Source organism: Accipiter gentilis, chromosome 21 (assembly GCF_929443795.1).
Source record: "Accipiter gentilis chromosome 21, bAccGen1.1, whole genome shotgun sequence".
NCBI classification, from domain to species: domain Eukaryota; kingdom Metazoa; phylum Chordata; class Aves; order Accipitriformes; family Accipitridae; genus Astur; species Astur gentilis.
The window spans coordinates 6,042,353-6,562,367 of NC_064900.1; the positions used below are offsets into that span (position 1 = coordinate 6,042,353).

The 520,015-nt window shown below is 41.3% G+C and overlaps 1 protein-coding gene across 3 annotated transcripts; it reads left to right on the forward strand.

Annotated features, from left to right (window-relative positions):
- Positions 1-16,176: 16,176 nt before the first annotated feature.
- On the forward strand, positions 16,177-474,812 carry ZBTB20 (zinc finger and BTB domain containing 20). Of its 3 annotated transcripts, XM_049824981.1 has the most exons (10): positions 16,177-16,389; positions 78,839-78,898; positions 114,442-114,563; positions 159,402-159,477; positions 310,545-310,643; positions 358,154-358,208; positions 440,973-441,069; positions 448,484-448,671; positions 467,817-469,448; positions 473,975-474,812. In XM_049824981.1, the coding sequence occupies exons 9-10, from the start codon at positions 467,837-467,839 to the stop codon at positions 474,391-474,393; spliced, it is 2,031 nt and encodes a 676-aa protein (XP_049680938.1). In that variant the 5' UTR covers positions 16,177-16,389; positions 78,839-78,898; positions 114,442-114,563; positions 159,402-159,477; positions 310,545-310,643; positions 358,154-358,208; positions 440,973-441,069; positions 448,484-448,671; positions 467,817-467,836; the 3' UTR covers positions 474,394-474,812. The 3 variants fall into 3 exon arrangements, with proteins under 3 accessions (XP_049680938.1, XP_049680939.1, XP_049680940.1); XM_049824982.1 differs by lacking the exons at positions 16,177-16,389; positions 78,839-78,898; positions 114,442-114,563; positions 159,402-159,477 and adding an exon at positions 236,113-236,258; XM_049824983.1 differs by lacking the exons at positions 16,177-16,389; positions 78,839-78,898; positions 114,442-114,563; ... (1 more) ...; positions 310,545-310,643; positions 358,154-358,208 and adding an exon at positions 384,179-384,377.
- Positions 474,813-520,015: the final 45,203 nt, after the last annotated feature.

The window sequence follows — 520,015 nt, forward strand, 5'->3', positions numbered from 1 at the left end:
CTTCAGCTGCTTGAGCAAGTATGGACCTTTCTTGTTGCTTGTTTCTTCTCAAAAATTATTTTATTTTATTTCCAGGATTCTCTCATAAGCTGCAGTTAAATCAGTAAACTTTTAAGACTCTAATAATTTGTTTTGGAAAAAAAGGGATTTTCACATTTCTGACAGACTTCAGGAGAAGCAGCTTTAATGAGAAAAGCAGAAAATAATGAATGATGAGACTGAGATTTGAGCATATTGAAGGAAAAGAGCCGCAAACCAGATTTTGTAACATTACTCTGTACACTTTATACAATGTTATGCAACAGGTGAACCTTCCTCTTGGTCAGTCCTGTGTCTTAACAGTATAAATCCACCCTATTACAATATTTTTTAAAACCCTTCTCATATAGCTCCAGTCCTGAGAGATCTCAAGGATGGGGGCAGTATATTTTGTTTGGTTCCGTTGCCCAGATTCTGAAGGGTCCCAAGTCCCACAGGAGCTGCTGAGCTCTCCTTGTTTTGTTAACTTAAGAGGGTGCCGGGGGAAGTTGCAGTGACTAGCAGAAGGCAATCTTTGGAAAGCCTTGGAGACTAACAGGAATTCCAGTTTTTGAGCTGAATTCAGCCATCCTGCTGTTGCCAAACCTACAAGCAGGGAGGGGGAGATGTGGATGTAACAAGCGGCACGTATATCCATATTAATACTTGCAGTACAACATCCCCCATGCCTGAGGACAGTAAGTGCAACTGAGGACATAGTGGAGTTTACAAGAGTACCTCACATGTTGAGATGCTTTATAGTCCCCCCTGTGAATAGCCTAGCGAAAACCATATGTGAAATATAAATACACTGGGACTTAAAAATGGAGCTGTATTCCAGCCTTTTAAGTTAATTTTGTAACATGCTGCATCTGAGGGCTTAATGTGTGTTGTATCTGTTGCTAGCTGAATAGTGCAGGGCTTAATAAATGCAGTATGTACTGGAGACACTAGAGGGTCTGATGGAAGATGCAAAAGGAGAACAAGAAGATGGTGGAAATATCACATTTTAGTGAAAGAACAAATCCAGTTTGAACCAACTGGCTGCTTGCTTCCTTCGGTCCGAAGGCAACAATGAACTCCTGTTGTCATGCTGAGTCAGTTGGCAGTGACTCACTTTATCAGTCTCAAAATTGTCCGGTATTTCATCAGAACTGGATTACACAACGGGTTTTTCCTTTTCCCCCTTTTTTTTTTCCCAATACACTTGTAATATTAATAGGCACGTAAATCATCTGACGTTAACATGTTTCCTCATTAACTTTTACTTTTTTAATTATAAGGTTGGTAATCATACAACTTCCCAAAGAGGGAAATACAGTAATCCCAAATCTGACTTGAAATTCTAAAGCACAAACTTTCTTAGTTATGCACTTCTCTCAGTTAAAAATAAGTTAAAGGCTTTTCTTACTTTCCACGGGATATTGGCATAGCTAACATATGCTCACAATTGTTCAGCTAAGGTATGTGTTCTCTGTTGGGTGTGGAGAGAAAATTTGTATGTGGAAACAGCAGCCAACATATTAGAGCTGAATTTTTCTCCCCGGCGTGACTTTTTTGGTTATTTCTGCAAAAGCCTCTTGGAAAAAAACACTCAAATGTAGTATTTTATCCACTGAAACAGTGCATGCATGTGATGCAATCTGTTTTACAGGCATATTTATTCCTTAAACACAAAATGACACATTATCTAGAACGTAAAGCTTGTGATTCTGTAATTAAAAAATAAGAACATCCTCCTGGTCTCCGGAGTCTGTGAAAAAAGTTAGGTCTGTGAGGCTTTATATCTAACTCTGCATATCAGTGCACTTCACCAGATTCTTTGATTTTAGCACCTACGCTGTTACACAGTTTCAATCAAAGCAATATGAATAAACTAAAAACGTGTAAAAAGTGATGCTGAGTTGGCTGGACAGCAATGCATCTGTTCTAAAATCCAGCATTTCTAAGTTCAGCCATCTTGTCTGTCCTAATTTAACATCTGTATTTTCCACCTGCATGATTAAATTAATTGTGTTCAATCAAATCCATTTTGTAATTACATATTTAGGGCAAAAATATGGACCTTCAGTTTTTAAACTGAGAAGATTTGAGGTGTTTGGAATATGTTCTGTGCCTGTCCCAACCTCGACATCCTATCCTGGGTTTAATCCCATCCGTCTGTGTTTGGAATCAGTCCTGGTGGCTATGAAATGGAAAGCTTCCAAGTGTCTTTGAATAATTTTTTAATTTTGTTCTTCAGTGGTTCTAGTTCTTTGTTGTTAATTAGATCAAACCACATTTCCACTGAGGCTGCAACGGTAGTGTCATCAGCCTGTAATCTGTCAAGTCCCTCTGAAACCTCCTTCAACTGCTTTTGTAAATTTAGTACCTCTCTCTAAAGTTCCTTGCAGAGTAAAATGTGTGCTATTTTTTGATCAAAGTCCTTCTTGTTCTCAGTGCAAATTTCAAGACACTTGTTGATGCAAACGTAGAGGCACGTGTTCCTGAGAGGAACACAGGTGTCTCTGGGAACCAGGGACATCAGTCTTCCTTTTTCACTCGAGTTAGCCAGGCTACTGGTGACAGTGGAGTGATTTTTGTCTTTAGGCTCTGCAGTACAGTTTTGGGAGAGTTTGGTTGTTACGTTTTCACTCAGTGTGGTTGAAATACAGCACTGAGCAGCTGTATATCAGAAACAGAAGAAATTGTTTTAAACGTTCTTGTTTCAGTTTTGGTTTTATTGTCTAACCAAATAGTAAAGACATCTTTCTCATGTTTTTCTCTTTGTTCTTGGATGGTATCTCCAGTGACACTGCACCAATATTTGTGGTTTTCATTTTGGGACAGAATTAATAGCAGCATATTAGGATATACATTTCATTGTCTGTATGCTTGTGGCCATTAGGAGGTCATTTGTCATGTTCACCTAGCCAACCTGCACTGATGTCACTGTTCAGTGCTGTTGCTTTTTCTTTTATTCTTCCCCATTTCTTCACTTGGAGATTCTTGTAGTGGACAGCTGAATTTACAAGCCGCTAAAAGAAATGTTTCAATCATTGCTATCAATTGCTCCCTTTGTGTTCCATTGAAGGCAATATCATTAAGATAAAATAAGGTTGCATCTGTCTTGTTAAGCAGAGCTTTTCTTTATAGCATAATCAACTAGTAAGCTTATTTCTGGGTCTTCAAGACACAAAGGTGTCTAATGTTGAAGAGCATCTGGGAGGTTTGGAACACAGATTTAAATTGTCATTGCAGCTACGTTTAATAATTATAATGATAGCACTAAAAACATCTCACTTTCAGGATCATCAAACTCATCAGAGTTCTGCTTCAGTAGTTTCACTTAAAAGAACATCTCATCTTGAAGGGTCTGCAGAAATGAATTGTCTGCACTTTTTGAGATGGATGTGAATTCATCCTAACTTCTTCTTGAACAATTTTTGACAATGCCTACACTATACTGTTAAAGAATTATGTTGGGTTTTGTATTAGTTTGGTACATGCATGCACTCGTTTCCTGTTGCTTTCTTCAACTTCTTTTGAAGTCAAATAAATGAATATTCTTATGTGTGTTAACCATTAAGCTCCAGTTTGTAACACTGGTATCTTTAATATTAACAGTAGAGCAAGAAACATACTGTCTGGATTTAATAGTTAGGATTGAAGCCTGAGAGATAGCTTTTGTTAGACCCTTGTTGTAGAATACTCAGGCTACTTAATGGCAGTTTTTAGGTCCTAAAAATATTGTAAGCTCATGTTCAAAACTCGTTCCATTTATTATTTTCTTTTTAGCATCTGAGGACAAATGATTCCATCAACTAGTAGCATCTCTCTCATCAGGCTCTGAAAGCATTGCTTATTCCCTGTGTAAGTAGGTAGGCAACAGTGTACATTTTTTTGCTGTCTTTTACGAGGGACAGAAATCATTGTACTCTTGTCAATTCTCTATTAAGTTTTAGAATGTTTAAATTTTTCATTTACAGATTGAAATTAGAGCCTAATTTTTCAAGCATCGCATGCTCCTATTCTTTGTTATTTTCATGTAAACGTTTCTAAATGGCAGATCCTGCATAGTCAGCACTAATAGAAAAATGCCACTGGATTGTTCCTGTATCTGACATTGTAAATATAGGTATCATGACTCATGGATTCTTGGCCAAACTAGATAGAAGCTACAGCAGCAAAATGCAATAACATCTCTGCTGAGACCATTGTGAGGGACTGAGGGGAGTTCTACTGTAACTTGTGGTATAGTAGATGCAGACCTGATGTCTTGGGTCGAATATATTTCTGCTTTTGAAGCAACCTGTAGATTTGTCTGTCTGGGCTCTCTCTCATCCATCACATCGGTGTGAGTTTTGGTTTGGCGTTTAAAGCACAGGGCATGAGGAGCGCCTCTCTAAAAGCCAGCGTTCCTCTAATGCTTCCAGTTGCTGAAGAGAGAAATATGCTAATTTACCAGTACCATACAATTTGTGCTGCTTTTGTTCATATTTGTCATTGGCATATTTAATGGTCCTCTACAGCTTACTGCTTTTTCTTTTTCCTGCATTGCTTTTTTTTTTTTTTTTGTGTCAATCTCTCTCATGGCTGTAAAGTAGTATGTGTCTATGTGCCAATATTACCCCCTCTGTGTGGTCTTGAATGTAGTGCTGTTAAGTGAAAATCTAGCTATCGGTTTCAAAAGTAAAACTTCATTTAAATTGTTTATTGACATTTTCTCAAAGAGGGGGGTACACATACTGCTTTAAGAGTGAGAAGGAATATCAGGTACTTCGGGAAGTCCCAAGTAGCTTTCTGTGTGTTGAGAGCCTGGCCACAGTGGGAGAATGTGTGGGATAGTAACTGTGTGGGATGGTTTCCCCTTCATCCACTGAGTGCTTCTTTGTCCTCACAAGGATGGTCATAGGTCCAGAGCTCTGCTCAGAAATTCCCAGGGCTTGATCTAGTCTTGAGTGCACATGGTACTGAAAGGCTAGTTAGCAGGAGGGACACTAAGAGGAGCAGGGTTAAAGCTGCAAAGCAACCATGGTTTTTTATGTAATTTTTTTTTATTACATGCCACAATCAACAGCTCTTCCCAGACATATGCAGGTATCTATGATAAGCGTAAAGACTGGAGCTATAGGAAATTCTTTTTTAGCCCAAGCAGTATTGGCGAGGAATTTTTTTTGGAGCTGAAAGGACTTCAGTTCAAGCTCAAATCCATGAAGTTAGGGGTGCTTACAGCTATTCTTAAAACACTGGAGTGCTTCCTGGCCATTTAATTATGACAATGGAGTAATTCAAGTTACAGTGGTTTACCTCCAACTTTATGGTCTGCCTTTGCTTCAATTTTCAACATGCTTCCTAGTGTTTAATCTACACTTGTTTCAGCTGTTAGAAAACAAATTGCAAATATCTTCTTCTACTCTTGTAGGAAGGATTTTTTATATTCCTAGAGAGGAATGAGATAACTTTATGCACTTTTCCCTTATTTTATTCCCCATTTTGCCTCTCTGTTCCTTGATGGCTTTCATTCTTCGATCAATTCCATCAATTTTAATTGGAATTTTTTTTTCCTGTCTTCTCTTGTGATAAAAAGATATTTTCATGTAATCTGTTCCTTTGGGCCCAGTGGTAAAAGGGCTGTCTTTGGGAATTTGGACATCTATTTTCCATTAAAATGGATGGAATATAGTGTTAGTATCTTGTAGGGATTTGAACACCTTTGAGCTATTGTGAAGCAAATGTTCTTGTTCCTTTGAAAGGGAGCTCTTGCTGTAGATAGGGATGGATAATCTTGAGCTTTGAGACCTGTGGATAGTACTGAGAGCCTGTAAGTCAATTTTTTGGTTTCATTTGTCTTGCACATAACTTTTCTTTTCTCGGAGGAGTAGCCTGTAAAGTAATCCCAAAGAACTTCCAACATCATTAAGTACCTAACACCAAAAACTCATAAAAATTGTTATGTTGTGGCTTCTCTAGAAAATGATATAATTTGTGTCCTTCATATTTTGAGACAGGGGTCAGATTGATCTGACTTTCAGCAGTATGGTAAGCTGGTGCTTTTTTCCCCGGTGGTTGACTACTTGTGCTCCAAAATTACAGCTTTAATTTAGGAAATAAAAAGCTTGTAGCCTGCTTGACTGTGAGGTTCTAATTAAAGACTGCACTAGATGTGAGCTGATACTTGGTTATTTGCAGTCAGCCTCCTAATACAAGAAGTCTTGCATGTTTGATGCAGTGTTGACTCTGAAGACTATCGACAATAATTTAAATGTTAAAACTATTTACCATTTTACTGTTTTTCAAGAAATAAGGCAGGAAAAGAAAAGAGATACTCCTGCTATGGAGACCTTGAGCATTGTTGTCACATTTTGATACCTCAAGCCCAGAGTAGTGTTTAGACTGAAACAGCAGTTTGGGAGAGTAATGCCCCATAAATTCTATTCATTATAACCCTGTGACTACCTTTCTCATACCTATTTTTAAACTGTGAATGATTATCACCACTAGATGCCTGCGTGAGCTGGGTGCGGTGCCTGAACAGCCAGTCCCAGCTCTTGTGACTGAGAATAGATGTGTTCCACCAGGTAGCTTTTAACAGGGCACTCCCAATTTCCCCCCCATAAGCCCGTATCTGATAATCCCCAGTGAATTTTTGTGGTGTGTTACAGCTCTGTTACATGAATCCCTAGAAATTCCAGATTTAAACTCAGTCTTTCTTACTCAGTTGGATGGATGCATGATGTATAGTTTGATATTTATGTGGGATTTCTATCAGACATGATTTTTGTCTCTGTCTTGGTGCGTGGCCCACAAATGGTCTACTGAAGCTAGTCGAGACCTTCATTTAGCTGTAGTAGCAGTATCTTTCTTTCTGAAAAAGAAAGCTTTAAGGTATACTGGCATTTATGATTCTAACATCTGTGATGTTATCACAGTGTGGTAAAAACAAATGTCATTCCAAGACCACACCAGAGAGTACTTAAGTCATATTTGTATCCTGATTCTTACTGGTATTTTGTTGGCTTCAGGACAACTCAACAAATGAAACACTAGAACAGCAAAGTACCAGTTAATATAAAGTTATCTTTATTCCAACTTCTGTTTATTTTGTTGGTGTTTGTTTTTTTTTTTTTGTTATTGCATACTATCAAATGGTTTCACAATGTGACCTCTGATTTTGAAACAAAACAAATTAAATGTTAGTTAGTACTGATTAGTGCAATATTAACATTGATTCTTTATTTACTCAAAAATCAGGAAATTGAAGTTCCCCTGACAAACTTAATTATGCCTAATTGCACAGATATTACAAAGGGGATCTCTCATTACAGAATCATAGACCATCTTGGTAGCAATACCAAATATTACAGTCCTAGCTAATAATTGCAAAGAAAGTCATAGAAAAGGAGCCCTTTAACCATAAAATAATATCTAACTCGGGCTCGTTGCAAAACCTGACTGAAGAGTAGCATTGAAGTTGGTACACTTTGTTTCCATTATATCATTTTGAAAATATTATGTCACCTTGTTCTGTATGTTCTAGTTCTGTAATGAAAGACCCTTTTGTTCAAACACAGGCAAAATAAAAGAGTTGTTTGTCTATAGGATACCCAAGCTCATTTTTGTCAGGCTTACACCACCACTAACCTCACCAGATCTTCCAATTTTTGATAGTCTGATTGAAAGAAAGGCTCTTATCTCTGTTTGTGTGTAAAATAAGAACTGAGCCTTAATTTTCAGTTAATACAACTTTTTGCTTTTAATTTCTTTGGCTTTTAAAAATAAACTCTTTCATCTTTTCCCTACAAAATAAATTTCAGTTAATATTTCAGGAAAAGAAATGCACCTCTAGATGTGTCCTTTAAAACAGCTGAGTAAATTGTGTTCAGATTATCCAAAAATATTCTTCTTTAGGCTAAAACTAAAGGACTAATTGGAACCAGTCTTGCCTAGTTCTTCTAAGACAACTTACTTTATATAAAGTAAAAAAATATTCAGACCGTTTCTTTGTTACATCTAGTACATCTAGTTTTTTATTCTTCAGAAACATCTTTGACTAAAAGTTTCAAAGACAATGAATCCTTCCCACCTACACACAAAAATAATCCCCCTGAGGTGGTCTACAGATAATCAAGGTTTGTGAAAGTGAAACTTTTGTACTTAATTTTGGTGGTGTTAGTGCTAGTAAAATGGTTGCATCCTTCCTAGTGTTTCCTCTGTGTTTGATACAGAGGTCAGCAGTTAAGTCTCTTCTCGGAGTGGGCTTCTCAGACTAACAAGGGTAAACCTTTGTCTGATGTTTCACTCATTTCAATTTCTTTACTCCATGATCTCTGTAATATTTAGTTTGGCCTGAAACAGAATCAGGCACTTTTATATACTCACAAGTCAGAGACAGTTGGCCTAAACACCCCCAAGTCTCTGTGCCTGATATTTTCTATTAGCTGGCTGTGGGATTTTAGGGGCATATATCCAGAAACACTAAGCATGGGGACTTAGCAGGAATTTGGCCCATCTGAATCTGGGTCCTAGGGTGAAATTTTGTGCTGAGCTGCTTCGGAGTGTGATACAAGCCACACAGCTTTGAGGAAAAAGTCCAGCCTTTTCAGTAACTTAGAACTCCAGACTGCCTGATAAATTCATTGGTTTCCCCTTGCCTAGAATACATGGGGAGAGAACGTATGTAGGAACTTTCACACAGGGCCTATATTTGAGGAAAATAATCCTACATCAGCTGAAGGGATTTCATGGTGAAGTATGAGATGAATAATGGCACTTAGTATTGCTCCTTTCAAATACTACAAGCATTATTGTACATGTTGTGATTTGTATTGTGTGTCTGTTGGTCACAAAAGTGACCAGCTAAAGTCTTATCTTTAAGAAAATAAATAAAGAAACTTCTAGGTTTTATAATTGTATAGAAAAGCTTAAAAAAATACTTGGGAGCATAATAGAGACTTAAAAAAAAATCCCTGGCTTTTAAGATCATTGCATAACTTTTAGTGCCTTGTCAAGATTCTTGGATGTTTGAAGTTTCAACACTGTTTGTCTCTTTTCTGTAGAGGTGGTTTTTCTCCACTTTAACTTTTATTTGATTGACTCTACATAAAGTATGGAATTTCTGGTTTTGTACATCTGATAACATTTAAATTGCATTTTTGTTTTTATTTTTCCAGAAATGGCTATTCATTTGGGGGGGCAATACTCTCAGATGTGATATTCTAAACTAGAAGATAATTACCTCTTGAAAGAGTAGCATCTTTGAAAATGCTGACATAAATATTATCTAGGTAGAATGGATTCATGCTCATAAACTTGTGAAACTATGCAGTTGCACCCAGAAGGTCAAATTCCAAAATATTGCTAGTGATGCCTCTCACTTTTTTCCCATCTAGATCAGATCTTCATTCATGATTAACTTGGTGCCTCTCAGCTGATGTGACAATCACTAGAGTTGCAGAAGTTTGTTTTCTTTGGTTTGGCTTGTTGTTGTTGGGGTTTTTTTCCCCTACTGTTTAAAGAGGGTAAAAGTGAAGTGATGACCACCTAGAGCTTCAGCATTTTTACTGTGGTTCACATCATAACCATCTGCAATTATTATGACAGCAGTCAAATCCCCCTGCATGCTCCCTAACTTTCTGAGACAAGAATAGAATCTTTGATAGTCATCCTAGTTATCTGGTAGAAGAGAGTGATGAATGTGCATCCTGACATGTTTGTTACCATAGCTCCTTTCAGATAATAAAACTACTTTTTACCATTTGTTATTCAGTTTTGGATGGATTCAGTATGGATTTCCGTAAGTAAATCATCAAATTTCTTGTTCTTAAACGTTGACTGAACTGCAACATGACTCTATAATCGAATTATAGGTAACCTTTGGGAACCCTATAGTTATATAATAGAGGGTGCACCATATGATGCAGTAGGCTGTGTAACAAGATCCAATTCCATTGTAACTCTAAATCTTGGATGAGGGCCTTGAATGTTAGCTCAACAGCTAAATTGGTCACAAATGGCCTGCCGATTCAAATAAAGGTAATATCCCAGCACTTTGTAAGTGGAGAGGATGAACACATACATAGCTGAGGCCATGTACGTGACTGCAGGTTGTTAGGTATTAAATAATTACCACACAATCTACACATTCAAAGCAGAAAGCTAACACATGAATATCCCATGTGTGTGTGCATGTATGTATAATGGGGAGATGGGGATAAAGTATGTGGGAGTCTGAGGACTTTTTGTGTGGTTTTGGTTTTTGAATTGGCAAGTGGTATGTTGGTATGATACTGGTCTTCTGGAGTTTCTTTTATGAGGACTCAGTCCCTGTAGGTGGTGATTTCTACACACCAGTGTTGATGGGTATAAAAGCAAGGGATTGGCTGTGTTGGGACAATATGTCTTATATAGCCTAGATCTCACTGTCGCAATTTACTGATGTAGCAGCAATGTTTACTCAACACGGTACTAGAGTAATGCAGTACTGTTGCATCTGACGTGAGATTATTATGCAGTGGAACCACCATTTTGCAGCCCTTGAGCAAAGTGGCCTAAGGGCTGTAGGGGAACAGTTACTGTGCAAAGTGTTCCTTTACCATAGTGCTGGTAATGTCATCCTAAAAGAAAGAGGGCATTTATGATACTTGGTATGTATTACTTGCAGACAGATTTTCACAAATCCATTGAAACTGTTAGAGATGTATCAGCTTTGCATCTGATCTATTATTCAGGACATTCTGGGATTAAAAAAAAACCAACCAACAAAACAACACACAACATTAGGAAAGCCAGTTCTGGTTCAGCAAGTGTGCCCCAGTCTTGCCAATCAATTGGGCTGTTTGAGAGCCTGAATCCATAGCGGCAGCATAGCCTGAACTTCTGATCAGGAAAGCCTGACATCCCAATCTCACTTCTATTCTCAACAGAGTGATTAACTCTTTCCATTTAGTTTTTACTATCTGTAAAATGGGAATGACGGTAGCTTTTTTGCCAAAGGAGGCTGTGAGATTTAATTTGTTAATGTGTATGTGCAACTGATCTATCGAATGATAGATCAAAGTTGCTAAATTAAAGGAAACTATTATTTATTTGGAGGTCTAGCAGTAAGTAATGGCTGCTGAGATGGGAGAACAATTGAGATTCTTTGCGTATGGAAAGACAGCAGAAGCGCGCTGTATTTCCCTCATTCTCTCCTCAGCATCTTCACCAGTAAACCTGCAGGGATAAAGAGCTTTTGTGTGGTTCTTCTACATTTTTGTTGATCCCTGCTGATGTAAATCAAACATACTGTCCTCCTGTTATCATCAGGTTTAGAAAACCTGTTTTTAATCACTTCGTACAGGTATCTAATTTGAATCAGCCTGCCATGCTGCAGGACTCTTGTGCTTTTTTAATTGGCATCTTTCTCATTATGTTTGAACAAAGTTGCAGAGACACTGCAGGACACCAGGTAGAGACACCCGAATCGCCAATCCTGTTGGGCTGGCAATGTGATGGTGTGATATACCGGGGGAGTCTAGGAGATCTGCGTATGTGGTGACGGTGACTAAGTGGAAGCAATCAAGTTCAGACATGTTGCTGTGAGTGTTTCTAGGTCCTGCCTATAGCATCTCAAAGAGAATTGGGACAGAAATTTGCCTGGGATTTTTAACACCAGTATGCTGTTAAACCAGCCTGGTTTCTAAGAACAATTCCTGGGATTCTAGTGAAGCAGAGCTCCCTGAAGGCATTGATGGAACTGTCATAGGGCACGTATGTGGAGTATATCAAGACCAGTGTGTTAATCCACCATAAGGATGGGCAGGATACCCAACTAGTTCATGGGAGTCAGTCCCACTTAAATTCCTTTAGAATTTGAAAATCAGCCCTCAGATAACTTCTAAGAGGCCTTTTTTTTTTTTTTTTTTTTTTTTTTTTCCAAAGGATGTAGCTCTTAGCCTCAGACATGGTTATATGATGGCTGTGAGTCCTTTTCCAGTTGTGGTCGCCAACAAGGTGTGTCTAAACCAGCACGCTGTTGTGCCTGGCAACATAAAAAGGAGAGGAGAGACCAGAGCAGTATAGAATATGTTATCTGGCACTGAAGCACCTTCCTTCCCTCTCAGTTTGTCATCCAGAATCTTGTAATTGGCAACAAAAGGCTTTCACAGTTCTGGTGGACAGTTTGATTTTTTTCCTGTCTCCACCTTAAGATCAGCGTATTCTTAGGGCTCTGCAGCTCTCTGGCAGAAATGTAGATGGGTGCCCCTGCTGCGCCAAGCACTGGGATTGTCCACCTACCTATGGTGCTAGTAATTTTTTTTTTTTTTTTTTTAGGCTTTGTTAGAGGGGTTGGGGCTCCTTTGCCTCCCTAATGACAGTTGCTAGAGATTAACTCTGAACCGAGAAGACAAGTTTACAGAAAAAGAAAACCAGGAGTATCATCGACTGGGTAGACCAGCATTGCCTGTTCTTGCATTCAGGAAGGATAATGCAGCCTTTTTACTAAGATGGCTGGGAGCCCTCTGTTCCAGCCTCTTTCTTGTGGGGTGACCCCCTGCGGGGCATAACCCAAATGCGGTGTCTCCGCTATGGGAGAGGTGCGCTCCCGGGCACGCGACGAGAGTTTTCTTGCCTGTTGTGCTGCGTGGCCACGGGTAGGCCAGCCTTGTGATAGCCATGCAGGTTCTCGCCGTCACAGGGCAGGTGGGTGTCCAGTCCTGTGACAGAGCTGGAAGCCATCTGCAGTTACACGTCCTCTTTCCCCTTCCTGCAGGTGAGCCAAGAACTTAGCCATCGACCTGCTCACATAATGGAAGGGAGGAATTGCAGGCCCACAGGAATGTGGTGTGATGGTGAGCAGGCTCTCATTGAGCATTCTGAATCAAGCAAACAGGCAAACCTTTTTATGTTGGCAAAACATTAAATCGAGATTCTCCGTTCAGTTGCACCACTCCGGATTTTTTTCTTTACACTCTTTTTATATGGTTTAGGTAGACTGAATGATTTTTAAGGCAACAGAGAATCGGGCCATTGATGGTTTGGATCCATTTAGAAAGACTCGCAGGCAAGGAAGCAATTGTGCAGATCGCATCTTGCGGGGTTTCTCATTCAGGTCAGACAGATATTTGGATTTTATAAAGATTACGGCTAATTGGATTAATTTCTGATCGAGGGCCAAAACTAGCTTAACATGGAATTTACTTCATATTTGCTTTCAAACAGTCTCAAGCTTTGAAAGTGTTTGGTTTTAGTTTTACAGTTCTGCATGTACGCAAACTCCATGCAACTTTGGAAGGGGTGGCTTTGGGTTCCAGTTTGGGTCTGGTTCTAAGCATTGCCATAACTAGATGGAATCAGGCTCAGTTCTAGTATTCTTACTGAGATTCAGGCTTCCTCAAAATATGAGCAAATTTGGCCTGTGATCCTTGTTCAGATACATATATGACATTTCTATAAAATTACAGGAAGGAAGGATCTAGATGTCTCCCAACTTACATTTTTTGGGTCTGTATCAATTGCAGATCTGAACGTTTTCTGAACTCAAGTGTTTCTGACTTGGTACTCAGATTTCAACTTGAATGTCTGTTAAATCTGAAGGGTTCAAGTCTGTATTTTATCCAAACTCGGTACATTTTGAATCTCTCTTCAGATTTATACGTATAAGGTAGGTAGGACTGAGGAACGAATGTTATTTTGGGGTCAAGTGGTCCAGAGTACTAAGAACTTCTTACATCTGATATCCTCATTTTGGTGTAGATCTAGTTTTTAAATTTTAAATTCAGAGAGTATTCCTATTATTAGAACTGAATAGAAGTATATAAAATCTTGTCGTTTTCATCAGCTGGCTTTGATATGGGTCCCCTTGATAAAGTATTCATATTTTTCCTGTAATATTCTCCATCATAAGGCTCTGAGAGATGTCAGGCTGAGATGGGAGGATGAAGCACTTCGAATATTTGTGGTACCATGGAACTACATGCTCATGGAACTATATTTGAGTCCATTTTACAGATGGAAAACCTGAGGCAGTGAGTGGTTACTTGGTAAATACACGGCCAGATCGAGTTGCCACAGTTAGGAGCAAAGTCTCCAAATGCTCCTTCCGCTTTCCTGACCTTACATGCCCTTCAATAAGGTGAATATGGTCGTAAACTCCAGAGAAGCAAATACATAATAGGGCTACATTTTTGCAGTATGTATTTGGAGTAACTTGTAGAGCTGCCTCTACATATGCCAGGAGTGGATGTAGCTAAATATTATGGAAGGAGTTGAACTAAGTCACCTAATAGAGCTTTTTACTCTTTATATTTTACCCTAAGGTAGGAAAGGCTGTGTTTCGATGAAAACACTAATGAAAATTAACCTTTTGAAAAAACTTACTTAATCCTTCTATACGTACACCTAGATGAAAGCAGAATGCTTATAAGTGAAATACAAAAATGTGTAGCAGCTACCAGTGAACAAAACTAATCAAATTCACCAGTCACCAGGCTGGTTAATATTATAAAGACTGTGTGAATCATGAATATCCAGCCAGCCTGAGGGTACAAATCCATGAATCTAGTGAGTTTACCTGTCTCTCTTAGTCAGCAGGCTATCCCTTTTCGATCACTACAATTTAAGCATATATTGCCTCATAATAAATGCGATAATAAAAATGTATTTTGGGAAGCAGGATGTTGTAATAGAGCTTTAGATCAAAAGTGAGATTCATTTTACTTAATTTTAGCCAACTACAAGCTAGCTGCCTAGCCTAATCTAGTTGTGTAGGCTCCCTCTCCAGTGGAGAGAGAGAGAGAGAAAGCTGGGATGAAGTGCTTTGGGGAGGTGCCTGTCTCTCCACTGACAATAGAGGGAGCCTACACAACTGGCTTAGGTGGGACACTTAACTTTTAGGCAGGTGTGAGTAACTCCAGGCAAATTCGGTGTTAAGCGTCAGGAGATTGGGGTTCTTGTCTGTCTTTCCACTGTTTTACAGCATAACCTTGGGAATATCACTTAACCTCCCCCCCCCCCCCCCCCCACCTTGGACCCAGTTTCTCCATCTAACAAATTACCCTGTGGATAAAGTTCTTGGAGAACCTTTATCCAAAGGTGAAATGCAGGCGCAAAATCTTGTTTTCCTGCTCTTGCTACTTTCACATGCCTGTAGTTGTCATTAAAATCAACAGATTTTTTGTGACAGCGTAAGTTTACGTGTGATGAGAGGCAGGGCTGAGTGAAAATTATTTTAGAAGCAGCATATATCTTCTTCAGATATGACAGAACACTGTAAAAATAAAAATGTAGTAACTGGTTACGTGTATTGACTTTCCCATCTTTGCCTCCCCTTCATACCTTCCCTCTAGCCCGCCCCCCCCCCCCCCCAAATATAGGGAGTGGGGAGAAGACTCTTCAAATCAGACCTATATTTTAAATAACCTTGGCCTGTTTGCAACTGGGAAAATGTTGGGGTTGTTTTTTTTTTTTTTTTTTTTTTTTTTTTTACTTGAGAGATTTATTTCTGTCCTTGTAACACCATGTACTATATGCATTGCACCTGTTCAGACATAAGCACAGCACATTATTATAGCTGTAGGGGTAGAAGCTTCCCAATATATATTTTTGAAGGGAGGGAATGCTGGGGAGAATAGCCCTCTCTCTCCAATTGTTTACTGAGCAGTCTCTTAGGAAGACTTCTTCCTCATCAAGCTCAATTTTCCCTGCTCCCCTATTGTCTGGGGAAACCTATCTTCAGGAGCGTCTTTCTTGAAAGAGCTCATGACTTTAAAATCATCAGCGGGCTTTGTGCAGCCTGCCTGTCAAAAGAGATCTGTTTACACCTTCCCTGCATGTGTTAAAGCTCTAAGGTTACGGAGCAGAATGGCTGATGCGTCTCGGCGCTTCGTGCTCACACGCACCCAAACCCCGTCTTTCTGATAATTCCGCGGACCGCCCGAAACAATGCATTCCAACATCCTGCAACAGAAATAAGAAAGGTGGAGCCAAGCCGGCGCTCCGCTCCTTCTCCGCTAGCGACCCTGCTCAGCCCCGTCTACCTTTCCTCCGCCGCCTCAGCCTGGCAGCATTGAACCTGTTGCTGCATTAGCCGAGTTGTATTTTGCCGGAGAGGGGAAGGAGGGTTGTCTGCTGTCTGGGAGGAGGGCTTTGTCTGCGGGCGCCTTTCTCTCCCTCTGCCTGGCTCGCTCGCTCCCTGTCTCTCGCACTCTGGCTGGCTCTCGCTCGCTCTCTCTCGCTCGCTCTCCCTTTCCCGTCTCTGTGGTTTGTAAGGTAGGTTGCAGTGTGTGTGTATACACAACATCAAGAGCAGGAAAATGGACTCATTAGGGAGGCAGGCAGTCATTACCACTCACACTGTACTTCCAGGGAGACAGCGACTATGAGGAGACAAACTGAGGACTGGGGAACAAGGTAGGCCAGCCAACTTTTATAAAAAATAAAAGAATAAAGCCTCTGCTCTCCTTAAACCACCGGCACTTCTTTATTCTCCCCCCCCCCCTCCCCCCCCGATTTTTAATTTAGAGGTGTAAGTTTGCCAGACCTATTTGCTAGCTTAAAATTCGGAATATCTGTAGAAGGCCTTACCCTCTACAAATGTTTTCCCCCCTTCTACTTTATTTCAGGGTGTGCCCCCTTATGATTCACTTTAATTACTTTTTTTTTAATCACGAAGGAAACAAATACGTTTGTTTTCCAATACTAGTTCCAAGTAAATCAATATCTTTCACTCTTTCAAAACAGCCCCCTCCGTATGTTTGTGGGTCTCTCTGCTTTTTCTTGTCTGTTTATGCAGTTCCATCTGTCCGTCCATATATCATGTTCTCCTTATTTACTGCTAAATGGGGTTTTATTAGTATTTGCCAATGACTTTTAGCTGTAATGCTGGCGGACCGGGCTTAACGGTGACTCTCGTTCTTTGTTTTATATATATATATATATATATGCACAGTGTAAGTTTAAAGTCCATGCTTGGCATACAGTAAATAAAAGCAAAAAAAGGGAAGGCAGGTTCCCCTCCTCCTGACAGGATTTTTAGTCGGAGATTTTGCTGTTTGTCTCTTTTCGGCGTGGGGGCGGAGGGGGTTAATTTTGGTTATTGTACATGTACTTTTTCCTCCTGGATATTTTTAACGTCTATTTTTTCATTATTAGTATTTTTCTAGTTTCCTTTACCGGGAAGAAAGGAGACGTATATTCCAACTTTTATGTTGCTGAGCTAATGCAGTGTTATGGAGGCATCACTGGGTTAATAAGAATTCAAACTTTCTAAGAGGGAGTTTGTATCCTTGGCTGCCCCCCACCCTCCCACTTTATGCATGGTTATGCTTGTGTTTCCGTGTGTACTGCCGGGGAAGGGAGGGGGGAAGGGAATAGATATTTTTTACAGTGGTGGCAAATTATGAAATCTATCGAGCCATTTTGTCCAGAAATAGTAACTATTTATTTACCATTTTTCATTCCACAAATATGCTGCTTATTTGTAATTTCAAACATTGAAGCTTTTCTCTGAATTAATCTTTCTTTTTTTCTTTTTTTTTTTTCTTTTCTTTTTTTCTGGGGAGGGATTTGTGATGCATTTCATAGCCCATTTAGCATTGTCGAGTTTTTGGAGCCCAGATTTATCATGGGTTCTAAAGGCTGCTTAAATTGATCCATTTGAAATGGTCTTTTTATCTAAGCTCCTGTCATTTCTGTTGGAGAATAAAACTGCTACTCTGCTGGTAACAAAAAAAAGACAAACAACAAACCAAACACCAAAACCAAAACAAAAAAAAAAAAAAAAAAGAAGAGAGATAGTGGAAGTGAGTTACATAAAATGTTCTGGAGAATTGTAAGTAATTATATAAAATGGACGCTGATCAGTGGAGATCTCTCTACAGTAACAATCACCTTTTTTAATAGAAAATTATTTATTTAATAGCAAGAGGCGGACTTCTTAAAAACATGCATTAGGCCTTCCTCTTAGCACAAAGAAGTCCATAATGCAATATTCCCAACCCACCTGGGACTGCCTAGGAGATTCTCCAAAACGTTCAAATCCTTTGAAATGTTTCTTAAAAATGCATTATTTTACAGCCAGAGAGAACTTTTGCTGCCAACAGGTTTTTTTTTTTGCTGTTGTTTGGGGCTTTTTTTAGCTGTCCTTTAACTTACGACTCCCCAGTTTCAACAGAAGTGCCTCCTCGCTGAACAAACTAAGTTAATTAAAATCCAAAGCAGCAGATCTGTTCACTGGCACTCCAACTACAGAAACTACTCGCTCCATTTTATTAGCAGTTTTATTTCCAGAACCTGAGCAAAACTTTTCAAGGTTTTATGCATCACTGTGCCAAGAATTGGTGGCTCATCTCTTAGCTGGGGAATGACATTCATTGCTTCCTATTTTTTGTTCCTCCTTTTTATTCAAGCTTCTAAATTAAGAGTTTGTTGATAGACTTTAAATGTGTTTATTGCTTTAAACGACCTGTTAACTGTAGCAAGGTATTTCCTCCCCTCCTGAAGTTTGACTCTCAAGCTTTGAAACTCAGATTTGGGCATAGAGGGGATGCTGAAGTTATGGCAAAATTGTAAGGGTCTTAAAGGTGGAGTTGCTGATGCCTTTGGATGATGGTCAGCCCGGAGTGATGCAGCTGGAGCGTTAGCAGCCGTCCCCCTCCTGGGGTGGGTGGGTGGGTTTGCAGGCACCTGTCATTTTCTCCTGAACCAGTGCAGGTGTATGTTCCTCAACAGCGCGGGTTTTTTGTAGGAAAGCACATGGACCTGTCCTCAGAATTCTTAAGTGTACATTTAGCAGAAGCCCAGCCTCATCTTAACATTTTTGAAAAACTTTAAAAATGACTACAAGATACCTCTTTTGATTTTATGAAAACCCCAGGCAAGAAGAATTCGAGCAGAGAAAGAGAGCCGGAGTAGGAGAAACATTTTTCGTTACCCAGTAAGATCTTTTTTTAATCTTACAAACTTTTCCAGTAGGAGGATTTAATTTTCTTTGAACCCCAAGTATCTTCTAGCAAAAAAAAAAAAAAAAATCTTAGCCCTTTCAATAGCACAAAGTTCGTTTGCAATCTGGATGCAGCAGCAAAGGGTAAAGTATGCCTAAGTAAACTTAAATCCGGCATATGATGCTGTAGCTGGAACTCGGGGAGCGTCAAACCTGTTGGCCAGGGGTTAGGACGGTGGCGGAGTAGCGTGTGCGGGGCAGCGTGGGGTGCTCCGGGTTCCCCTGCTTGCAGCCCGGGCAGCTGTGCGGAGCACAGCTCACCGTGTTGATTGGGTCACAGTGAGCTTTATTTTAGTGTTGGAGCAGACAGTTATCTAACACACCCACATGAGGAAGTGCTCTGGAGCAGTTATTTCATGCTTTGCCATGCCCTGTAGCTAGAGTAATTTTGGGCTGAATGGCGTGTGTATATGCCTCTCACTCCTGTGAGACGAAAAGCAACGCTGTATGGGTTTTTTGTGTGTATGGTTTTGTGTTGAGTTTTTTGTGTGTGGTTTTTTTTTTTGTTTTTTTTTTTTTTAACAGGACCAAAAATGGGATATAAGACAGTCAAATCCAAATACCAAACAAATACCAAGTCAAATTAATTTTAATAGGAGAGGATTTTGCTTTTCTCTTAAAGGAGGAAAAAATATCCATCTTGTTTATTTTGATATAGACAGTTGTAGCAATTTCCTGAGTCGGATATATCATTATTATAAATATTACTCACAGTTTTCCTATTTTCACATTTTCTTCATAGGGCCAGCTTATTCATAAGGGAAAACAGCTGCAGAAAATTAAAAAAAATGCAATATTATTTGTATAAAACTTTGATGTAAATAGAGAACAGTGTCCCCTGCTAGAGAATTCTGTGGGATGGCTTACAAATCCCATACAAGAGAGATTACAGTCTTAGATAAATTGTTATTTAAATCATTTCAAGAAAACCCTGTTCGTTTTTGCAGACCATATGAGGTTTTAAGCAGAATGATCTGAATAGGAGTTCTGTTTAGACATTGATGGCATGCTGTGGCCTTATAGATTTCAGTTGGTTTCACTCCTGTCTCTTTTTATAGGACTTTTTTTACACTGTGATCTGTATGGTGAAGAGCTTCTACTGAAAGAGATTCGTACATGTTAATGGAAAATTAAACACTGAAATTTACCTTCAAGTTAACTTAGATTTTTTTTTTTGTTTAAGCAAAACTTTTAGAAAATCCAGATCCTTTATAAATGTTTTTAATTTTTTTTTTAATGAAACAATGCACTAGAAATAGTTTTTTTTAAAGAATAACTTGTTCCTTCTGTAGAGTCTGCAGTTCAAACTGTGCTGCAGAGGGAAAATGATGGCAAATCAAAGTGAAACGAACTTCACTGATCTTGTTAGTTTGGCCCAAGAAAATTCAGAAAGTAGACAAGGAATATTATCTGTGAAAAATAACTTGGATTTTTAATAATCTGTCTGTGCCGGTAATCCAGGTTTCTCTTGGTAAAGAGTAGCGTTTGTCTGTGCACCAAATGTTGAGATACTTTTATAGTATCTGTGCAACTTTTAACTTGAGGAGATTTTCACAGATGTATCAAACTTTCAGTGAGGAGTCAATAAAGGCAAAAGCTTTTGTCCAGGATGTTTTTTGCTTTGATGGTGTTGCCTATATTTCTGGTTATTATTTATCTTAAAAGTTACAATTTAGTTCTAACAGCACTGATCCATTTCTTCTCTAATAGGAAGCTGGGAGTTCCGCATGATTACTGCCTATGGTTTTCTTGGTTTCTTACATTTTTCTGCTTAATCCTTCAGTGCCATCGTGTACTATGACGGCATTTTGACCGCCCGGCAGTGGCGGGAGTGCTGTTTGCGGACGGTTCTTGTAAAATGGTCACCGGAGGCACGGGGACACGTGCCACCCCCTTCTTCCATAGCCGCTGGTGCAGCCAGGGCTGCCGGTGCCGCGGGGCAGGTTGGTACACATCCCAGAGTTTTGCGAGAAGAAAAAAGTTCAGCTTTTACCATGTACAGCGAAGACTGTATATCTCAAAGGAGTTAAAACGCAGGAGTGGGAAACCGGGCTAATGGGATAAAGCTGTCTTAAAAGGAAAAAGTTCCTCTGACTGCTGGGGTTTGGCTTTGGGGAAAGGAGTGTTGGAGGGTCCCAGCCTGCTGCCGATGGGGCAGATGTTGACCTGGCAGAAAAGCGAGCTGCTGTCCGGGTTGTCACTAGGTGGCACTAGGGAAGAAAGGCCATGGACCAGGTGAGCACAAAGGCTGAAATCCTTTCACGCCAAGAACTGGTCCCTTCCCATTACTGACAACCTGCCCCACCAGCCCCGCGGAGGGCGGATTTGTAGCCTGTGGTGTACTTGTCGTCAGGTACCGTTCCTCAACATCTTTTATGAAAGATACCTAATTCAAACACCGGCAGCGTCTTTGGGACTTTATTCTTCAGTGCCTTCTGTCATATGCCTTTCCCTGTGCTTTTCTGAAGTGGGTGGACACAGACCCCTACGTAACATTTGATGTCCAGTTTGCACAAGCGTAAATGACAGAACAAAGGGTGAACCAAAACCCATGTGGTCTTCCTGAATGTTTGAGCTGGTGTCAAATCAGTGGTTATAAAGTCCGTGTTAAAAACAGTTGGTAACTACAGTGAAGAGGAAAGGAAACCTGAACGGGCAGCGCTTCTGACCCTCTGCAGAGCACCTATGGGAAATCCTTTGCAGGACAGAAGTGGTGGCGTGCTCTAAGTTACACCTGTAGATGACCTCTTAATTTTAAGCTTCCATTGTAAATTTGTCTTGGGATTGTGGTAGAGCTAAAAATGCAGGCAAGTATAGTGTGCCATTTGATTCTGAGGTAAATACAGCGTGGAGATTACTGATGGTTTTTTTGTGTTTTTTTTTTCCCAACTAAAAGGCAAGCTTTCTAATATTTCGCTTCTAAAACCATGAGTAGCTGGAAGTGCGATCAATCCCTTGAGGATACAAAAGTAGGACTGGGAAAGTTGCCTTATGGACTTCAGAGTTGTCCTTTCAGCCAACTGAAAGTTAATTATTGATTTCTTTTTCCTCCCTAGAGATCCATATGCCTTTCTTTCTGGCTAGAAAGTTAGTGGTCACAGTGCAGGAACTTGAGAGCAATCGTCGTGTGGCAACACAAGATTTCATGGGCAGGATGTCAGGAACGGGTAAGATGAGGTTGATGTGGGGACAGAGTGAAGAAAGACGACTAGGTAAAAGCTTATGTCCACTATTGTTTTATGTGGGGTGGATGTGGAGCCTGTTATTCTCCATGGCTTTGGCTCCTAAACTCCTAGCAATTTGATAGCTAAGTGAGTCACAGACATTAGTGACAGAGAGGAATGCTGAGAACAAAAACAAAACAACAACAAAAAACCCAACCAAAAAATCTCATTGTTTAGGCACAAACACAAGAAAACCATGTTTAATTGCTAATGTGCTCCCTCTGCTGGTTCTCTAAAACTAACAAATGCTATTCCCAGGAGACCCGGCCACACCCTCTGGGACACTGCCTTACAAAAATTGTGTCTAAATGAGTGGCTTTGAGCTCTCTTGCAACGAGCGGTATTAACAGGAAGAGAAGTCTTCCGACGAAGAACGTTAAAGCCTTACATACCAGGCATGACTACTGAGAAAGGTCATGAAATGTCCAATTCTGTAATTCAGCCTTTTTTGCTTTGTTTCCAGTCTTACTTATATTTGATAGGCGTTTCTTTTTGTATGATTTCCTAAAGTTTGTATTTTCCATTTTGCTGCTGCTGCTGCTGCTGCTTCTAGGATTTTTCTCATCTGAAAGAGTTTTTAAAAATGTTCTCATTGGTGCTTTTAGTTTCAATTTTAGTGCATGTAGTATCTGAAGAAGCCCTAGTGTAGCTTAGGCTTTGGCAGCTTCCAATTCTTTCTGTCACTGTCAGTTAAATCTGCTTGTCAGCTTTATACTGTTGTGCCCACTTCATCCTGTCCTTTGGCTTGAATGCTGGCTGTTTTTTCAGGATACTCTTGAACATCCTTCCTCGTTGTGATGAATCTGTATTTCTTTTCCAAACATAGACTGAATTGTTTAATATGTTCCCTACACAGCACATTTCCCCAGTAGATAAGTTTTTAAAATCCAGCATTCTGTACTTCCATGCTATGAGAAATGTCTTTAAGTCCTGGATAAGACTGAGTATTGGAGAAAAAAATGAAGAAAACTTTATTAATTCCCCTAGAATATTTGGAATGTGTGGAAGATTTCTGACATGGTAATTATGTAATGAAAGATTGTCCTGTATTTCGTGTATTTTCCACCTACGTGGACTGTCCTGATAAAGAGCCTCATCTTGCAGCCGTTGACACATTAGTGGGAATCGGCTGTGCAGAGCTGTTGCAGGACTGGGCTCAAGTTTTCCATGTAGAGTAGTGAAAAGTTTCCTTTCTGCAAGTCTCATGCTTCCCATCTAGGTGACTGCTTATTAAATCTTTGTACAGTAGGGACAATAAACCAAACAGCCTGGTGGGTAGCTAATTGGCTGGAGTGACTCAAGCCACATATAAATCTCATTTGTACTCAGTACATTGACTCTCTCTGGCCTCATCGCTCTCCCTAGTATTCGTTAATTTTGAGACGGCTAGAATATAATGCAAAGAAAATAATCCCTGGTTCTTCTTTCTCAAAAGTCTCGGAGGATGCTTGTAGGATGATTCTCCATTATTTCTCTTTCATAGGCCCTGCAGTTTAGGAGCCCATCCTCCTGAAACATAGTGCAGGGAACTGGCTGCCGTGTGGGTAGTCACGGCAGAGACATCAGGAAACCCGTACAGCCCTGAGACCACATCACCCTCCTGTCACCAGGTCCCTGGATGTGAGGAATCGTAGCAGGGGTTGGTATCTCTATGATAGTTTGCCCTCCTGCTGTCCCTGCTTTGGGGATAAATGGAGAATTCAGTGCCTGGGGCTACCAATCTGGCACCTTTTGCTGGTGCTAAACTAATACAAGTGATGAGAAGCGACACGAAGTTCCCGGTGAAGGCCCAGCCTGTCCTGGCTCATGGGTGGACTGTTTGAAGTCCAAGCCGTGTTTTGTAATTTCCATCATTTCATAAAAATGCCGCTTTTATTTTCTTCTCCAAGCCACAGCCAAGTTTTGAAAGCTTCAAAGCTTGCTCCAATTGGATAGAAAAAGTGTGTTTTTAAGATAGTGACGTTTCCTAAACGGGCTGGTTCCTTCTGAGCTATACCAACTTCAAATCATTTATCCACTAAGTCAGTCAGGCTCAGGCTGAAACATTTCACTGCTGTGAAAGCAGCTGCTTCTGAATGAGGTTAAAAGCCATTTGTGCTTTTGCAGTACATTGGGCTATGCTGTACTTTGTCCCGGACAAGAGAAAGCTCAGTATTTTTCCCGGTGCTGGGCATTTCTGGATTCTGGAATTAACTTTCTTTTTCTGCTAATCTCCGAGTCAGTTTTTACAGGGGACTGGATCCCATTCAAATCCCATTTCTTAATACTTTTTTATATAACTTTTTTTTTTTTTTTTTTTTTTTCCTTAAACCTGTGTACAGAGATCTTAAGTATTTTTGTCAGCACAAAGCTGTGGTTCAGTATCAGAAGTTGTAATCAGATTGCAGTGCAGTCACTGCCGTGATATATGCAAGTACATAGGAACTTGTAAGGACAACCCACAGATTAGGGAAGCAGGATTCATAGTTTATTTCTAGTTTTCTGTGTAACTTTCAACCAGTCACTTCATTTCTTAATGTCTCAGTTACTCGCTTTCAAGATAGGGATAATGATGTTGACCAGTTTCTGAACACAGTCGGGAGAGTGTTAGTTATAGCTATATTAGCGAATTTCGTTTTGCCCTCTCAAATTTGTGTCTTGTTATCACCCTAAAAGTGCATTGCAACCTCTTTTTTAACTCTAATGGGTTTACTTTAGCCTCCCAATGAAGTTTTTGAATACTTGTGGTCTTTCTCTGGCATGTCAGAATAGAACTGACACCTGAGGTCTTGTTTTTGGATTGTGTTTGTTGTTTTTTTTTTCTTTTTGAGGAGGTTTTTGCCTCATGGAGATTAAGAGTTAGCATTTACTTAGGTAGTTCAGATGGTAGTAACTGTTATGCCCTGATCATGCAGGCTGTATTATGTTGGATCTGAGGTGAATTTCGTGTATGTTTTGAGCCACGTATTTTCACTGCGTTCAGCCCTAGGCTGTCTTGACCAAACTGCTATTAATAACTGAGCTAGCTCAGTTAAAGCTGTCTCTATGGTGGAGTGAGAGCCCTGTTGTCTAGATCACATCCGTATCCAGCCCCGTGATAATTTAATCTGCTACCAAAATGAATTTAATTTTCATTCCACATCTTTTTCAGGTGAAAAAAAGTGGAAAACAAAAAGGAAGTGAGCTAAAATGAACTTTTCTGGAGTTTCCTGGTTAAGACTGGTTGTGCAGGAACGCAGTTTAGTTGACTGTAAGCTGTTTTAAAGAGTTATTAAAATCTGGTTGAGTAATGTTACTATGGAACATTGGCTTCAATGTGGTAGAAGGATACAAATGGAGCATTTAGGAGGGAGGTTTGGGAAGAATGTGAGCAGCTAGAAGAAATAAAAGCTGAGACGCAGGCAGGGGGCAGAGCTGTTCAAAGAAAATGAGGACAAAAAGTCTGAACTTGATGCAAAAAGAGGGGCTAACTTGGTCCCACTGGCAGGAGAGGGAGAGAATTTTAGCAGCAGGATTCTGTATGAGTAGGACCAGAGTGGGGTGGGATAAGGCCACAGCCCTTTCCTTTTCCCTCAGGAGCAGTGAGCTGGAATAATCATCATACAATAATCATCTTCAGAGGACTGTGCTCTTGGGATAAGAAGTTCCACGTGAAATTTCTGAATGTCTGTGTGTCTGCAAAAATGTTTATGGGTCATATTTTACCCTAGGTTACATTTGTATAGAAGCAGACCAATTCCATGAAGTTTAGAAGAATCAACATTGAACTGAGAGCTGAATTTAGCTTTGTATTTCTAGCCTACTGGCTGCAGCTGGCACACGTCTGAAGCAGTAAAGATGATGCATGGTACTCCACAAGTGATTTGTGACCAGGAGACAGTTTTCTTTAGGACAGTGCTGCTGAATTTGACCTCATTTTTGCTGTGTTAGGTACTGTGTCCCTTGTGGCAGCATACAGAGGTGTATTAATAAGATTCTTACAGATCTGTCATTGAAATCTGAGCATATGGAGTTGATGAAAAGGCTTGCTTTTAGGAGGTGTTGGTGATTATTCTCATAATGCCCAGGCAAAGCCTGCAAAGAATTTAACATCCAAAAAGATGCCTTTTTTGTTGTTGTTGCTCATCTGCAAAGGTTTAATCCTGAGACCTTGTGTGTGATTTTTGTTTTGTTTTGCTTTGCTTTGTTGTCATTACCCAAAAAAGAGAGGTGCCAGTCCTGTCTAAGTCTTTCCTAGGCTTTTTAGATAAAGGAGTGACACACGTACTTCAAAACAGAGAGCAGTTATCAGCTGAGTTCAGCTGGAGAAGGGAATGCTCACAAAAGGTTCCAGGACAGTTTAGCCAGAGATAGCTGCTGATACGATAAATAGCACTTTGCATTTCTGAAGAAACTTATTCAAATATCTTATAGCATTCAATGAAAGTAGTTAATTTAGTTTTGCTTAAGTCCAGTAGCTGAATCAACATTATTATTTACATTTTTTAATCGGGAACAATTGAGGCACAGAGAGAAAGAGGAAGTGGTGCCTTTCTTTCTTCCTTCCTCGGTGTATCGTACATGCAGATGGGACCTGGAAAAGTAAAAGACCATGTTCCATGGACAAAGGAAGCTCAGATGATTCTTGACTATGTTAAAGACTGTTAGGCTTTTTTTCTTTTTAACACCATTGTGGTATTGTGACACATATGCAACTTCTTTGCCATTTAAGTCTTATTTCTACTTTCAGAATGAGATACAAAGATCCTACAGTAACTGCAAATTGAGGCCAAACACATTTAACATACCAACATGTCAACAAAACCTTATTTTTAATAGAAGAATTTAAAAAAAAAAATTCTTTTTGGTGTTTTGTTTGTTTATTATTTATAATTACTCTCTTAACTCAGTTAATATAAATTCAAAGACTCGTAAGCAACAATATTTTTTTTTTCCCGATTGGATTTCCCACGGCTGGATATGTCCCAGTGAGCTCCAGTGTTAGCTTTGTCCAAGAAGTAGATGTTTTAAAACTGGACCAGTCTGTCACCTCTTTTTGTACAATAATAATCATAGGGGAAGATTGTACCTGGCTGAAATACATAGTGGTGTTGCTTGCTTCACGAAATAGTCATCCACAGAAAACTGAAGCTCCCGATCACATATAAAGACAAAAGTGCCTTCAAATCGTTACGTTGTTCTGGACTTCTTGTATGTATAACTGCTTGTATGTGCAACTGCTATTAGCCTCTATGAGAGCTCCAATATGTAAAGGAGAAAATAGCCCCTAAGGGTTCTTTGGACACAAGCATTTAAAGAGGGTTGTTACTTGTCTGTTTAAACTGCCAGTGGAGACAAAGCACGTGCAAGTAATAAATGGTGGCTTGCAAGTACTGGATTTGGGCAGAGCACAGATGTATTGCTGCTGAGGCATCTGTCAGAGAATGAACAGTAGGAGGAATGGAGTTTTTTGTACGTTCAACCTGAAAACTCTACAATGAATAGCTACATTTAACTTTTTGTTACTTGAGAATGAGATTCAGATCTCAATTCTTGAAAACTTGCAAACAAGGTTTGGGTTTGTACTGGTTTCTAATATCATTTCACTTCCCAAGAGCCAGTTTTAATGTCTGTTGATGCTTAGAGGACCAGATTGGAAGGACAGCAACAGAAAGTTTTATTAGCCAGCACAATTAATACTTTCTTCTTTGAAAGTGAAATTCATCTAGTATAGTATGTTTACAAAAGAAAGGGCTGGAATGCACAATAAGGTTTTCCTTTTATCAGAGACTTATGGACTGACCATCACTGGATATATTTGTGAGACATTATAACAAAGAACACTCCTCAGGCATGTCTCTCATTTCAAGGATCGAAGGGCAAACTGGATGAACATCCCTTCTAGGAAATGGTTGAACCAGCTTTTTCATATGCAATCTCCAATTTCGGTAATCCCCGAGAAGCTTATGAAAGCCAGGATGGAGTCAGTAAAAGCTCATCTTACTAACCTCCAAAAGGACACAAAAGGGTTTGGATCGCAAGGCTGGTCTGGATGCCAAGTGCACCTCTTAAGTACTCTCATGCTGTCTCGGCCTGCTGTAACTTTTGGTAGATACAATACAATAAGGTTCATGAAGTAGATGAATACAGTAGCTGAAGAGACCAAGTTTACTGGGAGAATTCCCACCTGAGAAAGACAAGTCACACTTCTTTGTACAGGAAAGCCAATAAATGTCTCCCCCCGCACCCCCCCCCCCCCCTCCACACCGCCTCAGTAAAATTTTTTCCCCTGTTCCCCTTTCACATCTACATAATGACCTGTTCTGTAGATTGAATGGTCTCTGAGATTCATCTGTCTCTGCTGATAAGCATTGGTCCTATGAGAGATCCTCAAGTCAATTGTATTTGAGTCTTCTTACTTTTTAGGACATGTATATCCACTTTACATGCTAAACTGAGACAGAGAGAAGTTGTACAGAGGTTCCCTATTACATAGTTGCCTCTACATGCTATTGTGATAATAAAAACTGACAATTTTTTTCTCTCATTAAGCATCTGTACTGTTACGCATTTACTTAAAGGAGCTTCTGAGTTTGGTTTTTTTGAATTTACTAAGGTACAACTTTTGCTATATATAATTAGGATGCATGGAGTCTTCAGAACTCCAGAGGAGTGCTTGGTAGGACACACCATTTTTCCTTCTGGGTGCCATGAACCATTATATATCTATATGAGCTTTGGGGAAGGATGGCTTAAAGAGTCAACAACTATTCAGGCATTAAGTCAGGAAATCTAGTGGATACTTACTTTTTAACAATTTTATTGAACTCGCATCTTTGTGGCCATTCCTTTGGTTTTGATGGGGATCACTGATGCGGTTAGGGGGAAGTTCTCCTTGGCCCTCCTGTCTTCCTAAGTTTCAAACGTGCCTAGGGATCAGTGAGGTGGGAGCACAGCAGGGAGCTTGGAATATGGAAGAATGACTGGCCAGGGATTTCTCCGAGCTTTCTGAAAAGCCTGGGAAAATGAGCTGAACTTCTGGCTGAACCGCCGTTAATCAGCATTGGTGAGGCTCCTTGCCTTGTCAGAGGGAGTCTTGCTTCCTCTCGGAGCACTTTTTTGGGGAAAGGCCAGGAAGGAAGTAATTCTGCATGATTCAAAAGAGACTTTAATGGTCTATGCTCTTATTTTTTAGGAAATATGTAGGCAAGAGCCTACTTTGTCATATGCATAAAACTGTAAAGCTTCAAATCTTTATTGCTCTTTGCTTATTTTATAAAGCTTTTACTTTTCTGTATCTTTACTCTCAATGCCTGTATATTTACCCTTAACAAAAGAAGCATAGTAAGCTGAGCAAATGGAGTGGTGTTCAATTTGCTTACTTATTTTCTGCCTGAGCAGGTCATGTACCTGCTCCTTGTGGCAGAAGGGGCCATATGTCGTGGTTCCTTCTCTGCAGTGTGACCAGATCTGTTGTGTGTGCACAGTAAAACTGAGCTGGGCAGAATTTGATCAAGGTGCACGAAGCTTACCACTTGTGTGTGATACAACCGTAATAATGTCCATGCCCAGGAGCTCCAGAGCTTCCTGGAATCGCTGGATTTACTGTGAATGCACCATAACTAATTTGGATGTTTGAAGTACGGCCGACATGTCCTGAAGTTGCTTGACTGCATTTATGGTAGTTCTCTCAGCAGCTGTGCTGGGCTTGTGTGGGAGTAGGTCTTCCAGATGAGCATTATCAGGAGAAGGTCATGAGTGAGATAAAAGTCAAGCATCCTGAGTATAGTCCTCAAACACTGAATTTTTATTTTTTTTTTTTTAATTCAGGTACTGTTTATAATGACCTTAGGGCATGTGTAAGAAGAGAAGATGTGAGAAATGTAAATAAGAGGACTTTCTGGGTCTGCTGCAGACCTTCTTACTGTTCTGGGTACTTCAACTTCACCTCTTTGCTCTTCTGTTCCCTAGCAGTAAAATGGAGTGATGAGAGTAAGTTCTGCATGTCATGAAGCTTAATGAACATTTTGCAAAGTGCTCAGAAACCTTTAGGTGAAACAGGCTGGGGATAAAACAGTGATAACTGCCACATTTACCTTCTCTTGATCTGAGAGGAGCGAGCAGAAAATGCAATCACTTGTGTTACCATGAGAAATGAAGATGTGTTCATTTCAAAAATCTTCCCAATAAGGTAGCCTTTCATGTCATCTGGAAATTTCTCCAGAAAACTGACTTCTGAAGTGTTAATGCTTTCCCTCCTTATAGTGTTTTGCCTGATCACATCATCAGTGGAAGAATGCAGAAGCGAAACAAAGGGTAGTAGTGCTGAAAGGCAAATTTTGACACTTCTAAACCTTGTATCCTACTGATGCCATTGGAAGTTTTAATTCCACTCAAGGGCTGCAGTTAGTTCTCGGAGTTGCAGAGGGTGAGCAGAGGTGGGTATTTGTGTGGAGAGGAGAACGACCAGCAAGTGTCCACCTGGGTTCTGCAAAGGACTGAAAGACTTGCAGTTGGGAGGCTAATCCCCCAGTGATCAAGAAACATGGCTTTGGTATGATGAGGGATGCTGATGTCTTGTTTATATGTTAACCCCTGGCAGTGAAGTGTCCAGGAGGACGGTGTTTAGAAGTGGGATAGAGGTGAATCTAAATTAGATGGAAACAAAGGTGAAAAAGAAGAGGAAGCTGCAGCTTGACAGCAATAACTGTCTAGATGCCTGTGTCTGTTCTGGAGTTTGTGGTGGAGCTGAGTCTCACCGGCAGCAGTGCTGTGTGCAGTGTGCTCAGCGTAAATAGAATCCATAAATAGTTTTGTAGAGAGTCAGGATTTTATTTTGCTTGTGAAGTTGGACCTATTGTGACTCTTGGCTCTGCCATTTCTTTCCTTACCTTATTGGTAGGATAAAAGTTGATATTGCTTAGCCCAAATTCACATATATGAATACGCTTTCATCTCTTTCTCTGTTGCTTTGTTTATCTGTCTCTGTCTATCTCTCTGTGCGCCTGCTGCTTGTCTGCCTGCCAGTTTTTTCTTTGTCTCTATCACTTCATCATTGAACCCATCTGTGTAGAAAATGGGATATTTGGCTGTCTTGTATTTTTTTTTTTATTATTATTTTTTTGTATTTGTGTCATTTTGTTCCCTTGGACTTATGAGGATAAAACTCGCACTCCTGGGGGTGCCAGGCATTTCAGATCTTGCATTTAGGAGGAGCCGTGATGCTTTTTGCGTCTGTTTGTCTGTCCATCTGTCTGCTGGTCTATAATAAGCTGTGCAGCGAGACAGCAGCTTACTATCTGTGTGTGTGAAATTAGCTAATTGGTGTTAGCAGCAATATTTTCACATGTTTTATAAGCAAAGTGCAGCAAGGTATATAAATGTAGATATGATCCAGAGACACACACACACGCGCGCACGCAAGCCTGTCGCTGCTCATGCATAGACGCTCAGAAGTAATTAATGTTAATAAGATTTTAATGTGCTTGTGAGATCATAATGAGGAGAAATGAATGCTCTGATTAGAAAAAGGTAACTGTGTGTGTGTTTTGGCTTAGAACAAGATTTCCCTTCTTTTTTATAAATCACAATTTCAGAACTTGTTTGTGATTGCATCAATCGGTTTTTATTTTCAAATTAGAGGTCTGTTTAGCCATTTGAATGATTAGCCAAATAAATGGGTAAAACCCTGATCATAAGGAATGGTGCAGATTTTTTTTTATTTTTTTTTTTCCTCTTAGAAAGAAATGCTACTATATGACAGGGCTGGGCAGCCTTATCCTTCTAACATTACATTTTTTTGATGCTGCTTTTAAAGCCTCATCAGAAACTGCTCTTGGAGACAGTGCTCATTTTTTACAAATAGAGATGTTTATCTATAGGTGTCTGCAATGCATAATCAACCACTGAAACTATTGTGCCAAGGCACATTCCTGTTCATCAGTAATGATGAATCCTCAGAGTCCAGATGATCGCATGATACCTTGATAATATTTTGAAATAATTAGTTTAAGAAAGCAGAACTGTATACATGTATTTTTTTCTTTTAATCAGTTGGTGTCCAAATAAGAGAGATGTGAAGGTGTTTGCAGGAAATATTTTACAAGCTAAGATGTTTTTTTATCCTGGATGCTGTGTAGTCACCAGACCCCAGGCTGGCTAAAATCCAGCTGGACACTAGGGGTCCTTGTCTCCAGCAAATCAGGGAAAATATTGTCCAGAGGGCTTTACTTTCATTTGCATACTTATTATTGTTATTATTTTGAATAATAAAATATATAAAAATATTAAAAGGTTCTTGTTTGATATTGCTACACAAATCACTTTGGGATTGGGATATTATTTTTTTTTAATTGACACTGAGAGGTTAAGTATTCTGTTTTAAAAACATCTAGAATTAAAGATGCAAGTTTAAAAAGTCCATGCTCCAGTGCATCCCATGTTGCATACTACCTACTTCTTATTTTGGTGGCACCTGGCTTGAGCAGTGTTTTAAAGTGTTAGATCTACGTTTGAATTCATGGAATATGGTTCATTTCCAGAAAGTGCTGAGGTACCACAACAGTGGTTGCGATGAGAAATGGTAGAGCATGGTGATAAGATTGCAGTCTCCAAATTGTGCTGAACAAAACCCAGTGTCAGTAGATACAGCTTTGACATGATTTGAAGTCTCTAAAGATGATGATGTGACAGTTCTTTTATAATGAATGAATTTATTTTGGGGAAGGGAAACATCAGGCATTATGTGTGTTTGTTTATTCCTCTAAACAGTCCTTTTAGCTAGCTGCAATACAGTGGGGCCTCTAACTCTAGTTTATCAGATAGCTCAATTAATGAACTTAATACAGGAACTTTAATTTTCTGAGGTACCTGGGCATATCGTCCACGTGTGAGTGTGCTTAAGTGTGTCTGTGCAAGTGTACTCAAAGCATCTCTGGAACCTGAACATCCATGCAGTAAGGCCAAAACAAACTATTTCTCAACTGCTGCCAGCATCCAGGTAAGTTTTAATGACCCTAGATGGAACAAGGACACCTTTGCTGCTCCTAAGTATAGTTTGAACTTATAGTTTGAGAAGTGCTTTAAATTTTGACTAAAATAAAATGGTAATCTGACCTCTCGCTTTAAGGAAGCAACTAATTTGCTTTAAAATTCATTGATCCTTTCTGTAGATAATTTTATTGGAATCTTTTGAGAATTATCAATCCCAGTTTAGGATTAGTATTGAATTGAATTAGTATTGAATTCATAAAATATGATGCATTTCCAGAAAGTGCTGAGGTACCACAACAGTGGTTGCGATGCGGAACAGTAGAGCATGGCGATATGATTGCCATTTCCAAATCATGATGAATAAAACCAGTGTCAGTAGGTACAGCTTTGACGTGATTTGAAGTCTCTAAAGAAGGTGATGTGACAGTTCAAATCCCACTTTGGGATTAGTATCCTCTTGCATTTTTTTTGTTGCCTGTTTCTGCTTGTTAACATGCCACTTCCCAAGACTGGCTTCCACAAAGTCGAAGAGTGAAAGTCGGAGCAAGGTAATGGTAAACTCCAAACCCACTGAATTTTCACCTTGGAGCAGGAAGCAGCTAAGCAATGCAAGGACTTTCTCTTTAGTTTTTCTGTGTTCTAGATGGAAAATGTTGAAGAAAACACTCAGTTTGATGTTCTCAACATCAGAGATGAAGTAGGCAAGCTCCCTTCAGCTATAGGCTGAAAACTCCTTGAGGCTTGGGGAACTCAGGAAGAGGCGAGGCAAACTGGCTAAATGCATAAAGTCAGTATGCAAAAAAGAGTTGTGCTGAATCCGTGGGGGGCTGCTTTAATTCAGGAGTAAATTAGCCTTAGACCAATGTAGCTTAACTGAATAAGGAGCTACAGGGAGCTTTGCTGTTGAATTAGAGCATCTACTTACAGCTTCAGGACAATTAAGTGTGTGCATATTGGTGTCAGACCTTTAGTTGATTTGCCTTAACTTTCTCAACATCCCCATGCAGACTTGACTTAAGAGATAGATAAACTGTCCCAAACAATTCAGTCTGTGCTGGGGATCCAGACAAAGCTGATTTCAATAGCTTCTTTGCTCTTAGGAAAATACCATAACGCCAACTATTGCACTGTTCTTGACGGAGTAGTACTGCTTGCCCTGCCTCACCTTGGACACTGTTGTTTTCCTGTGCAGTCGTTGGAGGGTCTACAGACACTGAAGGTGGCTTTGTGTTACAGTCAGGTTGTACATAGATAAGCTCCAATATTTGGGAATAAAATGTACCAAAGGTAGAGGTACCATGTATTCACAATAACTTCTAGAATTACTACAAGAAAAGCAAGTGTATTCACAAGTTCTGTTTGGCAGCTAGCTGCTTTACTTACATTTGGCTACTCTGTAGTGTAGGGTTAGTTCAAAGATGAGAAAGAGGGTTTTGGGGTGGGTTTTTTTGGTTGTGATAGCAGGCCAGAATATGGTGGGAGCATAGTAATGACAAGCTACCTTGGGAGAAACCAATTTTCTCTTAAAGAAGCGAATGCACAGTGAAAATAGGAGTTCTTAATTGTATGTTGAGATTGTGCTCTGAAGAATGTTTTAGAGTACATTTGCCAGCCTTACTCTCACTACACCTGTTTAATTTGACTTTTTTCCTAAGTGCACATATAAGGTTAAAATGCTGTTAATTCATAAAGTTCATAATTGACAAACTGATTGTGAGTTAGTTGGTAAAATCTCTACGGTAAACACCATTGGATTTGCAGACTGAAAACCCTCTGCATAAAGATGGATTTTAAAAGTACCTGTAGGTTCTAGCTGTCAGGCCGGCATAGAAAGTAGGCGATCAACTTAGAAGCTTCATTGGAGATAGTCCCCTGCTAGCCTCAGAGAGGGGTGTTTGTTCAAGTATGCTAACTGATCTCAGGTTTTTTTGTAGGATCTGGAGACAGAAAACATACATCCTAAAACTGTCAAGACTTAAGCTTTGAAAGAACTGATTATCTCATCTTACTTACCCAATTCCATATTTATGTTTCTAAATAAGTAGCTACTTTTTCCAAAGCTCTTAATGTCCAGAAGCACCTGCTGAAGCTGCTGGATGCAGAGAACTTCTAGTAGCATATGGATTTAGAAGAGCAATTTTAGATACTAGGTTTGAAAATGTTGACCAGAAGTCTCTTAGGTCTAGATGAGCTTAGAAATTCCAGATAACTGGTGTGACACTTCTGCCAAAAATGTTGTTTTTACAAGTTGTGTAGTTGCAGTGTATGGTATTTAGATGAAAGTAAAAAATATGGATATCTGTAGGAGGACAGGAACTGTCGAAGAAATCATGTAAGTTCACATAGTTCAGTCATCTCTGCTTCTGAAAGTGTCAAAAACTTCTGGGGTAGTTAAGGAAAGCCTTCCCATGAACAAGTATGCAAAAACCTAGCCATGGAGGAAGTTCTTGTCTTACTCTGTCATGGGATAATTGGCCAAGTCTTTGAACAATGTGGGTGTAGGTTTTCTACTCAAGTAGAGGGTTTTTTTAACAAGCTCGTGGTCTCAATGTTACTTTGCAACAGATATCATGTGATCTACAAGTTGATTCACACATGAAAGGAAATGGCTTAATTTTTCTGAAGTTTTATGTGGATATTGGGAAAGCTGTTTGGATATTTGAGGTTTCAAGTAATGTAGAAGCAGACAGCACTGAGCGACTGGATGGAGTCAGAAACATGCATCACTATGGCATGAATTTGCTTCCTGGTATCTGTTTTGTTATCTGGTGGACACGTGTGTCCTGTCACTAGCGGAATTCCAGTGGCTTCAGGGTTAGCTGCAGTCATCACAGAAGTATACAAAATAGTTTATATATGTGCTAACTCCTACACTTGTGCCTATGTTTACAAGCAGTGCATTTGGAAAGAGTCCGAAAGTAGAAGAAGTGTTTGAATAATGAGTTTGAGTAATGGTTCAGTTTCTTCAGAAGATGTTAAAACTTAACCTTGTTCTTACTCTCCAAACCGTGCTGGCACTGACTTTAGTAGGAGTAGGCCTTTTTACCTATGCCTGCGTTAGTGATTGAAGAACAATTGCAAACTTCCTGTGTTTCCTGAAGGAAGGTATTATGTATCTATTGCCTCAATTTACCTATCTTTAAGATAGGATTGATATTGTATAACTCCCTGTCAAGCAGGTAGAATTTCACTGGTGGGAAGCACCTTCGCGTTGTTTTATGTGAAGGCCTTTCAGATCTGCTAGGCGCTGCGATGTTTGGGACTCGCTCATTCAGTCGATCTCCGCATTACACTTTTCAGCCGTGCTGTCTGCAATTCACGCGTTGGCAAATGCAGCACAGCAACGTCTCTTCTGCTGGGGGAGTCCATACTCTAGATGTGTTGGACCACCCTGCTGACCAGCTGTGTCTTCTGCGTGTGATCCTGGAATGGGATAGAGATTATGGTGCTTAGCAGTATCTGCAAGGCTTTATGCCTCCAAGCGAGGTCCTGAGCTGAAGGAGATCTGCCAGCGGGCATTTCACCTGGAGTGACAGCCCAGGTACCATGAACTGCTGTGTGAAGTCTTATGCATTGGGCCAGCCAAGCTGGCTGTCTTCTAGGCAGGCAAAAAGCTATGAAATCTGACTTGGGAAATAATTTCTCTGCAGTCTTCTTTTGCGATCCTTGCTACAGACTGGAGTAATCCATTGGGGTACTTGAGCGACTCAGACAGCTAGAAGCTCCCAGCCCTGCTGGTGTGGAGATTGTTACCTGACCACCTGATAAACATCCTTCCTCAGATGATTGCCCTCATCATCTGAACAGCACTTGAGGCAAGTCGTGGGGCAGGTGGTAACTTGTTTCTGTCGGTGGTGGCAACCCAGCCTGCTCCGCTCCCCGCAGCTGCTGCCGAAACACTGACCGTGTCAGGATCTGCCCTTTCTCTTCAAGACTGGGGAGGAGGCCCCAGGCGACCTGGGGCAGGGATCATGGGGAAGGTGAGCAGGGAGTGGGATGGAGGGGTGAGAGGATGGAGTTGGATCCTGGTTTTGTAGAGGGGAGGAAAGCAGGGAGGGAGTGAAGCAGGGACCAGTGCCGTGGGGTTAGCCGTGACAGAAGGATGTGGATGGTGAATTGTGTAAATAGGTGGTTTAAGTAGAGTCTGCATTAGAAGGATGGGAAGGTGAGGGGATGGAGAGGACTGTTCTGAAGGGAAAGAAGCAGCAGTACAGACATGCCTCTACCTGTGCGCTCTTGGGGTTCAGAACCAGAAGATGAACAGAACTGGGAGATGTTGTTGCCAGTGTGTTGGTACCATTAGAAACGTCACTGCTTTTGGAAAAGTTGGTAAACATTGAAAATAAATACAGTTGAGGCCCACTCATTAGACTTTCTGCTCTCTTAACACAGTAGTCCAGTCTTGATGAATGTGTTTTTAACAAAATCATGCTTAGATACTGTGCCCTGGTACAATTGATTTCCAGCACTCTACATTTGCTGCTGCTTTCAAGGTGTTTCCTACCTTTTATTCCTTTTTCTTCCCCTGATAGTGAGCAGATGACGAAAAATTGTTAAATTTCCTGCTGCTGCTTTGCTGTGACTTATTGCTGGCATCAGACCAGTTGAAAGGCGTAGCAGGTACTAGCTTCTATTCTAGAGACTCTCTTGTTAGTCTCTGGACGTGACGGATTTATTTGTAAGCATCTAATGCGTACTGAAACCTAAACGATTGACAGTTCTGGTGTAATGAGGCTATCTTGAAGGATCGTAAGAGACACTCTCACTTCTGGCCTAGATTACTTGTATAAACACATACCTTGCTGAAATCCAAGCACAAAACCAGTCCCTTTCTGGGCTGAAATTTTCTCTTCCTAAGTTACATGATCATTTTGCAGTGCTTCATAACTGTCTTTTTTTTCTTCTGTGGGTTTTCCTTTAATGCTTGTCAGTGATTTGAACCATCCTAGAACCTTCAAAAAAGAAAAAGGCCTGAGGAACATGGGTAGTCTTCTTCACTGTCCGAAAGAGGATAGACCTTTTTTTTTGTTATTCCTGACAAGTAATTGTTCAGACTGTTAAGTTGTGAGTCCCACTTCAAGTGATCTATTCTAGTACCTCATTATTCTTGCCATTAAAAAGATCTTACGTTTGCCTAACCTGAATCTTTCTTGCTACAGTTTACTTCCATTACTTCTTTGGTAATTAATCCCATTCCCTTTGCAACAGCCTTTTATGTACTGGAAATTTGGGTAACATATAATAATTTTTGGCGGTGTCACACTGTTTATGGTATCTGCATTTATGGTCGTTCATGCTTTTTTCTGGATATTCTTCAACTACTTCACATCTTCTTGAAAAACACTGCCCATAATTCGACAGTTTACATCTTGAAACTTTCCCAAATTGAGTAGAGCTGAAAGATTACTTCCCATGTCCTTGGGGCTGCATATCTGTTTTTACAGACCCCGAAATAACGATGGACTCCTTGCTTCGCCAAGATATTGCGAACTTATATCAAGCTTATAATTCATGATAACTCTAGATCCTTTTCTGTAAAACTGCTACCTGCTTGGTTATCACCATCTTGCATTTGTGACATTAATAATTTCTGCCCAGGTACATTACTTTACCCATATTCCTGTCGAATCTCATCCGGTGCCTCTAGACAATTTCCTTTATTTGCCAAGGTAATTTTGAATTTTACTCAGTCATTCAGTGCCCTCCTAGGTTCACGTCGTCTGCAAGTTTAATAAGCATGTTTTCTATTCCATCATCTAGGTTATTAATGGAAAAGTAAAACAGAACAAAACTCAGGACAGAAACCCTGTTGATGTATTCTTGTATTTTGATAATTACTGTGTGGATTCCCTTATCCAAATAGTTTTGCGTCTGTGTGATACCATGGCTATGCTTCTTTGGTTCCTATCTTGCTTATAAGAATACTACAGAAGAGTGTCAAAGGCCAAAATAAAGTCAAAGTACATGGCATTTGCTTTCTACAAGGTTTCTTACCCTGTTGCAGAAGGAAATTAGGTTGTTTTGGCATGACTTTTCTTAAATCGATGTTGATTGCCACTCATCTTTTATATTTAGGTGCTTACTAGCTAGTTTGATTCATTGTTCAGTAGTTTTTCTGGGAATTAAGCTTAAATTGAGTGGTCTAGAATTCCCTGGTTCCTTCTTTCTTTTTTCTCTCTCTTTTCATGGTAGGTACCAGATTTATTCTTTGAGTCTTTTCTTGTCTTCTACAAAGTCTGTTTCAAACAGTTCTTTAAGGATACCAGGATGAAATTCATACACAAATGACTTGAAAAATATCTAACTTAGCTAAGTGCTCTCTAATCTGTTTGCTCTTTCTTCTGGAGTAAGACCATACCTCTCTTTGTGAGTATTAAGTGAATTATCTGTGTCTCTCCACTTGAAATTTTGAATGAAAGGTGGTACAAAAAAGGTGTTAAGCACTTCAGCTTGCTCAAATAATCTGTCAGTTGATCCTCCTCTCCATTAACTTAGCCACATTTACTCTCATCTACCTAAATGTACTAATAGAATGTTTTCTTGTTACTCTTGAGTATCCCTTGTTAATTTTGTCCTTTGACCATTATGATTTTGTCTCTACATGTTCGTGCAATTTTTATACTTACTCCCATGTATTCTGATATCCTTCTGCTTTCTTCAGGCTTTTTTTTCCTGTCTTGGTAGCAGTAAAGAGCTCATAATTTAGTGATGTTAAAACCCTACTATTCTCTTTCTTTCCTCTTCATTGGTGTAGCTTGTGCTTATGATATTATTTTAATTTCCTGGACCAACAGTTATGCCTCCTTAACTTCTTTTTTTCCTGTAGACTCTCCCAGGGATTTTTAGCAGCCAGTTTTCCGAGATCATTGAGATCTACATTCTAGAAGTCCTTTGTTTTTATTTTGCTTTTCTCCCTCTTTCTTTTCTGAAGAATTGTGAACTTCATGACTGTCTTGCACTCTCACCCACTCAGTCTGTTCATCCACACAGGCTAGACCCCAGTCTAGAAGAAATGTCCCTTTGGTCTTTTCTTTACTTCTGAATTTAAAATAAAAAGAAGTCTGAAGTGCATTCCATGAAGATGCTGGAAAGCTGTGATCTGCTGATTTCTCCACAGAATATGTGTAATTAATCCCCATCTTCACCAACTTTTTAATGCAAATGCTTTGGCTTACTTCACTAATTGTTTTCAACAGCCCCAATCATCTTCCAGTTAGGTAGTTTGTGGAATTTCCCCATCATGGCGGAACTGGTTTATTTTGCCTTTAATCACTACCTGTAGTTTTTCAGTAGGTTTGACTCTCTGTACATTCTGGGCCTCAGAGCATGCTTGTGCAATCTGTTTTGCAAGGCAACACTCCATTCCTTTTTCCCTCTCCCATATCCTTCTCACAAAGGTTATATACCCTTTTATATTTCTATTGCAGTCATATGAGTTAGCCTGTCAGATTTCTGTCGTGCTAATTAAGTCACAATCGTGATGATGTGTTAAGATTTCTAGTTTATTTTTCTATTCACCAAACTTCTTGCTTTATTATATGGACACAGGAGGTGCTTATCTCATAGACGTTTTGTCCTCTTTTTCTTTCCCCCTCTAGCAACCTATTTTCTGTCTTGCTCACCTCCTCCTTGGAGATCCCAACCAGGTTACTGTTGTTTGTACTTAGCTGTAGGGTTTTTTTCACCTGCCCATTTTAGCCCTTGTTAAAAGACCTTCCAGTAGCTTAGCAAGCTGGTGCTCGGACATCCTCCTCCTTTTGTACGAGTTGAATGTCCTCTTGTCCTTAATAGCATTTCCCATGGTCAAAGAAGTAAAATCTCTCCTTATTGATGCCATCTGTATCCATGTGTGATGCAGTTACCTCTAGCATTTGTGCCTTGCCTGATGCCTGCCTCTGCTGTGAGGACTGGGAGGAACACTGATTCCTTCAGCATCACTTCTAGAAAATCGTAGTCACTTTGGAGCCTTGATGTCCTTCAAGTGTTTTTGTAGATATTTTTTTATTCCTTATGCCCTCTGTGTTGTGTTGTGCTTTCTTCCTGTGTTGCCTCCCTGAACTGGAATGTCCAGGAGACTATCCTGACCTCACTTAAAAGCCACTTAATTCCATTGTAATTGGAATGTACTGACTTAAAAATTGGTCTGTATTATCAATATATTGTATTTCTTTTCTTATATTTCTGGTTTCAATTTTTTTTTTAGCACTCCCCCCCTTTCTTCTTTTTAAAAATTATTTCTTCCTCTTAGCTTGCAAGTTCCTTGTGGCAAGGGTTTGTGTTCTCTTGTGTCAGCTATGTCTTAATAGACTTGCTATTCTTCTCTCAGTTTTCCTCGTACATAATTTTCTTCTCTTGGTAGCATTTTTGGAAGTTTTGCAGATCAGTGCCACTGCAACCATATGGTTCCTTATAATTGTCCTCTAAAATTAAACTTTTTGTCCGATTTCTGTCCCAGCTTTGTGTGAGTCTTCTCTATTGACTAACTTTGTTCATGCTCATTTGCTGTTTCAGCCTATTGTGAACCAGATGAAGGTTGAATGCTCTTTCCCAAACTTTAGTTAGTTAGTTAATAGCCATTTCAGCGCGTTTGAACCCTACATCTTAAGGCAATGACAGATTTCCGTTGTACTGAACCTGTCATGTTGCCACCAGCGTTCAGAGACTTGTTTGGAAGGATATCTTCCATGCAAGCAGATATTTAGTAGTCCTTGGTTTAGTACTTGGGAAGATGGGAGGACATCTGAATATGAATCTGTAGGTTTTCCTTTTGTTTGTTTTGGTTTTGGTTTTAATACCAAATAATTGGAAAATTCCAGAGAAGATAATATTTAAAGTGTCTGCACAATCTAATTGCTTACATTAATTTCTTTAGAGACCAGCATTTAAAAATGAGGTTTGGGTACAGGTTGTTTAACTTTAGTCATCTTAAAGGAAAATGCAGTCAAGACAGCTATTTAGTCTCCCTCTGTTTTCAGTGGAGAGGAGGAGAAATACCTCTAGAGAGCTGTTCATCCTAAATATATTACAGTTTTAGGATGGGATTAATGGCTCTCTGGAGATGATTATGGTGGCTTTGGTTAGATACCTAACTTTAGGAAGATAATAGTTAGATTATATGCATCTTAGTCCCATGCCTGATCAGATTTATCTGAAGAATATTTCTACTGACCAAATATACAACACAGAAAGCTACCATGCTTTGTCTTATTTTGTAGACATTTTGTATATTAGAATTTTCCAGAATTTGGAAGAGTTGTATTTATAATATTTCCTTTTTTAAACCTTGTTTTATCTCCTTACCTTTTTGATTGTAACTTCCTCCTTAATTTGGTTTGTGGTGAAGAAACTGTTTGGATTCTTTGCTTTGGTGTGGCCTCTTTTCTATGGGTCATGTCTTTTGAGAATTCCCTTCAGCCATGTGCTCTCTAGTATTGCAGGTAAATACTGTTCCATGTTACCTTCCTCACAGGTCACGTGAAGATTAATTAAACACAGTTTAGAGTATATTAAACTGTCTCTAAGTTATTATTTTTAGGTGAATATTTGTACTTGTATTTCAGAGCATTTCATGATGCAGCCACTAAAAATAAGTGATCCTGGACAACAGATTAGACATATTTGTTGTTTTTTAGGGAAGAGCTAATGTCATTTTGGTGTTGCACAAGTTTCCCTCTTTATCTCTGTACAGCCGTAAGGTGTCCATGACACTATTATTCTGGCCACTCTGTTGCCAAAAAGTTGTCAAGAAATTAGTGGAGAATTTAGAGAAGAGCAACAGAAGTTAAGAGGCTGAAGAGATTGAAATATGAGCAAAGATTACAAGATTTTAATATGTACAGTTTGGACTAAATGATGACTAAGACATATGATAACAATCTACAAGTATTTGAAGGGTGTAAAATATTAAGACAAAAAAGGAATTATTTTAAGATGTTCAAAGGGGTAAAACTCAGCACAGAAAAATTTCAGTGTGAATCACAAAAACTTCCTGAGAATTGCATGTGCTGGAGTCATGGAGTGTGGATTCTGCAAGAAGGTGGTAAAAAGCCTATGGTTTCCCGTAGCCCAGAGATCATACACATGCGTGCGCACAGAAGCACACCGGTCTGGTGCCATCCATTTCTGAGCAGCTGCCTGGACCAAGTGATGCTTCAGCAGTGGCTGCTGGACTCTGCGTGGCCCGGCTGGACAGCCGGGCTGGCCTGTGTCCCAAATTGGGCTTTCCCAAGGGCTCCAGCAGAATGAGCTGGAGCATGGAGGGTTTGTTCTGGTGGCAGCAAACTGCCTTGAGCTGCTGTTTTTATGGAGAAGCCCTTTTCCATCATATGGCTGTACATGCACCCATCCATATGATAAGCGTAGGCAGAATCAAGCTGTCACCAACAGAATATAGGCAGAAGACTCAAGGAAATGTAATGAAGAATAGCATTTTGCAGGATCCTGGCAAAGGATTGATATGACACGTTAGGTGTTTTCTTTTTCCTTTCACCCTCTTCTTTCATCTCTGAATGGTGCAATGACATTAAAAACTGGTTTTCAGTAGACTTTTTCTCCACAACTTGAGAGTCCTCAACACCTATTTATTCATTCTGATAAAGGCAGCAGATTTACACTGTATGTTTAGTTTAGTTAGGAGGTCCTTCATCATCTTGGTGAATTGTAGTGGACTAATTTAAGTCTAAAAATATTTGAGTGTCGTGACCACTGTTTAATCAGGATGGTATTTTTGCTTTATAGGGACATCTTTACTGTTTACAGCTGGTTTTGCACTCGTAATACATACAGACAGAAGGAGTGAGGACTACAGTTCTTGTTCCCTCCTCTGCCCTCTGTTCCTCATTTTTATTTTGTGTGCAAAACCATCATGCATGCCAGCTTGGGAAGCTAGCATCCCTCCTGTTAAGACCAAACTTGCTCTCTGTTGTAGTATAAATAGTGCTTGCTTCCAACTTCAGAGCAGTACCCAGTGTTGCATGCATGCTGGGAAGCAATAGCTGTATTAAAGGGTTTTTAATGTATAGAAGGGGTTTGTATTTGTGGCTTTGAATTCACTGGACAATTCCAAGCACACATCTGGGGATAGGCCTTTAAGCTTGTGTGATATTAGGTTACTGGAATATTTCAGTTCTGGAGTGGCTCAATTTAAGAAGGTCCTACTTCACTGGTATGCACAGGAGAAAGCAAACCAAATGCCTTTCTTTATTGGACTCCAAATACAAAGCTGGGAGCACGCCCAACTTTGGTAATCCTACATTATCTGTAAACCACTGGAAGCGGAGGGGGAAATTGCACCAGGTGAGCCAGATATGTTTTGAAATGTCATTTAGTTTGCTAGACCAGGGCTTTTGATTTGATGAAAGCGCCCTGTTCTGCTTTGTAAAAGTACCTGCCTGGGCAAAACAAGAGACCATTTGGTCAGACAGAGACCACAGAGGAAGGCTGTCGGGGGAGGGCTGAAGGGTTGGGCCATTTTTCATTACAGAAGGGACAACTTCAGCAAAGCCACCAGTCTTTGCTGACAGCATGTGAAGTTTTGCTGTGACCCAGTTAGTCCTTCTGCTCTTGAAAAGTGTCCTCTTAAAGTTACGTGATAGGAAACAGTTGCTGTTTTCCTTAGGCTTGCTAGAACTCTTATCGTCCCGATTGAAAATGCTGGGCTGTCTGCCTCAGTCACACTCTTGGGAAGAACCTTTCCCATCCTTAGCTGTCTGGCACATGCGGCCAGCTACAGGCTAAACCCTGAAGAATAAGAATTCTTTTATGCCTCTGTCTGTTGCGTTTCGTTTTCTGAGTGTGGATGGTCTGCTTCTGCGCCATCAGCCATTGTTTAGCTTCGGCCTGGATGCACCACAGCAAGTGTGGCAGAGAAGGGATGCTGGGTTTTAGGGTTATGCTGTGTTGCTACAGATCATGTCACCTCAGTGGGTAAACAGTCCAAAAATAAAACCAGCAAATGATACAAAAAGGAATCCAGTTATATTTTTATATCTCATTAAGTTTCGCTCCTCCTTCTGGTTTTATTGGCAGAGGTATCCAGGGGAGTGTACATCTCCATCTGAGAAGTGGTGAAAAGATTTACAATGGCTGTCTGGATGGACGCTTTTTCGTGCTGTGGGCATTAAGTGGGAAGGGGTTTAGGATCTCGCACACCTGTCTCATTTGAGGAGATCCTTATTTTATCATGTATAGAAGGCAGCTGCTCTTTTAAAATTTGTTACTAATATCCTGCCCAGGGGTTCTTTATTTAGGTACTCAGATCAAAGAGCTGCTGTCCCAAGCTGTCATTTAACGGAGAGGATTGCTTAATATTGCTGTGAGCCAAAGGTATCGGTAGGTGGACTCTCTTTTGAACCCTGAACTTTCCCTGTGTGGTGGTGACAGATGAGTAGTGATGGAAAAAAGACGAGGTTACACCAACACAGGCTTTGGGGTCAACACTGGTCTGTCCCCAGAGCTCTGCCTGACCTTGATTTATGACTGCAGAATAGTGGCTACAAGAGCCTGTCCTCTTCAGCCTCCACGGTTCAATGTGAGACTAATAACTAAACAATACTGTTAGCTTCTGTTATTTTGGGAGGGTCCTTGACTGCCTACCCCTCCTTTCCAGGGGACAGCTAAGACATGGCTGGATGATTGTGTTCAAGTTGACCTGCATTCTCCATCGAAACATCTAGCGCAGCCCAAGTCAGGAAAGGCGGTGGGAAGGAATACTGCATGCCTTTGGTTTTAGTACACCTACGTCCACTGAGCAATTTCTTACCATGGTTGGTTTGTTTGTTTGTTTTTTCTTACCTTTGTGCTGAGGTCCTCCAGCATGCTCAGCACCTATGTGGTTAATGGTTTTTCTGGAAGTGAATTATGGCTGCTAGGATTGCTAAGGCCCTATCTTGGATGTTTCCACATCATGTTTAGGTTTATGCTCGGATTATGGTCCAGTCAGCTTTTCTGGCTTTTAAGTTGGAATGGAGACCCTTTCCCGTAGGTTCATCTGTAGTAAATGTTTTACCTCTGTCGGCTTTTGATCTTGAAAAAAAGTTGTTTTTCAGACAGTAGCTATGGGTTTGATAGAATGGGAGTTCTTATGGCTCTTTTTATAGCCATAATCCTGTGCTGTAAGAATTCCGTTTGTCTCATGTCCACTACTTAAGATTTTTATGTAGTTATTTATACCATACTTACTGGATCTGGGATGCATGCGGTAAGGGGCATGACTCCCCAGTGTGGATCTGCAAACATGATGATGCATGGAAAACTTCAGTTAGTATTTAATGAACTTCTTCATATATTCAATATGAGGACATTGCTGAGAATACGAGCCTTGGCAAGCAGAAGTATCAACTTTTTTTTTTTTTTTTAAATACTTAAAGCAGTGAACTTAAGCACACTTGAACTCAGTAGCTAGAGAAAAACATGCGATTTCCCTAAAGTCATTTCTGTAAGCTGATATTGTAAGATGGCCTTGCAAAGGCCAAAGAATGAGGTATTCCCAGTGAAAGAGTTAAAAAAAAAATCTTAATTACAGAAATCCTTTAGTAGGTACAAGTTGTGACTATTATTTCTCTGAAAACACCAGTGTATCTTTCACTTCACTAAAGGTCTCTTTGTACAGTAGACAAAGATGCATAAGGAAAACAAAACACATTTCATCTGGGAATTAAAAAAAGGGTATTTTCTTTGTTCCAAGTAACCTATACTGTTAATTCTAAAAATGAAATAGAATATTTTTCTAAAAACTTAGTATGCAGCTCATGCATTTCTGTGGAATGTCCTTAACTATTCACTGACTCACTCCCTATTCATTTATAGCTAATATATGGCACTTTTATTGTGGTTCCTAAAGTATGGAGGTTATGTGAGTCAGATGCAATTTAGAATAGAGATTATCTTTAAATAATCAAAAACATACTTTGCCAAAAATACTTTAAAAAAGGAAAGAAAGAATTCAGTGTTCTCAAAATATGAAGTGCTTTCTAAAAAGACTATTTTTTTCAATAAACAAGGGGGAAGAAATGCTATGTAAACCTAAGTGTTTAGCAGACATCCGTTTACTTCCTTCAAGGAGACAAGGGGTTTTAAGATTTTTCAGAGCTCATGAGAAAGGCACATCCTTGAGTACTTGCACCAAGGACGTGATGGAAGAGTTTTTCCTTGAAAATTTTCAGCAAGAAGACATAAGGTTAGAGGTAGCATGAATGATAACTTTCTTGAAGATTGTAATCAAGGACAATTTGGAGAATGTGGGTGTTTGGATCTCTCCTTCAAAAAGGGGGAAAAAAAAATCAACAACCAAATACCTCCCTGCCCACCCTTTCTTTTTTTTTTTTTTTTTTTTTTTTTTAATTCTTCCTTCTCCTTCTTAAGCTGATTCTGGTTCTCATAAAGTGTTTCATTAATGATACAGTGTTAGTAATGGCAATTGTTAGTTTCTTTGCTGTGACTTTGAAGTTCCTTTGTTGTGACAGCTGCTAGGCTGGCATTTCCTGGACATCAGTGGGATATGATGATGGCTTGCCTGCTTCCCTTCTTTCTGATGGATTTTCTCAGAAAGGATAGCAAACTGGCAGACTCAGATTCCTGTATTAAAAAAGCAGAAGGTGGATCGTAGTGGGCTAGAGTTGAGAGAAATATGGAGATCCAAAGAATTATCAGCTTTTTTGTAACACAGTCAGCAACGTGATCCACAGACAGAATCAAAAAGATCTCAGTTAGGAACATGTATTCATCCTTCTGCTCATCTTCCCCCTCCCCCCCCCCCCCCCCTTCCCTTTTCTTTTTTAAGAGTTTGGTGCTACAACAAATGGTGCTGGCCTGTAAAGCTGATACCAACCTAAGTAGAGGCCACATTATAATAAATGCGTTATTTTTGCTATCAAAAGATAACATACTGTTGGCTTAAAAAAGTCCCAAACAGCCTTGCACAGAAGTGTTTTTCAACAATATATTAAGCCTCATATTTTTCAATTACAACAGGGCTTTTTTTCCTTTGCTGATCTTTTTTTAATACCCAAAGAAGCAAATATGTCTTGGTTTTGAGCTTTAATCTGGTGCTTTGTGTACTCTGACGACCTCCTAATCACACTCTCCATGACATGTCAATCTACTGCTATGGAAAGTGGGTGATTTGGGCTGTCATGAAAGTGTTGATATACTCATACATCCTGTGCACTTAGAATAGAGGAATTCAAATAAATGCATTAACCAAAGGGATGAAATGTTATGGGAACCCATAATTCAGCTATCGAGTGTCCCTTTCCCAGTTCATGAGTGGTTCTTTATCTGTGTTGTGACTTTAAATGTGAGCACCAGGTGTGAAGATCTCTGTTTATTTTTATTTAAGCAAAAACAAACACAAAAAATTTCAGAGCTGATGCAGATGATGAAATGTAAAGATGTGAGATGGGTTTAGTAAATAGTCAGGGTGCATATGTCTAAACAAGGAAGGAGATTGTAGAATGAGGTTTTAGTTTATAATGCTCTCCTTTCATTACTGTATAACCATCTGCCTCTCTGGCATGTTGCTTAAAATCTGGTGATCTTACACTTCAGTCTGTAACCTTCAACGTTACACTGGTGTTTCCTCTGCTGAGCTAGTGGAATCATCGAGATCGCAAGGTAAATGCTGTCAACATCTACAGTTTTATTTTTCATAAAAACTAAAAGGTAGGACTGACCTTTATTATCAAATGGAGACCAGTCTAGTATGCAGCTTGAGAGGCATGATGTGAATGTGAGTCTGGGGGACAAGCATCTACTCCTCTTGGCACCGATAGGACTTCCTCTGTGGTCTTAGATGCGTTGCCCAACTGTTCTGCCTGGAATTTCCCATCTGTAATGTGTAGATAATGATACTTGCCTCCCTGGTGAACATAATGACAGTTAGTTAATGTTTGTAAAGTTCTGTGATAATGCAAAGCATTGTAAAAAAACCCGTATATATATATATATATGTATAAAATTACGTGTCACCATTAAATTGAAGACTGTCTAAGCAAGCACTTTCACCTTCATAATCCAGCACCTTTTATGATATTGTTCAGTGAGTCGGGCATAGATTTATGATATTGTTGAATTGTCCTTGTTTGAGGAAGGCATGGTCCAACATCTTAAATATACTTTTCTGGTTTTCCCTGAGAAAAAGCATCATTGTTTAAAACAGCAAGAACCTTTCTTCTGAAATTTTTTCTAAGGTTTTTCTTCGATCATTCAATTTCAGCAAATGACTAAGAGATTTAGATTTCTGGGTCTGCATCTCAATACACCCTTGACTTGCTAGAAATCCTACAGCAAGTTAATTTGGCTGCTGTGCATTGTATCTTGACAGATCCCCTTGGATCTGCCCAATGCTCTACTGAATACTGTGGTGAAGAAAGCAGAAAACTTGATCAAGGATACAGACTTGAGGCCTTAAAATTGCTGTTCCGCTTTTCTCATCTGTAAATTGGTTACAAGGATGAAAACAGATTCATGATCTGATATGTACTTGTAAAAGATGCAAATATACACTTAATCATTTTAATTTTAATCATTGGCATGCCTCAGTGAATATAAGATGGTGGTTTTAAGAATCGTGAATGCTTCTTTTGGTGCATGGGTTTGGACAAAGGGTTAAAAGATCAGGAAGGCCAAACTCAGGTTAGTGGTTCTGTTGGTTTGGTGGGTTTTTTTTGTTGTTGGTTGGTTGGTTTTTTCGGTTTTTGTTTTTTAAATTATTATAGATGCTTTTTGAAGAAAAGGAGTTTGAAGCTCCTGGCCTAGGCTGTTCTTGAGTTGTGGTGTAGATGCTTTGAGGGTATAAACCACAGAGGAAGTTGGGATAACATAGCTACTTAAAAAGAGATTAAGGGATTTACTTCAGTGCCTCTATGGGCTGTGATTTAAAGGGAGAAGAGCCTAATTTTTCATATTGCAGCTACTTTTATTAGCTACAGGTTTTAACTTCTTGGAAAGATTCTCACATCTTTCTATCAGCCAATTTTGGGAGTTAATCCAGACCAGGCAACAGAACTGTACGTTGCACTTGATTTCTTGGTAATTTTAAAAGCTTTTCGGTGTCTAATCTGTCCACTGTAACTCCATAGTCTTTTGCCACAGATGGTATTGATCAGCAAGAATAATAGATAACTATACTTAAAACTCCATTTCCAGAGGTTAAAAAAAAAGTAAAAAGTTGGGGTGTGGAGGGAAGAAGGCATTACATAAACCAGAATTGAATACAGAATGATGACTCCAGGTCAAAAGACTCTTGAAACTTCTCCTTGTGGTTAGTTAATATTTTTTTCCCTGTAGAGTTATATTTGGGACAGGAGCCGAACTTTGTCTTCCAACTTGCTTTGCCAGCAATGATCAGTGGGGACACAGCTTTGTCAATCTTTGAGTTTGCTGGCATCCTCAGAATTTTACAACCTCAGTACTCACTAGAGTGTTTTTGTAGAAGTTCTTGGTGATCTTTAGTAGAAACTGGTTTCTATGTGACAGATAAATTGAGGACGGCATGACATTGGGCAGTTGTGACGGAAAGCTCAGTACTGTTATCACTTTCAGTAAGTGGAGTTTTTTTTCAGTAGTCCCAGAAGAACAAAGTTATATACCAGGTAGTAGATGTTTGCATTTGAAAGGGTTTTCTAAGTTGGTTCTTATTCACTTATATCTGCTTATCTTGTATGAAAAACACCTTGAACCTCCTTAAATTTTCTCTCACAAAAGCTTGACTCTAGAATTGTGCTCCATTTGTGGACACTTGTTTTGTCTTTTTCAAATGTCAGCTCAGTATTTCAATAATAGGTTCAATCATACCTGGAGTTTTTACAATCCATTTTCAGTAGTGGATCATCCAGTTAAGAGATAATGCCCTCTGCGTTTTTTTGAGGCTTGATTTGTGTTAGGATCAGAAATACCCAAAGTGAGTTTTGAAAATGAGTTGTAGATGCCAAGGCAACTTCAAGGATGGGAAGTTGTATACTGTGGCTGATTTGCTCTCCTGAATGGAAGAGGGCCTGGAGGTGAGTTGGAGCACCTGACTCCTGATCATCTATGCAGTTCATGTGTTAGCTTTCCCTGTGGCTCCACTTTGTACTTTCTCAAGTAATTCTGTTCAAGACAAGTCTGCTGTGGAGACATTTAGCTCTGAGCAGCATGGATATGAGCTAGTCTCTGCCATGTAGGGTTAGGAGTTTGGATTGCTCTCAGGTTTAAAACTACTTTATGTTGCCCATGTAGAGACATTGTGTGACCAGGAACCAATTGCCTGAGGCAAACAGGGAGAAAATCCCAGTGTCTTCAGTAGTTTCAGTTAAGAATGGGGTAGACTGGGTTGATGACACTAAAGATGCTGTTGAAGTGAAACAGTAGTTCTTTTCTGTGCCACATGCGAATTGAGAATTGGCTCTGTCTTGAATGGTTTGTAGGTGTGTTCTTTCATCAAGAAGGCAGAACAGCAGCAGATCTCATTGACTTGAAAGGTGCCTGTGACCACATTCACTTTGATGTTATTGAGGCACTCTGCTACCGTTTGGGGATTCTCAGCTGAAGTTAAATGAAGACTTGAAGACTTCTCTGATTGCTGTAAAGGGTATACTGTGCTAGTGAGTTTGTGGGCAAATGGAAGCTCTACTTTTCTCTGTGGACTCTTGGCTTCCAACATTAGTCAGGACAAAGTAGGTGGCCAAATAATTAGATGTTTGCTGTCAGCCTGCCTCCATTGTCTGTGATGATTTATGCTTGCTGAGAATCTGCCTGGTAAGGCTGAAACAAAATGGGAGGTTTTTATGTTGGCCCATATGCATCACTTCTGTTTATATGCATTTGGGCAACTCTTTGTCTTGCGTGTGAAGGGGAGAAGAGAATTTGGTTGATCCTGTGAACATAGTTGCTTTCTTTCCTCCTTGACATATTCCTATTTCTTAGACTAGGTTGAATGTTCTTTAGTGGGTTCCTGTGGAAAGCATTCAGTGGTAAAAATGTTTTCTTTCTTGGGAAATGTTTAATAAACATGAATAAAAATCCAACACAATCCAACCCCCAGTGGTTTCTCTCATGTAACTTTTTCTTATTTCTTAAATTTCATTGTAGTTGCTTTTAACCAAACCCAGCCAGTTTTAAGTCTACATTAAGCCCACATTAAGGTCTAACTTCGTAGTTTTGGTCTAGAGTTTGGAAATAGGAGTGTCTGATGCCCAGAAATATGTATAATTTTATTTTTTCTCTGTGTAAATTAAACCCAACTTGATGGATTAGGTGGGGTTTTTTTTAAGGTATTGTATATGGGATAGTAGTGGTGTTGGAAAACAAGTGAAAAGGACAAAAGCTTTGAATTCAGGCTGGCAGACTATATTCCAGAGGTCTTAAAGTACTATTTGAAACTTCTGGAAGGTTTAGGTTGAATATTAGGGCTCAAAAATGCAAATAAGAAAATAAATTTAGAAGTATTTCAGGTTAAATCTTTTCAATCTGTTTTTTTTCCATGCTGCCTTCCAGCATCCTGTGTTTTCTCATTGCATTCCATTCCCTAAAAGCCTTTTCTACTTTCAGAAACTGTTTAAATGCTTATTTTATGACTAGCATAATATTCGAAGTTCTCCCAACTTTGGGGGCACTGAAACTAATGATATGCCCTTCACTGCAGTTCCCTAAGAGTCTGGGAGAGAGTCACAGATGGGAAAAACAGCTTCTGTGCATGTATCCTCTAGCTTTTGTCCAATACGCCATAAATTTCACCAAAACCACACTTGGCTTTCATCATGGAAAGCCCTACCAGCTAGGCTTAAAAAATAATTGTTCAGTCTTCAGTAACAGGGAATGATGCCCCTCTTACCCTCATATTTACTAACAGAACTTTAACATGGTTAGTTGTGCAATGCTGACGGAGAGGCAGAGCCATTATTTTCATTTCTTAGATGAGGAGTTGGAGCATGGTGAGATTGCCACTTGCCAAAAGTAACAGCATATGTGCAGAGCCTCTGGGTGAACCTGATGCTCCACAGCCTATGGCTGGTGCCCTGGAGTATTGATCGTTTGTCTTTTATAGCAAACTATTAGTACATACAACATGTGCCAAGCTATTGTGGAGAGATCTATCACAGCCACTTAGGAAATCTTTTATACTGTTCTTTCACTCCTTGGGAAGAAAGAACAACATCTTAAGTCTCGTCTGCATTGAAGTGAGGTTTCTGTTTATACATTAAACCACAACCTGTTCGTGTAGCGGAACTTCAGAAAAGGTCTACTCTCTACAAAGATTTCAACATCTAGGTCTGTTTGGTACCTTTACAGAATCCCCTTCAATCATACACCTTCCTGAGTAAAAATACACCATGAACTTATTGTAAAAGGGAACAGACCGAGACTGGGAACAGTAATTTCCTGCCCAGGTGACACCTGAAGGGCAATTTAGGGATACAGTCAGGCACTGTTCTTGGAAGCACCTTTTGGCTGTGAAAGAAGAGGGGAAATGGGAAACTGAAACTTATCTTATTATCTTCTATGAAATAAAAATACTGGAAATCAGAAAGACATCACCAACTGTGAGTGCAAAAGTCACGGCAGAATGCAGATTACTGGAGGCTCTTCATCCCCTCATAGTCATTACCCAGGCGCCCTCCAAGGTGTGAGACAAAACGGGAATGTAAAGTGTAAGCTCTTGATTTTCTCCAACTTCCCTTTGCATCCCTAAGGCTTTTATTTTCAAGAAGCCAAAAAGGTATTGGGATTTCAACTGTATTGTTTGAAGGCTAAATCAGAGGACTTCATCTCTGATTTGTTCCACTATATCCCTCTGAAATGAATGCGTGTGGAAAAAATTGGATTTGGTGGAAACCCACCTGTGCAGCCGTTGTAAGTTGGTGAAGCGTTGGCTCTGCAACTGCTGAGTTTGGTACCGTGGCCTCGTTTCAGCTGCCACCGCAGAAGCGAGAACTTCTGTATTACCTTTAATAACTTTGGGCCCAATATAAACCTGTGTGATACTTCTGAGATGCCTAAAAGTTCTCGTGGTGGTTCGTTATGGCAGCATACCTCTCCTGTCATGTTCCCTCTGCTTAAATCTCCCTGTGTTTACAAAGGTGCCAGAGAAAGCTGGGCCAAGCCTGGGGGCTCCTGGGCCACCTGAAGGTCTGTTTGGACCTCTGTCTTCCATTTAGAGTCCCTTTCCTGTTTTAAAGAAAATCATACTTCACTTAAAATTTCCTCAACTTTCCAGCGAAGCTTGATAGCCAGAAAAAGGACTTGCAAACAAGTGTGTGCAAATATACTTGCAGAGAAGGTGATGACCTCAGAGAAACTGATATTTAATCATTATATATGGTAATATTGACATTAGTGGAAATTGCATTTGATTTCAGTGTTTTTAAGGGGTTTTACCAGATCTTATTAATGATTTCCTGGGTTTTATAGCATTCCTCAAAAAAAAAAGCCTGGTCAAAGTGATGGAAACTTTGAGAATCCATTCAGAATGGTCAGTTGTCTTATGGCCAAGTCACTTCACCTGAGATGGGGAACAACCACGTTCGAGTCCTCTTTTTGAACAAGACAGCAAGGTCTTGTCCCTGAGCCTCACATGTCTGAGATGTAGTCTGTTTTATCTTTCTTATTCTTTTCATGAAGGACTCGAGAACGTGGTTCTCTTCTGATCCAGAATTGGAAAAAAATGACTGTGTAAAGTCTCTTGGAACAGGGGGAGAATTCTGCTCTGGTCTAGAAGATGCTGAAGCAATGCTTTCAGTATTAAAGCAAAAATATGTTTCATAAAATGACTATATTTTAAAACAAGAAGGAGAATCTCAGCTTCTACTATACTGCTCATGAGGAGCGTAGTCAAAGGTCTTTACAAAGCAAAATTGTAATAGGTAAGGACTTTTGTTTCCTGCAGTACTAAGTTAGAAGGACCTACTAAACTAGAGATAAAAAAACCTAAGCCCTCAAGCTTACAGAAATATCTCGAGGGGAATCTCTGTAAGAAAACTGCAATGATTTCAGTTGAATTGTGTGTTAGCGCAAGGTGTGAGGAGACAGACCTGCTCACAGGATTGGGACCTCCTGACTTCACGGGCAAGCAGTGGATCTTTTTAATACATAAGCTGTGAAGTGCACATGCACTGAAAATTGGGTAACGGTTTCTCCCACTAATATCTTTCAATTCTGTTAGTTTTAACTATATTAAGTACAAAAACCTGCAGACAAATGCAATTTTTTTTTCAAGTGGAAGACATTTCTTTATGAGAGGTTTTCATCGATGTTAATAATCTACTTCTTAAGTATCATTCTGCTTGTTAGCATTCCTTGGGTTGGGAAGGTGGCAGTGCAGTTCTCCAATATGGAATTTTACCCACAAGTTCAGTTTCCATGGTTTACATGCACTGTCCTTCCTTCCTGCCCTGAAGTACATGATAGGATTGTGCTTTTTGTTTGTTTGCAGTGGTGGTCTAAGAGGAAGATCTGTCCAGTAAGATGCTGAATAAGGTGGAAAGGGAGGAAAGTATTACTGAATAATGATGAGACATTTGCATACTTCAGAACAGATCTGACTCTTTTTTTGTTTTTTCTTTTCATAATGCTCATTCCGTAATGACTGCAAGCAAAGGCACAGTTATGCTTCTTCAGTGACATTTATTTGATCCTAGTTAAGTAGGGATTTTAAGAGTTTTCCTTGAAACCACTGTCTGCACCAGAAGAACATGAATTTGGAAAGAGGAATGAAATAATACAAAAATATCTCGTGATCTTACCAAAGTAGAATATAACGCATCTAGGCGCTGTTTGTTGGTATTTTGCTGTGTTAATTTTTGCTTATAATCCATTCAAAAATACAATTAAGAAGTTATTAGAATTGCACAGGGAGTATTTAGAATTTAGGGAGTGGAGAAGTCAAGACGTAATATTTTATTGCCAAGGGGAGACTGGCAGCTTAAAATCATCACTTTTCTTTCTTACTGTTGTTAGCTGTGTGTAGTGCTTTTGTAGCTGAATGCTGAAGAAAAAAATCTGTATGCTTTGTACATTTGGTAGACCTTTGATAAAGGCAGTTTGCCTCCTTGTTACATGTATTTTTATATTGTATGTTGATGTCTCATACAGCAATAGAAGAAGGAAAAAGCAGTAAGAAAAGTGGTAAAATATAGATTGTGGAGGGAAAAAATAAAGACAAGCTTCTAAAACTCTGAACATTCATAGGGCATCTCAGGAGAAACAGTAAACCCCAGATCTCTGCCTAGCTAATTTTATAAAAAAGGACTAGATTTCACATGGGTGGTGCATCAAGTGGCTGTATGGCATGACTTAAGTGGATGTTGGGGGGGATGCATGATATCTTGTAATGGTAGAGGAGCATGTATTAGAGCTTATATTTTCTGCATATGCTACTATTTTTTTGTCATAGGTATTGAGTTTATCTTGGCTGACCCACACTTTTTAAAAAAAAGATATGTCTCTGAGTTTTCTCCCTCAAAAAAAAAAAAAAGTGGCATTTTAATGAAAATATATTGATCTGCTACCCGGCATTTTTTAGATTCAGAAAAAGGAAACCTTGAATTAAATATAAAATACATGTAAGTGGTCTACGGGTAAACTTTCAGAGCTGTGTTTTATCCTGTAATGTGATTCAAAGGCTTTTGGCAGCTTTTTGAGGAGCTGTTACTCAGTTATACCCGGTTCTTTATGTGCTTTCTGCTCTACACTTCAGCATCTCCTCAGCCCACAAGACATCCGCGGCAGGGGCAGTACTGCAGAGAGCCTTACGCCATCCACCTGTGTGGGCACGGAGCATCTTGTGAGGGAACCAGGACATGGGGGAGAAGAAGAAAGCCTGGTGCCTGTTCACTTTGGTTTGGAATTGAGACGCTGTGCTGAGTGTTTTTCTTAGGAATTGTAACGAAGACCTGGCACCTGTGCCCCTCATTCTAGCTCATATCTCTGTGGCCTGGGACAACCTGTCCTCCCCTTTCTAACACCGGTTTTTGGGAGCGAGCCAGCGGGAAGCAGAACATTCAGCAAAGAGCTCCTGAAGTGGCGTCCAGCCTCCGAGGATGAGGTACTCGCCACCTGTGCGATGCATCTTCCAGCACATTGCCTAACACAAAGAGAAGAAAGCTAGTCATTGGTCCTGTTCTGTCGAAGTCAATAACAGAACAGCCGTTATCTTCCTTACGACCCAGGGCCCAGCCCCGCGGGTGCCATCAGTGGGTCCTGCGTGGTGCTGAGCTCCCTTTCTCTGAGTGCCGACGAGGGGGGATCCCGTCTGCGCCTTGCCTCTGCAGTGCAGTCCTCCTGACGGCTTTTGTCACCGATCTTCCGCCTCCCTCTGCTCACCTCACCGCTACCCAAAAGCAAAAACTTAATTTTGTTAGTATTATTGAGCGGGTAGTTTATTATTATGTAGATTTTTTTTTTTTTGTCTGAAGGCCTGTTATTCGTTCTAGGTGGAGGTGTTTGGCTTCAGCCACATTTATCTGTCTGTGTCCATGTTTCAAGGATTTCCATGGTATTGACATTTCCATTACAGGAATTTGAAGAATGTTCAATTATATAGAGGCCATGAAACATATTTACTTCTTTTTTTTTTCTTTCTTTTTTTTTTTTTTTTTTCTTATGTCTGCCAACTGTTCCCTGCCAAACTTTAAACTGGGCTGCTATGACTCTGAGATTTTATTATTTTTTTTACATATCTGCTATACTGTAATATATACACATAGTGCACATGCAAATAAAAGCTCATACGGTAGCATTAGAAGACAGCACCAGATTTTATCTGGAGGATTATTGTGGGCCTGCTTTTAATTTATATAATGTTTTTGTTAATAGCAGTACATGCCCAATAAAATAGTGTAGCATTAATTTAAATAGAAATTTCAGTCTTTTTAGATATCCCCCCCATTATAACAGGTCAGGCTTTTAACAGATGTCTCAATAACTTTGCTATTAGCAGGAATATTTCATGAATTAAAATCAGGCCTCTTTGTCTCTGTCACTCACTGAAATGACCTACATATTTGGCAGATGGAGAGGACCTGCTTGTGCATTAGTACTGACGGGGTAGGTTTTTTTCAGTTGTGTATTTTTGGAGAAGAGAGAAAGATTTAACATAAGTTAACATCGTTTATTTTTTATTAATACCATACTTCAGTCGCCCTTTACAGAAAAGTCGTATTAGGCACATCTTGCCTTTTAAGCATAGAAAACATCTAGGACATTTCTCCTGGGCACCAGACTTCTGTCTTAATGTAAACCTTTCAGTGAAGCAGCGGACAATTTTTTTGCAAGTGTGTGGACTAATGGAGCTGGAGCGGAAGGTGCAGTAACTCAGTTGCTGCAGAGGTTCTAGATGAAATCTCCTCCGGAGACCTGAGCGCTTCCAATCTTTTCTAGGGTGTTGATTTTTGTGCTTACGTATTTTCATTCCTCTTCCTGGCGTAGTGAGAGTTTTTCAGCATTATACTCCTTAGTATAAACGCTCGCTAACACGTTGTTGTGCCGGTACGTGTCTCTGTATTCTTTGAAGAATCAAAAAGGACTTCTCAAGTTGAAGATTTCATTGAGTCTCATGATGACAGCAGAGCCTGAATCCTGCTGTGAGGAGGCAAACCGTAGAGAGAGATTTAGCCGTAGATGTGGTCTGTTTATCTAGTGCAAAATCACTCTCTGGTGTCCTGTGCACTAGCGCAGGTAGAAATGATTTCTTATTATTTTTGTTGTAAGTTTGATTGGAATGTGACTAATTACACAAGCAAGTAGAAAAGCTCCACACATAAATGTGCTGCCTGAGCAACCAATACATCCCACAGTCATTAATCAACAGATAAAAAACATAGTGGGATCCAGTGAAGTTACTTAAGGGATACATTTGTCCTGCTATCCTTGTTTTTTCTCTGTGTATACTAAAGGCCTAAGTCAAGGAAAGATACTAAGTTTCTGCAGTTTCCATTCAGGGAGCACTGCAAGTTCTTAACATTTCTTCAAATCAGACTATTTGAAGTCAAGTGTATCAGTACTGTCTGATCAAATTTAATGACGTTTGTCCAACAAGTTCATAAAATGGCAAAATTGGTAGTTACAGCTACTGCAATGGTATTTTATTGCTGAGGATTCTCCCTGTTTGCAAGGAAGTTTAACTTTTCCTGCCCAGTGAGAACAGCCTACCGGTCAGTTGGCAGCCAGGAGTGCCTTCCCAGTCATCTCTGGGATATTCCAAAAGGATATTCCAGGGATTGGAAGAGGCAAATCAGGAAAGGTGTTATGTCATCGTAAACTTGTCATAACAGTACTGTTCCCCTGGCTTGCACTCTCTAGGACTCTGAGTGGGGATATAGGTGAAGTGGTTATCTGGTGGTGGCGGTGGCGGTGATGATAAGTATCACAATTTTCAGCTCTTTAACTAGTTGCTTAGGATAATATGAATAAATTCATACAAGGGACTTCCCTTCTTGGAATTTTAGGTCTTTTTCCTACTTAATTCAAGTAGAATCTGAAGTCTTTCTGGAGTGATGGCCTAGTTCATCTCAACTCAAGACTTACTGTTTTAAGGAGCTTCCAGGGATATAGGAGCTGCCAACATTCCAGTTGGCCTGCTCTGTCATATGGTTTGCACCTGTGTGCTATCAGAGGAAAGTAACTGAAAAGAAAGCATACACCTTTTCAAAGGAAAGCAACAATTCTTTAGGTAAAAACAGTGAATCATTGGGTTCATCGTCTTGCTGGGTATCTATCTTTGTTGTCTCCTAAATGGGAAAGGAGGTTTTTGATGTATTAGAGGTTTTCCTGTAACAGGGACTGGAAACACAGTCCCATAGAATAACCACTGGATGTTTATTATTTACATGTCTAAGTAAAAAAAAAAAAAAAAAAAAAAAAGTAGTGATGCCCTTTTAGCATTATCTTTTAACTCTTTCTCTTCTTGCACAAAGAATGACTGTAAGGAGTGAGACACTTAGGCAGAGACAACAGGGGAAAGGATGTGGTACATCCTGCGCCCATTAACACTGTCAATTAGCACCATTTATCTTGAAATTTGTCCAGCTTGGAACACAAAGTATGTACATCAGGGTTTGGGCCAGACAGAAACACAGAAAATGATGGTATTTGTGGAGACACTAGCCAATGTGGGGGAGAGAGCAAAGGCGCACAGTAATTCTAAAAAGAGCTGCATTTTTGTGTGTGAAAATTTGATTATAAGATGATTCTTTCAACATAAACACAATTCTCTAAGGACTTATTAATGCTTCAGTAGCATAGTGGAAAGACTCTAGTGCAGTCCGCTTTAATAGCTTTCTGGCTTGAACCCCAATACATAATGTTCTAGTAATAGTTTATGGGTGACTGCAATAAATTGGTAGCAAGTGTTTTCCATTTTTTGGCTCTTCTTATCAGATCTGCTGGTGGAACATTTTGTTCTGAGAATATTGTAAAGGCAATTGATCTGCTTTGGATGTGTGCTCAAGAGTTTTGTGTCTTTTAAAATATATGTATATCTGAGCTTTTTCACCGCGTTCTAAGATGTACGGTGTAAAGCTGGGGGCCAGTAAAATGTTACGGGGGATCTGAGCAGTTGGTTAGACCCAGCAGGACTCCACCTACCCTTATAATGTTCTGCGAATACTGCCAAAAAGGCAGAGCTTTACTCCCCCCCTGCCACTTCCCTTCCCAATACTTTCATTGTTCTAGTCTTTTCATGCTGCAGTGGAAAATTTGTTCCTGTCCATGCAGGAATAAAGATCTTTCACACAGGTTCATTTTCGACCCAAGTGGCGTTTTGAAATAGGAAGAAACATGGAATATTTTGCACTTAGTGGTGAGGGAAAGAGCCAGTTTTGATTAGAGATGGGCCTGATACAGTCACCTTTGATTTCTATTGGATTTGGAGCTGAACTTAACTGTAATTACAGACTGAAATTCCATGGCCTTTATTATGCAGGAGCTGTCCCTCTTGGTCTTCAAATGAATTAATTCACAGCTCCAGACCATCTCTATAGCCAGCCTAATTGAAACAGCCCGCTTTTATCTCTACTCCCAGAACTAGAAGAAGGGTTTGGTAGCTGAACCCGGATCAGAAATGTCTAGCTGCTTTCTGTGCATAAGAAGCCAAACAAAAACCACCAGCCTGATTGCCTCTCGATTATAATCCTGTGGATATGCTAAATAAAGTCAAAGGTAGCGAGTATCAGAGAGTAAGCAAACTTTATCCATTATCCAGTGGATTGTGCCACTGAACATCCCGTGCTTGTTCCTGGCTCCATTTTGTTTCTTTAAACAGCTAGCACGCTGGCTCTTTGCACAATCATCCAACATAGCTTGTAGATTAGATTGAAAATGAAAATGGGTACATTTCTCCAAGATAACATTAAACACATGTAAAATTAACAGACAGCCGAGTACCTCCTTCATTCCTTTAATCTTCTCCAAGTACTGGAACATTTGTTTTATATAAAGGTTATATTACAAAAATACTGAACTTGGGGCAAAAATCAAATCTGGAAGAATGTAAACTAAAGCCTGGAGATCTCTAAAGCACAGAGTGAATAGATACTCGAGAAATATTTGAAGTAACAGAACATGGACTTTGCCCAGTTAATGTTAAAAGTATCCCAAATGACAGCAGGGGAGTCAGTTTGGTTGTCATACAAAGCTGCAGAGAGAGCTGGAGATGAACAGAAAGTACTGAAAATCTGGCCCTGAGACAATAAATGGAAGTGCTAAGTGGATGAGAGTGAGAACTGATGAAGGAAGTTAGAATTGGAGAAGTGCAAAATAAGGGTTGTCATACCAGAACCACTTCTAATGGTGTTTGCACTGTCATAAGCCTAATAAATGTGGATATTTTCTCTCTGATGCATCCTAGCCATATTATAAAAGCATGTCATGGACTCTCAGAAGGAGAAGAGCATCTGAGTAAGACGGTATGCAAGTTGGACTCTGACCACAGAGATTCAGTGCTACTTTTAGGCAGTTCCTATCCTGCGGCTCTGCTCTGCTTTCACTGCCTGTTGTCAACAGGGATCTTTTTTTCTTGTTGTTTACTTCTTTAACCAAGTTATTAAGATAATACTATCAACTACTTGGGAGCGTTGCCTTCAACAGTTTGATTTTCTTATTTTCCAAGGGAATAAAAAGCCAACCCATGTTCAGATACAGTTCTGGGAATCTGTTGCATATTGCATTCATGTAGGAGCTGCAGTTTTCCATCTCTCATCCTATGTAATGGAGGACAGTTTTCAAGCACTGCTGTTAACAATGCACTAGGCTGGCTGTTTCTCTCCATAAACAGAAATCTGTCCCATTTCCTGCTAAGGATTCTGGGCAGGGTTGTCCAATAGGTAATTTCCTGTAGTAAACATTACAATAATTAGAGTTATCGTTCCAGAGCACTGAACTTTCAGTGTCTTTTATTACTGCATCACAGAAATCATACAAGAAGCAACTGCAGTCAGATGCGGCTATTGTTATTAATTTCAGTCGTGCTAAAGCAAATATACAATGTGAAAAATGCAGAAGCTAGATGGTCCTGTATTTGTAAACATTTAGATTATTAACATGCCCGTAAAATACATGTGCAAGAACAAGCATGCAACTCAAGACCAAAGAGGGTAATCCAAGAAGAATAGTTAAAACCCCACTTCCAAAAAAACCCCCACTGCTTTCTTGTGCTTCTCTTATTTATGAAGTAGTTTATTTATTTTTATTAAGGAGCAGGTTTATAAGTATGTGTTTGGGAAACTACTCGCATTACAGACAATCAGTAAGGTCTAGTGTGATAGATAATATTAAAATGAGGATAATATTTAAATTAGCAAAAGTCAGAAACGTGGTGATGTTGAGAATGCACAATGAGAAGCCCTGCAAGAAGACTCAGTGAGATTTGGTTCAAATTATCTGCTCTTGTTTGCAGAGGGCAATATTTTCCTTGATTTTTTTTTTTTTTTTTTTTTTTTTGATAGGTCAGAAGCAGAGAATTTGAGAGAGAACATTCTATTTAAAATTAGTGAAAGTGGGAAGAGAAATTCTTGAGGTGTGTTCCTTTTATGTTTACTGTATTTCTTCACTGTATAAAGTGGTCTACTTACAGTGCCATGATGTGTTTGGCATAAACAGTAGAATGCTATATTTCACTGTAAGGTCTGTCTATAGAAAGTGCTGGCTCTCAGATCAGCTGTTTACATTTTTTTGAAAAAGCTCCCATCTGTTACATCAAACTTGTTAGTATAGGTCTACAGGATACAATAACATTAATGCTTTAAGTATCCAAATGAAATGTAGGAGTCCAGTTGCAGATAGCAAATTCAAATGTGGCAGTGTCCTGAATCCACCTCTTTTACTAACAGGCCATTTAATAATCCATGTACGTATCTATAGATGTCTAAGTCTTTGAAGGTCTGTGAGGGGCCAGATGTACAAATGCAGTTACAACATCAAATCCTCACAAAAGCTTTTCTACCACGCTAGCATGACCACATAAAATTTGGCCTCATTTTTTTTGGCTCTGCAGCTACAGCACCGTCAAGACCTATTTAGAGTGAAAATAGGCTTGGTAAGGGAAGTCTCTGAGCTTCATGCTGTTCTCAGTGAAGTTAAAGGCAAAGTGATCTCGTAAATACAGATATACCTTACTTCTCTGTATATTTTGCCCCTCATTTGGAAAAAAAAAGAACCAAACCCCATAGACTTTATGGTTTGTTTTGTTTCTTTTTTGTTATGGTTCGCTTTGTTTCAATTTAAAACATAACTGAGTCCTTGGTATTTTTATTTCTTGTATGAGCTGCTATAATATATTATTATAGTGGCCATCTGACTGGAATGAAGATGTATGCCCCTGTTTTGATCCTTATAATGATGGAGGGTGAAATGTAAGTTTGTTATATTACCTTTCTTGTTTCTACTCTTTTGTATCCATGGTTTTTTAATTTACATTGCATTGTGAATGAAAACCCTTATCTTCTGTTATGTTTTTTTCCTGCCACTCAAATTTTGCATCAACACAAAAGGTTTGTTCTTCAGTTCGTGTTCAGTATTTGGTCACGTTCATTATGAGGTGTATCTAGAATACACAGATCACATATTATACATAAAATATCATTTCTCACTGCGTTTTCCTTGATATCTTATTATTAAGGGCTATTTTTTAGTGGATAGAAACCCAGTCTATGCATAAAACTGCATTCAAATGAGCTTTGCACATCTAATCATATCTATTTTTATTCCCAAATGCTTGGTGATCAACAGTAATTTGAAGTACAATGGTTATAAATCATATTACTCGTAAACACAATGAAACTGGCTAAATAGGACCATGCAGAGGGTTAATAGTCCAATAATAATTAAAATAATCCTCTTCAATTCAGTAATAACTTTGGCCACCTGCCTTCATCCAACCCCCAACACCACCCTCGGTACTTCTTAAAAAAATACTCACATTACAGACAATCTTGTGTAACAGATTAACATAACATATCTGGAACATTACTCAGATTTTTGGGCAATGGGAATCTGAACATGTTCGTAAGTTAAGCTTTTTTCTCAACAGCATCCTGCTGTTAACTCTTGCCTTTTTTTAACTGGCGGGGCTCTACGTAACTGGAAAGCGCTGCCGGTGGTATCACAGGGAGGGTTATCTAAGTGTATGCGTTGGAGGGACTATGCTGAACAGAAATACTCAGTATTTTAAGGGGCTTACACAGATAAACTCAATATTGTGCAGACTGATATTTTACACTCACTTTCAGATTTGAATGGCCTTGATACCAATTTGATACCGATTTGGTAGATTATTTTAGTCATGATAGTGGATTACACAAATATGGATGCCCAGGTGGATGAGCAAGAGAGGCGTTTTTTTCTTTAAGAAATGGGAAGATGTAATGTCTCTGGGTCAGAAACAGTAACATAATCATCTAAGCACAAGACTGGAAGTTAGGAAACCTTTTATTTTCCTCTGTTCTTTATCTCATCCCAACTCATTTTTCTGATAGGTTTTTCCTCACTTGTGAGGTAGGAATCGTGCCAGTGAGATTTGTGATGGAAAGCGTTCGGGGCACCAGTTATTATTGTTGAAGTATGATACAGTCTTCAATTTATTGTCCCTTTTTTTTTTTAGGTGACCAGACCTAGAAACAAAATAGCTCTCTGCTATAAACGGGATTTAACATATAACTCCCATTTTTTTGTAACAGATTTCATCTTGTCCGTTGGTAAAATAATTGGCCTTTGTAAAGAATCAGTAAGTAAACAGCCAAGCAATTTTTGCTAGTACATATCGTAATTCCCATTTTAAAAATTACCTAATAAAGATTGCCTTTTAAATAGAGCTATTTGGGTATATCAGGGGCATGTTGTACTAAACAAAAAGAGGAAAAAAAATCCCTCTGTCATTTGAAAGAGACCATTTAGCCTCTGAACATATTTGCTCCACACTAAATAATAGATGTTATTCTCAGATAAATAGAATGAGGTCTATATCCTTCTATTAGAAACTGTTTTGTTTTGTCTGGATTCTTCATCCACCTGCCCCCAAAACAACAAACAGATTTGGCTAGTATGTGTTGTAAGTAAATTTCAGGAGTGTCATATAAATTATTAATTTAATAAAGTTAATATTTAAATAACTTTTTAATCATTAACAAAAGTGGAAGGTTCAGAGTTAAGATATTCTTCTTCCTCCCCATAAAAATAAACATTAACGAGTCAGCCTAATTCCTATGCATAATGTCGGTTGCTCTGGTTTGGAAAGTTAACGGTAGTAGATGGATATGAAGATACTACTCCGGCAAAGTATTAGGATTCCTTTCAAGCCCTTAAAAAATTGTCCAAAAGTGTTATTGACAGGTTAGTACCTGCAGTGGGAATTATTAGTGTTAGCATTGTTAGCATATGGATATACTGATCACTGAGTTAACTGAGAGCTTTTCCCTTTGTTTTCTCATCCTCTTACCTGGAGAAAGAGTCGAGGCCACTGTGGTTTATTCATAGGTCTTGTCTGTTGAGCATAGCTCTTTTTGGAACGGGCAGGTCAAATAAATAAATTGTGCGTGTATGGAAGAAGGTGGTAAGATCTGCAATGCAAATGTCTTCCTAGGAAAGGCCATTCCACTCCTGTTGCCCTGAAAGATCCTTCTGCTCTTTGATAAATGAGCCGGTTGGCGGCTCGCTGCTGCTGTGTTTTCTGGTGGGAAGGATCTGTGGTCCGAGTCCTCTGCTCCTTAGCATCCCTCTCCTTAGCATCCCTCTCCCTCCTCTCCCCTCAGCCATGAAACCGTGAGAGCTGGACTTTAGCTACTGCATTAAGTATCGATTCTTCTCTGCTGATAACAGATAACCATTTATAATAGCGATACAAATACTGGTTGGGGAACTGTTAGCCTATTACTTTCATTTTAAACGGAGCGACTTGCTAGAACTGAGAAGCTTGAGTGTGGTAGCTGTGTTTCTAGCTGTTGGCTCAGTGCTAACTGCTGGGCTCGCGATAAGCGTGTATGATTCAGGCTCATTCGTTACACAGCAGTGCTTTGTTTTAAAGCAAGACTTTAGTGCTTTTATATGTACCTAAAGGGTGCTTTTTGCCAGTAACTGAAGAAAGAGGAGAAGCTTGAATTTGCAAAATCTGATTCTTGAGGTACTGCAGCTTGCTCATTCCCTTTAGGGCTTGGAAAATGATTGAATGAAAGTGCTGGTATTTTTTTCATGCGACTCCATTGGTATCCTGTGATTTCTTTAGAGAACTCCTTCCCAGGTTTTATTTGGCAAAAACACTGAAATATGTTACTTAACTTTCTATGCATAGAATGGAAGCTGTTAGTCTAAGTCATTCTTTTGTGGGAGAGACAAGACAATGTATCTTTCATTCCCGTTGTCTGTTTTAACGTTGGAAGAGGCATCACTTTAATTTTGTCTTACCCAGTTTTCACTCTGGAAAAGCTATTTGAAATACCACTTCACAGTTCCTTCAGAGCTTCAAGATCCTATCATGTAGTATAGTGCCAGATTTTTCTGATGTGTGCAAATCTGCATAGAAAAGTCAAGCATTTTTGGATCCCCAAATCTGATATCTGGGTTGACAGAGAAAACGATAGAAGCATTTCTGTTTTTCAGAAGTTATTTTGGCCACAAACAGATTAATTTTTGCTGGGATTCAGAGATATTTCCTTTTCTGAATAGTAGGACTTATGATCAAAGTCTGATAGCAGACTTTTATCACCTTTCTTAGAAAAAATCTCTTTTTGAAATGAGTTTTATTTATAACCATTATTTATATTGTGACAGCACCTTGAATATTACTGCTGGGCTTCCACTCTGGGCTAAGAGCAGCACAAACCTCAGCTAGACCTAGCAATTTATGGCCATTTGTTTGGCCTGCCAGTAGCTCACGAAATGGTGGACAACTGTTAGACTACCCGGACGCTTGAGAAGCAACGAGTTCTGTTTGTCTCATTTGTCAGTACACTAATGGGTCTAGCAGTGGGCACCTAACTTTCTGCATGAGTGTGCTGACTAGTCCTTGGCCACTCACCGGTTTGCCCCTTGGAAAAGATATCAAGGGAACCCTGAAGAGAGATAGGATAGGGACGTATAGTTCCTTCATCTAAACATGAGGCATTTAGTCTAGGCATCTAGGCTAGATGGAAGGAATAGGCAGAAGACAGAGAGAGCCTTCTCTGGTGATGATTGACTTAGCCACGTATCTGAGAAGAGAAGGAATCACCCTCTCAAGATGCTCACCTTGTTCCGGTAGTTAAAGGAGTATAGCTTAAGCAACAGTGTCTTTTAGATGGCCAAAGGTGGGTGAGATGACTTTACCCTTAATGCCTCCACGTTTTTATTTTAGTACTTGCAAAGTGAGGATAATCTAGTTCTATTTGGTTTTGCTTCACAGTGCTTTGAGATTCTTGATGCTGGAGTTACGCAAACGCAAAGGAGCATGATGTTTGGAATTGCTAAGTTAATGGGGCAGATGTAATGCTGGGATTTTTGGAGTGGGCTTTATATTAATTAGTAGAGAGGAAGGAAGGCTTTGTTGTTAAAGCAGTAGAGTGTAACCTGAGGTAGAAGTTCAGCACTGTACTCTTATCACAGATTTCCTGAGTAACTCCAATCTGTGTGTCCCAACTCATCTGAAAAAGTAGTGCCTGCTCTTTCACTCCTTGGCTGGTGCATCTGAAAAGCTTTTTTTTAGTGACGACTGGCTCACAGTCTGTGTCACTGCAGTGCCTAATACATTGCTTTCACTGCGATCTCTAAACTCTACTGCAATATAAATAATTTATTACCTGAAAACATAGGTTTGTGTTATATGATATATTTCAGAAACTTTGTTTAGTCTCAATTAACATAAAAGGGCAAAAACCTGAATAATCCATTGACCTGTACTCAGTGGAAGAAAAGTGGAGGTAATTTTGTGCAAATTTGAGGAAAATATAGAGAAAAGTTATATATGTAGGTCATATTAAAATAATATAAAGTGGATCACATGTTTTGAGGGGTATCACCTCAAGAAACAGATTTTACTATGTAAAATACTTGTCCTTAAGCATTCTTAATTTAAAAACTCTACTGTGTAATAAGTATCGAGTTAAATTCATCCTTGAATCTCAGTGATTTTGGTAAGATTACAGCAAAGGTCAGTTTGATCCACAGCTATCCCTTCACTTTTGCTGGTGAATTTTTAGCTAAAAATGTAGAGTCCCTTTTGGATTGTTTCCTTCAGATCTTAATCTGTACAAACTTTATGTTTGTTCTATAAAATATGAGGCATTCTTGTAATGGAGATATCTGCTAGCTTACAATATAGCTCCCAACGTGGTTTTAATCCAAATACTATATATCGATGTATCTCAGCCAAGGTTTTTACTAAATCAACTGTCCTCATGTCCTTAAAGCAGAATGAATCTTAGAACTAAAAATGTCCTACTGATCTGAATATCTCAGTCTTCATATTGATTAATATAATAGTTATTTTTGTAATATTATTAATTTTTAATTAGACCCGTTCTTGTTACTTGGCTTCTATATACTGATTTTTACATCCTAATTATTATAAAAAGAAAATACTGTATCTGTAATGAATGATGGAAATGATAGGAAAAAATAAGGGAAGCAGTGATGTCAGGATCAGAGCTATATTGTGGGTGTCATATTTAGTACTGTTTCAGGTGTGTACTTTTCTTCTAGTTCCCCTAATGTTTAGACTAGAGGAACCTGTTGCAGCATGAAGGAACTGTTTTGTGTTGAGAAGTCATTGCAGAGTGGCAAATACTGAATTTTTAATATTCCCCACTGAATATAACTGGGAAAAGATACATATTCTAAGAGGTTTTGTAGATTGTTTTGTTTTGTGGGGTTTTTCCTAGAGGAAATGTGAACTGAATTTCTCTATTGTGAGGCATTTTCGGGTATGCCATGTAAGTGTTGTACACTTATTGGAATAATTTTGAAAAATTCAGTAAAGTACAAGAATAAAAAGAATGTGAAATAGGCTCAATTTTGTTTTGTTTTTGTTTTTTCAAAATTAAAATGTTTTTGAATGTCACTTGACAAACAACCGAAGATACTGAGAAAAGCTTTGGAAGTGATATTTTGTCAGGGATTGTAATAAACAGTAAGGGTCCTTTGTAATGATACTGAAAATAGTTCACCAGCAGAAAAAAATGTTTTTGCTGTGAGCATATATTTTTGCAGAAAAGAAGTTTGGTGTTTACTAAAGTCTTAGTATCTGTTTTAGCTACCTCATTGTAAAAGGATTTATAGATATATTGACAAATTACACAGCAGAAGAAATATAAAAAGCTAAACCATACTGATTACAAACACAGTTTCTTGCCTTCTGTTGGACTGTTCCTTCTTGACTGGGGTATCGTGAGCTTCAGAGGCAACTGGAGATAACTTGTCCTGGGAGGCTATCACGCCTCCTTCACACTGATATAGTCACCTGTCAGATGATCTCAGAAAAACGTATTTCTGATAAATGTGCATGATTCACTTGTTAGAGATCAAGAGCTAGATTTAGGGTTAATGTATAATAAGCCTTTGTTGTCCGTCGTCCGTTCCCCACCCCCACCCCACCCCCAAAAAAAAAAAAAATAAAAAAAAATAATTACTATACCTACTTGTTTCAAGGGTATGTGTTAAAAAAAGCCACCGGTATCTAAAGTGGCTGAAATAATTTGAAAGTTAAGAATGATCTGGCTGAAGCAAATAGGCTAAATCCCTTCTTCTGCCCCTTCCAAGGTAGTACAAACTGCACCAGGACTGCTTATGGGTTTTCCCATAGGCCTAATTCAGGTGAGGCTGAAGAATTTTCCCTTATCTGGCCCTTACAAGTGCCTGCTGGTGTAGCTTTGATTCACTTTGTAAATAGGAGGAGCATGAAAAAAGTATGCTTTTCCTCATAACTAAGGGCTAAAGTCAAAATCTCCTTTCCAGTGCTAATTTCTGAGCATCAGTACAACCCAAATGGCTATAGCTATATCTAGATAACTGGGATCCCCGCTCAGATCTGCTCTCCAGCTCTTCCAGGAAAACTTGGATCTGATTCGGCTGAGCGATTCTCCTTTGGTACCACCTGCTGCTCATTTGCACTGGGCATCCTTCCCTGGGGCTTCCAGCTAGCATTGTGTAAGTACACACTGGAAAGGCTGCATAATTCATGAGCACGTAGCTAACTTACCTGCCTCATGAAAAATGTCCTGAAAGCACTCCTAGGCTCAAAGAAAGATCCTGCTTTGTCTTTTACGTCTGGTAAGATACAAAAGGATCTGGGAGGATTTGCTGTATGCTTTGTTACTGTTGTCTCCACTGTGCGACTTCAGCAATTAAGAAAGTCATCTTTTTCCTTTAGCTGGATGTCTGCTGGGGCTTCCAGAGGAAGGTGTGAAATCACAAGTTAAAGGAGGGATGGGCATTCTGCATATATCCCTAATACTGCGTCTTTGATCTACCAAAGTATTTATCAGCTAGCCTTTAAGTCCATCATCAGATACATTTTATTGTTTTCTCTACATGTCTTCTGTTTATCCTTATTTTCTGTAGTGTTAGGTATACTTAGAAATACATACGTGTATTACTTATACATTGTTCTCTATGTGTCAAACAGAATTTGTAAGTCAATTATGTGAGCAGTACACAGTAAACCATTTTCATACAGTGTACTAAATATTAAATATACAGCATAATGTGCTAATAAAATGTTGCTAACATAAGTAGGCCACCTAAATTAGAGGCTAAGTCAGCTCTGTGATTAACAGTCTCATCTCCTGAATTGCACCTTTGGAAGGCTTTGGTAGGCAAAAAAAGTATAGTACATAAATATTGACAAAATTGTTAAGATCTAAAACCAGGAAAACCCCCCAGATTATGTTGACTATTATAGCAATTAAGAGTAGATTAATAAATACGTTATCAGATTTCATATTTGTATGTGTTTGTAGCAATGATGAGGGAATAGCAGTATGTGAATACCTTGTTAAATATTATCATAACGCTCTTGTGAACACTTCTGCTTGCATGCGAAAGTTTAGAATTTTAGTGGCATGTCCCTCACGAGCAGCTTCAGCATATATGCATATGTCTTTATTAATCCAGGGCTTTAAAAGCAGTATTATAGAATCATTTCCAAAGAAAAGCTAGTTAAGAAAAATTGCCTGAGATTCACAACCACACTTCTTCTGTGATGAAGAAAAATTGCCCGAGATTCACAACCACACTTCTTCTGTGATGATGATGATGATGATGATGATGATGTAATGTTTTTTGGACGGTAATGACTGTACGATGGCCTGAGGTTACTGAGGAGTAGATGGCATTGTTTTACACTACTGAATGCTGGAGACTTCAAAGGGTATGTGCTGACTTCAGCAGGTATAGAAGTGTTGCTGTTTTATCCAGCACGAAACGTGGAATTTCCCTCGTTTTTCAGCATATCACTGTCACATCAGCATGGGGTTAGGCAGAGCGATGTGTCAGAAGGAGGGAGAATATAGAGATGGGCTCAGCTGGAGGTCAGGCCTAGAACAGCATCCCGTCGGATCATCAGGGATTGGTGGTGGTGACCTTTTTTTAGGTGCAGCACAGACAAAGTTTCCTTCAGCAGGATAGCTTTATTCAAGGAAGAAAATGGGATTCTACCTGGGACTATTTTATCCATTGTAGAATTTGTGTCTGGCACCTTCACCAGGTTCCCCCTTTGAATCTAGCGTCTTCCTAGCAGATGTACAGGAACAGGAGAGGGTGCATATGCCTCACAGGAATCTCGTTTTCTCTCAGTTGCAAGTCAGAAACAGCCGGCTCATTCACTAGCGAACACGTGAATACAGGATCTGTGTACTAAAACTTTAGTTTCTCTATTTAAAATTCCACCAGGGTTCAGTGAGAGTAAGGTATTTTGGGGTTAATAAGAAATGTGTATTCTTCAAAACAACCCCACCTCAAAAAAAAAAAAAAAAAAAAAAAGCCTACAGCTTTATAAAATACCTGTTTTGTGTCCTAAAATAAAGCATGTATTTCATGCTCTAAAAGTCTGAGGTTTGTAGCTGAAAAAGATTAAGTAAATAATTCAGAATTTGTTGTGTTTACCTGTTAATAATTAAGCAGGTTAGTCTGTGTACTTTTTATAGCCATTGAGCTTTATTTATTTATTTTTATTTACTTGGCTCATGCTCTGATTTTTAAATTTGAAGAAGTTTCTGCCAAGGAAGAGATCATGAGAGAAAAGGCACCAAGGAGTTAAGCATTGCACAGGAAGCAAAAACTGTAGGGACGCATAGTCTCTGGAGAGAATGGAGAACTGTCATCTCTCACTTCCCTTCTGCATTCTCCCAGACTATGCTCTAGTGCTTTGAGGGAATTAAATTTTAAAGGTGATAATGATTTTTCGGACAAAAGCAGCACCTTTGATTCCTACTTTGTGATGCCAGGGTCCAGGGATGGAGGAGTCTGTCTTTGTTACGAGGTGACGTTTGGTTCATCTCAGTCAAAGCAGAGTTTCAGCCTTGTTCTGTTTCAGAAATAGAACAGAAATTTGAAGGCAAAAATCAGGTAACAGACACATCATATATCTGTTTTCGTGTCGTATGAGTTGAGTTACAGCCTGGCGAAAGGTTGTAAGCTGAGGGTGGTAAAGTCTGAAATCTTCTTTGTCATTTGAGGAGGTAGAGAGAGGCCAACAGCAGCGTGAGCTGCTCTCCCAGACACATTCAGAGCTGTCCATTGTGAGATTGCATCCTGCGGCAAGTGATAGTTTAGTCCAAGTGGATCAATCAGGGCATCTTTGCTTTCGGTGGTGACGAACAGGCCAATAGCTCCCCAGGTTCCCCTTGAATCTCGGTGTCTGTTGCTTGAGAAAAGAACGTGATGAGCAGCAAAATAATTCTGTGTTTTCCATCCAGTAATTTTTAGTTGCTGTTTACATAGTCTAGACCTAAGCATAGATTGAAACAGAGAATGAGAAGAGATTTGTGTTCGGGTTTGTTTTTTTCTCTCCCCTGCCAGGCAGTGATCCACCCCACTGCTAATCACATTCCCTCCCTGCCTTAAGCAAAGTCATTGCCTAATTTTTCTGAACGTTTGAACTGTTCCTTTGGTCTTGGCAGAGTAAGATATCATTTAATATTTTCACTCACCTTTTCCAAAGGGGAGAGGAAGCACAGGGTAGTGAGAAAAGTCAGTTGAAATGATTGGCATTAAAAGACAAAAGCTGCTGAAATGTGAGAGTGATCTTTGGACTGTATATTAAAAATCAAAGATTTAAAAAGACTGTTTATGTGAGAATTAATAGCCTGATTTTGTTGACAGTTGAAGTCTTCATCTGTTACCATGGCATGTTTTAATTCACTGTCTGCATTGGTATTTCCTTCTGAAGAAATACACAGGCTTGTTGCTACTACCTCTAATATTAAAAATGCCCTTTGCTTCTCATGTTCCAGGCGATGATTTCTGTTTAAGTAAAGTTATGGTACATAAAGTTAAGAGGAGGTTAACCTGGTAGATAGTGTTACAGATGTTCCTCTTTCTCCATCACATGACTGTTGCCTTCAAAGATAATTTTGTCCTGGGTCTAGGCAGTAAATCCAAGTCTTCCAGGGAGATAAATACGGGCAGGCAGTACTTTTCAAATAGCATTTAGAAGCGCACAGGGAACTTAAATTGTTTTCTGAAAGACTTCTTCATGTGTTAAGAATGGTACTGTAACACTAGTTTCTTTAAAATTTTTCCATACATGTACAAAGCCTCCTTTCCTGCAAAAAAGCCAATTCATGTCCAGTTCATTATCTTATATTTGCAGGCCAGCTCAGTGGTCTGCTTTGGGCAGTTGTCTTCAGAAATTCTCCACAATCTGTCTTTGTCATGGAGTTTAATGCTAGTCATTTGATTTAGTCCTTTTTTTTCCCCCAGACAGACAAGCTTGACTCTTGAAACAAGTTAAAGAGATCTCAACTCTAGTTCTCAGTGGACCAAAGTCCAAATCACAAAAAATGTTACTACACTCAATAGTAACTGGTCAGTGGTTGTAAGTCCAGTGAAAGAGGTTGAACCAGCCACAAAACCTGACCACTCAACATGGTTCCTCAGTTCAAGGCTGAGGGGTAGTGGTGAGCCTGTGTGAGTCAATCTGTTCTGCTGCTAGAACTACCGTCCTGGAAATGAGAGGATTTCAAGCTCAAAGCCTGCCAGGTCAGACTTTTCCATAAGCATTAAATTCACACACAAGTCGGGTTTTTTTTTTTTTTTTTTTTTTTTTTTAAAGAGCATTGCTGTGGTGCATTGTCCATTTTGTGAAGGACATACTTTACCCAATGTTTGTGCCAGGTTGACTGAATCTCAAAAGAGACCAAGAGATTTACTGGTAGTCTCACAGTGAATCATTGTCTGAAATCCTTTTGGCTCCTGTATTCTTAGCATTAATCAACAGTGATTCCTTTCATCCACTTGCTCCCAGAGTTTAGTTTGTATGTATCATGACTGTGTTTGGAAGGAATTGAACTGCAGTGATGCTAATGTAATTTATCTTACTCTTTGAATTTTGTTCTCTAAATATAGAGTCTTAAAAAGAGAAGATCTTCACAGTAATCATCCTATAATATTTTCTCCCCCTGCAGCGAAAGCTCCGTAACCTTGAGAAAAATGTAAATAAAAGTTGACACATTCTTTACATGTTCTTGAACGGAATGTGTTTATCTTGGTTTCACTTAATCTGATGATAGTTCACTGAATAGCATTTTTTTCATTAGTAGCAAATGTCAGAAGGCCATGCAGCTTATAAGGCATTAACATAAGGAAATGACCAAGTATGTATAGTTTGTTCTTGTTTGCATTTCAACAGCAGTACAGTATGCTGTTACTGTACAAGCAACTGGCACAGCAGAAGAGGCATTTTTAATTTAGGGCTGTTTAAGTTATCCATTTCTATATTTCTTATTTTTGTGGTGGATCTCATTCAGGTTAGATATTTTAAAAAGCAGAGTTAATAGGTGTACCTAATTTACTCCATCCTTGAAAGCACATTTTTCTAGGAAATTACCATGATCTACCTCAGGCCTCTTTGAGGATTGTGATATATTTTGTGACTTCGAGCTCAGTAGGCCTGTTGTGAGCCTATGCTGTAAAGTATTCACCTTTGCTTAGTACATGGGGTTTATTTTCAAGTGGACCAAAAGCGGTTTCCTGAGTTGCGTGCATAGTTTTTTACTTCACTGATGTCATATGGATGCATCAGATTTAGAGGGTACTACTTGCTATGGTATAATTTGAATCACCAATAAGCTGTTGATCCAAGTGAAACCATTAAGTGTAAACATGGAGGTCGGGATTGAAAACAAAATGAATGGCCTGTAATTTTGTATATGGTACGCTCTAGTAGCTGTCTTGGACCAACAAATGACCATTTGTTGTGGTTTAACCCCAGCCGGCAACTGAGCCCCACGCAGCCGCTCGCTCACTCCCCCCAGTGGGATGGGAGAGAGAATCAGAAGGGTAGAAGTGAGAAAACTGGTGGGTTGAGATAAAGACAGTTTAACAGGTAAAGCAAAAGCCGCACATGCAAGCAAAGCAAAACAAGGAATTCGTTCACCGCTTCCCATGGGCAGGCAGGTGTTCAGCCATCTCCAGGACAGCAGGGCTCCAGCACGTGTCACAGTGACTTGGGACAACTGCGAACGTCCCCCCCATTCCTTCTTCTTCCCCCAGCTTTACATGCTGACCATGATGTCCTATGGTCTGGAATATTCCTTTGGTCAGTTGGGGTCTGTTGTCCCAGCTGTGTCCCCTCCCAATATCTTGTGCTCCCCCCCCCCAGCCTCCTCACTGGTGGGGTGGTGAGAGAAGCAGAAAAGGACTTGACCCTGGGTAAGCACTGCTCAGCAGTAACAAAAACATCCCTGTGTTATCAACACTGTTTCCAGCACAAATCCAAAACACAGCCCCATACCAGCTACTGTGAAGAGAATTAACTCTACCCCAGCCAAAACCAGCACACCATCTCAAGTATAACACGTGATTAATTTAAATCATATATAAAATTAGCTTTAAAAACTATGTGGCAGAAACGCTGCCACTAATTAAACTCGGGCATTCAAATGTTGAGAAAGGAGCGATTAATAATTGTGAAAATAAAGAGTAACCGTAATAGTTTGTATAGCACTTTCTGGCAAGAATCACAAGTGACAAAAGGACAGCTGTGTACATCATGGGCAGTTGTGCAAAATTTCAAACGCCAGTAGGCCAGAGAAGAGAAGCTGAGACTTTTGAATTGGGTTTACTCCTTTGCAGAGCTTGAGGAGATAATGTCTAAGCACTGCCGCAGGTCTGACTGATAAGTGGGTTTAAAATGGAAAACACCGTCTTTCACCTTGCGATCAGTTTTTCCAATGCTTTTGTGCTGCTTTTGATCTCTTCTAGGTGCCCCGTGCCACCCTCCCTTGCTGGGCTCGCTCAGCAGAGCCACCTCTCAGGGCAGCACGTGGAGTGCCAGCCAGTACGGAGCGGTTCAGCGTTAGACGAGTTAGACATCAGGCAAACAGCACGGTTTCATACCTAGTAGTATCGCTTAAATCAAACATATCCTTGTGCAATACATCTAACAGCATTTAAAGGTCAAAATCCTATCCTCATTACCCCATATTTTAGGCCTTCTGTTTTGCTTTATTCGTTGTCTGTGCAGAACTGACAGACTATTCCGGAGCCCGGTTGTATAATGTTGGAAAGTGCTAACAGCTGCTGTCCAGCGTGTCTATTCAGGCAACTGCAGACCTTATGAAAGCTAAAGCACATGCTACGCAGCCTTAGTTCAAGCAAAATAAACCTTCTTCCCTGAAAACAGTGGAAGCTGCCATCGAACAGACTATGCTGCGTATGCTCAGGACTGACCCACGCAGGCTGGGGGATTGCCACAGGGAAATTTCCGCAAATGCTGAAGCTGGGGCATCGTTCGATTGTGATGATCAGAGGTAGAAAGCACCCAGAAAACAAGAGGAAGGCTGCAGATCTGAAAAGAAGTTGCCAGCGTGTCTCTGCGAAAGCAACAGAAGCGTCCCTGTAGTAGCCAGGAACGGGTGGGAAGTCACGCTCGGAAACTCCGAGCCTGAAAGCCTGCTGGTGTTACATGTTCTTTATTTGAGAAAGCAACACGCTGTGTCCTTTCTTTCAAAATAAGTAAGGGTGCTCCAAAGAGCAGTGCTTTTCTGTTAAGTAATCTGTTCTTACCTGTCATCTCAGTGATGAAAATGTCTTTGTGGCTAGCTTTGAAAACCCCTCACCAGCAAAGGATTAAAAAATACCAGTAGGCTTAGCTAGCCCAGTCCTGCCATACTTGAGCTGGTATTAGCTTTGGACAGAGGTTCTTAGGTAGAAAGTCAGCACTTGAGGGGAATGGAGGGATCACTCTGCTCCTGTGAGGAAGCAAGAAGCCTGGCTGGAGGGGATTTGGGCGCTGTAATCTAAGTGAACCTCTTGTAACGGGAATTGGAAATTATGCCAATCGGGTCCCTAAACCATATTCTGAACTGGGGGAAGAAGAGTGCCCAAGTCTTCTTTTCAGACTTCAAAATACTTACTCCTGTTTGGCAGCCAGTTCTGAACATTTTTGGTAATGAGTGGTATATGGTACTAAGTCTGCCTTCAGATCTTTTTTTCAAAAAGCAGCCTATAGAGAGGTTTTCTGAACATTTTACGCATTAAAGCCATTTATAGTTGAAAGGTGTGAAGACTTCATACACAATTTTTCATTCAAAAAAAAATAAAAGAACCTCTTCAAACTCTTGACCTGTTAGAGTACTTATCTGTAACTTCTTCCACAAATGCATTTGAATGGTGAACATAAGTGGCAAAACTTTGGTTGTGACACTCATTTGTTTTTATCTCTAGCACGAAGGAAACTACACTTAATGGAAAAAAATGAGTTGGTTTTTTTTTGGTTGTTTTTTTTTTTTAAGCATGGAGTCTTAGAAATCACTCCCTATTAATTTGGTGTTCAGTCGTGTAACTCTTCTTTCTGAAGGATGTGTATAACATGACATTTCAGATACTAGTACATTTAGCTTATTTGTTTGTCATCTGTGTACTAAATGTGAATGTGTAGGACTGTTTTGTCTTCCTTCAGATAGCTATATGTTTATATGTATACAGCATTCCACCCACTTCCCCCACTGAATGCCTAGCTATTTGACTGTTATGAAAACTCAAGGTGTTGTGTGTGCAAATCCCTAACCATAAGCATTTATTTTCTTTACAGCAGCATAAGAAAGAAGTGTTGAGAGCTGCTCTTAACCCTTTTGGAGTCCGAAGTCAAAAGGTAAAACCAAATGCTACTTTTTGGGTGTTGATATTGTAATTGTTTTGGAAATGCTATTTTCTTATCACATTTGAACAAAGATTTCCCACAGGAGAAAAGCAGGGATACGGTAAGAAGACTCAAAACATTATTAGACCTCTTTAAGAGCACCAGCATATCTGGGCATAAATTATACAGGTAAGTTGCAACTGGTAAACTGCAATTATCTATTTTACTTAATATGAAAACATTGGCGTTAAGAGTCAGTGGGACTTTCAGTAGGGTTTAATATTGCTAAGGATTTAATGGTTTTTGTCTCACTATAACTTGATAGTTTTTATGATATATAAAGTTTTTTCAAATTACAGTAAAACAAATCCTGTAGCTCTTTTCTCAGGCAAGAGTCCCTCAATGGGAGTTTTGCCTGAGTGAGAACTGAATGAGGTCTAAATAATTAGCAATTAAAATATTCAGTTATTGTGCTACTGTATATAACAAAGCACTGGAGGTATTAAAAATTGCTAATCTCCTCCTTATTAAAATGTTAACTGCTAAACATAATACACTTTTGCATTTTCTATCATTCGTTTTTTGCAGTTCATTAGTAGAGGTGAAATGTTTGTGACAAATAGTCATTTGAACTTCTAAGGGATTGACTTTGTTTTCCTCGCATTTTAGTTAGTATTTCTGACTGAGTTAACTTACAAGTGGAAGCATTTGTCGAAGCTGTGGATTTTAGTCGAAAGCTAGATAATGTACAGAGAGTAACTTCTGAGATAGCATTCGTGAGTATTTGCAGGAGAAACCAGATGGTAAGCTCCTCATCAAGAGACAGAGCTGGGCAATTTAGGTATCCAATTTGTATACGTTTTGATCAGTAGCTTCTTGTAACAAACTCCAGTAATAGGTTAAGGATTGTCCGTAGAGTTTACTGGGCAAATAATTTTCAGTGAGGCACTAGCATGTTCAGCAACCGGTGAAGAAGCAAAGTTGGTGAAATCGTTTAGTTGTGCACCCAGCTCTGTTAATTAGCACGTGAGCTGTTTATTAGTATGCTAGTAGTATATAAGGGCCAGGCTGTGCCCTCATCCTACTTCACTGCACGGAAGAGTAAGGAGTGAGATGCATCTCCTGTCTGCTTTGTCACATAGCAGCAGCAGCAGGATGTGTGGCGAGGGAGAATGGTATTCGATGAGTGAGAAAGGAGTGGTAAGTGAACGTGATAATTGGTAGAGGAAGAAGGTGAATTACTGGAAGGATTTGGTGGCAGGTGAATTTCCCACAGGAAGGCGACTCCCTCAGTACTGTTTCTCCCATATCCACTCCCTGGAGTAGATTTTGTTACTTACTATGCCTAAAAGTGTTTTTTTTTCTCATCTTTCTGAAGAGGCATTCCAGGCCTGGGCAGTTAATCATGCCATATAATGTTGTTGGCAATTCAGGCCATGATTCTGCAAGGATTTACATGTGTATTTCACGTACAGCATTATGAGTAATCCTGTTGAAGTAGATGAGATTAATTGTAGGACATAAAGTTAAGCATGTATATTAGTCTTTGTAGTAAAAGAGGTGTAGTTTCATTTATTTATTTCTTTTCAGTGTGGGAAATTACTTTTAAAAATACAGAAATGCATGGGATTTTCCACCAATTTTGTGGCAATTAATGAGGAGGTAGATGGTAACAAAATAAGCTTTTCTGCTTGATGCAAAAATCCACAATTTTGTCAAGTTCTCAGCTGTAAAGTATGGAAAAGAATAGGCTGCTATCATTTTCCTTTTTACATGCACAGCTAAACCTCCAGCTACAATGAGATGATCATATAATTTATTATAGAGGAGTGAACAGGACAGAAGTCAAACAGGAAGGCATGTGTGCTTGTGTGGATTCTTGTTTATAATTTAATCAGATTGGTGCACACCTCAGACATTTTATTTAGAGATAAGATATGCAAATTGTTCTGGAGCCAGCAGCAATACTTTCACCTGAATGTCAAAACTGACAAAGATTTTTAAATCAAACCTCAACAACAACTTGTATTTTAAAGCAACTGTTCCTAAGATATAACTACCAACTACAGATAAGTAAGTGCAGAATTGTTTTCCTACTTTCCTTCATACTATTTTCCTTCCTTTCTTGTTTACCTCCGTGGAGGAACACGGTTGCAGGCTTACCTGGAAATACTGGGTGTAACTATAGGCAACAGTGCAGAAGAGCTATGAATTTATTTGGAAGTATGCACAAAGCACAGGAATGCAAATTGAAAGTGGGGAGACTTATGAAATGAGATTTACCAGAGAAAGTATCTTCTGGCTTTCCAGATGCCTACATCATACCTTCCATATCTGTGAAGGACTGGGTGATGCAAACTCTTCATTTCAACTGGTTTCTCTCTCTTTGGTTTTAGTTTTACTGCATTTGTGTCCTTAAATCAGAATGTGGTAGTAGAAGCCTATGGATAGAGTGGCAAGTTTGGATGATAGCTTTTTCTTGAGACGGAGAACTGAAATTCCTCGAGGCTCTGGATGTTCAGCTGCTGAGGTTTTGTTTTTGAGTGTACATGCAGTTATGGGAGAAAGGGCGTCACTGAAAATACAGCTTGGGATTTAAATGTTAGATGTGTTTGTTTTTGGAATCCTTGTTCAAGTCAGTGCCCACTGCCTGTAAAGTGATCATCTTGTGTATTTTCCCCAGATTCGGTTCCTCCTCTTCTGTGAATGTGTGCACGTAACTATGTCCAAAACTCTTCCATCTGAAGTTTTCATAGGGCTTTTTTGGCTTGTTTCCTTCTTGTCGTCATTTTTAGTCTGTGTACCTATTAACCAGAAAGATATCTGGGCTGAAGACATTTAACAAAGGGTAACAACTTAAGTATTCCTATATCTGTGCATGAGTATATATGGGGGGGGGGGGGGGGGGGAGGAGGGAGAAAGCTGTGATTAGAGAGATGATGAAAGATTGTTATTTGGTTTTGATTACATACCTAGTTGGGTATGTTGTTCTGGCTCTCTACATTCTCTTATATGACTTGGTCATTGTGTCCTAATAAATCCTTCTGTATGACGGATGAAAATTTCTAGGCAGTTCCTTTAGTTGGTAGCAGCCTCTTCCAGGTGGGATTTTGCTTTCCACATTTAAATAAGAGCAAGATTTTTGTTTTCCTACAAAATGAGAAAAAAGATTTTTATGTGTTCATGATTAGAAAGATACAGCCTTTCCGTACAGTGCAGATCCCATAATACATGCTCATGGACCTGAGCCCCATAGCTTTCAGGGTCCCCAGAAGTACCCTTTTGGAAAAGGACTTCCAAAATACTCAAGGCTTACTACTTGTGCAGATTTAGGCCACTGCAGAACATTTTGTTTACAACAACTAATTCTAGGACCTACTTTGGTCTTGTGGATACTTAACTCCTACCCACTCAAACAGAGGCACTTCAAAATAATTAAAGTAAATGAATAATCCACACACAGAGCAAAGCCTTTCAGAGGGAAAGTGAGTTTAATGAAAGAAGAATTTGCTTTTTTTTTTTTTTTACTAAAGAGTTTCTTTCAAGGTCTTCTTAAATATGCAGCAAATGCTTTTGTTGGAAAATAAAAAATAAAACTGAGTCTTTGATTGTCATTTCTGCCATGGCTGATGAAGTTAAATCATTGAAAGCTAGAAAAAAATAAGATGGAATTTGTTTTTTTCAAGCTGAAGCCCAGGCAGTACTATATTGCCTCTCTGCAAAACGCTGACTGAGGTAGCACCGAGAGATATACAGTGCATGTGGCATTATGTTCATCTTTAATGCACTGCTTTAAAAGAATTTGAAAGATTTGAAAGAATTTTGAAAGACTTTCTGGAGCTTCCTAGGGACTGCAGGGTAAAAGCACCAAAGGAGGGGGAGCAGCCATGATGACTTTGATTTTTCCCGTTTGGCTATAGGGATACTCATGGTTTAGTTGTTCACCTAAATGGATGCACTTTAAGCATCTGCTCCTGTACTAACACCATGGCTGCAGCTATCAACATTGATACTTGCCATTTGCCATTAAAGTTGTTTGCTTGCTGCTGTATAGGGAATAATTGCCTATAGCTGATCCCAATAACCTTACTAATCTTACCAAAACCTATGCATACATATTTGATAAATGGTGATATTGGAATCTGTCATATCCTTTCAACATCAAGCGTAACAGAAAATCTCTGCTCCTGCACACGTCTTCCTTACGTGTGTACTCCAAGAGAGGAAATTCAGCTTCTTTCTTATGTTGACATTACATTTACTGTTTTTTCTGTGCTGAGTTTGATTCCAGGCATCCAAGCAGCATTCCAGAGGGAGAGGCGACCAGCATCGCAGCCTGCACTGCTGCTGCTCTACTTGTCATGAATAATAGCCCACTGGGCTAGTTAATCATTACACTAACTTTTTCCTGTTCCTTCATAGCTGATTGCTGCCCAGGGGACATGGGTTATCGCAGTCTGGCTGCCAACACAAAGTTCAGTATTGTGCATGCGTGTGCATTTTATGTTTACCTGCATGCATATGCATTGTGTTGTTCAGCAGCTACTTTAGTAAAACTAACAATGCAAGGCCAGTGTGCCTGTTTTTCTACAAAAAAGGTAAAAGTGGGAGAGGTAATGTTTTACTCTCCCTCCTTTACCATTTTTGAAAATGAGTGTGAAAGTACTGGTCTCTTTAATCAACACACTGGCACAACACGTTTCCTCATTCAGCGCTTTAAGAGTGGCGTTTCAGGATGCTAGAGTTCTGTTTCTTAGAGCATGTTTGAATCATGTGGCCGGTGATTTGTGTTGATTTGCCAGAGGCCTTGATCTGACACCTTCCCTATGAAAGAGACCGTGTCCCAGTTCACTGGGAGTGAAAAAGTATGGGCAAGGAGTAGGTGTTAGTAAAGTGTTTTGAGATTCAGAAGAAGGTATTTAACCACCGCAGTTTTTGCTCAGATGTATGTAGCTGTACTGGTTGCCAGGGTGGAAGCCAAGAAGAAACTTTCCTTTCAGTCATGCAGATTTTCTTCATCATCTTAAGTGCAGATCACCTTGTAATATCTGGAGGAAGTGGCGCAGGTGACACTTGGCATTTTTGCCACATGGAACAAAAGTTGGTATTAAATTCTTTCTTCTGTGCCAGTGAGTCAGTTTACCTTCATTGGAAAGAATAAATAGCAATTTTGCTGTCCAGATGTCAATATTCAGGTGGCCAGACAGATTAAAGAACTTCTCTTCAATATCTCTGGTGTTTGTTTTGTGAAAGTTAATTTTCTCCAATGGGTAGCTCAGGACAGTGAATTTTTTTGCTCCTCCTTCTGGTCAGATTTCTACTCTGTTGACTTTTTTAAACCCAATAGGCAGTTGGCTTCCACAGTTTTCCATAGAAATAGAACTTTGGTTGACAAGGGACTGATTGTGAAAGGGAGGGTTAAATCCTCCATCCGGTGGTACAAGATTTTAACTTCAAAACATTGTTGTGTCCCACAAAGTTCAATGGATATATCTTTCACTGAGTAGTACTCTGAAATCCTTTTCCCCTTTTCTCTCTCCCTCATTCCTTCTCCCCCCTCCCCCTTTATTTATCTGCTTTTCTCTCTGTCTTTCTCTCTCCCTCTCTGTCTCAGTATCTCCCTTTTTCTCTCCCTGTCCCCTCTTTCTGTAGATGGACGTCTCTTTTCCTGTTAGAGCTGAATCAGACATTTGTACGGTGAAATTGTGATGCCGCTGAACACCTTCCATGTGCCTCATTAATTTTGTAAACCTTCCGGTCAAAACCAAGCTTAAGTTATACAATAATATGATTAGCAGAGTAGCGTTACCACATAACTCAGTGTTATCAGCAACGCGGGTCATTAAAAGACCAACCCCCTCTTCCTCCTGTACCAGCAAATAAAATAGCAGACAACAACATGTGAGGCAGCAAGAAGTCAGCAGCAGTGTGAGCTGGAGCATTTACATGGCAGCAGCACATTTTAGTGCCAAGGAGATGAGGTAGACCATTCTGACTCTGAAAAACAGCTTTGAGGCCATTTTAGCCATTCCCTTTGGTTGTTTTGAATCAAACCTGTATCATTCTTCCTGATATTAATAGGACTTTGGGGATTATACAAGTCTCTTTGCCTTCAGAAGGCATATCTTAGGGATGGCAGAGAGAATTCACGAAAGTAGGCAGAGGCTCTTCTGAGAGACAAGCAGCTGAAACCTTGTATTTTTTCTGGCAAGAAATCAATATTGAAGAAAATAGAGAAGCGAGAAACGTTGCTACTCAGTCACTCATAGAGCATTTTAATTACGTAAGGCATTTTCCTTTAATTTTTTAACAATCTGAATTATGGTCATTTGCAGAACTTTGATCGGAAACTTCTTCCTTCCTCTGAAATAAAATTTCTTTACAATAATGTTTACAGGCACATTTAAATCTTCTTTATGAGATGGGATTGCCCCAAGATCTCAGTATGCATGTCTAAGAGTTCTCTCGTAAGGTATGTTCTAACAGTTTGATTGGTCTGTGGCTAAAACACAACGTTCCGGTCCCACCTGTTTGGCTGGGCTATAAACATGCAACGAGCCATTTCAATATAAGCTTTAAGCCTCCTTGAGATTCGGGAGGCCACCAGACTGTATGTCTCTCAGGTAATCTCCTCCACCAAGACTGGAGACTCTCATCATTACTTCAGAGGTCATCAAGGGGGAGTGTTTTTCTCTTCACTGAGACGCTATACTGCAGCAGAGATTCAGTTCATTTAGGGGTGACTGCATCTCCCTCGATCTTGGAAAAAAACCTGATTTTTACTGAAGCAAACTTTGGACATCTGAGAAATAGCTTTTCTTTGGTCATTTTGCAATTAGTTTGAAAAATCTTTATGCTCCTAAGGTTCTTTGTTATAATTGGTGAATCTCAGCAGAGAGATGTGTGGAGGCAACACTGTAATGGGGAAAATCTAGTTATTATCCAGACTGATCCAAGTAAGCAAGACCACCTCCCTCCCAGGCTCTTCAGAAAAGTGTGGGGTTTTTCCTCCAACCAGGTGTCTGGGGAGGGGAGATGCACAGATTTTCATAGTAATGCCCACATCCATCTTTCTCTCGGGGAGATCTGCTTCCTATAGTTTGGAGATCTGCCTGTGGATTTTTAAGGAGACAGTTACCCCTGTATGTACACTGAACATCAGTCCCCTGCAGGTAATCCTGTGTCTCTAACTCTAGGGCTGTGCTTGAGTAAAATAGGTTAATGTTCAGTTACTCTAGCTTTGGTTTTGGCACGAGGGCAGCAGCAGGTGAGAAGTTAACTTGAGTATGCCCTCTCCTGGTGCTGCCCAGGTGTATTAAGTGCTGTTTTCATTCTCCAGTTAGATTTCTATAATGTATCCTTGAAATCATGAGTTGTTTAAATTTCTGGATCCTCAGAGTCACTCCAGTATTTTAAGTCATTAAATGAAGCTGGCTGCTGGATTTTGTATTCAAGCAGTAAAGTGACCCCTCTTCCCTTCTTGGATACAAAACCTCGCCAATTTTCTGAAGAATATATGTGCATGTAAATAATTTTCATCTCGTAATGGAGTCTGTGTTTGTCTGAATATTGATGACTTAAATGGGAAAAGGAAGAATATACTGTCACTTTGAGAGCGGGTATCTTTTCTTTCTTGTTATGCAGCTATGGACAGTTTTACACAGTGGTTAAACTTGTATTTACATGTTTAGATCTCTTTTTTTGGAACATGGCGTTGAGAAGAAAAGACATCAGTTACAAAATCTTACTTCTCTTTTAGAAGCCTTTTCCCTAACATCCAGTAATACGGGTGTTAGGGTTAGTTTGGCACATTGTAGGAATAATACATATAAGCCTTAACAAAGAGACTTGAGCTTAGATTTTGAAACCTGTACAGTCAAAGCATGTTGATCTGGATATAGCTTCTGGAATTACAGAGTTTAGCCTTTAAATCAAATCTTACTTTAGTAACTGCTACTTTGACAATCAAATAATTGAGTGTTTTTTACAAACCGAAAGCATGATTTAGCTGAAGGTTTTCCCTCTTTTTTGAACAATTTTCTAGCCAGAGATTTTTTCCTGAAGTCTTGCCAATGGCAAAAATAAGGAGGGAACATGTGGACTCATGCAGAGTGCTCACTAGGGCAAAAAAGTGAAAAAAATAAAACCCCTAAGCTATGTCTGAGCAAACGACACTTTTCTCTGTTACGAACAAAATGCAGAATTCACTTCTTACTGCTTCGGAAAAATCAGATGAACTAACCTCTCCGTTTACAGAACAATTTCTGTGTGTGTTCCACTTCTATTTCTTATTGGAAATCAAACAGCTTTGTTTTTCAGCACTTCTCCTGCAAACTTAGTCCCTCATGCACCCACACAAAACCCCCTAAACCCATGCATCCTAGGGAATCAAAGATTTAGGAAGGTACTTTTTTCATAGGTAGTTATAAATATGTATAAAAAATTTCCCATTGCATGAATTTCCTAAGGGGATAATACATGAAATCACAAAGGAAAATGTTATGGCAAAAAGTAATGAAGTAAACTCAAATCTAGATCTTCCTTTTAGGAAGATGTACACTGAAGTAACAACATTGCACAGAGGCTAAAACCAGAGCAGTTGAAATAAAACTGGTTTTCAATCTGAGGTTTTGCTTTTGACCTTTTGGTAATACAGAGTTAGTTGTAAGACCATGTTGGTTGTGGAAGATACCTACTCTTGAAATACGAGTACGACAAGAAGTCTTCATTCTTTTGTTTAACTTTAGGGGATTGTTAACACAGCTTTCAATGAACTAAAAGAACATAGTAACTCTTAGAGGAAACATTCTTGGGGATGATCCATGCAAACTGGGAACAAATACTTTTTTTTTTTCTTTTTTTTTTCTTTTTTTGAGGGGGGTCTTGGGGGATGTCTGTTTTGTTTTGGTTTTTTTTTTTTTTTTTCCTTCTTTTCTCTAGTGCACTGCATACACTAAAATACCAAACAGTAAAACTTTCTCCTTACACAAAGCTGTCATTGTTTTAAGGCCGTTCTGCTCCCTCTGAACCTGTGTTGAAACAGGTGCCTCACTTGCTTGGCTCTCCTGGAGCAGCTTTACGGATTAAATCACCACACGTACCCTGCACAGTGGCACTATTAACAGTGTGGAATGAGGCTGGGAGAAAAACTCATATAGGAGCTACACACCTAGGTGCAGTTAGTAAACAGAGACAGTTACCCTCATTAAGCATAATTAAACCTAATATTGACTGTAAACTGTTACTTACCTTAAACTTCTCTGCAGACATTGTGGGAAAGGGATTAACTTAGCAGATAGGTACACTAATTACTACCTTCTTCACATTAAAGTTACCATCAGGAAGGCCTATATTCATAAATAAAACATAGTAGGGGATGAGAGACTGAGAAATATGTAAATTCATTTGCAGAAAAAAAGACCAAATTAAAAAAAGAAAGTTGAGTGATGCTACTGGAAGCAAAATGGCACTCTAGCTAATTACCATGAAAAGTATGATAAATCATGGACGTATATCCTTGACTTCTGACTGATAGAGCCTGCAGAGTGCAATCTCTCATGCGTAGCTGCCTCTGACTGATTTAAACCCATACTGCTATCGGGTTTGATGGGAAAGCACAAAAGTGTGTTATTTTATTTCCTTGGGTATTGTTGCTACCTCTTTCTCCTAGAAATGACTTGCAATTATTGTAAAAATATAGTCTGATTTCTTGTCTGCAGAAGAATTGTTGTTTGATGCAATTGACAAACAAAGGCTCCAAAGATGGTCTAGTTATGGTTTAATAGCTGTATTTTCAAATGCAATTGATCTGGTATATTGAGACAATTATAGAAATATAATAAAATGTCAAGGGAGGGGTTGCTTTTGCTTTGGCATATTTATTCTCATGGGAGAGATCCTGTGTCCCACAGACAAGATCAAAAGCCAAATCCAGTTTTATTTATGAATTTCTATTTGTTTTCCGTAGAATTTTAAGTGAGTCACATCACTGTTGTATGCTTCAGCTTTTATATCTGTTTCCTCCCAAATTTCATAGGTTTCTGCACTTTACAATCCCTGCAAAGGACTCCACACACTTAGGATTATTCAGATGAGAGAGGCTTGCAGGATGAGGCCATGCTATCTGTTACCGTGTCAGTGCCGTTACTGCTTAATCCTGTAAACACTTTACATCTGAATACATAATAATGATATGATTGCTGTTTGTGGGCTATTTTCTGTTTTCCTTGTATATCTGTCCGGAGTACTTTTTGGCTGAGTCATCTCAGAATAAAAGTATCTTCTGCTGAGCTAGCTCACGCCAGAGTAATGGGAGGACAGACCCTGAGCCAAGCATTGCCTAAGCCACAGGAATAGGAGAAGCTTGAGTACATTGGTATTTAACACCCAATGTGGACATTTACCATCACAGTGGTACTCTTATTATGTGGATATTTTAACACAAAATTATTATTGGCTTCTACAGAGGATTATCCTTTAACTTTTTATGAACTTCTATCACTGGGCACACCAGAGAAGAAATAGAATATTTGTAATGCTCATAGTGTAGAGTTTTGCTGAAAGAAGGAGTGGGAAAAGTGAAGTTGCTAGTTGAACATCTGCAGGTATTACCTAGTGAGTACCTTTGGGGTTTTTTTTTGGGGGGTGGGGGGGGATCACTTTTCAGTTTCTCTTTTCTTCTAGAGAGACTGTAATATTAATCAGATGTACAGGTAGGAATGTGTAGTTTCCAGGTACAGGTATTATGCTTCAGGAAAGAGTGCTAAGTAATTAACAGTATTTTCCTGGTCCGGTAACCCTTATTCTTCATCTGCAGCTTTTTGTGTGGCCAGCTTCAGTGTTTATAGATGTTATCTTCATACCCTTTTCGCAGTTTCACTGAGTTTTGACAGCACAGGATTTGAAGAAATAGATCAAAATCGAGTTTCAGAGCTGCAAATTACTTTCAAGATTTACATGGCCAAATTCTGCAATGACATACACGTTATAACAGATAGTTAGCAAAGCAAAGAGATGTCCTCTGAGCAACAGTGCAAAATTATTACTACTTAGCAAAATCACAGGTTAAAGAAGAGCAATTTACTGGAGTAGATACAAGTTTAGATGCTAGGTTATTCCAGTATAAAGGAATATCTGCATCCCTTCTTGTGTTCACGACTACAGAACTGCAGCAAGGAGCTTCCACCTGGGATTCACTTTTGAGGAGCCATTTGTTCTGTCAGCTTCTCCAGGGAGATTTAGAACAACTCTGTTATGGGCTGTTGCTTTTTTCCTGGTTCTCTTACACATCTTTTCAAAGGGAGGAAAGAGTGGTCAATGGAGAGGAAATGGAGAAACAGATTGGAGACATGGAAGTTATGAGGCTGCATAGCCTGTGTATTTCTGTTTGTTATCAAGGTGCCTGGCCAGATTTCCCCAGACCTATCAGCTAGATGTTATGGGGAGTCTTAGTCACATTGCGTCTGTAACAGCGCATAGTCTAAATCCCGAGCAAGCATTTCAGCATTTGGCCTCTTAGTAACAGCTGCATGCTTTTTATAATTAGAAATTGAAATTGGGTATATCAGCTTCCTAGGGAAACATTGAAAACAAGTATTTTTGATAAATAATAAATATTAGGAAAGCTCTATTACATAAGAAATGGGAATATGCCAGCCATGCTTTTGTGGAGGAAAGAAATTATTCTACTTTGTATCTGAAGCACCCTAAAACTAAGCTGGATTAATTCCCATCTTCTGCCCATCCAGCTGATGTCCACTGGACACAATAATAATTGATCTCTTTGACCTCTTGTCAAACTCATTCCCTCCAGTCCTTTTAAGAGTGCACTTGATGATTCTAGCAAAAGAATTCTCTAAGTAATGATATACTTGAATCCAGATCATCTCTGCAAAGCATAGGCCAAATCCTGTGAATCCATACTGAGGCAAAATTTCCACTGAAGTCAAAATTAGAAGCTTTGTCACTTGCAGGATTTCTGTCAGGCAGAAATTCCCTACTTACATTCTTCCTCGGTGGTAAGGATGACTAAACACGTTTATGTATTGTTATAAAATTTGGACACAGAAAATCTGTTTTTTAAATAAAAGTAAGACAGATATTTCAGACATTTTTATGATTTTTTTTGTGAAGGGAGCATCTCATTTAAGCAATAATATTTCTTAAATAATAGTTGAATGAAGTATTTTAAGATTAAAATTTTCATTTTCACCAATAGCAAAACAGCTGGATCCCAAGACTGACTTAAGACAAAATGACTGAATGTGGACATATTTCTGGCAAGTATAGTATACAAAAATGGGAGGTCAAACTTTTAAAGATGGATAATACTCTTAAGACATATTCTTAATCAACTGGTTTAATTTTATTTGAATTAGGCAGAATGAGTCTGTTTAAAACAGTCTTACATTTTTTTACTGGGTAGGTAATAGGTTTCAAACCTTTTTGCAGTGTGAGTCTTATGTGCCACATTCAGATACACTCAGCTATGAGAGAGAGTCTATAATTTGTTTTCTTCATCCAAAGATGATCCTAGTGGAAAGCTCTCTAGAATGACAGTAGTAGGGCTTCCATTATTTTTCTGCATTTGTAGTATCAGAACCTAATACCAAATGTATGAGGCTGTGAAGATACTTCATCACAGTGGGATTTTTTGAAAAGAATCTGAGTATGCTTCACCAGCATCCTGGCATCTTCCTGGTATGTAAACAGGCAGTGTCAGAGAAATTTGACTTCCACGTGACTCCTTACTACTTGGTTGAAAATTTTGCTCATCAGTGGGTCAATTCAGCAGTCATCTGATACAGATTCCTGGCTGAGCTGGGGCCTGAGAGAGGGGCAGGTTGTTGCTGCTTTTTCCATTACTAGCAAGGGAAAAAAATAGTTCCTTCTCAAAAGCAAACTGTTTTGATGAGAGCTGGAGGGAGGGTCGAGCTATGAGTACAGGTGGAGGAGGAGCGTGGGAGAAAGTTGGAGAATACCGTCTTGGTGTGGATGAAGAGAGGCACTTGCAGAAACTCTCCCAAACCAGGACAGCTTTTCCTTGTTAATATAAGTAGATTCGGTTACTCATCTTTCAGCATGTTAAATACTACTATGTATTGAGCAGAGAAACTTGCAGTCAGTCCTGTAAAAGCTTGAACAAATCAATATGTGTCCATTGCTTCTCCTGTTTCCTGTTCATCCCCTTACCTTTTCCTGTTTACTCTTATCCTTCCCCCATATGTTGTCTTCTCTAATGTTTCCTTCTCTCACTGTTTTCATTCTTTGCTTCCTGTTTCTCAGTAGCTCTGCTGTTTTGTGGCTAAAGCCCTGAATTTCACGGTCTGTCCCTAGGCGAGCAAAATGTCTGTTGAAGACAGTCAAGCCAGAGTTTATCTTCCCATGTTTTGGCCCCCACTTGTTATCAGGTAGTTACATTACATCCATTGCAAACTATCTGCATTTTGGGACATACGCTTCAGCCAACACAAGGCCATTTATTTTACATTTACTTCTAGAATGAGTCTACTTCCTTCCAAGCCCCCATTTGGAAGCTTGTTAGGAGTGTGTATGCTGCTATAACATGCAAATTCTAATGAGTAGGTGGAGAATAAGTATGGTTTTTGTCCGATAGGTTAGTACTTTTATTTTACCCATTTAAAGACAAAGATGGGAATCTGCTTGTTTAATGATCAGGAAGATCTCAGTCTTGAGCATCCAGGGGATACCAAGTGCTTAAAACAAAGTAACTTAGGAGCTGAAGAGATAATTATATGTGAGACGAAACACTGGGAAGGGCAGGGAATGCAAATGAAGGCAGGCCAGCATAGATTCGACGCCACAGGATAACTCCCCATTTACCCCTCCCTCAAACACACAGACAGTAACCCTCAATAACCTACTTGAGTTAATGAACATTTTGCTGCATCTAAAATGTTGACGCAAGTGATCATTTCTTCTACTGGAGGTCTGAGTGTCTGAGCCCACCCTTGTTCCCTGGAGTCCCAGCCTACACTTTTTTGTGTTGGGTAGAAAGTAGGAAATGTTACTTTATTGGAGAGGAAGGGTTTTCTTTGGTTTTTAGGATTTTCCTGTTATTTCCTTCTGCAGTGAAATGGAACATATGGGCTTTTTACACAAAGAGTATAAACTATGAGTGTCAGGTCATTGTAAAGATAGTCCAAACCAATGTGCAGTTGTCCATAATGAGTCCTGTGCTCCATTTCTCCCTTTGCTGAACCAAAAAATGACCACCTTCTCTATTAGAAGAACATAAATTGGAGAATGTCTGTGTCTGAGGCAAGATTCTCAGTGTGGTGTCAGAAATCCAACAACCTGTTCCAATTGGCTATTGAAATATAGCAAGTTAGCTCTACAGGGCAGGTGGCCTGTCAGAAAAAAAACTCCCTTACAACAACAAAACCCAAGCAGAAAGCAAAAACATGAATACAGAAAGACCAAGATAATGTTCTGAGTTCTGCCACCACTGTCCCTCTGGGCCTTGGAAAGATGACTGCCCTCCATTTTCTGATTTCTCTGCATCCTGCAGTGGAGAACGGTGCTACATCGTTATCACTTTAAAGCTCTTCCTAACAGGTAAGAGTAGAAGTACAGGTATAGTTTGACTTCCAGCTATAACCTCAAGGATTTTTCAGTTTGCATCTCTGATGTGCTGTTAGTCTGTAGCAGAATGCTTACAGATGAAGGTGTATTTACCCTCTTTCCCTTAGCATCCACTGCTGGCAGTGGGACTCGGGCTTCTCAGTTAAATGAATTTTTGCCCCAGTTTGCCTGTTCTTCTGTATGTCAGACCCATTGCATTTTTGATGCAATAGCTTGTGGTGCTTTAAGGACATAGCGTAGCTACTACATGCCTCTGAGTTAACAAATTTTAAGTATTTAAATCACATAGGAAAATGAGAAATGGTTTCTCCTGTGTTTGGAATGACTAGTAGCTTTACAGCTATCACACTGAGCTTGGAATGCCAATTGACCCTTCCACTTTGTATGTTGACTGGTGTCTATAAATGAGAAGTCTTTCCACCCCTGCCATGAGGTTATGAGACACGGCTATGTAGTAATTAATGCCACTGTATCATTTTTTAACTGCTACAGAAATATATTATCAGATGATGCTCAGATGGCATCAATTGGCTTAGCTCCACTGAAGGCAACAAAATGCGATGCCAACTTATACCAGCTGAGGATCTGGCCCACAGTTAAAAGGAAAAAAGGGACAGGCTGCCAATATGGCAGGGAACATATTGAGATTTATGGTAGTGACTTAATCAGTAAAAAGTTCTGCTTGAAGTGGTTGTCTCTCTGCACATTCACATTAGTCACTTGAGCTGAAGACATTTGAAGCTCTAATATGACCTGCATGGGGACATTCCCACCCTTGCACTCTCTTCCACACTGTGTTCGTAAACATCTCGGGGCATCTCACCTCACTCCCCTTCTAGTTGGCGATATCTCCTCACAGGTCTACCACAGATTCTGGGCCGTACTTTTTTTTTAAAACAGAATTTTAATTTGTATGACCTTATTTTTCCCTTTTGCTTGTATTTCTGGTGTTGCTTTCTTAGTCATACCTAAAAATGGAGGGAATTTCACACGTTGCTGTTGTAACTCTTATCTAGCTGTCCTATTTGCATTCAAGTATTATATTAATCTTTATAAGAATAAGAAAATCCAGTTTGCTGCCTTTGTATTCAAATATGTAGGTAATTTTTTACTTGGAGATAAGGTGACTGTAGCTAACTTAATGCTTGTAAATTTTTATCTACTATAAATATGACTCAATAACTTGATGGATAATTCTCTTCTCCGTATTACAAAGTTAGTGAATGAAATACTTATTAGAGATGAAACGACTGTAGAATCTCCCCAACTTTTTTCTCCTTCAGTAATGTAACTGTTGTAGCATTTGGTTTATAATGAGTGCTGTCTCTAAACTTGCAAACCATCCCCAGTTCTGATATCTTGGTTTTGGTAGTTAATAACGCCCAGAGAAAATAATCTTTTGGGCCTGGCAGTTTCCACACGGGGTCCCATCTGTAATGTTGATTATTTGAGAAACTCTGTGATCCATTCTTGTAATACGAATTGAGGAAAAAACTCTCTTCTGCTCTAAAACACCTGCCTTAAAGAACAGAGCTAACTGACTGATGACTTGGAATTTGACCTACAATATATATGTCCAGCCACTGTCGGATTATACCCTAAAAGTACATATTTAAGCAGGATAAACTTTCAGAAGTATTTGAATATCTAAAGCCTGCAAAGTATGTTAAGTTTTAAACATGTAATGAATTTGCTCTTCTGTGCTCTGAAAGTACAGAAAAATAAACTAATCATTAAAACATCTCCAGCTATAAAGCTTAGCTGCAGTTTTTAAGAAGTTTCAAAGGATGCTTTGAATGACACTCAGTCTCTTACCATGATATATTTTCCTGCACTTCAAAGTAAGAGTGAGCCTTCTGTGGCATCCGTATCATGTAGGTGCTAAAAAGAATGTCAGGGAGGCAGGACACAATGTTCATCTCTTTTTCTTTCAGTTCCCTAATTATTGTATGTTTCAAAGAATGCGGTGCTACCTCAGCTGCAGGACTGTTGCCTTTCTTAAGAAAAAGTACAGGACCCAGTACATCTCTTACTGAGGTCCATTACAAGATTTGTGTCTCAACCAACAGTTGCAAGTTTAAACTTAAAGCCTGTAGTATCTGCAAACGTGGTATGCTAGAGGTATGGTAACTGTAGTTGATTCATATAAACACTTGAGAATATTGTAAAGTACTTACAAGAAAGGTATGAGTTGTATTAAACTATTGCAATAAATATTTAAAGCAATACTTACTCCTATATTCTTGGTGAGTTTTTTAGAAATTCCAGTGCACTTTACAAGTTTCCAAAGTATAATATATTTTGTAAAGAACCTTAGAGTGGTTTTACAAAGTATCATTATGCCCATTTGATAAATGGGGAAACTGAAACACCAAACAGTTAAGAAACTTTCTCAAGGTTGTAGGATAATTCATTGCTAAGCTAGGGGTAGACTATTTCTTGGCATTGAGTGTTCCATGCACTATTCCACTGCTTCTCTGTGTTAAAGAATGCTACAGTACTTTTATGATACAGTTTAAAGAAGAAACCCAACTAGTGGTCTCATGTTTACCAGTCTTTTGAAAAAGCACTTCTTTAGCTGAACATCTTCATTTGCTGTCCTGACCTTCTATAAAAATTAAGTTTTTATACACACACAGAGCACGCAATGGAGAGGAAGACTGATTACCATCTTTGACTTGCCTGGGATTGCAGTCAAAAACAGAGGGCAGAATCTGGCTAAGAAATACTAAGTTGAAATGCTTATAAATGTACTTCAACCCTCCAAATACTGTTTCCTGTATATTGGACCAGAACAGAAGGTTAGTAGGAGATGGATGTCCCTAGTTATAAATAATTGTGACAACAACTAGCAGTACAGTGCACTTGAAAGAACAGTTAAGTCTTGCTGCAAAATGCATCCTAACTACAAAAATGACAGCCTGCGTGGTGCTGTGGATGGAGGGCAGCTTGTAGTGCTATTCAGAATAATAATATTTGCTTATATCTGCTTAGAATATCCCAGAGTTTTGTAAATATCTCCTAGAAAGTAACCTGATGCTTCTTATTCTGGTACTATTTAGGCGTGCAAGAAGATACAGTTTATAAGAAATCTGAAGTCAGGTTATAGCACTTCTAGGGCAGGATGTTTAATTGATATTATTTTAAAATTACAATAGTTTTTACCTTACGGCAGAGTGTTGATGGTACACTTTGTGGTGTGGCTGACACAAGTGAAGACTATGGTTAATCCAGTTTCTTATTTTACAGAAGCCACTGCAGAAAAGGATACATTCTTCTTTAAGACTCTTCTAAGCTTTGCTGAGGTGCACAGCCTTGATGTAGTTTGAAGGAAAGTTTCATTTTACAGAGAGGGTAACTTCACCCTAAGATTGTTGCCAAAATAGTGAGTCCTGGCCTCTTCCACAATGTTGAGGATCCTTAGAGTTTAAAGAGAGTCTTTTGAGTCACTGTTGTCATTAAACTCCATTGTACACTGTGTACTTTCTGTTCTTGGACAACCTAAGAAATGTCTTTGCCTGCTACTTAGTCACTGGCAACCGTGGAGACAAATCTGAGCTGCATTTACCTTAAGAGTCCTTCCTAAATGTTCCCACCATTCTCGTGCCAACGTTAGCCTTACGGGAGACATTCTCCAGCAAAAGGAAAGACACAGTCTCTCCTACCAATGGAGGCTGTATTATTACTTCTGGTGACAAGCAGTGTTATGTGTATATATATTGCTAGGGTTACGTGTCACCTTTGGTCCTCCTAGTTGAATAGATCTACATGTTGAGCAATGGAATGAATGGGCAGCATCTTTTGAGATTTTAATTCTCTTTCAGATGGGATAAGTTTCTGTTGTCACCATCTTTTTACCAGAGGATCACGTTTATTTGCCAAGTAATGGGATGCGTCGGGTATTGTCAGTATGATTCCTGTACTGTGTTGTCAATAGGCACTTCATACTTCCACATCTGTAGAACTGGAGGTGCATTAAGAAGAATCAAAAGCTTACCTGTATCTGTCAGCTGCAGATGCTGTATCGTCTCAGGCACAGAGAGGGAGGGATGTACCCTGCACTTAACACAGAGAAACATGAAGTAACTTGTGTTACTGTCTCAAGATCTTGGAACCAATCGCACAAATAAAGCTGAAGTGCTAGCCAGTAAAATGGCTTCTTGGAGCTTCATTACTGTATATGCCTTCTGAACGCTATGCACAAAAAAATAGGTAAGAAGCTTCACTGACGTTGACGTTCTTTGCTGAAAGAATTGGTCTATCAATCAACTCAAGAAGAAAGTAGCTTAAAAAAAACTGAGAAATGAGCCTGTGTTGAACATTTCTATAGAATTTATAGCCTTTTACTCTCCAGTCTCTTGCCTTTACTAGAGCTGTCCATTGTTTATCTGATGGAAAGTAAACTTAAGTCCTAGTTCATGAATTAGTCTTCCAGTCGAGTACTTCATGCTCTTACTGTTGAGGCACAGTTCTGACAGTAGATAAACCAAAACTCAACCATGTTGGCCTTCTGCTGGGGGATTTTTAGCAGCAAAAAGAGGTTATTTTGGTTGTTTAATGCCCTTTCCACTACAGCACCGACAGCATGCAGGACACTGAAATTATTCTTTGCTGGAGAAGCTCTGATGGGTTGGGATGCTGTATCCTTCGCTACTAGGAGATTCTGGGTCAAAAGACCTAACAGATAACAGTGTAAGTTAAGATAGCACATGAAGGCTTGTTAGAGCCGACATTTCTGCCTTGTAGTTGTACAGGTGTCATTGGACCACCAAATGGCAAAAGCATTATAACGACTAATTCCAGTTCAGGTTTAGATGAGAATGTCAAAGTACTTAATGCTGGTAAGACACCTCTAGACTTTACAATATTCAGCTAGTGCCTAACCCATGGCAATACTATCCACAATGATTACATGCTACCACCAGCTACCCCGAGATCAGTTTAGGAAGAGAACAGTTGCTCTGCCCAGGGAAATTTAGATTAGATGCAAAATTGGATTTTTCATAAGGCCTTGTTTTTACCTAGCTACGAATGTTTCCTTAGCACAAGTGAAAACTTTACACATTTTAGCTCAAACTGTACTCTACTAAGCCTCCCACATTTATACCCATCTTCTTGGCAGTCATCCCAAAATATGTTTGGGTTGAGGCATTACACATTACATTTGGTGAAGCTTTAGCATTCCCTGTTGCTCACATCAATCCTTATTTCTGTTTGCTCTTGTAATTTACAGTTAATGAAAATTCTAAGTTTACCTTTGTTTTTGTTGGCATCTGTACAAGAGAACCCTTTAGCCTTTTCAGCCTCCCATCCAAATGGAAAGCTGAATCCAAAAGGGAAGGTAAAACCTATCTGAGCAGTTTCATTTTAAACAGAAGCCCTAAGCAGGCATGTCAGCATTGTAACATTTCTGAAGGAGCAGCGAAAGAGCCTTGCTCAAGGCTTGACCTGTGCCTGCTCTTGTGAGTAGGCTTCTGAGTAGCAGGTAGACACCAGACTAGTAGTTGATCATAACATCAGAGCACCAGATCTTAATGGCCATCTGGTTAATGGCCTTAACCAGTTCCTGCTCCCTTCTAATTCAGGCAAGATTCTGCCTGAAATTAACAGGAATTTGCCTGATTACCAACGTGGGAATGTGGCTAATAACAAACTCGTACTGCTGACCTTAACACAGCGTAGGCAATATTGACAAAACAAACCATTCTGGAGTTAGTGCAGTCTTTTCTAACAAGCCTGTTAAAAATTGTCTCACAGATTTTCAGTTCAGGAGGTAGTTTTTCTGCATACCTATGGTACCTATGCACTGAGCTGTGTATGTACAAAAGTACAATGTTAAGCAATGAGCCGTAAACAGATGGTACATATGTAACTTCTGTACATACACAAAATTAGATAATTGTGTGATTTATACTATTCTTGTAAAGATGCTTATCTGACAGACAGTTTTGAGCATTAAAAATTCCTGTACAGCTACAGAATTATTTTAAAAGTAAGCTTTAAAATGCACCCTTTTCATTTGCTTTTGGTGCTCATGACACATTCTGAATCATGGCGTGTTCTGAAACATTGCCTCTTACGTTAGCAAAATATTTTGCAGGTGAGAAATACTGACAAATTTAGAAAAACGTGTCACCCAGTATTATAACACAGTTGCGTATTTCTGAAAAAAGCAGGTCTTCACAAAGGCAAGCCTGACCAAGCCTTTCTGCATCTGCTTATAGTGCTACGTACAAGCTGTTTTTCTCATGTCATAAAAGTGTCGCTTTGTCAGTAGGAACTCTGATCGTATTTTGAAAGTTCATTTGCTGCTTTCTGGTTCTTCTTGCGTTGCCATTGCAGAGGCTGTGCGGTCTGACGTGCTGGAGGACAAGGCATGGGAGAAGAGCACTGTTTGCACCTGTTTAAAATCTCCAGTGCTTTGTGTGGTTCCTGGGCAACAGGCAGGAATCCTGAAAAGCTAGGCTGCACTTGCTCAATTGTTGCTGGCAGCTGTGACTTTGAGAGAGCACATAGCAGCTCGTTAGCAGGTTGCTTGTGTTATGTGACATGCACCGAGCATGGCAAACTCTGAGCCGCTGCTCTGCCTTTGCTGCCTACAATCGAGGCCGGGTTGCCCAGGGTTGCAGACTTGCCCAAGGAGAGCACTATAGAGATGTAAGGTGAGTTCCTCAGTGGTAAAGGGGCAGGGAGGTGAGGCAAGTAGATGTGAATCAGTGTTTTCTGGTTAGAAAAGGGGAACAGTAGCATAGGTTCTCTGCACCAATGGGTGCTATTTTCCTCCAGCAATTACGTTCTTTCAGAGTATATTTGCAATGGTGCGAGATAAAAATGCAGGGGTCAACGCGGATTTGAGTGTGAATATGTGTGTATGTGTGCACACATACACATGCACACGTGATATGTGCATATACAAGATGACTTCATGGGATAATGTTAAGTTTTATTACGAGCTTTGATTTCTGGGTCTTATTGTTTACTTTGAGGAATCAGAATCGAATCAATCTTTGCAACCTTGATCTTGGCCTATTTAGGCAGCATCCAAGCAGCAGATGCAGTCACTCTGCAAGTCTGACTGGCAAAATCAGACCATTTCACCTTCATATCTACTCAGTTTGTGCCTCTTGGCTCAGATTAAGCGCCTCTTGGCTCAGATTAAGCATCTCTTTGCTCTTGTAAAAGGGAGTTAGTATGTTATAAATCTATTTAAATGAACTGCAAAGCTACAGCATTGTTATGATCTGTTGAAATCTTCGTCATGAGACAGGAACATACCTGCCATTGTCTTGAGATCTGTTTACACTCTATGCTGGTTTAGCCCAGGAGGAGTGATCTATAGACCAGTCTCTTCCTTATATTTGTATCAGAGATCTCTGTTCTGCAGCTTCAGAAAATCTTCCTTAGACACACAGTGCAAATATTGACAGTAGAAGTCATTAACCCAAGATGAAGAAAAAGCAGAAGGAAATCTGCCTACTAAGCGAATTAGATACACTCATGAAAGAAAGGTCCATCAAGGGCTGTTTAACACAAAGATCTGAATATAACCACTTGCTCAGAAAATCCCTAGCCAGTGGTATGCCAGCAACTGGAAAGATTTAATGGAGGGCAAGAAGACTTCTCATTTGCCCTGCCCACAGATTCAGTAAGTAACTGCCCTGGCTAGTGTTGGGGTCATGCTGTTGAGCCTGTCTGCAATGGGACATGATGTGGACATGGTAGATTTTCAGCTGAACCATGCTCCAGATACATACTCCAGTGCTTATCTATTGTTGTTGACTTCTTTAGCTGAATAAAAGAAAGCCCTAGTTGTCAGGTACTGAGGGTAAATGTGATAAAATGAATAGAAACCAGAGTATGACATGATTGTGTATATTCAGCAGGAATCCCTTGATTTATTTTGTGGTCTAGACCAGAACTTTTTGTTTCCTCATCTAGAAAATGGTGATAATTGGTGTTTGTATCTTGTGTTGCTATATTAAAGCAGTATATGGTAAACTTTCTTTTCATGGTCATCCTGTGTTTATCTGTTGTCACTTCCTTTTCTGTCTTAAACCATGGAGGACCTTCTGAATTAATCACCTGACATGAGTTTGGCTATCAAATAATAGAAAGGAGTAAACTGAGATAAATACGTAGGTCTGTGTGCTTTTCTGCTGTCTTTTGTCTTGCAGGCTGGAAACTGGACCACAAAACTTGCAAGCTGACCTCGCTTTAGTCAGGACTCTCAGTTTTTATTTGAGAACAATATACATAGGGTATTATTCTTTAGGAAAGTACTTGTGATTTTTTGGTTGGCCTTGTTTTAGCACTGTTCTTGATGCCATCTCCTCACTACCGTAAGAGAATTTCAGGTTTCTTCCTCCTCTGCAGGTACAGGGAACACAGAATTTTGGCAAATTCCTCTTAATCCTGCTCCGCTGTTTTTAAAATTCACAAAAATGAGATCTGTAGGATTTATTCTGTTAGTTTAGAACATGTTGTTAGCTGGTAATAACAACTGTGCTGCGCAGCACACACAAGCCACAGGCTGGATGTTTATGAAACACATAATAGTTGTTGCATTTTCTTATGTACTGATTCATTCTATGTAGATGGTATAGCACCAAAAACATTCACTCACAAAGTGCAATAGAAAAGTGGCATTCAAATGTTAAGGGTATGACTTAAACTCTTGCAACCAACGACAATAAAATTGAGAGACTCTTTCTTTTTTATAAATCATACTGTAGTCTCAGGTATTCCAGTTCATGTAGTGGAAAGGACAGACCCCACTAAGAGGCTCATGTGAGTCGCTACATGTAGGTACAGTAGCATCAAATTTTCGGGGAGATCTATTTGACAAGAGTCTCTCTTTAATTTCTCACTTGAGACCACCATAGTTTAATTAATTCAGTAAACTGCTCTGGCTTTTTTAACATCCCCAGGTGCTGACAGTCTGCAAAATAAAGCATCCCCTATCTCAGAATGCCATACTTGCTTTGTTAGTATAGGGTATAGCTGCATTCATATGCCATGCCAGATCATTCACCATTTCCCCATGAACAGAATTGTAGAAGGAAGATGTGCTTCTGTGGGAGCCTTGTTATGCAAGAACCGCGTGGGTTATCAGCCGGTCTCCTTTCCCATAGGCTCCCTGGTCAGAATTCAGGTCCACCAGATACACCTTGAACAAGTTAGTGTGACAACAGAAAACTCTGAAGTGGCTGCATTATCAGCTGAAGAACCTGAAGAGTTTTAGTGACTTTAACTTGAGTCGCATCTGAACACCATTTTAGAGGGAGGAGAGGAAAGGGAAAAAAGTCTCTCTTTAGGGACATAAGCATGGGCAGAGCTTGTCCTTTCACCCTGGAGTCTGCGTCTTGTCTTTTTTTTTCAGGAGGGCCTTGTTTTCCACACTGCAGCTTCCATGTGTCTATGCAGTGGAATGTAAAGACACTTCAGCACTTCAGAGGCTAGTGTTCCTTCTACTCTATAGTTCCACCATTGCAGCAGGTAGTGAGTGATGCCTGTTTTCATTATTTGTGGTCCTTAAGATTATTCAGAGCCTAGTAAAAGTCCACCTTAGTGCTTGGATACAATGCTAGCCATCTTTGACTTTTACCTTTTGGAATGCTTTGTTATACTACATGTCAAGTGGAGGAAGAGGAGAAGCAGATAGGCCAAAGAAAGAGGTATGTAAAATTGTTTAATAAAGCTACATTGATGATATAAAACTAAAAAATCAATTAGGACCTGAGCTTTCCCTCTGAACTGCACAGTCCTCCCTTCCCGGGCTTCCCAAGTAGCCACCCTGTTTCACCATTGAACTTCTTTGTCAGTGTTCTGGAGCACGTGCAGCACTAGATAGCATTATTATTCCGCTCTTCATTGTGTATAAGTTATAGGTTGTCTATTCTGCTTATTCACTGGTGGGTCATATCTTTGAGTAGTTCGTCAAAGGTGCCTAATGACACTTAACAGTGCTTTAAAAGAGAGCATAGTCCAAAGACACATCTGGCATTGGAATTTCTCTTCTGTTACGGGAATGATATGATGATAACGTCTGGGCTAAATTTACTAGCATTTGCGGTGTCACTATTCTCCTGCACATTTTTGTTCTGTTACTGATCTGCACAGAAACATCATAGTTAAAACTTCTGCTAAGAAACCAGACCCTTAGAAAACAGACTTGCATGGGGTTATTTTCTACTTCAATGGCTGGAGATTACCTTGCCCAGTCTGTTTGTGGCTTCAGCTTGCTTTTTTTTAATCCAAATTCTTTTTGGTGTCAGCTGAAGTAAATTGACAATTATCCCAGAGACGGTGAGGCTAATTGTCCTAATTAATACAAGTGGGCCCAGGTGGGGACAGTTAGAGCTTGAGACCAGTCAGGTGGTATGGGCAAAAAGCCCTCTAGCGTTTGAGAACTAGTACCATAATGGAGAAGCTGGTGGTACCTAAGATTGTAATACTCTTGTGGTAAGTCTTATTTCTTTGATTTCTGTTTGTATTGTTGTGTTATGTAAGTTTGATGTATGGATTTTCATGTATTAGAGGTGATGTATGTGTGGGGGGGTGTTATATAAAAGAAAAAGCATTGTCTGGTTACTCCAGCTTTGTAGCTTTTATTGATCCTGAAGTAGTCAGTAGTGTATTTCTAACTGTGTCAGGATGCGCTAGATTCACCTAGCAGCTGGAGATGTATGGATTAGCCACCAAGTGAAGAAGCACTTACAAGGGAGACTGCAGGATCATGTCATGTTTCTGCTATGCTGTAGCTCTAAAATGAAAGCTATGATAATACTAACAAGGTGCACGAAGGGAAGTCTTTTTTTAACAGGAATTTTTCATGGCAATGGTTAAAGCAAATTGGAAACCTTTCAAGGTGTAGTTTTTGTGTAGGAGACAGCAGAATATTATGCTCTTCTAAAAAGCATCTATCATTTCATTGCTATTTACTCTGCTCCTTGATCATCCTTCTCCATTTCTGAGCTACCTTTATGTCGGTATCTGTCACCGAAGACTTCTACTTGCTCCCTTGCATCTGACAAAGATTCTAAACAGGGCAGATTCTGGTTGTTGACTTTGAGAGTAGATTTTAGCCCAATTTACATAGATAAGATTTGGCGTGCTATCCTATCCCAAGTGTCTGTTCAGTGAAAAACATGCCGTTCTCTGTGCCTCCTATCGTTTTGTTTGCCAGCAACCTGGCAAGCAAAACTCTTTTCAAGTCCTGACCTGGCTGATGGCTATTTGATGGCATAGAAAAAAAGGAAATAAATAGCAGTTACAGTAGTCCAAAAAACACTAATTGGGTAAGGATTTAGACTTAACATCCTGCAGTTTGCTCTTGCCTTCAAGAATGCCATTGAACTGTACTTCTAACCACCACACCTTTTCTATACCTGTGGGGTAAAGGCTACAATCTTCATTTTTGTCTGTAAGGAAAAGGATTTTCCAAAGCCTGACAATAACACCGTTAAAAGATAACGGCAATAGGTCAGCCAGTGCCTGCTATGGTCCTGTAGCCACAAGACAATCTATCTTTCCCTTATTAGCAATCTGGCTGCAATATTGTTGTGTGTAACCCATGCTGATGCTAAAATCAGTATGAATTGTATACATCTTGCACATCAGTTTCACTGTCTTAAAAAATGAAGAGTTTTTTTTCTTTTTTCCTCTTCCTTTGAAGTTTTAAAGCAGAACTTGCTGGTGACCCACTTTTGCTAACAGTTCTCTTAACTAACCCCTGTACTCGCTTATACTTTTTTTTTTTTCTCTTCCACCCACTGTCTGTCTAGCCTGGTTTAAAATTTTTATATATGTACTTTTAAAAAATTGATTAGTTGGAGAGCTGCCCGTTCTTCTGCGCTGTATAATAAGGATTTAAAAACTGCACACTGAATTCTGTATAGTGTAATTAAAACTGACCCAGATTTGGACCTGAGAACACCAGGACTTAGCCAAACTTGCCATGAGCTGAGTTCTGATGGCAGATGGGAGCTAATGAGGACACACTACACTCCAGAATTTCCCAGCTGCTTGGCCCCTTTTTGTACAAACAAGGTTTGGAGTGAAGTCCCAATCCCAAGAGCATGTTCAAGCAAATGTACTGCACCCAGTGTTTTGGGAAACAAGGCAGCGCTGTCAGGCTGCTTCAGGAAATTTTTTAGGTGTTATTTCCAAAGGGCTTTTACTGTGTATCCTGGTGTCATGCATATGCTGTCTCCCAGCTTCCATCTTATCCTAGGCTGAGTGTGATCACGAGCTTCAGACCTTGTCTGAATGTCCTCCCCCAGTTTCAGGTGGGGGACTTCCACCTTAATTTAATGGAGTGTTAAAATCCCAAAGTACTGGGTCTCCCTTCGACCTGTGGTTCCCTTCAGTGGCTTCAATGTCCTGGGACTATTCAGGCAGATGTAATTGAATCAGTTTGAAGCAGCTGTAGCTGGCATGTGGTCTCTCAGATTGCTAGCACCTGCTTGGTTGGTTGGGTTTTTTTGTTTGTAACTCACTAGAGTGAAAACAGTGCCAAACCCAGCATTGGTCTTGGAGCTGATAAAGCACTCCAGATCCTATATCCCTTTCCCCTTCTAGCCTAGCCACCTCATTACTGGTGGCTGCAATAATGTTGTTGGTAGTGAGCAGAAACAGGTTTATGCTTCTCCTCCAACTGTCTCCCTCCCCTTCCGGCCAGTGCACTGCCAATACTGACTCTCTTCTTCATGAGCAGTAAGACTTAATCGTGCTCAGGTGTGCAGAGCGTCTGTGCCCTCCTTAGAAAATTGGGCAGCCCATGGTTTGCTGTATCTGATGCATGCACCAAATTTATCTACTGCTCTAACAGCCTAACTGCTGGCACGGCAAAGTTACTGTTCGTGTCTAACAAATGACCGAGCAGTCCTGGGATGTTCCATTCAATACATCAGCTCCCTTCCTCTGGTGTAGTGTACGTAGATTTTGGTTACTGTGCTCCTACTGCAGTCTTAAGTTTTAATAGGGTAAGATTTCAGAAGGGATGGAGAGTCGCTTGGTTGCCTCCCTGTATCGTGTGATTTATCGTAATCAAAGTTCAAATTAAACACAATGGCGCACTTGGCCAAATACAGTAACGACACACAGTGGTGTGGTTTGCAATGTGATATTACAAGCTGGCATATTGAAATATTAATTTTTTTAATAAATCCCTCCACTGACTTCCCCTTACTTTATGCATAAAGTTTATGTGCCTCTTTTTTTTTTTTTTGTCCATCCCTGCCCCAGAGACAAAGGCTGTATCTAGATTCTTAATTCCAGCCATTTTCATATTTGGTGTTCACCCCACACCTCACTTCTTGCTCTTTTCTTTTGCTACTTTAGTTTCTGTTTCACGGGCCACATTTTTCGACTTTGTCTTGAAAGATGCCACTCCACTGTGGGATCCTGATAGCGAGGAAGAGTGTATTTCCTGACACGAGTAATTGTGATCTCTTATTTTTTTTTTCTTTGGCTTTAAATATTTGGGTAGGCTTCTGTATTGTTAGAAAGTCTTGTATTAGCCTGTTCCAGTGTCTCCTTTCTTTCTTTCTTTCTTTCTTTTTTTTCCCCTCTTTCCCCTCATTTGTTGGGTGTTACCGCATATTCCTAGGGCCGAGAGGGCTTTGTCCTCACCTGATGTACAGGGACTTACTGGCCTCCTGCAAGAGCTTTAAAAATTGCTGTTGCAGGCAATTAAAAGTCAGTTCCACAAAGTGTTCCAGGTGATTCGGAAGCTGTTTCTTTCTCTCCTTTTAACCTATATCTCTTATTTATATCGCATATAAAAAGATTATGTGATTTGCCTGTAGATGTTTGTGGGGTAGGCAAAGTCTCTCCTCCCATGGAATATTCCGTTGCTTCTCAAGCCAACGTGCTAGTCTGCAGCTCTCTGCATTTTGTTCAGCTCAGGCATTTGAAGGGTGTTGTTGAAGGCAACTTCTCTAGGGTCCAAAATACACTTTCAATTCAGTGGAAGTGAAATGCCAGCTGAAATGTATAGAATGAATTGTTTCTGCTTTTTCAATAGTGCACTCTAGAGAAGATGCTTCCCTTTATTTATCTGTTTTTACAGTACAAAAGACTACTATTTTTACCTTTAAGTTGCATTAAGTGTGCTTAGATACAAGTAATACAAGGTAGTTTATCAGGGTGTTTGTAAAAACGATGCAGCTAAACGTATTTATAGTTGTCTAATGGAAATACAAAGGAAAAAAAAAACCCCTCGAATTCCAATCAAGCCAGAATTGTTTTTACTAATCCAGTAAGGTGATGTTGCCGCTTAATTTTTCTCTTGTCCTGTTGTGATTTGTAGTGTTTTGTTTGTTTGTGGGTTTGTTTTGTTTTCTTTCTACCCATGCTCCTGCTTTCCTACTCTTTTCTGGTTAGTGTCTCAAAATGTCTACCAATAAAAACATCCATTTGTAATGATAGCATTTGCAGCTCTTTGTAGTCTCGAAGTGCTGCAGCTACAGATATTGTCTACTGAATAAAATGTCAGCCACCACTTCTAAGAGGGGAAATTACTAAGGGCTTACATTAAGAAATGGCTAATGACTGTGGCTCTCAATTTTTAGGGATATTGTTGTAAAGTGTTTTTGCTATAAGCAGCAACACTTGTGAATTAAATAATGGAGAATAAATATGGAATATTTGTCTCTTTCAGATGTGTTGGGTACCTAGCGTTCTTGTTAAGATCAGTAGGAATGTGGAAGGGAAACTGTTCTTGAGACCACACTGAATATAGCACCCATGGATATCTGAATAAAGAGCAATAGCAAATCAGAAAGTGGTGTTTGTATGCAAAAATTCTTGTTATTGGTGGTGGTGGGGAACAAGCAAAGAGTAAGTATGCGAGTGTCTATCTTGAGATTTCTTGGTGCCATTTGTAGCCAGCCAGAACAAGAAAGCATCTGCCACTCTTATGGTTGTCTTGAAAATAAATATAGTTTTAGGTCAGCAGCAACTGCTAGCTGACATCTTTTATTCCTGGAATGCTTTCTTTTTTGTACTAACATTTACTTTAGAAATGTGCGTGCTAAATAATTGTGAATTCTACACTAAGTAGAAGAGGTAGTAGAAACCCAACAGGATTTATGTTCTTAAGAAGTCTATGTGGCATAAGTGAAGAGAAAAATATATAGATATTCTTTTCAGTCTGCTAACATCTTGACTATATAAGTTGTGAATTAAGTAGTGTTTATAGTGCTGAACCATCCTTTTTATACATTTAATTTTAAGGTATCAGTTTAGAGACTGTACATCTTTTACTTGGATACAGTTAACTGATCAATTTTATGTGAGGTATGCTAGCTTTCCGTGCACACGGAGTAGAGCACTTTCCAAACTAAGATATTTAAGTGACTAGCACAAGAGGGTGACAGAAAGGACAACAAAGGAAGTTAATAAATTGATAATGAAGTGGGATTATAGAGGATTGAGCATGGGTATTAGAACCATTTCAGACATACTTTTTAATCACTACCACTCTGCTCTGATTCTGTCTAGTGGCTTTCTAGTGGCACCACCCTGAAACATATCGTTGGGTATTTGGAAAAAGACCACTTGACTTGTCACTTATTGGCAAGCATGTCCGCATCCTTGACAGAGGCCAAGAGGTTAAATGAATGATAGAGACAAGATTCTTCTGTTTGCCATGCTGTTGGTCTCTCTAGAAGAGCCTTTAAATAAGCTGACAAAAATATTTGGATAACTTGCAGTACTGTGTCTGATCTATGAACAAAGCTTTTATTTTCTGGGCTTTTCATTCCATCAGCGAGTTCATAAATGTACAAAATCAAGAAATCGGTGACCAATTTAACACCCAAGTGAATATAAAAGATACTGTATTGTGCTCATAACAAATAAAACTGTGTAAGGGAAACAAACTAATACAAAGTACAGAGGAGGAGATGCTAAGAAAAAGGGAACCGGCTCTTAATCTCAGAGTGCTTTCAAGAAGAAATCCCAGCCCAGTTCTTCCTGTTATGTCAGCCAGGCAATTTCTTGAAAGAAGTGTGAGTTGTCTTGTGTGGTGCACATAACTCCTGGCCGCTTCCCGAAGCTTCAGTTTTCACTTTTCCCAAAATTTCGTGCTCGACAACTGGACAGAAGGCTATGCTGAATTAAATTTTATTGTTCTGGTGTTCTCCATCTATTTGCAGTGCATGTAATCAGGAATTCAGCTATGTCCCAAGAAACCTGTTTAACCTAATGAGAGCAAATGGCAATGGGTGTTCCTTACTCCGGACGGCAGTGCCAACATTTCTGCCTAATTGGGACATATTTGGCTGGTTCCAGTGTTTCAAGTGGTTTTTAAACAGGTGTTTAATGGGTGTGGAATTCTGAACTCTGCCCTTCTGATACAGAAGTTGCCAAATAAAGATTAACACAAATAAAAAAGTCTAATGCAGAATAAATAATTTTAATCTTTGTGTATTTATTCAGCATAATTTTTACTTTAACTTTTAAGTCACAGGCGGGTAGGGAGGTGTTTCTTCTCGTAATTGAGAAAGTCCATTAGATAGAACAACAGGATGTCTAACAGGGTGTCCTAATTAAAATTACCCTGTAATTTGAACAAAACATTCATTTGTATGTAGCTAAGGTTGACCTAAAACCCATCTAAATCAGGAAAAATTATTATACATTTTTTTTTCTGCTGAAAATGAAACTTAGCATTCTGCCAACAAACAGCATGATTCTGTTATTAGAGAGTATTCAAGAGTAAGGATTTTCTCTTCGCTGTTAAAAAGATAATGTTTTGAGAAAATTTGCAATAGATTTCTCTCCTACCTCCACCCTTTGATTGTATTCATTCATGGTTGCATTTCTGTGGTATTTTGAAAGCGGAGACTATTTTGTTCTGTGCATACTGTAAGCCCATCTGAAGCCTTTGGTCGTGGCTAGTGTACTGGTGAACTAATAAGCGACTGAGATAGCAGCTGCTTAGCAGGACTGATTGGCTCGGGCTTGACTTTGCTATCTGCAACTGCACAGTTTCTGACTGGCTTGGAGTGCAAGTCGGGTAATTTTGTTATGTTGGGGAGTGTGGGCCTGCATACATAATCTAGGCTGTATACACAACTGGATAGATTTTACTTTTGTGTGTAAAAACGACCTACTGGTGCTCTAGCTGTCACGGTTTAAAATGCTGCTGAGGCAAATTGTATTTAATATAATTTATCAAATCAAAGCGAATGTTTGAAAGAATTTACTCGCTTCAGAAATATTGTTTGTATTTAAAAAGGAATTCTCAGCGTCTTTACCTTCACAAAACTGCAAAAGCTGCAACTTATAGATGCTGCTTCCCAGACACAAGGTGGTGGAATTTTATTTGTTTCTGCCCACTTTCTGGGCAGGTTGGGAAGGGGGAGGAATTTCAAAAGCACTTGAAGCTGGTCTGAATTTGCTCCTGGTGGATTCAACTTGAGCTACTTCACCATGATTTGAGTGGGAAGACAATCACACCCTTGTTCCTTTGGACAATCCCACCCATGATGTCTAATACAAAATGTAATGAGACAGCTATGTACAAGAAGTGGAACTTCATAAATGCCAGAATTTGGTTATGTGCAAGAGGAGCAACTTTCCACTGAATTATTCTTCTGCTCACACCAACTTTGACGTTTTCACATCTCAGCGTCAATGGGGTATATAACAACAAAAGAAAAGAAAGGGAAAAATCTGATGAACAATTTGCTTTACCTTTAGCTCCAAGAAGAATTGTTAAAGTGAAGTTAAAATTTCAGGCTGGTGTTGTGGTAATACACTTTTAAACCAATCAAGAGCACTTGAATAGAAAGTATTCAAATACTGGCATAGTTTAAAGTTCTTAGATTCTCCTCATTGTTTTAAAGACCATCAAAACTGATGTAGGTATCTGTTGTAACCTGGAAAGAGTAAAATTAATTTAATCAAACGATTGTGATGACGAGCCAATGATACTGTCATAATCAGATATTAATAACAGGTATTTGCCAGAGTATTTAATAAGTGTGTGTGTATATATATACGTTGCAGTGTAGGTACATACGTATGCATGTTTTCCAATGGACGGGTATAGAGAAAAGTATTCGGTGACACCGCGGTAAGAATATGTGCACGTGTGGGTTGTACTGATAACGGCTGTACGTGAAAGGCTGTTGGGGGAAAACGGGAGTCTCCTGTTGAGGAAACCAGCCAAGCCTATTGTATAGGGGTCATGTAACTTGAACATGTATAGATTTGTGTAACAAGCTGTGCAGTTGCCCATGGTTGAGAGAATAACTGTAGCCGTCTTTAGAGTTTATAGAAAACTGAAATGAAAACAAGTAATTTTGCGGATGCCATTGCTTCAGAATCACATATGCTGGTGTGTAATGCTACGTACGAAAGCATTATTTCATTACTGTTGAAGGAAAAAAGCCACTAATTCTTATGTCTGGTCTGGTATTCTGCCCTTGAGGCCTAGTTGTAACCTGGGTATAAAAATTCTGACTGCAATACTGAAAAGGCAGGTCCTGGTTGTTGAGCTGATGAAAATGGATGAAGAGCAGGTGTCCACACTGATTCTTTTAGTTCTCTCAGTTACTGTAATTTCCAAAGATGATGAACCATCTGTGGATGCTAACTGGCTAGCAAAGCTGTTCCTTAGTGACTTCTCCTGAAGAAATAGTAGATAATGGTGTTGGGTGATTCCTTTCTGCCAAAGGATCTGTCTCGCAGGGTTTAAAATGTTCCAATTTTTGTTACCCCTAGAGCAGGCAAGCTAAAGGAAGAGATTTAGACTGTAGTGTCATCTGTATTCAGCTGAAATCCAGATAGGCATCCCACAGCCTCCTGCACAATTGTTTGGGCAGAGTGACTTTAGAAATGCTGACGGTTAGAAAGCTTGGTTTCTAGTCAGGACGGAATTGATGTTTGTGCTCTGGGAAAGTAGCAGAAGAGGTGCTTGGTACTGTAACTGCAGAAGTGTAAAAGAAAATTCCTGCTCTTTATTTCCAGATGTATTTTCTGAAGTCCTTGAAAGATTTTTTAGGAGCTTCTGGATGTCCTGGTAACAGTGGTTCTTAATCATGCACTTTATCATTTGCCTTTGGCAAGAAAGCTCAATTCTTTCCTTTTGAATGTGGGACCTTGCCTTATTGCCTCAGGGAAGCATTACTGTAATGCATGTCACTTGAGGCTAATTCAACCTGCCACTTGGAAATTGCCCCTGGTGCAGGTTGTAGCAGTGCACCATTATCTCAAGCTATTTTTCGTCAGAACCAGACTGCATCTGTTCTGTATGATCTGCATAGCCTGCCAGTTTATTTTAGGTTAGCATGTGAGGTGGGGGATTTTTTACCTGTAAAGCCATGATTGGTTTGGCTTCCAGTTATGTGATAAGAGCCTTTCTTCCATGTCATACCAAAGCAGCCCTAGACATCTCAAGAGGTAGGTCCACAGCAGCTTAAACTGATCAATGTTGACGCCGCTCTGTTGCCATTCCTCCACTTGTACAGTTCTGTTGCCTCCTTAGCTCTAACCCCCAAGTTTCATGCCTGGACGTTGAGCTGCAGCTGGGGGTTGATGTGGCTAAAAACACATGAAAAAGAAATTTTCATTCAGCTGAAAGCTCCCCAAACCAGACATTTATCCAGTCCTGGCTCAAGGATGGACCTGGGGACGTGGGGCAAGGAGAGAAAAGAGATGAGGGAAGGGTGGGATTGTGTCAGCTTCAATTCAAATTACCTTACATCGTAGTGCAGCCACATTCTTAAGCTTCTGGAAATAATAACCCAGTGGTTTCAGCAAGATACAGCTGCGAGCATAGGGTATGATAGTTAAAGGAACCATGGCTTTGGAATTTACTTTCTCCACTGTTTTCCAAAACCTGCATTTTGGTACACATCAGAAACTCTGAAGATCACACACCTCAACCTTTCTATCCTTGAAAATGGAAAATGATATGAAGGCTTGATTAATTTCTTTCATGAGGTTTGATTGCTATATGTCATTAGAAGCAGATCAGGTGGGGGGAAAAAAAAAAAGAGAAAACATTTTTGTAAGCAGTAGGGAATTCTCCCCTTTGAAAAAGAGCTAAAACTCCATTAAGATTTCAGCCAGCTTTAAATTAAAAATTGTGTCTGAAAATAATCTATAATGTATCTTGAGTGCCAGCGAGGCATGTCAGCGCACTATCAACACAAGTTTCTTCTATGTACAGCCTGTGATGTGGATCCTATATCTTCAGTCACAGTGTTGTTATACTACGCGTGCTGGTGTGAGAATGGGCATCAAATTAACGCTTGGCCTTCTGCTGATCATAAAAAGCCAGTCTACCACATACCATGTGGCTGACTGGGGCAAAGTGAATGGAGCAGATGACTGCTGGATCCTAAATACTACAATGGCTTTGTACGCGAGCTAACTTGACCTAACACTTTGTACCATCAGTAGTCCCGTTGCAATAGGTTTGCTTACACTCCAAAAAGTTTCACTTGTTAAGTTTCTGTAGGACAGGCCCTTAATAACATGCCTCCAGGGGGAGTGGGTCTTCTTTCCCCTGTCCCTGCGCCACTGAATGTTGGTACTTTACTACTTCTGCCCCCGCTGAGCACCAGTCCTTGAGTATGATGCTGGGAAGGGGGGAGTTCCAAAGTAAAGCTAGCAGCTCCGCTATGTGGGCAGTAACAAACAGCAGACCGTTCGGTTTCACTGAGTTTTGAACGTTTGAGGGGACATGGGGATGTGCAGCATGCAGCCTGAAATCATGCTTTATTTTTCCTGCAAGATTTTTATGTCAAGTCCACATGGATGAGATTTGTGGCTGTCCTCTGCAATTGGTACTCCCACTGCAAAGCCTTTGGAGAAAAATCCTTTGCTGGTGTATCATGCTTTTGGTAGGGTCTGTATTGGAGTTCCAGCCAACTGTTTCTAAAGGTTTTTGCTTCATGTGAGATCTTAAAGGTCCTTTTCTCTTCTTCTTTTAGGGAACTAGAGGGATTGACACGTCCTTTACATCCTGCATTTACTCTGACCACAGTCCCTCCCTGTTCTCGCAAGCGGAGCTCGGCCCTGCTTCCCTTCCTGTTGATTCCCAGTCAGCTACATGGTAAGTTTTCATTATCTCTAGACTTGTTGCCACAAGGTAAAATTCTGGCAGACTCTCTCTAAAATCCATTAGCACTGGGCATTGAGGGCAGAGTACTTCATGCCCATCAAAGATCGTTCGGTTGTATTCCAGGCTGACTGCAAGGAAAGGAAGATAGTATTGAATTAGCATTGGAGCTGAACTTCAGCATAGATTGTTATAGGAATAAAATATGAAGTAAAATATGTGACAGAATTAAATCCATCAGTTCTAATAAAGGAAACAGAAGAAAGCAAAGAAATATTGGACCCTTAAATCCCATTAACCAGGCCAGAGAGAGAATGTGTTAAAAGGGAGCTGCACAGTATCTTTTTTCATTGTTTGATGAAATAATCTTTTTCACCCTTTAAGTGGTGTGTTTAAAAATCCTGGTATTTCTGAAACAAAGAGAATACACAGCCACCGAGCTAGCTGGTTTTTATACCTTCCTTTTCTGAGTATTGTCCTTCAGTACAATACAGAGCCATTTCTTTGTTCTCACAAGCTAGCAGTTAAATTGTATGTAAATGTATGCAAATTAGATGCTGTCTAATAAAGAGAGTCATTAGATGGAAGAAATATTTAGTTTGGGGGGGGGGAAGAAAGAAAAGAAAGCAGGTGTATTTTGCAATAGAAAAATGTAAGATTGCAAAAGCTCCTCAAACTTTGGGTGAGGGCTTTTTATAAAGCCATTAAAATATTTTCTAAAAGACTTGCGCTACTCTTGGTCCTTTTTTCTGCACATTTTTTTATGTGTATATATATGTACAGTTCTGTGATCTTTTCTTACAGCACAGCCAATCTGAGTTTTATATACATACTTGAACAGACATGTAAATATTGTATTCATAAATATTTGATTTCTTTAAATCATTTAGCTATGAATTTACACATGTGTACCTTGTGTTAGGGTGTGTTTTTTGCTTACTGAGTATGTACAGGTGGAATCCATGTGGTAAATTTTATTTTCATGGATTGATTTATTCATCGTACACTCTGACTGGATACCTTCTCACTAAATCATCTTCCTCCATTTTATCAATCCCCTCCTCAACAGTTTTAAAGCGGCTTTTTTTTTTTTTTTTCCTTTGCATTTTATTTATTCACTAAATCTCAGTGCCAGGTATGTTTCCATTCTTTCACTTCCATTTTCTACTAAGTAATCCCTTTTGAGGTATGGACCTGATTTAAGCCTGAAGCAGGCGTGACCTTTCTAAACACGATGAAGTCAGAGCTTTACTGTCAGGTGTCAGAGCACTAAGATGCTAGGAATGTGAAGCTTTGGGTCATCCAAAGGTGGAGATTCCACACCTGTGGATGAAGCACTCGGCATCCTTCTAGGCTCTGAAAGATTTAAAATTGATTAACCTTATCTTCTTGCCACTTCTAAGGAGATAAAATTTGAGACTTTAATCTCTCTACTTTAGAATCTGTAGTCCTGCTCTTTCAGCTCTTCTGTTTGGGTGGATTAGTATACATAGATGACATGGCTCAATTATTTTGAAGTCATTGCTGTATTTTGTTTGTGATGGTCAGTTATCATGGTTCAGGCAGGCGAGCCGCTATCTGTATGTCGACTGGCATATTTTTTCTGTTGCAGTTTTGCAAGTCTGGAAGTCTAAAGGCATATATGTATATGTGTATAAAATATATGTATATAAAAATAATGTTGTTTAAATATTTACATATAAAGCCAAGGGATTGGCTTCCTTCCCAGAATTACTGGAACTACCTTCCCCAGGAACATTTGGACTTGAAAAAATCTCTACAGCAACACTTTTCTTCTGCAACTACACAACTTGTGAAATGAGTGACTAGTTCTGCACCCTTTGCTGTTCATACAGATTCTTTAGCTTGGGGTCATGGAGAGGCCTCTGTGCATGGGTAATACATTTCCAGTTAATTATGGTAAGATTCTCTTTTATTGCTCTTTCCCCCCACATTTTCTCATTGGCTTATTTTACAAGAGAGCATTTATGAGAGGAACTCTAGCACAGTGGGAGTATTTTTGTCACTGTGCTAGGACAGGTCCATGCAACGTGCTGCATCTGGGCCACGTGCAGTCCAGAGGCAGCGATTCCCGTCTGGAGAGCTGCAGGGCACACAGAATGATTCCTTCGAATGAATTGGCTCCCCGGTTGCCCAGTGTCCCGACTGTACTGGCTGAGCAGTCAGCAGAGAAGCCGTAACGTGTGTCTGCTACCCAGTGGGAAGTGTAGGCAGGGTTGTTGTAGGGAGATGGTGGAGGGTTGGCAGTGAATATTTCAGGGGCTCGTAAAGGTAGAATAGATGATGTACGGTGGGGATTAGCTCTGTGAGGAATGCGAGGAAAATCTGAGCTATAATGTGAGGATGCTGGAGAGAGATAAGGTTAATAAAGTGAGGAGAAACACAGGGTATAGTGGTGACTAAGAGGGATGAGGCCAGATTAGTAAACAGAGAATGTTGGTGGTTTACGCTCTCACTTGGGGCACCGCTCTTCTCGGCTGGCTGGCATTGAGCTTCCTAGGAGAACTGAGTCACTAGTGATGTAGACATTTAACATTGATGTTTTCATACAGTTTGCAATCTTGCTAGGTGTATCTACACAGGTTCTTCAGATTTTGGGAAGTGGTTGCTAGTCCTGAAACCCAAATTGGGAGTTTTACACTGGAGATGGGAGAGGCTGACGTTCAGAAAAAGTACTTTCTGTGTCTCGCATTCTTGAACAGGATGCAAAACATACATATAGACAAGAATGACGCTCAAATGGGGGACGAGTGATGCAGGCTTAGGGGCAGGAATCTGTGTTCCTCTCCAGACTTCCTGTGGTCTGGAGTAATTGTTCAGAGCAGGAGAGAATTCAGTGCCTATGTACTTTTGGGGATATGCGTCTTACTACCTTGCCCATCTTGACAATACCAGTAATATAGCTTTCCTACCCTTGAAGTACATTGCGAGGATTATATGCATTAAAAGATGTGAGGCTTCTGTATCCTGTGATAATGAATCCAAAAGCAGTACTGTAGACAGATGTGGGAATCGGACCAGTGGTCCATCTGGTCAAGCGTCGTCCTGTTAAACGTCTTCAGCTGCAGCAGAGGGAGGCACAAGAAATCCCAAGTTGTAACAGTGGAACAACCAATATTTTCACTAGTGATCTGGAAAGCAAATGAGAATTTTTTTGAAGTTGTATTTCTCAGGAGCTTGTGCATCTTTAAAAAAAATAGTTTTAAGAAATAAAATATGCCGCACTAAACTAATCCTAGAGCTAACGAACAGGCATTGGGACTAGCAGCTTTTGCTATTACCTACTGCTTATTATTGTTATTATTATTATTTCTTTTTAATTATGCAAAGTGCTAATCAGTTTGATTATGCACAGTGCTAATCAGGTTAATTATGCAAAGTGCTAATCAGTTATTCTCTAAGCACACGAGGAGAGCAGAGGTGCTGGCAGTGAATGGTGGTTCTAGATGGGGGTAGTCACGGCAGTCATTCCTTATTAAAAGAGGAGTAGGTGAGATGACAGGGGTTTTTGCTTCCATTAAAAAGTAAATTAAAAAAAAAAAGCAAGCCATGAGGGTGATAGTTCTGGTGGGGTAATGTCTTCTTTCACAGCAAGGCAGACTTTTTTTCCAAGCCAGCTCATGCTGTTGGATAATTTCTGTAGGAGTTTGAGTGCACTAATTTGGCCAAATATGTTGCAGAGGAGTCTTGTAATGGGTGGGGTACAAGTTGCCCCCTCTTGATAAGTCGGGATGCATAACTAGAAAATCACAAATTAAGGGAGTTTGCTCAATCTTAGCGTAGAGTCACCTTTTAAGCACTGGTAGGTAGGATACTGATAATGCAACATGAATGGCACTTGATCCTATGTTTGTATGGTGGAAGGTACTGCATGAGCATACAAAATGTGTTTCTTTCAGTATAATGCCTTTACAAGCTGTAAGAATGTAGGGTGCCTTATCAGTGGAACATACGTTAGGCTGTGTTTCCTCTTCCTCTTTAGCACTAAATTATAAACTAGAATTTTGTGTTCCTGTGAAACAGGATCTGTTTTCAGTAAGCTATGTTCTTCTGATAATTACCAAAGATTCAGTGTCTCTCTTACTGTGCTCAGTGTCTAACATCTAACCAGTATTCCTTATTTGATTATGTTTCAGTGTTGGTGTGGGATACATAAGCATTACTTTTTTCAGTTAGTAATGGAGATGACATTCCCAGAGCAGAGAGCTACTTGCTCATAAAAGTTTTGGGTAAAGGATATTAAGAGGTTTTTTAAGTCATTAAAACAAAAGGCTGCTCCTGTATAAGGCCATCAGTACTAGAAGGTTACTGCACCAGCGATGCAAGACAAAATTTCCTTGAGAAATTAATCACTGAAGGTGCTTGCTTACGGGGGTGTAGTGACAGTCTTCAAGTATATTTAAGGTAGGAAGTAAAGCAAAGCATCAGTAACTTAGGGCTTAAACCAGAGCCTGAAAATTAATAGTATTGCCTTCTTGGCTTTGTGTCTACTCCACAAGACACTGACCATCAAACCAAGTTTACTCCCAGATGCGTGCTCACAAATACTCATCTATTCTTATAAATTCATTCTGGTGTTAGAAAGCTAGACGTACTAATGGTCCACCATCAAGTCTAGTGCCTTAGATCTGGAGGAGGGGAGCATGTGACGCAAATATTTTAAGCGAGAGGGAGATACACCAGTGTCCTGAGACTTCAAATGCTTTCCTGGCTGATCAGAATCCTCTGAAGTTAACGCACAGCTTCCCATAAACTGATGGTGAATCAGGTCACTGCTACCTCTAGGTGCTGCTCCAAAAGAACTTGATCTGTATGCCTCAGACCTGAATTTGACTTGAAGTAGTCCATTCTGCAGCCAGGCTGCTTCCATAGATTTACCATTTTGCTTTCATTTATTGTCAGTGGCTCCAGTGCCTGTTTACTCTTTCAGTGCTCTCCACTCCTCCCTCATCGGCTCTTTGATGGGACGCAATAGCAGAGTGTGTATGATCTACCAAAATGGGGAAAACTCCGACTTCTTCATGTGATCCCTTGGCATCACGTAGCCTTGCAGGAAGCAGATGCTTATTTAGATTGCTGTACGGACAGAAAAGTGGCAGGCACGCACGTTCTGGATTATTTCTCTGTCTTTTGGAGACTGGGCATATTATATCAAAAGGGAATTAGTTTGGAAGTTACTGTGATGCTTTAGGTATGTTCTTTGCTACCATCCACATGTTTTCAAAAGGGAGTTTAATCTGGAAAGAAAACCCCAAAGTTTTCGTGTTCCTATGAGTGTTTCTCCTCAGTATTTAAAAGCTGGTGTAGATAGAGTCAGGGGACCCTTGAAAGGCCAATAGCATAAACCACACACCATAGTATTTGCACGTTAGAAATGTAAATCTACCTGAGGCATAATCATAACCTCTGTTGAATTTCACCATCTTGGATGGCTTGCCTTCTGATGAATTGGGGACCTGGAAAGTCAGAAAACTTGTGTTTTGCTCCTGTTTCTACTGCTTTCTTTGTAACCCTGCTAAATTGCATTACCTTGCTCTGCTTTGTTTTTTCTTGACGGCAAAGTATGAGTGATGATACGGACCTAACAAGGGGTCACAGTTTGAAAGGCAAACGTATTGTTTGCAAAGTGCTTTGATATCTCTGGTTTAAAGGGGTTATGGAAATGCAGTGTACTATGGGGAGTTATCTGTGTTATTAAGAAGCATCAACAAATCTTGTGATACGTGTAAATGAGTGCAAGATAGCCCCAAAATAGTTCGTGTATTCCTAAAAAGTGAAACGTAGATGGAGAAAACTCAGTTGCCTTGACGTGAGGCTAATGGCTTAGCAACAAATGAAGAAACCCCAATAAAGAAGTCTGTGCCTCCTGCGCTTTGAGAAGCGTGTCTCGAGTGAACAGAGAATTCATTTGCTTGTATGGCAGAAAGTCATTGCTTCAAAACTCCTTCTGCATCTTCCTGAGGAGCTGGTCTTCAGAGGTGCAGGCTAACTGCTACTCAACTCTGTAGGAGCCGAGTCTGCTCATTGGCATTCACAGAACTGGGAGCTGGTGGGGAATTAATAACAAAAAGATTTTAAACGTTCAGCCTGACCTTTCAAAGTTACTGACCTGCATTCAGGTTACAAATACACAGCAATTTTCTCTTGAGCTGCAAAGACTCGAAACGTTAAATCAGTAACTCGATCAGACTAGCAGCCCTTTTCCTCTCTGTTTGCTCGTGCCCAGCTGCCACGACTGGAGTAAAGGAACAAGAAAACTATCTAAACACATCCATATCTTACTGTGACACAAGCACTTGGAAGAAGCCCCACTGACATAAACTAACACAAAGTGACACTTTGTTTAAGAAGTTGTTTTGAATGTCTTCTCCCATTGATCTTCTGCAAGGGAGATAAATAAACACTGTGTGTGGTGCAGCCGGGCTGAGTATTTTTGCTCCTGCGAGTGTTTATACATTCTCTGGTGGTTGTTTGTATTGCTGTTTGTTGACTGTAAATTCCAGACCTGTATGTTTGTAATGTATACATTTACAGGAGCGGTGCAGTTTTGGGAGTATGGTCAGGGTAGTGCTTTTTATGAACACAACCAGATGAATAGTGGGTGGGTTTTTTTCCTCCTTCCAGAGGAGTGAATTAGTCTTTGTGCGCCCAGTGAAGGAGAGGGCTGCGATGGCAGGAGCTTTAGTTAAGCAGGACCTTCTGTGCTCAGAGTAATGCAGGTAGGTGTGCGAGGAAAGCCACGCAGAACTCGTCTGGTAGGAATCCAGTTAGTTTAGCCTTTCATCTAATTAAGAAACGGGTCCCTTGGGCTCTCGGTTTGTTCGGCGATGATGAGGATGAGGCATGTTTTCTTTCCGGAGGAAGTGACTGAAGTTGTTACAGATGACAAAATTCCTGGTGGCGGAGACCCCTCCTGCCCCTCTGTTCCTGTTTCACAGTTCTCTTCCCTTGTCTTTGAACAGACTCTTCCCTTTTTCGCTTGCTGTTGTTGTCAGCATCTCAGTCCCTAGGACGGTGGGAGTGTGTAGAAGATTTTTGGGACCTGATGCAGGCACTTCTTCGTCCAGCGAACTGAACGGGCATAGCTTCCTGAACATAATGTTATCTGTAGGAGGAGCTCAGCTTAATCAGTCACCGTTTCTCCCATTAGGTGGAATTTTCCTCGAACCTGTGCTTCTGTCGTGTTTGTGCAAGTTAAAATTATGTGTTTCTGATGTTCTGAATTGTTTAAAGCCTGCCTAGTGTTTTCCTTTTTGCTCTCTCATGCACATTATCTGCGTTTATTAGATGGAGTCTTTGCTGTCTTGCAGTTACCATTACAACAACCTCTCTCATTTGCTTATAAGTTTTACTGAGTTTTAACCATTTGTAGTTAGTTTTATTAGCTTTAAACATAATTTTTGCAGACAGCTGAGTGTGCTGTTTACAAATATGATGCTTGAGGGAAAATTCTTGGGTTTGCCCATGCTCAAATATTCTGATAACATCTTCTAAGGGTTCTTGTGCCTTCACGGTTTCGAATGATGCTTTGAAAAAAAAAAAAAAAAATCAACTGAATAACTTTTGTGACAGGGAGGTATTTTTTCCTTTTCTTCTTGACACTTGTGCATCTCGCCACCTGACAATAGCTGTTCCATGAAAATAAGGAGGACCTACTACCATTATCAGCTTCTTAATTAACTTAAGAGGCAGAGGTCTGTCTGGTGGGCCTGAAGGTTGCCATACTGTTGATGACCACAAAGCACTGATATGTTGGTGTGTAGCAGATTCTTGGTTTCACTTGGCTATTTGAAAATCCAGGGAATTAAATACACTTTAAAAAGGTGAAAGAATATTTCACTTATCTAAAGTCAAATCTGTGAATACTAGAATTAAAGTTGACAGAGCAGCCTTAATTTAACTTCCCTGTGCCTTTCCACTTTTTAATTATGTGATCATATGCTGTTTTCTGTGGGAACCAGTCTTCTCATAGTACACCTAATATGGACCTGGTCTGAGGTTGAAAAGAGGTTCTTTAGTAAGAGGCTGTTTTCTTTAAGATCAATTGCCTCACTTACTGCAAACACTGGAAAATGTTTAATATATGAGGCAGGAGATAGCAGAAAAAGAAAGGGTGCTCTTATTCTCAAGATTACGGTGAGACCAGGCATGTGCTTAAAGCAAAAAAATGTGCTTGAATTGAGTTGCTTGTAAAATCAGACATTTTTAGATGGGTTACGAAGCAAGCTAGTATTTCTGCTTTCTCTTACCAGTTCACTTACTCGTTTTAACCCTTTGCTATTTCTACCTTTTAAAACATTCTATTTATTTTCCTTTAAAGAAAAAAAAAAAAAGTCAATACCAGTAGTAACAGCTTACCCTCGCCTTGCCTTCTTTCTCATCACTTTGCTGGTATACGAAAGACATTCTTTTTTTCCTTTTTTTTTTTTTTTTTTCCTCCTCCCCATAAAATAGCATTTTCCAGGATTTTGACTTTCAGTTGGTAGGAAGTGCACTATGTTCCACATTATTCACTGACAGAAGTGCACACAACTCTTCCTGACACTTTTGACAGTTTAGTTGGAGATGCTGCTCTAAGTAGAATGTGTCTGTCTGTAGCCAGGTCCGTTTTCTAAGCACTGGGAATTCAGCTGTTTTCTTGTGAATTCTTCTTTTCATATTTTATTACTATGAAGAGAACACAAAGAGTTCTTGTTTCTTTCTTCCTCTCTCTCTTTTTTTTTTTTCCCCTCCAGTTGACACAATCAGTATTATTTGAAGGAAAAAATTACACACAGAATGGGAAATAGGGTGGGAAAATGTAATAGGATCTGCAAATCTTTTCTGTCTTGTCTGAGTAAATGAGAGCTGATGAGAGATGCAGCACAATGAGGGCTAGGGAATGCTAGCTGAACTGGTATATAAAGATTGTTTCATTTTGCTTCATTTCATTTTACTGTATTGAATTTGAAAGGGAAAATTGCAGCGGACATGAAAGTTTGCTGTGGAAACACCTTGGGTTGCTGTACCCTTGACGTGAACCTGGGCAAACATGAAAAGGAATGTTAAATAAAGTGGTGTATGAATTGTGTAGGTGTGCTTCTGAAGCTACTTTTTGAAGAGTGTCCTTTCACTAAGAGTGGCCCTGCCTCTAGGGTTATTCTGCTGCTTCTGTTTTTAATCTCTTTTATTGTCCACTTAAGTTACCAATTTGGGAAAGGTGTCACTGTGGGGTTTTTTGTGGTGGGGTTTTTTGGTTTGGGTTTGGGTTTTATTGGTTTTGGGTTGCTTTTTTGAGCCAAAACCATACTGATTTTCTAGCATACATTTTGCAAGATTATGTGGCAACATCATTTTTGCATGCAGACTTTCAAGAAGACTGGAAGGACATTATTTCTTCCCCCATTTATGACCACCCTAAAGGTTCATCTCACCTTTTCAAATGAGTATTACGCAGGCTAGGACAGAACTTAGGTGAACTTGTTTCTAGGTAGCATACTACTACAGCAATGCACTCATTAGTAGACAATTTCACCTTGTGCGTTACAAGCTGTAGGGCTTTCATCCAACCAGTGACTGCACAGCACTTGCTGGAAGGAGGATCTGTAGTTAAAATCAGGTGTGAGTCAGCTTAATCTGAAAAGTCGGGTTTTTTTGCAAATTACTGTGCTACTTCAGTCATGGATAATTCCCCCCAAATGGGCAAGGTAGGATTCCCCCACCCCCCCTCCAAGTCTAAGTCAGTCGTGGAGGTCTGAAATAATGCAGCATGAACAGCAAACATTCCTGCATAAAGTCTCTGACAACACAGATTGTAAGATTTGAGACTCCTGTAGGAGCCACTACTCTTGGGAGATATATTTGATGATAAAACATATAAAGATTAAGCTTTTTTTCTAATCTAAATAAACAAATTGTAACGTTCAGAAGTAAGATTCAACGTCCTGTCTTCAGAGTCCGGGTGGTGTGATTCCCAAGGCAGGTTCATGTCATGAGCAGATTTAAGGCTCTTCCCTTGGAAAAGTTTTTTTAACTTCTGGATTTTTGAGATAGGCATATTTGGCAAGAAGTTTGCTTTGTACACTCATTCCCTTACCAAAGTCCCCGAGGCTGAAGAGGCTGGGATAGTGTAGGTGGGCATGGGAAGACAAATGAAGGGGGATGGTTTTACTTTTCTCCAAGCAAAAAGGATGGGATGGTTTAATGACATTGTGTAATACAGCTCTTCTGCCACTCTGAGGGCAAGGGAGAGATTGGGTAATTTTTTAATTAACAACCCCCCTCCAAGCCACTACTAGAGAACACCTCTCCCTCTCAATCGAGACCTGGCAAGTGCAAGGGTATCCGCAGGGAAGTGAGTGTCTCTGGATGTGACTCATTCCAAGGAGCATCTCTTGAGCTCAGTATCTGAAAACTGAGTGTCGTTAAGTGCCATGGATTCATGTTGCTAGTTTAAGCACAATCCATTTTTTCCCTGGCTGTGTGGTTATGGAGGTGGAAGGGTTTCTTTTTTTTTCTCCAGGTAGACTCCATAGGCTCAGACAGGTAAATCTCGGATAACAGACGAAAAGTGAAGAAAAGCGATGAAAACAAAAGTTCTTCCCCCTCTAGGAGTGGGTAGCGCACAGAAAGAGGGAGGCAATGTTCCCAATATGATGAGTAGATATAATGGCTATGCAGCATTAAGAACAGATCTGAGAATTTAAAAGCTGGTTGAAATCCAGAACGGATTGGGGTTTTTTGGGGGTGGGGTAGGGAGGAATGCTGTACGGCAACCAATCTTTTCTGCACATTATTCTAGTCTAAGGCTTTATGCTGTGCAGTCTGAATAGCTATCCTCTCTCATATACAATAATAATTCAAGGAATATTCTTTTTAGCAGAATAAACAAATTTTTGCTGCTTGACATGTGAAATGCTTGTACTAGTAAATTCCACAGACAGCTTCTTCCCCCCCAATATTGTTTTGTCTGATTATACAACCTTGAAAGTTTAAAACTGACTGGTTTACTGTAAGAAGCATTAAGTAAATGCAATCTCTCTATTTTTAATAACAGTAGCTCAAATTTCATGTGAGATCACACTAGTCCTCCAGTGTAATTAAGTTTATGGTTTTCTTATGCACTTCAAATGCCTGTGATGTGCAGTTAATAGTATTTTTCAGACAAGTATTAGGACACCTCGGCAGCGATGCCAATGTGGGCTGGTGTCTATCAGCAGTGCAGACACCACAAAGTAATGGAAATTGCAAGACACTCTGCTATAATTTGTCTAAAAATATGCATGACAGCAAAGCTTTTTTACCTGAGTTTAGAAAGTGATAAGGCTCTGAATCAGAGCGAAGCTTCGTAAATGAATCGGGCATGAAACAAGATTTTCAAGTTCGGCTCCAAGTCCGGTGTGTATTGAGAGTGAAGAATAGCTGAATAGCAGAGTTCTTCTGCATCTTGGATTTTGTGTAATGACTGTACCCCGAGTCTGGTTTCCACTACATAAATTTTAACTGTAAGCTGATGTAAGACTGCATAGGGAGTTCTGGAGGAAAGCTTTGGACAAACTTTTCATCTGTGTACATACACACACACACACACACACGTTATTTTGTTTGTTTGTTTAAAGGAATTGTGATTTTTCAATACAAGACCATTCTTCTTTTATTTCTAAGGAAATAAAATTATACTAAAGATGCCTAAGAATTCCAGTGAAATTGCCTGAAATTATTGAAGCAAAATATTTAATTTAAAGTGGTGCAGATTTTTTTGTTTATTTCAAAGAAGTTTTGATTTTCAAATGTTTTGAAGATGAAGGCCAAAACTTTGAATTCATGAGGAGGAAGAATGTTTCTGACTGGGCTCCAATCCGTCACGCTTGTTGAACATTGCTAGTTACAGTTATACTAGGTTTGGATGTAGAGCTGGATCTGTGTTTGCAGTGTGTGTCACAGCTCTGTAAATCAGAACAAGATCTGATTATTCCGGTATCTTGGGATGTCTGGGCCTAGGTCTGCAGCGTCAAGGTTTTGGGAGTGTTGAGATTCAGCTTGGTTGTGTATAGAAGTGTTGGAATTGAGCCCCAATCCCTTTCTGAAACAATCCCCTCTGATACGATAGGACTATCGGAAGTATCAGCAGTAATGGTAAAGTTCTTGCATGTCAAAAAACCTGTCCTCCTCTAGAAAGCTGAAGCACAGCTTGCTTTACGTAAGTATTTAGGGACACGGCAAAGACCAATGGGCAACATGTGGGGCAGCTTCTCCGTGACCGTCTTTTCAGCTCATGAGCTAACTCCTGTGCAATGCTGAGCTGTGTTGCGGGGACGGCAGATCTGGAAAATCTCTGGCAGTTAGCCGTAAACTAGCCCTTCCCTTCCTTTTTTTGAAACAGCACATGCAAATGCTAACCACCTGTTTGTTTTGTTCATGCAAATTTTTGCCCATGCAAATTTAGGCTACAGGTTTCCTTTGTTACACATAAAGAGGTTGGAATGCCCTTTCGAGTGGGAAATAACAAGGATAGTTTAGCAGCACCATCTTTTTTTTCTGTTTTCTCCTTAATCAAACGAGCATCGCACAGACTTCGGCAAGACTGCTGTATCAGTGAGGACTACAGGATTTGGCCCTCCAGGTATTAACTCGTGTCAGTCCTGGGGGGGAGCTTTCTTTGCCTGCTAGCTGCCTTTTTGGGGGACCGATGGGTGCTGGAAGCGGAGCGGTTGGGATGGGCTCTGGGAGAACCTGCCGAGGCTTCAACTGTCCATCGCTGGCTGGGAATTGCTAGTTGACATTTGAGAGAACATGCTTTGTATGAGAAAGTGATGAGCGAATGGAAATTAAAACAAAAGGGTTGAAAACAGAGCTGTAATCAATCTAGCCTGGTATCTCAATAAACCAGGGACATTTTTTCATAGCGAATTTGGGGCAGATATCGCAGCAAGTGCCACAATAGCGGGGTCTTCCCCCCCATTCCCTCCTCCCCTTCCATTAAATCTACATTTGGAAGGTGGATGGTGCTGACTCATAAATTAAATTGGAGTAATACATACAGTGTATATATATTTCTGTCACTTTGTCTCAAATTAAACACGAACCTTCTCCCCTGACAAGATGATAGAAAAGTTAATTGCTCGCCCTGGCTTTAAATTGGAATTTGAATTTGCAAAATGCTAAAGGTTTATGAGATCTAAATCATGAGGAGCTTAAATTACATTCCTGTGATAAAATATTAATAAATCAATTAAAACATAAGCCGAGTATAATATTACTTTTTTTGTAGGAACCTTGAACACAATAATTCATTAGAGTGTGCAGTAACAATTATTGTATCTTTTTTAATTTTCTTTTTTATTAGTTTTTTTTTTTTTTTTTTTTTAAACTGGGGAAAAGGCAACATCAGATGGGAACACACCACACAATGGTGGAATATTATCCCGGTACCAAATCCAGTCATCTCCTAGTAACAACGTACATACGTACAAAAGCATCTGAGCACCCTGAACTCCACACATCGCATCGTGGCTCCAGTATAAGCAAGGTGCATTCCCTGAATCCTGGGGGCAGTTTCTCCCCTTTCCACCATGGGAAGGAAGGGTGGTAGCACAGGAAGAAGGGAAGAAATCTTGCTGCTCCTGTTTGGTTTTTTGTTCCTTTCCAGCCTCTTCCTATGCCATTTTATTCTTTTCTCATTCTCCTTCTATTCTCCTTTCCCTTTCTGGTATAAGATTGGTATGATTTCAGTGTCAAAACCATCAAAAAGTCACAGACCTTTCTGTAAAGCTGGTCAGAGTTTGGTGTTGGGGAAACCTAGGCTAGAACTGGATTTGGTTACTAGATTTTTCAGTTACGTTGTGAACAACTCTCACAGCTCTAATCTTTACATAACCCATTTCTGTGTACTATATAAAGAGCACTTCAGGCACAGTATGAAACTTAGTTATTATTTGAGGAAGGAGGTGTTATGCTAGCTCAGCATGCATTTCTTATATGCAAATATTAATACACAAGGCTTGCAATTATTACGTAGATCTGCACACATCTAGTGCCTGCGAAGGTGTGGATTCCTTCGTCAAGTGCATTTTACCTTCTGCAAAATGACTGGACTGCGTGTCTGATACAGCTATGCTTGGTAAAGGGTCTAATTGCTATTATTACATTATTTGTGTTGAATTCTCAAAACATTGTTTGGTACAATTACACGTTGGTGCCAAATTGGCAGCTCTGGGGACTGAAGTCTGCTGTATATATCCATAGCGTAGGCACCGTGGCTGCTCTGCCCGCCCTCCCCTGCGCCCCGGAGTCGTGAACATCCATCGCTCCCGCCAGCGTTGAAGAATTTACCGCATACTCTTATTTTTGCTACTCGCGGGCAGGACCCCGGGTCGTCGCACCCTCTCCTCCTGCGGGTCATCTGTGCTGCAGCCGAGGGATTTTTTATTTTTTTTTTAATTTTTTTTTTTTTTTTGACTAAACCAGGTAATTTAAATAGGAGCTCAAGTGGGGTCGAGCGGCCGGTAGAGGAGAGGGCTGCGTGCGGTAGGAGGGAGGGAAGGGGCGTGCAGCTGCGGCCCCCCCGCCGCCTGCTAGCAGCCTGCAGCCATCTCGCTTGCAGCGGTCCGGGGCAGCTGCCGTTGGCCAGCTGAAAGCAGTTAGGGCCAGAGTCAGCTGGGGAAAACAGTGAAGAGAGATCCAGGAGCAGGTGGTGGTTTGTGCTTCTCACCACCCGACTGAGTAACGCTTTGCCATGCTGTCTAGAAGCTGCGGCAGGCTCCCGTTTTCCCTGGGTGCGGGATCCCTCGTGATGCTCAGGACCCTCCCCGCGGTGACACCGTGACCGGTGGATTCAAGGATCCTGCTTTACTGTGCTCCTGGCTGTCCTAATTTGGGAGTGACTTCAGCTTGCAATTAAACCTTAGTTTCCCCAGGCTTTTCCACTTGCCATCCCTCTGCTGATGAGACCAGTCAGGGTCTGTTGTAGCGATGCAGAATATAACAGAACTTTGTGTTTCTGAGCACATGTACCATGTCAGTACTGCTAAGCTCTTCATCAATATTAAAGAATCAGTTGTTAGTTTTTACATGCGTTGCTTTTCATTATCCTCTTTTTAAGAAGGGGGATGTGGGAAAAGTCACTTTCCACCAGCTCTCAGAGTCATGTAGCAAGCCAGCGGTGGAGATTCAAGTAGACTACGTGCCTTCCAACAGCCCACCCTTGCACTGAACCTCACCAGAATTGGAGAAACGCCAAAGACGATGACTCTTGTTCATCGGGAAGTAGAAGGTGGTCATTGAGCTTGTTTTAAGCAGACTGAGAAGCAGCTATCGGATGCGATTAGCTTCTCGCGGCTGCCAAAATGAGCTAGCTTTTAAACCAACAGGCTAAAACTGAAGGCTTCATGTCACTAGGAAGGTCTGATCTTCCTTTATTGTGATTTTTATAGCAATAGATTGTTGAGGGTTGACCCGGTGTTGTTTATTCATGGCACTTGTTAGTTGCATTTACTCAGTAGATCCCATAGTTCACAAATGCTGGTTTAGAGTGTGACTGAATCTTTGTGAGCATTCCTGTAAATAAATTTTAAAAATTGGACTAGCTGAAGTTTGTGTGTGTGTGTGTAGGGAGGTATTCCAGATTTTTCTTGTGTACAGGGATGACTTCCAGCAGAAGCTAAGAAAACTTTTAATGCCAAGTTCTTTGTCAGTGATAGCTGTCTGCAAATCACAGGAGTTACACTGGGGAAGTGCTTTCTCTATGGCATGCTGCCCTTGCTGGGGGGGGGAGTAGACTGTATGTGTAAGAGCATTGCTACCCCCTGCCCTCCCTGGAGCTGGAAATTTATTTGAGCCCTGGGTGACATCAGGTGCTTGAGGTGGCGAATTAAGGCCGGCGTTTTGGCTCGTAAAAACGGAGAGGAGGGCACGAGCTGGCCAGTAGTGGTACGAGTGGTACCCTACGGCTCTGAGGATCGTCCTGCCCAAACCCTTCCTTCCCTGTCCTCCAGGGGATGGCCATCCCTTCTCTACCCCTGCCCCAGGGAGGCAGCCCACGGACGGATGGACGGACGGACGCCGCGGTAAGGATTTCCATGCCTGTTGGGGGCACTGAGGTTCTCGCCGCCGATGGTAAACACGATTTGGCTCCCGCGCTCTTGTAATCAGGCTTTCTCGCGCTGAAACAGAGATTGCTCTATTGCAGTGCCAGGCCTCTAGCAATACCAACTGTTAAATAATAAACAGGCCCTGGTTGTTGGCAGCGGCTCCCCAGCCCCCCCGCCCCCACCAACCCGTTTTCTGGGTTTACCTGCCCGCCTGTGCTCTAAAGCACGGACCGGCACCCGCGTTTGGTGGAGGTGGAAGCAGCACAGAGACATCAGTCTCTGTCTAATCTGCTTAGTTTATTATTCTCCAAGGACCTGGGGTGATATAGCAAACATGCAGTGCTTTGGCAGCACTAACAATGGCTGTGCTGTCGTTCTAGATAATATTACAGACTTTTGCCTAATGCACGGGATGTTTTTTTCCCCTCTGTTCATCTGCCTGTTTTTTAAACTCTTCTTTTATTTTCCTTTTTATTTTTTCCTTCCTTTTTTTTTTTTTTTTTTCGAAGGGGTGGGGTAGCTGCTAGGAGGGACTAGTTCCTCCTTAATCAGCTCTGGTTTTTGCTGTGAATTAAAAAATGAAGTAGCATGTTTAACTGGCTTGTTCTCCTGGTGGCAGAATGGTATTTATTGTTTTATTGCATTAAGAAGTATTACTAAGCCTTTTTCCTGTAGTTTATGGTTAGAATGAGCATTGGAATGAAGAGCAATTTTTTTTTCTTAGTGAATGAAGGGACTCCATTATGGAAGTCGCTCCACCAGCGGGGAAAAAATACTGCAACAAATAAGCCCCCATTCTTATCTTCATTTTGGCCACTTCTGTAGTTTTCGTTTGATTTCCTAGTTACTGTACACATGTGGAAAACAGTATGTCCTGTTTTATGCAGAAGTGAAGTTCAAGAGCTTGGATAAGTTAGGAAAAAATATTGTGATACTGTAAAGAAGAAGAGTTTCTACTGCAGAGTTAAAATGTAACGGCATGAATAGACTAGTATACATATTCATTTCCCTTTTGTTCTCTAAAACCTTGAGTGGAACACAAACCAGAATTTTCGCTTGGTGGGATAATGATTTTTTCTTTCTTTTTTTTTTAAACCCATATATGAAATGAATTTTAAACAAAGGTTTTTCTCCATTCCATACAATTACAATGGCCTATATTTGGAGTCAGCTAAACTTTGCACAGTATAGACGATTTTTGCTCATCTGTGAGGGAATTTCCTGAGCTGTGGGTTAACCATGGCATGGATGCAAAGAAAAATCTTGGTGTTTTCAACAATACTGCATTGTAAAAAGTGTGGTGTTTTCCAGTGTTCTGGTGGGAATTCTGTCATAAAATTTCCTATCAACTCTTCTTGAAACTCCATCCTTTATCATAATTACAGCAGGTGCAAATATAAGGAAGCAAATGTAATCAGACCTGGGAGCGCTGCCCTGTCACTAGCTTTTTATTTCCTCTATGCAGCTTTGCTGTTACAGGTCTGAGAACCCTTTAAAGCCCTCACAGAATTAACTTTTAGTGTTTAAACTAAGAAACACAAGATGGTGAGGTCTGAGGCTCACTGATGCTGTTTCCTCTTAAAATAGATTGCATAATATATATATAGCTATCCATTTTCATTAAGTGAGTCAAGTTAAATACTCCAGAATAAGGTGGGAAAACTTGAGTTTGTCTAAATCCTTGGGCCAAATCTCATCATATGGGATTTTCAAAGGATGTAGATGACGTTAGGAGAGCAGCACTCTTTGCTTCCCAAGGCATTTGTTTTCCTAGCATACTTGAGCACTTCTGAAAATTCTTGTGTGTTTTTTTAATCATCCCTGAAGGCTTTGGCCTGAACAAGCATCTGGCATTTGACGCAGTCTGTGTTGAGACTGCAGCAATGACTTGTTCCCCTGTTTGTCGTTTACTTGAGTCGATCTCTATGGACAGTCTTTTGATTTACTCTCAATGGGAACAAGTTGGAGTTCAGTGCTTCTGAAGGTCTTCAAAATACGGGAGAGCCATCAGTGAACTTTTTGGTTAACGTGTTCTTTCCGAAAGTTGTAGAATTTACATAGTTTAATACACCTCCCCCCCTTTTTTTTTAATTTTGTAAGAACGTTGAAGCGATGCCAACAGATAATTTTCAGGAGGCTGGAACAGGGCAGCTACAGGTATGCAGGGAGAGGCTGTGCACTCGGGAGATTAATGAAGTGCCTTTGCAGCTGCTATTGTAGAAGCTGGAAACCTTGTTTCATTAAGCAGAAAAATAAACTACAGAAACAGAAGACTCCCTCTCCTTCTTTCTAAAAGTGTTTCCTTTCTTAAAATGCACATTTTTAATCCAGTGGGAAGAGTCTTTTCTTACTGCTGACATACTCCTTAAATCATATTGTTTTCAGGCAGTAGGTAGAGTGTGTAGATGAGTGACATTTGCTAGTAACTGTAACTAAAACATAGTTTTAGTGACATCAAAAAAATTATTGCATTTATAAGCTGAACCATTTACAGCAGGTAGAAGGAAAATTCAAAGCTAGAGTTAGCAATGGAAAACATCTCTTATCTCTTTCAGTGCCTGCAGCTGTGCCATCTTGGGGTGTGATTTATTTAGCTAAGAGTTGTCTGGTCAGTACTTGGTCAAGAGAATCACCAGGAAGAACTGGAGGGAGCTGTGGGAGTGATGCAGTAGATGGTGCTGTTCCCTTGAAGGCAGCTCTGATGCCGTGCCCAGCAGGATGGTTAGGGGGTATTTATTTCTGCAGCTCTATCTTTCGGGTAGGACTTGAAAATCTACTTATTTGTCACTGTAAAAATCTTGTTAATGCTTTTTGTCAGCTCTAGTCCTATTCTTAGATACATATTTGAACTTTTGGGAGCATGGGGGTGGGAAATATAATAGAGGATAAAACAATGGTTTCGGAGTCATCTCATATATGCTTGAAGCAAATTTCAGGATCTGTGAGTTCCAGGAGTGACAACTGGAAACCTCCCCCCTGTGGTAAGAAAAAGGTAGATTTTTCCTTGCTGTGTGGATAGCTTTCCTCCAAGTAGCACCAGACTTAGCTTCCATCCAGCATCAGGCAAAGTTGAATCCAGAAGCAGATGCAGAGAGGACTGCAAACATTCCAGCACTGGGAGTTCCTTCAAGGTGGGCTCTTGGTGATGGCTCTCTGCTGAGCTACGTTCTAGCGAAATGCAGTCACTTAACAAACAAAGCAACACGTTTTATCGGGGGACATGAGCAGTGTCTTGCCAAGTTGTCTCCAGGCTTCAGAATTCTTCTTCTCAGAAATCTTAAGAAGCAACGAAACCCGTTGCGCTGTGCTGGACATAAGTTCATCTTTTGTGGGAGGACTGCTTGTTACGGTCACTCAGAAGGAAGAATTGTTCTATCTAATTGTGCGGGTCACATAAAATATAATTTCAGAAATTTCCTTTGATATGGTTTGAGGTCAGAAAGGACTGTTAGATCATCTAGTTTGACCTCCTCTGTGTCACTAGGTATTAGATTTGTCCAGTCATCCCTGTTTTGAACGAAGTTACGCACAGACAGCATCTTTCCATCTTGAAACCATCAGGAGGTTAAAGCTCCTCCCTTCCATTGATAGTTTTGTTCCAATGGTTAATTCCCTTGCTGTTTAAAAATGTGGGATTTGTTTCTGGTTTGATTTGACTTTTCTTTCTTTCTTTCTTGGCTTCACGTTCCATACTTTGGTTCTTGTTATGCCTTTCTTCACCCAATTGAAGATCCCTTTAGAAAACAATGCAATAAAGAAAAGTAAAAGGCCTTCCCGAGCCTACCCGCTACCTCCTGTTTATGCCTCCAGGGATTGTGTTAGCCATCTTTGCCACATTGCACTGGGTGTTCATGTTGAGTTGTTTATTTGTTGTGACCTCTAAATCCTTTTCAGAATTGCTGTTTTCCAGGGTGTAGCACAGCCCCCCCATCTATGCTCGATCCTCTGGATACAGCATATGTTCCTTTTTCTTAAAGGTATGCCGTACCAGAGTCTTATTTGAAAGAACAGAAACTTGGGCAAATGCCTGATTCTCCCCATCTGTTGATACCCTGTTCTCCTGATCTTTTATCAGTCTTTGCATCACCTAGAAATTTTTATCAGCAGTGATTTTATAATTGAGGAGTCGTCGATCAAAATGCTGAATAGTGTTGGGGTTATTACTAATTTTACTTTTGTCTTAGTAAAAACACTTGTGTTTGAAGACCCCCTAGGTAACATTTTTCTGGGGGTCTTGCATTAGTTAGCTGTTCAACACATGCTTTCATTGACAGAACTGGAATGTTCTGTGCCAAGTCAAATGCTGTAAGTGTGTAAGCTCTTAGGCTTAGAAAACTTATATGCTTACAAAAGAATGAAATCAGGTGTGTTTGACAAGACTTGTTTACCATAAAACCATGTTGACTAGCATTAATTATTTTCCTACCTTTTAGTTATTTCTCAATAAATTCAGTCTTGTTGTACATGGGTGCAACTCTACTGGTATCAGTATACGTTCGTACATTTTGCTCGCTTACAGTGTCTTTAATGACTGTGTATTACTAAGAAAAAAATAATAAAGCAAAAATTAAGGCTAAGGATACAGCAACGTGCACAAGAGTACTTTAATATTTGGAGCAGTCGTCTATAACTTCTCTGTGTGGCTGTGGATGGAAAGCACTGGTAAGTCTCAGTGACCCTAGGCAGAGTGGACAGTGGGGAAGGTCTCCAACTGGAATTTTAATCCACCAAAATGCTTGTGGGATTTCTTACAAAAGTTAATGTTGGATCTGAATTCTTTTATTTTGCGTAAAGCATATGTATATGCTCTGTGGGCATCAACACAGTACTCCCACAATCTTCTCTTGTTTGTACTAAAGCTCAAAGTAAAGCTTGGTTTCCCTCAGCTGGTCTCTTCTTTCATTTTCTGAAGTTCACAAAGGGAATCTAGTGGGGAAATCCTCAAAGCACCACAGAGTTGTAGGTGCTGATGAGGTGGCTACGAAGCAGCTGTGCTGGTGTGGAGGTGGGAGGTTGATGACTCCTGTAAACATCTTGGTGTTCCTTTCAGACAGCTTGAAATGTCATTTTCTTTCCTATCAGATCTTGAGATGTTTTGCACTTTAAACACCCTATTTTGTCTAGTGAGCCTGAAATATTTACCATCTACATTAGGCTCCAAATGAAAATGTTGAAGGGCTCTCCAAGCAAGATTCATGGACTACTGCATTTGACTCTGTCTAGTATACAGAAATTTGTAAGATGTGAATGGGAGTTGTGTGTATAGAAATATTTTAATCTTGTATGAAAGAAATGTGCAGATTTTATTTTGTCTCTAGGGCATGGGAGACTTGGCCAAAATTGGGCTGGCACGGATGGCAAAAAAAAAAAAAAAAAGAATTAGAGTATACCAGAATGACCTACTTTAAAAAAAAATTAAATTGGAAAAAACAGTAATGGCTTGTAGCTATGGGATAATGGAATTTGGGACACTGGTGACTACACTTCATCCTAATCTTGCTTTTAATTGACGACAGACGTGTTTGTGCTTTATTGCGGACGACTTTGTGATCAACACACCTTAGCTGCATGAAACACTCATCGTTTTTATGATGCTGTTCAGAGCAAATAGTCCAGGATTTTCATTTGAATCCATCTGCACTGTATTCTGAGGGAAATTCACTCTGATAATTGAAAAAGAAACAAACCCCACCCAGTCTCTTTCTCCCTCAGAAAATCCCTACTTTCTTTCTGAACACTTAAACTTCTTCCCATTCAAAGGATGACATAGTGAAGGCCAGTGTTTCCGATGAACGTTGTGTGGCAGGTTAATGTTATCCCCGTTGAAAATATTTGGGGTAGGGACTCCCTTTTTCTGTATGGTGCAAAGGATTGTTGTTTCTGATCCAACTCACTGGCAATTATTGTGATACAAATATTTTAATAACGATAATGTATGGATTGGAGAAGTTGAAACAGAATTTAAGTGATTTCTGTGTTGTAATGACAGATAAAATTCATGAGTCTCAAACCTACTCTTTTAGCACTAGACTTACTTTCCTCAGTAGCCATGTTCTAAAACTTAATGAAAGCATTCTGTTTTCAAGAGAAGATTTCTTTACAAGGAAGTTCTTGGTGATAAACCATTTGAAAGAGCATTTTTTAACTTACTGTAGTTTTTTCACCCACAAATTCATTATCATTTTCTCATTCTCCTTGATGAAAATGGCATTTTATGTCTTAGCAGTTTATCTATACATTTAGTCCATAAGCCTCTCCACCTTAAAAGTTCATAGTAGATTTGGTAAGATACTGTGTGCCTTGGGGAGCCTGAATGATTTATTAAAATCCCCACCCTTCATCCCTTCCAAATACGACAGTCAGAATTCAAAGTGAGAATAATTACAGCTGTGCAGTTACAGCAGTTCTGAAAGACAGGGTAATATGAAGACTCCAGAGGAAATGTTAACAATTCTAATAGTTTTTCATAAAAGACAGAGACACACTGTCAAACCAGAAGTTTAAACAAAGAATAGGTTAAAATGAAAGAAAGAATCAAGGGTCAGTTGAGCCATGGTACTGAGGATAAGCAACCAAAAACTTGTTGTCTAAAATATTGATATCTTGCTAGCAAAAAAAAGACACATCTATTATCTGCCCCACTAGATAAGTCACAGGGGGACACAGAGGGAAGAAATAAATCTCTTTTCGCTACCTCTTTCTGAAATACTAAATTAAGGTTAGTGGCTACATTTGACAAAGAAAAAGTGTTTCATCTGTGCTGCACATAGTGAACTATTAGTACGACTGCTGCATTTATACAAATTGAATGGCATGCTATTGTCCGTCATCTCTTTCTTTTCCTTTTTTTTATCCTCGTTTTGAATAATTCATGGGAAAAATGATCACTTCATAATGCTACAAACTCACAGCAGGCAAAACTAATTTTACATGATATGAAAACAGATTTTATTTATTTAAGAGTAATATTTAAAGAAAACAACAACTTTTTTGACACCAGCTGCTGGGAAATAAATAGAATATTTTATGACAGAAAAAAATCCAAATGCGTTAAAAGCTGTTCCTGAGAGAGGGATTAAAAAAGTAAAATATAGACATTGGGCAGATGAATTTAAACTTGGTGGTCACTGATGTAATTCTGCTCCTTAGGGGAGTGAAGGATAGTTTTCTGGAGGGAAGGAAACTTCAGGAGTGGTAAGTTGTGCAGAAGAAGTTCTCTGAATAGCTGGTCTCTGTGTGCCAGTGACTGGGGCCAACTTGGGTGACAACTCCGCGAGGCCTTTTACATCCTCTAGACCAGATGGTTGGGTTTTTTCCCCCTCAAGTGTCTGTTGCATGAGAAACAAGCCTCCCTTTTTTTGTCTAGTTTTTCCATATCTGACCTTGGCTCTTTAGCAGGAGGAAACACTGAAGAGCTAGGATGCAATGTTAAGCTACAGCTTTTTTTTTTTTGGTTTTTTTTTTTTTTCTTCCTTGGGATGGCCTGATGCATGCTGCAAGAGGTATTCTGGAGGGAGGAGAGAAACCTGTTAACGGTGCTGTGTGGTGCTTTTCCTTTGCGTTCTGGAGAAAGAGGATGGAGAGCTGCGCAGCAGTGCGGGGGGGAATGGAGGCAGGCAGTCCTGAGTGTACAAGCCTCTCCCCTTGGTGCCGTCTGGGAGCTGGCGTGGAGCTGGGATGGGTGCCACAGGCTTCATCCCGGCTGCCTGAGAGTCCAAGAAACAAGCGGGTCGGTGCCCGGTTCCCGCAGCATGGGGCGGGGAGGAGGAGATGGAGAGCAGGAGGAAAGCTGTGTGGTGTTTTAGCGTAAGAGCAGTCGGAACCATCGGTAATATAAATGTCGTTTATTGCGCTTTCATGTAAAACTGTTTAACTTAAAAACTCTTAGTGACAGAGGGAATGTAAATCTGAGGCTGAGAGCCTGAGTCACCAGCAGTTTATTATTATCCCTGATAACGGCTGAATTCCAGCCTTCCTGCGTGCTATAAAATGGGGTAGTTTTGTCTATTATTGGCGCCGTGTGCACCATTACAGTTTGTCAGCAGTTCAAATATAAGCCCCTATTTTCACGAGTTTATAACTTGACTGCTAAAAATTAACTCCAGGCTGAAACTTGGCACACGAGGTGAAGTCCCTGCAAGTTCTGCTGAAACTTAGGCTGTCCTCAGGCAGCTTCCTGACAGCCTTAAAAGACACGAGGTGTGTGTACGGCTCCTTTCAAAAGATGAAAGAGCAAGGACAAGGGCCCAACATTTTGTGCCTTTCATTAAAAACAGCACTGTGGTTGGATTCTGGCTTGCTTACAAGGAGCACCCTGATGCCCCTTGGTATTCTTGCCCATGTCTTACGTTTAGAAAGACTTTTATTTAAATTTTACATAACTTAGTTGTTCTCTTCCTTGTTAGTTTTACATGGAGAGAAATCCATCAAGCCCTTTGTATGCATTTATTTAAATGGGAATTAAATGCGCTGTTGTTTCATTAAGCTTTAAGGTTTAAACACCATTTAACATTTCCATTTAACTAGCTGCCATTAATTAGTTAATATTTGTATAGATATTGGGCAATATAACATGCTCTAAGAGTATGAAGTATATTGTTATGTAATACTTCCAGTAATATTTTCCAAGAGATGGATTTGAAGGCCGTAATACAGTTTTAACTGCTGGGCAGTTATAATGATGCAACCTTTGCCTCGACCTGGTGTCATCTGGTACAAGACATGCTGTAATCATGTGAAGACGGCATGTTTTGGTGTATTTGTACACTTTACTTCATCAGGGTATGAGGATCAACAGTATTTTTGAAGGGGCGTTCGTTTTTCAAATCGGTTGGATGCTTTTATGGAGTTGTCATCTTGAAAGTAATGCATCAGGTTACTTCTGATTTTGTAGCCGGTCACAGTGATCAGGGAGTACCTTCGGTGCTGCAGGCTGGCAAGAATCCTTTAGAGGAAAGAAATGAATAGTGGTAACTCTTCATGCGACTATACAGATTTATAAGTAGATAGGTCCAGCTATGAAATCTGAAGTTGACCTGGGAAAATTAACCTTTCTGTACATCAGAATCAAAAGCACGTGCAAAAACTTACAAGAGAGAAGGTCTATTTGAGGTGCACTAAGAGGCAAAGGGTAAAAAAAACCAGTGGGTTAAAAATCAGCCTCTGACATATTTGGAAAGATGATGCTAGTCTTGTTAATATTAATAAATATAAAATATGTATTTGAAATAAAATGTGTCCATATTTTGCACATAAAATTTTGTTTAGATTTATTCAGCACTTGACCCATTAAGGATCTAATTCTAGGCTTATATCTGTTGCTTAAAGAACAGCACTAGAAATGAACTTGGCCTGGTGAAACAAATTCTCTTCTCTTATGCAGTCATAGATCAGAAATAACCCTGGATTTTCATACAGGTGTCAGTGTTCTGGATTTACACTAGCATGTATCTAAAAATCAAAATTTGGCCAGCTGTCTAAAATTTGGGAGTTTCAGTTTGTGTTGTGAGGCAGCAGTTGGTTGGCATAGGCCTCCTTTTGCTGAGGTCATCTGGTCTGTCTGCCAACATCCGCGCCTGCAAAAAAATTTCGTTTTCTTAACATCCACCATTCTTGATGGATGACTGTCATACCTAACCTTGATTATCTCTGGAGAAAATAGTTAAATACCGTCTTCTGGGATTTGCTACCAAATATTTAAATGTTTTGCTGCATTGGAAAGTAAAGCCATGTAATGAATTGTAACTAGTAATGAGGCAGCATGCATCTTCTGGAACTAACTTTTTACTAAACTTTATTCAAATTCAGGCACTGCCAGCAAAGCGTGTGAAAGGGCTTGAGGTCAAGGGGGTGCATAACTGATAAGAGTTCTGTGTGATCAGTCTTTGAGGTCTCAGTTTAAAAAGCATCATTAACTTAGTGTTACCTTTCAGTGCCTTTCTAAAATCTTTCATTTTAGACGAGAGGCCTGTGTGCAGAATTTAAGAGGCTTAGTCTCTTACACAGAAATAATGCTGCTAAGCTGCTAGAAATCTCAGCAGCTTAATATAAATGTTCAAATAAAAAAGTTAGTATTTTAACTGTATAACCTTCAAATATAATTAATAATGAAATCCTAAGCAGGAGCCTAGGGGAAAGCATTTGGATTCTTTCTATTTGTGGAATAGGTGCAGGTCTCTAGTGTGCAGTTGAAAATAGGGACTAAATATGAGCTAATGATTTGGAAATCAGTAATGTGTGCTGCTGAATACAGTCATAGTTGGGATATAAAGTAGAGCACAGGAAAAAACGAAAACAGAGGAACCTGGGCCACCAACTTCACGCTCAGATAAAATTCCAAACTTGCGTACTAGGTGGAGGTATTCAGACGCAGAGCTTTTTCATTTGGCCTGAGGATTAAATCACCTTATCCTGCCAGTGCAGGAAGTAGGTGGGTTTTGGTTTGGGATTTGTTTTGTTTTGTTTTGTTTTTCCTTTCATTGCCTTACCAGTGCCACCCAAATTATTACTCTGGAGCATAATTATGAGAAACAAAAAACACAGTAAGAGGGTGCGTCATGGCCACCTGTACGATGAGCCTGTTAAGATTTCTAGCACAGCAAGATGCTTTTCAGAAACACTGCCTCCCAGAGAAAGGTGATCTTGTCAAGAGTTAATCCGAAGGTGGCGGTCATGTTCTAACTCAAAAAAGGCAGAAAGAAACCGTCCAGGTAATCAAGGGCCTTCTCAAGAGCAGCGCGTGTTCTCCGGCGCGGTTGGAATACGTTGCTTTTTCTGCGCTTACACTTTTCAGATCCTGTGTACGGCTTCCACGCTTGAAGGATGCATGGGGAGGGCTACCAGTTTGCTCCTTGATGTAGTGCTTAAGCTCTGCAGCAGTGTTAGCTGTAAACAGGAGCTATGTTATGTGCCAAAATTTTGGTATCAATAATGGAGTAAGCAGAGAAGAAAACTGGCTGCAGGTACTTCAAACATAAGGGGTGTCCACATAGTACTCTTCCAAAGTGTAAGTGGAAAAGGCAGAAGCTCTGAAAATCACCGGTTAATTCTTTTTATTATCCAGCTCTTTGAGCAGCTTGCAGTACATGCTGTAGGTTTGATGAAGGTATAAATGAGGGACAATTTGGGGGTTGCTACATTAAAATCCTTGGAGTCACATGATTGGGAAGGCGGAAAAAAAAAAAAAAGATAGACGCGAGTGGAAAATGAAGTTCGGTGTACACAGTAGTCAGCATTTACATATCGCTGTCACACTGTGTGACCTGAGGTATTGCAGTTATTTCCTATGTAGGTATCAGTTGCCATTTTACTGACAGCTTCTGGAAAAGTGATGGTATTGGCTAATGGAGCAATCGTACTACTTGTCAGAGAAGAAAAAATTATTTTTAGACTTGTCTTTTACAACAACACCCTGAAACAGTTGATGATGCCTAAAAGGGACAACATAGAAGTCAAACTGTTACTTCACATAGCCTGTGTTTCAAACAAAGCAAAAATCTCATAAAATGCGGAAAGGACACTGCAGATTCACTCCCAGTCTACGCTTCTAGGCTCTCACCCCCTGCACGGCAGCTACCAGGGCAGCTTTTCAATCCTGGGGCCACCTCCTGTGTTGCAAGCCATGCTGTGTTGTACCCTATCCGTTCTCTTACAGTGGCTGCATCATCCCTCCTCCACCTCTCGGCAGCAATAACGCTTCGCTGCAGGAGCCGTAGCCTAGGTTTTTGTGACCGTCTGTGGTGGTTGTAGGAGAATCTCTGTTCTATGCTGCCTTCGCCCTGGGAAGAACGATGAGCTGATGGCAATACTCCCTTGTCCATATCCAGCCCGTTGCTAACCAACTCATTAATGCTTGCAGATCATGCTGAATCTTTCTTCCACCTCAAGCAATTGAAGGAGGTAGTAATGAATGACTGTTTAGCAGCTTCAGATTGTTTATGTACTCTTGAAGTCTTTTATGCGACCTTCCACGTATGATGGTCATGTTTAAATGTGCCCTGCTCCATTAACAGAGTTACTTGTTTTCTGAAGCCAGAAGCCGACAGGTTTGAAGTTACAGAAACTGAAGTAAAGCAGAAATCAACTTTCCCCCTTACTCCAGATTCAGAAGAATATTCTGGACAGCTTAAGACATTAGCACGTAAAGATACCAGATATCCAAAATATTGGCAGATTTCTCTAATAACGTATTTGAGAGTTTTATTTTTCTTTACCAATGTTTGTTACACCTCCTCTCTCTATAGGGCATGCAAATCATCTTGGCCAAAAGCAGGTATTAACTGCTCAATAGATCTGGAATGCAGGTCTAGTCTTTGGACTTCTTTAGCTGTCGATTAAAAGCAGAAGACTTTTTTTTATCAAAATGTTGCTTCTTGGTGATACGTACTCTTTCTCCCACCTCAAGAAGTTAATGCGAAGACTTCTTGTCATAAGGTTCATTTTTATCAGGGCTGCTGAAGGTGGTAGAGGAGAAGAATGCACTTCTATTAATTTTCAAGGAACAATTAGTTCAGTGAGCACTGGAATTCATTAATCTAGATTTTCTGTGGATTAGTATTATGGTTGATTGATTTGCTGCGTAAGAAGGTGTGACCTCTCACTGAAGTATTTTCTGGGTTTTGAGATGTTTATAAATCCAAGTCTGTGGTGCTTAAGGTATGAACTTGTACTGTTGGTTCTGTCTGGGGGAAATCAGTAGTGGCTCTTTCTACCCCGCCTTTTTTTATGAAGCGTGTAGGAATGAGCTTTTTTATTCTGGGTTATACCCCTCTAGCAAATTTCACGGAAATTGGTAAATTAAAAAGAGTATTAGGGAGAGGATGTGTCCAGACAGCACAATTTTAGCCTTAAGGAGACCAAGAGTAAAAGCTGGTATCCAGAGATAGGATATCCTTAGTAATTCCACGTTTAACCAAGGATTTGCTCTACGACCTTTGCCAAACCGCTTGTCTCTTTATGCAGTAAGAAAATACCAATTGATTGAATCGATTTCTGCGTGGGATGAAGGTGTGTTTTCAGATTCCTGATTGAGGATCTAAGGGTTCTTTATTGCTAAATACTGAGAAGGTAGAAGGTAATCGTAAACTGTCAGTATTTTCTTAAGATATGCTGACATATGTCTTGATAGTGATTCATACTGAAAGGTTTGAGCAGGTTCTACTGATTGAATAATGCAGGTGAAAATGTTTCTCTGAATTGAGGACAGTTTGGGTATGGCCTGTGCAGCCTGAAGAAAGGAGACCTAAGAGCATTTGTGGGTTTGAGAAGTTTACCTGAACATTACCTTATTGTTAATAAAAAGATCTCCCAGAAATTAGGAGAGATTTGTTTAACTCTTCATGTACTACCTATGATGTATTGCCAATGGAAGCTTGCCGTAGCAGAAACAGACTACATGAGTTTACTTGCTTGGGGTTTTTTTTGGTCATACACTGGCAAATCTGTGAAGATTAAAGCATCAAGGCTTCTTTTTCATTCCTTTCACCTGTCTATGCTAGAGCCAATACCCCTATTCTTTTCTTATTTAATACGTGATGTGACATATGAGCCGTGCAGTGGGAAGCTGGGTATCAGCATCAGTTACAATGAAAGAGTGTTTGGAAGACTGGTAAGTCAGGCCAGCTTAAAGCTTAAAAGCAAATCTTTACTAGACTGGAATTCATTAACAATACATGTAGCCAATAGTTCTTAATTGTTATTAGTTATTATCACTGCATATTCAAACAGTTGGTTCTTAACAGTCCTATTCTACATTAGCTGCGAGTGTACAATACCACAGAGTTGATGCCTTGTGGTTGTCCTACAGTCCCGGGTGGTCTTAGTCACCAAGGCTGAGGTCATCAGTCAAGAGCTCTTTCATGAAGAAAGTGACTTCTTTATTCCTCATTTTTTCATTTCCTCGTCTTTGAGGTTTTTATGCTTTTCATCCCTCTTTCCCCCCACCAAAATGGGGGTAATCTCATCTGCTCCCAACATTATCTTATTTTTAGGACAAGCGCTAGCTCTATTTCTGCCAGACATTTTCCCAGCTTTATCTGCTGGAACCAGCATAATCCTGAAGCTTCCTTTCCTGCCTGTTCTATGTCTTTTTTTGTTATCCTGGAGATTTTAGTACTTCTCACATATTTTCCTGCACATATTGCCCTTTTCTGGAGCAATAACGCGAGTATCCATTTGCCCATTTGTGATTATATGTTACTTATATACTGGTGCTTAGCTGTACTACAAAACGTTTATGCATTTTGTCCAGTTCTGCTGTTAGTGTTAGGGTCTTACAAAGTATTACCTACTCATGTCAGTGACCAATTGCAGTGTACTTATGGTTGGATTCAAGGCAAGCAAATATCAATTCTATCCAGCCTAGTGTACTTCTGCTTCACGTGTGCAACAGCCTCTGCTTTGGCTATGCCGTGGATTTTCCAAAAGAAGGAACTTTCTGCTTGTGTCAAACTCTTTCACAGAATCTGTTTGATTTCTCTCTGGTGGTGTGGGAATCTTCTGTGATGCTTTTTAGATTGGAAGGATGGTGAGAATAACAGGTAGAGCTCTGTATAGAAGATGGCTTATTGTTCCTAGCTTTTAGTTGGCTATTGTGCGACCTTCAAGAGCCCAAAATGGTTCTGATTAACTGAGTTTGCTGTCCTTGTGGTCCTTGAACTTTGATTACTTTGCATACACAGAGTTTGACCTGTCTGCCAGGCATGAGGCTGACCATTTGATATGTCATAAATTTCACATTTCTTGTTTGTGTAATGAAACGTTTGGTGTTTTTTCAGAATTTGTTGTAGCACTTCACAAAATGGAGAGGGTGTTCTGTGTTGCTTTTTGGGGGGGAGGGGGGTGGTTTGTTCTGTGGTGTGGAAAGTTGAGATGAAGCTGCTTCCTCTACAGGGGTCTGTGACGCTACCAAATTTTCCATAGTTACTACCGCCACATATGGTTTTCTGTACAATCTGGTCTCTGAGTCTTTTCTTCTATTCTGTGGGGAGTCTTCAGTGAGTATCAGCCAGCAGGCATAATGCAAGAAATCTCAGGGGTCATCAGTCAGAAGTTACATTAGACTATGCCAAATTATATTTCATGCAGTTTTTTCAACTTAGGACTTGCTTTATTTTTACCAGCAGTTATTAACAGAGGGCCAACTTGTCCCAGTTGTCAAAAGATGATGGGAAACTGTGTGTGACAAAGACCACGTTACGATGTCTCTACAAATGAGGTGTGAAGCCTTGAGCTACGTAGCCCTTATCTATAGTGGAGGAAAATAGAAGGCTGCTTCTGGGCACCTCTGTAGACAGGGCCAGGGGTGGAGGTGGTGGTGTAACAGATGAGTTCATCGCTGTGTGGTTCCTGTGGCGTTGCTTACACGGTGTCAGTATAGCATGACACCTTTCTTAAATACAGAGTGAAGTACTGACTATGAAGAGGTGGTTAAAGACTACAGATGTTCTAGTTCGGAAGAGAGGATCCTAGACCTTCTCCGATGTCCTTGCACCGTTATTTTGTTTAGGCCAAGCAGAAAGGGCTGCTGTTTTGGTTCTCGATGTACAACCCCGCTGGCACGGCATGGCATTATGAAGAACCGTGCTACTTGGTTGCACGAAGGGATCTGCAATGATGATTCACTTCATCATTTTATTGCTTTCCTTCACCCCTGGCTCTAACCATGCAGCGTATTATTTTAGCTTTTAATCTTCCACTAATGTCATTGATACTCTAGGGTGAGTGATGCTAGCAGAGTTATTTGTAGGAGTTTCACTGGCAGTAGCACTTGTTTAATTCTTCTTGGATAGACACAAGCTCAGTTTTGGATCTTTGCACTTTAATCTCCTTCTGAGAGAGTTCAGAAAAGAAGGAACAGATTATCGTTCTCCTCAAAATCCTTGTCCAGTCTGGCTTATCTGTCTGTGTCTCTTTCCTTCAAGTCATGACAATGACAGAAATTATTTTTCTTTACTTTAATAGAGGACTTGAAATCCTTAGATGAGATTACACAGTTTCAATTCTGTATTGAAAGTTCTGTTGGTTCTTTTAGCAAGATATGTATTTTTCCAAGTATTGCTTAAGAACTTGCATTAAGAATCTTAACAAACAGTATTTTGAACACCTGGAAGAATAAAAATTGCTTTCCTGCTTAATACCTCCACCTTTAATATTAAATATAATCCTCCAATGTTCTGCACCTGCCAACCCAGAAGTTGTCAACCATACCTTTCAGGAAAATAGCATTGTACCACTCAAAGTGCAAAGGGAAGGTACAACAGAAAAGAAAAATAAGGAATCCTAAAAAAAAAAAGAAAAAAAAAAGAAAAGAAATAAAGTTTTTAGAAAAGGAAACTATGACAGCATTGTACTTATAACCTGTGCGAGTCTTAAGTTGCCTTCTATAAACCATATCTGATAAAATGGAAACATGAAATTTGCATAAAAACGTGACAAAATTTGGGATTGATAGAAGTCATGTCCCAGAGAGATGCATTCAGGGTTATGAAAAGAAAAGAACACCTGCATTTCTTTTATATATGTATATATATATCTCTATGTGTGTATAAACAAAAACTTTTCAAAGCAAAAGTGCATAAGTTTCTTTTCACTCTCCTTCCTCCCCCATCCCTACTGTACTTAGTCCTTTCAGCCTCTTTTTTACAGAAAACAAAAAAAGGTACAGATTTCAATTTTTAGGGTTGCAAGCGATCTTTAAAGATCCGTTCCACTTTAATATTTCTGGCTTCCAAACAATTGCCATTTTACCTAAAAGGGCAACGTGTTTACAGACTGTATGTGAAATCACTTTTGAGAGTAATGTGTTTCCTGAACATCTCTATTTTTAGCACAGTGATAGCTCAAAGCTAAGAACCCTTCCTAATTGGAACTGTACTTGTGGGAACTTAAAGATAGGGTTCTTAATTTTTTCCTGATACGGACACGTCTTAATATGGGAGGCATCTTAGGAAATATGAGACAATCTTCCTCTTATTCATAGCTGTGAGGCTTCTTTCCCCTCCAAGTTGGAATTGTGTAGTTTTCTAGTTGAAAACTAACTGTGGGTGCTTCCAGGGCAAAGTTAAATGTTGAATGTATTTTTAGCTGGCTGGGTTTTTTTTGTTTGGGGTTTTTTTTTATTGTGGGTTTTTTTTTTTTGGTTTTTTTTTTTTTTAAATGCAGTTTAGCAGCTGGGAATAAGGTGAGCCGGAGCAATGTGACTAACGAGTTTTCTGCAGGCTGTCAGCAAGAGCCTCACCAGTGGTACGTTCACCGTCATGCTGCTTTAAGAGAAATGGTGGTAGTGCATGAACCTTCAGAAGTCCTACAAATAAACAGTGGCCTGGAACATTTAGTTAGCATTTTAAGAACAATAAGGGAATGCAGATTTAATAGGCTAATATGTTTAAGTGGCTTTGGTGCCATCTTACTTAACACAGTGGGATTTTCTGCAGCCTGCAGAGGTAGGAAATAGTTCTATACACATTTACTGTGTAGGACTTCCTCCTTTTGGACTTAATGTGTCTTAGAACAAAGAAAAAACAACTCTTCTGCAATTCACCAGTGCAAGAAGCATTTTTAAATACATTAGAGAGATCTTTATTTGTCACTGTGAACATCAGGGCCCTGCTGTACTGGTTATTATTTATTAATGCAGACTTCCAGTCAGTGAGGACAGAAAGGAGATCGCTGACTACATAAAATTCTGGGCTGGTTTGAGTTATAGCTCAGGAGATGGAAAGTTCCTCTCTTGCCCAAATATGAGCTTCAGTCACAGTTAGCAAATATAAAGCCATTAATGTCCTAGGGCATTGTTAGAGTATAACAACTTAAGCTAAAAGAGAGAAATGCACGAGGGAGAGTTTTCTATCAGATGGTTACAGCAGAGGATCTGGTGGCTGGACTTCTGAGTTCTGCTCCAGCATCTCCAGATCTGCCGGGGGAATAATGTAGGTGGTGTTGGCATCACTGTTATCTCTTCATGAGAAAGAAAGTGTGTTTTTAAATAATTTTGAGATTCAAGGAGGAAAGGCTGAATATGTTTGGGAATTTCTGCCCAGTTACTGTACCAACTGATTATAGGGACAGTTGACTACATGTAATTGAAAGCAAACCTCCATTCAATTGACATTAAATAATACAGTATTTTATGTAATAGTCTGTATTAGTACACACAGATGCATAATGAGAATTTATAGGTGTATATAACTCTTAGAATTTTGTTCTTTTTCTTGTAATCTATTGCCCTAAAGTTTGGCTTCTTACCGTATTTCTTTTTTCTGCTTGCGCACGTTGGAGTAAATGGGCAACAATCTTAAAAAAGGTAGCCATAGAGTGGAATAGCAGTTGGTGTTTCGTTTCCTGGCAGCCTTAATGTATTTTGCAAATACCTTTACTGTGGAAGACCCAGGTTCAAATTTTGTTCCTTATGCATTGATTAGTATTTGAGGGGGTTGGGGGGAATGAGGTAGTGCTGGTCTGCAGTATTTCAAAACGAGTTCCTCAGCGTATGAGAAGAAGCTAAGCAGCTCCTCCGTGATAGACCAACTTTCTTTATATAGTTATTTGTAGGGAATATACTTCAAGAGTGCTGAGCTCTTTCTGGGGGAGGTGCAGAGGAGGGAAGGAGAAGGGGTTTAGATCTTCCATGCAAATTACAGGCAGGTTCATCTTTGGTGAATGTAGATGCATCTCAGTTATGATGGCAAAAACTCTTCAAGGATCTCTGCTTTTAATTCCATCAAGGTATATTGAAGAAATAAAATTGTAGTTGTATAATGTGTAGCTTTTTTTATTTGTGAATATTATTTTCACTGTCTTAGCAATTGGGCCTGAAATATTTTTCTGGGCTTAGCGGCAACACAAAGGCATTAGATCAAGAACGTTCCAAGATTCAGATTGGCTGGTATTTGCTTATATCACCACGACTGAATGTTACCAGTTTTAAAATGCTTTTTTGTTGTTCAGGAAATTTTAAAACAGCTTTGATTTCAAACATGAAACTTGGCAAGTGACTGGTCCATAATGTGTTCTAATCACTTCTGGTATTTTGGAAAAGACTTGAAAAAGAATGAAGTTGTTATTTTATTAGAAATCTACTTACCAGTTGCATATCTGAACTTTTCTTCTTCTTTACCTGGAACATAATTAGCATATGGGCTTGCAGTCCTTCACCCAGTAGTAGTGTTAACATGATGGAACTTAATTTTGTATTTTGCTGCACACAGTTTTTTGTTAGAATTTTTTTACTGCTAAAAAAATTATATACCAGTTTCAATTCTGTAGTTTGGTTGACCACTAGGGGGGTGCATTTGATCCCATCTGTTTTGTTTAAACATAGATTATGGAACAGGTTGAATACCCAATCTTACTTTTCTAATAATAATATTTTATTGTATGTTAGGGCTTTTTTGGTTTTGTACTGCAAATGGAGCCAGACTGAATTTTAGTCTTGGCACTTTGAACAGTTCAGCGATTGCAGAAGCCCTACTAGCCTGAGCTTCTACCTAGCGTGTACTCTTCTTACGTATTTGAAGCAGAGATAAATATTGCATAGATTTAAGTGTGTACACACTATAGCTCAAGGTCCCTGGAATAACTACAAACATAATTTGTATTGGACCAGGCTGGCAGGATGCTGAGGTTTTTGAATCCAGTCCTGCAACGTATTTAGATATACTTTGCCTCCAGCAAAAGTAGCCATTCTTTTTAAAAATCCATTTTAAACTTATCTAGTAATTATGCTGTTGCTTTATTAGCTAGATTTTGCAGGATGTGGCTGGCAGTATAAAAACCTTTTTGTTGTTTTTACTAATATTGAAAGTAAATGGAAGATTTTTTTTTCTCCTTTTTTTTCCCAAATATTATTTCGTGTTCTGACACAGTGATCAGATCAAATCGTTGCTGATATGTTCTCTTTTTCTGTATTGTTTCCGGGGGAAAAAAATTACAGTAGAGCTTTGCCAAATCATAATGCAGGAACTGAACTTCCCTGAACTTTTGTATAGTTCCAGCTTGGTCTGAATTTCACTTCTTGTAGGATGATGTCTAATTAAACAAGAATTATATATATGGACTTTACTGGGAAATATTTGAGACCTCGCATTGGTGTTACATTAAAAGTTTAAGCAGCAGATTTACAATACAGTCCAAAGGTCTCAAAGTCCTCTGGTATTAAATTTCCAATGATTTCCGAGATGAATGAAATTGGGGGGGTTTAGTAGCATTGTCCCTGTAATATTGAATCTCAATAGCCTGTACAATAAGATATTGTTCAGTATCCTCCTTGGGCCTTGAGCTTAATATGGCAGTTACATAAACTTGAAATAATGTGAAACTTCTGGGCATGGTTTGTGCATGACATTGTGCAAGATGAAGCTGGTTTTGGACTTCAGGTTAATGGCCTACTGGCAAAAGAATAAATAATGTGCCCAAGTAAAAGAGTGCATTGATTTGTGCTTCTGCGCAGGGTGGGATAAACTCAGTCCGCGCATAATCTGGAAGAGTCCCGATACCACTTTGAGGTGCACCTGCTTATATGAAGTCCAAACTTACCCTGTAGCCCTCACTTTACTTTCTGTTAACTGTACTTTCTATTAAAAGGTAGCGTGTCCCTTCCTACGCGTCAAAGTCCCGAGTTCCTCCCAAGGTCCTTGGTAGGCCTGTAGAGATGCGGGCAGAAGGCCCTTTTAAAAACTACATTACGTGGGCAGAGTAGGCGGCTGCTTAGGAGAGCAAAACAGTGATGGACCTCCTGTCCATCTAAAGTGTTCCAGGGCCCCAGAAGCCACGCTGGCTGTTGCTGCTCTGGAGAGCTGCAGAGTTCTTTCTGCTCCTCTGGCATCAACTAGAACTACAAATTTATGCCTCCATGCTGATACCGCTTCCCTCCTTGTCTTTTTGTCCTGTGAGAGGAGTGTCACACCTTCATCCTAATCCTTTCTCTCTCTGCAGCAAAGGATGGGGAATGGAAGCTCTGCATGAGAACAAGGGAAGGCAGATTCTTGCAGAATCTCACAGAAGAGGAAGGACCTGCTTGTCAGGGACATGGGGTTAGGCTGCTGCGTGAGGGTAGAAGACGTATCGCAAGTCCTGGGAGAAGATCAAAGGTCCCAAAAACATAGATGATGGATCTCAAAAAGGAGCTGGCTTACTAGGTACAGTCTCCTGATGTCAGATTGCAAGGCAATGGACCATTAACGATAAGTCAAGAGCAAGAGTTGTGACAACTTTCCAAAGTTTCTTGCTGTTGAAAACCTGCAGCCTTTACTCACTCAGTTTGCTTTTGCTGTCTCAAGAAAGAGGACAATAAAAGCTATTTTGTCCTTATTTTTGGACCAGCACGAGTAAGCTGAGGCTGTGGTGCTGCGGGTGTTTTCTCCGTACAAGGAAGAGGAAAGTTCAGCGTTAGTAAGAAAGAGGCACAATATAGTGAACTTCATGCCTTGCTGTCCTGGTCTTGGCTGGGATAGAGTTAATTTTCTTCCTAGTAGCTGGTACAGTGCTGTGTTTTGGATTTAGTATAAGAATAACATTGATAACATACCGACATTTTAGTTGTTGCTAAGTAGTCCTTATCCCAAGTCAAGGACATTTCAGCTTCCCATGCTCTGCCAGCGAGGAGGTGCCCAAGAAGCTGGGGGGGGGGGGGGGGGGAGAGGATGGCCAGGACAGGTGGCCCGAACTAGCCAAAGGGATATTCCATACAACAGGACGTCACACTTGGTATATAAACTGAGGAGAGTTGGCCAGGAGGGGATGATCACTGCTCAGGGACTGGCTGGGCATCGGTCAGCAAGTGGTGAGCAATTGCATTGTGCATCACTTGTTTTTCTTGAGTTATATTTCTCTTTTTTTTTAATCTCCCTTTTCTTTACTATTATTAATATTATATTTTTTTATTTCAATTATTAAACCATTCTTATATCAATCTATGAGTTTTACTTTTTTTTTTTTTTTTCCCCCCTCCAATTCTTCTCCCCATCCCACCGGGGGTTGTGGCAGGGGGGAAGTGAGCAAGCAGTTGCGTGGTGCTTACTAGCTGGCTGGGGTTAAACCACGACACTTGCTGATATTGCTGAGTTTATCCCGGAAATATTCAACTGCCATGTTTAATTGCTCAACACTTGGGGATATTTAGAATTCAAAATAAAGATTTATCACTTTGATCTTCTCTGCCATATGTCCCATGAAATGTATGTGCATTGCCATGTGGTTTTTCATTTCACCTCAGTATATTGCCTTTCATCCAAGATCTTGCCCTTTCATAGATAAGGGTCAGACTGAACTTCTTCAGGGCAGATCTGTGAAGAAAGTGGAGAGGGAGTACCCATTAAACTGCAAGTATTACGTGTACACAGTGTCTCTGTGGGGATAACTGAATGTCACCTCCTGTACCAGAAATCTGCAACAAAAAGGCTTTAACTGTGCAGGGCAGTGGAAATTCAGGACTACAACTAAAGGAGGACCCTGTTTCCAAAGAAGAATTTAAGGATATGTGATTACTTTAAAATTTTAGTCATTAAAACTAATATCCTTACTCTAAGAAAAGAAGCCAGATGATCTTCCCTGACCACAGTGGCTGCAATTTTTATTTTAGTTTGCTTTGCAAGGGAGCCAGTTTCACAAGTAGACCGTATCAGTGCAGAGTAACATGACTAAGTCATATGCTCACACAGTGAAAAGCTTGTATTTCTGAGTTCACAACCAAATTCTGTATCAGTTTTTAATAAGATTTTTTTACATTTTAAGATACATTAAATACTACATTGTTCTGGCTCATGCACGTCTCCATTACTTGGATCTTACAATTTTGATTCCTTTCTTATTTGATACATTTCTCACTTCTGAATCATCAGTCAGTTTTGGATGCAGTCAATATTTACATTCTTTTTCTCATCCTTAATGAATCTCTTTAATGATAACAGTCCTAGCACCTATTGCTCGGCATCGGAGTAGATTCTTCTTTCTATTCTTATCTAATACCATTGATTAATAACCCATTGCTTCCTATCCGTCAGTTTTTATCCACCTTATTGTGTTATTATCCAGACCATAATTCTCTAGTCTCTCTATGAGCTTCCTGTGTGGTACTGTGTCAAAGGCCTTGCTAAAATCCAAACAAATGATATCCGCCACATTTCCTTTAGCCGCCCAGTTTGTCACTGCACTGAAATACCCATCACAATGAAACATTTATTGATGTAAGTTTCTGTGTTAAACCAGAATAAGTGTGAAGGTTCTGCTGTGATTATACGATAGAGCCTGCTTCTTAACAGGTATTATCATTCTATGCACTAAAGATAATTTGAGCCATGGGAGATGATGCCATTCAACAGGAGCGGTGAGGCTGTGAAGATCAAAGCATTATGAACCTTGAAAAGAAGTGGGAGAAGCTTATATGCTACAATAACTTGTAAAGGGCATAAGCAAAGTCCTCAAGCTGTATTCCAAGAGATGCTCAGAGCATATCAGCTTCAGAGCTGCTTCACAAAAAAGCTGTATCTTTACAGAAAGAATTGTTTGGGCAAGGCCTCGTGAAAGCTGCATGCTGTCACTGTTCCTGTTCCTTGGGAACATAAACAGGATCTAGGGACAGCTTGTGCAAGAAAACAGTTGGAATAGGGAATATCATGGTTTTCAGCAGCCAACTTGATTACCATCATCGCCCCTGTGTAGGAGGAAAGCTTCAAGAGGTATTTAGAAGGATGCTGGGTCCCACCTGGCTGTAGCAGAACTACCAGTTAAACTGCGCTTTAGGAGTCCAGGGCAGGTCTCAAGTGCAGTTGTAAAGACACTAACTCTTCAGCGGGTTGAGAAGTTGAGCTTCTAATGTGCTTTCACAGCTGGGCTTCTCAAGTGCTTGTTGCTTATTCTGTTAGCAGTAGGAATAAATGAGAGGGGTGGACTGTGCTATTAAGGGATCCGACATGTTTAACGGGTATGAGGGCCCTTGTGGTGAAACTGCATCCAGTACCTGTTTCAAAGCCACCGTTATGGTGGATTATGCATCGTGGCTTTTATTCAGTTGAGTGTCTCTAACTCTCTGAAACTCAAATTTCAAGGAGTGTTAGTCTTTGCCCAAAGGCAGTATTTTTCATACTTGAACGAAAATAGTTCAGATGCTGTTGGGAAGTGAGGGGTATGTGAAAAGTAGCCAAAAATACACCTTTTTCCTGATTAAAATGCTTTTCTAGCTGAAACAGCCATGGTTTGGAAATTAAAATGTGTAATGGATACAGTCTTCACTGGGAAAGTAAACTCATAAGATGAATGCCATAAGGAAGACGAAATCTCTGTGGGCACGCAGCTTTGCAGTGAACTAGTAACAGATGGAGATTTACCATTTTGACAAAGAAACCTTTGGTCTCCTGTTGTCAGTTCTTGCAGTGGCAGGAACCCTCGATCCCAGCATTACACTGTAGGTTTTCCTCTGGTCCTGTTCTATTAAATCACAAAAACCAGGTTTCTCCCACCAGCAGCCCTGTGACCCCAGTTTGAGCCTAGGATTAGGAAGAAGCCTGGTTCAGCACTGCTATACTATAAAACTGGCCATGAGTTCAAAGACAGAACTGGAAATGACCAAAACTCCTTTGTACTTCTGAAAGAGTACAAAAGGCTCCAGTTCAGGAAAAGGTTCCTTTTTGGGAGGATTCTTTAAGCATAGGCATTACTTCCCCCCCCCCCTTTTTTTTTTTATTCTATTGCCTTAAGACAAGAGAAGGGTGACAAAATAAACCTGCTTATAGAGACCTAATATCAACTAAAGTGAATTCACCTTAAAAATCAGTAGTGTAATGCTGGATCTATGTTAATAGGATTTGTTCTTTTGCATTACTGATGAGCCTAGACAGAACATTGTGCTGATGTGTCTATACTGGTTCCAATTTCAAAGTTTGCTTATTTGTTGTTAGATGAGGAGCCTGTACAGCATCGACCTCCCTCTCTGATTTCTGTGACACAATTAGTCCATGGCCCTGCTTATGTTTTCAAACCCAAAATGCCAGAAAGTAATCTGGGCTATATCCTAAGTCAATGTTTGGATTCTGAAGCTGGAATGAGGTCTCTTGACTGGCCCCTGAGCTTATTTGAAAACTCTCTTGACAGTAATGGGCTTGATTTTTTTTGTTCATTGTTTTGGTTTTTTGGTCGTCGTTGTCCCCCCCCAACACCCTTCCCCTGGTTGTTGAAGAAGGCTTTCTTAATATAATCAATGTGGTTTTTCCTGAGTAAGGACTTTGGTATTTTACTTTCTGTGAACAGTTATTTGTAGCGGTTGCTTCATCATTGATTTGCAGTTCCAGAAGTGAGAGCAATGATATGAGCAAGTAGTTTGAAAAAGATCAATTGACTAGTGTTGTAAATTCTATGTAGAAAATTCAAAAGATATCGATAAGTGTTCTGCTCTGTTCTCTCCTAGCCTTCCCTCTCCTCATAACTAATCAACTGTATATGATTCTCATTAACTTGCTCTAGCTGACTTCAAGTATTCAAGGAAAACCAAACCCTTACAGATACGGACCTTCCTTATTGCAAAGAGGTTGCAGAAGGCTGGCTTCTTCTGAAATGTTTTCCGATGACAAATGATACTTTTTTCCTTCTCTTTAATTTTTAGGTGGAGTGAATGTGGTTCCTATGAAAGTGGGGGACTAGACCATGAACGTGAGTCAGGCCCACTAGAGTCAGGTGCCATACAAGTCGGGGGATATTGCTTATGAACTTTGGTCGTTGTACAGGCAGTAGCTTTGCTTTCACAGTTTTCAGGCTCTGCATAAACTTTATGGCAAGCGAGAACCACGAGAAAGCAGAGCAAAACATGTTTACCTTCTAATATTTGTTTCTAAAGCCTTTACTGAGAGCTAACACTTGCTCTCCTGTTAACGCTCTACTAACATACCTCATTCCTGACCTGCCATACTCCTCATTCTTGCAATTCCAGCTCTTGGGCCTCTCTCAAGCAGAAGTTCACCGGCTGTTCTTGAGCCACGTCCCTTGCTTTCCAGAAGGGGATGAGAGCGCTCCTTTCAGACAACGGTCCCCTGCCCCACAGTGCACGCTAAGCATGCTCACCCGCGCGCAGGAACGCGGGTCCTGCTTAAGAAGCTGCCTCTATTTCTACCTCTTACTCATACATACCTGTCTAAATAATTTCATCTCGAGGTCACAGGTTTCTCAGTTTGTAAAAGGAAGACGTTATTAAAGTGGCAATGATTGATATTCTGGGTTTAATGAGGTTTTCTGTAGGTTTTGCTCTGGGTTTAACTCCAACTTGTAGCTAAAATAGCTCTTTAAGATGCTCTCTGGCTGCCTGTGTTGTATGTCAGGTGTTCAGTTAACTGAAGTTATTTAATTGAAGTTTTTGAGGATGGCGGTGAACACGCTTTCCCAGCGAGCTGTTTCCAAGGCTCCATTTCTGTTAACGGGTGGATCGTAGTGCGTGCCCCGAGGAGAGGGGCTGCTTTATCTGCAGGCACTGTGCCCTGGTGCTTAACTTGCAGAGTAACGCTAGATGTTGGGTTTCCTCCTTTTCCCTTCCAGTCAGAAGAAAGCGCACGAAGCGGGAAGAACTTCAGGTTAAAACTACTAGGAAAATCCAGGGAAGAGCAGTTGTCGGGATAGTGCCCAGCATGGGAAGGGGGTGCTGTACCTTTGGGTTTTGATAGGAGAGGGCTAAATGCTTCCTACTTCTCTACAAGAAAATGGGGGTTTTGGACAAAATTCACTGTCGTGAAGTCCATGCACCGATTTATTCCTATTTAGGTCATCAGAATAGGGCTTCGGTGGAGCAGTCTGTATGCTGGCTCTCTGTACAGGGATACATTTCGCCCTCAGTGAATGCTCTTTGTTTTCTCAGTTGAGGTCAGTTTTTCATTGCAATCATGAAAATAAATAGCTTTGGATTGCAAATACCACTGCCCCTCTCCTTCCCCGCCAGCAGGCCAGCGTTACAGTCCTGAAGATGTTAGAAAAGGGTAAATTTGGAAGGGGAAGGAAGGGAAAGAAATGGAAGTCCAGAGGCTGGAGCTGTTATCACCTATCTGATGGACTTACCATTTTTTTTGCCTGGATTTCTCCATTGCTCCTCTGTCTATCTTACTAGATGCTAGTCAGCAGAAAGGAGGAGTGTTATTTGATATAAAGATTGTCTAAAGGACGAGGAACACGTTTCTCAAATGGTTCCTTGAAGAAGAATTTCATCCAAGCCTATAAAGGTTATCCTGTGGCAGCATCGTCCTAGTGCCTCTGTCGGGGGCTCTTGTTCCTTCGTTCGAATGCTCAAGAATTGGTTCTGCCTAAGATTTGATAATTCTTGCTGTGCTGTCCCCTTCCGTACTCTCTGCTTTGCCTCCTGCTTTTCAATACCTCTGATCTTGACGGAGTGGAAAAGTTAAACCTAAAAATAAGTTCCCGAGCCTGTTCCCATGTGTGGTATAGACGTGTGTATGAACAGGTTGGTGTGACAGTATATCATCTGATATAGCGCGTTTCTTTTTAAACATCTGTGGGGACGGATTGGGAAGGCTCATGTAACACTAAAGTCTGAAGAACTGGATTTTTACTCGTGGGAGAACAAAGAAAAAATTTCACTTAGGAATTGCCCCCGGTCTGTGGGACAGTCAAAATCAGCATTAGATTCTCATCCAGGATTATTTGCGGATCTCTCTCAGTGTGTTGCTGGTGATGAGAATAGCTTTGACTTTGAATGGGGTAAATTAGGCAAGTTCTGCTGTCACCTTTTAAAAATAAAATTTAATCAAGTTTTGATTTGTTCCTTTAATGAATCATTGGTACATTGTATGTGTCTCTGTAAATTGCTGTATGGTTTGTTATTATGAGGCCAAATCCTGACAACTTATTGCAAAATTGTTTTAATTTATTATTAATATTTTTTGTTTTTCTCATTTCTTCTGGTTTTGGAGCCTTTATAATTAGACATAATTAAAACCACAGGTTTTAAACTCCAGTCTAACATTTAAACTCATATTTATGGTGCAACCCCTGGAGTTTTATTGTCATTCCAACTGCATTTTGAAAAAAAAATAATATTTTTTTTTTGCATCTGTTCAAATGCTATGTGTACAGCTACCACTTCTTAATCATCTGTTTTGCACAGTAAAATGACATTTATTTTACACGATAAGAAACCTTGCAGTTTTATAGAGTAGCTATTTTATATCCTTTAACAAAAGGGTGCAAGGGACCTTTTGCCTTGTATGCTTTAAAAACAGCTTTCCTCTTTTTGAACTTGTCTTTCTCTGCTCTTCCATGCAACAGTCTGAAAGTGCTACATGCTGTAGAACGAATTTTAAAAAAAATGTTGTTGGCTGGCATTATGTAAAACCATATTTTTCCTTTTGGTGCGTATGTTCTGGTCCTAGCAATGTCCTTGTTTTGCTGAAATTAACATTTTTTCCCCTCACAGTCGTTGGTATGTGGTGGTGTTTTTCTGTCTTCTTTAATTGTGATGCTTATTTTTTTTTAATTAGTATAAGGTTGATTGTTAAAATTAAGTGGCAGAAGGCTTCTTTCCAAGTTATTCAGAGATCTTTTGCTGAAGAAATATATTTTGCTACTCTCAATTGCCTTTTTCCCCTTCTTCTTTCATTGCAAACTACTCTGGGAAGAGCTTCTTTTAACAAAAAAAAAAAGGCTACGCTTGACTGATAATGCATTGCTTTGGATGGTGAAACATTATGAAAGTTTAATTTTTAATTAAATCTGAAATACCAATTATAACTGAAAGAGATTTTAACCTGTTTCTTTTCAGACTGCCTGAAGTTACATTGTAGATGCTGAAATCACTGCACCTTAAAAACAAAAAGATTAAGCTGCACTGCATTCCTGTAAGTAAAAGCTTTTCCGGTACCTTTTGTCCGTATTTTTACTCTATATGCATCCCAAGTGTTAGCATAGTAGCTGGTCTTGGATAAAGGTCAGAGTCCCCTTGAATGGGATTTAGAAGTTCAAAGGATGTTTTATTTAAAAACTAAAACAGAATTTACATCTTGCAGATCTTTAATTTCAGAACCCTGAATAGATCATTCTCTTCTGCTTTGTTTTGAATATTATTAGGAATAGTGTACATCTCGGTGTTTGTTGACTTACAGTTCCTGTCGCTTTGTCAGTGAGGATTTCTGCACTTCGGTGCAGAGATAACAGAAAGTAGCAGAAGATTCCTTATAGCATAAAATATAGGTTATTCTCTTTTCGTGATGTCATAACAAATTCTTCTCCTTTATACAAGGAAAAAACCAAACAACTTTCTGATGACATCACAGGGAGCTTCAGCTGCTTTAGGCTGTAGATGAAGGCAGAAATGCCGAATTCATCTGTGCTGTGACACAACAAAACAGTCAAAATAATGTCTTGCGTCTCTCAGCAAGAAAGGAGTCTCTTTCTAAGAGCATAGTTATTCCATAAATGCAAGTCAGATCGTACATCAGTCGGATCTACCCTTATTTAGAATCTGCTTATTGAATATATTTGGGACAATAATTAAGATTTGGAACTTCAGTGGCAGAACAACAGGCACGCAAAAGAGGATTGGAAAATATAGCAGATTCAGATACTCTGAATTTAATGAAATAATATATGAATAAAAATCCAGGAGCTTGTAGATAGTAGGAAAAAATTTATTTTAGTTGGACGGTACAAAGCTGTGGAATATTACAAGGCAAAGTCGGTTTGTTTTCTTGTTTAAGATCAAAATGTGCAGTCTGTAAGGAAATCCAGAGCCTTCTTCCAAAGTGGTACTTTCGTACTTCAGTGTTAAAATATTTTAACTATTACATGGGATTTTTTCTGCACCCCCCCTCCCCTTTTGTTTTTTTTTTTGTTTTTTTAAATTGTATTTTAATGATTTATTTTAAACTAGTTGAAGGGTACAATACACTGTGGGCAGCTAATGCATGCCCCTTCCAGCGTGGAGCGCCAAGCGTGACTCAGGCAGGCAGATTGTGCCATTCTGGCTCCACTCCACTGTGTTTTTACATTACTGGCAAGGGCCATGCCATTGTGTTGTTTAAATATTGTGTATTAACTGCAGGCTGTGGCCAGTGAATGGTATTTAACATTTTCTGTTCATCATTCCTGAATATGAGCAGCTTCCCTGGCCACCAGAGGTTAACCTTGCAATTACACTGGTGAGCCAAGTTGAAAACACTTGTGGATTTGCTGGGTCCAGCAGCAATTTAAAGGGAGGTGATGGGGGGAAAAATGGGGGAACACTTCTGAATCTGTGAGTACAGAATTTCAAAGTTGTCTTGCGATTTTGCGTGAACACCCAGGAGAATTGTTGTTGGAAAGTAGAAGTAATTCTCTTTCCAAAATGCAGCAGCAGAGTGAGGAGTGAATCAAGGCTAGTTCTCTGAATCCTTAGGATCCAGATGGTCAGTAAGTCCTGCTCGGACAATCCTAAGGCAAAACACCAGGTAGCAATATATGGGCCTGATGATTGGTGCTGGCTGGAATGGGCTTTTTTTTAGTTACATGAGACTCTAGACTTTGGAGGGGAAATAAATACACAAATGTAAAACTCGTATATAGGGATTTTATTTTATTTTATTTTTTAATCAAGGGTGTCAAGCACATCAAAGCAGAGATGTTGAGCAGGTTGCTCAAGGTCAGAGTAAATCAGTGGTCAAACTGGGAAAAGAGTGTGGGATCATGACTCCCAAGTCTGTTCTGTTCTGCCTATTTTTTCTTTCCGTTCCATGAAGTAAAGGTCCAAGTCTTTGAGTTTCTTGTGTCATTTGCTTTTTCCAAAAAAACACCCCACCTGTAAAGTTCCAGCTGCTTCTAAGTTCTGTAGCCTTGGCATACAGCCTGTCTCTGGAATACAGAAGAACAAAGTGGGGGAGCTTTCATGTACGTGCATGTGCTCTGTAAAACGAGGATGTGATTCTTGCTCTACCTTGTGTCCGTGTAACTAGTAACTTGGCACAATAAAAATGGGAGCATCTTCTTTTAGAAGAAAGTATGCTTTAAGGATTTCCTTTGTTACCTACGTATGTTTGCTGTAATCTGGTACTTCTAATTCTAAGATCTTTAATAAAGTGAACTTCCCAGTATGGCATTCCTGTGTTAACCCAAAAACAGCAGGAAGAAAAGGCAGGCTCTGCTCTGGTAGTTTTCTGGGGTCTTTTGTATTGGATTTCTTTAGCTGAAGGGTGGAAAACTTCCTTTAGGGTAGGGATGTCCCTAAAGCAACTGGTTAATATAAGATGGGCCAAATTGTCAGCTAATACAAAAATATGCTTGACTCGATACATGGCATTAGACAAAAATACAGATTCACAACACATGGACATCTGGCAGGCAGTTGCATAAAAACTCAGCCTTCTAAATGTAGTACAGGCATGCTCTTAATAGGAAAGGTCCGTGGCCTGGATTCTTGCAATGTTGGGTGCTTTGGCCGTGTTTTGCTGTTTACTAAAGTTACGTGGGTTGATAGGCAAGTAGATCCATAGAGGTCTGTGGGACTGCTCAAATACTTAACTTTAAGGATGTGGTTAAGTACTTTGCTGTTTGTAACTAACCCCAAATAGGATTAAGTCAAGCATGAGGAGTTACCTCTGCTCACATTCAGCATCTGCTTGATTTTAGAACCAGACAACGACAGCGTGTTGTGTGCGGAGGAAAAGGATTCTGTATGCACAACCTGAAAACCTATACAGGAGACGCACTGGATGTGCTTTCAAAGCAATGGTTTTAGTTACATTGCCATCGGCTAAGGCCAATAAGGAGTATACGACACGTTATTTTTCTTAAAAGAGAGGTTTGTCGAGTTTTCAGCCTCATGCAGCCTTGTGATCTGATTACTGACCAAGAGATCCGGTGTGCTAATTTTAATGGATGCTGGCTCACGGAGTGGCATGGGACAGGTCGTTTAACTTCGCTCTGCCTTGTCCACCAGATCACTTTTTCAATCTGGCTCAAACTGATACAGCTCTGTGAACATTACTGAGTTAGCGTTTGCAAAGCGTGGAGGAGGAATAGCAACCATTGTTATTATTAATAAGTATATTGTGTAGACAGATCGCGAGGGATGGAGATACAGCCACTCATGGGGGTGATCTTTCACAACTCACTTGTGCCTTTGTTTAATTCCATCACTCAAAGGTATCAAGGCCAACTCCAATTTACAGAAGTATTTCTCATGTCACTCTCCCTACTGTTGAGTATTTTATTGTTCGTGTTCTCTCTCCGTCTGTTTCTCTGCTACTCTCCTCCATGCTGAATTAACCTTGCATACCAAACTTTATTCCCCTTTTTTTGTATTATGCAGCAGAGACATTTGTGTAGCCTCCAAATTACAGAGAGCAAATTCATTTTGTCTAGCGATTGTTTGCTGATGATGTATGAAACAGACAGAAGACAGTTTGAATTTTCATAAGTTCAATTGAGCTTGCAGGCATAAGGAAAGGAACAGGCAGAACCCAAGCCAATGTGACACAGTAAGCTGGCATCCCGGAGCGCGTGCTGCATGGGTAGCGTCAGGATGTCAGGGCTGAGAAGGGCTTCGTCCATCACAGCAGTGCTTTTAAACGAAGGAAGAGTTTTGAAACAACAAACAAGCTACCTTACTGCGTTCTTTACAGCACAAGAATCCTCCCAGTTCCTGATGGGTACGGGATCTGTCCTGCCCTCCTGTAACTTGGTGTTTTAACTGGAATTTCTGTCTAAGATGGGCTTTGTTGAGCCCTGCAAATTCCCAGTTCCTATTCCTCTGACAAAACGTAAACTCTCAATAGTTTGCTAAGCCCCCTTTTTTTTTTTTTTTTTGATACAGAAGATACTGGCTTGTAGAAGCTACGCTGGAGAAGACGTGCAAATGTGAAATGAGTATGGAAGTGTGCTTCCTTTGAACAAAGATCAATGTCTTGGGGCTGACTGTCACTGAGGAATTGTGTTTGCACTAACAAAGAGAATTAATTTTGCCTTTTCCCCTTCCTATACCAAGGCATTAATCCAGAAACTCACAGGGATAAATTCTGCCCTGATTTCTACCTGGGGAACGCCAGGGGAAATGTGGAGAGGTCAAAAAAATTTGTCAAGGCAGAAGTTGTCTTAGTGTTAAAATTGTTGAGAAAGCAGAAACTGGTTGATTGTTATCTGGCCCAGGGGCAAGAGGGTGCATAGGAGCCCTACATGGCATTATAAGCTTCTGAAAGTGTTGCTTTTGTTGTATGTTAAGGAGAGTATGAAAAAAATATTCTAGTGAGTGAAAAGTTACAATCAGGAGCACAGTGCTTAATTGTTCTTCATATCCACTGGGAGAAAGACCTAAAGAAATCAGTTCAATGAGGAGTGAAAATTACCAAGTTAGATATTAAGGACCATGTTCTGACTGTATTGGTTGTAAAGTGCTGGGACGCACAACCAGTAGGTGTTGTGGAAGCAGGGGAGGTTTCTTTTTTAAGGAATGGCTTGGAAAACCATCTCTCAGGGCGTGCTAGAACTTGCTGTAAGGCAGAAGACCAGCCTGGATGGGTTCTGTTGCTCCCTGGCGTTTCTCTGATTCAGCGTACCGTTTGGGAATGTTGGTATGTGGCTAATACATTCCTGATTAATAAAGCTTAATGTTCCCGAAAGATCCCCAGGGTTCTCATTTTTCCATCCTCTCATAACTGAAACCATACTGTCTCTTCAAAGATTTTACTGGGCTGCCAGCATTTTGCTTTGACCCTTCTTTTTTTAGAGAAGGACAGAGGAGGGAGTCGTATAGACACCGAAGGACAGATTTTTCACTTGCGGTGAGTCTGCATGGTTTCTTTCCAGTCAGTGCACAAATGTTGATTTGTTTCAGTTACCAGTTTTTAAAATTTGGATGAATGCAGACACTCCAGGTATTGCCTGATACAAAGATCTCTGACACAGATTGTGGAGCCAGTTGAAAGTTGCAAATAGGATTGATGATCAGAGCAAATATGTAGTGGGGCTGGAGTAAAGCCTGCTACAAAAAGGTAAATGTCTCAGGAGATTGGGAGCTTTGTAGTTGTCTCTGTTTTCTGATGATTGTCTCTGTGTTCTGAATTTTCATGTAAATGTTCTTGAAAGATATTTTCACGTAATGAAACTGCAATCTCAAAATGCAATTGACCAGCCTGAAAATTTTATTAGTTCTCAGGTTGGTTTTAATCAGACCTATTCACAACTTAGCACCAAAAAAAAAAAAAAAAAAAAAGAGTTGGGAGTGATTGTTGATTAAGTCCCTTGTGCTTTTTTTTGTTTTCTTGCAAATGTTTAAGGTTTGGGGGTTTGTGGAGGCGGCAGAGTTGTGTGGGGCTTTGTTTGTTTGTTGTTGTAGGTCTGTATGTTAAGGGCATCAGTTGTAGTGTACAAATGGGTAGAATCAAGACTTTTTTCATGGGTGGCAGCTCTTGTTTTTGCAGAATATGTGCCACAATAGATGAAGATAGGAAAATGGCTCTCCAGTGTGTGGTTGCTTTAGTATATAAAAGAGCATGGGTTGTGATTCAGTCATATTAAAAAGGCATGGGAATATTAGCATTGATTCCCAGAGTAGCACTACTTTAGTAAGTTGTAAAATACTTCAGCATTTCAGCACCTGAAGATGTTATGGTGAAAGTGGAAAATGTTTCACTCCATTTATCAAAGCATTTACTGGTCTGCTTCAAGATAAAAGAAAGACTAAATATTACTGAGCAAGGAAAGTTATCTTAGACCAGAAGTGTCATCAGACAAGCTACAAAAGGAAAAAAGGCAACACAGACCTGGCCTTTTCCAAGCCTCGGTACTCTTTATTTTGTCCTCTCCGAAATGAAATTCTTCAGCTAAACCAGTGTATAATGGGAGGGACTCCACAGAAAGGCATTGTGGTTATTCTATATTTACATCAGTGTCCCTGAGGACACTCTCACTGAATCATTTCAAATTCCAGCGTCTGATGTAGGGCAGTCTGATGAATGTAAGTTACCCAAACTTTCTGGTCTGTTTTCTTCATTAGTGTAAGTGGTCTAGCTCTGAATTTTACTATAGAGGATCTGGTTGTTCTTACTGCCCACTTTCCCATCATTGCCCCTGCATCTAGATAATAGATTAGAAGAGATTTTAATCTCAGTTGTGTCAAAATTGGTCTGTTGTTTTCAACAGTTTCCACTGGCATGAGAGAGATTAGAATATTTCTTTTATTTATTTATTTTAAAAAATAGAGCATCTACAGAGTTCCGCCGCTGACATGTCTGTAGCTTTGGTGCCAGCGCATGCTCTGCAGGGCCTTCACAAGTCCGACAGGGAATGCTGTCCTTCAGATACGTATTTTAACAGTCCTGTATTTCCTCATGACAAAAGAATTCCTCCAGCACCTTTTGTTCCGTGTATGCGTCATGATTTTGGTTTATAAGGTCCTAGTTCTTGCTCCTTGCTTCCTTCTCTTACACCTCTCTCCTTTAGGAGCCTGCAGGAGCTGGCAGCGAGATAGTGAGCACTTGGCAGATCGGTCTGTGCCGTTAAAGGCCATTGGAAAAGTATTTGGCTTTGCAGAATGTTTTGGTGTCAGTAATAACTGAAGGCACCTCTGACTCAGAACCTGCATTAACAAATTTTTTTGAACCCATTGCTTTCCCTGGCAGATTTTTTTTAAGTTGTCGTCATAATGTTTCCTCTAGAAATTTCGTTCCAGTTCATGTAATGTTCTCATGGAAATTTTGAATAATGAAAATCTTTTGTGAAATGGAATAGTGCTACCTCATCTCTTTCAAGACTGGCAATAAGTAATTGAGAATCCCATGACTCTTAGCAGCAGAACCTTTCCAATGAATTAGGTATATATTTCCCAGCAGCAATGAGAATAGTTGTGTGCCAGATCACTGCGTGTCCTCTCTGAATATGTACCACTTTAGGTCATGATCCTGCAGTCCCAGTTCATTTAGGTAGGGTATAGTGGCACAGTTCCTGAGTATATAGTTTGCAAGATCAGACCGTCAATGGGAAAATCTGCTGAACGTTTGAGTCTGAGCCAGAGGCAGACGAATTCTCATCTCTTCCCAGTTTCTTTTTCCATTCATTAGGGTTTCAAGCGAGGAGGGTTATCTGTTTTGTCATGTCTCTTGCCCTGTTTTAATACACAACTAACCTTCTTATGTCTGAGTGGCTGTCACTTCTCCAGAACAAGTGATACTGGATTTCTGAACCAAACAACTATAAAACAATCACCCTTTGGGGCAGACTTAGCGTGTAAACGACAGCTTTTGCCTGGATGCAGTTAACAACTAGAGGGAAATTCCAGCGGTCGGGACATCGCACAAGCCTGAGGAATGCAGAAATCAGGTGACCAAGAGGGTACAGAATTACATTAGTGTATCAACCTGACAGGAAATATAGCATGATTAGAAGTGAAAAATCCCGGAGTCAATAGGCAAGGTTGCTGTAGGTACTGATGCTCGTGGACGGCACCTGAATGCAAGAGCTTTGATTCCTCATAATTGTTTTGATCCTGCAGGAAGGAAAGGATTATGGTTTTTACTTTTGTCAGGGCTTCAGTGCTATTGAATTTGTTCTGGTGCCTCTTGGCCATGTGAAAATCACCCCAGAAATGATACTGTTTGCTGTTTCTTCCTGTGTCACAAATCGACATATTACTGCTTCTCAGCTCTTCTGTGTGGGGGTGTGTGGCTTTAAAAAATACTGCTCTTTACAGCTACATCTTCCCTTATTCTGATCACACTTGCCATTCAAGAAGACGTTTGTTTGCCATTACAAACTCCCGTTCACTTTACCGGTCTTTGTTATGCTGGGGTGGTCTCGTGCCTATGTGGCTCTAGAAGTGCACTGAAGAAAATGTTCAGATATTAGAACAACTCTAGATATCTAGCAAATATTTAGTTTCCTCAGGGATACCAGTTATGGTCACCTCAAGCGTTTTCCTGCCCTGTCCAGGGAGCTGTTCTTTGGCAAGAGTTCAGGAGAATTCTTAGTGCAGGAAGGTAATCACAACTAGTATATATGATTATAATCTATAACATATAAAATCTTTTACATTAATATGTATGTTTTTGGAGAGGTACTGAACCCAAGCTTTGCATTCAGATAGTCTCTGAACTTCTGCGGTTCTCAAAACTTCATTCTTCTCTCATACATGAAGTCTTAGACTGTTGCAGAGGTACGGAAATTGATGATGGAAGGCCGCTTTGCTACCCCGTCCAAATCTATTTTAGGGGCTAGAGGCAGTAACATTTAGGTGCTTGACTCCGAGTGGAATTCAAACCCCAGAGTGAAGGTCTTCATCCAGTACCCGGGATGTATTAAGGGCAAAGGGAAGAATCTTGTTGGATGGAGTGCAACCTAGAGGCAGCCAAAGGGAAGCTCTAGAGGCTAAAGGCTTGCTGATTCTTCCATGGACAGGATTTCTTACCAGTAAGAAACCCAGAAAGGATCTTTTCCTTACTGCAGCCATTAGTGTCCCAGAGAATTCTAAATATGCCAGGTAAATTTTACTTCTTATGAAATTATCAGCTGTTAAAATACATTTCCTATCCCCCTATAGAATTTACCTTTCAGCAGCATGAGGTAGGCATAGATCTCCTGTGCCTTATGATGGTGGGAAATGTTTCTGATGTCCCTGCATTGTCAGGCTGTCAGGGGCATAGTTTTCTATGCGATTATCTTTATTATGATTTAATTACATTTAAAAGCATTTAATTTCTAAAAATCTCTTACGCTGTCTCTGTCATAATGTTTATGAATGTATCTATACCATATTGTAGTTATTCTTTAAGCCTCCTTATACCTAGAAACCCTTGTAAAATAAATATACTGTGTAGCAAAATAGATGTTCCTTATTTAATGCTGAACTAATTCTTAAAGCCTCATTGTGTTTAATCACGATTGCGCTGGTGGAAGTCTAGAAAGGGTAATAGACTTTTCCTCCTGCTTTTTCTCTGTTGAGTTGATAGGGAGCCCAAATATCCATGTTGTGAAAGACTGAGTCTCCCTTCTCTTGCTCCCAGTGCTTCATCCCACTCCTCACTGCTGCTTCCTAGAGCTGGCAACTCAGGGCTGTTGAACTCAGTGAAATTCAGGGCTGCAGGTAAGCTGTGTGACAAAGCAAGTTTTCTTTGTAGTCCCCAGAGAGGTTATGCAAACATAGCATCGCCCAAAATCCTTGCCAGAACTCTGCACGCCATCGCTGTATTGAGTGCAGCCATTTTCTGATGACTTCTTTTACAGATAAAGCGCGAAATCCTGGCCCCAGTTAAGTCAGTGAGATTCTTCCCCATTCCTTTCAGTACAGCCAGGATGCGTTGCAAATAGGTGTGCTTGAGCTGCCCCTTTACATAGGGTGGGTTATGGTATGCCTGACGCATTTAGACATATACGCGTGTTCCCACTTCTCCAGCAGCGCTGACTGCCGCTGGTGAGGGGCAGGCACCGACTGCTGCATCTGCCGTCATGTCAGCCTCCAGGTACCAGAGGAAGCGCAGGACTTTCCTTAGATGATGTAAGGGAAAAGGATTTACAGCAGGAAGATAAATACATCATGCCTTCTTTAGAGAGATTTTTTTTTTTTTTTTTTGAAACAACTAGATTTACGCTGTTTTGATATCAAAGTGACTTAAAAGTTGTCGTATGCATGGCTTTGCCCAGTAGTGATTGAATGAGGGTTTATTTTGTTTTTAATCTCCTAATTTTAGGTGGCTTGGAGTTCTTTTGTGAAAGTTTATAAGACTATATTGGTTAGAAAACATTCCTCTCTCCCATTTTATCTAGCCCAGTTTTAATACTAGCTTACAAAACAGTTCTTTCTTTGGTGGTGCCGATGAGGAACTGGCAAATTTGGTGCGCGGTTCAGACAAACTGGTCTTCTGCTGGACTGGGGTTGGGCTTCTGCTTGCACTGGAACCAGGTGTAAAATTCCCAGTCTCTGTCTCGGTTTGGCTTTTCTACTCGTCTGCAGCACTGATACGCAAATGGAAACTCCTGCACTGACCTTTGTCAGTGTTGAGAGTCTTCAGAACTGAGTCTGTATTTGGCCTCTATTTGTTTAAATATAGAAAAAAATAACGGAGTTTGTTCTGCACATTTGAAATCTCAGTCTTCTCACTTAAAGCTACATCAAATACTCTGTGTATTTGCAAGTCTAGCACTAATTCGTGTGGCTAAATTGACAGTAATGGATGAATATTAAAGATGGATGGTACTGTTGCCCTCTAAGTAGGGCCTCCATTTACTTTAGTGGGATTTTCACTGGTTTCAGTGCTTGGAAGGTCAGGTTTTGTGTCTTTCATCACTTTGCTATTATAGCACTATTGTTAGAATTCTTCCCCAGTTCATTCCTAATGGCCACATCATTAGGACCTTTAGGTTATAGTAAGATATTGATGGTGTGGAGGGCAGGAAACGGTAAGAAGCTAAAGAAAAAATCCTAATGCAAATCTTAGCTAACACAAATTATAGGAGTAGGCATGTAATGGCATACTTGATGCTGCTGTGCTTACTGTGGCTGTTCACTTTACTAGTCCAAACTAAAATCTGCTTTCCTCTGCCCAATAGATCTAGACCAGTAGAGAGGAAAACAAGTGGTGTTCCCTTGCCTTCCTCCTCTCCCTGCTTCATAATGACAATCCCAATTATCTCGTCAAAGAGTTTTTATGGGGAAAAAGGTAACATATCACCACAATAACTTCTGTACATAGCTCATGCCTCAGGACTTAATGTAGCACAGAAGGTCTTATTTTACCTCTAGGCCCTGTACAAATAGAAATGCCTTGAACATTGAGCCAGCAAAATGTGAAATTAAATAGGGGCAAATGTACATTTATTTTCTGTATAGTCACATTAATCAGACATATAATTTTTCTTTGGAAATTACTGTTTCAACAAATGCAAAATTATAGCAATTAAAAATGTAAGGAGGAAAAATAATTATTGATTTTGTTTTGTGTGGTTTTGTTATTTTTTGCTTAACTTCATGATGTGTAAGTAGTAAGGTACGTCTTATTGCACATCAAGCTGTTTGTTAGACTGCAAGAGGCACTTGGGTTTAGGAAAGGTGAAGGTTCAGTAAGTACTAAGCTAATGCTTAGTGACTTTTGTCATTGCACAAAACACTGCTAGGTTTTCTACAGTGACATGCAATAATGCAAATATAGAAACAGAAAAGAATGGAAGGGCTTACTTGGAAATTCTAATACTCAGAACTTTCAAAAAAAATTTATTTTTGGCTTTTTAATTGTGTGGAAAGTTTCAGTATCACTTCTTTTTGAATTCTGACTTTGAAAGGAAATGAGAAGTCAAAATTTCTGCCTTTACTTGTAGCTCTAAAATGCCACAAAAGGCCTGGTAGCTGACTAGCAAATGTAATGGATTGCCCTAAGTTTAAATTCCTTGAGGCACGAGAAGAAAAGATCTGGGATCTGTTGCTTCTTGAAATTCTGTAGGGATGAATTGTGTGCTCTTTGCAATGCTACAAGCTATATCTCTCTCTCCAACTTTCTCTCTAATTTTCCACCATCATTCTCGTGTCTAGGTACATCTAATTCTTTGTCTTCTCTTGGGTCTCGAACAGAAGAATTAAGGCAACAACCTCCCTTTTTGCTGACAAAGGCCACTGTAATAGATAGTTGAATATTTCTTGTGGGTGCCAGGAGGAATGCCTGTTTTGTGGAAAAATATTGTAGTAGACAGAAGTATTGATCTGGTTTCATTGTAATAAACATTGCCAGATGTTATCTCAGTGTGTACTGTTTGCATTAGTAAATAAATAAATCCTCCAGAGCACAATTATTCCCTATAATGTTTTTTCAAAAGTTTGCTATTGTCTCCTTTTATATGCCTAAAGTGAACTTCCTCTGCTTTCTGTGCAGCTTGAGAAACTAACTGGGACATGTGAAGCTAATTGTAAAGTTCAAATCCTGTTCTAGGTTCAGATACCATGTCAAAGCCAAATCTGGCATGTACATGTGATGGCGTCTTCACTTTGGGTACTCTTTCTTCTTCTGAGACTTTCTCCTGCAGGAAATACCTGAAGAGGTTCTTTTCACTGCTGTGTTACTATCCATACTGGTGCACACTCTGTCGTGGGAATGTCATGGTAAACGTCGGCGTCCTCTAACTCTTGGTAAAGATTCTCAGCTTGTGGGTCACTTGGTACACAGAATGATGATCAGATTCGAAAGTACGTGTAGTCACTGAAGGTGGTTAAATGCCAGTGCTTGCGAGCCCAACACGTCAGTTATCGAGTAAGTTAAACCAGCTCCGAGTAAGGATCTGAGCTTCCAGAGACCAAGAATCATTCACGGATCAATCTCTGAAAATTACACCACATCAACGTGAAAGGCAGACCCGTGCACAGCACGTCATCACGGTGCTCAGCGCATCGGCGTGGGCCTGTGTGCAGCTCCTGCATCTCAGCTTTGTTAGAGCTACCTTCTTCCACGCAATAGGCAAGGCAGATTGAAGCATACTTAGGTTTTGAGTTCTCTCTGATCCCCTGGTGTTATCAGCTCTCCCAAAAACACTGAGCAAGTTCACAAGTGGGTTTTTTTAAGTGTAGTCAGCGTCCATAAAAATTCATGTTAAGTGAGAGCTGTTGTCTAGTCGGCATTCTGAAAATGATTTCTTTTTATTTTCAGTGAAGCCATACCTGTTTCACTGAAGTAGTGGTTCCTTGTTCTGCCGGACTAAACCATCTTGCAACTTAGAATTTTGAGTTGTCTGTGCTCAACACTGGCTTCCACAGAGATACAGGTTTCCTTGGCAAGTTGGCTTATTCTGGAGCCTCCCTAAAACATACTTAAAACAATTTTGAAGGTTTAGAAAGATGCGATCTATATCTGAAGTCTCTGCCAGTGGGATCAGCGTTATTAACCTTATGACTCCTAAATTAAATCATCATTCTCTGTGTCAGATCCTAAGTTTAAATTCATGTAAAAGATGTGGTTTTTTCCAGATTCTTAATAGTTATACTAGCTATTGTTTGTCTGCTTCTCCAGTTTATCAGCTGAATTTAACTGTACTTACACTATCTACTTAGCTACATTCAGAATTTTTTTATACATTTTACTGGAACTTGCTGTGATAGAAACATTTACATGTGTGTACATATTTACAGGTATCCTTTACAACTTGTAAGGCTACCTCGTCTTAAAATTTTTATTTTGGACAAAGACCATCAAACCCATACTTGTTCATTTTTCATTCATTAGTGTCTTCCCTTTTCTTCTTGTTGGCAAAAAGGGAAAAGAAGAAAAAATTGATGAAGAGCAAAGGAAGGGCAAAACGTCTGACCTTCCCACCAACTTTTTCTTTTTGTATACATGAATACCTTCAGCGATGTCTCTGAAAACTTTGATGAGAACTACTCGCTTCCAGAAATCCCTGTGTAAAATCAGGAATACTTGGCCATTTAAAACGCAGCTCTATTTTGCATCTCACTTCCCTTTGAATAGTCAAGTGCACGTCCAAGCAACAGCCACTGAAGGAACAATTTCAAGTTGCATGCAAACATGGCTCATCAGCTGTGCATTTTTCCTGTTTCTAAGGAGTAAAGATCACAAGTGTGAAGTGAAACATAACAGGGAGGCACCGGAGTGCAGATCTGAAGGTGGAATTTGCATTGGCTGCACTTCAGCACAGATGGTGGAAAAACTTTAAATCTACTCTCGAGTCCTGAGACCTTTACCCCCCTCAGGTTAGCAAATGTATCTAAGGGAGGAAGCTGGAGTAGCTAGTTCCCAAGTGATTTTAATGATTCATGCTCCCTAACAGAAGGAGCCATGGGAAATATGCCTGAGCATCACTATTTTGTTGTATGCTATAGGATGTTTGTTCAGTGAAATAGCTTTGTTAATCAGTTGTGTCCCAAGTGAAATAAAAAGTGCAACACAGCCCTCCTCAGGTTTGGTCTTCTGCAAAATTAAATGCCTCATTTGTTCCTCTTACCTAGGCAGGAAAAGTGGACCAAAGAATGACCAAAGCCTGCAGTTGCTCTGTGGCCCTTTTGATTCTAAGCGGTAAGGAGTGCATAGGCTTTCTGCTTCTTCCTCAGGAGTTATGATAGAAAACCTTTTCTTTATTCTCCTCTCCTCCTGCCCTCCCCATCTCTCAGCTCTGAAGTGATACAGGGGCACACCATAAGACATCTTCTGGTTTTCAGGAAGGGTAGGACTGCTGAAGTCTTGGAGAAGCAGTTCATATTTCAGGTAAATGGTGGGGCACATAGCTGATGTGACTACGGGTGGGTTGGTTTGTTTTCTGTTTGGTAGGTAGATATATACGTGTTTCCCTGTGCTCCACATCTGTGTGAACCAACCCTGTTTTTTAATGATCGGTTCCCAGGATAAGGTGGGAAGTCTGTCTCCAGGAGCAGTTTGTTTCTTGGCATCTCCTCTGTTACTGTGTGCAGTGATGCCAGTTAATGCTCATTGAGGCAGTGGATTTGCGATTCTGGTTCTTGGCCTGAAGTGGATTGAGATTCATAAAAAATAATCTCAAATCACAAAGCCACCATGGGAGGCTTATAGCTTCTGTGACTATCTCACTTGGGCTAGATTTGAATCAGCAATCAGGAGGTGAATGGTTTTGTTCTTATCCCACTGCCAATTTCCTGAGCTAACATAATCTGTGCGTGTGTATGTGTGTGTGTGTGTGTGTGTTACAAAACTTTATTGTCTGATTGAATGCATCCATCCTTCAAAAACGGGTTAAAAAATGAGAGAGAAAATGTAAAGGAAATTTAATGTGCAAAAAATACAGAACAGTGCTCAGGACTTTAAAATATATGTAAACATCAGTTCCTGCCAAGTTAGTCATTACTAAGAGTTGTTAACACGGGGGATTGATTGAGAGAATGATTGTTGCTGTAGAATGATGATTTAATAAGAGAAAATCTGATAGATTTGACATGCTACATAAAATGCGCAGAACGGTTATTCTTTGGTAAATTGCAACTTTCGTTTGTACCCCTTACAGCCGTGTTTATTCTGTGCCTTGCCACGTTCCTCTTTTTCCCTGTTACTCTCTTTCGTTGCCAGAAGTCATTAGTATTCACCATTGTTACACGTCACCCAGAAAAACATACACAATACCCCGTTTTCCTTCCCCTTCTTGCCTTCTCTCACACCTTCGCCTGGTCTGTTCTCCTGTACACCCGTGGTGTTCAGTAGGGCACTGCAAAATGTCCTGCTCCCCCTCTTGAGAAGATGGCTACCAGGAGTTCCATTTTATTTGCTCTTTGCTAGCGCTTTCTCCATATGCACCCACTCCTCACTGTTCTGGCTGACGATTATTTATCCGTTGCTTAGTCCTAACAACATGCTTGGTGCTTTAGAAGCCAGAAAACGAAGGCTGTCTCAGCTCAAGGAAGTTGTTGTACAGGACAAATAGATGAAACGGCCCTTCTATTGTTCCCGTCTTTACTGCTGAGCTGTACTCTGTCCTTCCATTTTTTCAGCACTAATTTATGAGCAGGTTGGTTTTTTTTCTAAATCTGAACTGCGCGGTGCCTCTGTGAAGATCCTGTCGGAAGCGTTGTCGGTGTGTTTGGTCTTGTCTAGCGCCTCGCGGTTCCCGCCGGCAATGCCCGAGGGATGGTCGTCACCTTGACCTAAGCTGCTGCTGGGCCCTTTTACTGCAGATATGGGGTATGCTGGTGTCAGAGGCTGGGCTACAAATGGTCTTCTGCTTGCCTTGGAAAAATGTAGGGTTAGCCTTGGTGCTTCTACTCCATGAATAACAATAATAAAAAACAATCCTAGAGTCTGATTACAACCAATAAATTCCGTAACACCCTCTGCACTATATCTGTTGTTGTGCCAAAGAGCATAACATAAAATGACGGAGAACAACAGCAATTCAAAACAACAGCACACAATAGTGTAATTGGACCCTAAGCACATAAAAATAATGGTTTAAAAGAAAGAAGAAAAAAGGCAAAAATGGGACCATGGACTGGCATCAGGGACAGTGTCATGAAACTGCAGTAAGAGGCATGAGCCTAGTAGAAAGAAAAAGAGAAGGGGGTGGGGGGGTGAGTTACTTATGAATCAGTACAACTGTGCTTTGTTCTGCATGAGTGTTTTAATAGAGCAAGTGTAATATAAGGATCAGGTGGGCTCGTGGGAATGGAACAAAAGGTTTTGTAAAATTAAAGCAAAATAATTATAGCTCTAGGTGTAGATTGAGCACACTCCAGCAGTTGATAGCAGGAACCTGCTCAGAATGGAGAAGGGAGGAGGGAGGAAGATGCAGTTGGAAAGGTTTTTTGGTTTGTTTTTTAAATATATACATGCATGAATATACACGCACATGCACATACATACACGTGCATATGTAATACAGATTTGTATTACGTACGGTAACAAAGACTTTAAATCAGTGACAGTTGTATGCAACTTTAGAAGTGACTAATATACCCACACACAAAAATGCATTAACATGAAAATTTAAGGAATAGTCTCAAATGAATTAATTAACAACAACAACAAAAAATCATAGCAGAACATTGGCTTTCTAATGGAATAAAGGACTAAAGTCTAAATCATACACCGTCCTATGACATGGGATTTGTAGATATCCTTGCTGTAAAAGCCCAATGAGGAATACATACAGAGTGCCCAGTACACTAATAAACAAAACTCAAAGTTCTAGAAGTAAATGTGATCTTCTGGGGGTCACAAGAAAGCTGTCAGCAATGTATCACTTTACAGAATCTCCCTCATTTGGGCAAAGCATTCTGCTGTGCTCTCTTGCAGAAGGGCTGTTTCCTACCTGAATTTAAGAATAGTTTTACCAGCAGGATGAGAGCTTGGTTGATCACAAGGTGGCCTCCCTGTATCTATTTGTGTGCTTTTTCTTTCCCTTGCCATCCGTATGTATGTGTACCAAACTGCACGAGGATGCTGTGCAAAAGTTAAAAAAAAAACAAAACAAAAAAGCCAGGACAGACTCCTGCCCCAGGACACATTTTCTCTCGAAGATGCTGATTGTCCTCAAAGATGTAACTACAGAGGAGGTGCCCAGGATCCAGGAGCGGAGAAAGAGCGTACTCAGGTGTGCGTCCTTCTTTTTCTAGGTATGTCGTGTTGGGTTCAAGATTGTTCAGAATCTGCTCCTATTTGGGGCAGTGACTTCCAAACAATGATGCTGTTTTTCTTTGTAGTTATATCGAAGGAGAGAGTGAATTTTAATGCTAGCCCCATTAACTCCCCACGGCACCTGTGGGTTACGACGGGCTTCCTTCCGCTTATGCGCCGCTACACGGAACGTTATAAGGAATACGAGCGACTAGCTGCGAGAAATTGGACCTAAAGCGAGAAACCGGTTTCGTTACAGAACTCAAATTACGTGCCCCCCGCCAGGGTGGAGGGTTTCTGACGGGCGGGATGATTGCCACCTCGTCGCGGGGAAGGAGTTTCGGCAGAGCCCGCAAACCGTGGTCGCAGGCACAGCGACCGCAGATGGCTGGCGTGCGAGATAAGGCCTTGGCGAGGGAGGAGGGGGGGGGCGATAAGCCTGCCTCTCACCACATTCCCCCCTTTTCTGTCGTCAGATTTCCCTTATTCAGAGTTTGTTCAGGATAATTGTTCACAGACAATATATTTTTTGTGCTCGCGGTGCAATCAGAGGCTGTTCTCACTTGAAGCAGAGCAACATCTCTTAGGTAGTGCTTTCTGCCAGAATGTGGAGGCTGAGATCAGAGTGAAGCTTTATGAGCTCCATTTGGTGCTTTTTACTTCCGTCTTGTTTCTTTCTCTGCAGGGGATGTGAAACTAGATTTGTCCTGTTTCCACAGCAGGGTTTTGGTTTATTTTGTTTTTCCAAAGCATTTCATTCGGTGGCGCAAATCCAGAGGAGAGTGTGTTGCAGAGATGGATTTGAATGTCAGACAGAAAGAGTTGTGTTTAATAAACTCTTTGTTGTAAATTATAGAAACTAGAGAGCAGGACGACTCTGGTTAATGCAAACATTCTGTGGTTAAATTATCGCTTTAAGTATTTTTACCCCTTAACGTAAAGAGCAATAAGAGAAAGTAACTTTGCTAAAAGTGCTGCTTGTGGGGTCTGAAGCTGAAGACTGAAATCCTTTAATGCTGGGTACTCCTCTCAAACTCTTTGTACCTTCCATCTGGCTTTGTCTTTCGCCTTGGCGGTAGCCGCCTAGTAGAACTGAGTGAAAGTATAGGACTAGTTAAAAAACAAAACAAAACAACCCCACTCCCCCAAAAAAGCAAAACAAACAAAATGTTTTATAGGCTTTTAGAAAAAAAAAAAAAAAAAAAGATGCTTTAGTAATATGATGCAGTACTTGAAGATGATAGCCAGCACACAAACAGTTGACTGTGTAGCTCCCCTTATGTATGCTACTACTGCTTATCTCCTGTGCTCACCAGCTTTTGGAAACTCCTTTCTGTCTGTATCATAGCACAAGTTACGTATCTGTGTTGATCTCATTTCAAAGTGATTTGTCAACATGAGCTTATTATGAAATTAAAGGTCAGTAACAGGCTAGACACTCAACGGGACAAGCACTGCGCACTGGAAAGGGAGAGGTCAAGAATTGCTAGTCACATCCCAAGTCTTCAGATGTGTCTCGTGAGCAGGGCGTTCTGCTGTTTAGGAACAGAGACGCTGTAAAGCTTCAGAGTCGAGCTCTCATTCACAGCAAGACACAATATGCCAGTATCTGTCACATTCCAAGTCCTTGCAACACTATTCAAGTCAGAGAATTCAAGCCCCAGATTCCTGGCTTCTTTTGCGATCAACTCATTTTCTTCCATGCCATTCCAGTAAATCCGACGTACATACATGCACATGCATACTCGTGTAGACATACTGACATTTTTCCAAAGCATGAAATTCAAAAAAGGGAACAAAAGCATGGGGTTTTTTTCCCTTGTCCTTTCATTTTCTGACAAAAAAGAACTTTATAAGTAGTTTATATTCCAGCTTTATTTTCTTCCATTCACTCTTTGCTGGGAGCAAAGTCTAAAGGGTTAAGACAAGAACAGCCCTGTATTATATGTTTATTTAATTATATATATGTGTATTATATATGTTGCTTATATAATAAAACCTGTTCTAACTTTTACTTTAAAAAAAAAAAAAAGTAGTATTTCCACTTTTGCTGAGAAAGAACTGATCCAACACTGCTTACATTTCCCTGCTTTCCCCCCATCTATTTTGGAATTCGATGAGCAATAACATACAGGCATCAGTAAAGACTGCTGTCCTTTCCTTAGCTCTTTTGTCTGATTCTCCTTTCCCTAGGCTGTAGGAGAATGAATTTAGTCTGGCTAGAGAATTTGCACCCTGATTTTCTCATAAGGCAGATGAAGTTTTTTAGATAACAGTAGGGACAATTTCTGGTCTTATTGAAGTTGTTGGCAGTTCTCCAGATGATTTGTTATGAGATTTGGCCTTAAGAAAAAGGATCAGTCACACTCATCTCCTTTTTATTCTGAACTAGAATGACCCATATCACTACCCAGTGATGGCTGCCTAGGATACTAGCAGTGAATTTTTGGAAAATGATCAAAAGTTCAAATATATGCAAGAATGCATGAAACCCACTGTCTAAGAGACCAGAGAGAATGCAGTTGGCCACAGCAAAATACGTGATTAAATAGAACCAAATAAAACTGGAAGCTTGTTATGAAATATCATCTATGTCCATTTTATTGTTTTTCTATATAATATCATGTTAGGATGAAGCCCGGAACAGTTCTCTCAAACCTAAACTTACGTATATGTCTTTCTGCATTCTCTAAAATCTTTTGATTGCAGAGGACTATAAATGGTGCAAAACAAAGTCTCTTTTCCAAGTTCCCTACAGTGAACAACTTAAGAGCATTTAGTTTTAGCTTGTATTAGGACTTCATGTCCTCAAAGAACAGATTCCACCCCTTTGATCTCTAGATATAAAAATCGCTGTTTCCCATGTTTCCCAGTGCCTACAGAAGATCACTGGGGCCCCAGCGAAGAGCCAGGGAAACGTGGAATGAGGATCTCGCAGCTCCACTCCATTCCTAGCATGGCTGCTGGCTTCTGTGCAATTGGAAAAAAACTATTAGTGATCTCCAGTAATCCCTATTTCTGAAATGAATTTAAGAGTACTTATCTGACTTTAAAACACACATTAAGGAAGGAAAAAAATAACGTTGAAGAAACAGTCATACTCTCTAACCTTGACATCTTTCATGTTTTTATGTGTGCGGGTAGTGTGCAAAGTAAATGCACAGGCATGTGATTTTATATGTCTGTATCCCATGCAGTGCCCCTTCCTATGGGAAAGGAGTTGATGAAAAACAATACTCAAATCCAACTGTTCTTCCTGTCTTTTGGAGGGAAAGAGAGGTAGCGGGTCAAAGAGAACGTAAGGTTTCATTACAGTACAGTTGTGTCTGCAGCTGAAAGCATTTCAATAACGTGTTGCTATCCGGAGTTTTCCCTTTCAACATTTGTTGTAGGAGGTGAATTTTCCAGTTGGTTTGACTTTGCTGTCAAAAAAGTCAAGCTGATTTTTTTTTTTCCTTTCCTTTGATTAAGTAAATAAAATCTTAAGAGTAATTAAGCCAAGGAGAGCTTTAAATCTGGGTTGTTTTGGTTTGTTTTTTTTTAATTCCTAACCTGGTAAACAAACTGCTTGCATTCATTTTTACAGAGATAATTGAAAATCACTGTGCTGAAAGTATAGTGTAAAAACACCAGTTCTCACTTCAGAGACAGAAACACTTTAATGACCTTCAAACCTCGTGTGTTAAACTTGCAAGTAAAAATCATGTTTTTCATTATTCTTGTTACCTCAAGGTTACTTCGGGGCTAAGGTTTCCTGTGAAGATCAAACAAGAGGGTTTTTTCTGTCTTGCACGTCCTCGCTTCTGCCCAGATCATGCCCTCTGTGAAAATACTAAACCTCAGACTTCGTGGCCTTGAAGCTGGTGGGAGGATTGCTTGGGTGTTTTTTAGGCTCTGATCAGCAGACCAAGAGAGATCTGGCTTCTCTTCTCCTCTCTGGCTCGGTAACCTTGGAAAAGTCAGTGATATATCTGTGCCTACATTCCCCAGCTGTAAAAGGAAGGGGATGTTATTTCCCTGCTGCAGAGGTCCTTTGAAGATAAACCTGCTCTCTGAAACCGATAGCAAGCCCCGGAAAACCGCTTGCGTGGGTCGGGTTCCCAGCCCGCACCGTGAGCCGCCGCGTGTTTTTCTCCCGGCGCGCGGTCCCGGAGATGCACCGGGAAATCTCCCGCGCTTCGGGGCGATGGCCGCGGGCTGCTCCGCTCCTTCCCGAGCGCTCCTTGTTTTGGGAAACCTCCGCGTCTCCCTCCCTGTGGAGTAGGGCTGTTGAGATGGAGGAGACTCCCGTGTGCTCCTCTCGCCCTTGCAGGATGCAGTGAGTGAACTTGCCCAGCCTGGCTCCTTACTTTGGAGGTTTTGGTCCCCTTCACGCGGCGAAAGCGGTTGGTTTAATGCTGCAACGTAGCGATTCTTCTCTGATTTATTATCTGCAAATGCTAGTGTTCCTGAGATGCTTCTTTTCTAAATGTTTTGCTGAAGCCTTACTCGCATAGGCTGATCATATGTGCCCCAGATACAAACGGGAAGACAAAGTTTCCCGTTCCATCTGCTGCAGTCTAGAACGAATTTATCCACCATTCACTGGGGGAAAGCAATTCTGATTTAAATGGCACATAAGGGGTGCGTTATTAGTCTGATAGGATAAAGTATTACAGTTTTGTCCTGGTGGGTTTTTAAATGTGAGCTGGAAATAAGTGCACTGCATGAACTCTTAAGTGGAAACGTATAAAACAAAACAAAAAAAACCCCCTCAAGCTTGAGAAATATCAGAGGCTGGAACTGTACACCAGTGATGTCTGCTTAGCACCTGGACTATTGTTAAATTTCTTGTGAATGATTTTTCCACCAAAATACCTGGCCAGCTCTTCTCCAGCAGCTTTCAGCAGAGGTAGGCAGGAAACCCTATCAAAAAAAACAGCCAAGCAAACGCAGCTCCCTCGTAGCCACCACTGTTTGGAAGTGAACAATTAACAAATGCAACCTCTTCACTGATGCCCTAAATTCCTGTGTCACTTAGTAACAGCCTGTGCAAACTACGCCTCCACGCCTGACCTAAGTTATATCATATTGTCACTTTGTGGAACAGTCTATTGTTGAATGTGCACAGAAAATGGATTATAAGATTTGCGTAGTGAAAAACAAAAAACCAAACAAAACACCACTTTGGCGTAGGGAGCAAAATCAAAAATAAGTTCACGTGCCACGCTCGGACCGAGACGTGTCACTACATACCTCCGTAGCTTCCTAACGCTGCGAATGGGAAATAGCAATAGCATTTATCTCCTCCAGGAGCCCTATCTGGAGAGGTGCTGGGCTGCAGCGGACCCTGGTGCCTGCCGGGAGACAGCTTTCCATAGGAAGCCATTTCTTACTAATCACCTAGTCAGTCTTTCTTAAGGTATGGCTGCCTTGGGTCAGGTTTGGGGCACGGTCATGCCTTTATAAATTTGTGTTAGCAGCGTTGATTTGAGTAGAAGTAGCTCAGGTGTTGCTGAGCAGAAGCTGTGTTGATTTCTGTAGGAATTTACCTGGGTAAAGACGTAACACTGATCAGCTGAATTTTAACTGTTCCGGACCGGTTTACCTTGTTAGTGTACTTAAACGTGGGCTTAATTTGCTGGATTCTTTTTTTTTCCTCTTTTCCTCAAAATTATTATTTTCTTCAAGTTTATTGTTTGGGATTCCACTTTCTTCATTTGCAAGTAGCTGAAGAGGCTCAGCTGTAGCTAGTGTGTAGCAGTGGTACACGTTACATAGATAACGCTGAGAGTTAATTCAGTGGGGAGATGGGATGGAGATGTTAGTACCGGGAGCCTTTGTGACAGAGCAAAAAAAGCACCGAGTTATTTTGAGAGGGATTTTTCTTGCTAGACAAATCACCGCAGAATGCCTGTCCAGCTTCGGAAAATAAAAACACCTTTGAAAGCGAAAGAAAACAAACGTGAGGTTAAAAAGTTAGAGCGACCACATCGCCGTTTTCCTGTCAGTTGGATTTGGAAAGGATTCCTACCAAAAACGCGCAGGGGAAGACAGTTCAGCCCTGCTGCTAAAACATGATGCCACATGAGCGCTGGCTCCGCGGGCCGCTCGGAGAAGAGGGACCGCTGCGGCGCTTGGCTGTCGTCCCTCGGGGGACGAATGTGAAGGAAGGAAGCGGATCACGGCGTATGAAGCCTGAGAAGTGACAGCGTTTTGCACTGAAGGCAGCTGCGTGAGGTTACCTGAGGACAGTGTCTGGCTCTACTAGCTGATTGCCTAGAGCATTTGGAAAAAAAAAGAAAAAAGAAAAAAAAAAAAAAAAATCCAGTTAATGGGGGCACCTCCTAAGCAAACCAGATATCCCTTTTACCATGCAGTCTCTGTTGGGAAGAGTATAATTTTACATTAATTACACTGGATAAGTAAGAATTTGTTATGTTCTGACTTTATCCAGTAAATTCCCATTTAACCCAGTTGTCCCTATTAAGTATGTCAGTTTTTCTTTCAAAAGCTCTGCTGTGCAAAGACAAATTAGTATATTAATGTGAAAGTACGTAATTTAAGACAACAAAAATTAGGAAGCCCTTATCCGTTTTTTCAGAAAGAATTATTTATTACAGAATATTACAACAAACTGCTTGTTTGTAAAAATCAAATTTATTTTTGTTCATACTGTTTATTTTTCACTTCTAAGCCTTAACAACAGAATTCTACTTGTCACTGTCATTTTCTTTAATGTTTTTAATTTTGTTTAAAGTTGATTTACAATTTCATTTTCAGATTCTCATCTAAATATTGAAAATTTGACCTGAAAGCACCTCCTAGGACTGATCTACTCTTCCCTCTTCTTAAACTATACATAACATACACTAGAACAGTCAGATTTAATTCTGAAATGCTTTTAAGTCAAAGCCTAAGGGAAAACAATTAGTTTATCTTACATAGAATTGGCATGTAACTCTGTTTAACCAAAGTTCAGTATATTTCCAAAGGCTTTCCCTCGCAAATGGCCGTTGGAGAGCGGGTCCACCGCCGTCTTCTTGAAACCCAGGATAACTCTGTTGTTTGCATCAAAGGATGCAGGACAGTCCCTGCCCAGGCACTTGGAAATTCTCCTGTTTGGAAGGCACAAGGCACTTGTATAGCGAGGGCTATTAGCCAGCAGGTGTGGGGTTTGTGCCCCGGGTTTAGAGTTTTCGGAGGAAAATCAGTTTTGGGGAAGAAAGTTAAATAATTTCTAACATGAACTAACCATCAGTTTGGGCATATGGTACTGTAAGATACATGTGTACAAGAATCCCCCAAATGACCAGGTTGTTTAAGCATGTTTCTAACTTGTCTGCTTTCTAGCAGCTGATATACATATATACATAACAAATGCATTTTATTAGGGATGTTTGATGCCTCTGATGCTGTTTGTGCTCGGAACGTGGTATTTTAGAATCCATATTTTCAGGCGAGGAATTATTATTATATTTTCTCATCCTGTGGTTTGAATTTGTGGAAATTCCATGGTTTTCTACAATATCACTGCGTCATATGAAATGCACACAGTCCTTCTAAATGCAGTAAAGCATCCAGGGTGTGATGTTAATTTTTAGTTTTGGGCCCACAAGTTGTTTTTACTCATATGAGAAGTAGCCAGACCCAAACTGATTTTGACAGATGATGCATTTCTATCCTAAAATGCATTTAAATGGATTCTTTATCATACTATTCAATCCCAGGTGGGGAATTTTCTTCTTCTCTTCCCTATAAGGGGGTTCCTGTTTTGTATTTCAGAACCTAGATTTTCATTTAGCAATTACTGTGGGTGATTCAAGTCACTCCTTCTGTATTTTATTAATTTTTGCCAAATACAGTATTTCTCTGCCTACTCTTGATTGAGCAGAATGGAACTTGCCTACACAAAATTTCTTAGGAAATACAATTTGCACATCCAGATTTCTAACTACACCCACTCTCCCCATTATTGCAAGGTGTTAATCTAGTTGTATGATGCTGCCTGTACAGATGCATACATACATACCCTCTTTAAAAATAGGTTATATGCCTAAATCCTTACGAGAGAGCTCAGATACCGAGTTTTTCTAGGGCTGTGTGCTCACTGAATATTTAGCCCTTGTGGTTACTGCAACAGAGTTTTTTGTGAAGGCTTTTCCATGTCTTTAGAAGGTGCTTTTACTAAGTAGTTTAATCCTAAGTAACAGCTGAGTTCTTTTGTAGCAAAAGCAGCTACTAATTTTAAAAGTTATTTTAAATTTACACATATCCATTTGAACAGTACTTTTGATTTGAGCAGTTCTCTTCCAGAAATCTACCCTGGAGAAAATGTTTTTAATCAGGTTAAAATGGAGGCAAGATAGAAAAAAAAAAAAAAAAAAAAAAAAAGAAAAAAAAAATGTTTGCTGTGGCGTGACTGCAGCAGTGCTAATGAGCTCTGCTCTAATACATGAAGGAACATATGGCCCCCATCTGAATACAAACTGGACACAAAGCAGTAATTCAGCTGAGATGTCCTGAATATTGTAAACTGGGTGAATGTGGTTGAAGGTGTTTATAAACGGTGGCTGAATCCCACACACTGACTCACTGCCTTCTAATGTCCGGGGCTCAAGGTGCAATTTGTAAGAGTATAGAAAATGGCCAGTAGAGGGAATTCTTAATTAATGCTAACAAAATAGCAAACTGAAGTGTTATGTTATGAAGAAAAGACTTCTTGTGCTCATGACGCAGCAAGAGACGGATTATGGAGAGGGCAAGTTAGGAGAAGAAAAATCACAGGACAAGCAAATTGAGTATTTACTGGCAAATAATTGCTCTCTTAAGCTGTGGCTCTCTTCCTAAATTCTTGGCATTCCTGAGCACTAGAACCATTTTCAAAAAATGCATCCTTACAGAGTAGATGTAAAAAAACCTCTCAAAGGCTGATGGTACAGACTTGTGCAGGTAAGAATGTGTGTATTACTGCATATATTTCTTCTGAAGCTTTAGATTGTCCATCATTTACAGGACTGCTATTTTTTTCTTTTTCTGGGAAGACTGATGTTCTGGTTTCACAGTTACATTTCGTCTAAAAGTTGGGGAAGCTGACATAGTCTTCTAGGCTGTGGTGTATGCTTTTCTATCAGCACAGACGTATCGATGCACAAGAAAACAGAACAAGCTTGTGGGAGAAAGTATACGCCCCAGTTTTATTTAGTTTAAACGGGTTCTGGCTTTTACAGAGGTGCCTCTAATTAAAAAGCTACACACGAGCTTTACGTGGGGCAGGAGCATATTGCCTCTAGGTGCTTGCATTGCTAGGCAGCCTAATTCACTGGAGGAATGCTTGTAAGGTGCTCCAGGGAAGGAACTTTTTTCTAAGCAATTTTTCGGGACTGCCTGCCTCCCTAGGTCTTCCCTAGGTGTGGCTCCCCAGGGAAATGAGATGTCTGGGAACCCCCTCTGTTTGCTCCTGTATACAGTTTGCCTATACCTGGCTCCTGTTCCTTTCCCTTTTGAATTTGACCACTTGCAGCCGAGTTTGATGGGTGAAAATCTCCGAGATACCTAAGCTTCCACATGTTTTTTGGAAGTAGGCACCTGTTTAAAGGGGAAAAGAAAGCTCTTTTAATGACCCCACTAAGGGAGAGGCTGCCTCACAATTATACCCAAAATTACACATCAGAGACCAAAGGCAGACAGGAATCCCTAAGAAAGGAGGCTCCTTTGGATGTCCATGAGCTGGCTCAAATCTACAGAGAATTTTATTTTTGTTCATTCCACATGCGAACTTCATTTTCTAATAGTAAAAAAAGTCTGTTAGGGCATGGAGGAGTATAGGTGGTTAAGAATATTCTGCTGTAAAATATGACTCTTATTCACATCTTAATCATCAAATAACGAAGCGGTACCGTTACCATTTTTTGTCAAACCTACCAAATGTCGTTCTCCATTTCTGCTCCCCGTTTCATCATGTGCATTAAAAAGAATGGCCAAAACAGTCTCACTTTTCACAAGTAAATAGCACCTACCCCTGAAGACCAGAAATGTTCCTTTGATTTTACAGGGATTTGATTTTGGTTGTACAGACCCCGGTCAGGTGGGGTATCCAAGCTGAACACTTGATTGGTGGGCATATATGCATTGCAGACATCCCTCTAGAAAGCTACATAGTGAACATCACAGAACCCAGTATCAGGTCCTTCAGAAAAAAAAAATGCTAAGTTCCCCGTAAAGAGTAACAGTGATTTAACCTTTCCCACAGGGGCAGTTTCTCCTTAATAGGTATCAAATTGAAGTTCACTTGTGTCTTTAAACACAGGCAGTTTTCAGTCCTCATACTTTATTGTACCATAATTGTGGATATTCTGTTTATTCAGTACTATGCTAATTATTTCTATAATTATAATATATTTATCATTATTATAATGGTTTCTATTATTGTTATTATTATTATGGCCATAATTAGTCCTTTTTAAACTCATAAAATCTTGGCCCCTCTGATGTCTTGGGTACAGAGTACTGCAAGTTAATTATATAGTATGTGGATGAAAAATAATAATCCTTTTATTGGTTTTAATGTTCTGCCTTTTAGTTTTAATGACTGTCCCCTCTTTTCTTGGGAGGTCAGATTTATTTTATTTTCTCTGTGCAGTTACGTTTATATCACTTCCACTACGTTCAGTCTTTTTCATTTTATCTGTCAGTTTGAAGCTCTCTAAACTTTTCACATATGGAAAGCTCTTGAGGGCTTTAATGAGTCTTTTTACTCTCTGCACCCTTTTTGTTTCTTCTCTGTCCTATTTGAGACAGGGTGATCAGGCTTGACTGCAAAATCCGAAGTGACGGCATAACACCAACTTATGTAACCGCATTATAGTTTTCTCAAAAGTATTTCCTTTGGACCCCCCGTCCGTGTGAGGCACTGAACAACCCCACCAAATCCCTCGGTTTCCCGTTCCTGAGTTGGGTTCCGCGAACTTACCGTGCATTGAGAGATGGAAGCAGCACAAATTATTTCTTTATTTCTGGTAATGGGAAAGGCTAACTACAGAATCCTATGGAAAGGGGGTTTTTAAAGTCAAAAGAGACATCTGCGGAGAAGGATCCTTGTACCTTGTGTACAGCAAACTGGAAGGATTCCATAAGATGGGGGGGGGTGGCTGACATGGAAGGGAAGTACAGCTTGTTCTGTGGCTCCTAGACCATCTGCAAGTGACTTGCAAGAGATGAGAGGGTGCCAAACAAAAGCACAATTGTGATATAATGGAAGTATGAATCAGCCATTGGTCTACTCTTAGTGGAAAAAACAGGCAAAGCCCAGCACTGTTCCTCGGGCGGCACTACGATACTTCATTCTTTCGAGAGATGCGTGTTTCAGGCATTAATTCAAGAGCAGAAGACCCTTTAAAATGTCTGGAAAAAGCTTTTTTTCAGTTTAGATTATCAAATTTTATCTTTTTATTTCTACAGATATATAGAGGCATGCTATAGAAATACGTAATACGAAGTCCCCAGGTCCAAGTAGAGCATATCGAGTTGACTTTTGCTGGGAGCAAGTGAGTTTTATTCCTATTCCTTTCCTCTCGCTTCACCCCCCTTCTCCCTTCTTTTGCCACCTCTTCTTGCCCCTCCCTGCCTTCCACCAGGAATTTTCTTCCTTAGTAAAAATTTTGCCTGGCCTGCTATATTTTTCTAGTGTAAATGATCACTTTCAGCATTAAGGTGATAAAAGATACTTTGTGCCTTCTTGGTTGCCCAAAAGATAACAAATAGATTTTGAAAAGCAGATGGTTGACTAGAGAGCCCTGAGGTATCGCAGAGCTAACAGGTGCAGCTCCCTATTCAGATTCTGCAATGCAAAGAAATCCTGTTTCCCAGACAAACCAGAAAAAAAAAAAAGGAGAAGCAGAGAAAAGATGGACTTCAAGAGTCCAAATACATGTATTTTAAAATTGTATTTATGGTAGGTGATGCAGGGGCAGCGTTTGTACGCTGAAAGTAGCCATCCTTTGGTAAGAACAAGGCAAGCCTCCTGGCTAAAGCAAAGTGCTGGAAGGTAGAGACCTGCGCTGAATTCTGTTTACAGCCATTGACTAGCTGAGTAATTTGCACAACTCTTTTTACATCTGTCTCCCACACAAAAGCAGGACAGTAGTGGAGGAATAACTGCCGTATCCTTCTACAGATCATTGTGAACCCTGTATGGGAAAAGCTAAGGAAGGAAAAGTGTACTACTGTTGAAACTCCAGATACTGAGGCTTCTGCAAACATGTTTCTGGAGTGCGTAGAGTAAGTTGTTCAATACCTCAAGCAAAACAACACGTATAGGTCATTAGCAAAGAAAGAAAAATCATACCATTACCGTTACCTCGTTCTAGTCGTGTCTGTCCTATCTTACTGGTTTAATATGGGGTCGTCAAAGTATGTAGGCAGCCTTCCAGTGGTTAAGGAGCTACGTCTGCGCTTTTTCAGTTCTTTGCGTTTTGATAGAGCTTAGCTTCTGTGAGCTATTGCTAACTTCAGATGCAATTGATTCAGGGTTTTGTTCACACTATCGTAAATCCCAATTCAGAATGAAAATGGTTGGAGAATAGAAATGTTCATTACTAACAAAGTCATTAAGCCCTAATTTTGTGATCTTAAGCTTGAGCTGTCCGACTGAAATCCCTGGCATGTGCTTGCTGAATCGGGGCCGTAGTGCAGGGCTGGGAGCACTTCAGTGTTGTAGGTGCTCTTAAGGACATTTGGTCTTGGGATGCGAGAGGTCTATGAAGTGGTGTAACCTTTCTCTAGATCAGAAGAGCTATCCTTGCAGAAGCAAGTAATTTATACAAGGCAACAAAATGACTTTCTTGCATTGCTGGTGGTAGAAAAAACAGAGACCCTAAATTGTAGCTTTCTAATTTCAGTACTGGAGAATAGGGTCTTCTATTTCTGGGCAAAATAAAGGTAAAGGAAACCAAGAGGATAGCTAATCAGAATTTTAGCTAGACAAATTAGGAAAGAGAAATTAGAAAAGGGCAAATAATGAGCACGGCTCTTACTGCCCAAGCATTAAATATTAAAGCCTTTGAATTCTAGATTGCAAGAAAAGCATTACAGTGTGTTTAGTCCTATTAGAAAACAAATTCATAATAACCATAATCACATTTTAAAATCAATGAGTACAGGAATAAGAAGGTATTATAGATCAATAATCTTATGCAAAAGTTTTTCTAGGAGTTATGGAATCTGGTACATGGTACTCTCAATTTTTCCGTAAAAACATTTTTCCATTAGTCATCAGGTTGGAACAAAGTTTATAAAAATCGGAAAAACAAGTCATAAGAGCTATAAAACATTTTGAAAAGTTAAAATGAAAAAGATGAATAGGACGGAAAACTTTTTGAGCAGTTGGGAGAAAAGAAAGTAATGGGGAGATTTTTTTCTGCTTTTGTTTAAAAGACGGGGTCTTGATGGAGAATTAAGCGGGGAGAATACTGTAGCCAACTGTGAATATATGATACTGTTAGAGGAAAGATTGCTCTCCTGTTCCTATTTTCAGACAAATTGCCTTAGTGGTCCCGGTCCTTCGGTTCTACACAATTATCAACTGAGCTGAAGAAGATCACCCTATAGCTGTGAGTAGTAATGAGGCTTTAGCATTTCTTCGCACATTACTACTAGAACGTGACCTCTCTCACTGGAAGGTTCACCTTTTCATTATAAAGGTGTTACTTCTTTTCTGCATATTTAAAGCATCACTCGGGTTACTATACAATCCCTTCACTGCAAAGCAGTAAAAAATTCAAACTAACAAAAGTTCCGGAGAGCTGCTTTAGCCTTGGATGTGAAAGGTGGTCAGTGATGGAGGTTTCAGTATACTAGGAAAGGAGTTTTGAAGGGGTGCAAAAGAATTGATACATTTAGAATTATACTCAGAATATTGTGTAAATTATGCAGGAAACGCAGAGAAATGCCACAAACACATCCACCAAAGGAGATGTCAGAGACAGAATGAGAGCTGCCATCCAAAACTGTGATGACATCTGAAATATAAATAGAGGTAAGGCAGTGATCGTGTCCTTTTATGAAGGCATTTGTTCTTTCCATGATGATTTTCCCCCTCACACCAGTTCACATACTCTCCTGTGACACAGAATTGATGTGACCTCATGAAATTCCACAAAGAGTGGAAATCAGACAAAAAATGGATGTTTCTACAAGGGGCAAATTACGCAGTCCTCTTAGAAGTAAAGGATATGGTGGCGTGAGTCAGTCCTCAGAAAATGATGCTTGAAGTGAGATGGATAAAAATGTGCTCCTTGGGCGCAGGAGCTCTAAGTGCTGTGAGGAGGTGATACTGCGTGGCAGATTTACCTGGGATTTATGTGCTGGCAGGAGGACAGGTTTGGGGGTAGGAAGGCTTTTTATGATCAAGCAGTATAGCTCAAAGCAGCGTTGGTTTTATGTGTGTGAATGATAGACAGTGGTGAAACGGAGTACAGCAGAATCCTAAAGCAAGCGATTGTGATTGGGCAAATTATAGGGGGATTTATGCTCTCTGCAGCTATAGCTCAGATGATTTGGCTATGCTTTTTCTTTTTCTCACCCTTTTCCCAGTTTATTTTGTATTATGTATCATGCCTATAATTGTATTCTCTGTTGTTTCTCTCCTGACATGTTTAATCCCACAACACAGTCTAGTCTTGATGTTTTCCTTCTCTTTCAAAGAGTCCCAAGAGAGAGAAGCAAGGCAGGTAGATGTATTTGACTTTGGAAAATGAGTTGATGCCAGTTGCAAAGGAAATAAAATATATCACAGGGGTCTGCTGCAGGGCGGGGAGTGAAAATGTTGCTCGTTTGTGACAAAAGATTGCCTTGAAGACTCCTTCAGCTTGATCAGTCTGAAACCCATGCCTCACTGTTTCCATTACAAAGGCTTTTATGTTGTTGTTTCTTTTGGAAAAGGAACTTCATCTATTTTGAAATAAATCCAAGGCTCCCCAAACGTACTGTTTGGTCACATTGCAGAGGGGTTAGGAGAACGTACGTGATTTAGGTCGTGAGCCAGGATAGCGAAGGAGTCCGCGCCTGAGCAGCCCCAGCGTGGCGGAGGAGCCGCGGCGTTAGGCTGATACAGCCCGTGTTAATTCTGCCGGGACTTGGAATGCGGCGGGGATATTTGGCCAGCGCCGTCGTGTTGCAGCACGGGGCCGCGGCTCCTCCGCAGCCCCGGGCGATGGGTGCAGCGTGCCTACCGCACCGGAGGGCACGGTGTCGAGCCGTGCCTGGCACAAGGGATCGCGGGATGCGGTTGATGCTGAAGCACTGCCCCACGCACGTGATGCTGCGGTGGGGGGCTGCGGGGCTGGAATCGGAAGAGGGGATCTCGGCCTCAACAAGAGAAACCCAACAGGGCTTTATTTTGCGTGGGGCTCATCTGGTTTGCACGTGGGAGACAGGACTTTAGGGCCTGTATTATGCACGAAGGCAGAACGGTGTTCGTATGATGCTGCCTTGGTTTCAAGTCTAGCTCGGTGCTAATCATTCCTTCAGAGGATCTCAGTCTGGCCGTGTTCATTGGAGTTGATCGTTACAGAGCCTTAGTACATTAATTCAGGTTCTCAGTAAACAGTGGCTCAATATCCTCCCCAAACTCCCCGTGGCTTCTTATCGTGAAGACATAGCTTTCTGACGTGCTTTTTCTTTCCCTACTCCTGAGGTATCTCTAATCTTTTCTGAGCATCAATTCCCATTTTTCAGTTTGCAGCAGAGAACTTTTTCAGTGCCTACCTGTGGAGCTCATCCCTAACCTATCATTTTGATATTAATAGTTTAATGTAGTAGTGTTAAAATACTGCTACAGTCCTGATACATAGAAAGACAGAAAATAAATGCACCCTCTGGAAAGGGACAATCCAGTCTTTAAATCAGTGGTGGCCATCCCTGGTGATAGGTTTTGAAGTTCAAGGTCTTTTTTTCTCTTTTTCTTTTTTGTTTTTCTTTCTTTAGTGCGTTTCTCTATTTGCATCAACTGCTGATGCTTTTACCTTAAATTTTTTTGATTAGAAATCTTACAGGGTTTTTTGAAATTTCTATTCCTCCAATTCAGCTTTTAAAAGAAACTCTAAAAAATAAATTAAAAAAAAAAAGAAAGCAACTCTCACATAAGGTTAGCTCAAGTGAGCAGCTGCCACTTTGTACTGTAAGTGGGCTTTGTATTTCACATCGGCTAACCATTGTGGCCTGCAATGACTCTGGATAACAGTCCATGAATCCAGAAAAATACGAGTAAAGGTGGCAGGGGTGTTCACACCGGTAAGTTACTGATAGGAGAGGACGCCTCATTTCTAGGAGACCATCCTCCTTGTCTCTTGTTAGCTTGAAACCATCTGGTTTTAAGCAAGCTCAGCAGAAGGGTGGAGGCTGCAAAGAGACTGAATTCCTATAGGTTTTTTGAAAACCAGAAATTACTCCTGCCCAGCAAGGGAGGTGGCAGCGTGCACCCCAGAGACCCAGGGGTTGTCCGGCCAGCTGGGCCAGTCAGCTCTCCCAGACTGGTCCGGTGTTTAGCACCCGTGCTTCTTGGTCCTGAGCGCTTCTGGGTGCCCGGCCACGCGCTGCGGAGGAGGGCGCTGGAGGTGCTCTGAGCCTTGGCCAGAGGGAAGAGCAAAAGAGCAGGCGAGGAAGAAGTGGTGGGAGTGGGAGGGGGCAGTCGTAGCTGGGAAGGCTGGGGATATCGTGGCCGGGACATCGCGGAAGAGAACCCAAATCCAAAGGAAGCCAAGGCTCGCTGATGCTGTTGCTTGTGGGATGACTTGCTTAATTCAGGTACCCTCTTGCCTGTCACCCTGTCCAGAGGTATTTTAACAAAGAAGCATCCCTTTGAGATTAAAGACTGGAACTGGAGGGGAAAAGACACAAGTTCTGGTCTTTAGATAATACCTGTGAACTTGACAAACTGATTGTAACATCTGTGTGTTGAATTCTTTTATCTCTGAGAGAAGAATAAAAATACATGTGTGCTTCAGAGGAGAGCTGAGATACTTCATCCATTTGGAAATTATTTTTCTCCTTTAGGAGACAGATGCTTTACCTTTTCCATGAAAAGTTGTAAATGTTTCAGAAACAATTAATGAAGCTTCCTGACATCCTCTTGGGTGAGGAAATATGATTGCTGTGGGAAAACTGAGGCAAAAATCTGTCATGTGAATATTTTATTTTAATAGTTAATGAACAGGGAAAAAGAAAGTATTGCTGTTAAACACATGGGCAAGACTGTGGAAAACTTTGGCAGAGAAAGGTACTGAGATAAATTCTGTCTTGACTGGCATCTCTTGAAGGTCAAAGTGTCTACCCAGCGTATAAGGCAGGATTAAATTTGGCTCATGTTGTAAATATAATCAGAAGTCTTAGCTCTTACTATACTTAATTTCAAAATGCACATACTGCATAAGGCAGGCCTGTAGAGTAAAAGTAAATACTTTGGAAAGTGACTACCTAAAAAGATAAGCTTCCCTTGGTTTCACATCAGCAGTAGTACCATTACTTTTTACATGAAAGCCTCAATTTTTTTTGTAAACAATACCTAATCCCCGGATAGCACAGCTCTTCCGTCGATGGCGAAAGAACTCGATCAAAATACACCACACCATCTCGGGGCGTTGGTGTTGTGTACAGCTAGCATTTCCTATTTAGGGATTTGGAAATTGAGACACAGAGAAATGAAGCAGGCCACACAGCAAATAAAGTAACAATTGAGGAAGAAAAAACAGATGCCCTGACCTTTTCCTCGCAGTTTAAATCAGAAGATCCATAGTCCTTCCTTGGAAGTATGCACATGTTCTTAGAGTTCCAGCTGATTTGTGTTCTTGCAGGCTGTGTGTTACCTCGGATGATCCAACTGTTTTGACTCTCTCATCCCAAGACCCAAGTAGTGAAATCAGTAATCCTAGGTAGTCTCACTTCTCCACTAAGGCAAGCCCCCTTTTCTTTTAATCTCTAGTAGATTTTAGACTGACACACACCAAGCAACATTTGGAACTGCATTCACATCATACATATGGATATGTATGTACCAGTATGCATTGAATATTATCTGTTAGTCAAGCATATTATAAAAGAAGAAAAAAAAGAGGAGCTTCAGCTGGTAGGAAATGAAAAATGTATGGTGGAAAAAGACAGGACCACCTGTAAGCATCAGATACATACTGACACTAAATGATTATTTTATATTTGGGGAGTGGGGGGGGAGGTTACAGTAAGCTTCTCAAGAGTCAGCAATGACTTTATTTTATGTCCCTGGAGTCAAAGTGGGGTTTACTGTACACTTAAGATTAAATAGACTAGTACCACATATTGTGAAAATCTCGCCCCTAAATAAAACCAGGCTCATATGAAAAAAAACCCAAACAAACAAAAAAAATCCCAACAACAATGGAGTAACTCATACCTACTTTTTCTTCTGTGTTCTAAGGGAAGACAGTGAACAGAAATAGGTATTATTTTCTATTGAGGGAGAGGTGGTGCTTTCCAGCACATGCCTTATTTCAGAATTGCTTAGTTTTTTAATTGGCTTGCAGCCCGGCTCATCTGTGCATCCAGAGGGTTTTCCTCTGGCCTTTTTAAATTCATAAAGTTGAGTATACTAGACAAGACTGCTTTTCTCTTTCTACTTGCTTATGCCATTCCTAACTGGTAACACAAATAGAAATAACAAGCTAATTTTGTTAGGTTTGTTTGAGAGAGAAAGGGAGGGAGGGAGGGAGGGAGAGCACTCTTTCAGCCTTCTGAGGTCCGAAGTCACAGACTCCAGCAGCGTCACAAGTTTTGGACTGCTCAGTTCCTTTCCCTGGGCAACTGCAATTCTCTCCAACTCTCAAGTTGTCTAGATGCCATGTGTGCCTGATCCCCGATTATGCGGTGGGGTTAGTTATGATACCCAAGAGTTATCCTGGTTTTACTGTATTTCTGTTGGTCAGAGTACATTAAATGGCCATATTTTCCTCTGGTACTCAAAATCTGGATTGTTCCTTATTTTGTAGACGAGGGGTAATTCACTTACTGGTGATGTTCATGATAAATACGTGAACTGTCCACTTCCATTATGGCCATATTGGAATCTGGATTCTCTGATAACTGTATCAAAAGCAAGCTTAAGATGGAAGAGATCTGGCTACCAACTGGTCTCTACTCATAAGAAATAGACATTTGTGTTCTTTGTATCCCTGAATTGTAAATCAGGAGGGACAATCATCATTCTGAATGTCATGCTTATTCTCAGCGCGATGTGTGTGGTGAAGAAGGCATTGAAAGAAAGCATTAAGGCTAGGATAACATCAAAGGAAATGCTTCAATTTTTATTCTCCCTTCCATGGTGGATTAATTAAAACAGAATGAAACACCAACTAACTTGAAAATAAAAGCAAATGTGTATGTGTAGACTATGGCAGTTTATTCTGAAAATCCAAGTAAATTCTTCTGTCCCCCAAACCATAGCTCTAACAACGTAGTGTTCTAATAACGTAATCCTCTACCTTGCTTTTTTTGACATACCTTCTCAAATTCACTGGCTAGCCCACATGGTCGCTATGAGATTTTTTGACGTCCTGTGTCACTTGGCTTTCAGAGCTGTAACAGGTAACTCTGCTGGACCTAGTATCTGCTGATATTACATTGTGCTTGGCACAGACTGTAAACGGGTGATACTTCATTGCGCCAACCCTCTCGCTAGGCTTTGAAGTAAAAAGTTCAAACACATCCCCACTGGGCATGCGACACGTGGTGGTGACTGTAGGAAAATGGAGGCAGAAGGAGTCTAAGTAAACAACCTCAGTCTACGGCCTCCTTTGAATTAGAAGTTGCATGGCACACTATCCTTGTTATCCAGACAAAAAAGCGTCTAATCCTTTTTTTTCATAGCTTTGTGCTTTATTTTATTTTACGATGACTACATCCTGTATGACAATGTCCTGTCCAGCAGGCAAACACTGCTGTGGAATACAATCCGAAGCCCCACCAAACCGTTCCCACAACCCCGACAGAGCTGCCTCCTGCTTCGGGACGCACCAAGACAGTCACAACATTGAGTTTCATTCAGCTGGAACTATGAGATGCTTTTACTATTTGACAAAAACAAATCCAGAGTGTAACTAAATGAGTTCTCAAGTAGCAGTCGAGGTAAAATTTGTGTGCATGAAAGGGGTGTAAAAGTCAAATCCCAAGTATGTAATGTGGAAGCCAGTTGTAATCAACAGCTTGCTTGTCACATGTTCAGTGAGGAAACGTTTAATTGTTTTCCCAGCTTTATGAGGCAAGGTGCCTTATAATGCTTTTTTCCCATGCGTTATGAGGCAAGGTGGTGCTGCTGGTTGAAGCAGGCATTGTGCTACTGAATTCCTCTCTAGTCTTGGGCAAGTTAATGATTCTGTTTGGGTTTTGTTAGCAGAAGAGAGTGGTACGTGTTTCTGCCGTAAACAGCTTGTGAGAATTGTTGATATATTAGGGAACTGAGCACATTGATCTGAGAAATACATTTGCCTGAATAAGTGCATCGGTATTTGGTACATTGTTATTAACACCGTTGTGCACTCTACTCCTATTCTTTCTCAAAGACAATGTGCATGCATACAAATAAACCTACATTTTCAAGTTTTATTCCAGTGCATGAACATGAGGACAGAGGAGAGGCATGCAGTTGTACAAATCTACTGAATATGTCCTCCATTATTTGTGGCAAGATTAGTTTTTTGGACCCTACTGGTTAGAACAAGACACGTAGTTATTACTGAGGATATCAGCTGTAGGAAAGAAACACACTCTCAGCTTTATACCACATATCCCATTCTTTTGTCAGCTTACATTATAAATAAATAACAAAGCAATTTGACACATGCCCATTGATTAAAAATAAAAGTTGTCAGAGTGAGAAGAGAAAGACAAAAATATGAATTATTAATAACAATATTAAGCAATGCAAAAAAGATGCTTAACATGCAGAAAAGTCCCTGAAAAGTCACTTAGTGAAGGGGAAAGAAAGGACAGCCATGAAGACCTTCCCTCCACCAGTACTTTGTGGCCTTTTCTTTGCTGTTTGGGCCCTTGGAGGTCGGAGTGACCATGTGAAGGAGAAAGATGATTCTGTTAATTTATGTAATCTTGTTTACCTCATCTCTGGTATTTCTGACATGCACCACCTGCAAACATGGAGACATCATGTAGGAAATGGAGTCCATTTAAAGCAATGACGTTGCGTCATGATTGGGGTTGGCCATTTTATATTTTTTGAGCAATCTTCCTGGCAGTGGGGTTTGAACAACCAATTGACAATGCTGACACATCAGTTGGAGAAACTAAGCTAATTTATACTGTTTGGAAATTTCGTATACCTGTGACTTAGTATGCAGGTATTAGGCATGCAAAAATGTTAGTAGTAGTTTGTGTTCTGTGTACTTTGTGATGCTCCAATTGATAAAACATAAACAGTACCCTAGTAGCTGGCGTAATTATGCATTTCTTTTCCCACCTTCTGTCGCTTATTTTGGTTGCAACCATTTAAATGCTTTCATTTATTAGACCAGTTTGAATGGCTGTTGGGTATATTGACCATCCTGGCAATACTTAATTTTCCATCTGTGAAGATCACATTTCTTCTTTCACTGAAGAGGAAAGGAGGAAAAAGAATACTTGCAAAGAGCGAGAGGGGCAACTGCACAACTTCCACAAAAGCTGTAGAAACCCCTTTGGTGACAGTCCCGTTTGCTGAAGAATGCTTTTGCTCTAAAGCAGGTACAGCGTGTGCTATTGCAACAGAAGAGCTAATCGGCAAGTTTTCCCAGTAGAGTAGCACCAGAAGCCTGATTGTGGTTAAAGTGATGGTGTATCTAGTGGAGCATCCTATATTACCCTTCCTTATGGCCAGTCTGAACACTGTATTATTTGTAGCTGGAGAGATTACATCATCTTGGAGGAAAAAAAGAGAAAAAAAGACTGCAGGAGCAGTAAGGCTGCTACCCTGTGCTTATCATGTTAATGTTTTGAATTAACAAACTGTTAATGAATTCACAACGTGATCTCCCAATTATTGTGCTTTAATTCTGGGAAGCTCCTTTTTATGCATCTTTGGTTCAAGTAAGGGCTAAGCACTTGTAGCTTTTATGCATTTCATTAGGTGCCAGAAATGCTCAGAGCTTCTGAAAACCAGGGTCAAAAGATCATCTTCCTGGCATTTAGTTGCATATGGTGCAGGTACCTCCATCCTCATTTGGACTCCCTTTGCAGTCAGTTGGAGAATATTAGGCACTTAGAGGTGTGATTCAGCCTGTTACAAGGAAAAGCATCTGAAATAGACCCTCAGATAAGGGTTCATTTCTGTTCATAGGCTATAAAGGAAGACTGTAAGCAGTTTAAAAGTTATCTGAGATTCTTCTGTGCATGGTGCCTCAAGCCGAATAATCGAAATTAGGGAGTTGTCTGAGAAATATTAGTCTTCGCTTTTCTGTTTCTGTGTGTAAAATGGGAGCACTGTGCAGCTTTGCAGGTTATGAGAAGATGGACTTCTCTTACTTGGTACATAATTATAATGATGAGACTTCTTATTAGCTCCTAAATGGTTTGCATTTACATTTTATGAGCTCTTTTTAGTTTCACAGATACGGTGAGTAAAGACTAGCACTGAGTGGATATATCTGTTAGTCTCAGCATGAGTACCTTACACTATTGCTAAATTTGGCTGTATATGAAATTATTGGTCTCTCTTAAATATTAATTGATGTAGCCTGACTCCCCTTAGTACTTCTAATCTGCTGCATCTGATCCTCAGGGTTTTGGTGAACATTAATTTGTGCATTAAAAGACTGAATTTAAGGTAATTTCATTCGTTTGAGAAAGTTACGCAAACCAATAGTTGCTTGACAGAGCCCAAGCACAGACCAAACCCAGTGAAACGTGTGGCTTCTGGGGCAGGACTGCGATGATGGAGAAGGAAACAGCAGCCCTTTCTCACAAGTACCCAAAACTATAAGCTAAAGTCATATAAAGACATGTAAAGAGATCCTAGCATATTGTGCCACTCTCTGTTGGGACTCGAAGGCAATAATTTTTTAAATTGTTTTAATCTACTGGCACCATATGTAGCCTTATTCTAAAATCTTGTAAAAATCTCTGCAAGGAAATCTTTAGACGTTAGAAAAATTTTGTCCTTTGAAAAGGAGATTCTTAAGAAAGTGAGTAGGCTTTAAAATTCAGCAAGGAGGCTTAAGAGAACCTTTGATAAGGAATTTTAAAAATCTGGGAGAAAGCACTGTAATAATACCGTTACAGTACTTTTCATCAGTCTTACTACACCCATGTGCAGTATTTCAGCTCTGTAAACTGAAGCTTATTTATGTTAAATGATTTGCCCAATATCTTATCATGGGTAAGTGGCAGGCCAGAAATGGAACCCAGGAGTCCTAATTTGATTTCTTGTTGAATTCAGAGACAGTATACTGCCTCTGAAAGAAAAACACTCAAGAATTCAACAGTAGCACTCTGCACGAGGAGTCTCCCATTTCAATAAATGTGTGCTTCTAATATGTCTGTGCTCCACTGACCGAGGTCCCTGAGGTTGCTTTCAATCCAAACCCATGTCTCCTTTGTGGGTGCGTATTGCACTACCAAATCTTTCAGTGCTCTAAACCAAAAGTCTTGTTCTTAATGGACGTATTGGGGAAAATACAGCCATGAAAAAGCACCACCAGTGCCGGTGAAAAAAGCAAGTATGGGTGAAATAAAAAGAAACTGTGGAGTCGTAAGCATATCGGCTGCAGTTTGAATGCTTCTCCCAGTGTTGGGCTGCTTTTTTTAGAGTAGTGACGATAAGACAGACGATGATATTACTTACCTTAAAACCCCTGTCTAATAGTATTTACCATCTCTGTGAGACCTTGAATGGATAAGTCTCTGTATTTTTAAATTCATATTTTTGAAATTTGGCAACACACCGGGTGAGCTTTACAGGGAGGTATTTCGGGTTTTTGAGAGAAGTCTCTTCACATCAGCTTGTCTTCCCAGTAGCTTTCGCAGTGTGTCAAGAAGGAAGGTGAGAACAAGAGCAAATAATACCGTCCTGCAGCAGTTGGGCAAACATTTGAAATTGGTGGGTTAAGTGTGTTGGCTGGTATAAGAGACTTGCATAGACTCTGGATCTAGTCTGGAAAATCCAATCTCAGAATCACGAAAGGAAAATTCAAGAGGCGGGGGAAATGCAGTCCAACGTGATTTGTTCAGTCAGGACTTGTTCGTGAATTTCTGTCAGGATTGAGCTCAGTGCATTTCTAAAATGTAAAAGTGATGTTCTTTCTTAGAATTCCAGGTTTTCCCTCAGTCCGAGGAAGTTTTGCGTGTGTTACAGCCAGTTTAATTTGCAGAGATAGAGTATGACTTGTCACAGCCAAGACACGGAGGGCATAAAGTGGAGTTTTGTGAGCAGAGTTTTACATTAATATCTTGGCTTGAGTTTGGCCGGAAACAGAAGGAATTTGATTTTTTTACATTTGTGCTGAGGATAAGAAGGTCTGAAGGCAGTGAGTAGATGGAAAGGTACATGTGCACTACCTGTACAAGAAGGGCTCAGACACAGGTATTTGGTACCGTGTGGGATGCTCCTGGATGCCTCCTGGCCTTCAGCTGCTTTTCCCAACAGATGGGTATCTCAGAAGTGCCCAGTTGTATCTGCTAGCCATGTCCAGATGTGCTTAGGCCCTAGGGCTTTTCTAATGGCACTTGAAAGCTCTGTTTAAGCAAATGCCTCAAGCCCTAAAACCCAAAATTTACATACTTGTAACCACACCTAGTGTCTTGATTTATTGGTTATAATTCTACTGTTTAGTACTTTAGGATAAATCCTTTCATAGCAGTTATTAGAGGTAATTTCTGATTCCCTGTTAAAATGGTGTATCAGATAAAGAAGAGAGGCCAGATCTAGACCAGTGGATTTCATTAATGCTGATTTGGTTACATCAGCAATCCTCTGGCAATTTAGGTGAGCCCATAGGCTAAGATTTTTACCTATAAATGCTCATTCTAATGCTACCATATACTGGGGGTATGATGGGCAGTTAAGAATAATTAGCATACGGTTTAACTGTTCATATACCTGACACAGTATAAAAGCCCCCTCAGCACATTTGCGGAGTGGTGTGAATACAACTTGAGTTCCCAGATTGCCCTGTATTCATGCCTGCTAATCATAGAAAAATGTACTAGAAATGGAATTGTTGTATTTAACTTCTGTATTAATTGCAATACATATCAAACAAAAGTGAAAAATGGAATTTATGTCCTTGTTACTGAAATCTGTGCAGGATAAGAGAAAGAAGCAGCTGCAGTTTGTTAAATTCTGGGGTACAAAGGAAAAATGTGTATCATCTGAAGTTACTCAAAGTGTATACCATATGTTTTAAACAGTTGGATTATAGTTCTAGATACTGTATAGCACATGTTGGTCTTGTCCTCTTCTACAGGTATCACTAATGGTATTATTTCTTTTAAGCTGGTAACATAAGGCTATATATTATGTCAGGTATCAACTAATAGGACATGATCAGTCTGGTCCGCTGAGTCTTTCTTTGAAGATGTAATCCTTATTAGAAGCAACATTGTGAAGTCTGAACCTTTTTCTTCCATTTCATGCACTGATATTCTTCTGCAGGTATTTTCTAGCATGAAAATAAGAATAATGTCTTTTACAAACTCTCTTGTCAGCCCTTATTCCAGCAAAGCTCCCATGGACTTCAGTATTTTACCTAAGTAGAAACCAAATCAAAAGTTAGTGAAGTATTTCAGGATTTTGTGCTCTATTTAGAGGGACTTGAAAGGATAGATTACTTTGGTCGTGAAATCTGAGGAGCTTTTGAATATTGCTAGTCCTGTTTAAACCTTTTCCAGAAAGCAATCAACAGATACCTTCAGCAGAAACCTATATTTTGTTGATGATCAGTGCCAAAGGATTTAGTCATGAAACTTCACCTAGAACCAAGCTTGGAAAATAGAAATTAGCAAGATCAGTTTGTTTATTTTCTTCTCCAATTTGTTTATCTTCCACATTGGACAGTCTCATTTGTTGCCTTTAAGCGTAGCACGGGAAGCAGAGACTGTAAACCTGCCTAATGATCGTGCAATGGAATAAGATACTGTTACCCTGGCAAACTTGGTGTTAATTTAGGAAATTGTTAAGTTGTGCTTTTTCTTTTTTTTATTTTTTATATTTCCGTTTTTCATATGCTCTACCTTGGTAAAAGTAAAGTTTATGTTCTCTGCTTACTCTGACAAATTTATTTTGATTGTGCGCAGTACTTGGTGAATTTGGGGAAGCCGCTGTCACTCAGTTTTATTACTTGATGATTTGTCTTCTGGTTAAGACTTGGGATGGGAGATAAGAACAGAGAGGATCACATCTCCAGCTATCATCCAGGGTCATTGAGTGGACTCCAGCCAACTATTTCCAATGCAGAGGTGGTGGTAGCATTGATTAATTCATGATCACAAAGTGCTTTGGGCTCCTGGGATAAAAAGCAGAATAGAAATGTGAAGTATTATTAATGGAACGAATGCTTGACATACTTAGTATACGATGTACCCATCATTTGAGGATGGGTACATTACGGGAGTGTGAGTGACTCAACTGAAAGTGATTATGGTTATGTCTTTAATTGAGAAAAACAGATTCTTAATCAGTGTATCATGGTTTCAGCCCTCATGATAACTTCCTGGTTAGGTTTAGTTCATCTGGCTAACATATGGCCTAGGAACTGGATGCTGACAGCATCTTCTGAGTTCGGGGAACATATGCAGTCACTTTTGGTATTGATGGCTGGAAATTTCTCTTCCTTTCTTAGCTGGACTTATCCAAGCTTTCAGCTGTGATTTAATTTCAAAAAGCAACATCATGCTGTAAGACATGTATTTTCCCCTTTTCCAGGTGGTTGGTGGAACATGTCATTAATTCTGGTTGTATTTACACTGGGACAAATTTTGCCCTGGTTTATATTAATATGAAATTTGCCACTGTGTCCCCAAAGCCAGGATTTAGCATTTCAGGGTCCTTTCCTGTATAGTAGGAAGCACTTGTTGATTGACCACTTTGTGAAATCATAGATATGCTACGACATCCAGCTTTTCTCCAGAGCAACTCACAACTACAAGGCTCTTTTTGTGGAATTCCAGTGTTTATGCATGATGTGAAAACCAGAGGGATGTGCACACCTAGATTAATGTTTTTATTTGCTGGCAGTGGTTGCAGTTTTACTGAAAGTGTCATAATATCTGGTGTTTTTCTTAAAGATTCTACTCTTGAAGTAAACAGATAATGTCAAGATCTTTGGGTTTTTTGTTTGTAAAATAAGTTTCTAGTCCTTGTGATTGGAGGGAAGACACTGAATTTATGATCAAAGCCATAATACAAAGACTCAGAAATGAGAAAAAATATAAAGACTGGTAGTTATTAGATTGGTTAATAGTATTTTAAAAACATGTTAGAATAGAGGAAAAACGGGGGGAAATAGTGAAAGGCGGGAGGGAAACAGCGTGAGAGCAGGATCAGCAGTAGTTCATTTGCATTTTGTTTTCAGTTTGGTCTGAGGAATAGTTTAGTCGGCTGAATACTAGCTTTGAAATCCCTGTGTGAGTTGAATCCGTATCTACAGTATCAGCAGCAGGACTAGGAATAAAATTCTCACCTTCACACCTCTACAAAGAACAAGTATAGCAGTGAGATTTTATTACATATTTTGCTAACCATTTAAACAAAGGTAACTGAAACTGTTCTGTCTGGTGTTACTTATCTGTGTCTTTATTAGTTGACCAAGAAATGCACTATTCATCCTTCATCTGTATGACATTTCTGTGCCTCTGCGTGTTTGTTTGGCTAGATTTCCTCTTCTCTCCCCACTTATAAGTGTTTGGGCAGTGAAAGTACTTACTACAAGAAATTTCCAAGGTATTTTGTGATATTCTGCTGGTTTAACTCCTTAAATAAAGATCGTATGTGTTAGTAAAAGGTATGTGCCCATTCAGACATCAGCCGATAGGATTGCTGTAGGAATTACTGGGTGGATTTGTAAGTTCTTTATTGTATGGGAATCAGACTGCATGATACTGAGGGTCTTCTATGGCTCTGAGAGCTGTGAAATAGCTTTCAAGACTTAAAATGAATGATTATGAATAATTTGGGTTTTTTCTCTGTAGATTCCATTACAAAAATAACAATAACAATAAAACTGCAAATAAAATAGTTTGTTTGCCTAGGGAATTGTTTAGTTTGTTATTTGGATTGTAGTACTACCCCAGTCCCCAAACAGAATTAGGGTCTGTTTGTAGTAAATGTTTGAGTAGAAATTAAGAGATTGCCCTTCTTTAGATCCTCATAATCTACATCAGAGATTCATACAAATGAGAGGAGACATTGCTATAGGCAAAATGTCAAGGGACATTTTGGAGATTATCCTGCTGTAGAGATGGGCCAAGCTATTCTAAATCACATTTGAATTGTGCAGAATGTGGTACACACGGGACTGTTCTGTGGATGAAACAAAACAGTGTTTTGTTGCGATTTTTTTCTTTTCGGGGGGGGGGGGGGGGGGGGGGGGGAGGAGGGGGGCATCTAAAAACTAAAGAACCGTGTTGAAAATTGACTTCCAGGGAGAATACTTTTGATTTTCAGCTAAGAGTTTCCCACAAAATATCCTAGTATTTTCAGTAAGAGCATTTATCTTGCAAAAACCCTGTTCAGCTACAGATAAATTTTTTTATCGAAGTTTTCACAAATACATTTCTTTTTTTTATCAGCCTTTGTTATAGAAAAAGGTGGAACCTAGTAGTGCTGTCCTGTGGCTCACTGTTTTTTGTGACTGCCATGGCTTGACAACTTGTTGAAAGGAACCTAAAAATGCATATGACTTCCTAAGGCCAAATGCCAAGTCATCGTTGACGCTCTTTGCGAGAGTTGGAATTCTTACTGGGGTATTCCTCTTAGAATCTAACCAGAAATGGCGTTGTCTGCACCAAATTTTAGGTAGAGAGTAACTCTGGCATTTGAAGTCAAATCCTAACTCTGTTTTGCTGATGCGAGGAAGAAATAGTATTTTTCTTTCTATTTGCTTGGTTTTTCTGATTCCTATACATAATGACTACTTGCAGAAGAGATAAAAGGAGATAGCCATTGCTTTTCCCTGTCTTGCTTTCACTTGTAGTTAATCTCCTCCAGTGAGTAAATCAGGGCAGGTGCCAGCAGGGCTGTTTCCCCAGCCAGCAGCATAAGGAAACTGTCTGGTTGTACAGAGCAAATTTTCCCAGTTCTGTGTTTATTAAAGTTGTGAGGAGAAGCAGAGCATTGAAAGCTTTTTGGAAACTTTAAAAAAAAAAAAAAAAAGGCACCATAAACTGGCATTTGGTGTTGGGGATTTTAGACAATGCTGACACAAAAACACGTTCTTAAGACTCTGTTTTCATCCAGTAAATCTTAGGAGCTCCTTGAAAGCTTGAAACTTGATTTGCCTAGAACATTTTAGCAGAGCTATAAAGCTATTGTCTTTTAAATTTGTATTGTTCTGTTTCCCAAGATAAGGTGGATTTTTTTGGACCCTGAAGAATAAAGGTAAAGCTACAGAGAAAATTGTGAGTCTGTCCTATGGATACAATGCAGTTTAGGATGGGGGCAAAGTTACATGTTAACAGGTCTTAAATAGAAATCTTCGTACTGCCACAGAAAGACAAAGGACACTGTAATATTTAAATCAATCTGAATTTCCTCCAGCTAAAAATAAAATAAAGGAAATGGTGCAACTTGGCAAATACATCTTGACCTCATGCTATTTTTACCAGTCAGACAGATGTGCAGCAACCGATAAGCTGGTACCCAGGATGAGCTATCAAATCAGAAATCTGTGGACTCACTCTTCAAATCCCAGCACTAATCGCAATGATAAAGAGCTACCTTTCGATTAATCCTGCCCTGGACTTTAGACGAAAGATACTGCGGTTTAATTACTGAGTGAAATCCACTTTGTCTGATCTGCCAGTCTGCACTGTAATGTCATAATATAATCAGCTTCACCCCTGTCTGAAGCTCTAGGGCTGTGAAGTCCAAGGACTTGTTTGATTGGAAGAAATAAAACGATGTTCAAACAACCACCCGCCACAGTGCTGTAATTACCAGAATCTTGTTTGCATCTGTCTGTCATATTCACCATTGGTTTTTTACGACACGAAGAGGCAAGGAGAGATGGTGGTGGATAAGAACAGCAACCTGACAGGTGACAAATAAGATGTGGGAGGGTTTGCTTGTAGAAAATATAATCATTGTAAAATATTCAGGCTAATTAAACGGAGTCTCTTTCTTACATATTTCCCATCGGCTTCAGTGACACATGCCGGTTCAAGCAAAGCCAGCCATCGGTGCTGTCATCTCATAATTAAAACCTGTAACTGATCTGGGAGTGTCTCCACCGGAGGTTCCAGTGCAGGGATAGAGTCGTGTGAGTGTGAGAAATCGTATTTCTACCCATGTGAGAGAGGCAGCAGGGCTGCCACGGTGTGAGATGTTCCTCTCCATCCTCCGTAGGAGATATTAGCCGCGATTTGGAGGGAGTATTCTTCAGACAAAGGAACAGGCCATGGCTTACTGAAATGCATTACTTAACGTGTCTTGCATAGGTGTATGGCTCAGTTCCCGCGGCTGTGTGGGAACTCACTGCAACGAGTCCCACTGAAAGCAAAGGGAGGATTTGGGATGCTCCTGATCAATTAGTGTCAGGCCTTCTTTCTCCCTGACCTCCTTTATTAAGGGTGCGACCAGGCAGTGTTAGCAGCCATTTCTTCTCAAAGTACCGCGGAGAGTTTTATCCTGGAGAAGTTCATTACCTTTTCTAGGCTCATTTCACAGGGCTCACTGTACGCCAGTGATTTCCCATCACCTCTGACCTTGGCAGGACCGGATCATTAACGAGAGGCGAGAAGATCCAAAGGTTCTAATACATGCTTTGTTTGGATATTTTTCTAGCCATGCCAGGGAGCCTTGTGGTAGTGGTATGGAAAGAAGAATAGCTGACAAAGCCCTCAGAAATGGTTTGCTCTCCAGTTATTGCTAGACATAGATGCTAATGACCAGAAAAGGAAACACAGTTTTTATCTAGCTGCAGCTTTTAGGGAGGGCACTCCATCCTGTGCTGGTTGGGTGAAGTCTGGTTGAATCTGCAGACATCTTTTCAATGCTTAGGCTTTCTTCCCCCAACCACCCCCAAAATCCTGATTTATCTCATCTTACTTTCCCATCATTCAACGTTGTCTGCTTTTCCCTTTGCATCTTTTATGTCTTGACCATTTCCAGACAGATCCTCCTTTTTCTTCTTCTCACGTATTCTGTACGACCCATACCATTTGAGTTGCACTTTTGACTCTCTATTCCACCCTTCTAGCATGGAGATCTTGTACTGTCACTCTTCTCCCAGCTCCTCTCCCCTAAAAGCACTTGCAGTTTCCATCTCTATCCATCTGTTTTTATAGAATGAGTTGGTAGACTATCACAGTGAATCACAACCACAGTTTGATGGTGATCCCTGTGCTGCTGCTTCTTCTCCAAAGGATGGGCTTGTTCAGCACCTCTTGACTAAAGAGGCCAAGCATGGGGTAGGGTGAACACTCTCTAAGTATCCTGGACTTAGAGCCTGTGGGTAGATTTCTGTGCAAAGCCCAGTTACCCTCTGTATTGCAAAATCAGAGCAATGTCTTGGGGCAGAGACTGGGGATGAGGAAGAATATCAGACAGCAATTGTTAGCAGTATGCGTCTGTGCCTTAAACTTGCAATACATTTACTTTCTCTCCCTTCCTTTTGTACCCGGTAGCTGACAGCGGTGCCTAGCATTGCCTGTCAGCAGGGATGGCACGCGGGCTGTTTTGCATTGGAAATCTGGCTTTAAACCTAACTGGGTTTGTCACTAGTGTTTTAACTTCTGAATGGTATTTAAACATTACAGTCTGCAGACTCAGTTCCAGCAGGATCTATCCAGAGGAGGCTGTCTAGAGAATCTCCTCTGAACCAGCTTTGACCAGCAGCGATGGCCCTAACGCTTTATTTGTACAGTACTTTTGCCCTCAGTCTAATCCTTTGCTTTAGAAACAGAAATGTCAGAAGGAAGATGCGCACAGCTTCTTTTAAATCCCAAGAGTATGTTTCAGCATGAAGGAGTCCATCTAGTTACATGGCCTTGCTAATACCAGTGCGCTGCACTGATGATCTTGCTTCCCGGGGGAAAAATATCAGTGGAACCTGAACAGTAGTTGTATGGCCAGTTACTACAGAAATGATTTCTTTTCCAAATGTGAGGATAATGGAGGGCATAGGGTAGCATATAATAGCACTTTAAAAGAAAGGAAGAAATTCATGTATATTGATCAGAATAAATTGCGTTCCTTTACAACAGAAAAAGAATACGTGCAGGTGGAGTACAGGTTTAGTGTGGAAAAGCCTTGTTAACAACGGCCAGTGACGCAAAGTTCCCACCTTTCTGAAGACCTCAGTTCATCCTCAGGTGTTCGGTATGCTTACAAGCATAAAGACAAGGCATTCTTCATGTAATGGCTGTCACATGCTTTGACGTGTGAAGTTTTGTGTCCCTGATGCTATACTGCAGCCCAGTTACAACTTTGGGGCTTTCCGCAGAGATGCGGCACAGGTTCTGGGGTCGCTTAAGACTACCGCTGCATTATTGGAATTGCCATAGGAACTTGTCAGAAGGCCCGACTCAAAGTGTTCATGGCTGTATAGATTATTTTAGCCTCTTACCTGCTCTGGAGAAATGAGTTTCTCTTCTCTCCCTCACTCAGTGGCATTTGTAGGTCCCAGTTATCTTAGAATAGATGCCATGACACCTTCTAAGAAACTGCTGCTGCTAGCCCTAGTACTGTGAGAAGTAATGATTTTTGCTGTGCAAAATCAAAGCAGCAATGTTCTGTAGTTAGAGGATGTAGCATAGATAGGAGGAGAGCATAGGAGAAAGAGGAGAAGCAGGCAGAGGAGTGATTTGAGGACAGGAGAGGAAAAGCGGTAGGCTCAAATCCCATCCTTCATCGCCCATGATTTTTTCTATGCTGGTCCTTCAGTATTTATTCCTTAGCCCCCGTACTGCTTGCTCACTCGTAGTCTTGTACCCGTGCTCGTATTAGCCCCACAGTTAGACTGAACTCCACATGCACATGGCTCACAACAACATGTTTACAAGTACATTGGTTTCAGCTTCCCAAATTAATATCCAGTTACTGAGACATCTTCTGCTAATTCAGGGGCAGGTTTTTGCTGGATTAATGAAAGCAGAATTTAATTTAGGAAGGTGACAAACTCAGAAGAAAAAAAAAAAGCAATGAAATTAAATAGTACAAAGTGTTATCAACATAGTCCTAGGCCTCACATGGCATAAACAAAATCTATCAGAAGTAGAGTGATAGCTGTATATATCGGGAGCAGTTCTACTTAGATGCACGGAATCAAATCGAACTCATGGATAATCAAGAGCAAGAGCTGAATCTCAAGTGTGCTCCTAGGATGTGCAAGTTACTGGGAAGTAACTAGTTTTCTAATTGTAGTTTGCGTCATGGTGCTGTTATATTAATTTTAGAGCTGGTCAGAACACTATTGATTTCATCATAATATTCCCTTTTCTCTTTAGCGCAAAGTCTTTGATGAAGAGAACTTTCTGGTTGCTTCTAGTGGCAGAGAGATTGAAAACCTCAGGTTTTTAAGTCTGAAGGCACTCAGCCCGCTTATTTTTTAGAAAGCTTGAAACCTGTTATTTCTGTCCCAATGAAGAAAGCAAAATTCTCATCCAGCGGCCAGCTCTAATTAAAATTACCCCCTCCCTAGCAGCAAGCCTGATGGCAGTTCACTCTCCTTTTTGTCGAAGCACGTCACTTTGTGCGCTGGGCAGAGGTGCTGTGCTGAGAATCTCGAGGAAGCAGAGGAGCCAAGTCCTCTGCTCAACATAGAGAAGGCAGAGCATAGCCCGCAACCGCGCGGGCTGGCTTTTCGTCCATTCACTAACAAGCGCCTTGCTGATATGCCGTGGCCGTCGGCCAGGTCACCTTGGCATTCATCAGAAGGCAGGGCTGTGTTTATATTTCTCGTGGCCATGCTTACCCCGCTCTTTAAATGAGGGTTGAATTGAAGCCCCCAAGATCCTGCAAGAGCCAGAGGAGAGTTAATATTTTTGGTCTCTGGTCCTGCTGATGCCGCTAACAACATTTTAAGGGCAAAAGGCAACTGCTAATTGTGATGTAACTTGAATGATTTCATCGCCTTACTCCTCTCACCCGACTGGGACATTCATCAACTCTTTCTGGTCACTGTTGACCTGGGATGCCAGCGATCTGGCAATCTTGAATAGCAACTTAGCCAACCTGGAGTTGATTTATCCACTCTGGTCCATTTCTGTAAGATGTTTTTCTTACCCAGTTATATGCAGAATATTCTCATGCTTTGAATTCTGTGGAGACTTCTGATTTTGTTGTGGTTTATAATTGGTTTTTTTCACACAGTTGAACTATATCTTATCAAGGGTGAGGAGAAACCTCATTTTAACATCTTGTTGCCAATCCCCTGAGCTACACATTTTTCCCTAAGCCTGCTGTTCTCGTAAATCATAAAATACCCTTTTTCTAATAGTTATCAGTTGTAGAATCTTTCTCCCCTTTAGTATGAGGAGTAGTTGAGAAACCAGGGGGGCAGCTTACTTGACTGTCAGAGCCTCTATTGAATTCATCCACAGCTCTAAAGAGATCAAAATTGTTTGAATTGACCCTTTCTGTTGCCAGCGTGAAGAGAAATCCCTTAAGCTTTTTGCTTTCTTGTCATGTACGGTCTCCCTTTGTCAGTTCAGGTCCAAGGTCCCTGTTTTCATTTTTCTTAGGGATAGCGGGAGCTCTAGCAATATCTGTCTTTATAAAGCCTGCCGTGAGAGAGCAAGAGACCGAGCGGGAGGGTGTGGGGAGAAGGGTAAAATATACTAGGTGAGTATCTGACCCTCGAGTACCTTACGCTGTCTCCGAGAACCGCAACCTTATCAAGAATCACAGTTGTGGCTTCTGTGGCAAAGGATGACAACAAAAGCAACTTTGCCCACCACAATTATTATTCAGATTTGAGGCCTGGGCTTTAAAACAAATGCATTTGGAGCAGAGATGTGGAAAGGAGGAGAAACACAAGTGTTGCTTATTGGGGGCCCTGCAGACAGAAAATTATTGTGTTTCTAACGCTATTGATTTTTTGCAGCAGCTGATATTTCAATCTGGGTGCAGCATGTCTGAGAGTCTACGCACACTGTCAAGAAGAAATATGATAGTGTCTTAAAAGATTAATAATATCGCTGGTCCTCAGGAGGCCTGTCTTAATTCACTGGCCTGTTCCTTGGCATGTACTGTAATTTATCTAGTCTGATTTGAATAGCAAATGGCAATCGGCTGCCATTAGGGAAATAGGCATCAGTCTTATTGATCCAGGATGGGCTGGATTTTATTTAAGGAGAGCTGCAAAATGTTATTAACTTCCGGATGAGAGGCTGGAGGTGGAGAATTTTTTGCAGTGTTCCAAGGGGGGCGAATTACATTGAATCTTAAAAGTCCTGAACTAGATAGTGAGAGGGGTTACCTGAGCAAGGAGGGTCAACTGCTACCACTTTATTTCCAAAGATACCAGCACATCCAGCACAACCGTTCTCTCTCCTGAGCTCTCTGTATGACTGTGTCAGTGAGGTACTCGGTTGTCTTTGGGTGAACGCAAAGGTACTTTGCATTTGGGGAGAAGAACAAGTGGTTGTTGATCTTTCTATTGATTCATTTAAAGCTGGAGTTGACTCTTCACTGCGATGCGTGAACTGTTAGTTTTCCAGTTCCCCTCGCTATGCTTAACCGGAGCTATACAGGAGTTAAACAGGAGTTTAACCTCCAGGCACCATGGGGAATATGGAGCCCTTGGTGATGCTCGGCTTTACGGGTGTTTGGAACTGCCGCCTTCCTGAGGGGAGGTAATACTGCATTGGTTGTAAAGGTCCTCTCCGGGTTCCCCGTTCATACCAGTTCTCAGCAGAAGTCACTGTGGAGGGTAAAAACAGTCTCTGGATAATCTTTAGGTGCTGCAAATCCAGCTTTTTTCAGATGACAATGTTGGTAAATATGCTGAGCTATGGATGTGAGGAAGACTAGTGCGATTCCAGGCTCTGCTAACAGAGAAAACAAATCTTATGGCAGTATCGGGAGTCTGAAAACTAATGCCTGCTTAATAAAACTAAACATAAAGAAGTAAAATTACACCAAATACCTTGGGAAATTTCCAGTCTCATGACATATCACTGTGGAATAACCTCCCCAGGGAAGAGGTGAGAGCCCAGCTATTTGGCGCTCTTTAAAGTTAGACTAGATAGAACATCAGAAAAAAATAGTGTAAGGAATACCCCAGCTCAGGTGGGAGGATGAAGTAAATGATTAAATACCATAGGTCTTTCCAGCTTTAATCGCTGAAATTCTTTGATGCATCAGACTCTCCCAGCAGGAATCGCTAGAAAGAAAGATCCAGGAGTGCTGTCTATTAAAAAGCTTATAGATACCTTCCGTTCCAGCAGGAGACACTGCAAGGAACAGCGGAGGAGTGTTGTACGTAGGGGAGTTCAAAGGTACCCTCCAGTCTCGCTCTTGCTGGGAAGCCTGCTCTTCGGGGAGCAGCTCGCAGACCGGCCAGCGCCGCGCTCCCTGCAGGAGGCACTGGGAGGACTGGGCAGGGATAGCTCTTCCAGGAGGTGGGAAGCACGTAGTGGAGGAAGGGGATGGGGAAGGGAGGGCGCTCGCAGCTGGTCAGCGTTTGCTTTTTACCTTCGAGAAACTTGTTTAGGCTTCCCAGGAGGATCTTACCTACGTCTTTTTCTAACAGCGTTCGCAGTAAGGAGAAAAAGGTGTGGGAATATTTTAGAGAAGTGGCTTCTCGTTTCTTGCGTTCCTTTTCTTTTGCACCTAAAACATGGGGATAGAGAATAAAGTGCTACAGGAAATGGCCACGCACAAAAGCAATAAAATAAATTGAAACTGACTTTGGGGGTTTTTTGAGCAGTGGTAATTGCTATACATTGTGATGTTTGCATAAGAAATTAGTTAATGTGTAGGAGAATGACATGTGATACATTTTATTTGCCTGATGACTGTAGTCTCTGAGTGAATGACTTATTAAGGTTAATAAAAAAAAATTTGCCTGTGACTTGTAATAATCCAATTGCTAGAATTTAACGTCCCCTTATGCATAGTTGCCTAAAGGGGGGAAACTAAATTATACATACGTTCTAATGACCGACTGGCTATGCTTTTATTTATTTCTTAATAGCGGTTTGAGAACAAACAATGTGTTCTAAATTGTTGGTCTGTCTGTCTTTCTGCCTGCCTGGGCAGGAATGTTATGGCTTTCTTAATTCTCCTGTGTGATTTATCATCCCCAATTCATTGTTTTGCATAACTCTGCTCAAAATGAAGAAATGTCATTATTTTGCAGTGAAAAAGTTGTCATTTGCATAATGCCTGCCATTAATTATTGTGAGACTAATGCAGTTGTTGATATTTTTAGGGCACAGTGGTACATCCTGCACCTTGTATAATGTCATTCTGAAAACATGGGTAGTTAATAGGTGCCACAACACTGCACAAATGCAAGAAAGGAGGAGAAGAAGCGGAGGAAGGGCACATAATGGAACAGGCTGTGATCTTTATTTAGATTTTTCTTTTCCTGAAATACATGGTGAGAGACAACTATAAACAGAAGCAAAAGATAGGAAGCTGTGACACCCAAGAGGATGAGGGAATGAAGAAGCAGAAATGTTCCCTTCTGCATATGTTAGTCACGACGGACCTAACTAAAACTCTATCGTGCTGATGATCCCTGGAAGTTGAGAAAACTCGTGGCAGTAGTTAGTACCTGTTATCCCATAGCTGGCACTTTTCCCCCTTGGAGAAGTCATTTGTTACTTGGTTTAGTGGCTTATTTTTACAATGGAGTTATTTTATTATTCTTTTTCAAACATGTAAAGGGAAAATCCCTGCATATACATAAGAAATACTGTTTTATAATGTCCTTTGCATCTGTGAGGGGGAGAATATAACAATCAGATCTGACCCCCATTAAGAATTTAATAACTGCAGTTACTAAAGTATACTTCTTGACATCATCTTTGTATCCAAAGTTCACCACTATTTGAAAGGGGCAATTGATTCAAGCCACCAGTGGTTGTGGAAAAATATCCTTGCCCAGCTAGGCTTGCACATTGCCAGAGAAAACATCTTTTCCATTACTTTTTCATCCTAAAGTTAGTGGATTTGGCCCACAGATGTTGGAAGTGGGGAGAGAGGAGGCCAATCTGCTATAATTCTGTAAATTCTCTAAATGAAGAACGTAGGACAGGACTTTTTCGGTTGCCTTTTCCAAAGACTTCCATTGCGCCCTGAGTACTTAAGTGCTCCCGTTCTCTGAATAACATGTGCACAACTACAAACCATAATAGCCGAGTGAAACAAATATTTGGGTCTCAGGCTGGCAGATGCTTTCTTTCCTAGTGTTTTGTGCAACTGATATTGCTGCTGTAGGATAGCCTTCATGTGATAGCCTTTCTTCTACCCTATCTCTTTTTCAGGCCTTAGTAAGAGAATGGTAGTGAGCAGTTTCTGAGCCCGTAGTCGTGACTGAATGCTAATGGGAAGAAATTAGTCCAGAAGGCCATAAAACATCAGCAGATCCCAAGGCTTTTGGTATCTTTACCAGGAAATAAGCAGCTCTACGTCCCTTTGCCATTCTACAGAACTACTAGGTCTTTTCTCTGTTCGCTGATGTATCTTAAAATGCCAGAAGGAGAAAACATGGCCATTTACTCTTCAGATCCTGAGATTCGCTGCCTCCAGAGGGATGTTGTTTCTTCTCCTGTTTTCTGCCATTAGAATTAAAACAACAACAAAGAAAATTAAACCACAAAAGTTCAAATAATGCTAAGAGCCTAACTGAAACCCACAAAGGGCAGGAAATTCATCTCCAAAGATTGCCAGTCTGTCCTCAGCTCACCCTATTGTCACGGAGAACTGAAAGTTGTTCCTACAGTGGGTGATCTTACAGACCACAAATGCTGCAATATGTAGGCACAATAGGAAACACAATAGAAGGACAGAGACTGAGCTTTATTCTCAGTTTCTTGGATTTGGTAGGTGTGAGACAGACCCGTAAGGTAGCAGTACATCAGGCTAATTTTTTGTGTGTTTTTATGCACTTAGAGCACAAGTGCAGTGTATAAAGAGTGTTTCATCAAGTTGTAATTCATAGATATGAACTGCACCACAACTATAAATTGCGATCCTTAACATTACAGAAATAATCCATGTGTCAGTTCTTGATTTCTTACGCCCATACCACTGCCCCTGCTTGAGACTTTTTAGAGAAACGTGATGTAAAATACCTCATGTTGGCAAGAGTCCTAGAGAATGCAAATCAGAAGGAGAAGTTTCTGCAAAAGATTGTAACAACAACACGTCCTAACTTTGCCCTTCATCGTGCTGATGATGTGAGTATCTCCAAGGGCTTTGCAAATCTTGCAGCGATGAATCCTTCGCGCCGCTTTTCCCAATTCACAAGGTTAGACAGACGGTGTGGTGGGAATGAGGTCCCTGTCCATGGTATCCCGCCTCTCTTGGAGAAGTTTATGCTACAGATGTAGTGTGGGTCTGCTGGAAGAGCACGAATCCTTGGAGTGCTCCTTCTGTAGGATGAGTTCAGGAGTGCTTGGCACCCCTTAGAATGAACAGATCTAAACTGTCTTCCAGTCTCTGATACAGCCTTCCTGTGTGGCCACGAAAAAGTCACATCATTTCTCTCATGATTTTCTTCAATGAGGAATTAAAATCATTCCAGACATCTGAGGGTACATTGTGAGGATTAATTCACCAAGATTGTTGAGATATTCAGACGCTGTAGTGATGAGTACCACAGAAAAGCCAGAAACAAAAAACCATCTTATTTCATGCAAGACTTGGATGCCACTCAGTAAACAAGGCTTGGGGCCACACACTGAACAGAGAGGATAAAAAAAGAGTATTTGAATTAGTCTCATTCCCTGGATGCTATCCATTATACAGAACACAAAATATACAATCATAACATGGAAGATTGTATTGTAACACTACAGCTGTTGTGACAGACTTCATTTTGATATTTTCATACTTTAGCGTGCTTTGCTTTGTGACCTTAATGTTTTTACTTAGTTTTTAAAAGGCGTTTTTGAGTGTAACATGCACAATAGACTAACTGCAGCTCCCACAGAAATTACTCCGTAGTGTGAATGTTGAACGCTCATTAGAACCAAAGGGGGTATCTTCACTGGTAACTCCGTAAGGTGGATGGTTTTCATCTTGGGAATGAATATCACCTATTGGAATCTTAGCCAGTTGGGAAAACCTGCTGTATCTATATATCGCAAGTCTCCTGAAAGAATACTTTGGTCTCCAAGCATTTCTCTGTTTCACTCTTAACTCTTTGTCCTTAACATACGTTTTAACTATGGTTGTACCTGGGGAAGGATATTAATCAACATCCAGTAGGTTGACAGCGTAATAGTAAATCATCAGTTGCAGCCATAATCCATGTGCTCCATAAATTCATTTTAAAGCCAGAATCTCTGTGATCTATGTGGTAGCTATGTTGAAGCTTAGCTGCTGTCTGATACGCGTCAGATTGGTTCATTCTGCTCTTCAGAAATGTGCAGATGAGCCTTCCCATTTCTTAGTGTGGGGTAATGTTTTCTGCTTTTGCATCATCGTGTTTAATAGCCCTGGTTTCTTTTCTGATTTTGCCCAATCTTGCTTTTCTGATTTTGTCCGATTGCTTTTTGAAACCATTTTTGCTTTTGGCATCGAAAGCATCCTATGCCAGTGAATTTCACAATTTAATTACATACTGTATGAAAACGTACTTCCTTTTGTTTGCTTTAAACGTGGTGCTTGATAACTTCTTTGGATGCTTCCTAGAAATATGTAATGAGAAATAGGGAGCAATTATTAACAGTTCAGCTTGTCCTTGTTTGTTATGATTTTATAAAACTGCTTTATATTTTTCTCAATCACTTATTTTCTAGGGCAAAGAACCCAACTCTTTTTAATCTGTCCTTGCACAGAAGTTATTCCATGCTTTGAACATCTTTGTGCCCTTTTCTGCATCTTTTTAGGCTGCTTATATCCTCTTTTGCATTGAGATTTGAAACCTACATAAAGTATTCGGTATGTGAGTCTACTATAGATTTATTAGAAGGATATAATTATGTTTTTATTTTTATTTTCTAGTTCTTAATCATTCCCCAATTTTTTTTTTCTTTATGATCAATGCTGAGTATTGAGCTGGTGCTTTCATAGGTACATCCACAAGGATTCCACACTGTCTTTCCTGTGTAGTAATAGCTAAATTAAATCCCGTTGTGTTGTATGAATATTTAGTCTCTTTTATTTTATATCATGATAACTTTCTTTTAGAGTCTTTGCTGAGGGTTTAATTTTTTTTTTCTTTTTTTAGCAAGTAGTACTACTTGAATGTCTCACATTATGCCCATTGAGTCCTTCAGAGAACTCTAGTAGATTTGTGAATCAAAATTTCCCTCAAAAAACTCATTTTGAATCTTCCCTGTTTTATCTACCCAAGCGTCTGTTATTATTTATTACATTTTCTAACAGTTTCTATGGCATACAATATAGACCAACTGATCTACGTGGGTCTTCCTAAAGCTCTCTTTTTACTATTGCTATTAAATCACTTTCCATTCTTTTGTTGCCCACCCTGATTATGTGCAAGAATTATTAATTAAGCTCTTTCATGTCTGAGTTTCTTTATAACTGTTGGATGGGAACATAATATGCAAGCAGTATTTATTCTTTCCATTATACATTTTCTCAGACTTGACCTTCCAGTGAAGGGGTGTCACTTGCAAACCTTTCTAAACTTCTCCATAGTGAACATAAGTACAAAGAATTAATTTGGGGTGTTTTTTTTCTTTGAACACTCTTTTTACACCTCATCTGTTGGCAGAAACAGATTCTGTGTAAGGTGTTTAGAAAGGTTATTTATGCCTTTAAAAAGTTGTTCCTCAACATTTTCATGGGCCTGCCTTATTCTAAATTTACTTTCTTAAAAAAAAAAAAAAAAAAAAAAAATCATCAAAATGTACACCTTTTTCTGCTTTCTGCATTTAGGTATGACTTTCTCTTTTTGGATGGTGTCTTTTTACTACTAGTAAATCCCTTCATTTGGCTCACTTTTTAAAAATCCTATTATTTTCTTTTTTCACATGTGGTTATACATTTGTTTTGTGAGTTCTGAGTAGAAATGAATTACTGTAGGACAACTTTAAAGATTCCTGCATCTAAAGGAACCGTATCATGCTTTTCTCCTGGAGATTTTTGCCCTCTTGCAAAGGATTTTCATTTGAAGTGGCAACCGAATTATGACAGTTTACAACCTAGCATATTCAGGTAAATCAGAACTGTTTAGGGATTTCTTTAGTACCTCAGGCTGTAATTTGCTGTGTGTGCGAGACAAACTGCTGAGATGTTCCTCAAAATGACTGAGGAAGACAACTGGGGGTCAGGATTATTACAGCTATTCTAAGGTAAGGCTTTCCTGTTGCTTGTAAGAGACATGAATCTCTGACAACATATTCTAACAGTATCATCTTAAAGCATTTTACCCTTAGCTGCTTCTTTTTTAATTTTCTTTTCTTATGTTCCTTATTTTAAACAGGATTTTTTTCTGAAATTACATATTGCTGTAGTGGATTTTGTTAGTTTTTCAGTCCTATAGAGAACTGAATTTATGTGCATTATGTTCATTACTACGAGGTGGTTCTTTAATACGCGCATCTTAAAGGAGGTTTAGCAATCTTAGCACTAAAGCGAAGTTGCTCCTTCTTTCACAGGTTTTCTGACTAGCTTCTGCCTCTCAAGTCTTCCATTTTGCATTTCACAGTCACTGTCGGCATTTTGGTAGGATGTTGCATAGTATGGTTCTAACACCATTCTCTTTCTTTTTAGGCCTGAAATTAAAAACCATGGAGATTTTATGGTACTTTTTCATTTATTCATTTAATTTAGGTATGTTTTAATTCACAGCAGCAGTCCCTCAGCTGTGCATTCTACTCTGATTATTATGAAAAGCACCCTAGTATTGCAACACACAACATCTTTTCCAGTTGCCGAAGTTGTGTCTTATACAAGTCTTTTCTTTGAAAAACAGGCATTGCACTTCTCTTAGTCCTTAGGTTTTGTATTGACCTGGCTATCTGTTCAGATACTTTGCTCAAAGTAACAACAGACTTTCTCTGTTGAGGCAGTTCTTTGCTGGATTCAGTATCTGAATTTTATCAACTTACATCCTATTCATTTTTACAGAGTTCTCATGGTTTACCCATACATGATGCATAATTCTGGCCTATGTACAGTTCTGTACCTCTAGCCTTAAAATCTCTCAGATAGGCTTTTGAAGTCTGGTCCATTTTGCTGTAGTTGGACCTTTTCTCCTTTGTAGGATCCCTTGCATCGGAAGGATTCTTCAGCTAAACTTCTCTTCCCTTGAATAGACATCAGCCTCAAAAAAGAGCAAGTTTAATGCAATATCTGACTTGCTAGCATCCTATTCAGACAATCAGTCACTCATTCAAACTAATATACTGCTGGGATTAGAAGTTGTCAGCTTGAGCTCAAGAAGTAGTTTTGCTTTTGTGTTACGTATTGGCTGACACACTTTCCTGTCTTTCGGCTTGTCAAGAGTGCTGCCTCCCACAATCTCGGGGATGCCTCTACCCCAGAGGACCTACAAGACCTGGAAGCTCTCCCAGTAATACATTGTAAAAAATGCTTTAAATGGTTTTCAGAGTACATCAGAATCTCAATTATCTGAAGAACATGGAAGAACACTGACTAGAGCTCGATAATCGCGTTTACCAGTAACCAAAATGCCCTGCATGCCTATGGATCTGTGGAAATAATTAGTAATAGAAGCAATTTACCATTTAATTAATAAATGACAAGGGGCAAAACCTTGTCTGGGTTCACTGAATTTGGATAATTGAGGCTCCACTGTATTTTAAAATCTGAAATATTAACCATTATTCTGTGTGCTTGAGATAATAATCGTTTAAAAAATGTGCACATAACAGAATCTAAGCCTCGTTGTATTATTTCTATAAAAAGAGGAAGAATTTCATAAAGTCCTACATGTAAAGATCTGCTCTGCAAGAAAAGATCTTTTTTTTTTTTAAAGTGCCTGGAATTTGTGTCCTTATATATATATATATGTGTATCTGTGTCAGCTTTCAATCTATAACTACGTTCAGGAGCCAGTGAGGAATTTCAGAGGGCAGTGAATAACCTTTCACCAAGAGAAGTAAGAACCAGCACAGCAGAACATCTTCAGACTGCTTCTTATCTCAGCTGCCCACAAAGGAATTTGAGATTGATGGAGATAACTTAAATTTTATAATGAAATAAGAAAGAGATTAGAATTGGGCCCCACCATAAATAGCCATTCAGAATATGCTGTAGCAAGTGGATGGTGGAAGGCTGAGATTAAAGACAGATGTTCTTGGCGTATAGTGTATTCCAGTGGGTTTGACTGCCATAAAGCACTGGTTTGCTGCCTCCTCAATTACAAGTCACTGAAAAAAGAGTTCCAGACTTCTGCCTTCCTCTTTGCCTGTAGTCATGCCATCTTACATGTTTAACATCCCCTACCTCTCAGGCATTGGAAGCAGTATGGCTGAAGAACAAGGACCGAGCCCCTAAAAGCCTTAGCATCACTCTGAAGCTGTCAAAACCTGAGGCGATTCCCTTCTTTTTTTCTCCCTTATGTCATTTGTTGCATTCTATCTTCTTGTTCCTCAAATCTCCTCCATTCTGGCATGGTCCTAAGGGATACTGCAGAAGAAAATAGGTGTGGTCATAATTGAGACTTTGCATTTAAATCTGAAATTAGGGAGAGTGGGATGAGTCTAATCTCCTTCAGAAGGGTATCCACTGCTAGAAACATTCTATTCCTGTACCCAACACACTTACTGTAGATCAGTTTAGTTTGTACTAAACTTTGTTTGTATCCTTTTCAAATATACAATAATCATCAGAGGATAGGCGGTCCTTGCAGAAGTTTAATTCCAGCCCCACCCAGATGTTTCATTCATAAGGAGTTGGAGGAACGAACAATAAAACTGTGCTATGAAGTTCGAGGTGTCAGGGGGTTCTGTCTGTTGCTCCTGAAGAAGGGATTAAAAATGAAATAAGTCGTTTCAATCACATTATTACTTTGCTCACAGCGAAAGTATCACGGAATTTGGGGCGTACAGTTGTTTCTGCTCAAGGGATCCATTACCGGAAAAGCGGGGAGGGTTGCGTCAGAAATGATGAGTTGGCACCATTCATGGTGGTAAGGGAAGCTTGGTTACGCAATGAGCCACATCCTGCTCTCCTAACCCTGTGAGTAGCTCTGTTGAAGTCAATAGTAATTACATCTATTAAAATCAGTGGAACTACTTGCATCAATAAGATAAGTAGGATTTGGCCCAAAGGTTGGTTAATATCAATGTTTTTAATCTCTCATTTTCATAAATGCTATGTTCATTCAAGCAATATAAAGTGAGGTGAATAAAGAACATTCTGTGCTTTGAATAGTTTGGCATCATACGCGGACAGGGCATGTGATTAATACCATATTGTTGGCTTTGTTCTTTGCTTTTCAGTTGTGGCTGGCAATGTCCTTTTCATAATTGCTGGTATCCCCCTGAGCCTATATAATCACTCTCTCCAGCTTTTCTACGATGCCCTTAGATTTTTCCTGTACTCAATGTAATATGCTTCTGTATTCACTTACCCTCCCATCAGAACCATAATGCGTTTCTGATGTGCTTCTCTGACGTGGTCAGAGCTGACGTGGGGCAATGTATTCACCTGACAATGTTTCCCAAACCAGATATGTTATCTGTGTTTTCTTGTACATAACCATCACACTGCAGAATCGTGCTTTGTAGTTGTGCTTCTGGGAGGACCAGTGGAACTGCAGCGCACTGGTTCAGTCAGTGGTGTTAGATAGGAAGTCGTGCTTGAATTTCAGATAGTGTAGTTCACTTGGCTGCCTAAAATAATAGAATTAGGGGCTAAATAATAAAAAATGGACAGTCCTGTTCTCATCATAGATCTACAAACATAGACTTCTTGTTGGAGCATGATAATCTTGACACTTTCTACGGAAAACGGTCAATATATGATACTACTATTAGCAGAACTATGATTTCTGCAGAAATGTGACCCAGGAATGGACTCGCTGAAGTTACACTCTAGTGTCACTCTTGGTGAAATTGCATAGTTAGAGGTATAGGCTTCATTCTTTATATTTTTTTCAATGGGTAATATCTACTGTGTTTGTTTCCCTCCAGTGAACTTCCTGACAGTATGTAACTTCTTGGATGGGCATTTGTTTTCACCAGGAAACTTCTTTTGAAAAAAAGACAGTAAGGACTGGTAGTTGTCTGTGCTATTTAGCATGTGTCAATGAAGTGAAAGCCTTACCACCATCAGAAAAGATTCATTAATGTGCCATGAAATTCTGCAATGCCTTCTCACAAGAGATTTCCATTTTGTTATGTTCTCACTGATGTGACATTCAGGACCAGATTCTGCTTTCAATGAAATGTGAGGTCATTTGACTGACATTAAAGGATTTTTACTGATTTAACAGCAGAATGCATAATTTATGACTACACAAGGGTAAAGGGAGAAATACTGTCAATATTTTAATTGTTACATAGGTAAAACTTGTGTGTGCTCATAGTAGTAATCCATTCATTGGTTAAGTTCATTTAAGGAGATTCACAAATTCCCCCTACATATATACTCCCTGGTGTTCCTTAGGGTGGAATTTCTGAAAAGGTTTTGAAAATCTGAAGCCATATGGCTCCCTACTGATGCTGTGGGAGTTGATGGTCCATATGTCACTATGGGTGCGATTTGCTCAGTTTTCCTGGATGTTTGCGATATCTGCAGGTACTATGCAGGAGGAGGCGATAAGATTTGGATCACCAGCTTAGAGATGAGAAGGATTAATCCTTGTGAAAACAGAGGACTATTACTCAAGTCTTTGCACAATGAAGTATTATGTGTGTTTACAGGGGCTGTAAATAGCCTCCTTGCAAGTTCTTTCCTGCATTGTTTATCCAGCTACACTTACATTGATGACACACTTTATAAACAATTCATAAAAGTTTATATATGATTTATCAATATTCTGAGGACATATTCCAGATGGATAATATGTATTACACATTTTGTAAGCACATCACAGATCTATCTATAGGTTATTATAAACATTAATTGACTTGTTCCACACAATCCTTTATAGCAGCTAATAAGCATTTATTGAACCCTTTATTAATCATTTTCTAAACCTTCAGAAGCAGCCTTCATAGAAGTATGACCTCCTGGCCTTGTAAGGAATGTAAAGGTTCTGAGTTGAGAGTAAAAGATGGACAGTCCAAATGCAAATTCTTCTTAAAATAGAATTGGACAGTAACGATGAAAACTCTTCTTAAATTACACTAGTGTCCAAGCATTTCTTTTAATCAATTGTTGTAGAGCAGATCACATCTTTTAGCAATCACATCTGAAAAGATTTTCACTTGTAGATACTTACGGAAATCCCAAGAAGATAAATTAATTTTAATTCTGAGCAGCTGAAAGTTCAGTAGCACCGTGCTCTAGTAAAAGCTTGCAAAGATTTATATTCCTGAGAACACTCTTTTAAAATTAGCATCTTTTAGATCTGCGGAAAAGCCAAAGGATTCTGACTCTGTTGTATTTACTATTTAGTGCTTTTCCCCATATTTCTGAGGAGATAGAGGACCGGAGGTCATGAGTGAGAGAGGAAGCTGGCCTTTGCTATATTTCCCTTCAGCTTTGGCATGTTTCACTGGTTTTAATTCTCAAGAATATAGGTACCTCTATATGCATCCAGTTGGGGCTCTCCAGATTTAGGTTTGCTAGTTGGGGTGGTTAGTATCTGCCTGTGGTTTTCTGGCTTTAAAACCTCAATGGAATGATTATTGCTTCATCTCTTTCTGTGTTGCAATTGCTGTGACTCTTTCTAGTTCTTATTTGTAGCAAAGAAATAATAGAAAGACTTTGAAGACTTTTAAGAATTATATCACTATTTTATCTTGCCCTGTAAATAATTGTACTTTTTGGAATTTAATTTAGGGTAGGTAAGAGCTTGCAGATTAGTATTAGTGATGTAAATAATTTGGGGTGGATCTGTTCATGCACATGTTGGAATTTCAGAAGTGTCTGTTAGCCTAGAAAAATATATCTGGTTGAATGTGTACAGAAGTTCATTACTACTTTCTTGGGCATGTTTACATCAGATGGATGAAAGAGCCTTTAAGCTTTGTCGAGATGCAGAGTGAAGATTGGATTTCTAAAGCAAGGTGTCATGCAGAGATAGGGAGATCTGATCGTGTACAGATTATGGTGACCTGAGTCTCTCTCAGTCTCCAGCAGCTATCATAACCAAAGTACGTGACAAAGGATGTGCCTTTTGCTGCTCCTGAAGGCGTTAGAAAAGCATACTGATACTTCTACCATCTTTTCTGTTAATCTTACACAGCCTGGAGTCAAGCTTTATATTTCTGAGCAGGCCCAAGTCAAATAAAACCATGCACAGGAAGGTATTTTAATACATTTTGATGTAGCTCCAAAGTTCATATTTGAAAAGAAAAATTCACAGAACCATTGAGGTCGGAAGGGGTCAATGGAGATTGTCAAATCAGCTCAAAGCAGCATCACCTAGCGCAGGTTGCTCAGTGCTATGTTGGGTTAAGTTTTGAGTATCTCCAAGGATGGAGACTCCGCGGTCTCTCTGAGCAACCATTCCGGTGTTTTGAGTACCCTCACCATCAACATTTTTTTTTCTCATGTTTAAATGGAATTTCCTGTATTTCCATTTGTGCCCATTCTGTGTTGTCCTTTCACGGGATAACCCGGAGAACAGCGTGGCTCAATCTTCTTTACTGCCCCACATCAGGTGTTTATACACATTGCTTAGGTTCCCCCTGAGCCTTCAAGATAACTTCCTGAGATAATTCACAACAAGAATCTTACTCAGTAGCTTTTCAGTGCTTACTGTAGGGAGGAGGATACTTTTCTTTCATTGTGTAGGGAGACAAGTGATTTGCAACAGTTCTCCAGGAAAGTTGGGATGATCAATTTCAGTTACTAGTGATAGGAATAAGACAGCCAGTTCCTTAGATTTTCACCATCATTTTATTTTTTGAGGTAATTCATTATTTTGGTCAAGATGATCTACAGAGTTAAACACTTTTTTCTTTTCTCTCTCTTTTTTTTTTTTTCTCCTTTTTTTGTCAAGAACATTTTTCTACTGGCTTCCGAGGAGGAATAAGGCTGCTTTCTGTGTTCAGAGAATCACAGAGCATTTGAGGGTTATAAAGAACTAGGAGCTCCTGAAAAGATATATCAAGCACAGTGCTAAAGCCCTGGAGCATTTCCATTTGGGAAGGTCCTTTATGATATTTTAAAATTCATCTGTTAATATCTCAGTTTCAAGACTGTATTTTGTTCTTAAGTCATCTATGCTACTTGGGGGTGCTTTAAAAATGAAAAAAGAAAGAAGAGCTCTGCATTGTGCTAACCGAGGCATTCCTGCAGCATTCAAATTTTCGTACAGCTCTGTTTCTTTTACTGACTTTTCTAAGTCACACTTTTAGTCTTCTGTTATGGTTGTGGGGAAAATAGTTGACATAGTGGTGGAATGGCATATTCGAGAAAGCATAGTGCCTGCCCCGTTTCCAAATTTAGGTGTTGTTGGCCATATGAGAGCTTGTACTGCATAGAGAGATGACGATGGTGCCAAGTTGTACTTGTATATCCGCAGCTTAAGTTTTCATTTGTTAGGAAGCAGCATTGATCAGTTGTTGCTGATGAGATTTCAGCCTGTTCTAAGAAGAGCTGCTAAACAGACTTGGTTGATTTACAGTGTTCATGTCATTCTTTGAATTTGTCCCACTAAACCCAACAAAAGAATTCCCTTTTCTAATTTCTCATTACTGTTTGTTGATAAATTGGACAAATATTTTCTTTTAATCTTTAAATGATCATTGTTGTTCTCTGAATTTCTGATTCTACGTGTTAGTGCATGGCCCACGTGGTTTACTTGCTTTGAGTCTGATACATTTGGGGCAGTTCAGCTTTGTTGAGATTAATCAGGAATTGTGACCATTGGAATAGGCAGCTGGTCTTTACCATTTTTTCTTGGGAGGTCTCAAACATCTACAGAGGCCTAGTATGTGCATAGATTTTATACTAATATAATTATTCTATTTGAAAGGATTAATGTTTCTACTGAAGTAATTATAGTAGATCAACTTCATGCATGGATATAGTTATACTATACTATAAGATTGAGTTATAAACCCATACAGTTACATCAGCATAAAATGACATGAGCCTTTTGTTGAGGCAAGGACAGGGCTTAAGTTTTTATATTTTAATTTATTTGGAAGTAGAGGGTTCCTTTATCTAATTTGAATTTTAACATACCATTAAATCTTCTCCAAGAAATAATATAGTATGTTTAAGATCATAGATATCAGTTAGCAAATCTAATAGAAGGATTCCTAAGGAGGGATAGATGTATGTCAGATATTAAGATATATTGGCAGACAATGTGCCAAGAATTGAGAGGTATTTATGTATTAACATAGCTGTTCTCCTTCAAGCAATATAAGATGTATTAGACGTTTGTCCCAGCCTATATTTTTTCAGTGCATTGTATACAGAGAAAAGGATGTATTTCTTGAACTCTGGTAATATTCACTCTCTTTGTCATAAGAAAGGAGAGAGTTTGCATTAAACAGACTCCTTTTATGTTCTACCTACAGAATTTCAAAGAATGCTGAACAAATGAGGTAGGAGTTTGTACATCTGTGCATCAAAGAAATGCTTAAATAGTTTCTTATATGTATAAAGGTACATTGTAGGGCACCCTCAAAGAGAAACTATATTCTGTAGTCAGTCTGTTGCCATCTGAATAATTAAATAATGTTTTCCAATTTAGAAATGCTCTTAAACACACCAAAACTATAAAATACCCTGCTGAGAAAAGAATGAATGGACTGGTTGCTAAATGGTCATTGCTAAAGAGAACATAAATGTAGAGTCATTACAGTTGTCACAAAACAAAAAAAAGCAGTATGGTAGTATTTTCATAACAGACCCTACCAGATTGATGGTGCTCAGGTAATGCAGAAGGTAACCAAAAATCCTTTCTCTTCCCTCTTTCAAATTGGTATTTTATTTCTAGATGCCAAAACTTTTCAAGTAGAGTGGATCCCCTGTTACTACATAAGTTGTGCTGAGCAGTTTAAAAAAAATAGTAAGTTAAGAGGGTGGAATTACATTTTTAAAATTTTAAAATGATTGTGTCAGCCATCAGGGGGTAAGGGCTAACTTCAACAGTGAGGAAAGCAGGAACGGAGTTTTGTTCAGTAGCTGCAGTTCATTGTACTGTTTGAGAAATGGGAATATTAAGACCAAAAAGAAATCAAATGAAGATATGTAGAAATTCTGTCTATGTGGAAAGTATATACATATTATATTTAAATACCTTCTTGTCTGTAGATTTTCTGAAACCCTTTCAAATGGACCATCTAATACCGGATAAGCATAATGTATGATCAAGTGAATGAAAGAATTATCCAGAAGTCTTTGATTTAGGAAGTAGTATTTCTGGTTTAGTTATCCAACATGATCTTGACAGAAAAAGTCTTCGTAAGGTGGGTTTTTTTCCTGACTTTGAGTTACAGAACTTCTTTGGGGTTTTTAAATACACCCTAATAATTTGTTTGTCCATTAAGTTACTGGTTAATATACTTACTACCTGGATTTCAGAGAAGACTTTTTTTAGATTTGAGTATAGTTTTTTTCACTCCTGTAAAATGCCAAGATTCGTCGTTTGGCCATATTTGAAGTTTTGCAGTATTTAAAAAAGGTTATGAGTAAGGCTTTTTTTGTTTTGTTTTCAGCTGCCCTTGATACCTAGTGGGTTCGTTGTGCCTCATTTCTTTAGCCTATATATCCAATAGTTTTTAGCTTAGTTTTGGCTTAGGGATTCCTGCTCCTTTCAGAAGAAGTCCGGAGGCCATGTATTGAATCAGCAGTTCATTTTCACTGCCTTATGAGCAACTGGGAAGCCAAAACGTAGCTACTGCAATGAGGGGCACGGAAGGCAATCTCCAGTGACTTTGTTGCTTAGCTTTGCTCTTATCTTGTAGAACCTCCTCCTCCTCCGACACCCCTTTGAGATGGTAGGGTGTGAATGAATCAAGCACTGAATTAAGATCGTCCAGCAGAGACATGCTGTAATCTGTTTACATGACTGGCCTAATGCAGGCTTTATCACTTTACCGCACCATAGAGACCTCAGTATCGCAGACTTCCATTTCTGTCATCTCCTTTGGCGGTTCCAGTAGACTTAACAGAAGCCTAGCTAGCAAAAAAGGAAGGTTGAGGCAAGACCTAGCTCCAGTCTAAGTGATGGGACAGAATACCTGCAACTCTGTCTGGCGATGGGGCTGTGTGGCACGCTGGCTTCTCCTCAAGTCGAGGCGAAAACCCCCGTTTATCCTCTGGTAATTCGGCAAAATGTTGGTTATTCTCAAGGCCTAGGGAATGTTTGGCCTTCAAGTTGCCAGACTGACCTGGATCTGGAGTCGCACCTTGTTCTTTCCCTCTAGGGGATGGTCTCCTGAACTGGGGGGCTTAACTCTGGCCTTTTTAATGACTAGCCTGAGGGAAACTGCTAGTGGTACCAACAGGGAATCGGTCTTCAGAAAGGATGGCAGTGATTCCACAACTGCGCCAAGTAAGCTTACGCAGAAAAAACTCCAGGCAAAATAATGGCAAAAATTGCGACCGCTTGCAAAGCAACAGCAGCAATGTAAAGGAAAGTAATTGTATACAATCCTCTTCACTAGGCAGCCTGCTGAATAATAAACCTTCCTAAAGCCAGCAAAGCATATTCATGTAATTGTTTATGATTCTCTTTGTGCATGTGTCTTCATTTATATTGTGTATACTGCATATGTTTATATTTATACAAATCTTACTGTTGAACAGAAGCCTACTGTAAGCATGCATATTCTTGGGTATGCCCGTATGTGTGTTTATATATGTCTGTGTATTTGTGTGCATGCACGCGTGTGTATGTATATATGTCTGTGTGTACGGGAAGCAGATGCACTGTAGGCAGATAAAGCAGATAAATATAGATTCAAATAGAAGCATAAGCCTATAAATATAGACACTATATAGAGTGAAAGCAAGAAGATCAGCAGTTTCATTATTACTTGCATTCTGTATAATAAATGAGTAGCTGACACTGAAATGACTGAGGGGATGACACTGTTGGCTCTCAGCAAACATAGTAAAAAGGTAAGAAAACTTCTTTCCCATATGAGCAGTAATTATGACAGAGAATTAACTATATCTCTAATCATTTGCTTAATACAAGTCATTGTGTAGTTTCTTCTGGGAAACAAAGCATAACATTTGTAATTTTACATGAAAATACGTAAATAAAATAAAAATCCTGACCCACAATCTGAGAAAGTGCAACCTCTGGTTTCTATTTTACAATAAGCCTCATGCACCGTGTCAACTTTCTGCTTCTGCTGTACAACAGATCTTCTTTGCTTCGGGTCCTACAGTCTCTCCAAATGAACTTAGATGGCTGAGTATTGGGAAAAAACATTTAAGTTCATGACAAAATTAACTTTCAGAAATAATGTTGTGAGTGTCTGTGTATATGTGGATCTTAGCCTTCTGTTTGCAAATCTCTGATGCCTGTTTTAACAGCCAGCTTTCTCTCTGTTATAGCAATAGAGCTTTGGCTAACCCATAGCTGTAAGGTAGTTAAAGACAAAAAGGTGTTAATCTTACTAGATATAAAGAAAACATTGCAGCTATTCAGGGAGGCCTGAAAAGTGAAATTTTTCTTACTCTGTAACATTTTGATGAGGGTGTTCAGATGAATCAAGATTGCTGGAAAATGCCGAAAATTGTCAGTACCATGTTTCATTTTTCTTTGTATAATACAGGTAGTACTGAGGTGTTTAGAGCAAGAGGCTCGCGGCCCAGAGTTTGGCATTCCCTTTCTTAGCTTGACCACTCGCTTAGAGTGGGATTTTGCACAAATTGTTTAAAATCTGTCTACTTCTTTCCCCATTTGTGAGTAGAATTGATAATAATTATGTCACAGAGTTGGGTAATTGAATAATACCTAGTTTTGTTGATAGGTCTCATGATTTTGTTGGAGCTACTCATGGAACAAGGTGTTCAGTAAGAGTGTACCTCATTTTACAAAGTGCTCCGACAGTCTGGAGGAAAAATGAAGAAATAACAGTGGAAAATACTCTTGCTGATGTTCTGTATTGTGTTACAAACAATTCACTTATTTGTAATCTATTTAATTGTTTTCAAAATATGCCATTAGCTGACGAGTATTGTCAAGTTTTTGTATTCTGAGGAACTCGGAGCAAAGCAAAAGAAAGGTAAACACCAGCATGTATATATTCATAGTCAGACCAGCAGTGCTTGATATGACAAAACGTAACGAAAGACAGAAAATTAAAACGTGACGTGGTGGAAGCCTTGCTGTGGTATTCAGCTCATGTAATGCTAGTTTTCTTAAAATATCTAGTCTAAGCTAATTTTCTTCTGCAGATAAAAAGAGAAAGGCACCTCAGAACATCTGGGTTCTGCTCCTGAGCTTGTTACATGGTTTGGTGCAAGCCATTTTTTACTCAGCTTTCTTATTTTGATACCTGAAAATGAGCTCTTCCAGGTATTTTTCAACATGTTACTCAGGTTAGACCCCAATTTCTAATCTCCTGGGTGCTTTCTAAAAATTTGGTCTTTGAGTCACGTGAAGAAGTTGTATGAAACCGGGACCCGCGGACTTTGTTGAGGTGCTGGTGGTGGTGGTGGAGGTGCAGCTCAGGTGTATGAGCTACCTGCTGTCTGAATATCCCCGAGGTACGCAGAATCCTGCAGGATGACACCTGTGTAGTGATAGTTGAGAGGTATAAGGTGGATGAATATGATAAATTACGGTACTTTAAAAATTAACTGGCCTAGCCAGTAAATTCTTCTGAGTCCCTCCTAATCTCTTCTGCGTCTGCTCCATATTATAAGTCACACTTGCTTCAAAATAAGGTTTTGCTTTTAGCGACTAAAACAAATGTCAAGGTTTGTAGGACAGGGATTATACTGAGCCCCCAGTTACTACAGAAATATGGTCTTTTCAAAATCTCATAGGGGATGTCTGGAAGGGAACTTATGCTATCCCAGAAGGCATTCACTGTGAATTCTGAATTTTGTTTTCTGCTTCCCTGCTCCTTTCTCTCCCTAATTCTCATAAATTAATAATTCCTTACCAGATTAAATTATAACGTTAGATTGTATTTGCAGTAAGGGAAATACGTTAGGGGAAAAAAAAAGTCGCTCTTGATCTAAAACCTTGCGTGTGTTGATTTTGTCTGGATCAGATCATTGCAGCTGCGTTACAGTCTTGAAAACTGAGGGTTATTATGGAAACACTGACATAACCTCTATTCTTTGGGTTCCGACGGACATGGCAAAAATATCCAGAGACCTTTTTTTCTGAGTCTTAAGTTCTTTGCTAGTCTCCTTGGACTTTGCTTTCTGAGTTTTTGCCAATTTTACTGCCATTCATTTTGACTAAAACCGTCTTGGAAATATATCAGTCTGGAGGAATCATTAGGAAATAACACCATTACACATGTTTAATAGGTTGGTTGAGGGGTGGGGAAAGTTTAGTAACTTCTGCTGTGTCATGGTCATTCCAAAATAGTGGAGTCCAAAAGGTTCATGTGAAAGAGAAGTCCGTAGGAGAAAAATAAAGGTAAATTGCCAAGAAAAGCATATTTGTTGTGAGTTACTTTCATTGCAAGGCAAGTCATGTTGCAGAAGGTCTGCAAAAGGTTTATTGATTCTTTAACTAGCAAGAAAAGTTGGCAAGCATCTCTAATGTATTTATTTTTTGTCTCTATCATGTTAATATTTTTTTATTATTCGTTTTGCCATTAAAAGCCCATGGCAACCTAGCACTGTGCTTATCTCCTCCTACAGTCATTAAAAAGACAGAAACTGTATTGAGAAACATTAAGCTTACATGCAATATCATGAAATCCTAGAGTAATAACTTGTTTATAACCTTAGTCTCTCCCTTATGATACAGTCTTTACTGAGAAGTCACATTGTTTTTCTGCAAATACAGAGCTATGGCATCTACTATTAATGTGTCTTGCTAATCAAAAATCCAATAACCAACCCAAACCAGCTGTCTAGCACAGTGAAAAATAATGCTACTTTGTAGGTACGTTGTCTTGTAGAGAGAAGATACACCAGAGAAGTTAAAGACTGTAACATACGGTTATGTACAAAAAAGGGCAGCTTTTTAGCATGCACAAAGGGGTGTGTGTGTGTGTGTGTTAGGATTTTCTGCCCTAAGTATGTATCCAAGATGTTCATTGTAAAATATTTGGTAGGATTTCATAGCTGTGTGGCCTTCTAAAAACTTCAGTCTTCAGTATTTTCATCATAGTAGAAAACTTTTTCCTGAAATATGAATCTAGCCAGTATTGACTTCGTAAGCTATGAGTCCATTCATAGTTTCAGTTGTTAATGCTTTTTACTACAGATAGTTTAATCTCTCTCTCTTTTTGCCCTTTCTCTTAAATCTCTGGATGTTCTTTTTTTCGCATTCCCTATGTGTAAAACAGAGAACTTCTGTTTATTCATTTTCAGATTAGGTAAACATTAAGAATAGAAAATGTACATAGTGAAGTTTCCAAAATTTTTGAGTGATTGAAGGCAAGTTGATTATAACGGAAACTTTTGACAGCTTCCCTTCGTAGCCCTCAAGTACAAAATATACCAGAACTGGACTCCCTAATTTGTCTCTCCATATTTTTAGGGGATACAGACCTCTAGTTGAACCTGCTATGTACAATCCACAGCCAGTTGCTTATAGTGTAACATGCAAACAAGTGCTTAAATATGTGCGTACTCTGGACAATGGTAAAGCAAGCACAGCAGCGATGGAGCTGCTCTTACCGATATCCGAGCTTGGTTTCCCTTAGCTGGTACTTCTTTAGCCTCTCTCTGTATCTCTTTATATAACATTCCGTAAGACTAATGCGTTTTAAGCTTCTACACAGCGTCCCATAAGACGAGGAGATACTAAACATCCAGACTGACTTTAAGTGTGTAAGTGGTGCTGAAAAATACGTTGCCCTTCACGTGCAGTCTCTTCAGAAGCTGGCGGGTTTGCATTGTTCCATAAGCTGACCCTATGGCCCAGACATTCACCTTGCATAGCGTCGCTCAAAGTTTGATTGCGAAGCAGCGTTTCTAGTGACTGCATGACAGTGAAGGAGAGCTTGTGTCTTCTGTGTCTCATTTCTTTCCGCCAGCGTTCTCCTGGTACACAAAGAAAACATGCCTGAGGATGTTTCGAGTTGGCCCCATCTGTATTAATGAGTGTTTAACCCAGATTGCACACCTAGGTCCCTGTTCATGAAGACCTTAATCTTTTCCTTTAAGGATCAGTTTCATTTTAAGACAAATCAGACTAGTTAGGCTGCACGTGACTTTTTGTGTAAAACATTTCTGGGTAATTTCAGTGCAGTTCCAGTTTTGTGCAAACAAAATGAATAAGCACGTGCAAGATAGTGAATTACTGTTTTCTTTTTCTAAAATACTGACAGAGATCCTGACTGCATGCTCGCTGGTAGTATCATAGTTAATGTTAGTAGATGTGGATCTGGGGAAAAGAAAAAATCAGCAGAATAGTTAGAAACATTGTATATCTGTGGAATCCCCTTAAAATAGGTTTACCTTTCTTATAATGTGGGGTGGGGTTTTTTTGCTTGCTTTGCTAATTTAGGACTTGTAAAAATGCCAGATCTGTAAAGAAAAAGCATGTTGCCCATTACACAGAATTTGAAGAAAACAATATGGGGAATGCACGTCTTCCAGTAAAGATAATGCATAAGAAGCTTTAAGAGCATTGATAGTTGATTTATTTTTTTTGTTATCAGCACACTCAGTTTCATTTCTGGTACTAGGCTAGTTGTCTGCCGCGGCTTGTAATAAACCCCCTTTTAGTCTTCAGTCTTCCAGTGTTCTATAGAAACCATGTTTACATGCTTTAGAATCGCATTATTAGCAAAATCCCCAGCCCGAAATGAATAAATAAATGGATGCCCAGCAGCCCGGTGTTGTGCCAGCCTGGTGGCGTTTCCTTGCTTTGTAGGACCTAGTGTCAGGTTGGGAGCAGGCAGAATTTGGAAACCCATGTCTCGCCTGGGAGGCAAAGGATTCAGTAATGTGGTAGGCATTCACCTGGGGGAATGAGAGGATTTCACCTTCCCGACTCAAAATGATTCTCATTACAGAGCTAGGGGCCTGTCTGTCTCTAAATTGAGGACTCCAGGTGTGTGCTTGTGTACAAGAGAGAACAACGGGGATATTTTGGCAGGCCTAATGAGTGCGCAAAATAGGTCAAGCATTCCTTGTTTCCAGTCTCTAATTCCCATATTCCCATGTCACCCTACCACCTCAAAAACCGCAGGGCTTTGTATTACATACTGTGCATGCTGCCTACAATTTCAGTCCTCTTACAAGCCTGTAGGTCCCGAGCAAGTCAAAAGTTGATGTATAGTATTACTGAAGAAAGATTTCTCTTACTAATATTAATGACCCTCATGGCTGAATATGAGCTTCCAGTGCATCGTTATACCGAGCGCAAGAAGTGCCACAGTGGCATTAATATGTATTTTTTTGTAGTTTCTAATAGGATTTGGGTGTGGATGTGGGAGGGAAACCTTGCATTTGGACAGAGGGGTTCGTGGGTTTTGTTAAGCATCCGCTGTTCTAGCGAAAGGCATGAAAATGAAAAGATGAGGGAAAGCATGTTTGGTTCAGAAAGGCATAATTCCGCTTTTAAAGGCTTTGCTTCCCTCTTTCCATGGTGCCCCTCCTCACGCATACCTTAAATCCGCATCTCACCCCTCTGCATTTCTTCGTCTGTGTCACTCTCTTGGAGCTCTGAATTCATTATATGGAGTAGTGTAAATCAATAGTAAATGCTAACCGCCCACTCTGTACTCAGTTACGCAATATCGCATACCGTGTACACAGAGACAAAAAGGGAAAAAGCACACACAGGCTTTACATTCAAAAGCTCTTGCATAATTTTGCTTTTCTACAGCCAAAAGAAAAAAAAAAGAAAAAAAAAAAAAAAGGAAATAACAGATGGGGAGACTTGCAGTTTTTTTCCCTTTTCTCAGACTGTACAGAGGGGAGTTAGCTTAACATCCATGGTCATTTCTAATTGCCCTGTGCTGCAGATAAGCAAGGCAGACTTGCTTGTGCTTTAAAATAAGACTTTCTTCCAGCTTCCATGATGCGGTGCACTTTTCAGGTAATACGAGAAAAACTATTATGAAGTGTTTAAGGCTGAATCGGTTAGTTGTTTAGTCTTAACGGAAAAAAGGAGAAGAAAAACCTCACTTTAACTACTCGATACATGTTGCAAAGCGAAAGAGGGAGGAGGAGTGAGGGGGGTTGGGTTGAATTCTCTGGTGTGGTTTTGTGCTGCCTTTTCTTTTAATCTTTTTTCCTTTCTGAAAAGCAAAATATCTCTCAATGTAATATTTATGTAAAAAGCCAGTTATGTAACTCTCGCCTGCCTTTCACTTTTGTTACCTCTCTGGACTGTACAGCTCTACTGTTTTTCCTCACGACAGATTGTATTAAAACCTGCAAATCCTGATGAAAGGAAAGAACGACCGGGTGCCCACAGCACAGACTTCAATTTCGAGCCTTTTTAAGGGCTTCAGGCTGGAAGACAATGGATCTATTTAAGATCTGTTTTTGGCTGGAGGAATTCTTATTGAGTATTTTCCTGTCACAGTGCGCTCTGGAACATCCCTGGCTTCTGCACAGTGTTTCTGTCTCTCTTCTCCTCTCTCTTCTCCCCCCTCAAACTTTGGATGTATACAATGAAAGCTTTTTCCCTTTTCTCTCCTGACCTTAATGCGAGTGTCAGGTCAGTCTCTGTGTAACAGCAGCAAGTGCAGAAGCACAGTGAAATTTTGCGCTGCGCTGAACTTTATTTATTCATTCGTATTTCATTTAAGTGATTGATGTCCGTAGAGATCCAGAGATTCTTTTGATTAGGATTGGTTGGGATATTTTAATTGATTTCTGTCAAATGCAAGTGAAAAATGTGCAACCCTGCTAAAAGAAAAAAAAAAAAAGAGGGATTTGGGGCTGTTCAAAAAAAGGGAAGAAAAGGGTCAATACTAAGAAAAGTTCATACTTTTTGATCACAGGAAGAAATTATTCCTGGGCTTGTTGCAACCAATTTATTCCTAGTTGTATCCTCTGAGGATCTGACCTGTTTGTGGTTGCGAGCATTGTGTTGGGGTTTGTTTTCTTTTGCCCTTTACAAATCGTTCTCATCTGCGTGCACATTCTTGGACAGATTCTTCCCTAGTGTAATGCTGCTAATTCTGTTGATATTATGTCAGGAGTCTATTAGGTCAATAATAAAGTTATAGGGCTCGATTCTCAGTTATTTTCAAGTGGTTTTCTCGCATTGGAAAGGAGTCATAAACTGAGCCTAAGTTTGAATTATGCCCACTTCAGGCATAATAGCAAAAATAGTTAAAGCTGACGTCTTTCAACAGTGATCCCTGAGACAAGCTTTAAATGAAATAGGGATTTCTGAAAACAGGAAGTGGAGGATTATAAACTCTATATTATAAGCTGTATATTTCGGCAAATTGCTGGGGAGTACATATATATATTCAAAAACATACTGGAACACCTGGATTCCCTGTCTGATTCCGAAACCAGCGTTTGCTTTGGCTCTGAGCAATGAAAACTTCTTCTGCCTCCATTTCTGTCTCAGTACAGAATCTCTTAGGGATTATAGTAGTAGATACTTTGTTTATTGTGCCCTACAGAAATATTCTAAAGCTATTTTATTAATGTTTATAAAGTGGATTGAAACGCACAGGGAGAAGGTGTTGAAATAATTTGGAGAGGTTAAAAATATCATTTAAACTTCAGGCCGCTGTTGCCAGAAAGACCAAATTGTGGGCACCAGCCATATATAACTGTTAGCTGGAAATCAGAAGATGACCTTAGTCATCCAAGGATTAAATTCTGGAAGACTATCCTATAGGAATTATAGGATCTGGAAACCTATGTAGTTGTAAGATGGGGCTGAATCAACGTATCAGAAGCAGTTGATGACGTGGTTGCATGCAGTGGAGGAGAGTAACCTCCTTAAAATCCCTTATCCTGGTGCCCCTAATAGCTGTCAACCCTTTATAAAATTCTTGGAAGATGTGGACTGTGTAGCCTTACAGAGAACATGATAAATAATGATTCTAGTGTTTAACTTAATCAAAAGAGTGGTCATATGTCTTTGAATGAAAAGTGCGTTCTGTCCGTCTTCTCAGAGTTTTAGTCTGTAAGTTTTTTGCCTGCACTAATTACAGTGCAATATTTATTTGGAATAGGTGTGCAAAACCTGATAACTTTTAAGAGTAGACAAGCAAATTTCCCTCTTAAAGGCATTTGCATGCTTTTCAATTACTGAGAAGTTTCTTTGCATGTCACTAGGTTACCTCTAACTTCCCGAGTCTTCAGTCCCCAGCTTTGCTTTGTATGCTTTAGGTGGACTTGTAACAAGGCACTACTAACCTTCCCTAATGGTCAGACGCACATTTAGTTATTTTCTGAGCATTTACTAATTAAACAAGAAGAAAACCCTTGGCAATGCCTGCTGCTAAAAGTCTGGTTACATATAGGCGGTTGAACAGCGACTGGAGTGATGGGATTTTTGTGTTTTCTGCAGAATGGAAATCTAATTTTAATTTATGGAGGAGAGGGTGATTTGACTTGACCAGATGCTAGACATGCAACCTGTGAAACTTCTGTCTTCCTAAATTCATAGGCAAAAGGGATGGTTTGAACAGTTTCTGAAATGAGATGTTAATATTCAGTTTTAATGAATAAGTCTTCATTTCACAACTCAGACTCTGGTATTTTATTTTTAAACATAAGCTGTTTGAGTCCTGCCACCATGAAGATCTGTGCCTTAGTTTTCTTAAATTCAAGTTTGTTCTTTTAGAGAAAAGGTTAAATATGAACCCTAAAGGTTTAAAAACAAAACAACAAAAATGAAAAAAAGCTGTACGATAATTTTTATTTCTAAATTGCATTATTTTTCTTCCCTGACACATGCTTGGGGTTGGGTATATTCAAAAAATAGCCAGCCAATATGATTTTGCTCTATCCAGCAATGTGCTGAATTAGCTACAGTAGTTTTTTTTTTAATCTAGAAATTATTCTGCAAGGTTTCCTCCTTCCTTCCCTTCCTCAGAACAGTGTTTTTTGCAACTCTGACACTTTGGTTGAAGTTCATAACAATTTTGTGTCCTTCATTATCAGTAATTCATTGCTACTGCCTTCAATAGCTTCACGGGCCTTTTTGACTTACGGAAGCCCCTAAGAAGTGAAGCAAGAAGCAGTATTTTCTGAGTAGTTGTAACACAAGTATCAAGCCTAGCTGCACTGAACATTCCTGCGCTACTCCTTTTCAAAATTATCTTACACATTCACAGCAAACGAAGCAGAGGGTTCACTTCTCCCATCCGAGAATCCGTATATTCTTGTCTTTGCTGTTACACCCGATGTCTGCGGGTGGGCCACGACACCCGCGTGGAAGGATCGCTGAAGTCCAGCGGCGCAGAGCAATTGTCGGGATGGGCGCAATGTTTAGAGCAGGGTCGACACCTGGATGTCTTCTGTTGGGTGGTTGATATTTTCCTGTTGAAAACGAAGAGGGCTGAGTTCGGACCGAGCGCCTACGTCGGTGTGAGCCCCGCGAGAGGATGCCGTACCCACTTTGGGGAAGGGCAGGAGCACATCGTGGATCACTCTTGGGTTTGTTCCCTGGACGTCATCGCTGCCAACTGCTGAAGGCTGGTGGCTGGGGTGGGAAGGACGGACGAGCTCTCTTCACCTTCTTGAGGCGGAGGCTTAGAAACAACTCTTCAGGACGTGACCTTTATACCTGTAGTTAAAGAGAGCAGGGAACTAGACTTGATAATCCAGAAAGCGTGCTTCAGGGTAAAATCTTGTAAGAAAACTAACTGTAAACAGTTCGGTTTCTGTGGGGACTCAATTCGGGTTATTATTTCATAATTTTGACTGAAGAAACCTCTGACTTATTTTGCTTTCAGGACACATGATGAAACTCACCCCTTTAGGGAAGTTCTTGCAGAGACAAGATACAAAGAGAGTTTGCCTGTGTAAGCAGCAGAGAGGATTGTTCACTCCCAAGTTTTTGCTTATTTATTTGTCACTGGTTGCAGCAGCAGAATAGATGGACTCACTGCCTTGACTGTGCTGTGAACAAGAGAAAAACACACTCAGTTGATAATGTTTTAAATCAAAACAAATAATAATGCTCTTCATGGAAAGGCTGTGGCAAGATATTAACAGAGAACAGTGCAGAAAACGTCTGAAACCATCTTTGCCCATAGTTTTCACTGCATCTGTTTCTTAAATTATTTTTCTGCTTACAGTTTTTACTGGCTATGCTGGTTGCCTTAGGCCCCTTACACGACTAAAAAAAAAAAAAAAAAAAAAAAAGACAAATTTTCAATCTTGTCTTCTGGGATCCATCTAAATATACATTTCTGATTAAAAAGCCTCAGTCGCTCCTGAGGCTGGAAATGGTCTGTTCTGCTTTGAGGAAGGGAGAGGCAAATCCATAATGGTTGCTCGGGCTGTCGTGTTTCTGAGAATCAGCTGTTTTTTCTTTATACTGCAAAGATTAAACAAAGAATGTTAAACATTTCCCAATTTAGCATTTATAATGGAAAGCGGCTGTAGGGCCACAGCTCGCTGCTGCAAGGGCAGGCGTTCATATTAGGAGTCGCTTAAAAAGGCTTTTATTTTCTTTGAAGGCCTATCCATTCCTCTCCCAGCCTGGCTGCTGTGCTTTGCAGTCAGGTGGAGGCAGGTTTAAAATTCTACTTTCATTTAAGTAGGAGCTAATTTACTTTTGGAAATGAAAGTTAAAGCAGCTCAGCCATCTGCAAAGTGCAGGAGGAGGCAGTGGGTTTCTTTAACTTTTCAAATCTCCACGATTTCTATTTTGCCCCAAAAGGCAAGCAAAAATTACCTTCCTGAGCTCCTATTAGTAATAATATGTAGTATTAATGATCTAATGTCTTAGCTTCAACTCTTCATCTCGGTTTCTAAAAGATACTTGTTGGCTGTGTTCAGTCTTCTTTATACTTGCAGCCAGCTCAGGAGCTTTGAAGTAAAAAGTTGTAGTCTTGAGTGCAGCAGAACCACCTTTTTTGACCTACCGACAGCACAGCTTTTTCTGTAGCGTTTCATTAGTGATTACGTGGAGCACTGTGACTTTCTGTTCCTTGTAGTAAAGGCAAAGAATGCTTAAGGGTGACTGGTAAATGAAAAAAAAAAAAAAAAGAAAAAAAAACCAAAATGGGGGGAGCAGCATTTTGATATCCTGGTGTTATATATGCTTTTATTGTGGTTGTTTATCAGCCTTTCATATTTTTTAGTTTTACTTGAAGAGTCCATAGTGTTAACAAACACATTGTTCAAGCTTTCTTAGTTGAAGCCGAGAAGAATTTCAGGTTTATGTAAATAGATATTTTACTCCCTATCAGAGTGAAGTAAGTGTTAATACAGTTAGTTTTTCAACAGAGCAGCTAAAAATGTCCTTCGCCTGCCTCTCCATTGGCTAGTTTTCAGAAATTCGGTAGTTCTCTGTCATCACGTGGGGGCAAGATCTAAACATCTAATATAATTAAAACATTTTCAGAAAAAATATATTTCTGGCTTCTTGTATAAGTTGTAAGTACTATAAAGAAATCAGATACCCAGTTTCTGCCTTCTCCAGCCTGCCTGCAAGTAGGTTTTGTCAAAATAAAATAGCCTTGCACTCAGAGCTCACAAACATTAGTGTATTACTTAGATATCTACATGAGTAATTTTATTGGCCTCTTACAGTAGCTTAAATATGTTCGTAAACATTTCCCACCTTCTTGTTTCTTAAGGGAAGCTTTTTACAGGTTGGGGTTTTTTTGGAGTAAGTCAAAGTTTGAGTTTGAAAAATATTTCAATCTCCTTGTGATTGCATTTCTTACAGAATGTTGGAATTTTTGGACTGTGCATCTGTTTAGGCACGTGGAGACAGACAAGACTGAGATCATGTAAGTCATGAAACTGAGGATGAATAATCCATACTTTGTTCTCTCACCATTTTAACAATTTATACCCAGATGCAAGTAATAAACCAAAAAGGAAAAAAAAAAACCTAGTTAGCTTTTATTTTTAAAGTGATTAATGAAAAGCAAAGTTCAAATGAGGCCACAAATCCTGGTGGTGCACAATGGGTTGATTTATTTTGTAAATAGACCATGGATAATTAACCGTAAAACAAAACTTTTTTTTTTTTTTTTTTTTTTTGAAACTTGCATAATGACACTGGTTTCTTTTAGTTGCTGTGAGTTGCACAGAGGGGTAACGACTTATTCACAACTGGTTGCAACTGGTTACAGCCAAGAAAGGAAAAATCCCAGAGCAGCTAGAGGAAAAAGGCTGTTAATACCCTGCTACACTTGCAGTTTTATAGTAAAGCATTTAGTAGAGGCTACAGAATGGGCCAAGCTACCCTTGTACAATAACAGCAAAAGAGGAGACATGTACGTACTCTGATGATGCTTGCCATGTTATCCCATGCTTTGGCTTAAAACCCAGAAGCAGAAGACAGCCCCTGCAGCTGGCCTTGTAGTCTACAGTTTTGTATTGACTTCTAAATAGCATGACTTTATGCTTTGTTACAAGCTTCCATGATGCCTGTATCTTACTCCTCTGGCGCTGGGGGAAGAGTCCTCTGGATAGTCAAAATAGTCTGACTTGCTGCCAAGTCCTCTTGTGAGCCAGAGAGTGATGGTAGTTTTTCAGATCTGTGATATGAGAAAACTGCCTGCCCGACGTCCCCCAAATTTGTCTTTTCATATTCTATAGTCATCTGTGGAAGGGATCTCTGATGCCCAAGAAGGAGAAGGTCCAATTTGTTGTGAAAGTACATTCACTGCTAATTAAAACTACCAGCTGGGATTACAGCCTTGGAGACTGTAAATAAACTAGAGCATGAGATGTTCAGATGACAATATGGCCACTTTTGTGGTGATTTGTATTAGTTGCCTGTACTCAGATTTGCTCATCTCATGCCAGTTTATTAGAGTGAGGAGAAGGTTTATGTAGGTAACAGTCAAGATGCAAGAGGTTGGCTTTGCCACACAGACGCTGTCTCTATGGTCACCTTAGCTTGCTCTTACACGCTACAACGTGCCTTAAAATACTTTTGTCCATCTATATAAGCTCTGCAGTGCCCACAGAGCTAAAATCTGATCACGCTGCGTTCAGGTGAGAGTTGGCTGTTGGTGCAGCTCTGCTGTGTTTCACGGACGGTGACTCTAAGGTACTTGCAAAAATCCCCCCTCATTCCAAATGATAGCCTGGGTAGGCAGAAGTAGTGCGAAAAAATGCTTAAAACCAGTATTGTTTTACGTGCCTTCAGTCAGTTAATGGCAACGGTGTTACAGGCTGATGTTTGTAAGGGTTCTCTGTCCTAAAATTGATTTGTACGCATGCGGTTTCTTCTGCAAATTTGGAGTATTTATTTGTCAGCAATGTACTGCGGGGACTGAGAGGAGGAGGAGCGGATCGTTAATGTCAGACTGTCACCTGCTATCTGCAGGAGCTTGGTGTAGATAACCGGGTATAAGGGTTGTGTGGTTTTAGTCTACATCCCAGTTGCAAGACCGGGCCTTAGATCAACGCTTTAAAGCCATAACCAGAGAACTGCTGAGTTCCCACTGTGTTACTGACACTAGTAACTACAAAACATGGGCTGCCACTTACAATCTTTTTTTAGGCCAAAGAGTCAAGTTAAAATAGCACTTAGTCTGAGCAAGAGGCTTCTGTTGTGGGTGGGAGTCATGCTGGGGGCAACGTTAGCATTGTGCTTTCAAACGACGCTGCAGTGAAGACAAGACCCCAAAAGTAAGTTAACTCTCCAAGGCTCAATACAGTCTTTGGCTTCTCTTCAGGTCCTGTAGGAAGGGAAGGCAGCCAGGGTCCACTGTGGTAGTGCTAACTGGATGTGTCTGTCCCATGGGGATCTCCCTTGAAACTGCTTTTTGTCAGGCTTTTGCTTCTGGGAAGTTTGGCAATGTATGGAATCTGCTACGTACTGTTTATAAGTTAGAACTTGATTTTATTGACTAACTGAGTCCTTGTATCTTGTGACAATCTTTTTCTGTGCTCTGCATCATGCCAAAGAGACAGGGGAGTGGTGTTGGCATATCTTTGTATGAATAGGTCTGTCATTAAATATTTGAAATAGAAACATCTGAAATAGATCTTGCCTGAGAAGAACAATGGGGCAACTAGAGAAAGCCAGTTTTCTCCAAATTCGCTTTTGGGGGCTGGAGTTTCAAGAAAACAGAAGAAAGAGCAGAGAGACCAGGTATTAGTGCAGGGGCTTAAAACCAGCAAACCCCAGGAGGCATGAAGGGAGATGCAAAGAAAGTTGGGGGGAGGGTTTTTTTCATGTGTTTGTTTGTTTGTTTTAATATCTAAGACCAGCTAAGGGAGAGGGAAGCTGGTAGTAGAGGACTGACAGTCCCTCATTTGGAAGAGGCACTGTGTTTAGGGAAGGGAAACCTGTCGGCTAACGTGGATCTAAGCCCGAGGATCATTCACGGCTAGTGCTGAGGATGCTGAGGCATGGAAGTGCACTTGGGTATTTTCTGTTTTCTCTGATCTCTAAATCTGTGTTTTTATTTTATGAGGAGTGAAGGGAGTCAGTCATCTTCCTCGGGCAGTTAGGCTCTGATGTCTTACTGCTAGAAAGGGGTTCCAGCCAGCCTTAGCTGAAGGCACACGTGAGATGAAGGAGAGAGTGTTCAACTCCTTTCAGACTGTGGAAGGTGTCAGCACATGGGCCCGTTTGTGCAGAACACAAATTCAACAGTCTGCTTGGTGTACAGCAGGAAAAGCTCTGTTAGAGGTAACTAGTTCAGGCTTTTGAACAAGCCTTTGTATTTCCCTCATGTGGTAATAACCACTTTGTAAAGGTACGCAATCCCAACTCCTTTTATTTTACCAACCCTATCTCTTCCCAAATTCCTTTCCCCAAATCTAATGCTTTAAAAACCCCACACGTGAGGTAATCCCAGCAGTTCTCCCCAAGCCTTTCCCTGTCTCTGTGAAGCGTGGTACCTGACGTTGTAGTAGGTAGGTTCAACTTCCAGAAAGTTGTGCTTTCGTGGGGGACTAAGCAGTACAGTTGTTTGAATCCGTAGACTTCTGCTCCAAGCACTGCGTTCAGAAATTTGCTTTATAAGAAACAAAAATTATTTGGTTCTTCCTGAGATTCTGTCCCTGTTACAAAAAACCCTTCACCAAATGGCACGGAAGACAACCACTTCTCATATGCACCTCAATACTGACATAGCCAGGGGATTCCCATCAGTGGGAGTGATGTGGTGTCACAGTTAAAGGCCCAGCTGTACTTGAGCTCTCCTTCTGGTCTTCCTAACTGAGTAGTTTCAGACGTTGGCACTCTTGCCGCTACCCGATCTAGGTGAAATCCCTGAATTCTTCCTGGTTTAGGCCAGGATCTGTCTCACAGCTTCAGTCAAGCTTCACATGACTTCATGGTATTTTGCATTTTATTCATTTGGAAATGTATGAGCAATGATCATGAGCCTTCTTAGCACTTGGAGCAAATGGTTGAAGAAAAAGGAATTCTTAGATGATAAACATCTTATTAATCTCAACTGTTCTTACATTTCTCTACCAGTTAAGTTTAAGGTTACAGGGACAGAAACAACTAGCATTCCTCTCCCTTCTTACTCCAGATTCTTCTGTAGGACTCTCTGTGACTTTCAGGCTGCTGCTTTATCCTGCTCAGAACTGGTTTTGATACTTCCCCAAATGGCAATAGTAATTAAGGGTACTTGACCCTACAAGACGTGTATTAGTTGTTACATAAATGACTGCCTCAAAAAGCCTCTTACCTTTCATACATTGGAAAGCTCCCCTGGTTCTTGGACAAGAATAAGAATCCAGCTGGATTATTAATAATAATTAGATTGTCACTGATACATTGATAGCATTGCAGAGGTATTACAAGCGTCTGAGGCTCACTAAAGAGTAGTGAAGGTCAGGACTAGAAGCACTAAAAAAAATACCTAGTGAAATTCTCTTCTTGTGGAAATACTGGCTCATTAAAAAAAAACAAACCAAAACCCACCCCAAAACAACAACAACAAAAAACAACCTCCAGGACTCTTATTTATTTTCATTATTCATATTTCTAGATAAAGCTTTTTGGCATTTGTGGAGCAGAAATGCTTTTGTTTCAAACTTTTCTTTCAAAATGTATTCTATGTTCTAATATAAAATTTAAATCAAAACTGAAAGTAGCAATCAAAACAAAATTATTTTGTCAAAACAAAACATTCAATTGATTGAAATGATTTTTTATTTGTTTCATGGGCAACTTTGCAACGCAGTGTTTAATTCAACTGTGAAACAAAAGCAAATTTCAAACTCTATAGCTATCCAGTAAAGCAGGAGTGTTGAGTTGTGTTTGGGCTTTTCTAGGTGGCGCTTAGGTGAGTACTTCATCAGAATTTTACTAAATCTGTTTTAGCAAAATCTGTTAAATATCATATTCTGTTAGATCAACAAAAAATTTAAAATGTGTGAGGACCCTTAGACTATGTTGAAGTTTTCTTGTGTTGATGCTATAATGGGACTTTCTATCTCTGTAACAGTTAATCAGAATCTGGCTCTGCAGCTATATGTAGAGCTCCCTGGAAATATATTCTGTGTTTCTGCTTAGCAAATTGGAAAGCCTTTGATACCGTTTAAGCTCTCCTGGCTCCCTTCTCTGTGGGCTGGTCATGGACCAAACCTTTCAAATTCTGGGCACCTATCTTGGTGCAATTGCTTGCAAAGTCAGCAAACAGTTAAATGTAATGATATGTGTGAGTGTGTGAATGTAAAGCCTATACAGTTAATATTGGTGTATTCGCTTCCATTTGTTGCTTCTTAGATTTGATTTAAAAGGGACCTTCTCTTAGTAGAGCACTTTCTGGTTATTGCTTTGAGTCTTTCCTTGTCCTGTATAACAACCAAAACATTCTTTTTCTTTCTAAGGTATTGGAATTTTTTTCCTCTCCGTTCTCATGGTGGATCTGTATACTTAAATAGTAAAGTTCTTCTGGCAGCAGTCTTGTCCAGGGCCACAATATGGTATATGCCTTGGAGGCATATTACTTTAGATTATGGGTTTGGCTAAATTTAAATTCTTCAGGATTAGCCTAAATCTGTCTCGGTGGGAGCACCCTACAAAAGAAAAACATGAATTTAAGGGGGGGTATTTTGGACAGGTAGGGCAAGGGTGAAGATTAAAAGCAAAGAACATAGTTAAGGATTGCTCTATTGCTAGAAAATGTAAATCACCTGAGTTTGTCTCAACAGTGTGATGGTCCTTATTTTTTGAACAAGGACTGAGATACTAACCTCCTTATGTGATACCTTGCTTATTCAGATCTAGCTTCCTTAAATTTGGCTAGATACAACAAAGTCATATTCCTTAAGAATATCAGCCCTGTAACTTTTGTAAGTTAGGGATAGAGCAGTCAACGTCCGATCAGCCGTTCAGGGCAAACTGTGGCTCCGCACACAGTGGAGTTCTCGCTCCCATCGGCAGTAAACACGAGATGACAAAGTAAGATGAATCGAAAAGCTTTTCCATTTATTAGACCACCTAACCTTTTGTTTCTGTTTTTTCAAACCGGGAAAGGGGTATTTTGTGATACAGAAAGGCTGCTTTTAAATAAAAACATATTTGGACAATAGTGTAGTTGGTTCAGAATTTCTCAGTTATGGACCAGTGACAAGACAAGGCAGGAAGAAATGCTTTGTCCAACAGCTGTCTCCTGTATTCATCAGAATTTTCTTACGTGACTAAGCATGTAACCTGCTATATAAGTATAAATTTAGTCTTAAGAAGGCTGATTTAATCTGAAGAATATATTTTGCACTGGTCTTGGACATGAAGAGCTGGAATTGTGATGTGGTTAGGCCTTAAAAAATATAAAAATAAAAGCATCCGCACCTCAGAGCTCTATAAATAAATAAATAAAATAGTTTATGTTGTGGACACGCTCACAGTATTTCCTGCACGCTAGTGGAGCAGCACACATCAAAAAGATAATAATATAAGCAGTAAAATATCCCAAGCAAACAGAAAGCATCTGTAGATCTTGCCTAGCTGGCTAATATTACTGGGATGGTTGTTTTTAGCTTACCATGCCATTAATGCTTTGCAAATGTATATGTGCATGCTGAGGGTTGGCCAGAAGTTGAACTGTCTTTATAATGGTTATATTCAATTGCTGCATTGTGCCTGAATGCCTACAGACATGGAAGAAGACAGGAGAGGTACTCAAGAAACCATTAGACCATGCAGGATCTGGTCTACCAGCTCTAGTCACAGGAGAATGTAACGTGCTATAAACAGGATGTAAAGAAACATTCATAAAGGTGTTTGGATAAATCCTGGGATGTAACTGAAGTGTTTGTTAGCTGGTGTCCCAGGATTGATGGCCTGTGTCCCTTTAGTTGTGCTCCTGCCTTTAATAACACACCAAACTCAGAGATTTGATTTAACTGGAAAGATTGGTATCTCTAAAAACTTGTCGTAAATGTAAAGAAAAAGCTATTCTGCCTCCCCTTCTCATTCAGTACCTTTTTTTTCCCTCGCTATTTGTAGTCGTTGAATACTGACACGGCTCTCTAGGCCTTCGCTTCTACCTGATACTCCCTTGCCAGTCTGTCTTCAGAAAGTCAAGGCCATTTCTGCAGGTTATAGGAGTGCAGATTCAGGGGTATAGACAGGAGGTATGACTGTATGGTTTTCGAATGAACTGTGTGTCGCTGTATATAGCATTTCATGTAGAAAAAAGATCAAGTTTCCTTGGAACCTTGGAACGTGTATGGAGCCTGATCTAAATTTTCTCCTTGGCTTTGGAAGGCTGCGGATCAAGTCCATATTGGAAACTCTCCATTCAAACTGCTGGATGCAGTCAGAACCCGTGACTGTCATTCAAGCTCTTGCAGCCTGTGCTGCCCTCAGCCCAGAATCAACACTGGCAGCTCTGACTGCAAATACAGAAATCAGAAAACTTCTGATCTTGACTTGATATTAAGTGTTACTTGATGAATCCCCTCTTGGTGTATGAGTTTGGGGAACCCCGAGATTTCCTGATCTGCTTTTTTATCTTTCCTTACCATCTCTAGAGGTAAATAGGCCATCTTGCTGGAAAACTGAGATTGTAAGCATTAATCTGAAGGGGTTCCTAATAGGAAGACGCTGGCAACACAGGTAGCATAGCCCTACTAAGAAGGCAGGCCCCCTTTCAAGAGTCCCCCTTCAGGTCAGGAAGTCAAGGAGACTTTCCTAAAAGTTAATTTTGCATCAGGACGTTGTGGATTGTAGCGCTTCCAAAAGTATTTTCTTTCATAGGTCTCGACAGTCTGATGTCACTAGAGTTCCTACCGCACGTAGCGTTGCTTCTGGTGGTAGTTCCTGGGCAAGAGGGATGAGTGTATCCCACCATGGCTCCCACAAACCTGTTAGCAGTACCCCAGACATAGAATTGGCTCATCCTGTCTCTGCTTTGCATTCAGGTTAATTATGGATTCCCTTTCCAGATTCAACTGTTTAATGTGCTGCAGGGTGAGCTTCAGGAATTGCCGATTTCTGTCTCGGGGATGACAAATTTCACAGTGTATTCTTTAATTTCTATAGCAGTTTGTAAAACATTTTCACTTACAGTTTTCTAATATTCAGTGAGAAATCAATTTGGGAATAGGGTCCTTCAGTAAGGAGCCTGTTGCAGAAGTCCCTTGGTCATTACATTGTATAAGAACTTAGGATTTTTACGATTGAAAGTTCTGATATAAATATGAGATTGCTGTATTTATGGGAAAATCATGATATGATCTTGCTGTTATGTGGGGCATTTAAGAGATCCTGAAATATCTTTAAAGATGAAACAATGGGAAGCTGCTTACCTCATGACTTAATAAGGCAAAATAGGGTCATGAAAGAGTCATGGTTGCAACTCCAGCAACAGAACCAAACGTATTATTTGCAACAAATAATTTAGTTGCCAAATAGAGCTTTTCTTGTCCTGTCAAATATCCACGAGTTGATCAGTCTCTTGATTCAGGAATCGTTGGAATTTATTTGATGACTACCTTCAAAACTTACATTCTATGGACTCTCTGTAAATGGAGGTGAAAGAGGGATGGCTGTGGTTTTAATACTATTTGCAAAAACTTATTCTGTAATTTTCCTCTCTGGCATCCATCTTGTAAATTTGCATTATGTGATGCCAGGCATTTAGGAGTCTATAGTTTTGATGAAAGAGGGTAACAAGTTTAGAGTTCATACAACAGGAGTTAATGTTCATTCAACAAGAGTTAATGTTTAGCAAATAAGAAGCTTCACACAGGTTCCTGAATCCTCACACATCCCTCGCATTACATTTATTTTGTTAACCCTGTAACTGAAATGATAAAACAGGAGGAACAAAAAAAGATAAAGGAGATCCTGATGCTGCATGGGTGAAACGGGGTACGGGGTGTGATTATTTCAGTGTGATTATTAGAGTGCACTAATTCAGAAGATCAGCGTTGAAGCTAGTTTAGCACACACAAGGGCAGAAACATGTCAGAAGTTGTTGCTGGTAGTGCTGCATTCATAAAAGGAGCATGGCATTCACTCTCCAGCCACCAGAGAGTAAAGGAAAGACAGAAAGCCGCAGACATCTGTTACTCTGTTTGCTTGCCTACCCCTGTTCCTGGAGGTGTTGAAGTAGGATTTGAAAAGCGCACATGACAGTCATTGGGTTTGACCATACTTTACAACGTCCTACTGACTTGAAAAGAGCCAAAATTTGGACCTCCGTAATTTAGCCAGCGATACACACAGGGCACTCTCAGTGAAAGGGCTGGGAACAAAACTTAGTTCCTGGTTTCCTGCCTATTATTTAGTACATATCTGATTTGAAATCTGCTTTCTGCATACCCTTGCGTGCATATTCCTTGGCACATGTGCTTCTTGCCATTATGGGGCAGATCCCATAGATTTTCTGCGTCATTAGTAGAGAGAGCCAGTCATTAAAAAAAAAAAAAAAAGCTTATTTGCCTGAGCTGTTAAGATTTTTTCTCACAGTTCTGCCTGTGGCGCCTGTCACTAGCAGTCAAATAAGGACAATTTTACCATTCTCTCCTGCTGCTCTAATTTTTTTTTTCAGTGCCAGTACATGTATTTGTTATTCTTTATAACTCCCTTTGAAGTTGGGAATCCAAGGGGAATCTAAAACCGACCAGATGTTTCTGCTGCTGGAGACACAGAAGACAGCAAGGATTAAGTTTAACTGAAACTTAGTTCTCTACAAAACCCATTACAGTGAGAATTCTTCCTCAGATAGTTTTATTTATTATTTATATTTGCACTTGCCATCCTGGGTAGGTGATACCTCAAGTCATCTTGCCCGGGAGGAAAATGGATGATTTATCCAAGTAAATAGTGTATCAGCAGCTGCCGGGGTTGATTTCCCTTATGGGGTTTCAGTTCCATTACACTGCGTATTTCCCACCCACACTCTTTATACAGCATTTCATGTTGAGGAAAATCATTCTGATCTCTGTAACTTCAGAGGACAGATCTGTGGAACCATCCAGAGGGAGGGCAGCGCAACTCAAGCGTACGTGGGGAGGGGTGACATACTTGAGGAGGTGCTGGCCAGAAAGCAGTACGAGGTTTTAACTCCTTCTCCTGTCACAGCTGGAAGAGGAGAGAAAGGAACGGGAGACTGGTATGGGAAGGAAGGGACGTGCTAACCTGCTAGAAGTGGGGGCAGAGGTCTCTCGGGTGGGAAAGGACAGGAAGAAATGCTGTTACTGACTTCGGAGTTCAAGTTAGATGCTTTTGAAGATGCAAAGCAAGAAAAAAGGAAAAAAAAAAGTAGTCTACGATATGAAATACATTAGGTAGTCTTGTGGGGTGTCCGTGTCCAAATTCTGGGATGGGAGATCCTGCTGGCCTGCTTCTGCAGTCGTGGCCCCAAGAGAAAATAGCGCACGGTCACCCCTCCAGGGGGACTGAGTGGGAAGGCAGCATGCGGAACGAGGCCTTGGTCTCTCTCTCTACCTTAAGCATGGCTTAAGCTAAAGTTTGGATCCACCGCCAGATTTTAAACACCCCGGATTTCTAGAGTACTTGTTGCCAAGTTATCTCATCTGAGTTTATGGGACTGTCTGTCCCCATGCCTGTCTGTCACACCCGTACGTAGCTGTGGAGCGTGCCGATCACTTTCAGCCAAGTCAGAAAGAACTGAAGAGAGAATTTGTTTTCTACGAAGCGGGTATCTAAGGAGAGGAGAAAAACTCCAATCGGTGCCCCTGCTGAGGGAAAGACAAGCAGAACTTCTCAGCTAAGCATGTTCAGCAGAGGACAGCTGGCTGGCCAGCACAGGCTTCGCTCCAGAAGAGCCCCAGCACATGCTGTCTCTTGCTGAACGCAAATTTTATCTTTGTTGTGGGAGAGGAGACCTACGACAATTGTACTCGTGTTGTGTAGCACTCGCAGGGTCTGACTGCAAATCTGTAGGAAGGCGGACTTTATCGGTACTTGTTTCATGTCAGAGCCGTGTTGTTTTCTTTAAAGTCCAGCCCCGCTTCTCGTCGGTAAGTCAAGGTACGTCTCTGGCTGATAGTGTTTTCCCTCTCCTCTCTGCTGTGGGGTTACAGCAGCTTTTCCCTGATTTTTCTCCATATGGATTCGCTTTATTGTTTCACACCAAATCTCGCTGCTGCTCCACTCTCAATGTCACAGCCACCGTAATTGAGAAATAGTAGCGGGCTCTGCCTAAGTTACTCTTTAATTGGCCAGATGGATCGCTAACGCCTTCGCTGAGGCACTGTCCTCCATCATTAGCTGTTGGAGTTGCCTCCTAATATTGCAAGGCCCTGCACACCACCCTAATTTGTTTTTAAACAGGAAAATCAAAATGTTCGTAATTATATAGAGCCTCCTAATAAACATCAGGTAAAAATGCATGCTCTGTAACGAGCTCTTTTCAGAACAGCAAAAGGGAGTGGAGAAAATAATTTGCTAGTGCCTACACTTACTTAAAGCTGCTTTTAAAATATAAAAAAAAAAATCAAGCCCTGGAAACACTGGGTGGTTTTGGATGTTCTGTGAGGTTCTGAGGAAAGATAAAAAGAAAAGAAAGTAATCATGTATTTTTCATGTTATATTTTTAGGACCTGAATTTCCCAGCTTTATATTAAAGGGAAACAGGTTAAAATCAGAGAGTTTTGGACCTACATATTTTCTCCTCTTCTTTATTTTTTTGTCAAGGCATCGAGGCAGATGGTATGAAAAGCATTTATATTGGTCTCTCTGCTGACGGAGCTTAACCTAATAATCCAGGACTTGGAACTGGGTGCTTCGATAAAAACACTTTTGAGAGATTTTTCCATTCAAAACACCAGGAGAAGTTTTTTAATTGACAACATCAGAAATTAGTATCCTGCCAGGACTACATTTCTTTGCACCTTATTATTCAGAACAAAAGATTAATATATACTCATTCCGAGCATGAGAGTTTTCAATAATTTTTTCCTAAATTAAACCAAAGACAAAGTGAAATGGTTTACCACAGGATTGTGAGAGTGAAAACAAGGGGAAAGTCCCAGTTCCATGTCAGTTATTACTTTGTCCTAGTTTAAGCACTTGACTCTCTTCTGGTGATTGCTCCATTTTCTTGTTTTTTATAGCGTGCTAGATACTTTGAAATTTGCAGGCTTAGCTCAGTCTTTGAAATGAAGAAATCTCAGCTCTGAAAATGCCAAATTAAACTGTGATTCTGTTTTCCCCTTAATTGTAATCCCCTTAATTCACGTACAGAAAAAGCAGCACTCCAGTGTGGTTCCCCTTTGTCCAGCTTCAGCCTGGACTTCGTCTCATAACCCGACTGTCATGGGGCAAGCTGAAAGACCAAAGCCAACGTATAAGAAGATAACATGGTTCACATCTGAAATTTGGAGCTCAGATCTGAGTGGACTCCACCTGCATTCTTAGGTTTTTGTATGTGTGTGTTCTTGAGGCGTTGCTTTTGAAATATATACAGGAAACTTAGCCTAGCTGAGAAGATTGGAACTTGTAAACATTTTTCTGTGTATGTTTTGATAGAATGGTATGGGGGCGGGTGGCAGGGCTGTGGATTTAAAAAATACTTTTATGCTTTCGTAACACAATCCATAGTCCATTTTAGACTTAGTTCTGATTAAACAAAGATACTCAGATGCACTGTGGAAGTTAGCAAATCATGAAACAGGTTCCTTAGCGTTGTGACACCAGTACTCCAAAGCAGCCCAACCAAGGAGGACAGGATACACCCTACTTTCTTGGGTCAGTTTGTGATTATTTTTTTTTCCCTCCCCCGCTGCTATACAGTGGCTTTAAAGGTTATTTCTAGTGCCATTTACAGTTGTCTTCTTCCATATAGGAGCTCTGCAGGGAAGGGTGTGCAATGGAGAGGGCCAGTTCTGCAAATACCAGGTGCGAGGACATGGCTTGCCTATTGTCCGTAACATACTTTCTTATACAGTCAGACAGGAATCTCTCTTTTATCTCTTGCAGTCTTGGGTATTAGAGTATATAGGCAATGAGTCCAAACCAACAGGGAGCCAGAGGGTAGATTGCACATCTGACTGTGAGAGTCATCATCAGGCCAAGTACTCCACCAGGCCAACTGGAAAAGCATCTTGTTACTCAGAGGTAGGGCTGGATTTATGTTCTGCCCAGCACGCTCATTTAGAGAGGGAGGATTAGATAGCCCATAATATAGCTGTTGATATTCTTGAGGACCGAGGGGTTACTAGTCCTTTCCGCTGTGCTCCGGGTAGCGAGTGTGTGAACAGGGTAAGGACTTGGATGCAGCCCCAGTACCCCCAGACTGGCTCGGTTGGTCCAACAAAGTAGCATAGACCTCTGTGGAGCACGTTCTCTGCCGATTCACATGCATTTATGTCCTGTTGGTCTTGGAAAACATTATGCCTCCTGTGATCGCTTTCTCAAACAATACTCCTACTTCTCTCATGATTTAACAGCTGCCTTCCAGTTGTGGTTCTTAGATCTACCTTTCTTAGATCTCCATTGCCCCATGGCCTCTTTCATCTTCCGTTCCCAGGGCCCGGGACAGATTCTGAGCTTCCTGCTCGCTTGCTGGTGCTTTGTATCTGCCCTCAGATTGTGGGTGCTGGTGTTCTGACAGTCTACCCAAATCCTTCGTTGCTCAGAGGAAATAATAACTCATTCAGCTGCTTTCTTAGCATTTATTGTGACATCCGAAGACAAATGCAAACTCATCTCTAGAATCATTATTCTCTTTGAAGAACAACGGATTGTCGGGGGAGACATTTTTTTGTGTGGATTCACTTAGAAGTTCTGTCCCCCAGTGTGGTTCTCCAGCTGCCCCTGTCATATCCTCCGTTGTTGTTTATCCAACTTTTAATAATTTCCTTTTCATGCTAGAAAGGGCCACATAATTTTCTCTCTGTGTGCATGTATTTGTATCTACTTCATGTTTTTTCATTTCTTTCATTTCATAACATATAAAATATATAGGAAGAGGCTTCCATTGCACTAAATACATATATTATTTATACATGTTTGATATATATTTTGGCCTAAATTTCATTAAATGCCTAGGGATTTTGTGCGCCTCCATTTTAAGTGCTCTATTACAGTCTTTAAGGTAACTCTTAATCACCTCACATCATGACTAATTTTTGGAAGAGCCATACTGATACGTGAATAGCTAGACTACATCTACTTCTGTGTGGAGGGGAGACGTTGAGACTACTGAAAGAAGTAGAGACTGTAGATACCGTTCTACATAATCGAAAGAAAGAATTATCACTTAATATATTACCAACAGCATTGCTTCCCACACCTGGGCATCAGCTGTTTATTTATGTTTTCTGGATCACCAAAGTTACTTTGAGGTACCAATGTAATACTTAAGTAGCTTTGGTTAAATTATTTTGATTTTAACTCATCTCCATTTCAGATGGGAGATCAGGCCTGACCTGGAACCAGCCCAAGGTGGCGTGAAACTGTGTCGCTTAATTTACTCTATTAACATAAGCTTTCACCTAAAAGTGTTCAGATGAGATCAGCACAAGGCTTGCTATTACAGCAGCATGCACAAATACGAGGGTGGAAAATTGGTCAGAGAAATTGTTGTTCCAGTTCTCTGGGTAAAGTAGGGACGTTGTTTGTTCTCCCCTGAATAACAGTGGCACCATTACCTGTAGCAAAAGGAGCAGAAGGAAGCAGCAGAGAGAATGTCCTTCCAGTCATGATTTTGGTTTGACAGTCTCCAGTGAAATGAATGTTTAAGCATTGGCTAGCATTCTAAAAAAAAAAAAAAAAAAAAAAGTGATGACTTGCGAGTAATCAGATGCAGCATCACTGGTTGGGGCGGGGGACGGGGAGAAGGGGAGGAAAAATCAGTGGAGAGTGTTAGAAAGTGCAGCCCTTGTCCCGCTGGAGCGAGCAGGATTTTTGTTGGCATCTTTTTTCCAGTTCTGTGTCCCTAAAAAAAAAAAACCACCAAAGCAACTACACGGCATGCAGTGGAGAGAAAAAGCAGACGGTGAAGTTGTCAGGGTACTAACCTGAAACACAGAAGCCCTGGGGAGGTCAAGCGGAGCTCAGGCACCACGGTAGCAGTAGCCTTCCCAGGAGGTCAGACAGATACCGAGGTTCCATGGGATGAATGATGTTAATGGAACTGAAGGTAGAGAGTGTAGATCTGGGATGAAAATGGTTCCTCGTCTTGGGTTCTGTTGTGTGCGCGCCAGATACGTGCCTGGCTGTGAGCTGCTGCACAGCTTGTCTTTCTACGCTTTGTTTAAAATTTACACCAAAGTGTTTGCAGTGTAATAGTGATTTTTCTTTCCTGCATTAACACGAGTGTAATCTATATATTGTGTTTATAAAATAAGGATTTAAAATAAGGTATGAAGGACATCTGTGTTACATAAACATAGGTACCTTTTGGTTTCCTTTTCCTCCTCTTCCCATGTTTATGCCGCAGAATGAACTTAGTAAAGCAGGTACAGTTATGGAGATTTTAGCTTTCATCTGCATGAGATTTTTAAACTTTTTCTCACACCATAACATATTTAACTGCTTCTTTAAAGGCAAAGAGGAATTCTGTGGCTGGGAGCAGAGGAATACGAAAGGTATAGTGGCCTTCCTCTGAGAAGAATACAATAATACTCACTGACAGAGGAACTATGAGGAACAATTATCCCAAGCTGTGTCTTTCAGACAATGCTGTCAGATTTTCCACTTCCATGAGCACAGCTGGGCATGTGGTGCCAGGGTGAGAAATTCCACAGCGGCTAGAGGCTAAGTGCGTTGGGTGCCGGCCTGACTGGTAGTGCTAGAAGTCAGGAGCTGAAACGGGAAAGAAAAGAAAGATGGCTTTCTACAGGTGTGAGACTGTAAGTAAAACCAGGTTTGGAATGTAAGGAAAGAGTCTTTGTAAGATGCCCCTTCCCACACTGGTGTTCCTCAGAGACCGAGTTTGATCTTGGGGTTCAGGTTCTTAACATACCTGTACTGCCTTTACAAGACTTTTGCTTCTCTACCTCCAGCTAAGGATTGGGTCTTGTGCAAATTTTCAGCTTACTTCCGTATCTGTTGAAACCTTGAGGGTTTGTTTGTTTATCTATTTATTTATTTATTGGATTTTCTGTACCACTGCTATTTTACCTAGGGTTTTTTGTGGTTTGGGTTTGTTGGTGTGTTTGTTTGGGTTTTTTTTTTGGAGGGGGAGGGGGTGGTGATGGGATTTTTTGATAATCAAAGTACTTGCTCAATGTTAGCTAATGGAATCTGGGAGCTCTGAAGGATAAGGAAGCGATGTAGGTCATACACTGGTGGGCACTGAAGTCTGAGGGCTGTTTGGATGCAGAGTTTCAGCCCTGCCTGGTTTCGTTGGGGTCAGCCAAGGATATTGACTCTCAGACTTATATGTCTAACAGTGTTTGTATTAGCTAGACTTCGGGCTGATAAAGTTGGTTGCATCCAGAGAGGCAAAGAGGTGAAGAGGTTCTGAACAAGCAAGACGGGAGACAGCGAATTCCTTATTTGCTAGTGCTTCAAGTACTAGAGACTGCTTCCCTTGTATACATCAGATTTTATGTGTTGTTTAAAATAAAAAATGGTATACCCATATGTTACGCCTTCTGTTTTGAGGACTATGTGCTGTTCTTCATAACTTTTCGGGTTTCTTGTTGTTTAAGAATGGTTTACTGAACACTTGAGTTTGATAATCTTTGGGACTCCATCTAAAAGATTACCTTCTTAAATTATCATATAGATTGCTTGGTACATCAGATTACTTTGACTTTTACCTACTGCTTTGTCTTAGTGCTTGGAAGGAATGGTCTCTTTTCTCATTCTTTGTACAAGTTGTTTCATAGAGCTGTTCCCTGGCCTACCTTTTTAATGTTTTCTAATTTCTCTGTTGAAAACTTGGGAATTCTGGAGAATTCCCTCGTCAGTCAGACAGCTCAAATAATGGACCCCAAAATGTAGGCTGTTAATTATTTTTCAGTGCAATGGCAATGTAATGTGTGACAACGGAGCTTTTTGGTAACAAGTGAAATCATTTTGGACATACTGAAGACTAGAGTGATTAGCACTTAAATAACACCACGCTTCTGAGGATATCAAAACACTTCATAGCATTTAATGAAGGAGGCCTTCCTTACATACCCGAAGGAGGCACTTCACTGCTGCCAGCTCTCTTCATAGGGAAGAGAGGAAACTGGTTCAGGGACGAGGCAAAGTTATAATTAGTGGCTATATTGTCTGATGACGATCTCAGGCGAACACGGACCAAAAGACTCTGCGTTTTAGTCCTTTGCGTGAACCCTGGAGGGGCCCGTTGCCAGCAGGGAATTCCTGCAGCAACCGCTGCCTCGCTGGGGCTCTCCACGACCTGACACGAGGGGGCTGCGGGGGGGGGGGGGGGGGGGAGCCTTGCTGGGAGCTCACGCGATGGCTAAAGAGGGAAGGGAGAACGTGAGCGCCTTGTAAAACTACGGGGAGGTGGCTGGTTGTGGACAGAGAGGCTGGAGGAACGCAAGAGCGAGGGAGAAAGTAAATGAGACTGTGCGTGTTTGAGGGGGAGAACTAGCGCACGTGTGACCCCAAAAATAATGGGCAAAGGAAAGAAAGGTGTGGAATATGATCGAATTTGCTTTCAGCTGCTGGAACGTCGAAACTCATTTTGTTTCCTGTGTCATCGGCACTGCGAACCTGAGTATTTCGATGTTGATGCTCAGCTCCGAAAAACCAAGTTCTCTACCTGTGTTTCGCAACACCTTTGAACTGGACACACATAATAAATATCACCATGTGATGGCCTAACAAGATTCTTTTAGGATAATGGTCAACTTGAATTTTTTAGCCTTTATGTAGAAAGGGATGAGGCCATTGGCTCGTGGTTGCTCTGGCTAATCTTTTTAGCAATATAAGAGTACTATACTGTGAGCATCTTCCTTGTGTGCTCAGCCTATCCACGAGATAAGGATATCAGACCCCAGAGTCTTGTCTTAAATTCCTTTGTAAATAGGTACAGCTGGTTTGCTATTATTTTTTCCTGGGTAATTACAGTAAAAATGTGCTCTTAAGTTGTATCAAGTCTTAATGTGCTGTGTTTTTTGGTTTTGGTTTTTGGGGTTTTTTTTTGGTTTGTTTTTTTTTTTACTTTGGCTTCAGCAGTATTTTTAAATCCATGAACTAGGGATTTGTTTTAAATTTTAAGAGAAAACCCCCTAGGCATAGAAATACAGGACTAAATTTGCTTTCTGGGCATTAACATAGCCTTAAAGTGGGCATGAAGAGCGAAAGCTGTGCACGACTCACAGGATTGATTTTGCTGTATTAGACAAGCTACCTTTGAAATTCAGTATTCTGATCTTAGAAATGGCCAGTGAGGAAGGCAGATATCTTCAGACATACATGTGTGTGACATTTAAAAATTGTATTACTTGAAAAATACCATCACTGTTCAAATTTATTCACTGCTGAAGCATACGTACAGTTGATAAAGGTCTGTGCGGATTAATGAGACAATTATACCCATTAATACCATAGTAATCAGGCCTCATACTTTTAAGACAACAACAGAAAGCCACAAATACATTTTCGAAAAGCATTATCCTATCTGTAGTTGTCACTGGCTAGTTTGGCCGAGAGGTACAAAATGATAGTTGGACTTCATAGTACTAAAGCACTGTCTCTCGAGACATGTCTTGCGCACGACAAATTAAGAAAATGAAACACCGATAATTTGGAAGACTTACCTAAGCCCATGAAGTAACTTTCTGTCTCGTCAGCAGCTGACACAGGAATGCCGCCGTTCAGACCCATGCCATGGGCTCTTAGCTGTTAGGTCCTGGATCCTGAATAGGTGCAACGTGACAATTCTGTAACCAAAAAATTTTATCCTGGCTTAAGGATCCATGTTTTATAGCATCCTGAATACACTTTCCTGCTCTTTATGAAAACATGGCTCTCATGCAGGTATATTTGATGCTGACAAAAGATGATGTTGAGGTGAAATAATGAAAGTTTTATCAGAGAATTGGAGGTTACCGGAGGTTATCAGAGGTTTGGCTATGAACAAACAAATATACATTCAAGTCCCGCTACAGCAAGTCAGCCAGCAAAAGGGTGCCTCTGAAAGCTCACGCATTTATGAGGTAAAACACGTTTTCAGGCAGAATAACGATGTGTTTCTTTAATTCTTCCTATGGTGGAAGGTGGTCCTTGGCCTACTTTCATGTTGTCTTGGTGCTACAAAACTGATTAACCTTGAGCATGTAGCATTTGCAGCTGAGTTTGAAGGCGGTCTCATTTAATGCTGAAGAACACTAGTGTTTCTCATCTAAGGGATTCTTCTGCACAACAGCGTTGTGTTTGGTTTTGAATATCAGGCTACAGCACCGTTCTGCAGAGTTGGCTTTAGCACACTTCTATGGCTCCTCGCGGGCTCCCGAGAGGCCTTTTGTCTGTACGTTTTATTATTTGTATTTATTATTTTCAGTCTTATTATTGCAGTTTTCTTTTTAAGCAGTAGACAGAGCTGACTCACTCCTGTTGACTCCATGACCTGCTTCCCATTTCAACCTGCACCTGCTTAAAAAGTTTAGTAGTTGGCAGTATGTCTCCTGGGGCTGATGTCTGAGCAATGGACCATTAAAAAGCAAAATGAAAGGTAAACCTCCTTTTGGTTTGTGTGGCGGGATCTGCAAGCGAACACCCGCTTTGCTGATCACTGAACCTAGGGAACAGAGGAAAGAGAAGCAATCTCTTTCTAAGCAAAATGAGCTACTGGAAGTCAAACGCCCATTTTCCTTGCTGTATTAGCTAGTAAGAGTACAAGTGAAAAATCGCTTTTTTGTTTTGTTTTGTTCTTCATATAAAATACATTGAAATGTCAGGAAGAAACTAAGTAGTTTAGTGAGGAGTGGGTGGTGCAGGCTATGGATTTTATTTTGGTTTTATCATCAACTCACTGTGTGACTTTGATCATGTGTCGTAGTTTTCCCCTGTATTAAGTGAAGGTTGGAAAAATATGTACTGCAGTTTTTGATGTTACACTTGATTTATATAGATTCCAAGAGACCCCGCAGTGTTTTAGCGACTGTCCACCTATTATGGAGGTGCCATGTAGACTTCAACAACTTACAGTTCAACTAAACTGTGACAGGTAGAAACTTCATTATGCTAACTTTCCCCACAGCTAATTTCTCCCATCAAAAGCAAACCTCTGCTTTAAGCATCGGTGAAGTAACAGCACATTTCTGGATATCTGAAGAGGCTCAAATATAGCTGAATGAATTTATTAATGATGTATTCCCTCACAGCAAACAGATTTGTGCTCTCCCATAATTAAGCAATAGAGAAGTAGTACTTGTCACCTTCCCTTTAGAGAAAGTGAAAATAACCACCGTGCAATGTTATACAGTTTTCTCCAAAATTAAAGTTTTATTGCTGTTGAATCCTTGCAAGTCTTATATTAACAAAAACATATGTTTTATTTTCTTACATGTTAATACAGTTTTTTGTTTGCATTTAAATGTTCTTGCGGAGTGTTTATACCACTCTGAAGGAAGAGCATCGTTCACACATGAAAATCTGTAAATGAAACCAACTTGAAACAAAAGTAAAGCTAGCACATCTGTTTTAATATCTCAGAAAGTAAACCAGCTGTGTGTATATGTAATATATACACGCTAGTAGTAGATGTTAAATTAGGTTTTAAGAATTTGTTTCAGCTTAATAGCCTAAAATGTTATTAGTAACATAGATAAGGAAATTACTTAATAAAAAATATATGATTTTTAACCTGACAATGTCCCTCTTAATTAAGTTATGAGATCCTTAGATGAATGATGTTATAGAAGTGCAGTGTGTAGCTTCTATTATTTATAAGAGAATGCCAAAGAGCTAGCTCAAACCGATTAAAGCAAGGAAAATCTCATTGAAACTTGCCATTCTGAGCAAGTGAACGGTGAATATTTCTAGAGAATTCATACAGCCTCAGCATCTCAAGTATAGTACCCAGCTACCTCTTTTTGATGCAGGTATTGCACTTGTTGGGAAAATAATGATAATAATATTAAATTAATAAAAAGGATGGTCTTGGCAGGTTCTGGAATGTGAACAAAAATCTAAGTATTTCAGTCGTGGTGACTGATGAAATGTAAATTGGAAGTCTGGGTATCATCACCTTACGAAGTCAGCCTTGCACTGAGTCTTTTTGTTTTTCATAAAATCTTCAAATATTCATATTGGGCAGCTAACTGAGCTCCCCTATTAAAGACCCCTGTGGGGCTTCTTTCTGCTTGCCCTGAGCTGGCCCAGGTCCATCTACCCTCCAGCACCGCAAGCACCACAGACCCGCAGACCTTTAATCGACAAGTCTCCCGGTAGCGACAGCAAAGATTTTCGGTTTTAGCTGTACTCCGGCATGTGAGCTCTTCGCGTTCAGGGCTGAGGAGGGATGATGTACGATGCGCAGCAGGGCTGTGCTGGCACGGGGCGCTGCTGAATCATTTCCGTCCCTCGCTGGGGGGACCAGGGAAGCCAACATTAGCAACTCACCCAGCATCCCAGCTGCAAGCTCGGCTCAGCCCAGTTGTGCAGTAAAACAGCAGGACCCTTGAGAGAGTTTGCAATCTCCAACCTGTGAATTGCTTTTGGAGGTCCCGTACCTCGTATCTTTCTTTGTCTGTGGAATGTGTCTTGTGGCTTTCAGCTGTATAGAGATGAGGTATGCTGCATGGCTTTCAAGGCAGGAGGGCTAGTTGCTCTTCATGTAAGAGAATTAAAAGGGTCCGTACTGGTTTTGCTGGTGGTTGACTTATCGTTAGTGAGCTTTTACCTCTGCCCAGTTATTTTGGCAATTAAGTACTTTAGTAATGAAATTACCTACAATTTAAGCAAGAAAGCAAGCTGAAATCCCAGCTATATTGAAATCAATGGTAAATGTTTTCTTTCTGGGTCCATGATTTCATCCTAAATATCCAAATCATTGAGGTAGGATTGATTAACGTCTCTTACTTTCTCTTTCCGGTGCTTACCACCCTCATGAGGGCTATAAAAATTGTGAATTATGTAGAATTTCAATCAAAATGTATGCAGCACAAGCAGGTTATAGAGAAGAACTTGTAACATGTTTGAAACTTATTTTCTACTCTGCCTTCAGAAAACTCCTAAGCAACACAAATAATGAATTAGTTAATTTTAAAGGTTTGATTCTGGGAATATTGTTGAAGCACTCAAAAGATGGAATAGCTAAGCACATCTTTAAGAAAATACATGTAATATCTTAACATGATTATAATTTTAAGCTAGTTTTCTATAGTAGTTCAAGCTATAACCCCTAGAACTGATAGAATATAATCATGTCTTATGATGATCCTGCTTGGCATGGAAAATAAACGTATGCAAGGCTTCGGCTTAGATTAACCATGCACCACAGATGCGTTCAATGAGCCTGTTTCCTGTTTTGCTTTATAAGCCCCCCCAATCCAATCCTTTAGAGACATTTTCATCTGCTAATAAGCATAATTATAATCGTTCCTGCTGTCATTTATAAAGTTAGAAGACATTTATTTAGTCAGTTGTAGTGTTCAAGGCTACTAAGTTTCCTTGACCAGAATCGAAGCTCTACTGGCAAATATTTCTTTTAAGACTTCGGTGGCACACCTGGTCTCCATTCCTTAGTCTGTGATGAGCCATCTACCACATAGAGGTTTGCACCAGAGATGCAGAAAGTTCTGGTTCTCACCTCTCTCCGCTTCATACCACTTATAATTGCATAGAGAGGATCCGATTTTCCTCTGAGTCTTGCAGACGTGAATCTAGACCCTGAAGCCTGGAGGGTTTCAGCGCTGTACGTCTCTGCGAGAGGAAAAGCAGGTCCAAGGGGTTGAAAGCAGAGAAACGGGCTGCGCAATGTCTTACAAATTGGCGAGACCCTTCCAGAGGAGTGGAAGAGGAAACTATCGTAAATGGCACATCTCGAATGACCTCAAGGGAGCGGAGGCCGTCTTGCAGACCTTTTGCTGCTCAAGGGAGCTAATTGGTCTACATCTAACTTCAGCCATCACTTCTACAAACCATTTGAAAACTCCCTTTTTTTGCCTCCCACGAGGTTTTTAATCTGCAAATAATCAATGCAATTTGATGAATACATCCGGAGACTGGAATTTCATTATATATTCTGATGTTACACACAAAGTGTCTGACGCTCAGGCCCAGTTCCCTGTTTCAAGAGTTGAGCATATCTTTTTAAATCAATAGGAAATTTGCCATTGACTTGAATTTAAATTGTTGAAAGGGCTCTTGTTTTGAGGGAGGATATCTAAAAGTTCCAGAACGAGCACATCTGTTAGCCAGACGTCACTTAAAAATCCAGAGTTTAGTAGAAAGTTTTAAAGGCTTTGTGGGAAATAATGGACTGCTCTGGGGAACTGCAGAGTATTCAGATTAATCATCTAGACAGAAGTTTATGAGTCTAGGGACTCTTCAGTATAGAAATGCTGGAATCATGAGCAAAATGTTATGGTAGGTCACTCGGTTCTACTAAAAAAGTGTATCATCCTTTTAACTTGTGAAATCCTACTGTCTAAAGGTGTGTCAGAGCAAAAGAGTTCAGGCAGGGGCAGCATCAGTAAAAACTGTGACTGTTACTAATTTCACCCTCACTGGTATTTGTTCCATGCAACTGCTGTTTCCTCTTCCTAATTCATATTATAGTTGAGGGTTTTTTTGTTTATCCACATGAATAGACAAGCTCATGAAACGGTCTCAAGCAGCAAATGGCTTTGGAAGGCAGACAAAGTGAACTAATCTCCAGTTTATAAACGTATGGCGATGCTGAAAGAACAAATGCTTCAGCAAGCAACTTTAAAGAGGAATTGGGGGGTGGAGTTTCTGAAGGAAAGGAGTTGGAGGTGACAGAGCACAATACGGCCTGAGCACAATGACACACTGAGTAGAGAAATTTAATTATATAAAGAGGGATAATAGATGAATCAACTAGAAAAACAGACACCAGAGAGCAGGGAGAAAAGAAAAATAAAAGAACCATTTGACCGTAGGAAAATAAAATGAAGAGAACTTCGCAGTGTCCTACTAGCCAGCCTTTGAAACTGAAGAGAGTATATGAAATTTTTAAAAACTCATTTGTTTCTAAGACTGCCGGGGAAAGGAGACTGCAAGGGAAGAAGTGACTCTGCTGTCATACGGCTCAAACTGCTTCAAAGGTCTGCCCGGTGTGATAAATAGTGCAAAGCCCTCTGTGATCTCTGGATGAAAGTCACGATAGTAAGTCCAAAAAATCGTTCAAAGGCCAACTCCAGCAATCCTCAGCCCTGATTCAGGCAAAACTGCCATTGTTTCACACATGAGTGTCTGGAAAACAGAGGATACAGGGGCACTGAGCCAACTGGGGTTTTTTTTCTCCTTTTTTTTTCCTTTTTTTTTTTTTTTAATTTATTGTAGGAAAAAAAAAAGCTGAACAGCTTTTCAGGGTGCAGGAAATTGTGAGAAAGGGAGGGGGCCACCCACTTGTAATTCAAGGCTGAGCAGATCCTCCACTACTCTCTTTCCACCTGCCCCCAATTTGCCTTATACTTTGCATCATTCATTTGAGGCCAGCCTTTCAGCCCAAAAGGAGAACTTTGCAGAAAGTTATGGGCAAACAGTCTGAATGGAAACTGTTCTGCAAACTTAATTATAGCGTTTGTAGTTAAATGCAAACTAGTAGCAAAGCAGTGGGAATAGCTGGGCATTCAGCAGAAAGAGGCCAGGTACCAATGCTTTGATAGTTAGATGGATCCAAATTCGAATGAAACACCTTTTTAGGATCTTAAAAGAAGCAGTCTCACCTCTGGTTCAGGATGTATACCTTCCACCCACCCCCCCACCCCCCCTTTTATTCCCCCCTTGCCCATGTATACAATGAAATCGTAATCAGAGCAAAGCAAGCAACTATGTTTGGTTCTCCTTAGGGCTATATTGAAATCAATGAAGCATCTTCGTGATCTATTGTTCTTAAAAATGTACACGCTGAGTCACTCCCTCAGCATCTTCTTGCAGTTCAGGGTAGAATTTCACCTCGGGTTTCAGCGATTGTTCGGGAGGCTGGGGGAGGATTGTGTCTGCTTTCCTTTTCCTTGGGAGTAAGCTCTCCTAGTGCTGGTAACCTTTGCAATTACCAAGCACTAAGAAAGGCAGTTATTTGGGTGCCGTTCTTTTCAGCCGCTGCGAGTTTGGAAGAGCTCAGCAGACCGCCTAACACATTGCAGAAACAGGCTTCACGCTGTGCTTCGCAGGCAGTCTTAACTCGGGCAAACTCACACCGAAGTCAGCTGAGGTTTTCCCCGAGTGAGAAATGAGTTAAAACTGAGGCAAGATCCTGATCTTTCACCCAGGCGCAACTCCAACAACTTTAGAAGAGTTGCTTTTGACTTACAGCGTTGTAACAGAGATCAGAATCTGGGTTTTAACAAGGACTTCGGCATTTGGCCTCACTCCTGTGTAGGCCTTTATTAATTTATTTATTTTTAAAAAATGGACAATTGCATTGTCTTTAATAACCCTTACCTCAAAGTTCACTTGAAAGAAAACTAATAAGACTTTTTATTTAAAGGGGAGAAGGAGGAAAAAAAAAAAAAAACCCTAAAAATAAAAGTTTAGCTATGGTCAGCCAGGGTGGGAAATTCCATTGTGGCTGCAAGCCCATGGCAGGTAGAGTGGAATTTAATGAAGGAAACTGCTGTGTTTTTGTGTCTTTCTGTATGTTTTTCCTTTAAAACCAAGAGCTGGGCAGGCTTCCCATTTGACCTGATGTGACCCAAGCAAATTGCTTCTTATATAAAAACAACTGCAGACTTGGAGAATGTGAAAATGCACTGTATCCTTTTTCCAACTCAGGGAAAATGAAAGCCTGAGAAACAGGACGGCCCTGTCAATACTCGTTGAGCAAAACTATCACTCAAGCCCGATAAAGAGAGATTAGAACAGGCTTCCTTATGCCAGAGGGATTCATTATAAGTTAGATCTCTTTATGTTTTTTTTTTTAAACAGACACACTTACCGTCAGTAAGAGAAAAATCCATTTTTCAGATAATGTTTTTTTTGCGAAGGGAGGAGAAAAGAAGCACTTGTAAAGGAGGAGAGAGAAAGAGAAAGGGAGGGGAGAAAAAAGGTTTTAACTAATGCACCCAAATGAAAAGAAATAAATTGATAATTGTTAAAATGTAGGCAAAAAGCCCAGCTTTTAGCTTTTGCTGTAACTTGGGAGAGCACAGGCGCAGGGATTCAGGGTGTGTCTGCTGATATTGTATTCAGATGTGTTGCCTTGGCATGTGTACTGACGGATTTATTTAAAAAACAAAGCAAAAAAAAAAAAAGCATTGTGTGCTCGTGAAATGACTTCATAAAATCCTTCCCTTTATGAATTATTTTGATCACAGAGCTTGTTGTTTAAATTTCTAAAGTACTGTGCTTTTTTTTTTAATTGCCTTCTTTTCAGAACTGTCTGTTCTCAAGTTGGCACCTTCTGCATAGCAGCATGCAGAGATTAAAGGAGAGGGGAGGGAGGGGAAGCGCGGAGGCTTTCATCAGACCAAGGGGGTTACGCGGTGCATAAGCACACTCGCGTCTTCTGCGGGTCACTCCTGAAACGAGTCTTAAGCTCTCAGCCGCTCTGCTCCCCTATAGGCACGTCTAATCTGCAGCGCCTGCCCCGACGAGAGAGACGGAAACACTCGAACCATCGCGTGCTGCCATGTCGTAGGAGACAGGATAGACTTCTGTTTGCTGTGTCTTGCTTAAAATGGAGGTGAAGGGCTTCCTGCTCAGGAAAGCAAGATGCTGTAATGCTTTCCAGGTTCAGTGAGGCCTACCTTTCCCAAACACAGGTTTTGCTTGTGCTCCATGGGCTTCTGCCTGTTGCTTGAGGTTTTTTCCTGCTGTGGCTCACGAGGGCAGCTGATAGACACCGCGAGCGCTCCCGGCATTGCACGCTGAAGGGGCAATGTAGAGGAGGAAATTTCTTGACTGTTTTGCTCCAGACATTGAGTTAAGGACCTGCCAACTCAGTATTAGTCACTTCCCCAAGATCAACATCCACCATCATCATCAACCAGATCCTGTATTTATCCCGAAGTTACGATGGTATTTTCAGACTAGGCATGAAACCTAGAATGTTTTACTGGATGAAAACATGGTGCTGGGGATCAGGAGAGCTGGGGTTCAGTTGCTGCTGCGTCTTTTTATTTGCTGGGGAACGTTCTCAAGGTCCTTATTATATTTTTTGTTACTTGATAGAGTCTAAAGTAAGGTGGTACCTGTGACAGCCCTCCAAGACTGTTTCTGCTTGTGTAAAGGAGGAGATCAGAATAGTACTGACCTGCAAAGGGCTGTGAGCTTTTTATTGTAAGGTCATATTTGGAGCATTAGGATTTCCAAAGAAGGGTGGTATTTCTGTCAGGAATGCTTGTGTTTTCAGAAGGTGGTACGCTGATTTATGAGCCTGGCACTGAGTTGAGGATAGCATTAATAGTTTTATGTTATGTGTATTGATTTATTTGGGTCTCTTCTCATTGCCTTGTCTGCTGGGCAAACAGTTGACAGCTGCACATATAAATGGGTGTAAGGTGACAGCAAGCAACAATTCAGGGTTCTAGATTATGGTGAAGAAGGTGCTGATTCCAATGGAAGCAAAGAATCCTTGTTTGGCTGACTGGATGCGATGTTAGAGCTTTGCCTCAGCCTTTAATGGTACGACCAGTTGTTCTCGGGCTACCCAGCCCCCTCAGCTGGAAGACAGGGATGGGGAGCAGAATGAAGCCCTCGTAATCCAAGAGGAAGTGGTTAGTGACCTGCTACACCACTTAGACACACACAGGTCTATGGGACCACATGGGATCCACCCAAGGGTACTGAGGGAGCTGGCAGAAGTGCTCACCAAGCCACTTTCCATCATTTATCAGCAGTCCTGGCTAACCGGGGAGGTCCCAGTTGACCGGAGGTTAGTGAATGCGTTGCCCATCTACAAGAAGGGCCAGAAGGAGGATCCGGGGAACTACAGGCTTGTCAGCCTGACCTCAGTGCTGGGGAAGGTTATGGAGCAGATCGTCTTGAGCGTATGAGGTTGTATGAGATTCAACAAGGCCAAGTAATGGGTCCTACACTTGGGTCAAAACAACCCCATGTGATGCTACAGGCTTGGGGAAGAGTGGCTGGAAAGCTGCCCAGCAGAAAAAGACCTGGGGGTGCTGGTCGACAGCCGGCTGAATGTGAGCCAGCAGTGTGCCCAGGTGGCCAAGAAGGCCGACGGCATCCTGGCCTGTATCAGCAATAGTGTGGCCAGCAGGAGCAGGGAAGGGATCGTTCCCATGTACTCGGCACTGGTGAGGCTGCATCTCGAGTAGTGTGTTCGGTTTTGAGTCCCTCACTACAAGAAAAGACAAAGTCATTGAGGTGTTGGAGTGTGTCCAGAGAAGGGCAACGAAGCTGGTGAAGGGTCTAGAGAACAAGTCTTACGAGGAGCGGCTGAGGGAACTGGTGTTGTTTAGTCTGGAGAAAAGGAGGCTGAGGGGAGACCTTATCGCTCTACCACTACCTGAAAGGGGGATTTAACAAGGCGGGGGTCAGTCTCTTCCCCCAAGTAACAAGTGCAAACTTTGGGGAGAACTCCTACTTTAAGAGCTTGTTGGGACATACAAACATTTCTGTGAAATATAGCTTTTCTTAAAGCAAATGAAATAAGTAATGTGCTCCAGTTTTAGGTTAGTCTTGCTGTGTCTTATGGAAGTTTAGAAATACATAAATTCAGCAGTAGAATGCAGTGACTAGGCTGACAAATGAGTCCTTTTTTTATCATTTTAGAGGACAAAGCATTTGGCAGAGCGAGGAGAACAGTTTAGGTACACAGGTGTCCTGAGATTTAAAAGACGCTGTAAGGTGTATGCATTTTTGACAACGGACTTTAGAACTGGTTTGAATTCCAGCAGAAGGCCTAAGGATATCCCTAAAAAGAGGTCAAAGGGCATTTGGTGGCAGGTCATGGAAAAAAACCTATCGCATGTCAGTTCTCCCAGTTTGGGCAGACTGTCACAGGACTGTGTCATCATGTGTCATCTGTTATTTGAGTTAGATAAATTCTCAGCTGCTTTCTTAGCCTATACTCTTTTATTGATCTCAGAGGGAACTTCGCCCAAGAAAAGTGAATTCAATGCTGGATTTTTATGTTCCTGGTCTTGACCATGTGTGTGACCAGATTTCCGAGCGAAAGGCAGGACAAAATGAAGATGTTGTTATGTGAAAAGCAGAGGAAGGAATTTCTGGTTTCAAAAATCCAAATTAAGGTATCAGCAGGAGATTTGCAGCCTGTTTAGAATATTTCTAATTTGTACAAGCCCATGTGGACCTATTCCTTTCTCATTTAATGGCACACCCAGAACTTCCATTGGCTTCAGTGCAATTATTCTTACAGCTCCGGGAACTTTCCCAATAAGCCTGCACCAAAGACCATTTAGCTAAGTGGGAATGCTTCCAGTAACAGCTGTATGCCCTGGTCTGGGCTGTATATGCAGGTACTTCTGAGCTGAGTACTACTAAAGATAGTTTATGCTCTTGTTTAAACAGTTTAAATTCTCTGATCGATAGTACTTTTTCAATGTCAAAAGTAGTAACAACAGGAAAAGCTACTGATAAGAATTATAAAAATTATATGATGGATACTGCAATTTGCAGTATGTAACGGCTTGGAAAGGAGACCTCTTTCTTCTGGAATTTGAGAACGTCGCTGATTTTGGGACATCTCGGTTCTACTGGGAACTGCATTCGTAAATATTGCAGTATTTACATTACATATGCACCTTGTGTTATATATTTGTTTTATTTTCAGAGCAGTGACAGTAATATAAATACTGGTATTAGTATTTTGAATTTTGGTAGATTTCTTTACCTGAAAAACTCTAACAGAAATTATAAACATAGGTCTTGCTCTTGTGAATACTTATCACTACTTACTATTTTAAGTGTGTGACTAGTCCTGCAGGACTGAAAATTCAGGGGAATAGCTAACCAGATGTAAGCTGAGTATATGACTGCATGTTTTCATAATCAGGGTTTTAAATTTTTTAAGAAACTGCACAGGAATCTTATCATCTACTTCAAAAAAACAGGACCACTTTTGGAATAAGAAACAAGAACATTATTCACTAACCTAAAGTAGAGAGGGAGAAAACAGACTGTTGAAACTGCAAAATGGACTGAAATGAGAAAATTGTATTTACCCAGTTTGGAATCTGGCAAGTGCACTTGAAATACTTTTTTCTTTTTCTTTTTCTTTCTTATTCATGAAGAGATGTAGGATTTGACTTAGGTCTAAAGTCAAAATAAATATGATACCTCACTCGAGAACTTACCTCCTTTATTTTAGAATTCATATAAAGCATTCAACAGGGTTGAGTGGTATTTTATTTGGTTAAATTAGGGTTTGAGGTTTGTAAAGTTTAAACTTGGTCCCCTTTTGAGAATGATTTAAGACAGGAATGCTATAATCATCTATTTATATGAGGCTGGAGCAGGTGCAGGGTATGGAAAAATGTTCTTTTCTCCTCCCATCTGTTCTCTGAAGACCTATCTAATTCTTCTTTCAGGAATCTGTTAAAAGCTTTTCCTAAGGTTTCCCTGGAGGCAGGCAAGAGGCTGCAGAACCCCACAGGTAGTGACTTTGGATGCACTGGGAGTAACTTGTGCACAGGCTCTTTCTGCTTCTCCAGGAGAAATGAGAAAAAGAGGAAAGTATTCTTATGGATCTTCTCCGTACCTTTCTTCCAAGTACAGTAGAGATTCAACTGACTGAAGAGTAGTATCACGATCCATTTCTGCTAATGGGAATAACATTGCTTTCTGTTGTACTTAAAACAATGAATGGAATTGGGTCTGCTTTCCCTCCTGTATGAGCATCTGTCAGCTATTCCGGTTTTGGTTTTTGAATATCCAAACAAATGATATGCGAAAGTGAAACCACCTTGAAAATGTTTAATTTAAAATAGTTTCTGCTTCTGAATCAAGGCTACTTGAGTTTATCAGGCTAGATGTCCTATTGTTGGGGAAATGAGCTGTGCTACTTTCCTTACTTCTTTGTTTGTCTTCATGACAGGTGTCCCCAGATGTCCGAGCTTTGAATTTTTTTAAATTCGGGGTCATATTCTCTTCTTAGTGCAGATGCCTTCACAACACTTCCGCTAATACTAATGGAATTCATACAGAAATCCCTTTTGTAGATAGAGAGGAAGGGATCCCAAATGTTTTACTCTTCCTATCTGTATATTGGAAATGCTATCAGACAAGAAGGAAGAAAAGAGTACCAGTTTACAGCAGAAAAGTATTAGAGGAGTTCCCCCAAAACACACCTCCCCTGCAGCAAAACAGAAGCATGTGCGTACAGGAAAAGTCTGTCAAGTTTGGTGTGAGCTGGGATTTAAACTTTCTCCGAGCTCTGAAGTGCTGGAATCCAGCACTCGGGTCCGACCCATCACTACTTTGTGAGCTGACAGGGTCAAAGTTGCACCTAAGAGTAAAAATCCTTCCTGCTTAACCTTGGAAATCTGAAACTCAGAATTTTAGATTTTTCTTTAAAATAACTGAAGAGAAATGGGCCCTTCCAGAGCGTGAATTATTCTCCTCTTTTGATAGACCTGTTTTGATGGGACAAATTTCTCTTTACAGGTTCCTATCTCTATCCACTGGTTAGCAAGGGTACCTGGCTAGATGCAGACTTTAGAGATAGCTAAAATAAATGAGTTGAATTCTACCCAACATTGCCACACTTGGATGCGTTCAGAAAAATTATAGCAGGTCGTCTTCATTTCTAATTTGAGCTTTCCTGTTTGGTTTTCCATGAGCTGACATTGCTCGACTGAAATGGACCTTTAACTCAGACAGCGATAGGGCTCACAGATAGCTCTGTTTTGAATGCAGGGAAATCCTCCATATTTCCAGTGCTTTAATTTTTTTTGTCACCCTTTATTCCCAAAAGCCTTGCTATCTCAGAAAACGTTTAAGCAAAAGACACCAGGCTGCAGTAATGCATATGCATGTTGTCATTAGATATTGCAATACCAATCTGGTCCTGCCGTTGGGGAAGTTAGTTGGGGAGAAATTAGAAAAACTGGGCAGTACCTGCACAGTTCAGCACAGTGCGGAGAACCCAAGTTAATGGTGAACAAACCACCTTGAGAAATGAGAAGTGGCATAGGTACGACAGGATGGCACTCTACTAAGCTAATAGGCACTGCCTCTTCCAAGTATTTATTTGTTCAGGTGCACCACAGTGCTTTTCAGATCTAGGTTTGGTCATGTATATTGTGCTGTGCTCTGCTGGCTGGTTATACAACCCTTTTCTGATTGACACTGGGGCTACCTGTGGAAATGAGAAATAGCATTGCCTCAAAGAAAACAGTTCAGTTAGGTATTCATAGTTCACATAGCAGTTTTTCAATATGACACTGCAATATATTTACAGTTGTTACCACTTAGGGATATTGCTTCGTTACCATTTAGGGATATTGTTTATGGGTTTTGGTTACTAGCTTTACTGATTTAATTTAACCCCGTCTCCAGGTTTAATGGAGCTCACAGTTTAGTTTTAGGCAGTCCTGCACGGAGCAGGGAGTTGGACTTGACGATTCTTATGGATCCCTTCCAACGTGAGATATTCTATGACACAAGCCCATCAACTAAATCACCGAAGGGAAGGAGACTGTTCTGGGAAGGTGTGGCAAGAAGCTTGCTTTGGTTTTATACCTTTCCTTCTAGATGCATACTCTTGGCCTCCACTGGAGAGGGAGGACTGGGCTAAATGGAGCATCTGCCCCATATATCCCCAAGTTATTGAGGAGACTTTTTGTATGTACACAAATATACACACGCACCCCTAGCAAGCCTTTCCCAGGTGCTGTGGGTAATTATTTTCGCCCCTTTTCTAATAAACAGGTAAGTGGGAACACACGTTTGTCCTACGACGTGGGTAGCAGGTCCCAGGAACATACGGATCGAGAACTCCGAGCCTCTTTGTTCCTAGTTCAGTTCCTCTAAGCTCTACGCATCCCTCCTGCTTGAACTCTTCAGTATACATCATAGGGGCAACTTGAACTGTCTAGCCAGGAGAGGGAAAAGGATAGTTCTCTCCAAGAAACCCGGTGTTGGTTTCTTTGACCACTATATGGGACTGTTAATACATTAATGTGAGAGGAGGGCATGTAATTGCTGGTCTTCCTGCCCAGATGGCAGGAGTGCTACTTGCATGCTTTCCAGTTGTTCCTTGCAAGTCCAGTAGAGATCGAGTTGAGCCTGCTGATGGAGCAAGTACCACATAGGTAGTGCTGCTACTGTGCCAGATAATTGTACGTTAGTCACTTTATATTGTGTGTGCGTGCTGAAATATAGGTAGCTGTACTGTATGTATAGTTTATGTATCAATATATTAAAGTATACAAGCGTACCTCCATGGACCCAAGGGAAGCACTGCATTTGGCAGCTTCACTTCGAATGACCTGATAGTTAAGGCTCAAAGGTTATTTGAATATCCATAGCAGTCCTTCTTTCTTCTCTGTAAGAGGACCATGCATGTTACATATCCGCCTTGCAAATTTGTTCTTTCCAGACACTTTTGAATAATAGGATCAGGACTGTATTTGTCTTAAAGAAGTGTGGGTGATCTGAGCAGTTATTTCTATGATAATGAAAGCATGTTTCAGATAGAAGAAAGAGTTCTGCTAATCCTGGTTTCTAATAGTGCTGTCTCTGACAAAGTTTTCCTTTTGTGGCCTTGAGTAGATCACATCACTCCTTTGCCACTGTTTTTCCATCTCAAAGAGCCATTGTGAGCCTTGATTAACACTTGGAAGGATTTTTGCAAATGAAAGCTAGTTGTGCAAATGCATGGATGGAAAAGCAAACAGTATCATCCTAGGCTGGTGTTTTCCATAGGCATCCTGGTGAACTTCACCTGAAACTTAGCTCTGTATCTGTGAGCTTTAAAAAGCGGAGACAATATCTGTAGTACTACATTTAGTTTTATTTATTAAAGAGATGTTTGAAATACAGTATTCTCTTTAGTCCGGTGAGCAGCCCCAAGTTAAGTGGTATGTTATGGGCTGCTTCGTGGAACGAAAGCACAACAGAAGAAAACACTCTATTTTCCTTTTCTAGTTTTTGCATTGTGACCTAACATTTATGTATATTGCATAAAGCATATTCTGAGCACTGCAGCTTCACTGACTTGGGAACTGACAAAGATTTTTTTTGTCCTTTTTACTTGCTTGTTGTCATTTTCTAAGAAGTTAAAACATATTGTACTATGCAGCTCTTTCCAGATAGCACAGAAAGGCTCGGTCATAGACTTCACACGAGGCTGCACTATAACTGTTTATGTCCAGTTTTTCAATGCAAAAATAATGTGTACCTGAGTTCAACCACAGTGGTTGTGTCTGCCTGATTGTATCATCTGTAGAAGCCAAATAATCTAAAGTATGCATGGTTTGATAGACTAAGCATCCAACAAAAGCTTCCTTAAAATGAGTCATATCTTTGATTCAAAAGTCGCATTAGTTGAAATGAATCAGTCATCCTCTTCCTGGCACTGGGAAATTTAAGAAGAAAAGCAAAAGAATTGCTGCAGCATAACAATGCCGTCCATTGTAAGGCAGTGCCAGCCAGGGATACCAGGCAGCAACCAGCCAGGCCAAATCAGCACTTATTTGTTAATTCCAGGAATATCTCAAATATTTGAGGGCAGTTTCCGGACAGAGCAGCGATGGCAGAGGGTTCTGGCATTACAGTTTGTCAAGGCATGATGGATCCCGTGTTTGGAAGTGTTCACATTAGGGCACTCATTTCATTACACTTGAAGTAATTGTCCTTCACACTGTTCCAGCAGGAGTGGCAAAAAACTGCATGGACAAATAAAGCAAACAGCACTTCTTTCAGCATCCCATCTGGAGGGCAAGTTCTTTTTTTTCTTTCTTTCTTTTGAAACTTAATTTTATATCGAGCAAGAGGTCAGAATTCAAGCACGATAGCTCAGATGTGTTCACCTAGTAAGTATGTATTATAGTTGCTATGTTCTTGGTCATTTTTAGACATAAAGGGAATTTATCTTTCTCTTTCCTTATTCCCTTGCTGTCCTAGTGCTGTCTTCTCTGTATTTGCATTACAGATTTATCAGGTCTTTTGCAAGTACCTCCACTCAGTGTGCAGACACCTATTCGTTAAAGTGTTTCTCTCCATTACAATCTCCTTAACTGACAGTTATTCTCCCATGCCAGGTCAAGCTCTCATTTCCTTGATCTCCCTCTCATCTATTTTTTTCTTTCTGTTCTCACAATTCAAAGAATTCTCTCACCTTACGGATTGGATTCAGACACAACCAAGTGAAATTCTATGGTTTACATTACTTAGGAGGTAAAACCGTGCTACTTGGGCAGACTGCTTGAGCCATAAATCTATTAATTTAGTCATTTTGATTCCACGGACAAGTGTTTCTTTCTGACCTCTGCAGTTGCATCCAGACTTTTGCACAAGCAATATTTTAGATTTCTTTGTGCAAACAAGTTGCATACACATCAGTCAGTTCCAGCCTTGGTAGCATAAATTCACATAGGAAAAAAAAAAAAAATCAATCTAAAGAACAGTAAAATGCAAGGAAAAAAAACACGCCTGACAAGAAAAATATTCAATTCTATTTTATAGATTATCATTCTGCAGTCATAGTATTTGAGCATGTCCCAAAAGTTCATTAAACAATGCAGCTAATATCTGACATAAATTTACGGTCTTGTCTGGTTTTTGCTTTTCCTCATCCAGCAATACAAAATGGTACCCAGCTTACACCCTGGATTTTTTGTTACCGTGCCTTTTCCAATTCTGTTTCTGGTCTGTTCTGTCTACTCACTTCTCTCAGCTGTTTTCCCTAATTTAGTAAATATAGGTCTAGTGTGTTTCCTAGAGACGTGGTTCTCAATTTCTTTAAAACAACCTTTCTGCTCTGGTATACGCAATATTCTCCTTGTCCACTTCTTGTGTATTCAGGCCTGGTGTTCTTCAGAACTGAACGAATGATGCTCATTGTAGCCCACTCAGCTGCTGAAAAATTGCCTCCTGCTTAATTTTCTCCAAAGGCTGATGGAATTCATGGAGTTCCTGGTTTTGCACCCTGCTCCAGACTTTGGTTAAGGATGACTGTTTCCCACTTAACACTAGCCTGGTCTTGTCTGCTATATTTCTCCCTTTCAACCATAAAGTGTAAAACAAGGTTAAGATTAACTACTTGCCCAACAGCAGTCTGCATTGCCAAGCAAGATGCCCGAGGTAAACACGGTTTTTAAGTTCGTCAACTGACTTGAGATTGGAGCAATGCAGGTTTGCTGGGATCAGTTCGGAGAGGGAAGGCAGATGCAGGATGGCTGTAGAGCTAGCCAAAAGTGGTGATTACAGTCTGACAGAAAATATTTTGGGAGTATTTTGGGAATGGTGGGGAAACAATGGATATTCTTCATTAGTAGACTGTTGGCTCAATAAAATGTAGGGATTGTTTCTGAATGTATACGTAGGTCTCAGACTGGGCAGGCTGTCTTGTTCCCTGTTTTTTAATGTATTAACCAAATGTGTAAGAAATTAAAATCGCTCAATGAGCAGCATTTGCTCTCTGCAAACTTGCAGTGCACCAGCTGGGAGACGGTATGTGTTCCTGGGGATACGCAGTTTTCATACTCTTTCCTGACTAGCACCATATAGTTCCATCTTCAGTCAATAAGCATATGTGTTTTTAATGTACACACACACACATGTATATACATATCGTTTAAGTAAATAGCTGTGGAAAGGAGGAGAAATTGTTATAAAAATAAGCATTCTGAACAACAAACAAACTTAGTGTACAACTGAAGGAAACTTTGAAGGAACAGGCCTTCATGAAGGAATCACATTGTTGAAACCATATGTTTTCCATGTACCAGGAGGCTGTTTTAATAGTCTACAAATGTATTTAACCACAGAAAGTCTAAAATTAGTCAGTGTTTTAAAGGGCTAAAGATTGACACAAGTCATTCCAGTTAGTAAAGGACTTGTTTTCATCCAGATCCAGTGAATAAACTTATGTGACTGAGCAGGAGGAGGTGTTTGGGGGGGACTGGTGAGTCTACCGCTGCTGATTACGGTTGTACAAAACTTTGCTGCTGATTTGCAGTATCCATTTTCTTCAGGCATTGTGTCTGGTGGGAAGTATAGTGGCCTAGACCACAAGTAACCTGAGTTCTGTCCCTGCTCTGTGGCTGGTATGCTAAATGATCTTGAACAAGGCATTCCTCCTCGTTGTACTGGTTTTGCCCTCATAAAACAGAAAATCCCTTTGTAAACTACTTTGAGAACTGCTGATGAAGGATGCTGGCTAGGATCTTTGCCAGTCTCCCAAAGTCGCTCGAGTTTTGTAGCCTAAAGCAAAACTCAGGTGAGTCTCTAGAGCCGCCGGGGTTTGTGCTGAAGTTGTACAAAACCTTAAATACGGCATGTTTTCATTTTAACAGCTCCAGGGTTAGTCTGAGCTGGGACCCCCCATCATCAACAGGGTTTGTGAACCTCGGGAAATCCTTCATCATCTGATCTGAATTATGAATTGGCAATGAAACCAACATCTTCTGTTGAGCAGCAAAGGTTTTACGAGTCTGTGCAACACTGTCTCAACAAAAGCTTAGCTCTCTTTCCGCAGCGCTCAAACGCCAGCTCTGCTCTGTTGCACACCCTCTTCATTCTCCTGTTCATCCTTAGATGAACTTCATCCCAGATGGCTTCATCTTTAATTGATTCTGGACTGTGTATGACCACAACTGAGGCATGCATAACGATGTCACCCTGTTCTGTGATATCACAGGCTTCTCCTGAACATGATCTGGGTTCCTGCATCCGTGAGTCCATGTTCTCAAATGCAACATAAGTTTGCCCTTTCAATCCAACTGGACACCTTCCTCATCACGACAGCTATTTTCATTGTGGTTTGAGCTACTTACAGAGAACTAAGTCAGAGCTACCTGACAACGTCAGAGTCATTCAGTACCGTTTGAGCATGCTTTCCTGCTAGCTACGTAGTGGCTCTGTGCTCACTCGACAGGTTTCATCCCGATGGCTCTTGTACTGGGTTTCTAGTCTGTAAGGAACTCATTTTTATTCTATACAGCCCTTGGTAGGAGCAAGCTTAAGAAAAGAAGATGTACCTAGAAGAAGGGAGGAAGGTGGGTTTGGTCCTCAGGAGGTTGGTCAGGTGCTTTACCAGAAATCTGGACAGGATCTCTTTTTTTTTTTTTTTTTTCTTTTTTTTTTCTTTTCATGGTGAAAATGCACTAATGCAAACAAACGCGCAAGCAGAAAAATCTTACTAGACTTTCTGCGATACTAGAAGTGCTATCCGGGTCTTTTATTTAAAACATGATCAAAATGAACCTAAGACAAGGAGCTGTGTTAGCTCCTTTAATAAAGTATTCCTTTCAGTGTCTGTCAAAAATGGTCACATGGTAAACATTGAACAAAAATTTGAAATGTTAAAGGAATAAAACTCTTCAGGGAATAAATTATTTTTACAACTGGCCAATATAAAATAATACAGTACAAGTCTCTTAAAGTAGTAATTGATAAAGGAATAAAACTGCTAAAAGAGTATATTTTTCATTCGCTGGAGCTAACTGTATAATAGCACTCAGCTGTATTTAATCTCCAGGGGCCCACGGAACAGGCACAAAAATGAATGTAACTTAAAATCGACATGAGTGATCTTTCATGACATCTGTGCTACCTGCTGCCTACTGTCAACAGCCATGTTACTGCAGCAAACCTACTCGCTCAGCCCCACAGTACTTTGCCGTTCTGAGCCTTTGTTTATCTGGATGTTAAGTAGATAATTCCCAAGGCATCCCTATTAAGTGAAAAAGAATGACTCTTCCAGCCTGACACCTGGGGAAACTGAGATACACAGAGGATAAAGCCTTTGCCCGGGGTCAGACTGGTTTGTTCTACCGTGTAATGTGGCTGTAATGGGCCTCGGTCCTTCCACAGAGTGCTGGATGAAAACACGCTAGAATAAAAATTGTAAATTGTGGTTTCACTGGATACTGCGAAAGAGGATTACAGCTGTGTTGGAACCAGGTCCTTCAGCTGCACCTGAATCTCAGTATGGAAACCAATTATCAATTTTATATTAGTGACTGGTTAATTAAAGAGCTCTTACGATATATTACAGAGCTACGTGAGTGGGCTTCAAAGCCTGACCCCACGTGGGCAAAAAGAGAGCATCTCAAAGAGGGAGAGAATTCTCCTGCTGTGTGGCTGTAGTGATTCTTGTTTGCCTTAGAATCAGGTCTGTCCCATAAACTTTTTAAACTTTCATTGAGGAAAAGAAGATGAATTTTTCATTAGGTAGATACATTCAGGGAGATTCTTGGTTGAGGAGAGTGGAAAGAAAGTGGAGACGTGGAAGAATGCCTACAAATGGCATTTCATTTCTCCTTCTTCTGTCTGGTGGGTCTTTGAGACGCCAAGTGACTTCTGGCTCGTGCAGGCTTCACCCAGTGACGTTCCCCTTCCCGAGGTCTCTTCCTGGTTTTCCATCCACTGCTTAGACCGTCTGTCCCTGCAGAACAAGTTTGTTCTTCTTGAGATCGGTTGCACTGAAGCAGTTGTGTAGAATTAGGCTTTTTAACTGTGTCTGTCAACTAGTTTGGGGTTTGCTGGTGCTTCTCTCCCACTGCCTGCGAGCTCGTTCTCCATGAATTTAATCAGAAGTAAAACCAAGGGCTTTTATCTGGATAGTCTTAAATTTGGGCTATATTTTAGAACTGGATCCTCCTTCTTATTAAAGTTACAAAACTACCTTCTTTTCTTAGCACTTCCTTATAAAGCTATTGACCCAACTGTATTAAATTTTAAAGACATCTGAAATTTAGAAATTGATCTACATTTTACAGCATTTCTGGTTTTGATAGCCCCTAAAAAAGGAAATAACTGGGTTTTTTTAAATTTTCTTGCGCTGTTTACTTTGTTTAGTTCTAGAGGAGGATATGCAAGAAACTTTGATGAGTGGGTAAAAATAGTAGAAGGTAAAGATGCCTTTGTAAAGCTCTACCCCATGCATACCCTGTGCCCTTGCATCATGGAATATACTTTCCTAGCCTATTCATTTTAAAGAGACTGCATTAATCCAGGAATAGTAGCAAGCTCTTATCAATAATACCAAGATAGTTTCCCTCTATAATCCACAATATCAGTTACAATTTTCTCTCACTAATTATTTTAGGATAGAAATTGTTATACTTTGAGACCTGGGGGGATGAAATGTAAAAAAAACCCCACAACTTCAGTCTTTTTTCCTAATGGTTGTTTTAAGCATATAAAAAGAGATGAGGAAAGAGAGAATGAGAATGAATTAGAGTATTCCTAATGTACCCAGTAGTATATTTTGTTTCTGCCTCACTTCAAAATGACCCAAATGAATGTTGTTTAAACTTGGCTTATTTTGTAGCTACCCTTGAGAGCCTGATAATAAATCAAATGCTAAACAAGTTAATTCAGTAGTTTCAAAGTGGTGTGTATACATAACATATGTAGACTGAATATCACTTGTGCCTGAACCTCACTATTTTTCTCAGTCGAGATCTGTCTCCATTCTCATGGAAACCAACCACTGATTGACAGTAATGCTGTGAACTTCCACTTATTAGCTAATGCATTTTCACTGACTTTTCATGAAAACAGGAGCCTAGCGGAGCATTATGGAATATTCATGGAACAAAATTCCAGAGAGAGAGGTCTCAGGGTCAGGAGGAGGGAGGGAATGGGAGACAGACGCCAGATTGCCTGTAGAGAGTCCAAGCATGTGTTTTTGTTTGTAGCAATGATGCACATGCCTTTTGCGGGTGCAATTATTGCTTCTGCCTTTGAAAGTTTCACCATAAATCTGTTTCTCAATCTCCCTTCTTTTCTGACCCAAATTAACCTCTTCTCCATACAGTTCTGTTACTTAACCTCAGTTTCTCTTGGGAATATCCATGGACCACCATCCTGTAGGTGTTCTCTCCTGAATTTGAGAGATCACTCTGAATTCAAATCTGTTTCTGGACAGATTTAATTCATTAAGTATTTCTGTCTTTTCATGATCTTCATGCACTGGATTTTATATTTCACTGAGTCACTGCAATGAACACCACCACATGAGTGAAAAAAATAATTCGCCCTTTATTTTTGGTCTCTGCCTACCATCCAGCTTTAAGCAAAGGCATATAAGCTGTAAGTAGCTGAAAACTGAGACCTAGAGTATTTGAATATCCATTTAACATATCGTGACACTTTCCTTTTAATCTATCAAACGCTTAAAAATCTGATTTCTCTTGTTCTAGCAATAGCTTGTCTTATTTGAGTGACACCTTGGGTCTAATGAAGCTGACTGCAGGTGACTCACAGCTAACTGTGCAACAGATGTGGGGTGAAAGCTTTTAGCAGCCATGCACCTCCAAGTGGGAATTCCCAACCTGTAGTATCTGTGACATTGATACTGCGCTATTTTCCCATGTCAGGCTCAGGCTTGATTGTGGACCTGACAGGTTCAAAGTCACATAAGCTACGTCTTGTCGTAGAGTGTTTCAGATAAGCGTATTAGCATTTTTAGTTTTATTTAGGAAACGGACAAAAAATTACATCTCGGTATTCTTGTACTCTGGGGGAGCTCTGAACTTTCTGTGAATTTTCTAACTTGGGTGTAATCCCTAGGCTGGGATGCTAGCAAACGTGCTTCAGCTTGCTGGGTGAAGAGGTTGCGGTTAAATTCAACTGCAAGTTGTGCGGTGTCTGACGGAAGAGAATACGCACTGCTTTTAAATGTAGTCTAAGTTACCGTGAAGAGCTAAGTATCCGAATCCAGAGTCATTTCATGCTACGTGCAAAGTCAGGAACTTTCTGTGCCCTCTCCTTCTGGAGGGAGAAGCCCTTTGATAGCTGAGGAGCTTGTTTCGGGGAGAAGCAGCATGTTGCCTACAGTTCTCCCCAAATGCTTGAGGTGGGTCTCCCGTGGCACGTCCTGCAACGTGCAGGACTGATGCTGGGAGAGCGCGAGCGGTGGAACCGCTCACAACCGTGAGCCTTGCCGTGCTGGGTTAGTCAAGGAGGGTCAGACGGGTTGGCAAAGTTTCGTGGGTTTTGGTGTGCTGCCCGCAGTGGCTTGAAGGAACTGCAGCCTGCATCGGTTCTGTCAAAGCTGAGCGGTGGGCTTCATCCCAGGTGGGATGCAACCAACTAAATAGGGTCGGTCACTTGGGATAGCTGTTGTGTAGGGATGCCCGTTGTCCTAAAAGGCACCGTGAGCTTAGCGGCTTCCAGCCAAGAGCTCTCCGCAATGCTCTTCATCAAGAAAGCCGTTCTTTTGAGCTAGAGGTGTGTATCTGGGCCCTCAAAATAGAAGTAATTTAAATGCATATATATGTATTTTTATTTTATTTTATTTTATTTTATACGGGGCAAAGTTGCCTGAAGCCTGTTTATTAGTTAATAACGCCCTCCAGGTTACCGCCTCTAATCTTGTAATGAAATTGAGTTAATAAATCCAAGATATTATTAAATAAAGTAAGTATTTAATATTACTTGTCCTCTTTGAATCCAAGTTGCAATACAACAGAATTTCATTTTATAAATAACACCTTTCGTGCTAGCACCACAGGGCATGATTCAAAAGAATCTAAATAGAACATGAATGCTGTAATCAAATGCAGACCCCAGGAAGGCAGATTAAAAAGGCATGTTGCTGGTTAGCGCAGCAGACAGGGTAAGTATAGCGGGTCACAGCAGAAAAGCTAGTTACAAAAACAAGGGCACAATCAAATGGAAATTGTTTGCTTGCCCACTCCAGACCATGACTGAGTGCTGCTGTGTCCGTGACCTATTTTTTTTAATAAAGGAAGATTTTGAGAGGCTGTTATATTTTAATTGCTTTGTACTAAACAAGAAAACAACAAAAATCTCAACCCTGTCTTTGCATCTGGAGGACAGTAGGAGAATCCCTATTTATAGATAGAGACACTACATCTGGAGAAGACTTTTCCACTAGGTTTATCTCATCTCTCGCTGTTTATCTCATCTGTTTTCACCCACTGCCAAAGGCTGTGTATCTCCTCCTATACAGAGGAACGTACAGCAGAGGAGAAAGCTGCAGGGAACTGCCACGAAGCTTCCCTCGCGGAGATCCTGCAAGTGTTCAGTGCTGAGGGCAGCACTGGCAGGAGCGAAGGAATTTCGTCTCCAAATCCTGGGAAGCCCAGGATCCAGAGGCAGCCCCGTCACGGTATGGCTCCCCTTGTAGTGCTGCCTGGCCTGCCCGCCCCGTCTTGCTATCTTTGCTCCTTGAGGGTGTCACGAAGGTGGAGCAGAGGTTAATGGAGCAAAAAGCAGAATTAACCTCCACGCGCTTATCTGCAGCTGCTCCCGAGGTCTGGTCGCGGCGTGGCCTTTCTCTAAGCGTGGAGGCTTAGCCGTGCCGAGGGATGCGTGGAGGGGAGGAGAGAAAAGTCGGGGTCTCCGGGCGCTCTCCTGCCTCTCCTGGGTTTCTTCCCCCTTTCTTTGCAAGAGATGGGGGAGAGCATCAGCCTTTTTGAGGCTTGTCCTCTCTAGACTGATAGAAGGCAGGCAGAGAAACCCTTAGGTCGTGCTGTTGTTTTTAAAAGGATTCTCTCGAGCTCTGTATTTTGTGTGTGTGCATGTGTAGAATTGCAGCCGAACGCATTCAGTCTTCTAGTTCAAGGGCTAGCAGCCAAGTCGGGAGGTAGAAATAAAACTCTGATGATTTTATTTATGTATACGTGTGCCTACAGAGGTATACGTTTGTATTTTTGTGCGTTTAACAGTTCGGAATATTACAAAAAATTATATAGAGAAAGCCTGTGTTTTAATTAGGTACCACCTCCAGGACTCCCGCTTATTTGAATATAGGTCCCAAGAAGAAGGAACATCACCACAATTGCCTCACCAAGCTACGTAAACAATGCAAATATTTCTGTAGGCAGTCTATCGCTTTAACAGGTAGGATCAAACTAGCCTAATGCATATAACGAATCGCAGAAACTAGTCCGTAAACAGTATTGTGGAAAGAAAGAAAAAAACCACCAACCTTCCAGAGTGGTCTGCTGTACTCAAGGTAAATGAAATATTTAGTGGTGGCAGCAGCAAAAAATGAAATATGAGATCTTGCATCCCAAGTTATTAGTGACCTGTTAAAAGACAGGCTGAAAAGTGCCTTTACCAAATTAAAACTTTGAAAAAGGGCACAAATGGGAAATGTCAAAATAAAAAATCGGAGGAAAATGATTGTCCTCCTGGCTCTTATTATTTTGCAGTTCTGAGGCTGCGGCCACTGTTAACGGTAGTGAAACAAGAATGGCACAATTCAGTCCCCTGAAATCTGTAATGGAAATAGTCTATGCTGACAGGCAGACGGTTGGAATTTTCTGAGATTTTGGTCACAATTGCGTGATCTGTTCACTGCATGTGTTTTTTTGTTTAGTCTAATTTTCAGAAACTTGGTAGGCTCTTTTTTTTTTTTTTCAAACAGAAGATTTCATCTGGTTTTCTGCTCCCTGTTTTTATAGTACAGCCATCCCTAATGCTTAATGATACTAAATAATAAGAATGCCAGAGTGCTTAATTTAATGCCTGCTATTGATCTCTGGGCTGTTTAGCACATGACTTATTAAACACAGAGGGCCATATACTGCCCTCACTTCCATCTATGTAAATCCCCTAAAGGCAGCAAAGTTATTGGGAACCTAAGGTCCGTTGATCAGCTTGCTAATCGTGTTGCCTGCTTAGAAATGTTGAAGGTTTTCCTTGGCATGGGTAGGAATTCTTTTTTCAAATTCCGTTCCATTGTCCTTTGTGCGCCACTCTGCTCTCTGAGCACCTGGCTCTCTGGACACCTCTCAGTAATAAGGTTTCACTTGAAAGAGCTCAAATTTGTCTCAATTTTCTTAAGTATTTCTGGCAATGCTGGTAAACACGTGGGTAGCGAGATGTGAATGATGAGCTGATCCATAAATAAGCAAAGCAGTTTTTAGTGAGGTCAGATCAGAGCTTCTCTCTGTTGCCCAAAGTCCTTTCAGGCTTAGGACCTTTGGTATTAGCATGTATGAGCTGGATGGTCAGATCTACAATTTGCCGATTAGTTTGGTAAAATTGATTAGAATCCCCTCCCTCCCACAGCTCCCCCCCCCCCAGTGCTGTATCGGTGATGTCACTTCTACTGCTCTGGCTTAAGAAAAGTCTCTTGAAAATGCTTCCTTCTCTTATTTTATTAAGATCACGTTGGTATTGTAGATACAGAAATGCTTTAACAATAGCTTCCCCAAAAGATCTGAGCCTGAAGGAGCTGTGATTTACTATAAATTTTGCATTAAAGGCTCTCAGCTTTTATTTTCAACCATACTTCAGTCTTAAGCTTGTCTCTGCCTTATCCACCTGCATCGTAGACTGTTGCTAACAAGAGTCTATGACAGCATTGCTTCACCAGCACGAACACACAGATGTAAAACTAATTAGTTTAAAAAACATGTTTTCATTTGTGTCTTGTGAATACGGTAGGCCTCAGGAATTTGGCAGATTAGGCAATTTTTTTGAGATTTGGGAAGCTGAGTTTTGGGGTGGGCACTATACACATTTTGGCACTGCAGCTCTGTCTCCAAGGGAAGAGTCCCCTAGAAACGAAGTGCGGATTGAGACTGCCAGGACATTTTCAGTTATCTCGTGAGCTTTTAGTCTTTTGCCCCTCTTCTCCTCTGAAGTAGCTCCTCACCTGCTCGTACTCTGCTTTCCTCGTCATGACCCAAAACACAGCGTTGCCAAGCACCTAGGTTCTCATCAGCAGTCTCTGATCTTCTAATGCTCTACCTGCAAGGCAGGTTTAATAAGCTCCCTAATAATAACTTGTAGCATACTGGTTTCTCGTAGACTCGGGCCATCCCCCCTGTTCCAGGTCTCCAAACGTGCTTGATAAATTATTTGAATTACTCTTTCGATCGTCATCTGTAGTTCCTCATAAAGAGACTGCTATTTGCTGTGCATTGTGCCAAATCACACGATAGTTTTTTTGCAAAGCTAGGGACTGTACTGAAATCACCAAACTCACGTCACTTGTGAGCTGCAGTACGATAACGTTACCTTTAAGTAGGCTACAGTTGCAGTCTTGTGAGATGAGAAGGAAGGTGCTGGAACTCTGGCCCGTAAATCTCAACAGTTATGGGGAGGTACAAGAGAAGTTCACGTGCCTCGGGTTTGTAAATGCATATATAAAAATATTCTTATAAATATGCATCATAAAAATGTTCATATTATGCATAAATAAATATACACATATATACATGCAGATCTGTACACACACACACACACACACACACACATATATATACTGTGACCTTTTCCTCCTTCCCCTTGCCTTGACCTTCCTCCCTGAATGTGTCCTAATGGCGGCGCGATGATCAGATCTAAAGAAATTGAGCACTGCGTGAAACCTTGGAATAGTGACATCTGTTGAATTTGGACGGTTTTGTTTGTCTACTGGGAAATCGCATGAACTTCCCAATATATTTTTTTCGAGTTCGCGTTGCCCTCCTCCCGCCCCCCCCTCCGTAACCCCCCCTATAAGGGAGGGTAGCTTGAGGAGACATGGCTGCTTTCTTGCTTTCTGGTGTGGTGTGTAAAGTTTTCCGTCGAGAGACAATAATGTACATTCCTCTGGCAGGACGGGATGGATTTTTTTTTTTTTTGTTTCTCTTGCTGTTGTTTATTTATAAGACATTTCCTCTTGCTTAGTGGAAGTTTGATCGTAAGAGGCTCCAGTGATTTTCCTTCCCACCTCTCCCCTCCCTAATTTCTCTGCCTCGGCACACTCGCTCTGGAACAGAGCGAACTCCAAAAGCCCATCGGCTCAGGGCGCGCTTCGCAGCCAAGCCCTGCCACTCTCCAGAGACTCCGAGGTGATTCTCCTTCGTCACCGCTTGGACCAGCAACCACAGCCCTGGTGAGTGGTGAGCTCCCAGAATTTGATGTGTCAAGGCTTCTATTCTCGGGGCCGCCGCGGCGAAGCAGGAAATAAAGGTTGTTGGTTTTTTTTAATTTTGTTTTGTTTTGTTTTTTTTTCTGTTGTGTTTTGCCTTTTTTTTTTTTTTTTTTGCCCCCCCCCCCCTTTTTTTTTTTTTTTTTTTTTTTGGAAATAAAAACAAAATCAGTAGTAAGCACAGAGGTATATGGAGCTTGGAGCAGAGGCTGAGGGGCAGGGAGCTCGGTGTCACCCGTGGAGGGGGGGGGCTGCCCCCAGCCTAGTCTCCACGCTGTCACCAGTGGGGGTCAGGCTCGGCAGCCGCGGATGCGGCTGCCGAGCCTGACCCCCACTGGTGACAGCGTGGGGGGGGGTTGTATGGGTGAGTGGGGGTGGGAGGGGTGGGAGATGTTAATCCTTCGCTTGGAGTTTCTGTCTGGCAAGTTTTCATGCCTCTGTGTTCTGAGCATTTACATTATGCTCTGAATACCTGATTGCCCAGCCAAGCAGAAAAGCAACTCTACAGTGGATGCATAGTAAAAGAAAATGCTTGTGTGGAAGCCACCTCTGGGAATAGGGAGGAATAGTTGGTTTATAGGCTGCTGGTCCGTTGGAGGGGGGAAGGGAAGGGTTGGATTTTTAAATTTTTTTATTTTATTTTATTTTTTTAACTCTCTCCCTTCCCTTCTGTTCTCTCTGTGTCTGTAAGGGGAACTGGCAATTGGAGGCGGGGGGGGGGGGGGGAAATGTACCGTGGAGAACTTCATGTACAAAATCTTGGATGCTAAAGAACCAGGCATCTCGGCCAACATCAAGGTGCTTATGCAGAGTTCTTTCCAGCTGTTGGATAGGGAAGGTGAGGCATAGAAAGCCGCAGCAATTTGCTCACGGCCGCATGGGAAAGCTAGGGAAAGAAAAAGGAGTAGGATGTTCATCTCTAGTTCTAGGCCCAGATTGCTCAGGGTCTCCTTTTGTCCTCTCCTGCCCTGCTGAATGTGTCACTTCTGTTAATCTTTTACTGCTGTAGTGCTAAAGAAGGCCAGGGCAGCGCGTGGGCTGTTCGATTCATCCTTCATCATCTCCCATATTATCTGACTTGAAGAAATGAATCATTTCTCGACTAACATTTTCTACTCTTAAGAAAGTAGGCATATAAGAAACACAGGGTAGCAGTCAAAATATTTGTATTTTGAGGTATTACCCTGTCCTTTGCAACATGTGCCTGGCAAAAGAACAAGATGTTTAATGGCACCGATCTGTCTCACGTGGGATACGAACTAGGGAGCATTCTTCTCACCCTCGTCTTGCTTTCGAGTTGGATTCATTCAGCAGGTGTATCAACAAGCATGTCTCTCTCTGACCCCTGGGAGACAGCCCCTCTCCAAATGCTCCTGGTCATCTGTGGCATACAGAGAAGTCCAGTCCCCTTTTCCCCAGTTTCATGCCCGGTGTAAGTCGTGAGGACAGTACGTAAAGGCTGGCGTTGAATGGTCTTTCGCTGGAGTTACTGGAGGCTTTGACACTGACTTCAGAAGCGAGCTCAGTATCAAATCACGTCCAACCCAGCTTAAAGTACTTGCTCTTTCTTATAACCAGTAAGTAAAGTCATGCAAGATTTGGTGGTTTTACTGCTTGGCAATTTTTGCAAATATTTTTGTTGGTTGCGATCCACGTGGGGTTCTCAGTCCCTCTCCCTGCTTCAGTTTCAGCCTGAAGTTTGACTAAGCCTGAAAACTTCAAGTGAAAGATAGACAAAACCTCCCGGTTTCATCTGGTTTTGTGTTAGAACCATCAAGAACTGTGACCTCCTCTTTTTTCATATACAAGCCCGTAAGTTTACCGGAGACCTTTTTCAGCACTGAGCGGCGAGGGTTAGCTCTTTCTCTTCATTCCCTGGTGCTGTGGAACCCCTCTCTGAACCTAAACTAAATCACCAGCTCTTAACAAAACCCGCAATTAAGTTGGCTGATCCCCTCAGTAAAGAGTCTTACATACACATAGAAATAACCTTTACGTACATCAAAGCCCCAACGCGAATGCTCCCAGCTTTTGACTAAATTGATGTTAAGATCCCGACTTGGCTGTTGCATCACCTTTCTGCAGTGTACTCAAAGCAGCTGACAGATCAGAACATCCCAAACTTTCAGGCAGTTCACATCACAGATAGAAACATAATGGATTTTTTTTTTCTTTTCTCTAAATGGGCTATACTGAACGCCCACACACACTTTTGGGTCTGATCTTTGAAGCTTATCTCTGATTTACTTTCTCCCTCCAGGCAGTGTAAGTCTGAAAGACATAAGTACTTCTGAAATGGAAAGTTCTCAAAGCACAGTGCTAAATGTCTGAAACTTCAAACTTCTGCCTGTATAACACTTGTTCTCTGGATATACTGAAGTCAAGGGCTGTCACTCTGGCAACTTTCACCAACAAGGCAAAATAATGTTTAATCTCTTTTTTTTTAAGAGTCTCTGTGTTGCTCTAAACCTCTCAAAGTTTAAATTATTTAATTAATGTATTTATTCTGCAAGTCTCTGTGGTAGCCAGGGAACTTGTCTTCACTGGTATTTATGTACTGCAGTGTGGAGAAAATCGGCGGTCTTTCTTACTGTGGTATAAGCTGCTTATTGACTGTAGTCCAAGGTTATAATGGTTTGTCTATGGTCTAAAGTCATTAGGGTGAAAATCTGCAATTTCAAATCACGTTTTAACTGTCTGTTTAAACATGCTGGGATGGTAAGATGATAAATTGTCTCATTAGTAGTAGCGTCTTTGTCTACTGCGTAATAGTTTACCATAGTTGCTTTAAAAAATGGAAATGAATACATACGGTCGTTCTTTTGCAGATGCACTGTTTGCTTCTAGCAGTAGCCATTTTAGTTGCAGCATCCCTTTCAACTAGTAATCTCAAAGTGCTCTACGTGCACTGCCGAATTAAACCTCCCTCTTTTACCCATAGATAACGTGGGAAGGGTATCATCTCTTGCCTGACACAAGCAAAGAGAAAATGCTAGTCTTTCACTCGTGTTCAAACCACCAGTTTATGCTTTTGGGGAAGAGAATATATATTTATGTAGTAGAATCAAAACCACTGTTTTCTGCACAACAATTTTGTTTGATGTGATATGCTTGTTGTTCTGCGACTGTTAACTGCATCAGACAAGAACAAAGCACAGAAAAGGATGTAATGATAAAGGTACACAGATTCATAGGTACTGGGACACTTCAGAAGTACAAGAACTTGAGCTATATATACAGAGACAATTTTTGCAGTAAAAGCACATGAAAGGAACTGCCTTGTTTGGAGTACGCTGCCCGTTTTAAGGTAGTCTAAGTTCTTTTTCTTATTTTACATTCTAAGCCTGTCTTTTCCAGAAGTTGAACATCAGCTTGCTTTCCAGGGTCACAACATTGAAACAGCACTGATTTCCCTTCCTGTAAATCAGAAAAGAAAGTGAAACTTGATTTTGAATTAAGTCATATGACAGGGAAAGTTATGAAAGTAAAAGGGATCTGCAAGTTCCTGAGGTAAAGCAGCCACTAACCACAGATCGCTAATTATCAACTGCAGAGTTGTGTTGTGACGTGGAACATTTGACCAGTTAAGTCACGGCCTCAGCTAAAGGATGAAGAAATAGCAAGGTGCACAAACGGTAAAATGAAGGTTTTTTTTTCTGTCCTGGGCTGGGGAGGGGGGGTGGTGAATAACGTGGTGAGAATGGGGGGAAATGGAATAGGCTTTGGGAGACCTGAGTCTGCATCCCAGCTCCATCACCGTGTGATCACTACCTCTATCTATGCATCGCTTACCCACCTGTAAAATGGAAAATTTTTTTCCTGCCCTCACAGGGCTACTGGAAAGGCAAACTTGACCAGATTTAGCCAGGCTCAGGCATGCTTAAAAAAACCCCTGTAAATACAGCGCGTTAGATCCCCCCGTTGCTGCCTTGTTTGTTTTTTCCTCTGTGCGTGTTTCGAGTTCCTGGAACCGAGGCGAGTTCCAGAGCTAGCATGGGTCTGTGCTGCTGGCAAAACAAAGCAGGTGCAAATTACGGTGGAAACGAAATAGCTGGTGCTTTGAGGTGGTGGAGTGCCCAGTTCACCTCAGGGTATATGTCTGCGTTCACAAAACACGGCTATCACGCACACCCGGATTCATTAGATGTGTTATCGGGCAAACAAGAAGCCTAATCATATTTTAGCGGGAACATTCTTATGATAAACTCTGCTTTAGTGAAACTCCGCGTATAGTGCAATTTCTCCTGGCCGCGTATATTACACGGTGAAGAAAAGCTACCCCGCTGCGTATCAGAAGGCTGTAATTTCATTTAGGGGTTCTATTGACATCATAAACTGCAAGAGCAGAGCTCAAGTGGCTATTTAAGTCATAGGAACTTCAGACTGAAATTACTGCCTGGCAGTAACCGGCCCTCCCCCCACGGGCCCCCACGTACGTACGTACTTCATGTTTTCATCCCTCTGCCTATAAATAATAAATCTCTTCGGTGGCTTCGGAAGAGAGCGGTTCCAAAACGCCGGCGTTATCCACCACGCTCGCCATCGGCAGTGCCTTCCTGACGGGGGAGCGAAGGAGCGGGAGCCCCAAGCCAAGGTGGGACCGTACCCGGAGATGGCCGGTGCTCCGGGGCTGCCGCTCCGCTCGGGCTCAGAAGGCGTCCGCCGGCCGGGAGCCGCGCAAGGCAAATACGCCCGCACTCGCTAGCGAGGATGTTTGTTACCATCATAGCTGACATACCTGACCTTTCCCACTCGTAAGCTGTAGATGTCCACCCTGGCGCACGCGATAGATAAATACGGCGCGCCACCCGCGATCCGCAAAGCTACGGCGCGTCTCCTGTTTATACCGTGCCTCGCCGGAATAGCTCCCTGCAGCCCCAGGGCTGCTCCGCTGCTGGGAGAGGGCTCGGCACTGCCCCAGGTCGGTGCCCAGGAGAGGAGAGCCGAACTTCCCCACGGTGGGACTTGACGCACCTGAGCGGGAAAAAAAAAATTCCCCCTTTTTTATTCTGACGTTTAAGTAATGCATGGAGCAGCGGTCGCATTGACAGTTCATATATTTCATCCATATGGGCTTGTTTCAAGAAAAGAGTGAAGTCAGGGAGCATTTGCCTTTTATCAGGAAAGTGAGGTTAACCATTCATTAGAGCGTGTCAAGAAACCCCAAATTTAAGCCGGGCACAGGAGGAGATTTTCAGCAAGACAGGGAACAAGAATTATTAGTTTCGTGCGCCGTAGATACCTAGCATAGGCATTTCAATTTGGCTATCTGAAAACAAAAACATCTCAAGTTCTCATAAATGTTAATCTTTGTTTCCCTTATCCTCATTTTTTTCCAGATAGTGGGAAAGAAGTACTCTTTGCACTCAGTGTTTCCAAGACCTTGGTGTGTGAGATAGGTGTTAAATTACCAGTGGGAACAGAATTAATATTTATTTATTTTCTCTGAACCAGTTTGTCCCTTCTTACGTGTCATTTAGCAGAATGATGGTTCACCACGTTAAATTATAAAAAGCACTCAGTTATACTATTAGTATTTCCATTTTTTGTAAAGGAAACTTTATTTTGCTTCTGGACCTAGCTTTTTCCTGGAAAATCAATTAAATCATTGCCTCTCCCTCTTAAATGCCACCATCCTGTGATTCCTGAGACCGTGGTACGGCTTAAATGAAACAGCAGCTTTGAAACTAAATAAACAAGGTTTGTATAGTTATTAGACATGGCAGTCTGCAGGAGCAGCGCAGACTTTTCTGGTCTGAAGTTAAGCCGTTCACGCTTGCGTTTCATCTGACTTTGAGTACTAAACTACACTTCTGAGTCTGGATAGACAGTTTTCCTAGAGAATATGCTTCCAGTGTTCTCCATGAATCCGCGAGAGCGGCTTACACACATGCACACGGCGTAAATGGGAGAAGCGAGTTTTGAACTCGGTGTGGCTGACTGGGGGGGCTAGGGATGTGGGTATCAGTAGCATCTCTGCTTTTTCCGCTTCTGACCTAAAGAGCTCTAGCCAGGTCTTTTTGTGCCATTCGTTACGTGCTTCCCCCTGCCTTAAGGACTTCTGAACCTTGTTGTGACTGAAGTTACTATGCTGGCTGTGTGCATACTGCAAGTGAGAAAAAAATGGAGTCCACAAACTGCGGATAACAGCAGATCCCACAATACAGTGAAATCAAAATAGGATGTTGTATGCCAAGACGCAGAGTTCTCATGGTCCTTATCTCTGTATGGAATAACTGGAAGCGGTTACAGTTTCCTTCATTTAGTATAACTGAATGTATCGAGGGCTGAATATTTTCAGTGAGATAATGACTGCCTGATGGCACACATCCTAATTTCAGGGCGTGATGTCCTGGCATGAAGATAGGGTAGCCTTTTGTCCCACTGAGTCTTGAGCGCCTGAAATCTAAAGCTATGTTACTGCATTGGTGTCTGTCCAACAAAGATGTGTGTTCTACTTGTACCATGTGGAAAAATGAATAAAATATCTAAAGTTAAAAAACAATTCATAAACACCATATGCACATACATACTGCATGCACAACTTCTCTTTGAAAATATTACAATGGGACACCCTTCCAGATTCTGGTTGTAAAAGACTGTAACTTAATTTCTTCTACAGGTTTTTAGTCAAAAAATACTGCAACAGAGTCTGTTTTCTTTCAAATCAGCAAAAGTATAGAAGAATAGAGAGCGTTCTTTAAAATGAAATATCGATCTGTCCGTCTAACATACACTGCTTCTAAAGCTACCGACCTCTTAACTTGTAGGTGCCAAAAACTAATTCACACTTGGGGATACTGAGGCAGAGACTGGGGAGGTGACTAATCTAACACCGTGCCCTGACGGAGTCCGTCTGACTCCGCGTGCCCTGCCGGAGCTGCTTTGATTAACTTGCCAGAATTGCTGGTGTAGCCTGGATGTGGGAGTGGGGGGTTCTGCAGGTCCCCGAATCCTGTCGTGGGGACGGAGCTTGCTGCTTGGGAGCCAGAGCCTCTTAGAGCAACGACACGTGGCCCTAGGTGAGAAGAGGGGCTGTTCCCAGCCCGCGTAGCACCGAATTCTTGTGGCACGTATCTGCTGGGGGAGGCATCATCGTTTCTGCTGAACGCCTGGCTCACCGAAAAAAACACAAGGAGACGCCCGAGTGCTCTTCTGGTCCCGTCTCCCGTTTGCTACGGCGGTACCATCGCGCGTTTTGCCGGCGTAGAGCTGCAGCGTCTTTGTAAATCTGGAGAGAAGCTGGGGCACTGGGTTAGAAAGGAGATGGATGACATCGCTGCAGCAGGGAAAGAACAGAGAATATCTGACGCGCTCTTCCTTCCCAACCCCGAGATCTGCATCTGGGTTTAATATTAGATAGGATCACTGAGGATAATTGTGGTTGGCATTTTTACTTTTTAATGACTGAAAATGACCTGTGATGTATTAGGCTCAGCAGTGTCGCTCCATGGCATGACTTCATTGTGAGACTTCTTGCCTCCGCTGGAATGAGGGGTGCCGATCCGTATTGCTGCTTTCAGCGTGTGGTACCCTGCCATGTAGGGAATGCTACAGCTGTTTTTACTTTAGAAATATTAGTAGTCTGTCTGATATTATATCAGTGGGACTTGCTGCTCCATAAAATTGACTGCTCTGTAGAGCAAAGACGCAAGTACAAGGGCAAGCTGAGTCATTGGCTGTATTTGGATGTGTTTTCGCATACTTTTGTGGGGGAAAGACGTATACTTGACAGGAGGAAGGCTAATTCTTCTCTGTCAGTCAGTGGAAGGCAGAAGGTTTAGTGAGAAGAGATCAGATGGGCTTGAATGAATTTTGTAATTCTGAACGTATCTAGGAAATAGAGCTGAATGATGTATAGAGACTCCTCTGTCAGTGTGGAAAATTAGAGATTTGAACAAGATGAGTTTAATACTGAAATGAAACAAGAAGAAGTTTATGATTAATAGGGTCTGGCAGAGACAGCATACTTATATATAATTTTGGAGGCTTAGGAAATGATCCTTGGGTAGATGTGGGTCGGAGGGCTTAAGGGGAGAGGGGTGGCCCCACAGGGAAGCCCAGCTGGCTTGTCTCTTTTCACTGAAAGACCCAAAAGTTTTACGCAGCAGGCATGAAATGGAAGCGGTAAACCTTCAATTTCAGAAATTCAGAGCATCTTTTAAAAATATTTCACAAGGTCAAAAAGATAAGTTAGGAATAAAGTATTTGTTGAGCTGAAACAGGCTTTTGGTTCCTCCCCTCTTTAGTCCCGCTTCTGAAGCAACTACCATCAGTCGTTTCAGGGCAAGTCGTTTTCCTTCTGCATACTGCGTCTACCCAGCTGAACAATACCGAATGCTGGACATGGAGACCAGGTTTTCTGACCCCTGCGCCGATCAACCTGCATCCTGAAACATCAATTTGTTACGTTAACTCATAAATGGCAAAATATGCAGCTAGAGGAAATTTGCCTTGTCCTATGTGGCTACAGAAGCAGCTCATAATCATTAAAATTACTCACTGGTCTGTGAGGAAAACAGAAAGAAAATTATTTCGTAGAAACTAACAGAAAGGGGTAAGATTCACAGCTCACTTGTTGTCTTTATTCTAGGCAAATAATTAGCTGTTTTATTATATTCTAAGGAACTTTAGAAACTTGGGTTGTATTCTCCCCTCAGGACGTGGTGAGGTTCTGTCTCTTTTGCCTTGCGCTCTCCTATTGAAATTTTCCTTCAGAGTGAGAATTATTTCTCCTTTGAACACTTTTATGTTTTGTCCCTGTGTAAGAGAAAAGCCATATTCCCGTACCGATGTTTTCTGACTTAAAATTATCCCTGTAAAGTCAGCAAACACAGAATAATGACTTCTAATGCAGAATTTGCAGTAAGCAAGTTTTATTAGAAATGGGGAAAGTGCGGCTCTGGTCTTTGCCTGCCTCCCTCCAGAGTCCCATCCTAGTGCACTTTCCTTTAGGTGGCACTCCCACATTAACTTGTGTATGACCCGAACAGCTGTTTGTGATCTGTCAGCTGTGTCTTAAAATATGATGGAGAGACTTAGAAAATTATATTAATAGTGGTGTCCACATCCTCTCTTCATTAAAAGCTGAAAATTGCTGTTCAAATATTTCATAATCAAAAATTAATCCCAGTCTACCTGTTCCAAATCTATATTACGCCCTCTGGGAATGAATCCCAAATCCCTGTTACAATTTGGATGCTCTCTCCTCTGGGTATTGATTACAAATTCTGGTTATTGTTCACATACTTTGTCATAGGGGGAATTAATCTCAAGTTCCCGTCTACTGTTCTGGGACTGAAAGCTATCTATAATTAAGATTTTTCTATTAAATGGATATTGACGATGAGCTTTTCTGTCTACATTTTGGGGGTTATCTTCTGGCAGGGAAACTCCGTCTCAGCTCACGGAGATATTCTTTATGCTGAGTGTTCTGACCACCAATTTTCAGGCCACTGTGAGTCCAGGCATTTTGCAGGAGCCGGTGGCATAGCTGGGGTGTTCTCTAATGGTGACGTTGGGTAAGAAGACACAAACGTTTTCACAAGGACTCAGCAAAGCGGAGCAAATAGGATGGCTGAATAAAACCAGAAGCGTTGCATCAGAAATGCAGAAGAAGATGCGAGCGTGCTGTTTAGCCATCGTGAAGCACCCTACAGTTGCAAACCAGTTGCCATACAAAATCATAACGATCTTACTTACGTAGAAGGGAGGAATAATTTGTCCTCCTTTCTGGTGGTGGATAGAATAAGAATGAAAATACCATGGTGAGAGGAAGCAGCAGAAAAACACCAGAGAGACCGTGTATTTTTGATGTGTGAATCTGTGTTCTGTCTGATTAGTTTCAGGAACTTTGACTACAAAAACAACTGCTATTATTTCCACGTAGATGCAGTCATTTTCCATATAATGATGCGAAGCAGAGAGAATACAAGTCTTCACTTCCATAGCTATGTCTATCCCTGTTTCTTCCCAGGCGGAAAATAGGATCAGAATAGCCCTGAATTTCGGAGAAGCTGGAATGCGGACCTAGGTTTTCGTGTTTCAGACCCACCGCTGCTGCTAATAGACATGGTGTTTCCAGTGGCAACAGTTGGCTCACGCATTCTTTCACACTTCAGAAGAGATCCCCGTTTCCTTTTTTTCGCCCCTCTTCTTTAGCAGTGGGCAGCCCTGCAACCTTTTGATCATGCCGACTTTGTACGTTACATGACTGAACTTAGCTATGCCAAACAGCCTTTTAGAAAGTTTGACATTTGTGCCATTTGAAAAAAGAGAGGGAGAGGGAAGGAGAGAGGGGGAAGAATGAATCCTGGCGGCTTCCTCCTGCCCTTTTGATTAAGAGTGCAGTAAGTCAGCAGAAGAGGTGGGATTTCTAACGAGCAGGGGGGTGCGCGAGGCGGTTGTGATCTGCGATGTGTGCACACACACGCACACGGAGGAAGGGGAAGAAAAAGGTGGAAGGTAGACAACGGTAATCAGAAAGGACTACAAGAAATTAATTAATCGGTGGAAATTATACAGTGACAATCAAAGAGACTACATGAGAAAAAGGAGTTGGCCTTTGATACTGTCCTAAACAGGGTGAAGGAGGTTGAATTCAGGAACTTCCAAGGTCCCTTTCAGACCTAATAGTTTTAATTCTGTAACAACTTTGTTCCTATTCATGCCCTTGCAGTTGCTACTTTGTGTGTTCTATTTTGCGATAAATTTTGTGTAACCATTAATACTTGCACTTCTTCTAATTTTTTCCCACCTCTGTTATCCCAGTCTCGGAGATGGTAGAGAATTTATGGAACTGAAATGGCTGTTGTAACATTGGCATGCAAATAGAACAGGGACAAGACTTAGCTATTCTAGTATTTGCAAAAGAAGACAGGGAGAGAAGGCTATTGCATAACTTTGGACAAGTCATAAGACTTTGTTGTGTCTTCTAACTCAGTCCTTTCATTTAATTAAAATGCCAAAGGCTCATTGGAAAAAAAAAAAAAGTGTCCTAGCGTTGCAGTGAGTTAGAAAATTGCCCAGCTTGCTCCCTTCCCAGCAGGCTCACTTAGAGTTTTTGCTGCATTTTAGAAATTTTAGCTTCCTTTTTCTGTTCCTCCAGAAAAGAGACAAACCTCCCAGCAAAGTTTTGTTACTGGCTGCCGCGTGAGGAGATGGTATTTGCATTGCCCAGGGATACACGCCACGGTCTTGGGGAGAGCTATGTCAGGCAGGCTCTGCGACGAGCCCGCCGTGCCCTAGCACGTGCTCGCGACGTGAAGTGACCCAAAGGGGCGTCATCGTGTCGGTATTGCAGAAAACCTGGGTAATCGTCCCTTGTGAAGGGCAACTTCATAGCTTGGGCACACGGGCTTCTCTGTGTGCTTCAGGGATCATCCCACCCGGCGCTCTGCTTCAGTCTTTAGACTGAAGCTGATCTCTACTGAGGCGTAGGAGAAGGCTTTTGTAGAAGGGGAATACTGAGGGGTTTTACATCTTCCTTTAGTACAACCAGTGCTGGCCTTTGCTGAAGATGTGCTACGGGACTGCATGAATTGCTGGGTTAGTGTTTTGTGATAGCTTCTCAGTTATTATTTTTTAAAAAGAGAGAGAGAAGAAAAAAAGAGAAAAGAAAAGGGGCCGTGGGAGGAGAAACAGCAGGCCAGAAGGGGCAGTAATGTTAGATGGGCTCTTTAAAAGTCCTAAAGCAAAAGTACTGAGTGTTTTAAAGTAAGTTTGCAATGATGTGTAAAATAGTTCCCCGTGTGAAAATCTATATTGATTTTTTTTTTCTTTGTTTGTATAGAGATTGTTCTCAGAATAGAAAGGCTTTGACATTTTGCCTTCTCATGTACTTAATCAGTCATTTGTGTCATCCACTCTTACACGCACTTGTGCTCTGTCTTCTCTCTGGCTGTCGGCAGAGGATGGCTACTTGCTACTTCACCTCATTTGCAGAGCTATGAGAAATGGCTAACCGTGTTGGAGACCCTGCTGGAACTCTGGGGGTCGTGGGATGCGTGGTGGTAGGGAAGAGAAGCTTTGGGTGGTGACGAGCGGATAACGCAAACGGCTGACCATCGTAGTCCGTGTTACAGTTGATTGCCACATGTGCCAACCTACAGGAGTGTGGTGGCTTTTGAAAACCAAAGCCTTCTATGTCATCAGCAGCTGGAGGTTACCGTCAGAGTTCTTGCACTTGTTTCCACTTGGCTTCGCAGTCAGAAAGGCAGCTTTGTTTTTTGAAAAAAAAGGGGTTTTTTTTTGCTTTGGCAAAGGTAGTCACAAATAACCTGATTGACAAGATGATGTGAAAACAAGCTCCTCTTGAATGCTGCTCATGCTAATCCCTGTTCTTGCAGTGAGATTTTATAGCTGCTGTGGTCAGCAAGGCCTCATGTGGCCAGAGACAGATAGAACTTAGGGGAACAGTTTTTAGCGAAGAATGTTTGCTTTTCTGCAGCGAAAATGTAAGTGGAGAACCACAGGGTCTTGCTGCGCCACCGACAAGGTCTTGCTGCTTGGCTTTTTGTCCAGCGCTCCCTTTACTTGTCAAGATGTTCTCAGCTTCTCCGGATTTTCCTCCTCTGTCAGGAGGCGGCTGGCCGGGAGCGGGGCATGTTGGTGCTCACCCCGCTTGGTGTCATTGCATTGAAGAGAAATCCTGTGGGACAGCCCGGCGGGGAGGGGGGGACGGTGGGGGCAGCTGAGCCTTGCGGGAATCAGTGCCTGTGCCGCTGGGAACAAGGGAGCAAATGGCTCGTGGAGCCCCGCTTCCAAGTGGCTGTGTGCAGAGGGGCTTGCCGAAGCTGTATTTTTGACACAGTTGGGTATAAATGGCCCATTTTTACCTCTGCATACATCATGTACATCATCCCTTCACTTCCTTCCTCTTTAAGTGATGTCTTATGCATAGATTTGTCATTTACGCTCCAACTGCATTTTGCATTATTACATTTTAATGATATTTGAAGTTCTTTCATACATATTTGAGTTCACTGATATAAATGAAAAAAGAGAAATAATCAGCATACTTGGTTTATCTGATGGCATAAAAATGTTATATCATAACTTTGGCAATTTCTTGGATAAGATCAAGCACAACATCAAATACTAAGAGAGGGTCCAAGTACAGCTGTCTATCTGAATGGCTCTAAAGTTAGGGTCGTTCAAAGTCAACAGCTGAACTTTGCAGTTTGGCCCCATTTGTACCTCAGATAAAAACCGTTTAACCAATTCTAGCCCTTAAGCTTTGTAACTCGTGAGGTTGGTTAAGATGAAACTGGGATCTGAGTGGCCCTTGACCCTCTTTTTTTTTTTGTAAAAATGAACATCTCGCATATTGGCTTTGTTTGAGGATGCTCTGCATGATCTAGAGGGTCTAACCTCCTCTACCCCGTATCTCCTGCCGACTTACAATCTGTTATAATCTATTAGGAATCTTGAGGCTTGAGGGCAGAATTTTGTGTAGGGATAAAAGATGCTTTCATGTTGGTGCTGTGGGATATTTTTTTTTTTTTTTTTAATTCTTTCTCTCATTCTCCGTTTCATGAAAATTCATTAATCTGTGACATTTAAAGACTCTGTCTGAGAGGTGTCTGGAGCAGCGGCCGGCTGCATACATCAATAGTTTCTCAGAGTCTGGCACTCTGTCAATATTTGGGGGCCTCAGTAACAGCACTTAAATGCACTGCCTGCCAGCCGTCACGCTCTTAGCATGTCTGTAAGAGTCTGAATGAGCGGATATTAGCACGTCAAGTCCTTTCACAACTGGCAACACTTTAGAGACAAACTGCTTGGTAGGTATCTCTCCTCTTCCCTCCCCTCCTGTTTTCTGGCATGTCTTCTTTGTTTATCTGATGTGATTTATGTATTTACACACAAATATGCATCCTGCGAGAAGGCATCATAAATCCTGAGGCTAGAGGTGGTATTATGGCATAATCTATATAACAATGGAAATGGGCTGAAGCTGGATTTGGACTCAGAACCGGATTAAGCTTGGGTTGACTCCTGGGCCAGTTGAGTCAGGAACAGAGTTTTGTTTGGATTTCACAGTGCCAAAATCTTCAGAGTTTAGTTCCAAATAATGAGAATCTTGGACAAAAATTTTACAGGAAGTGCTACTGTGGCAATATTTCAACCAGCTCCAAACCAGAAGTGGAAAACAAGCCATTTCAAGACTTGGGTTGTATTCAAATCAAAACTGTTAGAGCAGGTTCAGAATCCAGACCTTCTGTTCCTTTTTTAATCCTATCCCACTGCATAAATTGGATTCACAGCTGAATATTGCTCTAGATTACCCATGACACCTCCCTTTTCAGTAGAAAAAAAATCAGGGAAGCAAAATATAACTTTTTCTTCTTTCCCCTGGTGGAAATAGGAAGTACAGTAAAAGAAATTTGGATTCACAGACATTTATTGCTGTCCTCCCCCTGCCTTTTGTTTGGTTGAAGCATTATGGCCAGAGAGCAATCGGCGTTTTTTATCATGCAGTCATGGTTATTTTCTCCTTACCCATTGTGCTTCACCTCGTGCTTATTATGTTGCTGGATCTATGGGTCTGAAACAAGGCTGTCGAGAAAAGTGAATGGCCATACTGTCCGGAAATTTAGATTGGCTTTGCAGAGCTGAATTGTAGGCAGAAACCAGGCCATGAAACTCTGTCTGAATGTTTCCATTTTTAAGTCTCCTTAGAATATTCTTTTTTTCATCCTATTTCATGCCATATATGCCAAAAGGAGATGAAGGGGTGCAGAGTGAGGCCTCCATTAAGACCGTTTTCCTGACTGAATTTTGGGAACAAATTCTTAGAAGAATAAATCTGAACTCAGAAGCTCTCTGAACCACTTCTTTATCACTCCTACTTCACAAGTACAGTAACACCAGCCAGTGCCCCTCAGACCTCCAGCAAATCCTTCAGTACTAGCTTGAGTCAACAACTTCTTAATCCTTTTCCAATAATGTCCAGAAACATTTTTTTTCAATAAACTTCCAGCCTTCCCCTGGTAACACCTGCAATGGTAACAAAATAGACAAAATTATTCTGCTAGAACGACCTCGCAAGAGTAAGTCGGCAACAAAAATAGCTAACTACCCCTTCTCAATCATTTCTTGGCTCTTTTTAGCACTCTTTTATCTGCTGCCTTTATCTTGATTTTTCCCCGACTCCCAATTACAGCTGCATCTGATCTCCATTTTCCTGTTTGTGTCCCCAGAGCACCTGCAGTTATACGGTATTTTGTCACCTGTTGGAAAAAAGGAAAACCCTGTGAAAGTTTACAAATGTCTCCGCAGAGGCAGTGAGTAGCAAGGGATGCATTTATCCCTGCTTCAGGCCAAGCAGCAAAGGGAAAATAAACAGGCTGAAGGCTTCTGTGAATATTGGAGATGCGTCTGGCTAGATGGCAGCAATGACCAATAAGTACAGACAATCGACAGGGAGGAGGATTTATTTTTAATTATAACAATCGCTCCTTTAGCATGCCGTGGGGGCACTCGTACGCGGGGGGGAACAGCCGTCTGCAAGCGCTGCCCTCGGAGCGAGCGTGATCGCCTTGGCAGCGACCGGTGCCGTCTGTACGCCTCTGGCAGTCCCCTTGCAGGAGGCCAGAGGGGCTGTGAAATGGCAGTGGTGTCTCCTAGAGCTGAGCAGCAGCCCCGAGGATGGAGAAAAAGAGCGTGGGTGGGATTCCAGGATACCCGGGGCACCCAGGATCGGGCCCGTGCCGTGGGAATCGTCACCCCGTATACTCTGCGGTTGCTCTTTCTCCGTCTGTGCTTTGCGCTGCCTTTTACGGTCTCGGCAAAGCAACACACGCGCTTACCGTAACCCACGCACCTTTCGTACCCAGGGAGTACATCTCAAGACATAATGGGGCACATTTGCAACTCTGTCCCCAGTGTTTTAAAAAACGTGACTGACTTTATTGTCAGCGACAGCCAAGTGTGCTCTGAGAAACCTCCCCACCCCCAGCCCCGAGCACTGCGCATCGAAGTTGAAGAGTTCGTCATGTTGCATTCGTTTCTATTTCTGCGTTGTTTATTTTCTAACGAGCTCTAAAGTTGTCTTTTGATTAAGCCGGTTGGCCTTGCGAGATGCAAGGGGCCTTCAAACCAGAGGCAGGCAGGCAGCCCTCTTCCCTTCAGCCTCACAGCTGTTTCCACCTCTGCGCAGACACCGAACTTGCATTTTCCCATTCCTACCGGTGACAATTGCGTGCCCAAAGCCCTGCACAGAGAATCTGGAGGTTGCCCGGGAGGCTTTCCACTAAGCAGCTCTTTCAATCCAGCTACCTTTCCTTCCCTGGAGGGCTGCAAGGATTTGTCCCCAAATAATGGGGGTACAAAAGTGCTGAGGGGATCTTGGGTTTCAGGCTTCATTCAGTACATGTCCCTGTTGGTTCCTGGTAGCTGTAAACGAGATGCTTTCTTTGAGCGCTGAAATTGATGAAGCAGGAAGAATCTAGACGTGTCGTCCGTTCATATTTTACCTCTATTAATAAGTAATTAATTAAAAAAGAAGCTGATGTTCCCATGATGGGCCGCTAAATATATGCAAGTGAAACTATTGGCATTAAAAAGAGATTTGACTGCAGTTGAGCAGTTATTTATATTATAGTAAATCATATAAGCTCCAGTTGAGATGAGCAATCTATTGTGTTAGGCACTGTACAGACGTGCTGTAGGAGGTGCATCTAACCCCGACGAGCTCAGAGACGGCGGAGACAAAGTGTGGACAGAGGGACAACCATAAAGGAAAGAAATCATAACTCACCTTGGACACAAAGACAAGGGCTGAACCAGTCTTGGTTCAGAGAATGCAGATCCCCTGCCTCCCTGCTCTTCTTTTATTAAGTCGAGAGCCAGTCGACTCACAGTTCTGCCCTTAGATTTAGGTCTGGGTAAAACTGTTAAGTTAAATGTTTTATTTGCTGAAAACTGCTTGCCTCAGATACGGGTTAGCCAAAACTATGGAAGAAAAATAAAATGGGAAAAAAAATTTAAAAGAAATATTTTGGAAAGCCGAAAGGGTTTGTTTTGATATTTCTAAACAAGGTTTCTCTTTTTGTTTTGAAACAAAGTCAATTTTAATTGAAATATAATGGCCACAAACAAAAAAACTAGCCCGTTTTGTTAAACGCCTAGGTGGTTTTTGGGTTTTTTTCCTGTCCATGTTCTCAGTTTGGTCAGCTAGCCAAATAAATCAGTTATTTGCAAAACTGTAATTCTAATTAGAATGTTGGGCCCTGGGGACTTGGGCTATATATTTCAATACAGTACATATTTATAATACCAAGTACCCTGCCTGGTACTCCATATATAATAATAGCGAGCAGTCCAGTGCACTGGGGAGATGAGGGCACTAGGGAAGACCCAGTGCCTTTTTAGCTCGTAACATTTTTATTTTCAGTTGTAGTAGTATTTTGGAGGGTATTGCTTACAAGATAAAATTTGCATTTATTTGAGCAACTCACAAATGGGATTCACTGCAAAGCTATCATTAAAGGGAAATAAAGCAGGAGGAGGAACAAAAGATACATTCTCAGCAAAGTCTGACATGTAGACACTTTCAGAGATCCTTGTCGCCACAGGAAAAATGCCTTCTTCTCACTCTACCACCACCCCCCAAAATCCTGAAAAACAACCAGATGAGTACAGGGGCTGTTCGTAAAGTGCTGCAACTCAGACGCTGTTCAGCTGTATTGTCTGTTTCCAGTGTTTCTACCTTACAAACAATTCAGCCATTTCTATGCGATCACTCCTATCTTGAAGCAGTCTCTTCTCATTCCAGTTCAAAACCACAGCGCCCATTTGCTGGGAACGACTTCCAAGGGGGGCTACGCTGGCATCGGGTATTCCTGATGTGCTGCTTGCTTGTATAGCTGTTGCCACTCTTGCTTGGTAGCTGGTAGGAACCGAAGGAGTCACTTTAATTTTGTCTGTATGTTAGTCTTCCTCTTCTTGCGCAGGGACTATGCTGGTTTGGGCTCTGCCCTGGTCCCAGTCGAAAGGGTCAGGTGTACATCCCATATGATCTTTCTGTAATGTAATGAAACGGAATTCTTCCTATGAACCCAGCTGGCTTGGTGAGTTAGCGGTGGAGAAAAATGCCTGTAGGATTACTAGGCCTTGACTGCTAAGTCCTTGAAAATTAGGACTACGTTTTCTAGTGGAGAACTCTTCAGCGTTCACTTCCCTTGACTGAAGAATTGTAACTGTAGAAAACGCTAATGCCGGTCTTGATCCGACAGTCTAGTTGCAGAATGACTACCAAACAGGGAGCCATGGATAAAATGCAAGAAATGAGACTTGACCAAGCCCTGTCTGACTGCCCACAGGTACTCTTTGGTGAGGTTAGCTTTGTGCACGTTTTTGAAAATCTCTTTTGACATCCGTGAAGGCCTTGTGTCACTTTGTCCTTACCTCCAGAAGTCTGGGGCATTGCTGGCCAAAGCAAGGGTCTGCTCCAAGCTGTCAGGTTTCTTTCTCCCTTCCGTTACCTTACAGCTACCCCATTTAATACTATCTGATGGTAGGTGCCCTGGGATTCAAGGTAAGTGGAAATGTGGTAGGAAAAAGAGGGTAGATGAGATGGGTGGGACTGGAGACTTGAGTAGGGGAGCTGAGAGTACGCTGTAGTATGTAGGAGGACGGGCAGACATTTTCACTGAGTACATGTGCATGTAGGGAGTAGGGAGCTGCCTTCATTAGTCTTCATTCGTTCAGGATTTCTGCTGTTACATTTCGGCAGTCCTAGGAGTCAACCCTGATGCTCAGAATATTCCCGTGAGATTACTCGGTGCCCGTGAGATTTGCAGCCCCAGCAAGAGGGGTGCAGGAACTCAGGTCCTCCCGCTGTCGCTGCCAGTGCCCTGGTGTAGAAAATTGTGGAGAAGTGAAATGTTTACCTCCGGTGGTTGCTGTTTTCTTTGTGTGCTGACTGCTACTGTACCAAGCGAAGGTTTGTCTAGACCAGAGCTCAGGGTTACTTATTATCCTCATAATCCATTTCCTTTTGCCAACAGCAGCGGCTTATGTGGATAAGTCAGAAGGGAATGCTCACATCACGGGTAGCCTCTTTTCTATGATCTTCATTAAGCTTTGGACCATTAGCTCAAGATGCGTGATTATTTTGTTTGTTCGAACAGCAAGACAAGCAGAGTCTCCTCTGCGTGTTTCTTTCAAGCAAACCAGCATGACTGAAAACTGGGAGCTTGCCAGAAAATGTTACGTGAAATAGTAGTGGCAGGTTCGTCTTAGTGTGGGCGGAGAGAGAGCTGTACCCTCTATTTTACTACTTCAAACACGCAGTGTCCATATGCCATAGTTGAGCTGGTTTATGGATGGAGTACGAAGGCTACTACTTGATCTACTTCGTGCAAACGCTGTGCGAGTGCTGTAGATAGATAGTCTTATGGATACGACTATCAGCTGTTGTTGCAGTCCAAACACACAGCATCAATATTCAGTATGCTATAGACAGTCCCGTTTTTCTCCTTTATATTTAGTGTTAGTACACAGAGCCAAATACTAAAAGGGGGGGGGGGGGGGGGGTGAGGGGGTGGGTCACATGATTAAATTAATACCATTAATTATTTAGAAACAATCAAAGGAAATACAAGACATCTGGCTTTAAGCCCAAACAACTCATGGCACTGCTGTTGCCTTGTAACCTCATCAGCTCTTAGTCCAGTCATCTCTCTTCTTTCATTATGAACACAGGAGATGTGTCGTCCCCGTTCCCCCCCCCCCCCCGCTGCTTCTTTCCTGCCTTATTTCTGGCAGCTTGGAACATAGATCACAAGACCGGACTATAGAGTTGTCTGTCTGATTTTGTGTGTATAAACTCTGATTAGTTCTACAATGAAAAGGCATCCCCCCCCCCCTACATCCCCGTGGTATACAATAGTGTTTGATTAGCAGCGTGTTGCAGCCATAGGTTGTGTTTTTCTCTTCATCTCGGTATTGGGAACTAGCTGCTGTAGGAGGGAAAACCACTGTTGTTACTGCAGTCCTGAAAGTCATTAAACACGCGTGTTACAGTAAGCTGCGTACGACATACAGTGAGAGATGGTTCCTGCCCTGAAGAGTGGATGGTCTACATAGGCAGAAAGGCTGGAGGAGAAATGGCATCGCGGAGAACGGAAGCGCTTTGCCCATGATTGTGCAAGAGGACTGAGACCCAGCCCGCTGACCTTGGCATTCACCTTCCCCTGGCTGAGGCCAGTGGTCCGATCCTTTGTAGCCGTGGCCAGGTGTTTTCCATCGGAATGATTTTTCAGTGGAAACTCTTTTTCTTGAAAGAAAAATTTTCATTGGGAATAACTGGTTTACTCAAGAAAAGTCAAAACAAGTATTTCCCAACTGCTGGTTCTGGAAGACTCTTCACTTTTTTTTTTTTACTTTTTTTTCCCCCTCCTTTTTCTACCTAGTCGATGGACATTTTCCATTTCGTTTATATGAGAGATGAATTTTTGTCACAACACCTTCTCATGGGGAAAAAAGACCCACTTGGCTGGTTTTTTTATTCCAACTGAGGAAAAGAACGTTTGGGGGGCTCTTGCCCCCCCCCCCATTTATATCTTCATGATAAGGTAGTTCCATTTTCTCTTCAGCTCAGTCTTTATTAGTATAGATGATTTAATACAATCTAAACATGCAGTCCTCATCTTCTGTAGGTAAATTAGTACATACAACTTCCTGAAATGGTTTTACCGTTATTGGGGCAAAGCAAAGTTTCTTGCTGATCATTAGGATTCCTCTTTTCTATGCAGTGGTGAGTGTGGACCCATTTTGATTACTAGCAGATGTATTGAAGTCATTCTCATTACGTCTACGTCTGTGGAGAGGCACTGACTTTCATTTTCTTACTTTAATTCAAAAAGCGTAGTTTTGCTGGCTGTTCGCTTAATGGTTGCTGAGAGTTGCTTTGAAGAACTCTTATTTTATGAAAAGGCATTGAAACGTCTGTCACAGTAAGGATCTCTAGACAGTCTTTACCTACTCTTGACTACTATTTTGAAGATGCACATTCCCAATTATCTGTGAAAAAGTATCGAAATATGCTTCCTTAGTTCTGAAAAGCTTACTTTAGACTACTGCTCTCTATTATTTGTAGTATTCCGTAGCCTACACTTGTCCTCAGAGAATGATGGCATCAGTTGAACATATTGGGTGTGATTTTTCAAAGTATGCAGTTATCCACATTTGGTTCCCACTGCATTCGATGTGTGTTAACACTACCTTCAACAAAGGCAGAGTTAGGCCCATGCAGAAGACTTCAAAAACCAAGAAATGAAACCCACCTCTCGCACCCTGGGCTATTTGCAGGCAGGAACATATGTTGTAAGTGCTTCTGCTGCTTTGCAGGGTGTTTGTTGAAGGGGCTTAGGCTGCTCTCTGAGTAATGGTGTAGTTCATTTCGATGCTATGATAGGTTTGTTTCTTTAATGTTGTCACTTTATCATATGTTTTCAAAGTATTGTATCTCTTGGAACTAAATTTAAACAAAATTTCTCTGTATCCAATAAACTAAAAAAACCTCTTAGATTAAGCTCTTCCAAGGTTTTGTTTATTTGTTTCCTCGTACTAAAGCCAGTACTTTTTATTTTGTTGTCCTCGGATGTAGTCATTATGTGCAGTTTGTTGTTTATGTAAAACTTATATTTTTCTTTTCCTTTTTCTTCTCTCCCTTTACTTTGCCTTTTCCTAACATCTACATCACGTGTTGATGGCAAGAGCAGCAGTGGTTGGCAGTTTTCCTCAACTTTGCAAGAGAGAGAGATTTGGTTGGAATGAAACCTTGCTCGCCGTACAGCCTGCTTGAGATGCAGCATTGAAAGGTATTATCTCATTTTCTGTCTTGAAACCAAAGATGAAAACCACAAACAGGTAGAAATCTTGGTGCCAAACCACCTGTTGATTCACAGCCGAAAAGCCCTTGGCAATACATTTCTCGCTGTATCCAGCTGGAGCAGTTGCATGGCTGATACCCACAGTATCTGTCTGTACCTGCGAGTTTGGTAAAGTGGCTAATTCGTCTGAGAAGATTTGGACTGATATTTAGGTAAAGTTAGCAGGGGAAAGAATTTTCTGGTCTCAGTCTTGCTTTTTGCCTAGAGTAGCAGACATCACTCGTGTAACTTGGTTCAGCATTGAAAATACCAATCCTGAAGTCACACGCTGTGCCTTATAGAACAAAATGAGATTTGTTGAAACAGCTGTGTGTGGAGAGTCCGGATCTGCAATAGCATGATATCCTGGAGGTCAGAATTGAGGTGGATGGATGAAACTGTGAAGACAGAAGTTGTGAAATACCCTGCTAGTAGCATCAATACTTCGTCTTTTGAGCGTATTACAATTCAGAAAATCGCTTGAAATCAAGTTAAAATGCTGTGCTCGGATTGCTACACATATGCTCCCTGTGACATGTGCATTACAGAAACAGCCACTGTGTGCTAATATGGCATTAAAATTTTGGACTCCACCCACAAAAATTAATAACACTCTTGAAATAAGAGTGATGTAGGATGCTGACACATTTAAGTCCATATGTTCTTGGACATGTGTCCTCCAGTGCATGAGAGAACTTGAAATCCCAGATACTCTTATTTTTCTTATTTCCTGTAAAGCCATGCTGGGAAAGTCGGAGAATGTAAGTGATGGCAGGCTGGCAGGCTTTGGCCTATGGATAGCTGTACAGTAGAGCCATATTTTATATTTTTACATACTCTTATCTATTCTGTTCTGTTAGAGGTACTAGTTGACTTCCATGGATTTGCATAAGCATAATTTAGAACAGATTTGGGCCACGCTATTTATATTTGTGCAGATTGCTTCATGTTTGTGAAACAATTATTTCCTGTGGATCTGTAGCATTGTCCAGCATTGTGCAATGCTTTCCTATGTATATACAACTGGTTAAAACACGAAATGTGTTTTGAAGCAACATGAGAAGGAACAGTAAAAGCTGCACAGTAACTGAGCTATAGTTGGCTGTCCATATAATGCCCAATTAATGTGGTTACTGCACTCTGAAACCTTTCCAAGGCTGAATAAGACATGCTGCGGCCTGGTAAAAGACACAATTTTTTCCCAAATTTTCTAAAGATTTCCATTACAGATCCTACAGCGACATGAGAACACTGTAATCTGTATCTTTAGTAGCAGTAACAATGAAGGGTGTGAAGTATAACCCCAAAATCTGAAGGTGTGAATTCTAACCCATCAGCGAGCTGTATGTGAGAATTCTATACAGTAAAACCTAATTCTGTGCTGAAGAGGAACACTGTGAACTCCCAGCATAAAATAAAAGATTTTCTGTTCTCTGCTGCACTATCTTGAGCCAAACTTGGGATCTAAAAGCCAAGAGAGGTTCTTTCATCACCAGTCATAAAAATTGCTGTAAGTCAGATTGTCCCCTCAGGCTATATTTTGACAACGTAGTAAATCGAGCTTTGGGAACTTTCTACCAGATCGAGAACTCTGTCACCTCAAAACGCAAAGCACGGATCCGTTATAAATTCATTCTTCTGATGCAGTTTTTAAAATATATTTTGATGTGTTGACTTTTACCAGTCAGCTCCGTGCCTTATCTGATACCATTTTTTCCCCGCTGCTAACATTAGCACATATAAGGGCTGGCAGAAATGTGATCTTGTGCCCTCACATGATCCAGATGAAATTTGTACTGTGGAGTTATCCATTAGTGCAGTCTGTTAATGTCATTGATGATCAAGCACCATCGACTGAGTTACTCCCCTGTGTTTTGTTGTCTTCCTATTCTGCCCTTATTACTCAAGTCTAGACTGGAAGGTGGCACAGGCATCAGGAAGAGCAAAATTTGATCTGTATTCCAAATGAGATCAGAAAATGTGTTGGATTTTGTACGTGTGTATCAACACTTCGATTCAGTGAGCTGTGTTGAGAAGAGTGAAAAAAGCTAAGTCTTGTTTCTTGCACGAAATGAAGCCAGAGTGGTGCAGGAAAAGTACACGGGCAAATTCCTTTTTGCATAAACTCTAGAGAAGCTAAGGAACAGGCAAAGCTTCAGAGTTTTGATTTGAGAATGAGTATGGCCAGGAAGAAAATTTGTCTAACGTTCTTATTGTTTTCTTCTGCCCTCCTCCCCTTCGCTTTTCTGTGTTGTGTGATGAATGTATCATGCCCAGATTTTGCAACTGTAGCTTTGTGCTTAAAAGCCACATTGACACAATGAATGTCTTTACTAAATTATATTTCAGAATTCTTGCAGGGAGTTTGTAGTTTGGAAAGACAGAGCTGCTTGCAAAATTTTTAATTTCAGAAATGTTGTGTACTTGAACCTATATGATTTCCTTGATTGTGGTGGGCCAAGATGGTTCTCCGTCTGATGATTTTGGTCTCCTGGGAAGAAGAATAGAGGAAGAGGAGGGAAGAACTTTACAGTGAGATTGTTGATTCTACTATGTTTGAAACCTATTGTTTGCTGGAGTCTTGAGAAGTTTTCAATTTGTTTTCCTTCTCTCTCTAACCTGATTAATTTTAGGGGATATCCCCAGGGACATAATTTATATGACAAATGAATTACATTAAAAATTGCTGTCATGGTATGAAACCCCTTGTTTATGGTAAATTTAATATGCTTCTGTATTCTTTCCCTCTGTAGTGATCTACCAGTGATAGTTTGTTTTCTTTATTTTTCAGAAAATTTTGGGTGCATAGTGACTTATTGTCAGTATTAAAAACACTAAAAAATATAAATTAAAAAGGAGAAACGTTATTATAATTCAGTTGTAGTTAGGAAAAAGCTTCTGAAGGGGCACTAGCTGGGACGTAGGGCTCTTTCCTTTGACTTTTTCTTCTTTAAAAAACAGATTTATGTGGAGAAGAGTCAAATAACAACTAGTATACAAGTCTACTCACCAATTCTCAGCTTACTGTAAAATAAAAACATTAGCCCTCGAGAAGGGAGTTTTAGGAAGGAAAAGCACATATTTTCGTTGCTGTGTTCAGGACTGTCCCATCTGCGGTGTTCCTATTAGTGAGGCTGTTTAACCTTTTGAAGCCCACGGATCTTTGTGCTGTCTTTTCATGCAGCCTTTGGTTTTTATATCCATGCATCCTACTGAGTTCAGTAAGATAATACACACAGTAAAACGTTTACCTTGGGCTTCCAAAGCTGCACACGCTTTTCTGAAGGATTAAAGAGGCACGAGGGATAGTTGCTGCTCCTGGTAAAAGCAGTAGGCGTTTTACTAACAACAAGAGCAGGAGTAAGTTTTCTGTAATTTCAGGCCAAAATAGAAGTTTGGAATTTATTTGGATTCAAAGATTTTCCAGCAGCATTGCAGCTAGGTGCTTATTCCCGAGGTCGGTTAGTGACACTGAGTTTCCTTTTCCATAAAGAATGAAATGCAGCAAATAGCTTAAATGGAGATAAAACAAAGTACAGTGCATCTTCAACGATTTTTGTTTTGATTAGATGGAGTAATCCAAGGAAGGGAGCTTCTTTCGTAAAAACGGTACTGAACGTAGCAAAACCTCCCAGCATTAGTTCAGCAGAATATCCAAGCCAGTGCTTAAAGTGAAGCTTGTGCTCCAGCGCTGCGCTGACGTGGAGCGCCTGTGCCCTGGCACGGGCTTTCCGACCCGACCGCGGCCAGGTCCCAGCGGCTCACCCACACCCTGAGCAGGATTTGGGCAGGAGCTTTGGTTAACGGCAAGGAACTGCGGAGCTGGTAAATTTGCCTGAGGGGATGATAGCAGGGAAAGGGTGTTGTGCAGGGAACTTATTTTGAAAGACTGGATGCACTTTTTTTTTTAGTTTTCTATTTCCATCCTGTGTTCCCGGCTTTTCTAAAGGACTCCTAAGTAATTTCAAAATTAAATGACTTCACTAGCAGTTTTGTGGCCCTCATAAATATGATGAAGCCTGACTCTCTCTCTGTCTCACTTTTTCGTGAGGTGCTTAACAGTCTTATGGCATTTTAAAAATCTTCCTTCTACGTCAAGACAGCGTATTTCTTTAGTTAAAGATAAGGTTCGGAGGCAAATATAAAATAGTTATTTATGTTAGGTCTGCACTAACTCTGACTTTTTTTTTTTTTTTTTTTGAGACCCTAAGTTATTTTCCTTTCTTTAGATGGATTATAGGGAATGCGGTGCTGTCCCACAGTCCCCAGCTTCAATTTTAAAATGGATCAAGTTTAGGTTCTGACATACTTGGCAGAGTACCATCATTTTTCTACCCCTCCCTCAATCTGGGCCATAATTGTGGATATCCTGTGGACTGCAGCCCAGAGACTGCCAGTACTGGGAGCATACGGAAGGGAAGAGATGATGGCAATAGCTTTGTAGCTTGACCTGACACTTGCATTGTTTCTCAGTCGCTAAGTGTGATGAGGGGAGCAGAGGGTTTGGCATGAACTGTTAAGAAACTGGTCATGATTTGGAGGAGCAATCTCCCCTACCTGACTCAGATGTTGTTTGCACTTTATAAAAAAAAAAAAAATACAAATAAGGGGTATTTTAAATAAAGAGAAAGAAAGCGAATAGATGGAGAAAGTCATACTCTAGCTAATTCCAGTGCTTACGATGAAGTTGCGCTGGGGCTAGATATTAACCCCATAAAATCCCTGGGTCACAGACAGCCTTATGATAGACCCTGATAGCTTTGTGGAGACAGATTATGTCAAGCCCTCAAATTTGGAAATGTAGCAATTCCTCTGTAGTAAGATTGCAAATGAACACCCATTCGGAGATTGCCAACATTATCACAGTTTGTCAGGGTGATCTCACAGCCCACAAAGCGCCGTAAGAGATTGCTTTACAAGTTCTGAAAGATTAGAGTGTTGAAGTATGTGACACCGGAATGATGCTTTGATGCCTGGCTTTGTCAGTCAGCCAGACAAATAAATAATATCCAGTGTTTTTATTAGTGTAAAGCATAACAGGTAATGGAAATGTAAAGAGGAACGCTTTCTTGTTGCAGCTACATGGAGCACAGAAAAGTAGGCTAAATGAAAATGGGATGTGTTAATGTCAAATCCTTCGAACAGGCAGTTGTATACCTGCGTGGGTCAGTAACTGCAGTGCAGCACTTATTGCTATTTCAGCAGGTAGTGGTTTAAAGCATTAGCATTATTGCATGGCTAAATGAAACGGCAAAAATAATTTGGCGGTCTTGGGTTTTGGTCATCTAGTGAAGCATGAAAACATACATTCTAGTAAATTAAGGATGGAGTTTTGGCTAGCAAGGAGCAAAGGGCCTGGACTGCAGAAACCATGGGTTCCTCTCTTGGCTTGGGAGAGAGAGCAACACAGGTGTGCAGTTAGGAAGTGGCATGGAAGTAAAAGGTAGGAGAGTATAAAATCCAGCAGTTCTTCCCTGGCAGGAATTGTGGAAAAGCTGTTGGGTAATATGGCATGCTCAGAGTTTTGTTATGAGTTTCAAGTACTTAAAACGTAAAAGATCAACGTGAGAATAATCTACAAACATGAAATTGGCATTTGGGACTTTCTGTAACAACTGGACTTTATAGGGTACCTTTTTCTAGATCCCTTCGACATTTAGCCCAGACTTCCACAAAGGATGCGTGGTCTGAAAACCATTTGTGGAGCCTCAGATGACAGCCATTCACACTGGTAAAGAGTTCCAAGCAAGGCAAATTTCTCAGTCTTTGTGCTTTGGTAGAAAATACTGGTATATTTTTGTATCTGCCAGAGTTCCACCAAAGATTAGCCGTGGATCTGATTTGTGTCAGTTTTCAGCCGTTAAACTTTGTGGAACAGAAGGTCTAAGATGCACATTTGTTGCACTCCTTCATTCTTACAGAGCCATTAAGTTGTAGAAATCTAGGATCAGCTACAAGCTTCTGCATCTCTGATCTGCCTGTAGTTAGAAAACCACCATCATCTGCAGTTCTCTCCTACCTTGACACCAAATCATTATTTGTCCTTGACCTTGGAGGGCTTTTGCCCCTATTTCTCCATCCATACGAGCAACAGAGTACTCGTGGGTACCCAAGCATTAGTTGATGACTGCTTACGCAAACCTGGAGAAGCTTGGATGAAAGACCCTGTGTAAGGGCATAGAATTATTATGACTATTATTAACTGAATGCCTAAACCTAGACAACGTATTTGCACATGTAAGTAATTATGATGCACTTCAAGGCATTCTGTTTGTAATGCTTTGTAATGCTTTGCTCTCCATTTCCTACAAATCAAATTACTGAGGGATAGATTTGATTTCCACATCATTTTGAAAATATTTTCTTTTTCTTTTTTTAATTTCCTTTGTATTAATTTTTTTCAAAGTTCAAAACACAACCAACTGTGACTAAATGCATAAAACCAAACAAAAACCCCCTAAAGTATAACAAAATTAAAGACAGCCTAAGATGATATGCAGCAAACAATGTAAATCATACCTAACAAACATGGTTGTAATAATATACCTTATCCATGTCTGATCCACTAATAACAAATACTTATTCAGAGAACAAATAACTCATTCTTCTTCTTAGTGAGAGAGAGAGAGAGGCAAGCCCCAAATTCAAATTATATCTTACAGTCTAAACAAATATGAAAAACCTGCCAAATCTTCTTATAGAAATCCCAACAATCTTGTATTTTCTTTGTATCTTTTGGGAATAATGAGATTGGGAGGAGGGAGGAAAAAGGCCAGTTTTTACTGGGAACATGTGGCCTGATCCTGTAGCTTTTCCCTGAGAAGTCCTTGCTGCCTTGTGTTGCAGGTACTGGATTCAGACCAAAACCTGAAAGCACAGCCTGGGGTTGTTTTTAATAATGAGAGATTTTTCCCCTCTCTCATGAGAAGTTTCTTCAGAAGTGTAAGGCTGACAAGCAAATTACAAGTGATACCTCTGGTCAGTTTATAAAGATTGCTACAACAATAAAGACTCTTACTGGAAATTAATGAACGCTTTCCTCTCTGCGTCATGTCAAAACAGGTTCTTACCATCTTCTCATTTCCTTTCTGGTCAGAGAAATGATTATTGTTGGCTTAATGGAATAGCATCATCCTCCCTGTCCTACACTGCGGGTGTATCACCATCTTCCCCAGGCCCCCACACCCATCCCTGGGGTCGGTCCAGTTCAGTTTAGTTCTGGGCCGTGAGTTGCCGTTGGTGTGGTAGTTGGCACAAGTACTTCCCAAAGGGGAAAAAGACAGACATTCAGGTGTCTTGCAAGGCGTGGTACACCTTACGTGCCGTGCAGTGTCTATTTGTAGTTCGTGACCGGGTCCCTATTCAGCTGGCTCTGCTGCCAGCTTTCCTGCTTGCCCCTGTCAATGTGAGAGCAGTTCTGGCCTCATCGCCTCCGGGTGAGAACTCACGTCTAATGACGTTTAAAGGAACTGTAGGAAATATGTGCCCTCTCTCACATCAGAGACTTTGGGGTAGAAAACACCCATGCGTCTCGTGTCTCTTCTGTCACCCTTGTTGCTCGTCGCTCCTCCGCTGCTGGCCACGCTTGTTGGGGTCAGAAGGGTCTCGGTCCTCTGCCTGTCCACGCTGGCGAAACCGCTGCTGTTGCAGGGGCTCTGTGTGTCTTTTGATTTTGCCTTGAGGCCTCTTGTTGTTCGGCTCTGTGCCCCTTCCCCAGCCTTACACCCTGTCCTTCACAGCAGCTTGTATATATACGTCAGAGAGGAGAGCAGGCAGCCCAGCTGCGATCAGTGCCAGAATGACCCAAGCGGCTGATTTGTCTTGGAAACTTGAGGGGGTTTTCTTCTCTCTTCTCAATATCTGTATAAATACCTGAATTGTTTTGGAATCGGCTATTCTCCTTGCCTAATCTGGGAGGATACGGTCATGAATTTTGAAATTTCCAGATGATGCTTCTTGTCATTATTATTATATGGAGTTTAAAAATTGGCTGAGTCCAGGCTGCCTTTTGCAAAGACCCCCAGTCCAGTACATAGAGATAACATGTATACATAACGATAACAAATGGGGGATGAGTAGGATCACTGGAGTGATGTAAGGTAAGGAGGCATTTTTAGAGCTTCTCATATTGCATTTTGCATCATGAACTTTCGTTTAAATTTCTGTCAACAGCAATTTGAATTTAAAACCAAAGCCTCTGAGATTTCTTAATATCATAGCTGAGAAACACGCCTTAAAAATGTGAGCCAAGCATAGCTGGTACAACATCATGTCCTAAAGTGTAAGATCCTAGATCACGGCTACTTAAATTGGTTTTTTATTGAAGAATACCTGGTTCCACCAACATGATTTCCAACAAAGATGGTTTCTTCCCAGGCTAAAAAATGGACTTTATTAGCTGGAGTGTAAAATGTAAGAGAGAAATGGCTGTACCAGCTGCAGAAACATAGATCCCAGCTTCAGATGCAGACCAATCTCCTAGCAGTGGGCAAACAGCCTTCCCTCCCTCCTGAGTAGTAGCAGGGAGAAAATCTTAATGCACATTGTTTGTATTCTCTTTGAGATTCTTATTAAATGTCAGATACCAGGCCTTTTCCCCGATGCATCTGTATAAAATCCTGACAGGGGAAAGAAGGATTTGGGAAAAGGTAAGGATGTTTATAGCACGTGTTCTGAGGGGCTATGGAGGGCAAATTGACTTCTGTGGTAGATGAACTTAGGAAGGAGGTGGGGTAACAGAAGAAAAAAGAGAAATTCATGTATAGGCAGGACCTCAAAGGTCAGAAATAGATAAGAATTTATCTTTATATATTCTTTCTTTCATAGCAAAATTATCTGCTTTATGAAGCAATGTCCTAGGTATTTAACCTGTAGTGTTTTCATAAGATGCATTTCCATTTCCAAAGAGACAAAGTGCCCAGAACATGGTTTAGGGAATGGAAAGAATGTATTATCAGTTACATCTGAGTTGTATTTTCTTTGTATTGAAATGAATATTAAATTAGGATACTGGTGTCATTCTTTGATTAAGAGACTTGAAGCTACAGAATTAAGCTTATAGTGCCTGTGATTTAGTTGGGCTCTGCTTGAGTCAAGTTGGCCAAATCATCAGAGAAAAAGAGGGTCCTGAATTTAACCTTTTAACCTCTTGTTTCTAGCATTGCAGCACATCACTGCAGTGCCCTGTAGCACAAGAACCGAGTTCCATGCTCAAAGTATGGTTCAGAACTTGAACTGGTGGTGTGCTGGCCCGGAGCTGCACTGTGACACCTTCAGTTAATCTTTACAGATCAGGATAGTAATTTACATGTCTCTGTTGAGATCTAGTGTCTTGTCTTGTGTGTGTGTATCTCTCAGCTTGTCCGTGGTTATAGTTGTTTAAATGGTCTTGGATTTTAAGCTTGTTGGATCTTCCCTGTATAAGTTCCATTCGTTTAGTCAGGGTGGAGCTGGTGTCTCTGCTAGAGCCCCACATGGTTTTTCATCTGCGTCTGCTTTTTGAATTCTCACAGGGAAGAGGTTGCATGCATGAGGCTTGTTTAAGGAGTCTGCATTCATTTTCTGTAGGCATGCCTCCTGTTGCACTGTGATAACGTGGACCAGTTAAGGTTGCATTTCTTCTGCAAGAGCTTTATTCTGTAAGTCGTACTGGCAAGACGTCAGTGTTATAGTCCGTGTAAGTAGGAAGGATTTGGTTATGTGTTGGAGGGCTGAGGTGAGGCCTCAAGATACAAGACCTCCTCTACAGCACAGCCCAAATAGCGTATTGTCCCCAGAGGGTGGCAATAACAGATGTTTGTGAATGGCAAGACCAAGCCTGCAATATGATCAGGAAAATAATTCTCAGCGGAAATTTCACTTCATTGTGCTGAAGGGAAGTGAAGCACCATTTATTGATACGACTGAAGGGTTTTACACTCTGTTGTGTTATGGATAGAGAAGAATAGTAAAATAGCTTCCACTTAGCACGTTACCAGTGCAGCCACCAATTATAGCGATTTCACTCATGTACAATGCCTTCACACCAGGGAAAGTAAACTTCTACAATACCTAGCACAGTCATCAAATTCTCTGCATGCACATCCAATCTGTGCAACCGTTTCCTGGGTTATGGTCTAGTATGAATACAGGGATGAATCACTGCTTCCCATAATCTTGCCAGTGGACAGCAAGAATAGACATACAAAATTTGGGGAAGGCATGAAAACAAACATGCAGATGTTCTCCATCTCTCCCCCTGTGCAGTCACCACGTATCAAAAAACACAGATACGGTGATACATTGTATGTCAGGGGAATAAAGCAGACTACACCCCATGCAGCCATCACACCTTGAAAATAGACATGAAATGGTAAGTCAATATGAATACACAGCTCCTAACAGCCTAATAGAATAGATCACACCACAGCCAGGTACATCTGTTCTCAGCACTAACCATTATCATTAGCTTAAAACACTTAAAATCACTGAGCTTCCTCAGGTCTGGGGACAGATTATACCGAGAAGAATCTGCTAAATAGATTTAGCAATGTAGCAAGCAGGGACCTTGACTACATTAAAACGATACATTTTGCATCTCAAAGGCTGTAGGCTGTTTTCAGAGGAACAGTCTGAATGAAGAACGACACTAACACTGGATAGCAATTTCTTTATCACTGTTTAAATACGGAGCTTGAAACCCTTGGACAAACAATTGTGCCAAACTGGAAAACAATTTGTTTTTGAAAAATCAGGCTTGCCTTGTATGGCAAGCCATCCGCCATCCTATAGCATGTGTTCTTGTCAGCCTTCTGCATAGGATGCAAAGACCTAACCGTGATTGGACTTCAGACTGTGTGGCTGACAAAAAGAATCAAATCTTTCTTATGTAGGAAAAGAAAGAGGGAAACAGAAGAAATAGCATATTTCTCCTTGTCTCGCTATCTTCCCGGTCTGGTATCTGACTGCTGTGAAATGTGAGATATGGGTTATTGCAGAGACCTTCAAGTCATGAAAGCTTCAGAGAAGCTCTCAAAAGCAAACAAACAAAAAAGCAGTTTGATATACATGCAGCAGTGACTGCTAAGGTGGTACACTGCTGCTTCTTTAAGACTTGCTCTAAAGGAGCTGATGAGGAAGGTAGGTGACCGATTCAGTGGGAATAGAACTGCCTGCCTCTTCAAAAGAAATGGAAGTGGAGATAGGGCAGAATGACCATGATAGAAATGAATGTGTGGAATACTGTTTTTTCAGGATGAAAAATGTCTGAAAGATGCAGAAAAAATGCATGTATGTTTTGCATGTTAGCTGAGAACAGGTCCAAGGAAATATGTAAAGGTTTAGCTTGTATTCTTATAGCTCTTGTCAGGATAATAAAGGAAATTGTTTGAATTTTATGAATGGCCATGAAGGACAAATACCTCTCGCAGGACGTATGTGGTTCCTTCCATATATCTTCACCCAAACTCGGAGTTCTTCAAGAACACTCCAGCTTTTATGAGAAAAAGCAATAGCAGGTATGCATGGAAGGTCATCACGTTTTTTAATCAAGCTCACTCTTCTTTGTGTCTTCGACAGAGAGCTGAGATCCCATGCTTCCACAGTGTCATCTTTTCCATATCTCCCCCCAACCTGCCTCATGCCCCGAATTTAAGAGGGGTTAAGGCTGACTGGAGTTCTGCGTTTCCCTACAACTGAGCAGGCTGGCTCTGCAGGCCCGGTGTCAGCACGGGAACCCACTTCACCGTTCTGGTATAGGGTGAAATGTCTTTGCTGTTCACCAGCCTGACCTGCAGTTTGGTAAGCTCCTTTCTCTGCGTCTGAAAGGCCATGTCACAACCTTCCCGTGCAAAGTCCTGAGAATGATTCTTGGTGAGGGAGGTTCTGCAGTGGAGACTTTGAGGGATGTTTTTTCAAGGAATCACCTTCTAACAGGAGGCTTTTGAAAAGTCTTAAATTTTCAAGGCAATGTGAGCACTTTTGTGGAAGGATCGCTTACGCAAATAAGCGAGATGTAACTAAACTCCCATCCGTTCCCAGCAAGTTGAGCATTGTCCTTGTGCAGGACCCGCCTCTAATGCTGTACATTGGCAGGAAAATAGAGCTGCTGTATTCCTAGTTTTACCTTCTGGCTGTCAGTTCTGTGGAATTTTTGTATAGCATTTCTTCCACTTATTCCTCCTCAAATCCTGGAAGTCCACAATTGTGTCGAAGGCACTTGATGTGTAGTTCAGACATCTTTGTGGAGCAAAAGATAAGGTCTCACAAAGCCTCTTGAAGTACCATTTTCTAACCTTTCCTGTTTTGTCTATCTCATCCTAATGGACAGTGCTTTCACCTTTGAGGTTCATGCCTTTTCTGCTGGAGTACAATATAGTGTAGCTAGGCATGAGAACTTCGGGACTTAGAAGACTCTGCCTAACAGAGAACACTGGATCGTGCCCACTTGGGAGGATGGATCACCGTAAAAATATTGGATGTCAATACCACTTTCCCACAGATGTTAAATCAAATCCTTGACTTCAGAGTACCCACATAACCTGCACACGATGTACGGAGGTCCCTGGAAAGCTGCTGTCAACAGCCATGCTTCTCTGGCACGATCAGTCTCTCCGTGCTAAAGGACAATCGGTAATTTTCTTGGGAGGCAATCTGAGCCCATGCAGTTAATTCCCTGAGGAGCTGGTGGTTAGCATATACCTCACCACTCTCCGCTTCTCACGGGAAGTGCATTTCTTTCATCGTGTCTTCTTAAATATAAATACAGGGCATCAAGCACATAAAAAAGCCCCTACAAAAACAGGGTACCATATTGCACCCGCTTCTATCTCTGGAGAAAGGAAGGAATAATTCATAGTAGGTATGTCGGATGACGTACTCAAAGCCATATCTGAATGATGCTCTGGTAGCACGGCAGTGGTCAGGGAATCAGAACCTGAGTAGGACAGGTGAATACCATGGACTCTAGCAGGAGGAAAGGGTAGCTTCTGACAAGAAATAACCGATGGCGTATGCCTGTTCATTCAGCCCCAGGATGGGGATAGGTGGGTTATAATCTTTCTACGAAAAAACAACTAATAAAGTTGCCAAGTACAGATATTTTATAATCTGTGCTAAATCTCTGCTGGAAAACATGAACAGCAATGAAACTGAGAAGACACTAAAAGAAATTCGGGGCAAAGTGCCAGACGCCCAGACGGAAGCAGAATGTGGACCAAAAAGCTTGCGACAATTGGGTAATTATGGTTTATGAATTTCAGCTTTAATCTGTAGTTCAGTGAGTCCTGATTAAATATCTGTTAAACACAATTAAAGTTTGTTTTTGTATTTCACCGTCTTGATCAGAATAATTAGAGACTGCGTGTTTCATGTCAAAAGTAGCAAGAGGAATTTTAGTGAATGAACATCGTTTTTAAAAGCCATTTGTAGCACCAGCTGTTGGCATTATTTTATATTTTAGTGTTATCAGCATAAAGACGGGTCCTCTCAATGCTGAATGCTTTCCAGCGGGGCTAAGATTCTGGGAAAGGCGTGATACAGTAGGAACCGTGCCCGGCCACGGGGCTACGCGGAGAACCACGGCGGGGACTCTGGAGCTGTGACGTTAGACTGTGCGCTTAAGCGGTGGAGGGTGAGAAGTGCTGGGAACAGGTCACGTAGCGCCCAGCCTGAGCTTCTCTGCCAGCGATGTTTTAGATAGAGAGCGTGACGAGTGATAGGAAGGATCATTGGAAAGGGCACGGATCTGATGAGCTTCATTTGGATTCTCTCATCGCGGTGTCTTATCAGAAGCTCCGGGTGTCCCAAGGGTTACGTGTTAGAGCGTTAGCTCGGAATGATAATTGTGGTAGCATTACAAGTGCTCTTGAGAAGGAACCCTTGAACTGTGCTGGCGGTGCCTTAGCAAAGGCAACAGGCTGCCGTGATGGCCCTACGCAGATACTGAAAAGGATGGGTACGCACATGCCAGTGGCTGCAAGGACTAAGTGTGTTCGTCTCCATTAGTAGCAGTTTCATTTAAGTGAGGAGAGCGGATGAGATCTTCTATGTTGTTCATCTGAAGAACAGGAAATAAACAGTGTCATAGGGGAAAAGCAGGGTAGTTTTAAATAAAGGAAAGGCACACTGAGATACAGCTTCCATCGATGGAGCTTTATTTTGTTTTCAAGAACCTGAAATGTATATGAATGTCACCTGAACGTAGTTAGGGTGTATAAATAAATCCTGTGGTGTGCACGTATACGGCTGACCTGGTTTTAGCCTTCATCTGTCTCTTTATACCAGCGAAGATGAATCTTCAGTCGCACTTAGTGGTGCCTGAGGAGGGGGAATAAATCTCAAATATCATAAGCTAAAAATTGAAAATACCTACTAAAAAGACTTGCAAGACAGTACCGGTTTCTCCTTTTGAGTAAGTGTTCTACTGCTTTATGTTTAGTTTCCTTCCAACAATATAGTTCCTTCTGCCTTTTCAGTTTTAGCCTCTTTGCTGAGCGTCAAAAGAAGGGGGAATGCAAGTGTCGTATGCGGGGCAGACTTAGTCTTCAAGGACAGGACTGAGACCACAGTCCTACTGGGGAGTCATCCATTAGTAACAGCTCTCGGTCACCAGTGGCCTTGTGGAAGGTCTGTGGCTCATTATCATCCTGCAGAATCACTTCATTTGCTGGCAGCTTAATGATTCAGCAAGAGAGTTGTGCAATAAGCACAACTCAAAACTCAAGAAAGGTATTAGCTTATCTATAGTTTCATTTTTGTTTCAAACACTGGTCAGTTTTTTGTACTGTTTCACCTACCTCTCCAGCTAAGAGGGGAAAAAATAGTGCCAGAGAAAGCAGAATTTCTAAATTAGCCTTCCAATAAAACTATAGATCTATTAATTCCTAAGTGAAATCAAGGTTAATGGTGAAAGGGTTGAACAGAACTTAAAAATCAAAGTTACTTTGGAAGACAACATCAAAGGCATATCAAAATATGGTGGTCCTTTTATAAGCTGCAAGCCCCGAAGAGATGGTGCCCCTAATAGAGCTGAGGGAGAAAGGATCAAAGCGATGATCACATGAGTCTTTAAAGTAGAAAGAATATCTGGAGTGAATCTATGAAAAGACAGGTTTTGGATGAAACTTTCATAGCACGGGGATCGTTTATCAAGTCTTGAAGCCCGGGTACAGTACAAATGATCAGATTTCACCAGAGAAGGAGGGAAAGGATATTTCGTTCAGAATAGGAAAACTAAGACCAAGGTGTTGTCTATCTGTAGAATAACAATATCCATGTTTAAATGTGTGTATATTTACATATATATATATATGAACAAATACATTTTTTAAATGCCTACTTTATGAATTTTAGCCATGCCCCCTTATTTCAAGAGGCATATGTTCTGGTGCAACAAAAGATATTGGTGGGATTTGGTTGAGTGTATGATTTTTTATTTTTGCTTTGTAAAGTTATGAGGAGAGGAGAAATGGAGTTAGGGCTTTTCTGTTATCTTCTGTTGCATTTCTGGATTACTCTGATTTTCCCTCGGAACCAGCTGCTTAAGTATATCTCATCAAATGGCTGAGCTTGTCCAAATCCACTACCCTTATGTCTGAGATAAAAAAATCAGGACAGTGTGTAGGTCTCTTAATACGAGTTCCTTTATACGGGGGTGGGGATGGAAATGGAAATACTGACTTATAATTCAGTGTGTGTAGGCCTTTCACAACAAGCCCGCTGAAAAAAAGGAGCTATTTCTTCTTTTGGCAAAGGTGTACGTAGTTCTTCCACAGAGTTTTATGCTACGCCTGAGGGTCATTTCTTTTTTAAAGAAGCACTGACAGCTGTGATGAATGGCATTACCTGGGAAGAGGGAATATCTAGATGTTTAAACAGATCAAGTTTCTTCTTATAGAAGAGTAAACATTAGGTCACAAATCAGACTGTTCTACTTTCATGGACAATCAGGATCAATTCTACGCTACTTAAACGTGAACTGGAAAGGCTTAAATATAGCTGCATGCTGACATGAACAGGGGAGGGTAGTTTATAACCTGTGTACATTGTCACAGCTATCCTTTTACATGAAGTCATGGATGAATGCCATGTGCCCATGTTGAGTTGCCTCCTTGTCAGCAGGCAAGATTGCCCGTCCATCACTATTATCTACAACGAGGCTCATTACCTGCCAGCCAGTAAACATCTCACTCTCACCATCTGCAGTGAATTACAAAGTGACTGGAAGAATCAGGATCAGTTTGCCTTGCAGAATGATTGTCAAGTTCATTTTCATCTTTGGAGGCCCTTTGGAAATGGAAAAGATGGTGACTGGGATGGGAAAAAGGATGATGTCCATTACCCTCAGGCGTACAAGCTGACTGACGCTATTCTTGCATACCTTCCATTTTACCAAGTGCAGGTGCCTTGAAATTTTCACAGCATGCAGGTGAAATAAGTTCTTTTATTCTCGGCTGGCTGGATCATTTGTGATATATAGTGGTGCCATTTTCACACGAGTGGACAATGTGTTGTCTCATTCAGGAAAGATTTTTTTTTTAATAAAAACATTAATTGTACTCAGTACAAAGGCATCTCCTATGGACAGAGTTGATGTCCACCCCATCAGTGATCCATTTAGAAAGGAGGATAGTGTATTATAGTAATTTTTGCTGTTAGCATTTTGCCAGTCAGTGGGGTTTTTCTAAGGCTACTAGGTAGTTTGATAATGATTTAAACCTTGACGTTACTGCATGGACATACAGTGAATTCTGAGCATCTATTTTAGGAGAAACAAAATCTATTTTGGGTGTCCTTTAAGGGAAAACATAAAATAAGAGGGGAAAATCAATAATATGTCAGTACATTCTTGGTAAAGGGTCTGTTGGTGATGTACAGACAGATGAGACGTCCCACTGTTGGTGGTAGGAAGGCAGGCAGAGGAATGGGAGCGTTAGCAATCAAAGGTCATTCTTACGGCTCTTCCCTTTGGCCTTCAGGACACACCAGCCTAGTGCAGAACCTGGCCCTGGGCTCGGGTGTCTGTCCTTTCTCTTTGGCCTCTCTCCTGGCAAAATGCAGAGTTTAAAAAAAAAAGAAAAAGGAGTGATATGTGTTTGGTGTGTCAGCCAATGGCCACATGTGCAGTGAGGAAATTTTCTCTGAGAGCTCCCAAAGCTCATAATCATTGTGCAAGACATAATTACACTCTTTAGAAATCCAGATCGGTCCACAGTAAGGGGAGGATGGGAGGGAACGTTACAGACGGATTTTAACAAGTGTATGTGTCTCCTTTCTGCAACGATTTTGGTCTTAAGTGCACTTGGCTAAATTCTCATTCTCCCCCGGGAGGGTTACTGGAGGGATTTCCAGGCTTTTCTGTCTGCCCGCGGCAGGCTCATGGGGAGCGAACACACTGACTACCAGTCTTTGCACCTGCTTCGGAGCGGGGCAGCACACACTCCCAGATGCTTGCCTCGGGGTGCCAGCGGGAACGGGGGAATAGGAGGAGGCTGGCACTGCTCTTCAACAGACAGTCATCCCCCTCAGGAGGCAGGAGATGCCAGTGGGCATGCTGTACCCAGGACTTTCGAGCTAGGCAAGTGGTAATGACGGTGGTTTTTTACCTGATCCCGGTCAGATAAATAAAGAGGTTTGGAGGAGAAAGCTCTCCTGAACCCTTACTTCACTCTGATAGCGCTTCAGCAATAGCTGGTATTTAGCTCCCTGTAAGAGAAGAGCTTTGTGCCGGTACTTTAGAGAGCAAAATCAAATTAAAGTGGAGAGCAACCCTGGTTTCTGACTGGTTTTAACCATTTGCTTGTCTGACCTAATCGTTGTTTTTAGGCTTCCTCTTTTATTTTTGAAGTGGAGGACCTATTTAGATGCTTTGAGTTGTAAACATTATTTGCTAAAGGAAATGATTTTCCGAACAGTGATTTTTCCCATAAAACAGGGCTTCAGAATGGCCTGCCATCCCGATTGTTGGCAATACCCAGACATCTGACTGACCAGGCACGTTTCATAGTTCTCGGATTTGCTGTATTTTGAAAGAGGAACAAACGCGTTAATAAAGTAAATGAACAATACCCTCTGAAGCCTTGAAGTGAATGCAAATTTTGCCTGGGGCAAATAACGTCTGGAGCTTCACAGACACCCTCGCTTCGTACAGAAACAGAATGGGTTGCAGCTATTTCTGTAGCACGCGTGGATGATCGGATATCTAGAACCAGATAGCGGCTTGCTGCACGGTAGACTGTAGCCTCTCCGGATTGTACCTCAATATTCAGGACGAGCGGTGAATGTCAGCCTTTCAGCAGTGTCTGATATGTTGCATTTGGCTACACGTGCGTGCTGTTGTCACTTTTCCCGTTTACAGAGGCTCTGCAAGGGAGGGATCTAATTGCTGGATGCCAGATTATCAAAAGCATTTAGGTGTTTAAAGATGTCACTGATTGCCTGAAGGTAAGAGCACGTCAGCAGGTTAGGGTCATTCCTTTAGCACTGGATGCCTTTTAAAATTCTGGTCACTGCCTGCTGTTATGTTTGATTGTAACAATTTCTCTAAAGATCTTTGTTGCCACCTCCAGTGCTCGCCAGCTCGCCCACCAGAGGCGTTGTGAGTAGCCTCTAGGCTTCTCCTGTATGAGGCGTGTGAGGGGATGATACGGCCCCAGCCTGCTTCTTTCAAAGTATTGAGAAGTGCACAAGTATTGAGAAAAGGGCGTGAATAAGAGGAACTAGATAAAGGCGATTTCAACTGACTTTGTAAAGGATAGAGAAAGCTTGTACAATGACTGTTGCGCTGAAAGCCGCACCACCGCAAATGTCGTCCTTGTGCTATGTTTGCTGAGCAGGGCTGAGATGGATTTGAAGGATGGCAGGCTCGGTGGGCTTCACGTTCCCCCTGAAATACTGAACAGACACATCGGCTGCGATGTGAATTTCGGCCGTTCAAAAGTAAGCACAGCTTGGCTTGATAAACAGCCTCTCAGAAGAAGATACCTACGTCACCAGTCCGGGCGTAGAGAAAAGCTCTCCTTTATTTTATGTTTTGACTATTATGTGCTTCCAAATGGTACGTTTAGTGACACTGATAGAGAAAAGATGGCTCTACGTATCAAGCAAGAAGGAAATGATAAAATACCAAGCTGTTGAAATAGCATATCGACTAGCCAAAAGAATGTCTGGCCGCATTTTTAGATGTTGTAAAATCGGTATGATTATTTAGATCTTAGTTGAAACATGCGAAGTTATACTTGCAAAATATCCAGCCCTTTGTTTGCAGTAATTCATTTAAGTAAGAGCTTTATCCCTCTGTGTGGTTAAGCATTTCTATAGGGGTGTTTATATTCTAAAACTTCAAACACAGATTTTTAAACCAAATCAAATGGAAATGTCACTCCTAGTTACAGGTCTCATTCTTTGGGGTTTTTGAATCGTAAAACATCTAAAGAAAATCCTGAGACAAACCTGAATCTACAAATTGCAAAGGCATAGATACCCTTACTCTGGTGAATCAAGCAAAAAGTACAGAGATTTTCTAGCAAAGCAGCTGTCCCAAATAGCAATAGAACCACTTGCAGTTACACAAGGAAGAATTCAACACACTTGACATTCTGTAAGAATTTGGGAATTTTTATAACTTGGGAAGTGTTTTGGAAGTGCTTTAGATAGCATACTATAAGAAATAGGTAAAAGTTGAAATAACATATCATGATTTAATAATGATCATTTTTATTTAATGATATTTTCCAGAAGGACCACATTAAAAACCCATTGGAGTTGATAAAGAAATTCCCACCAAATTCAGCATGCCTTGAGTCAGATTAGTGGCAATTCAGCACCCCTAAAAAAAGCAAGAAAAAGGTTTGGGGAACCTTTTAATTGAAAAAGTGCAGTAACAACACAAGCATTGAATTACGTTTCTGCCTGGACTTTGTTTGGCAGAGTTAATCCAGTTCTCTGGCAAGTCCCAATAAAAGTTTTTCAGAGAGAGGTGAAGGTGGTATTCTATACAGAGTGTATTGGCAGAATGAATGACAAGAGGAGAAGTTTGTGGGATTTTAGCTTAGTAAAACACCTGCAAAAGGCTGCTTAGATGTAGGATTTGAGGAGGACCTTAACTGAACTGAAGCTTTATTGGTTTAATGTTTAAATAACTGTGGCACTGCTTGCAACTGTTAAGGCGATTGCGGATTATTTTGTTATTTGCTTCTTTCCTTTTTTTGCAATGTACGAAGTTTATCAGAACTTGCATAAAGAAATGATGGTTCAACGTCCTTAATAGCACCTTTGTTGTTAAGATTGAGATGATACAAGGACTCCGGTGATGGGATCTTCCCATCTTTTCCTCATTCAGATCTTCCCTTGACTTCACTACCTAGAAAGCATAAATATCAGCTGTGAAACAGAGTTCTGATTCCTCTTCACTTACAATTTCCTAAGTGAAACAACTTGTTACAGTTCATCACAATTGGGAATTTGATTTTGTTAGTTTGTTTTGGTGGAGAAGTTTATAACATCCAGGCAGTTGAGGAATAAACAACATGCCTGTCCGTTGCCAAATCCTCCTCAAACGACGCCTTAGGACGTGGCGGACGACATTGTAGTTGAAGTATCACATTTCACAGCTGAACCAAAAAGGTCATGCTGAAGTATGGATGTGGCTGGATTTCAATGCAGAATCAGTGGTCGTTTTGAAGCTTTGCTTGTAATTTTCTGTCTACATGTCTTGAAGCAAGGTGATGTAAGATTAGCTTTTCCCCCAAGATTTCTGCACTATATTTTTCAAGAAGGATTGTTAGAGGGAAATTTTAGTGGTATCTAGATGGCACTAGAGAACACGCACCTTCTGGTTATTCACAGTGGGAATTTGAATCCAATTTGAAATAATTCTACCCTATTGTAAAGCATTTTTGAGACTGCGTCTGCATGCACATAAACAGGGACTTGTGACTGTGTCATGAGATGATAATGTTATTTGAAAGCAGTGCCTGTCTGAGTCTAGTGGGGATGGCTGGGCAGTCTTCATTATCCAGAAGTTTTTCTGAGCATCTTACAGCAAAAGCATACCCTCGAAAAACTGTGTTCTTTTGTACCCAGGCCAAGTAATTATAACCTTCCTTGTCTTTCTGTTTGCCGTGTTATCAAATGTACATTTTGTTGTCTGTACAGTTCTAGAGCACAAGGACGTGATGTGGACAGATGATACTGCAGATATGTAAATATATCCCAGGATGACTAAGATAGCAGTTAAGTTACAGGGTTGCCACACAAAGAGTTGCCACTGGAAAGACAATATCTGGGTATTCAAATGTGTCGATTGGTACTGTTTGAGCACAGGAAAATGTGAAAGGGAAAGAAGGTAGGGGCAGCGTTTCAGCTAGACACTACCAGTGCAGGGAACTGCAGTAATATGTGATTTTTGATGCATCATTATTGCTTGCAGGCTTTGGGTACGAGGGCCGTTAATGGTGAAGGAGAGCTTTTCCTTCCCTTCCAGATGTAGCTATCCTGCTTTTGGGTCCCGAGGTCCTTCACTGAATCTTGCGCTGAGATGAATTCTTCAGAAGACAGGATAATCCTTCATTTGACATTTACTCACTCAATTGCCTTCCTGCATTTTGCGCAGGCCACATCAGACTTTTCAAATTTTATTTGTTTTTGCCAGACCGCATTTATTCATTAGCTGTATTTATTGTAGTTATGGTTGAGACAGCACTTTTATTGCTAGCCCCCTATCTTTGGTGGTTTATAACTTTCTGAAACAATTACCTTTTTGGCTGAAATTTCTCGAGCTTGTTCTAAGCTCAGAGGTGAATAATGCTTCAGTAAGTTTGAAAAAAATCCATTAAGCCATTTATGAGGACTAGACGTTCCAATAAACGTAGGCGCATTTATTTTTTGATGACCTACTTATTCCAATAAAGTACATTATTATTCTGTTTTCTCCTGTTTTAAATTATGTTGTCTTTTAAAAGAGAATGAGGACATTTTATACTGGATTTTTAGATGGGCTTCAAGCGAGGTTTGTTCACATGCAGTTTTGTGCAGGCAAGCCCACTTGTTTGCTACGCTTAGCTCACAAACAGCGCTGTTTACGCGTGCAAAAGCTTTTGGAGTTCGGTACGTTGTTCTCTGCAGGAAAACAACAGCTCAAACCCTTGTGGTTGTGGTGGGTAGTTGACAGAGCGCATATGTTAAGTCTGACTATGCAGTGCAAGGTTAGATAGACAAAATGAGGCCAGCTTTTGAATATAGGTCCTTAGTTGTGCAATGATGCTAACTCAGTGTGAAGATTCAGACGTTACTTGTGCAACAGTACAACGAATATACTTCTGCTGTCTTGCAGGCATGGGATACAATTTTTCATCACGCTGTCCTGGACAATGTGAAATAATTTGACAAATGATAAAGTCTCATGCAATTGAAAAGGCCGTGCTTTTTTCTTCTCTTTTTTTTTTTTTTTTTTTTTTGCATTGAACTTCTGCATAGACTATGTAATTAAATTCAGCTATGCTTTTTCTCATGTCTACAATGTGCTTTTTAGTACAGATGTACTGTTTTGTATTGTACAGCCTGTGTATTGCATACATTGTGAGGAAGTTCTAGTGTTCATGCACACCAATGCAGCATGACGCTAAAATAATTCTACTTAGTAAAGTAAAGACGTTCTAAGTTTATGCCAGTGTAACTGAGAGCAGAATTTGGCCCAGTATGAGTAAATGTACTGGTGAACTTTGATGCTAAACTGCCTGACCTTTGCACGATTAAAATCTCAACTTTAACATTGCATTAGCCTAGCTTTTCATTTAATTATACATATTTGGTTGAAAGCTCCAAAATGTTAATATTTTAAGTCTCTTCTCCTGTTTGTAATTGAACTTTTTTGTGTGATTGTTTTCTGCAGTAATCAAGAGGACATTAGCATGGACAGGAAATGAATCTGGAACTCTAGAGATTAATATTAATCAGCTAATGTCCTGTCCTGATGTTCTCAGGAATCCTTTCTTCTCTAGCACATTATGGTACTTTAGTAATCAGCAATTAGGGTAAGGTTTTCTCATGCCTGAACTATGTCCTCGTATGTCTTTCATTTTCTGATTGCTATGGGAATGATGGTTCTTCCCCCCATGGAGTCAGAGCAAAATGTAATGTTTCTTCTTCAAGAGCCATCCTGCTTAGACAAATGCAGGGCTGGAGGCTTAGTATATTATCAGGAAGGAGATTTGAGGGTTAGTTTGGGGAGTTTAACCTCAGGTTATATTTCTGTATGGTATCTGCCATGCCTCTATGTTTTGAAATACTTACCTTGATCCTTGTGCTAACTCTGCGTAGATAGGCACGGGCTCAGTAGTGGTGCTTTTGTGAAACACAGACCCATCAGGCCCTGATACGCAGCAGCCCTTAAGAGCCTGGGCCGCGCTGAAATCCATGTCAGGAGGGACAGGCAAGGCTTTTTTGCAGATCACATCTTGCAGTGTCAGGCAAAAAGTCAGAGGGACTATGTAACCTCAGCCCGTTTATTCCCTTCTGCGAGGGACCTTGTTGTCTCAGCCCACAGACGTACTGATGCCACTGCAGAAATTATTGTAGCCCTAGGACTCCAGCAGACTCCACTGATACTGCTTAGGTCTATATGTGTGGGATTTAGGCAGGAGATCCTGTATACACGGCTCACTGAGCCACGCTATTTCTTCCCTGTTATCTCCTCTTCTTGCCGCTCCCCAGATGGTCCCGAAACATTGCGTCTTGGTGTGGCATTTAGGAAATGCAGACCTATCTCCATGTATACCGCTCTCATTTGCATAACAAAGCTGAACTGATTCTTATTTCTTTTAGGATGTGCGCAGAACTAGATGTGAACAGAGAGAATTTGTTTTCAAGTTTTCAGAGAGCTGTAGGATTCTGTGGCTTGGTTGGGGGGTGTGTGGTGTGTGTGTGTGGTTTTTTCCTTTTCTGGCATAAGTGCCCCTGGTTTTGCTCCAAAAAATTAATTGATAGTCCATTAAAAACTTACTACATTTGTTCTGACTTCTACTTTTATTTTTAATATCTATTGTGCAATTTCATCTGAATAAAAAACCTTTCGAAGGTGCAATATTGAGATGCAATATTGACTTGATTGTAGCAGATCATTCAATTTTTTTCCGAAACAAAATTTCATTGAAATTGTTGTATTTTCAGTGTTTCACTTTTGATAAATCGGCATCTTCCAATGGCCATATGTTCTATTGGAAAAGTCTCAAGTCGTCCTAGTTGTATGCACCCAGATGATACTCAGTTTCATGATATGTTCCATCATATGGTATTTAGTACAAAAAGAAGAAAACAAGAAAGTGATAGTGGAAATGACACTGAGGCCTGTGCTTCCACTTCAGAATAACCAGATTTGAGTCCAAGCATCACTTAAAGCTTTAAGTTCAGTAATTTTTTTTTTTTGGCTTAGGATACTGAATAATTTCCATTTCTCTCAGATTGGGTTGTGTCCTTTATAGCCTGTTTGTTCCAATGAAAAAATGCCTACATTATCTGAACCTTTGACTGGCCAAATACTTATTAGTGGTTTTGCATGATATTCAGGTAATTGAGCTTCCACTGTTCTTAGCAGATGAAGTGGATGATGAAGTTGGTTTGATTTATTTACTAGGAAATGGGAATCAAAATACCATTTCAGACCTCAGCCTTATTTTTTTGTGCCACCATTTCCCACCTGTATGTAAGTCTCTAATTTATAAAGGGTATTTTAAAGGTAATTGTGGCAAAAATGGAGAACTGCTTGGTGTGGACTGTACAAGTACCTAAAAAGGTACAGAGTGGTGTGGACTGTACAAGTACCTAAAAAGGTACAGAGGATGAACCCAGAATCGGGGGGGGGGGGGGGGGGGGGAGCCCAGGTTTCTCTGGCTGTTCAATTTCTGCTATGGCACTAGGACTCAAAAGGGAGAGATTCACTTCAGGTGAGCAGAAAACCCAAGAATTTTGACTCATGACTGCAGACAGCTTGCACTAGTGTGGTAAACAAAGTCACCTGCCCAAGCTAACTGCTCTGTCCCAACTCTGCAAACATCTGAGCTTCTTCCGAAGCATCCCCTGAACCATGACAGTTTACTACCAAACATTTTCAAGAAAACCATCACCACTTGTGATTTACTTTATAGCCTTCGACTGTGAGCCATAGCACTTTAAAGTCTGCTTTGTGAGTGTTTCAGGCAGCATTGTAGCAGCGGTGAATAGGGAGCTGGGGTGGCAGCAGCATTTGACATCCCAGTGCCTAGGACTGATTCTATGTTGTACCAATTCCTTGTGCTCTAGCGTTGAGGTCAGGTGCATCCTCCATCTGTGCTCCATCTGCTAAGCAGGAATGCTGATCTTGTGTTCTGTACCTAACATGGTGTATCTACCTTGCTATTAGATTTAAAAAAGACAAAAGGCTCTGTGGAGATCCACAATGTGTAAGTATTTTTAAAGGCTTGGCTGGAAACATTTAAACTTCATGCTTCAATGGTCAACAGGGGAGTTGGAGCAAACGAGATTTCTTTAAACTCACTTCAGAGCCCTTCTTTTCTATATCGATCCAGTTTTGCTTTTCCAAAGGATTCCTGGTTCTCAGAAATATGAGCAGAAGTTGTAAGAAAGCTCACTAGAGGCACAGCCTTTATGCTAAGGCTCTCGGTATCTTGCTGAGATATTGACTGTCCTAGGGCTGATGGAATTTCAGTCTTCTCCCCTCTTTGAACTGTGTCATAGGGATCCAGGGCTTTTTCTTGTGACAGTGACGTATCGTCATTTAAAAACTACAGTTTATTTTATAACTGAATTTATTCCCTGGTGACAAGGGGAAACTGAGGCAGAAAATTACTAGATCATAAATGGAGTGAGTATCAAAGCAGAGAATGAAATCCCACATTTAATGCTGGCTTCTTGAAATCAAAGGCAAAGCTGACTTTGATGGGACGAGCTTTTCTGAAGATAGCTCCAGACTCTTAATTTGTTTTCTGTCTGTTTAACTTTTGTCTGAGTACTTACAGCTAAAGGACTAGGAAGATCAGTTTAGCTAAGTATCCAGAACGGTAGGAACTCCTTTGAATGTTTATATTTTCAAAACCGGACTACAAGATATTTAAGGACTGTGTTGAACAGAATATTTTGTCACTTAGTGTCATAGGCCTAGCAAAATGCATTGTATGTCCAAACAAAGTTTTTTCAAAAGTTCAGTGTATGTATTTAGTAATAAAGAGCTCAGTAATTCCATCAGCATTTTTAAAGTCTGAAGAAGATTCAGGGTCCAACTATGCAACACTTCCTAGAACAAAATGCCTGTTGCTTTTGTTGTTCATTCCCAAACTGGCATGGTTAAAGGATTAGTTACTCAGCAGCATTCTGGGTAAAAGATCAGACTGGTTTGCATTTTTTTGTAAGGCAGTTCACCCTTCCCTGTGGCAGAAAAGGACAGTTGTATTTTTACTGACAAGAACTGTAAATCTGAATTGGAACAAATGTTGGCACTGGCTCTTAATTATTTCTGGGAGCTGGGATCAGGTATGGCTTATATTTATACCACAGCTCTAAAAGGCCACAGAGTACTTTCCAAAAACTGAACAATGCACGTGTCCCTTTCTGTGGGTTTCAGCTGTAGTAGGCTGCAGCCCACTGCTCAAACATCTGTTAAAGGAATGGGCCCATTAAAAGAACACAGTGTCGCTGTAGTGGTGATGCATTTTAATAGTCTCCTACTGTACTTCTTCGTGCTTTTTTAGCCCTGTGGAAATCCAAGTTCTCCAACTGGTTAGAAGTGTTCACATGAACTTACTTGCCCTGAGGTTCACTGTGAGTCCCCATGAAAAAGTGGGGATACTGCTCAGGTATTCTTGTTTCTTAGCAGTTAATTCTAAACAAGTCTTGCAAAATCTCAGTTTTCTCTAGGGTTCAGGGATGTGGGGACTTTGGTGTTTGGCAGGTTGTTGATTAAAAGATCTTCAGTTTTTCTACTGTAGTTCATCACTGGACTCTCAGGGCCAGTGGTGCCAGATAGCTGTGGCAGGCTAACTGCTCTGGAGTAGCTATTCACTGTGGGGCTGGTGGAATTCCGTGATAATTTTGCAAAGCCTCACTAGCCCCTAGACCATGCTTCCTTCTTTACTTCTGTTTAAAGAGGTGGTTGTAAGTAAAGTGCTTGCACATTCTATTGCAAACCATCTTGTTTTCAGAAGCATTTACAGATTTGAGTCACAGCTTTCCCCTATCTGGCAGCAAATACTGATTTCAGAATGGAAGAGATATCACTCCCTTGATCAACTTACAATTTTTTCTTTTACATTGCTCCAGCTGGAAATTACTCATTTTCCCAGCACAGCCCTGCTCTTCTACCCAGAAAAATGCTTCTACACATACATAAAGGGTGAACTGAAGCTGGGGGAGTTGTACTTTTGGCTTTTGATTATTATTATTTCATTTATTAAACAAAAGTGTCAGTTTCATTCTGGTTTTTACTAAAATTTAAAATCTAGACCTCAGAATATGTGTGACACTTTCCATATCATTATGATAAGGTGCTGAGCACCCACAACTTCATTGGAAGCTGGTGGAAACCAAGAACTTTAGGACCTTCTAGAATCAGTCATCGCAGACCTTTTGAACCAGATTCTGCCTCTAGCTACACAACATAGAAGATTTTATACAACTGGAAATTTAAACAAAGGCATATTTCAGTCTTTTGTCTTGCTGATATTATTGCTGTATAGTTTAGCTTATATGTCCCAGTCCTTTTTTTGGTATTGAACAAATCCCATGGGTGCTTGATCTGATGCACAGTATTTAGAGGTTGTGGATGAATTAGGTAATTAATGACTTACCACAGCATGTGTTTCCTGCTGTGGGAAGACCCTGCGGAGGGGTTGTTTTAGCATGGGCATTTTGTTTTGTTGCTGCTTTCCTTAGAGATTCTCAATCTGTTTTAAAGATCCGGTCAGGATCAGTGGCAGGGCTCAGGCACAAGTACTGGTTTTTTTGTAGGCCTGATGCAACTCCTCCTTTGGGGATGATGATGGCGTATCGCTTGGTAATTCCTGGATTAAAGCTACGGGCACAAAGCGACACTTAAGCTCAAATCGGACCTTCCTGAGTCGGAGCCGATGGCTGCTTACAGTTGGGGCCTTCCAACAGACTGTTGATCCAACCTTTGCTTTTGGGGAAATGAGACTGAAAACACCGTGCCCTTTGCGTGCGCCCGGCGGCACAAGGCGGTGGTTGGGTGCCATTGGGTGAGACAGCACCTTGGAACCTGGAGCTTCAGCTCCTCGCATGCAGGGACCTTAATCTAAACAAGGAGCCTAAAGAATAGCACTGCATGTGCCTGTATAAACACTCTGCAAATCCGATTGTAATGAGACATTCCTGAGGTGATTTCTGAACTCCCTCGTCCCAGACGGGCAAATTCTCCCAAGGTTACACCCAGGCTGCTTCACCGAAGGCGGTGGGGTAGAGCAGGGATCACTGACGGTGTCTTTCCTAGGCCTTGCGGTTGCAGAAATGTGACTGGAAGAAACATCTGCAGATGTCTGGGTTGTACAGGAGTTAACAGAGGGAGTGATCGAGGCCACCAAACGTGGATAGTTTATTGTGGCCCTATTGTAACTTTTCTTATATCATGAGGGATTTAATCTTCTACTGACTGCACAGTCCTGGGGCCTGCCTTCTGGCTGTGATTTATTTTTCCTGTTAAGTCATTGTTCATCATTATGAACTGAGATTATTTTTCTGTGTAAATTTAACAGAGAAGCATTCTTGAACTTGCACACATTTTTAATTTTAAAAAAGCAACAGAACCCCCTTTGCCCTCCTATAATTATGATACTAAGCAATTATAACGCTTTACCCTTTGGTCTTCACAGCATTCTTGTCAGATTAGTACAGGGAGAGGCTTAAATCAGGACGCTGCCCCTGAACCACCTCACCAGCTTTGAAGGGCTGTTTTAGCCTGGATCTACACACGATCTCGTCTAAACGCCGGGAAGCGAACGCAGAAACGTGCCAGGGAAGCAAGGCCATGCAGTCGCCAGATGCAGAAGTGATTTTGTTGTTATTGTTAATGCCGAAATCCTAGAGGAACAAAATTTGATTGGGGAACCTGGTGAAGGGGAAAGAAAGAGGCCTGCTAGTTGACCTTGGCAGACGTCCGATGAAGGAATGCAACTCTTAGGAAGACTTGGAAGATCACTTGGGCAATCTGAGAGAGGGTGAGCAGGCCTTCCTGGCCACCCAAAATTTGGCCTGAAGAGAGGAGCAGGTGCACCTGAGCAGGTCAGAGGGTGTTCCACTTGGCCTTTGGAGAATTAAAAAGGGACAGGTACGAGGCAGGTCGCAAGTCCCCGTTCTTCATGGAGGGAAGGTTATAGGAAGTCGTGGGGCTGTCGCTGCACGGGGTTAAGAGTATCAGGATGCTTTTCAGGGGAGAAGACGACATGTGGTGCTTGAAGAGGAGCAGGGAGTCCTTGCCCAGACAGGCTGAGACCTCCGGTTTTGCCTTTTCAGTGGCGACACAGCTGGCTGAGTAATCCTTTCTCTTATAATTTATATTTTGTTATATTTGCTTAGAATGTAATGATAGCCTCTTAGCTAAAGCAAAAAGTGATATTTCGTAGGTGGAAAAGAACTATCCAAAAGCTGGGTTGGATATACAAGTATTTAATTGTCTTTCACTTTGTTTTGTTCATGCTACTTAACGGCATTTTGCTTACTGCTCAATTCATCTCTTTGTCCTAGTTTACAGTGTGTGTTCTTCTGCCAGCCCCGAAAGTTCCCTAACCCTTGTTGCTGCTTCTTTGGGAGTCTTTGTGGATGTATTTGTATCTCTCTTCTCACTCACCCACCTCCTTCTCTTTCCTTTCCCTTTTGCTATCCACATGCAAGTTCATCATTTTTACTGTGGGTAAGGAAGCCCAGTTGTATTTGTCTCAAATTTTGAGGTCTACTGAAACGGGGCAGGGGGGGAAACTAGGTTGGAATGAGTCATCTTTCTTGGCTCCTTGAAAGTTGGAACAAACTTCAAAGGGAGTCTCAACTTGGGGGCAGTTGCACAGATGAATCCCAAACCTTTGTACGTCCTTCCCTTTCCTCCTCCTCTCTCCTCATGTAGTCCGAACAGATTTGGCAATTTCAGTTAAGCACGTCTGTGCAGTTTTTTAAAATCCATTACATAAGTTTGTTAGTTTAAGACTCTCTTTTTCAACATATGAGCCTAAAATGGCTTTGATTTAAAAATGGAACTTGGCAGGGAATTTGTTCATATGGTAAGATTTTTATTTTTTTTTTTTTTAGTTTAGTTTCATTTATAATATGTTTTAATCATTTTTGGTGTTTTCAAAACAAATGGTGAAATATGGGTTTTTTCCTTCTATTTTTGGCTACCCTCCTCTAAAAGGCCTTACTTCTTCCTTGTGTGTTTAATTTGGTGCTTTAAGAAGCCTTTTTAGATAGAGGGGCCTTATGCTGCAAAATTTAGACTTAAACAGCCCTGTGGAGAAGGAAAATTCAGACATAGATCCTGCTGGCCTGGACTTTGCATCTCAGGGCTCTTCTCTAATAGCAAGCAGAAAGGTCACTAACTGGGGCTCAGAGTATGTACAAATATAGAAAATAAATTGAATACAAGGAGGAGAAAGGAGGGAAGCAAGGGGAGACAACACTGTTCCTATATTCATGATCAGTGCATCCCAATTATCTGAGCAATTATTATTTTAAGGAAATTTTTTCAGTCTGAGATGCAGCAAAGCAGATTGCTGCCAAGCAAAACTCTTTCTTCTAGTCCCTAAACAGAGGGACTCTGCATTCCCTGATTGGCCCTAGTTCCTCTGAATTTTCTCACAGAGGTTTTCCTTCATGATCTCCTTAGCATATACAATAACTCATAGAAGAGGCTTTTGCCCTTTAGCAGGTGGTTCAGACCATGCGTCCTGTTAAAATCTGTCCAGCGGGATTGGATCCTAATTTTTTTAGTGATCTTCTCATCATATACAAAGGTCCCAACTTTGTGGGGAGTGGGGAAGCAGGATATGAGTTAAAACTTGAAGCAGCTGTGTTCAGGCTAAGACCTCAGAATAAATCCTTTTAAAAGAAATGCAAGGCTGATCACCTGGGCTGCCAGTTGCACCCAGCTATGCGGAGACCCCAGCTTGTGTTTATACCCAGACTAGCTGAAACAAAATGCATGTTGCTTTTGCAAAGGATAACGGCAGAGAAGAGCATCATCAATCCGAAGAGCAGCCCCTTTTTTGAAAAGGGACAGACCCTGAAAAAAACCAATCTCCTCTACTTGTCCTTTGTGGGAAACCCAGTTGCCATGACTGATGTAATTCAGAATGGGAAAGAGGTAGACTCTGCATGACTAAAGCAAAGGAAGAGATGATCCACCATAGGAAAGTATGGTAGAGGGGAAGAAAAATGGAAACTATACTTCATCTCAGTTAAGGCTGACTTGAGGTAGACAGAAAAATCTTTTAGGCTCGGAGATGGGCTTTAGAAGATCAGCCAGAAACAAACACGCACAAAAATCAGAAAGCAGAAGGCGTGGGTGGTTATGGGGATTAGTACTGACATATGGAGCCTATCAGCTTGGAGTTACACGTTTATGTCTGACCTGGGTCACTCGTGCCCCAAAGTCATTACTGTTGAACAGCTGTTGGGTGGCCTCTGTGAAATGACTTAGGGGTCTGAGCCCAGTTTCTAGTGGCAGGTGTCCACATTACACAAAATCCATCTGTATTAATTAGCCCCCTATATCTAGCAATCTCAGCAAAAAGGCCAAGTACTAACGGTCCACAGAGATGGAGCTATCCTATTTTCTCTTGGGTGGCCCTTCAAGGAAGGAGCTAAGAACTTTGGCAAAAGTATCATAGGAGAAGACAGTGCAGCCCCGGTCTGTGGTTGAACTCAGGGCACCAGTTTTCAGATCCCTCGGACCAGCAAATTTCACTAATACTGCATTTACTCTTGAAGTCAGCACAAAGAAAGTATTTCATAACTGACGGCCTGCGTGATGTTGAATATACATCCATTTGGTTTCTACTTTTGGATCTTAATAATATAAACAGGAAAACTACATTTTGAATTCATTAAGTTCTTCCTCCGCTGTTTATAAAAGATAAAAACTTCTCTCTCCTTTTTTTTTTTTTATAAGGATTGATTGGTGTCATGTACATATTCGTTCACTTCTGTTTATGCAAGATAATAAGAGTATTAACATGGAGGTGGAATAATGGTGTTTATAATTCCATCACCACTGTTTATATAAGATAAAAACAGTTTTAAAAAAACAGAAAAAAGAAAAATAGTGAGGGAACATTTGCTGTTATGTACATATATTATTTTTTTTTCCACTGCTGTTTGTAAAGAATGTGAAACAAAAAAAAGTGTAGCAAGTTGAAGAGGAGTTGATTCTGTTTATAATATTTCTGTGCTGTTTACCTAAGATAAATTAATTTAGAGTTGATGTAATGAGTAGCTTGGGAGAAGAGAATTGGGGTGAAAGAGGGACTAGTGGGGTTGTGCCTGATACTCTTAGTACCTTGTAATCCTTTCCTTTATTAAGAAACATGAAAGATGTATACTGAATCTTTCTAGTGGGAATACGATACCACCGGTGAGGCAGGGGACACATGGCACTGTCATGCCAGCGAATACATCGGTCGCTGCCAGAGGGGTCGGAGGCTTTCTCCGGGAAGAGGACTCTGAGAAAAGAGAGGGTACTACAATAGTCTGAAAAGATCTCATGAACGTTAAACCCCTTGGTATCATTGTCCGTGGACTTAGTCCAATAATTGTGTGCCTGTATGACTCTGTTTTGTTCTGCAGCTTTGAAGTCGTAATCCTAATTCCTTCAGGGAGAAAGGCTTGTAAAATGTCTGCGTTTCAGAGAGGCAGAGGAATACTACCTTTGATGCAAGCTCTATTGTCAGTCCTGCGCAGTCCTTCTGATTCACCCCTTGCTCCTACCCTATGCGCGGGCGTATTGACAGATGTGGAAGGCTGGCAGATGCGAATGTTTCCTTGGGACGAGCACCGATGCGCTGTTTCTCAGTGTCAACCAGAAAGGCCATTTATACCTAATAAAAGAGCAACTGTGTGGACATTAACGCACACACACACAAAAAGTCCATGAGTATTCGCTTACTTTTACAAATGAGTTTGCTCCGGCTGCAGTCACGCCCTTCATGTGTTTGCTTTGCGCAAACATTCAAGCAGGCAGGCTTTACCCTGGTGAAAGCAAACGGCCCACTTTAAAAATCACATGCTCGTATGCTTTCAGGTAGTGAACTATCAGCTCACATATGTATTTACCCTGTAAGGTGTAAGCGCTGGGAGAGATGGCTTTGCACGTGTTTGTCACCTCCCTTGTGCAGTCAAAGGAATGAGCCCAGGAGCTGGCCTGACCTTCTGCAAATGGCGATGTACATGAAGTAAAAACGGAAAAGAAAGAAAAACTGAAAATCAAACTGCATCCCTAACCAAGAAGCTAGAGAGTATTGGTAAATCTAGTATTGCATCAAAAAAGCTTTTTGTCTTCCAAAGGAAGTCACTGTCTTTTATAATTCCGTAGTAACATTTCTCTCTCCTCTAATCCTGAATGAATCCAAATCCCGATGATGTCTTCATCTCTTCTTCCCAATTTTTACTTCAGCTCAATAAACTGGCTCTACAAAGCAAGCCGTTTAAGCGCATGCATAAGTCCATTTCTGTTAAATGGAACCTGAAGTAAAGGTTAAATTTTAATTACATGCTTGAGTCCCATTGCATTCGCATGTTTGAAGTTAAGCACAGGCTTGAGTACATGGTTTGAGGGCTCAAGGGTTTAACATTAATCCAGTCGGGAGGCAAAAACAATGCTGTACGTTGTGTGACGTGGTCTATTGCATTGCTTGATCCCACCTATGCATCCCTGTTCCAAATGTCAAGTACTTGAAGCAGACTGTGTATGCTTAGTGAACAGCATTGCCCAGGGTAGATGAAAAAAATAGGCTGCGCTGAAAAAAAATTGCAATCTGCTGGTGGACCTTCCAAAAGCGGGCAAGGACATGAATTAGCCAAGTAAATGATTCCTTGAAAATTCCCCTCTACTAATTGCCAGCCTCTACTTCCCTTAGTGCTGACGTAGCAGTGGATGCAAAGAGCAGGGATAGATCTGTCAGCAAGCTGGGAAGGAGTTTAGGGAGCTTCAATCAGAAACTTTTGTTTTTCAGCTGAATATAAATTGTCGTGGGTACAAAATGTCATTTCCTGAAGCGAAGGCCACTCTCATCCCTATCTCGGAGCATTCCAACATACAATAATATGTGTCTTAATTATGGCGCTTCAGCACAAAAGGCACAGAAATTTCACTTTTCAGAGTTGTATAATCAAGTTGCTCCACCTTGCTATTAGGCATGAATGGCAGTCAGTGCTCCAGGGAAGCCTGAAATTGAAAGAGCAGCGGGTGGGGAGCAGTGGGTCAGGATGGGTATGCATTTAGGAGAGCTGTGTGGGGAGTCCAGAGCTAGAATAGCGGGAAGTGCTATAAATTGGATTGAACACGTTGCTAGTGGACAGGGTGAAAGATTATACAGCATTTGTCTGTGTGACCGTAATGAGCTTTTTTCCCATAAAAGATTTGGGGAGAAAGTACTGCGTATGAATAGGGTCCCTTTAAGAAGCAGTTTTAAAAGAGCTCATTTTCGATTCCAATCATGTATATGCCTCAGCAAGACTGTAGCCAGATGCTTGTAGATCTGAAGAAAACAGCCCAACCCTTTTCTTATCATCTACCAGAGATGACAGACTTTAAAAACTCAATGGCACTTTCGATAACTTCTAACAAGAACTGGGACTTGCCTGGCTCCATTTGTCTGGTCAAGGCTGTATTTCTGCGATTTATCCCATGGAGATTTTCAGCAGAACCTTACACTTAGTGTCTAAATTAATGATATTCCTTCCTTTTTGCCATGACAAAAACCACTCTGCACTATATACATTATGCTAAAGTTTTTGTCATGGACATATTCTGTAAAAGCTTTTTCAGCTTCATCATTTTGACAAGCTGATTCCATTAAATCCTTCCCAGTGATCACTTTCATATGGCGCAGATGGGGGAGGTTGTTTGCTTGCGTGGGTTTCCCTTCTTTGAAGCTAGAAAGCAGTGATCGGCTGCCAGGTTACATGGTATATCTTACCACTGACCTGTCCCCAGGAAAACATATTTTGAGGAAACACCTGCATTTCTCTGTATAGCTCTTTCAGTAAATAGTGTCTGCTCCTTAGTCTAGCCCACAACTTTTCTTCAAGGCTCTTTTAGGATGTAAACATGAGCTTAGCGTGTAGGTTGGTCTGTTAATATCCGTATGCATTAAAAAGCTCTGGATACAGAAGACATTTCTCTCCTCAGCATTTTTCACCATTTCACCTGCACTTAAATGGGAACTGTTGAGTGCTTTGTATAAGGAACCCCTCTAGTTGTTCTCAAATACATGGTTAACTCAAAATCCTCCAGGGAAGGTTCACCACGGTGTGGCAGTACCTTTGCCGGATACCTTGCGGTGTCGGAGGAACCAAAGGGCTCTGGGCAAACACTGTTGGCTTTGATCCTACCATACTGGCAAGTGCTAGATGCTGGTGATAAAAGCTAGAGCTGATAATGAAAGAAAAGGATTCTTACTTTTAAAATACGTCCCCTCAGAACATACCTTCTGAGGAAGTGAGCTATTTTAATCTCAGTTTTGCGGCATGAGGAAACTAAGATTTTGTGACTCAAGCAGATAGGAGGAAGGGGGGAACCAGATCCCACAAAACCTGCCTTTGTCTTCAAGGAATGCTTTTAATCTGCCATTGCTACGAATGAACATGGTGTAGAGCTACCTCTTTGCTTCATTCTTAATGAAGCCAGTAGAGTTTTTCATGCCGACCTCAGTGATGGGCATGGGCGCTGGTCTTTTTGGGATAACTGTCAGAGCAGAATAGCATTGCATACAGCCTGCTTTTGCATAAAAAGAAAAACAAAATCTATCTCAGTAGGCTACCAAGGATATCGAAGCATCTCAGGTTCCTTAATTTATTTATCCGTGCCACAAACCAAAAGCAAATTTTAAAGCGCTTTTTTTTTTTTTTTTTGCCACCTGCTAATAACTTTACCATCCTTCCTTTTCCAGAGCGTTTCCACAGATACTCATATTTCTCAAGCTGACAGCTTTCTGATCCCCAAGACTGAATAGCTGGTTATCTCAGCTTCCCATCTTATGTGCAGTTTATGTCCCTCATTTAAAATAGCAAAAGCACTGTCTGCATGCACAGACCATTATCCTGGTTGGGTTGTTAAAGTCACTGTAATGCTGACTTTATTTTCTGTAACAGTTCTGAACAAAATGTTTCCTTTGAAAGGTCTCAGACCTCTATCCTCCCAACTCCTAATCACAGTAATAACCAACCTCAAGGAGTCATTAGTGAAGACTCAAACAATATCCTGTAACAAGTCAGCTATGAAGAAATTGGCATAGTTTACCTCTTTGATTCATGTTCTTATGAAAATAATGGGTTGCAAAATAAAGCTAGCATTGCTCTCATGTTATACAATATCCCTCGGATCGGAGTCTTTCCTCCCCCACCCACTTGTCTCCCAAACTAACATTGAATATACCTCTGCAGTCACTTAGGAGACAGTGTCCATCTGTAGATGTGACGTGTTCTCAGTCTACAATGCCAGTTTATTGTGCTGCTTCTTAAACTGACTCACCTATAAACCTCTTTTTGATCACTGTAACTTGTTGCATTTTTAGATGAGCTGAGAAAATGGTATAATGATTATATTCAAATCCAGCCCATAAAGAAGGGTTTACTTTTCTGAAGCGAATGGATGCAGCGAACTATGTAAACTGGGTTTGGATAAGTTCTTGGAACTGTTTGCTTTTGGTTTTGTCTTTGTGAAATGGACACTTAACGCTTTGCAGGAAAGCTGATAAATAGCGTAAACTATGGCTCACCACTGAGAGACTTTGTAAAATCTCTGTGTCTGCTGTTTGGTTTGGCTTCAGCAATCAAAGGGATCAGCTTTTCTTCATTGAAAGGAGCATGCAGGTGGCTTTTCAGGTTTCTTTAAGGATTTTTGTTCTCATTTGATGCGGTTCAGGCTCTAAACTGGGCATCAAAAGATGTGAGTTCATTTTGCAGTTCTGCTTCAGTATTGGTCAGCTTCAAGATCAGTTTAGCTTTCTCTTCTTTCCTTTTTTTATTCCATAAAATGGGAATAAGGACAATTCCCCGTATAAAGCAAAAGGTAATATTCAGTTCATTGGTGGTTTGTTTGGTGTTTTTACAAAGAAAACTCTTGCGACTTTGTATATTGAACTCCACAGCTTCAAGGCATGTTAGTTTCTCTCTGGATGAGCCATATTGATATGGATAAACTATACTGTTTGGGGGAAAACTGGGAAGTTTGGTATTATTTCTACTTGTTGACTGGGTCGGCAAATGAAATTGCCAGGCTGAGATAGCCTGAGACGGTTGGGTTGCTCAGGAGAGGAAGTTTAGAACTGGAACAGAGTGTTGCTTCAGAGGACGAGTCCTACTAGAAAAGGTGCTGGGGACTTACAGCGTGGTTTCTTTTACGTTATGTCTGACTGGGGTATATACCTTTTCTCTTCAGTTACATTTTGCAGTAATTTGATTCAATCAACTACCCTGTGTTGTCCTCTATCTATATCATCAAATGGATACTCCAGCTAAGATTGAAGAGTTGGTGAAAAATGGCCATCTAAGCGACCGTGCTGTCGCACGACTTAAACTCCCTTCCTGCGGCATCACGTTGGTGGCGAGGGTCATGGAGGGAGGCATGTCGAAGTTAAACTGATAAAACAAGGAATAAGGGTGGAGGTGGTTTGGATATATTAGCAGTAAAACTTAGAATTAGGGACAGGATCCTATAAAACAGCATCAGATTTGGTGATAAGAGGGATCAGGTTCAGTGATAAGAGACTGCGTTCTTGACTCCTCAGCCACCCACCCCTATCTAAAAGAGCAATGAAAAATTTAGTTCCCCTGAAACTCAGTTTTCAGGGCACGTGTCACAAAACTAACAGCATGCTATAGAGTACACTGTTCTCATACTGAATATAAAATGTATTGTTCCCAGAAGCCATTTTAGTGGATCTTTATAAGGTTGTTTTGATTTATTTTCATAGACGTAGAATGAGAAGAAACAGGTGAAAAATAAATTCCAAACTATTGATTATGGCCTTTTAGAAAGAAAAAATAAAAAAGTTGGCTCTCCTTTTGGAAAACTCAGAAAAAGCATGTATTTAACCTGTCTTTGTAGATGCTGAGGGCTTAACACTGCATACAGTGGTGCAGCTGCGTAACCCTCGTGACTTCAGTGCATCCGCAGGGTTTTAAAGGCAAGTGAAATACTTCTGTAGAGCTTTTAGTCTCATTCCAAGTGTTGCATACTGTCACAAGAACACAGTTCACATTCAAAGCAGTACAAATTGTAAAAAATGGACCACAAACCATATGGTACCTTACCTTTCAAGGATTTGCTGCTCTTGTGTACAGTATCTGTCAGGTTAGCGTATTGCTATAGGTCTTCATATAGTCATGTTGTGATTTCTTTACTGGATAGGCAGTCAGGAAAACATTACGATGTTTTCTTTAGATGGTTGTGACTATGGATTTGACATACTTGCACGTTTCCATAATGATCTTGCTGCCACTTTGCTCCTGATTTTCCAGGAGCATATTCAAGTCATAAACCATGCAGCTCTCACCAAAGAGAGCAAACTGGGTTTTTAAAGTCCAATGTAAGCCCAGCCCGGGGCTTGCCAGAGCTCTGCACTTACCCTTTGCTCCCCAGCACCCACGGATGGTGCGGACCCCCACATCCCTGCACAACCCTCCAGTCCCCCTTGCAGCTCAGGCTTAGCAGTGTCCCCCACTCCAGCCCACCCTGTTCTCCAAACGTCATGGTACTCGCAAACTCAGCCAGTGCCCTTTAGTTCTGATCTGCAGTGCCTTCAGGGAAAAATGATATATCGGAGTACTTATGTCCCAAATTGAACGTTAGTCAGACGTTAAAATGAAAGAAATATTATGAAGAGTCAGCACGTCTCACTTTGGAAATAAATTATGTAAAGTACACTGGAGTGTCATGGCTCTTGGGACCACATATGATCCAAAGATACCATTTAGAGAAGTGATCACAACACCACTAGATTTTTCAGATCATCCTGGAGGAACATTAATACCCAGAAAGGAAATAATAATTAGCAATAGAAAGCTCCCAACCAATAACTTAAACTCATTTTCCAGGGTCACTTCCTCACATCAGTAACGTATTTGTATGTATCGCTAGATTTTATAGCAATTATCTCCTTATTAATAGTAGACAAACTTTACTAATTGCTATTATTAATACAGATGCATTTAGTTCCCAGTACCATACTTTTTCAGTTTAACATTTTGGTTACTCAAGTTTAGTCTGCTTAAATAGTTCACTATTATTTGATTGTACTTTCTCATGCTGTGTAGTCCAGTGTTGGCACTGCTGAATTCAGGACGGGTGCTTGAGAGGGTGCAGGGAACATGGACCGTGCACTGGAGCTGCAAGCCTTCAAGCAGGGAAGCAGAAGATAAGCTCCTCTGCTTATCCAGCTTGCAGTAAGGAGAGTATGACTCGATGTGGCTATGGTGTAAGGCAACAGATCTGACTTGTGAGCTGCCGGTTCAACCATACTGCCTCAGAACAGAAAATTCACCTACAGGCAGGAGCAAAGCCAAGACCTAATCTTTAGGGTATGATCCTGAAAGACAGCCAGAATCTTTAGGTATATATCCTTGTATATTTAAGTAGATATGTTTTCTGTTTTCTTCTGTCTAATGTTTCAAAGCTGAGTTCAGAGTTCCAAGAGTAGCCAACACAAAATATTATATAAAATGGAAATGCCCAAACTGTTTATGGACCACGAAGACAACTCATCTGGTCAACAGTTGACTTCTTTTTTTCCTCTTTTCCAAGAGGAAACAGGGAACAGGCTGTAAGTTAGACGGGAACAGCCCAGTCACATCGCAACCACCGTCTTTTCTGGGGCCGTCTCTGCTCTTTCACCATCTCTTGCTGCGAGCACGCACAGCCGCACAAGGGAAGGGCATCAGGGACGTTGGAAAGACGACAGGCAGGAGCAGGCAGCTGCTGCCACCAGAGCAATGAACCCAACCTATCGCACGGCCCCTTTGAGCAGTCAGAAGTAGGTGGTGTGAGTTATTTTGGCAGCGGCCACCCCTTCCCAGGTATTCTGTTTCCCAGAATTAGTCCCCCAGCACCCGCGAAGCGCTGGCTGCTTTGTCCGTGCACCCCTCCGGGGCGGTGGTGGGCAGCAGGGAAGGGGCAGTGCCGTGGCACTGGAAGGTGCTGCTGGGCACCTTCCTTCTGCCCAAAGGCTGAGCTGCATGAGGCTGCGGGCCAAGTACATGCCGACAAAATGTCCTGGTTTAACGTATTTTTACAAATTCCTCAAGGACAGTCAGTGGTTAGTTACTGAAGGTTAAAAGCAATACCATTTCAGGCCATCTTTAAGTCAAGATGCATGCTTAAAATACTATATTTAGATTATAAAATAAGAATATGTTTAACCTTCCCCCCCCCCAAATTTTTGCTAGTTTTCCTCTCACCCTGAGCCCATTAAAGCAACTGCTGCTGAAGCTGTAATGTGCTATTGCTTCCACAGAGCTCTCCTGCTCTTCTTTTAAAGTTTTCCTCTGAGGTGCTTTGTATAGAGACTTTCCTTGACTGAAGTTCTTCTCAGGGAGCTGGAGACCTCCGATGGATGTTAATTAGAGTTCAGTTTGCAGATGTAAGAGATTCCTTTTCTTATTTCATCTATCTCGTTGTTTTCACTGAGAACAGCTGGTAGGACTTATTTTGGGCTGAGTTACCTGTGGAATGAGTCAGCTCCTTGGCTTGATGTCTTTTTGAATTAGCTTACATGTGCATGAAAGTCCAAATTTTGATTGGATTAATTTTCTTTGTCCTATCAAAACATAATATTATCCAGCCTTCCTGGCAAGCAGGGTGTGCTGAAAAATCTCTTCCATCAAGAGTTTTCTTTTGTATTTTCTAGTTAAGGGTCCATGAAGTTTCTGGTTTATAAAAGCATTTTTGTGTATGTGCATGTGTAACACACATTTAAAGCCTCCTTTTCCCAGTACATTTTTCTTAATTTGAAAAAGACAAGGCTAACCTTGTAGCTATTCTTAATTACAAAAAATAAAAAAGTCTCCTTTTACTACAATTTCTGGTCCAAAATTAACAATGATACTAAATAGTTACTTATATACTAATTAAAGAAAATATAAGCTATAGCTATATCACAAATCTTTTGCAATGTTTGATAAGGTAAACTGCAAGGTTTTCTGTCTTCAAATTTGAGAGAGGAAAAAAGTCAGTTACCTTTTCTGTTATCTTCTGTGTACTGTAGGTTCTAAACAAACTCTGTCTTTGGAAAATGAGTGATGGAAGTATTATTAATAAATTTTGATTCAAAATTGTTCTTAAGTCATCATTGCATTCCCTACAGAACCACAATTTGGCTGCCTGTTTATTAAAAAGAGCGTGCTCACGTATAGTTGAGTAGATTTTTTTCAGATTCTTTAATGATACATAACCAAAATACATGTGTAAGTACGTTCTGATGTATAAAGACATACCTTAATTCTAATGCATGTAGAAAAACTCCTTGTCACTTTTCAAAGATCATTTGTCGTGGTTTAACCCCAGCCAGCAGCTAAGCCCCACACAGCCGCTTGCTCACTCCCCGCAGTGGGATGGAGGAGAGAATCAGAAGGGTAGAAGTGAGAAAACTGGTGGGTTGAGATAAAGACAGTTTAACAGGTAAAGCAAAAGCCGCACATGCAAGCAAAGCAAACCAAGGAATTCGTTCACCGCTTCCCATGGGCAGGCAGGTGTTCAGCCATCTCCAGGACAGCAGGGCTCCATCACGTGCAACTGTTACTTGGGAAGACAAATGACACAACTCCGAACGTCCCCCCCTTTCTCCTCCTTCCCCAGCTTTATGTGCTGAGCATGATGTCCTATGGTCTGGAATATCCCTTGGGTCAGTTGGGGTCAGCTGTCCTGGCTGTGTCCCCTCCCAATATCTTGTGCCCCACCCCCAGCCTCCACGCTGGTGGGGTGGGATGGGGTGGGGAGCAGAAAAGGCCTTGGCTCTGTGTAAGCGCTGCTCGGTGATAACATGCCTGTGTTATCAACACTGTTTCCAGCACAAATCCAAAACACAGCCCCATAGCAGCTACTGTGAAGAAAATTATCCCAGCCAAATCCCGTGTCGTAGGCTAAGAGTTGATGCATGGCCATATAACTGGCCCTCAAGCTGAATTCGCAGTATCGTCTCCCATTTCTGCTTTCTCCCTCACTGCAATAAGCTGTCAGTTGTAAAACCATCTCCTCGGTTCATCACTTTCCTAGCACTAACTCATCCGAGTGATGTTCGTTTCCTTTCTTATTAGATAGAGCAGCCAACCCTTCTCTTCGGTCTTGTATGAAGGAATGAATCCACAAGGACAAGGGCCAGGCTGTGGAGCTGTCGCTCTTCCCGTAGGCACACAGAAGTAAAGATGCAGAGGAAGAAAAGCAACTTGACCCATTATTTTGGGAAGACTCGGTTGATTTCAAAGGGAGCAGGATTGGGCCTTTGCAGAGGTGCTATTGTCCGATCGGCCTTTTGGGCCGTCTCCGTGCTGCGACACACCGTTTGAGTAGGTGTCGTTATCAGTCCCCGAGCAGACACCATTGTGCCGTAAAGCCTGTTACTACAGGTGACAGTGAAATTCCAGACATTTTGGCTGCTAAAGGAGGTGGTCACCTCAAGTATCATGACCAAAGGAGATTAAAAAAAAAACAAAAGGAAAAGGAGAACGTGATGATCATTTTCCTCTATACGTTGCCATGTTGCTTTTCTTGATGTGGCTCCTTACCTCGCATGTGACATCTGCGGCTAAGGTGTTGTCATATTTCTGGTATGCTAACATAACATTTGACTGCCTGCCTCTGCATTCTTGTAATTAACTCCTAATATTAAAGCAGTTTCCATCTCTGGATTCCTCAGCAAGCTGATTGAAAGGCGGTTTAATTGCACAGCATTGCCAAGAAACATGTTAGGTGATTGCTGGCTGTAGTAAGAGTTAATGTGAAAGTAATAGGAGATATCACAGGGACTAAGATTTTGCTGGCCATTAGCAGAGGTGACTTCAAAAAGCAAATGATAATTAGTATAGGTTTCACTGAACCAAGTTTCCATCTGCTGCTAGTCACTGGATTTTGAGCTGCCTCCTATTAAAGATTTGCATGTATTTTCCTGGATTCTCGATGGAAAGAACACTTAGGGGAAAAGGGTATAAATCAACAAATAACAATGTAACCTGCAGAAATATAAATCTATGTAGATTAATCCATGTTTCCTAAATTGCATACTAGATTGTAATTCAATCAAAGGGCAGGGGTCTTGTGACGTTTATGAACATTTATGGATAGTATGAGCGCTGAGATTAAATGTCAAACCTGGTATTCAGTTTAGAATCACGTATTATTGTTGTTCATTAATATATAAAAACAACAATTATATCCACTAAAATCCTCAATTTAATTTTGCTGTAATCTGTCTGTGCTGTGTCAGAGACGCAGTGCAGCCTCTCTGCCCCCTCAGATCATTTACAGGGCTCCGCCGACTTTCAGCCAAGTCTCCTCTTCCACCGTGTTCCCCCAGCATGGCACTGGCTCCGTTTGGCCCCCTCTGAACTGAGGAATTCCCCAGTAAATGATTTTCTTTATCTTCCACTGGGATTAAATTATAGTGTAGATACTGAGCAGGTGTAGTGCATCCAGGAGGAGAGGGGTGACAAGACTCTGCATCTTAGATCCAATTCGCTGAGCTGTGCCCTTCACCGGTTTCGTACCGGTAAAGGGTGAAAATGTTTTGAGGTAAGAGTAGTCACTTTAGGATTATCTGAATCCATTGCCAGTGCTCCCCGCTTAAAGCAGTTCAGAATTTGCCTGCTTCTTGCCAGTCTAGGGGCTGAAGAAATAACATTTCTCGCCTCAGCAGTGCATTACATCAGAGAGATCCTAAATCACTTTGCAAAAATTAGAGCAGAATCACTGCCCCAGTTTACTGCTAAGAAAATGGCACTTGAAGCAGATTAACTCGAGCAATTTAGTGAATAAATGGTAAGAAGCAAATGAATGCCAATGGCAAAAATGACTTTGGCACCTAAGATGTTAATTTCCTTGAAAGTAAGCAGTGCTTAAGCTAACAAAAGTAAAATATTCTCAAGTCCCCAGGGGGTTTACAGCCAAAACTTCACTGACTTCCAGTGGACTTTGACGTGAATGCCTAAGTCACTTTTGAAAATTGTAGTTAGCCTCATAAATCAATTACCTGTTTATATAATGTAACTCATATGGCTGTATTTCACCATCGTAACTCCCCATAAATAGAAATTCTTCAGTTCTTCAGGAACCTTATTCTCATTAAACTCAAGGGGGGATAGATTCCTAAACATGCTTAACATATAGGCCTTGCTTGTCTCCTAGTCTTTGTGATTTAAATGGAATTTATTCACGTAGCAAGGAAGGAGAAAGCGGGCAGAACCTGGCTGCAGTGAAGCAAGGGCAGGCTTAAGATTAGCCCCTGGCTATTCTGTCCAGGGGCCAAAACAGCTTCCAAGTAATAATGATTAATTAACACTAGGAATTCAATATGAAAAAGATCAGCGGATTCCCTTTGTCCACCCCACCAAATGGAGCCATACTGGGTTGAAAACAAACGACACAAATAGAGACGGGTGATTATTCTGCTTATAACACAGAGACCTGGGGAAAATGGTCAGCTTGCTTAGGCTTCATTTTTTTATGTTATTATATAATAATATATCTTGAAGAAATCTACTGTGTTAATCTAATATAATTAGGTTAAGTATGTCTCTAGTGACAAACAGCGCCATATGATAAAAAGTTTCACCCCAGCATTTTAATGGTTCAGGTTCTGCTCCTGGTTTCAATTAAGTCAGCACGATTGCACAGGGCAGTGAGAACAGGATTTGGCCCACTTCTCTCCCGCATACATGTTCTGCAGTTATCTAACCTGGAATGAATCATAGTTTCCTCAGACACATCTTGTTTTTCCAATACTTTACATGGAAAGTTTTGTTTTCATATATTTTCTTTTGAACAAAACTGGTAATCAAGCGTCCAGACCAATTGCAATCATTTAAAAAATTACGGTGTTTCACTTCTGGTGATTTTCCAGATTCTAGTTTGCAGCTTCTAGTATATTGTGCCTCTCTAAAATTACCCTACAGTTTTAATTACGTACAACAATCTTGTTCACTTCTTATGGCAAATTCGACGGTAATGTTGGTGTAAGTCATTACTCAGCACCTCCAGAGTCTCAAGCCATAATTTGTAGAATTCTTTGGCATCCATGTCATCATAGTTGCTTGACGCTTTCCCTTAAGAGAACTTGTTTTATGTTGCTTATAACAGAGCCAAACTCTAACCACTCGGCCTAAAATTTTCCATTCTGTGTTTTTTTTCCCATGCTGGATGCCTCCTGGTTGGTTTTGGTTTGGGTTTTTTTTCGGGTTTTTTTTCGGGTTTTTTTTTTTTTTTTAAACTCCAGGACTCCAAGGCACATTCTTTGCTTCAGACTTCTTGTCTCAGGTCCTTCCATGGTGTGCAGCCTACTGCCCCATCTGCCCAAAACCCTGAAAGAAATACTTCCCAACTACCAGCCGCTAACAGTCCTTCACATACAGTCTATCACAGATGAATCTATGGGCTTCGGGGTTACACCTTCAGGAGCAACGTAAAAGGAAAATAAGGGATACATGCTTAGCAAAGGAGGTTTTTTCCACTGGGAGAACTTCCCTGTTAAAGTTCATCAGAGTAATGGATTCTTGAAAGCAAGGTAAAGAGTGACGTTCTGTCCACCAGCCTGATCTTGCCCTTCCTTTCATCTTACGGCACTTCAGCTTTTCAGTCTGGGCAGAATCCATCCTGTCGTCTCTCTCATGCAAATCCTCCTTACACATGGGAGCAGTCAGCTTCTTTAAAGAGAAATTTGCTGTTGAACAGGGCCTCTCTGGGTGGCCTATCCAAAGGATGCAATAAGCACCTTGTTCGCTGTCCTGCAGTTTTGATGATTCTCTCTGCTCTTTGCTGTATTTCCTCCACCTCCCTTGTGGATGACCAACCACTAGATATGCACACACGCCTTCTCTCACGCTCTCCTCTACCAGGCCCAAAATTCCCCCAAATAATAGCTACAGCTCTGAACAAATTTTCTGCCTGCCTGCCTTCTTTCTCTCTTTTGACAACTCCTCACTTTTCCTTTACTATCCCAAATTAGTTTTGTATTTCTCTGAATATTTTTAATTGCATTGAGAAATGGTAGAGCTAATCTCTCCCTATAACTCGACAGGAAAGAGTAGGTCTAGACTTAAGTACTGAAGTACACCACATAGATCCCGTGGTCTTTGCCCACTGTGCTCCTGGTCCCCTGACAGCAATCTTTCGGAGAGCACCGTGTTGTCTGGTACCTGAATTTCTTTCAGCTTGGTGAAGGGAAGGGGAGACAAGACCGATTTGCAGCTTTGAACATTTTGGGGGCATCTGCCTTTGTTTTCTGTGTCCAACAGGAGTGTATCTTCTTGTTACAATTCAGAGCATCAGGCTTTGATTCATTCTGTTACTACATCCCAGGTTAATATGTTTTGGAAAATGTGTTGGCAACAAAGCTTAGATACGCCATAGTAGACTTTGGAAACCAGACCTGTAGCCTACCGAAAGTTTGCAATCCTTTAGCCGTTCCACTTTCATGCAGCCATGTTTTTTCTTAGGGGTCTCAGGGTAACAAGTCTGTCAAGTCCCAAAGATACTGTGTTGACAGAAGGAACTAAGACAACACAGTTTTTCTGTGCAGCTATCAGCCGTAATGTAAGCATCCTCAGCCCTAATAATATGCCTAACCCTTCTTCTGTGAAGGTCAGGATCAAGAAGGCGAGTTCTGTTTCAGAGGTCTGTATCATCTGGCGTGACTGCTAAGAAGGATGCCATTCAAATCTGGCAGTGTTTTTGTGACAAGAGCATTTGTCCATAGGAGCCACAAGCCTATTTCACAGAGGCTGGTGAACAGCCACCAGAGGATATTTAGTCTCTGCTGGCTTGGAGTTATCTCAGGATGGAAAGGGTCCTCAGCCATTACCAGTTTTCTCAGCTACATAGTTTTGGGGTCAGGTAATTTCAAAACTTCCAAGATGTATGCAGTTTGTGAATTTAAAACACTTTTTTTTTCTCTCTCTCTTCTGCGGGAACTGCTACCATCTGTGAGCGTCCTCGATCCCTGTTTTATATTGGTATCATTTAGTGTGTTTATTGTCACTTAATTTCCTTTTTCCTTTCTCCCTTTTCTTCTCAGATCACTCACATTCAGTTTGTGGCCTTCCTCTGAAGGAACCTTTCTTGTCTCTTGTGTAAGTATTTATACCACACATTTTACGCTCTTCATTGATACAAGTTGCGCATTTTGTTCAAGTTCCATCCAATTCAGACCAGAGCCCTCGTGAACTTCCCTGTAGCTCCCTGTGGCCACAGGACTCAATACTGAGTTTTTATTTTAATGCAACCGTCCAGGATTTTAATGCAGTGTCAGCTTATGGGACTCAGATTTAGTTCAGTGACACTGATTGATTGATTGATCTGTAATTTATATGTATATTTTTGGATGACAATATGGAAGATTTCTGTTATATTTGGGGATATACATGTTGTGATGGGCATTATGCTGTTGCGCTCTGATTTAGAATAAAACAGAGTACTCCATGCTATGCAAGCGTAAAACAAGTATAGAAAACTGTCAACTAGCATTTCAACCTGTCCTTGCTGAAATCTGACCTTGTGGCATGGGACCCTTCCTTACCCAGCCTTGTGTGCTCTCCTACCTAATACTGACCTGCTCTTCTTATTTGGGTAGATTAAATATGCTGTATTCTCTTTGACATCTAACAGTATCAGGATTAGAAATCTGTTAGTGGTTTATTTGGAAGATGTTATGTAGAGTTCTTTTCTCACCTGGTCTTATTCAACTTGAGTTTGGCTGCTGCTGTGTAGGTAACCTTTTTAATTGAAGAAAATACTATATTAATCCAGATAATTGTGGTTTTAAGACCTAAAACAGGAATAATTAAAATTTTCATGGTTTAAGTTTTGCTTTTTCCTTTTTTTTTGGGGGGGATAGGGGATGGAAACTTTGGGAGGGTTTGTTTATTATCATTTGGGTTTTAATTCTGCCAGGTTCTGACACATGATGGTTTTGCGTATTTGGAACAAAAGTTTGCATTTTGCTGGGATACCTTCATACATATTGGCCGTGAAATCTAGTGTTTTTAAAATAATGACGCTTCTTGTTGCAATATAAAGAGAAATATAGCACTACCACTTCATAATATTTACTATAGTTAAGTAAAGACAGACCAAAGTTTTCCAAATGTCCACCAGCATTTTAAGCCACTGTTTTGGGATGTCCAAGCTGGAGCTATTTAGTGAATGCCAAAAATAATGACGGCTTTTAAATTTAGGTTTAGTACTCCATGTCCAAATATGCCTAGACTTTGTGTTACTTTAGATCTCCATTTTGCAATTTAAATTCATGTCTCCTACCCATTCAGAGAGGAAAGTAGATGGCTGTTAAAGTGCTGCCTGGAATTTTAAGGAAAAAAAAAAAAAAGCATAGCACAGGAAGAAAAATAGCTCTTTCATATTTGGGAGAGGAATTGAACCTGCAAATTTATGTTCAAGTTGTGCGTTGATTGTTAGAATTTCTTCAAAGGGGTGCTAAAGTCTAAATGGACATTCATAATTTTTTCAGGTGCATGCTGAAACAATCAGAGAGCTTTCTTTTCCTGATACTAGACCTAAAATATATGACTTTAACATTTAAAGTTGAATCACTACTTTTGCGGTGCAGAAAGAAACAGCACGTCACCTTCTTCCCCGCCCTGTGGGCAGAAACATGAGATATGCTGCAGTGACTGCGAAAGGTGGTATGACAATGCCAGCTACTGAGGAGATGTATTTGAGCTGACCTATCATGCCTATGGTGTCCCCATATTTCTTTCCTTTCCCCTTTGCCTTTCATTATAAGGTGTCCCAAATCCGTAATTTACAACGTGCTGTTCCAGTTTTGCGCTGATATATTTGCTACAAATAAGTAGGAGTCTATGCGCGTGCATAGCTCCCCGTGGCGGTGTCAGGCCCGTGAGACGAGGTGAGCAGAGGCCCCCCCAGAATGCAACATGGCTTACGTCTAATGTGACATTTATTTGACTTGGAAAGGCAATTGATTAAAGTCCCATCAGACCTTTGCCATCATGTATTATGTATTTATCCAGCTGGGGCGGTTCATAACGGCCCCTGACAAATCCTATTATTTTTGTTGCAGAACTTCATAATATCGATAAAAAGTGTTAATGATACTTAGGGACGTGAAGCGCACACCGGTTATGTTAACGCTTCCTGCAGCAGCGGCAAAATCATTTCTGCCTGTGGCAGGGACCATGTGCTTTCAACATTTGCACAAAGGCACCATTTTATCATCATTCTATCTCTGCAGCACAAGGCAGTTTGGGTGGAAGCAGCAAGCTGGCTTCATGGTAGATAGGCATGTGGAAACCCGGAGCTGAAATCCCTCTCCGACAGTGCTTTGCTGTGTGACCATGCATAAGTCGTTTCCCGTCAGTCTTGCCTTTGTTTCTTGACCTGTAAAACTACAGGCGCACACTTCCTTGCTTCTTTAAGTCAGGCTTATTCCACAGCCAAGGGCTTCTTTGTGCTCCTCTGTTCTCAACTGAGCAAGCTCCGTAGGAACCTCACTTTATTTCAGGCACGCGTGTAAAGTTTGTATTATTTGTACTGGTTCTCTCCTTTCTCTCTGGAAGATAGGTCCTTCAGGCCACTGATACTGTGAATTCTTTTGGGTAACAGAAAAGTCGAATTGGGACATTTTTACATCAGAAGCTGTTAATGGTACCTGTGAAGCGTGTTTCTGGTCTAGAATTAATAACTGATTTGTTCTGCCCTCTGCCTCAGTACCCAGCACTGGGCTCTCTTCTCGTATCCCTACCCACAACTTGCCGATGATTCAGTCTTCTTCCTCCTCCTCCTCCCCCAGGTTACACACGTGTCTGTCTGACTATGTGGCGTCGAAGTTTTGGAGGTGGAAGGATTTCATGGATCTCTCCCCCAAATGATATTTCCATTTAAGAGGAATACAATTTCTCTCTGCTCCACTTGAATGTCCTCAGGAGTTTGAGAGAAGCAGGTAGATTCTTTGTCAAAAATCAACCTTTTCATGGAAGAAGAGTCTTCCAACCGGTCTTGAGCCTTTCTATCGTATTGTCAACAGCGTGTAAAAGTATCAACAATACTAAGGTGCTTTACAGTAAGATATGTAGCTACAGCAGGATAAATAGCTACAGTAGGACGCTTTACTTCCAGAGCGCTATCCGTTCAGATGGAGCCCATACAATATTGAAGAGTTATCCGCTGTTAGCTTTGGTAAGTGCAAATCAGAAATGCACCAAAGTGATCCAGATACAAAGAAGTTGCAGGACATGTTAACCTAATTCCATGAACATCTGGCTGTTTCTTTGAAATAGGTTTCTGATGTAACTGGGTTGTACTGAACTGCAGCGTGATTCCTATTAGATTCAGCACTGATTCTAATCCTTGTTATTAGGCATCCTGTTAAAAAAAAAAAAAAAAAGAAGAAGAAGAAGAAATAAAAAAAAGTGCCATTTATTCCTCAGCTTCATGAAGACATATTCGGTCAAGTAATGATGACCTAAGGGAAGCTGAGCAGCATCTTACTGATCTCATCATAGTTATGAGAACCATCCATCATATGGTCAGCGATTTGTATGTCAAAAGACACCCAGCAGTATTCCAGCCTGCCAGTTGCCAGTTTCTGAGCATACGTATTCACTTTATCAGACATGATGATGCTCAAATAGTCTTTGATATCTATATATGTGTCCCTGCTGTTGGTACTTGTTCACCACCAAACTGTCATCTGTTAGCACTCTGAACCATCCGCATGAAATAACAGCTAATTAGCACCGTCTGAATCCCTTTATTTGGTTAGTGTGCTTAGTATTGTTTTGCAGATGAGGAACAACAACAGCGATTGCTACATCAGGAACAGGGAGGAGGCATCTTTTCTCTTCTCAGGTTTCTTAAGAAGCTCTCCCTTACTTCAGAGGAGGGTAGTAACCTCCAGGTCAAGCTTATTCAGGAATCAAAAATGAACATTTGCAAAATGCCAAAAAAGTCTAGATGTAATAAGCCTTATGTTTACAACAGCTTTCAAGAGTTAGCATTTTTCAAGAATTATCATAATTAAGGTAATAAATAGGCATGCAAATTATCCAGAAGAATCAGACGATCTGCTTCTGAAAATCAGGGGTTCTTGGAAGGGAATGGTCATCTATACAGCAACCTGAGACAGGAAAGGGATATTATTTCCCCAGCTTTTATGTGTCTCCTGAAGGAAGGGAATGTTCCAAAAAAGAGAATAACATGGGCAGAGGCCCTTTATTTGGCATTTGCAAATGAGAGAAATGGTGAAACAGGCTCAAAATAGCAGTGGAGCAGAAATTGTGCTCTGCTGTGTTTATAGAAATCAAACTGTGTAACTGGGAACGCACCTCGGGATGAATGTTCTTGAACAAGTGCCACAACTTTAAGCTTTATTCTTTATCTGAAGATATAACCATAAAATGGACTTAAGCAACAGATTTACATGAAACAGCACCTCATTTAAAAAAAATCTGACAAAGTTCATGGTTTTGTTCTAAAATGTCCTTAATAAAAATAGACCAAATATCCAGAAAAACAGAGAAGTGGCCAGGTTAAAAAAAGGAGCAAAAATTAATACTAGTTTTTCATTCAAGCATTAGTTTAAGTGTTAACGTTCAGATTATTTAACAAATAATAATGGCTGCCCATGGCTGTGAAGTTGATGTGTGGATTACAACAGAGGCATGTATGCAACCTACTTTCTAATTGCAATGCCTACAAGATATCCACTGGAGTTAGATGAGATTGAATTTAAGACTGGCCAGCATGACAGCTGAAAATGTCACACCTTTCTGCCATTATGCTTACTAGAGATCTTTTTGTTCTGGGTTATTTTTCATCTAATTAGTGTAATATAATGTATTGAGTGTTAGCTTCTTTTGAAATATAACAGATTACAGCAGGAAAAAAATGGACTTTAAACTAGACAGTTCTAGGAGCGTAATATTTTAGATTTAGCTAGAAAAAGGAAAGGGACAGAAAGAAAATGCAGTTGTTCAGCGTGCTTTTACCCCACACTGGCATAATTTAATATATTTGGATGGAAAAGACCACCTTGCTGAATCAGTGGCAGCATTTCCTACAGCAGTTTGAACACTAACTATCAAAATATTAAGACAGTCCAGTTTGTTAGGTCTGAAATTACTGCACAAAATGGCACAACTACAGAGTGTAGCAGAGTTTTGCAGAATATTCCCTTTGCAGTTATGGTAAATTATCTTCCAACTTTGGCAAGCATGTTGCTATTCTACAGTTATATCACCAAATGTCTGTCTCTTTTCTGAAATGTATTGTCAGTCCTGCTGCTTATGCAGAAATCCTCTTTGATGCACCCTACTTTAACATTATGTTATATACCTGGCTCTGTAAAATGTACACAGCAGATATAAGGTAAAAATGGTACCAAGAGCAAGTAGCGCTGGAGGAGCGGTTACTATAAAACTGGATATCCAGAAATAGATGGTTTCCCCAAAGTCACTTCTTGATCAAAAGATCATAGATTTGACTACTGAAACTGGCACCAAAAGCTGAATACTCATGGAAGTTTAAATGCCAGACCACGTCTCCGTATTCATGCTGAACGTCCTATGGGTAGGACACCATGATTGAAAATGAGCTTTTAAGAGTACCTCCTCCATCTCTGTATTCTCTCCGCCTCTCCGACTTAAAAAAGAAGTGAAAGCCATCTGCCATGTAGTTTAGCTGTGTGCCATTACACAGGTGCACATGTCAAAACATATGTAATTAGTCTTCAGGCCATGCTTCATGAAGACTGTTTTACTACTTGGTAGGAATGGGAACTCTTAGACGTAAAAAGGTTCACAGGGTATTAAGAAATAATGTTTTCTTCCTCTGAAGTTCTTGCCACTGCTGCTTCTTTCCATCATTTTGGATAAAATCATGCTGAATATGGTTCACAAATTCAGCCCCCAAGGTAATATTCTCATTTCGTATGTTTGCATGCCCAAAATATTAGATTTTTGCACACCACCGAAAGCAAATGGGTTTGGATTTGAATAGATCTTGCTCTCTCCCATTCCATCACATTGAGTTTTAAGTTTAATAGAATAGCTGTATCAGTTTTGTGAATGCTGTTTTCTAATGTTTTAGCTTCTTAAGCATACACTAAACAACTTGATTCTTCAGAGACAAAATTGGAATCCCAACTTCAAATAGCATACAATTTAAAGGTATTCATGCTTTACATAGTCACCAAAGTAAGGACCAGTTGCAACATTTGGATCTGGATATGTGTTTAAATTTCATATTCATCTGTTTTCACTTATCCTGGATGTCTGTAAAAGGGATTAATAGAATTTCACTTTTTGCAGTAAATCCACTTTTACATAAAAGACAAAAATTAATGTACTACATTCTGGATGCTCTGCAATATGCACTGAAGGTTGTGAAGGAAACCTACCGTGTGTGATCAGCATACAACCAACCCCCCAAAATGATGTGTCTCCAAAACTGTTTATCAGTTTTAGCACTTAACAAATCCTTCAAGTTTTGGTTTTTAGTGCAGATTCCTTGCGTGAAAGTCCATGCGTGCTTAGCATGGTCTAGTTACAACACTAAGTAGTTCAATTCTGCCACAGAAGACTAAAACAAAATGCACCTCTTCTTCCAGTGAACTTTAATGGAAAGGTAACAGTTTTAGTCATTGAATTACCTGTAGAGTAAGGCATGCCTCAAGGAAGATTGTCAAAAATCCCGTTTTTTTTCTTAACTTGTTAAAAATATGCTGGCAGATCATTTATTTTGGAGTCTGCAAATTAATCTCACATTGATACCTTCTACTGGGACTTCTGTGGCACTGTTTTCACCTCTCATTCTGGCATGGCTGTGTTTTGATGCATGTCATCCTGGTACATACAGTGTGCCAGTGCAACATCTTTGCCTTGCTAGTGGTCAGCCCAGTTTGTCCCGTCGGTGGAATTCACAAAATGTCATAGCCTGGATAGATCAAGAAAATAACGTTCAGGGAGGAGCAATGCTTTCGTAAGTCCTTCTGCTCACCAAGTATTTCTCCTCCACATCTTATTCCAGCACCATTTTGTTGGGAGGCAGGGTCCAGCATTCTAACGAGATCTGAGGCATTCAGCAAGCAGATTTGTAGATGAATGGGCATCCTGTTCTGGGAATAAGAATATTTTGAAAGCAGAAAAGTGAACTAGATATTTAATTCAACTGTACAAGTAAACTGCTGTTATAGCATCTTTGAACTACTGAGTTGTAGCATCTTTGAACTTCCCAAAGGACAGAACCATAGAAATAACACGGAAACATTACAGGTGAATGAGGCCTAAATATTGTTAATGAGCAATTTATTGAAGTTGATTGTTCCTTTTATGGCTGTTAAGCATGCTCCCACTTTTTCCTACTGTATGCCCCCTCCCTTTGAGGGGCCTCATAAAGAAATGTTACCCACTCCCCCCAGATCTTACTAGGTAGAAAGTGCTATTTTGTTTAACTAAAAAATTGTGGAAATATAGCCTTCACCTTGGCCAGTAATTCTTTTTTTCACCACAGCCCCATCTCCCCTTCAGGTAAGCACTTGCTCACCTTACAGTCCTTTTGCAAGTCTTCATCTTAACTCATAATTTCCCCTGTGATACTGTATCAAATGCTGTACTGATAGATTAAATTTACTGCATTTCCTTTGTCTGGATAATCAGTTATCTTATCAAAGAAAGTTATCAGGTTAGACTACTACAATCTACCTTTGGCAAACTCATGTTGTGTTTTATCCCATTTTCCATTTACCTAGTGTCTCTTTCATTATTTTTTCCTCCAACTTTTGCTGCACTTACGCTATTGAAGCTCCTGATGTTACATCAACATCAAACAGGTGTAAGTGAGATCAGAATCAGTTTCAATGTGCTGCAGCACAGCCTTGCAAAAGCCTATTCATTCTCACGCCTGCAAAATGTTAAGTTCGCATCCAGCAGACAAATAAAATATCATTTTTTGTTTTCCATTGTCATTATAGCAAAGGGCAGGTGAGCTGATTTTGAGCCTTGGATGGTGGATGTTCACGATGATTTGCAAAAGGGTTTCTAGAGATAGAATCAGAGACATCTACCTGCACATGAGAGTGCTTGGGCACTAGCATTAGCAAAACCTTAATGTATGTATCAGTAATGAAAATCTTAATTAAGAACGCTGCATCATTGTCCATGAACACTCTTTCTTTCTCTGTGTGGAAAGTCCTTTGTGTATTGCAGCATCTACCTGGTCCAGACAGACAGAGCCCTTGAAGAGTGTGTCTGGCAGATCTTCTCTTGATTATTAACAACTAGCAAATGGCAAACTCTTATTCTTCTTTTGTCTCGACACTGACGCTCAGAATAGTAAAGCACACAACATAACTTACAGTTTGTTTGGATTTTTCCTATTGCTTTTCCCACTTCGTTATTGCTCTAGTGGGTTTCAAAATCCAATAGCATTGATTAGAACTGAATATGTAGCTTAGAGTTGCCAAAATGTGCACAGACACCTATTTACCCAATAGTATACCTTTTCCTTTAGAAACAATACACTTGCCTAGGCCATGTTCTGTATGCACAAAAAGTATGCTAATGGGATGTGGAGACTGAGATTTTAATCTCCCTAAACTCAGGAAATTTAGAGTTAAGGTTCCCACAGCAACCTTACCTCTGCCCCCTTGCTTACAATAGTATCTCTTACTGTGTCACCCCTAGCTGTGGGCTTTCCAAGGCAGATAGTACAGGGAGAAGACAGTGTGATAGGTAGGAACCGCTGAGTTTTTTCCCTGTAATTGTCTTCCAGGGACATTTTGTTTGTTGAGCGCCGCCTATATGTTTGATGTGCTTTGAAACACATTAAGAAAACCTCTCAAATGGACATAATACTGAGTTATAGGTGTACTGATAAAAGCACAGGTAGTGTAAAGTAAGGAAGAGTGTATGCATGCACATGCTCATTTCTCTGTGTGAAAGCCCATCAGGGTTGTATCTTTTGCTTTCAGGTGAGTCAGACTGTCTTCTCAGATTCACTGTCGTGTCATGACATTGATAGTTTCTGTGGACTCACAGCTGCACGGTAGGAGGACATGTCCCAGGAGAGGGAAGAGCAGGAGGTACCGCTGTTTACTTTGAATGAGAAACAGCTACGGAGTCTCTTCTTGTCTGTACAAATTGGCACAGCTGAGCCCCATATAGAAATCTACACATGCAGTGACTTTGCTTTTGCAGAAATGTTGCGTCTTTAGAAAGAGTTCCTCCAGCCTGATGGAGGAGTTCTTGCTGAGGCCAGTGGTTCATGCAAGGTATAAAAGCTGCATACACCTCTACGTCGTCGTATAAAAAAATAGTTCTGAGAGTGAAAGCTGTGTAATCCAACAATCAATCAGACTAGAGCTCCTGTTTCAGCCACCACTAATATTCTCAAAACCAACACTTACTCCACTAAGACATCAAAACATGAAATACTCCAGATTAAATGAAGTGTTTAAATTAAGTAAATGGCTGATTCTTATCTGCTTGGTATCATGTCAGTGCATTTCTATCTAGGCAGAATGTAAGCGAGGAATCATCTCCAGTCTGATTTGATGCTATTCTATACCGAAGTGCAAAGATGCAATAATTAACACTGTAGAAGTGTGCAGCGCCAAACTGAATTCAGAATCTTCGTGGAAAGCTAGGGCCATCACAGGGGAGCGCCACATGTTGTGGCGAGGGTGAAGGATATGGTTGTCTTTCTCCCACCTTAAGTGCCAGTTCCAAGTTTTTTAGAGAGTACATGATTGTAGGTCTGTACTAGCAGTTGAAGCATGATCTTGAAAGCAGACCATGCCACCTACACGTTTTCTGACCTTATTGCCACCTATTAGCCCATGGACTGTTAAAACTCCGGGTAGCTAGCCTGGGCTTGGAGACAGTGGCCCCGAGCCACCCGCCAGCAGACAGAGCTGACGAGCACACGGGTCTCGCCGTTGCCAGTCTCTCCGGAGCACACGAAGCTGAGCTGGGTCTTGTGAAAACACCAGGCTAGAGCTTTAGCCGTGCTCCTCTAGAGCGCATGTGCGTACGCAGAGTGCACTGTAGGCAGGTCTGAGCCTGCTCCCAGGGTAAACAGTGTCCCCCAGTCCTCCCTGTTACAGCACAGTCACAGATTGCAAGAGTAGTGCCTTTTTTTCTTTGGGTTTGTTTTTTCTTTTTCTTTTTTTACTGGTCATTTACACAATTTGAGTGTCTGCAGTTAACGTATAGCTCAGTGTCTGGGAGAATCCTTAAGAAAAGAAAGATATTTTAATACGGTAATAACCTTGTTATTTCAAAACCAAATGGTTTCAAACATGGCAGTGCCGCTGCTTCTCTTTCAGGACTACGTACGTGTCAAGTTTGATGTTTTAAAACAAAGCTGTGTTATAATTATACAAGCGTGTTTAAGAAAAAAAGGCTGATGGAAAACTTAACAGCTGGAAACTGTTTTTTACATACTTGGATGACTCAAAAACAGCTGAATGGGTTTTTGCAAAGCTTTACCAAAAATGTCATTTCTGGATTGAGACAAGGCATGAGAAATATCTGCTGAAAAGGTAACTGTTTCAGAAAGGTATAAGCAAGTATAGACAGAGATTATTTAATTCATCAACCTCCACTGTATGGTCGTTAATGTAATGCTAGAAAAATAAAAGAATTCATATTTATATAGTTTTTCAAAGATTTCAAAGATCTATATTAGTCTTTAAGGAACTAAGCTTTGTAGCTGTGAGTTAATCAAATATTAATATTTATATTTCATCGGAACATCCCATATTCAAACAGGAAAACAAAGACGTAGAGAAAGGTACAGGGCTTGCCAGAGTTTGCACAGAAAGAGAAGATGACCACGTTTAGCACCCGTGCCTTCGGATCGCTCAGCTTGCGTAGCATGGCCGCGCTCTCGGGCGCGCTCGGCATCGGGGAGGTCCCGGCTTGTCTCTCTCTCCGAATCCCGTTTCAGGCGCCCCCAGCTTGCAGGTGAAGAGCCTCGCTCGCGTGGATGCGCTGGCCTCAGGTACCCAGCTCCCTTCTCTCTGTCTCCCACTTCATTCCCAAAGGCAAAATCTGCCAACTTCTGCCTACTGTGATTGTGAAGCTTGACTATATTCAAGTATCGCCCCCAGTTAGAAGCACGCATGCATTCCTCCTTCTCCCCCAGCGCTCCCAAGGGTTGTCAAGGTGAGAGAGCTGTCACGGGAGACCTATTCTGGGGTCTTATTCAGGGCATGGTCCAATCTATAACTCAGTAACAGTCATTTTACTGTTTGAAACCTCAGTCAGTGAATAAATACGATTTTACTGCTGCTTAGTTTGGATGTTGAGCTGTATTGGAGGAAACTGCTCTTCTTTCATACTGAATTTTGTTTCAGGGCGGTGTGTGTGAAAAATAACACAAATAGGAGTATTTTTGGATGATCATACTGAACAGTCAGCAAGAAGAAAAGTACAGTATGGTGCAGGGAAATCTGTTTGTAGTAAAAGCAATATGAGCTTGTGGTTTGCTAACGGGACCGAGGTATGAATTTTCACTTTAACCCTAGCCGTAAAACTCCCTCCGATGCTGAGGAAATCGCTTGATCTCCTATCGTTGCACCTCAGTTTCTTCCTCTCTGTGTTCGTGGCAATCATGACCCAGCTCACCAGAATGCTGTTCCTCTTGAAGTTCAGTTATTATCAGAGATGCTTTTCTAACCTAACAAACCCACTCCTTGTCAACGTTCGGAGTGCCATTGTCTTACTTTCCCGATTAAACGGGCTTTTATGGCTTTCACTCTTTTTAGCTTGGCAGAACCACTGATTCTGGGAGGGAGAGCAAGACTCGGCGCTGCCTTGTGCATTATGCAGGAGATTTTCAGTAGCAACCCCAGGTTAAGAATTCAGTGCTGGTATTTCAGTGGGACATAAATATCATTTCGTTTTCTAAGCACAGCTGATCTGAGCTCCTTGAGAAATGGTAATCATGAGACAGACTTCAGCTTGCCATTTTTGCAGGCACATTTGCAGTAGCCCCAGATTTAGTTAGATTTAATCTGTGCACCTCAACTATGGATTCACATGAAGAAAAAAATTGAATTTAGCTAGCTAGGAACACCTAACTCCACAAATTCCCTCGGCGCAGCAGGGCGCCATCCATCTTTTCCCAGCTTTTCGAAAGCTTTGGCTGTGTGCCCTACGTATTGACCATCTTGCTCACGAAGGGCCTCACTTTTGTTTTGCCTTTATCATCTCCCCTTTGAGGTGTCTGGTGTTGCCAGTGGTTCTCACAAGAAGCTGTCCTTGTACTCCTGCTGGAGCCAGAATCACAGCCTAAGCCAGTCTTTAACTGGGCATTAGAAGGAAATAATGAGGAAATTCTCATTTTGCTGGCAGCATCACTCCCTCAGCTTCACAAGTAATTTTCTGATCCAAAACTTCTCCACTATGGCATTTAAGTGTTTTGCAATTCTTATACCTAAAACAATTCAAATGCTGAGCAGTGTTGTCATGCATCTCTCTCCTTTTGGTATGTATATATCCTATGCACCAGGAAGTACCACGTTCATGGATCTTTTTATCAGAGCTCATCCGTTCTCGCTTGCCTGAGTCATCTTCTAGATTGTATGATTTTTAAATATTTGTTGACTAGAGGATGATATGTTGAGATGACTGGATAGAGAAAAGAGGAGAAGAATTAATAAAAGGCAGAAGTCAGTGGGTTGGGTAGTCTGTTAGAGATAAATCCTTCCCTGGAGAAAGAGTTACATCCTGTAAGGCCCAGGGCAGTGTGAGTACAACCGAGTTGCAGGCTGGCAAATTCTGTGCTTCCCTGCTAAATATTATGAACAGAACTTATGAAAAAACCACAACAGACCTTTAAATACAATTGCATGTCAACTCTGACTGAATTAGGAGAAACAAACAAAAGCCTAGTAAGCACTCTTAGAAAGAATTTCCCGTTACAGTCCATACAAGAATTGGCATCATTTAAATAGCACAGGTGCATATGGGTGGCATTTAGGAAGCAACAGAAACTTTGCAGCATCCTCTTTGCTCCCACTCCACTCCAGCAGGCTTTTGTTTTTCAGCGTAGCTGCCTTTGCAAGACTGCATCTTGAGCTGTCGCTGTTTTTTGGCTGAAAGTTTTCAGGCTTTGTCACTGAAAAAAAAGCATGGAGAGAAAACAATGAAAATTTTCATTTTCTTCCCTAATTGAAACAGCAAAAAGTGGTTTGGGTGTTTTGGCGTGAGAGGCAAGGCAGAAAGTACAGCCTCTCCATTTTAAACAACTCTTTTACAACCCACTTTGCACAAATGGGGCCGTGGAGGTGGGCAGGATGGGTTGTGAGAGGAACAGGCTGCAAGGAGAAGCAATGCAATCTCTTGCATGCCTTTAACAACAATGTGACCCTCTGATACTATATGTGCACAAAAGTTTTGTTGTGCTTGCACGGCAAGGTTGTGGCTACCTATGCATGTGTGGCCCACCTGCACATACGTGCCATTTGTGAACCTTTCCCTCAGCCCATTTACAGTTTGCCCGGGGATTTAGCAGAGTTTTGCAATCTCAGAGAAGTCTGGCTTGTCAGACGTAGTATCAAATTAAATTGGTTTGTATTGCAACAGGATTGGTGGGAGGATCAAAGTCTTGGTATAAAATAAAAGGAGTTATTTGGCTTCTGTGTCCTGAAATATTTCTATTTCCCTCCGTTTTTTTCATTAGTATATTAATCTTAAGCTATCGAGTTCTCCAGTAGTGAGCAAAATATTGTACCAAAACAGTTGTTAAAGAGAGGGTTGCCTCTTCAGTTACTGTGAGAAGGGGTGCATGTTACTTGTATGAAGGGTCTCGGAAACTGTGGGGTTTTTAAGGTTGATCAACATTTTGGTTTAAAATCACAGAGGTGTGCACCTAGACAACACAATATATCTGATAATTCTAGCTTACCCTGGAAAGCCTGTGGTCAGCTAGAAATTTGGTAATTGCCTCTCAGGTCAGGAAGTAGTTATGGTTAACAAATTTAAAAGCCAAAATCTGTTTTAGTATTTCTTAAACGTCAAAACAACCCTCTGACCTTGAAAATTACTTTCTCTGTATACTTTTCATGCTTTTAAGTATAAAACAGGCCTTTTTCGTAGTGAAATATTGCAGCCTGTTAGTCATCAAAACTGAGAATTTAGAGAAGGGAAAGTGATATTAATTCATCTTTTCTTTCCCTTTGCCAGTGCAAGAACGGGCGTCGTTCCTATCAATGGCAGCTGGAAGGAAAAAGACTTGCTAACCTGTACCTATGCTTCCAGTTTATTTCCATAATGTACACTGTATCTTCTCGAGGGCTCAGTCCTCTGTCTGCAGCGTTTCAGACCTCATAATAATACCGTGTGGGAGGATAAGTTTCTCTGCTGAGTATCAGAAGTGACCTCCAGTGCTTCGATTTTGGTCTGTCCCCAGCTAAGCACTGCAGGAAGGTAAAGGCCGTATTTAGTCTAGCTGGCCAATTGCACACTTCTGTAACCCAGACTGATCATTCCTGACCCCTTAATATGATCGGTTGAACTTAAACATGGCATTTGAGCAGCCCGTTGAGTTTACGTATCTCCAGTATTCTCCTTTTCTGTAAAGCTGTTTTGCCACTTCGGATTGTTTGGTGGTTTTCCCTCCTCTGAAAATATGCCCTTCCTTCGTCCCTTCTCCATGCAGCTGCTCTTCTCACTCCTGCTTTTCCTCTTAGAAAGCAGACATCTGCGTGGTGCCCCTCTTTCCAGGTAGAGCAGAAGCAGCCTGCGGTGCTGGCTGGGAAGGAGCAGTGGCACGGGAGGAGGGAGCAAGGCGAAGCCCTTCTCTCTCCCCTGGCAGCGGAGCACAAGGCATCCTCCCTGTTCCCGGCACTGCTGCTCTGCACAGAAGTGACTTCAGATCCTTTCGGTTCTGATACGGTGAACCTCAGAACTTCTGACAGTGTGAGCTCTGGGCCTCTTCTGCCTCAGTTATCCGTGGTATCTAATGTTACTGCATTCTCCAAGACTTTCTGCCCGAGGAGTTGCAATTACTATGTAATTGTTACTGACTTAACTTTCCCTGGATTTCTGTGAAATAGAGAGGTTATATTTTCAGCACTTAGCTGCAGAGGAAACTGAGGCACAGGATAAATGACTTCCTGATTTAACAGCACACCTGAGCACAAATTTCTTTTAACTTAAGGGTTGTTTTAAGAGATTTTTGTGAGAAATCATTTGAAATGTCTGCCTCGAGTAGTCTGCTGAAAAGCATCTTAAAAAGAACTGCCTGGTCTTTACAGCAATCGATTAATTAGGTACGAGATGGGGAAACCAAGGCATAGCGTTTGCTTAAGGTCATGCAGCCTGAGAGCCGATGTTCACAGAGTTAAGCAGCTTTCTTTTCAGAGTCTTTTGTGGTTACATTCCTTCCTTTCTCTCCGTAGTTGATCATTTAAAAGATTGAACAAGGCTTTTTGGAGAAGAGATTAAATTTGGAGGTGTTGGCGGTAGTGTTCCAAGGTGGTGGTTATTCAGTCAGTTTACAATGTAGCATTATAAATTATTAAGTATATTAAAATGTTAAAAAGTAATACCTTCTCAGTGATACACCAACTTAATATAGAGCAAACACCTACTACTGATCTGTAGTTAAATTATTTAATCTAGAACTAATCTACCGTTCAAACCAGTTTCAAAAATGAAATAGTTCTATCACTGAAAATAATTACTTGTTCAAACCCATAGGGCTAAATCCAGCAGTGACCTAAATGACACGTCAGACACAAGTGTGCGGGAAAACAAGTAACAAAATAATACATGTTGCCCCGGTTCTCTCTTAACCTGGCCAGTATCACGCACTTTTGTTGGCAGGGTTTTTTGCTGTGCTGGCTTTGCCCCCCCACTTTCTCCCCCCGGCATTTGAGTTCCAGCACTTTTCTGACCATCTCACAAGGAAAGTTGGTAGAGGTTTACATTTTCTTTGTCCTGCGTCCATTTATGCCCATTCTGTGACCTGGCACAGGTGTCGCAGTTTAACCCCGGCGGGTGACTAAGCCCCATGCAGCCACTTGCTCGCTTGCTCCCCCCCACCCAGTGGGATGGGGGAGAGAATCGAAAAAAAAGGAAAACTCATGGGTTGAGATAAAGACGGCTTAATAGGACAAAAAAGAAGAAAATAATAATTACAATAGCAATAATAAAATTACAATATTAATAATAAAAGAATTGGACTATACAAAACAAATGATGCACAGTGCAGTTGCTCACCACTCGCTGACCGATGCCCAGTTAGTCCCCGAGCAGCAATCCGCTTTACCTGGCCAGTTCCCCCCTGTTTATAGTATGTAAACTATATGATAACACATGGTATGGAATACCCCTTTGGCCACTTTGGGTCAGCTGTCCTGGCCGTGTCCCCTCCCAACTTCTTGTGCCCCTCCAGCCTTCTTGCTGGCTGGGCATGAGAAGCTGAAAAACCCTTGACTAGGTATAAACATTACTTAGCAAGGACTGAAAACATCAGTGTGTTATCAACATTCTCCTCACACTAAATCCAAAACATAGCACTATACCAGCTACTAGGGAGAAAATGGACTCTATCCCAGCTGAAACCAGGACACACGGGCCTTGGGCTGGGGCTTGTCCCACTGAAGAGCTTGGCTCGGTGGGGCTGACCCCACGTCTGGGGAGGGGAGCTGCCTGCCAGAGCACTCCCGGTCACCTCAGTCTAAATGCTGCTGATTCACCCCGATGTAAATATGAGCAGATCTCAGGCCTGTAGACCTTGGTGATGAAGGGTTTCCAGCATTCCATGTCAGGAAAAATAGCGAGCCCCTTTGAAGAAAAAAAAAAAATAAAAAAAAAATCTTTTTTTTCTCTCTCTCCCCAAATGCCTCAACAAAACAACATGGGGGAAAGGAGGAGAAGAGCAAATATTCAACAGGAATTTGTTTCTTCAACCTTTTTGGAGAAAAAATTCCCCCCACAAATCAAAACAAGATGGAGCCCCCGAGCCCCACCTGCTGACTTTGAGGAAACTGAGCGAAGAAAGGGAAGAGGCCTGGTCCTGCGCCAGGCATTCAGCCCTGGGCTTGTAGCACTGTGATGTGGCACTTAAAGCTCTAGGGGACCTGGAGCCAGCGTTACAAACACAACAAAAAACTTTCGTGAAAACGAGCCTCTTAACAGCGTGTTGAGCTGGTCTGCGATGGCCTCAGGAAATCCCCCTGGCTAGACAGAGCCTTTTTATCCACTACATTGCTCTGACTCAAAGAGAAATCTCCGGTAACCTTGACCAGAAACTGAGCATGCATGTGGCCTGCAGCGTAGGGCTTTGCAATTTCCTTATTTTCAGTTAATCATTTCCCACCTCCCGCTCTGAAGAAGTCTGCCCTACCTTTCTTTGGTGCCTCATCGCACGTAGGGCCCAACGCGGCAAACACGCGGCATGTCCTCGGGCTTCCCACCGTCCTTCCTTCGTGGCCAGATCCTTAGCTGATGTAAACTGGCCTAGGGCCATTGATTTGAGTGGGGATTTTTACTGGTTGAACACTTGGCCTTTTGATTCCTAGAGAACTACTCATTTTTAATAGCACCATGACTGATGCTACTTGCTTTCAGGCTCAGGACCATCTACAAGCAAATGCTTGCGTATTAATTACAACAAAGAGCAAATCTACTTGACATTTGATTTTGTTTTTCTTGTTTCCTTGCAAGCTTGAAAATGAGCTGCTTTTGCCAAAAAAAAATCGAAATGCATTTCACACCTTTTTTTTTTAAACTTGAAATAGGCCCCTTGAAAAAACTGACATGTTAAACACAGCAAGGAAATGATTATTTGGACATATGGCTCCTCTTCCTGAACTTTGCGGAGAGGTTAGATAACGCTCTTTCACATCTTAAAAGACTAGACTCCTGCTACATTACTAACATATTCTTATGTAATAATCCGGCACTGATGATACTTTATCCAGTCCCAGTAACATAGGACTCGTTTATGGTTCAGTCAGTTATGAGGGATTTGCTTTTTCACAGATTATTTTCTAATTTGTTCTTTTTCATTACTCTGTCCTGAAGTGGAATAGAGAGTAGAGTAGAATCATACACAAAAATCTATCGTGGCTCTATCTTTCAGCAGGGTTTTGCATTGTATGGATTGTTTCTGTTAACCATTGCATGATTAATACAAAAGTAAAACCAAATTGTAAACCCCCACTCTTAAAGGAAGACAAACTCATCCGAACCCATCCATTTCCTTTTCAGATAAGGCTGTTTCATAAAGTGAAAAATTTGTAAGACTTAAAATAAAGGTGTCAAACTATCTGAGATAATGAAATTTCATAGAAAGATTGTCATTACCTTTGTCACAACTGATGTTAGCAGTCATCTAAGGTCTGCAGATACTGGCAGAATGCATAGTCATATAGGTGAGCTGGCCAGGAAACCGCAATGCCCCATGCTGAAACCATTTGAAATTTTGTAGTATGAGAATGAAACTTTCTGAAACTTTTTCATAAAGAAACAAGTTTTCAAAAAACCCACCTCAATCGAGCTAATGGCTCAGGGTCAGGACTCCTGCAGTGGGTGAGGGAGTGTGGGAGTCTGTTCCCTTCCAGGTCTCCCTCATCACACCCTTAATCATCAGGCTTGAGGGTCAGCCTCTTTCTCCAGCTTTGAACTGGAGCTTCTATCCTGGACCCAAGAAACTTCCCTAATAATATTTTCATTAAAAATTAAGTTTACCACAAGTTGTTTCATGTTCAGTGACAGAACTCTGCAATGGAAAATTGTGGAATCACAGAATCCTGGAATAATAAAACTCAGAAGGGACCTCCTTAAGTCATCTGGGTCTAACCCTCACCCCTGCTCAAAACAGAGCCGGTGAGGATCAGGCTGCTTTTTTAACCAGCTCGTTTGTGTGGCACGTATGTCCTTCTATGTACCCATTTTGTAAGTACTTACATCCTACTGCACATTTTTTTCAATAACTGTGTTTTTGAAACTTGAGATTTTTAGAATAATTTTAGATTCTCTCGTTGATAAGCAGAAACTCTTGATCAGAAGCTGTCCTGAGCAGGGATGAATGTACAGCTGTACGGCCACTGTACCAGACTCTTGCTGTGCCTGGTTCTTTCCTTTCATTGCAAGACCACTTTGTTTAGTGACAGTGGGTTGTAGGGGCTTAAATATGTCCCCAAAGTCATAAAATAATGCTGTAACCAAGGACTGGCATTGATTGTGCTTAGACTGAACCCTGTTCCTGCACAGAGAGGGGACCCCAATTCTGCTCTCCTGCGTTTATCGCTGCTCTCTGTTGCACACAGGACGTTCAACTAGATGGAGCAGTGGTCTAATCTGACGTGGCAGCTCCTACATTTTTATCTTTTTAAGTGCTTTACTTACATGAATTAATTCTGAAAACACTCTTGTGATGTTAGTCATTGTTATGATTCCCATTTTAGAGACCCTGTGTCTAATTCTTAATTATACTAATTCTTCCTTATGCTGGTGAGGTTCTGGATCTGTGAAAGGGTCTCCCAACTCAGGGAGATGGATTGCAGAAATGTCAATGGCAAAATGAGAGTTCATTGCCCTATAGCAATTCTCTGTTTCTCTAAGGTTGGAAAGAAATATTGGAAGATGAGTATAAAAGAGGCTCTGTTGATTTGTACTAGGGGCTACACAGGAGTTGCATAGCTCAAGCCTGTATTGGCCAAAATGAAATTATTGAGGTTGTGGACACTCCTTTTCAGTGTGGCCACGATCTCATCAAAAGAAAGTGAGAGCCACCACTGCTGCCCCTTCTTTTCCTTTTACTGGAATACATTATCAGAGAATTGACACCCCCACCGCCCCCCCCCCCCCCAAAAAAAAAAAACAACAACAAACCAAAACCAAAAAAACCCACCCCAACAAATCCAGAATGAGAGGCAGTGAACTTGAGGGAGGGAGGAAGAAACTAAGGCTTGCCCAAGAATGAATAGCAAGCCATTTTAAAAGTAGTCATTATGTGCTGAAACCAGAAGGATCTTCTGTCTTTTTGTATGATAAAACTACCAGTGAAATGTATTGGAAGATAATTAGGAGCAAACAGGCAGGAAAAATGAGTGATGCACTACTCTTCATTTCCTGAGCCGGTCTTATTCGTCACCTTGCAAGCTGCTGCTGTGTCTGTGGAGAGAGTGGAGGTGGAGATCAACCCTGTCTGTGTCTTCTTTCCTCACGGCTTCACCCAGCCCAAGGGCATGATGGACAATCATATCTGCTGCAGAAGAGAGGCAGAACTCTACACCCTCCTCTGGCTCTTTGGCTTCCCACTCTATTTATATCCAAGTCTAAGAGGGACAGTGGTACGTGCAGAGTAGGGACCCTTGCAGCTGTCCCTGAGACAAAACTAATGGTTGGACAGAGAAGCCAGAAGCCCTCGGTGGGGTGGGTTTGGTGGGAATCTCACGGTTTTGGCATGCTGAGGCTGTACAGCTCCCCAGACTGCTAGCAATACTGTTGTTCTTACGAAGGTTTTGTCCCAAATGAGGAATATGAAAATAATTAGAATTTCTACTCAGCATTGAGCCTATGGAAAAACCTACAGAAAAGCCTACAGAAGCAGGACATCGTTAGACAAGAAAGACTGGAGGCAGAGGCACAATACCTGCCACCTCCAAATGCGGGAAATAAGATTTGTGACTGTGTGACAGGACCAAAGTTAGCAAGAGGGTTATATAGCATGTTTCACGTCAGCATTTAGAACAGAAGTGGGGCCAGCGTCCGCTTTAAAGTTCTTCAAATAAAAATTTTAATTGTCTTGTTATAAAAGTATGAGAGAAAATTAAGCCTCCTGATACCCTGAGATACTGATGCTTCTTTCAAAAATCATAGAATAAAATAGAACAGAATAGAATAGGCTGAATATAACACACGATGCTGTTTAAGTCATTTTAATTTTGGAGCAGAGATGCAATCTGGTAACAACAGTATGGATTGTGATAGAGGGTAGAGAGCGGGGTAGAGAGTTAATGTTTTCAGTGTTTTAAAGTCTTCTGAGGCCTTCACAGTAAGCAACCATACAATCATATGGAAAACATCACCTGCGAAAGTCACCTCCTCGTTTATCCTTTTTTAACCGGTGATCAGGTTTCCTTAATTTGTTTTGAAAATGCACTTTCAAAACCTTACTTTTTGGCCCAATGCAGCCGAAGAGGAAGAACGGCAGGAGTCTTGCTCTTCCTGTGTCTTCTCAGCCAGACATTTTATAGAGTTCCCCTAGGTTGCACTGTTGCTTTTCCAGTGAAGGCAAGGGGATTGCACTGGTGCCCGTGAGGGCATGGCTCACTTTTCAGCATCTTAGTGCTGGCGGTAATGTGCAAAATGAAGAACAAAAATGTCTCTCGTAGCCCAATTTGCAATATTTTCTTTTTTTTTTTTTAAAGAGAGGCTCTTCCGCAAAAGAGACCATTATATTTGGATTGTCTGAGCGAGAAAAAGTATGGAGCCCCTCTGATGTTTCCATTTACATTTCCCTGTTGTCAGGAAATCTCTGAAGGGAATTGCCTTGGGAACTGCACAGTGTCAGTAAAAGGTGCTTTAGGAACCAGTCCTGGACATTTGATATAGTTTTATGTGGTGGGGCTAGTTCTGGTAACGAGTGCAATAGGAAATAAGGTTGGTTGTTTTGCCCCAGAAAATCAAATTTCACATATGACAGAAATGAACTAGGTTAGATGCAGGGCATGGTACCTGTCTCACCTTGGCGTACAAAGGTATCTATCTACCAAGCATAGCAGTGCAAGTTAGGAATGATTGCCTGCCCAAAACATAAGCAAGGAGTAGATTTCTGTAATAGGTGGACTTTCCAGTCTTTTTCTCTCGTTTCTTACATATTGAATGATAACCATATATTCACCCTCTCCAATATGCTGTGCTGGTTTACGTCTCTGAAGAAAAAGCACAGACTCACAGCTGTTTATGAAGACAAGCCAATAAATCTAGAGGAATGTATTTATACAACTTATCCTGAGATTACATAGTTAAACGCCATTTTTTCAGGTAGACAGAGCTCCTTCATTGCAAAGGAACCAAATATCCTCTCTGTGCCACCCAGATCTGTTGATTTTCCCTTAATGTCAGCTCATGTCAGCCATACTGAGTGTTACAAGTTGCTCTGCAGGATACTTTATATACATTAAAGGAGCAAGTACTCTGCCATTTCCAGGTTCCTCCCAGTCTCCTGTTGTCTTGTGTCCTGCTTTTGGCTGGTGTTACATATTCATGTAGAAGTCTGAAAGTGAGGAGCAGTTCTGGTGGTGGCTTTTCCTTTCATCAGTCCTGCCCTTTGCTAGTGGCAAATCCTGGTACAGTTCTCCTAAAGATCTGTTCCAATTCTGTAGCCACACTTTCTTCCTATAGAGTGCGTATCATACACGTGAGCTTGAAAGCTTGCTGCAGCGCTGATTGCCTTTTCCACAGCAAACAGCAAACTTTATTCAACTGATCAGACTGAGCTTTCAATTCTCGCCGCTTTGGCTAAACCTCCCTGATAGATGCAATGATTTATGTGAAGGAAGAGCAAGCAAGAGGGTGCGACGCAAAGAGAGGGATCATCATCATCATGTATCTAAATTAAAATCCGTGATAAAATCTCAGGAGGGAAAGATGATGTACGTATTTTGGAGCTGCTCTTGGCCTTTTGCATTTAGACTCCTGGTCTGCTCTTCGTTGATATTCAGGTAGAAATCAGGAGGTCTTTGACTTATGTAGCTTCTAGTAGAAGGGGACCTACTGAGAGCAGGACTTAACAGAGGTGCTTTCTACATTAAGCACTATAGGAGATTTGGGGATCACCATATCAAGAACACATGCTAATAAAATATGTGCCACATAGTAAAAACTCACCTGGGTGAAATGCTGCTCCTTCTGATATCAATGGAAATTTCCTTTTGACCAGGGGTTGCTATGGCAGCAAGCACTGGAAATGAGAACAAGGACATTTTGATATGTCTACACTGTGGATTGCAAATTATGATACCCGAGTTAGTTTTAAACAGTCTTGCAAGAAGTGGTCTAGTTAAGGCAGCCTGGAACGCCACGTGGCCTAATTTACCATGCTAAGCAGCTCGCTTTCCTCTGTGCGCAGGGTCTATCTGTGCCTGGGGTAGAGCAGAGGTAAAGAGGCGTTTGAGGGGATGCTTATTTGGGGCTAATGGGATGAGGAACAGACTGTAAGAAGGAGTGTAGGGAGGGAGAAATAGCATGAGAGAGCACAAGCTAGAAAACAGGAGGAACAGCAGTCCGTGGAGTCAACTGAATGGAGGGGATGGAAGCAAAGCCAACAGCCACAGAAGAGATGCAGGTTTAGGGGCCCAGGGACCAAAGGGTCTCTTCCCAAGGCAGTGCACTTTGCTCCTTGGAAGTCAGCCTAGGGCTCCTGACTCTCAGCATTCCTGTTGTCAGGAAGACACCGTCAAACCCCTGAATGAAGTATCCTCACACTCTTCCAGTGGTCGATCACCTCGTAAGCATCCTGCTGTCGATGACGCTGCCGGCTGAAGTGGTGAAGTTCTGTATTACAGCTCCACAGGTGCTAACCTGCCTCAGCATCAGCAGCAACATGGAATGGCATTGGATTTTTAAGTTGGCTTTAAAAGAAAACCCTGAGAAATTATATGAAAATGCATTACTGTGATGTTGATGTTACTAAGTCAAGCACTTAGGAAATGCCACAGTTAATGTTATCTGTGCAGCCTTCCTGAGGGCCCCCTGTACCATTACCATAGCCTGTAATTACATGACTGCACACTGTTTCTTCCCCTGTACCCCTGCATCAAGTGGTCAGGTCCTCTCCATATTTCATTAGAAACAGCCCAGAGCTGTTTTGCACCCTGCTGGATTATTAGTTTGGTACTGACCCAGGGAAGAGAAAACTAGTTGTCTGTGTCACTGTGCTCTACAAAATCTCCTCATCTGGAAAGGAGTTGAGGCCTTTGATGGCACTGTATTTCTCTGAATTCTCCTTTTCTGTTCTTCGGTAGCGCCTTACCTCCCATAATCCCGTAATATTTCAAATGGGAGCAATTCTTATTTTGGGGAGGCTGGAGAGGCGGCTCATACATAGCATTTAACAGACCTGATTAAGTCCAGTGTCCCGTTTGCTTCCGCAGTGCATCCCTCTCCTATCGACCCTGGTTAGTTCTTGCTGTCATCTGCGCTGAGCCAACGGGCCCCAACGGCCGGGTAGGCAGATGGGACACAGTCACCCAGCACGTGGCGTTTTAAAAGGTGGAAAAGGGCAGGAACCCACCTTTTCCCATAGCAGAGGGTGATAGAAGGAATGAATAATATTGATCCCTCCCATCAGCTCTCCGTTAATGGTGAACCACGTAAAAACTGGTGCTAGCTTTGACTGGAGGTGCCTGTAGAAAAGATGCTAAAATTAACGTAGAGAAGTTGCTAGAGCTTCTGTCTGTCTTTTGTTTCTTCTTTCCTTAAGCATTTGGACCCAAAATGCAAAGTGAGGGGGGGAATCCCAGCGTTACCTCTCGAAGGCCAGCAGTCAGCCGCGTTGCGAATTCCTTCTCTATTTTCTTCCCGTGCTTTTGAGCGACGCTTGCAGGTTAGCTGTGCCCATTTAAAAGTTTATATACAGCAGATGTTCACGGAGCTGATCAGGAATTACGGATTTACTGCTGTAGCTGCAACCCTATATGAAATACAGAGAACGTATTTAAAACACAGAGAACATACCTGCCTCGCACAATAAATTCACATGCACGCACCCCCCCTTGCTGCCGTTCGTTCGGGAGGGGACATCAGAGCCTGTGTGCCCTGAAACCCAAAGCAGGTCCCCAGCAAGAACAAGGGAAAGTTCTGGCGGGGCAGGGGGTGACATCTAGGGGCTAAACACGCTGGCAGCTCCCTCTCACAGCAGCGCGTTACCTGCTGCCTTCCCTCTCGAGGGTTGAGGCCGCCGGCCCCACACCTTTTCAGAAGCAGACTTTGCAGAAGTGTCATAAATCTCTGCCTTGCCCGCCACGCAGCGCTGCCGCTGCGCTGGTTATCGCCAGGATTCATCCATTTGAACTGCACTTTGTTTTGCAGCCCAGGGTAGGAATGGAGCGCTTTGCCACCTTTTGGGGGGTATAACTTCTCCCCCTCCCCAGTGCCTGGGACTCGTCTATCCCAATACCCAGCATTGCCTTTTTACAGCATCTCCATCCCTACCCGGCAGGTACTCGGTGTATCTGTGCAGACATCCATGGCAAGGATGAGCTCTCGGAGCTTGTGTAGTTCCAGAATCATAACGTTCCAGTGATCTGTCGGGAAAATTCAAGCGACGGGCGGCGGGCTCTCGCTTTACCCGAGCCGAAGTAGCAGGCAAACCTGCAGCCCCTTCCCCACCCCGCAGGACAGGTAGCGTTTGAAGGCTGCGGGAAGGCGCGGGTGTTTATTTCAGCGAGAGCTGCGGCGGGGTGTGAAAAAGAGAGGGAAGGGATCTCCCAGCTTTTTGGAGAGGGCCTCTGTATAATGCCATTTGAATCTGTACTTTTTTGTTCGGTGGTAAGTTTTAATATCCTTTGAGGATTTTCCTGGCGAGCTTATCTGAATACACCAACAGTCTTTTTTGTAATATTCGCATTTCCCCTTTGGTTCAGCCGAGCCCACTGACAGATCATTCAAATTCAATTGTTTTATGTCTAAGCCGAACAGCTAATTAAAGTAGGGATGATTAACCTGACTGGCAGTGTCGCTCTCTCTCCCTCGCTCTCTCGCTCCCTCCCTCCCTCCCTCCCTCCTGTTCCAATCAGTCTTTTTCTCACACTCTCCCTCTCTCTCTCTCTGTCTTTTGCTCTACTGTGTGTGTGTGTGTGTGTGTGTGTGTGTGTTTTTTTTTTTTTCCTCTCTCCTAAACGTGGTCTGCTTGCTGATGGCAGAATGGCACTCGGAGATTTGTGCATTGTGTCTGGTTTCCTACGGGCAGGCTGACCCAGTGCCTCTAGGGACTTATCAATAGACCACTCAGAAGAGACAGAGACAGGAGAAAGGAGGAGGGGTGGGGGGGTGGGGGGGAGAGAGAAAGAGAGAGGGAGAAAGAGAGAGAGAGAGAGAGAGAGAGAATCAATATCAAGAATAGAAGGAGCTCCGAAGCCATTTTTTTTTTTTTTTTAAAGAAGTATCAGGACTTGGGAAGAGGGTGACAAAGAAGGTTTTTCAAAGAGGCAGTGGAGGAGGTTCTAATAAATTTGGAAGGAAACAGTTCCCTGTCTTGGGAAAAAAGGAGAACTCCTGGCTGATTAGCATTCACACCAGGTATGAGATGTTCCCTACCCCTTATCACTGTCGCAGCCGAGCTGGAAAAAAGCTTTTTCTTTTTTTTCCCCCTTTTTTTCTTTTTTTTTTTTTTTTTTTTTTTCCCCTCTCTCCCCCCCCCCCCCCTCCCTTTGCTCTTTAAGGAGACGGAGCGAGCGTTTATTTTGGAACGTTGGTTGGTGGTGGCAGGGGGAGCGCGAGCCGTGGGCATTTGTGTGCTGGGAGCAGGGAGAATGGAAGCAGGGCAGCGGGGAGGGGGCGGGTGGGAGAAGAGCCGGGAGTGTGTTACTGTGTCTCCTCTTTGTGCACCCCTGGGGGGGTTACCCAAGTTCATTTCCAGCAGGTGGATTTAGACAGGGAGTTACTTAACGCTTGACCGCCAGTTTTGAAAAAAAGGAAAAAAAAAAAAAAAAAAAAAAAAAAAGGAAGGGGAAAAAAAAAAAAAAAGGACCTGCTTCCTATGTCTATTAAAGGAAGCTCCAATTTTTTCCCTCTCTCTCCTCTCTCTCTCTTTCCTCTCTTCCTAACCAGACAGCGGGAGGGTTTCTGGCTCCTCGCCAGCCCAAAAGCCTCTAAGTGTTTTGCACTTGTTTCAGGGAGCCCGGGGATTTTTTTCAGCATTTTCACTAGAGAACAAAGAGTTCTTTACAAAGGAAGGGGGAGAGCGAGCTTAACGCCTGAGATATGTTTTTCTATTTTTATTAGGGATTTTTCCCCCCCCCCTCCTAAAAAGAAAGAGAGAGAAGCAAAGCACAGAATGTGTGGCAGCAACAAAATAGATTGAAAGGAAATGCAGTTCCCTTACCTCCAAATTATAATTTGGAATTAATAAGAACAGGAATGGAAGGGGGACGAGACCAAGTGAGTTTGATATGTCATTCTTTTCTCCCTTTTTTTAAACTCTCTCTTTAAATCCAATTGCTGTTTTGCCAACTTACCTAGCCTCTTTTTTTTTCTTTTTTTTTTTGGCATAAAAGTTATACTGCAAACAGTTTCTGTTTACTTAAAAAATCAAACAACAGATTCTTACTGGGGGGGGGGGGAAGAGGGAAATGGGGTGGTTTTGGTAGAAAAGAAATAAATGAGTGGGAACAGAAATCTTTCACTTTCTGTCACTTAGAAAAAAAGTTGGTAATGGCTTGTTGAAGCTAGGATCCTAAAATACAGATGGGGGACTAACGTCTGTGTCCACGGACCCAGCTTTTCCCTGACCATCTGTCTAAAAGTCACCTCTCATTGGCAGCTCAAATGATTACTCAGAGCTCAGGGATTTTTTTGTTTGTTTGTTTGTTTGTTTGCTTGTTCCTCCTGTTCGGTGGGACCCTCTCTCAAATGGCTCCATTTCACCTTCTGAGTTTGGTTCTTTAATCGAGCCCCAAATTGAGGATTTCAGGATAGACCTCCTTGCACTGTAGATTTTTTGTTCTTCTGAATGTATTTCTTATAGATACACTCTTTGTCTATTTCTACGTGGAAAAGGCACACGTAATATAGAAGGGAATAACACATCACATTTAAGGAGACGTTTAGATTGGAATTTTATTGCATACAGTGTATAACATACAGGGTATCTTCTCTACAGGGTCTCCTGTACAATGGTTAGGATGTTTGAGAATATTTACTGTTGCAGATTCAGTAGCTTAAGGAAGTGCTTTCTTTAGCCAAATTCTGCCTGCCTTCCTTTATTGATTTGTATTTTCCTGGCTTTGACAAATTACCAATCTAAAAACTGCATCATACAGCAGTGGTACAGAAAAGAGAGGAAGCTGTATATTATATCCCCCCCTCCAAAAAAATCAGAAGCTCACAATATACAGAACTAGATCAGATTATTACAGAGTTACAACGATTGTTTCTGGATGCAGGGCATTATTACTACAATACCTTGATTTTTATATTCATGCTGCAGGTTTCCCTCGGAAGAGGTTATCTGTTACAGCTACATAGGTATAGCATGTGTATCTATGGCATTGTTTTTAAGCAACATCTATGCATTGTGTAAGTGTACACGGAGAATTAGTCCATTTACATATTCTCATGTGATGAAGGGGGGAAAATCCATCCTTGGGCTCTGCCTGCACTGCTTTAGGAGTGCCACTACCCTACAGTGGCAAAAAGTCCTGCAGGATACAGCCCGTCCCTCGCAAAAGTGAAGGGAAACCGTCCGCGACAAGTGAAACGGCCGGTGAAAACACAGTTTTGTTTTCGTACCCGTACCTAGGCTGGGGGCTTGCACCCCTCCGGCTCCGTTAGCCGGGGCTCTTCCCTCGCCAAAGCTGTGGTGGGCACAGCTTTCCCAGCAGAAGCTGGGGGGTCGTCGTGGCCTCAAGTCCCCTGCTCCCAGTCCAGGTACCTCGGCTGCAGGTAACCCAGGTGCTCTGCATTTCCCTGGGTAACAGCAGCAGCAGTGTCGAGTCGAAAGTACTTTGCGGGCTCCCCAGTTTAACGTGAAATGCTCGACGGAGAGGGATGGACCACCAAAAAGAGCTGGTCGTTCTGTTGGCAAACAGAACGAGCAGAGGAACTTTTGGCAAATTACAAATGCCTTTCTTTTATTTAAAATCCTCGCTTTCCTCGTTCTTCCGGAGAGTTTTCCCAACTCCTGATGTTTTTCATGGTCTGAATGTTTTCTGTGACTTTTCTCTCTTGCTCTCTCACTCTCCAAAAAGGGAAAAAAAAAAAAAAAAAAAAAATCACAGGAAAAGTAAACAAAAGAGCACAGAAATGGGACTTGGCCTTTGAAGTTTTCCATAGGATAAGCAGTCTCATTTTTTTTCGGTCTGAATCTTTTTTCTTCTACCCCCCCCCCCCCCCCTTTTTTTTTTAATGTAACATGCTTTTTGTGAGCATTTTGTATCTGCAACCGTGGAGATGGTGACAGTACAGGGAGGATATAACAGAGCTGAAACCTAGTTTTAGCCCCCCTCAATCTCAACTAGAAGGCATCTTCCAGTGGCTCTCACTGCTTCCAGAAGTAGGGAGAAAGATGATAGCTGTCTTTCGGGGACTCTGCGGACCTGACCTGAGAGTAGCACATTCACAGTACAGGAGAAAAGAGGGAGAGGGAAAAAAAAATTAAAAAAGGGGAAAGAAAAGCTCTTTGAGCAGTAACACACTGGCTCTTTCTTCCTGCAGGCAATCCGCTCCAGCTCCTGGCGACGTGTCCTGCACTATCAGATATCATATGACTCTTTATTTGGACTCCCGTTAGCAGTATGGGCCTGTTAGGAGGCTGTTTGTTTTCTTTTCCTTTCATTTCCTTCTCCCCAGTTCCCCCCCTATTTTATGTGTGCCTGTGCGAGCGTATCCCTTTTATAATCTCTTTTTTTGTGCTGAAGCTTTATAGAAAAGAAAAAATAAAAAGCCCTTAATCATTTCCCAGGGCTGTTTTTAATCCTCTGCCAAAATTGAAGTTCATTGTCGAGTTGTAAAAATAAATAACACCTTTCGGTTTTATTTCTCTCTTTTACCTCTTCCTTTGCCCTTTCTGGCACTTCTCAGCGTGTCCGTACGCACTCGTGTGTGTCCCTCTGTCTCTCCCGCCTGAGTGGGTGAAGTTGGGATACACCTGTGTCAGTCTAAGGAGCAGTACAGAGCTGCCTGCTGCCGCTCCTGCCACTCCGCGCCGTTCGTTTCACTTTCATAAACTTTCCTCTGGTTATTATTCTTTCTTTCGTCTGGGCACCTTCTCCTCACCGAGTTCGAAAAGCTGTCAGGTAGCGATCCCTATGCAGGGCTTTTCTGCCTTTAGGTGAGCAAAGGGGGGAAGTGAAGGCTGGAAGAAAACGAAAGGTTGTGCTGAAGGAATAGAGGATGAAGCGCGAGGTAGAAATCAGACGTGCTTTGTGTACGCCACCCATAAAAGTTTCCTGTACCAGAACGCTGGTGCCTAATAATAGGATGGAGGGAGCCAGACAGCAGCTACCAATTGGAGGTGTATAGCCAAGTAGCCTTATGGCAGCAATATTTCTGTTACTGAATTACATTTTAGTTAAGGGAGATGACTTTTTTCCCCTGTTTGTGCTGTCTTGAGCAATACATTATTTAGATACACACCACTGCAAAACTTTTTGCCTGAAAATGCAAAGTCACGTCAACAAAAACAATGAATTGCTATCAAATGCATTAAATCGTTGCAAGAAAAAAGGTCTGTCTTTCCAAAAGAGAGGTAATGTTTTGTTTTGATTCTTTCCTATGCAATGTTTTAATTTCTGGTTTTGAACTAAGGATTTATTTTGACAAGTGTTAAGAATTGATTTTTAAAGGGGGGGTGGGGGAGGGAGAGAGTTAAAAACATTCCAAAATGAGAGGGTTCAAAGGGGGAAGATTGAGATTTTTGGGGAAGAATTTAAAGTGTTTGGGGTTTTGTTTGTTTGCTTCAGTTTTGTGCAACCTGAATTGTAATATGCTTTGGCAAGCAAACCAGAAAATGAGCTTTTTACACAACTTAGCTCCCTCTGTAATTACTGCTCTATCTTTGTGGAACTCGGTGGTTTTTTCATCTGAATTCGGAAAGATCATCAAAGCCGAAATCCCGTTTACACTGTAGAGGCACAAAGGAGTTACTGACACTTTCCGTCAGAGGTAGGTGCTTTGGCCGGCCGGTCCTTCCACCAACTTGCACTGTTCAGCAGCCGGCTGCGCGCGGGCCGGTTGCCATGCTCCAGGGGGGAGTACGGGCGCATTTTGTGTACGCGATCTGTATACATTTTGTGCTGATACTCCTATTAGCGCAGCTGAAGATCTATAAGTTTTAACATTTCCTCTCCGGTGTATACTTCGGCCAGTGTACAAAAGCAGTCTTGTAAGTGAGGCAAATACATACTAGAGGTTTGTTTGTTAGGAATCCAGAAACAACCGTATTTCAGCCATACTATAGGTGTGTTGAACCATATCGAGGTCTCCCTGCTAGGTGGTGGTGGTTCTTATTTCTCTTCTAACTGAGACACCTTCCCACTGAAGTCAGAGCAGGTTTTCCTGAGAAAGGGTTGATGAAAAAGAGAGCTAGAACGTCAGGATTTAGGGTGATCCCCTTGAATCAGTGTTGGAAGCCAGACACCCCAGAACGTGTCTTTGCACAGCACAGCGTCCCTCTGGAGAACGCGGGGCGCGCTGGCTGTAGCAGAGATGCTGGACCTGAGTTGAGATGACTCCTGCAGTCTGAAACTTTATTTGTATATGTCTCCAGTTCCTTCACAAAATTGCCAATATCTCTTCTTCTCTCTCAACAGCAAACCATTTCTTTTTCTTTAGTTTTTGCCTGTCATCTCAATGAGGAGTAAGAGACTCTTTGACCAGAGACAACATTTCGAGGCTTCTTTCCTTTTCTCTCTTCCTCTAGCAACTTGAAACCAGCTTTGCTTTAACGTTTCCTGCTTAGGCACATTCATGGTCTTGAGGAAGGAATTACAGACTTTGTTGGAAGAAATTTGGTTTTGAAATTAGTGTTACGAATGTTTAAAAATTGCGTGCTGTTCATGCACGGTACATGATGTTCCCTGTTACTCTACACACGCTCCAGTGCTCTGAACAGTCCTAGCTGTGGGTATTTATTTGTGAGCTCGTTCTGGTAGCTGCCTGTGAATTTACTTGACTTGACAATCAGTAAACAGCTCAAAGGTAAGGCTGAAGCTCGAGAGCTATGTAAGTGCGAGGTAAAAGGCTTCTTTCAACTTTTCGGCCATTTCAGTGGATTGTTGCTCAGCGTCTTTATTTAAAGAAAAAAAACGTTCTCCTCAAACTTCTTTGACTTCATCTCTGCCGAGTAGATTATTCTGTTTCAAAGTTATTATAAGCTCAAATAATGATAAAATACATATTTAGCTACCTCATTAAATAAATACGGTGACGAGCTGCGGAAAGCTGAAAGCCAAGCGCTGCAGCTAATGTCTGAAAGTGTGGCTCTGGGCTGGGCAGAGAAGGCCAGGCTCGTCGCTGCTGAAGTTTTGTTAGCATAACTTGGACTCGGTGGAATTGCACCAAAGTTGTCTTTTGACTTGGCTTAACTTCACTGCTTTCATCTGACTTTTTTTCTAAGCCAGCCCAATCCGGATCTATTCAGCGCTCGGGAGGGTGATAGCCAAGGGACAAAACAGCTTGTCTAACACATGTCTCTTTAGTGCACCAGTGTGTGGTTTGTGGGGCCTCAGACTGGATCACCACTGTCAAGAGAAATGCCTTTTCCTACAGCGTAATAAGTTGTCCTGCTGCTTTCAGATGTCAGAGAGCCCCAGTTCAGCACTTGGTGAAAAGGTCTGCTCTCAGAAGAGGTTTCCCTTCCATTTAACATTTCATTAGTGCATGCAACTCATGTAAATGTGATGTGGCCAGTAGGAGGAACAAATTCTGGTTTATTTTTGCCAAGATGCATGTATTTATTCTGTGTCTGGATTAATATTATGGTGAGATGGTATTTCAACCTAAACACCGATTTCGGTGCCTTACCACTAAAAAATGAGCTGAGTTGAAATGTCAAGTAGTTGTTCCAAGCTCAGAGGTGAGGCTTATATTATTTTGGAAAGTATGAGGAAAGTCATGGTTATTTTTTCTTTTTTCTTTTTTTTTCTTTTTTAATGTGTGTTGGACAGTCACACTAAGACAGGAGCATTTTCTGATTAACTAATTACTGAAACCCATTAATTTTTGCATTCTCATTCTATTTTTAATTTTTTTGGTTTCTTCAGTACCAAACGAAAATTATAAAGAGCTAATTTCCTTAAACTAATTAGACTTACAATTTTAATCTCGCAAAACCCAGGAAATTCCAAGCGATGTTTTTTTGTAACTCTGCCATGTTGCACATGCCTCTCTCCTCTTTGAAACCCTTGTATTGGCCTTCAAAAAATCCTGGGAAAACACTCAACACTTGCCTGAGCCAGCCTTGTCGGTCCAAACTCTCCTGAACTTCTGGCACTGTTAGGCATCCAGATCCAGATTTTGTGATTTGAGCTCATCACTTTTGAAAATAACAACATGGGATTTCCAGACATTTCTTGGTATGAACTTAAGACTTTTTAAAAAAAAAAATAATTAATAAATCAGAGTAATTCTGTTTCTACTGAAGCAGAATCCACATACTCTGGGTAAAATTTCTCATGGCACTTTCCAAAACTTGATTTTGCTCAGATGGCCTTTTCAGTTTTGACCATCTGGAGAGCAGTTAAGTCAGTTACATATAATATTCTTTAGGCAGTCCTCTGAATAGGGCTCCTAAAACTCTTTGACATGTTAATCTCAACTACATATCCCATAAAGCCTAAAGAGCTAGCGTGAGAAATAATTTTTGTTCCCTCCTCCCCGAAAAAAAGGGTTTAGTGATGATTTCTTTGGCTGGAGAATCAGGAAATACCAGTGAAAATTCTGTGTAGGAAGATGCCAGAGTCGTCTTCAGTGAAATCAGCTGTTCTTTTTATATTTTTTTTTTGTGACTTTTTTTTTTTGACTCGTTGAAATATATCCCCACAATCTTCAGAAGCGACAGAAAATTATCAGTGCCACAACAACCCTATACAGATGGAGAGAGCAAAACAGAGCTGATCTGAGGCAGCCTTCCCCACTGATGAGACAAGCTAGCAAGTTGGTTTCAGGCTTTAGTTTGTGCCATTGTCTGCACATTGCTGAAGCACCAGGGTGTACCCTACAAGGAATCTTCCTCTCTATAACCATTTTTTCCCTCCTGGTCCAATTCTCTAACTTGTGTTTTCATGAAATTCTCACCAAAGTCAGGGGGAAATCTCTGCCTGGCAAGCATGGCAAAAATGGACCCTCTCCGAGTAGACTCTCTGCTACTCACGCAGTTAAAAATTCAAGCCATCACTCATACAAAAAAAAAAAAAAAAAAAAAGTTGTTATATAGTGGAAAGCAAAGGGAACATTTATTTGCAGCCTATTCATTTTGTATTATGCTCATGTCAGACAGCATAAGACTGTTCTGGTGCTTGCTTTGGAGGACCTTTGTGAAACTCTGTAGAGCTGCACAAAGCAAGTCAGCGAGTGAGAAGCAATCTTGTTTCTGATCAAAATGAAGTAATGTGCCAACTAATGATGACAGGAACCTGGAGAGCCGTAGGTGCTCCCTTTTGTCGGAGATACAAAATAGAGATTCAGACAGTTGTTAAAGATTGCATAACGTCCTGGCCAAATTTCAATTAAGGTAATTGTATTTGGCCTCCTTGAATTCCCTCTGAAGTGTTGGTTGCGTAGGGCAATACGTCCCGGCCTGAACCATGCCATAAAGGTATGGAGCATAGTTAGGCAGCTGCCACCGCTCACTCCAGGGACGGCTGTATTAGCTCAGTGTTGAGCAGAGTAACCACTTTGCAATTTGATCAATGGCTGAATAATGGCACCACCAAACACCGCTTTTCCATACCTTCATTTGTCTCAAAATGCTTGTTATAAAAACTAACGGCTTGGGCCTCTTCCCCCTCAGCGGTCTGGTGGTATTTGTAAGAACTATATCCATTTTGCAGATGAGGAAACTGAGGCAGAGATTTTTTGAGTGACTTTTCTAAGTTCACACAGCCAGTCAGTGGCAGAGCCGGGAGGATGACCTGGGAATCCTGGATCCCGGTCCCATGCTCTAACCCCTAGGAAACATTACCCCTCTGAATGTAAGTTATTGTTATTAAGATGTGGTTTATCTTTCATGTGAGTCGCCATCTGTTATATTGCCTACTTGCTATTAGTTACGAAAGCTATTCACTTTTTAAACTGTTTTGCATTCTCACAGCTACTTAAGCCCACAGTAGACTTTTTGACAACGGTAACAGCACTTTTCATGTGAAAGAACTGGACAAATATTAACTCATGTTTTTTCAGTAAATTTTTGCGATGCCATAAACCCACAGTTTAGACTGAATTTAAACAGACCTTGAAAAGTCCACGTATTCGATGCTGGTTGGTTCCATACCTGTCAGTTGCACCATAGTTAAGACGTGACTGTATATTCTCATAGAACTGATTAAGAAGATAAATTTCCAAATGGTAATTTAGTGTAAATTGAGTCATTGATAACTTCATGTGTCTTGGGCCTAACAGCTCTGTGGCTGCTAAGGTCCTTCGAACATGTAGTAGAAAAAATATATTAATCTTGAGCTCTTAGTGATGCTTCTGGGGACCTCAGTGAGCCAAGGAGAACTAGGTCAGGTTTATTGGAGGCAGTCTGGAAAAGCCCTGAGCAGAAGCTGGAGCAGTAAAACGAGAAAAGGCTCTTGAAAAGTAAAAGTTGCTCTGTTTTTCTCTGTGTACAGATGGGTAGTAGGGGAATACATTCATTTAGATCCCCACAGTCACCACTTTTAAGGCAAGCTGTGAAGCCCCGACTTGGGAAAGGGTAACCTGCGCAGACAGGGAGAAATATCCTTGTGGCTGAAGAGGGAAGGAGTTGTCCCAAACTATCCAACATCTACGAGCAGGTGGAACAACAGGGGAGACTGCCAAGCAGAGTCAGAGACAGATTGGACACTGTTGCCTTTTCACCTCTGGAGATGATCAAGCAGCAAGGGCCCTTCTGATAGTCCTATCTAGTTTCCTTCATGTGGTAAAGCCTACTGAATTTCTTAAAGCTCTTATCTTCTGGTGAGCTAGAACATATCTTTCAGATACTTAAAGCATTTAAGTAAGGGAATGACCACATATTTAAGACAATTATCCTGAAGGTTTTACAGTCCATATCACATCATTTGAATCTGAATTGGACTAACTTCAGCTATGCCTTTGTCTGATGTATTAAGGAGCCCTCTACTGTCAGAAATCTTCTCCCCATGCTTGGTATTAATAAACTTTGCTGGTCTGGCTGATTGGTGGTGAATTTTTGACACCCAGAGTACAGTTTGAAGGCACAGGAAGGTGAGTAGTGGAATTTGAAGTGAGACGTGAGGAATTATTGATGGCAGAAGAAATGGGTGAATAGAGAAGAGAAGCAGTATGCAGCAACAGTGGGTTTCTTTTTTCTTCCCAAGTAGATGAGGCAGAAATGAAAGAGGTATGTGGGAAAAGGCAACGATCCAGCTGTAAAGAGGGAAGGAGATGGGAATATAAGAGAAAAGGTCTTGAGACTAGACGCAGAAAGTAGTGTGAAAAGAGAAGCATTGTAAAGCTATTAAAGGACAGAAAAGAGAAACAAATGTAGTCTGCTGTGGTCAATAAGGTCAGGACAAATGGGGAATATCAGATTATGTTAAGAGTGTAACAAAAAGTAGCAGTAATTCACCTTGGGTACTATGGACCACAGCTTCTCAAGCAGTGGGTAGTTTCCTATCTCACAGGAGGCCAGCGGGCTTAGCTCATTATGGCTTTGAAAATGTACTGCTTAATCTTAAGGTTAGAGAGGGGCTGGTACAGTTTTGAAAGGTCTGAACACATTCAGACTTTGTGAAAAAGACTGGCCAAATTTTCTGCCCAAGGCCCCTCTGTGCTCAGGATTAAAACTCCAATGTTCAGGGCATAACGAAAGGGAGGCCTAATTAGGCGAGAGAAAGCTCTTCTGACACACATAGCTTTTTTTTTTTTTTTTTTTTTCCTACCGACAAAAGAACAAAGAAGAGGGTAAAACTTTCTTAGGGTAAGTGTACTGTTAGTTTTCTCAAGTTGTTTCTCTTCCAGCCCTCTCCAGAGCAGTACCTCTCTTTGCTCTGGTGGCTGGGACATCGTGATTTGGACATGTTCCTCACCCGCTGCCCGCTCACAGTGCTGCCTGGGACTGGCCACTTAACCCCCTGGCTTCAGATTACTCCAAACAACTCTAAAACCAGCCGGTGGTTTCCCGTCTCAGGGGCAGCTGAGAAGATGGGATCAACATGGCCTGTAAAACGCTACGAAATCATTAGGCGCAAGTGGCAAGGTTGCCTTTATCGTTGGGTTGCAAGCAGTTCAGTATGAAGAATTCTTGCATCTTCCCTTCAGATGTTGTATCATTTCTCTCCTGTCTCCTTTTACCTGTGAAATAACTCTGATAATGCTTGTCACTGATGCTACAAGAACGCTGAGTGAGAGTGTAATGAGTTCTTTGCACTTTGAAGGTATTAGTGGTCTCCTCTTAAATCTTGATAAAATCCTTTGGCTGAGGCAAAATTCTGGTTGGTTTCTACTAAGAAAGAAAAAATATTTTTCTGAAGGACTTTGATTTTCTTTTCAAAACACATTCCTAGTCCTAACCAATTTGGGAAAATAGGGTAAGATAAAAGATAATTTCTAAGTTGCCATTGTAGGCCAAGCACTGAAATGGTGCCAGTCTGGACCAGTCAGACTAGCTTTTAAGAAGATACGTGCTTTTAAAGAAGAAGCAAAAAAAAGCCAGCCCTTCAAATTGGCTTTGTATGGCTGACTTGTCTGATTTGAATGAAGTGCATGGAAGTAAACTCCATAACACTCACTGCTGGAAGTAAAGTCCATGACACTCAGTGCTTACTAGAAACACATATCTGGGTATTCTTGCTGATTGATGGATCACCAAGTGTCGTATTCCAATATCTTTCAAACAAGGCTATCCCCTTGCATTTGTGCAAGCAAAGAAAAGAAAAATTACTCAGAAGGAGAAAAAAACAAAAACTGTTGGAAACATGAAAGTAATTTCTAAAGCCATTTCTCCCTGTCGCTGGTATGAGAAGAATTTTCATTCTCTTTAAGGCTATTTAAAATATACTTTGGGGCTAAAATAACAGAGAAGACAATCCAATCCATTCTCAGCCCTGAAACCACAATGGGTAACAGATCCTTGTTGCCACATCGCATCCAATGAGATAGCTTACTGGAAGAATTGGTCAGAAAAACCTCATTATCGATTGCAAAAAAAAAAAGAAAAGTAAAAGAAATGAGATTGTTCTTTTTCTCTTACTCTTTTTTCAAGGCAGAAAAAAAGCGCAAAACACTGTTTTTATTCTTTAATTGAAAATAACTCCCTGATTTTTAGTGATTTTAATTTCGTGAATTTTAATTCTCCTTTTTTACATGAGATGAAATACCAGAAAACTGTGGAAACAGTTAAAATTCCCCCCCCCCCCTTTTTAATTCCGTATAAAAGATTATTCTCTCACTTTCTGCTGCCGTCCTGCCTCTCTTTTCCATATTCATGCAGACTCCTGGCTGACTCTGAATGGCACTTAACTGTTTCACTCATTAGAATGAGCAAGTGGCAGCTCCGTAACTTTGTTGATTTAAGGTGAGATCATGGTAGGGACCACTCTGGATTCTGGAAATGACACAGCTTCTTGAAGATATTCTTTGTGAAGCAAGTAAGGAATATGATAGCATCACTTCTCATCAGGATGAATATCATTGCAGTCAGCAGTAGGTGTCACAAGCTATATGGGTACATCAGGGATCTGACATGAGAACACTTGTGTTCATAATGTTTCTGTCACTTACTCAATGCACAATCTCTGACTTCTCTATTTTGGCTTGTTTTCCACATTAGAACAACTTGGCACAGGTAATAAACCTACATTTCTTTCATTTGTTTGAGAGATTACTGGAGGAGTTACCTGTATGTATAGCACCAGTATTTGGGGTTGTTCCTGCGGAAGGGCCAATGCTGCTGGCTTGGTCTGAGCTAACATTTATCTCCATGTTGAAGGCATGTTCCACACACCCCACACCCCCCCCCAAACATTGAATAATGGTGAAATTAGGATGGCCTGTGATGATGGAATTAAACCCCATAATTTTAGACTAGGTGTTGATACTGTGTTGCTGTCCACCTGCGTTGCTGAGGAAAACTTCAGTGGGCATTATTGACCAGATGGGTGCAGCTGCTTTCTTACTTTCCCACCGTTTTGCATTTGAGCTGTTTATTTTTGCTCTCTGGCTGTCCGTCATCACATGAATTAGAATTGAAAGACTCCTTCCCTACTATAAGATCTATAGTCACGGGTCCCCCAATCGCTGAGTGACTATGCTGGTTAGTTCCGTCTTCTGTAGTTTCTGTCCTCTCCAGGTTGGGTTCTGCAGATTGGCATCACAGTTTAGTCTACTTCCAAGAAATGCCAGACAAAAGAGAGGCAGAAATTTGTCCCAGTGGGATTAGAGGAAACCTTGAGTGATTTGACCCGGTCGACAACTGTCAGGAAACATTGCCGCTTGAGGAAAAGTAAATGCTTCATTATTGCTGCTAGACAGATGCACCTCCATAAAACACCTGGAAGTGGTCCACAGACCACAGACAAACATCACTGAGGTTGATTTTTTAAAAAATGGGGAGAGATAGCAGACCTCATATTTTTAGACATAAATTGATCATCAGCTAGTGTGAGGAAGTAATCTATTGCATTTAAGTCTCATGTAGAAACCAAGTATGTTATAAGGTGATGTCCCTTTCATCAGATGTTGAGCCGTGTAGGGGGAAGGACATCAGACTGCCTGTAGCATCGCTTTGAAGGGACGAGCTGACAGGAGAGGTATGTTACTTGTGGCGAGGCTGAAGGTGAATGAGGTAACCACAGAGTAAGCTGCTAAGGATGTGGATTGTGGGAAGCGTTACTGATAGGAGGCAGACGGTTGGATTGATTAGGGCAGCACCAGGGACTGGTTGGTTTCTTTCCCCATCCCGGTGAAGTTAAACCTGCTACTGGTAATAATGAAGAATAGCTAATACAGATCAGACCCCGCCAAAGTAACAGCATTGGCATCGGGAGCAGAAAGTTTTGCAGATTTCTGTGTGTGTGCACTTGCTACTGGTGTTCCTGGTGGGTGGCTGAATCATCCTGATGGCATTCAACAGGAACCAGCTGCTGAGAATATTAAAATGCAAGCATTTATTCCTCTAGAGAGACAGTAGCATCTGCAAAGTTTTCCTGTCTTGATAGTACAGATAATCCCAGGGAGTATTCTCTAGCAGTTTTTAACTCTCAATTCATTTATGCATTTTTTTTAAAGCTGTATGTGCTTTGTGTCTGCACAGAAAGGCGAGCCTTGTCTTAGATCTGAGGCCACAACTGTCCTAGGCAGGTAGTTTGCAAGCCCTCTGCTCCGGCTGAGGTACCTTACGTGGGGAAAAGGAAGTTGGGCTTTGCCTCCTTCTCCTCCCACCACCTTTTTTCTTCACCCTCCTCTTCTCAGGAGGAACTGCCTTGCAGGTTGGTATGCCACAGAGCAGGAGTCCTCTGCCAAGCCACGGTTCTGTAACTTCCCGTATCAGCATGAGCTTTGTCTTAAAATTCATAGTGGCAGAAATTGTAAGAAATGGTAAAAACCGGAAGAAAGCCATTTAATGGTCTGATAGAATAGGATGTTGAACATACCCATTATTGTTTGTATTTGTTATTCCCAAAGAGGAACATGCCACTTCACAAGCCCGTAAGCAACACTGCCCAGCCCTGAACTGCTTATAGTCTAGGGGACAACTCCAGAAAGGAAACCACGCGCTGGCAGCTTTCACCAACCCGATCAGGAACAGGCGGCACTCGGCACCCACCAGAAGCTGGCTCCTGGTCCGGCACGGCCGTAACACCAAACATCACAAACCAACACAGCTGAGGAATGGGAAAGAGCAGATAGTAGCAACAGTGGGGGAAAATAGGTGGCAATTTCTTCTAAGTCTTTTGCTCAGCTCTGCTTCTCTCTTCTGCTTTCATTAGAACATGTTCTCATGCTAATAGTGTGTGAATTCATATACTAAAGGTATTTACAGGAGGGGAAAGGTAGAGATTCTGCCTATGACATACGACGTGAGAAAAGGTGCAGGATTGTTTTAAGGAGAAAGAGAAACAGAGTTCTTTTGCAGTGCGGCTGCAGTGTTGGCACGGAGAGGAGAAACGAGCTGTAGGCAGCCAGAGCTGTGTGGCAAAAGAAGGGGTGAGGATTGTGATTTTATTTCAAAAGGAGCATAATTCAGTGCGCTCATCACAGTAGCATTTTATTAAGGTATTTCAGCCTTATCTAAATAGCCTTGTGTAAAATGCCTGCCTAATACCTGCAAGGCTGTGAATAGTTTGGCTCCATTTTTCTGAGTTGGAATCTTAGCACGTGGCATTAGAAGAACAAACTCGCCCAAGGCAGCAAACCTCCATTCCTACTTCCACTTTTTGTCATCTGCAGTCATCCTCAGAGCCTGGCAGGGTGCATCAACAAGTCAAGGTTTTGACAGGATCTTACAGACACAAGAGGGACCGCAAACACCACTCTACCAAGTTTATTGATAGCCTCTCTCGTGATGTGACAGGCCAAGGAAAGCTGTTGCAGGAGAGGTGACAGCAACGGCAGCACTTTATAGCCCTTCCTGATTTCAGCTTCTCCTTGGAAAGAGCTGCTGAAACCTCTTAGCCGTGTTAGACATATAGTTTAATCTCAGCGAGGCATCACAGTGATGATGCATACATCAAAGACTCTGTTGTTCTTTTCCCTTTTTGTGTGAGTTATGTTTGCTCATTTGTTTAAAAAAAATAGCGTAATGATTTCAATTTTAAAAGGCTTAAGCCCAAAGCTTTGGAAAGTCTTAACAAAGAATGATTTAATGAACTGGCTATTGTGTTTATTGTTGTGCTCAGCTACTTAAGTATGTCATAGGCTCTGCAATACAAACAATTAATGGTCAAGCTTCTGAGCTCAAGTGCTAAGGTCTTCTGCTTTCAGAAAGGGAGAAGTAGCATTTGAGGTCTGTTCCCACTTAAGCAGCAGTGCAATAAAACTCCAGTGGATTTAGACTAAATGCTTTGGGGTTGGATTTGTTGTTTGTTTGTTGGTACAACAAAATAAAGTAGAACTTAATCCTGAGTAAGAGCAGCACTGGAAAATTTCAGGAAAATACTGAATAATAGTCAGACATTTTCACCCCAGCATTTCCTCTAAGGACAGGCACATCTCTCTCTTAAAAGAGTCATAGGGAAGAAAAGATTCTTGAGTTTTGCCTCGATAATGCTGAGGGTGTGAGTGAGCTTTGCACCAGGAAGATCGTGCCCACCAAATTTAGGGATGGGTTGATCGGCATTGCATACCCTGAGAAGTCATGCTGTTAGACCACTGGGCATCAGACAGCTCTTAATGCAGCTCAGCTGATAGTATGAAGTTGGTATCCTCCTCGAAACCCACACGGCATGTATCCCAGCAACTCCTGGGGACTTAGGTTCTCCAGTGCAATGTAGGCTATGAATAATCTTTAAAAAGGATCAAATCACTTTTTTGCTGAATATACTTTTGCTTTTCAGTTTTATGATTTCTAGCATGTCAGCTAACTTCAGGTCCAAGTAAAGAAGGCAGGGAGCGTCACTTTAATGCTTCTGTGTTTTGTCATGGGTACTTCACATCTTCTGTTTTCACTGCTTATCTGCACTTTGTATTTACCACTGCAAAATGATAATGAGGAGGTGGGGGTTAAAGAAAAATAATTAATTTTTAGAGCTGTTTATTGTCCTCAAACAGCATGATCCTCTAGGGCAATACCCCCTACCTAGTCTGAGCAGCCAGCAAAGAGACAGTTGGACACAAAATCAGCCACTAAGAATGAAGTCAGAGCTCAGAGCTATGATAATAAATTCCATCCTGAGAAGAAAGGAAAGACTGAGGCTGCCAGTGGAGCAACTGAATATCTGTGGAGCTATGACTTCTCCCTTTGCCATCCCATGGCTGAAATCAAACTACATCTGTGAGTTATTTACCTCTCTGGCCACAGGAAAATGGCAAGCCTGAAAATCCCGTCAGTGCTGTCCACATAGCAAGAGCTGCCCCTTTTTCACCTCTGAATACAATACCCGAGTAGTAAACTACACTAACTCTGTAATAGATATGGTAACGACAGTTACTGCTGCGTTAGATTTTCCTAGGAATGCTTTGTGCAACCATTTTGGTCAAGCCCTCCACCTTTCTCCAGCCCAGTCCAGTCAATGGGTGCTTCCCCTGACTGTTGCCTGTTCAGTCACCCCTGTAGTGCGGTAGATAAATGTGCCATCAGCATAATGTGTACTACCAACCTCCCTCTTCATCTCTAGGCTATTTACGTTCAGTGTAATTCTTTGACTCGTGCCAGCTCGCTCGCAATACTCTGTCCTCAGCCTTTTGTTCTTCAGCTTTCACTCTGTGGGTGAAAGGAATAAACAGCAGCTGCTGGAACCTAGCGGCCAAAATAGTTGAGAGTTCACATTTCTTTAAGAAGAGAATCTGTGCGGATTTTTGCTCCAATCTTTCTTTTTCTTGAAGATTTGGAAAGAGTGCCACGTCTGCGTGCTCTGGCGTGGCAGCTCTTCTTTGCCACCTGGAACAGGAGTTGTTCATACTGCCGTTTCGAAGAGAAAACTTGAATTCAGCAAATATACCCGGGCCACCAAAGAAGGGCTACTGTAGCCCACAGGCTTTCCTGCAGCCTGATAACTCACTTGGCATTATCAGGATTTTCTGAAACTTCCTTTGTGCCATTACCTTTTCACAGGGAGATTTCCTTCTGTTCTGAAACCTCAGAAGTTCCCCATTTCAGGTGATTGTTGTGCTCTCTCTCTAGCTGGGAAAAGGAAGTGTAAACCCATGGGGAAAGACCATTGCACGAAAGCAGAAGCAGAGGGAAGATGCATTGCCTGGGTGGGAATGCAGAGGCCCTTGGACCCTACGGAGAAGCGTGTTAGGACTTCATGTGCTCTTCCAGAAGAGAGCATCAGGGTGATCTCTGGCACCTCTGGGCCGCGCTGAACAAAGGCAGTAACAAAACTGGTGAACTGTTAGTTCAGTGCTTTGCATAAGAAGGGAGTGATAGATTAATCTACCTGAGACAAATACGCATGTAGCACAGGCTTGATAGCTTCTTTTCAAATAATATTAATAAGGTATGCTATGTTTTCATTGTATTTTGTGGGAGAAAAAGACAAAGAAGCGGCTGGAAGAAGAGTATTGCTCTCTAGTTTATGGAGCAACATTTGTCTTTATGCCTTAGAAAAATAGAACACTTTCTTGCATTTTAAGAGGGGGGAAAAAAGGTTGTAAAGATAAACATTTTATATCCTTAAGCTCATATTTCAAAAGTGACTTCTAGAATTCTGGGTAGTATCTTTAGAAATGTGGGGTTTTGGAGCAAGTGAAATTTTAATCTAGGCCCATGGGCAGCTGCATTTCAAATCCATCTCTGTATCTAAAACCTGGTTGTGAGAATGTTGTGAGCGGCTGAAATTTAGCATATCAGATTGAGACCCCTGTGAAAGTCTGACAAGGCCCTGCACAAGGCAAATGGAGGTGGATACCAGAGACCCGGACACAATATTTTGTTTGTCATTAGACATTTGGGGAAAATGAGTGATCCTTCACCCAGGTTTCGCAGAGGGCTAAAGGATCCAGGAGACATAGAACAGTTTTTGGCTTCTGTCTGTGATGTCCAAGTACACAGAACACTGTGAAGAATAAAGAACAAGTCAAAAAGAACATTTGTTCTCCCATATTTTCTCTGAAACTCTCAGTCACCTTTATAGGGTAACTTCTCCATGAGTAGCTTTCAGTTCCAGCTACAAGATACAGGGATAGACGTTCATTCAGAGATGATGAAGCCTGCACTATTTTTAGAAAGTTCATCACAGCACTTTTACTTGTAGACTGTAAAGTATTTTCACAAGTTAAACATAAACAGTTGTCAAAATAAATGAACAAACTATGCTCTGTGATGCTTTATCCTTTATTTATTTATATTTTGTATTGTCTGTTCAAGTGTTTGTTAATTTGAAAAATTCAATTATTTGCGATAGGTCAGCATCCTAGCTGTTAGCTTGAATTAGCAAGATCATATTATTTTTCTGACTAGATATGCTCCTAAAAGCAAAAGTATTAGCTGAAACACGGTTATGTTTGGGCTGGAAGAGCTGTGGTCACTACAAATAATCCAAAGGATAATTCCGTGATGGATTATCCTAAATGAAGGTTTTCCCAAACTGCCTGCTCTCTGAAAGGTCACACCGCTTCTGTGCTAGACTCGGTGTCAAGTCTCATTTTGCTTTTTGCAGGAGGAGGGCTTCCAAAAGGAAGGGATGGAGGTGGCAGAATTGGGTGCCATGTGGTAGGCATGTCAGCGAAGGGAATGGCATGCCACACACCTGCTTTGGGGCTCTGCCATGCCACAAGTTAACATTTTGATGAGCAATTTCCATTCTGTTGTTTTCTCTCAACACATGGGGTTCAAAAAACAGTTAAAAGAAAACTGTACCCATTTGCTCATCCCAGAAGCCTGCGATTTCAGAAGAGTCTGCCAGATGAATTTTCACATATACAGTGTTTCAGACTTGAAGCACACAGAGGATGGCGGTTTATCTTTTGAAATTGTAGTGTGATGACCAAAGAAAAATAGGGGTGCATTGCTCTAACTTCATGGAATGCCACTGACTGATAGATTATTATTTTTTTTGACAGTTACAAACTTTTGCTGCAGTCAAAACCTTCAGAGGTTTCTCAAGTCTGTATAATAATCAGGAATACTAACCTCTATAGGAAGGGGGTTTTTTCAGTGGCTATATCAAAAAAAATCCAGAAATGCAACAGTCTTTTTGCTGGCTGCACATCTGTAAAGAACTTGCTTTCTGTAATCACTGTGCTTGAACTAGACATCCTTTAAACCTGCACTAGCATGGTAGAGTATAATCTAGTGATCTGCTATGTTAAAACATCTCTTTTTTGTCCATACTAGCTCCGTAACATCCTCTTTGGGGAGGGGAAGGAGGGGAAATGGCTGCAGAATTCCATTGGCATCACTGCAGAAGGGGTGCGGGTCTCACAGAAACACTGTTACCCCGACTATGTATTTTAGTCAGAAATAGGCTAGTCCTTTGCTAATTTACCCTGACAAGTAGCTGTCATGCGGTTGAGGAAAGAATTAGACTTGTATTTCCTGGTTAAACCTCTAATCTGATATTCATATAGCCGATTTGGTCATAAATTTTGGCTACTGAAAATTTTCTGGCTTGCGGTAGGCCTGTATCTGTGTAATTGGAAAACAGAAGAGATTCTCTCACTTTAATCTGACGCTTATCTCCATCCTCCTTAAGGCAGGAGAAAAGCCAAGGGATTTAGCATCTTCCTTCTTTTCTTGCAGCCTACTGAGACTAACTATGGTTAGAAGCTCTTCTTGATGCATTTTATAGCAGGATGTCCATGCTGCTAGAAACCTTTTGTTGCTGAAGTCTGAAGCATTAAATCATTCAATAACTCCTTATTTTTGTCTTCCAGGAGAGCGTCAGCTTGTAAAAAGTGACATGATCAACACAAAAGTCAGCCTCTGACATGCCCTTGCACCCACAGATCATGTTCACGCACTTGCTAGTAGAGCAGTTTAAAGGTTTTCAGTAACCTTTTAATAGAGGTAATTTTCACTGGTCCCTTTCAAGGGGTCCACTTGATTATATACCAGGAAAGGGAGATGGTATTTGAGAATGGTTGATACGCTCACAATTTTTGTAAGCAAAGACCTTGACGAGTTCCTCCACAGTCAGTCTCCTTGGGCTAAAATTTCAACCTATTACATGGGGATTTAGCCACTCATTTCCCATGAACATCAATGGGAGTCATGTGGCTAAATCCCTGTGCAACACATTGAAAATGTATTCCCTTATGTTTAAACTCATTTTGATGCAGATGCTTTCTTCTGCAGGAAACAAGTGAAATGAAGAAGCCATTTATTTCTTTCATTTGTCTGCCCCAGATCACCAAACCCCCAAATTATCTTCTCTTCTGCCTAGGTACCAGAGTATGCCGCAGGATTTGCTGAATCTGCGTGTGACACTAAGTTAGAGGCCAAGCTTCAAGACATTAGGACAATGGATGCTAATTTGTATTTATTACCTACTCATGTGTGGGGGAAATTGGACAGATGACAGGCTGTCCCTTCACCCATGAGAACAAGATTTCTCATTTCTCTCAGTTCTTCATCACCTGCTGTATTACATATTGAAGGAGGGACCACATGCTGTTATGAGCGGATTTCACTAGTGATCTTTGACTACAAGTTACGGTGTAGGATCACTGCTTGGCTCTCGGTTGATGTGTGCTTTGTGATACTCTCCCACAAGGTTAATGGATCTGCTATGATCACGATATGGAGATTCTACTTTACTAACTTCCTTAGTCAGGAAGAGGGTCTTTTAGACTAATTATTGGAGGGAGGGGAAATGAAAGGCTATCAGAATGTAGGCACAAATGCGACTATGCTATTTCAAAATCATCGGGCGTGATTTTCAATAATGGCATATGTGTGTTAAGATGCAATTTTGTGCCTGGAAAGAATTGTGTTCATTATAAATGGCAGGTGCTTTTAAAGCATTTAAATATTGCATTTTCTATTTCCACCTGCACACCAGGTAACTGGGTATTAATATGCTACTAGTTGAGTCCGTGATTCATTGCAGGTGCAGTGCTTGGGAAATCAAGGATTGCATTGAGGTCCTGATGAAAATCGTGCCCTCAGGCACATCTGAGCTCCATTTTGATCAACAAGCCAAAAATAAGACTTTTATTTCAATTACAGTTCGTCTGATTTTGAACTTAATGATGCAACTCGAAGTCTATTGGCTTAGCTCCTGAGACCCAGGAAGGAGGATGTCTGGGACCTTGTCTATTCAGTGGAATAGAGGTTCCCGTTAAATTCGCTCTGATCTCATTACATCTCTTTTATTTGGTCAGAAGCTCTATTTTTTTCTCTTCCTGGCCTTATTGAATCTGTTGTTGATTCATTGTGCAGACTTGGTATTAATGAAAAAGACCGCCTCACTCAGGTCTCTCTGGAGGGTGAGATTTTCCATAGCCCTGTGTCTGTACCATGCGTTGGAAGCACAGACTCCGATGGGTTGCCTTGTGAAACTAGATTCGAGCAGAGCTTTATTAATAGGCTGATGAGATGTATCAGCTTGGCGAGGCTGCCTGCCTCCATAATGAGCGAGGGCTGTATTTTACTTCCCTTAACGAACAGAAAAATCCTCAGCGATGCCTTTCCTGTCCCCCTGCTATCCCCGCTCCGCGTTCCTCTTTCAAAGACCTCTTTCAAGGTCTCTATTATCCCAGCTGCCTTTAGGTGTCACTCGAAGCTTTGGGTTCCTCCTGTTCATCCAGCCCTTTGTGTGCTGAGCCCTGCCTTGCCATTCAGCTGCCCCAGCAGCTTGGGGGCCCAGTGGCCACCCCCAGCTACTGCCTCCCTCCCTTCTTCATTGCACCAGTTGTCCACACTAGTTGCACGCCGTTGCGGTTCGGCTTTTAAATTGCGTCGAAGACATGAAAGTAATTACTTTTGGTGACTTCTTTTCATTTGAAGCAAAGCTGGATGTCAAAGGCTGCACCTGCATTAGGGGATTGGAAACTCTGCCACAGGAGTGCATAGTTGTCCTAAAATATGTCGTGGGCAGAAGACCTGAGTTTTTAACTTGCGTAAGAGTGGAAGGGCTGACTTCTGTCCTGCTTTTGTCAGGCATTGTCGAGCTGTCCTAGCTCCTTTCGCTACGGGATTTCAGGAACTGTTAATCTGGTCTCTTCTGTTTCGAGATGGATCTGAACATTCTCGAGTGGGCCAAGTACTTTCTTGGCCTTCTGACGAAGCTTAGGTCGCTCATATGGTAAATCATTAATTTGGAGACTATATTCTGCCTTTGCTGGGAGTTAAGAGTGGTGTTCTAATAGCTTCCTTCCATCTGGAACAGTCATAAACCAGATGGATAAAGGATTGGCACCACTTATTTTGAGTCTTTACCCAATTCACCCTGCGTAAAGGGACCTTGCAATATTTCCTAGACAATTGTTGCATGTATCCAGAATCACAAGTGAAAAATATCAGGATCAGATGTGTGGGCTGCCACTTGGGGGAAGTTTTGGAGAGGTGAGCAATAAAAATTATACCTTCCTTTAGCAATATCATATTGGAGTCCATGATTAGGAACCATATGTAAGATTGTTTTGTATCTAAGAATTATTTGAAAATGTAATTGTCTAGTTTGAATTCCAGAGTTTATAGCACCTTGGGTTAAGCCAGTTCAATGCAGAATTTATTTCTTAAATACAATGGGAAGAGATAGGTTTTCAAGGATGTTGTGTATAAAGATTTTGGCATCTTGTCTTACTAGATCCATTGTCTTCCTCCCTGTTTTCATGAAAATAAATTCATCACACTGCATTTCAGTACATTCCTTTAATATGATTTAGTAAGAATGAGAATATTGCCAGAAACTAGAAGTTGCATTTATATTTATTTATTTGGGTGAATTAGAAATATTAATATTTTCAGTAGTGAATGGCTAGAAGGAAGAAGTCAAGCAGTTCTGGTGTGTTGCAAATTGCATTTGTTATAGAGAGTGTTTTCATTTATAACATGCCTTTAAAGAACTGCTCTTTGGCCCAGGCCATACTGTAGTGTTTAGGAATTGCTTCAGAAACACTTCTGATCCTGCTGAATACCAGAACAGATACGTAATTGTAGCCTGTTTTAAAGAAAATGAAGGGAAAAGAAAAGAAAAAAAAAAGATAATTCAAGGAAGACTGTAAAATTCAGGAGACAAAATTGAAAGGTTCACAAAGGCTTCTTAAGCATCCCAGAGAAGTCATGGAGACATGGTATTGCAAAGCGCAAGAAGGGAAGCAGGAAGCTAAGTGTGCCTGAATGGGCAAAGGTGTAAGAAGTTGTTCAAGCCAAACACTTTTCACTAAGCACAAGTCTAGGCCAAGCAGAGCTATAAGAAAGGTTTATAAATCTCAGATAAAAGTTACAGAAAAAAGGGTGCAACAATGGTTGGAAAAGCAAGGAGCAAACCCATAGAAAGACAGACGTTCTGTACTTAAGCTTGAGTCTGAGGGGGGAGTAGGATAGGGCCACTATGAAAGAGAGGAAAGATTTAAGGGTAGGAATACTGTGACATAGTAAAGAATTTCTTTTTGTTTGTCATCATTGTGTATATTGGAGGAGACCTTTATGATTTTCAGCTGATTAAGATCCTTTTTTAGACCATTTTCACAGAAGGTGTATGGAAAAAGAAACATAAATAGTGACATAGCATCTAGGATCATGTTGCAGATGAATCCTAGAGCATTCAGGGAATTGAGAAGAAGGTGTTGGTGCTCCTAGCAAAAAAAAAAAAAAAAAAAAAAAAAAAGGCAATCTGTTCTTAAAATTAGCTGGAGAAACAAGGAGATTGAAAGGTTGCTCTAGGACTTTGAAAGACGAAGCGGTCATCATTATGAATGAATTTAGCAAACCTTGTTTCAGGAGTTTGTAAATTGTTTACCATTATAGTTAAAACCATAAACAATTTTTTGTGGGTTGATTGGTCTTCACTGGCTCTTTCCACTTGCTTGGAATAATCTGTCCATGCCTGAGTGCTTCAATGCCTAATGCCTCCTGTCCAGAACAGGCCATCCCTGTGGTCCCGGGTGTCATCTCTGTGGAAGGGCACCTTTTGAAGCACCGAATGCAAGGAGGTTCTACCGCTTCCCGCTACCAGCTAGATGCTGGTCTGTGAAGCAGTAATTGGCAGCTAGCATTGCGTATTGCATCCAGGATCCATTTCCTAGGATATCCATGAGGATAGAAGTGATGGGGCAAATGTTATCACTACAGAAGTTAATAATTTCGTCCAGTCTGTCTTTGTGGTTTCACGATAAGGACAGTATTAGAAGAGCCAGTTCCTTTTAGCAGTTTCTTCCTGAAATGTGCTGGAATGTGAAGTGTTCAGATGAAATCTTTTGTGCTAGCACCTCTCTCTCTTCATCTTCTGCCATTCCCAAGTTGCAGATTTGTCTCAAGAAAGATGCTAAATTGAGGTATTGGGTCAAGAAATGTGTCCCTTAGAGTAACTCATTAGAAAACACTTAAAATACAGCTGTGCCTCTTGTTATACAATCAAATTAAACTGAACTATTAAAAAAATTATAAGAGAACAAAAGCACCAAAGTAATAAGCAGAAACATATTGGCATTCAATGTTGGTTCACCTGACCCTCATAATATGGAAATACACAATTTAATCAGTTATTTACAAACTGCAGAAGAGAACACAGCCTCTTAACGGCAGTAGTCCAGTTTCCCTATTGCCATGTTTGTAGCACCGGTACAAACCAGAGAGTAAAATTTAGACTTGCACCTAGTATTTTCTTCTAACTCCTTAAACTGGTGCTGGATGAACGCCAAAAACTCTGCTCAAACAAGGGACCAGCAGGAAATTAACAGCTTATGTCTCTTAAAATACCAGAGCTATAGAAGCTGCACACCCAATACTCTGGTTCTCAACTTTCTGAAGACACACAGGCTGGTTTTGATTATTCATCCCAATCATTCACAGTATTAAAGCTACATTAGTCTGGTGGCCATCTTGCCTTTTGCCATTTTGGTTCAGTACATCTTCAGTCATCTCTTGCATACTAGAAAAATTGGAAACAAAAGACCTGATCCTGCTCAGAGCGCTGGTATCACTGATGTCAGTGAGACTACCAAAATAAGAAAGGCCTGTGCAGATTAGGCTCTTGGTGTTCACACCAACTGAAAATAGGTTGGGATCCCGTTCAAATTGTCAGGCAGTGGTGGCAGCTAATGCTGCTTGATTTTGAAACCTGACATCTTCTGCCCTGCCTGTGTTAGAGGCACTTTTGCAGCCCTGTAGCAAAGCTTTCAAGACCTGTATCTTGTTCCATCACCAGTCCCAGATTATGATTTAAAAAAAAAAGACAATTCTCTCTGTCCTCAACGCGAGAAAACAGTGCAGAAACACAGTCTTGCAGAATGACATCTGCCATTCAGAAGAACAAAAGGCTGAACTGGGAAGGTCGTTGTTTTGATTTTTGTTGCTTCTGCTTGCCTGATTTCTAACCTTAGCATTAATATAAAACATAGCTCCTTTGCTTTGCTGTTTTCTGTGACTGTTGGTATTATCTGTAAAGAATTGTTAAAGCCTTGCAAAAGTGTTTTCATAGCTCACCATGATGATCAGTATGTTGGAAATAGGCATCTTAAAATATGGATTACTGATGTGATCATTTGCCCCAGTTGCAACCTTTCTAGATAATCTCTAATGCAACAGGCATTAAAAAATACAGCATGTGATAACAGGAGCTGCTTAGTTACTCCCTAGCAGAGCTACAAAGAGCTCTGTATTTTCACTTTGCAAACCTTGGCAAAGATATAATGCTGTATATGCCAAATTTTCAGAAATGATGGAATTTTTGAAAAATGCTTTCATGCCCAGGAATAAAGCAGCCTAAGGTACCAGCCCATAGAAAATTTGGTGGTGGGGGGAATACCCCAAGATACCTCGGATGCTGTTTTCTTAGAGACTTTAGACATTAGCAAATATTATCTAATGACTACAGCAGGACAAAGACTTCTCTGGACTTTTTGCTCTGAGAACTACAAAAGCAAGCATCTGACATGAAGTAGAGCAGTAAAAATACCTTCTCAAACTGTATCCTGATTTGACAAATCTCGACTGAAAGTAAATGAAATAGCTGAAATGCCAACCCCTGACAAAAATGGAGGAGACATGTTAGAACAAAAAAATGTATCATCTAGGTTAATAATTGCTCTCTCTGTTACTAAAATTGAAAAGACAAGTTAGTTTACCCCTGGATCATTCAGCTGCTAGCTTACTTAATAGACCAACGCAGAGGTTTTCCAAATTTCTCTCAATTTTACAAAACACCAGTTCATTGCTGCAACCTGGAGTGAAGCTGTTTACAGCTCTGTGCTAAGTAGAAAGTTCAAATCAATTCTTGTCCATTAGAGTTAGGTATAACTGATGAAATATCCCCAGAGGAGTATTGTAAATGTATCAAGATGTCCTCCCCCATTACAGAAATGGGGAGGCATGGTGAATTACTTACCTTCTCTCTTACACTTAATGTCTCTGAAATGCTGCCAGGCAGAAAAGGCTTATCTTGTCTCACTGAGTTTAAGAAAGGTCTATGCTGTAGTCTGGGATACAGGGGAGGAAAAAAAGGCAGTAGTACTGAGGGCAGACCCACATTAAGCTTTATTCCCAGACAGGACCAAGAACAAAAAAAATGGAGAAAAGCTACTCCGTAACCGTCAGTGGATTCAAAATACATGCAGGAAATATCTGATCCAAAAATCAGTACCAGGGAGTTTTTTATAATGTAACTGAAATTTTTGTGCAGTGAGCTATATAATAAATTCACTCATTAAAATGTACACTGAAATAGCATTGGGGCAGAACATACAAACAATAGAAACCAAGAAATCCATGCTTCAGGATGTCTCCAAATGCCAAAGCACACTGAGCATGGTATTGAAACTAGCTAGCATTCAGTATTTGTCTCCATCAGGAAAAGAACCTTCAGCCTACTTCTCACGTGCTATCAACTTGGCTCTAGGACTGTACTTGAAGTTCTAAAGAAATATGGAAAGACAAGGTTCTTGCACCAAGGGAGCATAATTTTGTAAAAGGCCCTTGCTAGGGATGTAATGAAGTTTGTGGCTGCCAGACACACTTTACGTTTTACGGCACTTGACTGAGATGTTCTCAGCCTACTGTCGCTACTGGCATACAAGGTCACTCAGTTATAGGGTTTGAGTGATCTCAGCTGCATGTGACCGTCTGTGCCACTGAGCACAAGGCAGTAGAGTTGAGGGGAAAACACACCATCCTGAGACCTCTTGAAGGCTGAATGGAGCAGCAGAACATACTGGCAGAGGAAAGAGGAAAGGAGATACGGGACTAGGGAACAGCCATGCTCCTAACTGGTCTGTGAAAGTGAATCTTAATGTAGGCAAGGAGTTCAGGTTTATGAAAGACTCAATAAATATCCGCTGCTCTCTGAGCGTCCGGAATGGAAGCCAGAAATACACAATGCAATAGGAAGAAGTGCGCATCTCTCCTTAACATCCCCAGAAAATGTTGCCATAACAAATTATAGCCTATGCTACCCACAGACAAACTAGACTCAAGCTTTGCACAATGCATGTAATTTTAAGCAGTTCAATGAAGCAAAGGGAGAAGGTAGGGTCAAAAGTTTAAAAGTCCTGCGTGGGGTTTTCCTGACTCTTGGGACTTGTAGCACGGCAGCCTCTGCTGAACTCGGTTGCAACAAGTGGACACAGAAGGAAAAGCAGTCTCAGATAGCCGAGTTCCAAAGCCATGTCCTGCGTATCATGAATTTCACCCCCAAAATACACATGACATGTATACATGTATGTTACAGGATACAAAGGGAAATTTACCTGAAACTTATTTCTTCACCCTCCTTTTGACTTCCAGAATTTGAGAGGTTAGTATGCTTGGTTTTTTCCTTTAGAAGAGCATCTGAGCATCAAAAATTACTTCTCTGAGCATTATCAATCCATCTGAGAATTATAGCAGAGAATATTACAGAAGAAACAGGGGAGAAATAAAGCAAAGATTGAAAGGGCCTAGGAGGAGGGAGAACGATGACTTTGAGAACCTGATGGAAGCTAAGCATGGGGAAAGAAAGAGAGGCAGGTAAGGGAAGTGGGAAAACTGGGGTGTGGGGGGAACAGGAATAGTGGAAGTGGCTGGAAGGGAAAAAAGTATTCAAAACAAAATATTTTGAGAGTAAAAGCACAGGACAAGATCTAAGGAGAAATAGCAAAGCTGCAAGATCCAATTTAATGACATGGGAGGGCAGGAGGAAAAGGGTCTGAAGGTCTTTTAATCCTGAAGTGGACAACATGACTATTCCAATAGTTAAATCCCTGACTTGGAATTCTAAAGTCTGATTTTCAGACTTCTACTTCTTAATTTCTTCTGTGACCCTTAGGCAAGTAACTCTAACAGCTCCAAACCTTAGTTTCTAGCCCTGTAAAATAGGAATGCTAGCACTTCAATAATTTACAAGGATTTTATGAGACAAAACATATTGAAGGTCTTGTAGTAAGCTGATGCTACAGCTGTATGATTCGCATAAGTATCTAGAATAGAAAGAAATGTTGGGAATGCAGATCTGTGGAGTAAGACCTAATTTGAGACCACTGGAGTGTAGATTTGGTTGTACAAAATGCTCTTTCCACACAAAAGGATGATGATAAGCTGTACGGTGAGGTCCAGCTCTCCTCCCAATCTTAAGTACAGTTTTCAAAGCGTTGTGCAAAGGAGTTAGTTTTGTGACTTATAACAGAATGCATTAATCACACAACCGAGTGTTGGACTCTGATGGATATTGAGCTACGTGCAAACTTCTCTTGATGTCAGCAGTATATGATCTCAGCACCTCTCATAATCAGAAGAAATCATTGTTGACAGCCTGGAGTGTATCTTCTACATTTTTCTCCGTCGTTCCCCTCCAAGCCACAGTGGCTAAGGTAGCCACTGGTGAGAATGCCAGTCAACACGTTAGCGGGTGCAAGAAAACAGTCTGATGGCTGGGTCTGACCAAGAGGACAGGAGTTGCCGTTAATGCCGGCGTGGTGGTGTTCCCCGCGGAAAGCCTTCCAGCCTTCCCTCCTGCCTCTGTCCGTGGTACTGGGAGCCAGCCCCGCTGCCCACCGATCCCAATCCCGATCCCACTCCCGGCAGCGTATTCCCCGCGTGGACTCCTCTTGTGCGTTGTGCTGAGGTCTTTGGGGGAAAGCAGCTGCTTGCCAGCTCTGTTCTTGAAATGCTGAGGGACTAGCACAACTGACCCCAAAGGTTTCTTCTTCTAAGGCCGAGGAATACTTTAAACTCCCAGCGCTCCAAGATGCACTTCCCTGCTGCCGCTACCATCTCATACTACTGTAGAAATCTTTTCTCTGGAAAAAGACAGCTGTATTTTGCTCTCAACCAATAGTCAGATTTGTCACCTCTGCTTCTCTCCCACTTCTTCTGGGTGGAGAAGGCTCAAGGACCTGAAGTGCGATTGCCAGGAAACTACAAAATACAGCCACAGGCTAAACTAGTAATTAGTAGGAAGTTTTCTGTTCTCGCTGCTGTGATGTGGCTAGAGAATGTTTGACACCCAGCATAATAGCTTTGAAGTTTGGGAGGATCACTCTCCTCAAAAGTAAAAAAGTGTGTGATAAGCTAGTAACGTAAATCTTCCCATATGAATGTCGTAAAGCCTTAATCCCACTCTATATCACTCTCTAATTCATGACACGTAAGTCTTTGTAAAGTAAAACCATTTACAAAAATGTTACAGTTCCTTATTTTACCTGTTTGTGTTTTCAGTCTTTAATCTTAGCCCCGGCAAAACACTACAAAATGGTGTCTACGCAAACTTGTCCAGGTTCTGTTTTATTCTGCCATACTTCTCTCCTAATGAACGTTTCAGAAATGTTGAGGTGAAGACTTTTTTGGTTATGAGTACTTATACATCATTTGGAATCTATCCTCCTGCTTGAAAAGTTTGTCATTCGGTTAGAAACAGGAAGCATATGACTTAGATGACCAGACGCATGGTGTAAATAACAAATGGTAAAAAAAAATGAATCCTTCATATATTGCCAGAAGGATATATACTATTTATGCAAGCTGTTGAGCTCATGCAACTGAATAACAACATCACTTGAAAAAATTAAGACATGGGTACCAAAAATAAAAAGGGGGTAAATTTTTCCATTCCAAATTAGTTGTTCTGTCAACTCTACTAATCCTTCATGACCAACCTTAGAGATAGCGAATAGCTGTAAACATACTTTAAAATAATTTGAAAATTACATATATGGCTTTTCTGTACATAGTGTTGCTAGAAATAGTGTTGCTGATCTCTCAGGACCTTACAAGCTGCCTCTAACCCTGTTCTGCGTATCCTCTTTGGAAAATGGAAGGAATTGTCTTGCTTAGATACAGAATCCTCTTACTTCTTGTCATCACGAATTGCAAAATTCACGCCTTGTATTTGTCATTGCTCCAGGAATCAAAATTATCATTCAAGAACTTTGGACCACTTTAGTTTATGGTCAGATATTCCACATTTAGGGAAAGGAAAAAATCCATGCTATTGTTAAGATCTAAAAAGGGAAAGAAAGAAGAAAAACCAATTAGGGAGCAGAGGAAGAGGTTGTTTTCTTTGTAAGTGTTAAGTAGCTTGAGATACTAGAAATTGCACTGTGGAGGAGAAGCTTGTGAGCAACGGCAGAAGAATCAGCATCTGCTGCAGCTTCTCTTATGGAGAGTGCTGTGGTAGAAATGGTGGACGTATTCACGATATGATACAGATAGTTTTATTGACACGAGCTTGGGACATTTGAAATCTCCATTTCCAAGTGGTGCTGCTCAGCTCAAGTAAAGCAGGATGCAGGGAGAAGGTTTTGTGTTCTTTAATGAGATAGAGAGAGAGAGACAGGTATATACATATATATACAGAAAAATATTTTAGGTAAGCTTTAGGTATAGTGGGTTTCTTTTCTGTAAGTACAGGGGTAATTGACGTTATCCCTTCATCTTCAGCCAAATACTTCAAATATCACAAAAGAGACAGCACAAAGCTTGGGAAGTGTTCAGTGAGTGTAAAATGCTTACAGGTTACATGTGTGAGTATATGTATGTATGTATAAGACTATATACAAACATGCCTGTAAATACACATATATGTAAAAATAAAATTAAATAGTTGTTTATACATATGCATGCATGAATATGTGTAACTGTTGGAGTTTGGTGTACATGTCTCTGCAGACATATATGTTTATATTTATATATGAAATATGTGAAATGTATTCAGATAGTCAGTAATTGCAGTATAGTAGCAGGGTCAAAAATAAGTATGACATGTCTGATTAAGAAACCTGCTCTCTTTTCCAGAGCAGCGGTGTTGGCCTTCTTCTAATGCAAAATAGAAATTGCACATGAATGTAAAGACAACATTTCAGATAAAGACTGGACCTTAGGCTTCTGTGGTTCTAAGGAGGAATATTACATCTGTAACAGAGAGGAAAAACCCTTTTCCTTGTCTGGAAAGAAGCAGTTGTTTGAAGCTGCAGAGGTTGGAGAATTGTTAATCTAATTCTTGGGGGGGAAACGTTAGCCAGCAGGAGATGCTAATATAGGACACTTAAAATTACTCCTGTGAAAAATTAATTTAGAATATACATGTATGATTCATTACACACCTATCTCTTCTACATACATGACATACAGTGCTTTCCGAAACAGATATTATGAAGAAATGAAATGGTCTGACTGAGAAAGGTTGTGGCTTTATAGATTTCCTTCTAGCAGTTTTGAGCATTGAAAGCCTTTAAACAAAAATCTTGAAAGATGTAGATCACCTGTCTGCATCCCTCTAGACATTACCCTTTGCAAACAACTTGTTTCTGGGGAAAATACTGGCAGTGGATACCATAATCCTTAGGTATTCATGGACATTTGTCCTTCATCTTTTGGGCCTTGTATCATCTTGGGGCAGGTGGATTCTTGCTGTGATCATGACACTACAAATGTTCTTGCTGAGGTATTTCATCAAAGCCTGCTCTAACCCACTCTGCTTTCTGTTGCCCTTGGAGATCATCTTCACTGGAAGGAGGAGTTGAGGGAGCTATAGTATTCGTGGCTTTGTGATGAGTGTGAAAAGCTCCTTTCTGGGTGTTTGGAGGGGAGACTTGGTGTATCCTTGGGTCATCTCTGTACCGTTATAAATAGGCTGCTGTAAACAAGAGGACGGATTACTCTGACTTGTTCCAGACAGACATACAGTACGTGCAGCTTAGCAGGCAGCTTTCTGAGTCACTGTATGCAAAATAAGCTTCCCGTGAGACTTTGCGATAAAAAAGAAGAAAGCAACTTGTTGTTTCAGTAATCATGAGCCACTGAGCTAAGTAAACTAGGACTGCCCATAGAGCCACCCATAACCTGGGAGAAGGACTGTCTGTGGCTCCTGCTTTCTCATGGATCATTAAAGGTTCTGGGATTCCCAAGAGTCACTGGGCCATCTTGATTCAGTCAACTTTTGTGTTTGGTTTGACTAGAAAACTACCTATTGAAAGCTGAGTCTATCCTGTGCAGTCAAAGGAAAACTTAACCACTTTTGAGTCGGATTCACGATCCAGACCAGCTGCTGCTGCGTCTTCTCTCTGAATTACCTAGCTGCCAAAGCCTGCTCGCTGCTTAAATAGCCATTGAAAACCATGCGTGATGCCTTGCCTCTGAGCAAGGAGCAGTCAGAAGAGTCTGAACAGACTGATCAGCACCAATAAAGGGCTCCAATCTGACTGTGTAGATAAAGGAACAAGCTTTTTCTATAAATCCAAGATACAGCCATCCAAGATAGATGCGCCCATGGAGGGGACTCGGTACATGAAATTGCAGGAATCATTTGAGAAAATGTTTGCACAGATAAATGTAATGGATTTCCTTTTCTCTCCTTTCTCTTTGTCATCTTCCCCCATCCATACAAAGCCACAGTTTATCTTTCTGTCCTCAGGAACAAGGAAGCCGCCAGGCACAAATCAAAGAGCCCACACTAGCACAGAATGGAGCAAAACATTCTCCATCATCCGTACAGATCTGACCAGCCTGTATTTAAGCTTTCTCTCTGTGCAGGCACAAATGCAATTAGGAAACCTGTGATTTCTCCTGAGCCTTGCCAGTCTGACAGCTTGGGAGAAGGAAGTGAGGAGAATGCATGGAGTCACTGGGCTAACAGTGATCGGCAGCCACAGTCAAAATGTCTGTTCAATCAAGGAGGACGTACCGGGCACTGAGGTCTCACTTCACTCTACAAACTGTGGCATCTCGGCACTTGCAGGCACCGTGCTCATTGTCAATCAATCTGTGACAGCCAGCACTGCCTCCGCAAGCACTTCATTCCCCCTCCTGCCTTTTCTGGAGTGGTAGGAACTGAAGAGGATATGAAATCAGAGTTAACGAAAAGAGAGAGTGTGAGACAGAGAGAGTTTATCATAATAAATGCAAGGTAAAGGTAAACACACAAATTACAGCCACGGTACTGTGGTGGCATGGAACATAGATGGTGCCAGGAGAGGTAACTAGGAACAGCAGGAAAAAGGTGTATATCAGTGGGTATTACAAAATACGTATCGGAAAGCAGAAAACAAGTGGCAGACTAAGGGAATGAGTAAAGAGAGACCAAAAAAGGCAGATAAAGGGACAGGCAGAAAGAAGAGTGTGGAAAAGGGAGGAACGCAATGGAACAGTGCCCTCGTATAACTTATACTGCATCCTTTCATGAGACTGTCTACCCAAAAGAGATGGATAGGATCTTTGAAACCATCAAAACAGATTAAACACACAATTTACATTGAAATAAAATGGGTGTTGTAAGTGTAACACACTGAGCTGGTCTTAAAAATTCTCATCTGTATTTGTAGCAGCATACAGTAACACTAGCATGAGTTGCAGGACTTCAAGCCCTTCAAATCAAAGTTAGCACGGGCCGCAAACACTTCATTAAACACTAATGCATATACTATGCAATGTCAGTGTGTACTGAGAGGTTGGGTATTTTTTCTTAAAAGCATGTATGCATGTATGTATGTATGTGTTCCCTACATGCTCTAGATAACTTTACATAGATGAAGTTGCCTCAACTTGCCCATTCTAAGATTTTTGATCAATTGCTGATTACTTTGCCATCTTCACACCGTGGAAACTCTGTTCTGAACACATACATGCTGCATTCCTGTCTTGAATTTCACCACAGATTTGCTTTCAAAGTTGCATCTGTGCCATTCATGGAGTCATAAAACAGAAGTACTAATGCATTCCCTGAAGAAATGGTGGTATAAAAGTCCTTTTTGGGGAAACGAGGGGCTGGATGTGAGTGAACAGACCCATAACTTCCACAAGTGAAATTCTTACAAGAGAAGTGGCAAATGGAGCCAGCTCGGCTCCCACTTTCCAGAAAGGTTCATTAGAGCTGAAAAGTAGAGTCCAATCAGACACTTCTCTGGAGCCACCTAACCTGTCAACAGGAATAGGAAAATCTTTAAAGTGACGGCAGAGTTTTGCTCAGTATATTGCATATAGCAAGTACCATAACCATGTAACAATATGAATTTCTACTGCTTTGCCTCTTGTGTATGAATCCCATGCCAAGTGGATCATTTGAGGCTTCAGGTAGTGAGATATTTCCCTTTCATTTTACACAGATGTCAATAATTGCATGTGGTAGTAAGCAGTGAAGGATGTGGGGTTTTTTAATGCCCTAAAGACTGCAGTGGACCCTCAGGCTGAAGCCTCTTGCTCCAAGTTTCAAAGGACAATGAAATGCAATGACAATTATACTTCTCTGAAATAGGTTTATTGTGTACAGCCAGGGCAGATGCTCACTTACTTGTAACCGAGCTGCTAAAACAAAAGCTGTGTTTACCTGCTGCTCCCCAGCAGATTTGAAGTCCAACAGATCTGTTAGCTGCAACGCGAGAGGAGCCATGTGCACGCTTTAGGTTTAATGGCACACCTCATGATGGGCCCCAAAATACTGCTCTGGGAGGTGAAGAGGAGGTGAAAATACACTCTGCTTAGTCAAAAAACATCTCTGGACCGTGAAATACACTTTGGATGGGAAAAGGTGCATCAGAAGAGTGTCAAAAGGAGAATTATAACAAGGGTCAATAAAGAACCGTGGAAAAAATCTGCCAGATTTAACAGAACATTAATTCAACATGCTAGGCTTTAAAATCAAGCTTTTCTTTAACTGATTTTGTGGGAATGTTAGCAAAGAATGTAAATTGGAGCCCAGCTGATGAGTCCGGGCATCTGTGACGTGATTAATTTTTGTGAATGTAAATAGTAAAAGGACTGTTCAGTAAAAGCTAACTTGTTACGTTCTGCTTCAAAATAGCCCTTTTTAGAACCAGTTGCTTTACTAATATATAGCGCATGGGTTTCCATTAGCATCATCAGGATGACTTCATGCATATCCCGGGGCAAGTTTTGGCCCCAGATGTTCTATAATTAAGTTCTAGTGGCTCACACGGCAAGCTTGTGTTTTGGATAACTTACTTAAAGCTGTTAGCATTTAAATGGCCACAACTGGGGCCTTAATGTTAATGCCCCATTAATCCCTCTGCTCTGGGAGTCAGGTTTTCCTGCTTTAACATCTGTTGCACCAGCAGTAGGTGCACCTACGCTGACAGTATACAGAAGGTCAGATACACAGGGGAGGGTGTGCAGATCTCTACTAAAGGGACCGTTCTAGCAGGACCACAGTTTGCGTTGGGTGGAGCCATGCTCGTTGCTTCCGCCTGAAAAAGCATCTTTACGTATCATAGCCAGCCAGGCCTGGTAATGGCTAAAGAGTTTCTCAAAATGTCCTAGCCCCCATTTAGATCCACCAGCATCTCTTATTTTAGCAGGAGCTGAATCAAACGTAAATTAGAGATTAGGTATTCTAGTACCTAATACTTTATGAGCCAGAAAATAATCCTAATGCACCCTTTGGATGTTGGTACCTGTACTTGGAAATTAAGACCTACTTGCATTTGACTGGCTTTTGTTGCTGTGGTCTCAGAAATCTTAGAAGACTTGTCAGAGTTGTAGATGCTTTCTGAATATAGAAGCATGGTGTTGTTTACATTAGTATTTGGTGGGGAATTGTAACTAGATCTTTCTCGTTGTGGATCCTACTATGATTATCTCTGTGGGGGATGGTTTAAAAACTTCAGCTTGTATACAGAGAAAGTTCTTGCTTGCATAGTATTTTTTCTGCTATGGAATTTAATATATTAGCACTCTATGGATGACACTGACTTCCAGGTCATTCTCAGGCATGATCTAGGAGATGCTTTTTGACCTTTGAGGGGCTTTATGGGGTTTGGTCTCTTTCTTAACAGCTGAATTAGCCTGATCAGCTCAGCCATTGGTTCTCTCGTATGCCTTGTCTCACTGGTTACCACACTGGTGTACCCTTCCTCAGAGGAAGTCAAAGATTGTTATACGGCAAGGGGGAGAGCCCTATCTATTTTCCCAGGCTTTGGGGAAGAGGGAGAGTGGCAGAGTGAGCTGAGTGGGAGCCTATGTAAACTGAGGAAAGAGCCCAGCTTGCTTCTGTGAGCCGAGAGACCTTTTTTAATGTTGGTATGAGGAAAAGTCAGATTGCGCTTTGTATGTGATTTTAACCATCATTTTACATATATACATCAAACTTTTAGGTAGGCTTATTTTCTAAATCTTAGCAAATTTTAAAAATCCCAAGTTGTCATAAGTATTGTCAAAGTGATAAAAATCACACCATTTTAGGCAGTTTGAGTCGCTAGTGGCTGCAATGCCGTGCTTGGTGTTTAGAAAAGCTATCAGCTGTCAGTCGTATCAGCAGTACCCATAGGGCTAGGAGTGCTGGTTTGGACAGGCTGAAGGTAATTAAAACATCCTATCTATAAGGACTTACAGTATTAACTTTAAAATTAGCTTGCACTTGGGGGAGTGAGCAGCATTGTATTTCCTCCTCATGTTTAAGTGTTATTCTAGCCAGAATGGTTGTCAGAAGCGTTTTGTCCGTCAGCTGCTTGGAAGGTCCTCTGTGACGTACATGGGGTTTTAGGATATGGGGCCTGTAGAAGCTGAGAAAAGCAATGAAATATTACACGGATCTTGTAAGTGTAGAGGTCAGGTTATCAATGTGCATCAGCTGGAAAATAAACACACAGCCTCAAGCCACCTTTGTCACAGGACTCCACAGCACCAGGCAGACACACGGTGGGCTTGTCTTCTGTCAGGCTTAGCAGAGATCCTTTCTGTTCTTGTAGAAGAAGCTATATTTGGCTCTGCAGATGGACAGGTACATACCATTGGTTAGCAGGGAACTGCAGAAAGCTAATAAGGTGCACAGGCTGTGGTTTGTCGGTACACGGGCTTCAGGGACCAAACCAGTTGAACAGATTTCCCTCTTTGGCTGCTCAGATTTGCCAACACACTGTACAACTCCCCCACTTGTGCCAACACAGCTGTTTGTAGAGCTGGGCTATGAACAGAGACAACCAACCTTTCTCTAAATCATGGATTTTTGCAGGGATCAGGGAATAATTTTTTGCAATGGCCTGGGGAGTAATGAGAATACCTTATCTGATACTGCTTCTGAAATCTATCTTTCGTTGGACGTTCAGCCTCAGGGCACGATTTGCAAAGGAATTAGTACTGCAGTTACATTTACCATTTTGTTCAGGAAGCACCATTGCTGGTACAAATAGCTCCTCTTCTCCAAAGATATATTTTAATTCTGCACTTGAAGTCATGCTCCTGAAGGTAAAGCAAAGGGAGAGAGTCTCCTGGATGTCATACTTGACCAGTGAGGAAGGTTAGCAGAGGAGTAACTCAGAAGCAACGATGAACTTTGTATAATGTCACCTGAAACTTCCTGAGATGTTTTTCCTTCACATCATGGAAGGATCCCACAGTCAGCAGAGCTGTACTCATAAGACCTCAGGCTGAGCGAGCAGTGTCAGGAAGGTGCTGCATTGTGAGGGCTACATGGCAGCACCAAATCTGAAGTAGCCCCTCCTACATAAGGCCACAGGGGAGTGAAACCAGTTAGTGCCTCTGGTCCAAAGAAGGTTGTCTTTTTTTCCCCTTGGTTCCAAAAAATATAAAAAGAATAACAGATGCCACTCAAATGAATATACCACTAACGTGATTTTTCTATTTGATAACACCACTGCTGTAAAGATAGAGTTTGTCTTTTTTGCTGATAACTATCAGTAAAAACAAGTTTATTCCCCTGTCTCTACCTTCCCCTTGCTTCTCACCTATAAGCTCTTTACTTTCCATTTTAAAAAAAGCTAAGGATTCTTTTCAGGGCAGCCTGAAATCAGTCAGCATCTGGTTTGCTTTATGTAATAACTTTTATGTCTCAGGTTTAGCTGGTGGTTTTCCTGTCTGCTCTTCTTGCTGCTGGGGGGTTATGGATGGGAAGTGACAGTAGCGTTTCATCTCATCATGTCCAAACGCCTACGCTCCCTCCACTGCCACCCCCTGCATGGCTCTGTGATACTTTTTGTCTGTGTGTGCAGCTTTTGCAGTGTTTTAATACTGAAGTAAGGGGAATAATATTTTTTCTTTTATAGGCTTATATCCACGGTTCAATAGTATGGAAGAGTGCAAGGCTCACTCTGTCTGTCTGTCATTGACTTTCTTAGGATCCTTTAGAGAGAGAGACTAGCTCCCTTTTTGCACAGTCAGGTTTCCAGATTTGTGATGCAAGCATTTAAACTTTCCATAGACTTGCTGGCCAGCCCATGGTTCAGGAGGTCATGTATCCTTTAAAGTCATTTCCCCAACTCCATTGCCACATCTTGTTGTGTGATCCATACATGCTGCTCGCTTTTTATGCAATGGATTATCCACTCTGCTGCGTTGCTGTTCCTCATTGTACCATCTGATGCTAAAAGAGCCATTTCCTCAACCCGCTAGGTTTTGCTCCTTGCTGTTTTACTCCTTTCTTCATATACAACTCTGTCTAATTCACGGGATTATCCAATGAACATGAATTTAGCCTCCTTCTGGTTAATCATCATCTAACCTGCCAAAGTGTGTTTCATGGGTTTCTGTATTTTTACGGATGGTTTTTAGGCCAGAAAAACACAGTGTACCTTGGAGTCATCAAACTGGAAAAACAATCAAGACCTGCTCAGCCCATCTCCCCAGGGCCAATGAAGGATGGTGTGTGCATCACATGTCTAGTGTTTTGTCTACGGCAGTTTTAAATACACAGTCAACCTTCCCTAAGGAGACTACTCTTCAGGCTTACATTATTTGCTCCCTGGAATTTTAACTTTATGTTACTAGTCTTGATTTCATCCGCGCGCCTTTTTATTATTAGCTACCCTCTGTTCTTTCCCTTTTTTTTCTTTTTCTTTTTTTTTTTTTTGGCATTAGCACCTTTCAATTATACGCAGCTTGTTTTCATGCCTTTCCCTTCGTCTGCTAGTCATTGGCATGTAACTGGGCTATGCAGATGTAGCTCTTCATTTCTTTTCCTAATAGCTCAGTCTTTCCACCACCCTGGTCGTTTATGTGGCTCTTCTCTGAACTCTCTCCAATCACTCTGATGAAGAGGTGCCCAGAAACAAATGTCGCATTCCAGGTGATTTCACCTCAGAGCAGAGACAGAGAGACTATTGCTGTATCTCACTGTTATGTGATGTGATTACTTAGCTTTTAATGGTGCTGATTTGTCTTGACTTTTCTCTGTGTGTGTGTTAGGTCTAGACTGTGGCCATCGTCTGTGGCTCTTAAAAGAGCCTCTTGAGCAGCCTCCAGGCCTGTTCCATTGATCTGAATTTATTCATTTTCCTTTCACGCTCCTTCAGCCCCTTTGCTCCCTCTTTTTCCTAAAGTGTAGATGTCACAGAACTCAGTATAATCCTCTCATGGTACCTGTATTTCGGATACTGCAGTTAACAGTTCAGCTCCACCTGTGTTTGGAGGCAATCCTGTGGGCTGAGATTTTGAGGCTACTGGTTCCAATGTGTAGCAAATACTGGCACTCACCTTTAGCTAACTAAGTCCATCCAAGGCTTGTTTGAAAATGTTAGGGTAAGTGAATTTTATTGTCCTGTAACGAGTCTTCATGAGACTAGGTTTTAAAGTAACAGGCACCTGCAGCAAAATGCTCAGTCTGGGCACTTCTCCCCAGTCTTTGGGTGACTTGAACCCAGTTGTTTCACCTTTTGATGTTTATCCATACAACTGTATAAAAAGAACCAAAAAGAAATGCCATGTTGTGATACCTTGCAATTTTTGAAGGTGTTTGTATTCCAGTACAAATTTTGCTCTAGCACTTACTGTCAACAGAACTGAGGTCAGGTTAAAGTAAACAAATAATCTGAGCAGCTTCTTAAAATGTATGAAATACAGAAAGCAAGACTTCGTTTCTCTCCGCAGTGCTCACCACGGGGTAAACCTATTTTGGCCATCTGGCAATTAGATATTTTGATCACTGTTAGGCTTACAATTATTGTTTTTCTCATTCTCATGTTATCATGTTGTTTGTTCCTTAAATATTTACTCCTGGCATGCATATATGCAGACATAAAAAAAAGCTTATACATTTCCATATGCTCAGAGTGCTTTGGCTTCATGCTTAGCTCAAGTGTGGAAACCCCTGGGTAGCTGTGCTACTGTGACCTTTGTGGTAACTGCAATGTCATGGCCTCTGTGCTAATTGCAGCTTGGTATTGAAAAGACAGAATTTATGTCCTTGTTAGTGAAGCCTGCTCAGGATAAGATAAGAAAAAGATGCATACCTTTCCACTGTCTGCTAACTTTGATAGTGCAAGATAAGAAAAATATGCAGTATACAGTGGAAGGCACCATATGCTGTAAACAAGCAGCTATAAATATATTTGCATTGAAATGCATATTGAGTTCTCTCCATCCTATAGATGAATGTGGTTGTGGTAGACCTTTTGAATTGGTAACATATCACTGCTTGGACTTTTTGCTAGATTGTAATCAGTAAACTAAACCACGTTTGGGCAGTTCCATCTCTTGAGTTCTTTCTTTAGGATTAACTCTTACTAGAGACAAGAGTTGCGACCATGATGGATGCTACCAAAAAAACATTGATGAACAGATTCGGTTCTGCGCGTCTGACTCATGGCAGCTTGGTATCTTCTGTTTGTCATTTACGTCTAAGTAAAATGGTTTGGAAAAGTTGTATCAAATCAGAATAATGTTGTTTTGTTTTCATAATTCTCTTAATTTTAGTGTTCTCATTTTGTGTCTCTCTTTCTTTCTTCCTAACCTAGTTTATAGATTTAATCTATCAAGGGCTATTCCACCATATCTACTATTACAACACCCAAAAGTTTTAGAAAGCCACATCCATTTTAAACACAAACAAAGCAGGTTGATGCCTAGGGTTGTGGACTAGTGGAACGAGAGACCAAACAGTTGGTCCTCCAAGTCTTATAGCAACAGTTGTGGCATCTTGCCTGAACTGCTGCTGGCAAGAGGCTGTGCAAGTAGCCAGCCATCCAAGTAGTCATAATTTCTCATCTCTCTTCCCACCAGGCCAGCAGCATGGTGTTATCTCACTGGGAATGGGCGCATGCATACAGTGTTGCAACATTGCAGTCCAGCAGGGATTGAGGCTAAGCAAGTGTACAGCAAAGCCAGGACTCTTACGCGCTGATTCTTCAGCTATTTGTGGGGTCAACTTCTTTGCCCATTTGGCTGAGAAGCTTTAAGCTTCCTTTGGAAATAAAATAAAATAAAAAAAAAAAGTGAATTGTTCTTTTTCTGTGATTTCTGGGAGATGGTCAAGTTGTGGAATCTCTTTTTCAAGTGTTTCCCAAATCTTCAAATTCCTTTTTGTCTTTCCTTACGTATAATAGTTTCTACATAAAGACCTCAAAGTGTTTTCTCAACACTCATGAATTAAGCTTTATAAAATGCCTGTGAAGTTGATCTGTTACTGTCTTGACTGGCCTTACAGAGAAGCTGAAGCACAGAGCACTGAAATATCTTTCTCAAGGCCAAGCATAGATTCCCCAGAAGAGGTGTAAGTAGGACCCAGATTTCCTGATTCCTAGTGCTGTTCTTCAAAATGAATAAAATTCCCTTTTGACTTCTGAAGATGCTCTTTGATGGTGGTGATGGCAGTGTAGCAAGCCTTGTTTCATATTTGTAAAATTTTTCTTCTCCTTTTTGATCTCACATCCTTTAAACCTTATTATTATTTTTATTGATGCCAGCTCTAATCTGTTTCTATTTTTATTTTGTCAGCCACGAGTTTTCCATCAAATTGGTGGAACTGTGGCTTACTAAACTTCTTCATATTATTAAAATTTATGAGATTGAGTTGAGTCTGCTTTTACTTTTTTCCTAACTTTTTCTTTCTCTTTCAATAAAGGCAAATCAAACTGTGATGTTCCACATTTACACCTGTACCTTCTTTCACTTGGTATATTCTGATTGATGGCTGTGTTTCTTACTACTCCTTTTCTATTATCATGCGTATCCATTTGTAGTAAAATACCCATCTATCTTCACTGTTGTATTTTCATACTCCAGTCAAAAAGCTCATTGCCTCTCAGGCACCAATTGCAAACCCTTTTCTTTTGCATCGTTTCCAGGAGATTTGTGTGGCAGCTCAGTCCTGCTGCAGACTAAAACCTTTGCCTCTTTTTTCCTTACTCATGCCATGAAGTCATAGCTGTCTGTGATATCACAGTGGGCTGCTATGGGAAATCTTGCGATATCTGAAGGAGAGAATTATAACTAGGTTAACAAAGCCGCTGTAAGACTGGGATGATAAAGGTGTTTATCATACCATAAAGCATCTTGGTAATTAGAAATTTAAGCACAGACGTTTCCTGTTTTTTTGAGGGAGAGCTGGAATTTTATCTGCTTTTCTCTCTGATGCTTCATCAAGGAAGTTCACATTTATAAAGCGAGAAGAATTGAAGCTGCACTTTGTTTTCCACACAGTAAGAGGGAAGGGAAAAATGTGCAGGCAGGCTAGGTCTATAACATTGATTTGTAACCAACAAAGGAAATGTCTACTTATGAGACACAAATCAATGTAACCAGACTGTGAAAGTGCAAACAGAGATGTGAGAAAATTATTTGATCATTAGTCTTCCTTTGGAAAAGACAGAGGGTCAAATTCTGCTCTCGTTTATGAGGATGTAACTTCCATGAAAACCAGAGGAGACTTGCCGGTGTAATTAAGAACAAATTCATACAGTGTCCTTCTGATGGCTGGAGGTGTAAGGCATTAGAGTCAGCAAGGGGGCTAGGCGTCAAAGGCAGGCAGAGGAAGGATGCTGTAGCAAAGAGGATATGAACCAGGTTTTGCTATTAATGAATTGTAGGTACAGAAAACATATTGATGTTCTTTCCCGTGCAGAGGTGACCTGTGTGAACTGTGCACCTGCTTGATTCAGCTGAAATCTCAAAAGTTTTCGTTAACCTGAGACTTTGATGCCACAGGCTGAGGTACACTTTCTTGGAGACGGACTGGTCTCCCAAGAATAATCTAGTCCTGCAGATTCTAAACTACAGGGTCCATTATCTAGGAAAACCCTGTATTAACAACAAAGCCACTGTATTTTGAAGGTAAGAAGAAAATTCGGTGGTCTAAGTCCTTCTGGCCTGTGGGAAGTAATGGATGCTGAATTGGAAGTGAACCACTTTATTGTTACATGGCTAGTCTTTACAAGGACAACCTGCTTCTCAGGTGGGTGGGAGTTCGTCTCTGCTGGAGCTTTTTGTGCCCCCAGATTTACACTGTAGATTGATAGAATTGGTTGTTTCCATTTCCAAAAATCTCTGGGGCAAACAGTTTCTGAAGCTGTGGTTTGACGGCACAGTGGATCTGGCTCATAATACCCTATCAAAAACACTGTAGCCATATAACACGAAGTGTTGATCTAGGATAAATTCACATACTGGTTTGAATGTTTTCAGAACAAATGGATTAACTTTATATGGCAGGCTTTATGCCAGATCAGATATCACCTGTCTGCGCCACTCTGACTTCAGGCTAGATTATATTATCGTCTGTTCTCTTGCAGCAACACAAACTCTTGCTAATTTGATAGTAATGTGATCATGTGCCCGTGCCCAAACCGGGTTAGATCTATACTGCTGAGTGATCCTGTGGTAACGGTTGTGGGCTGATAGCCTGAGTCTGTTCATTAGCGGGGAAACTCATCTCAACTTCAGCATTAAAAATCCACCAAAGTAGAGGCAAACTACCTTCCTTTAGCAACACACCCTGCTTCAGTCTAGGCTTCAGTCCCCCTTCGCCTTCAGCAGATCCCCGTGTTTGCGCAGGTACTGGGCTTCCCCCGTGTCTCCATTCAATTCCATTAGTGCAGTCACTGGAAAGAGAAAGAGGCCAACACATACATACGTACACAGTTTTAAAGGCTTGGGACCCATTTGGAGAGGTAGATATTTTTATTCTGGTTAAACTATTCTAATTCCTGTGGATATTGTTTTATTTATGCCACAGTATGAGATTAAATCAGGCCATGGCTTCCCAACAGGCAAACAAAGCGAGTCTAAACAAATGATATTTTTAAAAGCTTTTGGGATAAGAATAATTCTGAATCTAAAATGCGTTAAAGTGACATTAAATAACAACAAAAAGCTTACATTCATTACAAGTTAAACTCCTCTTTACAGAAGGAGATACAAAAAGTTCTGTCATTCTGCTTCATAAACTGGAATAAGTCCTCTTTTTGATTTTTCTGTCTTGAGAACTGTACTTGGCCTTTCAAGATGGAGGCAAAACTCCCCCTGGCACTTGCCCCCAACTCTCACGTGTAGTGAATATTTCCCCTTGGGTGCTCTTTGTGTCATGATATCTTAAAATAAGTGTCTTTCTGTCAGGCATTGCTCTTATATAATACATGTTGTCATCTGGAGTGAGGCACAGTTGTGCATATTTAGCTGGTTTGCTTTGTAATGCGTCATTACAAGTGACCGAAAACATGGTACAGGAAGTTGTTTGTGTGCTTTTTTTCATTGCTTATGCAACTCCCAAGCAGAAAATGTTCTTGAGAGCAGATGGTACAGAACAGTCAATTGCAAGCTCCATTTTCCAGATGCATAGATGTTTCATGTCTACTTGAAGCCAGTTCAGATGGCTTTGTAAACTTGAGTCCAACTTTTGTTTAACCCCTTACTGGGCCACCAGTGAAAGTGTTTCCTGCAGGAGTTTCAGTCCTAATAAAAATAACCTGAATGCACAAGATCTGTTGTGTTCTCAGATGCTTAGCTGGAATCTAGGACATAGTGTTATGATCAGCAATTAAAATATCAGTAGTTTTTCTAGCACGAATGTTGCAAGTTCAGCAACTGATTCATGATCTATGGTTTCCATTCGTTTTCTCTCTTTCAACTTTATAAATAGTATGTTGTAACACAGAGTGGCCAACATCTAAATTTCTTACTGCTTGACAAGGGGATTACTAGATAGTGAAGGCAAATTAATTTGACTTCCTACAGAAAAGGTAGGAACTTCTTACCCTAGGGCAGTAGCACAGTCAGCTCATGACTGCATGATACTGATAAACTACAGTTTACAACTCAGCAGGTTTCTTGTTTGATTTGTTTTTTTCACTTGCTTGGGTCTTTGGACTTTCCACAGTAGGCTTATTACTGCTGAACCATAGGCTTTTATTTGATAACAAATAAAAGTACCAGTCCAATTTTTTTCCCTGTTGCACCCACAGAAATCTGTCTAAGATCGTATGAGTATTATGGACTAACTTTGTGGGAGGGCATCCATAAAGCTGGTCTGCAGTTGTTGGCCAGACCAGTCAGCTTGTAAGTTCAAACACTATTTAGGTTTAGTTTAGTTCTGACTTTACTGTAAGGTGATTTTTGGTTCCAGGGTCTCATAATAAGATGCTTGATCCCATAATAATAATACCAAATTGTCAGTTATTGTCCATAGAGCCTGAGAAACAGGGAAGTACCAATTCCTCCAAAGGTACTGCCTGGTTATGCGGTACACCTTGCTCAGAAGTAGGCATAGAACCAGAGTCTGACACGTGATCCACTAAGCTTTGGTGTTTTCAAGTACTTCCAACAAACTTTCAAGAAAGATTATCTGAGCTGAGAAAAATAATAGATTTAGAAATAAAAGCTAAAGGAGAACATTTTTTATTATGTCATCAGTTAAATTTTTAACTGTTTATTACATTCCCACAATGTGAAGGGATGAACCTAAACTGAACTCTCAAAGCTGAACAAATCCAGAAGTCAAATTTATTTTCCAAATCCCTGGCGCTAATCCATCTCCTAAACCAAGAGAATATAGAAGTTTAGAATGGCTGAATTCTAGCTTTTGTGTTGGTAATACCATATAATCCAAGTTTAGATGCCCAGGTACGCTGACTGATGGTAAGAGAGGTCAGAAGGAACTGGTTTCTTTGGAAAACCTTGTGAAACAGTCTAGAACCACTTTGCCAACAGGCTCCCCAGGGAAGTGGTCACGTCAACAAGCCTGTCAGAGTTCAAGGAGTGTCTGGACGACGCTCTTAGTCATTATTTAGTTTGAGGTAGTCATGCAGGGAGCAGGGAGTTGGACTTGATGATCTTATGGGTGCCTTACAACTTGAGATACTCTATGATTCTATGATTCTCTCCCTTTGAAGAGTCTTGTGTTTGTTATTAACCAGAATCAGGATACTAAAGTTGATGGACAACATTTTCAATTTATAAAGAAGTTTTATTTGAAGACCTCATTATTGATTTGCAGCATTTTCTATTAGCCTTGCAGTAATGAGGGGGTTGCATATTGCCCTTTACTTTTCCAAGGGGGAAACTGAGGGGTGGAAAAAATAAGGGTTTGTCAGGATTATGAGAATTACCAACTTTATCAAAATGTGGGCCTTCTCTTAGAGACAGAAGGAGAGTTCATGTCTAGAAAGAGTCGAGCTTTCAGGTCAGGATCCAACCGTGGCCTTTGCCATCCAATGCTCTCTCAAAACCAGACAGTGCTGTCGGGTTTTCTTTTCGCTCCCTCTTGCTGCTTGGGCTGTGAAGCAAATTGCATGTACCGGACTGGCCTCTCAAGGCAATAAGTGAAAAATGGCATTTTAAAATAATAGATGCCAGGTCCTACAGCTCAGCACTGTCATATTGCACGTTAAAACCTCACTCTTTCCCAGAAGTGAGGTGTAAAAAGTAGTACAAATATGTGTGTGTGTGTGTGTGCACATGTGCATGAGTCTGGGTCTGGGACACAGACAGATTCCCTACCTGGAAATGGCTTGCTATTATTAGACATGCAGTTACCAGGGGTTATGTAAGACAATTGAAGCTCTGTTTTTTAACAGAGACATGATTCATGCTACTTGTAGTAACAGTAACCACCTCCAAACGAGACAGAAAGCAGACACAGACAAAAGGCTGAAGAAATCAATGCTGGCTGAACACAGCCATCCTCCTGATACCTTCTGCCTCTCAAACAGCCGTTGGGTTATCAGCAGTGGAGGTTGATGCTAATTCCGAAGACTTCTGGAATTACTGAACCGGTGCATTTGTATCGGCAGCGTTTTCAGGGAGCGGCTGAGCCTGCAGGAGCTGCGAGGAGGGACAGCGCTGGGCTCACTTTGCTGTGTTCCCGGCAACGTCTCTAGTGTTCTGCAGGAGGCTGAGGGAGCTGTGAGCAGAACTAGCACTCCTACTCTATTTTCTCAGTTACTCCTGCTGGGAAAGGCTGGAACCAAAACAACTTTTGGCTCCTCTGCAGTTAACACTTCTACAGTCATTTTTATAGTAATGTGGAGGGAGAGTCGAGACCTGGAGTAGCTTTGAACTTCTGCCAGCACTCTTCATTAGAGCAAATTGTGAAATCTGATTGAACTAGAATAGCTCTGAGCTCCCCTACAGCTAAGATTCCTGATCCATCTCCTGTGGCACTTCTTGCCGGTCATGGCAGAGATCAGAATATCTGCAAGCGCCTTCGTAATTTTGTTCATCTGGACCATTTTCTTATGACAGTTTCTGTTGGGAGATAGCAAGAGTAAGGTAGCTGCCAGATTGTCTACAGTCAAAGATCTAATCTCCTCCTCACAGCATTTCTTTGATAGGAAAAAGGGTTATGTTCTGAATACCAAAGTGAACACAGGTGGGGTGCTTGTTTACAGAGTGTCACCTTCCAAAAATAAAAGGTGAGGAACTTGCTGTCAGGTCCCCTCAAGTCAGTGCCATTCCCTACAATGTCTTCTCTTAGAAGACTGTGGATGTCCTGTAAAATTTCATTTCAGCATCATCTAAACCGATCTGCATAGTAACTTCTGCTGTCAAGGAATAAGATGCTGAAGATTTGGAAATGGTCTTTTTAGCACTCAGAAGACAGCCCTCCTACGTTAGCAGAACTTACCAAACAAGAGAGCCAACTGCCTTCAGTTTCATTCAGGAAAGTTTTGAAATGACCAGGGAAATAGCCTCTAAGAGCCACAGAAGAGAGCTGAATACTGAATTCCAATAAATCCCAAGAGTTTATCATTTGCTAATACTGGAGTAAGAATAACAACAATTATTGCTATGTTATTTTCCTTAATGCATCATGCTGTATATACTGTACAGAGTAGAAATCACTTCAGCTGCTATTAATGTTAGTAATCATTTTCCATCAGCCACGCTGCATACAGTTTTAGGAAAACAGTGAAAAATAACTCAGAGTGCCTTAAAAATGGCATTGTAGTCATATCCTGACTCTGTGCTTTCCTGACACAGGGTATTTAAAACCCAGATCTGAATAACACAGCCGGCACTGACATCTCTACATTTCAGGCACACTTAAGAAAAATCCTGTTTTGATGCAGACGATACATAACTTTAAAAAGCAAATAATTATCACAAATATACATCACACCTCAGGACACATTGCTGTCAGTGACTTGACATTTCAAATGATGAGTTTCACAAATGTGCATAACCATCAGATTTGATTGAACAATGTTTTAGAATAATTCACATGCTCATCTAGAACTTTTTTCATTGTGTTTTGGCACTGAAGCATGAAACAGGAAATCTACAGTGGGTTTCTCTTTGCTTGTGAGGAAGCAAATGCTTTGATCAGTTCTACGTACTCCAAGGCTGTAGTCAGTTATTCCTCAATGGATAATGAAACCAAAGCCCAGAGTGACTCTGTTTCTCTGTGGATCTTGTGTGATATTTTATATATAGTTTTTGACATAAATCAAACAAGCTTTCATTTGTACAGTTTGAGGCCAGAGGCTGCAAGCACACGGGAAGAATGGTATGGGAAAACATGTTCGTGGTGCTTTTTACCTAGTCTTTTCACTGTGTTGGTTACTGACTCTTTAATGATTGACTTGCAAGGGAAATCTTCAGAGACAGGAGACAGTCATCCAAAACAAAACAAAAAAATATTCAAAATCATTTGAGTGTTTTCCTGACTGTCAGTAACATGATTGTTTAGCGCAGCATTTGAGCAGTGGTGTTATGAATCTTAAAACTTAGGGAAAAGGTTCCTTGTCTCAGACCTTGCCCCTCAGAATGCATGCAAACATGTTTTTTAATATAAATCTTCCTCTAGTAAAGGCAGGTAAAAATCCTGCAAGTTTCTTCCTCTCCTTATAAAACAAGTCACATAATAAAAGCTCAGTGAGAGTGAGGAATTCCATCAAGATGATGCTAAGTTTTTGGCGGAGGGAGGAGGGTGTTCAATTTTTCTGTTTAACTGTTTGATAACCCGGGTCTTGGTGCTTGAGAAAACCAGATGTATGAGTGAAAGTTTCATTTCCTAGTTTACCTTGAGGGGGGTGGTTCTGTGACAAATGGATCAAATCCATTGAGATTTATTGCTGGTGGTATTCCGTCGTCCTACATGAAATTACACCTTAAATGAATGTAAACAGTATCTCATAGTTTCTGCAAGCAATAAGCCATGAAAAAAAACAGGATTTCATGACTTTTATCAGTTACCATGTTGTATCATCTTCCATACTCATGACAGTGTACTTCAGACACATCTGTGGGACTAAGGGTTTCAGGGTTTATGCCAAAGTATTTGCAGGGACAGCATTCAGTGAAACCAAAGCAAAGTGTAGGGGAGGAGGAGAAAACTCAGCTCATTCTCTTCGTATGCTTTCATTGTTTTTGTTCTTCCTGAAAAATAATGTCCTTTCAGATTTCATTTGACATCTCCATGATGTTGAACAGATTCGGAGAAATCACCAATATTTTGACAGGGTTCCTTGGCAATGAAATGTTCATGAAGCTCATCTGTCATGAGCTAATCTGGCTCATTTAGCCAAAGCAGTAGCTTAGGCGGATATATTACTGTAACAATTTAATTTCTACACATTTTCTTCGTCTCTGGTGATTGCAGTGATGGCAACTCATATTTCAGTTGGAGAAACATTGGTAGTAGTTGCAGCACAACTATACCTTTGGGTTTGTGAGAACCTTGCTTAAGGTAGCAAGGCAGTGTCATGTTGTCGAAGTGCCGCCTTCTTGGTAACAAGGCAAGACTGATTGCACTGGCCACCTTCAGTGTTCATGGCTTCAAAACCTTAATGTCTTACCTTGTTCCCCTCTCACAAACCTTTTGAGTTTCATACCGTAATGCTGATGCCTTGTAACCTACAGGATCAGCACATGAATGCCTGGGGCTGTTTATACTCTCAAACTGCTTCTATTAATACTAAGTATCTGTAGAAAACTAGCACTCAAGACTCAATAACACTAGCAGTATACAAGCACTATGCACAAATCAGTCTGTTCCCTGGAAAGCTTGTGTAGGTGCAGTTCCTCCGAGCACTGAAGATTTACTCTGTATTTGACACCAGCATCAATAAAATCATGACTTTATGTATTTGCCTCAGTCACACCTCACTTTAATGAATTGTTTTGAAAAGTATGTGGTTTCGTTCAACATTCAGATATGATTGTGACAGCTCCATAGTAGGAATATAGAGAATTCTGTCATTATACCTGGCAATATTTTGCCAGAATAAGATAATTTTAAAATAATAATTGTATATATAACTATACAGACATACATATAATATATATGGTTGCCAGATATGTATATATCTATCTATACGTACAATACTGTTTCTTCTCTTTACCACTTGTGAAAAGATAACTCATGGTCTGACACGCTGCCATGATTCAGTCTGTCATCATAGATTTTTGTATTCATTTGAATGTTTAGCTGAATGTTACATCAGGGCTTTTGGTGATCTGCTTCTGCTCTGATTAAGCCCACCACCTACTGACATGTAGATGCCTCTTCCAGGTACCAGTTATCTTCACCATTTCAAATCAGGAGCGCTAAGTCTGAACAGATGCTTAACATTGCCTAACATTGCTTTACCCTGTTCTGCCCACAGCCAGGTGCAGCCAAGAGAGCAACATACACTCTGCTTGGGCACCACCTAACCAGTTTATCTGCAAGTGTGGGGTATATACACCCAGCACACTAAGCACGATGAGATCTTCATTAATGGAAAATAGGCAGCACCCTGATTTATATCTTAAATGGGACAGAGCTCCTCCAAAAGTTCAGGGCTGAGGCCTTCTACCACTGCATGGGGTAGGAGGGGCCATTAGGCAAGGGGAGTGGAAAGGAAGGTCAGTAGGAGAAGTTATCCTTTTGGACCTTAGCTCTTAGGTATGGTTAGCTGTTGCATTGAGAATACTGCTTGCAAATAGAAAGAAGTACCAGAAGAATCCACAGACGAAAGTGAGACCTGGAAAATGCCTATTACAAGTGCCAAATTCAAACTTTAGAAAAGAATTGCACCTTAAGGGAAGCTAAATTCTATAGTGTCAGATAAAAGGCAGTGAAAGAAGGGGAAAAGAAGCAGATACAGACAAGTAATAGAGGGTTTGTGAGACAGAAAGTGGGAACATGGTGTAGACTTTACTACAAACTACATTGCTATTCCAGATTTCAGTAAGTACTCCCGGGACCTCAGGGAGAGATTTTTTTCTCTAGTACTTTTGCAAAGATGTCCTTGTGGGAAATTGGCCCTTACCAGGCTAGAGCAGTCCAGCCTTTTTAAACAGTCTTTCTGCAAATGTCTAATCCATTAACAAATTAATTTCTGAATTTCAGGCCCAATTACTGATAGTGGACATACAGTGTTCCCAGTAGAATACAGAAGTGAGCAGTTTCCTCTCCTAGATGAAGCCCTGACTATTGTGAAAAATTCATGCTATGGCCTTCTGATAGCATGTCCTGTGCTGCTAAATTTTAATGTTTTCTATGGCACACATTCTGGCCTCTGTTGGAAGGGTGTTTTTTATATCACAGTGCATCTTGATCTCTGTTTGAGACACTGTGGTTGGATATCTACCTGTAGGTACTCAACACCCTAACCTTGTTCATGTAACATAAGTGCTGCAGTCTGCCCTAGTCAGAGGATGTACCTTCTTTTGAAAAAGAAACAGTAAAACACATCTGGAATAACCCACTTCATGCAGCAAGCTGACTCTTGAATCACATTTGTTGATGGCTAACACTGCTGTTCTCATCTCCTTCTCGTTGCTGCTTTAAGAATTTCATCCAAAATTCTACTCCCAGAGAGAAAAAGTGACCAAAAAAGAATTGCATTTAGCCTGGACAGCTCAGTCTGAAAATATATCATGATTGTGAAAGCGTCAATTAAAACTGACCTCACCTTACTCAAGAGACCTGTACAATATGTGGATTAAGATCAGACATGCTAACTTCTGTGGCACTAGCCAGGTCTTATTTTCCATTGCCTCATGATAGACAGCACTGTGCCAGCACAGCAAATAAGAATAATCAGAAATAAGCTCACAAGAAGCTCATCTTTTAATTTTTTCATTACGAGGGATCACACGAAAGGCAGAAGGAAGCAGACTTCTGAAGGTATCAGGGAAAAGAGTATTGCAGGGATAAAATAAATAGCAATTAACTAAAAAATTGAGTCCCCTTGATCAGGACTCACTAAGAGAAAGTAACAGAAGACTGTGGTACCAGGTCTCAAGCAAAGAGAAAGATCTGTTCTGCTGATTGTCTCTTGCAGGTCAGACATTCAAGTGCCCCTAATAAACGGGGAATACTGAAGGTGTTTGATGGTGTCTCTGAGCAGAAAGAAGTAACAGCCAGGGGGAGAGATAGAAATGTCCTGCAGGGAACCAACCTAGAAAAAGCAAATTTCAGGACCAAGCACCAGCAGGAAATTGATGTTTGTAATATTTAAGTCATCTGTAAAGGAAATATTGTCATGGTGTGTTGTATAAAGAGCAGAGTTAGGCCAATGCTTGCTTATGTGTGTTTTAAGTAATATGATACGACAGACCACATCAGATCTATGGTGCTGATTAATGAACAACTCTGGAAAGGTAGCTAACAAGAGATGAAAGGGTCAAGACACAAATTTCAGGAGGGAGGAGAAGGAGGATCAGTGCCCCAGAATATGGAGTTACGGTCCAGGAGCCCATTAATCATCAGCATTATTATGTAAAGTACCACATTTTCTCCTGACTTTATGCCCACTGCAACTCCACTGAAGCCAGTATAGAATTGACCTAAAGTGTGCATCTTAAATCACAGTCTGTAGTACATCACTGCTATCATAAAAAGGACCTTCCTTAATAAAAACAGTAATACTATTAATGTTTCTTACACCCTCTAAATTACCAGATAAAGCTTGGGAAGAGCAAGGTGGAATAAAAGCGAGCATATATAAAATGCCCAAGTTACCATCATTAGTGGAAATATTTAAGTAATAAGAGTCTGCATTTCTGGAATGCATTCATGCAGAAAATTTATCCTCCAAAATCTTAATTAAGCACACAGTACCTCATGGAGCAGAAATGTAATGCTTTCCTTTTCTGGGTAGAGAAGCCCAGGTAGAGAGGGGAGAGGTTACTTAACCCAATGTCACACATCCCATTCCCCTGCTGTCCTGCTTGTCTCTCTTTTTGCCCAATCTTCTCATGGTCAAAAATCTTTTTCCTCTAATTTTTCCCAAGCTAGATTAAAACTTTTTGAAAAATTCAGGGTGTTTCCTTCTCCGTTGCACTCCCTGAGTCTTCTGAAGTTCCATCAGCTTCGTTGATTTTATGTACTTAAAATGTACCTATCAAATGCTGATGGTCTCAGTGCTTTATGCTCATCACACTGGAGGAGGAGATATATCTTCCCAGGCCATAGCAGAAACGATGGAAAAAAAATAAAGATATTTTAAGTGTTGCCTTTCACAGAGATTTTAGTGCCCAGATTTTGTAGAAGACTTTGAACAGCCCATCTCTAACAACTTGTCTGCCTGACCCTTGATGTGAAGCCAGATTGAGTGCTAGGCAGTGCTGTAAGAGAGAGCCACTTGGATTGGGATCCCAGAGATTGGAAGAGCAATAATGACACAAAAAGAGAGGTGACAAAATATGCAGGATTAGTACATGCAGTTCTTAGGCTTCTCTTGTGTGAAATTAGGAGTGAAGTGAGCAGGAGTTCTGCCGAAGTAAAGACTAAAGACCTGATCCTGTGATTTTTCTGCTTCTAGTACAAGTTAAAAATGCATGTTAACTGAAGTACTGGGTAGTCTTTAAGGCACATGGGATTTATGCCTTAAAAAAGGTGAGCAATAGCCAGATAAAAGACAGACTGATGTGTGCAAAGTGGATATAAGAAGCAAGGTCAGCATTATCAGAACGGGGCCGGGGCGGGGGGGGAGCATATATGGAAGTGGGAAGGGGAGCTTGAAAGTAAGCAATACTGAATGTTAGCAAGGGCTTAAATCTGCAGAATCCTTGGGCATTATGGCACTTTTGAAATTCAACCCTTGGTAGTGGTCAAAGGTGTCACTGTTTTATGTAATTCCTTTGAGCTAACCTGATGCTGGCATAAGGTTCCTCTCCCAGGCTCTGGTGAAACTCAGAGGTTCAGGCTAAGTTGAGGATTTTTTTTGTGTGTGTTTAAATTTGCTCAATTTGCAATTCAAAGCAGACTCCAAGAGGGGAGAACCTACAAAAACTGGAATCAAAAGAAAATGTTTGCTTGAGCCCCTGTGAACTGTAGCTGCCAGATTTCATATAGCCTGTTGAAATCAGTATGTAGCATATAACCCCGTCACCAATAAACGTCATCATTACAAAATGTATAAATTGAACATAAAACTGAATGTATATTTTGTGAAGTACATTATTACAGTGTCATCTAAAATCCTTCATTGTGTCTGCTGGTGCTCATTCCGGTGTTCCTGCTGCACGAACAGTGGGGTTTTTTTATTGTGTTGCATTTACAGACATAAATTCCAACTTGCACAGTGACATTAACTACCTGTGAAATAACAATTACATCTCTTATCATTTTTTGTTCACCTTCTTGATTTCTTTGATAAAGCAAATATTTGCTTTTCTTGTCTGATCAGAGTAGGCAAAATCATTTATTCATGGAAATAGCACCATTGGCTTCACTGTGGGTAGGACTGAATATGCTGATGTCCCAGGAGTTCTTTGCATAAGTGAAGTGAGCAGGATTTAATTCTGTCCCTGGATGTTAACTTCAGACATACTTCCAACATCCACAATGAGCCACCCAAAGATCATAAGAAGCTAGCAAAGGAGGAGTTCTGTTAGTCTGAGAGGGATTCAAGTCCCCCCAAAATGTAAATACTCCCAAAAACTTAGGCCTGGGTGGTGAAATCACCCTCTAATAAATACTGGAGCTGAGGTTTTTCTTTGGATCCCTTTCTGCGTTAGTCCATTGAGTCCAACTCCCTCTTTAACTCGGGAGATTTCAGACATAAAACTGCTGCTGAGCTCAATCTTTCCCGAAAGGCTGACAGTAAGTTATTTCACTGGTCTCACCACAGTAGACCTGGTGGCTGATGGGAGATCAGTGGGGTTTCTGCTTTGATAGGAGCCATCATTTTTGTGATGTAAAGACAGCAAAAGAAGCGAAGGAGGATTTTTCCTTCCTTTTCCTGCCTTTCAGTCCTGAGGAAGTGTTTGTTGCTGCTTTGAACAGGACTAGCCTTGTTGTTCTGATGAGATGCACTTGAGTGCCAAGTTTGTGCTAGCTCTCCATCACTGCTCCGTGCTCATGCCATTAGAGTGAGCAACTTCTCAGAATGAATCCTACTGATAGCGCTTTGCTGGCTAATCCTCCCTCTCCTCCTCACTTCACCAGAATAGGTTGCATGGGCAGACTGGGGTAGCCAGGGACTGACTCTGTTGTTGTTTGCAGCTGGGGCTGGAGGGATTGAAGCGGGAAGAATTCGGCCCTACCAGGCTGCAGCCAGCTGTACTGACAGCGGAGAATGCCAGTTAGCGTTGCAGCAAGTTTTCTTGCTCTCAGTAAATAATTATTATTTCCCCCTGACCTTTCCTTTTGGTTCTTTCTGGTACAGACACAGCCTCTCTCTGTTCCCTGCCCCAATGAACGTCTGCACTAGGTCCAAGGCTTGGAGTAATTTACCTGAAGAGTGATACCATTTGGAAACCACTGTAAGTATATTTTATCTCTTATAAAAGACTTCTTGTTTCAGCAAAAAAAGACATCTTTAAAAAACAAAAACAAACTGCAGCACCTGTGAGCATTACTGATGAGGGTAAGTTAAGTTTTGCTTTTGAAATTTGCAAGGAAATATGTGGGCAAAAAATATGTCAATAAAAAACTGTTAAATATTTAAGTCTTAGCCTCACAGCATAGTTCAGCAATGGCTGGTTTGATCCGCTTGTATCTTTTAGTTTGGCAGGTTCTCCCTGCTTGCTGCTCTAGTTCGTGCTGTTCTAGTTAGTTCATCCATGTTTGTCTTCAGAGTGTTTATCTTCTTTTTTATTCTTACTACTTTTTAATGAGACACCTTTCCTCTCGTTGGTGTTTCATGCAATACAGATTGAATTTACTGCAGCTCCTTAAAGGTTTACACTGTTCTTTCCGGGCCTTGAGTCATTTTTGATTTAAGGCCATTACAATTTGGTAGATTTGGCTGGATTACATAGGTAAAGTTGCCTGAGAGAATTTTGACTTAATGTTATGGTTTTATTATGCTCTGAAACTACCAGTTGTCTGTTATTTGCACTTTTTTTCCCCATAGATCTCATAGTTTTGATTTCTTATAATCAGTTCTCGGTGCTTGCCAGTATTGTCACGGTGTTGCCGTAGCCGAGATGCTCTGAGGTTGTAAGTCAGGCAAGTTTTGTAGTCAGGGCCTAACTTCCATGAGACTTGTGGTTTAGGTGGAAAAAATGGACAAATTTGGGGGCATATAAACCCCGCTTCAGGCCTGAAACACACCCAGCAAATTTCAATCTTAGTTTAACTTAATCTCCGAGTTTAATTTAATTATGTTAATCAGTCTCCTGTAAGGGATTTTGGAGTTTATTTTACTTTTCTGTGTTGATTAAATTTTCCAGGCTTTTATTGCACTAGAACATTGGGCCTCTCTTGTCAGTTCTCCGTGCCTCCCATTCTTGCTCTGCAGTGTTCTACTGGGATTTCTCTTCCGTATTACATTTTATGGTGATGTTTTCAGGAGTTTGTGTTTTCCACTGTATGACACAAACTTGCAATCAGAGATTTTAAACAAACTGCCAGTCATGTAGCTGTAACAGCATGAAGATCAATGTGGCTGCAAAATCATCAGAGAAGCTGTGTGAATATTCAGGCAGTCAGCCTGTGCAGGACTTTTAACTACTGAAGCAACACTTCTGGCAGGAAAACTGGGATGGCTCAGGTGGTTTAAAGCGAGCTTGTCTCAGGAAGCTTCACCCTCAGCTCTGGCGTTCAGTGTGCCCTAAATTTTGAGGTGAGGTCTCTGGGCAGATTTCAGTGCTTTTCGCTGTTCTTTCGGGCTTTTTTTTTAATATATATATATTCAATGATCGTACTCTTCTCTCTCTCTCTCTCTTTCACTTTGTCAGTTTCTAAATATGTATTGTCAATGTCATGTCTGGAAGAGACACAACACTGGCAGTGATAAGCACTGATATCAGGAGCTGTGTTAGTTGCACACAGGCAGAGGAAGAATGTGCAGCAGAACACTCAGGAAGAATATCGCTTAAAATCAAATGCAAACTATTTTCACACTCTTACATTTTTAGGATCTGAAAAGCCAGGGTTTTTTTTTTTTAATTACATACAGTCTCTGTGAATTACTAGGGTTACAGACAAAACTGTACACCGGTGAGTTAAGTGCAGTGCTTGGGCACTACAGGCATCTCTGACCTGAGGGCACTTACTAGAAGGTGATGCCGTATCTGTGGGGAGGAGAAATAATGCCTGGAACATGGGTGGGCAGACTCAGCCAGCAGCAGCAGTTGTAACAACATCAGCAACCCTGTGGCGTGTTCCCTCCGTGCTGTTTAGTATGCAATGAACAAAGGTCTGGTTGGTGACCCAGCCCTCCCTGTATTCAGAGGCTGAAAACTGCCTCATTATTGTTCATTATGTAGTATTATTCTCATACAGTCACATTATCATAGCTTCCCCTGAGAGCCAGGATGCTAGTGTAGGTTCTGCGCAGCTACGCTGGTTCCTATACCTGAGCTAATTTGTTCATTGCTAACCTGGTGTCTCTGCAGGACGGAGAGCTGTTCCCTGTGTAAGGGAAGGTTCAAGCGTTAGTTATAGCTGCTGTGTGAGAAGTACAAGAACATAGATTGCCTATTTTTGACAGAGGCCTGGTTTGCTGGTCCTGCTGTGAGAACATGTTAACTCGTCGAGGGGAAATTCATTCCAAACTCAAGTAATGGTTGCAAGGGAGGTACGTGCAAAGAAATCATGTGTGGAGAGCAAGTGGAGGGTTGGGGGAGAGAAGGCTGTATGCAAGAGTGGCAGCAAGAAGGGGGAAGTGTAGCAGGGGTTTTAAAGGCTTTCCAAAGCTCAGAGGTAGTAATTAGCTTCTAGATGGCTTTGAGGTTAGGACATCCAAAATACTATCCATTCTGCCTTCAAATTAAACACAAAGGAGCCAATTCTGTTTTGCAACCAGTGCCCAGATCATTGCAGTTGCTGCAGCATTGTGAGTTGTCCACCATCTGAGACCTTGTTTTATGGTGGTGTAGTGTTAAGGTACGTGGAAAGGGGGGGATGTCTCACTGCCATGAAGATACCAACAGAAAACAGAAATAAAAAGATGGCAGTGATTGTATGTCTTGCTTTACACATGAGCTGGAAAGTGCTGATACGCACAGTTCAGTTCAGGGATGACAGTGGATGCATTTACCCTGATATTAGGTACTGGAGAGCGTACAATCAAGAAAGAAGAGAATATATTTTAAGTGATGTAAATGAACATAGTAAAAAATAACACAATAAATATAAGGGAATGCTGGAAGTGAATACCAACAAAAGTAAAGTACCTGGACATAGGATAGAAAATTTAAAGAGATGGAGTAGGTAAGATGTTTAGAAATGGACAGGATAAATCTGTTATAAATCAGTAGCAAATATGAATTCTGCAGTGACCCTCAAGACTCAGATTAGCTTAGAAAGGTCAGTGTCTTTTCTGTCCCCGACTTCCAGGAGTCTGTGCATCAGGTCCATATACAGAAGTGCCATCTCTTTGCTATATTGTCCTTCTGCTGTCCTTCACAAGAAGCAAGATGATGATGGCCCTCTGATAATTTTGAGTGCAGCGTTTGGAAGGACTTGTAATGCACTACAGGTGTGTGTGGAGAAGGAGCTCAGAGATAATTGGAGATCAGACTGGAGTCCCTTGCTCCGACGGCAGGTTCCCAAGTCTTTTGCCAGTAAGTTGGAATTTCTATTGCCCTTACTAACAAGTAAATAGCAAACTTACTGTTTCCAGGATTAGTCTGTAGAGAAGCACATAATCACATGAACTGAAGTAGCAAGGTAGACTGACCCTTACTACTGAAATAATCACACAGGACTGCCAGTCAATGAAGTTCAGGGATGGTACATAAATAAGTATAATTTGGGAAGGTTCTACAAACAATATTTATTACTTATTTCATTCTCACTCCTACCTTTGTGCTTTCAGGGTTTCTGACATAGCTATGACAAGTCATACTCTTCCACAGTTAGTATGCCATTTTACCATGGAGATACATTAGAGAGCTTGCTGATGGAAGTGTTCATAGAAGTGTGCAATCAGGAAAAAAAATTAGGTTGGAAGGGTCCTCTGGAGGTCTCTAGTCCAATTCCCTGCTCAGAGCAGGGCTGACTTGCAAGTTGGATTAGGTTACTCAGGGCCTTGTTCAATTAAGTTTTGAAAATCTCCAAGGATGGAGGTACCACAACACCGATCCAGCGCTTAAATACTCTCTCTGTGAAGACTATAACAATAAGATAGCAATAGAAGTAGACTATGTAAGTATATATTTAATTAGAATATATAGGTGAAGATCATAGCAATAGGAGCTTTCTGTATGGGTGATAAGGTAGGAAAAAGGACAGCAATATACTTACAGCAATAGCAGGATTTTTCTGGCTTTGCCCGTTGTCCTTTGCTGGCAACAGCAGTCGGACATTGCAGACTGGAGAAGAACCTTCTTTGGGTTTCTTCATAGGTAGTTTTGATCACAGTGTCCCCAGCATTTTTCTTTTCTGAAAAGTTTTCTTTAAATCTTTAGCTGACTTGGCTGTTTCCCTTACTCAGCCTTCCTCATGTGGAAGCCTGCATTCCTTTCAGGTGATACTGAGATGCAGGGCATGTCGAAACAGTGTGAGAGAAACGAACTGCTGTGGAGAGGTATCGCCTCTAGTGCCAGTCAGTACCATTGCTTCTCTTCCCATCCTAGTGAGCGTAAGTCACCAAGCTGCGGGATTCTGATGTGGAAAAGCGATGACACAAGCATCTTGATAACAGTGTCAGCCTTAAGAGCAAAGTAGAAAATGAACAGGTTTGGAAAGGAAGAAGCAAGGGTGCTGTACACAGCCTCACTGGTGCCACTACCTGTTGCTGAAGTATTTTTTAACCTATCCTTCTAATGAGTTTTGAAGGCCTGGGAGGCACATGTGGGATCAGCCACACGATGAAGCATCAGACAGTGCTTGGTCTAACAACACAACTGTGGCTGTGCCAGCGGCTGACAAGTAGTGCTTACCCAGACTGAGCCCCTACCCTGCAAATAACAACAGCATCCTGCCCAGGGGAGGCAGCTCTGCATGTGGAAAGAGCTGGAGTCAGGGGTTGTATTCCAAGCGTGTAACTTGGGTTAACTCTGAGCTGAAAACAGACCTTAAATACGGCGGTTCAGCTTGCGTGCACAAGGGACTTCATTACCCCGTGCATCCAGAGTCTAACCCTATATACGTCCTTTGCTGTCTGGACAAAAAGCCATGCTATCTGAAAGCTTCTTGGGTAGCAATGCTGTAAAAACCCACTGCTTTACACACAGATTCCCCGCAGCCCCCAGTGCGTGCTGGCTGCACATGGGAGAGTCATGGGATCTGGAAATAAGGTGTGTGAAGGTGTGCCAGAGTTCATACACCAAGAATTGATGCAGACTGTTACAAACAAAATGTATGCAGTCCGTATACTTTAAAATATATGTGCCCAGTGTCTCAGGCATCCTCATCCACATAGCAAGAGATGGATCCTTGTGGCAGAACAGGGAACAGGCAGAAGGATGCCCAAGCTCGGAGTGACGAGATGCTCTGATTACTCCTCAGGAAGAAAATACGCTTTTTAAATGGTTTGATTTTCCTTCCATTTAAAATGGAGTATATCAGTTCAGCCCTTTGCTGTACCTCTACAACTTTAAGTAAGGTCCATTTAGTCATCTCCTATTGATTTAGATCAGATTAGACTTTAGCCCGGTATATTTTTGAGCATATTGATTGTATATGTGGAGGATACAGCAGCAGTACCATCTGCCTGTCCCGTGGCATGGGGATTTTTAACTCCGGTAATCCAAAACACATCAGAGCTGCCAGCAGCTGCGGGGTTATCAGCGTGACCCTCCGTTGGCAGCGGTTCACCTGCAGAGCTCAGCTCCCCTGCAGCACCCCCCGAAACCCCGTTCCTCTGGGACCGAGCGCCTTTTTTTGCGTTTTCACCAGCCCCAGGGCATCCCCTCAGCGCCGGGCAGCCCAAGGCAGATGCCAGTGGCCTCTCGGGCCCAGCACCTCCTGTGGAGGGCCTTTGCGGGGGGAGGGAGTTGTGTTGTTTCTTTTTTGGCCCGTTTAACTTATTTTTTTTATTATAGTGAGAATTTACGTTCCCTCCTCTCCCGGAGCTTTCACTTCCCGGCCGAGGAGGTACCTCGGCGGGGCGGGGCGAGCGGGCAGAGGCCGCTGCCCGGGATGGGTGTGTGTGTGGGCGGCCGGGCCGGGCCGGGCCGAGCCGGACCCGGGCGGCTGCTGCCCCCCGACGGCGGCCGCCGGGAAATGGCGGCGGGTCCCGGCCCTGCCCCCGGCCGGGCGTGCCGCCCTTATATAATGCCTTTATGTAAGCGGCCGGGGCCAGGGGCTCTGCTCTCCCCTGCGAGGTGGCCGGCCCGCTCTGCTCCTCCTTGTCGTCGTCCCCCCCACACACAGAGCCCCGCAGGAATGGGGCTTTTCTTCCTGTACAGATCGAGTTGTTTAAAAACTGAGAGGCCGGTCCAGTCCTCAAAAGTCACGTTTTGGCCTGTCAGCCGTGTGCCGTCCTAGGTGGGATGTGGGAGAGCAGGGCGTGTGGGGTGAAGGGGCTCCCGCCTTGGCCCTTCAGGAGGACAGTCCGACCCTGTGGAGAGGAGCTTTGAGAGCAGACAGGGAGCCGGCACCACGCGCGTGGGGCCTGGGTGGACGCGGGGCAGGGGCGGCCTTGGCTCCAGCGGCACCTCCGTGCTCTGGGACGACGCTTGCTGGGGCCAGACTCTGCCCTGAAACCACAGTCGCCCTGCGGCCCAAGCTGCGGCCTCAAGAAGGGGCCGCTCCCAGGGTGACCCGCCACTGCTCGCGCCTCAGGTGCCAGCAGGAGATAACGGCGTTTTATTTGGACAGCTTCGGCCTCCCCGGCTCCCGCTGCTCTCTCGCAAGCGTGGTCGTGGCCTCCCTCAGCGTGCAGCGGGAGCTGCTGGATGTTTACCTCGGGCGCCGTGGCCGCGTGCTGGGTCAGGGCAGCGGTGTCCCCGGCTGGAGGCTGCCGCCTGAGCTGGCTGGGCCGCTGCCTGCCTGGGAGAGCAGGGGAGGGAGCGTCTTCATCTGTAAAATGGAGGGGAAGCAGTGAGGTGTGGGTGCTTGCCTCCCCATACAGAGTGCTCACTGTGTGATTCGAAGCCCATCACTTCTCTTCATGCCTTAGTTTCTCCATCTGTGAAATGAAGGTGGTGATTACTTGCTTAATGTTCCTCTGAGGCTTAATTCCTTGTGTTTACAAAACGCTCGGAGGTCCTGGATGGAGGGAGGCATTGAGAGCTCACATGCACTGTGCTTATAGCCTGTTGTTTCAGGCTCCAAATCTTCGTGCTTTACTTAGATGACCTCTGCATCTCAAAATTACTTCAGTGCTTTTCCCTACAAAACGAGTCTCTGCGCTGATTCGCTTTGAACTGGAAACTTGCATATTTGTTTGCATTTCAGACAGTTCTATTACATTTCTGTATAACTCCATTCAGAATGCTACAGCCTTGGTTAATATTTGTCAAATGGAGCTCTGACTGTCTAAACCACTGGGACGAGTTTCATTTTATATGTCATCAGTAGGGGCAGAATGAGGAGCTTCGTGCTTGGCCTATTTGCTGTAACACAGTCTCAGGGCCATTGCATCAGAGTCAAAACAAGGAGCAGCTTGTTTCCAAACAAGAAGCATGGAGGAAAGTCTTCTCTGCCTCCTTCCCTGTAAGGGAAAAGAGAGGAGAGAGGGGGGATGGTGGGGGCGAAGAAAGTTATCTTTAACAGATTCTAAAAATGCCTTTTCCCAAATATGCAGTCAGTCCCTTCAAAGGTCTCTTTGTTTATTTTCAGGAAGAAGCCCAAGACAGCTGAAAACCAGAAGGCGTCTGAGGAGAATGAGATTACTCAGACGGGTGCATGCAGCGCCAAGCCGGGCCTTCCCTGCCTGAACCTTGAAGCTGTTCCGTCTCTGAGCCCGGCCCTCATCCACTCACCACATTCACCAACAAACCTGCACGCACACACAGGGTCATCTGATTGTGAGTACACCAACACGCTGCTGGGTTGCACCGGGGTTCTTGAAAACACGCTGCCTACTGCAGACCAGGTTTTCCAGTTGGATGCTCTTTCCATAATGGCACGAGCAGGACTGCCTCAGGGCTTACCTTTTTCCTTCTTTGGGAATTACCACTGAAACAGAGTGTTTTGTATTAAGGTCGTGATAATGCAATCAGCCAGAGGAAGCTGAGAGCTTGTTGTTGGGTCAGGTTGCTGCTTCTTACGAATTAAAAAGGGAAGACCCCTCAAGCGTGTCTCTTTCAGACTAGAGCTATAGTTATTCCTCTCCAGGTAGTCACATGCTTGTCGTTACCCAAGCATATCTACTGATGGGGGATTTTCAGCCTGTGCTGTATTGCAGTCAGAGAAAACAAGTGTCTGGCTCTGACACCCAGGATTGTAAAGGATTTCCACAAAGAAAGGGGGGAGTGTTTTGTGAAGAGGATCAGTCTGAGAAAGTCTGCAAAATCTTTGTAGACCTGTGTGGTTGTACCAGTTTAAGGCCCTTGTTTTGAGTGCATTCACTTTCAGATTACTCAGCATGGGTTAATAGGCCTTTTAAAAATGTTCTTTTCCATTTTGTCAAAGAATAAAAAAATAAGGAAGGGAATGATTAAAACTGGATTTTGGAAAGTCAGAAGTTTCCCTGTCAGCTCTTCAAAACATTGTCATTTCACAGTGGTCCCTGCCTGGAAGTCTCTTGGGCAAGAATGTGCAGGGTTATGTGAACCTTGTCATTCACTAGTTTTAGAATATATAGTTTACCTCTTCTGCGGTGGTTTTAGGATGTTGTAAAATTTACAAGGGGGGGGAAAAGGAGAAAGAAAGATGATGACACCGGGTTTCAAGAGCTCAGAAACCAACCAGACTTTGCAGAGGCCTATAAAAAAAAAAAAAATCAGGGCATGACAATAAAAAATCAGATTAAAAAGTATGTATATCCTTTTCTTTTTTTAATTTAAAAATTCTGCCTCAGGGCCAAGCTTGGAAGCAGCCGGGTTATAGGGATCATCACTATCAAAATCACTTTAGCTGCAATTCATTCCTGTTGGCTTCTGACTTTATTCATTATGAGCTTCTTCTAGAGATCTTGATTTTAATAGAGCTGGTAAACATTGGGGAGACTTTCCTAAATCTCACCTGGTGATTTGGGGAGAAGAAAGAGATATGAAACAATTGAGCAGCAGGCAGCATGCAATTTAGTATATACAAGAATTCTCTTCAAATTGGAGATGCCAGGCTCTTTGTTAAAACTGGGGTACAGTTTTGTCTTGTAATGTTTTCTGAAAACAAAAAGCTTGTGAAAAGATGCAAAAAATGAGCAGAACAACAAGAAAAAATAATCCTTATTTTCAAACAAAGAATCCATTTATCCCATTCACAAAGATGAAAGAGTTCATCAGTAAATGGGATTTGAAACCTCACACTGATGTTTTTTGACAGTACAAATGGAAACCCATGAAAGCAACCTTAGGACAGAGGCCAGCAGGAATTGTAGGGAACTTGGAGAATGAGCTCCTGCTTTTGCTTTCTGAGGTGGCCAAGTTCAGGGGTGAGGAATATTGGCAGAGGGCAGTAGGGGGAGGTGGAGCCTGGAGCTCTTCATGCTCTACCTGTTTTGTGGACAAGCAGAGTCTTTTAGACCCCAAAGTTTTTAATGTCCCCAACTCACCTTCCATTCCTTCTAAATTCACAATACCAATATGAATTAACTGCAAACCCAGGTTAGATGCTCCTTTCACACTGAAGTTGGGTTTTTTTTTTTTCAGGAAAGAACTTTAATAATAATTTCAGCATTAATATTGTCGCGTTTCAGGAACTGTTGAAATTTAGTTCCCAAAATAAAGTTAGAGTCCTGCAAAAATTGAAGAAATGGCAAGACGTCATGTGGTGTTGATCTCTTTTAGTTGATTCCATGTGCTTTGAAACCAATGGAAAAACTCCCATTATTTATGATGGGCTATAACCTTTATCAGGCTGTATTTGTTCATGGCAGCATGCATGTAATTAGTGTTTGGCACGCCCTTGCAAAATAGCAATGCCAGTTTCTCATACGAACTAAAAACGAGTCATAATGAATATTTACTGCATGTTTACTGTAGCTATCTCCTGTGTTATGTAGTAATTTTTTTCCAATATTGCCTCTATCCTTAGTGCTGGAATTCATTCATTGACCCAAGAGATTAATACTTGTGGCCCCCAATATTAAAAAATGGGCTTCCCTGTCATTACAAACTCCTTCTCCTTACCTCTCACCTCCCCTGCCTTTGGACTGATTCTTTCCCCTCACCCTAGAATCACTCCCTTTGTCCTTCTCTTACCCTCCTCTCAGAGCTACATTGCCACATCTTTTTTCCTCTCAACTTTTGGACCTGTGGTGATCCTTTACTTCTTTGGGCCAGCAGCACTTCCTGTCTTCTCTACCTGCTAGACACTACAGCATTGCTTCTCATCCCTTGCCCAGACCACCATACTGCCTCTACCCCCACAGCTGGGCAGATAATATTTCATTTTCAAAGGGCATTCTTCATTCTGGTGGGGAGTTTTCTAGTGGATGGTAAATAATTTAAAAATACTTAAAAACTAGGATTAGACAGGAAGTTTGAGAGGAATTTTCATTGCAAATATCAGAAATGCCCAGAAAGAGTCAGTGTGGTAGGGCATATCAATTCTTGGAAAAATGCACTGATGTACAGATGGTTCCATAAGCCCTCATTCATGTATCTGGAAAAAATACTTGGATTTTATGGGCCACCTATTCAAATCAGCTTGAAATCTTCACTGACCATTTTACATGCACAGTCACTAGTGCTTGGCAGAAAACACCACCACATATTTATTATGAGAAATATTAAGAAGCTAATCTACTTTTAAAAATCAGGGTGCTTTTGGAATGATTCTGATCAAAATACTTTTTTCCAAGCATAGGAAATAAAAACACTATGATAGCCATCTTCTCCTCAGCTGTAAAAGGCAGAGGTGAAGAAAGCCTAAGCAATAGTCTGAATGCCAGTCTTAACTGAAACGAGTACTTCGAGGAAGAATGTGGGTGAAGTCATATGTGATGTACAACTTAATTTAGGGCTTAATTCTATACAGTAATGCATTGTACATGCTGTTTCTGGTGCCACTTATTCCCAATGAAATTGCATTACTTCTGACCCTTGTATGACTGGGTCTTAGATTTCTGGATTTGAAGATTATGATATATTTCTAGTGCAGGTGAATCCTTGAAGCAAAATCCAGAACCTAGGATGCATCGTGTCCAGTTCCCATGTCTTTCAGTCTTGGGAAATGCTAGATCACGCAATGCAATTGGAGAAAAAAGTTAGAGGAAGAGGTGCTTCCTAAGATAACTGTTTTCATGTAGGGCTTGACAGATAAAAAGCACCACTTTGAATTAGTTTGGCATTAAGTCATAGAGTGAGCTGATAGAGCTCCAAATGAGTTATACCTCTAGCTACTCAGCTGTCACAAACAGATGTAGCTGCTTACCCAGAAGAAAGGTGTTTGTGCAAAAAGCTACAAGGACAAGCATGGAGGCACAGGTTCTGGAAAGATAAAAAGCAGCAAAGGAAAGCGTATTAGATTGGTGCTATTTGCAGTTTTCCACATACTTTCTTGCTTACGGATAGAGAATGCATAAAGTTGGTAGGGTCCTAGTTTGAACTGCCTCAGGTAAAGCTTGTAAAGATTTTGCTGAGAGGGAAGGAAGTCATTAGGACTTGGCTATATGTAAACTGATTTGGTCTGTATAGGCCACTTACTTCAGGAACCCTTCAGAAAGCATCTATACCTATATATGTTTTGCAAGTGCCAAGAGATAAGATAATTTTGGCAGAAACTTTCATGAGTTCTCAGAGATACAATCAGACAAAAACTTCATTCATGCTCTGATGTATGCATCTTAACAGATGTGTCCAAACTCAAAGGAATCCCACAGGAACAGTGCAACCGAATCTCTTTGTCTCTATTGATAGTTAAAAGAGTTATTCTTAGACATTGGATGGTCCATCTGTGAAGGAATTTGTTCCAGACGAGGGAGAAGCGACATCTTTGCAAAGAGTTTCCATGGGACTGAGAGGCAGGTTGGACAATCATTGGAAAAACTGCTGAAGCAATTTTTATGATTTTAGAGAACACAGAATTCTTGTGGAGACCTGAGATTCTGGTAGGGAATTAAAGTTGAGAAGGGAAGTAGGGCACGTATAATTTTTGAAAAATCCATGAAACAATCATTGGCAAGATGTTAAGATGCGGGAGGACTTTCTAAAGTTATGTTTTAGCAAGGGACCAGGGAGTTTTTTACGCAGTAAATAGAATGCACCTTATAAACACTGTTGGTGATGGACCACATCTGAACCCTTTGTCCATACGTGCTCAAGTGACATGGCTGACTTGGTCCAATTCCAGCTTTTTTTAGCTTTGATAGGATGGGAACTTTGAGGCAGTCTGTTTTCTTTCTCCTAAGTTCTGATTTTTGTATCTTAATAGCCTTCCAGCATAATGGGGAAGGACAAAGAGGGAACATCACAAGGTTCCTGAACTTCACAGAGCATTTAGAGTGGATATGGAAACTGGGTTTTCATTTTCTTGAGCGGCTAGAGGAATGCAGCATTCCTTTCCCATGGAATCAACAAATTTGATTTGCCTGGGGCTAATCGAGAGGCTAGGTGGATCTGAAGGTGGTTTGGCCTCATCTTTATGTTTTAGGGTTTCCTGTGTTTCTCTTTGAGGTTCTGTGGCAGTAAGAGAACAGTTACATGCCCTTATGGTCTTCATGCTGCCTCTGGAAATTTGTGGCTATGATTCCCTAGGACCTGTTGTGGAGCTTTCAAATGATCTCCACTCTCAGAGGGGTCGAGGGGGAACCTGATTCTACCAGCTTCCTTGTTTTCAGAGGCAGGCAGTATGTCTATAGTAATTTCATCTGTATTTTTGCTAATCTATGTATGGCATGTGTTAGCTAATGCTGAATATTTTTAGGTTGGTTTTGGTGACCTAAGAAATTATGTATATTTAGATATCTATTTTAGATTATATAATAATAATGACACAGGCCTTTTCTGTAGCAAGCTAAACTGAAAGCAAGGACATCGATAGTTCTCAAATACTGATGTCACAACATTTAATTATACTTTCATCTTGCAGAACATTTGAAATCTTGTTTAGTTAATGCTTCTCTTTTTAAGTCATCAGTGGTTTCTGTATCCTGCAGGTTTATATTTCTTTTTGTAAGATTATCAAAGAAATATCATCCAGGAATGACTTGTGTTTTCATAGAAGCAGATACATGTTCCTTGAATTGTGTAGAGACAGAAGTAAGTACAAGTACAGGTGTGCAAAAACTATAAGCTGAGCTCACCCTGCCTTTGCTGAAAAAGCCGTCACAATGTACTAAAGAATTGATGGTGTGAAATGTTGTACTACTGATAGGAACTGGTCTCTACATTCCTCATCAGTACACTAAGTGAGTTTTGTCAGGTTGGTCTCTCGGGCTTTTCTTCTCATGAGAAATGACTAATGGCATATGGTACTTCAGTTATGAAGGCAGTGAGTATGTTTTCAGAAGCAACTGTGTGACTTTGGAGCCTAAGTTTCACTGATGCATAAATCACATTTATAACACATGCATGCTTTTGAAAATTTGTCTAATTATCCTAAATATTGATTCTCTTATTTGATGACCCTGTGATACTGGCTTGATGCTAGGTTGTCAATTCTTGTGGTATTCAGTGCTTTTCTTACTGCTCTCCTTTTCGAGAGCTCTCAGTGATAACATGCATAATTTCAGCTTTGGTTTAAAACAGCTGTGCAAGTTTCTAGCTTTCATGATTTCAAGGGAGAAATTCAAGACATGTCCCCTGTCCCCAGTGTATCTGTTCTCTCTTAAGTACCAGGGAAAGGGATAAAAGGTCTTAACTGCTCTTTACAATTCCATAGCTTCCATTCTTAAGTTTTTGTGGTGACCGAGTTGATAATACTGTGATACTTCTGTTTGTAAGTCATGGCGCAGCCACTGAGACATACTGTAACTGTCCGGTAAGATATCTGCAGTCTGTTTCTGAGTTTACCTGTTCCTGTTTTCAGAGTCTGCCCGCCATAGATTTTTATTACCATTCTTTAAGTTGTGAGTCTTCTAGTAAATCCTTCCTTTATATATTGGATGAGTGTTTCAACTGCTTCACTCCTGAAATGAGTGACTGATGAACACTATACAGCTATCTATCAGTGTTCAATGTATTAAGATGTTCTAGTACTCTTTTGTTGTTTGGGATTTTTTTGTTTGGTTTTGTACGTGTTTTCTTTTTTAATAACAGCCTCCAGAACAGTGTTTCCCTTTTCTCCCCCCTGAGCTACCTTACCTTCTTCCATCATCCTTCATTCTGAAAATTAAAGCAATAATATCAGTTCCACTGCAGAGTTTCTGTAACCTCTTTGATTCCTTTACTGCTTTCATAGATCAGTAGTCTAGCTAAACCACTGAGTCTACTACTTGCCTACTTAATCTATCAATCCACATAATCTACAGCACTTCTTAGGTACCGGTCATTGCCCTGTAAACTTTCTCTGTCTGATGTGTTTAAATAATGTTTTATTACAGTATTTGTCTTTATGTCTTTAGTGGTTTTTTTTCTTTAAATTTCCTCTTCACCTTACCTACTTTGTTTTACATCTAGCCTGCTACAGTTTATGCTCAGTTCTATTAGTGTCACTTGGGCATGATTTCCATGTTTGGAAGGATACTTTTTCAGCTTTAATGAACTCTCATACCTTGTTATTCAACCAGTGTAGCATTTTCTACTTCCTTATTTTTTTGTTGTTGTCCTTGGATATGCTTATGGACTCTAGTAGAGTATTATTAAGGCCACCTCCCTGCTGATCTTATGGATTTTAATTCCTTATCTTTTCCTTTCAGACTCACTCTGACTAACTTCCTCTTCTTTTTTTCCTTTTAATAGTTGTTCCTCCTGAAATTGCACATACCGAAACTGCCACTTTATATGATCTGCTTGAAGGATGTCAAATATAATCATGCCAATCATTGTTATTTCATGTCTTAATCACGCATGCTACTGCTGTCATCTCCTCTGTCCTAATCGAGTGAGAAGACTAAACCAAATGTACCATTTCCCTAATATGGTCTGCAGAGGGAAACTTCATGTAGCAGAGTCAAACATAAAAGATTTTCTAATGTTTAACAGGTGACTCTTACTTGAGGGCAACTAAAGCAGCTACATCTACATCTCCTTTTGTCCTGCTGTGTGTTGTTAAAACCCTGCGTAACTCAATGCTTACATCTTTCTTGGTTAGTCCTTCGTGTGCTATAGGGAGACACCTTCCATGCTTGGAGAAATATTGACTGGTGCATTAGTTGCCTGGTTTGTTGCAACTACGCAACTCCAGAGTTACAGATGTAAAAATAGACTTGGTCACCTTCTGTTCATCTGTGTAGCGTTGGAGCTTTTTGCTCTTTTCATCTAAGCTTCCATAGTTGCTTTCTTCTCTTTTTTCTTGTTTACTTATGGTAGAGTAGCCATGTAATCTTTCTGCTGTGATCCCACTCAATAACTTTAGAACAAGGTAGGGCCAGAGCAGTATTTGAATGAGAGAAAACCAAAACAATTCTTGTATTGTTCTCTGCTGAACAAAGAGAGCTCTTTCATTCAAAACGTTTTTGAATTGAAGCCTTAACGGTACTGGGAGAGAACCTGAAACATAAAACCAAGGTACTGTTTAATACCACCTACTAATGTTTATAAAGTGCGCTAGTGGATGTTGTGGGGGCAAATCATTGTATTTCCACAAGAAATGTGGTGTTTGATCTACTCTGTAGATGAAAGTTGGTTGTAAGCTGTCGAGTGCCACTAACCTCCTTTCATTTGCATCAGGGTTTTTGCCTTGCAGTCTGGTCCATGGCGGACCACAGGGACGCGTTCTGGCTGGCACTGTGTATTTGGGTTCCCAAGGACACCAATTATTATTGTTTCTAGAGGGAATGCCATTGTGCCATCTTTTCATTTATGTTTTCTGTGACTTGTTTTCATTGTCCATGGAGTCATTTACAAGGCTAAAATAACATGAGATCTAGTCTTATGTATCTACCACTCAGGAACTGGAATACAAAGGGAACTGAGGATCTCTAGTTAATCTGTCAGCACAAATAGCTCCTTGAGGCATTAACTGCGGCTATGAAAAAAAGGATAAACAAATCCTAGAACCCCTACTCATCCCAGCTTTGTTGTGTTAAACACTGAAAGGATCTCTCCCCGGCTGGGATGCGCAATATATACTCTGTATCAATCTGTGACATGTGGTGAAATGCTTCTTCTTGAAAGCCCACAAGAGAGAAGTAGTATAAATTAAGAGTAATCTCACAACAGCTATTTTTGAGTTCTTAACCAGTGAAAATGTAAGTGTAGCAATATTGTGCATCTATTAAAAATCTTGAAAGGCTCTTTATAACTAGATGATAGGAGTGATAACGTGTAATTTATTGATGTTACACAGATAGAGAAAAAACCACAAAGTAGTAATTTTTGTGTGAAAAGGGGTAGGATAGGGGAAATAAAAACAGAGCAAGGGACTTCTCCCCACAGCTTCATGCCTGTGTGGGCAACCATGTCAACTTTAACAAAAATACCTTGTGCTTTGATCCTGTGCAGCGTTTCAAAACAGGGCATATTCCGTGTATTCAAAAGTAAAACTCCCAGATGCTCTCTCTAATGTTTTTGGCTGAGTAGAGGGTAGAATGTGCCTGCAGGCAGACCTGAGAAATAACTCTCATGCACTGTATTAGTATCACCTGTTGGTGTCTGTATGCTTGTGTATACATGTCATTCCAGGCCCTTTCCCCTGGGGGGGGGAAGCATTGGAACTGACAATGTACATTTAATGCTACAGATCCATCTGATGATATCAAGCCACCCATGAATGCTGTGTTCTTGTTTATTGCCTTCATATATTAGTTTAAAGCATTCTGCCATATGTTTCTCTTCCTATCAAAACTAAGTAGGTGATTCTGGAAATAAGTCTGCTCCCAGGGATTGCAGAGGTCTCACTGAGGACAGAAATTTTCCCTGTGGCCTTCAGCGTCGTTGACGTGAGCGTGTGCTGTTTCCCACTGATATTTAAATCTGAATTATAAGCAGCCCTGAACACTCATCCCATAAACTCAAAATAAAGAAGCCACAGTCCAAAACAGTATGAATATCTGTCTCACGATATTGCTAAGTTTAAATACTCACAAAAGCACCCAATTGTACTAGTTAACAATTAGCCTTTCACTAATAGATAAAAAAGATAAATGGAAAAAATAACCAAATAAAATCTAGCATTTTCATGTGATAGCTTTCCTCTACTCAGGGCTGAGACACAGCCACTGGAAGAGATAAAAGAATCCTTTTCCCAGCCCTGAGGACTGGCATTTACAGTTTTTCATCCATTCCTTGTTTCTCCCATCAACTAGCAGTTCTGTGACCAGAACAAAATCTCCTACATCGAAAGGCCTTTCTCTGGAAATATGGAGGGTATAAGCAGCGCTCTTCCACAGGCGGCAGCTCCCCCACAAAAGTCAAGCATTTCTGTCTGCACCCTTTTCCTAAAAAACTGCTACAAACACTCCCTGTAGAGGATTCTAGCTTGAATAGAAACCTTCTAAACAGGTAATTATCTTAAGAGGTTTTAATCTGTATTTTCCTTTTAACCAAAGCCCACAGGCTTTCAGGCTTACTGAATTTAACCACACTCAAACTGATAAGCTTTTCCTCCTCATCTTTCTGCCTGGGGAGAAAACCTAACAATACAGGGCAAATGTGAAAGAGTTCATGGAATAGCAATTGTCTCTTTTGGAGACATGTTTTAATATATTTGCACCTATTATCCTTCTAATTCATTCCTCCTCCAGACTCAGCTCCCACCTCCAACTCCAGACCCTGCTCATCCCTAAACAATGCTGCTGAGAGAGAATATAAGTTTCTACAGTCCACTGCAGTGAGATGACCAAATGCAATCCCTGTTCACTTTTCTTATGGCTATTCAGTCTGAAATACACTAATAGTTAAACAAAAGCCTTTAAGGCAGGTGAAGGTATTCTTAATGACGGCAGTAAGCTTTTAATCAGGACTATAGAACAGCAAAATAAATCACCTTGTTTGCCTACATTTTCAAAAAAAGCTTATTCTTTTTTCTTTTTTTTCCAAGAAGCATCTCCCTATTCCTTGTATGAGTGGGGAGTGTTCACACTGTAACTTCACTGGCATTGCTGGACCATCTCACCTCTTCCCTGTTCAGTGGCTCTTTTGCAGCAGGTCTGCTAGTACAGCATGCCTTCTGAGTAACGGCACCTGGCGCTGTGAAGGAAAACTAGCAATAGATGCACCTAGATTTTTAAAAAGCCAAACTGCCTTAAACTTATAGCCAATTAAAACAGTTGGGCCATGCTGGGCCTTGGCAGGATCGTGCGTGAGCTCTCTGGGAACAAGCGAGCACGGTTGAAACAGTTTTCATACAGAACATGAAAATGTTCCCTACTGAAGAAGGGATGAGCACAGCGTTGTTTCTCTTCCTAGGAAATGGTGCCATCATGTGGCCATGTTGTTTTCTCTGTTTCCAGTTACAAGAGGGCAGTTGTATAAACAGTGTTCTCCCTCTACGTTTTAAAAAGGAGCGTTAAAATGCTATTTGGTGATCCTATCTTTTGCTAACATAAATAGGTTACAGGTGGCCAGGCCACAGGAATTAATAGCCTGGTAATGATATGGTCACCCTGTTGAAATCCCCATTAATGCAGCTGTGATGACAGCTTCAGTGGTTCTTCTGTTAACATAGTACATGTTGCCTGGAGGTGCTGTAGATACCTGCAGGTGAAGCATTCCCCATCAATGTAGTCCGTGTCTGTGAGAGGGGGATATGATGGCATGGCTGTAGCAGCAGAGGGTCTGCAGACAAGGGCTGAGAGAGGAACTGAGAGAAACAGAAAGTGTGTATGTTTGTGCCGGTGTTTACAGTGGAGGTATATTGGACTGGACCCCAAATATGTGCCTGGAAATTAAAATGGCTTTTGAGTATACCCTCTTTACTCTGAAGTATCTTTGGAGTTCCTAAAATAGCAAGAATACAAACTGGACCAAAAGTGGGAAAAGTAAATACCCTGGCTAAAAATGGAGTTATTTCTTTAACTTAAAAATAGCCAAATGTGCTGTAACACTTCAGAGCCCTTGGGCACCAGACTGCTATGAACTGGAGCTAGTTTTCACCTGGTGTTTTACAGTAAGTAGGATGCTCACCATAAAGAGGTATAAAGGAATCAAGGCACTAGAGTAGTGTGTGAGGAAAGCTTCATTTTTGTAAGCCTGGAGAACAAAATTTGAAGAGACCTATGGAGTTAATTCTTGATCTTTCTGTAGTGTTCTTTATCCAAGGAATGCAAAACAACTTGTTAAGACTAATTAAGGCAGTCAGTCCTTCTGCAGAATTAGGGGTGTGATACTGTCCTTGTTCTACATGTGAAGCAAACTGAGGCACAGACATTGCTGCCTGTGGGTCGTAGAGCAAACAGGGTTAGTGCTGATGGACTCTTCCCGCAGCCTTTCAGGCCAAGCATAGGAAGGTGATTCACTACGTATAGGCTGAAATAGAGGCTTTTTTGCTTGACATTGGGGATTTATGCCCACTGGGTATAGAAGCAAATTTATCTGCAGAACACCTATACAGAACACAGGTAGATGCTAAAAAGGAAAGGGCAATTAACTGAATAAATCGTCCATAGGAAATTTGTTGAACATTCTCTAGTCTGCAGAAAAAGCCTGTCTTCTGAACAAAGTTTAAGCAAACTCTTTCTTATTAGCCATGTACTCGATATGTTTGCTCTTTGGAGAATAAGGTTGTGTTTGTGTGTGCATGCATTTCTGTCTTTCAAGTAAATGTAGTTATTAGACTATGAAATTTAGAGAAGTTTGACAGCTTTCGGAACACAGTGATTCTTTCTTCCATAGACTGTATTACTGACACATTCATAGATGTTGTGCTGGTAAAAATACAGTACTTCCTGTTAACTGTAGACTGCTACATATTTTGATTCTAACAACAATCTGGTAGGGTTAGGGCAATTCGTGTAGTGTCATCTGGTGTTTGTTTTGGATAGATATTATAGAAGGAGATACTGATTTTCAAGATGTTCAAGCAGATGATTGGGTGAAAACTCCAGCAAACCTTTAAAGCAACAGAAAGCAAGGGCTGCTCCTGGTCAGATTTCCTGCTGAGGATACAAATGTTCTTCTGTGTTCCTGGAACTCCATACAAGCTTTTCCTCTTGCAGGCCCCTGCTCAGAATCAGGCCAAATATGCAGGAGAATGAGTCTGAGCAGGATTGGCTAAATCGGCCTCTCTAGCATCACTGAGATATACAAGGTTTTCAGGATTTGAATTCAAGTCACTTCCTTGACTGGAAAAAATGTTGCTTCACTAAATTTGGTCCCAGAGAGTTGGAACCTGATGCAGGACTAATTTTGTGTATGGAAACGCTAGATAAGAATTTTTGCTGTCTTAATCCAGTTTTATTTTAGAGTAACTGACTGGAGAACAACAGAAAATAAAACTTCATCACTAGGGATAAATCAGGTCACTGGAGCTGAAGAAAGCACCCATGGTTATGGTGCTAAGTTTGGAACTGGAGACACTAATGTATGGAAATGAGAAAACTTCATGTGGAAATTGTGGGGCTATATTAGCTTTCAAATGTTGTGATGGAAATGCTGTATTTTCACTGAAATGTCATGTTTATGAAAAAGTTGAGATTTTCATTCTGAATTAAGTATTCTTTATTAAGACATGCCTTTCTTAAGGAAAATTTGCAGAGTTTTGTTTTGATAACAGGGCTTTGTTTGCTTGGTTTTATTTGTTCTGTAAGGTCTTTTGAAAGTATCATATACGAAGTGTTTCAGGCAACTGTTTCATTCACCTCACTCAGCTAGAGTACTTTATCCACTTTAGGGCATTGCATTTTAAGTGAAAGAAGGACAAAGTACATTTTAAGTGAAAGAAGATGGAAGACGATGAGGAGAATACGTATAACCAGTGAGGGTGATTAGGAGACCTGAGTTTGTGTTTTCTAGAAAAGACAGGTCTAAATAAAAAAAGTGAGGCACCTTCCAATATATGAGAGAATGCTATAAAGAGGAAAGTGGTCAATAGTTCTCTGTGTCTGCTGGAGGAAAGCATGAATAATTGGTTTCAAAGTAAAATACTAGGAAAACTTTCTTGCTATAAAGATAGTAGACAGTCTGTCTGGGGAGAGAGTAGAAGTCCCCCCATTGTTGGTTTTTTGCAAACACGTTAGACAAAATTGTGAAGAGATAGTGTAGGTAAATTGTTCCCTCCACGAGGAAAAGGAGTAGATGAGATTACTGTCTGAAGAACCTAATGCATTCTTTTGATACAGCCAGGAGGCTGTGGTCATCCAATACTTGGTGTAGAGACCAAGGATTAGGGATTTCCAAAACTACCCGTGGTAGACGAAGAGAGTAAGGAGTAGATGATAATGCTTGTCTCCAGCAGCAGCAGGTTACTTAGGTTTGTGGCACTCCCAGGAACTAGTGGCTGGATTACAGATGCGCAGAGAAACATCTCCAGAAGCAGGAAAAAAGCCTACCAATCCCAATTTCCACATCTTTGTCTTAGCCCAGGGTTTTCTCCCACCTAGGAGGGCACTTGTCATTTTGATGGTAAGAATATAAAGATACTGTATTCTACACAAGATATAACACCTCCAACATTTCTACTGTCTCTCAAAGTGTGTTATTCTTCTCAATGTGAGGCCTGAGAGGCTTGTCAGCAAGACAAACTAGTAGTAATATCAAGCTAGTTGTAGTTAATCTTGCCTAAGCATCAGGTAGATGGGTTGCCAAACAGTTTTCTAATGCTACTGCAGAAAATTGAGGCAAAAACTCAACCTATATCTGTCTCAGCCAGCCTAGCCATTCTGAAGGATATAAGACGATTATTCTCATTGCCCTGTAAGTATGAAAGCAAGACAGAGCCTTTGGGGTTCACTCTGCTAGTTATTCCTGTGAAAGACCACATAGTAAGTTTCAAAAAAGAGCTTGGATTCCAGCGTCCTAGGCAGTTTTGCTTCAGGTGAAGGCTATGCACTGAGCTACTGCTGAGTTACAGTAGCTGTGGTGGTTTCATCATCACTGTGTTTCTAGAAATGGTAGTCATTACTGTGCAATGAGCTTTGAGATACTGTGATTTTAAAGGACACTAGAGAAAATCAAATTCTGTGATATCGTTCAGTTATGAGCATTAAAGCTGTAAGCATTGGCTTTGCAGAAAGGGACATCTAGTGGCTGTACAAAAAGACCCTTACTAAATACATTTTTAAATGTACAACTTAGCCATTTGTGTGTGGCCTGCAGTCTTCGGTATTCCATACATCTTTGTAGCTCTACTACATTGTGTGTTTGTTGGGATCATTTTTTATGGTTTTGGCAAACAGAAAAATGACCTTTGCAAGCCGTACCTTTCTAGCTTTATGTAGGTCTGTGTATGGTAGCTTTGGCAAATAGAAAACTGCCTTCAAGCCATGCTTGAGGTACCTCACTGCTGCACTTCTACGTTTTCTATAGCATCTTCCAGGAGTCCACTGCCTGCTGTTTCCTTCTGCCATTGCCTTCCCCTTTGGTACTGTACTTGGAGAGGTTGTCATTGTTATTGTCATGGTAAAATCTACTTTCTTTTGAATGCCCATAGCATAAAAGTCAGCAGGAGGGGTGGATGAGATTCAGGGAAACGCTAATCTAAGCACTCAGTCATGTATTACACAACAAAAGTTTTTTCCTTTCCCATCCACGTTGGGCTCCTTCTTACTAGTTGAGGATGAATTCCATGCATGTTTCTGTGAATAGCCTGACAGTTTAATCGGTACATTTGCATATGGGCAAACGGAGCTTTTTTCAAAGTTGCACAGTAATATGTTTCACCTTTATGCCATGCCAGCTTCAAATTGCATCCCAGGAGGATTGCAAATGTGCATAATCTGTGCAGTTGTCTGGGCTTTTTTTCTTTTCTTTTTTTCCTGCTTTTTTTCTTTTTTTTTTTTTTTTTTTTTTTTTTAACTGGCAAACGCCTATTCATTGCCCATCTGGGTAAGAATGGCCTTTGCATTTTCACACCCATTCTTTCCTATATGGTTTGTGAATACCCTTCCAATCAGAACTTGCTTCACAGAAAGGGGACAAAACCATTTTACAGGAGTTTCTCAGAATAAGTCCATTGGGATCTCTACATCATGTTTACTGGACAAAAAAGGGGAGGGGGGGCACTTAACAAAGACCACTTGAATTTCACAGAAAGGTTCCCACTGTCTCAAGTTTAAAAGAGTGGCAGGCCTGAGAAGAGCCTGAGACGGCAGTCTTTTTCCTGAGCCAGACATTCTGTGCAGTGACAAGTAGGTGAGTGTGCGCGTGTGTAGCTGCATCTTGTGAAGAGCTGACACACTTTCTGGCTTGTCCAAGGCTCTAGTAGTCTTTGTCAGAATGTGGGATTTACTTTAGAATCAAACGGGCATTGGCGAGTCCACCTTTTATGGGGAGCATTGCCTTTGGACTTTCAGCTTAGAACAGCATACAGTAAGGGACAACCACAAAATTTGGATCTGGACACAGTTTCCTGCAGAGGGAGAGGAGCTGCATGGGACAGCAGGTTTTGCTACAGACTTATCTCTGGAATTTGTTAAAGCTGCTCTTTTATACTGCTGTGGTTTGTGTAGTAACATCTCTGACACTATTGCAGACCCTTTGGTTGCCTGTACTTTGGATAGGCGTGGTTTTCAGTGTTGAATGTCAAGGAGGGTAGCCTAGGAGAAACATCCTCAAAATCTGTATTAGCTTTTTTTACCATTTGTTATGTGTCTCTTCCACCCACCCCTCTTGTTTTATCCATAAGGAGTGAATTTCATTTCTTTCTAAGTTGAAGAAGTGGTAGATGTTCCAAGTTCATTTGAATAAGTAAAGAAATGAGGAGAGGATTTTTTTTAAGGGAAAACTCTGTTATACCAATAGCAACCAAATCGTACTCCATGCCTTTTATGAAGCATCTCAGTTGACTTTCATACCAGTTCCTACACCTCAGGGTGCATCCTAGATCAGTTCCTGTAGGAGAGCTATTCACATCACTTATAAATGCATACAAACCTCTTTTCTTTAGCCTTGATTAACCCCAGCTGACTGTTTTCATCAAGTTGGGTAATGACCAAATACTTTGTGGCTACACAACTCTTGCTTCGCACAGACAGAACCTGAGATAGACTGCTGAAACTTACAGATGAACCTTGCCCTTCCTCCCTTCTGTACATGATTTGTGGATAAGTGGCAGAATTCACTTTCCCAAGAAGTCATCCAGTCTTGTGGTGCATATCACACCTTTCTGGAAAGGAGTTGTTCTGAGGATGCATTTTTCAGGGTTCCACTCACAAAATTCATTTTATCTGCCAAGGTGCATGGGAACAAACTGGATTTATTTGCACCTGCTCAAGTCAAGAGACCTGTCCATAGCATCTCTGGCATGTGTGGAATATTCTACCCTGTGCATGCGCAAGGCAGGATTTTTGATTTACTGAGTCAGACTGCTGCATATTTCTTCTTATTACCGAATACCTCATTTGACAAAGCAGAACATAAACTGTAGGTCATTCCCTTTTCCAGAAGCACATCTTCAAGACATGTATGCCTGAAAAGGGAGCCCTAGGGTCAAACCAAGTAATGATCAATACTTACTGATAGAAAAATTTCTAGCATACTGATAGGCAGCCACTCAAAGGGTGATGCAGATAAATGGGTAGATATGCAATCACTTGCCATGGCCTACAGCAGGTCTCAAAAAGAGGTGTTGTCTGTTTATCATTAATTTTCCACCCTTCTGTTTCCCTACCAGTACAAAGCTTTTATCAAGTTCTCTTCCATTCAGATCAAGGATTCTGACTTTTTATGTAAATACATTCTGAATCCTCATGTGATCTGACATGTTGGGAAGGGAAGCATCTGGAACTGCCCTGGAGACCTCTGAAGAATTACTCTGTCTGGAAGGAGGAGGGAATACTTCTCTTCTGTACATTATTTTGTGTAACAATAGTTGCAGTGTCCTTGAAGGAAAGTCTCCCAGTTTCTAAGATGTTTTTCCAGTCCTATGATCAGTCTCATCAGAGGAGGAAACTCAGGTTTCCCAGCAGAGCTTATGAACAAGACAGATGTAATTCACAACCTCCATGATATTACTGTTAGTGGTTTCCTCCCTGTTTCTCCTATGTGAGCATCCCCTCAGTGCTCTAATCTCACATGGAAATTAGTACCCTTCTGATACTGGCTGGTTTACATCTGTTAACATCAGACTTCTTCAGACAGCTTGGCCCCATCAGGATTTCCAGTTCCTGACCTTTGTGCTTCCCTTTTATCATTCAGCTACTTCAGAGAATTAAAATAACCACCTGTATCCAAGGTGGTTTCTCTTTGAACCACCAGAACAGAGGGTGCTTGAGTTGTCAGAAGTGGATAAATGAGAAGGAAAAAGCAGAGCAGGGAAGATGCCACAGTTTCCTGCAAATTGTAGTGAGTAGTGTTCTACTGCCTGTGTGTGAGATGTAAAGCACCCCTTAGGCTGGAGCAGAGGGACATTGTTGGGCTAAAAGGCATGTATACAAAACTGCTTTTAATGCCATTTATTTGCTTTGTATATTTCTGATAAAACAGACGGTAACAATAAGCTAGTTTAATTTACTCATGCTTCTCTACCAAATTTCACTTGGATTCTCACACATTAACAAGTAATTGTGGCAAGAGGGGTTGTAGCTTTGGTAGGTATATTCAAGACAAAATGCTTGTAATACGAGTGGTGATTTTGCATTACTTTTCTCTGCGTACTTTTCTAGGAACCAAGGTGATGAATGTACTACAAATGCTAAGAGAAATAAATTATTAATAATGTTTTATTTGTTCACCACTCAAAGGGCAGTTGGTTCTTCATAGCTAAAAGGTGAAACTGTAGTTTCTGCCCATCAAAATCCAAATAGATAAAAAATGAGTAAAGAACAGGAAAGGAAACGAAAAAGCATTAAAAGCAAGCAAGATGGAGGTAGGGAAAAGTGGGTCAAGAGATTAAGAAGTTACTTTTTAGTCACTTGTAAAAGTTAATTTTGAAGGATATGTTGGCTCTGTACCCAAATTGGTTATATGCTTTTCTAAACTGTTCTCTGTTTAGACTATTCAGCCAAACTAAGACAAAGTCTTCCTTAGAGTAAATGTCTGTAATTTTCCAGTTTCTGTCAAGTAAATAACAGCAGGAGAACATTTGTTTTTATATGATGGCATTCTGGTGCCAGTCAGAACTTGGGATATGCTAAAAACGAAGGGGGCTTCTCATGTTAACTTTTTGCTTTGGGTTCTTACAGAGGACTGTTTGTCACTATTGTGTAGCAAATGTTCTAAACCACAACCCCAGACAAAACTGTGCATGGCATTTTAGGAACATTTACGGCCTAAATCTTGAACCAGATTTGGATTTTACAAAGTGACTGCCAGTTTTTTTGATACAAGTAACTGTACTGTAAAACACAGAATCCAAATTCCTTAAAATACCAATCTAGATAGAAATCACATTTTCATATAGACTCTTCGCATTAACAACTTGGTGTATAGGGTCATTAAAGTAAGAATCTGATCTTTTCTGGCATAGGTCCACATCCGAACAGCCTAAAATCCAGCTTTAATCCATGTGCTCAGTGTTTACAATTGGCTGGCTCTAGGCTTTTTAAAGCCGGATAAACTGATAGGAAGTCCAAGGCCCAGGAATGTGGTTGGAATTTAGGCCCAACTACACCTGTCTTTGTCTGCTTTGTCCAAAAATTCAGGACTTGAGCTTCTGCAAATGAGTAGCAAAGTTTACTTCAAGCCTTACAGAGATTATGTCTTCTTATCGATGCCTTTGTATGTGATTTTTACAGTATAATGTGTTTTGTTTACCCAGTGGGCAATCACCTTCACCAGTGCCCTGACTGTGGCTCTGCAGAGAACAAGACTCAATCTGTTCTTTTTTTTTTTTTTTTTTTTTTTTTTTGTCACCTGCTTTTCTACAGGTAACATCAGTTGCAAGGGGATGACAGAGCGCATTCATAGCATCAACCTTCACAACTTCAGCAATTCTGTGCTCGAGACCCTCAACGAGCAGCGCAACCGTGGCCACTTCTGTGACGTGACGGTCCGCATCCACGGGAGCATGCTACGCGCCCACCGTTGTGTGCTGGCGGCTGGCAGCCCCTTCTTCCAGGACAAGCTGCTGCTGGGCTACAGCGACATCGAGATCCCCTCAGTGGTGTCAGTCCAGTCTGTGCAAAAGCTCATTGACTTCATGTACAGCGGGGTGCTGCGGGTCTCACAGTCGGAGGCCCTCCAAATACTCACAGCTGCCAGCATCCTGCAGATCAAGACTGTGATTGATGAGTGCACAAGGATTGTCTCACAAAATGTAGGAGAGGTCTACCCGGTGATTCAGGATTCAGGCCAGGAGACACCCAGGGGAACACCCGAATCAGGCACCTCGGGGCAGAGCACTGACACAGAGTCTGGCTACCTGCAGAGCCATTCGCAGCACAGCGTGGACAGGATCTATTCAGCCCTCTATGCCTGTTCCATGCAAAATGGCAGTGGGGAGCGCTCCTTTTACAGTGGAGCTGTGGTCAGCCACCATGAAACAGCCCTGGGGCTCCCCAGGGACCACCACATGGAAGACCCCAGCTGGATTACCCGGATCCATGAACGGTCGCAACAGATGGAGCGGTACCTCTCCACCACTCCAGAGACCACACACTGCCGCAAGCAACCACGCCCTGTCCGAATTCAAACCCTGATGGGCAACATCCATATTAAGCAGGAGATGGAGGATGACTATGACTACTATGGCCAACAGAGGGTGCAGATCCTTGAGCGCAATGAGTCTGAGGAATGCACTGAGGACACTGACCAAGCAGAAGGCACTGAGAGCGAGCCCAAAGGGGAGAGTTTTGACTCGGGAGTCAGTTCCTCCATTGGCACTGAGCCTGATTCCATGGAGCAGCAGTTTATGGCTGGTCTGGGCCGGGATGGGCAGCAAGAACCTTCTCAAGCAGATCAAAATGACGTCCCTGCTGATGGCACTCAGCAGCAGCAGCAGCAGCAGCAGCAGCAGCAGCAGCAGCAGCAGCATGTAGATGCCAACTCTTTCTCGCCAGAGAGAAGCAATGACGTTGAAATGGACAGCAAAGTGCTCACAGTCAATAACAGCACCGAAAAGGGGGCTTTGCAGCCTTCTGTCAACACAACTGTTGCCCAACCATTGCCAACCACACAGATCTACTTACGCCAGACAGAAACCCTCACCAGCAATCTGAGGATGCCACTGACTCTGACCAGCAACACTCAGGTCATTGGCACAGCTGGCAACACCTACCTGCCTGCCCTTTTCACCACACAGTCTGCTGGCAGTGGCCCTAAGCCTTTTCTCTTCAGCCTGCCCCAGCCTTTAGCTGGCCAACAGACACAGTTTGTGACAGTGTCCCAGCCTGGCCTGTCAACCTTTACTGCCCAGCTGCCAGCCCCACAGCCCTTGGCCCCATCTGCGGGCCACAGCACAGCAGGTGGGCAAGGTGAAAAAAAGCCTTACGAGTGCACTCTCTGTAACAAGACTTTCACCGCCAAACAGAACTACGTCAAGCACATGTTTGTACACACAGGTAAGAGTATGTTCCTTTGGCTTATACACGAAGCCAGAGAAAGTCCTTGACAAACATGGACTTAGATTCTGTTTCCCAATCTGCCAGCACAAACAGGAGGGAGAGGTTATCCAGGGAGCTGGTGTCGCTGAACACTTTCTGAGCTTACTGCATTGAAGTTGACCCTTTGCAGAAATGGTCCCTTACAGGGGCCTAACTGTGCATAGTGCAGAAACAAGTTCATTTTACTTGGAGTAAAACATGTCCTGCACCCATCCAAGGAAACGGTAAGCATTTTTTGTCCCCTGCAAGCTGACCAGGCAACATTAAGTACAAGTGGCATCAGGAACTGCAATAAGTCATTAAAGAAAAACTGTATCTACTAAGAAAGGGCATTGCCCTGTAAGTTTCACAGCTATGGGAATTTAAGCTCAAGTGATGATGATTGGCCTGAGTTTAGGGAAAGTTCATTCCTGGTGGAGTTGCAGCAGTAGGTCTAGGCCTGGGTGTTACACACACTGCCACATATTTTCTAAATCTCATGTATTCCTATAAGAAAGTAAATTTGGAGTTTTTTCAGGAAGTTTTTTGTACTTCACTGAAGCTGATTGCTGTAATCCCCGGTCTCTTGGCAAGTCAGATGTTTCACTAGTTCTGAGTACAGAAACATAGCGCTCAATGAGAAAAATTTAAAATAATATACGTAGAACACAACATCAGCACCCTTTTTGTTTAAAAATACAACTGTTTTAGTATATGGTCTTTTGAGATGATATAGGTAACCATATTTATTACTGAGCCGAAACTGCCTTTTCTAGCTTTGTCATGTTACAGATCTTCAAAACAAGCAGATATATGTATCTTACATGGAGAAGCTATCCTGGGCTCGGGACTAAATTTTGCTTGCTTTAGCCCTTGGCTCATTCTGATGTTGGAGAGAAATTCTAGTTTAGAGAAAGAGTAAATATTTCTCTCACCAAGCAGTGGTTTTGCTAACATCAGACCTTAAAATAAATGCTGGGTTCGTGATACATGGAGTAGAACGTGGAGAAATTGCCCGAGGTATGGGAGGAATGCAAGTCATGCCTCCCCATTGTATCCAGTAGATTTCACTTCCATGTGCGTATGTAAACTTTTAACTTCTATGTACCTATAATTATCACTTAAATGAAAAATTCCTCTAGACTTCTAAGGCAGACATGTACATATACAAAAAGGTCCAACTTTTCAGGACTGGTACAAAATGTATGATTGCAAGGATCAAGAATCCTGAATCCCAAGATTAACCTTTGTGTCTGTTTACGTTCTCCATCTTTCTGTCGTAGATGAGTAGCTAAAATACTATGTAGATAGTGTTGTGTTTTTCAGAAAAATATCCCCTTCAGAACACAGTCAAATATATCTGCCTGCATTCTTGTACTAAAAGCTAGAAAGGCTTTTTCACAAGTAACTTCACTGAGATTAGGTGCTTTAATTCCCCCACCGCCAACTGTGCCCCGTTTGGTGTTTGGAGTCAGATAAAGAATAATATTGGAAGACCTGACCTAAAATATTCCTAGCTACTCACATAAAGGCAACCAAGGAAATTGATAGGCATCTCCAATCATGAATTAATATTTTATTTGTGTGGGTCTGAGAATGCCCAAAATAATGAACTATGGTGGCAAGGAGAGATTTGCATAGATAAATGATTTCAAAGTTCATTTAGGAACAAACTGGCTCCTGGAGTGTCTGGGAGAATAATTGTACTTCAACCAACAGAGGGCAGGGCTTCAGAAAACCCTTCTGAAAATAACCTTTATAAGTACAGCCTCAGAGAAAGCATGTCTGCTACCTTGTCTAGTACTGGACAGGATCATTATGAAAACCAAGAGGAGACAGCTGTTCCCACTATCACGGTGACTTTCCTCACCCCTGTTAAAAGAAGGCAGGCAAAGTGGCTCTGGAAAAGATCCACAGAAAAAGGGAAAGATTCGGAAGATGCAAATGTTTGAATTAGTCTTGCTGTTCAGAGGGCTCACGAGGAGCCATGGAGGAGTCTAATCATAAACCAGAATTCAACAAGCTAGAGGCCTCCCAATCTCTCTTAAGTTTTTATGCTTCTGAAAACTACGCCCTGATGTAGCTTTCCATGGAATGGAAACCTACCACCCTTTCTTCTTTCACATGGACACAAACATATTAGAGATGGATGTTTTTCCATGTTCCCTGCAGACTGGCTTTAATGTATCCCACAATGTTGTTCTCCAAGACATGCAATGCTGTGGAAATACAGTGCTAGAACGCATGCAGTGTCTGTGCACCTTATAAGCCATCATTTCCTTCTCCTACATACCATGCTGTGATTAATATTCAATAACTGTCCCACATTGCTGCCTAAAACCAGCCAAATATAAAATAAAGAACCGAAAGGAGGAACATGCACATTTAATTCACTGAGCAAAGTTTTCTCTGACTTAAAGATGAAGAATCGTGGGAATAAAGAATCTACAGTGCTCACTTAAGAAGCACGTACATTTGCATACAAAAAAGAAAACCTAAAAAGTTTTGAGATTCTTAGGAGAGAAGAAATTCCATGAAGGTTTTGAAGCTAAGATTAGAAGGCCAGAACCCAGTGTATCTTAGAAACATGTGCAGGCAAAAATTAGGGTGTTTTTATAGCATAGTCTTAACAGGGTCTAGAGCAGAGGAGACAGACTTATTACAAACTCTGGGACATATATTGCCTAAGGCAAAAATGAGCATTGTAAATATAATCAGTCTCTTGTAAGTTAATCAGACATTATTATAACTGACACACTATCATTTTCCACATAACACGTGTCAAGCATATTGGCCTGTCTACACTCAACACACTACTATGTTTGGCAAAGCCAGCAGGAAAGTAAGGACTTAATGTGTTTTAACCAAGTGTCTTTCACCAAGTAGGGACAAACTCATCATTGGTGCAAGGAAGAGCAGCATGTGGATTTCATTCACAGATGTCACCATCATATGTGCAAACTGTGAAATAAAAAGAAACAGAGACTCAGGGGAGATAAAAAAGTAGGTCCTTCCCATCCAATCCATATTAATTATCTCCTCATAAAATTGAATGTAAGTAGCTATTGTAATCTCACTATACAAAGGGTAAATGATATATTACCACGGGCGTGTGATGGTCCCTGAAGATTGACTCTTCAGGATTTAAGCCACTGCCAGACAGATTGTAAAAAGGAGGAAGCAGGATGTCCATGAAAAAAAAAAAAAAAAGAGAGATCTCCGCTAGAGAGGAAATTGTGGAATGACCAAAGGAAAATCATTTTTCAGTCAGTGAAACAGAGAATCACTTTGATTGTTACAGAGCTATGGTACCATCTCTCTCCCTGACAGCTTTGGGTATGATGAATTACCACACCTGAAACATACCACAAGTGATTTGGAAAACAAATTAAATAGCAGCTTCTGATGAGGCATTCAGGCTGTTGGGTATTGTCTATATTATCAATACAGCAACATATCATGAAAATGTTGCCTGAAACCATGAAACATGAGGCCGTGGCATTGTCTCCCAGAAGAACTCTGAGCATGAGGACGAATTAAGAGTAGTCTGGACAAACCAATCGTATGTGGTCAGCTAAATATTTTTTTCAGTCCTTGTAGTCACTGGTTTGTTTGGATATGATCAGAGTTCACTTACATGAGTTGCCAGAATCAGTTTTACAACAGCCCTGGGCGCAGTGTGGTAGACAACATAAGTATTTGATATCACCTCTGGTTTACCCGATAAGGTGTTTTGTTTAATTGGCAGTCAAATAATTTAAATTTCATGTCTGTTACACTGGAAGTTTATCTGTTAGATTGGCCTTTGCATGACACTGGCTGGCCTAGGCGATTGTATGTACTGAGGTTCCCTTTTCAGTTACTCTTATCCATGCTTCAGCTATGAGATTTGACCAGAAAAAGGGGCAACAAATGTAAACCTCTTCTAAAGCGTTGGATTCCTTTGGCAATCGCTAGCATTTCTCTTCTGAGAAATTTAAAGCAATTTGACAAAAATAAGTGTGTTACAGGTCAGCTATCCAGTAATCACTAGCTTTGTCCATGCTTTTATTGCATACAGGTAGGGAGGTGGAGGCACTGAGACGTAGAGTAACTTAACTAAGACCTGCCTAGAAATGAGCACGAGGAGCAAGGCAGGAGCATAGGCAGGAGAGGCTGTGCCATTGAAGCTGGACCTTTTAACTCTAGTCTTGTCTTTGTCAGTGCCTACTACGTGAACTTGAAGAAATCAACTGAGCTCCTTTTTACTCTATGTGGATTGGGAATACCTATAGCCCCCTTTGTAAAGCATTTTGAAACCTCTGGTTGCAAAAAATGTTGTGTATCAAAACACACTTACTAACAGAATTAGTCTCTTAACCAGAGCACCTCTCCAAAGACCCCTGTGAGGCTTACCATTAGTTTATTGGAAAGAGTCGTACCAAACTGGTTTAATTTTATTATCTTTTTTTTTTTTTGTCTGTTTTTCTTTCTTTCTCTCTCTCTTTCTCGTTGGTAATGGGCAGGTGAGAAACCCCACCAATGCAGCATCTGTTGGCGCTCCTTCTCTTTAAAGGATTACCTAATCAAACACATGGTGACGCACACTGGCGTGAGGGCGTACCAGTGCAGTATCTGCAACAAGCGCTTCACCCAGAAGAGCTCCCTTAATGTGCACATGCGCCTCCACCGTGGGGAGAAGTCCTACGAGTGCTACATCTGCAAGAAGAAGTTCTCCCACAAGACCCTGCTGGAGAGGCATGTGGCTCTGCACAGTGCCACCAATGGCACGCCTGGAGCCACCGGCACCGGCGCGAGGGCTGTCCCTGCCGGGGTGGTGGCCTGCACGGAGGGGACCACGTACGTCTGCTCTGTCTGTCCAGCTAAGTTTGACCAAATCGAGCATTTCAACGACCACATGAGGATGCATGTGTCAGACGGATAAGTAGAATCTCTCTCTCTCTCTTTGTTATGAACAAAAAAATAGAAACAACAAAAAAGCTATGGCACTAGAATTTAAGAAATGATTTTTGTTTCATTTTTACCTTTATTTTCCTCCTTTTTTTTGGGTTCGTTTCGTTTTGTTGTTTTTGTACTACATGAAGAACTGTTTTTTGCCTGCTGGTACATTACATTTCCGGAGGCTGGGTGAATAATAATTTTCCCAGCCTCCCTTGGATGGTGGCCTTAAGGCCAGGTAGTGCTTCATGAGCTCCACTGGTTGGATCTCTAGCTACTGGCCTCTAAATACAACCCTTCTTTACTACAAAAAACAAACGAAAAAAAAACCACAAAAAAAAAAAAAAAAAAAAACAAAAAACAGACAGAAAAAATAGAAAACAAAAAAAAAACAATTTCTTTTTTCTCACTTGTGAAGAGCACTACAAAAAAAAGAAACAAAACAAAATATATTACAAATCTACAAGGCCTACTGTCGTTATAAGTACACCGCTCGCAGTGTTTCAATGGACATAATTCACAATGCTGACCGCTTTCGGACTTCACAGTATCCAGTTAGAACTGTGGAATATTTTGCTTCTGGTTGAGCAGCAACCAGAGGAAACAAGGCCCTGCTGGTTTCCACCACGTGTCTGCTTTCTCACACACACATGCATCCACAAACACGCGAAAGGGCTGAGGGGGGTGCGAGGCAGTGTGGCTTGGATAGTGTGGAGTCCCTGCAGAGTGAGGAAAAAGAATCAGAGGTTCCTCACCTGGATTCTGCTCCATCCCACGCTCTCTGGCGCACCCTCCCCGCTGCTTTTCCCATACCACCACCACCACCTTACAGCAGAAACCAAGAAGATTCAGACAACGAGCAACGGTGGCTTTTTTGTAATTTATTCAGTGTCTTCGCTGAGCCCAGGGCCTCAGCACAATCAAGAGGGACTTTCACAGAAGGCAAAGAGAAACACAGAGGAAAATCAAAGATATCAGAGGTTGCAACCGATGGATCTAGGTACAAGAGAAGGGTTAGTTCCCACAATCTTTGCAAAAAAAAAAGTTGCATCAGGATTTATTCTTGTGGAAGAAAGAGGAATAGAGGGTGGGTGGGGAGGGGAATAATAATTAAACAAAAAAGAGTTCTTGGGACTTTTTTAATTCAAAATTTTATAGAGGGGCAAAAGTGACGTTTACCAGATAGAATGCTGATTTTTTTAATATATTTACAACAGTATTTGTGTAAAAAAAAACAAAAAAAGTGAGATTGTTAAAAGTAATTTTTCTTTGTTTTCTTTTTTGTTTTGCGTACACTGCCACTAATATCTTCTCTTTTATTATATATATGAATATATATAAAAATATATATTTTATTTTAAATTGAGACTGTTAAGGTTAGCTAACCTGCTTCCAGATAGAGGGGGGGAGGGGAGATGATCTTGATTTTTATTTTAAAAAAGAGGAAGGATGTTTCTTAATTTTCTTTTCTAGTATTTCTCTCTCTCTCTCTCTTTTCTAATGGAATCAAGAATTACCTGGGTCGATGAGGGGCTCTGTGAAGTCATCTGTGAGATTATCTACTAGAGTTTGTGCATCCTGCAGTATCATTTTAACTGCTACTTTGTTTAATTACATGGTTCTCTTTTGGCTCTTACCAAGGTTCTGTTGTTTCTTTTTTTGGTTCCATCTCAGAATTTATTTCTGCTGAAGGGCGGTTCCTTTAAGAAAGATTTTTCTAGCAATGTTCCCTTGGTTTTGGGATGATAGAATCTGTAGTCTTTTCCTTCTTCTTATTTGAAAAGGTATGAAAGTTTTGGAAGTGTGTAATAACTAGAATTTCCCTTCTTTTTGGTCACTGGACAAGAATTAGTCTGCTGTATTGTTCTCTCATCCCTGCCTTGCTCACTAGAGAGCTTCCATATTTGTGTGGGAATCTGATCCTGCCCCTGGTAATTGTGCTGATGCCAAAATAACTTAAAATGTTACCATTGCAAATAATCTTCCCTTCTTCATTTGCAAAAATGTCTAACTGAAGGGCCACATCCCGCATTCTCTGCATATGCAAAGCTATGCAAGGAATGTAGGATCAGTGTGAAAGATTGATTCCTGATCTGCATATATATGTTGGTGTTTTGTATTTTGTTTTATTGTGTTTGGGCTGGTGTTCTCCCTAGTCGTCTTCTGTGTATCTGTGTGAGAATTTTTCCCCCAAAGCCAACTCCCAAAGTACATGGGTCCTTAGTTCAGTTGGATAAGTGTCTGACACTATCTTTGTCTTGCTTGAAATCCATAGCTAGGATTTGCACCAGCTGCACTCTGGACTTTACATTTTAGGCAGAGAAGAAGCACCTAACAAAAATATGCAAAAAGAAAAAAAAAAAAAAGAAGAAAAAAATTGCTAGTTTAGCTTTTACTTGTGTCTATATTTAAATTAAGCTTTCTTAAGTTTACAAAACTTTGCTTGTGAACACTGAGAATTTCACATAAGACATTCTTTTATGCTGGACAACTTTCTAACTATTGACTTGATAGATCTCCACATACAATTTTGCGTGTTCTTTACTTCTGTATCAGATGTCTGTGATTCAGCACAGGTAACCTCATTGCTATGTTCTATGCCTGTTCCATTACTGATTTATTTTGGGGAAAAAAACTGACAGGTGGTTCAGTCTCAGAATCTTTCTGTACTCTGCAAGGTATTGTTCAGCTGATCCTAAACATTGAAGCCCTAATTCTCAGGTGCAGTAGGCAGCATAAAGAGACTTTGAGGCAAGTGCCAGAGCAAATGAGTCTTTTATATGGTAACGTCTTTTTTTGTTACCAGTTTGTTTGCATAGTTCAAGAGGGCTGGAGAAGGAGCACAAGTTAGTTAACAAATACTGTTCTCATAACCACATTGGTAAAAGCAATGCTGGCATGTAAACCGAGAAGTGAAAAGACAAAGCCTAAGATACAGAGAAGGGAGAACTAGTATCTGCCATGTAAAGACACACTAAATCTGAACAGAAAATAAAGGTTCCAGAGACAAGGGTGTGGAAGAAATCGGGGAAGGTGAACCTCTACAAAAGGACTGAAGGTCTTTCTCTGAGGAAAGGAGTTTTTTCTGAGGTCTTTAGTATAGAAGAGTTTGGTGTTCTCCTATATGAGGAATTAATGAAGAATTTTACCCAGCTTAAAAATCTGTAGCTGCTCATTTGTCATCTGAGGTCTGGGGAAAAGCTGTTTAATTTGCCGTTGTTAAATCTGGTGAACTACAGTCAAGATGTAGCATGTTCTGGAATTTCGTTCTGATATCAGAAGAGATATGCCAGCACAAAGGAAATAAGAATCAGTGTTTATATCTGCCAAAATTTGAACACTATGGTGTTTAGAGAGAAAAATCCTATCTAAATTTTAATTCTTCAATTTTCAACCTTCCTTAAGTCAGAGAAGCATCATCTTTGAAATGCAAATTTATTATGGGGCCTAATAAATTTGAACTGAAATAAAGTTCAGTTGTGAATGAATGAAGGGTGCCGTTTAAAAAAATAAACAAACTTCTTAAAGTAAAGCTCAGGCATACTAGATTGAATTCTAAATCACTTGGTAAAGAGCTTAGGCCAAGGTCTTCACAAATGGCTGCCTGAAATATAAACTGATTTTGTTGAACTTCCAGGCTCAAAAATTAGTGATTTGATTTTGTAAAATACGGAGCAGCTTGCAGCATGACTGGAAATGTAACTGAAAATGCTCATCAGGTCGCTTATTTAAGTGCCCTTCTATGAACTTAGGAGCTCAAACATAGACCCCTTTATCTTTTAAAATGTTAAATTCTTTTAATAATGCTTCCTCCCATCTGTTGAAATATTTATTTACTACTTGGAAATAACTACAGTATCTGAATGTTACAGGTATCATCAAGTTTCATGTTTTGCTACAATATTCCTTAGCAGAAAGAACACCTGTGTTACACTAGCAGTCACAATGATGTACAAACTGCTGTTGGCAGTGTTTGAGCGCATCCATTTCAGTAGGCTTGAAAGGCTTCCTTCAAAACACCTGATAAAACAATATAGATGAGAAAGAGCAGACTGTAGCACGCATCCCTCTGATGGAGCATGCAATATCCTGCATTCCTTGAGCCTGATTCCCACTTTCCCTAAAGCTTTCTTTATATTGCTTTGGCAATGGAAAAGGGCATTAAATAGGACATAAACTCAAGCATACAAATCAAGGCCTCTACAAGGCAAAAGTGCAATAAAGGAAGCCTGAGAGTAAATGGGAGGTAAGTGCCTTCTCTTACTGCTGCTGAGGCTGATGAAGTCAATTGAAAATGTAGGATTGGCCAGAGCAGGTCTGCCCTGTGGTCCACCTCGCCCAGTATTCTGTCTCTGACACATGGCCAGTTACGGATGATTTGGATGAAGATGAAAGACCCATGTTGGATAATTACAAAGTAATAAGCCTAAGAGAGAAGATTTGTTATAATCCTCATTAGCTATGTATCTGCTTATAACCTAAAGACATAATAATTTATGGCCTTAACTTTTTATCCCATATAAAAATTATATATTGTGGCAGATAATTCTCATTCTCCTTTAAAGATCTAGCTTATTAATTGCTAGGTGGCCCGAGTGCTGTCCTGTGAAAGTGAGCTCCTCATGTTAGTTACCACCTTGTTGAAACAATTCCTTTTCAGGAATTTTGTTGCTGTCCATTTAAGCACCCTCTTTCCTGTTTTATGTGAAATCATAAATCAGACACCCAAAATTTAACTTCTCTTGCCCATTCCACTGAACTCTGCCTCTCTCTGGGAAACCTGAATCCACAAGGAATGCAGGAGCACAACATCAGTCTGCTGGTTAGTAAGAAGAGAACAGCTACCGAGTGTGTGCGTGTGCGTGTCTGGGATGTGTGCAATTAGTGAGGTTCTTCTACAGCGACCTCTTGCAGAGGACTAGCAAGTACAACTCATAAATAATGGGAACACACCAGCAGACTACACCAGTCTAGCAATTGTAATACGGTATTTCAGTCTAGTCCCTCCTCTCACAAAACCCCTATTACTAGTCTCTCATAAGGGAAATAGGTATAGATATTTTGCAGGAGCTGCTCTGGGGACACTTTCTCAGTAACTGTCATGCTTCCACTAGGCCCACTTCTGGGCCCATGGTGTTACTTACTTTCAAAACCAGCTGAAATTCACAGTAAGCTAAACAGGGAAGAGTGGCATTTAATTGACTTTCTAAAAGAATGAGATTTCCCTTTGCTCTAAGATCAAAGAGGCCAAGTGGTACCTATGTTTCTTCTCATTTCTTTTTCATCCAAAGGAGGGTTGAGTAATAACCCACATACCTTCAGCCCCCTCACTTCTTACCAACCCCAAACTGATTGATTTCAGTCAACCTTGAGCTATTTGATTAATGCTGGGTCATTCACACGGTAGAGGAACAAATCTTTTGCCATTACTGAGTATTATGCTAGCATGTCCTGCCTGTCGTTAGTAATGAAAGGAAATCCTATAGTGAGAAGGTACAAAACATACTATTTGCAGGAGTGTAGAGTCCAATCCAAAATCAAAAGCATCCAAACAATTTCAAACATAACCAGACCTTCAGCATGCCTAGGACTGAAGGCATACTTCAGTATGCCTAGATATGTGACCCTTCTGACAGTCTTATGCTAAGGAAGTCCTCCAGCTCTCACTGCTGAAGATGACTTGCTGCCCAAAAAGAAATATAATATCAAATTAGCACCTGGTGGCTGTTCTGTCAAGGAAAACTAGATTTTCGTAATCCAACCCTTTCAATTCAGCATCCAGCTCCTCTAAGCTATTGAAATAAACCTGATAGAAATGAATCAGCAGGTAGCCTAACTGAAGCAGCATGTGATCAGCCTCAAGCAAAATAGCTGCTTTTCACATTCCCTGATTTGTTTTTATGCTGGCTGTGAAAATTTATGAAGGAAGGTGTAATGTGATGAGAACTTAGCCCTGAGAGGTTCTCAGCCTCCACTGCTCCCAGGACACTTGTCACTCAGTAGGATCTGGACCCTAAGTGATCACAGCTCTGCTGAAGAAAGGCTTATGAGAGAAACTACAGATAATACATTAAATCTGGAGTCTTGAGTTTGTAAATGCAATGCAAACCTTTCCCAGCACTTGTGTCCCACTGACAGAAACCAAAATCGGGTAGGAAGGCCTTGCAGAAGGGCAGATACTAGAAGTACCAAGTTCCTACACCATGTCCAGTAAGACAGCCAAGTGTTTGAAGGTGGCCTAATGCTAGATTCATGTCCATCAGGGGCTTGTTGTGGCCATGCCAAGTCAGGGTTTTTGCTGCTGTTAACCTTCTTATTTGTCCTGCTAGAAAGTAATAAGGTCTCAGATAACTTCCTTTAAGGTTACTCAGTGATCCAGTTAATTTCAGCAGGAGCAAAGGAGTCCCCAGATTTTGACAGATGACTAAGCTGGTAAACTTGGAGAGAATTTTAGGTATGTGCATATTCTTCCAATTAACTCAGACAAAACAAAAGGTGGGTTGTGTTTTCTTTAGCATAGAACAGAGAGATTTGGTCCATAAGGGAGAAGCTGACAGACAACCTGTCTGAAAAGTAACAATGCTTTACTCTCTTAGACTTATTGTTGTGAAGCACAAGAGGGAATCTTTGTTTCATTTTTCTAAGAAAATATGTAAATGAGAAACAAGATGTGTTAGGTAATAGTGTATATCCATCTAATTATTCCCAGTGCTGATAACTAATCAACTAGATTAGTGCCTCTAGGAACACAAAAATTGTTATGCATTCAATGTTTCTATTTCTGATCCCCCTCTGCTATAGATCAGGAGTAACTAAGATGGAAACAGTAGACTTACACAAAGGCAAAATTTTGGTGAACGGAAGAATTGTTTCCCTGTGTATGTCTGCCAGTATCTGGACAAATATCCACTCTGAATTAATGTTTATAATTACTAGGATACTGTTAGGTAATTTTGGTTTAAAATTTATGGTCTTAGTGAAAAAAATACAATGTTAAATATTAATAGATATTTTTTCATTATATATTTAGCAATGGTGCTGGCTTCTTGTTGCAATTTAGCCTCTGCAGTAGTGCTTGATCCCCAGGCATTATGAGAGAGTCCAAGTGTAGGAGAAGCAGAGCTGACTGATCAACTGTCAATAAGGTAAAAAAGTAAATTGGACCCATAATGTGCTTTAAATCACTATTCACATTGCAATTGGTAACTCAGGAGTTTCTGGGTTTATTTTAAGATACAAGGAGTCAAACATATTCTAAACATAATTCTAGCAAAGTCACATCAGAAGAAGAATTAGTCATGGTATTTAAATGCCAGTTTCCCCAAGAATTGTTCATTAAAAGCTTTTAAAATAATAAGAGGCCAACTCAAGATATGCAGAACTCTGCTACTATAACATGATTCTTCATGTTATACATGATCACAGCTTCCACCACCAGAACTAAGTCTGCTTCACTGACTTCCTTTCCCCACAGTCAGTGAACTGAGATTTTTGTGCACAACCACATACACCCAAGGAAAACTTTTAACGTTTCCCCTAGGAAAAGGAGTGTAACATTGAGGCAAGCAGACCAAGAAGATCATCCAAACACTATGTATTTAACACCCCCAATTTACACATTTGTCCTCAACTATTTTTCAAAAAGCAAAGAGCAGTAAGATACACTTCTTTGGAAAGCAAATACACTACAGCCTTGAATACACTACAGCCTTGTATACAACTGCCGCCTTAAAACAGAAATGTATCTGAGCAGTATGGAGTGTACTCATGTTTTGTATCTGTAGCAAAGCTTCATCTAAAACATTCCCTTCATATGAAATATGTTATATGGTGTTTTCCTGATTGAGAGGGTAGGGAAGAGACAAAGAAGTATTAGTGAGGCATAGTGGTCTCTTCACATTGGATGGTGCTTCTCAGCTGTTTCTTACCTTCATTTATAGCTCCAGGTTTGGTCCTGATCTCCTCCTGTTGATTGAGTTGGTTGGCATCAGCTCCCTGTAAAACCCTGGAGGGTTAATCCTTCCTAAAACGAATGATTGGGGGGTAGGGCTGTGTGATGTGACTACTGACTCCAGCCTCGCCAATGCCAGTGGAATTCATGAGAGAGAAATCCGGTGAAAAGCTACTTCCCAGTGACAAATTTCATTCTTAATTTCTATCAGTGCAACCTGTATTGGCACTTTTGGGTTTGCATGCATGTCACTGGAGATAAATGTAGGCCCTTTGATTGGTTTAGCTCTGTTTTCTTTTAAGAAAAACATATTTCAACAATATCCTTTTGCTGCAGCAATATCATTATACGAACAAAAGACCAGCCAATATCCCATCATGTATGAGAACTTCTATCCAGTTCAGCCCATAGGGATATCGTTTCCAGTCCTCATGCAAACTTTATTAGCACTTGAGCCCTCTTTGTGCTGCGAAATTTCGTACACAGTCATGCAGCCACACCCCAAGCATCCCTTGTAAATGGCCTATGTCAGGTTGGGCTTAGGTGTTACAGTAGCCCATGTGCTTTCATAAGGTCCCCACTGTGACTTACCCTGCTGGAAAATCTGGTACCAGTGTAGCAAAGCATTTCTTGCTTTAGGTATTTTCCAGGCAGAACTGCAGACTTCTACAGTGGGCACACTTCATACAGTTGTCTTGGTGATTTTTTGCCAAGTTCACAGTCCTATGACACTTGAGGAAAGTGCAGAGCTTGGTTAGATACTTATTGTTGTGCTCAACTGTCTGATTCTGCAGTGTCCTGTTCCTACAAAACAGACAGGTATCTTTCTGAGATCTGTACATTTAATTAGGCACCTTTTCTATTTCACTTTGCTCCTTTTTGCCACCTGGATATTGCCGTGTTCTTCGTTGAACCTTATAAAGTCCCATAAAAGTTCAACCCCCATGTTGAACATATACGGTTTGACTAAAGAGGGCCATCACTTTCAGGAAGCAGGATTACATTCACCTAGCTGCCCTGAAAATATATCACAACTTACTTCCTCTCTCTTTTCCCATGAAGTCCTTTACTTTCATTTGTCACATAGTCTGTTGGTACCTATGGGATCTTTGAATAAAACCAAATTATATGGCCTCTGTGTGTGTGTGCGTGCAAATGTATGTGTGAGTATGCATGTGTATGTGTGCATGTGTAAGTAGCTAGCTAGCTGTCTCTTTCTGGCTTTAACAGACAGGTTGCTAATTGTGTTGACACACATGGTTCAGGAAAGAGTTTAGATGAAACAACGGTTACAACATTAACCGGAGAATTGGCATGAATCTATATGAATCTAATTAAAAATAAGTGCACTACTTATATAGTATATATGCACACATATATTCATAAAACACATTCGGATGGCCAAATGCTCTTGACTGGATGTTTGCCCAAATAAGATGTTTGCCTTCATTCAAAACATGACACCCAGATTCGGTCCAGTGTATTTTTGTGAGTACCCATTCTGAAAGGAAGGCTGAAGTGTGCCTCTCAGAGCCTTGCGTGGTCTTTCAGCCACAAAATAAATAAAACAGTCCAGCTCAGCAGGCTTCACTAGCAAAGATGGGCATTCATGGGACGGTGCAGCTCTGGAACGATAATGTTGAGTTCAGTCACTCATTTCCATTGAATTGCAACATGTTCACCTGACAAAGGAGTAAAATCCAAGCAAAATAAATTAACGTGCCTGTTTGCTCCCCTTAAAAAGAACAGTAAAAAAATACCAAGTCTTTAAACAGTTAGCAACACAGTGTATTGAGAGACTCCCAAATACTCCAGGTTTGGAGCTTCTAGTATCCAAAGCGCCGTATCAAACAGCTCTTTCCCCACCTCGCATACTCTGAAACATGTTGACTATGAATATCTTTACGAGTAATCTGAGTAATCCATTCCAAATGTGCAGTCACTAACAATTAACTTTCTTTCCCATAGTCTTTGCCAAAATCTTTTCAGGAACATGGTTACCGTGTCTAGAAGACTGTAGACTGTCAGGAGAAGAAATTGGTCAGTGAGAGTATTCCGTATGTAATCCATGAGAACTGCAGGATTTCTAGAACTCATTTTGCACCCATTTAGTTAGTGGGATGAATAAGTACATTTAGCTACAGCTGCCTATTTTGGTATCATGTTGGCCCTAAAAGTAGCATTTTATTCCTTTAAATCTTTTGCCCGATTGGAGGATTCTTCTTGTCCCAGAAGATTTGGGGGGGGGATTTTTTTTCTTCCATTTACACTCATACAAAGTTCAGTAAATGTTATTCCTCTTCTTAGATTGGGGGCATTTCCCTTCCCCTTTTGAATAAGATGATAAATGCAACAATTTTGGCTGGTTGATTTTGGGGTGAGGTTTTTATTTTGGTTTGGGGTTTTTCTTTGGTTAAATGTACATTGTCTCTCTATAGTCAAAATGTCTGTGACTGTAACAGTATGTATTTCTTTTACTGGAGAAAATAGACTTTTGGGATTTTGTTAACAGTACTAGTGACTTTGTGGAAAATGACAAGTTGCTATTTAGATCTGCTTAGTTAAGTACAGTACACTACAATACAGTATTTCTGAAAGCTAGAACATACAGTACACAATATATATAGCAATTCTATATCAATATATATACATAGTATAATCATTTAACTTTTGCATCTGCCTATGATCATAGAAAAATAATTTTTCACATGTATCATTCACAACCCAATCAGCTGCTGCAGCTATTTGAAGCATTTAACAATCATTATTACAGCTCTAGTGTGCTTTTTCATATTATTGGCTTCTTTATTGTCTTTACCAGTATTTTTTTCAGGCTTTTTAAAATCTCTATGTAGCAAGATGTAGGAAAGTAATGTTTTTAAGAAAAGGTAAAAACAGTATTAGGCTCTACAAAAAGTTAGAGATTGTTCCCTGCTACCCTTTCATAACAGAAGAACAATTAGTCAAGACAATTAAGGTTATCTATTAGCTCTCTTCTAAGATGTCCTGCTATTTCATTTGTAAAAGCGTATGTCACTTTCCTCTTCCATTCCTAGCCTTGGAGAAAGATGCCACAAGTGGTCTTTCACTCTTTCCAAGTTCTGTTTCTTTAAAGTTCTAAGATGTCCTAAAATTATCCTCCACGCTAACGTGGGGTAGAAGAAATATTATTCTCTGAACAGTTATGCTAAATGTGGCCAGTGGATTTTGCAAAGAATTGGATAAATAATACCTCCATCCACCACTATTGATTTATTCCAATTGCATCTTTACTTATCCACTTGATCCCCCCTTTTTTAAATAAAAACAACCTCTGCAAGTTTGAGTTTCAGTTCAAAAGTTTTCCAAGGTGAGTGTTGCCTTTATCATCTTCATGCCATGTTGCTGTTGGTTCTGAGTTTTGGGTCAGTCCCACTAGATTTTGATTGTTACCACAGAGCTGCTGAAAAAGATGTCACTAAGGATATGTCAACATCTAGGTCCAAATAAGGCAGGGGAAGCTGACTGACAACCAAGCTTTATGGCTTGGGGTGTCCTTTCTGTCTTCTCATCTTGCAACAGACGGCCCCAGCAGCAAGTCTAGATCCAAACTTTGTAAGAGTGCAAACTTAACGAGCGCATGGGAATTTATGTTTCCTTTCCTAATTCAGGTACATCTCAGCTGACCTTTATTCCTTTGGTGGATAACATATCACTCCTAAATGAAAATGTACAAAATCAAGTGGATGAGGGTTGTGGAGGAGGTATTAATTATATCTCATTTCTCCTAACTGTGAAGACTGAAAGAAATGAGAGATGGTCACATCAATTTCAAACTGTGCTTTCACTGAGAATGAGGAAATCTGTGTCACTGCAAATCAATAAACTTAAACAGTTATTTTGGAGTGGGAAGAGAGGGAAGGAGTTACCTATGCCACATCTTGGCATAATAAAATGAGAACTTCAAGCATGGGAATCATCAAGTGCTGGCATTCCTTACAGACTCCTGTCATCTGCCATTTGCACTTACGTGGAGGCCACTACCACACCCTTTTTCTTTCTACTTGCAGTTTAAAAGTTATGGTCTTCCAGCAGTGATTTCTAAGTCCAGCTTTTCTTTATTCTGTGTATACCCATTTGTAAGGGAAAGAAGAGACTATCCTCTCAATATTAATTGCGCAGGTAACAAAACCAGATTACCCTATTACATAAAGGATGGGCTTTGTCCTGTTAAGCCAAACAGGTGCCATTTCCCAAATGAATTCCAGTTAGCTGCTGCAACAGAGTGCTGATTCAGTGGTCCACATTTTCTGACCATGGTCTTTGCCTTTTCCTTTGACTGAATGCTGAATCATACATATTTTCATAGAGAGTGTTCGCACTTCACTGAGAATGCCTGATCATTTAAATGGCTGTGTACCCATTCCACGCTTCCCCTGCTAATCCTTTGTAAGGTTCAGTAATTAATTTAGGATAATTACTAGTTTAATGTGTTTCTTGATTTAACTTCTTTGTTGCCTTTTATTTTTCCTAATGCTTTTTTAAACACCTCAGTTCATTTTGCATCCTATACAGTTTACAGTTTATATTTTTAGGCTAAGAAGTGGTTTTACAAACAGGATGGTACCAAACAGGTAGATTATCCACAGTAGAGATTGTACTTTTAGAACACAGTGTGTACAGATACAATTGCCTAAGGGAAAGTGAAACTAACAAAATAATCAGCTGGTGAACACTATTTTAACATATCTTTTACATAAAAGACAGTCAGTCATTTGTGAATCCAGAAATCTTGCTTTTTTTGAACATGTATCCTTTCTTTTTCATTCTCTGAAGAAATACTAATCTTGAGAATTGTGATGTTCTAAGAAACTTGTATCATATGTGCATATTTTCTGCTTTTCTAAGGAGAGAGAAAACAGAAGGTGATACTGGCTTTACAGTTTTATAGATTCTTGCATTGGAGACTTTCCTTGAATGATACAAACATCAAGGGAAGACTCTGTCCAAATATTAGCTTTATTCTAGTGTATGGTTTTCATTATTACTTTCATTTTCCATCTCCTCGTTGACCAAGTAGACCTCCAGGGCTAATGCAAGCCATGGTCTCACGTTTCTGTGGTCGACAGCATTTATATTCAGCTCCTTTTTGCACTTCTTTTCTGTGTTGTACAGCTTTTGAGGAACACAACAGTTGAAGTAGGTAACACTGTCACCACGAGAGGGAGAAGCTTGTACTAAGAGAATGTTGCTCTATGCTACTGTGCAGGGACAGAAAGGGATTTTAAAGCTCTTTGCTGCAAGGTTGAATAAGAGGAGAGTCCCCTGCCTTGGGGGTGCTTGCACCAAAGACTGGGGGGCCTCTCAGGAGAGAGGCAGGCTTGAACTCCATACAAGGGACTTGTTCTTCACCCGTGCCACTTAGAGGAAAAGACTGAATCTCCAGTATCTGCTGCTGCTCTTTTTTAAATGTATGAATACCTTTTACAAAATTTATAATTCCTATTTATTGGTGGAAGAGGTGTCAAACTTTGATTTAATGAAGTCAAAACTACTTGTTCACAAGTATCTTCGACAAGTTTCATTGTCTTTTGGGGTGCCCTGTTTCCTTTGTCCTAATGCCAGGTTGTAGCTTGGACTGCTGTGAAACTCATAGGGATCCTTTAAATCTGGAATTTATTCCCAGTTTCATATGTGCTGAGCATTCAGTCCCCTGGATCCTTGCTCCAAAGTTCAGATTCAAAGAAATTCTTGCAATGAAATGAAGCAGAAAATTGGTGGTTTTCTGTAAACTCCACCCATAATGAGTTTTTGTTGTCAAACATGAGATAAATAGGCTGCTCAGTTCAGGCAGGGTGTACTGTGTGACCTTTCTTGTCAGCATCAGTGAGGTCTATACTTAATCCTGAAAATTGATTGGACCAATACTCTGTGGGCCAAATTCTGCAGGCGGGACCCACATGCTCTTTTGTTGACTTCAGTGCATTTCCTCTGACAGGGAAAGCATATGTAGTCCTCCAGAAAGCTGTAGTCCTAAACACTCATTTCAAATACACCCTTTAAGATGTCACAGGACTTGCCCATAATTTAGTATGTTTCTGCCCAAAGTTTCTATTCTTCATAAAACTGACTCAAGATTTAATTTCACTCCACCAGGCAGATTTTGCCTGTGTTAAGGGCTCTGTCATTAAATAGTCTCTCCTTCATGCTGGGAGGCTTAATTCAGAAGAACTATACAGTGCAGGACAGCTGCTTCCCTTTGAACAAGGCGTGGGAATTTTTTTGTCCAGAGAGTTGTAAATAGCCTTGAGTCTTTCATTCCACAAGCAAGTAGCCTCTTTGGGTTTGACTGGTGATGGCATGTTTATCTTAAAAAACTAAATAGTGAGCCACAACAGCTAGTGTAGATATATGATACACAGCAATCGCTTTTCCCTAATTTACACCCTTGCTGTGTTACTTTTCTATTGCCAGAACAATGTAAAAGCATTTGCGTATTTGGATATTTGGAGTAACTTGGTTCTAGGTTTCTGACTGCTTTACCCAGAAGTGCTCTGGGCATACCTTTTCTGTAATGGTGATCACATATTCGTGTGGGCGAAATAAAGTTGTTTCTTTGTAATATCTGATTATATAACGCCAAATTCAGGCTCTACATCAAGCTGTTCTGTGGACTTTTTTTTAAAAAAGTGCTACTGCATTAAGCATGCAGGAGAATGGATGGGAACCCACATAGTCTAGTGTGAACTTAGAATTTCAGCAAACAGGTAGGACACCCTCAAAGTACACACAGCTGAACAGCAAGAAAATTCATTACTGCTGATTTTACTGGCTAAATTGATGTCTATAGATTTTACAGAAGAGCTAGCATGCATTATCTGTTTTGTGTCTTATGTATGCTCTGGCATGGGACACACCACTGTAGCTCTGCACCCATAGAGACTGGATTTAGGTGCTGGCCTCTTGCCATGGCTAGTGATTCCATTGTGCTCTGTTTTTCGTGATAGGCTCATTGGTAAAGGTAAACAGCGAAAGTCCTTATGGTCTGGCATTTTTCTGTTTTGGAGGTGGATATTCAGGATCCCTGCACCCTTATTTAGATTCTTTCTCTTATTTTTTTTCCTTATTTCTGTGCCTGTGAAACACTGCTCTGCACTAGAATGAAACAGTGTGCCTGGAGGCGAGGGCACAGTTCTTTTATCTTTGCAAGAGAAAAAGTAAGGAGGAACCTGCTTCTCGGTTATCGTTTGGTTTATTTGTTACTACTTGCTTTTGTTTCCATTCTGGGGTGAGCTGCCATCTTCAACAAGGGACTGGGAGTGGGAGAAGAGGCAGAAGGCATGAGGAAGCATGTGCCTGAGCCTAAGTGAAGCAGCATGCAATACTCTATACACTGGGCAATTACAGTAAGATTAATAGAGCAGCAGCAGTATTGCCCTAATGTGTTCCTTTTTCCATACATTTCCCTTTCTTGCTCCTCCTTCCCTGTTGTGGCCTCTTAGACTGTTTTAGTGGTTCCCCATGCTCCTTTCTAATAGTTAGATGGAGGCTCTTGTGGCTGTCTGAACTGAAATTAATCTCCAAACCAGTGGGTACCCCAAAGTCTTTGTTGTGTTTTCCCAAGTGATATCTTAATGAGTGGCAAGCCCTGGCAGATGTTTTATTTTGTTTAAAGAGAGAGATAGGCTAAGGGAGGTATGGGCTGATGGGGATTCAGTAACCTGCTTGCCTTTGTTATTAGTGAGCTTTATTTTGTTTTTCTTATGTGTTTTCACTTTGAGGTACTTAAGAGCTTATATGCCTGTCAGTAAAATTCCTGCTTTTCCCACCATAGCCCTAGAAAGGCTGTGAAAAAAATCCTTTATATATATACTCGTGTATTTGCAGGATGGGGAGGGAGTTGTCCATGCACATGCGTGTCTGCGTGAGAGGGAGAAAACTAAAGTTAGTGTTGATCTGTCCATTTGTTTTAGGGTGGCCACAGAGAGCTGCCACTTTAAAGAGTTGATTGCACTACAGAACCTTAGCTTGGGCACTGTTAAAATAAGGACTGTATATTGGGAACAGGGAAGCTTTTTAGGTTTTTTTATCCACACTTAAACATGTCCTTTGCAAGGTGTGCCCTTGCAAAGTTTGCATCTGACAACTTTGTGTAAAACCACTACTGACCTTTTTGCTGTATCCATTTAGTTCTCTCTTCTTTCTGCAGCCCCCAGACAATGCCTTGTCTCCTTTCCAATTTCTGTCATTCGACTTACTATGTTTTCGATAAATGTCCTATCTGCTAATGAGATATCTACATTGAGTGGGAGGAGAGAAAATGAAGCATGTGAAAGTGTGGCTGGGAGACTGCAAATCCCCCTTTGTTTTGGGGCATTCGTATACTTTTACTGAGAGCTGACTTCTTGGGGGCTGGGTGGGGTGGGGAGGGAGTTTGTGCTTTTTTGGTCTGGATAAGGCTTTTTATTTTTGCACTAAGTATGACTGCACTGCACTGCATTGCACTACTGAAATGTATTTACATGTGGTGGGATTGGAAGGGGCCAATTAAGCAGGAAGGGAGAAGAGAAAGGGATAGGCACAGAAAACAGGACGTACCGTAAACCTGACCAGGTTGAGAGAGAACTGGCGTTTCCTTTACTTTAAGCAACTAGTCAGACACTGAGATAGCTGTATTGGATAGCTTCTGTAAAAAAAAAAAAAAAAAAAAAAAGAGAGAGAAAAGAAAAAGTAAAAAAAGGCACTATAAAATAAACTGAAGAGGCATCACAGATTTCAGGGTGCTACAGGTCTTTTCCCCCCTTTTCTTGGAGAGTGTTCTTGTGGGCTGTGAGAGAGTTAAGAGAACTGCTCAGCACGAAAACCAACATAAGGCTTCAACATAAAGATACCAATTCCTAGTTCAGATGTCAAAACTTGCATTGTCAGATAGGATCTCTTCAGAGAGAGGTTTGACTGTGATTAGCATCCCTTCTGTATAAGCATGAACTCTCAGCTCAAGAGTGAAGCCACAAAGCAGGCTTACCAAAGGGGAAGGTCACTGCAAAAGAGCACTTCTTTCTGAGGCTGTTATGGGAACAGTGCAATAAACAGTCATCCTGAACACTCAATTAAAGGTGTTCCAGTCAAGCCTTTGGGGCAGAGGGAGCAGGAAGGACATTTGGACAAGAAAGAGTGACATGGAATTCAGTACAATAAGGAATATTCCTGCTTAGGCAAAGATGCTGTCTAGCATTTTAGGATCTTCAGTCTGATTTCTCTCCCCAAACAGATAGTCAAGCATTATGAAGGCTTTTGGCTGGAACCAAATGGAATCCTAAGTTGGAAAGTATTTTTACAGTCAAGATGCATGTTGGCCTATGCCTTGGTCATTAACTTTCTAGCGAGCATACTATGAGAAAAAAGAAAACTGTAGTAATGTGCAGCAAGATCCATCTCTGCTGTAGCTCTATGTGGTCTATAAACTCTCAAAAGTTTGTGTTGAATCTCTTCAATAAGACTATAATTACAACTTCCACCGGAGGGTAAAAAAGCTCATGAAAAATGCTCTGTATATCAATTGGGAGAAGAATGTAAAACATGAGTGCATCTGCTTTGGTCCTGTAGTGGAGGGACCACCTGTCTAATGTACACGGAGGTTTTATGGACAAAAAAGGGGAGGTAGTCATCCAATTGCTAAGGAACGTGTTGAGTAATGGGATGGTCAAAAATCTATTCATGCCCTGAATTTCTCCTTAGACTTGAAGCTAAGACATTTTGGCTTCATTAGTACCAAGGAATGGGTAGTACAGAACTTACACAGAGCTGCACAATGCAAAGTGGATTGCTGCTGGTCAGTCTGTTGGGCTGCCTCGTTTGGGGAAAGTATCAAGAACTAGAGCAGGAATAATATACAAGAGGCAAGGCTTGGGTGGGAGGGAACAAGTCTGTCTGGAACCAGGAGACACTTTGTTGTTCAGGATGTGTTTTTCTGGCAAGCTCTGAGATTTCATCCATCCTGGCTTGAAAGGACTGGAAGAGAAGAACTGGAGATATCCCCTGGTATAGTGTTAGATGAACTACTGAATGACTCTTCCCTTGAAAGCAGGCAGGACAGTAGAACATGCAGTCTTTTTTGAGCCATCTGCAGGAATCCTATAAGATGAAAACCACTGGAAGGTCATCTTCCAGTAATGAGACAGTGGATGCCCAACAAAAGCAGAGTTCATTTGCGAGCCAGCATAATACAGTGGCAGGAGAGCACCTTTAATTTGTAAAGCAGCATTTGCTTCTGTAAGAGTAGTGACAGCTACAGAGTCATGATATGGGAGGAAATGAAGTCTGTCTGCTGAAGTTAATTCAGGTTATGAGCCAATACTCCCCTTTTTTTGTTTAGGTGAGTTTTTGTTTTGTTTTCTTGTTTAAGGCAGCTGCATTATTGCTACTGTCAGAGCGGATTTGCATTGTCAAAGAGGAGTAGTGGACTGCTCCAGAAAAAAAGTGAAGCTGAGGGTTTACTGAGCCTGCTGTGTCCAGAGTGCCTTTCCTGCTGTGGTAAAATAAAGAACTTCTGTAGTTTGAGCTGTTCTGGCTGACTGATTGCTGCATATTCCTCCCTTGTGGTGTGACCTGATGGCAACCATATTTGGACAAGGAGAGGAACACTGCATGCTTGCAATGCTGTGATAAGATGCCATTTGCACTAGTTTTTAAAAAGTACTGCAACCTGAAGAAGTGGGCTTTGAGCCATGCTCCAAACCCGGGTTTGAATTCAGCCTGTTTAAACCTGATTCCAGCTGACTCAGTTTCAACAAAACTGGTCTAGTTCATGTAAACAGGAACCAAACCGTTTTTTAAAAGCCAAACTCCAGCCTATGCTCCCACTCAGTTACAGTGCTTGACCAGATCAGTTTGTGGGCGTAAGTGTGATTGTATAGTTTTAATGGCTTTTAAATAAGTTGTTCCTTTTTACATGGTCAGTTTGAAACTAGTTTGACTGGAACTGCATTTAAATATAGCACAAACTCTTTTTTTTTTTTCAGCATGGTACTAAAGCCCCGTGTAGACAGTGCTTGACTGAGAAACCAAGGATAACTTGAGGTTTATTTTAAGAAGCCAAAACATATGTTGCTGACTAGAGATGCCGCGTAACTTAATGCCCAATTTTTTTCTCCAGATGGAGAAACACTAACTTCCATAATTCTCCTCCATTTGTCATCCTGCTTCATTGTTGCACCTTTTCTCTTGAATGAAAATCACTTTGGCCAGTGGGCTAGATCCAAAACAGAACTTCCCTGTACTGTTTGATCATCTTGTTTCTATACGTTCCTTTCCTCGACATTGACAAGCTCTGCTGAGGATCAGCTTGAGTTTTTGCTGGGACTGTCTGGCGTAGTTATGGTTCAATAAGATGCTAGCGATATTTTCAACATTATGGTAATTTTAGAGCTTACCCTTGAGGAAAATGTTATGTTTCAGAAGTTCCACGGAAAAAAAGAAAATGCCAGGAATCACGATGGAGCTTCAGTCACAGTGCTATAGCCAAGTTTGTAGGGAACACACTTCTGGCGGTTGGTGATGCTGACATTTACGAAGGCAATTCGAAAGCAGTAGAGAGCATATGCTTTCTCATCCCTGCTGAACTAAGAGAATTTACACTAACAGAACAATCCCTGAGTAACCTGTCAGTGTTCATCACTTTTTCCCTAATGGAGGAGGCTAAACAATCTGTCACATCACCTTAGACAGTCTGAATTTGCTTCAAGACTGCTCCCAAATGGCCTGCCAGCCAGGTGCCCTCCCTCATTGATCCTAGTATCACACTTGGCTGGTGATTTGTCACATCAGCCAAGGTGACCAAGAGATAGCCTTGGCCCCAGCTAGGAGCCTTTTATCTTTCCTTTTCCTTTTGGTTTTCCATCGAACCAGGAGTGCAATTAGTGGTAAGTAGATGGCAGGTCTGCTGTTGCTCCAGATGACAAGAATGGCAAAGCCACATGGCAACTGAGCTACTGTTGTCCTCAAGGACACTGGTAAAGGTAAAAGACCAGGCTGTGGTTGCTGGTGTAGTTGTAAACCTACAGCTTCTGCTGCTTGCCCCTCCAAACTTGTTTTGGTCAACTATGCTGTTGCCCTTCAATATGCTTTGTGTGTGAAAAACTGAATGCGGTTGTTCTGTTGTCTGTCTTCTTTCTTCTGCATCACGGATGTGGCACCAACTTATACTCACAACAAGCTTGAGTTTTGTTTTGCTGTTGTTATTAACATGTAATTCTACTGTAGACCAAAAAATACGAAAAGGAAAAAAAATCAGTTTCAAGACATACAAGACCAGTGAGTGAAAGGTGAAAAATTTAGGAAGTGAAGGTGTGAGAGAAGCAATGGTTAACTGTGTTAAGTTAGAAATCTCAGAATAGCCTTACCTATTTCTTAACCAATGCTTACCAATCATCCGGTAGTGGGGTTAGATAGCTTTCTTGGCTCATTCGTACTTGTATCCTAATATATATATATATATATATATTATTTTTGTTTCTTTGGTATTGCTGTTGCACATCATGTTGTCTTTTATAATGCCTGGTTTTTATTGTATTGTACTTTATCAGTCTGTTTTGTTTTTGTTTTCCTTTTGAAGGATGGGAAAAGTAATGTTTCCTTTTTGTTTTGAATTTTTGAGAAAAAAAATGCACTGGAAGTAAACACAAACACATTTTGCCATTTGAAAAAAAGGAAAACACACAGCCACGCAGTGGAAAAGGCTAAGAAAAAGCTCCCCTCTTCTTCCTTATTATGGAAGCATCCTCTAAAAGATACTCTAGAAAGAAAACAAACAAACAATCTCAGACGAAAGAAGAGAGAAGCCTCTTTGATCCTAGCTCTGCAACCGGGAGTATTTTAGCACAGTGTTTTGCAGGGTCGGGCTCCTAAATGGCCCACACTCATAAAATCCAGAACCACATGGGGCAAATTCATCCCTGGTGCAAGCAGATGTAATTGCAATGAAGTCAAAGGAGGTACACAAAGGGTGGATTTAGCCACATGCGTGCAAGATACAGCTGCCTTCCCCATAGTACCTAAGTTCCCACTGCTAGATTTTATTGCCGTCGAAACGGTTGGTCTTTTGGCTGTGTTAATCGCATAATACCCCTTGAATGTTGTTCAAGGTAGGCAAAACATTTTCCCACTGAATAAATCAGTTCTGGATGCACCTTGGTGTGACACTTTTTGCCTACCAGCTTTCAGCTGTTACCCACTCTAAGCCGTGAACTGATACGATCTAACTCTGGTTGAAGAGCCTGCCTTTGCCAGAAAAATGGACTTGACTATTAAGCATAGTAAAACTTTTGCGTATTGAACTACTATGATCCAGAAATGGCCCTTGCACTTTCAAGGCATATGGAAACATCCTCTCTGTCTTTCAAAATGGCAACAGTTCTTTTGCGAGTAAAACACCACCGTGCGCACACGCGTGCACACACCCGCACGTGGTCCCTGGCTCATTGCCCCAAATTCTTCCCGGATCTTTCTGTGCCCGGCAGCGTCCTGTCTCCATAGTGCCTGGTCATTTGAGTACAGCGGGGCAGAGACTTGTGTTGAGATAAATGCAAAGAGCATACATTTTAAAAGGCAGATGATTTTCCTGTTATGCCAGCATCTTTGAATCCCCATATCAGCTGATGGTTTTTCCTAGCCTGACGGCTTTCAATCAGTTGTTGAAACATTGGCTTTCTCTGTTTTGTTTTCTAAGGAGGGAATGTGGGGTGGGGAGAATAATGAGGTGTTGTTTGTAACTTCACAGTCCTGATAGTTGGTTTTTATCTTCCATATTTTATGCAAAAACAGACATTACAAGTCAATAAATAATTGTGCCCTAGGTTGAAAGTTAAGTGTTCAGGAAAGGAAAAAAAAAATGGTTGGCATTTTTCTACATTTTTGTGAAGACTCTTTTGGAAAGGAAGGGTACATATTTTTGTTGTGTAGTATTTTCTATTTTTGAATGCATTTTCTTGGTACAAGACTGTTTTGTGGAATTTTTTTTCTTTTTGGTGAACACATTATTTAAAAAAAAAAAGAAAAGAAAGAAAAAACTAATTGAAAAGTTTGCCCTTAAGGATATGCTGCAGTTTTGAGGTTTAAAATAAATAAAAAAAAAAACCATTCAAGGCGCGTGTTAAAAGTTGGGGGATTGTATTGTTGGGAGTTTTTTTGTAATTGTTACAAGAAGAAGTTTGTAGCCACTGCTGTTTATTTTGTTTCAGATGAGTAAGTAAAGGGATTGTTCTTGTGTTATTCTTTTTTTAAAAAAAAAAGTTATTTATGAAATGTCACAAACACTGGACTGTGAGTTTGTGTGGAAGCATTTTACCACCCTGTGTCTTCATAGAGCTGTTGGTGATCCTACTTCTCATTACTCTGCTTTATGATTTCCTGAGCAAATTGGGGGGGAGGGCGGGGGGGGGGGGGTGGCAAGAGAGAAACGAAATGCATTTTTGAGGCAGAGACTTGGGGGAAAAAATGCAAAACAGTGTTTTGGAATCCCATAGCTGGGCCATCGGCTCTACTTCTCCCATCTACCACAGGAATGAGAAAGACTTACAGTCACTGATGGCGGTGCGCAAGGGGCTAAGTGACTGAGAGCCGTGATGCTCATAATGACCTCTGTAAATGACATCCCAGTTTCTCAGTCAACAGCTCCCTTTGTTTGCTGTCGTCCAGCCAGTGGCTTTTGTGACCAACTCACCAACCCAACTGAAACCATGAGGATGTTTTGTGTTTTCAGTCGCTAATCAAGCCTTTTTGGCACCCCCGCAGCGGGAGGGAGCAGCAGGGAGCACTACTCAGTTTGATCAGTGGTTCTGGATTTGAGGAGAAGTAGAGCCTGAGGGCGACCAAACAGGTATGCCGTGTTCTCGATTTTTTGAAGAACAGGCTTAGAAAGACTAAAGCAGTGCTCCAGGCACTCATGGGACTGGAGAAAAGGGAAGGAGGAAGACACCAACAGCCATAACAAAAACTGGAGATATGTAACTGGGCTACATTTGAGACCAACCAGACTCTTCCTTCCTGGACAATAATGCAGCCAAATCTTGAGACTGTCAAGCAGACAGAAAGCTGAATGTGGCCTTCATTTCTCCTGCCTTTCCTTTTTATTCTCCCTCTTCCTTTGCCCTGAGATTTCTTCTCAGTGAGCACCGGCTCCACTGAGCACTTTTTTGCCCTCCACCTAAACTGCCCTTGCTTTCAAAATGTGGGTTCAGTCAGGACTGAGTAAAATCATGTGCCTTCTTTTTCCCCTTTTGTAATTATACCAGCCTCCTCCCCTTCCCCTACTTACACGTGAGAGACGCAGGAGGAGGCTCTTTAGAAGTGCTACTTGTCTATAGGTGTCCAGCAAAACAGTAAGGTGGTGGTGAGGGGAAGGGGAGCGGAGAGGTGCTATTAGCTCCTTTCCCTTTCCATACGTAGCAGGTCTTCCCAAGGAGACACCCTCCACCACCACCTCCTCAGATGCTCCTCTCTCCTACAGAGCAGTCACAGTGGGCATGGGGTGGCTCTTCTCGCCCATTCCTGTCCTAGCTGAGTGAAGCACTCAATTTCAATTCATGCCGTTTGCAAGCAGTTACATTGACAAGACAAATGCAGTTTGTGGCCTTATCAAGATGACTTCTAAACCACTAAAAGAGAAAAAGGCAACTCATTTCCCACCCAAGGTTTGTGTCACTTCTAAAAACCCAGTCCGTAGCAGTTTAGACTCCTTTAATCTCAGTCCATTTTAACGATGGTGGCTAAACTGACCAGCCTAGAGCTTAAATGCTAGACCATCTGGTCTCATGCTTTCTTTGCTATAACCCCTACTGTCTGCTTGCTTTGCTTTTCCTACTTTCTACTATATTCTTTGCTTTACGAGGCAGCCCTAGCCTTTGGTGAAGGGTGAGAGGAGCCACTGGTATCCTGGCTCAGGGAAGGTAGCTGATGGATTGTTTTCAGCATTTTAGCAGGAGAAGGATATACAGCTGCCACAGCAAATGCATATTATGATGGGCTGACTGCAGTATTTTTAGGGCCAATAAACCCCACCCAGTTACTGGAACGTGGCTTGTTCCCAGGTCGAAACCATGGAGAGAAAAGAGCGCGTTGGCATAACAGAAAAGGGTCTTGCAATCCACAGCTGCTCGTGGGCAAAGACGGGGACCCAGCTGCCGCCTGGCTTCCCTGCAGACTTGCCCACTGCACGGTCAGTGTCCCTGACTCCGTGGAGAAGCCAGCTGCGCTGCAGAGGCTTTTCTGATTTTAAGAATCAGTGCAAAGCAGCCCGAGTAGTGTCCATCTGGCAGGCAAGCGTGCGGGTGGGCACCCACCCGTGCTGTTCCCCTGCACAGCAGGAAACTCCACGCAGGCTTTCCAGGAGCTTGCCCTTTCAGACACCCACCTGCAAAACCTGTAGCACCTGGGTGATGGGAATGAGAAATCCCTCGATCACTTCCAGAAGTGATCCAGTAAATGAAAATGTTGTGGACGGGGGACTGGAAATTGATTCTTTAGGCTGGGCTCTAGAGCCAGGGAGGAGCAGCAGGGGAATGGTGTAGTTATCCCCCCCTCCCAATTCACAGTCTGCATGTGTGCACATATATACAAGAGAAAGGGTGTATTCCTACCCATCTTTGGTGCTGATGGATTTAAGACATTTGTCCAAGGCCTACTTTTGACACACTCTGAGAACATAAGAATAAACTCTATCATCACATGCAATATTTCCCTAAAAGAAGGGAGGGAGGGGGAGGAGAGCAGTGCGGGCAGTCGGGATTGTTAGGGTTGGATTATTTTGCATCTTTTGTAAAACTGTAACTTCAACAGTGCCTTATTCCTAATAGATGCTGGCACTTGGGACACACACACGATGAAAGACAGAACTAAGGAGAGTCAGATGTGTACATCCATGAGACAGAGGTCATTAATCATTGTAAAGAAAGCTGTATTGGGAATGACACAGCATGTCGGAATTGAAAACAGTTCAAATATTCAACCTCTAAAGCAATTTCCCTTCCATCACCTCCTGCCTTCCCTCCTTGCCAATGGTGCTGCCCAAGAATAGCTGCCTACACCGAGGCCTGTCACTGCCCCATTTGCTTTTGGCTTTGTCAAGTCCAAGGAGTTTAGCATAGTCAAGCTTTCCACTGCTATCATGTTTTCCATGGGGTATGTGAATGCCAGTTATTTTGCTTTAAATGCACTTTAAAAAAAAAAAAAAAAAATCAAATCAAAGCTCCAGACTGTTTCAAAGGGGAAGATAGTGCATATGTGTTTGAACCCAGTTCACTTTATCTCCAGTTAAAATGTACTCCATGCAGTGTGTATGTATAGAACAATGTGTATGCATACAAACACACAGGTCAACCTTAAATATCAGCAGACTAACCTTTCTTCTTAAGCTCATGAAACCAGATGCTACACAAACACAGCAGCAGCAGAGGAATTACGGTTGGGCTCTTGAAACAGATCACAAAAAATAAAAACAACTACTTGGTCCTTTCTGTATGTTCAATAATTACAGAAGGAATTGGGTTGTAACCAGAATAAAAAGGAACGGTGCTAACTGAATGAATGGGCAAAAAAAAAAAAAAAAAGTCAAAAACAAAAACTCAGCCCAATAATGCAGTTTGACTTCTACACTAATTCTCACATTGGGTTGGTTTGTTACTTTTATTTTGTTTTATATGGAAAAAAAATTTGCATCTGAACTGATCCACCACAACAACAAAAAAAAGAAGCAAACAAACAAAAACGCATCCTGCCCTGAGGAAGCTCTCGTTTATGGAGGATGTCAGAAGTCTCAAAACTCTCGGCCTTGCTCTCACGTACCACATGCTCAATCAGTCCTTTTTTTAGAATGTCTGAAACTGAAAAAAAGAAAAAAAAAAAAAAAGAAAAAAAAAAAAAAAAAAACCTTTTTGAAGCACCTTACGTGGCTTCCCATTCCAGGAGTGGGAGCTGCCTTTTTTTCTTTGAGCACCTTACTGATGTGTTAATGCTATCTGCTGTCTTTTTGTTACCCGTGGGCCGAGTGGCTGGCTGTTAGCACGGGCAGGCGAGCGCGTGGGGGGGCGAGGGTATGGCTGGCCGCGCTGCTGCGCTCCACGCGCGCGCGTGTGTACGCCGGCCTTTCCGCCACACGCTACACGCGCAGCCCCGCGGCGGAGGGGGGCATCCATCCACGGTCCGGTTCCTCGCGGCGCTGGCTCGAACCCAGAGGGAGATTTCTTGGTCGGTCTTTGCTCTGTTGCATGGAGGGGAGGAGGGGGAGCTCAATGGTGGAGGGGAGAGCACGCACTTGTGTGCGCGGATGTTAAAAACAAACAAACAAACAAAAAAAACAAAACAAAAGGGACATTTTCTTCTTGGGGACAAAGAAATTCCCAACAGTCATTTGATGCTGAGTGAATGGGAAACTGCACCCAGGCCTAAATCCTGGGGTCTTTATGCGGGCAACCGCCGCTGCCCACCTCGGGAGGCCGTCTTGCCGGCATAGAGACTTCGGGACATGGCCCCGGAGTGGCGGAGATCCTCCGCGGGAGACGGGTCTCTGCCGGTACCGGTGCGTATTGCCGTGGCCGTATGTGTCGTAAGACGCCCACCCATCCGCACACCCACGCGCGCACGCTGCCGCCTGCACACACGCAGCCCCCACACACACACACGCACCCCCCACCGCTGTACAGGCATCTCTCGAGAAACATGGTTTGTGACGATGTGAAGAGCAGGTCAAAAGTTTTGAGGGGTTAAGTTCCTTTTTTTTCTCTCATTATACTCTGTAAATGGTATGTCAGTTATCAAAAACAAGCAAATAGAAAATTGTTAAAAAAAAAAAAAATACCTTGCATACGCCTTTTCTATCAAGTGCTTTAAAATATAGAATAAATACACACATCCTGCCAGTTTTTTCTTACAGTGAGAGTATCCTTACCTGCCATTTAATATTAGCCTCGTATTTTTCTCACGTATATTTACCTGTGACTTGTATTTGTTATTTAAAACAGGAAAAAAAATAAAAAAAGAAAATTAACTGTAGCGCTTCATTATACTATATTATTATTATTATTATTGTGACATTTTGGAATACTGTGAAGTTTTATCTCTTGCATATACTTTATACGGAAGTATTACGCCTTAAAAAAATACGGAAATAAATTTTACAAGGTTTCTGTTTTGTGTGGAAGAGTAATTGATGTTGCTAAGAATGATGTTTGTTTTTTGTTTTTTTTTTTTTAATGTTACCAGCACTTTTTTTGTAAGTTTCACTTTCTGAGGTATTGTACAAGTTCACACTGTTTGTGAAGTTTGAATATGAAGGAATAATTAAAAAAAAAAAAGACAAAAGAACGTGGCAGGTGTCTTTGTGCGTTTCTTTTTCTCTGGAGGACACGGAAGGTGGATGGTGAGTGTCCTGCGGCCCCCTCTTAGCTCTGATGCAGCATGGCACGAGTCCGGCTGGCAGCTGTCTGCAAGATCAGCCGAAAACTACCGTGTTGAGATCATTGTCAAGTCCGAACATCAACAGTATTTGATGTTGGGGCCAGATGCCTGGAAGTCTGGGGTGCTGGTGTCTGAGATACCGCTCAGAGATCAACCAAATGACTTCCCAGTCTTCCAATTTTAAGCAACTCTGCACTAATTCTATGAAAGCAAGACATTTCACTTGCTCAGCCCTTGTCAGCCCCCTCCAAATACCAGAAACATATTCTGCCTGACGGTTCAAACACTGAAAGAGTGAAGTGCTCCTTGGGAGCAGTGGGATCCGCACTCACTCTGAAGGGTCTGGATTTCCCCTTCTTGACAATGATTAGTCCTCAGTCCTCTAGTTTCAATAATTTTTTTTTTCCTCGATCACTACAAGCACATTAAAAAGACAGCCCTAAAGCCTCCTAATTACTGTGTTGAATGGTGGCAAAGAACACCAGCTGATGGTTCATATGGTTTCATGCTGTTCACTGACGATTTTTCCTGCAGATCCAAAGTTGAAATGGTCAAAATCCCCCAGGCACTGTGTGCAGCAGAGTTGTTGCTGAATGAAACAGGCACAGTGCTACACTTACTTAAGCAACTTTTAACAGCAGACTTTTAAAATTGAGCAAATTGTTTTAACTATGATATCTTAAAAGTTACTGAAGATGTAAGCAGTTCTACCCTTCAGTTTTGTCCTTTCAGCCCTGCCATTTTCATAGCAGATGTCATTCTTAAGTTTCCATACCTTCACTATGCTTTTCCCTCCAGTACCAATTCACCATTGAGTTGCAGTATCCCAAGTTTGATGACTTCCATTACAAACACTGAGCAGTCAAACCCCACCAAACCCACTCCCAGGTAATGCTTGAGCCAATTCCATAAAAATGCAGAAAAGGCTGCTGCAAGTTACAGCAGAAGTGATGTAAGAACCAGGGCACAAACCAGAATTGGAAATGCAGACCTTAACTGAGCTCCCGCTCACTGCCCCAACACTGCTCCCACTTAACCAAAACCATATGGGATCTAGAAAAGCCCTTAATTTTGTTTCCAGGTCACAAGGTTTACTTTGGGATAACCAGCTTTCTCCTTGGAGCAGACTGAGAGCCCCAAGGTGAGGCCAAGGTACCCTATCTTAACTTTCTCCTTGTGAAAATTGGGATCATTTTGTCCTTTTGTTTTCTGCTGCATGCAAAACAATTATCTTCTTCATTTTCCATAATGGGATGAAGGACAACTGTGCCCACAGTCCTCTGACCCGTGAGTGGTAGAAAGAAAGGAATCCTCCCACCTGAGAGAAACCATGTTGGATAAGCTGCTCCATGAACAGCTCCGAGGGGTGTTTTAGCACGGAACTAAAAATTCTCTTTCTCGGCCATCATCAGCAAAAATGCCAAGCTATCTCATGTCTAACATGGCACACCTGAGGTTTGATGGGCCATGGGTGGCCCAAGTCAAAGCCTTCCCAGGCACGTCCCAGTGTGTCCCTGGCAGTGGCCACCCTGAGGTGGGCTGAGACAACAAGAACTTGGGCTCGGTCCTACCTGACCTCTTAGCTGAGGGTCCTTGCTGCCACTGTCATTTGTGATGCGTAGTGGTCACTTGCCTTCTCACCCTCCCTGCAAGGAGGAGCTAGCCCTTCAGTGGGGGCCTCCACCAGTTTACATTCCAGCCGGTTCCACTCCTTTCCACCAAACAACTCCTTTTGCTGCATGTACCACAGTCCTCTCCCTCAGAGAAGCCAGGGAGCCCTAGATACAACTGGTGCCAGGAACAACAGGGTTGATCTCATGTCCACATGCTCTCCCCTCTCAGCCTCCTCCTCCCTGTTCACCAAATCAGCCCATTTTTATTGCAATGCTCATGCTACTGACGTGACTGGTACCAAGGTTTCAGTGAGTTGGGCCATGCGTTGGTCTGACCCAACCGAGGGTCATCCTGCTTCATGAGGAGATTTTGGGTGGGAGCTCAGTGGAGGAGACGGGGAATAGAGGTGATTTGGGATGTGTCCCTATGCCAACCCCATAGGCTGGAGCGCTCCTTAGAGGTGCCACATGCTCAGTCGATGAGGGAGAAGCTCCTACAGGAAACCGTTCCCCAGTCAAGGAATAAATAAAGCCTCCCAAACTGTGCCCTCACCTTTGGTCTGTGAGGGAGAGGAGGGTCCCTCGTGGCTTCTCTGTAGGGCGTGAGCCTCTCCTCAGAATTGCACCTGCAGTAGCTGGGATTGGGAAAAACTGGGAAATTGCCTAGACATAGGCTTCTGGGGAGCCACTGCATGTCCTCAGTAAGCACTCAGAAGGACATGGGGCCATCTCACACAAGCGTGCACATACAGACGTTCATTCCCACCGTGACACAGCTCAGAGAGGTTCCCTCACCCTGAGCCGCACAGGGCCCCAAGTCACAGCCCCAGCTCAGCCCTCTTGGGGACTTGGACCTCAGGCTCCAAAGAAGGTCAGAAGATGCAGCTAAACACAAAAGCACAGAATAAGAGTGTGTTCGAGACTCTCCTTCAGATTTGCTAAGGTCAGAAACTTTTGGCCGGGAGACATTTGTTTTGGCTTGAAACCGCTCAACCAAAACTCTGCTGGCTGGGGAGATCCTCCAGCTGCCTGCCAAAGCTGGGCTGGCGAGGTGCCACCCCAGGGAGAGCAGCCAGGACTCCCGTGTGTTCAGGCAGGGTCTGGGCTGGTCCTTTGGCCCAACGTGGGGTGCCCACCAGTGGCCCCCCAGTATGGTAGGAGCCACGTGGCTGCATGGTCCCTTCACCACTACCCCCAAACTCATGGGTCCAACCCAAGTCGGAGGCAGGTGGCAAATATTAGTGAGCCCTGCCTTGATGAGCGAGTTCATGCTTAGAATAATCACAGATGGGCTGGCCCATGGCCAGGGCTCTCCTTTACCTGCTGGGGTGAAGTAGAAACCTAAATCTACCAGCTGTGTGTGTACCCCCACTCCGGACTGGAAGACTGGCAAAGGGAGCGCAGTGTTGGGTTCCACGGTCCAAGGTTGCTCCTTGCAGGCCTTTCTCCCAGCCCTCAGGCTCCTTACAGCCATGAAACTGGGCAGTTGATGTTGTTTGCTGCCCATCACCAGCTTAGCCGCCTGGTAGCCTTCGTCCCGAACACCTCCGTCCCCTCCTCTGCCTGGGACCAGACATTGCTTGACTGCACAAGCCACCTGCAGGCATCTCCATCCAGGCCTGTATGTCCAGACACACCACAAAACAGATATATGGCTGAGTGTATGGATCATGCAAGGGGTGTACATTAAACCATATGATAAGGCAGGGGCCACAACAGCAAGCAAACCTCCCCCCCAACCCCAGAGTCACCATAATGGAAAATGGAACATAATTTAAAAAAAAAAAAGGAACCTCAAAGTTTTTACGGGTCACTTTCTCACTTTCCTTTAAAATTAGAATTGCCTCCTTGTGCCAAAACCAAGATGAATAATCCCCATTTCCAGTGAAAATGTGCAAAGTTCAAGTAATTTTTATCAGAACTGTGACTTTTGGTAAGAGATGATAAAAAAAATTAAATTATAGTCAAATTTAATTTAAAACAGCTTGGTTTTTGTCAGAACGGCTGCAGTCCTAATGTTCCCAATGGATACCCATGGGATGCAGAACAATTGTGAACAGTAGCACTCTGATTTCAGAGGCCCAGACAGATTTATGAAACACTTTAAGGCCAGGTCCATGGGGGCAGTTCTGTGTCTCTAACATGGCTCCGTTTCAAAGGAGGCAAAGCTGAGCCCCAGTCCCTTTTGCAAGGAGAATATAGCTGCTTTTGAAACGTTGCCTCACTTGTCAAGAGCCTGCTTTCCTGCCATTTTCCTTGGGTGACCCATTCATTGGTGGGTCTGTGCACTGAAACCCAAGTCTGAAGCACAACAGGAGACTGAAATATTTCACCTAAGGAACAAAAAATGTGATTTCCTTCAGGAGACACAGGAGGATGCCCTTACACAACTGTATGGAGATAGACGAGATGAATACGGCCGTTGTTGCCCCCATTGCACATCTTTTTGAGCATCAGAGACACTCCCCGTGGCCCTGGTGAAATGGGGCTGGCTGTCCTTCAAGGCCTTGGCATAGGTGCTTCCTTTAGTAATCATGATCGATGACATCTCTGTGACAATCGTACAGGTGCTGTGCAATGCATCTGGCAGAACAAGTCATTATATTAGGAGGGAGGAAAGGTATAAAAATCATTAATTCAAGGAACTGAAAGCGTCCGTGGAAACTCAGCTGTGCCGACAAAGCTCTCTGTGCCTGTGAACCAGCATACAATGGTCTCCTTGCCCACCTTAGTCCCACGGATGGCCTTCAAACTCAGACCTGGGTGGAGAAAAGTACTCAGCTCACATGTCCCTCAGTGGTAACCCTTGTGCCACCAGCAAACTGTAGGCAAAGATTTAGCCCTTCTTTTGCCCAGGGACTGTCCTCATAGCACAGCACTGATGAACCTCACACCACTACCATGGCTGGGCTTTTACCCAGTTTTAAATCTGCAGACTTTGTGCTACAGGGATTTCATGCCAGGCTTTTCTGCCCAAGCCAGAAGAAGTGCCCAAGCCAGAAGAAGTGCATGATAATGGCACTGGCAATATTACTGACCGCAATCCCATCTATCTCATCTCGTCTCATTAAAATAAGCAAGTGAAGAAGAATCCAGCTATTCAGACAAGTTCTTTTTTCCATATAGCCACACTGCCCATCATCAATTAGCCTGATGAATGAGACAGAGCCAGCTGTCTGGAAGAGACTAAAAACAAAGCAATCAAAGGAAAGAAAGAAAACAAACAAACAAGCAAGCAACAGGAGCCCAACTTCCCCAGACAAGAGCACAGCCCTCCTTTTTTCTTCTTACATGAGTTTGGAGGCCTGCAGCACCAAAAGAAGCACTGAGTGATAAAAGCAACTTGCCCCCACTGCAGATGAACACCAGCATTTCAGACAAACCCCAAGATTTCTCATTCCCTGTCTGAACCCCAGGAGAGCCACCATAACCGAGCATCCTCCTAGGACTGTACCTGGACCAGAGAGCATGAGGATGCTGATCACACACCAGCGCAGCCCCCTTGGCAGGAGCAGCCAGGCCATGCTGCCGCCAAGCCATGAAAGCTAACAAGCCATAGCTCTCACAATTCCCACTCCAGCAGGCATTGCTATTACGGAGAGAATTGAAGAGCTTATTTTAAAAGCTAATTTAAAAGCAGCAGCCATCTCACCTATCCTCTGAAAGAAGCATAAATGAGGATGCCGCTGACCTGCAGTCAGCTGCATGTGTCTGCAAGTGCATTTCTATTTCTCTGTGTAGCAGCTGCAGGGTGGGAGACAACTCCTCCTGCATCCCCCACAGTGGAAATAATCCATAAGGAGACCACTCTGCTGTTTCAGGGGAGGGGGGGGGAAGAGGGGAGAAGCACCTGCAAGCTCATGCCTTTAGTGATGGGAGCAGAAGGAAAGTTTCTCAGCCCAATACATCCTCGTCCTCTGAAATTTAAGACCTGCATACCCAGTGCCACGAAGCGCTGGGCTTTGCGGTGTCGCAGCTCTGCGCCCACCCCAGCCCCCAGCAGAGCGCAGAGCTGCAGCCCGGCGGCTCCACCAGCTCACCTGTGCCCACGGGAGCCAAGCCTGCCCCAGGGATTTGGGCAGCGGTTGCTTCGCCTTTACCTAAATCCCAGCCTTAAGATACAGACCAAGCTGGCAAGGCACCTCCGGTGTTTGCAGCCACAACTTGTGCTTTCTTGGACCTCGAAACTCCCTTGAAGCCTCCCAGAAGAAAAGCTGTTACCACGTCTCTGCTAACCCAGTCATGCAGCTGCCCCCTGAAAACTTTTGCAGCATGCACCCAAGACCTGTCTTCTGAGTCCTGCCTGGAGAGGCTTGCTAAGCCCACACCCACCGCTGCTCAAAGGCAGCGTTGCCCAAACTTTCAGCAAGCGACCGTTGCCTTGGAGGAAGGATTTGCCAGCTGCCAACTCTCCAACATTGGCCAAATTACATTTCTTCCTCACTCCACCTCTCAACCTACGTCTCCTCTGATGCACTCACACACTCCCCACGCCACCACCCGCCGTGTCCTGGCCCCACAAGCTGCAGGACAGGCGGGGCAAAGCGTGGGTCGGTTTGGGGTGCCCGGGCACAGCCACGACATGGGGGCGTCTTTTGGCCCTGCCAGCACACCCAGCCCATGGTGCTCACGCCGCTCACTGCCTCCTTCCCCCAGCCTAACAGCGCACCGAAACTTCACCTGCTCTTAATCTTTTTTTCTCTTGCCTGCCCAAACTTCTTTTAAGCCCGAACAGGCTGACTCCAAAGGGATTTACTGTCCAGCACAATGAGGTCGATAGCTTGACTTCACAGCTGCTCCTGGCTTTCAGGATGCTTTGGGGCCTTTGCAAGCACAGCGGTGCGACGGCTCAGGGCTGCGGGTCTCCTAATTGTCCCTTGGCTCAGAACTGCATTAGTGACCTAACCTGACCATAAATACAAGCTGCTGAGCTTGAGATCTCATGTGCAAAAGGAACTTCAAGGCACTTTAATCCTGTTTCCTTCCCCCTCTTCCCCTAGGTTTTAGATGACGCCTATCTGAACCTATATATCTTCCCACCCACCTCTTTTCACCAGACCCTTCTTTGATCCACTTGCAATTTGCTTACATGGCTCTTGGGAAGATATTTTAGTGACTGTGTTTTATCACAGTGCCCAGGCTTATTTGGGTTTATGTCTTTGGACAGCCTCCAAATGACTTTATTCAAGGGACTTAATTAGTCACCATTAATAAAGTGTATAAACAGCTGCTTAGGAGAAAAACAGATCATAAAACCAAGTATTTTAACAAGGCCACTAGCCTGCAATTATATGTGAGACAGAAAAATGTTACCAGACCATCCTGCACCAGCCTCGGGTGAAGTTTGAAAAAATGCCAAAGAAATTTAGGTGCTGGCATCCTTCTAAGCTCCCAGCAGCGATGCTGGCACTGCAGAGCAGCTGTGCTCCTCAGTGCCCTCTGCACCTTCTCTCTCTTGAGTGTCCAGGAGTTAGGATGTCTGCAGGGACCTGAGGGTGGCAAGCACATATATGTCCCCTACACGTGTGGTTCATAAGCCATCGACCCTGTAGGACCTGATCCTGAAAGCATTTGTCCAAAAAATATGACTATCTGAGCATGCTCTTGAGTGGACTTTTTGAGAAAGGCCACCAGGTAAGACGTCTCCTTTTGTATCTACACTTGAAGTGGCCTTTAGCCAAAACAGCTATAGACCTGTGTGGACAAACTTTGGCAGTGGTAGTTGTTTGACATGCACGTTGAACCCAGAGCTTTAATTTCCCAGCTGCCCACATGACGTATGTGCTGGTTGGAGGTCTGGTCTGGTGAGAGCCAGCAAGTTTCTCTTCCAGCAAAAACCCAACAGGGCAGCAGCAAAGCACCATGAGCTCCAGCCCAAGGGGCAACCTCCACCTTGAGCCGACTGGCGTGGCAAAGTCCAGCCCCACATCCAGACCCATCCCAGATGGGACCAAAGCACCAGCACCTCTTCCTGACCACAACAGGAACAGCTCAGCAGCTGCTGCACGGCGGCTTAATCCCATCTTCCTTCTTTGGAGGAGCCTCTCCTGAACCTAGCATGTCCCCCTTTCCCTCCCTGCAGCCAGGCCCTGACACGGTCCGGCTATCCTGGTTTTAGGAGGAGGTTCAGTGACCGTGTTTTGCCATACCAGGTGTATCAGGTGTCCCAGCTCTAAGCACTTCCAGCAAAAGTGGGTATGACCCACGTTTGAATATACAATTTGATGGATAGGTCAGATGGACATTTCTGCAGTTCCTGCCCTCCCATACTTGCCTCTTGCACTATCTCCTCTCTTCTTTTCCCCCAATTCTCCCTCCTTTCAACACTCAAGCCCCCTCTATCCCCATGCATCTGTGTCTTCTTTTCTGTGCTGGAGGTCCCCGTCTCCTCACAGTCCTCCCCAGCTCCCTCCTCTGGCCACGTCCCCCCAGCCCTTGCTGTGCCCCTCTGGGCCACAGTGGTTCCCCTGAGGAACATCACCACAAGCACCTCAGGATGCCTCTCCCCTGACAGCTTCATCTACCCGCCTGTTTGCTCCACTTGTCATGCTTAATTGATGCCTTTAATGGGGCAAGCTCACAACCTACAGCCTTCTTCAACTCCTCCTCTTGCTCCACCATCCAAACCACATTTCTTCATTCATCTTTCCTCTCTGGTTTCCCCTCCTTCACCCCCCTTTGATCCTCATCATTCCCTGGCCCTTCACTCTGCCTTCATTTCAGAAAAGGAGTACAAGAGTGAGGGGATTTCAAAATCCCAGCCGTGTTTGTGCAAGTGGGAAACTCCACATGGGCCTCAGCAGATCATGGCCAAAGCCCATGGCCGCTCACGCTGAAGGAGCAAGTAAGAAGGGTCCTATTCCAGAAAAACACCCGTGCACCCATTTGATTTTGAGTATGTGAGTGATCCCAAAGGAGACACTGGCACTCTTAAATTTTTGCTCAAGTGCATTAGTAGCTCGGGACTGAAACCAGCATCACCTTGACCTCACGGTTCGCAGGGAGATGGAAGTCTTGGCAAGGAAATGCAGCTGGCATGAGATAACCTCCCCTCAGCTGTTGACACCATCGAAGCCTGGGGAAGGACTCCAGACAAGCCTTTTCTGTCTCGCCTCCTACATAATAACAGGAGAGTCAGCACGGTAACAGGAATTTGGTACAAACGAAGCACGAATGGAAATGTCTGTAAGCACCAGAGGGAGGGTTACAAGAAAGGCCTGAACTGGGAATGAAGGACACTGCTCCCCACGGTCACACCGAGGAGCGCGTTGGTCACATCATGGCCAAAAGACCGCCACGACTGCAACACAGACGACTCGTCAGCAGAAGACCCAGCATCCAAACACCAGAATGATGGCAACAAGGCTGCAGCGTATCGCATATACTCTTCCTTTCCCTGTTGGCCCAACAGAAAAATAGAGTCTGGGTGTATAATTCAAATAGATGGTCCAAACAAGGAAGGTCAGACATGGGGCAGCAGCCCAGCCCATGGGGAAGCTGCAGCCAGCCGGATCCTCAGGTGCAGGACCAGCCCCTAGCAGGTGCTGACTGCTAAGGGAGCCCTCCCTCAGCATCCGTCCAAAATTTATTTTGCTATTGACAGTCAAGAGAAACCCAAGAGGCATGGTGAGGACTTGATAGCCACCGTCCAGATAGCCACTGTCCCTTCTTCTCCATGTTGCACACAAGTGGTCCTGGCCAGATTGCCTGAACCCATACATCTTGGTGCTTGTTAGTATATAAGTGTGTAACACCAGCCTGCTAAAGATTTGGCTTAAAAGTCTTCTTCCCCTTTCGTAAGATCCCACACTGAGTTTTGTTATATTTTTTTCCTACACTCTTATTCTTCTTTGAATTTTTTACTAAGTCCCTAAAACTCAAAGGTTCATTAATATTTGCTTGCTTGCTACAAGTAAAACCCTACAGATTAGAAATACACAGTTTAAACTAATCAAATATCTACAGGCATAGAGAAGTTTCTAACTTAAAGACTCAAATGAAAGGGTTTTTTTGTTATTTATGTTCCCTAACTTAGTACTGGTAGTTTGTGTAATGTTGCGAGATATTAAAATGCTTTTTCTACAAACTACTCAAATACTTCACAGTTTTGAATCTCTTAACTGAAAAGAAACTACAAATCCACAAGCCTTAAAAGAACAAAATTCTGGCAGACCTTACCTGTTACTGGTTTTTCAAAAGATAAGATAATAAAAGTGGATTAGTACCTGCCTTCTTATCAATGGATAAGGAAAGGTTAGTACCTACCATTCTTATATTAGATATCTTTATCAAATATAACTCCTGTTGTTTCTAAAAGTTCATGGTGAAATCTCCGAAGTAATGTGTCCCCATTCCTGTCACTACAATTCCATGTCAGCAAATGACTTGAGACCATCCTTCAGTCGTATGCACCAAAGCATGTATATATTTAATTGCAAATGTCCTTATTGTTGCAAGCACTTGAAATAATAATTTAACTTTCCCTCTAATACATTGAAATACTTCCAGAATCTGGAGGGGAGCATACAGACGGCAAGAACTTTTATGGAAATATTTAGTACCCCAAGGAAGGCTGAGGCAAGGAATTAATTACACAAATATCGTACTACGGTTGGCCCATATTGATGAGCGCTGACCCATTGAGGCAACAACAGCTGGCGACCAAGGTGAGTAACAGCAGTTTAGTTCTCTCCAAGTCCCTCCCAGAATGAGGACAAGTCTTACACAGTGCTGCAATAAACTTTGGGCACTTAAAAGTTTTATAGCTTTCTGTTTTACTGAAGGAATGGGCTCCCATGCACTTTCCGTTGTGAAAATGAAAAGAAAAAAAAAAAGAAACCCTGCCCCCATCCAAGAAATAAAGCACTGAGGATAATACAGCCAACCTTTTACTCTGGTGCAGCGTAAGGACCCTTGCTTTAGCTCTGGAGAGACAACCCCAGCCTGGGCTGCAAGATAACCTCTGAGTCCGGCCGCGGCGCAGGTCTCCTGCGTTGGTCGCACAGCCGCAGCGCGCTGCTGCGAAAGCTGTGTCACCGCTGTGTGCCAGCACACGCTGCACGCCGTGAAGCAGCTCCGGCCCCCTTCCCAGAACGTATATCGGAACACACTCACGCACCGACATCTCTAATGAGGGACTGAAAAGGTTAATGTTCTGCGCTGAAAGAGAAAAGGTTAGAAATAACAACTAGTTCTCTTCTCTCACTGCATTTGGTGCCTTGTCTTACTTTTTGGGAGATATTTAGAATTAATCAACGCTAAAGCTCATTTCTGCATACCTGAAAGTTTCCTGCCTTTGACTAACACAGTCATCCCATAAATGTGAAGCCCCTCAATGCAAAGACGCTACAGCCAGCCCACATCTTTCTTGGAACAGTAACACAGGCACCAGGCAAAGGGGCAGGCACTGATCGCACGTGAGCAGCAGGAGGAATTTGGTGAACCGAGTTGCTGATGGCCCAGAGTTTGCCTCGGAAACATTAATAGCAGCAACATGATTGTTTTCTGTCTTTTGATATCAGCACTGTTACATCCACGCCTTAAGCCATAGAAAGAATGGGCTCTCAAATTTTCCTACGGTTACAGACGGATGGCAATTAATGTGAAGATTACCCTTCTAATGCAAAACCAGCCTACTTTTTTTGCATTGGCGGAGGAAGCCCCGAGGCAGCTGGCTCAGCTGATCAGAGGTAGCCTCTGAAGAAAGAAGATTCCCTCGGGACCATAGCCCTGCAAGGTGACAGCCCGTGCTGCATTACAGAGAGCTGGCGAGTCCATGGGGGAGTGCACTGTGGCTCTGGCCCAGGAGGAGGCTGGGTCCGGACGGGAGATTGCGCAGAGTTACCGTACAGAGACCTCTCCTGTTCTCCTGGGCATCTCTAAACCACCAAAAACTTCCATGGAGGAAAGCTCAAGGCTAAAGTTTCAGTAGTTTAAAGTGAACCAGCAACTATGGAGTTCGTAACAGCTAGCAAAATGCAGTTTATTCATGGACTTCTTCCTAGGAGCCAAGAGAGAAGATTAGCAATCTCCCTTGGGTGTTCGTGTTTGAATCTTTCTGGACGGGGTTGGGAGATGGGCCTCACAACAGCAGGTCTTTGCTTTGGGCAGTGCCATCCTAGGACCCAAGAACAGAATAATCAGGGCCGAGAACAGAGCCAGGTCAGTGATAAAAGTATGAATAATTTCACTGCTGGTCTCTTCTGCCTCTGGAGCTACTCCAAGAGGGCGGAGCACCTTCTCCCAGCTGTGAGCTCCCTGGAGGCCACTCAGGGAAGATGCTGGCACAAGGACAGGTCCCCTGCTCCCACTCACATGGACCAAAATGTGCCCCAGTGGCTCTGCGGAGAGGGTAGCAGCAGCCACCTTCTCACACGGGACGTGGGACAGTCCCCCTCCAATGCAAAGTGCAGGATTCAGGTGAAGTGACTGGGCTAAGCTAAAAGCTGAAGGGCAGCTTGGAGCTTCGCTTCAGAAAGCTGATGGTCAGGGAGGGCCGGCTGAGCTGCAGACTGCCCGGGAAGGTGGGGAGGACAAGCCTGGGGGATGACCAGTTACAGATAAAACACTTGGCACTGACAAAGATTGTTTTTCAAACACCGTAATTATCCTTTGTGACTCACTGCCACACCGTATCGTTGCCACCAAGAGGTTAGATCAATTTAAAGAAAAAAAACAAAAACGTGGTGTTTATCCGAGTCAGGAGACCGCACGCAGCTGTTAGAGTGGGAAACTAACGCAGGAAACCTCTCTTTCCTCAGAGCATTGATCATGTGCAGGATTATGAAGTTCTTCTGTAATTCTGCATTTTCTCTGGGTTTGCTCCCACTAGCTGAGCCACCAGCGTGACCCTGCGCAGGGTGATGGCTGTGGTCGCACCCAAAGGGCTGGGTTTTGGCCGACAGCTGCTGCTGCCAGGATGCTTTGGTGCCTTCAGCAGAGGCTGCTCCTGCTCTCTAACCCCCCTGTGGCAACCGCCTGTGCCCCCCACCTCCCTTGACAGCCCTTCCACCAGCAGGATTCAAGCCTCTGTGGCTCCAATTGCAACCATCCCACCCTGTGGGTCTTGCCTGCGTACAGGGAGACAGCTTCCCCTTACTACAGGTATGCCCAGTGCCCAGCTCAGGGTGGTCTTTATCTCAGCTGGGCCTCCTAGATGCTGTAGTTATACAAAAGTAATCGATCAGTCCTGCACAGGATCTCAGCAGAGCCCACATGCCCTCAGAGCAGATACGCCGGTCAGAGCACTCAGCCCCCAAACCTGTTCATGAGATGTTACTTGTACGTGCAACCTCAGCTCTGGGTTGGGGCACATCAGACAAACCCCTACACGAGCAGGAGAGGGCTTCTCCATAGCCCTGCAGCAACTCCCTGCCAAATTTTGAGTCTGAGCTCTAAACCCCAGGAGAGTTCAATTTTAAGAGGTAGGGTTTCAACAAAGGCAAAATTGCTTGTGTGTGTGTGTGTGTGTGTGTCCCCCGCCATGTTTTAGTTCTAGCTTAACACTTTTGAAAATATTCAGCATGAATCAGGCCACTGGGATGGAAAGTTGCTATACGTAGCATAGTTAAAAGAAGTGAAGAAGGTGGCCTTATAGCAGGCAGTGTTGGGCAAGTGATCAGTATTACAGACTTTCAGATGTTAAACAGAGTATCTGCTGTTCATCAGATCTAGCAAGCCAAATGCTACGGGCTTTTGGCTATCGGGCATTTTTTGTGATGAGACATTCCCCTCCAAAACCCACTTTGCTCCTTGTCACCAGCCACCAGTCACAAGGAATCACTCTGTGGCTTGACGGAGCTGCGGTGGCCCTGCTCCCACCACGCTCCCAGCCCTGGGCCCACAGCACTCGTTCCGCGACTGAGTCCTGGGAGAAAACGGCCCCAAAGCTGAACACAAGTGCGTGCTGAAATTCCTGATTTCTGGCTCTCAGAGGCTTGGTTTAATAGAAATAAATAGATTAGCCTGAAGCTCCATAACGCTTGTATGACTGCAGGTGCCCTGCAGGTGACTCTGATGAAGCTGCTCTTTGCTGCTTCAGGAAAAAAGGCACTTAGTGCAAGGTTTTAAAACCTGAGCAGCATGTAAATGGCAGTGAGATAGCAAGATGCAGTTCTGAACGGCACCTTAAACGGCTCCTTGTCTTCTAGTGCACTTCAGGGATACAGGGTAGAAAACCAGGCAGACAGCAGCAGGTCTCACCATTTTCTGTCCCAGCAGACAACCCAGAATAGAGGTTTACATTGAAAAGTTCACAAGAAACCCTAGGTAAAGCAGAGTTCACTGAGGCAGGCAGATGAGCAGCACTCAAGGCAGGTATTTGAGGGGGTGCAGGAGAGAAAGGGAGGTCTGGGAGGAGGTTTATCATTGAGGCAGGCAGGAAGCACAGAGAGATTTCAGTTCACAGCCAGGGAAATGCATAAACGCTACATCCACCCCAGCAATTTTCACTTGAGATCATTTCATGGTGTGTCTGTATATAGCACTGAAGTACCTCTGAAAGCTATAATGAAGAGTACCAGAATGCAGTCTAATTTCTTGCCTCACTGTTCGGCCTATAATTTTGTCAGTCTCGCCTCAGTTCAGTGTTCTCGGTGCTTTCAAGTAAAAATGGTTCAGATGCTTTTAGCTTCATTTGCTCTTTTAAGGAAACATGGCTCGTGCCATCATACCATCTCTCTGGCCCTTAGCAAAGATTTTGAGCCCAGTGACCCAAGCCTGACAAAAGTAACAGCAAACCTAATGAGGATGACATTACTCCAAGCCCCACGCAAACTAGCAAGCACGGGGAAGAGAAAGGCAGCAGACCAGGCTGCGCTTGCTTGGGACAACTCTCCCGCTCAGCCAGGGAGTAAGAGGAGCAGCCGGGGTTGCGGTGGAAGGCAGAGGTCTCAGACCCTACTCCTCCCACTGCCCCTGGAACAATTAATTTCTGAAAAAAAGTGGAAGTGGGATCATCTGTTTTCTTTCTTAAAATAGATACTAAATCTCCTGGAGCGTTCTTGCTTTACTCATGGGTCACCCTGGCACAGGGCTAGAAAGTCAAAATTTGGCAGAGGCAACACTCCTGCGTGAGGCTTAAGTGTTTGGTGTGTGTTGTGGGATGCACGGGCACCTCGGCCAGAGGGGATTAGGACACTCCAAGTCCACGTGGGAGGCACGGTATCTCCTTGCATCCTCCCCAGTGACACGGATGTCCACCAGTCAGTCACACCGCAGTCTGGACAGGAGAGGTGGCCGGAGCTGCTGCCCGGTGAAAACAGCCTGTGGGCTGGCAGCGGCGTGCCACCCAAAACAGCAGGGAATTCTAGGTGGACGCTGGGGACAGAGACCGCTCAGCGACAGGAGAGAGCCACAAACAGCCCTTTCAATTCACCTGCATGCCCATGTGTGTGTGTGTGCGCGTGTGCGCGCAGCCTCTTACCTCCAACACGAAAAGAAGATTAAAAATTCCTGCTAGCCGTGAGACGAGCGTGTTGCTGCGACCAGCAGGGAGAGAAACTGAGAGGTCAGAGAACCAACACAAACACCCCAGAGCCGTGGGCGCCAGACAGCCAGCTTTGAGGAGGAATCCCAGATGTAGGATAGAAAGCATCAGTACTATTACCGATAACGCCAAGACCCCAAAAGCCCTTTAGGATGGAGGAGGTGTGAGGGAAGAAGAGGGGCACAGGCACCACAGGAGGAGCTGATGCTGCAGCAGACCTTTGCGAAGGAGGGATCCTGTTTGCTGAGGATGCTCCGGCTGAGGCGGAGGGGAGGAATTGAGGAGCAAAAGTAGCTTTAGCATTTGGGTTTGGCTCACAGAACCCCTCCTCCAGTTCAAATTGAGCAGCTGTTCCCATAACCGGGCTTTGCTCCCTTCCAGCGATGGAGAGCCATCCCGTGCGGAAGGGGCAGCCACGCTACCCGAGGAAAACCCACACGCAGGCACTTAGGAATAACCAGCCTTCGATAAACAACTCGACAGCCCCGGCTACTGAAAGGCTGTGCGTCACGAGAGGGCACGGCGAGAGCCCCAGCAGCGTAGTCCATCACGGACCAGACAGGTTCATTTTTCCGAGGCAGGAAGGAGGGACAACGGTAACGACAGCCCTGCAGCTCCACAGCTTCTTTGCATGAAAACGTGAATGGGTTTCCCTGGAGAGCAGAACGGTACTTTTGAACACCGAGGCCCTTTTTCTCACATACGCACTGGGCCCCCAGCATTTTTCTTCCCGTATACTCCTGGAACTGCTCCAGCCGGCCGAGCCCCTTGGGCTCCCTGCGGACGGTGCAGTGTGGAGCTCGTGGGGACACACCAGTATGATCCCCCGGCCCCCTCCACAGCCCTTCCTCTGTCAGGCATTCCTGCAGAAGCCACCCTCCTCATTTTTAAAAGCCCCATCTCCTCTCCGCACAAGCAGCACCGATTGCCCGAGACTGGATGCAGAAGAAAACCAACCACAGCAGGATCCGTCCTTTTGCGGACACGCTGCAAAACACATGTTCTAACACGACCCAAATTTAATGACAGGAAAATAGGATCAAAACAGTAATTTTAGAGAGGGGTTTGGTGGGATGCTGGCGTTATACGATCAGCCTGCTTTGTGGGACGCAGAGCCTGAAGTCCCAGTTCTGCCTCACAGCGAGAGCTCCTCTACCCCAGATTACGCCTTCAGTGAAACAGAGGAAGGACTTGGACCTGAAAGTTCCAGCCTAATACCCAAACACCAGATGAGAGAGTTGTTATGCTCCCACCTACCCTTGTAGTAATATTATTTTGCCGTATAAAATCCACTGCGGATGCGATTTACATGACAAACATCCCCTGCGGGCTAAGCTCACATCGCTGTGCGCTGTGCAGATTCAGGATGTGTCAACTCTTTCCAGACTGCTGGAAGAGGGAACGGGGAAGGTAAAGGCTGAGCAGAAGGGAATCAAGATCAGCAGGATCTGAATCTCGTGCGACTCTTATTTGACACGAGCTGTGGTAACTTCCTCCCATTTCTCCAAGGAGTCTGTACTGGTTCTGCAAGCTGCTCTGCATACATTATCTGCTGTTTATTAGCTGCTTGAGTTCCTTTTTGGCCTCCACTGTGAAAACAAGTGAGTTTTGTAAAAAATGTAAAGCGACCAAAGCTGAATAGGCATATCCTGCTTAGATGGTATGATATGAACTTAAGTTTCATCAGAAGTTGGCAGGCTGTGCCAGCCAGGAAAGCTCTGTTTACTTTACATCCAGCGGGCAAGGTTATTTTCATGGCAGCATAGGACCATTCAGGTTGGGAAGGGTCCCCCGGAGGTGTCTACTCCAGCATCGTGCTCCAAACAGAGTCAACCATGAAGTCAGATTAGGGCTTTATCCAGTAAGGTCTTGAATAACCTCTGTGGATGCAGAGTATTTTAACAATACTTGTTGTCAGGGGGGCATCCTGGCTTGCAGGATGAGTGATGGAAGGTTTATTCCACCTCAGTGGCACGTGTTAGACGCTGCACTTCAAACACTGGCTGTAGTGACAGCAACCGTGGTGTGAAAGCACAACAAATACCATTTGCAAACAATCCTTTAAGCCGCAGGAGTGCAGGGGCCTAGCAACTCAGCCAGCGATGGCAAGGTGGAAAGTGAGGAGTTTGGGAAGGACAGATAGGCTGGGTGAAGCTGTCAGAGGTTTGGGAACTGGACAGGATGCTGAGACTGTGGCTAGAAACCAAAGGAAGCGACGCAAGCGGAGGTTGGAGAGAGAGAGACACACAAGGGAACAGGAGTGCACAGACACTCACCAGACAAACTTAGCACAGAGGAACATTGGGACTGATGGGCAAGGAGATGGGGAAAGATTAAGAGGGAACACTGAGGTTTATCCAAGTTATTTGAAATCTTTACTAAAGAACTTGGGGACACGTAGAACTGAAAAGAAGAATTAGGGGAGTTGGTGTTGGAGGTGAGGGCAGAGAAACAGGCTGGAGGCGATCCAGAGGGAATGGACCAGGTTTGGGAATGGTGGCCTCTCTCAACTTTCCGTGCATGAGGGCAGAAAGCCTGTGATGGAGCTGGAGATCCAGGAGTCTGAGCAGTCTTTGCTGTTAGCAACCTGCTGGCACATCCTCTCATTCTGAGGTTCCCACAACTCACTACTGACCTGTTTCTCTGCCCTGCTCCAGTGATACCACGTTGTCACAGCCAAGGGCTGCAACTTGTCCAGTGTTTAACTGGGGCCAATATATGCCACATCATACATGATTTTGGGGTGGGAAGAAGGAGTAGAGTTTATGAGAGAGTCATTGCACTAAGCACTATATTAAAGAAGTTGTAATGTTAAAAAAAAAAATCACTGCAAATATCACAATCAAATTGCCTATGCAATTTTAATTCAGCCCTGTCTCTGTGTGTGGTGCAATCTAATCTAAATTAAATGATCACACAGATTATTATCTTGCTCCACAAGATCTCTGCCGCAGAGCAAACACAAGAAATTCATTAAGTCCCTACCCCAAAGAGCTTCCAGTCTCAGGAAAACTAGACAAGGGGGCATGAAGGGACCCACCCCAGGTAGGAGGTGGGGAGGGAGCACTGGTGAGAATGAGCTTAAAAAGAGCGGCAACATTTACAGCTGGATTTTTTTTTTTTTCTCGAG

What these genes read in the sequence shown, in the direction of transcription:
- ZBTB20 (XM_049824981.1), top strand. Translation starts at nt 467,837, where the DNA reads ATGACAGAGCGCATTCATAGCATCAACCTTCACAACTTCAGCAATTCT. An exon ending in GCACATGTTTGTACACACAG is followed by an intron (nt 469,449 to 473,974) that starts GTAAGAGTATGT and finishes GGTAATGGGCAG; the next exon opens with GTGAGAAACCCCACCAATGC.